Source organism: Hemiscyllium ocellatum, chromosome 11 (assembly GCF_020745735.1).
Source record: "Hemiscyllium ocellatum isolate sHemOce1 chromosome 11, sHemOce1.pat.X.cur, whole genome shotgun sequence".
NCBI lineage: Eukaryota > Metazoa > Chordata > Chondrichthyes > Orectolobiformes > Hemiscylliidae > Hemiscyllium > Hemiscyllium ocellatum.
The window spans coordinates 44872316-45367419 of record NC_083411.1 but is presented as its reverse complement, the minus strand read 5'-3'; the positions used below and the strand labels follow the sequence as shown (position 1 = coordinate 45367419).

The 495104-nt window shown below is 43.0% G+C and overlaps 2 protein-coding genes across 2 annotated transcripts; both read left to right on the top strand.

Annotated features, from left to right (window-relative positions):
• Positions 1-7734: 7734 nt before the first annotated feature.
• On the top strand, positions 7735-313398 carry dock11 (dedicator of cytokinesis 11). Its single transcript, XM_060832572.1, has 53 exons — positions 7735-7871; positions 57892-58008; positions 63065-63154; positions 79470-79552; positions 82245-82314; positions 87292-87387; positions 97979-98113; positions 99966-100149; positions 103232-103311; positions 105593-105676; positions 107155-107295; positions 117991-118209; positions 119257-119379; positions 122410-122492; positions 123495-123617; positions 130108-130187; positions 130279-130466; positions 130592-130657; positions 135669-135761; positions 135868-135991; positions 149477-149598; positions 159249-159335; positions 159476-159565; positions 172829-172944; positions 176919-176988; positions 179136-179261; positions 181152-181223; positions 182818-182964; positions 184202-184285; positions 190437-190548; positions 192683-192861; positions 199331-199447; positions 200843-200942; positions 202262-202380; positions 204977-205094; positions 211195-211261; positions 211863-211910; positions 214365-214507; positions 216970-217085; positions 217268-217402; positions 220382-220564; positions 223317-223430; positions 225847-226062; positions 229821-229878; positions 247572-247678; positions 274190-274312; positions 279202-279315; positions 288073-288219; positions 293071-293281; positions 294490-294680; positions 298368-298468; positions 302688-302826; positions 312699-313398. The coding sequence occupies exons 1-53, from the start codon at positions 7770-7772 to the stop codon at positions 312804-312806; spliced, it is 6261 nt and encodes a 2086-aa protein (XP_060688555.1). The 5' UTR covers positions 7735-7769; the 3' UTR covers positions 312807-313398.
• A 103306-nt stretch (positions 313399-416704) lies between these two features.
• On the top strand, positions 416705-448943 carry LOC132820436 (interleukin-13 receptor subunit alpha-1-like). Its single transcript, XM_060832571.1, has 10 exons — positions 416705-416957; positions 424907-425064; positions 427229-427376; positions 437939-438059; positions 438143-438330; positions 441011-441162; positions 442409-442541; positions 444929-445031; positions 445848-445932; positions 446678-448943. The coding sequence occupies exons 1-10, from the start codon at positions 416873-416875 to the stop codon at positions 446897-446899; spliced, it is 1395 nt and encodes a 464-aa protein (XP_060688554.1). The 5' UTR covers positions 416705-416872; the 3' UTR covers positions 446900-448943.
• Positions 448944-495104: the final 46161 nt, after the last annotated feature.

Sequence of the window (495104 nt, the reverse complement as noted above, 5' to 3'; positions counted from 1 at the left end):
CCCCTCACATCTCCCTCCCACATCTCCCCCCCACTCGCTCCACCCCCTCACATCTCCCTCCCACATCTCCCCCCCACTCGCTCCACCCCCTCACATCTCCCTCCCACATCTCCCCCCACTCGCTCCACCCCCTCACATCTCCCTCCCACATCTCCCCCCCACTCGCTCCACCCCCTCACATCTCCCTCCCACATCTCCCCCCCACTCGCTCCACCCCCCCTCACATCTCCCTCCCACATCTCCCCCCCACTCGCTCCACCCCCTCACATCTCCCTCCCACATCTCCCCCCCACTCGCTCCACCCCCTCACATCTCCCTCCCACATCTCCCCCCCCACTCGCTCCACCCCCTCACATCTCCCTCCCACATCTCCCCCCCACTCGCTCCACCCCCTCACATCTCCCTCCCACATCTCCCCCCCACTCGCTCCACCCCCTCACATCTCCCTCCCACATCTCCCCCCCACTCGCTCCACCCCCTCACATCTCCCTCCCACATCTCCCCCCCACACGCTCCACCCCCTCACATCTCCCTCCCACATCTCCCCCCCACTCGCTCCACCCCCTCACACTCCCTCCCACATCTCCCCCCCACTCGCTCCACCCCCTCACATCTCCCTCCCACATCTCCCCTCCCACTCGCTCCACCCCCTCACATCTCCCTCCCACATCTCCCCCCCCACTCGCTCCACCCCCTCACATCTCCCTCCCACATCTCCCCCCCACTCGCTCCACCCCCTCACATCTCCCTCCCACATCTCCCCCCCACTCGCTCCACCCCCTCACATCTCCCTCCCACATCTCCCCCCCACTCGCTCCACCCCCTCACATCTCCCTCCCACATCTCCCCCCCACTCGCTCCACCCCCTCACATCTCCCTCCCACATCTCCCCCCCACTCGCTCCACCCCCTCACATCTCCCTCCCACATCTCCCCCCCACTCGCTCCACCCCCTCACATCTCCCTCCCACATCTCCCCCCCACTCGCTCCACCCCCTCACATCTCCCTCCCACATCTCCCCCCCACTCGCTCCACCCCCTCACATCTCCCTCCCACATCTCCCCCCCACTCGCTCCACCCCCTCACATCTCCCTCCCACATCTCCCCCCCACTCGCTCCACCCCCTCACATCTCCCTCCCACATCTCCCCCCCACTCGCTCCACCCCCTCACATCTCCCTCCCACATCTCCCCCCCACTCGCTCCACCCCCTCACATCTCCCTCCCACTCTCCCCCCCACTCGCTCCACCCCCTCACATCTCCCTCCCACTCGCTCCTCCCCCTCACATCTCCCTCCCACTCGCTCCACCCCCTCACATCTCCCTCCCACATCTCCCCCCCACTCGCTCCACCCCCTCACATCTCCCTCCCACTCGCTCCACCCCCTCACATCTCCCTCCCACTCTCTCCACCCCCACTCCTCCCCCCCACATCTCCCCCCCACTCGCTCCACCCCCTCCCACATCTCCCTCCCACTCGCTCCACCCCCTCACATCTCCCTCACACTCTCTCCCCCCCACTCGCTCCACCCCCTCACATCTCCCTCCCACTCGCTCCACCCCCTCACATCTCCCTCCCACACGCTCCACCCCCTCACATCTCCCTCCCACATCTCCCCCCAACTCGCTCCACCCCCTCACATCTCCCTCCCACTCGCTCCACCCCCTCACATCTCCCTCCCACATCTCCCCCCCCACTCGCTCCACCCCCTCACATCTCCCTCCCACTCTCCCCCCCACTCGCTCCACCCCCTCACATCTCCCTCCCACTCGCTCCACCCCCTCACATCTCCCTCCCACATCTCCCCCCAACTCGCTCCACCCCCTCACATCTCCCTCCCACTCGCTCCACCCCCTCACATCTCCCTCCCACATCTCCCCCCCCACTCGCTCCACCCCCCTCACATCTCCCTCCCACTCTCCCCCCCCTCGCTCCACCCCCTCACATCTCCCTCCCACTCGCTCCACCCCCCTCACATCTCCCTCCCACTCGCTCCACCCCCTCACATCTCCCTCCCACACGCTCCACCCCCTCACATCTCCCTCCCACATCTCCCCCCCACTCGCTCCACCCCCTCACATCTCCCTCCCACTCGCTCCACCCCCTCACATCTCCCTCCCACATCTCCCCCCCCACTCGCTCCACCCCCTCACATCTCCCTCCCACATCTCCCCCCCACTCGCTCCACCCCCTCACATCTCCCTCCCACTCGCTCCACCCCCTCCCATCTCCCTCCCACATCTCCCCCCAACTCGCTCCACCCCCTCACATCTCCCTCCCACTCGCTCCACCCCCTCACATCTCCCTCCCACTCGCTCCACCCCCTCACATCTCCCTCCCACATCTCCCCCCCCCACTCGCTCCACCCCCTCACATCTCCCTCCCACATCTCCCCCCCACTCGCTCCACCCCCTCACATCTCCCTCCCACTCGCTCCACCCCCTCACATCTCCCTCCCACTCGCTCCACCCCCTCACATCTCCCCCCACACTCGCTCCACCCCCTCACATCTCCCTCCCACATCTCCCCCCACTCGCTCCACCCCCTCACATCTCCCTCCCACATCTCCCCCCCACTCGCTCCACCCCCTCACATCTCCCTCCCACATCTCCCCCCCACTCGCTCCACCCCCTCACATCTCCCTCCCACATCTCCCCCCCACTCGCTCCACCCCCTCACATCTCCCTCCCACATCTCCCCCCCACTCGCTCCACCCCCTCACATCTCCCTCCCACATCTCCCCCCTCACTCGCTCCACCCCCTCACATCTCCCTCCCACATCTCCCCCCCCACTCGCTCCACCCCCTCACATCTCCCTCCCACATCTCCCCCCCCACTCGCTCCACCCCCTCACATCTCCCTCCCACATCTCCCCCCCCACTCGCTCCACCCCCTCACATCTCCCTCCCACTCGCTCCAACCCCTCACATCTCCCTCCCACTCGCTCCACCCCCTCACATCTCCCTCCCACTCGCTCCACCCCCTCACATCTCCCTCCCACTCGCTCCACCCCCTCACATCTCCCTCCCACTCGCTCCACCCCCCTCACATCTCCCCCCCACTCGCTCCACCCCCTCACATCTCCCTCCCACATCTCCCCCCCACTCGCTCCACCCCCTCACATCTCCCTCCCACATCTCCCCCCCACTCGCTCCACCCCCTCACATCTCCCTCCCACATCTCCCCCCCCACTCGCTCCACCCCCTCACATCTCCCTCCCACATCTCCCCCCCACTCGCTCCACCCCCTCACATCTCCCTCCCACATCTCCCCCCCACTCGCTCCACCCCCTCACATCTCCCTCCCACATCTCCCCCCCACTCGCTCCACCCCCTCACATCTCCCTCCCACATCTCCCCCCCACTCGCTCCACCCCCTCACATCTCCCTCCCACATCTCCCCCCCACTCGCTCCACCCCCTCACATCTCCCTCCCACATCTCCCCCCCACTCGCTCCACCCCCTCACATCTCCCCCCCACTCGCTCCACCCCCTCAACCCCCTCACATCTCCCCCCCACTCGCTCCACCCCCTCACATTTTCTCCACCCCCTCACATCTCCCTCACATTTTCTCCACCCCCTCACATCTCCCTCACACTCCCTCCACCCCCTCACACTCTCTCCACCCCCTCACATCTCCCTCACACTCTCTTCATCCCCTCACACTGTCTCCACCCCCCTCACATCTCCCTCACACACTCTCCACCCCCTCACATCTCCCTCACACTCTCTCCACCCCCTCACATCTCCCTCACACTCTCTCCACCCCCTCACATCTCCCTCACTCTCTCTCCACCCCCTCACATCTCCCTCACTCTCTCTCCACCCCCTCACATCTCCCTCACTCTCTCTCCACCCCCTCACATCTCCCTTACACTCTCTCCACCCCCTCCCATCTCCCCCCTTTCCTCTCCACCCCCTCACATTTCCTCCCCCACATCTCCTCCCCCACTCTCTCTACACCCTCACATCTCCCCCCCCACTCTCTCTACCCCCTCACATCTCCCCCCCCCTCACATCTCTTCCCCCACTCTCTCTACCCCCTCGCATCTTCCCCCTTCTCTGTCCACCCCCTCACATCTCCCCCCCCACTCTCTCCACCCCCTCACATCTCCCCCCCACTCTCTCCACCCCCTCACATCTCCCCCCCACTCTCTCCACCCCCTCACATCTCCCCCCCCCACTCTCTCCACCCCCTCACATCTCCCCCCCCCCACTCTCTCCACCCCCTCACATCTCCCCCCCCACTCTCTCCACCCCCTCACATCTCCCCCCCACTCTCTCCACCCGCTCACATCTCCCTTCTCTCTACCCCCTCACATCTCCCCCCTTCTCTATCTACCCCCTCACATCTCCCCCCTTCTCTATCTACCCCCTCACATCTCCCCCCTTCTCTATCTACCCCCTCACATCTCCCCCCTTCTCTATCTACCCCCTCACATCTCCCCCCTTCTCTATCTACCCCCTCACATCTCCCCCCTTCTCTCTCCACCCCCTCATGTCTCCCCCTTCTCTCTCCACCCCCTCGCATCCCCCCTACTCTCTGCACCCCCTCGCATCCCCCCCTTCTCTGTCCACCCCCTCACGTCTCCCCCCTTCTCTCTCCACCCCCTCACATCTCCCCACTTCTCTCTCCACCTCCTCACATCTCCCCCCTTCTCTCTCCACCCCCTCACTTCTCCCCCCCTTTCTCTCTCCACCCCCTCACATCTCCCCCCCTTTCTCTCTACCCCCTCACATCTCCCCCCTTTCTCTCCACCCCCTCACATCTTCCCCCTTCTCTCTCCATCCCCTCACATCTCCCCCCTCTCTCTCCACCACCAATCTTCAAACCCCAACTCTTCCCACTCTCTCTTTTCACCAAGTCACCCCCTCCACCCCCAACTCTTCCCCCCCAACCCCCCTTTCCCCACTCCACCCCATGCTTAACTCTTCCCCTTCACCCTTCCACAATTTCCCCCCTCTCATTTCCCCTCAAGTCCCCCCTCTCTTCACCCACCACCCTCTTGCCCCCTCTCTCTTCCTCCCAACCCTTCTTCTCTCTTCACCCCCACACTCACAGTCCCTGTCTTCCACCCAAATCCTCCCTCCCTTCCCCTTCCCCTATGACCCCTCTTTGTCCACATCCCCACGCCCACTCTCTTCCCCCATGATGCCATCTTCTCACCCCAGCTCCCTCTCTTCTCCCCCACCTCCACAGCCGCCTCTTTCCCCCACTGCCCCCTCTCTTTGTCCCACCCCTCTCTTCTCCCACACCTCACTTCTCTCCTTCCCTCCACACCTCCATGCCCCTCTCTCTTCCCACAATCCCTCCTCTTGTTCCCCCCCGACAACCTTCCCTGCTCTTCCCAAACCCACACCCCTTCATTTCCTTCCACCTCACATGCCCCTTTCTTCCCTCCCATCCCATCCCTTCTCTCTTCCCTCCACCCCCTCTCTTCCCCACATCCCCCTCTTTCCCCATCCCTTCCCCCATGACCTATCTTCCCCCCACACCACACCTCCTTCCCCCTCTTTCTCCACCCCCATCCCACACACTCCCTCTTTCTCCACCCCCATCCCACACACTCCCTCTTTCTCCACCCCCATCCCACACACTCCCTCTTTCCCCACCCCATCCCACACCAGCTCTACTGCCCCCTAACCCACGTCCCCTCTATTCCCCCACCACCCTACACAACCTGTCCGGTCTTCCCCACCCCACCCCCTCCCCTCTTTTCCCCTCACCCCCACACCACACACTCTCTTCCCCCCACCCCAATGCTCTCCCCTCACCCACCCCATGCCACGCCCCCTCTCATCCCCCCCTGACCCCACGTCCCCTTTCATTCCCCCACAATGACCACACTCTTCCCCCAAGTCCCATCCACACACCACCCTCTCTTTCCCTCACCCCCAACCCCCTCCTCTCCACCACCCCCATGACCCCTTGCTCTCTCTCTTACCCGCACCCCCACTTTTTTCTCTTCTCCCCAACTCCCATGTCCTCACTCTATTCCCCCCCATCCCCATGCCCCTCTCCCTATTCCCCCATCCCCATGCCCCTCTCTCTATTCCCCCCATCCCCATGCCCCTCTCCCTATTCCCCCATCCCCATGCCCCTCTCTCTATTCCCCCCATCCCCATGCCCCTCTCTCTATTTCCCCCACCCCCATGCCCCTCTCCCAATTCCTCCACCCCACCCCCATCTATTCCCCCATCCCCACGCCCCTCACTCTATTCCTCCCACCCTCCCGCCCCTCTCCCTGTTCCCCCCACGCCTCTGTCTATTCCCCCATCCCCACGCCACTCACTCTATTCCCCCAGCCCTAAGCCCCACTCCCTATTCTCCCACCCCCACGCCCCAATCCTTATTCCCCCACCCCCACCTCCCTATTCCCCCACCCCTACACTCCGTCTCTATTCACCCATCCCATGCCCCCTCACTATTCCCCCTACGCCTTCTCTCTATTCCCCCCACCCTCACGCCCCTCTCTCTCTTTCCCCCACCCTCTCATCTCCATTTCCCCAACCCTCACACCCCTCTCTCTATTCCCCCCACTCCCTCTCTCCATTTCCCCAACCCTCACACCCCTCTCTCTATTGCCCCTACCCCTCCCTCTATTTCACCCACCCCCTCTCTCTATTTCACCCACCCCCTCTCTGTTTTCCCCTCACCCTCATGCCCCTCTCTCTATTTCCCCTACCCTCACACCTCTCTCTCTATTCCCCCCACCCTCACCCCCTCTCTATTCCCCCCCACCCTCACCCCTCTCTCTTCCCCCCCACCCTCACCCCTCTCTCTTCCCCCCACCCTCACCCCTCTCTCTATTCCCCCCCACCCTCACCCCTCTCTCTATTCCCCCCACCCTCATCCCTCTCTCTATTCCCCCCCACCCTCACCCCTCTCTCTATTCCCCCCCACCCTCACCCCTCTCTCTATTCCCCCCACCCTCACCCCTCTCTCTATTCCCCCCACCCTCACCCCTCTCTCTATTCCCCCCACCCTCACCCCCTCCCTATTCCCCCCCACCCTCACCCCCTCCCTATTCCCCCCCACCCTCACCCCCTCCCTATTCCCCCCCACCCTCACCCCCTCTCTATTCCCCCCACCCTCACCCCTCTCTCTATTCCCCCCACCCTCACCCTCTCTCTATTCCCCCCACCCTCACCCCTCTCTCTATTCCCCCCACCCTCACCCCTCTCTCTATTCCCCCCACCCTCACCCCTCTCTCTATTCCCCCACATTCACACCCCTCTATTTCCCCACCCCCACATCTCTATATTCCCCCCACTCCCACACCTTCCCTCTCTTTCTTCCCTCTCTCTCCCTTTATTTCCTTTCCCTCCCCCTCTTCCTTCTTCCCTCTTTCCTCCCCCTCTCCCCTCTTTCTTTTCTCCCCTCTTTCCTCCCCATCTTTCTTTCCTCTTCTTCAGTTTCTTCCTCCTTTCTTTCCTCTCTTCGCCTCCCCCTACCCTTACTCCTTTCTTTCCTCTCTTCCTCCACTCTTCTTCCTTCTCTCCCCTTCTTCTCTGCCCCGTCTCTCTCCCCTTCCTTTCTTCCCTTCCCCTCCTTTCTTTCTCCTTTCTCCCCTCTCTCCTTCTTCCCCCTCTTCACCCCGTCCCCATCCTTCCTCGGGCACCGTTTCTTCCCACCCTCTCTCCCTCCCCCCGGCTCCCTGCAGGAACCAGGCTGGGTCTTGGGGCGGGGTTATGGGTGGAGCTCCCTGCTCCTCTGTCGGTGTTTCTGCTCTGGGCGCTGCCTCCTCCCCGGGGTTATCTCCGCTCCGATGGCCGAGGTCCGGAGATTCACCAAGCGGCTCAGTAAGCCGGGCACAGCCGCCGAGCTCCGGCAGAGCGCCTCTGAAGCTGTTCGCAACTCGCTGCTGGCGGTGAGTGTCCGAGAGAGAGAGAGCCCCTTCCGAACTGCTCCGGGGATTGGTCTCTGTCTCTGTCAGTGTCCCCCCACCTTCCAATCTGTCTCTCTTTGTGTATCTGATTGCCCATCTCACTCTCTCTCCTGTGTGTAACTATTTTTCCTCTCAGTCTGCGTGTACCACGCTGTCTCTCTCCCGTTGTCTCTATCAATGTACAGTCCTGTATCTGTAACTGTATCTATACCTCAGTGTGTCTTTGTGCAACAGCGATTGTCCACATCCCTTATCCTATCCGCGCTTTCTCTCTGTATCTCTCTTTCTCTCTCTCTCCTCCTGTGTATGCATGTCTGTGTATGTCTCTGGCTCCTTCCATATCTCTCTTTTTGCCTCTGTATATCTGTCTGTGTATCTTTCTTGCCCCCTCTGTATTTCTGTATGTGCATATCTTTCGCTTCTTCTGTTTCCCCCTCTCAGTCCCTTTGTACATCTGTCTATGTGTACCTATGAATGTCTCTGTCTCTTGTATGCATACGTGTCTATTTGTGTCTTTACGTGTCAGTGTGTCGGGATTTTATTTTCTGTTTGTTGTCATCAGCACAGTGTGGTGAGGGTCAAGAGTGTGGTGCTGGAAAAGCACAGCAGATCAGGCAGCATCTAAGGAGCAGGAGAATTGACGTTTTGGGCATAAGCCCTTCATCAGGAAATGTTAATTCTCCCGCTCCTCAGATGCTGCCTGACCTGCTGTGCTTTTCCAGCACCACACTCTCCATTCTGATCTCAGCATCTGCAGTCCTAACTTTCGTCCACAATGTGGTCAGCAACATACTCCAGATTGAGTTTTGAAAATGTTTAGATTACATACAGTGTGGAAATAGGCCCTTTGGCCCAACCAGTCCACACTAACTCTCCAAACAGTAACCCATCCAAACTCCATTTCCCTCTGCCTAATGCACCTAACACTATGGGCAATTTAGCATGGCTGCATTTACCTGACCAGCACATCTTTGTGTCTGTGGGAAGAGACTGGATCAAACCCACATAGACACGGGAAGAATGTGCATACTCCACAGAGAGTCGCCTGAGGCTGGAATCAAACTTAGGACCCTGGTGCTGTGAGGCAGCAGTGCTAACCATTGAGCCACTGTGATGTTCTTTGCACGTGCTGAGGATCAAATGTTTTCATAGCTGAAAGGATTGTATCCATATGCTCCATGACTGGGGAAATTGAACCCATGTTGAGCATACAGCTGTCTTATTGTCACTTTGATCATCAAGATAAGGCGATGCTTTTAAAATCTAGCTTTCAATCTCTAAATTGTTTGACACATTGTTCATTGAGGTGTAAATAGATAATTTGTTCTGGTTCTATTTACAAGAGATTTCCCATAAGTGTGTGGTGATCCTTTTAAATGTGAGGCAGGATGGATGGGATTGGAGCGTGTAGTTATAAATTGACCGTGCATTAAGCTAATGAGAAATGACTGTACTGCCAGTATGCTGTGTACTCAGGAGGGCAGATTCTTCAGGAACTGGAACGAGCCCTGACAGTTCTGTCTTGCTAAAACAATGCAGAGGTGTCACTTTCCTTCCAGGCACAGCTGGTAAACTACTCAAAGCGAGAATGTGTATGTACTTCCGAGTTCACCAGAGAAGTCCCTTGAAAGTCTCTGAAAGTTTGATCCCCTTGAAAGAAATTGTCAGTGTTTTTTTTAAATTATATCAAATTATGCATTACATTTTAAAAACTCCGTTCTCTTGTTACCTGCTCCATCCCTTATCTTGGTAATCATTTAATGTTCACAACCATGATAAACTTCTGAGCACATATTCACTCCATCTTTAGAACGGTGTATTTCAGTATCTGTGATATTATTCATCCCCACCCTGCCTGCTGCTATAACTTCTCTTTTAGAGACTTGCTAAGATTAGATTAGATTCCCTACAGTGCAGAAACAGACCCTTCCGCCCAACATGTCCACACCATCTTCCGAAGAGTAAACCATTCTGACCCATTTCCCTACTCCTTACTAACGCACCTATCACTACGGGCAATTTAGCATGGCCAATTCACCCAGCCTGCACATCTTTGGACTGTGGGAGGAAACCGGAGCACCAGAAGAAAACCCATGTAAACTCGGGGAGAATGAGCAAACGCCACACAAACAGTCGCCCGAGGCTGGAATTGAACCTGGGTCCCTGGCACTGCAAGGCCACTGGGACCTCACTCCTCTCGATCTCTGTCCTCTTCACTAGCCCCACACAGGTTGGAGGTATGTACTGTTCTCATTCCAGCCTCTTCTTCATCCTAGACTTCTATCATTGTACCATTAGTGGCCAGGACTTTGATAGTATTGAGTGTTCCAAAAGTCTCTGTAACTATGGAGAAACTGAAGTACACTCATAGATTGTAATTAAGGAAAAATAAAATGTGCAGATCGAGATCCCATTGGTTGCTGTGGAATTATGAATGGAACACCATCTTTAGGATTTCTTTTGTTGATTGTCAAGGGACTTTGACAGTTCTTAAAAAAAAGGTCATGATGTGGAGGTGCCAGTGTTGGACTGGGGTGTACAAAGTTAAGAATCACACAACACCAGGTTATAGTCCAACAGGTTTAATTGGAAACACTAGCTTTCAGAGCACTGCTTGTGGAGCAGAATCATAAGACATACAATTTGTAACCAAGGATCACAGTGGTGATCCTTGAAATGATATATTGAACAAACATAGATTGCTGTTCAGTCTTTCATCTTTCAGAATGGGTTGAAGGTTTTGGTTCATTAATATATAAATCCCAGAACTTCTTTTAAGTCACATTCCCGAGATAACTTGAGGTTTTATTTTAAAAAAAGTGGCATCACAGCTCAGACAATGCATTAAAGGTGTGAGATTAGAGTCTGTCTATATCCCAAACTGGAGTCAGACTGGTTCTGTTTCCAAAGTTGGAATTTATAAAATGTTATATGGATTGACTGCCTGCAGATTGTGTACTTTTTGAGCAAAAATATAATGTGTCTGCAAATGGAAATTCAAATTCACCCCATAGACTTATATGTGTATGCAAGAATACATGTGAGGGAGAGAGTGTGCATGTGAGAGAATGTGTGTTTGCGTGTGTGCATCAGTGTGGTGGAGTATAAGCCTGTGAGAGGGTGTGTTTGTGCGTGAGAGTATAGGGGGGGTGTATGCATGTGTGTGTCTGAGAGAGCATGTGTATGTGAGACTGTCTGTGTGAGTGTGAGAGTATGTAAGAGTGTGCATCTGTCTGTGTGTGCGTGCAGTGCAGTGCAGTGGGGTCACCTGTAGTGTGACATGAACCCAAGGTCCTGGTTGAGGCCACCCCCTTGGGTACCAAACTTAGCTCTCAGCCTCTGATTGGCCACTTTGCATTGTTGCTTGTCCCGAAGTCCACCTTGGAGGATGGTCACCTGAAGATCCAAGGCCGAATGTCCCTAACCGCTGAGGGGTTCCCTGACTGGAAGGGAACACCCCTGTCTGGCGACTGTTGTGTGATGTCCATTCATTCATTGTCATAGCGTCTGCTCGGTCTCACCAATGTACCATGAGGATGACTTCAACTGGGACCTTGGGTTTATGTCACACTACAGATGACTCCACTACACTATACAGTCTCACGCACACATACACTTACATACTCATGCAGAGCCTCTCTCATACACACGGTCTCTCTCAGACACACACACACACACATCCCCCACACTCACACCCACACACACACTTTCACAGGTTTATACTCCATCACACTCATGCACACCATCTACCAAGCACACGCAAACACATACTCTCACATGCACATGCACACATTCATGTGCATACACTCAGACATTCTCTCCTTCCCTCCCTCCCTCGCATGCACATAAGCACACACACAAGTCTATGAGTTGAATTTGCATGTGCAGATACATTCTATTTTTGCTCAAAAAGCACACAACCTGCAGGCAGTCAATCCCTATAACATTTTATAAGTTCCTACTTTAGAAATAGAACCAGTCTGACTCAAGATTGGGATGCAGACAGACTCTAACCTCACCCTTTTATTGCATTGTTTGAGCTGAGACGTCACCTTTTATAAAACATTACATTATCTCGAGAACGTGACTTAAAAGAATTTCTGGGATTTACATATTAATGAACCAAAACCTGCAACCCATTCTAAAAGATGAAAGACTTAACCTAGGTTTGTTCAATATATCATTTTAATTATATGACACCATGATCTTTTGCTATAAATTCTGTGTCCTATAATCTGGCCCCACTGGTTACCTGATGAAGGGGCTGTGCTCTGAAAGCTAATTCAAATGAACCTGTTGGACTATAACCTGGTGTTGTGTGATTTTTTTTAACCTTGATAAAGATGTCACACGGTCTTCTAAGTACACCCGTGAGGGCCTCGGGTTAATATCTCTCCCATTTAAATGATGGTATCTCCAACTTGGGGTCAGGGCCAGAAAGCATGGGAACTGGTCCTGTTCCTGATTTGAGACAGTGAGCCCCCTAATGCCCTAGGTGTTGGTTATCAGACCCTAAGATACTTCCACCAACACCTTCCTGAACTGATCTCTGAATTGGATCTTAAACTCACAACTCAGGTGCAAGTTGAGTTAGCATGGAGCCCAGGCTGGTGTTGGGGGAGGTTTGTGAGGCCTCCAAGTGGGTATTAGGATTACAATTTCGGTGGGGTGGTAGGCTGGCTGAGGGGTTTGATAAAGACAGGAGTGAGGTAGAGTGGGGAAGATTTAGAGCAATGAGCTTTGACAAAGGGTCAGTTAGACTCGAAACGTCAGCTCTTTTCTCTCCTTACAGATGCTGCCAGACCTGCTGAGATTTTCCAGCATTTTCTCTTTTGGTTTTAGATTCCAGCATCTGCAGTAATTTGCTTTTATCCAAGATTTAGAACAAGTTTTGCTGATGATGAGGATGTGGGTTATGAAGCTTTACTCTGGGTGGACTGAGACACTGTAAATTTGGACGGACTGGTCATTCCAGTAAACAGCCGTGTAAAGAGGGAGATGGAGTGACATGGAGAGTAGATTCTTGGCAGGAACTGATATAAAGACGTTGGTAGTCCCAATTCTAGGTGGAAGCTATTTCTGAATCATTCAGGACTTGTATCAGGAACACCAAATGCATAATAATATAGAACTGGGCAATGTCAGGGTAAATTTACAGAATGTTACTGTGCTAACAGGAAATGCCCTGAGGTTAAAGAAGAAGGACTTGATATCAGCTGAGAGTTTAGTGGGTGCACGTGTGCAGAGTCAGGAAGGAAAAACTGTTTCTGGAATTGAGATATGATGAGTAATTGGTTGTCTCTTCATTTGCTGTAGAATGCTAAGGGACGTTCTGAAATTGGGTAAGGCTGTAAAAGATTGTCATGTTTGTTGGAAAGTATTGTATGTCAGATGGAGCCACTAATGTTGTAAGTCACCAGTTCATGCTTAAGTTGTGGACCGGATTTCAAGATAACATGCCTGGTACTCAATGGAAGGTTGAAATTGAGCCAGGTTCCTGTAATCTGAGGCCGGGAAGTGATTCTCCAAAGTCACTGTTAATTATTTCTGCTCAAGAGGGCAGTTAGTTGATGGAGACACTGGCTTCAGTACAGTTGCAAGCTGAAGGGAATACTGCGACTTGGAGTTACGAACCTGACTGTGTGCTGCCCACAAAGGAGGGCAAGCCTGAGATGTGAGAAATGTGTTTAAAGCCTTTGCCATAAGTTAAAATAGCAAACTTTGCAATTAGTATCCACCCAAAATAGAGTGGAAATGAACGAAACACATTATGCAATCATGTACGGGAAAGGATTTCAGAATAGAATGAATATGTTGTGAATAGTATGGTGTCTGATACAAATAGAGGAGTGGGGAAGGGGGTGCAATGGACGAGTGATATTGCTGGATTGTTAATTCAGACGCCCAGGTAATGTCCCAGGAAACCAGGTTTGAACCTTGCTGTGGCAGATGGTGGAATTTGAATTCAGTAAGAATGAATTCAATAAATTCTGAGAATTAAACATCTATGATAATAATGAAACCATTGTTGATTATAGACAACTCCATCTTCAGGGAATGAAACTACAATCCTTACCTCTCAGCAATGTGGTTGGCTTTTAATTGCCCCAATGGGCAATAAATGCTGACCTTGCCTGTGATGCCCTCATTCCAATTTTTTAAAAAAAGTTTAAAAAGGGTTACCTTTCAAAGTAAACTACTTATTGACAATAAATATGTGGAATTCAAACTTATTTTCTTGAACTTAACTGGTGATGAAACATTCTAGTTAACACATTCCTCAGAAATCCTTGCAACTCCAAACCCCAACCCAAAACAGAAATTATACTGCACGTCTTGCAACTGCATTGTAAATCCTGACACACGCCTCTGGGCCATGTGTAAATCCTGACACACTTCCCCAACACCATCTCCCCACCCTATATTTACTGATGTGGCCTGGGGATCCTATAAATCATAACACACATCTGTGGATCCCTGTGAATCAGGACACGCTCCTAAGGATCACCCCATCTATGCCCCCTAACCTTCCCAGGCACATAGTGATCTCCTCCGAGAACCTCACATCTAACTTTCTGAAATAATATCTTCATATCACTTGATGCTTTTTTCCCCCTCATGCGCTTTTCTGGTTTGATGGGGGATGCATCTGTTTTTTGCCTTAACTGCTTCATGTGGTAACAAGTTCCACGTTGTCTCCACTCTCTCTGGGTAAAAGAATTACTCTTAAATTCTCAGTTGGGTTCATTAGTGACTAGCTGATGTTCTCAACTCTGGTTCTGATATCTCTCCAAGTGAAAGTACCGTTTCTGTGCCTAGCCTCTGAAGCCCCTTCATAATTTTAAAAAGATTTGAGACTTGACCCCACCCAGAGATTTCCCTTTCCTAGTGAAAAAAGCCCGTTTTGTCTGTCTTGATGTTTACAACATCTCAGTTCTAGTCACATCCTTGTAAATTGTGTGTTGCACCCAATACAGTAGCCTTAATCCTATTCATTTACATGGAGAGCAAGAGCTATACACACGTGGCAGTGGATGCAAGATCAATTGTTAATGTTAAGCCCGAAATAATTTTCTTTTGTTATGATTAGATTAGATTAGATTCCCTGCAGTATGGAAACAGGCCCTTCGGCCCAACAAGTCCCCACTGACCCTCCGAAGGGTATCCCACCCAAATCCATTCCCCATTATACTAATACACATTATGCAAACATCCCTGAACACTATGGGTAATTTAGCACAGCCAATTCATCTAACCTGCACATCTGTGGATTATGGGAGGAAACTGTAGCACCTGGAGGAAATCCATGCAGACACTGGGAGAATATGCAAACTCTACACAGCTAATTGCCCAAGGCTGGAATCGAACCTGGATCACTGGTGCTGTGAGGCAACAGTACTAACCACTGAGCAGGTTTTAATTAATATAGGCCAAAGTCAGGTTTATGGAGTTAGGTCACTGAACAGCCATGATCTCATTGAATGATAGAGTGTGCTTGAGGGGCTGAATGGCCTCCTTCAGTTCCTACATTGCTATGCAATCACTTTACTTCAAATGGATCTAAAATGTAATGTTGATGGAGACAATTTTAATTAAGTTAAGATTGCAACTCTGAAGGCTAATTAGCTTAATCGATGCAAACACTCCCCTTTGTGCCATGAGTTGTCAGCTCAAAGCAACAGAAACACTGTGTCAGTCTCAATGCAGTGGGGGAAGAAGCAACCCTGGATCTCACTGTTTGAAAATTCTGGAAGATTCTCGCTCTTTGGCCATCTACAAGCACTCTCTTTGAAATGAAACTTTGGATTCAGAGCATTACAGGTCTACGCCAGGCTGAAGGCAGTAATTGCCAGATTTAGCTTTTGAAAAAAACTTGTTATTGTAGGTTTCGGCCTGAAGTAGTGATTGCCAACTTTTTTTCATTTAAACTTGTGACCTTTCAGTGAAAGTAAATAAGTTTTTCTCTTGGCTTCGATTTGAGCTGTCGATTCATGGCAATGTGTAGTGACTGAGTTGTGTTTGCAGTTCGTTAGGCTAATTAGCCTTCAGAATTGTGACCTTAATTTCATAAAAATTGCCTCCATCAGGATTACTTAAAATGGATCTCAAATGTAAAATGACTGCACAGGAACATAGGAGTAGGCCATTTAGCCCCTTGAGCCTGTTCCATCATTCAGTGAGATCATTGCTGGTCTGTGGCCTAACTCCACATTCCTGTCTTTGGCCCATATCCCTTACTACCTTTACACAAACCTTGGATTTAAAACTAACACCTAATCCTGTATTCACTGCCATTATAGAAAATAATTCCAAACATTTATCACCATTTGTGTGTAGATATGCTTCCTAACATCTCCCTGAAAGGTCTGACCCAAATTCTCAGACCACTCTCCCTAATTCTACAGTAGTTTATCTTCATCTCCATGTCTTTTCATGTTGGTAGCTTGAAGATTTCGATCAGATCACCCCTTAACCTTCTAGGTTCTAGTGAAAACAGGCATCATTTGTGTAAACTCTCCTCATAACCCTAAAGTCCAGGTATCATTCTTGTAAGCCTGTGTTACACTCTCTCCTAGGCTAATATAACCTTCCTAAGGCATAATGCCTAGATTTGCTCACAGTTCCTCAAGTGAGGTCTAACTAGGTTTTGGTATAATTGCAGCATAACTTCTGCATTCTTACAAATCACACAACACTAGGTTACAGTCCATCAGGTTTAATTGGAAGCACACTAGCTTTCGGAGCGCTGCTTCTTCAGCAGGTGATTGTGGAGTGCACAGTTGTAAGATACAGAGTTTATAACAAAAGTTTACAATGTGATGTAACTGAAATTATACATTGAAAAATAGCTTGATTGTTTGTTAACTCTCTCATCTGTTAGAATGACCCTGATAGTTTCACTTCTTTCATATGTAAATCACAAAACATTTTAAAAAGTTACATTCTCAGGTTAACTGAAACAATTAGTGTCAGTGCAGTTAAGATGTTGAGGTGTTGAAGGTGTTGGTCCCCTGTGTTCCCTGTCTGTGCCATAATGCTTAGATTAATTCTAATCTAAAAAGTGAGATAACAGAGTCTTACATGGATTCATGCAGTTTTTGAGCAAAGTACAATGTAACTCTGCAAGTACAAGTTCACCCCACAAATGTATGTGTGTGTGTGTGTGTGTGTGTGTGTGTGTGTGTGTGTGTGTCTGGGTTGGGAGTTTGTGAGTGTCTGTGAGAGAGAGTGTATATGTGTGTGTAAAGTGGTCTAAGTCTGTGAGAGGGTGCATGTGGGAGTGTGTGTGTGTCTATAGGAGTGTAAAATGGAAATGACTTGGAAATGCACCATTGCCCCTTCATGGGTCAAAATCCTGGAACTCCCTGACCAGATTGTGGATGTATATAACCCAGTGATTCAAGAAGACTGTTCCCATCACCTTCTCCAGGGGAATTTGGGATGGACAATAAATGCTGCCTCAGCCTGTGACATCTGAATACAGTGAATTAATTAAAGACAGAAAACTGAACAGACCTAGAATGAATTTAAATAAGACTCTGGTGGAGCAGGCCTGCTTTTATTGGATATATGACAGAGATGTCAGTCCTTTAATCATTTGTACAGATGTGCCTGGAAATGTTGTTTCACTGATAGGCCGTCCATTATGTAGACTTTCACTCAATGCTCCTTCAGACTTTACCAGCTCTGTCCACAATGTCTGATGGAACACCCAAGGGAACAGAGCATATAATGAGTTTATTAATGAGTTAGTTTTATTTTCCAGTGCGGGTTTTATGTCTGACTGTTGTATGTTGTTACAGTAGTTGATTGCTTCAATGAATGAGCTAAGCAGTAGCTATTGCCAGGAGAGCAACGGCTGAATCTGCTACTTAGTCTTTGGAATTGCACTTAATGCCTTGTGAGTCCCGAGTGGACTGTGTAATAGGTATTGACCTCTTTGTAGGCTGTGACTGGGTAATGCTTGGCTGCATGGCCACTTCTCTGGAGGGATTAAGAAGTTCTCTTTCCATTGAGTCCCGCTGAGGATACATTATATTGATAGAAAGTGCATTTGCTTATTAACAAATTGGTTTCCTTTGGTAATTCAGCGACCAATTGCAGGACTGAAAGTCTGAATCCTTAGAGATGGGCGATTTTAAACTATGCTTTTGGAAAGATAGAAATCTGTTAACTTCATGTTTAGAACAAATTAAAAAGCAGTCTGTTACTTTGTTTGAGTTGAAAATACTAGGAAACAGTCGATGCTCAGCATTGGTGCCAAGACTACTCTGTCATAATTCGAGTTCAAACCCTACTATCTACCAGGATAGTATTATTATGAGCATCTTATTTTTAAAGAAAGAAAGAAAGGCTGCATTGAGCTGTGAATGAATTAGGGGCTCCAGCGATCTAACACGGTAAAACTAATCGAGTCTCAGATTTTTTTCTCATTGGGACATGCATACAGAAGGACTGACCAGAGCATTGTGTTAATACTAAATCTCTTGACTAGCATTTGAGATCAATATCATGAGTTTAACCGCGTGCTGCTTAACCTGCATTAGGAGGTACTGTATTGACCTATTCTCCATTGAGGCTGAAGGTTATGCACCTGACTTCAGTGTGGAGGCTTGAGCACAACATCTGGCTGATGCTAGTCCTGAGGGAGTGCTAACCTGTTGCCGATGTTATTTTTCAGTCAAAGTTCTAAACTGAATCTGCCCTCTCAGATGGTTGTAAAAGATACCATGGTGCTGCTTTGAAGAGATTAAGAAGAACGTTCATGATATCTTGGCAAATGTATTTTTCTCAATCAATGCCAAAAAAATCAACTTCTCCGATTGGTCATATTTCTGTTTGTTGTAGCTTGCTATGTCTAAATTGGCGGCTGCAGTTTCCACATTACAACAGCGGCTACACTTCAGAAAGCACTTTGTTAATCTAATTGATGTATATAAGATGTGAAAGGAGACTGGCAAATTAGACATAGAATGGATACTTCCTCTTTTAGGGCAATCCAGAACGAGAGGTCATAGTTTTAGGATAAGGGATAGCAGATTTAAAACAGATGAGAAATTACTTCTCTCAGAAGGTCGTAAAACTGTGGAGTTCACTATCTCAGTGTGGTGGTTGCTGGGATGTTGAGTAAATTTAAGGAGGAGGTAGACTAATGAGGGATTTTGGAGAAGGTTTGTAGCTCAGGTTGCGGGGTTGGTGGGTTTTTTCTCAGACGTTGCGTCACCATGCTAGGTAACATCATCTGTGAGCCTCCGGTGAAGCACTGGTGTTCTGTCCTGCTTGCTACTTATGTGTCTCAATTTGTTGTGGTGGGTGATGTCACTTCCGGTTCTGTTTCTGAGAGGCTGGTAAACGGGTAGAACGAAGAGCCAATGGAGAACTGCAAACCAGCGTGTATAAGAAAGCCACACACACACTGCAGATACTCAACTACAGAAGCAACCATCCCAACACCCCAAAACAGAGCTGCGTCATGACACAATTCATACGAGCCATAAAACACTGCAGTACCATGGAACTTAAGGAAGTTGAGGAGAAACACCTTATACAAAGTATTGAGGAACAACGGTTACTCGATAAGCACAATCCGCCAATTCATGCACAACGGACAACATGCCCAGAGACTCTAGTCACCCTGCCATACATCAAAGACATTTCAGAGATGATCACCAGACTACTCTGGTCCCTAGGCATCATGGTAGCCGACAAACCTACCACCGCACCAAAACAACCACTGACAAACTTAAAGCACCTGAAACCCACAGCCAGCAGAACAAAAAAGATATACAAAATACCCTGCAAGGAGTACAACAAACATTACATTGGACAAACCAGGAGGAGGCTAGCCGCCAGGATACGTGAGCATGAGCTAGCCACCAAAAGACATGACAACTATCACTGATAGCCATGTACACAGCCAAAGAGGAACAACAGTTTGACTGGGACAATGCATCCATTCTGGAACAGACTAAACAAAGACACGCACGGGAATTCCTAGAGGCCTGGCATTCAAACCCAAACTCCATTAACAAACATATAGATTTGGACCCCATTGACCAACCTCTCAGAAACAGAAACAGAAATGATATCATCCACCATAACAGACCAAGGCACATAAATAGCAAGTAAGACAGAACACCAAGGCTTCACCGGAGGCTCACTGATGATGTTACTTAGCATGGTGACAAAACGTCTAAGAACAAACCCACCAGCTCAGCAAGCAAACTGCAACTTAATAAGGGATTGAAGAGTTATGGAGCACGTGCAGGATAGTGGAATTGAGGCTAAGATGAGATCAGCTGTGGTTGTAATGCATGGGTCGATCAGACTTAAGGGACTGAATTATCTTCTCCTGCTCCGAGTTCTTATGTTCTAAGACACTTTGGAAATCTGAGGTCATGAAGAGCACTATATAAATGCAAGTCTTTCTTTTTCGTTCCTCCTTTCTTTCTGTCCTCTGCAATCTGTTTTAACTCTCCGCTGTGGCTCAAACCTTATGCCCTTTATGTCACTCATTTCTGAAGTATTGTCTGGCTCCGCCCCATCTTACCAGAGTGCCTCTGAAGTCTACATTCCCACCTGCTCACCTTCAACAATCATCTTGCTATTCTAACTCAATTCCCAAAACTCTGCTGCATATCTTTTATTATTAAACCCTAATATCCTACATCCCAGTCCTGGTCCCCCATCAATCTAAAAATGTTTTTTTTATTGTTGTGCATTTCTGCAAACCCTCCCAGCTCCTTCATGTGTGACCTGCCTATGCTATGCATCACCCAGTCTCCATTGTCAGTCTCAGATTTCAGTGTCCCCACTTTTGAAAGTTTCCATCTTTAAAGGCTGCTTCATATTGAGGCTCCACCCCTTCAGAGGCCTCCTCGAAAACTATTTTGGTCAACTCCCTCAATCCTTACTCGCCAGCTCCACCCAATTACCCTAACTTCAGTCATGAAGCTGTAGAAATATTGCTCCTTTCAGGATGCAATGCCTTTATTTGAACAAATTTAATTTCAGCCAAATACGTGAGAACGTAGATGCAGTGGATATTTGGATTTCATATTCTACTCAGTTTTGAGCTGAATGAATCTTTTTATGAGTCTGTCATAGGCGATTTTAGTTCCTCAGGAACCTTTCACCAACCTTCAGCCAGCTTTACAATTGTCTGACATGGGGACTCAATCTCAGTAAAAGGATTTTCAAAGGTGCTAGCCTGTGGTTTACAGTTTCAAATTGGTCCCTGTATTCGGTGGGTTGTGTATGGGCTGTCTTGGAATTGGCACAATCAGGTTGATTGGGCAGGCATCCCACCAGAGTGTCTGGTAATACTTGAAGCTCTGCTTTCTAGTTTTGCGTTTTGGGGGGGGAGAAAAGATTGTTCAAAAATCCCACAAACATTTATGGCATTGTTTGAACAGTGATTGATGCACTCTGTTCAGCTGTTATATAGGAAGAGGGAAGTGTGAAGCCTGTTGAGGAGGCCAATATCAGCTCTCTCCAAATGGTGTTGTTTAATCAATGAAAGATGTCTTCCATCTGGGCCTACTCTCGGTGCAGCTATGCGGATATGTTGCTGTTGGTAACCTGTTACCACAGACACTTACTGCTTTTGGAGTATTTCCTCTTTGAATGGTTCTCAGTAGTTCTCTGGGTTTCAGTCCATTGCACTTGCCCGTTTGTGTGTTTTCTGAGGTTTGTTAGTTTTGGGCTTGTTAGACAGGATGTCCAACCTCAGGGCTCTGTAGAGACAAGACTACAAACATCGGAGTAGTTAGCACATAGCAGCAGTGTGAATTTTTCTGAGAGGAGAATAGTTTGGCACTTCTAATGAAAGAACACTTATTTTAATAACATCTCTTCAATAATTAATTAAGAGGGAGTTTGCATCATCTAGCATGTAATAAAAGCACTGTGTTATTGCATGAAGCTCCTGTAAACATTCACCTTACTATCTCTTTTCAGCCATCAGTCTGGTCTATATTCCTCAAGTCACTGTGAGCATATTGAGAACATAGAGAGTGCACCCTTACGCTCCAATGACTGAAAGATTTTTATGACCATTCACAACTTCTTGGTGTTCCACCCATCCATCCGGGTGTGTTTTTTATGTCATTGAGAATTCTGACCTGCCTGCCTCCCTCTTTTGCCCATTTCATACTTTCTCACTTCTCATTACAGAATGTGCAGCTGTTGACCAGGAATGAAACAAGTAGGAACATAGATTTCAGTTCAGCCACGAGAGAGGGTTGTCTGATTGACCCCCTCAAAGATGTTTGCCAGCCTTGTTTCATATTCAGGCCAGTTCTCTGGCCAGACTTCCACGATGCCATGACACTCCTCTCCATGTCCCACACTGCCTTATCCTCCATGTTCATCTAGTTAATTCTTCACTCATATAGGCAGCACTCAAAGGGGTGGCACGGTGGCTCAGTGGTTAACACTGGTGCCTCACAGCACCACAGAACCAGGTTTGATTCCTGCCTTGGGTGACAGTCTGTATGGAGTTTGCACGTTCTCCCCATGTCTGCGTGGGTTTCCTTTGGGTGCTCCGGTTTCCTCCCACAGTCCAAGGATGTGCAGGTCAGGTGAATTGGCCATGCTAAATTCCCCTTGGTGTTAGGTGCATTGGTCAGAGTTAAATATAGGGTAGGGGAATAGGTCTGGATGGGTTACTCTTTGGAGGGTAAAAAATGAGGTCTGCAGATGCTGGAGATCACAGTTGAAAATGTGTTGCTGGTTAAAGCACAGCAGGTTAGCACTCTCTTCATTCCTGATGAAGGGCTTATGCCCGAAACGTCGAATTTCCTATTCCTTGGATGCTGCCTAACCTGCTGTGCCTTAACCAGCAACACATTTTCAACTACTCTTCGGAGGATCAGTGTGGACTTATTGGACTGAAGGGCCTGTTTCCATACTGTAGGGAATCTAATCTAATCATATGTTAAATCATTTATGTCCTTCAGATTGTTCTGGAAAAGTGTACGATTCAAAAGCATTTATTGAGATTCTTGGGAATTGAGGTTACAATGATGATGATTGCAGGAACAAGCTCGCAAAAGAGTGGTCGAATTCTGCACTTCAATTATATTGCTACTAATTCACCTGGGCCGCATGAGAGCACATATAATTCAGGGTATTTGCTCTTCCAATTAGCTGGTCTTCAAGGTTAATAATTTCCCAAACATTCACTTTGCTGGAACTCTCAATCGATCCATTCAGTTGGAGACAGTTCAAGAGAATGAAGGCCCTTCTTAGGGATATTACGTAGTTGGCCTTTGAGTAGTTACCCACAGCTTCACAGCTTATTGGTCAAAATGTGTACATTGGTCTTCAGTCTGAGATAGCTCACAAGGCTGTGAGAATCAAAATGGTTTGTGGCCTTGGCAAAATTCCATTTTCAGCCTGATTAGAAATCTTGTGCGAATTGAACATTGTCGCAGAAATTCACTTCAAAGCAAAAACTAACACTGCCCAAAACTGTTCCACATCCTCTTAATCTTCCTCACTTAGCTCATCAAACTGAAGCTTGGGTGCTCCTAGTTGCACATCAGTTGTGAAGGAATTAGATTCTAAGGTGGAATCTTAGAGGCATGAGTGGGCAGTGCAAAGGCCATGGTGGTTGGGGTTGGTGAGGGTGAGTGAGGGAAGATGTTGTATGCGATAGTGAGAGTGGTAGAGCCTGAGCTTTGGTGGGAGGTGGCTGCAGCAGCAGAGAGTATATCGGAGAGAAGATGGCGCACTGTACTATGGTGGAGTGGAGAAGATCATTCGCCTCTCTACAGTGCTGTGCATTCTTTCAGACAGTGGAGACTGCTTTAGCCTGCCTGCCAATCTTGGACTAGGCTGGCATTGTTTGGTGTTATGTTCTCTTCTACTACTTCCAGGGAATGATGATGCACTGCCTCTGCTGTGCCCCATTCTGCAGGACCTCCAAATACTTGCCTGGGGAGTGGGATGAGGATTTCCTCTTGTCTGTCAAGACCAGAGAAAATATCAGATACCGTGTAAGTCGGCTGTGGACTGACCTTCCTTGTCTGGGTGTACAACAGGCTTTTAAAGGTGGAGTGGGCACAAGGGATGCTGGTGAATTCTAGGATATCCACTGATTGGAGAGTGTTTGTGGACATTACAGTGATAGGATAGACACCAGACAGGGCGCGAGAACTCATCAGCCCTCTCAGCACCAAACACTCCTTAAAAACTTGGACTTAGTCAATGCAGAAACATAAATCCATCCCTAAGCATTTTAGAGCACAGATGGATTTGATTAAATTCCCTACAATGAGGAAACAGGCCCTTCGACCCAACAAGTCCACACCGACCCTCTGAAAAGTAACCCACCCAGACCCTCTGACTAATGCATCTAGCACTTTGGGCAATTTGGTACAACCAATTCATCTGACCTGCACATCTTTGGATTGTGGGAGGAAGCCCACGTAAATACAGGGAGAATGTGCAAACCCACACACACACACAGTCACTTGAGGCTGGAATCGAACCCAAATCCCTGGTGCTGTGAGGCAGCGGTGCTAACCACTGAACCACCATGCCACCCCAGAGGAGTTGAGACTGCACTGGCTATTTGAAAGATTGGCCCTATTAATCATTCTATCTTCTGCTTTCCTGACAGTTATTTTCATCTTAAGCATTCAGTAATAGGTTAGCCCCAAAATCAATGCTTCATATAAAAATACGGGACATTCTGAAATCACTTGCTTATTCTGAACGCCAGTCTTTGATACATCAAGCTCTTCATAACATCAAGTGTAAATCATGAATGTCAGCACAAGACTGAAAAGGGTTTTGTGAAATCATCTTTTTTTTTGTGGAATGGAAGGTTCATTACCCATCATCCATAGCAGCAGAAAAAGCAGTCCATCCCGGGACTGAAATATCAAAGGTTTCTCTGCTTCAGTAAACACTGGGGGATTAATCAGCCATTCTACTGAATATCCAATGATCAAATTGAAATGAATGATACCTAGTGATTTAAAAAAATATATAGCTGATGCTATTGCCTAAGTTATCTGTGATTTGCGTTTCACTAAATACACAATATCCTTTTCAAAGTTATGGTTGAATCTATTTCTAACCTAATCTATTAGGCAGTGCTTTCCAGGTTAGCCATTGGTCTGACCACTCCTCAGCCCATTGGCCCAATTGATCAAGATCTCTGTAATCAGATGACTTTCTTCACTGTCTACTGTACCACCAATTTTGGTGTCATCTGCAAACTAATTAAACTATGCTTTCTAAATTCTCATCTGAATCGTTTATATAAATGATGAACAACAGTGATCTCAGCACTGATCCCTGTGGAACCCTGCCTGGTCACAGACTTCCATTCTGAAAAACAACCCTCCACCAGCCTCTGTCTAATTATTCCTTTTGTTTGCAGTCCACCAAAGTGTTCTATTGCAGTAATGCAACTTTGCAGATGTACCAAACATCTTGATTTTGCTGGTTGTGCAGAGGGTTTTGAGCTGGAGTTGTGTGGAATGCTGACAGAGGAAAGCAGGGGGAGCAATGTCTGTTCAGGAGGAATGGGTACGACTGCCCGATTGAGGAATACTGTCTTCTGTTTTCTTCTTGAATAGTTGTCTGAGCTCTGAACTGTCCGTAGCCAGCACTGAACCTTTGTCCCAGTTATCTGTACCAAACCAGTCTTCATTGGATCCATGGTCAGTTATTTCAACATCAGTCTTCTTATCTGTATGTCTCTCCAGGACTTCCCTCCCACCCCCAACCACAATAAACCCAAGATCCTCCCTTCCTTATCCCTATCTGCGACTTTCTTCCCCACCCCCCTTCCGTGACCACAATGACTCTCTCTCGGTGCTCCCACGTAACCCTCTCCCCCTCTGCCCCATCCACAAGCTTCTCTTCTTGATTTCACTGTGGTCCCAGATAACAAGCTCACTATCCCAAATTCTCTTTCAATCTGTAGCATTATATTATCTTTTGCCTTTACAAAGGTCTAAATCTGTGTATATTGCTTTGTTGCATAACAACCTAGCAAATGTCTCAAGAATATATCTTCAGCAGGGCAAAGTAATAGCTTTGATAGGATAGACATCTCACTGTGCTGCTCCTGAATGCTGACAGAATCTGCTAAACCACAAAAATCTATTAAATTTATCCAGCAACATCTTTCTGTGACTTCATCTTGCCACAAGTTTGCAAGAGAGACAGGAATCATGTGACATTGTATCACTTCCTGTGATGATGTAGACTGCCTCATTAGCATATCACTTGAATGGAGAATTGTGGATTGTGAAGTAGTGCAGGCCACAGGCTTTATTGCATTTATTGTAAATTAGCTGATTTCAGGCAGGTACTTGAGATCTCAATCTTTCTGTGCATGTATAGGGAATGTTAGCTTAGTTTGGCTGCTGACAATAAGCATTACTGAGCAGCATGCCTGTCAGGGTGATCAATGTTCAGGAAGAGCATGATCTGTGTTCCTTGCTGAGAGAAGACTGAGAGAGAAGGGTAAAGTAAAGAGTTGTTACTATCAATGGAAAATAGAGAAAACAAAGAGGAAATGATAACTTAACACAGTGATACCCTGAGTGTTGGTTTTTGTTTTGCTTTCCTTCAGAGATAACGATTCTGCATTTCTATAGTGTCTTTCATGACCTCAGCCATTTGAAGTACTTTCCAGCCAATCATGTACTTTTGAAGGCGTTGCGTTGCTGGTCTTGGTACAGAGCAATGTCTCACAAATTCCCAAAGAGAAAATAACCAGAATAGCTATTTTTCAGGTCAATGGAATGTGAAATGTTGTCCAGAGTTCATCTCTACTTCAAAGGGACTCAATGGGATCTTCTTTTACCAACGTGAGATCAAAGATGCCCTCAATTTAATACTTAATCCTAATGATGGCACTTCCAACTGTGCAGCACTCTCTCAGTACCGCATTGATTTGTTAGCCTGGATCGTATGCTCAGAACTCTGGTTTGGGACTTAAACCACATCTACTGACTCAGACATCAGGCAATGATCCACTCAGCAATGACAGACAACTGCAGTTGAGTCTTATTGGTTTCTTGCATTCCCATCTTTCAATATTTAACCAGTCTGTAACATTCTGAATAGATGCCAGTACTCAGCAGGTTAGACGTGCTTGTTTGGTGTTGAAATGTGGTGTAGTTGTACCAAAGTAAACGACCTGATGATTGTGAGCACTATTTTCAGAACCTTTTGCCTCATAAGGAAATTTGAAGTTGATTAATGAGCTGGTCTAGTGCTAAACATTGTAACTATTTTAAGAAAATTGTCTCCAATACATCTTGCTAACAGCATAACATTCAAAATATTGACAGTGTCTAATCCTTAATTAGCTTCTGTTTATTGAAACATCGAGGTGCTGATGAAATGCTTGCTGAAATTTCTGCTGTGCATATTTAGTATTGAATGAACTGTATTTTTGCTGTTCTCAGCTCCATTTCAAATGTTTTCTGGTCTTGTTCTCTCTTTTGAATTTACTCCAATCCTTGGATCTCTCTCCATTGCCTTTTCCGCGCCCTCCATTACTATGATTCTGGAATTTTGTACATCTCCTGGCATCTTTTCCCCACCAGCTCTCTAGCCTTTGAGCTCTAGAATTTCTTCATAATTGCATTAAGAAACATTAACTGGCTTTATTAACTATAATTAAAACAGAGTGCTGAGAGACTCAGCAGGTCTGGTAGTATCTGTGGAGAGAGAAACAGAGTTAACATTTTTGATTGAATTTATTGTCACATGTACCTAGGTGCAGTGAAAAGGTTTGTTTTACATGCAATACAGGCAGATCATACCATACAAAGTGCATTAAGGTAATAGGACAGAGTGAGGAATACAATGTCAAGGCTGCAGAGAAGGTGCACAAGGCAAGGTCAACATTAAATTTGAAATTTGAGTGGTCAACTTAGAACTCTAATAACAGCTTAGATGTTCTTGAATCTATTGGTACGTACATTTAAGCTTTTGTATTTTCTGCCCAATGGAAGAGGTTGGAAGAGATCATAACCGGGGTCTGAAGATTATGTTGGCCATCTTCCTGAGGCAGCGGGAAGTGAGATGGAGTCAATGGATGGAAGGTTGGCTTGAGTGATGGGCTAGGCTGTGTTCACAACTATGGTCCTGGGGGGGGGGGGGGAGTAGCTGCTGGACTAAGCTGTGAAGCATCTACATAGAATGCTTTCTGTGATGCATCAATAAAAATTCTTGAGCGTCTTTACGGACATGCTAAATTTCCTTGGCCTCATTTCAAGCCCGACCTGACACTTTTCAGAACTTAAACATTAACTCTTTCTCTGTCCAAAGATACTGCCAGACTTGCTGAATTTCTTGAGCATTTTCTATTGTTACTTCAGATTTCCATCATCCACAATATTGTGCTTTATTACACAAAACACTATGGTTACATACAATATGAAAAAAACATTGGAAACTCAAGTCTTTGTTCCATCTTATTCTGCAGTTGTCATGGCACAGCTTTGTAACTGCTATTAAAGATGCAATTCACCCTTTACTCCATGGTAAAGATCTCCATTTCCCTCTCAATTTCTAGTTGTGATCCAGTTACTAACATTGTCACCATTGAGTCAGAAAGTTGTGAGTCAAGCCCTAGTCCAGGTTTTGACAGCCAACATGTAATGAGCTTCCTGAGGAAGTGGTGAATGTGGGCGTAATTACAACATTTAAAAGATATTTGGATAAGTAGATGAATAGAGAAGGGTTGGACGGATGTGAGTGAGGAGCAGGTGCTGCACTGTCAATGGTGCTATCTGTCAATGGAATGTTAAAGCAAGGTTATTTCTGCCATCTTGGGTACATGCACTGTATTCCATTGGACTATTTTGGATTAGTTATCCATTGTGTTCTAGACAATATTCGTCCTTCAAAGAGCATCATGAGAAAAAAGAAATGATCTGGTCGTTAATGCACTGAGTTTGACGAGTGATTGCTGCATTTAGGACATTACAATAGTGACCACAGAACAGAAGTACTTCATTTACTGTAAAGTGCTTTGAGTCCACCTGTGACCTTGAAAGGCACTATTTAAATGTACGCCTTCTTTAACTTTAATCAAAGTGAGTTTTATTGTCAAAGTTTATATAGAACAGTACAGGCCCTGCAGCCCTCAATGTTGTGCCTAACCTACATACCCTTCATTATACTAACTACCATGTGCCTGTCCAAGAGTCTTGTAATTGTCACTAAAATTAGAGGGATATGGGTCAAATGCAGGCAAATGGGGTGAGGTCAGTTCAGGAAACTTAGTTGGCATGAATGAGTTGGGCCGAAGGGTCTGTTTCTGTGCTGTACAACTTCAAAACCATTTGGTCAATCCTCTGAATATCACTTGCTTTGTTGTGGCATCCAGTTCTGTTTGATTGTATTTAAGTCAATAACATAAGGCTTGTTGCTCTCTTAAAACAGAGCCTCACATAACAGCAATTGTTCCTAAAATGGACGCTGATGGTCGGCAGATGAAAATAGTTGTGAGCTAAATTACTCCCTCACCACCATTCACACAGTGAGCGAATCACTTAGCAAAACAGTGCTCAACTGTCCTGTGTCTTGTACACAGTAACCCGTACTGTTCTATGCAGTGTTCCGCAGAAACTCCAGCAGGCGAGACGCTAAGTAGACAATGAGTGTCCCTGTTGCAAGACCAGAGGGAAACCGCTGGACTAATCCTGGCCATCTTATCCTTTCAATAAGACTTAGTAGTGGCCTCCATACATCTGCCCTTGAACTGTCACTCAAATGAGTTATTGCTCGACCATTGTCCCGTGCTCTCTGATCAGTAACTGCTCGAGGTTAGAATTCTAATCTTTTTTTCAAATCATAACTCTCCCCTACCAAATGATTCTGCCACTGGGCAGCTCCCCACCCACTCTGGCGCACAAGTGGGGAACCTCATCAAGGGTCTGGGATTAACAATTTGTTTGCGACTTCCTCTGACTTTGTACTGTGCTACGTAGATAAGAGAGTTCAGCTTGGTGCTTGTACAGATTTATTCTCTAGGTTTGGTTGAACGCCAAGGGTTGAGGCTATGAAGTTCTCAAATTGCTGCACTTTACTTTGTAGCTGTCCAGAAACTGAACGAAAATCAAAAGCAGCAGAAGGCACAACTCGCATGCTTTCTCTCAACGGATGGCTGCGGTTATCGGAAATTTTACTTCAGCAGGAAAAGTGGGTTAGCTTCTGTAGCCATTGGGAATACAGCTTGTATTTTGCAGATGGTAACTTGCTGATTAGCAATTGGACTGAATGTTCAGATGAGTATGGCTGCTTAATGTGTATTTGTGAAAAAGCTGCCCGCTACCCCAGCTATTGGCGGGTTTTTCATATGATGTCATCTGTTTCATTTCACTTAAGTGCTGCCTTGATTCTCTGGAGCCAGGTAACACAGCCAAACATGCCTGGTTTGGACTACATTTCTGGTGTCTCAATTGTATTTTACTCCAGTGCATGTGATTTGATTTAGGGGAATTGTTGACTCTGACTCTCATTTTGCAACGTGGTGACGAGAGATCCAGATGATTGGGTGCAATTTGCTTCTAACCATGACTGTAAGTAGGTGGTCAAATTGCAACAGGAATTTTGATCCAGCCCATTCAAATCCATGGTGAAGACCATGTGACAGGCAGTCAGTGTCGTTGAGAGAAACTGGCAAGATGAAATCCATATGATCAGCAATCAGTCTTGAGAGAGGTGCAGTGGTTTTTGTCGAGATTCATTCCAAACAGCTCTGTCATGCAGGATTTGTGTTGTACAGTCTATTCCCCAGGAGACATACAGAGGCAAACATCAGCTGCTCCTGGAGGACCATCACCTCAGTGAAAGACACCTTTGAGTCGACCCGAAACTTGCTGGCCTTTCAGAGCAAGGAGTTTTGCAGACTGGCACGTTCCAAGATTCTGGGCAATGTGTTTAGTGCAGTTGCCACCAAGGTGCAGTCAGGAAAGACCACCATCTGCTGAAGTTAAGTGGGGGTCCATTCAGTTATCAGACCTCCAATTCTGTGAATCCCTACTCAGTGCAGAATGGGTAAACCGGTGGCCTGAGCTCCGTAGACATTCTAGGAATCTGTACAGTGTGGATATGGGCTACTTGGCCCAATAATTCCACACTGTACCTCCACAGAGTAATCCACCCAGATCCATTCTCCTAATACTCTACATTTACCCCTGACTTATGCACCTAACTTACAGATCCCTGAATATGATGGGCAATTTAGCATGGCCAATTCACCTAACCTGCATGTCTTTGGATTGTGGGAGGCTCACCTGGAGTAAAACCACGCAGACACAAGGAGAATATGCAAACTCCACACAGGCAGTCACCCAAGGTTGGAATTGAACCCAGGTCCCTGGCACTGTGAAGCAGCAGTGCTAACCACTGTGCCGCCTCCTGAGCCACCTTGCTGCTCCCAATTCTTAGGCATTACTTGCAGTCTTGATGACCGTGTGCAGAAGATGCTTCTGGCTGGAGTGACTCTGGGTTTTGGAACTTGAGAGGCAGCTGGGTCACTGCAATAGTACAGAATTAGGCCTTTCAGGTTATTGAGTCTGCTCTGTCATTCATAGAGTCATGGCTGATCGAACACTTTCAATGTGTTTTACTTACCCTGTCCCCATCACCCTTTACATCAATGACAATCAAATATCTGTCAATCTCTATTTAAATATCGTTTGAGCTTTCACAGTCCTCTGGAGTCAACATTTCTAGAGATTTACAAGCATTTGAGTCACAAAATTTGTCCTCATCTTGGCCCTAAATGGTGTCCACTTTATTTTTAAATAGTGCCCCTGGCTCTGGACTCCTGAACCGGGTGAAGTATATTACCTGCATCTACCCTGTCTATCCCTTTAGATATTTTGTAAGTTTCAGAGATCATCTGTCATTCTTCAAAAGCCGGGAGAAAATAAGGCCGATCTCTATCCCTGCGAGAGTCCCAGGAATAAGTGTTGTGAACCTTCATTGACCTGCTGCCATGGTCATAATATCTTTTCTGAGTTAATGGGACCAAAATGGCGTGCAATATTCCAGATGCGGTCTAACCAAGCTCCCAGACAATTGAAGCAACAATTCCTCTTGAAATTAAAGTTAACATTCCATTAGTCTTCCTGATAGCTTGCTGCACCTGCAGGATGGTATTCAGTGACACATTGACAAGGACATCTAGATCCATTGCATTTCCACTTTTTCTAACCCCCTCACCATTTAAGAAATACTCTGCAAGTTTATTCTTCCCACCAAAGTCACTTTTTTCTATATTATACGCCATCTGCCATGTTCTTGCCCGTTCACTCATACTGTTCAAAATCTCCCGAAAATGTTTGATACCCTGTTTAGCTTTGTATCATCTGCAAGTGTGGAAATATTAGAGCGCAGAAAGAGGCCATTCAGCCCATCGAGTCAGCGCCCAACCTCCACAGCATTGCACCCAGACCCAGTCTCCACCCTTGTAATTCCACATTTAGTGTAGCTACTCCACCTAACCTGCACATCATTGGACTGCAGAAGGAAACCAGAGGACCCAGTGGAAGCCAATGCAGACATAGAGCGAATATGCAAACTCCACACAGATGGTCACCTGAGAAATGGAATTGAATCCAGGTCCACGATGCTGTGAGGTAGCAGTGCTAACCACTGAGCCACCGAGCCACCAATATTTGGTCCCCATGTCCAAATCATTGATATGTGTTGTAATTAGCAAAGGGCCAATACAACATTGACCCATTTATCCTGACTCTCTGTTTTCTATCTGTTCGTCAAATTTTATTCTTGCAGTGCATTCACAAGGCTGAGATTTATGGGTAGCAAGTTTCTGGAACTGGTCAACCCTGCAGCTTAAGGGAGTACAGGCAGAAAAGGAATGGGTGACCAACAGGTGAAAGTGAGGACTGCAGATGCTGGAGATCAGAGCCGAGAGTGCGGTGCTGGATAAGCACAGTCGGTCAGGCAGCATCTGACGAGCAGGAGAATCGACTTTTCGGGTATAATCCTTTCATCAGGAAGGGCGTATGCCCAAAACGTTAATTCTCCTGCTGCTCAGATGCTGCCTGACCGGCTATGCTTTTAGCACCACACTCTCGACTGTGGGTGACCAGCAGTCAGAAGGAGGGACCAGGCAGGTAGTGAGGGAACTGCCCCCTGAGTGTGGCTTGCTTCAAACTATTTTTCAGTCTTGGAAAACTATGAGAATGACAGTATGTCTGTGGAGGCCAGTCGGAGCCAAGGCTACAACACTGGGTCGCTCAGCTGATTTGTTGGGGGAGTAAGATTTGTAGAAGGGCAAAGGTGGTCAGGAAGTTGTTAGTGAGGGGAGCACACAGGCTCTTCTGTGGTTATAAATGTGACGCCAGGATGGTGTATTGTGCCTCCTGGGTGTCAGGGTCAAAGATTTGGGCGGCTCAGTGGTTAGCATTGCTGCCAGGGACCTGGGTTTGATTCCAGCCTTGGGGAACTATCTGTATAGAATTTGCATAATTCTCCCTGTGTCTGCATGGGTTTCATACGGGCGCACCGTTTTCCTCCCACAGTCTACATGTGTGCAGGTCAGGTGAATTAGCCATGCTAAATTGCCTATTGTGTTTTGGGATGTGTAGGTTCGGTGCATTAGTCAGGGGTAAGTGTAGGGTAATAGGGTAGGGGAATGGGTCTGGGTGGGTTACTCTTTGGAGGATCTGTGTGGACTTGTTGAGCCAAATGGGCTGTTTCCACATTGTAGGTATTCTATGATTCTATGTCACAGAATGACTGTGGAGCATTCTGAATGGTGAGAGTGAACGGCTGGAGGTTATAGTCTTTGTTGGGAGTAATGACATAGAGAGAAATAAAAATGATGTCCCGGCAGCAGGCTTCAGGGAGTTAGATGGGAAATTGAAAAGCAGAACTTCAAAGATGGTAATCTTCAGATAATTTTCAAATACTCTCAGAGGACAGCTGCAATGCCAGAGGACAGTCTGCCTAATCTGGGTCAGGAGGAGGTTATTAGTGAGAATTCTGAGGGACAGAATATTTTTGCGCTTGATCAGATACAGATTAATCAGGGATAGTTAGCATGGATTTTATGGAGGAAAATCATGTTTGACAAATTTAATTTTTTTTTGTGTGGAGTTAACCAGGAGTGTCATTGGGGGTAATGTGTTTGAAGTGGTCCACACGGACTTTAGCAAGGCTTTTAAAAAGGTACCTCTTGGCAGACTGGTCAAGAGAGTAAGAGCCCATGGGATTTGAGGCAAAATGGAACTTTGAATCATAAACTGCAGGAGGATATCAACAGACTGATCAGCTGGGCAGAGCAGTGGCAAATGGAATTTAACTCGGAAGAGTGGAAGGTAATGCACGTGGGGAGGGTTAATGAGGCAAGGGATTACTATGAGCCATTGGAGATGCTGGTCAAAGAGACCTTGGGAGACATATCCACAAATCCTGAAAATAGCAGGGTAGCTAGTTCAGGTGGTTAAGGCATATGGGATTTATTAGCCAAGGTGTAGAATACAAGAGTGACAAGGTTATTCTGAAATTGTTTCAAACACTGCTTGGGCCACAGCTGAAGTACTGCGTGGATGTCTGGTCATTATGTAGTTGGAAGGATGTGACTTCACTAGAGAAGGTGCAGAGGATTTACCAGGGTACTGTCTAGGCTGGAGAGTTTGTGCTATGAGAAAAGATTGGATAAGCTGGAGAGGGGACTTTTTAGTGGTATATAAAGCTGTGAGAGGCATTTTCCATAAGTGGAGGGTTCAATAACCAGGGAACATCGATTTAAGGCTAACAGAGGAATGGAGGAAATTATTATTCACCCCCAAAGGTGGTGACAGTCTGAAATTCATTGTCTGAATGCGTGATTGAGTCAGAAACTCTTGAAACTTTTAAGGAGTAACTAGATCTTCACTTGCATGACAACGGCTATGATTATGAGATGAGTTTAATCAAATCATTGCTGACCAGGCTGGACATGATGGACTGAATTGCTTTCTTCTGTGCTGTCAATGTTTGAGTAAAACTAACAATCTGGTTAGCCACATGCTAAGATGTGGTATCACAGGGTAAATAATTCAGAAACCCAGGCTAGTCATTTAGAGACTGAGAGTCCAAATCCCAGCATGGTGGTTTGGAAGTTGATATCCTGTTCATAAAATTTGGACGTAAAAAGAATGACATCAGTAACAAGTGACCGATGATGGTTGTAAAAGAAACAGTTGGTTCAGTAACCCTGTAATAAAGGAAGCTTGCTGTCCATGCCTGGCCTGGTCCATATATGGCTTCAGCCCCTTATAACCTGGTATTAATCCTCTACAAAGAATTTAAGCAGATGTAATGATTTAAACAGATAGTTCACCATTGCCATCCAAAAATTAACTAAGAATGGGTAGCAAATGCCAGTCTTTCTGGAGTTGTGCTCTATCCAACTCTTTCTTAAATGAATCCAGAGATTGGGCCTCCACTGCCCTCTGGGGCAGAGCATTCCACACAGCCACCACTCTCTGGGTGAAGAAGTTTCTCCTCATCTCTGTCCTAAATGGTCTACCCCGTATTTTTAAGCTGTGTCCTCTGGTTCGGCACTCACCCATCAGCGGACACATGATTCCTGCCTGCAGAGTGTCCAATCCTTTAATAATCTTATATGTCTCAATCAGATCCCCTCTCAGTTTTCTAAACTCAAGGGTATACAAGCCCAGTCGCTCCAGTCTTTCAATGTAAGGTAATCCCGCCATTCCAGGAATTGACCTCGTGAACCTATCCTGCACTTCCTCAATAGCCAGAATGTCTTTCTTCAAATTTGGAGACCAGAACTGCGCACAGTACTCTAGGTGTGGTCTCACCAGGGCCCTGTACAGCTGCAGAAGAACTTCTTTGCTTCTACACTCAATCCCTCTTAGCTCTCTTCACTACCTGCTGCACCTGCATGCTTACCTTCATTGACTGGTGTACAAGTACGCCCAGATCTCTCTGTACTGCCCCTTTACCTAAATTGATTCCATTTAGGTAGTAATCTGCCTTCCTGCTCTTGCCACCAAAGTGGATAACCATACATTTATCCACATTAAACTGCATCTGCCATGCATCTGACCACTCACCTAACTTGTCCAGGTCACTCTGTAATCTCCTAACATCCTTATCACATTTCACCCTGCCACCCAGCTTAGTATCATCAGCAAATTTGCTAATGTTATTACTAATACCATCTTCTATATCATTAACATATATTGTAAAAAGCTGCAGTCCCAGTACTGATCCCTGTGGTACCCCACTGGTCACTGCCTGCCATTCCGAAATGGAGCCATTTATCACTACTCCTTGTTTCCTATCAGCTAACCAACTTTCAATCCAAGTTAGTACTTTGCCCCCAATTCCATGCGCCCTAATTTTGCTCACTAACCTCCTATGTGGGACTTTATCAAAAGCTTTCTGAAAGTGCAGGTACACTACATCTACTGGATCTCTCTCGTCCATCTTCAGTTATATCCTCAAAGATGGGGCTAGTGGGCTGAACAGCCTGCATTATGGATCTCATACGGAATCTGATAATGCACTTACTTCACAAAGCATATGGTCTGTGTGTTTATTTGTAAGTGGTCTAGTTCTCCTGTGGGTCTTGCAGACCAATTTGTAATGTGGTCTCATTGAGATCAGTCTCAGAGATTCTGACCACTTTGAAGCACAAAGCACACCTTCCCCCCCCACCCCCCCCAACCCCCAAACTGTGCCATGAGTTGTCCCTGGATTCAAAGTGACAGGCACTAACCCAAGAAGTGGCCAAATAATCACGCCATCCATAAAGGTGTAAGACCTCCGGGGATGGGGGTGCGGGTACAAAGAGGGGAGGCAAGTGTAGATTTTGTACGTCTCCTCATGAGGCTGACTCTGTTCCTATGAGAACTCGGCAATTCTGCAGTGCATCTATTATCAATTCATGCCATTGTAAAGTTCTGAAAATAGTCAGCAACACAGAACAATTTTTTTTCCCCTCTCTTAAGTTGCATTTTTTTAAATGCCCCTTTTGCAGAAACACATTCCTCGAATAATGTACTTTGTTGCCAGGTCAATATTGTCTATTTCAGCTACTACACATAAACTAGTCTTGGCATCTGCCCTCAAAGCCATTAAAGACTGTAAACTAACCATGTAGGACGTTGGTATGGCTAGTTAAACTCAAGCAGTGACATTAACAATTTAACAAATGTTCACATATTCAGTGCTGCGTGTTAGCTAGAAAGAATTTGGAGTTGAAATGAGTGCTTTGCAACCTGAAATGTATTAGTTGTGAAGTTATTTTAGATATTGCCTAATCAACCTGCTCAGAGATTTTACCTGGAGCAGGCAGGACTTGAGCCCGAGTCTGTCTGGTTCAGAGGTAGGGACGACACCACTTCAGCGCAAGAGCACATGAAGTTATTTCAGTTTTTATTTAACATACTTTTGTAACCAGGCTGTTCAGAGATGTTATTACAAACCTCTGGTGGAGGTGAAAATTGAATCCAGGCCTCCTGGTTTAGGATTAGGGACTTTACCACTGCACCACAAGATCCTGTGAAGTTATTTTAAAGTTACTATTGGAAATTGGAAACATGACAGCTAACTTGCTGCCAGCATGCTCCCACAAATGACAATGTGTTAATGATGAGTTGGCCTGTTTTATTGAATGTTAGTTAACAGATAAAAGTTGTCAGAGCAATGGAGGAAATCTTTGTGCCATTCTTTGAATAGTGCCATGGGCTTATTTTTGTTCAGCTGTCCATGTGCTTCACTGTTTAACATCCCGTCAACAGTTCTGACAGAACAACACTCCCTGAGTATAGCACTGGCTTTGTCAGCCTAGGCTACTTACTCAAGTCTGGTGTGGATCTTGAATGCACAACCTTCTGACTCAGAACTAGCCACTGAGCTACAGCAGATACAGAAAGGGTGTGGCTACAGAACTGATAGATGAGCTGTATTCAAAACAACTGATGGGCAGGCAGTGTTCGCCTTCTGTACGTTAATACTTTGCACTGAACAATAGTGGAGCATATTTAGCAAGAGGAAGGATAGCAAAATCTTACTTCTGACAGCTAGAGCCAAAAGGGAAACAGTGTAGGGGTCTGCATTGCACAGTTAAGCACACACATCACGGGTTGCTGTGCTTATAAGGAAGTAGCTGAAAACGGCATGCTGTCCACCAGACGTTTGTGGTTGTCAGCTTCCTGTGTGCAGAGTTGCGGTGGAGTTTAACAGGGTTGGTGCAACGAGTATGGGGAAGTTCATCACCCACGTGAGCTTCGGTGAAAGTTTCCCCCCTGCCAGCATGTGATAGGAAGCTGCCAGATAGCCCCCCCTTTTCTGACACTCAGCAGTTTGAACGCCTCAAAGGGTCAAATGCTTCACTTTGAGATGATGTCTGAGGTGCAAGAAGGGAGGGCAATTGGAATGTTCCAAAATTTCAATTTGGAAGTGACTGCTGGTGATCTGGAGCATTGCCAAGGGAGGCAGGGTGGGGGTTACAGAGATCGAAGAGTTTTTAAAAAAAATTATTTTGTAGGTGTCACCAATACAACCAACATATTTTACCCATCCCTATTCACCCTGAACTAGGCCATTTTAGGGCAGCAGTTAAGAGTGGCAATATGGCTCAGTGGTTAGCACTGCTGCCTCACAGCGCCAGGGACCTGGGTTTGATTCTACCCTCAGGTGATTGACTTTGTGGAGTTTGCACATTTTCCCCGTGCCTGCGTGGGTTTCCTCCCACAATCCAAAGATGTGCAAGTTAGGATGGAGTGGCCATTGTTGGAGTGGCCCGTATTGTTGAGGGATGTGCAGACAAGGTGGATTAGCCATGGGTAATGTGGGTTGCAGGGATTGTGTGGGGGTGTGGGTTAGGGTGTGAGGGTCAGTGTGGACTCAGTGGGTTGAATGGGGTTGGCCTCTGCACTGAAGGGGCTCTATGATTCGATGAACAGTCTACCAAATTGGTGTGGCTCTGAAATCATACGTAGGCCAGACCAGGTAAGGACGGCAATTTCCTTTCCCAGAGAGCACTAGGGAACTGGATGGATCTTTTATAATGATTGATAGTCACCTTTACAGAGACCAACTCTCAAATCCAGATTTTGTTCATTGAGGTTTCAGATCCACCCAGCTGCCTGTAGTGGGATTTGAACCTCTGATCCCAGAACAGCAGCATCAACCTTTGCATTACTAGCCCAATAACCGTATCACACTGGAAGGTGGAGGTTGGGATTCCGGTCCAGTGGTGGCTGTGGGATCTGAATTGCTGCTGTTTTGAGTTCCTGGAGAATGGGGTGCCTGGAAGAGATAGTGATTAGCGTGCCGATGGTGCAAAGAGCAGATGTCTGAGGGGATTAGTGATTGCGGGGGGAGATGGCTGAGAGTTCTTTTGTGAGCCAAGCCTGGGAGGGTCATGGGGAGCTGTTGATGCAGGTCGGCAGACGTCATGGGGAGAGGTAGCTGGGTGACGTGGTCTGACAGAGTGGCGGTTCAGAGTTCAGGAGATTGATTACTAGGTGTTTTTGGAATAGCAGTTCAGGAGTCAGATCCCAGCAATGCAAGGCTTAAAATGGTACTGCAAAATAACAATCAAATGCTCATGAACTCTGCCAGCTTGTTGTAAAAAAAGTGAATTATTTACTGTGACCCAAGAGCTGCGAGCTGACATTGGCAGTGTTAATCACATTGTAGGAACCAATCGAAAGTGCTTAATTCTTATTTGAAACACCCAATGAGAACAGAGGAGGAGGGAATTTGGCTGATTGTGTTTGTGTTGGCTCTATGAAGAAAACCGTTCTGTTAGTGCTATTTACTTACCCTTGCTTTTCATTGTTCCATAATCCCTGCCAACTTGTGTGGAAAGTGACTTTGTTCCAAATGCTGCTCTGCAGCCAATCTATGAATAAGTCTTTTTTAATTTAAATGTTACCTGACCAAAGTGTTTTTATGGTAACATTCTGCAGAGTTTTATTTTTCTTTCAGCTTTAGACAGTACGTGCATTAATCTTTTTCAAAGTCTGTTGCACCTAGTAGTACGTAGAATCATGAATCCCGAGGAAGTAGGCCAATCGGCCCATCGGGTCCACACTGACACTCTAAGAGCATCCCAACCACCCCTCTCCCGTATCCCTGTAACCCCGCACTTCCCACGGCTAATTCACGTAACATACACATCCCTGAACGTTATGGGCAATTTAGCGTGGCCGATCCACCTAACCTGCACATTTTGGACTGTGGAGGGAAGCCACAAAATGTGCACACTCCACACAGGCAGTTGCCAGAGGGTGGAATCCAACCTGGATCCCTGGCTCTGTGAGGTACCAGTGCTAACCACTGAGCTGCCACATTGTAAGCCATTAAAGCAAACCAGGGCAGTTATACAGTTAATGATAGGGCCTTGGGGAGTGTTACCAAACAAAGAGACCAAGGGGTACATGTGCTTAGTTCCTTGAAAGCGGAGTTGCAGGTATTCACGTTGATGAAAGCGGCATTGGGCATGCTTGCCTTTATGCGTCAGTGCACTGAGTATAGGAGTTGGGATGTCAAGTTGAGGCTGTACAACACCTTGGTAAAGCCACTTTTAGAATACTGTTCACAATTCTGGTTGCCTTTGGACAACTTAGTTAAACTTGAGAGAGTAAGAAAAGATTTACAAGAATGTTGCAGGGACTGGAGGGTTTAAGTTTTAGAGAGAGGCTGAATAAGTTGGGGACTATTTTCCCCAGAGTGTCGGAGACTGAGGGGTGACCTTATAGAGGTTTATAAAATCATGAGAGGCATGGATAGGGTGAGTAGTCAAGGTCCTTTTCCTAAAACCAGAGGATATAGGTTTAAGGTGAGAGGGAAAGATTTTTTAATAAAATCTGAGGGGTAAATGTTTCATGCAGAGGGTGGTGCATGTATGGTACAAGCTGAAGAGGAAGTGGTGGAGGCAGGTACAATTACAACATTTAAAAGGCATCTGAATGGGTGAGTGAATTGGGTTATGGGCCAAATGCTGGTAAATGGGCCCAGGTCAGATTTTGTTTGGAAAAGTTGGAGTGACAGGTCTGTTTCGTGCTGTATGACTTTGCTTGAGCAAGTTGTTTTGCGATAAAGTAATTCTTTATTTATTAATTTGAGGAACTTGGCTGAAGTGTTTCTGTTACTAAACTATAAACTAATATTTATAAATTGGCAATCTTGCCTTCCTGTTGTGTTTGGTTTCGTTGTGGTTAGTGAAGGAGTGGAACAAGGAAAGGAATCAATCCACCCTTCCTATCTGGACTGTAAGAATAGTTATTTGTCAAGTGCCTTTTGAAAGTTCATGCCAATAACGCTGTCTTCAGCAGCCCTCTCTGTTAGTTCATCAAAGAACTCAATTAAGTTGAGCACACATGACTTACCATTAGCAAATGCAATTGGTTATCATTTAATAATCACATTTCTTTTAAACGACAATGAATTTTGGCTCCAGTTATTAACACTAGAGGCCAGTCCACCTGTAACTGGCTTCCAATTAACCAAAGTCATCTATCTTCCTTTCTTTCTGGAAACTAGTGTAAACATTTGCAGTCTTCCAGTCAACTGGCATCACTGTCATATCTGAGAAAGATTGAATGCTTATGACCAGATCCTTTGCTGACTCAGCTAAGGACGTATCACCATGCAGTACCTCATCTTTATTTATAAGCGTCACCTCCAGTTTTATTTATAATTTGTTGTTACATTGACAACCTCATCTTCTGCAGTGAAAAGTGCTACACCTTCATGCATTACCTGAGCCACAGAGGTGTGCTCTGCACGGTGGGTGGTACGGTGGCACAGTGGTTAGCACTGCTGCCTCACAGCGCCAGAGACCCAGGTTCAATTCCTGTCTCAGGTGACCGACTGTGTGGAGTTTGCACATTCTCCCCGTGTCTGCATGGATTTCCTCCGGGTGCTCCGGTTTCCTCCCACAGTCCAAAGATGTGCGGGTCAGGTGATATGGCCATGCTAAATTGCCCGTAGTGATAGGTAAGGGTAAATGTAGGGGTATGGATGGGTTGCGCTTCACGGGTCAGTGTTGGGCTGAAGGGCCTGTTTCCAAACTGTAAGTAATCTAATCTAATCTAACCAAAGACCACCTTGCCCAAAACAGCCACCCCCTGCTTGGACTACCTTTTCCACTCTATGGGTTCTTAAAAGGAAATTTGAATTTCCTTTCTCCTTGCTTGCTAATCCATTCTTTGTCCTTCTTAGTTCCACTTTCATTTCTCCTCTTGCTTTTTATATCCAGTTGGATTTTCTTCTGAATCATTCGGCTAATGGCTGAATCAAGCCAGTTCATTCAGTGATTTCTTCAGGCACGGATTCCCGACCAGACCGAGTCCAGTCACTACACACTGATTCCAGCTAGATTAACAACAATTACAGCCTGGGAAAAGATTTTTAATGATTTTCAACATGGCTTGACATCGGAGAGAAGTTCATTGTAATCTGGCTCACTTTAGTTACTGTGTGTTCACCCAATGCAAAGACATCCTCTTGACTAACGTGTCTCTCTCTCTCTCAAGTATGTGTTGACTCATTGTGGAGAATTTACTATTTTGCTGACTACTCACTGACAAAGATCACCTGGAAGGCATCATATCCTGAGTAAAATAACCTTGTGGTTTTTGACATGTACAGGCACTTGCATTAAAAGCGGATGCTAACAATGACTTAAGTGCCATTTTAAAACGTATCCCTGCCCAGCATCATTCCTGAGGCCAGAATACAGGAGAAAAAAAAGAGGTCAATACCCAGCGATATGGCTGAGCCCTCCAACAGTTAACAGAAGTGGCTCATGAGCCTGTAGGAAAGCAATGGGGAATGTGAAAAACTTGAAGAAATACAGTTTGCTAAACATAGGAATGCAGCTCACTGGAGCTCAGGGATCGGTATGGAATGTGGGAACAGATTCCAAATGGTTGGAATCCTGAGGTTGATTGCAAAAATAATGTCAGAAAACAATCATGTTGGGCTTTTAATTTATTGGGGAATTCCCCTTTCCAAGATCCCTGCAAAGGGGTATAATGGTGAGCTCCAGTTGCCCGGTAATGATTAATTTCATGACATTGATCTTCATGATGTGAGATATAAAGACTTACTGAATTACTGTATTTAACTTTTCAAGCAACTAGGTAATTGTGCAATACTTAATTTGCAATTTTCAAAAAGGCACTGGATTAGAATGCCAGTTAACATACTCTGTTGGTGAGGTGGCACAGATGTGTCTTTTGCATGTTAAGAAATTTCCCAGCAACATGCACCTGTGCGCTCGCTAAGTGCACAATATGTGATAACAGACTTGAAGATGGGGGAGGAAAGGTTACAGCCATAAAGAACCTTCATTGCAATATTACCTTCTGCAACCTCAGTACATTCCAAAGCATTTCAGAGCCAGTAAGTTTATTGAGATGTTGTTTAAGATCAGAAATATGCAGTTAGTGAGCTCCTATTCTCCGTGGTGTAATTAGTGGTCGATAATTGGCTTTTGATCACTTTCAATAAAGACAGAGAACCTTTCTCCTCACTTATCACCTCACCAGTCTCTGTAGCCAACACATCATCCTTAAACACTTCCGCCAACTCCAACCAGACCCCACCACCAAGAACGTTTTCCCCTCCTCACCCCTCTCCACCATCCACAAGGACCATTTCCTTCGGCAGTCCTTGGTTTGTGCCGCTCCCCCTCCCCCCAAACCCCCAGGTTCCTTCCCCTGCAAGCGGAAAAGATACAAAACCACTTCCCTCACCTCCATTCAGGGCCCCAAATACTCCTTCCAGGTGAGACAGAGGTTCACCTGCCTCTCTTCCAACCTAGTTTACTGCATCAGGTGCTCCTGATGTGGTCTTCTCTACATCGGGGAGACCGAATGTACACGTAGGGAACAGTTCACTGAGATTCGCGAGGGCCGACTGGACCTCCCAGCCACCACCCATTTCGATTTCCCCAGCCACTCCCGTTCTGACATGACCATCCTTGGCCTCGTCAATTGCCACAGGCAGCACGGCAGTTCGGTGGTTAGCACTGCTGCCTCACAGCACCAGGGACCCAAGTTCGATTCCAGCCTTGGGTGACTGTACAAACTCCCCACAGACATTCTCCCTGTGTCTGCGTGGGTTTCCTCTGAGTGCTCCGGTTTCCTCCCACACTCCAAAGCTGTGCAGGGCAGGTGAATTGGCCATTCTCAATTGCCCATAGTGTTAGGTGCATTGGTCAGAGGGAAAGGGACTGGGTGGGTTACTCATCAGAGGGTCAGTGTGGATTGTTGGGCCGAAGGGCCTGTTTCCACACTCTAGGGAATCTAATCATGATGAGCCAAACTGCAACTAGGCAATCTACAGCCTAGAGCACTCAACGTTGAGCTCTCCAATTTCAAATAACCTCACTTCCCATGCCCTGACTCCTTTATCAACCCTGCCCCTCCCTTCCTCTGCTCCCTGCCACCAACCAGATTCATTCCTCCTATTGACCAACCAGGTTGTACCCTCTACCTGTCTTTACCTATGCCGGAAAAATGTGTTGCTGGAAAAGCGCAGCAGGTCAGACAGCGTCCAAGGAGCAGGAGAATCGACGTTTCAGGCATGAGCCCTTCTTCAGGATTCTTGGATGCTGTCTGACCTGCTGTGCTTTTGCAGCAACACATTTTTCAGCTATGATCTTCAGCATCTGCAGTCCTCACTTTATCCTGTCTTTACCTATCCCCACTTCACCACCCTGCTCCTTTATCTTCAGCTGCCCCTCCACCCACCCCCAATCCTGAAGAAGGATTATACCCGAAATGCCGACTTCTGCACCGATTGATGCTGCCTGGCTTGCTGTGTTCTTCCAGCCTCCTCCCTTTAATATCTTGGATTCCAGAATGTGCAGATTTGTTTTGTCTTTCATAACTGTTTGATAGCTAAATACTGATCAGGATATCTGGAAGACTCAACTGCTCTTTGCATTGAGTTGGAAGGTCTCTTTGCCTGCAATAAAATGGGATAGATAGGTAGATAGGTGTACTATCACATTCAAAGGGTGGTACCTCTGACAGTACGGCACTCCCTCAGGATGAGCTCAGTCTCTGAAATTGTTAGCTTTCTACATGAGAGGGGATAACTCACTGAACGAGTTAGGGAACTGGAACTGGAGTTGGATGAACTGAGGATTATTCGAGAGGCTGAGAGGGTGATTGATAGAAGCTACAGGGACATAGTTATGCCGGAGAACAGAGGTAGCTGGGTAACAGTTAGAGGTGGGAAGGGGAAGAAGCAGGCAGTGCAGGGTTCCCCTGTGGTCGTTCCCCTAAACAATAAGTATACAGCTTTGGAAACTGTTGTGGGGGACAGCGTTGCAGGTGTAAGCTGCAGTGAAGGGGTCTGTGGCGTGAGGTCTGGCTCTGAGACTAAGAAGGGAAAGGGGGAGAGCAGGAGAGTGCTAGTTATAGGAGACTCTCTAGTTAGAGGGACGGACAGGCGGTTCTGTGGACATGGGCGAGACTCTCGGATGGTTTGTTGCCTCCCGGGTGCCAGGGTCCAAGACATCTCGCACCGTGTCTTCAGAATCCTTAAGGGGGAGGGTGTGCAGCCAGAAGTCGTGGTACACATTGGCACCAACGACATAGGTAGGAAGAGGGGTGGGGAGGTCATTCAAGAGCTCAGGGAGTTAGGCTGGAAGCTAAAAGCTAGGACAGACAGAGTCGTCATCTCTGGGTTGTTGCCGGTGTCACATGACAGTGAAGCAAGGAATAGGGAGAGAGTGCAGTTGAACACGTGGCTGCAAGGATGGTGTAGGAGGGAGGGCTTCAGGTATTTGGACAATTGGACTGCATTCTGGGGAAGGTGGGACCTGTACAAACAGTACGGGTTGCACCTGAACCAGAAGGGCACCAATATCCTGGGGGGTAGGTTTGCTAGCACTCTTCGGGGGGGTTTAAACTAATTTGGCAGGGGGATGGGATCCGGACTTGTAGTCCAGCAAGTAAGTTAGCTGTGTGTCAGGATGTCCAAGAATGTAGGGAGGCTGTGGAGAAGGTAGCACTGACAGGGAATACTTGCGGACACAGAGATGGGCTAAAGTGCGTATACTTCAACGCAAGGAGTATCAGAAATAAGGTGGGTGAACTTAAGGCATGGATCGGTACCTGGGACTACGATGTTGTGGCCAACACGGAAACGTGGATAGATGAGGGACAGGAATGGTTGTTGGAGGTTCCTGGTTACAGATGTTTCAGTAAGGTTAGGGAGGGTGGTAAAAAAGGAGGGGGGGGGTGGCATTGCTAATTAGAAATGGTATAACGGCTGCAGAAAGGAAGTTTAAGGGGGATCTGCCTTTGGAGGTCGTATGGGCTGAAGTCAGAAATAGGAAAGGTGCAGTCACCTTGTTGGGTGTTTACTATAGGCCCCCCAATAGCAGCAGAGATGTGGAGAAACAGATTGGGAAACAGATTTTGGAAAGGTGCAGAAGCCATAGGGTCGTAGTCATGGGCGACTTCAACTTCCCAAATATTGATTGGAAGCTCTTTAGATCAAGTAGATTGGATGGGGCGGTGTTTGTGCAGTATGTCCAGGAAGCTTTTCTAACTCAGTATGTAGATTGTCCAACCAGAGGGGAGGCCATATTGGATTTGGTACTCGGTAATGAACCGGGACAAGTGATGGGCTTGTTAATGGGTGAACATTTTGGTGATGGTGACCACAATTCTGTGACTTTCACCTTGGTTATGGAGAGAGATAGGTGCGCACAATAGGGTAGATTTTACAATTGAGGGAAGGGAAATTATGATGCTGTAAGACAGGACTTGAGGAGCATAAGTTGGGAGCATAGGCTGTCAGGGAAGGATGTGGTGGAAATGTGGAACTTTTTCAAGGAGCAGATACGACATGTCCTTGATACGTATGTACCTATCAGGCAGGAAAGAAATGGTTGTGTGAGGGAGCCTTGGTTGACGAGGGAGGTTGAATGTCTAGTAAAGAGGAAGAAGGAGGCTTACATAAGGTTGAGGAAACAGGGTTCAGACAGAGCAGTGGAGGGATACAGGATAGCCAGAAGGGACCTGAAGAAAGGGATTAGGAGAGCTAAGAGAGGGCATAAAAAATCCTTGGCGGATAGGATCAAGGATAACCCCAAGGCATTTTATGCATATGTGAGAAACATGAGAATAACGAGAACGAGGGTAGGTCCGATCAAGGACAGTAGTGGAAGATTGTGTATTGAGTCGGAAGAGATAGGAGAGGTCTTGAACAAGTACTTTTCTTCAGTATTTACGAACGAGAGGGACCGTATTGTTGAAGAGGAGAGTGTGAAACGGACTGGTAAGCTCGAAGAGATACTTGTTAGGAAGGAAGATGTGTTGGACATTTTGAACAACTTGAGGATAGACAAGTCCCCCGGGCCTGACGGGATATATCCTAGGATTATATGGGAAGCAAGAGAGGAAATTGCAGTACCGTTGGCAATGATCTTCTCGTCTTCACTGTCAATGGGGGTGGTACCAGGGGACTGGAGAGTGGCGAATGTTGTGCCCCTGTTCAAAAAAGGGAATAGGGATAACCCCGGGAATTACAGGCCAGTTAGTCTTACTTCTGTGGTAGGCAAAGTAATGGAAAAGGTACTGAGGGATAGGATTTATGAGTATCTGGAAAGACACTGCTTGATTAGGGACAGCCAGCACAGATTTGTGAAGGGTAGGTCTTGCCTTACAAGTCTTATTGAATTCTTTGAGGAGGTGACCAAGCATGTGGATGAGGGTAGAGCAGTGGATGTAGTGTACATGGATTTTAGTAAGGCATTTGATAAGGTTCCCCATGGTAGGCTTATGCGGAAAATCAGGAGGCATGGGATAGAGGGAAACTTGGCCAATTGGATAGAAAACTGGCTAACCGGTCGAAGTCAGAGAGTGGTGGTAGATGGTAAATATTCAGCCTGGAGCCCAGTTACAAGTGGAGTTCCGCAGGATCAGTTCTGGGTCCTCTGCTGTTTGTAATTTTTATTAATGACTTGGATGAGGGAGTCGAAGGGTGGGTCAGTAAATTTGCAGATGATACGAAGATTGGTGGAGTTGTGGACAGTGAGGAGGGCTGTTGTCGGCTGCAAAGGGACTTAGATATGATGCAGAGCTGGGCTGAGGAGTGGCAGATGGAGTTCAACCCTGCCAAGTGTGAGGTTGTCCATTTTGGAAGAACAAATAAGAATGCGGAATACAGGGTTAATGGTAGAGTTCTTAGTCAGGTGGAGGAACAGAGGGATCTTGGGGTCTATGTACATAGATCTTTGAAAGTTGCCACTCAGGTGGATAGAGCTTGTAAGAAGGCCTATGGTGTATTAGCGTTCATTAGCAGAGGGATGGAATTCAAGAATCGTGAAGTGATGTTGCAGCTGTACAGGACTTTGGTTAGGCCACATTTGGAGTACTGTGTGCAGTTCTGGTCGCCTCACTTTAGGAAAGATGTGGAAGCTTTGGAGAGGGTGCAGAGAAGATTTACCAGGATGTTGTCTGGAATGGAGAATAGGTCGTACGAGGATAGGTTGAGAGTTCTCGGCCTTTTCTCGTTGGAACGGCGAAGGATGAGGGGTGACTTGATAGAGGTTTATAAGATGATCAGAGGAATAGATAGAGTAGACAGTCAGAAACTTTTTCCCCGGGTACAACAAAGTATTACGAGGGGACATAAATTTAAGGTGAAGGGTGGAAGGTATAGGGGAGATGTCGGGGTGAGTTCTTTACCCAGAGAGTGGTGGGGGCATGGAATGCGCTGCCCGTGGGAGTGGTAGAGTCAGAATCATTGGCGACCTTTAAGCGGCAATTAGATAGGTACATGGATGGGTGCTTAATCTAGGATAGATGTTCGGCACAACATCGTGGGCCGAAGGGCCTGTTCTGTGCTGTATTGTTCCATGTTCTATGTTCTAATGCTGGCAAAGGCCACAGTTGATGGAGGGAAAATGACCATGCAACCTCCTGTGTGTTCCAGCTGAAGGCTAAGCTTCTGCTTCCACACTGTGTTCACAAGAGGAGTTAAGCTAGTTTGCACAGGAGAGAGTCAGAAAACTGACTGCGCGAGTAACCAGGAAAGCTATCGCCTTTAATAACCAATCAGTTCAAATTCCTGGGAGCTGCAGTCTAAAGGACAGAATACGCTTTCTCAACTTTAATTCGTAAGATATAGACATCAGCAAAGCTGTTAGTCATGCTCATCATTAGTTATCCTATGAAGATAGCAGAAGACATCCTGCATTGTAGGTGTTTGATACGATCTGCACCTCACTTCACAAAGTGCTCATCCATTCACCAGCTGATGGGGGAAGAGAGGCCTGTGGTTAATGATGCCATTATCAGTGAAGTAGCTGGGTGGGGAGCTGGTGACAAGGCGAATGAATCAGAACTGTTTGTTAAGGGTCTAGTGACATGGGTTCACATCCTGCTATGACAAATGGTGAAATTTGAATTCAATTTTAAAAAAAGTCTACTATGCAATAACTATACATTGTCATTAAAAAATCGGATTCTCTAATGTCCTTTAAATAGAGTTATTTGCCAGTCTTACCTGGTCTGGCCTACATGTGACTTTAGGCCCACACCAATTTGGTTGAGTCTTAATTGACCCCTGGACAAATAGGGATGGCCACAAATGACAGCCTAGTCAGTGACGCCTTCATCCCATGAATGTACAAGCAACAAAAAAGAAATTGTGTAAATCTGGCAGCATCTTGGTCGTTTTCACTGGTCCTAGCCTTTGATTTCCATTTTTGTCTTGAAAGCTGCATGCAGATTCTCAAAGTACCATGCACGTTCTTAAGATTATTAGCCCATAGTCCCTGACCAAATAAGGACTAGACCACTGGAATAAATCGAGGCTTCTCTATTATTGTGTCTTGTGACATTTGAAAAGTTGCATCACTTTTACTTAAAACTAGTGCACTTGTGATGGGCGGATGGCGTAAACAGTACTTTCAGATGTTCCTACAATTCCAAGCACAAGGGCATGGGTTTACGCTGGTGAAGGGAAGCAGTAGTCCATGTGCTAGTATTGTGTGTGTTGCAGAACCAAGTAGTACCAGCTAATGGTTGTGGTGAAGTGGTGACACCAATCCTCCATTCCGTTCTGGATCTGAGGGACCTTTGCTTATCAGTGGGGTGTGGATAGGGTAAATAGACAAGATCTTTTCCCTGGGTTGGGGAGTCCAGAACTAGAGGGTTTAGGGTGAGAGGGGAAAGATTTAGAAGGGACATTGAGGCAACTTTTTCACACAGAGGGTGGTGTGTGTATGGAATGAGCTGCCAGAGGAAGTGGTGGAGACTGGTACAATTACCACATTTGAAAAGCATATGGATGGGTACACAAATAGGAAGGTTTTAGAGAGATATGGGCTAAATGCTGGCAAATGGGACTTGATTAATTTAGGATATCTGGTCGGCGTGGATGAGTTGGACCGAAGGATTTGTTTCTGTGCTGTACAGCTCTGTGTCTCTATGACTCTGAGGGCATCCAAGCAGAGAAGAATTTGACTGTTCACAGCAAGCCTCTTGTTTTAACATGACCATAGACTGGTCTTAATGGACTTATAAAAAATGATAACGTATAACAGAAACCAACTTGCCAATGTTGAAATATGAGGAGTATTTTACGCTTCCATTAGAAGTCACTATGTTGTTGCAATGGTCCATTTTAAATTGTATCTATTGCAACATTTAAACCATGTTCAGTGTATTTGCCTGTCTGATGGAGAATTGGAGCTCTTCCATCATTCTCACAGACCTGCCCAAAAGAGGCAATAAAGAACATTGGGGAGAAGACAGTGTTTGAAATAGCCGTCTGTCGCCCTTGCTAAACCAATAGTAGATTGAGGGAGGGGCTGGTATTTAATCTGGATGCACCCTGCACTTCAGTAAATAACCAGTTGATGATTAATAGGTCAATTTGAAAAGTACAAAGATGCCAGAGGATTTTTGGCTGAAATAGCTTTGTCCATCATGTTCAGTTTGTCTTTTACAGCACCTCTTTGAGTACGTAGCAGGCCGAAACGGTTAAAAAGACAATCCTACCATACATAGGTGTAACATTGGGGAGGACATGCAACAAAAGCTTATAGTTCTCTCCAGCCTCTCACTCTTTGAAACCCGCTTTTTCAAATCCCTCAGAAAAGCTCTCTTATTTTACTTTACTTTCAATCACTAACATACACTTCTTGCCCATTACTGCTCAGCCTTTGCAAGATACATTAGGATCTTCCTTTTTGTTAAAGATGCCATACAAGGACACATTATATATTTGGCAGACATCAAATAGTTTCAAAAACTAACTTGGAATGCTTTATTTCAGGACCAAAAGGTCCTAACCTCAAATTGAAAAACTAACAAAAGAGAAATTTATATGTATCGCAAATTTACTTTCAGATGAATTCAGATTAATAACAAAATGCTTAGCATCGCAATCATGATTTGGAGATGCAGGTGTTGGGCTGGGTTAAATAATATTAAAAATCACACAGCACCGGTTATAGTACAGCAGGTTTATTGGTTTATTTGGAAGCACTAGCTTTCGGAGTGCTACTCCTTCAGGTGATTAAGGAGCAGCCCTCTGAAAGCTAGTGCTTCCAATTAAACCTGTTGGACTATAACCTGGTGTTGTATAATTTTTAACTTGGCATTGGCAAGATATGATGTTACAGTAACACCTACATAAAAAGTGATATCAAAATTATGTAATCTTGACATTAAATCAGTTGTTCATTTTAAATATGAACTTGATAGATTTTTGTTAATCGCAGATATGAAGGGTTATAAGATAAAGAGAGGAGTGCAGAGTTATGTTGGAGATCATAACAAGAAGGGCTCATGCCCGAAACATCGATTCTCTTGCTCCTTGAATGCTGCCCGATCTGCTGCGCCTTTCCAGCAACACATTTTCAGCTATGGTTGGAGATCAGTCTTGATCCCATTGACTGATAGAGCAAACTCAAGAGTTAAATTGGCCTTCTCTAGTTCCTATATTCTTTTATGATCAATAAGTGCAATCCATAACTACACATCAGCTAAGAACTGTAGTACTAAGACAACACTTGATTAAAGACCATTAAGTACTCCATTTCCATTTCAACAGACACAATATTTATAATTACTTGAGTAGCTCACTGACAAATGAATTAACATTCACGCAACAATATAGCTGAGCAAAGCAGAACTTGCACTGATTCACTGCACTCTGGCTAAGTGAAGGACCTATATTCTGAAATATGCACTTAAAGAAATTGAATTAAGCCTGAGGAAGGGAAATTGACATCCTGCTGTGCGAACAGGGACCTGGAGATCCTGGGGGATGGAGTGGTGCAGAGGAGGATAGATAGTCCTCATCCCTCAGGATCAGCTGGGCCACCAGTCAATGCCAGCCTGGTCTAAGGTTGGTACCCAGGCCAGAGGAACACTCGACAGTGTAGGAAGGAGGCCAATAAGGGTGCGTGAATGTAGTTCGATAAGTTAAAGCGAGATAGTCATAAGATTCAGACAACATGAAGTATAACTGACAGGCTAACTGTGCTAAACCAGCAACTCTCAAGAATGTAGGAAATCAGATCAGAAGGTTCATTGAGCCGGTTCCTTTCATCCCAATCATGGCTGTTCATCACCTTTGCCCAGTATTTCTGCCCATTCCCCATATCCCTTGAATCCCAGCAAGACCACAAGCCTATCTATCCCAGTTTTAAAGAATGTGACAGAGGTATGGAATTCCCAGATTCACAAACCTCTTTGTCTGAACTAATATCTGTGCTAATTTAATCCTAAATTATTATCTGCTATTGCTCAAATTGTACCCGTTTGTTCTAGTTTAATGCTGTCACTTTCCTTTCGTCTCAACCTTAGAGAATGTAACCCAATTTATCATCCTTTCATCATATTGAATTGAATTGAATTTATTGTCTCGTGTACCGAGGCACAGTGAAAAGCTTTGTCTTGTGAGCAATACAGGCAGATCACAGAGTTAAGTAGCATAGATAGGTAAATAGTAGGTAAACAGCGACAAAAACAAAAACACAGGTACAGGCGAATGTTAAGAGTTTGAGTCCATTCAGTATTCTAACAACAGTAGGGTAGAAACTGATATAAAACTGGCTGGGTGCATGTGTTCAGGCTTCTGTACCTTCTTCCCGATGGTAGATGTTGTAGAAAAACTTTGCCAGGGTGGGATGGATCTTTGAGAATGCTGACAGCCTTTACTTGTCATTGGCTTGGTAGATGGAGTCTATAGACGGGAGGTTGGCCTTTGTGATCGTCCAGGCCAAATTCACCACTCTCTAACCATCTCCGGTCTTGAATGGTACAGTTGATGTACCAGGTAGTGATAGAATGCTCTTGATGGCGCACCTATAAAAGTTGGCAAGGGTATTTGCCATCATGCCAAATTTCCCCAGCTGCCTGAGGAAGAAGAGATGTTATTGGGCCTTTGTAACCAGTGCGTCCACAAGAAGAATCCAAGAGAGCTTGTTGTGGACGACCACTCCCAGGAGCTTGACACTCTCCACTCGTTCCACCTTTGTGCTGTTAATATGTAGGGGTCATGAGTAACATCCTGCCGAAAGTCAATAATGAGTTCCTTGGTTTTGCCAGCATCGAAAGCTAGGTTGTTCTCAGTGCACCATTTTTCCAGGTCTTCCACCTCCCTTCTGTAGTCTGTTTCATCGCTGTCTGAGATTCAATCAACTATGGTGTCGTCATCAGTGAACTTGTAAATGACATTAGTCTGGTATTTGGTGATGCAGTCATGGGTATACAGTGAGTACAGTAGGGAGCTGAGTATGCACCCCTGTGGGGCTCCAGTGTTGAGTGTTAGTGAGGATGAAATATTGTCCCCAATCTTCACTGATTGTGGCCTGTGGGTCAGGAAACTGAGGATCCAGTTGCAGAGAGTGGGGCTTAGTCCGAGATCACTGAGTTTAGCAATCAGTCTCGAGGGGATAATAGTATTGAAGGCTGAACTGTAGTCAATGAGTATGATTCTTCTGTAGCTGCTCTTGGTGTCAAGATGTTCTAGGGAGGAGTGAAGGGCAGGTGATGTGGCATCTGCCATGGATCTGTTGGTTGGATAGGTAAATTGGAGTGGGTCAAGAGTAATGGGGAGGCTGGAGTTGATTAATGCCATGACCAGCCTTTCAAAGCACTTCATGACCACCAAAGTTAGGGCCACTGGGCAGTAGTCATTGAGACATGCTGCATGAGTCTTTTTAGGCACAGGGATGATGTTGGCCCTCTTGAAACTGGCAGGGACAGTGGCCCGCTGCAGGGAGATGTTGAAGATGTCGAGAAGACCTCTGCCAGTTAATCTACGCATGCTCTGAGTGTACGGCCTGGTACTCTGTCTGGTCTCATCGCTTTCCTTGGATTCACACAGAGGAAAACTGATCTGACCTCTGATGTAGTGACTGTGGGGATAGGTTCGTCAGGACTTGTCAGAATAGGTGTTACCTCTCTGCCAAAATTCTGCTCAAAGCAAGCATAGAAGGCATTGAGATGATCTGGCAGGGATATGTCATTGTCTGCGGTCTCTGTTTAGAACCTGTGATGTCATTCAGTCCTTGCCATGGTCGCCAGGTGTCTGTCTGGGTCTCTAGTTTGGTTCGGTATTGGTCCTTGGCTGTCTTAATGGCTCTGCGAAGGTCATTCCTTATATTTGAGTGGGTCTCCTGATCTGAAGGCCTCACGCCTGGTTTTTAGCAGGTTCTGTTTGTCCTAATTTACCCAGGGTTTCCTGTTGGGGAACACCCGGATTGACTTCCTCGGTATGCAGTCCTCCGCACACTTGCTGATGAAGTCTGTGACGATGGTGGCGTAGCCAGACAAGGTGCCTGTGGACTGTTTGAACATGGCCCAATCAGTCAATTCCAGACAGCACTGGAGTTAATCCTCTGCCTCCTCCGACCAGTCTCCTGCTTGAGCTTTAGTCTGTAAGCCAGGAGAAGAAACACAGCATTGTGGCCGAAGTTCCCAAAATGAGCTGAGGGATTGAGCGGTAGGCATCCTTCACAGTGATGTAGCAGTGGTCTAAGATGTTCGGGCCCCTGGTGAGGCAGGTAATGTTCTGGTGGTATTTGGGCAACACCTTCCTTAGGTTGGCTTAATTGAAGTTGCCAGTTACAATAAACAGGGCCTTGGGGTGTTCTGTCTCCAGGGTGTTAGTGGTGGAGTACAACACATCCAGAGCTTCCTCAACTGTGGCTCATCATAACCATGTAAAGAAAACTGACACAGGTTTCTGACACTTATGGGGGCTTTAATTAGCAAAGGAACAATGTGATCCTATTTTCAACTATTCATGAATAACTCTGCTAATCTAGATTCTTACTAATGGAGTGCCCCAGGTACCCAATGCCAACGAAAAATCTCTCAGTTTAAGAGCACGTTAGGGCTTGGCAGATGAAAATGTTTACTATTTTGTCCTAACTATAGAACAATGGTGACAACAAAATATATGTTAATTTTTCAGTGCCTTATTGAACATCCTTCTCCTCTCTCTTATGTAGTTAGGCTTTAGTTTTGTGCTATAGACTGACAGCTACTTGGTTCAGTCTGCCCAACTTGATTTAACAGGAACCAGAAAGGCATGAAAATTGTTATCATTCAATCTGAGCAGGAATTGAACCAGTGATGCAATAGTAAAAACATAATGTGCTGTGCTTAACTCAGAACTCTGTGCTCTAGCTCCTCAATGCTTGCACTGTAATTCATTTGCAGTTTGTAATCTGTTTTTGTGGTTATGCAGAGGAGGAGTGAATCTATTCAGCAGAAGGGAGTTGCTGTCAGTAATGGCCGTAATGTAGCCAAGGAAACCAACCACACTTAACTCTTGAGGAAGCGTCTAGTCTTGAGAAGGGGAGTGCACTGCAAATGATATGGAGCAATAATCTCGAGGCACAAGCTAATACTCAGGACCCATGGGTTCAATTCCCGTCATGGATTTGAAACTCAGTAATAAATGTAGGTTCAAGTCCCACCTCTCTCAGACAAATGTAATAACATCTTGGAACAAGTTTATGAGAAGAGAATCCATAAAGCTCGCTATTGGTAGTGGTGACCATGCCAACTTCCATGGATTGTATCAAAAATCCACTCGATTCACTAGTGCTTTATCGAGAGAATATCTGCTATCCTTACTTGAATGGTTTACATATGACTCGAGATGTGCAGCAGTGTACAATTAGATTAGATTAGATTACTTACAGTGTGGAAAGAGGCCCTTCGGCCCAACAAGTCCACACCAAACTGCGGAAGCGCAACCCATCCATACCCCTACATTTACCCCTTACCTAACACTACGGGCAATTTAGCATGGCCAATTCACCTGACCCGCACATCTTTGGACTGTGGGAGGAAACCGGAGCACCCGGAGGAAACCTACACAGACACGGGGAGAACGTGCAAACTCCACACAGTCAATCGCCTGCGGTGGGAATTGAACCTGAGTCTCTGGCGCTGTGAGGCAGCAGTGCTAACCACTGTGCCACTGTACCGCCACCTGAGTAAGCAGTGTGGCTTACTCCTAACAGTGTAACTGTACTGCTCAGACAGCACCTTCCAAAACATGACCCCAACTTTGAAGAAGGACAAGGGCAGGTTCATAAGAACATCTCTACCTGAAAATTCCCTTCTAAGTCACTCGCCATCTGACTTGGAAGTACATCACCGTTCATTCACTGTCACTGGGTTAAAATCCTGGAATTCCTTCCCTAATGGCATTGTTGGGGGGCCTACACCCCAAAGACTGCGGTGATTGAAGAAGACAATTCACTAGCACTCTCTCAGTTAGGGATGGGCAATAAATTTTCATTCTGTCAGCAAAGGCCTCATCCCCTGAAGGCTAGGCAAAAATCCTGGCCTTGTCAGTGATTGCCACTCTGTATTAAAGAATAAAGGGAAATGCATCCACTGTAACTGTTGTATTTTGTACTTCACATCTATATGACCAAAGATGAAAATCAAACAATAGCACTGGTTTGTAATTGAGTGAACTGATTACAATTGAGTCGAGTTGTTTAATAATAAATAATATGGTGGTTGAAAGGAAACCTGGCTGTCATCAGTTTTAAAACAACCTTAAACCATTTGCTTCAGAAATCTGTTCCAGTCGCTCAATAACTTATAGGAATTAAAAATCTTACTGAAGGTAAGATCTGACCCAGCTCAAGAGTTGTGAATTCTTCCTTATTTTTCTTTAATGAAAGGCTTTACCCATCACTTTCTTACCTCAGCTTTCTCTTGCCTCTTCTCAAAATTTTAGGAGATCTGTAAAGAATGCTTCGTCTTTCAAAAACCATGCTAATTTGTTTTAAAATCCATCTGATTCCTTTAAGGAATGCACCATCATCACCTCTATCCAATGAGAGAGCAGTTTGTGGTCTTCCAGAACCATGGTCCTGTCCACTTTACCAAGTTAGGGAGATAGTGACTAGCAATCCAGAACCCCAGGCTAATGCTTTGGGGAAATAGTTAGAATCCACCATGGTAGATCATAACAAATAATAAAAAAAACCTGAAAACACTGTAAATTCTGGAAATCAGAAAAAAAACTGAAATTGCTGGAAAAAAAACTCAGCAGGTCTGGCAGCATCTGTGGAGAGAAAGCAGGATTAACATTTCCAAACAGGTGATCCTTCCTCCAATTGTGACATTTGAATTCCATAAATTTCTGGGGAAAAAATGGTGTCAGTGTTGATTCTTTTAAAAGCCCATCTGGTTCACTAATGTCCTATAGAGAAGGAGATCTCCCGTCCTTTTCTGGTCTGGCTTACATGTGACTCCAGACCCACACCAATGTGGTTGACAGTTAGGGATGGGCAATAAGTGTGGGCTTTGCTGGTGATGCTCACATCCCATGAATGAATAAAGCAAAAGCAAATTACTACTTGTGGTTCCTGAAAGTTGGTTTTAGAGATATCCTTTAAAGGTTTAGTTTGATGAAGTAAAGAATCAATCTGTTACCTTCCCACTGCTTGAGTCACCCTAAATGAACCCTTCTGTTTGTCTTTCTGAAGGAGAAAACAAAAATCATCGAGCCATTGGATTACGAGAATGTCATTGCACAACGGAAAGCGCAGATTCAAAGTGATCCTCTGCGGGATCTTTTGCAGTTCCCTTTGGATGAGATCTCGGTGAGTAAGCAAATTTATGCAGCTTGTGTACTGACCAAGTTTGAATGGTCCTGCCAGGTTTTTCCTCATGGAGAGGAATCGTGGGAGAGGCAGCGGAAAGGTGGGGATTTGGACTCAGGAACATCAGCTACTGGAGCAAGTCATTCAGTCCCTTGATCTCTACCTCATCCCTTTTTATCCAACTTCACTCCATATCCCTTGATACCATTCCCTAATCTTTAAAGCTCTAAATACTCCCAAGCATTCACAGCCTTTTGGAGTTAGCCTTTAAATGAAAATATTAATTCCTGCTTTCCCGTTGTAGGGGGCTGGCCTTAATTCTTAATGTTAAGGTTAATGTTCCAATTGTGTTCCCTTGTTCTTGGTTTTCTCACCATTTGAAACCTTTTTATGTTTTTCTCTGTACAATTAATCCTTGTATAGAATTATAAAATTCCTACAAGGTGGAAGACTCAGCCAGTAGAGTCTACACCAAACCTCGAGTATCCCACCCAGACCCATCCCCATATCCCTGTAACCCTGCCTTTCCCATGAATAACCCACCTAACAGACACGTTTCCAGGCACTGGGAAATTTAGCAGGGCCAGTCCACCTAATGAGCTCATCTTTGGACAGTGTAAGGAAACCAGAGCACCTGGCAGAAACCCACGCAGACATGGGGAACATGTACAAACTCCATACAGACAGTTACCCCAGCGTGGAATTGAACCCGTGTCCCTGATGCTGTGAGGTAGCAGTGCTAACTACTGAGCCATCCTGCTACCCTTTTACTCTTTGAAATACCTTAATCTGATCATTCTTCCATCTTTTATTACAGTCAAGGGAAATGTGTGCTAAAGCTGATGTTCCATGAATCTTATCTCCACATGAGAAATGTTCAGGCAATGAAAGGAGAAAGAGTAAAAATGTTTTGTATAAGTTTGAGAAGAAAACGTGCACCTTTACTACAATAAAACAACCCAGCGTACCTCAAAGGCCCAACAATTGAAGTGTGGGGGGAAGCAAGAGCGTGGCTTTGGTGAAGCTCTTGAAGAGTGTTATTTGGGGGATTGTGGAGAGTGGGGTAACCACAGCTGAAGGGATGCCACCAGCAAAGCGCTGCCAAAGAGGAGGGAGGGAAACTGAATGGATGGAACTGGTGGGCAGGTCAACATAGATGTACTCACTCAGGAAAGTTGAAGCCATGGTGCTTATTCAAAAAAGAAGTAAATATTTGAAAAAGGTCAATTTGAAAGAGTACAGTCAGTTCCACTACAATGCCTGTTGCTTTAATGCAATTAAAGAATTTAGACTTATTTGTAGAATGTGGACTTTTCTTACCTATATTGGCTAAAATGCAATTCCACTCCCGTTAGTTTAAATGGCGTGGCTATTGCGTGATTTTCTTATAACACGAGATCGCACGAGAACGGAACTATCACGTTATTATCAGAATGACTGTACATGAAAGGACACTGTGGGATCAGAGAACTTGTAAATGCGTGTTGGATTGAATGGCCGCCTTTGGCACTGACTCAAAAACATGGAGACACTGCAGATAGAGTTGAGTGGATGGGTTACCTCCAGAGGTAGCCAGGTAGTGCAGGAGTCTCCTGTGGCTATACCCATCTCAAACAGGTCTGCTGTTTTGGATACCATCGGGGGGCGGGATAGCCTCTCAGGGGGATATAGCACTGACAGCCAGGTTTCTGGGACTAAGACTGTTAAGGAGGGTACATCAGATTCCAAGCGTTTGATTGTAATAGGGGATTGTCTCTTTTGGGGCACAGACAGACGTTTCTATTGCTGTCAGCAACACATCAAGATGGTGTGTTGCCTTCCTGGTGCCAGGGTTAAGGATGTCTCAGAGATTATGCTGAGTATTCTGAAAGGGGAGGGTGAACAGTTGGAGGTCATTGTGCACGTTGATATCAATAACACAAGTTGGGAAAGGGATGAGGTTCTGTAGAGAGAATACAGGAAACTAGGTAGAAAGTTAAACAAGTAGATCATTGAGCGTAGTAATATCTGTACAACTAGTGCCATGTGCTAGTAAGAGTAGGAATAGAAGGATAGAGCAGATGAATGCATGGCTGAGGAGATGGTACAGGGTCAGGAGTTCACACTTTTCAATGATTGGGATCTCTTCAGGGGTAGAAGTGACCTGTATAAGAAGGAGGGGTTCCACCATATTAGAAGGAGACCAATTTTCTTTGCGGGGAGATTTGCTAGTTCTATCTGGAAGGCTTTTAACTAGTTTGGGGGTGGGGGGAGGTGGTGGGGAATATTGATAGTGTATCACCATCACCATAGTGATAAAAAAAGAAAAGGCTGAGCCTGGTACAGTAGATAAGGGGTGCAAGTCAAATAGTCATGGCAGACAAGAGCTTGGCAGAGAATGAGGTAGACTGATGAATTAAACTGCACTTACTTCAATGCAGGAGGCCTGACAGGTAAGGCAGATGAACTTAGGGCATAGTTAGGAACATGGGACAGCATAGCTATTACAGAAACGTGGCTCAGAGATGGACAGGATTGCCAGCTTAATGTACTGGAGCAGAGATGCTATAGGCAGGATAGAAAGGGTGGCAAGAGAGGAGAGGGAGTGGCGTTTTTGGTTCGGGGTAACAATACGCTGTACTTAGGGCCACTTAGGGAGGATATTCTTGGGAGATCGCCCAGTGAAATTATATGGGTGGAACTGAGAAATAAAGAGATTAAGAAGAAAATTTGTAAGGAGGTGTTGTTTATCTGTAAGAATAAGGTTATAATGGTAGAGGATTTTAACTTGGAGAGAAAGCAACTGCAGATGTTGGAATCCTAGGTCGACAGACAAGAGACTGGAAGAACAGAGACGCCAGGCAGCATCAGGAAGCGGAGAAGTAAATGTTTTGGGTGTAACCCTTCTTCAGGACTGGGGCTGGGTGTAAGAGGAGCTGCAGATGGGGGGGGGGGGGGGGGGGGGGGGGGCGGGGGTGGTGGTGCAGGGTTTGGGTGGGGAGTGGGTTGGAATATTGAGGTAGTGATAGGTGAACATTGGTGGTTGATACACATGGTTGTTTGATGGGAGGAATGAATCTGTCTGGTAGCTGGAAGGAAGGTCAAAGAGAGGTTGATACACATGGTTGTGTCTGGAAAGGCACTGCTTGATTAGGGACAGCCAGCATGGATTTGTGAAGGGTAGGTCTTGCCTTACAAGTCTTATTAAATTCTTTGAGGAGTGACCAAGCATGTGGATGAGGGTAGAGCAGTGGATGTATTGTACATGCATTTTAGTAAGGCATTTGATAAGGTTCCCCATGGTAGGCTTATGCGGAAAGTCAGGAGGCATGGGATAGAGGGAAATTTGGCCAATTGGATCGAAAACTGGCTAACCGGTCGAAGTCAGAGAGTGGTGGTAGATGGTAAATATTCAGCCTGGAGCCCAGTTACAAGTGGAGTTCCGCAAGGATCAGTTCTGGGTCCTCTGCTGTTTGTACTTTTTATTAATGACTTGGATGAGGGAGTCGAAGGGTGGGTCAGTAAATTTGCAGATGATACGAAGATTGGTGGAGTTGTGGACAGTGAGGAGTGCTGTTGTCGTTTGCAAAGGGACTTAGATATGATGCAAAGCTGGGCTGAGGAGTGGCAGATGGAGTTCAACCCTGCCAAGTGTGAGGTTGTCCATTTTGGAAGAACAAATAAGAATGCGGAATACAGGGTTAATGATAGGGTTCTTAGTCAGGTGGAGGAACAGAGGGATCTTGGGGTCTATATACATAGATCTTTGAAAGTTGCCACTCAGGTGGATAGAGCTTGTAAGAAGGCCTATGGTGTATTAGCGTTCATTAGCAGAGGGATTGAATTCAAGAGTCGTGAAGTGATGTTGCAGCTGTACAGGACTTTGGTTAGGCCACATTTGGAGTACTGTGTGCAGTTCTGGTCGCCTCACTTTAGGAAAGATGTGGAAGCTTTGGAGAGGGTGCAGAGAAGATTTACCAGGATGTTGCCTGGAATGGAGAATAGGTCGTACGAGGATAGGTTGAGAGTTCTCGGCCTTTTCTCGTTGGAACGGCGAAGGATGAGGGGTGACTTGATAGAGGTTTATAAGATGATCAGAGGAATAGATAGAGTAGACAGTCAGAAACTTTTTCCCCGGGTACAACAGAGTGTTACAAGGGGACGTAAATTTAAGGTGAAGGGTGGAAGGTATAGGGGAGATGTCAGGGGTGGGTTCTTTACCCAGAGAGTGGTGGGGGCATGGAATGCGCTGCCCGTGGGAGTGGTAGAGTCAGAATCATTGGCAACCTTTAAGCGGCAATTGGATAGGTACATGGATTTTGATGGGTGCTTAATCTAGGATAGATGTTCGGCACAACATCGTGGGCCTAAGGGCCTGTTCTGTGCTGTATTGTTCTATGTTCTATGTTCTATAGAGGAATGGAAGGGTGGGGGGCTGGTTTGGGATTCAGGGGATGGTTGGGAAGGTTATTTGAAATTGGAGAATGCATCTTTGAGTCCTCTGGGCTGTAGTCCTGGGCGGGAGATGTGTTGTTCCTCCATTTTGCGGTCTGATTCACTGTGGTAATGGAGGAGGCCGAGGATAGTCATGTGGGAAGGGGAATTAAAATGGGCGGTGATTGGGAGTTCCACTCGGTTACTGCTGGCCCTACTGAGATGCTTGGCAAACCGTTCCCTAAGTTTACGTTTGATCTCACCATTGGCACATTTTGCAGAGTGGTGGAGACAGGTAGAAATGCAACGTTTGAAAGGCATCTGGGTGGGTTTATGAGTAGGAAGGTTTTAGAGGGACTTGGGCTAAATGCTGGCAGATGAGACTAGGTCAGATTGGAATGTCTGGTCAGCATGGATGATTTGGAGCGAAGGGTCTATTTCCGTGCTGTATGACTCCCTGACTGCCCTATAATGTTTTGTGGACGATGGACAACATTACTGCAAAATTACTGTTCAGCGAAGAATGACCCTGAAGCTTGATTAAAGTCCAGTTATGCAGCAAATCAATGTCTTCCCATTCAATAAGTGTATGTGTTCCCCACAAACTGCCATTCCTGAACACAAATATATTTTTTCTGAATAGATCTCGATAATTCCACGTCAGAGGAGAACCATCCAGTCTACACTGCCTTTAGATGCTGAAAAACTGGCTCAAAGCCTGCTGGTCAAAGAGGTATGACATGGAAGTGTGTTCCAATTAATGTAGGATTGTTGACTTTTCCTCTGAAATTCTCTGCCCATCTCCATTTCTTTGCCCCTCCTTTAAGATCCTCCTTAACACTTGCTGCTTTAGCCAAACCTTTGTGACTGCTTTAAATATTTTCCTCCATTGACTTGGTGTTGGTATTTTTTTGATTTGCCAAATAAGATGTCTCGGGATCTTTCACTGTGTTATAGGTGCTATACCAATGCGCATTGCTGTTGCCTGTTTGATGAATATGTTTTAAAACCGATTTGCCTCACTAGGTTGCACGAGCTCTGTTCAGAGTGACAGATTGGATTGAACTTGATGCACCGCCTCAAATCTGGAAACACAAGACTATTTTCCTCAAATTGTAGAGAAATCACGCAACGGGTGCAAAGGAAGTTCCAACAACACTCTTAAGACTAGAATTGCTGAGCAAGCTTTTCACTTGAGACTTGACTAAAATCCAGCTTTTCCAAGCTGGGTTTTAAAAAGATCATTGCTCATAAGAATCCCTGATAAGGCCAACATTTGTTGCCTGCTGCCCGTGGGAAGGCAATGGGGAGCTGCCATCTTGAACCACTACAGGATGGTGTTTGGCTTGGAGACGAACTTGCTGGTGATGATGTTCCCGTGTATCTGTTGCCTCTGACCTTTTAGATGGTAGAGGTCACCGGTTTGGCAGATACTGCTGAAGGAGCCTTGGTGGATTATTACAGTTCATCTTGCAAATGGCGCAAAATACTACTACTGTACAGAGGTGCTGGAGGAGTGAGCGCTCATTTATGCTGGGGGTTATGTGGTGCTGAGTGACGTCTATCAGTTAGTGCTAATGGTTCTGAGCAGAAAACAAGTAATATTAAGCATTTTACAGGGGAGAGATTGAAGAGGAGCGAGCCCTTCTCTGTGACCTTGGTGCAGGAATTGAACCCACGTTGTTTAGATTAGATTAGATTACTTACAGTGTGGAAACAGGCCCTTCGGCCCAACAAGTCCATACCGACCCGCCGAAGCGCAACCCACCCATACCCCTACATTTATTCTTTACCTAACACTACGGGCAATTTAGCATGGCCAATTCACCTGACCCGCACATCTTTGGACTGTGGGAGGAAACCGGAGCACCCGGAGGAAACTCACGCAGACACGGGGAGAACGTGCAAACTCCACACAGTCACTCTGCATTGCAAACCTGAGAGGGTAAAGGACTGAGGGTCAGTCAGCTGGCCAGCTAGATTGCAATGCAAAGTGAAGCCAATAGTGCAGGTTCAATTCTTGCATTGGCTGAGGTTATCATGAAAGTACCACCTTCCTGACCATGTCCTCACCTGAGACATGGTGGCCCTTGGGTTAAACCATTACCAGTCATCTCTGTCTGATGTGAAAGCAGCCCTAAGATTCCCCTGGGAGTATGGTGACTTTATCTCATCTGCCATTTGTCCCTGTTGCACAATCCCTGACCTTAGTCATTCCTCAATTGGGTTGGTATATCACCAAGTAGTGTTCCTATCACAGGATCCAGGACAGGGCACACCAATAATCAGGCTCTGCTGTGCTCAGATTGAAGCAGGGCCTGTTGAGTCCAGGTCAAGGACTAGCGTCTGGGTCCCAGAGTAGTACTTGGGCCTATGATTTGCTCCCAATCCCTGTTACTACATCTGAGTTTACCATGTCCTTCAAATCTGGGAACACAACTATTCACAGTCATTCTGCTTGCTGTCCCTTGGCTAACTTTGCGTCCTTCTTGGCACTGACACCTAAATCCCAGAGGCTTCCGTTTTGGAAGCACATTCACTGCATTATCAAATGGCATTTAAAACTCATTGACACAACGTCATCCCCAACATTTTATCAATCCTGTCAGTTACTCTGTCACAAAACTCGATCAGATGGTCAGACATGATTTACTTTTCAGGAATAAAAGCCAAAAATGCTGGAAATATGTTGAAGCATTAACTGTGCTGTTCTCCCTCACCATGCTCCTAGACCTGCTGGATAATTACGTGCTTTCTATGTTTATTTCAGATTTCCAGTATTGAAGAACTTTGCTCTTGCCTTCAACAAACCTGTGGTGTTTTGTTTTAATTTGTTGATCCATTCTAGTGGATGGCATATCAGGCTTTGGGGTTACCTAATGAACAGAAGGTAGTGCTGATATTATCAATTGTGTAATTGCAAATCCAACACCTGGTTGTATTCACAGAATTGTTATAATCTAGAAGGAGATAGTGAGAACTGCAGATGCTGGAGAGTCAGAGTGGATAAAGTGTTTTCATCATAGAATCCCTACAGTGTGGAAACAAGCTATCCAGCCCAACAAGTCCACAGCGACCCTCTGAACAGTTTCTCACCTAAACCCATTCCCTACCCTATTACTCTACATTTCCCCTGACTAAAGCACCTAACCTACAGGTCCCTGAGCACTATGGCCAATTTAGCATGGCCAATTCCCCTAACCTACACATCTTTGGACTGTGGGAGGAAACTGGAGCACCCAGAGGAAACCCGCGCAGACACGGATAGAATGCAACTCCATACAGACACTTGGCCGAAGCTGGACTCGAACCGGGTCCCTGGTGCTGCGAGGCAGCAATGCAAACCGCTGAGCCACCACGCCGCTCTTAGACCTGCTGTGCTTTTTCCAGCTCAGCTCTTTATCCATTGTAGAGAGAAGGAGGCCAGTTGGCCCATCTTTTTATTTATTTTCAAAAATATACTTTATTCATAAAATACTTTGATGATCTATACAAGTGGACATACTATACATATGTAAACATTCCATTTCTTTGCATACCGAAACAGAGTAATCGTTCCTATTTACAGGTCTGTACAATTACATGTATTTAGCTGAGGTGTCGGCAGAGCCCAAATGACTGAGTGGCCCCCCTGTTCTTCTTTAGGCAGGCAGATGTTACACGGTGGTCTTTCCCCACCGCGCCTTGGCGGCAGTTGCCCCAAGCTTCAGCGCGTCCCTCAACACGTAGTCCTGGACTTTGGAATGTGCGAGTCTGCAACACTCAGTTGGGGTCGACTCCTTCAGCTGGAAGAACAACAGGTTTCGGACCACCCAGAGAGCGTCCTTCACCGAGTTGATGATCCTCCAGGCACAGTTGATGTTCGTCTCGGTGTACGTCCCGGGGAACAGGCCGTAGAGCACAGAGTCCGGCATCACGGCGCTGCGCGGGACGAACCTCGACAAACACCACTGTGTTCCTCTTCAGACTTCTTCAGCAAAGGCACATTCCAAAAGGAGGTGTGTGACAGTCTCGTCCCCCCCACAGCCGCTTCAAGGGCAGCATGCGGTGCGGCTGAGAGTCTGGGCATGCGTAAATGATCTCACAGGCAGAGCCCTTCTCACCACCAGCCAAGCCATGTCTTGGTGCTTGTTGGAAAGTTCTGGCGATGAGGCATTCTGCCAAATGACTTTGACAGTCTGCCCAGGGAACCACTCGACAGGATCCGCCCTCTCCTTTTCCCGAAGGGTCTCAAGGACACTCCGTGCTGACCACTTCCTGATAGACTTGTGGTCAAAGGTGTTTTTCTACATAAATTTCTCCACGAAGGACAGGTGATACAGGGAGGCCTTAACCTGTAGGCCCCTGCTGCCAGGAATAGTCACCCCTCTCAGGCTCACATCCTTCCTGATGGACTCGGCAAATGGCTCTATGCAACACACAAACAAGGGAAGAGAGAGTGGGCAGCCCTGCCTGACTCCAGATCTTACAGGGAAGCTATCTGATTCCCACCCATTGATTGAGACTGCACTGACAATGTTGGTGTAGAGCAGTCTGATCCAATTTCCAATTCCCTCCCCAAGCCCATTTTGGAGAGGACATCCCTCATATATGTATGGAATATGTATGGAATATCCTGTCAAAGGCTTTCTCCTGGTCCAGGCTGATGAGGCAGGTGTCTACCCCCCTGTCCTGCACGTAGGCGATCATATCCCTGAGGAGTGCAAGACTCTCAGAGATCTTCCTGCCCGGTACAGCACAGGTTTGGTCGGGGTGGATCACCGCTCCCAGAGCAGACCTGACCCGGTTGGCGATGACCTTTGAAAGGATTTTGTAGTCTGTGTTTAACAGTGAGACTGGTCTACAATTTCTAATTTCGTCCCTCTCCCCCTTCTGCTTGTAGATGAGGGTGATGATGCCTTTCCTCATGGATTCACTCATGGTACTTGCCCGAAGCATACTGACATACACCTCCAGCAGGTCCTGGCCGATCAAGTCCCAAAGAGCGGAATAGATCTCGACCGGTAAGCCGTTGCTTCCGGGAGTTTTATTCTTTTCGAAGGACTCGAGGACCCTGGTCAGCTCATCCAGAGATAGCGGCTGGTCCAGCCTCTCTCGTGTTCCGTCATCTAGGACCTCCGTGATAGAGGACAGGAACGACTGGGAGGCCGCGCTGTCGGTTGGCTTCGAGTCATATAGACTGGCATAGAAGGATTTGCTGATCCTCATGATGTCAGCCTGAGATGACGTTATTGAGCCGTCTTCTTCCTTCAGGCTGCTGAGCACGGAGCTCTCTTTGTGCACCTTCTGGAAGAAGAAACGTGAGCACGTCTCGTCCTGCTCCACGGAGCGGACTCTGGACCGGAAGATTATCTTGAAGGCCTCCGAGGCAAAGAGCGAGGCTTGCTGGCCCTTCACCTCCTGGAGGTCCTCCGTGACATTAATTTCCCCAACGTCTGCAGCAGGAGCAGGTTCTGCATACCTTTCTGGAGTTGGGACAGTTTTGCCTGTCTCTCTCTTGCTTCCTGAACACCTTTTGAGGATGAAGAACCTTTTGATGTTCCCTTTTACTGTTTCCCACAAGTCTGCTGGAGACTCAAAGAGGGGCTTCGCGGATCTCCAACCTGCGTAATCCCTCTTGAGCTCCTCGATGTTTCCCGGGGCCAACAGCTTAGTGTTCAGTTTCCACGTTCCCTTGCCCACCCGCTGCTTGTCCTGTAGGTGACAGTCGGCCAGCAGGAGGCAGTGGTCAGAGAAGAACACCGGCTTGACGTCGGTGGATCTGACCGAGAGCGTTCAGGACACAAACAGGTAATCTATCCTTAAGCGGATAGACCCGTCTGCCCGTGACCAGGTGTATCTACGCTGCTCTCCGTCTGCAGGGGTGCTGAAGACGTCGTGCAGCTTGGCATCTTTTACCGTGTCTATCAGAGCTTTGGACGTGGCGTCCGGTTACTGCCGCCCCCCCCACCCCCGCCGGATCGTCCATCTGCATCAATGATACAGTTGAAGTCTCCAACCAGAATGACCAGCCTGGACGTAGCCAGCAAAAGGGGAAGCTGTTGCAGGATGGCCAACCGTTCACTCTTATCCGCTGGGGCGTACACATTGATTAGTCTTACGGGAGCATTTCTGTATTTAACATCCGCGACGAGGAGGTGCCCGCCCACCACCTCCTTAACCTCAGAGATGGTGAAGTTGCCTCCCCACAACAGAATTCCTAGGCCTGAGGAACGGTTATCGTTGCCCCCCGACCACACTGATGGCCCATGGGCCCACAAGCTCGACCACCTCCTGTAACTGCTGAGGTGCGGTATCCCACACTCCTGCAGGAACAGGACATCAGCCTTGACGCTGGCCAGGAAGGCCAGCGTTGAAACGGCATCGCGTTGCCGATGTGATGCTACGCACATTGATGCTGGCAATTTTAAACCCCATTTTAACAGTTTACAGGTTTACCGGTGTCCATTTGTTGCTGGTCTTGCCCCTCTGGGGTAGCTGCGTGCATCCCCGTGGTGACGGCAAACTGCTGGACCTTCCCAAGGCTGAGGTAGCTGTCCAGCTCCGCGCTGGGGCCATTACCCCACTCTGGTGTCTTTGTATCGGGCCCATGGTCCGCACTGACCAGTTCTCCATCTGACAGCAGGGCTGTCACAGGACCGCTGCTCCCAGTTACCTGGAGCTGTGGGCTGGTGGGTACCTCCTGATTCTCACTGGGTAGGGGGAGGCCTTTACCCATCCCCTCAGAGGGATCGTCCTTTACTTCCTGGGCGGTGCTGTCCTCCTTCTCCCCATGGCGCTCTGTCTCTTCCTCTGTTGATGACCCTTCTTGCGCCCGTCCTCACCATCGGAAGAGCTGCCTGTATCTTCGACTTGTAGGTGTCGCTTCCCCCTTTGCTGAGAGGCTTTGGGGCCCCCGAGAGGTTTCCCCTTCCTGTTTTTGAATGTGATCCAGTCCTCTGCCTCCTTTGATCCCTCCTCTTCCATTTCTTCTGCCTGTCTGAAGGAGCTTGGATCGGCTGCTGCATCTCCCTGCTGTCTGCCGTCTGCTCCATTACAGCCTGCTCTTCCTTCTGGGTGCCTCCAGGCACCGTTTCCGTGCTATTTTGTGGTGCCTTGCTGGTCATACTCGTGTTGCCACCTCCGGCCATCTGTGCGTAAGTGGCGGCTCCTCGTCTTGGACAGGCCTTGTACGTGTGGCCCGCCTCTCCGCACAGGTTACAGTTCTTGGCCTCCTTACAATCCTTGGTCATCACGCATCATGCTTACACCAGCTCTTCAAACAAGCATTGTTATCTAATGCCAATCTGCTCCTCCTTCCCTATCAATTGAAACACCATTTCTATCCAAATAACCATCCAGTGCCCTTTTGAATGCCACAATTAAACTTGCCTCCACCACATCTCCACGCTAACTACTCTCTGTGTGAAAGAGATTTCTTTCTCAAAACACCTTTGCTTCTTCTGCATGTCATTTCAAATCCATGCCTTCTCATTCTCATTCGGGAACAGCTCCTCCCTGCCTACCATATCCAGCCTGCTCATGCTTTGGAATGCCACTATCCAATCTCCTCTCGGCCTTCTCTTCAAGGAGAATAGTCCCAATTTCTTCACTGAATCCTCATAAGTTTCTCACCTGTGGAATTGTTCTTAGCAATTGCTTCTGCACTCTTAAATGCATCCACACCTTTCCTATAATGTGGAGCTAACAACTGTACACAACACTCCAGCTTAGATCTAACAAGTCTCTTGTACAAATTCAATATCACCTCCTTGCTCTGTACCCTATGCCTTACTGATAAAGCCAAGAGCTCTGTATGTTTTATTAACTGCTCTCTTCGCAGGTCCTGTTGCCTCATTGATCTGTGTACATATACATCCAGGTCCCTCCTTCTGCACCCACTTTGAGAATTTTACCTCTTCTTTTATCTTTCGCTATTCTTCAAAGTGTATCACCTCACACTGTTCTGCATTGTTTGATCGTGGCTGATTTGTTTCTCAATCCCATTCTCCTGTTTGTTCCATGTAATCTTTGATTCCCTTACTAATCAAGAACCAATCTGTCACTGTCTTAAAGGCAGTGTCTTAAATGCCTTGGCCTCCACAGCCCTCTGTAGCAATGAGTTCCACTGATTAATCCCCCTTTAGCTGAAAAAATGCTCTTCATCTCAGTTCTAAAGGGTAGTTCCTTCACTCTTAGGCTGTGCCTCCTGGTCCTAGTCTCTTCTACTGGTGGAAACAACTTCACCATGTCTACTCTATCCAGGCTCTTAGTATCTTGTAAATCTCAATCAGATTCCTCCTCATCTTTCTGAACTCCATCGAGTACAGACCCAGAGTCCTCAACCACTCTTCATGTGAGAAGCTCTTCATCCCTGGGATCATTCTTGTAAACCTCCTCTGGATCCCTCCAGAGCCAGCACATTTTTCCTAAGATTTGGGGTCCAACTCAGCTCACAATATTCCAAGTGCAGTCTGACCAGACCTGTTAGAGCTCTGCAGTACTTCCCTGCTCTTGTATTCTAGCCTTTTTGAAATGAATGCCAACAATGCATTTGCCTGCCTAACTGCTAACTGAACCAGCATGTTAACCTTAATAAGGTCTTGAACTAGGACTCCCAAGCCCCCTTGTACTTCAGATTTCTGAAGCCTTTCCCACTTTAGAAAATAGTCCACTCCTCTAGTCTTCCAACCAAAATGGCATAACCTTATATTTTGCCACATTGTATTCCTTCTTTGACTTCTCGCCCAGCATGTCCATGTCCTTCTGCAGCCTCCCTGCTTCCTCATACTCCCTTTCTCTCCACCTAACTTTTGTCATTTGCAAATTTAGCAACAATGTCCTCATTTCCTTGTCCAGCTTGTTAATGTGTAATGTGAATAGTTGTGGTCCCAACACTGACCACTGCAGAATTCCTCTAGTTCCTGGCTCTTTGCTGAAAAAGACTTCTTCATTCGCCCTCTGCCTTCTACCAGCTCAGCCAATCCTCTAACCATGCCAGTGTTTTCCCCTAATACCATGGGCTCTTATCTTACATTGTCACCTGTTCAGCACCTTCTGGAAATCATGTCCACTGGCTCTCCTTTGTCTAACTTGCTCGCTACCACCTCAATGAAATCTCCTGATAAAGCTGTGCTATCTCAGTCCTATTTTCCATGCACTTCCAATGACTTTGCAATCTCAATAATGGACTCTCAAATCTTACCAATGACCAAGGTCAGGTTAACCGGCCTATAGTTACCCATCTTCTGCCTTCAGCCCTTCTTCAGGGGTGATGTACACAAGTCATTTTTCAGGCCTCTGATTCCTGAAAGTTCTTGACCTATGGCTCCACAATCTCCTCCGCTATCTCCAGAACTCTGGAGTGTTCATTGCCATCTATTGAAAATTCAGAACTGCAGTGGAAGTGGCGAGATGCCCACACCCTTTCTGGCATTTTGTTTTTCCAAGTTTGTCCGTATTAGGTCTTGGCCTTCTGGTTCATTGAAAAATTGACCAAAGGCTCAGGGTGAGGTGAGATAAGTATAACAGAGACATCAGTCTCTGCATTGAGTATGAGCACTCTCCTGCCTCACCCTGAGTCATTCTATCATCTTGACCTTTCTCTTCTCTATTGCCCACACGGTCAGTGTCACCCATATATTTCTAGCACTTTCTGTTCCATTGCAGTTGAACAGCCCCTTGTTCAGGAACAGATATCGTGAGAGCTCCTCAGAAGCAATGAGGAAATAGTTGTGATGGTTGTTGTGTGAGAAACCATGGAACTAGAGTGAGTTATGTCATCAGAGAATGCGTAGGAGTGTAGCCAAAGGAGAAAGGAACATCCTACCGTTATGTCATTTTACCCCCTTCTGAGTCTTTGTAGCCAATGGGACAGTTAACTTGAATAGAGCAAGTGATCTCTTTGGTGCTGCTGGTTGAAGCATTAGCAGTGGCTAACATCTTTCTGCGGAGGTTAAAGGGACCTTGTTTTAATCTGCCAGCCAAAAAAACATCCAGCAGGTCAGTGCATACTGAAGTGTTAGCTGGGATGGGAACCAAGTGGCCATATCTTACATTAGTTAAAGTTATTTTCCTTGGAGGGAAAGCAGAGAATCACAGACGTTCGATGGTACAGGAGGCCACTCTTCCCATCTCATCCGGCTCCAGCTCTCTTTGCCTTAGTTCCATTCTCCTGCCTTCTCCCTGTAATCCTGCCCATTCACCCTGTTTCAATGATGTTCATTGCTCCATTGAATGCCTCAGTTCAATCTGCCTTTCGAGGCTGTGTGTTCCAGACCTGAACCACTCATCATGTGAAAGCATTTTTGTTTCTAAACTTACATTTGCAACTTTTGCAGAACGCTTTAATATGTACTGCCGCCTTCTTGTCCTCTTACAAGCAGGAACAGGTGCTCCCTATCCAATTGGGTTAGAGCCCTCATGATTTTAAAATTACATCCCAAATTCCTTTGACTTTTAAAAGTCTGTAAAATCATTCTGAGGAGCATTGCAATATTTTGCCATCATTCTTTCCATGATGCCTTATTGAAACTAAAGTATAGATAACATTTTCACAATAATCCATGCTGTGTATGAAATTTATCACCATGCTCCCAGTATAGAGAAGACTGTCCATCATTTTGTATTAACAGTCATACAGAATATCAATAATTTTGAATGGAGAGATAATCATGCATTTTCCTGTTCGCTGTATGCTGATGGGCAGTGAGTGTCAATAGTGTATTTTTTATTGTTTGATCTTTAGTTATCTATTCAAATTCTACAATTTAATTGCCAAAGTTTCACTTCATCCCTTAAACGCAGAAAGAATTTGCTTCCTTCCAGCCTCTTTCAGCACCTCAGGATGACTCAGAGCATTAACTACTAATTAATTACTGTCATAATGTAGGAAATGATTTGGGCACAGCAAACTCCCCAAAATCAGCAAATGACAAAATGCCCAGGAAATTGGTTTCCTGTGATCCCAAGCCACCCAAAGAGGCAACTTTGAAAAGTGCCCCTGCACTGGCCAGAGAGGGAAGACAGTTTCACATTCCATCTGAAAGGCAGCACCTTCAGGAGCACTGCCTTGGTACTGCGCTGGGTGTGTACTCCTGGTCAATACGCTCAAGTCCAGAAAGCATGACCTGAAGTCCTAACCTCTGGTGTCAAATGGAAGTGAGCCATAGTTGACAACGAGCATAAACAACTGTTAGGAGCGGATACATCTTTGAACTGGCTGCCAAAATGCTCAAGGCCCATTTTAACCACAAAGATTAGCTGTTGTTTTGCTTTGAGTAAATGCTCGGGTAGAGCTGATTTACTGAAATGCTGATGTAAACTGCAGTTAGAACCTGATGCTCCTTTGCATGAAAAGGAGTAACTATTTGAGATGCATTTGTCAAGTTATTTCTTTGGGGGGTTTCCATCTTTAATTCACGTGGCAGCCTCTTTGTCCTGTTAAAATCAGAGAGGTTTTTATGTTTAACATTTTCAAAGCAAAAGGGGGCTAGATATATTTCATACCAATGGGAAAGTGTAGGATAGCTTCTTTCAATCCTGCAGTAGAGAGACACTGGACCAAATGGTGTCCTTCTGTCCGGAATAATTGAGAGAATTGTATTATCTTCTGGAACTTGCTCACAACCTGAAGAGTTGAGCATTCTTCACCATTAGTATTTTAGATTTTTATTTTCAAGAAAATAATCTCTTTTTAATAACTTTCATAGATTCTGCATCAGGCAATATTTCATTACAATGTCTTGTAAGATATCCCTTTTATCACATCTTTAACATTCTTGCTTCTTTATTTCTGGAGTCTCTTCTCATGATTAAAGCTCATTGTGCCTGGAATCATTGTGGTGAATCTGTTTTCTGTCCTCCCTATGTCACAGCCATGCTTCCTAAAGTAACTAGCCCAATGTTCCCTGTTTTAACTGGGGGCCAAACAGTGGCTGAACTGGATTTAACATTACCTATATACTTTTGTATTTTGGTGCTGAACAATACAAGGGCTTCCACTTTCCACACGGCGTTTATTCAGTGGGCCAAGATGTTTGACATACAGCAAACCTGGAAGGCCAGGGGAAAGTGCTGTACTAGTGTGGCTTGCCCTGGTTGGAGCCATTGCATGACAATATGACCAATGTGATCTATCAGCCTCAGATGGCACAACAAAATCTCTAACATTGAAGTCTTACAATGTTTTGCACACCAGATACTTGCAGCACATGTGACTGCTGTGGAGGATACCAACATACCAAAGGGAGTATTCTGTCATGAGCTGAACACGGAAACTCACACCTGGGGTATGCACCAAGCTCACATACAAAGACTTTTTTTTAAGAATTCCAACAGTGTGGAAACAAGCCATTCAGCCCAACAAGTCTACACCAACCCTCCGAAAAGTAACCTACCCTGACCCATTCCCCTAATCTATTCTCCATTTACACCTGATTAATGCACCTAACCTACACGTCCCTGAACACTCTGGACAACTTAGCATGGCCAATCCCACCTAAACTGCGCATCTTTGGATTGTGGGAGGAAACCAGAGCACCTGAAGGAAACCCAAGCAGATACTGGGAGAATGTCCAAACACCACACAGACAGTCACCTGAGGTGGGAATCGAACCTGGGTCCCTGGCGCTGTGAGGCAGCAATGCTAGCTACTGTGCATGTAAGCTGGACCCCACTACATGCGGGGAGGAAGAACCCTGAACAGAGCCACATTGAAGAAAACTGTTATTGATTATCCTCAACAGTTCAGGAGAAGAATCAGCTCCCTACAGGATAAATCAGCACAGCACAGCACAAAGCCAGTGTCTCCAGTCACACTCCAATAGTTACCTTATTTATTAATGTTTGCAATTTGTTCTGCAAATCAAGGTTTGATTTAACATCGCATATGGGATGACACTGACCTAAATGATAATTAATTGGTCTCCTTGCTGAAGAGTTCTTTGTTAAAATGATGGCAAATTCCATCATCTGTTTTATTTATAAACCGAAGGTCCCAAATCATTCCACCAACACCTATTGTTACTTGTTTAGATTAGATTACTTACAGTGTGGAAACAGGCCCTTCGGCCCAACAAGTCCACACCGACCCGCCGAAGCACAACCCACCCATACCCCTACATTTACCCCTTACCTAACACTACAGGCAATTTAGCATGGCCAATTCACCTGACCCGCACATCTTTGGACTGTGGGAGGAAACCGGAGCACCCGGAGGAAACTCACGCAGACACGGGGAGAACGTGCAAACTCCACACAGTCAATCGCCTGAGTCGGGAATTGAACCCAGGTCTCAGGCACTGTGAGGCAGCAGTGCTAACCACTGTGCCACCGTGCTGCCCATAATGTGTATATGGACCTCTGGTCTTGGTTTAGATTTCCATCATTTTGCAGTTAATTCATCCCAGCATGTTTTGCTTATTTCTTCACATTTTGATTTTATGGCATCAATTTGTTCCATCTTATCACCTCTATGAGCTCTCCTAAAGTTGCTAACAGTCCTCTTTGCAGTTAACAGACACCCCCTCAGATTTCTCCCATCTGCTGGTTTTGACATGGAGCCAAGTTCTGTAAAACCCAGATGGCATTATGCAGGAGCAATTGTCCTTGTATTGACCCACAGAGGATGCTGCTGTTTATATTTCTGACAAGCATTGTGGGTTTAAAACCTCATGTAGATTCAGATTTAGTTTTAGGTTTTATTGTCATGTATACTCGAGTACAGTGAAAAGTGTATAATGTCATAACACACGGCACAACTTTAGGTAGCAAAGTACTTGGGTACAAATCACACAGGTACAAGATAGTAAGAGAGCAGAGTTAAGCATTAACTTCATACAAATAAGTAGAGAAATAAAGAAATAAGATAATAGTTAACTCTAAAGCCCTTCTTAATTTAAACTAGAAAAACAAAGAATAAAATTAAAAGTTCAGCAGTCTCTGATGAATCCTCCACTTGGTTCGCTCACTGGGAGACCCCAGCTGCCTGTATTAGAGGCCGTCACCCAGATACTGGGGGACCTCCCTCACCATTTGCTCTTCCAACACTGCCATTGTTGCTGCTGAGGCTGCTGCCTCCCTGAACTCCTACTGCTGAGCCACCGCTGCACCGGGCCAAGGGACTGCCACAAACCATTAAGAGACCAGGCCAAGACACCGCCAAGAGACTGGGCTGAGACACCACCACAAACCACCGAGATGATGGGCACCTCATTGGGTGCACTCTGAAACCGGGAAGAGACACCAAGAGCCAAATAGGAGAAAAGAAGGGGAAGAAATGAGAAAGAAATGACGGGGTGGACGAGCTTTGGCTGAAGTGTCCTACACTGCCACCATCTTGTGATGTTGTATGTAAAGCCCCCAGATTCATCTGCAATCCTGAGGGATTACTGTTGGATGACTATTTTTATTGCTGCAGGTGACACCATTTCAGCGAGATGTGAATGACCCCACAGCAGTACTTTGCAAAGAAGCCATTGTCTGGAAGGTTGGTGTGTGTGAATTGTGAATTGTGAATTGACTGTTGTACTTTCTACAAAAGTTTTGAGCTCATGATTTCCTGATTCCTTTTGAAATACTATTTCAGTTGTAAAGGACTGTGGTAGACGCTATATAAATGCAAGTTTTTGTTTCCTTTCTCCTAGTGCAAAATAACGTCCATTCATTGTTAAATTATTATTTTTTCCATCCATTTCAACATCCTGTATGACAATTCATCAAATATCCTACTGAAACTCCACGCATGCAAGCGCACCTGTATTTTGTTAAAAATCACACAACACCAAGTATAGTCCAACAGGTTTATTTGGAAGCACTAGCTTTTGGAGTGCTGCTCCTTCATCAGGTGGTTGTGAGAAGCAGCTGTCCGAAAGCCAATGCTTCCAACTATTCCTGTTGGACTATAACCTGGTGTTGTGTGATTTTTAACTTTGTACACCCCAGTCCAACACCGGCATCTTCAAATCACAACTGTGTATTTTGTTTACCAGTACATTGCATTAGTTCCTCACAGAATTCAAGAGTTGCCAAGCAGAACTTGACTTTCACAGTTTAACTCAACTTTCTGTTTCCAAGTGAGTGTGGGTTTTATTCTTTATAAATACTTAAGTTGGTGGAATTGTAGAAAGGACAAGGGAAAAATTTAATCATGCAGGTTCACGGTTCCTTGAAAGCACAGGCAGGTAGATAGGATAGTGAAGAAGGTGTTTGCTATGCTTGCCTTCTTTGGTCAGTGCATTAAGTATAAGAATTGGGAGGTCATGTTGTGGCAGTATGGGACAGTGGTTAGGCCACTTTTGGAATTTTGCATATAATTCTTGTCCACCTGCTACAGGGAAGATATTATTAAATTTGAAAGTGTTCTGAAAAAACTTACAAGAGAGTTGCCAGGATTGAAGGGTCGAGCTGTAGGGAGAGACTGAATAGACTGGGGCTGTTTTCCCAGGAGTGTTGGAGGCTGAGGGGTGACCTGATAGAGGTTTATAAAATCATGAGGGGCATGGGTAGGGTGAATAGCCAAGGTCTTTACACCAAGGTAGGGGAGTCCAAAACTAGAAGGCAGAGGGTTTAAGGTGAGAGGGAAAAGATTTAAAAGGGACCAGAGGGCCAAATTTTTAACGCAGAGGATGGTACATGTATGGAATGACCTGCCAGAGAAAGTGGTGGAGGCTGGTACAATTACAACATTTAAAAGGCATCTGGATGGATATATGAATAGGAAGGGTTTAGAGGGATATGGACCAAGTGCTGGCAAATGGGATTAGATTAGGTTAGGATATCTGGTCAGCATGGTCAAGTTGGACTGAAGGGCCTGTTTCTGTGCTGTATAACTCAATGACTCTAAGTGATGAGCAGCAGATTGAATAGGCTTCATGTTGGCATGAGACAAGTTGGGATGAATTAGCATTTTTTGTTAACCAGTGCTGATCTTATTGGGTGGGCATTTTATCTCAGCTGGTGTGTGCGTGTGCGTTTCAGAATCATCCCAGGGGATTATCTCATTCCAGCTGTGGTAGACCTGAGTCCAGCCTCTGAGAGTGGACAACAATGGGGTAAACCACTAGTGCCAAGTGAAACAGCTCAGGATAAAACGTCAGGCATCATACAAGAAAGCTTTGGTTGAATCAATCTGGTGCATTACAAATCATGTCAAATTACTGCTGAATCTGACCACAAAGTTTGTAGAAAGCCTTTAGTTTGGAATTGATCTGAAAGAGTGACTTAATGGCAAAATTGGATTAATATGTCGTATATTTTGGGGAAAAGATACTGTAAAGATGATGCAGAGAAAGTGAGGATTGCAGATACTGGAGAGTCAGAGTTGAAAAGTGCGGTGCTGGAAAAGCACAGACAGTCAGGCAGCATCCGAGGGGCAGGAGAGTTGTTGTTTCGGGCATAAGCCCTTCATCGGGAATGTAGATGATGCAATGCTCTTGCAGGAATTGGGCTATCTACTGGGTTTGCTATTGGCTGCTTTTCTGCTTCATTGATGTCATTATCAACATTTTGGGAATTACCATTGACCATAAACTAAACAGGACTAGCCATATAAATAATTTGGCTACGACAGCAGATTAAAAGCTAGGACTCCTGCAGCGAGTGTTTCCCCAAAGCCTGTCCACCATCAACATGGCACCAGTCAGGAGTGTGATGGTACACTCCCCACATTCCTGGTTGCTGAAACAACATTCAAGAAGCTTGACACCCAGCACAAAGCAACCTGCTTGATTAATGCTCCACCCAGTGCCTTCTTCATTTGCTCCCATTGCTACCTATGCACAGCCTGTACAACTTACAAGATTCACTGCAGCAACGCATCAAGAGTCCTCCAAAAGCACCTTTCTAGCCTACAACCTCTCCCACTGAGAAAGATAAGGGCAGCAGCTCCATTGGAATACCATTGTCTGCAAGTTGCCTTCTAAACCACTCACCACTGAGACTTGGAGCTGTCACCATTCCTTTACTATTGCTGAGTCAAAATCCTGGAGGATTTTCTCCTTTAACAGAGAAAGGACCACCAAAAATGATGAAGGAAAACTTGATCTAATGATATGGTAATTTATTTGCAGTGCATCAGGACATATAATTCGGACTGGCTGCTGGTAAACTACAAATATGAAGGTTATGCAGGGGATTTCAGATCATTGCCCAGGTAACATTCTATTTCAGATTGTTATAAAATAGATTTTTTTCAGAGGTTTCCAAACTATCTTGTTCTGTCTTTTTCCTCATTACCTCTTTCACCCCTTATGTCTTTTGTTCTTGACTTCTCTGTCACTCTTGTTGTCATTTGCTTGCTCCTTCTCCCCGTCTCTCCCTTTCCTCTCTCTCCCTCAACCATATTGTCAATAATTGAGGCATCCTATCAATTTGAGTACTTAGGGTGGCACGGTGGCACAGTGGTTAGCACTGCTGCCTCACAGCGCCAGGGACATGGGTTCAATTCCCGTCTCAGGCGACTGACTGTGTGGAGTTTGCACATTCTCCCCGTGTCTGCGTGGGTTTCCTCCGGGTGCCCCGGTTTCCTCCCACAGTCCAAAGATGTGCGGGTCAGGCGAATTGGCCATGCTAAATTGCCCGTAGTGTTAGGTAAGGGGTATGGGTGGGTTGCGCTTCGGCAGGTCGGTGTGGAATTGTTGGGCCGAAGGGCCTGTTTCCACACTGTAAGTAATCTAGTCTAAAAAAAAACCATCGTTCCAACTCCGTTTCCTGCCACTCAACCAATTTCCTCCACATGTCAGTGATTTGCCCTCAATTCCATGGGCTTCTACCTTAACTAACCTTCTTTTGTGTAAGAATTTATCAAAAGCTTTCTGGAAGTGCATATAAACAACATTCATCACCAAACCTTGGTCTTCCACCTTTGTCAACCCTTCAGAAAAACTCTTAAGATTTGTCAGGAATGACCTAGCCTTCTTGAGTCCATGCTGACTCTCCCTGATCAACTGCAGTTTTTTTTTAGTAGATCTAGCTACTCTATGCTTAATTATTGATTCTAACAATTGCCCCACTACAGATGTTAGGCTAACTACTCTGTAATTCACTAGCTTCCCTCTATCACCCTTCTTAAAGAGCTGTGTGACATGTGCAACTTCCTAATTCAGAGGTACACCTCCTAAATCAGGGAACTCCGCCAATACCCAAACCATAATCTTTTAATGTGCTCTCCTGCTTTGTTTGATACCCATGGGTGGAAACGATCAGATCCTGGGGATTTGTCACTCTTCCCTTCCATTTATTTCCTCGTTGTTGATTATTTGCTTAAGTTGATTTTAGTTGGACCATGTCCTTGATCCTCTGTTAAATTTGGGATTTCTGGTAAGCTGTTCTCATTTTCTGCTGTGAGTACTGAAGCAAAATATTCTACATGGTCATTGACAATATCAGTAGGCCGATAGTGCTCTTAACCAGCCTATTTCCCTTTATAAAATCACTTGTTGTCTTTTACGCCCCTTGCACGCTTCCTTCTATCACCCTTATTAGGCACTCTTATAAGCCACTTTGTGGCCTTATTTTATAGTTCTCCCATTCTGTGTAAGGCTTGTTGTATTTTATCAAACCTCTTGTGAAAAATACCCACATCAAAGAAGTTGTTACTGCAGACTTTAAGATCATAAGACCATAGGATGTTGGATCAGAAGTAGGCCACTCAGTCCATCCAACGTGCTCTGCTATTCAATGAGATCATGGCTGATTTGATAATGCTCAACTCCACTTTCCTGCCTTTTCCTCATAACCTTTGATTCCTTCGCTGTCATCCTCAGCCTTGAATACACTTAATGACCCAGGATTCCACAGATTCATTGCTCTCTCAGAGAACTCTGTGGCCGAGTGAAGAGGCTCCCTGACATGTGCAGACAGGTTGATTGACTTAGTTGCAGACTCTTTAAAAACATTTAAGACAAAGTTGCTCAGTTGCTATGGTCTGAGTGGATGAAAACTTAATAAGAATTGGATTCTTACTATTCTAAGTTGGCTTGACTGACAGAAAAGTCAGTTTAAATTAAACGTGTTCATAAATATCCGCCATGACATTGCTCCCCCTGGATGTTGCAATTAATTAGCGCACAGTCCCAGAATCATAAAAGGAAATAAAAAGGCTGTTTATTGTGTCATGTCTGGACCAGATCTCTGAATGAGCATAATGCCATTCTCCTGCCTTCTCCCCACACTCTGAATATTGTTTCTAATTAAGTAGTCATGTGGAATGCCTCAATTGAACTTGCCTCTACCACCACTTTCAGGCATTGTGTTCCAGACCCTGATTATTTTCTGCATGAAAAAAATGCTCTCAGATCACATTCGCTTCTTTTGCAAATTACCTGAAATCTACGTCCCCTTGTTCCAGATTCTTTCATGAGAAGAGGCAGTTTCTCACTCTGTCCAAAACCCTCTGTGTAATGCGCAATGTATAATGTAGACGTTGAGAAGGAGCAGCCAGTAATGGGACCTATCCAATTAACATCCTTAATCTGGAGCTTAATTGGAGGCCAGACCTCCTTTACCAGCTTTTGAGATTAATTTGGTTGCTTTTTGGTGATTGCAAAGGAATGTGAGGTCTTTCCCTATTCTTCTGTTTTTGGTGCCTCTCTGTAACAACATGTAATGTGTAATTAAAAGGAAAACTCAGAAGGACCACCTAAATCAATTCTGTTCCTGCTCTCTCCCACCCCAACTGATTGAGTTGTAATTTGATTATAAAGTGACTTCGAAGTAAAGAGGGGAGGGGTACAGATATTGTTCCACAATAGGATTTAATCTTCTGATGTCATTTTGCTCTATATTCAAAGCACTTCTCTCCCTCCAAAGTAAGATTTCTTTGCTTCTCTTTTTGTTCTTTGTAGCAAAGGGCATCTGCCAGACAAGTTGCCTGTGCAGCTGTATGAAGTTGATGAAGATGTGGATAAAGATGAGGTAGGTGATCTCACTTTCTGAACTAAACATGCCAAGCTTTATTTTCAGTGATGAGCTGTTTGTTGTAAGGTTACAGTAGAGTTGGTATTGGCTAGAGTGCACAATGTACAAAGACGGCACATCATAGGATCCTTTAATTCTATATAATGTGTGTGACAACTCCCAGTGAGAATTGTGTTCATGTGTGCAGCATGGTACAGACCTCATGCAAGTGGAGGTTGGAAGAGCCAGGGCAGGGAGTGATGTCAGACAAGGGAGCAGAAACACTGACTCGATGCTTCAGAGAATTATAGTTGAAAGAAAATAAGGAGATGAGGGATGCTGGAGAAAGATTGGAAGTATATTTGCTGGTCATTGGAGTGAAGTGCAACATAGAGTATGAAGGGAAGCATCTTTCCATTCCCCTTTTGTTTTAATCTTTTGATTTCTGTGCATCACTGCTGCCATTGCCCACCTAAACACAGCCCTTCCATCATTGCTTGGTCATCTCTTCCTTTTTATTTGGCGATGTTGAACTGACTGCACTACTTTGTGAACACATTGCTCCACACGAATGATTTCCCCTTCTTGCTGAGTGTTTCTTTGCTCATGACTTTACAGCCACAGCCAAGGGTGGCAGATGGCACTTTCAAAGATACCAAATGTGTCTTTGCAATTTTAAAAATCACTCAACACCACATTATTGTCCAACAGGTTTAATTGGAAGCGCACTAACTTTTGGACTGCTGCTCCTTCATCAGGTGATAGTTGCTCTGAAAGCTAGTGTGCTTCCAATTAAACCTGTTGGACTATAACCTGGTGTTGTGTGATTTTTAACTTTGTGTACCCCAGTCCAAGACCAGCATTTCCAAATCATGTTTGCAATTTTAGATTCTGTCACATTGATGTTCATTGCCAAAGATCATCACATCATCGCCATTGGTTTGATGTTGATGTAGACTGTACTATTCATCGCTGTCCCAATGGACTATAAATTCAGGAGCAGAGGTCATTTACCACGTTATGCCTGCTCACCATTCAATGAGCTTATAGTCGATCTGATAATTTTCAGCTCTGCATTGCTGTCTTTTCCCACAGCACTTAGTTCCCTTGTTGGTTAGAAATCTGTCTGTCTCAGCTTTAAATACACTCCATGACCCAGAATTCCACAGATTCACTGTCCTCTCAGAGAAGAAATTCTTCCTCTGGATTGCTTCTAATTCCAGTATATAATTCTGGGGCCATTCACTGTATTTTAGCTGTGCTCTGGCTCATACTTTGTATAATTTTAGCAACACCTGTCTGTTTCTATATACCATTGCTTTGTAATAAAGTCCAACAGTCCATTTGCCTTCCCCGTTATACCCACTGAACTTGGAAGTTCTCCTTTATGATTCGTCCACCTCCAAGTCCGACTGTGCTGTTGCTTTCTGCACTTAGGTAACATTCAGTTCCTTTGTTCGTCTTGCCATAGTGCATAATTTCTCATTTCATCACATTATATTCCATCTGCCAGGTTTTGCCCACTCTCCTCACCTATCTATATCCCTCTGTAGATGTATTTTGTCATCCTTACACTTTGCCTTCCTAAGTAATTTTGTGCCATCTGCAAAATTGGTGATGGTTTTTCACTTTTACATCCAAGTCTGGATAGGATAAATAGACAAAGTCTTTTCCCTGGGGTGGGGGAGTCCAGAACTAGAGGGCAAGGTTTAGAGCGAGAGGGGAAAGATATAAAAGAGACCTAAGGGACAACTTTTTCATGCAGAGGGTGGTACGTGTATGGAATGAGCTGCCATTTAAAAGGCAGCTGGATTGGTATATGAATAGGAAGGGCTTGGAGGGATATGGGCCAGGTGCTGGCAAGTGGGATTAGATTGGGTTGGGATATCTGGTCAGCATGGACCAGTTGGACTGAAGGGGTCTGTTTCTGTGCTGTACATCTCTATGACTCTAAGTCATTAATATACATTGTAAATAATTGAGGCCCTAGCGCTGTTCCCTGTGGCATTCCGCTAGTTGCACCATGCCATCCTGAAGAAGCTGTCAACCTATTCATTCTTTACCAACCTATCCATACTCTACCCCGAAAACCATATTACCTTAATAAGCAGACTCCAGAGCAGGGTCTTATCGAATGTCTTTCAGAAACCCATCTACTAATTCCACTTCATTCTCTCCTGCTTGTTAACTGCTCAAAGAACTCTAACAGATTTGTTCAGTATGATTGTCTTTTCTTGATTTTATTTCATTTCTAAATGTTATGCTGTTCCATCCTTCATAGCAGACTCTAGCATTTTTGCGTAATATATGTTAAGCTAACTTGGCTTTCTTCTACCTGTTTATGGTGTCCCTTTCTCTCTGAACGGGATGTTATAAGACATAAAATGTTACATTAGCAGTTTTCCAATCTAAAGCTTTTGGTTCATCCAATATCTCAGTGGCTGCTTGTTTTAACATCTGGTATGGGGGAAAGTATTTATCAGTCATTAGTCCTGATGAAAGATTCTGACCTGAAATGTCGATTCTCCCTCTCCTCTGATGCTGCTTGACCTGCTGTGCTTTTTCTACCTCTTCATCCAGTCTGACCCTCCAGCATCTGCAGTTCTCGCCTATCTCCAAGGGATGTACTAGCCTTTATCCCTATTAGGCTTCCCAGTACTTTTTCTCTAATAATTAATTATTGTGTTTCATTTCCACCATCACTCCACTCCCCCAAACTGCCAAGGCTCTGTGATTATTAGATATTTTTGGAATGTTATTAATGACCTCTACAATGAAAACATTTTTTTCCAAAGTATTTATTCAACTCCTCTGCTCGTTCTTTATTCTCCGTTATTGTTTTTTAACTCTCATTCTCTATGGGACTTATGTTCACTTTGGCCCCAACTTTACATTTTTATATATATTAACGAAGTTCTTATTGCCTTTTTAAAAATTTTACTTGCTAAATTGATCCCTGGTTGGACCCACAACATAGTGTTGCAAGACACTCTCCCAAATACAGTCCATGAATTCTTCCACATGGCTTCCTTTGCCAATTTGATTTTCCCAGTCTACATGAAGATTAATATCTATTATGTTGAGTATACTGCCTTTTTTTAACGTGCCCTTATCATTGCATGATTTATCCTCTGTACTATTGATCAGTTACTACTGGGGGGCCTTAAGATTCTCCCATGAATGTGGTCTTTCACTTGTTCCTCATCTTCACCCACATGTATTTTTTTGCTTTTTTTACTTACTCCATGTCATACAAGCAGAGCTACCCCACCACTTTATGCTTCCTGCCTGTTGAAAAGTCATACACCCTTGTACATTTAGAATCATAGATTCCTTACAGTGCAGATAGAGGCCATTTGGCCCACTAAATCACCAGTGACCGTCCAAAGAGTATCCAACATCCCTGCAATTCCCCTGGCTAATCCATCTAGCCTGCCCATCCCTGCACACTAGGAGGCAATTTAGCATGGCCAATCCACCTAAGCTGTATTTCTAAGGGCAGCATGGTGGCTCAGTGGTGCCTCACAGCACCAGGGACCTGGGTTCAATTCCCACTGTCTGTGTGGCATTTGCACATCCTCCCTGTGTCTGCGTGGGTTTCCTCTGGGTGCTCCGGTTTCCTCCCACACTCCTAAGATGTGCAGGTTAGGTGGATTGGCCATGCTAAATTGCCTACAGTATAAGGTGCATTAGTCAGGGGTAAATATAGGGTAGGAGAATGGGTCTGGGTGGGTTACTGTTTGTTGGTGTGGACTTGTTGGGCCAAATGGCCTGTTTCCACACTGTAGGGAATCTAATCTAATCTCTGGACTATGGGAGGAAACTGGAGTACCTGAAGGAAACCCACGCAGACATGGGGAGAACATTACAAAGCCTGCACTAAAGCTCGAGGCTGGAATCGAACTCACGGCCCTGAGGCAGTAATGCTAACCACTGAGCCACCCTGCTGACCCCCCCACCCCACTCCACCCCACCACCGTTACCTCAGCCATGTCAATGTCATGAGTAACTGGATCTCTCCCCTTCTGCTCTGACAAGTGTCTCTTCAGTGAGGAGATGTCCTTAATTCTGACACTGGACAGGCAAAACAGATTTTGGGATTCGCACTCCTGGTTGCATAAAATGCCCCTAACCACAATTACATTCCAATTTCATTCCCACAGAGTTTATAAGTATCTTATAACCAGACAGTATAGGTTTAAGGTGAAAAAAGAAAGATTTGAAAGGGCCCTAAGGGGCAGCGTTTTTATAGAGAGGATGGTTCATGTGTGGAATGAATTACCTGAGGAAGTGGGAGATGCAGGTACAGTTACAACATTTTAAAAGCCATTTGGGCAGATACATGGTTAGGAAAGGTTTAGAGGGATATGGGTCAAAACCAGGCAAATGGGGCTAGTTCAGTTTGCAGGAAAGATATTATTAAGCTGGAGAGGAATCAGAAGGGATTTACCCTGATTTTGCTGGGAATGGAGGGTTTCAGTTATAAGGAGAGGCTGGATAGGCTGGGACGTCTTTCACTGGAGTGTGGGAGGTTGAGGGGTGACCTTATTGAGGTTTATAAAATCATGAGGGCTATAGAGAAGGTGAATGGCAGGGGTCTTTTTCCTAGAGTGGGGGAATTTCAAGACTAGGGGGCATATTTTTAAGGTGAGAGGAGAAAGATTTTAAAAAGATATGAGTGGCAACCTTTTTACACAGAGAGTGGTTTGTGTGTGGAATCAGAGAAAGTGGTGGATACGGGTACATTTACAATATTTGATGCACGTTGGGATAAGGAAATGAGTAGGAAAGGTTTAGTGGGGTATGAGCCAAGTGCAGGAAGGTGGGACTAGATTAGTTTGGAGTTATGTTCAGTGTGGACTTGTTGGTCTGTGGGGTGTGTTTCCATGCTGTATGACTCTATGACTGAGGCTCCTCAAGACATGGAGTTCTTCATGTGACACCGTGGCTGTTTAAATACGCTGGGCTTTTTGTTTAATCTTGATTTTCTTCCAGGATGCTGCATCGATTTGCTCACAGAAAGGAGGAAACATTAAGGAAGGCTGGCTGTACAAAGCTAACATGAACAGCACTATCAGCGTTACAATGAGGGTAAGATGATGTAACGGGTGAGAGACTAAACACGGATGATGCAGAGTAGAATCTGTTTTGTACTCTCCTACACAGCAGGCTATAACAAACTGCTGAAGGTGTTTGGGTGGGAGGCAGTCTGTGTGATCCAATTTCTGATTTCATCGTCTTACTGAGGATCAGATTGTGCCAGTGACCCACTGCACATGTGACTAACTTCACTGCCACAGTCAGGGAAATGTTTATGTCTGAAAGGCCACTTGAATACAGCAATCGCAATATCTCACGAAATGAACTGATTCAAATGAGGAAATGAGTTTAATCTAGAATGAGCACATATATTTAATAGGAGGGTGTGGACTGTGGAAATTGTGGGCCATTTGTACATTATTAAGCAGTAAACTTTAGTGGTTGATGATGTAGCCTCGTATGACAAGACTAACAGTGGGTTTGTGTGTCCTCCTGATACTGACCTGGGGTTATGGCTGCCAATATCATTATATACATTTCAATAGATTTAACTGAGCTGTTACTACCCCAACTGGAATGACTAGAGACTTGAGGGAAATAAATAGGCTTGGATCAGTTTAGAGTCATAAAGTTTATACACTACGGAAAAAGATCCTTCAGCCCATCTTATGTGTGCTGGTCATCAAGCACCTTTCTAATTTAGTCCCATTTTCCAGCTCTTGGTCCACAACTGTTAGGCTGTGACATTTCAAATGTTCATCAAAATAGATCTTAAATGGTTTCTGCCTCTCCTACCTTTACAGGCAATGAGCTCCAGGTTCCCACCATCCTTTGGAAAAAAACTTCTTCTGTAAGCCACCTGCCCTTTGCATTTGATCTATAGTCCCTAACTATTGATCCCTCTACTAAGGAGAAACATTTCTTCCATCTATTTTCTCTGCAACCCTCATAATTCTGTAGACCTCAATCAGAGCCCCTCCCGCAGCTTTCTCTGCTCTCAGGAAAACAAACTCCGCTTACCCAGCCTCACTTTAACCGAGCCAACATCCTGGTGAATCTCCCCTGCACCCTCTCCAGTGCCAACACAATGCAGAACTGCACACAATACTTTGGATGTGGCCTAACTAATATTACTTACAGCTCCATCAAAGCTGCGTTGCTCTTGTAATCAGTGGCTCAATTAACAAAGGCAAGTGTTCCATGTGGCTTCTTAACCGACCTATTGACCTATCCTATTGCCTTCAAGGATCTATGGACATGCATACCATGTCCCTTTGATCCTCTGCAGTTCCTGGGCTCCCACTGTTCATTGTGTACCTCTTTGCTTGTAGGCTCCTGAAAATGCATTACCTCACACTTTTCAGAATTAAATCCGATTTGCCACTAGATGTCTTCCTAAAGGTGTATAGAATGTGCAGGGTTTGGTTTAAAAAGAAAGAAATTAGTAAAATGAAAAGAGGACATAAGGAAACATTGGCAGATAAGATATAGGAAAATCCAATGGCATTTTACAAGTATATTAGGAAGAGGAGTTTAATTAGGGAAAGAGTGGGGCCCATTCGAGACTGAAGTGGCAAACAGTATGGACAGAGGAAGACACTGTGGAGATTGCATCTGGATTCAATATAGAGAAGAACAATGCAGGGAGAGAATCAGAGAGTGGATAGTGATCTACTTGAATGAGTTACATTTGAGAGGGAGGGGTAATCAGTCATTTACACTGGCTTAAAATTAGCTTACCATTCAGGCCCAGATGAGCTATATCCCTGGCTGCTGTGGGAGATGATTACAGCGATCCTGATATTAATGTTCAAATAATATCACTATAGAATTCTTGTCTCCCCAAAGGAAGTATCCCTCTCACCATTTTCTAATAGACAGAAGCTCTTAGAGTCATAGAGATGTACAGCACGGAAACAGACCCTTCAGTCCAACCCGTCCATGCTGACCAGATATCCCAACCCAATCTAGTCCCACCTGCCAGCACCCAGCCCATATCCCTCCAAACGCTTCCTATTCATTTACCCATCCAGATGCCTCTTAAATGTTGCAATTGTACCAGCCTCCACCACTTCCTCTGGCAGCTCATTCCATACACGTACCACTCACTGTGTGAAAAAGTTCCCCCCAGGTCTCTTTTATATCTTTCCCCTCTCAATCTAAACCCTCTAGTTCTGAACTGTCCGACCCTAGGGAAAAGACTTTGCCTATTTACCCTATCCGTGCACCACATAGTTTTGTAAACCTCTATAAGATCACCCCTCGGTCTCCAACGAGCCAGGGAAAACAGTTCCAGCCTGTTAAGCCTCTCCCGATAGCTCAATTCCTCCAACCCTGGCAAGATCTTTGTAAATCTTTTCTGAACCCTTTCAAGTTTCACAACATCTTTCCGATAGGAAGGAGACAGAATTGCATGCAATATTCCAACAGTGGCCTTACCAATGTCCTGTACAGCTGCAACATGATCTCCCAACTCCTGTACTCAGTACTCTGACCAATAAAGGAAAGCATACCAAATGCCACCTTCACTATCCTATCCACCTGCAACTCCACTTTCAAGGTGCTATAAACCTGCACTCCAAGGTCTCTTTGTTCAGCAACACTCCCAAGGACTCCAATCAGATGTTTTCCTCATGACCATCCTGCTGGCCTCCCTGTTACTGGTGGCCATTCCCCATTCTCCTCGCTGACTGCATTTCCCTAATCAGTGAGGTGACCACAGCTAAAAATGTGCCATCCACATAACCTCGTGACCCACTGCTGAAACTCCGAAACTTGGTGCTCAAACTGACTAAACCCCAGGCACTTCCTGTAGATGTCGTCATCCATACTCTGAAGACTTACCACATACATGCAACACATTGGACTGAGCTCCCTTGCCATAACTTAGTTTATATTTTGATTAAGAGTAATTTAACTTCTGTTTCGTGTAGTATAAGTTCTAAACTGCAAATTAGTAGAAGGTAGCTTTTTTGTGTCCATACTGATAAGTTAGTTCTCTCTCCTGTGTCTATATGTTCTTTCTCCCCCTGTTCTAGTTTTGAAGTTTAAATTTTTGAGATTACTACAGTCTCTAAATGCAACTGTCCAACAATTTATTTCAATGCATGAGGGCTGACAGGTAAGGCAGATGAACTCAGGACATGGATGGGAATGTGGGACTGAGATATCATAGCTTTTACAGATATGTGGCTCAGGGAAGGGCAGGACTGGCAATTTAATGTTCCAGGGTATATATGCTATAGGAAGGATAGAAAGGGAGGCAAGAGAGGACATGGAGTGGTGTTTTTGGTTGGGGTTTTACATTATGGCTCTACTTATGGATGATATTCCAAGGTGTGTGTCCAGGGAAATTATTTGGGTGGAACTCTGTGTGGAGTTTGCACATTCTCCCCGTGACTGCATGGGTTTCCTCCGGGTACTCCGGTTTCCTCCCACAATCCAAAAATGTGCAGGTTAGGTGAATTGGCCATGCTAAATTGCCTGTAGTGTTAGGTGAAGGGGTAAATGTAGGAGAATGGGTCTGGGTGGGTTGCGCTTCGGCGGGTCTGTGTGGACTTGTTGGGCTGAAGGGCTTGTTTCCACACTGTAAGTAATTCAATCTAATCTAATCTAACTGAGAAATAAGAAAGGGATGATCACCTTATTGGGGTAGCACTGTAAACCCCCCAATGGTGAGCAGGAAATTGAGAATAATATGGTGGTTACGGTAGGGGATTTTAACTTTGCAAACATAGTCTGGGACTGCCATAGTGTTAAAAGTTTAGATGGAGAGGAATTTGTTAAGTGTGTACAAGAAACTTTTCTGATTCAGTAAATGGATGTACTGACTAGAGAAGGTGCAAACCTTGACGGTTGGTTGGGAAATAAGGCAGGGCAGGTGACTGAGGGGGAGCACTTTGGGGCCAGCAGTCATAAATCTATTAGTTTTCAAGTAGTTATGGAAAATAATAGACCAGATCTAAAAGTTAAAGTTCTAATTTGTAGGAAGGCCAATTTGTATGGTATTAGGCAAGAACTTTCAAAAGCTGATTGGGGGCAAATGTTCGAAGGTAAAGGGACATCTGGAAAATGGGAAGCCTTCAGAAATGAGATAATGAAAGCTCAGATACAGTATATTCCTGTTGGGGTGAAAGGAAGGGCTGGTAGGTGTTGGCAATGCTGGATGACTAGAGAAATTGAGGTTCTGGTCAAGAAAAAGATAGAAACATATGTCAGGTATAGACAGCAGGGTTCGAGTGAATCCCTGGAAGAATGCAAGGGCAGAAGGAGTAAACTCAAGAGCGTAAAATGGGGACATGAGATAGATTTGGCAAACAGGGTTAAGGACAGTCCAAAAACAGGGCAAAAGAGTAATGAGAGAGAGAATAGGGCACCTTAAAGATCAACAAGATCACTTGTGTATGGAGCCACAGGAGATGGGTGAGATGCTATATGAATATTTCAGCATTTACTGTGGAGAAGGGTTTGGAAGCTACTGAAATTGGGGAAATAAACGGTGATATCTTGAAAAATGGGAGAAGTGAGGACTGCAGATAATGGAGATCAGAATCAAAAGGTGTGGTTCTGGAAGAGCACACTCAGTCAGGCAGCACCTGAGGAGCAGGAGAGTCGACATTTCGAAAATGAGCTCTTCATCAGAAATATTTTGAGAAGTGTCCATATTACAGAGGAGGAGGTGCGCAACATTTAAAACTCATAAAGGTGGATAAATCACTGGGAACTGTTCAGGTGTTCTCCAGAAATTTGTGGGAAGTTAGGGAAGTGGATCTAGTTTTGTTCGCTGAGCTGGAAGGTTCGTATTCAGACATTTCATCACCATACTAGGTAACATCATCAGTGAGCCTCTGGATGAAACACTGGTGGTATGTCCCACTTTTTAGGTTTCCTTGGGTTGGTGATGCTATTTCTGGTGGTGTCATTTCCTGTTCTTTTTCTCAGGGGGTGATAAATGGGATCCAAGTCAAAGAGCAGAGGAAAATCACCAATACAGTGTATTCAAAAAGAACAGGCACCCAATGAACATAGTCTGCTAATTTCTCAGCAACAAACCCAAACAAGCAGACAAAACACATCCAGAAACTCTAGCCACCCTCCCCTACATCAAAGACGTCTCAGAAATGACAGCCAGACTACTCAGACCACTTGGCATCATGGTAGTCCACAAACCCACCAACACAGTAAAACGGCAGCTAAAACGAAAGACCCTATACAGACAACAAGCAAAACTAATATCATGTACAAAATATCATGTAAGACCTGTAACTTAACACTATATTGGACAAACGGGCAGAAAACTAGCCACCAGCATACATGAACATCAATTAGCCACAAAAGGACATGACCCACTCTCACTAGTATCCTTATATACACATAAGGAAGGACACCACTTTGACTGGGCCAACACATCCATCCTAGGACAAGCCAAACAGAGACACACACGAGAGTTCCGAGAAGCATGGCATTCCAACTGGAACTCAATCAACAAACACATTGACTTGGATCCCAGTTACCACCCTGTGAGAAAAAGAACAGGAAATGATGTCACCACAGGAAATGACATCACCCACATTGGGAAACCTAAACACACAAATAGAAAGTGGGCCATACCATCATTGCTCCATCCTGAGGCTCACTGATGATGTTACCTTGTTTAGTGATGAAACATCTGAAAAATGAACCCTCCACCTCAGCAAGTGTATCTACATCCAGAATCTCAACCTGGGCTATAAATCTTCTCAAAACTCATGAGCTAGGGGAGTGATTCTGGGCCCTTTGCTGAGATATTTATATCATTGGTAGCCATGCATGAGGTGCTAGCAGGCTGGAGGTGGACTAATGTGGTGCCATTAATCATTAAGGTAAATCCATGGCACTATAGACCAGTGAACCTGACACTGGTCTTCGGTAAGTTGATTGGAGGGGATTCTGAGGGACAGGATTTACATGCATTTGAAAAGACAAGGATTGATTAGAGTGAGTCAACATGGATTTGTGCATGGAAAATCGTGTCTCACTAACTTGCTTAAGTTTTTTTTTGAAGAAGTGACGAAGAAGATTGATGATGTTGTCTATACCGACTTCAGTCAGGCACTCGACAAGGTACTGCATGGTAGACTTGTTAAGTAAAGTTAGCTCACACTGAATACAGGGAGAGTGAGCCATTTGGATACAAAATTGCTTCGAAGGTAGGAGACAGAGAATGGTGATGGAGACTTTGCATTTTTGAGTTGAGGCCTGTGGCCTGTGCTGGGCTGCAAAGATTGGGGCTGGGTTCAATTTGTCATTTATATAAATGATTTGGGTGTGAATATGGGAAGTATGGTTAATAATTTTGCAGATGACACAAAAATTGATGGTATAGTGGAGAAGGTTACCTCAGAACACAATGGAACCTTGATCAGATGTGTGGAGGAATGACAGATGGAGTTAATTTAGAAAAATGTGAGGAATACTGCATTCAATCCTGGTTTCCCTCTGCAGGAAGGATGTTGTTAAACTTGAAAAGGTTCAGAAAAGATTTACAAGGATGTTGTCAGGGTTGGAGGGCTTGAGCTGTAGGGAGAGGCTGTTTTCCCTGGAGCATTGGAGGCTGAGGGATAATGTTATAGAGGTTTATAACGTCATGAGGAGCATGAATAGCATAAACAGACAAGGTCTTTTCCCCAGAGTAGAGGAGTCCAACACTGGAGGGTATAGGTTTAAGAAGAGAAGGGAAAGATTTAAAAGAGACCTAAATGGCAATGTTTTCACACAGAGGGTGGTGCATGTGTAGAATGAGCTGCCAGAGAAAGTGGTGGAGGCTGGTACAATTACAGCATTTAAAAGTCACCTGGATGCGTATATGAATAGGAAAGGTTTAGAGGGATATGGACCAAATACTGGCAAATGAGACTAAATTAATACAGGATATCTGGTTGGCATGGATGGTTCAGTGGTTAGCACTGCTGCCTCACAGGTCCAGGGACCCGGGTTCAATTCCAGCCTCAGGCAACTGCCTGTGTGGAGTTTGCACATTCTCCCCATGTCTGTGTGGTTTCCTCCGGGTGCTCTGGTTTCCTCCCACAGTCCAAAGATGTGCAGGTTAGGTGAATTGGCCATGCTAAATTGCTCATTGTGTTCTGGGATGTGTAGGTTAGATGCATTAGTAGAGGAATGGGGAATGGGTCTGGATGGGTTGCTTTTCGGACGGTCGCTGTGGACTTGGGCTGAAAGGCCTGTTTCCACACTGTAGGGAATCTAAGGTTCCCAGGATGATTTGAAACCGAGGGTGTATTTCTGAGCTGTAAATCTCTGACTCCAACCAATCAACTTGGGGCTTCACTGTCATGTCAGTGCTGCGCTCTTTCCGAGCTCAGCCAAGCAGTTCAAGGCAGATCTGTCTGGCAAGTCCGACTCATCTCTCTCCACCTCCCCCCATCACCCCCACCCCAACCCTCCCCCAAAGGAAATTACTTTATTCAAAATGCTAAATTGCTTGGCAGGCAGACTAAGATTTTTCACAATATTAACCCCTAAAACATAAAACTCTTCCCTCTCCTTTCATGAAACTCACATTGTTACCATCCCCTATCATGTCTCTGATTCCTGATGAAGGGCTTTTGCCCGAAACGTCGATTTCGCTGCTCGTTGGATGCTGCCTGAACTGCTGTGCTCTTCCAGCACCACTGATCCAGAATCTGGTTTCCAGCATCTGCAGTCATATGTTTTTACCTCTATCATGTCTGTGTCATGGGTGGCACCGTGGCACAGTGGTTTGCACTGCTGCCTCACAGCGGCAGAGACCTGGGTTCAATTCCCGGCTCAGGCGACTGACTGACTGTTTGGTGTGGGCAGTGTTGCCAATTATTTAACTTGAAGAAGGCGGTCAGTGATAGCTAAGGGAGGATAAAAGAAGGCAGAGAGTAAGGATGAATAAGTGAAGATGCAGCCTCTGAGAAGGGATCGTGAATCCAGGAGCGAGGAGGACACTGACTGGTGAATAGCAGGGCCTAGCAATGCAGGAAAGGGATTAACCTGGTGAATAGCTTCAGTTGCTCCCTAATTGTTTGAGAGTCTGATCTACAGCCATGATGCTTAATTAGTTACTGCTCAGTATAGATACAAAGTCCAGTACTCACGCACAACAGAAGCTGTTACACGCTGATTTGTGATAAGTATGAATACAGTAATTTGAAACTCTTGGAAGTTAAACTCTTTCATATTTAGAATTCAGCGATGACTCTGCATTACACTGTGATGTAGAAAATATACAGCTGTCAAAAGGGACAAAAGTACACCCACCCACAGGGAAAAACAGGCACATGCAGTCAGAAAGACACTCCCACACAACACCCCCCCACACACACAAACAAATGTACAAAGCAACTCACCCACTCATTCACCCACCCAGTCACTCACCCACTCACTCACCCAGTCACTCACTCATGCAGAAAGACGTCCATATCTGTGTGTGCACAGACAGGTATGCACATGGTGAAAGTTTAAGTTAGGTTGGGAAATGATAAAAGTCATGAAACGAACTGAGGAGACGATGATAACGCTGAAGCTAAAAGATTAAATTCTTGAAATGTTTCTATGATTGTAGGTTTATTTCAAGCACTCCTTGCAAAGTTTTCAGAGCATTCTCACTGATTTTCCTGCTATCTCTGTTGGGGATTGGTCAATGCTGGCAAGTCCAGAGGCCACATGAATGTGGAACAGGAGTGACAGATCACTCACAAGTCCTATAATGTCAAGGTCCCATGGCACCAGGTTATAATCTAACAGGTTTATTTGAAATACAAGCTTTTGGAGCACTACTGCTTTGTCAGGTGAAGGAGCAGCACTCTGAAATTTGTGATTTCAAATAAACCTGTTGGCCTCAGTCACCTGATGTTGAGTGACGTCTGACTTTATCCATCCCAGTCCAACACGGCTCATCCACAACACAGATAAAGCAGACTGAGTAAACATGGTAGTGGGAGCTTTCCTATTGTGAAGGTCATTAATACTTCAGTCAGGCTTTTAATGAAAATTCAACATCTTCCTGGTCACTTTCACTGCTCCTGGACTTTTTCTTTCTTGCCGATTTAACTAGATTGTCAGTACAGTCAGGTAATTACTTAGCTATTGTAACGTAGCCAAGAAAATTGACATTTGGCACATGAATGTAAATTCTTCCTTGGCCAGTTTTATCTGGGTTGCTCTGAGGTGCAATTTGAATTTGTTGTTTCATTAGAGAACAGAAGGTGGCCAGTTAGCCTATCATGTCTCTGATTCCTGATGAAGGGCTTTTGCCCGAAACGTCGATTTCGCTGCTCGTTGAATGCTGCCTAAACTGCTGTGCTCTTCCAGCACCACTGATCCAGAATCTGGTTTCCAGCATCTGCAGTCATATGTTTTTAACCTCTATCATGTCTGTGTCATGGGTGGCACCGTGGCACAGTGGTTTGCACTGCTGCCTCACAGCGGCAGAGACCTGGGTTCAATTCCCGGCTCAGGCGACTGACTGACTGTTTGGAGTTTGTACATTCTCCCCGTGTCTGCGTGGGCTTCCTCTGGGTGCTCTGGTTTCCTCCCACAGTCCAGAAATGTGCAGGTTAAGTGAATTAGCCATGTTAAGTTGCCCGTAGTGTTAGGCAAAGGGGTAAATCTAGGGACATGGGTGGGTTGCGCTTCAGCAGGTCGGTGTGGACTTGTTGGGCCGAAGGGCCTGTTTCCACACTGTAAGTAATTTAATCAATTCTCAGAAGAAGAGTCTGCCCTGTTCCCCTACTCTATCTGAAATGTTGGATGTACCTTTGAAAGACCTACCTCTGAACTCTCCTCAGGAAGAGCACTGTCCTCCAGGGAATGTGCTCTCACAATAGAGAATGTTCTTTATTTTCCCAAGTTAGTTACAGTAAATTAAATAATATGCTGGTAAATCACCAAATACAAGAAAAGAAAGATAAACAGGAAACTCAGCAACCAGTCCTAGACTCCCACCATCAATTCCAGCCTCCTGTAGAGTCTGGGGATCTCAGCTTGTAAATCCTATCTGCAACATTAATGTTACAATCCGCAGAGGCAGTAGGAGTGGGGGTGGTGGGGGGAAGTGTGACGCAAAGAGAACAGGAGGAAGGTGATTGACTGACTTCAACTTTGATCTAAATGTTTGTTGTCTTTGCAACTCAAGAGCACTCACATGATGCCATCAGAAAGTGACATGAACCTAATTAGTCTTTTCTCACTTCCAGAGGCTGAGGTTATGAGGCCACAAAGTTCAAAGATTTAGATCCATGCGTCTTCATATTTCTCTTCAATTTAACTGTAACTGTTGTCCCACAGTCATGGCGATCTATATCCTGGGATCTGGTATCTTTGGTATCTGTTATAGAGATAAGGCAGGAAGAGGATACTAATTAGGAATGAGCAGCCATGATCATATTGAATGGCGGTGCAGGCTCGAGGGGCTGAATGGCCTACTCCTGCATCTTTTATCTATTGTCTTTCACAGGAGTACTAGTGCTGAGCCAGTCCACACAGAGAGTTTTAGTTGATACGACATACACATTTTATTTGGCAGCCCTGTTAAATTTGTCAGCACGAGTTTTTGTGAGTGGCCAGGGTGTGAACGTTCTGATAGAATTTGACATTTAGCTAATGTTTCCTTTTCCAGGTGTTCAAGAGGAGATTCTGTTACCTGACTCAACTTTCAGATGGCTCATACATCCTTTATTTTTGTAAAGACGAGAAGGTCTGTAAGGAGTCTAAAGGATCCATTTTCTTGGACTCTTGCATCGATGTTGTGCAGGTACAACATGCTTGTGTGTGCGAGTTAGTTTCTGAATCCATGTAACAATGAAATAATTCAGGGTCCTCACCTACATCAGGTGGTTTAAGAGCCCAGATAGCAAGAATGTGTGACATTTGAGATTCCCTTTGTTATTTTCTATTGCCATCGTCCAGTACTAGGTTCTAGGATTGATATTGCATAATTATGGGTGGCATGGTGGCTCAGTGGTTAGTATTGCTGCCTCACAGCGGTTTCAAATTCAGCCTCAGGTGACCCTCTCTATAGGCTTTGCACATTTTCCCATGTCTGCCTGGGTTTCCTCCAGGTGCACCGGTTTCCTCCCACAATCTCAAAGATGTGTAGGTTTATGAATTGGCCGTGCTAAATTGCCCTTAATGTTCAAGGATATGTAGGTTCGGTGTATTAGTCAGGGGTAAATGTCAAGTAATAGGGTAGGGGAATGAGTCTGGGTGGGGTGCTCTTCGGAGAGTAGGTGTGGACTTATTGGGCCAAATGGCCTGTTTCCACACTGTAGGGGATCTATATATGATATCTAATAGTTGCTTCTGATCCATAAGGGACTGCAGACCTTGATGATTCACCCACACGTGGAAATCCATTTAGATCATTGCACAGCAAGCACTGTAAAACCCCGAGGAAATGTCAAACTTAATCTTTTAATCTCAAGTGATGAATACAAGTTATATTTATGCAAACTGTATTCATAATTTAATCTTGAAGTCCCAGTTGTCATTCTGGTGCTTTTGTCTTGTACCCCCATCTGAGGCCAATATAAACACCTCCTCGGGTGCAGGACTGGGAACCGAATGCTGTGCTACAAACTGATGCTTTGGACAACACATGACAGCCTTAGAATAAGCTAACAAGTTGGTTTGAGAACTAAAGAATTTGTTGGTCATTGGGAGAGTGTGAAACTTCTCAAACCATTTTCCATCAACATAATATTAACTTATTTCTCTGAATGAAATGGAAGAGGACACTGAAGTTAATCCTGGACCAATTTGGCGTTTGCTGTGTTTTACTTAGAATCTCACAACACTGACCTTCTGGTACTATTCATCTCCGTCAGAATTTCTGCTAAATGCATGACTCCACTCATCTTCTTCCCAGTTCATAAATTTGTCCCTCTAATCCTTTGTCCCTCAGTACTTACCTAGTTTGACCTTGAAGACATCTTTGCTACTCACCTCAACCACTCTGTTTTGATAGCAAGTTCCCCATTCCCAATCAATCTCATTCCCCTGCCTAAAAAAGGTTACCCCGGTTTCCCAATTGCTTAGTGACTATCTTGTATTGATGACCCATAGTTTTGGACGACTTGCTTTTCCTAGACAGAAGAGTCATCCTGATTATAATTTGTTCTCCATTCTCAGCACCTCCTTGGAAATCTCTTCTGAAACCTATACAGTTCTGGTCTGTCCTGTTTATAATATGGAGGCCAGGATTGTGCACACTGCTCTACATATAGACAAATAAAGGTTTTGTATTGGTTAAAAATAACTTTGCTGTTTCAGAAATGGACCCCTCCTTTTGAAAAATAAGTTTCCCTTGCAAATAAATTACTTACTTAATTGAAACACCCCTGTGCTAGTCAAGTTGTGTCTACCCAAACTAAGGTCATAATACCTTGGCTTAAGAACACATTCCTTTGAACAGGTGATATATTGGACAGCTAGCCAATGTGGAGTCTATATCACAAGCACCAGAAAACTTGGGGAATAGCTTAGACTAAGGCTTTTATTAGTCTGACCGCAGTCTGTTCCAACCCCACTTTTTGCTTGTTATTTCTTTAATCAATCTGTGACAGAACCTGGTGGGACAATATAAAATTTGGTGTTTCTGTTCCCAGTGTTCAAAGATGCGCCGTTATGGCTTTGAACTCCGAATGCAGGAGAAATGCAGCTGTCACCTAGCGGCTGAGAGCGAGCAGGAGATGGAAGAATGGATCACGACGCTGCGAAAGATCATTCAGAGTAACGTTGACAGCGTGCTGTCTGAGAGACGGAATGGTGAACCCTCTGAAGCAGGACTGGGTAATTAAACCTTGTAGTATTTATTCAATGGACCTGAGTGAAGAAGCAAGCACTGAGGGAGCTGCTTTCACCAATGTTAGAAGCAGACACAATTCCTGTCCTTGTCCTAATCCTGCATTAGTTACCATAAAGTTTGAATTGAGCCAAGATATTAATATGGACAGTTTTGTCGGTCTCCAACTATGTGCGGTTCACCAACAAGAGCAAATCAGAAAGGTTTTCTTAGCGAAGTTTATGACAAATAAAACTTGCACAAAGGAAGTTGGAAAGATTATTGACTATTATTGGAGTATGCACATTTATGGAGCTAAAAAAGACCAAAGAAAATTACAGGAACAGGCCCTTTGGCCCTCCAAGCCTGCTCCAATCCAGATCCTCCATCTAAACCTGTCGGCTATTTTCTAAGGATCTGTATCCCTCCACTCCCTGCCCATTCATGTATCTGTCTAGATACATCTCAAATGACACTATCATGCCCACCTCTACCACCTCCACTGGCAATGCATTTCAGGCAGCCACCACCCTCTGCGTATAGAACTTTCTACAGATATCTCCCTTAAACTTTTCCCCTCTCACCTTGAACTCGTGACCTCGTCTCCTACTCTGGGAAAAAGCCTTTTGCTATCCACCCTGTCTATATCTAGTAGAAAGTGAGGACTGCAGATGTTGGAAATCAGAATTGAGAGTGTGGTGCTGGAAAAGCATTCCTGATAAAGGGCTTATGCCTGAAATGTCGATTCTCCTGCTCTTTGGATGCTGCCTGACCCGCTGTTCTTTTTCAGCACTGCATTCTTGACTCTGTCTATACCTCTTATGATTTTGTAGACCTCAATCAGGTCCCTCCTCAACCTCTGTCTTTCTAATGAAAATAATCCTAATCTACTCAACTCCTCTTTATAGCTAGCGCCCTCCGTACCATGCAACATCCTGGTGAACCTCCTCTGCACCCTCTCCAAAGCATTCACATCCTTTTAGTAACATGGTGACCAGAACTGTACACAGTATTCCAAATGTGGTCAAACCAAAGTCCTATACAACAGTAACATGACCTGCCAACTCTTGTACTCAGTACCTCGTCTGATGAAGGAAAGCATGCCGTGTGCCTTCTTGGCCACTGTATCGACCTGTGTTGCCACTTCAGGGTACAATGGACTTGAACACCCGCATCTCTCTGTACATCAATTTACCCCAGGACTTTTCCATTTACCATATAGTTTACTCTTGAATTGGATCTGCCAAAACACATCACCTCGTATATGCCCGGACTGAACTCCATCTGTCATTTTCCACCCAACTCTCCAATCTATCTACATTCTGCTGCATTCTCTGACAGTCCCTTTCACTATCTGCTACTCCACCAATTTTAGTGTCATCTGCAAACTTGCTAATCAGACCACCTATACCTTCCTCCAGATCAAAAACAACAATGGTTCCAACACTGATCTCTGTGGAACACCACTGGTTACAGTCCTCCATTTTGAGAAACTTCCTTCCACTACTACTGTCTGTCTCCTGCTGCCCAGCCAGTTCTCTATCCATCTAGCTAGTACACCCTGGACTCCATGCAACTTCACTATCTCCATCAGCCTATCCTTCTTAAAACATACACAAAATGGGAGGAGAAGCAAAAGGAAAACAAAAACTGGTCTATCATCTTAAAATACTTTTGAATAAGTGACATTTATATTCCGGAGAAATACATCGGTCATGGACTGTCCCAAATGGTATTCTTTATCCAAAGTTATTCTGTATGCCAGCGCAATTAGCAATGCGCTGTCTTGTGGAATTGTTGTAGCTAGCTGAATTCCCTCTGCTGGAGGCAGTAAGGTGGATTCCAAAGTCCTCTTCAAGAACCGTCCATGAGTGCTAAAGATGATTCCAGTGGGTTTTCAGCTCTTACACATTGCTGGAGGGAGAGAGAGAAAGCAAACGCAAAAGGGTTGTTGCTTCTCATGCTCATCTCTGATTGGGTTCAAAATGCTACAACCTTATTCTGCCCAGAAACTGGGCCAAGTGGCTTCTTTTTGACAGTTTTATGGACTGGGTGAATTCAATCATCTATGATGGGATTCGAACCTGGGTCCCCAGAACGTTACCTGGGTCTCCAGATTAATACTCCCACTACTAGCATCACCACCCCATATTTTTGCATTGGTCATTGAATTTTAAGTCTGCAAAAGTTCTTGAGTTGGCTAGAATAGTAAGGCCTGGTTTGAATAAGGTGGTAGAAGCTGTCTTATAAACATGTTCTAAGGGAGTTGAGGATGAGGACAGGATTATAGTTAAGATGTCACTGAGTAGAAGTCACCAACACATGGCTGGTCTTTCAAGTAGCTAGCACAGACTTGATGGCTCAAAAGGCCTTTCCATGAGCTGTGAGCTTTTGTGATAAAGTTTGTGAATTTTGCAACTTTTGTCAGAGATGTTGAGAGACCCAGCTGCTGGCCGAGAATGGGCAGGATCTCCATGTCATCTCTTTTCGGGAACACTAGCCACATCATCATCCACAGGGGCTTTTAAACAACCAGCACTGAGCCCTGTCCTGGGATTGAGGACCCTTCAAAGGGTGTCAGCCAGTCAGAGACCTCCAGCCCTATTTAACAACAATGAGACTGGGGAGGTCACAGCTGGGGGTGGATTTGGGGAGGTTACTGTTCAGGGGGTAATTGGGAAGGTTACAGCTTTGGGAGGGGCAGAGTTGGGGAAACTACAGGTCAGGGAGAGAGTGTGCAGTTGGGGAGGAGTGGTTAGGCAAAAGATTCCATCTGTTTTCATTTGGCTGAAATGTTAAACTATGGACCTGTGTGCTTTAAAGACTCCCACTTGCATTTTTTGAAGAAGAGCATATCCTGATCAAATTTTATACCTCAACCTGTACCACCAGAACCAATCATTTTTGTATTGGTGTTTGTGGAATCTTGCCGTGCACATTCACCTACCTCATTGTCCCCGTATTTAAGGGCTGTCAGGTTCGCGGAACCATCCAGAGGCCTGGGTGCTTTACAAATAGTTAGCCTGTTCTTGCTTAATGCTGAAATGTCCTGGAATGTGGGTTTTCTGAACACGTGTGTTTGATTTCCAGATGAGGAGTCCTTTGGCCATGGGAAGTCTGAAAGCATGATGGAGAGTTTAGAGAAAAGTATGCATCCCGAGCTTATGAAGGTATTCTCAATTTGAATTCATTTTTTTTCTGAATGCGGGAGAAACTGTAATTCGGTGTCTCAGTGGAGTTGAAAACTCCTGAGGCATGACACATTAAAAATAAGATTTTATGACTGATGTTGATCAAATTGACAGTAGTTCAAAATCCACAAGACCATAAGGACAGAAGTAGGCCATTTGGCCTGTGGTGTTTCCTCTACTGATCTGATAATCATCACCTCTATTTTCCCACCTTAACCCCTAACCCTTAATTCCCTTACTGATTAAATAATAGTCTGTCTCAGCCTTGGATATACTTACTGTCGCAGCCTTTACACCTTTCTGTGGTAAAGAATTCTACAGATTGACTGCCCCTTGAGAGAAAGAAAAATCTTCATTTCTCTTAAATGTGTAACCCTCTTATTCTGAAATGATGCCTTTGGTCCTAAACTCTCCCACAAAAGGGAAAGCAACCTCCCCACATCTTATAGCCCCTTATAGATTTCAGTAAAGTTTGCTGTCATTGATCTACACTCCAGTGAGTACAATCCCAACCGATTCAATCTCTCCTTATAAAGCAATCTCTCCGTACCAGGGATTAACCTAGTGAACTTGCCTACAACACCGGTGTATCTTTCCAGAAATAACAGAACATAGAACATAGAACATAGAACTGTACAGCACAGTACAGGCTCTTCACCCCTCGATGTTGTGTCAACCTTTTATCCTACTCTAAAATCAAACTAACCTACATACCCTTCATTTGACTATCATCCATGTGTCTTTCCAAGAGTTGCTTAAATGTTCCTAATATCTCTGACTCTATTACCACTGCTGACAATACATTCCACACACCCACCATTCTCTGTGTAAAGAACCTACCTCTGACATCTCCCCTAAACCTTCCTCCAATCACCTTAAAATTATGGCCCCTTTGTGATAGCCATTTCCACCCTGGGAAAAAGTCTCTGGCTATCCACTCTATTACCTCTCAACATCTTGTACATCTCTATCAAGTTACCTCTCATCCTCCTTCTTTGCTCCAATGAGAAAAGCCCGAGCTCCCTCAACCTTTCTTCATAAGACAGACCCTCCAGTCCAGGCAGCATCCTGGTAAATTTCCTCTGCACCCTCTCTAAAGCTTCCACATCCTTCCTAGAATGAGGCGACTAGAACTGAACACTGTATTCTAAGTGTGGTCTAACCAGGGCTTTATAGAGCTGCAGCATAACCTCGGGGCTTTTAAACCCAATCCCCCTGCGAATGAAAGCCAACACACCATACACCTTCTTAACAATGCTATCAACTTGGGTGGCAACTTTGAGGGATCTATGGACATGGACCCCAAGATCCCTCTTCTTCCACATTGCTAAAAATCCTGCCTTTAACTCTGTGATCTGCATTCAAATTTGATCTGCCAAAATTAATTTCTTCACACTTTTCCAGGTTGAACTCCATCTGCCACTTAGCCCAGCTCTGCATCCTCTCAATGTCCCATTGCAACCTACAACAGCCCTCCACACTATCCACAACTCCACCAACATCGTGTTATCGGCAAATTTACTAACCCATCCTTCAACTTCCTCATCCGAGTCATTTATAAAAATCACAAAGAGCAGAGGTCCCAGAACTGATCCCTGCAGAACACCACTGGTCACCAAGTTCCAGGCTGAATACTTTCCACCTACTATCACCCTCTGTCTTCTATGGACCAGCCAATTCTGTATCCAGACAGCCAAATTTCCCTGTATCCCATGCCTCCTTACTTTCTGAATGAGCCTACCAAGGGAAACCTGGGCAAATGCCTTGCTAAAATCCAGGGACACCACTGCTCTACCTTCATCAATGTGTTTTGTCACAACCTCAAAGAATTCAATAAGGCTTGTGAGGCATGACCTGCCCCTTTCAAAGCCATGCCGACTATCTCTAATCAAACTATGCTGTTCCAAATAACCAGAAATCCTGTCTGTCAGAATCCTCTCCAATAATTTGCCGACCATCGACATAAGACTGACTGGTCTGTAATTCCCAGAATTATCCGTATTCCCTCTCTTGAACAAGGGAATAACAGATGCCACCCTCTAATCAACTACTCCAGTGGACAGTGAGGACCATCACCAAAGATGCAGCAATCTTGGACCAGAACAGTTCACTCCAGTTGTGAACACAGTGATGGTTCTATTTATAAATTTCCTCTTGTCTTAACTTTGTCTCAATTGGGAATTATCGATTATTCCCAGTGCTGTCTCTTGACAATGGTTTTGAAATGAGGTAAACTGTGTTCCATGTTGTATGTTTCTAGTATGCCCGAGAAACGGATTACCTTAACAAGCTAAGCAGAAGCGAAGGCCGATGTAAACTGTTTGCAATGGACCCGGATGCACAGGTAGAATTGATGGATTATAGATTCCCAATGCTTTGTAAAATCTAGGGTTTCAATTTACTGAAGTACATTACATGTTCAGTCTTTTTTTCCTGGGCTTATTGAATGCAGTGTTTATCTCAGCGTTAACCAGAAATGGTTTGATAATTATAGCAAAGAATTCTCTAGCATTTATTGTTTAAGTTTAAACACTCTAAGGAGGGATAGAAATGATGACTCAATTGATTTATCCACCTCTTTACAATGCAAGATTAGATCAAGTTAGCAACTCAAGCCCAAAAAACTTACTAACATTGCTTAGAGAGTGACTCTGAACAGCTTTGCCCTGAACATGCAAGGAAATAGAAAATCAGCTAGAGATCTATTTTTGGTAAATGGTATTTCTTGTTTCCTGGCAGAGAGTTAATTTTATTTCCACAGTACAGTTTTACAAAACAAAAATTAATGGATTCAGATCTGAATAGATATGCTTTGTATATTTATGACCAAACATGAGTGTGTGGAAGTATTTGGGAATTATGAGCTGCAACACAATTTGTTACACTTATTAGGAGAATGAGTTGTAAACTATTATATTTTAACATTGTACATACAGTTAGATCTTCAGGAAAGCTACCTCTTATAGATTGAGTTGATTCAGTTTATTTACTTCCCAATGTTTTCCATTCTCCTTCATTTGTCCCGTTTTTCAGTTTAGATCCAAATGGTAAATGATGAACACTGAAAAGCATAAAATTGATTATTCATGTGTAAAATCATTTATTGAGAAAATCAGAAGTCCTGTGATCAGTCAAAAATTGAGTGTATTTTACAGCCATTGCCCCATAGGAATTTGATAATAGTCAGGAAGTATTTATAATCCCCTGTGTTTTTTAAAAATTATTTAAGCCAGAGCATGTGGGGTCCATGATGAGTCTAAATTAACCATCAAAGTAAGACTGAATATTTATGTCTGGAGGAGAAAGGACCAGAGATGCCTGAGATGTGTATCATTCAATGAGTTTCTTCATACCTAACAGTGTGAAGCCCCTGCCACCAATCCCTTTCTACAGAGCTCTCTAGCTGGGCAGTGGAGATGAGGGAACAGCTTTGACTGGTTAACTTGGAGAAAGTGAGAACTGTAGATGCTGGAGATCAGACTTGAGAGTATGGTGCTGGAAAAGCTCAGCTGGTCAGGCTGCATCCGAGGGGTGGGAGAATCGACGTTTCAGACATAAGCCAACTGGTTAACTAGTCTGTTCATGACAACAGGAGGCCTTACTGTCCAAAACAAGGCAAAGCAAAGATCAAAAAGATGTCTGTCACAACATATCCCAAATCAATCTGAATGGAAGTGTAGGAAGGGCACTGACAAGGCACCTGCGTTACCTTGAAGGAAAGGATCATAAAGAGTAAAAGGAGATTAACACTAAATAAATTGTGTGGACTTGATTGTTATTTCTCTACGAATGTTTGCTACCTTTTTTGTCTTTTTTTTAAAGAAACTGGATTTTTCAGGCATTGAGCCAGATGTGAGGCCCTTTGAGGAGAAGTTTGGCAAGCGCTTTTTGTTAAAATGCCACGACTTGACTTTTGCTCTTCAAGGCTGTGTGAATGAGCAGGCAGATGGCACACCGACAAATGTGAGTCGCATTGAAAGCATTTCTCAGGTTTGGACAGATCTGTTTCTGTTGTTAGTGTGCCTTTTGATATGGGATCCTCTGCAAGAAATATCGAACATATGTTTCCATACTGTGGAGCACAGTTTAAAGAGTGGTGTGAGTTTGCAACGATAGAAATTGCTGCTATTTAAATACTTGGCATAAATTGACAAAAGAGCTTTCTTTTGAATCACAGCTTATTATCATGTGACAAAATGTCTCAAAGCCAGTGAATTACTTTTGAGCAGCTACCTCTCGTTATGTAGATAAAAAAGGAGAGGCAGTTTGCACAGCAAGATCCCACAAAGAGTCGTCATTTGTTTCTCGTTGTCAAAGTCATGGAGGCCGTTCAGTCTATAACATTTTCTTGACAGAGCAGCCCAATTAATCCCTCCCAGCACGCTCTTTCCCAATAGCCTAACAAATCAGTTTGTTTTCCTGTGTGTGCGATGCCTTTTCAAATCTTGTTGCTGAATTTGCTACCACTGCCCTTTTGGGCAGTGCTTTGCCAACCATAACTCAAAAGTAATTCACTGGCTACGGGGCATTTTACTTTTAAACAAAGATTTCCTTATCTTCCTTCTGGTTCTACAGTCTGTGTTCTCTGGCTATTGACCTTCTTACCAGTTTCTCTTTATTTCATTATAATCAAAGCTCCTTGTCATTTTCCAAAGTTCTGTTTAATCTCCCCTTTAGCTTCTCTGTTCACAGAATATCTGCTTCCACTGTCCTGGTCTCTGAGTTCAGTATCTCTGACATGATTCGAATATGTATGATCTGTACTCTCCCAAATGTCTTGCCTTCATTCCTAAAGTGTCCAGCATTCGAGACAGAACTGCTGCAATGGCCTCACTTGTGAGTTATAAAACTTTAGCTTAATGCTTTTGTACTCTGCCTCTCTCACTGAACAAATTATCCCATATCAGCTTGTCACAGCAGCCTTACCAGTGTCCTGGGACCGTCAGAGTTGGTATTGGTTGAGGGGTGACTTTTCACCAGGCCACCATGCAGGGACTCTAATTATTGTCATGTTCTTTGGAGTGGTCCATTGAAATAATTTGGTACTTTATCAACAGTGCACTTCTGTATCACCTTAGATCATGGACTCTAGCTTCTAGATCTGCAGCCTTTAAACTCACTTGCAAGTACGACCAATGGGGTCAAAGTTCATGCCCTGATGTAATTAATTGTTTGGTAGAGCTGTTCGGAGGAAAGTTACTGGGTGCTTTCCCAAGCTTGCACTAAGTATCCACTGAGGCAGTGACAACTGGTTCAGGCTGTTCAGAAGCCAGAATATCTGCCACTCACTCATTTAACAGAATATCCTCTGGAGTGCTTTAGTCTAGGGTGCATTCTCATGGCACGGAAAGGAAGCTCTACCAGGACACTCTACTGATGTCCGTCTGATGGGTTTGAGGTTGCGTTTGAGCCTCTGGTGCAAACCAATTCAGAACCAGCATAGGTTCCTATGAAAGTCATTGTGTATCAGAGGCAGGGAGAAACCAGGAGGAGAGGAAATCTTGAGCCAGTAGCTCATTCAAAACCTAATTGCATGTGCCACCCTGCCCTATTTGCAGAATAATTGCCGAACTATGTCGAGGGATCTGCCTCAGCTGTGCCTCTGTCTCACACTAGAGCTCCAAATGATTGGCATCACCCCGAGCAATCAAAGCTTAATCAAATAGAGTGATAGAACAGGCTGGAGAGACTGAATGACCTCCTCGGTGTCTTGCATTCTTGTTCATGTTAACAAGACTTCATTGACCATGTTCCTCTGATTTTACAAAAATAATCCAGCCATTCTGATCACTATTTTAGCAGTGCTTGACCATAATTTGATGGGTCAGGTCTGAATGACCTGAATGAGGTCCACCTGAACATGCCCCTGACTCCATGCTACTGTGCATTACTGAATGGGACTTTCCAAATTCAGCTATTCCAGAAAAATGGAGCGCTGAGTTCCACAGAGAGATCCACTGCAGGTACACAAATTGAGGTATGATTGGACTCCCCATCTTCTTACAGCATGTAATATGAACAAAAGAAATAGGAACAGGAGTAGGCCCTTCAGCCCCTTAAGCCTATTCTGCCATTCATGGCTGATCTTATTGCATTCCAAATTCCACACACCCATCTATCTCCACTAACCCTTGAGGTCCTACCTAACATAAATCTAGCCATCCCTGTCTTAAAAATATTCAATGACCCCCACCTCCTGTCCGCTAAAACCCGCTAATTTTAAAACAGTGCCCATAATTTTGGACACACCCATCACGTCCATCATGTTAAGATTGTTTAGGATCTTCCACAGGGAATCTCCAATTACCAAGCATCTGACACTCATACTTAAAAATGCATGCTTTTAAGGGACTTATGAACATGAAATTTTAAAGTTCTGACATACAAACATTGCCTGTACTTTTTAAAAATTCATTCATGGGATGAGGGCATCGCTGGCTAGGCAGCATTTATTGCCCATCCCTAATTGCCCAAGGGCAGTTAAGAGTCACTTGCATTGCCGTGGAGCCGGAGTCACATGTAGGCCAGACCAGGTAAGGATGGCAGTTTCCTTTCCTAAAGGACATTAATGAATCAGATGGGTCTTTTTGACAATCGACAATGGATTCATGGTCATCGTTAGTGGCTTAATTCCAGATGTTTATTTATCATCTGCCGTGGCGGGATTCAAACCGGTTCCCCAGACCGTTATCTGGGTCTTTGGATTAACAGTGCAGTGATAATACCACTAGGCCAACACCTCCCCATTACAAGTGGCGATTTTACATTGTCCTGCATTGTGTTCCGACATGCATACAAATCAACTTGCAAACGGACAGGAAATGTGGGGACTTTTCCCACTAGACCATAGGAAGTTGAGGGATGATCTTACTGAAGTTTATAAAATCATAAGGGGCATAGATAAGATGAGTGACATGGATCTTTTCCCTATGGTGTGGAGTTCAAAACGTACATGGATCTTTTCCCTATGGTGTGGAGTTCAAAACGTAAGGGGCATATCTTAGAGGTGAGGGGGAAAGAATTACAAAAGGATATAAGGGACAACTGTTTTACACAGAGAATGGTTCATTTGTGGAATGAACTGCAAAGAAAGCAGTGGACACAGGTACAGATACAACGTTAAAAAGATATTTGGGTAGGTGCATGAACAGGATGGGTTTGGAAGGCTATGAGCAAAAGGCAGGAAGGTGGAGCTAGTTTAGTTTGGGAACATGGTTGGTGTAGACTGGTTGGACCGAAGGGTCTGTTTCCCGACTCTGGAACAGAACCTGTTCACCACATGGGGACTGCCTATACACATCATTCAAGTTTTCTCGTAGTATCCTAAACTCCAGTGGGGAAAAAGGCCTGGTTGGCTTTTCTTATCAGACAGCCCAGTCTCTTCCAGTCTCAGTTCAGTCAACCTCTGAATGAAACACCTCCAAAATACTTATGGAAGTATTTTGATTCTTCCATAAATACAGAGACTAAAATTACACACTGTTTTCAAGATGTAATTTAACAAAGCCTTGGATATTCTAATGTAATTCCTTATTGTTTGTTTAATTCCTCTTGTCATAAAGGAGAGTATCCCATTAGCCTTCCAAATGTAAATGGCCGTGTGACTGTTTTGAAAATGGGTGGGTAGATGGATGAGTGAAGAGGTAGCTGGTTAAGGTGACAGGTAGGTAGAGTGGATGAGGTGGATAGGTGAGTTGAGGGCAACTGAAGTCTACTCATGGGGAGCAAGCTAGAAGTGTTTCTTCAGGTATGGGTGCGTGGATGGCACATTAGGAGGGGTAGTCAGGTTGGATAGGATGTTGAGAGGGGATGTAGTTGAGGGCTTAACAGGGTGGTGGCACTATTGAGGACAGAATTGGGCCCTCAGTACAAGTGGTTAGGAGTTCAACTGTGAAGTTACTCAGGGGGCTGGCTAGGTTTTAATCTGTTTTAACGCTTCTTCAGTAACAATTCAGCTAAGTATGTCAGAATTGCCCTAAATCCTTGTCTTGCAATGTTTTAGTGAGTAAGAGAATTGTACATCTGTGGTTAAACATTGTGTGATATTCCTACAGTGGTTAATTTCTCAGGACCTACCCAGGGTCCCAGCACATACCCTTAGACTTTACATCAGATTACAGCCGATCTGGGGTACCGAAAATTTGGTCTTGTTAGTCTGTGTACACAAAGCTTTTAAGCCTCAATCATTGGTTGGAAGATTATGCCAAGACAAACAACTATAAGTAGAATGAGTGCTCTATAACGGTGGCATTCATTAAAGAATTTAAAGAATTGAAAGTTTTATCTTGGTCATTCTTTAATCCTTATTCAGAGGCACCAGATTATCTTGCAATCGCTTGGAGAGTTACAAATGGCTGGTGACAGAGAGGTTAAATTGTAATTGTTTTCAAGTGTCTTCTGACTGATTGTGACTAATGGAGGTTAAAACAGTAAAAGAATTTGTGTCCTTTTGATGAGAACAAGTTCTGGAGGCAGGACTTGTTTTCCCTCCAGTGCTGAAGATTAAAGCCTGATATAGATAAGGTATTCAAGATGGTTAAGGCATTTGATAGGTTATCTCTAATTACCCTTTCTCCTCTTGCTGAAGACTAAAAACAAGAAGCTGGGACATTCCAGAGAAATCTCGAAATATTTCACAAATGTGGACCCCATTTACCCACAAAGCTGTGAAAATGAGTTCAAGAATCCATTTCAAAATTGATTTGGAACCAAAAAGGGGGAAAGATGGTGCGATCCAATTGAATTATAGATAGGCTGGAGGGGCTGATCCTTTCAGTGAAAGGATAGGCCAGGATCTCACCTGTCCTCTCAGGTAGATACAAAAGATTCTGTGGCCCTGTTTCAAAAACACAACTTACCAACTTGTATTCCTCATTTACTAACAGCAAAGTGGATTGATTGGTCATTAATTGATTGTTCTTCTTAAATCTTGCTATGCACAAATCACCTGCCTGTATTTCCTGCAGTATAACAGTATCTCCACTTCCTAGATATTTAATTGACTTAATTTAATTTACAGGGATGTTGATAGGACTAGATGGTTTGAGAAGTAGGAAGAGGCTAAATAGGCTAGGCTTTCTGCTTGAGCGTTGGAAGCTGAGGGGTGGCCTTGTCGATGTTTATAAAATCATGAGCATAGATAGGGTGACTAGCCAAGGTCTTTTCCCCAGGGTGGTGGGGGGTTCAAACTAAAGGGCATGGGTTTAAGGTGAAAGGGGAAACATTTTAAAAAGGACCTGAAGAACAACTTTTTCACGCAGAGGGTGGTGTGTGTATGGAATGAGCTGCCAGATGAAGTGGTGGAGGCTGGTACAATTACAGCATTTAAAAGGCATCTGGGTGGGTATGAGATTAGGAAAGGGTTAGAGATATGGACCAAATGCTGGCAAATGAGACTAGCTCAGATTGGACTGTCTGGTCGCCACAGGTGAGTTGGTATGAAGGGTCTGTTTCCATGCTGTATGACTCCATGACACTCTAATCAGCAAGAGCCAATCTGGACCCACTGGTATGATTGACCACTGCACAACCCTCCTGGAGACCATATCCTGTCTTCACACTGAGAACATCCTCCAGAATGTCATGTAGCACTTGACCTCTGTGCTAAATGAGGCAGACTTCAAACAGATTTAGTAACACAGATCTGAGTATCCACGATGTACTGTGGGCCATCTGCAGCAGAATTGTATTCACAATTTGCAATCTCCTGGCCGCATATATTCCCCACTCCTCCATAATACCCAGTTAAACTACAACGCAGAGCTACTTACTTGTCAAAGAAGTGAGTAACAGATGAGGCAAAGCAATCTTTTACTAAGGGATTAGTAAGAAAAATTAAAGCTCAAGGCATCGGATGTAATGAATTGACATGGATAGAAAATTGGTTGGCAACAGAAAGCAGAGAGTTGGAATAAATGGGTCCTTTTCAGAGTGACAGGCAGTGATGAGTGGAGTGCCTCAGGGCTCCGTGCTGGGGCCCAGCTGTTCACAATATACATTAGTGATTTGGATGAAGGAATTGAATGCCATCTCTCCAAATGTGCAGATGACACTCAGGTGTGTGCTGTGAGGAGGATGCTAAGGGGCTGTAGGGTGACTGGGATAGGCTGGCTGAGTGGGCAAATACTTGGCAAACACAATATAATGTGGATAAACAAGAAAGCAGGTTATTATCTGAATGGTGGCAGTTTAGGAAAAGGCGAAGTGCAACAAGACCTGGGTGTTGTGGTGGATTAGTTGCTGAAATTTGACATGCAGGTACAGCAGGCGGTGAGGAAAGCTAATGGCATGCTGGCCTTCATAGCGAGAGAATTTGAATATAGGTGTAAGGATGTCTTGCTGCAGTTATACAGGGCCTTGCTGAGGCCACACCTTGAGTATTGTGAGCAGTTTTTGTCTCCTTACACTGAGGAAGGACATTCTCACTATTGATGGAGCCCAGCAAAGGTTCACCAGACTGATTCTCGGGATGGCAGGACTGACGTATGAGGAACAACTGGATCGACAGGGCCTGTACTCACTGGGAGTTAGAAGAATGAAGGGGAGTCTCATAGAAACGTATAAAATGCTGATTGGACTGGATGTGGGAAGAATGTCCCTCATGTGGGGGAAGTCCAGAAGTCGGGGTCACAATCTAAGAATAAGGGTAAGCCATTCAGCATTAAGATAAGGAAACCTTTCTTGACTCAGAGAGTTGTGAACCTCTGGAATTCTCTACCACAGAAAACTGTTGGGGCCAGTTCATCAGATATATTCAAGAGGGAGCTGGAAGGCCTTTGTGTTTAAAGGGATCAAGGGGTATGGAGAGAAAGTGGGAGTGGGATCCTGAGATTGCGAAATCAGCCATGACCAAATTGAATAGTGGGGTAGGCTCGAAGGGCCTATTCCACCTATTTTCTTTATTTCTGTCCCTCAACCAACGGATCAGATCTAGGCCCAGCAGTGCTGTCACATTGAGTAGTGGTGGTCAATTAAACAACTCAGTGGAAGAAGAGAATCCACAAATATCCCTATCCTCAATGATGGAAGAACCCACCACACCAATGCAAAAGATAAGGCTGAAGCTTTGCAATCTTATTCTGACATCTGTGAAAAATTGCTGATCCACCTTGGTGTCCTCCTGAGGTTCTCAATTTCACAAATAGCAGTCTTCAGCCAATTCTGTTCACTCCATGTAATCTTGAGAAACATGTGGAGACACTGGATACTGCAGAGGCTATGGGCCTTGGCAACATTCAGACAGTGGTACTGAAGACTTGTGCTCTCTCAGCCAAGCTCTTCCAGTACAGTTACAACACTGGCATCTACCTGATAGTGTGGAAATGCAGTCAGGCATATCATGTACCTAAAAGTCAGGACAAATCCAATATGCCCAATCACCACCCCATCAGTCTACTCTCAAGCATGAACTGTGCTATCAAGCAGCACTTATTCAGCAATGATGCTCAGTTTAGGTTCTGCCAGGTCCACTCAGCTCCTGACAGCCTTGGTTCAGCCGTGGACAAAAAAAGCTGAATTCCAGAGGTGGGGTGGGAGTGACCGCCCTTGACGTCAAAGCTACATTTGATCAAATGTGGCATCAAGGAGCCCGTGCAAAACTGTAATCTATGGAAATCTGGTCAAACTCTCTGCTAATTGCAGTCAGACTTAGCATAGAGGAAGATGGTCATGGTTGTTGGAGGTCAGTCATCTCAACTCCAGGATGCCTCTGCAGGTGTTCCTCATGGCAGTGTCCTAAGCCCAACCGTCTTCAGCTGCCTCATGAATGACCTTCCCTCCAACATAAGGTCAGAAGTGGGGATGTTCACCAATGATTGCACAATGTTTAGCACCATTCATGACTCTTCAGATACTGAAGCAATCGATTTCCTAAACCTTGACAATATCCATGCTTGGGCTGACAAAGAATAATCATGCCACTTGAGTGACAGACAATGATCACCTCTGCCAAATGAAAATCTTAATATCTCCCTTTGACATTCACAGAACCAGAAGCCCGGAGCTGTTATAGTGCAGAAGAGGCTATTTGTCCTGGTGTGTCTCTTACTCAGATTAATCATGGGTAGATGTTATGGTCTTGTTTAAGAGAAGGCTGCTTCTCAGTCTTCATTTCCCAAATGCTTGCAAGAGCCACAGGGTGGCTAGTTCATTCTGAATTCTCAATTAAAAGCCCCAGCTTACAGCAACTGATGAAAGAAAGGTAAGCTGATTTCTTCAGGCTTAAGGTGATTTTCATTGCAGAGAACTAGAAGAGACCTATTGGCTTGCTCCTGGCCTGAATAGCTCCTCTGTATCTTGCTCATAGTCGCAAAGCTATTCAGACACTTGGCAACCAATCACACAGTTGTTAGCAGGCAGAAGATCTTTGTCATTGATAACCGATCTCTAGTCCGCAAAAGCAATCGGTTTCTTGTTTTCATCCAAGTCAGGAGTGTGATGGAATACTCCACACTTGCCTGGATGGGTGCAGCTCCAACAATGCTCAGATGCTTAACACCATCCAGGACAAAGCAGCCCATTTGATTGGCCCCATATCCACAAGTGTCCACTCACTCCATCACCATTGCTTAGTAGCAGCAGTGTGTATCATCTATAAGATGCACTGCAGGAATTCACCAAAGATCCTTAGACAGCACCTTCCAAACCCACGACAGGGACAAGGGCAACAGACTCATGGGAACACCACCAGCTGCAAGTTCCCTTCCAAGTTATTCACCATCCTGACTTGGATGTATATCATCATTTCTTCACTATTCCTGGGTCAAAATCCTGAAATTCCCTCCATAATGGGCCTTGTGGGTCAACCCACAGGAGAGGTTCAAGACGGCAGCTCACCACTACTTTCTCAAAAGCAACTAGAAGCTGGCAATCAAGGCTGGCCAGCCAGTGTTGCCCACAACTTCTGAATGAATCAAAAGTAAAAGCTCCAACCAAATACAACCCCTCAGCTCCAGGTTGTCTGCAAACAAGACTTCAATTACCATTTCTTGGTGAAGCTGCTATCTAAACAATGCTTTTCAAAGCATGCAGCAATCCTCTCCATTTTAAAAGCATTTATTTCTTATTTAATGATTTTTAAAAAGCACAGTTTTTTTTTAAAAAAGGGCTTTCCAACTCTGCTGAACTGTTTTACCAGTTTCCAGACGCCCTGTTACTAAGGCTTCGATTCTAAACTGTGGTATTTTCCTGACACCCTCTCCCCCCCGCCCCCCCTCCTCAAAATGAGGTTACCTTCACTGTTATCTTTTTGGTTCCTTTCTCATACACTGGGCTTATGATTTTTGGCTTCCAATCCATTGATATTATTCAAATTTTCAGGGAATTCTGGAAATGGTTCCACTAATTTCGGACTTTCCGCTTTGAAAATCCTGGGGTGCAGGCCATTGGGAATTGTCTGCTTTTAGTTCCATTAATTTCTCCAGGAAATTTTCTTTGCTTACATTGTCAGCTCATTCTTACTTGGCCCTTTGTTCCCTACTTTGTTTTTGACATGTTTTGTGTTTCCTGGAAAGTAAGTAATATCTCTGCCATGTTGTTCACACACCCGTCCTTCAGTGGCAACAGTCTCACCTCTGCGATCAGAGGTTGAGGGTTTATGCATTCAGTTTTAAGCTCATAATCATAATACACATCCCTTTGTCACAAACAGGGAGTGCTGCACTGTTTTAGGTATGGTATATTTTGTATAAGCCATTACATTGAAGCTCCCTGAGCAGAGCAATTTTCCCCGGTTTCCATTTGACCTTCAACCATCATCACCAAATAGGTTCTTTGATCAGCATCACATCTGTGCACAAATTAGCTGCTCAATATCTGACGTTTACCGTTGATAAAAGGATACATGAAGATGGGGTTTGCTTCTGGCATTCATCCGTACTGAAAAGCAAGAAAACTATCTTTAGAAAGGAAACCAAAATGTATCCACCATGAGAAGGCAGTTCTGATTGATTGGACTAAGGTTGGTTGGCAACCAACTTGAATTGTTGTTACTTTCCTAAACTTGGTTTTTGTGTGTTTCCATCCTGATTTTTTTTTACACAGTGGTAGGTGTCTGGAAAGTGTTGCCAAGTGGAGGCAGATACTTTAGTGGCATTTAAGGGACTTTTAGGTAACCACATGAACATGCAAAGAATGGAGGGATATGGACCAATGGCAGGCAGGAAAGGATTAGTGTAATTTGGCACCATGTTTGACACAACATTGTGAACCGAAGGGCCCATTCCTGTGCTGCACTGTTCTCTCTTCTATAATTGTGGCTACTGTTCAAGAGTTCTTCACTGTCTGTGAGGCACATAAGATTATGAAATGTGTGGAAAAGTACACATATTTCTCTGCCAATATCATTTGAACAGGAACAGTTAATAGATGATATCTTTGCACACTTATGCAGTATCCTGAAGGCACTGCAGATGCAACAGCTATAATCGTATCTGTGTCTCTGCTGGTCTAGAACAATTGACTCCATGTGCTCTAATGGGGAAAGATAAAAGTCCTGTTCCAATAGGAATGGTTTTGGATGTAGGTTTGCTTGCTGAGCTGGAAGGTTACAAAACTATTCGAATTTTGTTGGCTCAAGATACTGTTGAAAGAATGCATTTGATTGACACTGCTCCCAGGCCACATTCCTGATTTCACCATGACCATGTATTCGATTACCAGGTTGAACCCTTCTTTGTGACCCTCGCGCTGTTTGACGCAAAGAATAACTGCAAGATCTCTGAAGATTTCCACGTGGATTTGAACCCCCCAGCTGTTCGGCAGATGTTGCTGGGAAGCTTCGAGGGTGGAGCTGAAAATGGGGCAACTAATTCAAATCTGATGAAGAATGATGGTTATTTTAAAGGAGTTGCTGAGAGACTTCTTCGCTATCCAAAACAGGTAGAATTCCTGAGGCAATGACGAGTCTATATTCAAAGCTGTGATAGGTTTCTCAGTCCGTCAATGTCTTGACATCATTTGTCACTAAAGCGACAGGTCTTCCTATGTGAGTCTATATCCCAAGCTGTGATTGGTTTTTCAGTTTCTCAGAAAGGTGGAGTGAAGCTAGGTTGTGCTTTATGAGGTGACATTGGGAAAGCGCAATGAGCTAGTTGTTCTTCATTTCTTGTGCGGTACTTATTAATTCAAAAACTCCCAAGCAAGCAAATCAAGTGCATTTTTTGGTTGTGAAGCTGTGCTTTCTCTGATATTTTAATGTTGCATGTGGCAGTGATCATTAATCTCAATAAGAGGAACTGCATCAGGATTTGCATTATTGTCCAGGAATCTAACCTCAACAGTGTTTGAAGTGTGGGTTATGCTGAAGAGAACTCAATAACTCCCCAGAATTTACAGAGAATGCTGGTAAAGAATCCTGAGGCACCATTGATCATAGACAGTTTTGCCATCATTTTATATCATGATCACCACATGATAATACAGAGCTTGAGCATTTATCTAAAAGGGAAAAAGCTGTTGAGCTATTCCTCTTGCTCCAATCAAAATAGAATTTCAAGACTATCAAATCTCAAAAGAAATGGCTGTTTTTACTGTGAGAAGTGGGTGCTAATTGGTTGGAACTCTCATTCTCCAACGAGAATGCACTAGGGAATAGTTAAATGCCAAGCTTTTGTTTAAATTCAAACCAGACAAATAGACTTTTGATTGGCTGAGGTATTGCCATGGAAATGACAGCAGGAAGTGGTCCAAGATTCCCAAATCTATTGTACTCTTCAGCTTTGATAGTGTATGCCCTTGATTTAAGAGCTTTGTGAGATTCTGGAGAAAGGGATTTATTGGAGTCATGATGGGCCAAATAGCCTGCCTCTATACTGTGCAGTGCAGTTCTGAAAAAATAAACTTCCTCCAGAATAAGACAGTGGTGTGCTCCCATTTCACTCATTGCTTTGGTTCTAACGTGTTGTGTGTCTGTGGTTTTCTTTGTAGGGGATCTTTTCAGTGACCGCCCCTCATCCGGATATCTTCCTGGTTGCACGAGTGGAGAAAGTGCTACAGGGAGGAATTGCCCAGTGCGCTGAACCATATATCAAAAGTTCGGATGCAAACAAGGTACCTGTGAAGGCTACACCTTCCCTGATTCCCCAAGATGGGCAAATTTCAATTTAATGTTTCATTCTTAATCAATTTGGCCTTCATTGAGACCAGTGCATAGTTTCGGATGCAAAAAAGAATTGATAATCCATTGAATCAGCAACTATTCTGGAGGTGAGACAGCGAGAAGAAAGGGGGACAACTTTAGAAGTACAAAATGGGAGTTGCTTGAAAAACTCAGTACCTGTGTAGAGAGTACCAAGTTAATGTTTTGAGTTCTGTGACCCTTTTCAGTGTGAAGTCATGAAGCAGGATTTCATACAACAGGGGACAGAAATCTGGAATCCTCTCGCCTGAAGGCTGCCACTTGCTTTCAAGATTGAGTTTGACCAGTTGTTGTTGGATAAGGGTACCGAGAGGTGTTGAGTTAAGACACATATCTGCTATAATTGGAATGAAAACCAATGCAGATCTGCTATTGTTCATTTTTTTGCCAAATGTGTGTTTCAGTCTGGAAGTGGGATGTGGTTGATGTGGGGATTTTAAAGTACTGTATCACTTATTCACAATCCAGACAGGTTTACAACCTGAGCAAGGATGTGAGTGAACTTTGGTTGTGACTTGGGGGTTTAAAGGAAATTATTTACATCAGGAATGAAATGTGAGAAGGAAAATGTGCAATTAATTTTGTTGGAGTGTTAAGGTTGTGGTTGCATGTCTAGAACAGAGTTTGATAAGGATTGCCTTGATATAAAAAAGAAGACTTTCATGTTTATAGCCCCAGTTTTGCCCTCAGGGACATTGCAATGTGCTTTACAGCGAGTTAACTGTTTCTAAAGTATATTCACCGTTACACTTTAAGAATCATAGTGTGTCAGGAAAGTCCAGCTGTCCTACTACCTGCATTGCTTGCATTTAGATTGGTGAATGGATGAATTGCTGTGATTAACTGTTTTGTCCATACCTTCAAATCAATCCACAGCCTCATTGCTCTATGCATCTGTGATCTCCAAGATAACTGTGCTCTTGCAATTCTGCTTTATTTAACATCCCCAATAATATTTGCACCATCATTGGTAGTCATGCTTCTGCTGTCTATACATGCTCACTCTCTTGCGTTCTCCCCCTCTCTGTAATAGAATCATAGAATTCTGACAGTGTGGAAGCAGGCCATTCGGCCCATCAAACCCAAATTGACTCTCCTACCCAGGTGCACCTCCTAATCTATCCCTGTAATCCTACTTTTCCCATGGCTAATCCACCCAACCTGCACATCCCTAGACACTTTGGGCAAGTTAACATAGCCAATCCATCTAACCCCTCGTGCGTGCACTCTCTCTCACTGTTTCTCATGTGCACTCTCTCTTGCACATGCTGTCTTCTTCACTTTCTCTCACTCCTCCCCCATTTCCCCCCCCCCCACCGTATCCCTTTTACTCCCCCTGCACATCCCATCTCATTCCCCCTTCCATCCTTCCCTAAAGCACATTTGTCAAACCGGATGTGGGTTTGTATGACAATCAGTAGTGGTTACATGATCACCATGAGGCCAGCTTTTTGTTCAAATTCCGCAGCTCTACAATCCCAACAACCTCATGACTGTGTGTTCACAAAGAATGATTACCCAATGAACACAGCCCACCAATTTCTCAGCAATAAACCCAAACAAGCAGACAAAACACATCCAGAAACCCTAGCCACTCTCCCCTACATCAAAGACACCCCGGAAATGACTACCAGACTGCTCAGAGCCTTTGACATCATGGTAGCCCACAAACCCACCAACACACTAAAACAGCAATTAATGAACTTGAAAGACCCTTTACAGGGAACAAGCAAAACAAATGTCATTTACAAAATACCATGCAAGGACTGTAACAAACACTACATTGGAGAAACAGGTAGAAAACTAGCCACCAGGATATGTAACATCAACTTGCCACAAAACGACATGACCCTCTCTCACTAGTATCCTTACATACAGATAAGGAAGGGCACCACTTCAACTGGGACAACACACCCATCCTAGGACAAGCCAAACAGATATACACGAGAATTCCTAGAAGCATGGCAGTCCAACCGGAACTCTATCAGCAAACACATCAAGTTTACCCCATCTACCACCCCCTGAGAAAAAGAACAGGAAATGACATCACCACAGGAAATGACATCAACAACCCAAAGAAACCCAAGCACATAAATAGAGAGCAGGAATCATCAACAGTGCTTCGTCCGGAGGCCCACTGAAGATGTTATCTAGTAGGGTGACGAAACGCCTAGAAATGAATCTTCCAGCTCACTGAGCAAACCTACATCCGGAACCTCAACCTGAGCTACAAATCTTCTCAAACCTCACTAACCTCATGGCCAGTCTAACACATTGAAGATATGGATTTTCACTGCCTACTATTAACATTCTGCAAGACTGATGGGGTGAGGTTTCCTTTGAGTCATATCCATTGATATAAGGTTATCTCTTCCTCCTCCTTTCAGTAAGATTGCATGTCACAAGCACAGGAGTCAGAATAAATACAGCTCCCTATTAACATCAGCATTCAGGCATTCTTTGGAGAAAACAAATGATGGTGAATCAATAATTTCTTGCTGAATTCCAAACTCTGACCAAGATTCACAACCTTGTAAGAAGCTGCCAATTTAAGATGCACCTTGCCCGAAGAAAAATAGACAGATAACCCTCACTATCTTCACTTAGAAGTTTCCTTCATTGTTGTAACCTTAAAAGGAACAGTGTGTGATATTGTGTTTTATACAGCCTACTTCTACTAAACTTCATATATCTACAAATCACTGGACGCTCAGCAGTTTTATACAGTCATAGTTCTCTCGGAGATCGCTGTAACGTACTGTATCCTGTAAGGGAGTGTCAATGATACAGATTTACATGATATGCCAATTGTTCAGAATATTGGCAATGCTTCAGTCGTTATCCGAGTTATCTGATTTCCAGCATCTGTAGTTCTTTGAATTTGTTATCTGAGTTCACCTTGTTTCCAATGTTGTTCTGATACCCTTCCTCTCCATCTCCAGGCTGCTCAGAAAGTACTTAAAGCTGCCAAGCAAATCTGCAGCCGGCTGGGCGGATACAAGATGGCCTTTGCCTGGGCTGCAAGGTCAGTGTCTGTGCATTGGATCCAATTGTAGTTGCAGTTAGCTTTCCTGAAATGTCTATGAGCTAAATTACCAAAGGTTGTGAAATATTGCCTTCCTCATGTGGATTTTTGGGTCAAGAACCTGCACCTTTTCAGCACCATTCCATGTTCCTAGGGTACCTCAGTGGATGCCACATGCAGTGACTGACTTTTGATGTACTGTTTTGTGAGTAATTTGCAGCAGCTAACTTCTGTTGGATGACCAATTATTTGTTTTCCATTGAGTCAGTGAGTGAGAACTCTCCTAACGTCTCAAAATTTTGAGTTGCCAACTTTAACACCCACCTGAACAGGTAGAACCTCAGGTGAGCATTTCATCTGAAAGATGGCATCTGCAATGCAATACACTGAAGGGACAGCCTAGATCATGACCTCCAATCAAGGATAGTATTAAAATGTGACAATCACCAGTTTTAGATTATAGATTAGATTACTTTAGATTAGATTACTTACAGTGTGGAAACAGGCCCTTCGGCCCAACAAGTCCACACCGACCCGCCGAAGCGCAACCCACCCATACCCCTACATTTACCCCTTACCTAACACTACGGGCAATTTTAGCATGGCCAATTCACCTGACCCGCACATCTTTGTGACTGTGGGAGGAAACCGGAGCACCCGGAGGAAACCCACGCAGACACGGGGAGAACGTGCAAACTCCACACAGTCAGTCGCCTGAGTCGGGAATTGAACCCGGGTCTCAGGCGCTGTGAGGCAGCAGTGCTAACCACTGTGCCACCGTGCCGCCCACTAATTAATAGCTTTATTATATAATGAGAACAGAATAACCTGCATTTATATAAAACTTGTCACTCCCTTGGGAAATCCTGAATTATTCAACAACTAATTATGTACTTTTGAAGTGTAGGTATTGTTGCGAGCATCTGATAATGTTTTAGAATCATGTAAACTGAAGTTGGAATTGGCTGTAAATACGGTGACGGTTGTGTTTCTTTCCCCCAGACCGGTGTTTAAAGACACTGAAGGCTCGTTTGACACAAGCGGAAGATTCTCACCCTTTTACAAGCAGGACAGCAACAAGCTGTCAAACGAAGATCTTCTGAAATTGCTGACTGATCTGAGAAAGTGAGCGCTGGGTTTTTTCAAAGTGTGTCTGAATGTGAAATCTTTCATGGGTCTGAAGAGGCATGTTGAGGGTAAACTCACTGCCCTGTCGGCCTGAGCCTACAAGCAGTGAGGATGGTCAGAGGTGTTGTGAGCCTAACTCTAACCTGTGCACTTGTCGAACATCATCTTACTAATGTTACAGCATTGGTAATGACAGTATTATCTTTCTGCACTTGGCTAGTGTTTCAGAACTGTTCTCTCTGCTAGTTTACTGCTGTGCTTGCTAAACTGGATGAGGAATGTGAGAGGCTGCATCGTCTGCTATGGGGGGTGGGGGGGGGGAGGTGGTTGTGAAATATGATTTTGCACATCCCACGGAAGTTGTGGTGTGGAATATTTACACCTGCACTTTGGGGACACATCTGCTTTTGGGATGACTGAGATGGTGATTTCCTGAGCTGCACGGGATTACACAGATTAGTTTTGTCTAGACTTTGTCGCACACAATAAGTACTTGTAAACTGGAAAATGTGATTATCTCTGAGGAGTTTCACATTTTGGTGATGTCTGACTGATTGTTATACAGTCATATAAGCCTAGAAGCAGACCCTTCGGTCCATCTAGGCCACGCTGACCAGGTTTCCTAACCAAACCAGTCTCACCTGCCTGAACTTGGCTTTAATCCTCTAAACCTTTCCTATTTATGTATGTGGTTCAAATGTCCAGAGTAACACCCACAGCATGGGTTCAATTCCCACACTGACTGAGGTTACCATGAAGGATTCTCCTTCTCAACCTCTCTGTTCACCTGAGGCATGGTGACCCTCAGGTTAAACCACCCTAATGAGAGAGCAGCCCTCTGGTCCTGCAACGTGGAGATAGGTTTTATCTTAATATTTTCTGTTGAGTTGACCTTAAAAGCTCAGAGCTCATGGCAGGCTGATGAGGGTGATGTGCTTCTAAAAGGGCAACAAGGTTCACAGGCACATCAATCTGTGTCCGAGATACCCTCTGTGCTTGGATGGGCAAAAACTACTGCAAGAGGTTCTGCCCTCTCTACTATCAAGCGGCCAACATTCCTCCAATGGCGGAGCAGCCCCAATGGGCCAGATGGCCTAATTCTGCTCCTATATGTTATGGATGGGTGGAGAAAGGGCTACAAAGACATTGTAGCACCCCCCCCCACTCTCTTTCCCCCCCCCCACAAACACGCGCACACACACACACACACACACACACACACCCTCACCTCTGGAGGCAGGTAGCAGTAGCTTTAATGAGCAGAAGGAGCTTGTCACTCAGAATGGCGATAATTTGTACGTTTCATGCTGCCCCTCAGTTGGAATCCTGGTGATTTGACGCTGAGGCAGAGCAGCAGCTGATAAGGAGCGGGAAGAAAGTGAATTCTGCACTCTGGATCTTGACAAAACCATGGCATATCCAGTTTCATGAGCGTAAGGATCTGTGGGTTGGGAATCAGCTGGTTCAGAAACTCGATGACTCTGAGGTGAGGTTGAATCGAGGAATAGCTAAGGTTCTTGCTAAGTCAGTGACTGGGCTGACAGGAATGCACCAGTCCATGTTAAAACAGTGTGTTGGTTCTGAATGTCTAAATATAAAATAAAAAGATAGTTATGATCTTCGTGAAGCGTTCCAGTAAGATCAAATGAAGTCAAACCATTTGACCCATCAGCTCACTAATTCCACAGACTGTGGTTTTTCCTGAAGCAACTTCATTGAACCATCTAAAGAATGGTTCCTTTCCATTTGTTCAGTTCTTTAAATCACAGAATCTCACAGCACCTGCATTAGTTTGTTTAAATAGCTTTCTAATAGCCTCACTTCTGCTTTTTCCCCACAGCTCTACATTTCTTTATCTCCTTTTTAAGCATTTTCCTGATTTCTTTCAGGCAACATGTTCCAAAGCACTCGCTCCGTAAACAAGTTTTTCCTCAGCTCTCCATGGTCCTCTTACCAATTGCTATAAATTGGTGTCCTCTTATCATTATTCCTTCTGCCAGTCTTGCTTTTAAAATCATAGAATCCCTACAGTGTGAAAGCAGGCCATTCAGCCCATCCAGTCCACACTGACTCTCCGAAGAGCATCCCATCCTGACCCCCACTACCCTGTATTTTGCATTTAACCTGTGCATCCCTGAACACTATGGACAATTTAGGATGCCCAATCCAACTAAACTGCACATCTTTGGGAGGAAATCAGAACACTGAGGAAACCCACGCAGACACAGGGAGACACTCTACACAGACAGCTGCCCGAGACTGGAATTGAACCCAGGTCCCTGGTACTGTGAGGCAGCAGTGCTAACCACTGAGCCACAGTGCCCCCCCATGAAAGGAACTCAATTATCACAATATAACCAAAGGGTGGGTGGGTGGGGATGAGGAGGGAGGAACTAAGAGAGTATCTGAGTTTCTGCTGGATTGAAGCTTGTCTACTTGATATTCCAAGCACTGTAGTCAAATAGCCTGGTCGCTTTTTTCTGATCCATTCCTTTCAGTTATTTCAAGTCCACAATCATGTATCCTCTCAGTTTTATTTGTCTCAGCAGCAAATGACCTGGAATCACACTCCTGGTGGAGTTTTTGTTTTTAAAACAATTCCTTTTCGTTGCTAAGTCAGGATTTTACTTGAACCGCTTAGTTGGCTTGCCACTAATTACTTGTGCCTTAATCTTGGCTGAACCACCCATCTGGCTGTTGACCAAATATCATGCTGAAAATCTAAGTCGATTATGTCTGTTTTTTCATCCACAATGACCAGTTTGGTTAACTCTTTAGTGGTTTTTCAGGTGATTTTGTTGCTGATTATTCCTTATTACTGATATGTTAGTTGTATGTGTTTCCCCTCCTCCTTTATACAGTTTCTTGTCATGTTTATTTACCTTTAAGGTTGGTCTATCGATACCTGTTGACCATTACAGTGTTGGTGGTGATGACATCTGTGGGGTTACTGACAGTGTAATTGCCAGTGGGATTACTGACAGCAGTGCTGCAGTGAGGAAGGACCATTGAAACCCTTAATTTGCTTCCTTATTATTTGTAATCTGTGTGCTTTTAAAACAAGAAGATGCACAAATATCTTACCTCCTGAGTGTGTGGGCAATTCACAAACGGCAACAAGCTATTTCTGTCTTAAACCAAGTCACAGGCTTACCCGAAACTCTAATGCCGCTCGCTCAATCACACGTAGAAACATACTCGAAAATAAAGTTGAGCATTGTTTACAGTTACAAGTTACAGGCTGAAGGCATAGTTCAGAATTCATATGATTGGTGTGTCTGGAAAAAACATATTGCAGGCCTGATGAAAAAGGCATTTCACTTCTGAGGTTCAGTTTATTTTATTAATTTGTGGGTTCTGGACATCGCTGGCTGGGTCAACATATGTTGTTCATTTGAGAAAGTGGTGGTGGGTGGCCTTCTTAAATTGTTGCAGTCCATTTGATGTAGGTTGACCCCCAATACCCTAGGGGAGGGTATTCCAGGGTTTTGACCCAGCAACCGTGAAGGAAGGGTGATATACTTCCAAATTCAGGATGGCGGATAGCTTGGAGAGGAACTTGTAGAGGGTGGTGTTCCCATGTACCTGCTGCCCTTGCCCTTCCAGATGGTAGCGTTTGTGGGTTAGGAAGGTGCTGTCTAAGGAGGCCGTGTGGTTATAGTATACCGTTTGGGGGAAGGAGGGGTTCCAGTCAAAGTAGTTTCAGGATTCTCTCAAAAAGATGGTCTTTCTGCAGGTCGCACATCTAATTATTTGGACTCTCATGACTAGGAGATCAGTTTGCTGTATTGCTGGATTCAAAACAGAACTGGCTTGGAGATCTGATGTTGTAGCAGTCTCCAGCTCTCAAGGCACAGGCATTGCTGTCCTTTCTAATTAGATTAGATCACTTAGTGTGGAAGCAGGCCCTTCAGCCCAACGAGTCCACACTGACCCTCCGAAGAGCAACCCACCCAGACCCATTCCTCTACATTTACCCCTACATCTAACACTACGGGCAATTTAGCATGGCCAATTCACCTGACCTGCACACTTTTGGACTGTGGGAGGAAACTGGTGCACCCGGAGGAAACCCACGCAGACACGGGGAGAACGTGCAAACTCCACACAGACAGTTGCCTGCGGCGGGAATTGAACCCTGGTCTCTAGCGTTGTGAGGCAGTAGTGCTAACCACTGTGCCGCCCGGTCTTGTTCTGCTCCGGTCTTGTCTTACTGCAGAGAGAGCTTAAAGATAACAAAGGAAGACTAACAGGGCTGCCTTGCCTTGCCTTTTCCAGATATGTTGCTGAGTTTAGGTTGATTATCTCTAACCTATGTTATTGGTGAAGGCACTTGCCTGGCGGGGAAACTGGTTTGAGACAATCATAACCCTTATTTCAGAAAGACCCATTCAAATGATAAAATGTTTTCTGGACGGACTCAGGATATGAGTAGTGGCACCACTTAGTCTGAAATGTGCCCTTTTGCCCTATGACACTGTGTGGCAGTTGTGAATCCATAGACTGAGTTAGTTCCAGAAGATTCGTCACTGTCTGCAGTTCACTTTTCAAAAAAAAAACCATGAATATGAATGACATGCCAATATAACAGTGACATTATTGACACTGACACTGGAAGTGATGCTGCCACTGATGTTGACCTTGACCTCAATGTCAATAGCAATACAGGGAGAAAAAGATGTCTTGTTTGACTATTAGTGATCCTTGGCTACATTACCAGTGGCTATGTTAAAGTATTACGGAACACTCTTAGCATTGATGTCCGTGTGTTTGTCAGCCCTGTTCACTGTTTTATATGTAATTACCACTCAGTAAAGGCCCCTTGTCTTGCACTGATCCTGTAATGTTCAGCACCGGCTGAGTAGGTGACCACATTTGCAATTTCCCAGTCTGCATCTCCTCAACAACATGAAAGAGCAAAATGGTAGCTGCTAGGCAATTTGGGTACAGATTAAGAGCACATTTTAAAAAGTTCCTTCATTAATTTAGTCACCTTATTCAAATTCTACACTTCTCCTGGTGTGTTTCAAAGCCTATTGTGATAACTGATGACTTGTCTGTTTGCCTTTGAAATCTATTTCCAGGATTGTATATCTCCCACCGTGTGAGAGGACTGAAACTGGATGCTGTTATTGAATCTACTAAACTGTATTCTGTTAGCATTTAACGTTACAATGTGACATTAGGCATTCTGAGACACCCACACACTGACCTCATGGTCCCTCTACTGCTCACCAGAGTTCAGTTAGGAGCTCTCGATCTAATATTGGCTTGACTCACTCACAGACTGGCATGATCATCAGAGTTATCAACTTTGAACAGGGTCATTCCTGCATTTGTAATCTTTCTGACATCCTACATTCTCCTTTATTTAAGAGAGTGACTATCAGTTCTTCATAACTCCTATCAAATACGCAGTGTGAGACATGTTTCAGCTGGATGAGGTTTATGACCCCAAGGCATGTGGGCTTAATTGATTGGGATGTTGGAAGTCAGTTATACAATATGACTGCCTTTAGAGTGAAATTGTATTTAATGCAATTAAACATTTGCTTTTATTGATAATCTGGCCGTTTAATGGAATGCTTGATTATTTGGCAGAAGATACAGAAACATATTGGTTTAGCAACCCAAACACAAGTCACAGGAGAAGGTCCGATATTAAGTTCAGTAAGAGAAAGTCAAATTGCAGTTCTTCAGCATGGTTCATGACCTGAGCGCATTCAAATTGTTTACGGGCAATAAAGTGTGGTTGAAGTGTAATCACTGTTGTAATGCAGAAAACACAGCTGTTAATTTGTACAGAGCAAACTTCCACATGCTGTATTGAGATAATCATAGAATCCCTCATGTGAAAACAGGCCATTAGGCCCAACAAATCCACACTGACCCTCCGAAAAGTATCCAAACCAGTCCCATTCCCCAACTACTTTATATTTACTCCAAACTAATCCACCTAACCTACACATCACTCAACATTATGGTCAATTTAGCATGGTCAATTCACCTCACCTGCACATCTTTTGGATTGTGGGAGGAAACCGGAGCACCCAGAGGAAACCCACGCCGACATGGGGAGGATGTCAAACTCCACACAAGCAGTTGCCTGAAGCTGGAATCAAACCCAGGTCCCTGATGCTGTGAGGCAGCAATGTTAACCATTGAGCCACCATGTTGTCATGATGAGATGTTCTCTGTTTAGTGATGGTAGTGAGAGAGATCCAGATGATAAATCTGTTTGGCTGCCAGACCTATCAATAATTGTGCAACATATTGGTTTGTGGTTTGAAAATGCGTTGGGTTCACTGATTCTGCCATGCCTACCCACTCTGAACAGCAAATGTTTCTGCTTCCACACCATTGCAGAACCTAGTGCCCTTTGAAATGGTCTTGCAAGCCTCTAAGTGGTAAATAATTGGGTTTGGGTTACTACTGGATCATGTACAGACTTTGTTACATCAATTTATATTTCACTCTATTGATGTAGGGCAGAGAAGATGTCGAAACTTCAGGTGATTCCAGGAAATTTTGATGTCACTATCGAGTGTGTTCCTCCTGATGTTTCTAGTGAGTAGAGCCCACATCAGTTTCATGTTGTAACGTAGCAACCTGTCAAAGCAACTTGACCGTAAAAGTCCAACTCTCTCGGCCTGTTTAGATTGTGTGACATCATCCTACGTGCCTGTGAAACCGTTCGAGGAGAGTGGATGCAGCTATGTGACCTTTGAAGTGGAAGAATTTGTTCCCAATATCGCAAAATATATGTACCCCTTCACAGGCTTCAAGAACCACCTGTATGTTTACCCCATTCAGCTCAAGTATGACAACCAGAAGACTTTTGCAAAGGTATTTTGGTTCGAATAATTGTTGGTTGAATTTCTTGTAGGAAAAGATCAGAATCTTCTCACACCAACATCTGTGTATTTGGCTGACTGTTTTATATCAGCGTTCCCCTCTCTCTTTCTGTCAAGGCAAGAAACATTGCAGTCTTTGTGGAGCTCAGGGACTCTGATGGAGATAAATCGCGGCCACTGAAGGTGAGTGAGTTGTTTGTCTTGGGTGACTTTGTGGAGTTTGCATATTTTTCCCCCTGTCTGTGTGGGTTTACTCTGGGTGGTCTAGTTTTCTCCCACAATCTAAAGATGTGCAGGTTAGGTGGGTTACCACTGCTAAATTGCCCATAGTATCCAGACTTGTGCAGGCTATGTGGGCTAGCAATGGAAAATGCAGCGTTGCAGGGAAAAGGTAGAGGACATGGGTCTGATTGGGCTGCTGTTTGGAGGGTCAGTATGAACTCGATGTGCTGAACGGCCTCTATGTACACCGACTTTGATCTGCAGTATAGGAACACAGGAAAAAGAATGGGCCAATCAGTCATTAATCATTCATCAATATGAATGTTGGCTGATTGAACACTTCAATGCCTTTACCTTCCCTATCCCCATGATCCTTTATGGCATCAGTAATTAGAAATCCACCAATCTGTACCGTCAACCTACTCAAATACTGAACCTCTCTGTGCTCGAGAATTCCAAAGGTTTTCAATCCTCTGAGTTTAAAAAAGAATTCTCACCTTTAACTGATGTAGTACCCCGTTTAACCTATGCCCCCTGGTTCTAGACCCCCCAACAAGGAAATTATCTCACCCTACCAATCCTTTTATGTATTTTGCAAGTTTTGGTGAGATCTTATTCTTCAAACCTTGAGCGAATATCAACCCAGTTTGCCCAATCTCTCTCCGTTGAACAGTCCTGGTTTCCCAGGAACAAGCCTGGTCAACCTTTGTTGCACTCTCTCTATGACTGTGATATCTCTGCTGAGATAAGGAGACAAAAACAGCACTCAGTACTCAGGTCTAACCAAATTCCAAACAGTTGAAACAAGACTTCACTACTGTGTATATCTATGTATGGGGTGAGTGTCTGACAGTATAGAGGGATATGAAATGCTGAAGTTGAAGGTATGGAAAAGGGTTGGAGACTGAGCAGAAGTATGACACTGAGATAAAGGAGCAACTGTGATTACATGGAGTGGCAGTGTAGGCTAGATGAGCTGACAGGCTTTCTCCTGATCCTGTTTTCAATGAAGGGGGAAGATTGCAGGAATTGTAGTGGAGGCAAATGAAATTTAGGAGTAGGATCCCCAAAACTGCAATTCCGTGACCGCTACCCCAAGCAGTAGGGTACGGCTTTCCTTGTTAGAACTTATTGATTTATGATGACTGAGTATTCTAAAGGGATAGAGTTGTGGAATCTGATCAGCGTATACCTGCTCAATGTGCTTTCACATTCTGAATTGGCAATGCGGTTTGGAACACATACAGATCAAATGCAGTAATTATTTTTCATAGGTTTTAACCTTGCTTTTGATTAAATATTTGTAAACCTGGTTCCTTTTGCAAAGTATTAAACTTTGGCTGTATACCTGTTTTATAATATAAATGGCTGTAAATGTATTATCTTCAGCATCTATTTGACTGATGTGACAACAGAATTCTTAATTCACAGAGTGACCTATTGGGGCAACTTTAACATAAAACATTTCAAGCTGTCTGACAAAAAAATAAAATTGACACCAAATCAAAGAAGGAAACACTAGGTAAAGGGTTCCAAAGGTTTGCAAATTGGTAAATTTCAAGGACTACTTAGTGGAGGAGACAGACAAAGGCAGAGAGATCTGAGGAGAGATCATGACCATGTTGGAATGATTGACTCCAGGAATGGCAAGGAGGCCAGAATTGAACAAATGTGGTGGTTGTGGGCTGACGGGGAGCCAGAGGAGGAAGGGGGTGAGCCTTCGGTGGGATTTCAAATCAAGGATGAAGACTCTAAAATGGAGGAGACAAACAGGAGGCTGGAGGAACACAGTAAGCCAGGCAGCATCAGGAGGTGGAGAAGTCGACGTTTCAGGTGAAACCCTTCTTCCGGGTGACACACGAAACATCGACTTCTGCACCTCCTGATGCTGCCTAGCTTACTGGGTTCCTCCAGCCTTCTGCCTGTTGACTTTGGATTCCAGCATCTGCAGTTTTCTTTTGTCTCTAAAATGGAGGCATTGTTGGACTGGGAGCCAGTGTGGATCAGTGAGCACTGGGAATATCCTGGAAGACGGTATAAACTTCCACCTTAAGGGAAAATGACTTTAAGTTTCAACTGAATGTCACTTAAATTGCAAGAGACATTTTTTTGTTCACAAAGATCTGGAACTGAAAAGTTCTTATTGAATACAGGCAAGGAGCATCTTACAGTGACAATAGTGGGACAGCAACAGATTGGAAGTTAGAAGCAGTACCATGGACAAGGCAGAGACAGTGGTGAGATATGGATAGTATTGGAGAGGCCTTGTGATGTGGATCTGTGACTCTTGTGTTACATCTCAGCTTCTTGTCATTTTGTTTTTGTTAATCGCTTCAGATTTTGCACCATCAAATGATGTCAATCTTGTCATTTTTCTTTTGTGCAGTGTGATTGTCATCGGCAACACTGTCACTCATTTCCTATCCCTAATTGCCCTAAGGTTCTGAGCCATACAAATTAAGAGCAGGATTAGGTCATTCAGCCCCTTGAGCCTGTTCCACCAGTCAATAAGTTGACGGCTGTTCTGATTGTACCTCAAAACTGCATTCCTGCCACTCCTGACAACCTCTAAGGACTCTGCTTCCTCCTCCTCTTCAGGAAGAGAGTTTTAAAGACTCTCAATCTTCTGAGAAAAAAAAATGAAATTGCCTCATCTCTGTTTTAGGTGGGTGACCCCAAATTATTAAACAGGGATTCCAGTTCTAGGTTCTTTGCTTAGTGGAAATATCCTTTCCATTTCCAAACTGTTAACATCTCTCATATATAATATACATAATTCACGTTGTCACTTTTAAACGGGATTGCTTAGTTGAGTTGGCTGGATGCCTAGTTTGCAATGCAGAGTGGGTTCAATTCCTGCAACCAGCAATTCCTTTACCATGACAGACCGTCTTTCTCAATCTCTCCCCTTGCCTGAGGCATGGTGACCCTCAGGTTAAACCACCGTCAATCATCTCTCTCGAATGTGACTATGACACCAACTCTTCTAAATTCCAATGGATACAAGCCTTGCCTGTCCAACCTTTCATCATAAGGTAGTAAACCTGCTGTGAACTGACTCAGCTGCGCAGCGCTTTTCGGAAAAGTTGTTCTAAGGTTTTTACCCAGTGATGGTAAAGGGACAGTGATATAGTTCCAATCAGGAAGGTGTGTGACTTGGAGGGGAGTTTGCAGGTGGTGCTGTTCCTGTATATCCGCTGCCCTTGGCTTTCTAGCTGTTAGAGATCATGGATATGGAAGGTGCTGCTGGAAGAGGATTTGTGAATTACTGCAGCACAGCCTGTATACTGTACACTTGACAGCCATAGGGCACCAGTGGCGAATGTGTGGCTGGAACAGGGAAATTAGGTGATGGCAGAGGGAAACCATGCATGGTGTGTTTCCCACTTCCCCTTGCAAGAAAATGCCATACAGAAAGAGAAGTTGAGTATGAAGACCTTTTATTTATAAACAAAGCTTACGATGTGCTTATGAAAGAGAAATTGCAGCAAACAATGGGGATGGTAGGATAGTGGTAATATCACCGGGCTAGGAATCTGAAAGCCCGGGCTAGGAATCTGAAAGCCCAGGCTCATGCTGTAAGCACATGGGATCAGATATCACTTTGGCAGATGGCAAAATCTGAATTCAATAAACAGCAAGCATAATGGTGACCTTGTAATCAATTTGTCATGAAATACCCGTCTGGTTTACTGATGGCCTTCAGGGAAGGAAATGTGCCGCCTTTGTCCAATCTGGCCACCGGGTGACTCCAGACCCGCAACAAAGTTGTTAACTTGTGACTGTGCTCTGAAATGACATGGAGTTCAAGGGCAACTGGGGATCAAATGCTGTCCTTACCATTAACACCCACAATGAGGAGATGCCTAAGAGGGAAGTGAGGGAGATTTGGGCAGGAGGGTGGCATCTCCTGCCTCTAGCTTAGGTAAGTCCATTGTGGGAGCTTCCCCCCTCCTCCCTTCCCCCGCTCATAGGTGGTATGTGAACTATGGTGGTTTCAGAACAAGGATGAGACTGGTTCATAGCAAGAACTTGGAGGCGGACTCTTTACAAAGTGAAGAAGCTGTAGTGCTCCATCGACTACATGGTTTGAACTGACCAGGCAGCTCTCCTGCTTTGACTGCCTATGGGTCTTATAGATGAATAGTCAACTTGTTTGACTATTGAATTGCCTTGACCATCAAGTCCTGAGGTTGGATCTTCTGGCTGAGAGGTATGGGCTTTCCCACTGTGCTCCAATATCTCCTTGAGTTGATGTGCTGAGCTGAGGGAGTGGAAAAAATCTGCTGGAGCCAGTATTCCAGATAATGATGAACCTTGGCATTAGATGGCTGTCATAAAGACAGTAAGCTCTGTCTCCCCAGTTGTGCTCGTATTCAATGGAGCTGCTCGACTCTGGTCAGCAGCTCTTGACATCTGGGATTCTGCCCCTCGAGTTGATGATCTTGGGAAATACCTGCTTGGTTCTTGGTCAGTACAGGGCACTTAAGTCGGCAGACCATTCCTAAAATTGGATAAATATTGGCTCTGTCGTGAATGGGGAGACTCCCATTGCTTTTATTAAATGTCCCCCTAACCCATACAACACAGTGGAGCTTGGTCCTGGATTAGAAAGGATGGGTACAGTGAACCTATTTTACCTCATGGGCAAATGTAGAATGAAGGGGCTCAATCCTAAAATTGGAATGAAACTAGGAACCATTCTCTTGTACAATTGAAATAAGTTGAGGGAGGGTGTTGCTAGAGCAGCATTAGGGGGCCTGCAATTTCTATCCCTGACCCCAATCCTACTTCGACAACACTACAGTTCGATCACTTGTATAATACCGTTGGTGTGCAAAACAGGTTCCAGGTATCCTTATGCAACCGTGCATGTGCCACACATCTTGTTGTGAGAGTTTAATGTTGTAATATGTATTGAAGAAGCTTGAGCTGAAACTTGGAAGGATAACCTTTTAACAATTGCCCTTAGTGTATCTACGGAAAGCCGGGGGACCACGTGTTCACAACCAAAGCTTGTGCTACTGTTTTGCACCATCAGCAGTGCCCTGAGTTCTACACTGAGGTAAGTCTGCTCCTGTTTTATTTGCTGTGTAGAAAATTAGTCTACAAGTTTCTCCAAAACTCTAACGCCGAGTGTCCCGTTGCTTGGTGTTTTGATTTTCTTATAGATTAAAATCGAGCTGCCTGTGCATCTCCATGAGAAGCATCACCTCTTGTTCACGTTTTATCACATCAGTTGTGACATAAATACCAAAGGCACGACCAAGAAACGTGAAAATATTGAGTCACAGGGTAAGTGTGCAGTCAACCATACGACTTCAAGTAATTCTGAAATTGTGTCCACATTCTTCTTGTCATCACTTTGAACATAATTACATGCTAACCTCTTGCTTTACATATTATGGACCAGTGGGTTCATGAGGAGGAGGTTGAGAGCTCTAGTTGTGATGATCGATTTCAGGAAATCTGCAGACTTGGATTGATTTATTTGGCAATGATCTAAGGTACCGTTGTGTTGTTTGAAAACCCAACTGGCTCCTTCCTACCCTTCAGGGATGGGTAGCCTTACCTGATTGATCTCATAAAAACCAAACGATCTGCTGATACTGGAAATCACAAACCAAAAAAAAATCAGAAATTGCTGGAAAAAACTCAGCAGGTCCAGCAGCATCTGTGGAGAGAAAGCAGAGATAACGTTTTATGGTCCAGTGAATTCTGAAGATGGATCACTGAACCCTCAACGTTAGCTCAGTTTCTCTTTCCACAGAAGGTGCCAGACCTGCTGAATTTCTCCCGTAATTTCTGTTTTTGAATTGGAGAAGGAAGATCCAAGGAAAATGTAGGTGATGAGATGAGGTGATTTTGGCTGGCACGGTGGCTCAGTGGTTAGCACTGCTACATCACAGCACCAGGGACCTGAGTTGAATTCCACCCTCAGGTGACTGTCTGTGTGGAGTTTGCACATTCTCCCTGTGTCGACCTGGGTTTCTTCCCGGTGCTCCAGTTTCCTCCTATACTCCAAAGATGTAGGGTAAAGGTAGCTGGGTGACGATGAGGAGAGGCAAAGGGAATAGGCAGACAGCACAGGGACCTTCTGTGGCTGTCCCCCTCAACAATAAGTATACCATTTTGGATAATGTTGGCAGGGGTGACCTACCAGTGGCCAGTCTCTGGCACTGAGTCTAGCTCTGTGGCTCAGAAGGAAATGGGGGACAATAGGAGAGCGATAGAGATAAGAGATTCAATGGTTAGAGGAGCAGACAGGAGATTTTGTTATTGCGAACGAGTTTCACGGATGGTATGGTGCCTCCTGGTTGCCAGGGTCAGGGATGTCTCGGATTGAGTCTACAGAATTCTTAAGGGGAGGAAGAGCAGCCAGAAGTCATAGTACACATCGGTACCAATGACGTAGCTAGGGAAAGGGATGAGGACATGAAGAGTTAATATAGGGAGTTAGGTTGGAAGCTGAAAGGCAGGACGAGAAGAGTAGTGATCTCAGGATTGCTACGGTGCCACGGGCTAGTGAGGCTCGGACCAGAGAGCGAGTGCAGATGAACAACATGGCTGCAGGCCTGGTGTAGGAGGGAGGGCTTCAGATATGTGGATCATTGGGATATCAAAAGGTGGCCCCGGTACAGGAAGAACAGGTTGCCACTGAACTGGAGGGGCACCAATATCGTGGGTAGGAGGTTTGCTAGAGCGCTTTGGGAGGGTTTCAACTAGTTTGGCAGGTGGATGAGAAAGGGAGCTACGTGTCTGAGGATGGAGTAGTTAGTGAACAGCCAGATACAGCGTGCAGAGTCTGTGAGGAAGGATAGGCACGTGATAGGGCAAAGGGGCAATCAGTGTGATTGGTTGAAGTGTGTCTATTTTAATGGAAGATGTATCAGGAATAAGAGTGATGAACTCAGAGCATGGATCAGTACTTGGGACTATGATGTTGTCACCCTCACCTCCTTCCACCTATCGCATTTCCAACGCCCCTCCCCCAAGTCCCTCCTCCCTACCTTTTATCTTAGCCTGCTTGGCACACTTTCCTCATTCCTGAAGAAGGACTCATGCCCGAAACATCGATTCTCCTGCTCCTTGGATGTTGCCTGACCTGCTGCGCTTTTCCAGCAACACATTTTCAGCTCTGATCTCCAGCATCTGCAGTGCTCACTTTCTCCTACTATGATGTTATGGCCATTACGGAGACTTGGATATCACAGAAGCAGGAACGCTTGTTGGATGTTCCAAGGTTTAGATGTTTCAAAAGGAATGGGGAGGGGGTTGGATGTAAAAGCGGTGAGGGAGTGGCGTTGCTAATCAGGGAGAGTATCACAGCTGCAGAAAGGGAGGTTGTCGAGGAGGGCTTATCGATAGAGTCAGTATAGGTGGAAGGGAGAAAGAGGAAGGCAGCAGCCACTCTGTTGGGAGTTTTCTGCAGGTCACCTAAAAGCAACAGAGACACAAAGGAGCAGATTGGGAGTCAGATTTTTGAAAAGGTGCAGAAGTAACAGGATTGCTGTCATGGGTGACTTCAACTTCCCTAATATTGATTGGATCCTCTATAATGCAAATAGTTTGGATGGAGCAGTTTTTGTCAGGTGTGTCTAGGAAGGATTCCTGACTCAATGTGTAGATAGGCTGACTAGAGGGGAGGCCATATTGGATTTGGTGCTTGGCAACAAACCAGGCCAGGTGTCAGATCTCTTGGTTGGGAGAGTATTTCAATGATAGTGATCGCAACTCCCTGACCTGTACTATAGTCATGGAGAAGAATTGGAGCAGACGGTATGAAAATTATTTAAATCAGGGAGGGGGAATTATAATGCTATGAGGCAGGAACTGGGACCCCTAAATTGGAACAGATGGTTTCAGGAAAATGCAAGACAGAAATGTGGGGTTTGTTAAAGAAGCACTTGCTGATGGTACTGGACAGGCTTGTCCCACTGAGGCAAGGAAGGGATGGTAGGGTTAAGGAACCCTGGGTGACAAGGGATGTAGAACATCTTGTCAAGAGGAAGAAAAAAGCTTACTTAAGGTCGAGGAGGCAAGGATCAGACAGGGTATCCTCACCCTTCTCTGGAGTAGTACCAGATGACTGGAGGGTGGCAAATGTTATTCCCTTGTTCAAGAATGGGAATGAAGATAACCCTGGAAATTATAAACCAGTCAGTCTTATATTGGTGGTGGGCAAATTATTAGAGAGGATTCTGACAGACAGGATCTATGATGACTTGGAAAACCATAGTTTGGTTAGAGATAGTCAGCATGGCTCTGTGAGGGGCAGGTCATTGCCTCACAAGCCTTATCGAATTCTTTGAGATAGAACACATTGATGAAGATAGAGCAGTGGATGTGGTGTAAATGCTTTAAGGCATTTGGTAAGTTTCCCCATGGTTGGCTCATTCAGAAAGTATGGAAGCATGGGATACAAGGAAATTTGGCTGTCTGAATTCAGAATTGGCCCACCCATGGAAGACAGAGATGGAAGGTATTCAGCCTGGAAATCAGTGACCAATGGTGTTCTGCATGGATCGGTTCTACTACCTCTGCTTTTTGTGAATTTTATGAATGACTTGAATGAGGAAATGGAAGGGTGAGTTGGTAAATTTGCTGATGACGCAAAGGTTGGTAGAGTTGTGGATAGTGTGGAGGACTGTTGTAGGTTGCAACAGGACAGTGACAGGAGGCAGAGCTGGACTGCTAAGTAGCAGATGGAGTTCAATCTGGAAAAGTGTGAAGTGTCTCATTTTAGAAGGTCAAATTTGAATGTAGAATACAGCATTAAAGGGAGGATTCTTGGCAGTGTGGAGGACCAGAGGGATCTTTAGGTCCATGTCTATAGATCCCTCAAAGTTGCCAACCAAGTTGATAGGGTTGTTAAGAATGCATATGATGTGTTGGCTTTCATTAGCAAGGATATTGATTTTAAGAGCCACAAGTTAATGCTGCAGCTCTAAAGATACCTGGTCAGACTATACTTAGAATATTGTGTTCAGGATTAGGTTCACTTGCTGAGTTGGAAGGTTCGATTTAAGACATTTTGTCACCATTCTAGGTAACATCATCAGTGAGTCTCCGGATGAAGCACTCCTGGTATGGCCCGCTTTCTATTTGTGTTTGGGTTTCCTTAGGTCAGTGATGTCATTTCATGTGGTGACATCATTTCCTCTTCTTTCTCACAGGGGAGGTGAATGGGATCCAAATCAATGTGTTTGTTGATAAAGCTACGGTTGGAATGCCATGCTTCTAGGAATTCTCGTGCATGTCTCTGTTTGGCTTGTCCTAGGATGGATGTGTTGTCCCAGTCAAAGTGGTGTCCTTCCTCACCACAAGAAATGACATCACCACTGGAAATAACATCACCAGTCCAAGGAAACCTAGACACATAAATGGAAAGCAGGCCATGCCACCAGTGCTTCATTTGGAGGCTCACTGCTGATGTTACCTGGTATGGTGACAAAACTTCTGAAAATGAACCTTCTGGCTCAGCGAACAAACCTACATCCAGAATCTCAACCTGAGCTACCAATCTTCTCAAAACTTGCTAATATTGTGTACAGTTCTGATTGCCTCATTATAGGAAGGATGTGGAAGCTTTAGAGGGAATGCAGAATGAAGAAAGATGAGAGGTGACTTGATAGAGGTACAAGATGATGAGAGACATATATGGAATGGATAGCCAGAGACGTTTTCCCAGGGTAGATATGGCTATCATGAGGGGGTATACTTTTAAGGTGACTGGAAGAAGATATAGGGGAGATGTCAGAGGTAGATTCTTTACACAGAGAGTGGTGAGTACAGATACATTAGAGACTATCTTGGATGATAGTAAAATGAAAACTATGTAGGTTAGTCTGATCTTAGAGTAGAATAAAAAGTCAGCACAACATCGATGGATGAAGGGCCTATACTATGCTGTACTGTTCTTTGTGCAGGTTAGGTGGATTGGCCATGCTGAACTGTCCATCGTATTCAGGGATGTGTAGGCTAGGTGAGTTTGTCATGGGAAATGCAGGCATAGGGTAGGAGGTGAGTCTAGTTTAGGTTTTCTCACAGGGTTACTGTGGACTTGATGAGCCAAATGGCTTGTTTCCACACTGTAGGGATTCTATGATTTGCACTTGCAAAGAGCTGGCAGGGGTCTTATCAATTCATCCGTGCTGACTAATGCTGGAGCATGTACTATCTGACCTTCTGCCCCTGAGCACACACCATATGGTATCTAATACTCAACCCACATGCAATCTGCTTTTGGCATCACAGAACAGGCACTGAATGGCTTCTTTCAATGGTGTCAACATTCTATAATTTGTGGGCTGGTGCCAGTCAGTTGTTGTAAAATAAAAAGTCTATTTGTTCGCTTGTGTCCTTTAGGAAAGTCCATTTGCCACCAAACCTGATTCCAAATGGCAAGTGACAACAGTCCCACATAACATGCAGTTGACTCAGTGCCTTAAGGGTCATGGTAGGTGAACAGTAATACCCTTTTCCCCAGAACAAGTGAAACCAGGTGTAAAACTGGGTATTTTACATTTAACAGCAGTGAAAGTATTGATAGATGAAGAGATTTACTGAAACTTAAAGAGCACTGTTATGGTTGTAGAACTATCACCAGCCTTTCTGTACTGAGTTAAGAGTGTAACAACTGTGGAATAAATCATCACTAGATTGTCAATGGGGACATGAGAATGTTTGTCAGTGATCAGGATAAACTCATGATAAAGAGCAATGTCCCAACATTGTGTGTCTCTGGTCATGAGATATGTGAAGGCTTTCTTGGGGACTGGAGTGATGGTAGGTGACAGTCACTGTCCATTTAGGTGTAATAGACCTTTCTTGTTTATGAATTACAGCTCTGTGTATTGTTTGAATTCAGATTGAGACAAGTCAAACAAGTGCTTGACTGACTTGAAAACTCTGTTGAGTGAAGCCTGTCTAAGGGTAGAGTTTTCAAACTTATTTAAACTTTTAGGGGCACTCTTTAGCAGCAGCTGCAGTTTCTTATCACCCTCTCACCCCTAAATCAGAGAGTGGTGGATTCAAGTCCCATGACAGACTTGAACCTACAATTTTAAACTGACTCTACCATGCACTACTGGGGGAGTATGGCTTTGTTGGACATGACCACTTTCAGATGGAGCATTGGATTATGGGTCAGTCTGCTGTCTAAGATTGAACTAAAAGATGCTATCATTGTTAAGTGTTTTCTTGGCTCTTAACTATTATTTCTGCATCAACCAATTTTTTTTTGAAGCAATTACCTGGTCATTACTCCCACTGCTGTTTCTGGGAGTTTGCTCTGTGTAAATTAGTTGCCTTACTTCCTTCATTACAGCAGTGAGTACACTTCACCATGACTCTATTGGTTGTAATGTGATTTGGGATGATCCTAGGATTGGATCTGGCACTACAGGAGTAGGCCATTAGCTGCTCAAGCATTCCAACATTCAATAAAGTCATTACTGATCTGTGGCCTAAAAGCATTTACCTGTTTTTGGTCCATATCCCTTAATAACTTTGATTTTAAAAATAAATGATCTATTTTAGATATAAATTTTTACAAATGATTCTCCATCCTCTACCAGTTGTGGAAGAGACTTCCAAATATCTACCACTCTTTAAGTGTAGAAGTGCTTCCTAACATCTCTCCTGAATGGTCTGGCCCTAGTTTATCTTGATTTACCCTGTCTTTTCCTGTCAACATCTTGAAGATTTTGATCAGTTCACCCCTTAACATTCTAAATTCTAGAGAAAACAGGTTAATTTGTATAATCTCTCCTCATAACCCCTAAAGTCCAGGTATCATTCTTGTAAACCTATGTTATATTCTATCCAAAGCCAATGTATCCTTCCTAAAGTGTGATGCCCAGACCTGCTCACAGTACTCCAAGTGGGCTCTAACCAGGGTTTTGTATGACTGCAGCATAATTTATGCATTCCAATACTGCAGATCTCTAAATATACAGCCCAGCATTCCATTAGCTATCTTCATTAATTTCTGCACTTTTTTGTGGTGTTTTAAAGGTCTGTGCACCTGAATCCCCAAGTTTCATTCAAAATCTACAGTGTTTAATTTCATACTATGTATAAAGTATCCTGATTTTCCATTCCAAAATGGATAACCTCACACTTGCTTATATTGAACTCCACTTGCCGCAGTTTTGCCCATTCAACTATTCTATCAAGTTTCCTTCTGTAATTTTATGCTATCGTTTACATAGTCTACAATACCATAGGACTCAGCAAATTTGGATATCCCACTTTCTAAGCCATTACTTAAGACATTAATAAATAATGTGTATTATTATTGTGGGACACCACTGGTCACATCCTTCCAATTTGAACACATACTCATTATCCCTGCTTCCTGTCACCTACCACTCGACCAATTTCCCAGTCATGTCAGTAACTTGCCCTCAGTTCCTTGGATTTCTACCTTGGTGAACAGTCTCTTATGTGGGACCTAAACAAATGCCTTCTGGAAGTCCATATAAACAATATCCATAGACATTCCCTTCTCCACTACCTTAGTCACCTCATCAAACAAATTTCATGAGGTTTATCAGGCTTGACCTTCCTGTCGTGACTCCATGCTGGCTCTCCCTGAATAACTGTTCAAAGTTAATTGACCTCATGCTTGATTATAGACTGCAACAATTCCACCCCACAGATGTTAGACTAACTGTTCTGTAATTTTCTGGTTTTCTTCTCTCATCCTTTCAAAAAAGTGAAGTGTCATGTGCAATTTTCCAATCCAGAGGGAATACTTCTGGAACTGGGGAGCTGTGAATGATTATAGATAGGGATCTGCAGTGTGTCCCCATACTTTGTTTACCACCCTCAGGTAGAAACTGTCTGATTCTGGGGATATGTCGTTCTTTAATTCCATTAATTTCCTCATTGCCGATGTTTAACATGTTAATTTGGCCAGTCCCTGTCCCCAGTTCACTATTAATTTCCTCAGGACCTCTGGCAAGCTATCATCCTTTTGTATTGAAAATACTGAGGCAAAGTAATGATTCAACAAGTCTGCTATTTCCCCATAGTCAGTGACAGTACCCTCACTTTAAATCTTTAGCATGCCAACATTGATCCTGACTACTCAATTTCCCGTTATATAGCTGTCATATTGATTTTCATATCTGCGGCAAGTTACCTTTCATGATCCCTTTTAGTGGATCCTCTAAGCTGTCTGTGACCCTTTGCTGTGTTTTTTAATCTGTCCCATCCAGCAGGATCTATGTTTTTTTTCCACATTTTTTAAGCTCTTTCTTTTCATTTGTCTATCTCTTTACTTGTCCATTACCTTTCTTTCTGTGATTTGGAGATTTTCCCTTTTGCGTGTATTGTATTGTGTAAAATATTTCTTTAAACATCCTCCACTGGTCTGTAAACAGATTTTCCAAGTTTACTGTGGATAGTCTCTGTTTCATCCTGGAAAAATGAGGACAGAGGAAATAAACAGGCAGATGTTACACCTTCTGAAGTTGCAGGGGAAGGTGGGTGTGGGTGTGATGGGGTTGGGGCAGAGATTAGATTAAATACTTAGTGTGGAAACAGGCCCTTCGGCCCAATAAGTCCACACCGACCCGCCGAAGCGTAACCCACCCAGACCCATTCCCCTGCATTTACCCCTTCACCTAACACTACAGCCAATTTAGCATGGCCAATTCACTACAGGCAATTTAGCATGGAGGAAACCCACGCAGACACGGGGAGAATGTGCAAACTCCACACAGGCACTCGCCTGAGGCGGGTATTGAACCCGGGTCTCTGGCGCTGTGAGGCAACAGTGCTAACCACTGTGCCGCCCAGATGGGTGTGGGGTTTTGGGAGGGAAGGAAGAGTGGACCAATGTGTCCCGGAGAAAACAGTCCCTTTAGAAGGCTGACAGGGGAGGGGAATGTGTAGCTGGTGGTGGCATCCCACTAGAAATGACAGAAATAGCAACTAATGATCCTCTGGATGTGGCTATTGGTGGATTAATAGATGAGGACAAGGGGCACCGTATTGCTGATGTTAGAAGGAAGATGCGGGTGAGGGCAGAAGTGCGCAAGATGGGTTGGACCTGGCTGAGGGTCCTGTCAACTACGATGGTGGGGAATCCTCAGTTGAGGAAGAAGATGAATATTTCAGAGGCCCCTTGTCAAAGCTGGCATCATTGGAACAGAAGCAACAGAGACTGATGAGCTGTGAGAATGGGATTGTAGTGGAAATTGGTGTCCAACCTATCCCTGGAAATGGAAACAGAGATGTCAAGGAAGGGAAGGGAGGAATCAGAGATGGAAGGGGTGAAGGGGCGAGTGAGGTGGAAATTGGAAGAGAAATTAATAAACATTTTCAATTCTGAATGCAAGAGGGAAGTGGCACCAATATGCTAGAGAAACTTTGTTGGTGGGAGCCATAGTAGAACTGGAACAAGGAAATGTTCCACATATCCCACAAAGAGAAAGGTATAACTGAGACCCATGATCACAACTTTGACCTGAAGTAAGTGAGAGCAGTTAAAGGAAAAGTTGTTCAGAATGAGAACGAGTTCAGCCAGATGGAGGAGGGAGGTCGTGGATGGAGATGGTTCAGGCGTTTCTTCGAGCAAGAAGAAACCAGAGACCATCCTGATGGGGGTTGGGTGTGTAAAGGGATTGCACGTCCGTGGTGAAGAGGAAGTGGCTGAAACCCACAAACTGGTCATTCTGAAATTGCTGTAAAGTAAAAGAGGAATTGCAGATGTAACCACACCAGGAGAGAAAAAAATGAGTCGAGGTTGGAAGAGATGAGTTCTGTAGGGCAGGAGCAAGCAAAAACAAAGGGGGTCTTTGTTTTGGGAAGGATGTAGAAGTGGGGGTCTATGAGGGGGGGCTGTCTGGTGAGGAGGGAGAGGAAGGGCGGGGGTTGGTGGGAGAAGATCTCCAGATGAAATGAGATTGGTGAGCATTGTGGACATACTGGCCTGGTGTTCCATGGTGGTGTCATGGTCCAGGGGAGACAGGAGGAAGTTATTAACTTATTAATAAATGAATTAACTCAAAATTAATAATAAGCAGTAATTGTAATTTGAGATTATTATGAATAATAATTACAATAAATTAATTAAATCTTGCCCATTTCTCATTACTTGTCCCCTTATTGTATCCAGAATATATTGTGGGGAAACTATCGCAGACACGCTCCAGAAATTCACTACCTCTCAGACAGGTGTTTGTCTGTCTCTCTGATATTTGAGCTAAAATCCCCCTTTAATCTGACTCTGGCTTTGCTATACACTCGCCAAATTTCTGCATTTATGCAAGCTAGCATTTTCGAGCTGCTACCAGGAAATCTGTACTCAACACCTGTTACAGTTTTAGATGCTTTATTGTTCCACCCATCTGCTCCACCTTTTCATCTTGGCTGATTTGTTTATTCCTGATGAAGGGCTTATGCTCGAAACGTCGAATTCTCTATTCCTGAGATGCTGCCTAACCTGCTGTGCTTTGACCAGCAACACATTTGCAGCTGATTTGTTTCTCAATCCCATTCTCCCTGGAACCCTTGATCCCCTTACTAATCTGGAACCTATCTATCTCTGCCTTAAATATACTCAATGACTTGACCTGCATACCCTTTTGTGGTAATGAGTTCCACAAATCAACTACCCTCTGGCTAAAGAAATTATTCCTCATTTCAGTAAAGGTTGTCCCTTCACTCTGAGCCTGTGCCCTCGAGTCCTAGTTTCTCCCAGAGGAAACATTTTCTCCATGTCCACTCTATCCAGGCCTCTGAGTATTCTGTAAGTTTCAATCAGATCCCCCTCATCCTTCTAAAATCCATTGAGTACATACACACAGTCCTCAACCACTCCTCGTATGTCTAGCACTTCATCCCCAGGATCATTCTTGTAAACCACCTCTGCACTCCCCTCCAATGCCAGCACATCCTTTCTTAGATTTAGGACCCAAACTACTCTCAATATTCCAAATGTGGTCTGACCAGAGCCCTATACAGCCTCAGCAGTACATTTCTGCTCTTGCATTCTAACCCTCTTGAAATGAATGTGAACATTGCATTTACCTTCCTAACTGCCAACTGAACCCGTATGTTAATGTTAAGAGAATCCCAAACTTGGGCTCCTAAGTCACTTTGTGCTTTTACCGAGTGGAATATATCCTATGCTTCTGTTCTTCCTACCAAACTGCATAACCTCACACTTTCCCACACGGTATTCCATCTGTCATTTTTTCCCCGCTGTCCTGTTCTATCTCCTTCTGCAGTGTCCTTGCTTCCTCAACACTCCCTGATCCTCCCCGTCTTTGTGTCATCTGCAAACTTAACGGACAATGCCTCAGTTCCTTCATCGAGATTGTTAATATGTAGCATGAATAGTTGTGGTCCCAAATATTACCCCTGCAGAGGTCCACAAATCACCAATTGCCATCCTGAAAAAGACCCCTTCTCTCTGCCTTATGCCTGTCAGCCAATCCTCTATTCATGTCAGTACCTTTCCCTAACACCATGGGCTCTTATCTTATTTAGCTGGCTCCTTGGGTCTAAAGCCTTAATTGATGCTTTACCCTCATCATATCCTCCCTCCCCATTGAAGTACTTTTGTTTCTAATCAGTAAGGCTACTTGGCCACCTCTGCCATTTTCCCAGTCTGTTCTATAATCTTATAAGGGGAGATGATGGCCTAGTGCTATTGTCACTGGACTGGCAATCTCGATACCTACAAAATGTTCTGGGGTCCCGGTTTCAAATCCTGCCGTGGCAGTTGATGGAATGTGAATTCTAGAAATAAGAATCTACTGATGACCATGTCAATTGTTGGAAACACCCATCCGTTTTCTAATATCGTGAAGGGAAGGAAACTACTATCCTTACCTGGTCTGGCCGAAAAGTGACTCCAGACCCATAGCAATATGTGTGACTCTTAACTGTCCTCTGGGCAATAAATGCTGGCCTAGCCAGCAATGCCCTCATCTAATGAATGAAAGAATAACCTAGTATATTTAGTCTCCAATGCCAAAGAATCCTACAGCTGTGTTTCAATAATGACTACTGTATCATGAATTTGTCATAGAATCCGTACACTGTGGAAACAGGCCATTCAGCCCATTAAGTTCTCACTGACCCTCTGAAGAGCATCCCACCCAGACCCACCCCTATCTTCCCTGTAACATTGCATTTTCTATGGCTAACCCACCTAGTTTGCACGTCCCTGGACGTTATGGGCAATTTAGCATGGCCAATCCACCTAAACTGTACATCTTTGACTGTGGGAGGAAACCAGACCACCCAGAGGAATCCCATGCAGACACAGGAAGAATATCTTTGTGGAGTTTGGACAGTCGCCCAAGGGTGGAATCGAACCCAGGTCCCTGGCACTGTAAGGTAGCAGTGATAACCATGGAGCCACCATGCCGTGCATAATCTCCAATTTGAATTTGTGCTTGCAGTTCAATTAATTTATTTTTAATTTGTAAATGCAAATTCTTTGTTTAATATGTCGGAAATGTTTTAAAACACAGCACTGAAATATGTAAACTGAACATCAGGCGTCCCTTCGAGTGACCGTAGAACTCAGTACATTTCTCCTCCTAAATCAGTGCTTTTGCTGCTTTTAAAGTCATGGATTATTTTTATTGTAATATTAATGTAGGCTTTGTTTTACCTTGGGAGGTAGTGATTTATATTATTGCCTATCAAACTTATTAACAGTTGGTCTATACAGTGCTGTCAATCCTCTGGTGTTTGGAGGAAGTTAATGAATGAAATCATAGATTCCCTACAGTGTGGAAACAGGTCCTTTGGCCCAACAAGTCCACCCCTACCCTGCGATGAGTAACCCACCCAGTCCCATTCTCCTACCCTATTACTCTACATTTACCCCTGACTCATGCACCTAACCTACATATTCCTGAAACACTATGGGCAATTTAGCATGACCAGTTCACCTAATCTGCACATCTTGTGGGAGGAAACTGGAGCACCCGGAGGAAACCCATACAGACACGGGGAGAATGTGCAAACTCCACACATGCAGTCGCCCGAGGCTGGAATCGAACCGGGGTCCTTGGCGCTGTGAGTGCTAACCACTGAGCCACTGTGCCACCCCCTGTTATGGTTACGGTTTTCTGAGGTGTACTTTCATTCCCTCAGATAAGGAACATGCCCATAATGCTGACAGAGGAAACTGAGTATTGTGTAGAGATTCAATAAGTTCTGAATAAGATTAGAAGCAAAGTACTATGGATGCTGGAGATCTGAAGCAAAAACCAAGTGCTACAGAAACTCATTATCTGTGGAGACAGAAACAGTTTGCTTTTGATTCTAACATGACCTAATTCTGAAGAAATTTCATTGGATTTGCAAATTTCACTGTTTTGCTCTCCACAAATGCTGAATAAAATTGATTTTTTTTCTGTTATTTTTCACTCTGTGTCACTCTGGATTGCTAAAAAGGGATATGATTTGCTTTATTTTAATTGTCCGAGTACATCACCATATACAGTGTCAGATCGAACTTTTATGTCCAGAGTAGAGCTGAAGTCCTTATTAAGTCTTAATCAGATTGGCTCAGTTCTGCTGGACCGATCGGCAATGTTTACACAGCTCAAATGTGAGGGTAACGTCTTGTTTTCTTATATTGCATTGGTATTGGACAGTATGTTTTGGAACTTTTAAAATCAGAGTCCAACTGTCAGAAGATGGTTTGGAATTTGCAGTCTTATTAATGTTGTCACATACTGTGATGGGGAGTCCAAATGCTGCCACCTTTTGTGATCAGGTTTTGTTTTGTATCTTGTTTAGTTGGTTATGCTTGGCAGCCATTACTGAAAGATGGAAGAGTGGTGACATCTGAGCAACATTTGCCCGTGTCGTCTAACCTTCCTCCCGGATACCTGGGCCACCATGATCCGGACAACAAGAAGGTGAGGTGTGCAGTAAGGAGCATATGTGAGTGTACCCTCTGTCATTGCAGTAATTGTTGGTGTATCTGTTAGTTTAATATGGAATGTGGAGATGTTTACTTAACAATACTTCTGTTGTATGATGCAAAGAATTTACAATGGGCTCTCACGTTTCCCTCTATTTAATGACCTGTGTCGTTGAATGGGGGTAAAAGGTTTTTCCTTTATTTAATCTCAGTCGGCAGTAGGGAATCCTATCACTGATTGATATGATCTGTGCCATGGTCTGAGACATTTGTCCTCATTCACACTTTGGGCCATCTCTCACCCTGAAGTATTGGAGCAGATGGGGCAACATGGTGACTCAGTGGTCAGCGCTGCTCCCTCGCAGTTGTGCAGGTTCGAAGATGTGCAGGTTAAGTGAACTGGCCATGCTAAGTTGTCCATAGTGTCCAGGAGCATGTAGGCTAGGTACATTAATCAGGGTAAATGTAGTATAATGATTCTAGGTAGGAAGCCCTTCGGAGACTCAGTGTGGGTTTGTTGGACCGAAGGGCCTGTTTCCACACTGTAGGAATTCTATAATTCTATAATGGCTGGGTTGTCCATCTCTGTGTGGATTAGGTTGAATAATGCCCATTGTCCTAAGGTGACAGTGATTTCAGCTCTTTGCTTGTTGATATGTTTATGCCTATCTAGATTGTGGGTGGATGCCAGTTTTATGGCAATAAAATGCTGTCACCCTGAAAGGCCAGTGTGAATTTGATGGCTTTCCTGCTGGGGTTTTGAAATTGTCATGAAAGTCAATGCTCCTTGTGATGTTTTTGATTTCCTGGAACACAATACTAGTGTAGGGGAAAGTAAGGCCTATAGATGCTAGAGATCAGAGTCAAAAGTGTAATGCTAGAAAAGCACAGCCGGTCAGGCAGCATCCAAGGAGCAGGAGAATCGATGTTTCAGGCATAAGCTCTTCATCAGGAATGGGGGGGTGGGGGCGCCTAAAGGGCTGAGAAATAAATGGGAGGGGGCTGGGGCTGGGGGAAAGGGAGCTAGGAATGCGATAGGTGGATGAAGGTGGGAGATGGATGGTGATAGGTTGGAGCTCATAGGTAGGAAGGAAGATGGACAGGTAGGACATTTCAAGAGGGCGATGTCGAGTTGGAGGATTAGATCTGGGTGAGGTGGGGGAAGGTAAGATGGGGGCACTGGTGAAATTCTAGCCACCTGATAATTGGAGGAAGAACACCTTGGGACATTCCAACCACATGGCATCAATATCGATTTCACCAGTTTCCACCTCTCCCCTCCTCCCACGTTATCCCAGATCCAACCCTCCAACTCAGTACTGCCCTCTTGAACTGTCCTACCTTCCCACCTATGTTCCTTCCCACCAATACGCTCCAACCTTCTCTCCAACCTATTGCCATCACCCACGCATTCATCTACCTATTGCATTCCCAGCTACCTTCCCCCCCCCCAGCCCCAATCCCCCCTCCCGTTTATCTCTCAGCCCCCTTGCGCATCTCCCCACATTCCTGATGAAGAGCATATGCTCGAAACGTCAACTCTCCTGCTCCTCAGATGATGCCTGACCAGCCATGCTTTTCCAGTGCCACACGTTTTGACGCAATAGTGGTGTGATGATTGGCAACATGGAGTAGCACTGTGGCCTACCGTTTGGAGTGAACTTGAATGTACTATTGTAACAGTGTTCAGCTATATGGCCTTAGGGCAGTGCAGTATGCAACAGCAGGGTTGACTTTGTTGGGCTCCAACTCCCTCTGGTTCTCCTTTTAAATATCTAGAGTAAACACCAACAAGTTCCCACATGCCTGTTTGAAATGTTCTTTATGCTTACGTGCAAAATGAAACAGCCTCCAAGGCAAGGATCAACAGGTCATTCAAGGGTAACCTACAAAGTTTTCAGGGACGCATTTCAGTAAATTAGACTTGAAGCTTCTTCACACTTCTCCTGCACAACATTAATAATGGCACATCGATGGCCATGCTGCAGAAATCAAAGAGCAAGCATCTTGAGAGGAGATATGAAGCTGAGGAGGTTTATGCATGTGGATTCGAAAGTTGGCATTGGGGTTAGAGAGCCCACATAATTGTTGAAGATGAGTGAGTGATTGGCAAGCAGCAGATTGGCGAAGTATAGGAGATCTTGGTATAATCATATCTGGGGGGAACCAAGGAATATGTAAGGGAAGTGGAGGGTTGAAATGCGCAAAGGTTGAGTCATATTGCAGAAGGAAATAACTGGTCTCGCAGTGGAATTTAAAACTGGTCAAATACTTCAGGCATGACAATGGGGGGCAATAACAGGAGAAGTAGATTTAAAAAAAAACAGCACAGGTACACACCCTTTAGCCCTTCAACCCTGCATTGACACATTTTGCCCTTCCATACCAAAACTGTTCTCACATACAGGATCTGTATCCCTTCCTATTTATGTATTCATCCAGGAGCTTCTTGAATGTTGCTATTGTGTCTGTTTCACCATCACCTCTTTGTGGGAAAAACCTTCCTCGCACAGCTCTTTTAAGCTCCCAGGTAGAAGCGGGTACTGCAGATGCTGGAGATCAGAGTTAAGATCAATGTGGTGCTGGAAAAGCACAGCAGGTCAGGCAGCATCCGAGGAGCAGAAAATTCAACATTTCGGGCAAAAGCCCTTCATCAGAAATGAGGCTGGGAGCCTCGGGGGTGGGAGGGGGGTGGGGCTCGGGAGAAGGTAGCTGAGAGTGCAATAGGTGGAGGGAGGTGGGGGTTGAAGGTGATAGGTCGGAGAGGAGGGTGGAACGGATAGGTGGGAAGGAAGATTGGCAAGTAGGACATGAGGATGGTGCTGAGCTGGAAGGTTGGAAGAGGGGTAAGGTGGGGGGAGGGGAAATAAGGAAACTGGTGAAGTCCACATTGATGCCATGGGGTTGAAGTCTTCCAAGGCGGAAGATGAGGCGTTCTTCCTCCAGGCGTTGGGTGGTGAGAGGGTGGCGGTGGAGGAGGCCCAGGATCTGCATGTCCTTGGCAGAGTGGGAGGGGGAGTTGAAATGTTTGGCCATGGGGCAGTTGGGTTGATTGGTGCGGGTATCCCGGAGATGTTATCGGAAACACTCTGCCAGAAGGCATCCCACCAATTCTCACAGCTACCAGGATTACAACTCCTCTAATGCTACCTCCTGCAAAAATGCTATCCTGCATTCTCAATTCCTCCGCCTCCACCGTATCTGCTCCCAGAATGCACCAGTTAAATGATGAACTTAACTACTGAACTTTATTTCAATTTAAACCAGGCAGGTTGACTCTGGTCAAGGTATTGCCCTGATATATTAACCGGTGAAAGGCTGTCATTTATTTCATTGAGTTGAAATAAATAGAATGTGTCTATATGCTCCTTCTGTCTGCAAAGAGGAATTTTACAGAGCTATCAAAAAAGAAAAGGACTGCTCAAAAAGTAATGCTGGCACAGAGAGATGGGCACAATTGTGGGGCAATTCATTTGTAATGGTTAGAGGATACATACTGGGTTAAAAAGTCACTCCAGGGTCATGCTCCATAAGGAAAAAAGAATGTACTAGAAGATGAGAGGAACATTCATCAATGGGCATAAATGCCACATTGTGTACTACTTGTATACATTATCTAATCTGAGGTGAAGTTTCAGGTAACGCAGAGAGTGTGCTATATTTTAGGAGATGGTCTCTTTTGAATGTGCGATGAAACTAGCAGCAACTTTCTTCAAGTGAGTGTAAAAAACAGTTGGTGAAAAATGAAGAAACAGTCCTAGTCAATTTTCATCCTTCAACTGGTACGGGCAAGTGCAGGTCAACTGCCCCCTAACCACATTGTCCTTGCTGTATGTAAACTATGACGATGTATCAACCAACACCATTCTATCTTGCTCTTCCTGAGTGACTGTAGTGTTTTAAATTGAACTGTCATGATTGAGTTTATAAAAGCTTTTACTCCAGTAAATGGCCCAAAGTTCTCGATGATTACTACCTCCGAACTGAAATGCTCAAGTATTTTATCGGTGGCCTTAAAACATGAGGTCATGTTAGTCTTTAATCCCACTCCAGGTCCTTTTCCATGGAGTGTTCATGTTGCAAATTACTTTTTGTCATTAAAGTTAGGGTGTCTTTTGTTGACAGTGTCACAGTCATTACTGGGTCATGTGAAAGGAAAGAAAGATTGTATGATGAAATCAGCCAGGGTCATAACTGGGCCAGTTTCTATAAACTTCACTGTTTTTTGAGAGGACTGACATCCTGCCTTAATATCACTGTGAATCTGATCAATTGTGCAATTTAATGTGTTCAAAAGTAGTTCAAGTCTTTGTCATTCTCAGAAGCTGTCCTTTCCCAAACTGCACATCAGATGAACGAAACTATAAACACAAGATCTATATCAGTTATTGCACTAACTCCTGATCTGAGATTTGGGCAGATCATTGAAAGGAATAGCTGTCCAGAAGCATACTTTTATACCTCAGGTTGTTGTATTGTAGCTTTGTTTATATTTTGCCTGAAAACATTTGGTGTTAGGTCACAGTCTTGCATTCACATAACCTGCATTCAACATGGCTTTCATCCAAGGCTTGTGAATCATCCCAGTTAGTAGCTGTTGCAAGGCGATAGGGACGCCGAGCCAGGAGCAGAGACTAAAGCATGTGTCAGTTCAGTTCTGATCCTAGTTGTGGTGCTATTAATTGTGTTGGTGAGAGCATGAATGAGGTATCTAACTGTAATCAGAAGAGCAGTGTAATTACTGTGTTTCAACTGATGTGCTGCTCTGCTACATCATAGTGTTCCGTCTCTGCCCCTGTTGCCTGTTGTGTTTCCTTATCTCCCCCCCCTCCTGAGGAAGGGCCCTGCTTGAGTTTATATCCTGCGATGTGGTTGTCCTTCAGCGTTGCTCTAGCAGTTCTGTGTTTGTATGTAGATATGACCCAGGAGTGTCTGCGGGATGCTTACTCATTGTGGGGGTTAATGTGTAGTAATCTTGGCTGGAATAGCCTATGAGAGCCATAGCTTATCAAAATATTAGATTAGATTAGATTACTTACAGTGTGGAAACAGGCCCTTCGGCCCAACAAGTCCACACCGACCCTCCGAACAGCAACCCACCCAGACCTATTCCCCTACATTTACCCCTTCACCTAACACTACGGGCAATTTAGCATGGCCAATTCACCTGACCTGCACATCTTTGAACTGTGGGAAGAAACCGGAGCACCCGGAGGCAACCCATGCAGTCACAGGGAGAATGTGCAAACTCCACGCAGAAGTGGGAATTGAACCCAGATCTCTGGTGCTGTGAGGCAACAGTGCTAACCACTGTGCCACCATGCCACCCTGAAAGAAGTAGCTGACAAGAAGCCTGCTTTTATGACTCGGGTAGTTGTATATGAAGCTGACCATAATGATACAAACCTGCATACAGCTTTCAGATCAGTTTAATTGAAACATGGTACAGGGTGGGACAGTTTGCTTTTGGTCAGTGCAGTATGTAAACATTATTGGGACCTAAATTCTTATGTTGGGGTTTTAATGGATGGCAGGGTTTATATAGATGGGCCATTGAATATTCCAGTTATCCAACCACCCTGATTGTCAGGAACTCAGATATTAACTTTGATGGGCATCGTAAGCTTACTGTTTCTGTGTTTGCTACAGGAGTTACTAAGAAATGATCACGAGGACTCAGTTTACTTTTCTTTTGATCCAATGGTACTGAAGCCATTTGTAGTAATTTTAACTTTACCACTAAATCGGCCTCAGACAGTGTGTGTGCCAACTGTCTCTCACTGGGTAATTTATGTACTCAAGATTATCTTGATGAATGACAGTCCTGTCCTAATGCTCTGGAGAGATTTAAACATTCAGAACTAAACCACATACTGAATTTACTGTAAATAGTAAGAAGTAAATTTACAGCAGGTTAGAAAATGATGGTATTTGTTTGTCTTTTTTGCTGTTGTCCTTGTCGAAATGTCTCTGGCAAAATATGACCTGCAAATTAAAAAGGCACATATTGAAGCCTGATTGTGGGCCCTGACAATGCAGTCTCCACTGAGAGTATAGTGGAATGACTGAGGAAGTGTGACATCATGCTTGAGAAGGGACTTTAACACAGACACCATCTGTCACGATAGAGAAATATTAAAATAAGCCTCAGCCCTATTAACAGAATAAATAAATTATCCTGCTGTCCTGCTGGGGGTCAACTATTTTATGTTTCAAAAGGACTTGTTGAGATTTTCCTGAAGAATTTTGATTTCCTGGGTTCCTTGTTGGTTTTCAGGAGCTCCTTTGCTCATTCTCATTAACTCGGTCATTAGGTGATGTGGTAACATTGCTTTATTTATTTGGTTTCTTCGAGTTTCCGTCTTTGGATAGATAAGAAAGCAGAAATATTAAAGCCTACATGCAGCAAAGTTATCAACAAGATGTCAAGTGCTCATGCGCACAGAAGCAGACTCACCAGGAACTTTTAAAAGGGATGCACTTTGAGGGGTAAAAGTAGCAACATTATGGGCAAGAGCAGGGTCTGGAACTAACAAGATAATTCCTTCGTGGTTTTGGTAAAGAAATGATGGCCCAATCTCGTGTGCTCAGGAATTTATGAATTGGTTACATCTGGTCTAATTTTCTAGTAAATTTAAAATACAGCCACTTGGAGACCTTTTTCGGATAGACAGCATCACCTTGCATCGACTTATATCTTTGATGATGTCAATGAGGTTCAGACACAAGGTACCAGGGCATACACTTATACATTTAACTGTAATGGCAGGACATCTATCTTCTGTAAAGTCAATAACCTTCCATAAAATCACTTTCATCAGAACAGATAGCGTGAACAATGTTTTCACGTGAAGGTTGTTCTTGAAATACCTCGTATGTGGCCAGAATACTGATTAACTGTTTTAGGTTGTAGTCATCACAGATAAAGGGTGTAGGATGTAAATCACAGTGGCAATCTCAATGATGTTTTAGTGTCTATGGTCAGAATCCACTCACTTGAGTGCTGCTGGGAATTCTGATTGAATACGGGATTGAGGGTTCTGAAGATGAGAGAAACCTCATGGTAACTGGTGACTGTTAATCTCCATTATCACAGGCCTGAGGCCTACCACCACCTACAGACTCTACCTCACTCTCTATATAACGATGTGCATACTTTCCCGTGTTCATTTTAGCTCCTTTGTTACCACAGATTCAACAACTCCTGTCAAGAAGGTAGCTTCATACTGGGGAGAAAATAAAAATGGAACTGACCTTCTCTCAGTTGTCTGCCTACCCTGATCCTGACCTGTGAAGACACTCCTGATACTGGCAGCATCTGTGGCTCCCTGACAGTTGCTTCTAGCCTCATTACTGGGCCACTTCTTCCCTTGGCCTTTCTTTCTTTTCCTTGCACAACCTACTGGAGGGGTTGGATTTTCGATCATAAGTTTCCTAACTGATGATGGGGACTGTTCAGTGTAATTGCTTCACCATCTCCAATCACCATCATCAACTCTGTCTCTTGAAGCTCGGTCAGCATGGAAGAGATGGAGTTTGCGACTGGGGGATCTGCTCCTCACAGATTCTGTGTCCTCTTTATTTGTGGGTGACTTCTCCCAACTTTCTTTGCCATCTTTTTAGTTTTATGCATGGATTATTTTGAGACTCCTGGTGTATTTTGAATTCTGCATCCTGGCTAAAGTTCTTCCTTCAGTCATCATTACATCAGAACAGGTAGCGTGAACAATGTTTTCACATCAAGATTGTTCTTTCCGAGTAGGATAATAGGGAAATCCCTGGTGATTACAGACCAGTCAGTCTTACGTAAGTGGTCAACAAAGTTTTGGAAAGAATTTCCAAATTTGTGGGCGGCACGGTGGCACAGTGGTTAGCACTGCTGCCTCACAGCGCCTGAAGACCCAGGTTCAATTCCCGACTCAGGCGACTGACTGTGTGGAGTTTGCACGTTCTCCCCGTGTCTGCGTGGGTTTCCTCCGGGTGCTCCGGTTTCCTCCCACAGTCCAAAGATGTGCGGGTCAGGTGAATTGGCCATGCTAAATTGCCCATAGTGTTAGGTAAGGGGTAATGTAGGGGTATGGGTGGGTTTCGCTTCGGCGGGTCGGTGTGGACTTGTTGGGCCGAAGGGCCTGTTTCCACACTGTAAGTCTAATCTAATCTAATCTAATTCGGAGGGATAGGATTTATGACTATTTGGAAAAGCATAGCGTGATTAAAGGCAATCAGTATGGCTTTGTGAGGAGCAGGTAATTCCTCACAAATCTTATTGAGGTCTTTGAGGAGGTGACAACACAGGTTGACGAAGGTGGATGTGGTGTATATGGACTTCAGCAAGGCATTTGATAAGGTTCTCCATGGTAGGCTCATTCATAAAGTCAGGAAGTATGGGATACAGGGAGATTTGACTGTCTGGATTCAGAATTGGTTGGCTGACAAAAGGCAGAGAGTGGTTGTAGATTGAAAGTATTCTGCCTGGAGGTCGGTGTTGAGTTGGGGGTGGAGGTGGGGGGAGGGATGGTGGTTCCACAGGGCTCTGTTCTTGGGCCTCTAGTTTTTATAAAGACTTGGAAAGACTTGGATGAAGAGGCTGAGGGGTGGGTTAGTAAATTTGCAGATGACACAAAGGTTGGAGGTGTCATCAATAGTATCAAAGTCTATTGCAGGCTGCAGCATGACATAGACAGGATGCAGAGCTGGGCTGAGAAATGGCATATGGAGTTCAACCTGGATAAATGGGAAGTGTTGCATTTTGGAAGGTCGAACTCGAATGCTGAATATAGGATTAAAGGCAGGATTCTTGGCAGTGTAGAGGAACAGGGGATCTTGGTGTTCAAGTACATAGATCCCTCAAAGTTTCCACCCAAGTGGATAGGGTTGTTAAGAAAGCATATGGTGTTTTGGTTTTCATTGACAGAGGGATGGAGTTTAAGAGCAGCGAGTTTTTGCTACAGCTCTACAAGTCTCTGGTGAGACCACACTTGGAATATTGTGTTCAGGTCTGGTCGCCCTCTTTTAGGAGAGATACGGAGGCTTCGGAGAGTGTGCGAAGAAGATTTACCAGGATGCTGTCTGGACTGGAGGGGCTTGCCTTATGAAGTGAGGTTGACTAAGCTCAGACTTTTCTCTCTCGAGAAAAGGAGGAGGAGAGGTGACCTGATCGAGGCATACAGGATAATGAGAGGCATGGATACAGTCAATAGTCAAAGACTTTTCCCCAGGGCAGGATTGACCGGCACAAGGGGTTATAGTTTTAAAATATTAGGAGAAAGGTGTAGAGGGGACGTCAGAGGAAGGTTCTTTACGCAGAGTTTTGCATGGATGGAATGAGTTGCCAGCGGTGGTGGTGGAAGCAGAATTATTAGGGACATTTAAGCGATTGCTGGTCATGCACATGGAAAGCATTGAATTGAGGGGTGCATATGTTAAGTTATTTTATTTTACATTAGGATTAATCCATGGCACAACATTGTGGGCCAAAGGGCCTGTATGTTCTGTGTTCTAACATCATTGACAATATCTGTGCAAAATACGGCCACAGTAATAAAGCCTGCAATGACAAACTAACTCATTTTACTCCATGCACTTGGAATGTTCTGAGGTGCAATTTAAATACTGATCTTGTTATTTTTCTCTTTAATTCTACAGCACACAATTCCTGATTTTAAATGGGTAGATGGAGGAAAACCCTTACTGAAAGTTAAAAATCATTTGGTGTCCACCATTTACACTGAGGTAAGTAGCTTCAATGCTAAAGTTAAATACACATTGACATATCTATGCATTGTATACAGTCATGTACTATTAAAGTAACAATGTGTCTGGTTCTTATGGTTGCTATGTGTGAGTGTGTGTAATTTCTGTTTTGTACACAGGACCAGTACTTGAACAGTTTCTTCCACTATTGTCAGACAAGCCAGTCAGCATCACAGGAGATCGCTGGTGACCTTGTGAAATATCTGAAGGTAGCTCATCCTGTATATTCACTTTCTGTGGTGTAAATAGTTGATTGCAGTCAGTTCGAGATAAAACCAGTTTCAGGATGGGCTAATGTGTAACAGTGTGACTCAAAACAAGGGAACATGTTGCTCATGGATGAGACACCTTCTACACTAGTTCTGAAATACGATGTCTCTTCCTCATGCAAATCTGTCTGAAGATGAAATATTTTTAACCCAGGTTTAGCAGAGATGCCACATATTTTTGCTCCATTCAAGAAAGGGTCAGGTTCTAGTTTCAGGATATGAAAATACTTCTCTGTCAGAGAAAAACGTGACACATGTCTTAAAGGAAAGTAAAGAGCAGCCTGTCGCTCTGCAGTGGATTGAGTCAAGGCTCAGGAATGATCTAATTTACCAGCTGACTCTATGCCAAGTGCCAGAAGGGGAAAGGGAAGAATATTTTCTGCTGATGCTGTGATTGTTTTAACTGAGGACCGGTATTGACATTGTGTGTGCAGTGCAATTTCAGCAGCATGTGCCTGAATTACATAGTAAAGGAAAAATTACTGCCATTGAATTGAACTGATATGATTGACTACCTGAGCACTTGGGTTAATGATGATAGATGCTTGCCTTTGAATGCTCACAAGGCACAGACTCTTACCTTGCCCTTAAATTAATCTAGTTATTGTTTATGGAAATTTGATGCAAATTATTCCATAAGAAAATGACGTGCCATATTTCTTGACCCTGTTCAGTAAGATCATGTCTGATGAACCTCAACGGTGCGTTTCTGTTCTTACCACATATCCCTCAGTTCCTTTAATATCCAAAAATCCTTTGATCTCAATTTTGAATATACTTGATTATTGAGCACCTATTGCTCTCTGGTACGAGAGTTCCAACGTTTCACACTTACACGTCTCCTCAGGACTGAGACAAACTCTTTCTGAGTCCTGAATTTTAGACTCTGCTATCAGTCCTCTCAGTCCGGATATTTCAGGTGAGATTGCCTCTCATTCTGTTAAACTCCCAACAAAAACAGTCCCATTTTCTGAATCTCCCCTCACAGGGCAAACCCCTTGCTCCATTTTTGTCTACAGCATTTTCCAAGGTGCGAGTTCTATTCAAGAGTGGGGCACTTGAATTTCTGTTTCCCAATATCCATGTGACAGTTTCTTAAGCTAGCCAAGGTGTGTTTTTTTTTCCTTTCATGCCATGACCAGACCATTCAGTCACAAGTACAGTAATTACTCCTTTACCAGGACCATGTCTCAATTCTGGTCTCCCCGTGAACAAATATTCATGGATTTCATGCAGACTGTGTTATGGGCCAAAAGCTTTGAATTTATCAATCAGCCTGTCTGAGTTAGCCCAGAGTCCAGGGCAGAACCCTAATTGCAGGGAAGTATACTGGAGAACACTACATGAGAAACCCCACTGCTCTCTGCTATCAGATTATCAAAAGTTCGCATTTTGCCATTTAAGAAATATAGAAAATTGGATTAGGAGTAGGCCATTCGGCACTTAGAGACTTCTCTGTCATTCAGTGTGATCATGGCTAATCAGAGCACCCTATTCCTGCATTCTATTCAGATCCCCTTGATCTGTGTGCATGTTCTCCATGTGTCTGCATGGGTTTCTTCTGGGTGCTCTGGTTTCCTCCAAAAATGTCCAGGTTGGGTGGATTGGCCATGCTGGATTGCCCATAATGTCCAGGGATGTGCAGGCTAAATGGATTATCTGTGGGAAATCCAGGGATAGTGTAGAGGGAGGTGCTGGGTCTGGGTGGGATAATCGTCAATGTGGACTCAATGGGCCGAATGACCTGCTTCCACTGTAGGGATTCGATGGTAATCTCTTTAGCCCGTCATTCCAACATGTACTAGCCAAAGCACTGGGCCATGTTCTTCATCAGTTGCAAAGTGATTTGTGGCATTGTGAAATGCAGTACAAAACTCCAGATTCTTTGTTAGACATGATATGCGTGCACCTTAAACATACACACTCAGGAAAGTATAGATTCACAAACACGTAATAACAATGTAAATCCCAGTATGCTCACCACATATATGTATGCACACAGACACCAAACCACTGGTGCGCAGCTCGAGCTACAGAAATAAACATTTTTTTCATATTCATGTCAGACTCGTGAATAGCCTCACCACGTGAGCTTTTTAAAGGAAATGGAACATAAAATTCAACATGAGTTGACAAAATTAGTTTGAATGTAAGCATGATATTTAATAGCAGTTTTGTTTTCTTTTAATCTGAAAAGACAGAGTTGTGTGATGGCCATCCCAGATGTACTCCAGTCCATATGTGGGAATGCCATCTGCTTAATTCACCCGTCCAGACAGACTGATTAGTGTCAGTCAGCATGACCTTTCTGCTATTTCATCCTGTGGAAGTTGCAGTTTGGTCAGTGGCTGGTCCAGGGTGAACCTCAGCATAGTCAACACATCTGTCTGCTGCGTGCTCAATGCACTCTTTGATTTTGCTATGACCACTGTATCCCAGGAGAGGGTCCAAAGTAACAAAACAATTTGGACATTTTTTTCCTTTCAATTATGCCATTAGAATTTCAACCCCCATTCTCCATTCCATTCAATTCAAATTCCGGCTCTGCCCAATTCTTACCAGCACGTTTACACGTAATTGTGATCAAACTTTCTATTTTGTCAATCCTACTCTTTGAAATCCTATCCCTAATCCTTTAAAAAAATATATATAGATTGTGCACACCGCTGGTGAGGCCAGCATTTGTTATCCATTCTTAAATGGCTGTGACAAGGTGATGGTGAGCTGCTTTTAAGTCCTTTTCAATCCACATGATATTTGGGTGATCCCACAGTGTTGTTTGAAAAGAAGATCTCTGATTTTCATCCAGTGCCAGTAAGGGACAGCAATATAGTTCCAAATCAGAATGGTATGGGATTGTAGAGATCACTGCAGGTAGTAATGTTCCCATATTTCTCCTTCCCTTATTACTTTAGATGGTCAATGGTGTGCATTTGGAAGATGCTGTTGTACGAACCTTTGAGTTGCAGCGATGCATCTGTCAGTGGTGGAGGGAGTGAATGTTAGTGGTGGATGGGGTGTCAGTCGAGCATCCTGCTTTGTCCTGGATGACGTCAAGCTTCTTGGATATTATTGGAGCTGGACTCATCCAGACATGTGGGGAGTATTCCATCACATTGCTGACTTGTGCCTCATAGATAGCGAACAGGCTTTGTGAATCAGGAGGTGTGTTACTCATAGAGTCAGAGAGTCATAGAGATGTATAGCACGGAAACAGACCCTTCAGTCCAACTTGTCCACGCCGACCAGATATCCCAACCCAATCTAGTTCCACTTGCCAGCACCCAGCCCATGTCCCTCCAAACCCTTCCTATTCATATACCCATCCAGATGCCTTTTAAATGTTGCAGTTGTACTTCCTCTGGCAACGCATTCCATACACATACCACACTTTGCCAGAAAAGGTTGACCCTTAGAGCTTTTTTTATAGCTTTCCCCTCTCACCCTGAACTTCTGTCCTCTAGTTTTGGACCTCCCCATCTCAGCAAAAAGACTTTACCTATTTATCCTATCCATGCCCCTTATAATTTTATAAATCTCTAAGGTCACCTTTCAGCCTCCGACACTCCAGGGAAAACAGTCCCAGCCTATTCCACCTCACCCTATAGCTCAAATCCTCCAACCCTGGCAGTTTCCTTGTAAATCTTTTCTGAACCCTTTCAAGTTTCACAACATCTTTCTGATAGGAAGGAGATCAGAATTGCACACAATATTCCAACAGTGGCCTAACCGCTGCTGCAAGATTCCTAGCCTCTGACATGCTCTTATAGCCACAGTATTTATATGGCCAGATCAGTACAGTTTGTGGGCACCGATAGCTGCCAGGATCTTGATGGTGTGGGATTCAACAATGGTAATGCAATTGAAATCTCTGGAGCTGTCTCTCTACCCCATAATAAAAGTAATGTGTGGAGGCCATTCAGCCCCTGATGCCTGCCGTGTCATCCAATTAGATAATGACTGATATGTACCTCAACTCAACTCAGCTGTCTTATCTCCATTTCACTTGAAGTCATAGATGGTTGTTTATGATATGGAGACGAGACATTTGGTATTTTCATGGCAGTCCTGGTCAATGAACAATTTCCCAGTACCATTCCACTGCCCTGTTTTTGGTCTGCATCACTGTGGGTCACAGCTCTTCAAGTGGGCATCTAAGTGCTTATTCAATGTGGTTCTGCCTCTATCAGCCTTTCAGACACTGAATTTCAGATCTGTACCAGCCCTGGCTGAAAAGAAAATGTTTCTTCAACTTCCTTTTAATCTGTTACCAATGATTTCAAATCTACATTCTGTTCATTGAATACTTTGAGGAAAGTTTCTTAGAACTGCGCATCCCTGAGCCAAACAGAGAGGTTAAACTATACCTGGTATTAGAACATAGAACAGTACAGGCCCTTTAGCCTTCAATGTTGTGCTGACCTTTTATCCCAATTGTGCAATGAGATAGAATGAATTTTAACTATCTCTTTGTCCAGCCAGCAGCCATTATAATTTGACAGAATGTTACGTTTAGTTTCAGGGAGAGAGGAATGGGTCCAAGACTAGTATTTTAAATGAAATAAAAGGCAATTAGGAAGGCATGGTAGCTGAGCTGGCTAAAAAGAACAGGCAAATTAAATTAAGATAATTAAGTTCTGAAGAAAGGTCACTGGACTTTTCAGGGATCTACTGAGTTTCTCCAGCAATTTTCATTTGATTTGATTTATTGTAGTCACGTGTATCTAAGTACAGTGAAAAGCTTTGTTCGTGAGCAGTGCAGGCAGACCATAGTAAGCAAGGATGTACAGATGCTTAGACAGAGTGAGGCCTACAGGTTACATTGCACAGGACATGCGCAAAACAAGATCATCATTAGGTGAATCAACATTATTTGAAGTTAGAGAGTCCATTCACTCTAATAATGGGAGGGAAGAAGCTGTTCTTGAAACTGTAATGCATGTGTTCGAGCTTCTGAATCTTCTGTCTGATAGAAGAGATTGTAGGAGAGCGTTACCAGGATCTTTGATGATGTTGGCAGCCTTTCCACGACAACACGAAATGTAAATGGAGTCTATGAATGGAAGGTTGGTTTCTGTGATGCTCTGGGCTATGCACAAAATCTTCTGTAGTTTCTTACAGTTTTGGGCAGAGCAGTTGCCATACTAGACCGTTATGTGCCCAGATAGTATGCTTTCTGTGGTGTATCTGTAAAAGTTGATGAGGGTCCTTATGGTCATGCAGTAATTCCTAAGCTGCCTGAGGAAGGAGACGCATTGTCGTGCCTTCTTGATGATCGCATCTACGTGGGAAGTCCAGGACAGGCTGTCAGTTGTTGCCAGTCCTAAGACCCACCAAGCACGGTTAACTGAAACGTTTAAAAATTGTATCAAATTTGAAGAGAAAAATGCATAGTTGTGCAAGGATTGATGGGAGGTCAAAAGATTGGACAGAAAACATAAAAAAGCAAAGGCTAATCAGGATAGAAAACATATAAAATGAGAGAAAGCTAGCAAGAAATATACCAGATAGTAAGTGTTTCTCTATGTATTTAAAAACGAAAACAAAGTCAGAGTTAAGTGGGTTTTGCTGTCATTGAAAGTCAGTCTGTGGAGTTAGTAATGGAAAATAAGGAGATGGCAGATGACTTGTATGAGTATTTTGGATCAATCTTCATGACGCAAATAACATCCAGAAACCATTCATGTGGGAAATTTAAGCACATGATGTAGAGGGTCATATATTAGCAGAGTTGGATGATTGACTAACAGGAAAAAGGGAGTAGTCCAAAAATGAATCATTTTCTTAAATGGCAAAACGTAACAAGTGCCGTGCCACAGGGTTGATCTCTTGTTAATTTATATAAATGACTTGGATGAAGGGACTGAAGAAGGGTTTGTTAAATTTACCGATGATACAAAGGTGGGTAGGAAGGTATGCTGTGAAGAGGAAATAAAGAAGTTAGAAAGGGTGAAAGGTAGGTTAAGTGTGCACTTAAAGGTGAGGCAAATGAAACATAATGTGGAGAAATTGAAATTAGCCATTTTGGCAGGAAGGATATAAAAGAAGCATATTATCTAAATGGTTAGATATTGCAGAACTTTGAGATTCAGATGGATTATGGTTTCCTAATACCTAAATTGCAAAATGCTAGTACACAACTATAGCTAGTAATTAGGAAAGCAGATTGGTAACATTTATTGTAAGGGGAATTGCATATAAAAGGAGGAAGTTTGTGCTCCAGCTGTACAGGGCAATGGAGAGTTCAGATCACATCTGGAGTACTGTGTACAGATACTAGTCACCCTAAACAGGAAGGATGTGAAGCAGTTCTCAAAAACATTAAGACCCAAAATGAGTAGATGGTTTTATGAGAAAGGATTGGACAGAGCACGCTTGTATCCACTGGCATTTGGAAGAGTAAGGTCTTGTCCTGAGACAGAGAATCAGTCATGATCATATTAATGGTAGAGCAGGCTCAAAGGGCTGAATACCCTACTTTTGCTTCAAATTTGTACATGCCTCCCCTGACCCCACCCAGAGTTTTTGAGCCCTCTGCTTATTCTACGTTGACACCTCAATTAAGTTACCCCTCAGACTCCTCCTGTTCCAGGAAAAGCAAGCTGAACCTCGTCAGTCTTTCCTCACAGGTAAAATATTCCAGTCATGCAGACTGTCACAGGAGATCAGCACAAAACCTTCTCTGGTACACTCTGTCACCTTCCGCTTAATACAGAGACGATAACTCTGCCTGACACAGGCTGTGGTATCTCTTGTCCCATTGCTTTCATAATTTCAATTATGCCTTGCTAAGGATTTATAATATGAACTCCAAGCTCCCTACTGCGTTTCTCCACATTACACGGCGAGCTCCCATTATTGAGTGGGCCTTTCCTTATTGAATCTCTCAAAATGTATTTTACTCTCTAATCCTCCACACTAAACTCTGTTTTTTCTGACTAGCTGACTTATCTTCCTGCAGTTTAGAACTTTCCTTCTCATTGTCAACATGCAGCATAATTTTGTATCATCTACAAACTATTTCATCATGTCCACCATGCCTCATAACCTTATCGAACTATTGAATCTATTGTTCTCAGGACATCACCACTGTGTACATAAGGTCATTGTAAACCATCTCTTCAAGATTTTATTCCACTCTTGTCATCTTGCCCTGTCCAAAGTCAGCATCTGTTTCCCATAAATGCATTTATGAAGCATTTTGGGATTTATTTTGCAAAGGAATATCCCATCAAAGTGTATTTTGAATGTGAGGGGACGTTAGCTCTATATCAGAAAGATATGCAGTTGGGGGAAATGAAATGAGGGTACATGGAACTTCAGACACCAGCACAGAGCAGTTGGGGCAAATGGGCTTGTTCTGAGCTATAAAATTCAGTGTAAAAGTACACCTCAGCTTCCAGTAAATTTTAGAAGGTAATTTTCAGTTGACTTCAATTTAACAAGGAAGATTTATAATTGTCGAGGACATTTACTGTTGAGCAATCATGGTTACACTAATTTCTTCCAGGCTAATTTACAGCAAGCACTTGTCTTTCCATTGCATGTTTGGTCTTCCTTAATTGCTTTCTCCATTACAAACTCTCTTTGCCTCCTTTCCTTTTCAGTCTCAACAGTTTTCCCTCCTGCTTCATCAATGGGTGTGCGAGACAGTGGTATAGTGGTCATATTCCTGGACCAGTAATCTAGAGGTGCTTTCCAGGAAATACTGGTTCAAGCCCCAACACAGCAATTCGTGGAATTGAAAGAAACATATCAGGAATTATAAAGACTAGTTTAATGGTGATTCCGAAATGACTTGCTGCCCTTTGGGGAAGGAAATCTGCCATCTGCCTGGTCTGGTCATCTGGCAGTTCCAGGCTTGCAGTGGTTGGCTGACTCTTAACTGCCCACTGTAATGATAAAGCAAGTCTTCAAGGGCAATTTGGAATGAGCTAACCAATGCTGGCCTTTTCACTAACCCCCATTTCCCATGATATAATAGAGAAACGAAAATAAAGCCATGAGAAAAATAAAAGGCAGTCATGATCAAAATACATAGTGAGCTGGTCATTGTAAGTGAACACAGCATACACTCTGTATTGCTAGCATCCCTGATTTGTGCTTTGAGAGTCCAGCCTTTTTTAGGCAGCACTGCAGAGAGAAAGTGGTGACAGCAGGAGTGAGCCAGTTAGTTATGCTGTGCTATTTCAACTCATGATCATCCCACTTCCAATAGGCAGAGATCCCCAAATCAACCCCCCCCACCAAGATACCACTTGCCAGGATTGTTTGCAACAGGGAAATGAACCTTAAATTCCAGAACCTCTGGGAGTCGCTCACAGTTTGAAAACCAATGAGATTTGTCAACAGAAATCCTTGCAAAACTCTCCAACTCCTCTGATCTCTCTTGTGCATCAGACGAGCAGAGTTAGTGTCTCCGAGCTTAAAATAAAACCTGCCTCAGAACATCATGAGCCAGAGGTTCTGCCCAAATATGGAGTGGAAACTTTGGTTTTGTGAAGGGAAAGTTTGTACATACGAAGCAAAGAACTTCAGCTCTTGTTTACTTTGTAAGCCACTGTGTGTCATTGCCCAAATCAAGTAAAGTCAAAGACCATGCATCTATAGTGGGCTGTACTTCAGTCAAAGTCTAGCATCTTTCAACACTGTGTGCCATCACAGCACAATTTACAATTAGCATTCTGTGGCTGGGGTAAACTCACACAATCCGACTCTTTCATTCTAGCTGCAGGTCCAAAGACGCTCAAACAAAGTCCTGGCTCTGTTGTCAGGAGAGGCACTTCCAGCTGGATCAGAGAATGGATTCCCTTGAGTTCGGAGCATTCTGGAGCTATTCTAAAAATGGTGGGCAGTGTCCCATTCCTGCTCCCATTCCCAATCTTCCCTGTTTTCACCGGCATGGGTTAAGGGTGCAGATTGTGAGAATGCTGGATTTGTTTTGATGTAGGCCCCTGTGTAATGTTTCTGATGCCCAGGCCAGTTTCCCCGTGACCCGGTCTTTATGGTCTCCTCAGAGGTTGGTGGACAGTTTTCTGTGTTTGCGAACAGTTAGAAAGGTAAGTTCAAAAAGGTTTAGATGTGCCCCCACCATGCCAACTTAGTACCAATTCCCATTCTCACCATCCCAGTAACCCCCACATCCTCAGGGACAACTCAATGTCCTTAATGGTCCTTCCATGTGCATTTAGCCACTATGTGCAGAAATAGTGAGCCGTGTGATAGCAATAACAAGTGTAGAATTGCTGAGAAAAAAGGAGCTTGTCTGGCATATTCCTGGGGGAGATATAATGCAGTCCCTGCAGCCCTCAACATGCTCATTGGACATATCATTATCTTTATACTTAAAAATTATAATTAGAATAACATGCTCTAACCACTTAGGTATATCCAAGTAAACATTGAAGCATAGGTAGAAGAGATCACCGGAAGAACAGAGTGATATAATCTGTTATGATCCCAGTTGATAGTACTACTGGACAAGTCAGGTCCCAGAACGGAACCTGACTCAACAGATCATTTGCTTTTGTTTGTTTTATTAACTTTCTGAGTAGTCACAGAAGCGTATTCACATAGGGATGCAGATTTTCTTTAACAACAGAAGTTTGGTGTTGATCTCTTTCACAACAGATTCACGTCCAGAGAAATTGCACCCCATCGCAAATTTGCAAGGTTCTAATTTCTAAGCAAAGTGAATTATTGACGTTGTATAGCTGATACCTTGAGTGTCAAAGTCTTATTCTTGGCAGAGAATCTGTAGGGTCCCAGGTGTGCCTGGGATGGATCTGAGTCTATTCCAGCCCCGTTTTCCTCTTGTGAAGCTATGAGTAATGGCACACCTTAGACTGAGGTGGGTGTGCCAAGTCAGGACATTTCCCCAGTTAAAGTTCCCCACCTCCGTAATGTCAGCGAAGCCTCTATTGGTAGAACATACTTGTCTCTGAATCACCTAGATTCTAGGTTCAAGTCTCACTCCATGATTTGAGTACAGACACTTCAGAATGACATTTCACTACTGTCTGAAGTCCCACCTTTAAGATGAGACGTTAAACATGAGCTGTGAAACATCCTTACTCAGTTGGACGCATAATATCCCCAGGCATTATTTCAATTATTTAATTATTTTTGGCATCATGTTTGGTACAACATCCTGGGTCAAAGGGCTCATTCCTGTGCTGTACTGCTTTATGTTCTTTGTTCTAAGAGCAGAAGGACTCTGCTGGCTAGGGTTTATTACTCTCTCAGCATCACAAATACTGGGTATCTGGTCGTTATTACACTGCAATTTACTGGAGCTTGCTGTGAAATTGGCTGCTGTGTTTCCCATATCATAAAACAAATTACTCTTCAAAATGTGCTTGATTAGTTGTACAGCACATTGAGACATCTTCCAGTTGCGAAGAATCCTCTTTAAATCCAAGTCTTTCTTTCTGTCATTTCAGATGCCTGTGGGCATCGAGACATGTAGAATTGTAATTAAAAAGAGCTGATGTAAAACCAGCAGGGGGCACTTGTGGCTGGTCTTAGCGTGGATTCTGTAAACTTAGAAACAAGAATCGGTCAATGTAATCCCCCTTTCAGTGTGTTCCACCAGTTTGATCCTCACTGGTCTCTATCTTAACACCCTTCACATGCCTTGGTTCAAAAATCTATGAAGTCATGACCTAACAAAAACCCGTCAATCTCTATCTTGTTTTCACTTGTCTCAAATCTTCAGTTTGTTTTTAAAGAGTTGGGGAGTTCCATATCTCTCCTGCCTTTTGTATGAAGAATTACTGCCTCATGTTTCCCTTGAATGTCTCACTCGAGGGTGAGGCTCTGCTGCTCTCTAGTGGCCATTGCTGGATTATACCGCTACCGCCCCGGGATGGAAACATGGGACAGTCAAGACCAGGGGACAAATACTGAGTGTAAACAGATGGGAAAGGGAGCTTTGTTGAGTGTTGGTAATCTGTTGCAGTGGCAGCAACCACTCACTAATGAGCATGGTTGTCTACTTAGGGAATTCCATGTCACTGGTCATGGGTTTTGTGAGTTTTTATGTGGCCTAAAGCTACACTTCCAATCACACGTTTAGCAGGTGTTTCTGGGAAGTGAAGTGGTCCTTGGTCTCGAGATTGCTGGTATTCCTTTCTCCGGACATAGAATCCCTATAGGGTGGAAAGAGGCTGCTCAGTCTATTGAGTCCGCACCAACCTTTCAAAATGCACCCCTCCCTATCCCCATAACCCTGCATATCCCATGGCCAATCCACCTAAACTGTATATCCCTGGACACCATCGGCAGTTTAGCCAATTCACCTAATATGCTCATCTTTGGATTGTGGGGGGAAACCCACGCAGACACTGGGAGAATGTGCAAACTCCACACAAACAGTGACCTGAGGCTGGAATCGAACCTGGCTCCCTGACGCTTTGAGGCAGTAGTACTAACCACTGAACTGTTGTGCGACTCTATTCCTCTTGCCACTGGGTGTTCTCAAAGAATTGTGTCCCTTCATTGATGAGTTTCCTCCAAGTCAGTTTCCTCTGAACACTGGTCTCCCATGCATTGACATTGATGTTGCATTTCTTGAGAGAAGCCTTTAGGGACTCTCTGAAATGATTCCTTTGTCCCCATCTTGTTTGAGTGCCTTCCTTAAGGTGGGCGAAGATGATCCTATGCATAAGGCTGGCCCAGGGTGTTGGTTTTGGATGATTATGGCCTTGACCCTGGTGTTATTGGCTGGTTCAAGGACGCTGATGTTAGTCACACACGCCTTCTCAGCTGATGAGGAGAATCCATCTCAAAACAGCATGGATGGTACCCCTCCAGCTCCTTGAGGTGTTGTCTGTATGTAGTCCAAGTTTTAAAGCCATATAGAAGCGTTGGAAGGTGATTGACTTAAGCACAAGGATTTCAGTATCAGCACGGATGTCAGAATTGTTGACTCTTTCCTTAGGCACGCATGGGTGGTACTCTCCGGTTATTGGCAATAGTTCAGAACCTGGTTAGTATTTGTCACTGTGAAGGCAAGATACAAATGTTCCTAAATGTTTTCATAAGGTCATAGACTAAAGTCCCATACCAGAGACTTGGGCACACGGTTGATACATCAGTGCAGTACTGAGTCATAGAGATCTACAGCACAAAAGACCCTTCAGCCCGTCACATCTTCGCTGGTGAAAACAAACACCCAACTGTTCAAATCCCAATTTCCACCACTTGGTCTACCGCCTTGCCATTGCAATTGGTACAATACATTGGCAATAAATATTTCTGGAAGGGTTATGAGAGTTTCTGTCTTCACCACCCTTACATGCAGTGTGTTTCAAATCCCACAGTTCACTGTGAAATTTGTTTCCTCACATTTCCTTTCAACTTCCTGCCCCTTGCTTTAAGTCTGTGCCCCTGGCCACTGATCCCTTCACCAAGGGGAAAGGTTTCTTCCCAACCACCCTATCTATGCCCCTTATCATTTTATACATCTCAATCGCCTCTGCTCCAATAAGAACGATCCTAGTCTGCTCAATCTCTCTCCATAACGGAAACTCTCCAGCCCAGGTACCATCCTGGGAAATCTCCTCTGCATCCTCTCCAGTGCTATCACATGCTTCCTATTATGTGGATTCCAGAAATGCACACAATAATCAAGCTGGGACTAACCAATGTTTTGTACAGTTCCAGCATAACCTCCCTACTCCCATCATCCCTCTTAATCTTTTTGCTCTCCATTCTTTGTTTGTATTGTCTTGATCAGAAATGATAAGAATTCCTTGCAATGTTCCTGGGGGTGTGCCACAGTCTTCCTGGAGTCCCTGGAAAGATGTTATTGACTGTTGAAGGTTCCTGGACTTGCGCCATGGTGGTAGCCTTGGGAGTGATATAGTGAATGCAGCTCCTTGGAAAAATGTCAGGTTTTCTGCAGTGTGCATCATTTTTCAGGGTTATTAAAGTGGAAAATTTACAAGAAGAATGTTCATCCAGTTTATTCAAAGTGGCAGAATTGAGCCTGCATAACTTCGGTTTCACAATCACCTTGAACTAATTCAGAATAAAGGTTCTCATTCTGTGCTGTTACAGTAGGAAGTCAGTTTATTATCGTTGTGTGACCTTTTAGAGTTAATTAGACCAAATAGTGAATTGCAACTCGAATAGAGAGTAGAATGCTCCTAACATGACTCTCTTCAAATAAAGGTAACTTGAGTTGACTTTCTCCTCCAGTGTTTGCATGCCATGGACATCTGTGTGATAGTCAACTTCCTACCAACAATCCTCAACCAGTTGCTCAAAATCCTCACCAAAACCAGCCAGAGCGATGTTGCAGTGAATTCTGCCAGGTAAAGCATTGGCAGGTTTCACACCCACATGCTGGTTGTGTGTGTGTGTCTGTGTGTGTGTGTCTGTGTGTGTGTCTGTGTGTGTGTCTGTGTGTGTGTCTGTGTGTGTGTGTGTGTGTGTGTGTGTGTGTGTGTGTGTGTGTGTGTGTGTGTGTGTGTGTGTGTGTGTGTGTGTGTGGCTGCTCTCCGCGTGTGTGAAATCAAAGAGTCTTAGAGATGTACAGCGCAGAAAGAGACCATTCAGTCCAACTCGTCCATGCCGACCAGATATCCCAACCCAATCTAATCCCATTTGCCAGCACTTCACCCATATTTCTCTAAACCCTTCCTCTTCATATACCCATCGAGTTGCCTTTTAAATGGTGTAATTGTACCAGCCTCCACTGCTTCCTTTAGCAGCTCATACCATACACGCACCACTGTCTGCATGTAAAGGTTGCCCCTTGGGTCCCTTTTAAACCTAAACCTATGTCCTCTAGTTTTGGACTCACCAACCCCAAGGAAAAGCCGTTGTCTATTTATCCTATCCATGCCCCTCATGATTTTATAAACTTCTATAAGGTCACCCCTCAGTCTCTGACACTCCAGGGAAAACAGCCCCAGCCTATTCAGCCTCTCCCTGCAATTCTGGTAACATCCTTGTTAATCTTTTCTGAACCCTTTCAAGTTTCACAACAGGGAGACCAGAATCGCACGCAGTATTCCAAACGTGGCCTAACCAATGTCCTGTACAGCTGTAACATGACCTCCCAGCTCCTGTACTCAATGCACTGACCAATAAAGGCAAGCTTACCAAACATCATCTTCACTATCCCATCTACCTGTAACTCTGCTTCTGTGCTGTGTGTGTTTTATGTGTGCATGCTGCTATCTGCATATGAATGTGTTGTATGTATGTCTACACTGCTATCTGCACACACAGAACATATAGCACGGGAACAGGCCCTTCAGCCCAGTGTGTCTGTGCCGACCATGATGCCATTTTAAATTCATCCTGTCTGCCTTTATCCCTCTATGCTCTGCCTATATATTTATCTGTCTAAATGCTAACATATCTGCTTCTACCGCCTTCCCTCTGCTCCAGCTACCTACCACCCTCTGCGTTTAGAAAAAAACCTTCCTTTGCACATTTCCTTTAAACTTTCCCTTGCCCACTTTAAACCTATGCCCTCGAGTATTTGATATTTCCGCCCTGGGTAAAAGACTCTGACTGTCCACCCTGTCCACGCATCTCATCGATTTATATATTTCTAACAGATCTCCACAACAGCACTTGCAAAAACAGTCCACGTTTGTCCAACCTCTTCTTATCACCAACACACTCCAATCCAGCCAACATGCTGGTAAACCTCTTTAACACCTTCTCCAAAGCCACCGTATTGTTCCTATAGTATAGGGACCAGAACTGTATACAGTATCCAAATCTGGTTGAACTGAAGTTTTAAACAGCTGCAACATGAATTGTCAACTTTTATACTCAAGTTGAAGACAAGTATGCTATTCATCATCTTTGTCACTTTCAGGGAATTATAGCCTTGTACACCAATATCCCTCTGTATATCAGTGCTCCTAAGGGTCCTGCCACTTATTGTATACCTTCCTCTTACATTTGACCTCCCAAGATGCATCACCTCATAACTGTGTGAACAAAACTCCATCTGCCATTTCTCTGCCCAGCTTTCCAACTGACTTATATCATGCTGTATCCTTGGACAACCTTCCTCACTTTTCCACAACTCTGCCAATTTCATGTCATTGACAAACTTACTAATCAGGCATTTTCATCCAAGTCATTTGTATATAACAAACAACAGAGGTCCCAGCACTGAATCCTTGTGGAACTTCATAGATTTCCAGTTAGAAAAACACCCCTTCACAACTATCCTCTCTCTTCTAGGACCAAATCAATTTTGAATCTAACTTAGCAACTCATTGTGGATCCCATGTGACTTAATCCTCTGGACCAGCCTAACATGAGGGACCTTGTCAATGGCCGTAGTAAAGTCCATGTAGGTAACCCATTGCCCTCCCCTCATCCATCATCTTCATCACTTCCTTGAAAAGCTCAGTCAAGTTGTGAGACAAGACCTTCCCTTTACAAATCCATACTGTCTATCCCAAATAAAACAATTCTTTTCCAAATGCAAGTAAATCTTGTCCCTGAGTATCTTTTCCAGTAATTTCCCTACCATTGATAAAGGTTCAATGGCCTATAATTTCCTGGATTGTCCCTGTTGCCTTCCTTAAGCAAAAGAGCAACATTGGCTATTCTCCAGTCTTCTGTGACCTCGTCTCTGGCTAAAAATCTCTGTCAAAGCCCTAGCAATCTTCTCCCTTGTTACCTTCATTATCAGACGTCACACGACACCGGGTTATAGTCCTACAGGTTATGGCCCCCTGATTAAGGAGCAGCACTCCGAAAGCTTGTTATTTCAAATAAACATGTTGGACTACAACCTGCTGTTGTGTAGCTTCTGACTTTGTCCACCCCAGTCCAACACCAGCACCTCCACATCATGTTGTGGGAGAGATCCCATCAGGCCCTGGGGACTTATCTACCTTAATATTTTTCAGGATACAAACCCCACTTCTTTCTTAGTATCACTATGGCCTAGAATGTCAACATACCCCTCTTTAATATTACTACCTTCCATGCTCTTCTACTTGTGAATACTGATGCAAAATATTTGTTATGGATCTCACCCACTTCCTCTGACTCCACACCTAACTTCCCTCTTTAGATGCTTGAGTGGATCTACCCTTTCCCTAGCTATCATCTTGCTTCTAATGTATGTGCAAGATGCCTGGGGATTTTCTTTAATCCTACTTGCCAAGGACATTTCATGGCCCCTACAGCTCTCCTAATTCCTTGCTTAAGTTCTTTCCTGCTTGCTTTATATTTTTCAAGGGTCTTGTCTGAGTTCAGTTTCCTAAACATTACGAATGCTTCCTTTTACCTTTGAACTAATCATGCAACATCTGGTCATCCTGTGTTCCTGGATTTTGCCATCCTTCCCTTTCATCCTCACAGGAGCATGCTTCTCCTGAACTCTGATCAACTGGCTGTTAAGAGACTCCCATACTCCAGGTGTGGACTTACCCTCAAACAGCCATCCTCAAATGACTGTTGCAATTAGCCTTCTCCCAATTTAGCATCACCTGAGGGTCAGTCTTATCTTTATCCATAATTTACAGAATAATGATCACTGTTCCCAAAATGCTGCCTCCTCTGAATCTTCCATCACCTGGCCAGGCTCAATTTCCAATGCAAGACCAAATATATCCCTTTCCAGAGTTGGACTATCTATATCTCGCTTAAAGAAACTCTCCTGGATGCACCGAACAGGTTTCGCCCCGCCTTAAGCCCCTGGAACAAAAGGAGTCTCAGTCCATTTTGGGGAAGTTAAAACCACCCATGAAAACAACCCTTTTTTTTTGCGTCTTGCCATGGCCTGCTTACATGTCTGTTCCTCTACCTCCCACTTGCTTTTGGGAGGTCCTACAGTATAACCCCATCATTTTGCACTCTTCCAACTCCTGAGCGCTGCCCATGTAGCCTCGCTGGATGAGCCCTCCAAGATGTCCCCTCTTAGTACATTTGTGACATTCTTCTTAATCAGTAATGCAACTCCTCCACTCCTTTTACTTCCCTCTCAAGCACACCCAAAATATCTAAACCCTGGAAAGTTGAGCTGCTAGTCTTGCCCTTGTCTCAACCAAGTTTCTGGAATGGCACATATACTTATCCAGGCTCTTACCTTGATGTGTGTTAGAATGTGTAGATTTGCTACCCTTATATGTGTGTACACACTGCTATCTGATTGCATGTGTGTAATGTGAAACATTGATTCTGAAAGTTTATTGCATGTTTTGATTAGGGAGCCAGCAATGGCAAGGGGATTTCTCCTGTAGATTTGTTCATGGAAGGTCTGTTTTTACCCCTAAACAATTAATTTTCCACACCTCTCTTTCAGGGTAATAATATACATCGTGTCCAGATGTCATGAGGAGGGACTGGAGCACTATTTGCGATCATACATCAAGGTATTTTGAAACCAAAACAGCTGGAGAAACTCAGCAGGCCTGGCAGCATCTACGGAGAGTGAAACCAAGTTGAAGTTTCTTCTGACCAGACCCTCCTTCAGAGCTGGAAGAAGGGCCATTGGACTGGAAGCGTTGACTCTGCTTTTTCTCTGCAGATATGGGCGGCACGGTGGCACAGTGGTTAGCACTGCTGCCTCACAGCGCCTGAGACCCGGGTTCAATTCCCGACTCAGGCGACTGACTGTGTGGAGTTTGCACGTTCTCCCCATGTCTGCGTGGGTTTCCTCCGGGTGCTCCGGTTTCCTCCCACAGTGCAAAGATGTGCGGGTCAGGTGAATTGGCCATGCTAAATTGCCCGTAGTGTTAGGTAAGGGGTAAATGTGGGGATGTGGGTGTGTTGCGCTTCGGCGGGTCGGTGTGGACTTGTTGGGCCGAAGGGCCTGTTTCCACACTGTAAGTAATCTAATCTAATATAGCCAGACCTAGAACATAGAACATAGGAAAATATAGCGCAGTACAGGCCCTTTGGCCCTTGATGTTGCGCCGATCCAATCCCACCTAACCTACACTAGCCCACTATCCCCCATATGCCTATCCAATGCCCGTTTAAATGGCCATAAAGAGGGAGAGTCCACCACTGCTACTGGCAGGGCATTCCATGAACTCACAACTCGCTGAGTAAAGAATCTACCCCTAACATCTGTCCTATACCTACCACCCCTTAATTTAAAGCTATGCCCCCTCGTAATAGCTGACTCCATACGTGCTGAGCTTCCCCAGCAATTTCTGTTTTGGTTTCAGATTTCTATCTTTTTCTGCAGTTCTTCATTTTTATTATCAAGTTAGTTTACTTTTTCAAACTGTATTGAGTTGTGCAGAAGTCAGACGTTGCTGCAATTGTACTGTTCAAAAATCCAGAGTTTGCTTTAACAGTATATGTTGTAGTGTCAGCATTGTAATAAACAGGTAACATCTGAATCACTGACAAGTGATCAGCTTCAGGCATTAAGCATGGATCAGTATCTCAGATCATACTGGGACTTAATGCATTAATGTAAAAGGACATGTTGCAAGTTTTATTCCACTCCTATCTCTTATCAGCAGCATTCAACTGGTTGAGATTGTCATGTAAACTGCAGTCCCTCCACATGATGCCGGTCATGTCTGTGTCTATAATGGTCAGTCTAGCTTTGGTGTGGAGGTTTTCCATTGAGACATGATTCCCACATGTTTGAATCCTAAACTCAGCTGTGCTACTTGAACCAAAATTAGGGAGATGCTGGAAAAGCACAGCAGGTCAGGCAGCATCCAAGGAGCAGGAAAATCGACATTTCAGGCAGGAGCCCTTCATCAGGAATCAAAACATCGATTTTCTTGCTCCTCGGATGCTGCCTGAGCTGCTGTGCTTTTCCAGCACCACACTAATCTTGACTCTGATCTCGAGCATCTGCAGTCCTCACTTTCTCCTGCACTATTTGAACTCAGAATTGAGCTGAACAGATTCCAGTTTTTCTGGAGTAAGAGCCTTATCCCACAGTGTGGGAAGTAGGGAGCTTTGGGGAAGGTGTGAATGCTCTTGAAAGATGGCCCCAGTCAACCAGCCTTCCTCAGGATTGAAGGACCCCCTGGCATCAGAATTTCTGCCACCAGGGCATCCTGGCCAGGCAGCTGGCTGTGTGGCCGGGAGCAGTGCTGCTAACAGGAGTGCTCCAGGGACTTCTGCAGGGATCGGAGACATATTCCTGGACTTGGTCACGGAGGGCGAGTAGATAGGAGGGATTAGTGACATATACACAGGGATGGCTTTCAGTATCCCCATTCCACCTCCTTCCCAATGCCAGGTCCCACAACAGGATTGAATGGGAAGGCAAAGTCGTGAAGCTGCCAATCAATCCAGGAGCCATCACTAGCTTCTGGTGGGCTTTGAGATAATCATGGCAATAAAGGGGTGACTGTCACGTGGCCTTGCCCATGATGACCTGAGCCCCATCTCTTTGTTTCCCACCGGGGATGGCCTGGATTAAATTGCCCCCAGTGTCTGAAGCTGAGAAATGTTATGTTGTGGAGCTCATCGTTCACTGGCAGGTTCAGGGGTGGAAGGGAATCCAGCTTGCTGAGCCTCCCTGATGATTTATTGCTCTCTCCAGTACGTTTTCAGGACTGACCAATACATGACCTCCGAAAACAAGACGACACACGGGGAACTGGCTCGGTCGCTCATCACCATTCTGAAACAGTCTGCGGATTTTCTCACCATCAATAAACTGCTGAAGGTCTGTGCTTTCTGGTGTCAGAACTGACAATGCAGCTACTCAGACATTTACTCACCCTCCTTTTTGTTAAGAAGTGTATAAAATTCATTAAGTCATCATTAACCTGTGACATACTTTGTTCTCCCCCATGCCTTGACACTCTCTCTCTCTTCCCCCCACCACCCTTGACTCTCTCGCTGTCCCCCTACTGTTGTCTCTCTCTCTCTCCCTGCCCTTGACACTCTCTCACTCACTCTCTCTCTCTGCCCTTGACGCGCGCGCACACACACACACACACACACACACACACACACACTATCAATCTATCTATCTGTCTGTCCTTCTCACTTGCTTGCTTGTTATCTTTCTTGCTTTCTTTCTCTCGGAACAACGTCAGAGGCATGTGCACTATTCCTGTAGCGTGACCGATCTATGCACATCAAGATCTCACATGTAGCAATTCGGTAACTTACCAGATAATCTATTTGAGTGCTGTTGATTGGGGGATGAATGTTGAGCAGGGTGCTGGAGATAACTCCTTGTGTTTTTTCTCATAACAGGTGTGAGGTATTTTGCTTCCACTAATGTGCAAGCTGGGCACCAATTTTATATCCCATGCAAAATATAGCACCCTTGAGAGTACAGCACTACCACCGTAATGGCCCTGGGAGGGCCTGCATGGGTTGTTCTGCTTGGCTGTCTGTAGTGCGAGTTGAAGAATGCCATGTACAGAAAAAAATCAAACACAACAAAAATGTCATCAATGTTACTCTCCATGTGGGCCTACCAAGTCAGGCTTCACTGTATCCAGTGAACTTAGGGCCTAGAGGCAGAAGAAGCGCCACTTAGTCCAAGACTAACATGATAGCCGTCAGTTGTCACTGTGATCACTGGACACAGTGAAGCCTGACTTGGTAGGCCCACATGGAGAGTAACATTGCTGACATTTTTGTTGTGTTTTGATTTTTTTCAGTACATTGATCTGGAAGTACTTTCTGTCGATGACATTCTTTTTTTCTTTTGAAGCAGTGCTACTAATTTAGAATGTAGTTAAAATGAAAATATCACAACTTATAATGGAAAATGCTGAATCCCACAGTGACCCTGGAAGATGAGGTATCACCTTGCTAGTTAATGGGAGGACATTCTGATTGAAGATTTCAAAATTCTTATTGCTGGGATTTGAACTCATGGCCACTGCCTTGTTAATCCAGTAAACTACCACTTAAACTACTGTACATTCACAGGGTTCTATGGCACTGAACAAAGACAGGGGAAACTCAATCAGAGTTCTAGTTCCTGACTGCTGTGTTGTGGAGGGAGTATGAACTGTGATGATATCTATTAGCATTCTAGTGAAAAGTGGCCACTTTGGAGGGGTGATCTTAAGAAAACATCTAGGATATTTAAGGGGCTGGACGGGGTAAATGTTGAGAGAATTATTCACCTCATAGGAGAATCTAGGACCAGAGGGCATAGTCTCAGAATAAAGGGGAGCCAATTTAAGACTGAGTTAAGGATTTTTTTTTCTCTGAGGGTTGAGAGTCTTTGGAACTCCTTGCCACAGAGAGCTGTGGGAGCAGAGTCCTTGTGTATAATTAAGGTTGAAACAGGTAGCTTCTTGATCAGTCAGGGAAACCAAAAGCTATGGGGCCAACATTGGAATTGGCTGTGAGGAGTGTCAGAATGGCCATGACTCTATTGTATGGTGGAGCAGGCTCAGGGTGAGGGGGGTAGGGGTGAAGCAAATGGTCTACTCCTGTTCCTATTTCTTATGGAGAGTTACAGTGTGCCCATGAAACAAGGCAACAAGAGTATGGAGACGCTGCCTGAGAATAAGGGATGAAATTAGATCACCAGTCAGACAGAACTCTTTCCTGAGTATTTTTTTCTTAACTTTTTAACTTCCAGCATTCATGGTTTTTCTTTGAACTGTTGATCAAGTCAATGGCCCAGTTCCTGATTGACAAGAACAAGCTAAAGGTAAGTCCAATCTCTTGGATTCACAAGATTTTGCTTCACCAGGGATGCGAGCATTCGAGATCCTCAGACACATACTCAAAACAGTAGAAAATATAGATTGGGAAAAGTTTTAGATTAGATTACTTACAGTGTGGAAACAGGCCCTTCGGCCCAACAAGTCCACACCGACCCGCCGAAGCGCAACCCACCCATACCCATACCCTTATATTTACCCCTTACCTAACACTACGGGCAATTTAGCATGGCCAATTCACCTGACCCGCACATCTTTGGACTGTGGGAGGAAACCGGAGCACCCGGAGGAAACCCACGCAGACACGGGGAGAATGTGCAAACTCCACACAGTCAGTCGCCTGAGTCGGGAATTGAACCCGGGTCTTCAGGCGCTGTGAGGCAGCAGTGCTAACCACTGTGCCACCGTGCCGCCCACACGGTGGATGATTATGAAATTCTCTTGCAGAGTGTTTTGCTTCTATTCTCAACACCCAGTCCCATTTCCAGGTGACAGTGTGTTGTGGCATGTAGAGTATAATTTCATAATTTCCTGTAAATGGCCAACATTTTGATAGAACCTTCACCAACTTGCTTACAATGCATTGAGGCTGACAGGACTTTGGGTTTTATAGGAAGAGTGATGAATACAGTGAAACACGCATCCCCACAGGAGGCCGAAGAAATCACAAATGGAGTATAGATGTTTGGTTTTAGACATCCCATTAGAGAAACGGTGTAGAGTCACCCAGGGACCCCAGGGAAGTATAAGATATACTTCCAGAGTTTTTCATTCACATTCCTAACTTTATTTTGTACATGCATGAAACACAGGAAAGAAAGGCTTGCATTTGGATAGCCTCTTTCAGGACATCCAACTTTACAACAGTAGATATGCTTTTGAAGTGTTGGCACTGGGGAAAATGAAAGAAGTAATGTGATCTTGGGTCCTATGAGATACTCTTGTGAACCCTATGAGCACTTAAAGCCTTGAGGAAAAAATGTGAACTTTGAACTTCCGTGAAGAGCAGGGGTGACATGACAAGATTTCAGGTTTTAAGTTTTTTTACTGTAACTGTACTGATAAAACACAGTTTTTATTGGCATTTTAGCATTTAAAATGCCGAGCTTTCTATTTAATCATTTATTATGTTTGAAGTATAACTGTTTACAACCTGACAACACATCTCTGAGATTTGGAGACTGACAGTCTATCTACCATTAGCACGGATGCTTCTAACGTGTCCATTTGTGAGAACGTTTTATGCCTTCTTCCTATTGAGACAACCTAAGCCCCTTTTTAATCTTTAACCATTAAAGTGTTTACTGCCAGCAAAATTCACAACAGATCACATGACTCTTTGTTTCTCATCTGCAATAAATCTGAGATACTTCAGATAGATAATGAAATAGTTATTCAGAACTTGAGTATTGCTGAAATGTGGCGGTTTTCAGCAATACTTTCTATAAAATCTCATGATTCAGAAGCTGATGAATACTTCATGCGAAATGCCTGAATAATTTAGTGTTAATTATGAAAAAGAACAAGTCTTTGGCTGCATCTCCTTGAACATGATAGTTCCATTAATTGATCTGTTTACAGCTCCCCAGAACTCAGAGGTTTCCGGACTGCTTCCAGCATACTGTGCAGTCCCTTCTCCTTGCAATAATTCCTCATGTAAACTTGCGGTACTCGGAGATTCCGGAGGAATCCAGAAGTGTGAATATCAACTGGGCTCATTTCATGAAGGTCAGTAGGTAGAAAATTGGTGCAAAGTTTTTCAAAAGTTAAAACAAAAAGACAATCTTGATGGACCCAAAGTGCCTATTAATAAAGTCTTCTCACAGAAAAGGTGGAGATTTTTTGTAGCACTGATTCAACTCGTACTTTGGGCTTATTGAGTGTGTCTTTGTTCAAGTATATCAGTGAGGAGAAAGTGAGGACTGCAGATGCTGGAGATCAGAGTTGAAAATGTGTTGCTGGAAAAGCGCAGCAGGTCAGGCAGCATCCAAAGAGCAGGAGAATTGACGTTTCAGGCATGAGCCCTTCTTCAGGAATGCTCTTCAGAAATCATTCCTGAAGATGGGCTCATGCCCGAAACGTCGATTCTCCTGCTCTTTGGATGCTGCCTGACCTGCTGCGGTTTTCCAGCAACACATTTTCAGCTCAAGTATATCAGTACTTGTTATCTTTGCTTGCTTGTTAGAAGATCAGGAGATATTTATGGATAAGAAATGCTACTCAGTCCATCTTTATCTGATGTGTTTGTATCAGTTTTGTTCTCATCTCCCATTTTCCAACATGATCCATTGAATTGCGTTCTTCAGTGATTACAGAGCTTTCCCTCTGCTATGGTCCTTCAGAGTCCATTCTACAGGTAGAATCTTCTCGGCGCAATGGCTGCCATTGGGAGAATTATCAAACCACCATGTCTCTTCTTTCAGGGAAACTCTATCACATGTTGTGCCATTCAGGCCAGCTTTCCCTCAGGACAAATATCATGTCACCCACCAGCCCTGTGGGCTGCCAGTCAATTAGACAATGGTAGTTCCATGGTTCTTACCAGCACCACTGGGAGACTGTGGCCTTTGCTGGTATTACACCCACTCAAGGCCTCGGATCATAGAGGTCGTGAATGATGATGGGAAGAAGGTTCATGGGGCAAGGGAATGTGTTGAGGGAGGTCAGTAGCAAGGATGGGTGCAGTGGTTGTCAGCAAGCCCCACCTATTTTACACTGACTGTGTTCTGTGTCCAGGCACTGATTATCTTTGCACAAGGGGGACACACTCCCAGGAGCTAGGAGTTACCCTCATAGGTTTTGCTGCTATGCTCCAAGTCTTTCACTGACTTAATACCTGCACTGGGATGAGCTGCAGAAGTGGACATTAATTAGCTTTCAATGGCCTCAGTTACTGATTTGAGCGGGTGCTGGGGATGGAGGCTGTTCTCATGACTTAATAATCTCAATGTTCTTAATTCAACAGCGGAGCTTAACACTGATGAACAGAGGGTTTATTTTCAACCTAATAAATGACTACATTAGCTGTTTCCCTCCCAAGGATCCCAAGGTGAAATTTTCTCTTTATTCTCATGATCTTTTTCAAGAAGTAGTTACTCTAGTTGCCTTTGTATTACTCTGGGCCATTGAAACAAAAACATCTATGCCTCTCCCCAGTGTCTTTCAAGACTGTAGGAAATCCAAGGTGCTTTAGATACTTTGAGATCTTGGAGAAGATTTGTAGCTCAGGTTGTGGATCAGATTGTGGATTTACTTGCTGAGCTGGTGGGTTTGTTTTCAGACGTTTTGTCACCATGCTAGGTGGCATGATCAGTGAGCCTCCGGCTTTGCCGTTGGTATTTATATGTCTTGGTCTGTTGTGGTGGGTGATGTCATTTCCAGTTCTGTTTCTGCAAGATTGGTAATTGGGGTTCAAAGTTATATGTTTGTAAATGGAGTTCCGGTTTAAATGCCAGGTCTCGAGGAATTCCTATGTCTATCTTTATTTAGCCTGTCCTAGGATGGATACATTGGTCCAGTTGAACTGGTGTTCCTGTTCATCTGTGTGTATGGATGCCAGTGCAGGTTGGTCATGTCTTTTGGTGGTTAGTTGGTGTATATGTATCCTGGTGGCTAGCTTCCTGCCTGTCTGTCCAACATAATGTTTGTTGCAGTCCTTGCAGAGTATTTTTTTTGTTACGCTCATTCTGCTGGCTGTAGATATGGGCCCTTTAAATTCGTCAGGAGTTGCTTCAGTGCAGTGGTAGGTTTGTGGGCCACCATCATGCCAAGGAGCCGGAGTAGTCTGGTGGCCATCTCTGAAATGTCTTTGACGTATGGTGGAGTGGCTAGAGTCTCTGGGCATTTTCTGTCTTCCTGTTTAGGTCTGTTGTGCAGGAATCGGCGAACTGAGCTTATCAGGTAACCATTGTTCCTGATTTATGTTGTATAGGTGTTTCTCCTCGGCTTCTCATAGTTCCAATGTGCTGCAGCATTTTGTGGCTCATTTGAATAGTATCCTGATCCGTTTGTTGGGATGGTTGCTTCTGTAGTTACATATCTGGTGAGTGTGTGTCGCTTTCCTGTAGACGCTGGGCTGCAGTTCTCCATTCAACTGTGATGTCCAAGAAAGGCATTGAGGATACATTAGAGGTTTGGATTAGGAATTGGCTGGCTGGAAGGAGACAGAGGGTAGTAGTTGATGGATTATGTTCATCTTGGAGCGCAGTTACTAGCGGTGTACCACAAGGATCTGTTTTGGGACCATTGCTTTTTGTTATCTTTATAAATGATCTAGAGGAAGGACTTGAAAGCTGGGTAAGCAAGTTTGCGGATGACACAAAAGTCGGTGGAGTTGTGGATAGTGAGGAAGGAAGTGGTAGGTTACAGCGGGATATAGATAAGTTGCAGAGCTGGGCGGAAATGTGGCAAATGGAATTCAATGTAGCTAAGTGCGAAGTCGTTCACTTTGGTAGGAATAACAAGATGATGGATTACTGGGCTAATGGTAGGCTACTTGGTAGTGTGGATGAGCAGAGGGATCTTGGTGTCCATGTACACAGATCTCTGAAAGTTGCCACCCAGGTAAATAGTGCTGTGAGGAAGGCATATGGTGTACTGGGCTTTATTGGCAGAGGAATTGAGTTCTGGAGTCCTGAGGTCATGTTGCAGTTGTATAAGACTCTGGTGCGGCCTCATCTGGAGTATTGTGTGCAGTTTTGGTCGCCATACTATAGGAAGGATGTGGAAGCTTTAGAACGAGTGCAGAGGAGGTTTACCAGGATGTTGCCTGGAATGGTAGGAAAATCTTATGAGGAAAGGCTGAGGCACTTGGGGCTGTTCTCATTGGAGAAGAGAAGGTTTAGGGGAGATCTGATAGAAGTGTATAAGATGATTAGGGGTTTAGATAGGGTAGATACTAAGAACCTTTTACCGCTAATGGATTCAGGTGTTACTAGGGGACATAGCTTTAAATTAAGGGGTGGTAGGTATAGGACAGATGTTAGGGGTAGATTCTTCACACAGCGGGTTGTGAGTTCATGGAATGCCCTGCCCGTATCAGTGGTGAACTCTCCTTCTTTATGGTCATTTAAGCGGGCATTGGATAGGCATTTGGAAGTTATTGGGCTAGTATAGGTTAGGTAGGATTCGGTCGGCGCAACATCGAGGGCCGAAGGGCCTGTACTGCGCTGTATCCTTCTAAAGGGAGTCAGTTAGTGTTCTCTTCCTCTTTGATAAACTTTATACTATTCGGGATGTTGTTTATGTGTATGTGGATATCTTCTAGTTTGTCACGTTTCATAATGATAAAGGTGTCATCCACATAGTGGGCCCAAAGTTTGGGCTGGATCGTGGCAAGGGCTGTTCGTTCTAAACTCTGCATAACTGCTTCTGCTATAAGTCCTGATATAGATGATCCCATAAGCGTCCCATTGTTTTGTCTGTATATCTTGTCATTGAAGGTGAAGTGGGTTGTGAGCCACAGATCTAGGTTTTGAGGGTGTTGTCCTCGCTGATGGAGTTGGTGCTGTCAAGTATTTTGACCTTGGTTTGTCTGGCAGTGAGGCCAGTGTTTCTTTGGCTAGAGTGATGATTACGGCTGTTATGTCAAAGGAGACCATGACCTTATCACCCTCTATTGTGATGTGTTTGATGTTAAAGAATTCCTGGGTGGAGTGGATGTTGCAGTTCAGCTGTTTCAGTTTGTGTTGCAGTTCCTTTGCTAGTCTGTATGTCGGTGTACCAGGAAGTGAGACTATGGTTCTGAGGGGAATCCCTTGTTTGTGTACCTTTGGTAATCCATAGAAATGGGGTGTGGTTTCATTCTTTGGAGCTCTGTCATGTTAGTTTTCCACCAGCTCAACAAGCAAACTGACAATCTGCTTCAGATATGCTCACATATTTTAGAAGTATAATTAACATTGTAATGTAGGAAGCACACAATCAACGTTCTGGCAGCAGCTGTGGAGAGAGATAGAGGAGCAGAGTTAATGTTCGAGTCTGGTATGACTCTTTTTTGAAACATACTGATGAAGATTGATATTCAATTCAAAACATTGGTTGTTTCTGACTCCACAGATGCTGCTCAGTCTCTCCAGCATTTTCTGTTCTCATTTCACATTTCCAGCACCACTTTTGTTTTAGAAGCCAGATGGCCAATTTGCACACACAGATCCCACAAGCTGTAATAATAGGGGAGTTAATCTGGTTCAGCGATGTTGATTAGGCATTACTATTCTCCATATCACATAAGTGAATATACCTGCTCTTCCTTTTTAAATCATTGACACCCAAGTTGATAGGGTTATTAAGAAGGCGTACAGTGTCTTAGCTTTTATTGGTAGAGGGATTGAGTTTTGGAGCCATGAGATGTTGCAGCAGTATTAAACTCTGGTGCAGCCACACTTGGAGTATTACATACAGTTCTGGTCATCGCATTATAGGAAAGATGTAGAAGCATTGGAAAGGGTGCAGAGGGAGATTTACTAGGATGTTGCCTGATATGGAGGCACGGTCTTATTGGACTATAACCTGTTGTTGTACACATTTTGATTTTGTATACATTTGTAAGTGCTGCAATCCCTCAGTCCTGCACCCAAGTGTCAGTGTACAGTCTCAGCTCAAATAAGTGGAATCGTGAGGGAACACCCCTTAACACCCCCATCCCTGACATTAAATTAGACGCGGCAGGATTGAGATTCATAAGGAGGAGGTGGGTTAGCAATTCTGGAAAGTGTGAAAATACAGGAATGGTGCTGGAAGACTGGAGGATAGCAAACATTGTCCCCTTGTTCAAGAAGGGGAATCGAGGCAACCCTGATAATTATAGACCAGTGAACCTTACTTCAGTTATGGGTAAAGTGGTAGAAAGGATTATAAGAGAGAGAATTTTTAATCATCTAGAAAGGAATAGTTTGATTAGGGATAGTCAACACGGTTTAGTGAAGGGAAGATTGTGCCTCACAAACCTTATTGAGTTCTTTGAGAAGGTGACCATGCAGGTGTATGGCAGTAAAACAGTTGATGTGGTGTATATGGATTTCAGTAAGGCATTTGATAAGGTTTCCCATGGTAGGCTATTGCACAAAATACTGAGACATGAGATTGAGGGTGATTTAGTGGTTTGGATCAGAACTTAGCTAGCTGAAAGAAGACAGAGGATGGTGGTTGATGGGAAATGTTCTTTCTGGAGTTCAGTTACCAGTGGTGTGCCACACGGATCTGTTTTGAAGCCACTGCTGTTTGTCATCTTTATAAATGGCCTGGATGAGAGTGTAGAAGGATGAGTTAGTAAATTTGCAGATGACACGAAGGGATAGTGCTGAAGGATGTTGCAGGTTACAGAGGGACATAGACAAGCTGCAGAGCTGGGCTCAGAGGTGGAAAATGGAATTTAATGCAGAAAAGCATGAGGTGATTCACTTTGGAAGGAGCAACAGGAATACAGAGTACTGGGCTAATGGTAAGATTCTTGGTCATGTAGATGAGCAGAGAGATCATAGTGTCCAACTACATAGATTTCTGAAAGTTGCCACCCAGGTTGATAGGGTTGTTAAGAAGGAGTACCGTGTAGCCGCCTTGGTAAAGGGATTGAGGTTTGGAACCATGAGGTCATGCTGCAGCTGTACATAACTCTGGTGCGGCTGCACTTGGTGTATTGCATACAGTTTTAGTCGCTGCATATTCAGAAGGATGTGAAAGCATTGGAAAGGTTGCAGAGGAGATTTACCAGGATGCTGCCTGGTATGGAGGGAAGGCCTTATGAGGAAAGGCTGAGGGACTTGAGGCTGTTTTCGTTAGAGAGAAGAAGGTTAAGAGATGACCTAATAGAGACATTCAAAATGATCAGAGGATTAGGAAGGGTGGATAGTGAAAGCCTTTTTCCTCGGATGGTGATGGATAGCACAAGGGGACATAGTTTTAAATTGAGGGGTGAAAGCTATAGGACAGGTGTAAGAGGTAGTTTCTTTACTCAGAGAGTAGTAAGGGCATGGAATGTCCTGCCTGCAACAGTAGTGGACTTGCTGACTTTAAGGGCATTTAAATGGTCATTAGATAAACATATGGATGAAAATGGAATCGTGTAGGTTAGTTAGAGGGCCGAAGGGCCTGTATTATGCTGTTATGTTCTATAGTTCTATCTATTATACTCCTGGGAGATCTGATGTAGAGGGGGGGGTACTACTGTGCTACTCAAACCAAAGCTGACTGCTGGAAGAGCTGATGACATTAGTGGTTCAGCAGGGTTTTTGAGTCAGATAGAACAAGGGAATTTAATGGTTTATTCTTATTAGTCAGGCACTGATATGTGTTTGATATCAATTGAGATGTTTCACTCTGTTAGACTGGCAGTTCCTTGAATTTCATGATATTAATGCTGTCTATTTAAGAGGCAGAGGGGAGTATCCCATTAGAAAAAAAAACAGGATATTGTTGATATACTAACAAAATATGTGGGAGAAGGCAAGGTTCTGCTTTCCAACAGCACTGTTTCTGACCTCAGAATATCCTGATGTGCTCTTTGAGGACAGTCATTCCAAAATGTCATGATGTCTTTCACATTCACCACCAGAGGGCAGACTTTCAACGTGTCATATGAAATCCATCAGCAGCACAGCACTCAGCTTCCATTGTAAAGTCTGTGAGGTTAGGTTCCCCAATCAAGGCTGATAGCCTAAAGGCAAGACTATGTTGCAATACTGCATCCTGTATCAGCTCCAATTTGTTCCTGCTAACTCTTCAGCACAGTTTTTTAGATTAGGTTGGATTAGGTTACAGTGTAGAAACAGGCCCTTTGGCCCAACAAGTCCACACCGACCTGCCAAAGGATAACCCACCCAGACCCATTTCCTTCTGACTAATGCACCTCCACACTATGCCAATTCACCTAATCTGCACAGCTTTGGATTGTGGGAGGAAACCAGAGCACCGAGAGGAAACCCACGCAGACACTGGGAGAATGTGCAAACATTCTGGAATCGAACCTGGGACCCTGGTGCTGTGAGGCAGCAGTGCTAACCACTGAGCCACTGTGCTGTCCATAACCAAACTGTTTAAAGTTAAAAGCCCTGAATTTATTCTGATGTTACTGCTGCTCTTCTTTAAAGGTTCAATTTAAAGCTCGGGGGGTCTTCGCGCTGGAGTTTGTCACATAGTTTGTTTCTCTTGAGGTTCATTCACTCTTTTTAATGCTCTGCCTGTCACCATCTCACTCCCAACAGGCACTCACAGAATACAAGCTGGATTTCCTGCACATAATCTGCTTTCATGAGCACTTCATTCCTTTGAATTTGCCGATGTCCTTTGTGAAGAGCAGGCTGCAGCGGATCCAAGGTATACTGAGTAGCATTAGCTCTTTATCAATTCTTAGCAATTTGATCACTTCTCTGGTTTGGAGAGGCAACTTCGGTTTATCCCCAGAAGACCAGTCCCTTCTGGATTTCAGAACAGTTTGGTTGGGAATATTAAGTGTGCATCTGTGCACAATGGATACGTTTCTACATAGGAGAAAGTGAGGATGCAGATGCTGGAGATCAGAGTCAAGAGAGTGGTGCTGGAAAAGCACGGCAGGTTCGGCAGTATCTGAGGAACAGGAGAGTCGACGTTTCGCGCATAAGCCCTTTATGCCCAAAACGTCGATTCTCCTGCTCCTCGGATGCTGCCTGACCGGCTGTGCTTTTCCAGTACTCCACCCCCTCAAATTTCTACATAGTTAAAATATGTATCTATTTGATATCTGAAGGGTGTGCATGCACATACATGGGAACAGCTGTAACCCGAGGTATTGAGATACAATTTGGCAAATCTGGAATAAAAGTCTTGCTTCCATTGGCCACTAACTTCCTTCTGCTGTTAGATCTCTATCTAATCTGCTTCTCTACCTCATTTGCAACCTCCCCATCATCCTGGCCTCCTGAATATCTGTGGCTCTGGAGGATGAAAAGAAGTCCAATCCCAGGGAATGAAGGGAAGGTTTTGGGATCTGTTGAGCTGATGAAGCTTGAATGGTTTACAAGTGTCTGTGGTAGCAATCACCCTTGAAGACACCTTTATGGATATGGAATCCCCCTGTGTGGAAACAGGCCCACACCGACCCTCCGAAGAGTAACCCACCCAGACCCATTCCCTACATTTGCCCTCACTAACACACCTAACCTACACATCCCTGAACACTATGGGCAATTTAGCATTGCCAATTCACCTAACCTGCATGTCTTTGGATTGTGAGAGGAAACTGGAGGAAACCCACATAGACACGGGGAGAATGTGCAAATTCCACACAGACAGTCGCCCGAGGCAGGAATCCAACCTGAGTCCCTGGCTCTGTGAGGCAGCAGTGCTAACCACTGAGCCACTGTGCCACCCCATGGTGAGTAGGGATGCTGTATTTATCCTCTTTGATAGGAACAGGATTAAACCTCTCAATTCCCAGAAGAAAAACCAGTAACACTTGTGAGTAAGAGACAGTAGTCCAACTGGTGCACTTCAAGGTGATGGTCCAGGATGATCAGTATGCCCATTTCTAAGCACAATTTTATTAAAAAATTATCTTTTCCCTCTCTGAGTGAGTTTCTACAGCATTGACTCATGGAGGTGATCCTTTGTATCACAACAGACAGAAGTAGGAGACAGTGGAATGACGGGAAGTGTACATATTAGAATAGGAATCTGCTTTTACAAGTCTTGTTGATTCTGGCATGGGGTAGGGAGAGATGAATCTTTGAAAGGCTTACAACAGAAAGGCTGACTGGGGTGAGGTTAAATATGGAGGTAGTTTTCTCTCAAGTAAGTTTTACACAGAACTTGGACACTCAGTAATGTAATATCTAATCTGATCTCAATCTAATCTAAATCACACAAGGTATATTGTGTTTGTCCAATCATTGACTTTGATACAGTAATATTCCTCAATAGGACAGTGTGGGAATGGCCTCGTTTGAGGGTACAGTTCTTAAACATATACGTTTTAAGGATAAGTTGGATCTATTAAGTGTTCCTGGTAATTGAAATTTGTCTGGCTCTTACATTTCTTCTGTACTGCTAACTTTTAAACTTGACATCCCTAGGGCTTTGAGAATGTTAAAATACTGGCAATGCCAAAATCTAGGTATCTTGCAGTTGAATTCTCATTCAATGTCTTATTCTAATACATCACTAGGATACCTGTGCAATGGCAGTATCCATCTTACTGAAGAGCTGCAGTGCCAAATCAGCAGTGTAATGGGGAAAATAACAGGACCGTGAGATTCAGCCCTTGTTCAGTGATGATTTTTGATTTAATTTGGACACAAAATGCTATATTTAAGAAAATCAGTTGGTGATGGGTAGAACTGGAAACGAGTTTTAGTGAGGCAAACATTTACTTACTGAGTGAAACATTGCATGCATGCACCTCCTAACTCAATTACTACTCGCCTTTCCCGGCCATGTTTTTAAAGAGAGTCTTGCCCCCTTGTCTTACCTGTAGATCTGCAGTTGGAGTGCACCCTTACTGAAGACTTCTGCAAGAATCATTTCCTCGTGGGCCTTCTCCTGAGGGAATTAGCCGCTGCACTGAATGAGTCTCGGGACATTCGGCATGAAGCGATAGCTATTGTCAAGAGCCTGATGATGAAACATGCGTTCGATGACCGATACTCGCACAAGGTATGACAGCAGCAGCTATTTTCATTGACCAAACTGCCATCCAGGGGCATTTGCATTACACATGCAGGTAGCGAGCACACCATGGATGAGGTTAAGGAAGCTATCCTTGGAACACTGATACCATGCGATTAGTACACCCTCTGACTCTGGCTCTTGTGCCAACAATGAGATGCCATTTCTGAGTCAGCCTACAGCAGAACAGTGGAAGGGTGTTCAAAATGGAATTGGGGGGCGTGGAGGCTCAACATGTTCCCTTTAGCGTGATATGCAGGAGCAGTAAGCTCCAAGAATCCTGGACATCTTGGAATATTCAGGATTGCATTAGAAGGAAAAGAGAGGCAAAGGGAGCAAGTCAACGGACAGTGTAGTGAACTATGGCAAGTGCAAAGAGGGCTATAAACAACTAGGAGGGCAAAGAGGGTGTATGAAAAAATACTGGCATGTAAGATTAGGGGGAATCAGAAGATATTATGTTAGTATATTATGGGGAAGAGGATAATAAGGGAAAGAGGAACAAGGGGGAATATCTATGCGTGGAACCAGAGGACTTTGGTAGGTTATTAAACAAGTGCTTTACATCTGTCTTCACTTGGGCAAAGTAGGATGTAACTACAGAATCCAGGGAGCTTCTTGAGCAGTTTGACATAAGGAGTGAGGAGGTATTGATAATTTTGGTGGGCTTAAAAGTGGACCAATCCCCACATTTGGATGTAATGAGTCTGAGACTGCTGTGTGAAACGAGAGGAAGTTACAAAGGCTCTGAACCAACTATTTACTTTCTCTCTGGATACAGGGGAGATTTCAAGGGATTGAACAGCAGCTGATGTAGTTTCTCTTCACAAGAAAGGTGTTGGAGGTAAACAGAAAAGTGATGTACATATCAGTGGGAGGGAAATTTCTGAAAAGAGTAAATTAATTTCCACTTAGAGGCAAGGTACGATCAGGATTAGTCAGCACGTCTTTGTCAGAAACAAGTCATGCCTAACATGACTTAAGCGAATGCAATGTTGTCACTTATCTCAAGAGGGTTGGAATATAAAAGCACCGTTGTGCTACTGAGACTTTATAAAGCTCTGGTTAGGCCCCATTTGGAGTACTGTGTCCAGTTTTGGTCCCCACACCTCAGGATTGGTGCTGGGTCCCTTATTGTTCGTGATATGTATAAACAATTGATAAGAGTTGGGGAGATGGGAGTGTATGATTATGTTTGCTGATAACACAAAAATTGGCTGAGTGGTCGACAGTGAGGAAGAAGGTCTTAGATTACAGGAGGCTATAGACAGGTTGGTCAAATGGTCAGATCAGTGGCAGATGGAATTTAACCCTGATAAATGGGAAGTGATGTAGAAGGAACAAGACAGGTGAGTACTGAATGAACGGCAAAGCACTAGGGAACTCCCAGGAGCAGAGGGATCTTGTGTTTGTCCACAGATCCCTGAAGATGGCAGGACAGGTTAATACAGTAGGCAATGAATAAAGGAAGCTTCCCTTTATCAGTCATGGCATAGATTATAAGATCAGGGAGTTACGTTGGATCTTTGCAGAACTTTGTTTAGACAGAGTTGGAGTACTGCATGCAGTTCTTGTCATCACAATATAGGAAGGATGTGATTGCATTGGAGGTAGTGCCGAGGAGATTCACTGGGAGGTTGCCAGGGCAAGAGCATTCCAGTGATGAAAAGAGGCTGGATAAACTGAGGATGTTTTCTTTGGGGCAGAGAAGATTTAGGGGAGACCTAATAGAAGTCTGTAAGATTAGATTACTTACAGTGTGGAAACAGGCCCTTCGGCCCAACAAGTCCACACCGACCCGCCGAAGCGCAATCCACCCACACCCCTACATGTACCCCTTAACTAACACTATGGGCAATTTAGCATGGCCAATTGACCTGACCCGCACATCTTTGGACTGTGGGAGGAAACCGGAGCACCCGGAGAAAACCCACGCAGACACGGGGAGAACGTGCAAACTCCACACAGACAGTCGCCTGAGGCGGGAATTGAACCCAGGTCCCTGGCGCTGTGAGGCAGCAGTGCTAACCACTGTGCCACCGTGCCGCCCCCATTGGTGGTCATTGAAAAGATGAGTATGAAGCAGGGTTTCCCCTGAGTTAAAGCATCAATAACAAGAGAGGCATGATTTTGAAGGGAAGGTGGGGGGTGTGGGGGTGTGGGGGGGGGTGGGGGGGTGGGGGGGTGGGGGGGTGGGGGGGTGGGGGGGGGGGCGATGTTGTCCAGAGGAGATTTAAGGAAACTTTTTGTCACCCATAAAATTTGTAGGAATCTGGCTTGCAGTACCTGGGAGAATGGTTGAGGTGGAAATCTCTCAATCTTTAAAAATAAAATGCCTGAATGAGCACATGAAATGTCATAACATTGAAGGTTGTAAACCTGGTGCTGGAAGGTGGGGCTAATGTAGATTTAAAGTAATCTTTGGCAGTGCAAACTTGATGAACCAAAGGGCCTCTTCTGCGCAGTCTAATTATTTAATATATTACAGCAGTTAGTTGGTAATGTGGTTAGTATGCAATCATTTTACATAGAACATTACAGCGCAAGTAATCGGCCCTCGATGTTGCACCGATCTGTGGAATCAGTCTGAAGTTTATCTATCCTACACTATTCCATTTTCATCCAAATGTTTATCCAATGCCCTTAAAGTTAGCAAGTCTAACACAGTTACAGGCAGTCTGTTCCACGCCCCTACTACTCTGAGTAAAGAAATTGAGTAAAGATATGTGTCCTTTATCTATCACCCCTCAATTTAAAGCTATAGCCCCTCATGCTAGCCATCACCATCTGAGGAAAAAGGCTCTCGCATATCTCCCCTAAACTTATCCCCTCTCACCTTGAATTCGTGACTCCTAGTAATTGAGTCCCCTACTCTGGGGAAAAAGCTTCTTGCTATCCACCCTGTCTGCACCTCTCATGGTTTTGTAGACCTCAATCAGGTCCCTCCTCAACCTCCATCTTTCGAATGAAAATAATCCTTATCTACACAACCTCTCTTCATAGTTAGAGCCCTCCATACCAGGCAACATCCTGGTGTACTTACTCTGCACCATCTGCAAAGCATTCACATCCTTTTGGTAATGTGGCAACCAGGACTATATGCAGGATTCCAAATGTGGCTGAACCAAAGTCTTACACAACTATAACATAATCTGCCAACTCTTGTACTCAGTACTCCATCCGATGAAGGAAAGTGTGCTGTATGCCTTCTTGATCGCTCTATCGACCTGCGTTGCCACCTTCAGGGTAGAATGGACCTGAACACCCAGATCACCCTGTACATCAATTTTCCCTGGGGCTTTTCCATTTACCACATAGTTCACTCTTGAAGTGGATCTTCCAAAATGCATCACCTCACATTTGTCCGGATTGAACTCCATTTGCCATTTCGCTGTCCAACTCTCCAATCTATTTATATACTGCTGTATTGTCTGACAGTCCCTTTCACTATCTGCTACTTCATTTTACCCTTTGAGGTTTACAGCATGGAAACAGGCCCTTCAGCCCAACTTGTCCATGCTGCCCAGTTTTCACATTAATCTAATCCCATTTGCCGGTTTTTGGTCTATATCCCTCCAAACGATCCCTTCCATGTAACCTCTCCAAATGTTTCTTAATGAAATTCTTGTCACCTCCACCACTATCTCTGGCAGCCCATTCCAGACACTTACCACCTTCTGTGTGAAAAAAATTGCCCTCTGGGCCCTTTTGTATCTGTCCCCTCTTACCTTAAACCAATACCCTCTAGTTTTAGACTCCCTTACCATGGAGAAAAGCTGTTGGCTATCTCCCTTACCTGATGTTATAGAACTCCATAAGGTCTGTTGACGGCAGTCAAATACAAAAGGTGATACACATGAAGAACATAATAGCTCCACACACAGACCCCGGTTTTGCCATGGATTTTTCTGCTGTGGTTTACAGGCTGGGCAATATGACTATGAATGGATTGAAAGAGAGCCTGATTCTTTACTATGTCAGAATTGGATGCAAGATGTATCTGGAGCCTTTGTGAAATTGTACTTTGAATGTACAGTATAGTTACGGTTTTGATCTCTTTTTGTAAGGAAGGATAGTTATTTTAATAAACATGTTCAGCCATGTCCCAATACACCTCTGTCACAGATGGGATTTGGACCCAGACTTCCTAGCTCAGAGGCAGGATATTAGCACTGTCCTACAAGAGCCCTTTTCAATGAAGGTACTTGCTATAGAGTCATAGAGATGTACAACACAGAAACAGACCCTTCGGTCCAACCTGTCAATGCCGACCAGATATCCCAACCCAATCTAGTCCCACCTGCCAGCACCCATATCCCTCCAAACCCTTCCTATTCATATACCCATCCAAATGCCTCTTAAATGTTGCAGTTGTACCAGCCTCCACCATGTCCTCTGGCAGATCATTCCATACATGTACCACCGTCTGCGTGAAAAGGTTGCCCCTTAGGTCTCTTTTCTATCTTTCTCCTCTTGTCCTAAACCTATGCCCTCTAGTTCTGGTCTCCCTGACCCCAGGGAAAAGACTTTGTCTATTTATCCTATCCATTCCTCTCATAATTTCGTAAACCTCTATAAGGTCACCCCTCAGCCTCCGAAGCTCCAAGGAAAACAGCCCCAGCCTGTTCAGCCTCCCCCTATAGCTCAAATCCTCCAGCCTTGGCAACATTCTTGTAAATCTTTTCTGAACTCTTTCAAGTTTCACAGCATCTTTTTGATAGGAAGGAGACCAGAATTGCACACAATATTCCAACAGTGGGAGTACAATGAGTTTCACCAGCGTAATTTATTTTTATTTCAAAGATGAAAGTGGGTAGCATTGTTCCTCACAGTTCAGTTCTCTTCGCTGCCAATGTTTATTGTTGTTGATTCAGTGTTAGCCAAACTTGGAGACCACACCACAATGGGAGGTACCCGATATAATACTGAAGGTGAATATATACTGGTGGAATGGGCTAAGATAAGTGATAGTTGAAATATAACATGAGCAGATTTGAGGTTTTCTTTTACACTTGCATGAGATATTAGCATCGCTGGTAAGGTGTTTATTTGTTGCTCATCCTTCATTGCCCATAATGAATTTAAGAAACCAACTTCTTAAGTACTGCAGCCTTGTATTGTAGATACATCTACAGTGCTGCTGGGGAAGGGAGTTCCAGGGTTTTACCTCAGCAGCGATGAAGGAATGGTGGAATCTTTTGAAGTCAGCTGAGTTTCTGGTCAGTGGTAATTCCTGGGATGTCAATAGTGGGGGACTCAGCAATGGTAATGCTATTGAATGTCAAGGGGTGATGGTTAGATTCTCTCTTATTGGAAATAACCATTACTTGACAATTCTGTGACCTGAATGCCATTTGCCATTTATAAAGCCCAGCGGCAAGACTTGTTGCATTTGGGCATTGATTTGTTCCAGAATTTGGGGAGTCACAAACGATGCTAAAATGTTGTGTAATCTTCAGTGAGCATCCACACTTCTGACCTTACGGGGGAGGGAAGGTCATTGACACAGCTGAAGATGGCTGAGGCTGAGACATGGAATATTTTGTTTTAAATACAGAGAAAGAATGAAACATTGACTGACAGAGGATCATGTGGCAGACGGATTTGGGCATTTAGATTCACAAATAACAGCAGTTCAAATAGTTAGGGCTATTTGAGAGAAAAAAAAGTTTTTGATCCAGGAGTAGTACACCAATATAAAAACATTAAGATGATGTTCCTAAGGTTGAAAATGGGAGGAATCTTTCAGACCCCAGTATACGCCATCGACTAGACAGATTGGTGATTGCATCAGCCCACACTTGTTTTCTCATGGAGAAATTACCTTGTGACATGTTGCAAGCTCTGCATTCCTCTTTGAATGCCTTGAGGAAGTTAATGTTAATAGTGTTGTGAAAACCTTTGATCAGTGAAGGTTCATCCAGTCTATGCTGACAGAGGTGGCTAATGTTAATGGAGCAGTGCCACTCCTCTATCAGACAGTGCTCTGATGATAGAACTCTCACCTCTGAGCTGAGCTATGGGTTCAAACCCCACTCCAGAATACACACAATTCATATTGACACTCTTGTGCAGTAGTGTCAGGCTTAGTATCTTTTGGATGAGGCAGTAAATTGAGGAACTGTGTCCCTCTTCCCACATAAAATATTTTGTCATTTTTTTATAGAATTCTCCCAGTGTCCTGCTCAATACTTATCCCTCAATCAACATTTATAAAGCAGATTATTCAGCCATTCACTCATCACCAGTTGTGGGATCTTGCTGTTCAGGCATGGACAGTCGTGATTCCTAAATGAGGGATGTGCCAAGATTTCTATTGGCTATGAAGTCTTTTGAAATTTTGCAACATCTCGAGGAGCATGTTCTTTTAACTCTCCTCTTGCAGCGTCTGAATACGGGAGATGTATCAAAGGTTCCTGATCTTTAAAGTTAATGCTTCACCATCTTTTTGTTTCAGAATATGCAAACCAGGATAAGCCTGCTGTACCTGCCACTGCTGAAGCTGTTGTTTGAAAATACCCAGCGGCTGACTGTAAAAGATTTCTCCACTTTCAGCATGAGCTTCTCAGGCATTGTGAGTATTCAGCTCTTTATTGCCCTTCGGCAGTGATCTTCTGAACCCCTCACTGTCTTATGCTGTGCTGCTGTGGTTCCTGTGCAAGGAAGTATGTTGGGCCTTTATCTGTAACTCTAAGTTATCATCCTCTTGTGGTGGCATGGTGGTTAAGTGGTTAGCACTGCCGCCTCCAGAGACCCGGGTTCAATTCCAGCCTTGGGCAGCTGTCTATGTAGAGTTGCATTCTCCCCGTGTCTGCATGGGTTTCCTCCCCTAGTCCAAGATGTGCACATTAGGTGGATTGACCAAGCTAAACTGCCTGAAGTGTCCAGAAATGTGCAGGCTAAGTGGATTAATCGTGGGAAATGCAGGGTTACAGGAATAAGTTAGGGAGATGGGCCGGTGTGGACTCAATGGGCCAAATGGCCAGTTTCCACATTGTAGGGATTCTATGGTTCCTGCATCTGTGTCACCCTGCAAACCTAAGTTGTAGGACCGATAAATAACTGCAGATCTGGAAGTCTGAAGTGAAAACAAAGGGCTGGAGAAATGCAGAAGCTCTCGCAGCATCTGTGGAGAGAGAAACTGAGTGAATGATTCAAGTGCAATGTGACTCTTCCATTTCTTCAGAACCAAAGAAGAATCACACCTCACTCACAACACTAACTCTGCTGCTCTCTCTACAGATGCAGATAGACCTGCTGAGTTTCTCCAGCTCTTTCTGTTTTTAGTTGAGATTTAATTCAGCTCTGATGTAGTTGAATGGTGGAACAGGATTGAAAAGCTGACTGGCCTTGCTCCTGTTCCTATCTATTGTGTGCCACTGCACTGCTAGTTAGAATAAAGCAGCCAGGGTCATCTGTTTATCCAGTCTACGCTCTGTCACTCTCCACGTTTTCAGTTGGAGCAAAATGTTGGTTTCTATCAATGCTGGTCCCCAGGGATTGCTTCGGGTCAAAAAGACAATTGGACCACCATCTTCTTGAGCCACACAGGGATGGATGGTCAGTAGCTACCAGTCTGCTGATAATGCCCACATCCTAAGACATTCCAAAATGTTATGTCCTGATTTAAACTAATGTTGGCTGTCAGGATGATCAATAACCAAAAGATGCGGATTTGAGATAGTTGGTAAAGAAGTGGATGAGAGAATTTCTTTAATACACCAGTGGCTCTGATCTGGAACATTCTGACTGAAAGGTCTTGGTAGGACCATTAAAAAGGAATTGCTTGCTTCATTGAAAATGAGAAAGTTAGGGCTAGAAACTAACTATCTGGATGGTACTTCTGCTTTTTGGCATCCTGTTCTTTATTCCATCACCATGGTGAATTATTCTCACAAAATTTGTATATTTGCAGCCCTTTTGAGAATCTGTGATAAATAATACCTTGCTTTTTTTTCTTAAAATACAGAGTGTCCGAGATGACCTGACCTTTAATTTCTCACCAATAAGTGCCGCTACAACTCCACACAAGTCAGGCAGCTTTATTGACAAGGAATTAGCTCTTCCAGGTAAATCAGCCCATATTTGCCTCTTTGAAGGTGGCAAAAATACGATGGTTTCGCATATGATAGTTAGATATAAGGTTGTGTTAAAGAATTGACCTTATCATTCACAATCGCAAAGCCTTGCAGCCTCATGTGCCCTAGGGGTGTTCACTCAGTAAATAGATGGAGAAAAGACATTTGTTTATATTTTGACAGTTCACAATTCCTGGAAGTCCACAGTGTGTTAGACCTGACTTTTTTAAATGCTACAATGCAGAGAAATCAGCAGCCATTTTATGGGAGCTTGCTCGCTTCCACAAGTAGCAACAGGAAATGTGGCCAGATCAGCTGTTTGAGAGTTATTGGTTGAGGGATAAATATTGGCCAGGACACTGCAAAGAACTCTCCTTTGAAATAGGTCCTCGAAAACTCATCCAAGAGGCAGATGGAGCTTGGGTTGAAAATTTCATTGCAAGAATGGCACCTCCAGCAATGAGGAACTCCCTTAGTTTTGTGCTCATCTCCCAGTAGTAAGGCTCAAACTAGCACCTTTTATTTGGGTTGAGAAAGATCCCACCAAGCTAATTACTAACAGAATTTAATCACCTACAGTTCTACAACCTCCCAAATGTTTGCTTCCCCCCTGTAATTCCAACAACCTTGCACATCCTTGACATTAATCGTGCCAACATTGGGCACCATATTTTTAGCTGCCAATATCCCTTAGCTCTGGACTTCCCTTCCAGACTTTGCTGTCTCTCTCTATTTCTATATCTAAAATGCTTCTTGCAAAACAATAGTTTTAAGTTACCTTTTGCAATGTCTCCTGACCTCGCACAACATCAAATTATGATGGATAGCATTTTTAGAAGTACCTCAGAACTTGTTATTATGTAAAGGTGATATATAAATGCAGTTTTCTTCTTGAATATGACCACGATGCCTTGCTGCAGCCTCAGAGAACTGTCCAATTTGTTTCTGACATCTGTTCTCTTGGCTTGCTGAGGTGACTCAATGATTCTATAATCTTGTTAGTTGCTACTCTGGGTATATTGTCAATTGAATTAACTAAATCTGTTCAGCTGTGTCTTTAATGATTTAGCGCAGAACCTGGAATGCACATCACTTTATATTTTTGCCTTTTTCTACCAGTCTGCCTTAAATTTCACCCTCAATTACTCTGACTGCCCATGTACTTTTTCATCCATACTTTTCCTCAACATATTCAACACTTTCTTATCGGACTCCATTGCCGCCTTAAGGCTAGTGTCAGCTTGAAATTTGACACATTGCATTAAGGTCCTTCATAATTGAAGGCTAACCCATTCTTTTTGTACCTGCAGGTTATGGTGTATCTTGCTTTCAAGGCCTGAGGCGTGATGATTCCAGAGGCTCCTTGAGCATTGAGTTGAATGCGTGCACACCTGACAGGGCTGATGAAAGACAGAATTCCATTGACTATGTAAAAAAAACTCTTTTGAACTTTTAACATCTTGCATCCAATTCTGATATTGTAAAGAATCAGAGTCTCTTTCAATTCAGGCCCTTTGGCCAACAGGCCCACGCCAGCCCTCCGAAGAGTATCCCACCCAAACCCATTCCCCATTTCTCTACATTTGCCCCTGACTAATGTACCTAATCTACACATACCGAAAATGTGCAATTTAGCCTGTCCAATTCACCTGACCTGCACATTTTTGTGATTGTGGGAGGAAACCAGAGCACCCGGAGGAAACCCACGCAGACACAGGGAGAATGTGCAAGTTCCACACAGACAATTGCCCAAGGCTGGAATAGAACCAGGTCCCTGGCACTGTCAGAGCTGAAAATGTGTTGCTGGAAAGGTGCAGCAGGTCAGGCAGCATCCAAGGAGCAGGAGAATTGATGTTTCGGGCATGAGCCCTTCTTCAGGCTCATGCCTGAAATGTCGATTCTCCTGCTCCTTGGATGCTGCCTGACCTGCTGCACCTTTCCAGCAACACATTTTCAGCTCTGATCTCCAGCATCTGCAGTTCTCACTTTCTCCCTGGCACTGTCAGGCAACAGTGCTAACCACTGAGCTATCGTGCCGCCCCATAGTCAAATTGCCCAGCCTGTAAACCACAACAGAAAAATTCATGGCAAAACCGGGGTCTGTGTGTGGAGCTACTATGTTCTTTGTGTGTATGACCTTTGATATTTGACTGCACTCAACAGACCTTATAGAGATCTAGAAACTCATGAAAGACATAGATAAGGGAGCTAGCCAACAGCTTTTCCCAATGGTAAGGGGGTCTAAAACTGGAGGACATTAGTTTAAAGTTAGAGGGGAGCGATACAAAAGGGCCCAGAGGACAATTTTTTTCACATAGAAGGTGGTAAGTGGCTAGAATGGGCTGCCAGGGATAGTGGTAGAGGTGACAAGAATTTCATTGTTTAAGAAACATTTGGACAGGTTACATGGAAGGGATAGGTGTGGAGGGATATGGACGAAACACAGGCAAATGGGACTAGATTAATGTGAAACCTGGGCAGCATGGACAAGTTGAGCTAAAGGTTTAGATTAGAGTGGTGTTGGAAAAGCACAGCAGGTCAGGCAGCATCCAAGGAGCAGGAAAATCGACGTTTTGGGCAAAAACCCTTCATCAGGAATGGAAGCAGGCTTTTGCCCGAGACATTGATTTTCCTGCTCCTTGGACACTGTCTGACCTGCTGTGCTTTCCCAACACCACTCTAATCTAAACTCTCATTTCCAGCATCTGCAGGCCTCACTTCTGCCAAGTTGAGCTAAGGGCCAGTTTCCATGCTGTAAACCTCAATGACTCCAAATGAGAACAAGAACAACAGACCAATTTGAAGAAAAACCAATGTGAGGATCTTGAACTAACTTCCCTGGGTTTGGGAGACATTAGAACATCTTATTGACAAGGAGGTGGGAATTGAGACAGAGCTGAAACCATTGACAGTCACTTGTAGGGTCTGAGTTCAGGTCTATTGAAGTAGATCTGATGAATGTTTCCTCTCTGGACAGATATTTCAGATCCACTGTAAAATGAATTGAGTTTTACTGAAAAAAAGTTTTCCCTGTTACATTGGCAGCAAGCTTGAAGGAGGAAAGTTTGAATACCTCCTTCCCCTCCTCATTCTCAACCCTTATTCCCCAAACCTTGGATTTCAGATTGCAATTTTTGAAATATACCCACAACAAAAATACCTTTCAGGATGAATCAACAGTAAGGTTCATTATTGACACTTAGAGAATGTGGAGGAATAAATTTCCTCTTCCATCCACACATGTAAGCACTCAAGAAGTTACGGAAGACAGGACAAGAAAGGTGGGTTGTAAGTTAAACGTTTTGGTTAATCCAGTTATGTAAATCAGTTTACGAGAGTTACAGTATCCAAGAATAGACTCCATGATAAACTGGTTGCACTGGCTTCCAAGCATTGCAAAGGCATTGCTGCCCATTTGAGCACAATGTGTCTTTATACTTCCCAGTGTCCAGGACTGGCACAGCTCCTGAACGTTTGTGTCAGCTTTAGCTGGAATCTCTAGACAGTGCAGGGGGTTCAGAAGCATCTGGAAATGTGGTCATGCGATCAGATTGGCTATTTAATGTCCATTTTTAAGATACGAAACATCAGCATGAAAATGTAGAAGAGTTATCAGTATTCTTTGTGGTGTTCCTCTATGTCCTATTGGCGTGGCAACCCACTTACTGAGACAATAGGACTGACTTGCTGAAAAATATTGAGGCTTAAGGAGAGCACGGAAGCAAGTAGGACTGAATGGTAACTCATTCAAAGACAAAGACAGGAATGATGGGCTAAATGCCACGCTGAGAGGTTGCATGAACTCTCAACCAATTGGGATTGGATGTGTTAATTGTGCTCCAAGGCATTGATTGAGAGAAATGACGAGGTTCATAAAATGGAGCACAGCTCCAGTCAGTGATTGGCCTGCACAGAGTTGTTTTTTTGGGAACCATTATGGATTTGTCTATGATATGGAACAGTTCTGGATGCAGATGTAAATCTGATTGCTCCTGTGCTCTTTTGTTCATGCACATACCTCTTAGACTCACCAACGAAAGAGTTCAACCGAGAGCAACGTATCCCAGTACAGCAAGCTGGATCAGCACGAATCCCGGAATCTCCTGATGTGCTTCCTTCACATCATGAAAACTGTCTCAGAAGGTGCGTCCTATTCCTCTCTTTGATCAGTTCTGTAGGAGTTCTGGTTTCCAACTTTTATACCAACCAGATCGAGTTTATCACTGTCAAGCCTAGCTTTCCCTGAAGTTGGCTGAAACCTTGTAAATGGGCTCTATCCTCAGTAATTCTTCCCTGTTTCTGCCACCCAGCTCCTCCCCTCCCTCAGGAGTCTTTGCTGCAACCATGAGTGACAGAGAAGCTGAGGAAACCCTGAGCCAATAAAGATTAAAAGATTTCTAAATTTTCTCTGATCCATGTTCAAGTGATTGACACCACTTCAGGAGGTCACATGGATGTTACGTTAGGGATTAGGTTTTATTGTCATCGTACTCAAGTGGAGGAATACAGGAGCACTGAATATTCTTAATAAAGGCACTGTCCTTCAATGAGGTGATTTATGCTCAGTTGTACTATCATGTGAAGACAGATGCTCCAGTTTTCATCCCGGAGTCAGCAGTGTACAAATTCCTGACTGTATGAGCCCACTCCTTATTTTTGGGGCTGGGGCTGGGGTGTTAGGCCAGGTGAACTGGGAACACCCAGCGAAGCTCGAGACTACTGTGACAGACTTTGAGGGAAGGCCATCTTAGGGCTACAGCATTGACCAGTGTTTTACTAGAAAAACCGATTCAGAAGCATCCCTCCTGCTTTCACTCCCCCCCCACCATCACTCCCTTCACTCAACTCATCTCTTTCAATCTATTCCTCGCTTTCCATCACTCTGGTCCCTCACAAACTCCATGGCACCCAATCCCTCCCCCATTCCGAACCAACCTATGCCCATTTACCCATCCCCTCACCCCTCATACTCACATGCCAATGTATGACCCTGTACCAACATCCCCCGGTCATTCATACCTCATATGTCACTGATTGTCCCCATGGACCTCTATAACCTCTCTGTCATCTATTGCCCTCTCCACACCATCTCACCTATTATCCAGCATCAGTATTTATCAGGAGGTATCTGACAGTGAATAAAGTTTATCAGCCTATACTATATTATTTAAAAATGCATTCTCGTGGATAGAAAAACATAATGTATTGAAACTTCAGCTAATCCTTTGTGAAAATAAATATTGCTGGAGAGGAAATGGAATGGATTGATGAGGGTAATGGTTTTGAAATGGTATACTTGGATTTCCAGAGGTATTTGATGTAATGCCTCACAATGGAGCTTTGAGGAAGGTTGTAGGCCATGATGTAAATGAACAGTGGCCATGTGGATACAAAATTGGCTCAGTGATAGGAAAAAGAGAGGAATAATCAATGGATAGTTTTTTGAGCTGTAGGAAAATTTGTAGTGGAGTTCTCCAGAGGTTGATATTGGGACTCTTGTTTTTCCTGATTTATATTATTGATGTGGTTCTTGGTGGGCAAGGGAGAATTTCAAAGTTTGCAGATGACACTAACCTTCAAAGAATTGTAAACTGTAAAGAGTGCAGAATTCCAAAAAGACATTGAGAAGCTGGAAGAATGGATCGATGTGGGCAGATGAGGCTCAATGCAGAGAAGAGTGAGGTGATGCACTTTGGCCAGAGGATCAATAAAAGTCAATGTAAAATTGGTGGGTACAATTCTAAAGCATCTACAGAAGCAAAGAGACCTTGGTGTGTATGTGCCTACATCATTGAAAGTAGTAGGGCAGGTGGAGAGAGTAGTTAACAAAGCATAGTGTTTTTGATTTTTTAATAGGAGTATTGTGTACAGTGGTGGAAACCACATTATAGGAACGATGTGGATGCGTTGTGTGTGCAGAAGTGATTTGCAAGCAATGTTCCAGGAATGAGAAACTTCAATTGAAGAAATTGGGGCTATCTTCTTAGAGAGAAGAAGGTGAGAAGAGATTTAATTGAGGTGTTCAAAATCATGATTGATGACAAGATAAGATAAACCGATTTCTGCTTGGAAAAGAAACAAGAACAACAGGGCATAGATTTGAAGTGATGTGCAAACAAAACAATAGAAGAGAAACCTTTGTCACTCAGTGAGTAATTAATGTATGGAATCTACTACCTGGAAATGTGGCGGAAGCAGGTTTAATTTAAGCATTCAAGACAGTCATTGGATGATTAGTTGGGTAGAAATAGTTTGCAGGGATATGGGGAAAAGGCAGGTGGTTGGTACTAGGTAATAGAATGTAAGCACCACATTGTGAAAGCCATCTTGGGAAATCAGTATTGCGTCACAAATCCTATAATGCCCTAGTTTGAACAAGAGCTCTGAAATCCGTGATCCTTTTTTCAATTCCATAGTTTGTTTGTTAACAGCTTTGCCAGTGAGGTTATGCACTTTTCATAACATATATTCAACAAGCCCAAAGATATCCCTGCCACCACCAGAGCCATTGCACGACCAGATCTAAAGTGGTACCTTACCACTCCAAAAGGAGAGAAGCCAAAACATTCCTCCAAACCCCTCACTCTCTCTACACCATACACTCTACATGGTCGACCCATGCCTTCATGGTAACGTCTACCCACCTCTCAGGCCCTTCATAGGCTATGCCAATGTGAAGCCTAGTTTCACCCATGCTAGTTCATTCATTATCCACAGGGATCCTTGCACATTGGATGAAAGCAAAGTTCTGATCCTTAGATTTCGATATTGCAGATTACGGTCTGTTGAGAAAAGCGCTCTTACTCATAAAAACACATTTTGAAAGTTGTTGACAGTTCTTGACAGACCTCAACAGGTTTACACTTGTTGACATTCTTGATGAGTCAGTATTTGTTGACAGGTTAGATTAGATTACTTAGAGTGTGGAAACAGGCCCTTCGACCCAACAAGTCCACACCGACCCGCCGAAGCGCAACCCACCTATACCCCTACATATACCCCTTACCTAACACTACGGGCAATTTAGCATGGCCAATTCACCTGACCCGCACATCTTTGGACTGTGGGAGGAAACTGGAGCACCCGGAGGAAACCCACGCAGACACGGGGAGAACGTGCAAACTCCACACAGACAGTCGCTTGAGTCGGGAATTGAACCCAGGTCCCTGGCGCTGTGAGGCAGCAGTGCTAACCACTGTGCCACCGTGCCGCCCATGTCTTGACAGTCTCGACAGTTACAGCACAGTGGTTTTTGCACATTCAATTCATAATGTTCTCTGCAGTTAGCAGTCCCAATGGCTCTCTGTAAACCACCACCCACTCCCTCCTGCTCCCTCCCAACCCCACCCCCAAAAGAAAAGATTCCTGACCTCACCGTCCATGTGGCCGTGGGACCATAGCCACAGGGTCACCTATGCTCTCCAAAGGGCCACCCTGGATGGAATGCATTGTGAACAGGCTTGCTGTTACCTGTTCTAGCCTCCAGGCCTGGACACCAGGGGGCGTCCAAAAGCTGGTTTCCATGGAGGCAGCAAGTCAATTCAATGGCCAGCTGCCTCCTGAAATAAACAGCGCACCACCTTGCTTTTTCAGTAATTGGATGGAAGCTCAGTTCAGTAATAGACTTTGGAACATTGATGGGAAACATAGGAGGCTAAAATATGATCATCTAAACAGCTAACCAGGCTAAGCTATGAACTTTCAATATAAAAGTTTGAATTCGTAGAATCCAAAAGTGCAATGCTGGAATGGAAAATTAAACACAATTTACAAACTCTGACAGTGACGGAGGCGGATGAGAACCACAATGCAAAATAGCTTAAGATAGAGTATTTTTAAAGAGAGTGCCACTTTACGTTGTGATCTTTTCTCACCCCGATTGCTCTTCTCACTTGGGAATGCAGTTTAAGACCTTGATTGTTCACAAGAGTGAAGGTGTGTTTTGCCTGCTGCCGGAAATGTGGTTGGCTTCAATCAAGAGGCGAAGCTTGATCAGTGACGAGAATTAAAAGTCAGTACAGCCACCACACAGAGTTCTCCTGTGAATGATTGTAAAAACTGCTGTAAGGGGGGAAAATGAAACTGAAACATTGCCCAGCAGGCAGTTAAGATTCAACCACATTGCAGTAACTGGAATTCAGTGTGAAGTAATACATTTTAGCTTTAATAAAATGTTAAGTATAAATGGGGGAGAGAATGTGGGATATGCAACAACAAAGAGACTGGGCCCTTTCAGTTCACAAGATAGTAAAAGTTGCACCTACCAGAAAGTCAGTAAAGTCACAGAAACCATTGGAATGACAGTTGAATGCATTGTTTTAAACTCAGGTGAAAGCTGTGGCAGTAGATTCACAAGACTGTGGCCTGCTAGGAAGAGACAAGTATGTAGAATGAATACAGAAATTCCTGGAGAAGCTTAAAAGGTCTGGCGGCATCTGTGGAGAGAGAGGAGCACAGTTAGTGTTTCGAATCCAAGGACTCTCTTCAGTCCTGATGAACCCATTGAGTTTCATCAGCAGTTTTTAGTTCAGATTTCCAGCATCTGCAGTATTGAGCTTGTATTTGAGTGCACATGTGGAGCTGTTTTTGTTGCCATTGAAGTGTGGAATTTTCTGAAACTGTCTTCCACTTGTGAAGCAGCAGCTGAGAGTAGACAGATGTAGACAGCCCCTGGTACAATAGTGGTTCAGAACAAAATGTCATTGACCTGAGGATTAGCACGGAAAGTTTCAGAAACTTTTCAGAGGCTTATGAACTGTGGAGTGTATTCCTGTAGTTAGAGTTTGAAGCAGAAAATGTTAACATCAAAGACTAAATTACAGAGTTTTTGAAAGGCAAAGGGACAGTGTAAGAATGTAGGCTGTTGCTATGTTCTCATTTTCATGTGCTTCAGGATACCTGACTCACATTGAAAGCACTGCTATTGGTGATTTTGGTGCTCAGTTGCTGATGAACGAGGGTCCGATGTTGGACTTATTTCTACAAGTCATGTGCACTTTCACAGCTCTTCCATCAGGCTGCTCCCGGTCTCCAACATCAAGCCACATCTACTGGAGCTCAAACTGGGAGTACTCAGAGTTCTGACAGTACTGGGAGAAAAGGCCATTAAGCTGCTTCAGCAAGTCCTGTACTAAGTTGAATGTGTTAAATTTCAGCAACCACCAGCGCTACCTGCCACAAGGCTGCTTGACAGCGCTGAGCAGTTCAACGCTGATTGAGAGGTCCAGGTGCCCTCACCATTGAAAGACTGAGTGTGACTGTTGCCAGTCCACCAGCCTCTGCGCTTCTCTCCAAAGGGCTGTCAACTCTTACAGCAAGGCAACCTTGTCAGTTAGTGAGAGAAAGCTTGAAGTTCTCAAGTGTCATGGAGAATGGCATAGAACAATGCATCAAAGAGACATTGCTCAGAAAGCCTGCAAGACTGGGTGTGTGCAAATTGAACAAAGTGCATCTTGCAAGATATTAAAGAAGAAAATGTCAACATCAAAGACTAAATTATAGAGTTTTTGAAAGGCAAAGGGACAGTGTAAGAATGCAGGCTGTTGCTATGTTCTCATTTTCATGTGCTTCAGGATACCTGACTCACATTGAAAGCACTGCTATTGGTGATTTTGGTGCTCAGTCGCTGATGAATGAGTGTCTGATGTTGGGCTTATTTCTACAAGTCATGTGCACTTTCAGAGCTCTTCCACCAGGCTGCCCCCGGTCTCCAAAGTCAGGCCACATCTACTGGAGCTCAAACTGGGAGTACTTAGAGAACAGTCGGATTTGCTTGAGGAGAAAGCGGATATGTGGCATAAGAACTGAAGGAAACTAGAGATTAAAGCTAGGGAAGGGAAGGAGAGTGTGCTGTTTGTGCTGGTGCAGCCAATATGTAACTAGAATCCCTCCCCGCTGCGAATAACTGTTAACTTCCCCCCCCCCCCCCCCCCCAAATGGATTAACTGGCTATTTGAAGGAAATTAAGGATGGGCAACATATGGCAGTCATATCCGTGATGACCCTGCGACTGAATCCATGAAAAACATTGGTCCAGAAATGTACATGAGGTTTACATTAATGTCACCAATGAATGAATTAAAGTGGAGGCATTGCAGACATCATTACGGTTTATAATTGTACTTGATCTAACCCCATTCCTATAATATTACTGCTGGTACCGTAATCTTACATCTCTGTGAAAAATACAATACCCTGTATCAGATTTCAATGAGTTGTGAACCTCCCTTTGTTTTATTTGAAGATGCATTGTTGGTGTATTGGAATAAAATGTCCTCTCAAGAACTGTTGGACTTCCTTACAATTTTGGAGTAAGTACTGTTCAAAAAAGCTAGTTTTATTTCAATGTTCCAAGTGAGACAGAGATCTTGGTAGGGCAGCGTGTGTGTATGGAAGGCGCTCACTCACATAAATTGGATTACTTCTGAGTAGGAACCTCAATGCTATGATTCCCTACTCAAAAACAGACTCCGCATCTACTCAAAGTCTCCCCCACCTCCCCCCCAGGTTTGGATTGAAGTACAATGTGGGCAGATGTCTGTCTTAGTCTGCCATAGTCATGGCACCCTCCAGTGTGTCCTGCACTGACTCAGCCCTATTCCTACATTGACCACTCTGTGTTCAGATTTCAATCTAGGTTCATATACGTCCCTTTAATGAGCAGTAGGATCATTACTTCCCTATTATTTCATGTCAGGCCTCTTGAGATCCGTAAGTTTCCAAAGTGTGCCACTGTGAGAGTTACAAATTGTTGAGAAGACTTGAGCAACGACATTTTTGGAGTAACAAATTCCATTTTTTCTGAAACATGTGAACCCTTAAACTCTCTGTGTAAGTGGTACAATAAAGTAGCATGTTAGGTGTGACCAAATTAAACCAGGAAGAATGACTTTGCCTGTTCTTTCCTCCCAGGGTGTGTCTCCACCAGTTCCGATATATGGGCAGACGATACATTGCGAGGTAGGATACATTGTGAGATAAGGCAAACTGGTTAAACAAGATTGTCAATGGTTTGTCCGTTTCAGTGTTTGATCAAATTAATGCTAAAAAAATGTGTTGACTTGTTACACCTCTCAATTATTGCATATGATTCAAACATACTGCCAAATTCTAGCGCGTGGTTGTTTTGATAGATGCTGATAAAAGAAAATAATTATCCCTAAAAGTGTCCTTCCACATAAACACTTTGACTATTGATAATGGCTACACACCCAAGGCCTCTGTTCAAGTGGGCCAGATCACAGCCAGGGTCTTGTCCCACTGTTTTTGTGTCCCTCATCATTCATGACACCTGACACCTCTTTCAATGTCCACCCCAGGGTGATACTCTGCCTTCCCCATTACTATCTGAGCTTTCAAGCTAGCAGCAGGTTTGGCCTTCCGTTCCCCACCTGCACTTTGTCCCCACCCACTGCTTCACCTCCACCTTTGCTATCCCTAACATAATTGCCCTCCCTTCCCTGCCCTCCCACACCCCTCTCTCTCCCTCACCCTGACGCAGTGTTTCCTTGTCCATTTCCTTTACCCAGTTGAGGCCTGACATTTGGCTGGATTTGCAGTACGTCACCAGACCTTGCAAGGACACATGTCCAATGTAATTACCCTGACTGTTGGCTCATTGTAGAGAGCCGTGATGATTGATTATTCCTTAACACTGTCTCACCATCCCCCATACCCTCATCTCCTGTAAATACCATGAGAAGATCATGAACACCAACAGGTTTAAGAACAAACCTTACACTGAACCCCTGACTTCTCTTGCTTCCCCTGCCTACATTCCATCCCAGAGTTCGCACGATTTCCCCCTTCCTTCTCCTGTGACCTTATTTCCATTGAAATGTCAGCCATTAATTTCCTTTCCATTTGGGGGACACAATGACCTGGTGGTAATGTCTTTGGACCAATCTGTGGAGGCCCAGTTACATGTTCTGGGGACACAGGTTCAAATCCTGCTACAGGATCTCATGGAATTTACATTCAGTTAATAAAGTCTGAATCTAAACCTGGTCTCTGTAATGGTGACCATGCAACGGTCGTTGATTGTTCTAAACATCCACCTCTTTCACTCATGGCCTTCAAGCAGGGCCATTGTTAATATCCTTTCAGGAAGGAGATGTACTTTCCTTATCTAGTTTATATGTAACTCCAGATCCAGCCCAATGAGCTGATCCTTAACTGCCCTCAACAATGACAAGCACGCCACTCATATCCAGGGCAGTTGAAGTGTGGGCAATAAATTCTGGCCTTGCCAGAGACAGCCACATCCTTTGGAAGAATAAGAAAAAGTTCTCGTTGCTATTATAAATGCTTCCCCATGGATTGATACCACCCCCTTCCCTTTCAACACTGTTGTGAACCCCTGAGCTAAAATCAAACCCTAACATCAGCCCCTCTGCCCTGACAAACTATCAGCTTGTACTGACCGCCTCCACCTCGGCTCCATCGGAAAAGGTCCCACCATACGTCAGAAATACTTCACAAACTGGAAGGTAATTCTGGGCACCCTGAGGTCGGGAAAGGTGCAGTCTCCAAGTTTTATCATTCTTTAATGCTGCTGACTTCTCCAAGTCACAATTGACTGAAAGCCCATAAAGCTCCATTTGTCGTGTGAATGGATTTCAGTGCTGATTTGCAGTTCTCCATCTCTTTCCAATACATTTTGTTTTACCCCTGTTCAGTTTTAGCTTGAGTGATTTAACATGTAAAATCGCTGTCTCTAATTGGACATAGAATCCCTGTAGTGTGAAAGCAGGTCATTCGGCCCATCAAGTCCACATTGACCTGCTGAACCAGATGCACCCCTCCTACCATTTCCCTGTAACCCTGCATTTTCCACGGCTAATCCACCTAGCTTACATATCTCTCGGCCTAATAGGACAATTTAGCTTGAGAACAATCCACCTGACTGACTGTGTGGAGTTTGCACATTCTCCCCGTGTCTGCGTGGGTTTCCTCCGGGTGCTCCGGTTTCCTCCCACAGTCACAAAGATGTGCGGGTCAGGTGAATTGGCCATGCTAAATTGCCCCTAGTGTTAGGTAAGGGGTATATGTAGGGGTATGGGTGGGTTGCGCTTCGGCGGGTCAGTGTGGACTTGTTGGGCCGAAGGGCCTGTATCCACACTGTAAGTAATCTAATCTAATCTAACCTGCACATCTTTGGACTGAGAGAGGAAGCTGGAGCAATCAGAGAAAACGCGCACAGACACAGGGAGAAAGTTCCAACTCCATACAGACAGTTGACCAAAGGATGGAATTGAAACGAGTCCCTGGCGCTGTGAGGCAACAGTGCTAACTGCTGAACCACCATGCTGCACATGCAATATATGTTTTATGCTTTAAGGATTTGTTACATTTTTGAAGTAGATGTTTTGACCTCAATGATGGAGAAGCTTTTAATTACATTTCTCACCTAAGGATTCAAGAAGGATCAGGCTCCAAGCAGTCTGTGAGTGAGAGGAGGTCCCAGACTATGCCCGCTATTCGAAGCCGAGCAGGAGGAATGCACTCCCGACTTCAGCAGATTGGCCATGTGGACAGCTCATTCACACTTAACCACAGTGAGTGTTGGCAGACAGACTGATATATGCGCGCGCACACTCACATACATGTGCACACATACTGCACTCGTGCACATTGTGTGCTCTTACATGAGCACTCACAAGTGTGCGCTTGTAAACATTTTCATATACAAACTCACGTGCACACGCCAACACTCAAATACAGACATATGCAAGCAAACACATGCAGGTTCTTACATACACTGTACACATGCAAACTCTCACATATACTGTCTCTTTCGTTGGTGCATGCCCACACACATGCACAAACATCACCTTATGCCTTTAGTAAATTGACAGACAGATACAAATTGGTTGCAGGTTGTTTCATGAACACCTTGTTTTAGGGGCTTCTCTTGATGTTAACTGTTCTCCTGCCATTGTCATAGAATCCCTCCAGTGTGGAAACAAATCGGCCCAACAAGCCTACACTGATATTCTGAAGAATAATTCCCCTACCCAATGTTTACCCCTAACTAATGCACCTAACCTACACACCCCTGAACACTATGGTCAATTTAGCATGGCCAATTCACCTAAGCTGCACATCTTTGGATTGTGGCACATTTTTGGATTGTGGGAGGAAACCACAGCACCTGAAAGAAACCCATGCAGACATGGAGAGAATGTGCAAACTCCACACAAGTAGATGCTCAAGGCTGGAATTGAACCCAGGTCCCTGGCACTGTGAGGCAGCAGTGCTAACCACTGAGCCACCGTGTCGCCCCTATTGTTGATTGCTCTTCATCAGTTTTAGACACCCCTTCAGAAGTGCAGTCTTTAGGAAATGTTCATAGTGTCACGTGGAAAATCAGCACTTCAATTGACAGCCAATGTCAATTTCATTTTCTGACATTGAGCAGCGTCTGGACCAAACCAGGGAGGAGGAGGTTGGGGCAGATGGGAGCGATGGATGGACCATTTGGAATAAAAGTAACATGTATTTTAAATAGGGAGATGTAAAAGTGGATCTGGGATGAGGCGGGATGGGATGGGACCCTTCAACTAAAAGATCTTGACTCTGTTGAATGTTCTAGCAAAGTGTGTGTACAGTACGTTCAACATGGCGTTGTTAAGTGGTTTCTATGTACCTTAAAATTAAACACATTTTACCGCAAAGGAGAGTGGTGATCCAAGAAACCTTCAAAGTGGGGAAAACAATTGGCACCAAATACTTTGAATGAAACCCGACAATCAAGCAGTCAGTATCCTTGAGAAAAACTAATCTACGTATCCTTGATCTGTTGCTGAAATCCTCCTTTGTCAGTGTGATCTCACTTACCTGCTGGTATGGAGCCTGGCAACACAGTAACTCTGCTGAAATAACCATCTCTTTCTGGGAGACTGACGCAATTCAAGATTCAGATCTTTAATCCTAATGTTTGAGTGACAGATCTTTTTAACTGGGCATAAATTACAGTTTATTTTTTATCCTAACTGGCACATCTTTCATGTCCTAAATATTGATTGAGAAAATCTGTCTAATTCTTTTACTGTCCATTATCATTGTTCCTTTTTGCTTCTGAGACCCTACAATCTTTCGGCAGTTAAATACATTTGAGCTCCTGCTCTTTCAGTGATTGGCTTAAAGACTGAAATCTCACTGATATCAAGTCTGGCAGATTGGAGTTCTGCCAATAACACTATTTTGGCACAAGAGATTGGCTATTCATGAGGGCATCTGCCACTGGCTTGTTTATGCTGCAAGGAGGCCACACCAGGGTATTAGGCAAAAGTGAGGACTGCAGATGCTGTAAATCAGAGTCTAGCTTAGAATGGTGCTGGAAAAGCACAGCAGGTAGGCAGCATCCGAGGAGCAGGAAAATCGATGTTTCAGGCAAAAACCCTTCATCAGGACTGATGAAGGGCTTTTGCACAAAATTTTGATTTTCCTGCTCCTCGGATGCTGCCTGACCAACTGTGCTTTTCCAGCACCATTCTAATCTACACACCAGGGTACTGCCAGCCTTTCCCCCCCAAGTCCACACCTCGTCCTTGAGTGAGACTGCTACTGGTGTTTTGCTGGATACCTTCAAAAAAAAAGAGCTCAGCTCATTCCTGGGTTCCAAAATTGTCTTAAATGCTCCACGCGTTCCGCTCTGTCAAGCACCCACACGAGAATGTGAGTGGAAGGTGGTGGTGGGATGTGGGTCCAGTTGTGGTGGGGGAGCCTTTAGTACAATTGCACAACCAGTGAAATTTTGAGTTTGTCAATTTGCAGATTATTTTAGGTATGAGAAAGGACACTATTATTCATGTGGCATGTGAGCACAGATTGTTAAAAACCAGCTAATTATGAAATTGACTGTAAGCATATATGGAGCTAATATGGTGAAGCTTTCAATTTATGACAACTAAGCTCTTGACTTTAATTCACCCTGAGTCAAGCATTATTTGAAGTTGTTGGGACAATGTTCCTTTGGATTTGAAGTGCTTTCTTGTCCCCCTGTGTCATTCCACAGATTACGGAACCGGAGAAGCTGACATCAGCCACCAGTCCCTGCTGGAAGGTAACTTGGCCACTGAAGTGTCTCTCTCGGTCTTGGACACAGTGTCATTGTTCATTCAGAATTTCAAGGTGAGAGCTAGGTTGCTTTCTCATTACTATAGAAGCTTCTTTCAACTCCGAATCATCTTTACTATGTCATGGATAATCCGTGATGTTGCTCTGTTTTTGTACATTCGTTGACTCCCTGGAGGGAATGGGTTGGCTGAATGTTGCAAGTGTATCCATTGTTTTGCAATCTGTTACTCCTTCAGAGCCAACTTCAAGAAAATGATGGGCAGAACCCTCTGATGAAGAAGGCATTCGATATTCTTCTCTTGCTAACCAACGGTCAGTCGGAAACAGCCATGAAGCATGCGTTTGCATCTTTACGAGCTTTCATCAGCAAGGTACTGACTTACACCCTTGTTCCATCTAGTCATATGGAAGTTGGACATATTATGTGAAAACATCCTCCAGTACTAATGAGAGTCTCAAATGATACCAAGTTTAAAGTTCAACTATATTAGTCTTCTTTAGCAGAACCTTTGCCTCCTTTATTCTCCTTCTATCGATGGCTCATTTAATGGTTACATAATTGCGATGTTAAAAGGTTTGAGTACAATAGACAAAGAAAGCTATTTTCTCTGGTAGAGGACCCCAGGACAGGAGAATATACTCTCAATATTATAACTAGGCTTTTTAAGCGGGAAATTAAAATTCACATTTTTATCTAAACTTTCCCTCGAACTTGATGGGAACGCTGGTGGTCAGTTGAAACTTTTGGGGCTGGACATGATTGCTTTTGTTTCTCGGGGGAAGGAATCATAAGATGTAGGGTAAAGGTAGATTGGTTCAGCTGATGTTCAATTCATTTACAATTTAACGGAGTGGTTGAACAATTTGTACCCTTTGGCCTTGTTCAAATAAATGCATGGGCATTCGCTCAAAGATCAGGTCATGACAAGGTGCAACAGAAATCAATTAAACAAAGCTAGAATTTCCCTTTGTCAGAGAATGAGCAATCTGTTGTTGGTGCTATGCATTTCATGGATGGCACACACTGCTGGCATTGAATATTGGTGAAGAGATTGAATGTTGAAGGGTTGCCAACAAGCAGTTGCTGTGTCCTGGATGGTGTTGAACCTTATCCTGATAAATGGAAACCGTCGGACTTTTGATTTGTCCCTTATTTGTTATGGAGAAGCTTTTGCAGGAGTCAGGGATGAGTTACTCATTCAGAATTCTCAACCCCTGGTCTGTTATCACATTTGCAGTTTGTGTTTGGTTGGTGCAGTTCAGTTTCTGAACAAATGATGGGGGTGAGGGAGGGCTCATGATTATAAAGCCTTGGAGCGTCAAGGGGAGATAATAGGATCTGAATCACCCAGTGGAACAAAGTGAGATTTATTACAAGATTCTTCTTGTCTAGAAAGTGAGGACTGCAGATGCTGGAGATCAGAGTGAAAGCATGTGTGGCGCTGGAAAAGCGCAGCCGGTCAGGCTGCAGCCGAGGAGCAGGAGTGTTGATGTTTCAAGCATTCTTCATCAGGAATGTGGGGAGGTCCAAAGGAGCTAAGAGATAATGGGGAGGGGGGAGTGGGGCTATGGAGAAGGTAGTCGGAAATGCGATAGGTGGATAAAGGTGGGGGTGATGGTGATAGGTCAGAGAGGAGGGTGGAGCGGGCAGGTGGGAAGGAAGGTGGACATGTATGACAGTTCAAGAGGGCGGTGCTGAGTTGGAGGGTTAGCTCTGGGATAAGGTGGAGGGAGGGGAGATGAGGAAACTGGTGAAATCAACATTGATCCAGTGTGGTTGGAGGGTGCTGAAGCAGAAGATGAGGCGTTCTTCCTTCAGGTGTTGGGTGGCTAGAGTTTGGCGGTGGAGGAGGCCGAGGACTTATATGTCCTTGGCAGAATGGGAGGGGGAATTAAAGTGTTCAGCCACAGGGCGATGGAGTTGTTTAGTGCGTGTACCTCAGAGATGTTCTCTGAAATGTTCCACAAGTCCCATCTCCCCAGTGTAGAGGAGACCACATCGAAAGCAACATACACAGTAGATGAGGTGTTTGAGTGTGCAGGAAAATCTCTGGATGTGGAAGAATTCTTTGGGGCCCTAGATAGGTGGGGTTGATGGTGGGGTGGAGAGATATGGGTCTCGGTTTTACACCTCTTGTGGTGGCAAGTGCTGGGAGTGGAGGATGAGTTGATGGGGGTGCAGGGAGTGGTAGTGTGGACCTAATAAAGGAGTCGCCGAGGAAATTGTCACTGCAGAACGTAGATAGGGTGGGGAGGTACAGAAATCTGTCGTGGTGGGGTCTGTTTGTAGATGTGGCAGAGGATGATGCGATATATCCAGAGATTAGTGGAGTGGAAGATGAGGATCAGGGGTTTCTGTCCTTGTTGCAATTAGAGGGGTGGGATTCTAGGGCGGAGGTGCACAGGAGGGGAGGGGTAATTGTGGTCCTTGAAGAAGGAAGCCATCTGGGATGTTCTGTGGAGGAATTGGTCCTTCTTGGAGCAGAGGAAGAGGAATTAGGAGTATGCCAATTCCTCTTGTGGAGATTCCTACAGTGTGCTCTCAGAAAGATTGTTGAGGAATCCTTGGACCTTGGATGTGAACAAATAGACAAAACCGTCCCTTTCCTCGATGTCACTAAACAGGCAAATGTTGAACTCTTTGGGAGACTTCTCGGCTCATAAATCAAGCAGAAAAGCAATCAAATATAACCAAGAGCTTTGGATGCTGCAAATCTGAAACAAACACAGTCATTCCTGGAGAAACCTCAACACCTCTGGCTGCACCAGTGAAGAGGAAAACAGAATTAATGTCAAGGGTCACGGCACTTGAAACATTAAGTCTGTTTGTGAGGCAAAGGAATGAGCCGGATTGGAGCTGAAATACTGTATTCCTTTGCTCCCAAGCCGCAAATTGGCTCGGTGAATTTGCCAACTCTGTTTGAGCTTATGTCAGAAAGTGATGTTACATATCCCTTCACCTCAAAGCACTCCGTTTCCCCGCCCCCCCCCCACACACACTGACCGTTGGGCAGTTGTCCGGATACATCTCCCAACACTCCCAGTTACCTGATAGGATGAATCATCATTGTTTGTTCCTTTTCTCAATACTGCCAATGTTATTGTGAAGAACAAATTAAATACAAGCTCAGTTACATTTCATACCCAGACAGTTTTTTTTTCCTCTGGAGTTTCACAGGCAGCAGTGATTTCATGTTAATTTTTTTTTACATTCTCCACAGCATTTCCAGAGAGTTGACAACCCAATTTTGAATGTATTGAAGTGTGTCTAAGATGAGTTCTGGTCTGATTTTTTTTCCCCTTTCTCTCTCTCTCTCTCTCTCTCTCTCTCTCTTTCTCTCCACCTCCAGTTCCCAGCGACATTTTTTAAAGGGCGCGACAGTATCTGCTCCACATTCTGCTACGAGATCCTGAAAGGTTGCACCTCCAAGCTGAGCTCCACTCGCAGCGAGGCCTCTGCCCTCCTTTACTTGCTGATGAGGAACAATTTTGAGTACACGAAGAAGAGGACCTTTCTGAGAACCCACCTTCAGGTCAGTCCCTCCCCTGCTCCGCAAACCCACAGCTGAACTCTTGCTCCAGCACAGGTCTGAATTTCAAGTTACAAAACTCCCCCCAGCCCATGATCTGCTTTTGAAGCATCCCCTCGGAATGAATATGGTGCTACCTGAATGCAGTGGTGTCAGCCCTCACCAGATAAACACAACCACCTTTCCTGCCTCTGTTAAATCTTACCCAAGCCAGTTGCTTCATAGTGCCAGGGACCCAGGATCGATTCCAGCCCCGGGTCTGTGTGGAGTCTACATGTTCTCCTAGTGTCTGTTCCTCCGGGTGCTCTGTTTACCTCCCACAGTTCAAAGATGTGCAGATGAGGTGAATTGGCCATGTTATATTGCCCATAGTGTTTCAGGGATTTGTAGGTTAGGTGCATCAGTCAGGGGTAAATGTAGGGGAGTGGTTTTTGGGTGAGTTACCCTTCGAAGGATCAATGTGGACTTGTTGGGCCAAAGGGCTTGTTTCTACACTGTAGGGATTCTATGAAGCCGACTGGTCCTGTTCGGTGACGTGGTCAACGTTTGTTTACATATTTGATAAACAGGATGGGATGAAAATGTTCCCAGTACAGATTTGGAGATGTCGGTGTTGGACTGGGGTGTACAAAGTTAAAAATCACACCACACCAGGTTATAGTCCAACATGTTTAATTGGAAGCACACTAGCTTTCGGAGCGACGGGCTCCTTCATCAGGTGATTGTGGAGGGCTCGATGGTAACACAGAATTTATAGCAAAAATTTACATTGTGATGTAACTGAAATTATACATTCAAAAATTGATTGTCTGTTAAGCCTTTCATCTGTTAGAATACAGTGATAGTTTCACTTCTTTCATGTGTAAATCACAAAACCTTTTTTTTAAAGTTGTGTTCTCGGGTTAGCTGTTAACAGACAATCAATTTTTGAATGTATAATTTCAGTTACATCACACTATAAGTTTTTGCTATAAATTCTGTGTTACGATCGAGCCCTCCATTATCAACTGATGAAGGAGCGTCGCTCCAAAAGCTAGTGTGCTTCCAATTAAACCTGTTGGACTATAACCTGGTGTTGTGTGATTTTTAACCCAGTACACATGTTAGAGCCAATATTGTAGAGTCGAACAAACAAGATTAAAGGAGATTGTGTTTAAAACACAAACACATACCCAAAATGTAAATGCTTATTTTTCAGCTGACCACATTGTGAAAAGAGTTGTTTGCTTTGTGGACTAATCTGATCAGTTCTGATTCTCAAGACCCACTTGGGCTGCCGCGGGTCATTCTGTGTCAAAATGTTGTCGGTTCAAATCCACTTCCTGAGCATTGTACTGTAGATCCCAAGCTGCCCCACCAGTGCAGTACCGAGGGATCGCTGTCCTGTCTGAGGTGTTTCCTTTTGATAGCGATGTCCTTGGCTAGACAGGGAAGATCCCATGACATTATTTTGGAGTCATTTCTGATGTTGCTGAAATCTCGAAGCAGATCACACAATCATGAACAAAATGTTGTTTGAGGGAGCCTACTGCAACACAGGTTGGCTCCGGCATTTCCTGTGCTATAACTGCTATGCTCCCTCCACCTCCCCCACCCCACACACCCCCCACCCCCCCAATTGCTTTATTGGCTGTCGTGTTGTAAGCTATGTAAAGCACCTCATAAATACAAGTTTGTTCTTTCCTGATACTGATCAGTACAATACAGCAATCACTAAATTGCCAAGTGGCAGCCCCAAAATGACTGACATGCTGGCTTTCCAGCCCACCATCCTGACCCTGACAGTGTTCATTCGCACTAGGCTGAACCCAGCCACTTTGTCATGTTTTTTTTCTTAAATCTGTTGTCAGGATGTCACTTGCCAGGCTAGCTCTTGAAAGAAAAGGGTGGTGAGCTACCTTCTTGGGCCATTGCAGTTCTTTGGGTGTTGGTATACAGGGTGTCGTTAGGAAAGAAGCCTGTTACTGACCTCTAGCCCACCTTTGCCCTCCGACAATCTCTTGCAGTTATCCACTCAGTCTCTATCCTGCTCGCTCTCCTCCCTCCTGCTCTTCCCAGCACCTTCTCTTAGTGCCTTCCTCTCTCCGGCCTGACCATGCTCTTTCTCCCGCCCGCACCCTGTGATTTTCCTGGGTACAATGAGTGCTGGTGCAGTTGACGCTTGTGGAGCTCAGGCACTGGATGTTGATGCCTGGGTGCCACAACCTCAGAATTACATCACTAAAACCAACTTGCTCACCCTTATCTGTCATTGAGGGAGCTGGGATCTGCCAGCTTCCTGGGAGCCAGTGGATTGACCCATCAAGTATAAGCCATGCTCTCCCCAATCAACTGAGGGGTCTATGTGTGGTTCGTGATCTTAGTCTGGGGTCTCACTAATTTAACATTGGACACTGTTAATGGGATAACGCAGTGCCACCTGACCCATCCTTAGCTCATCTCAATCTGTCTGGTCTCATCCAACGGCCCACAAGAAAAGTGAAGAGGTAGTTGAGATTAAGGAACAAAAAGAGCTCCAGGAAATAATGTGCCAGTATTTCAGCCATTTGCTCAGATTGCTTTGAGAGGGTACAATGGGAGGACAGCAGAAAGAACTGTTCAATGGGTGCAATCAGACATGACAGCAGATTTCCAGGCTGGATGGGATATCAGCAGCAACTTCCAATGATTTCAGCTGGAGAGAGATGCTCTTTAATCTTTCTGAATCCGTGGTCGATTCTTTACATGAATGAATTGCTTCCTTTGTGTATTTCAGATTATAATTGCAGTGAGCCGGTTGATAGCTGACGTGGTTCTAACTGGAGACTCCAGATTCCAGGATGCTCTCTCCATCATCAATAACTTTGCCAATAGTGACAAGGCACTGAAGGTTTGTGTAGGCTTGTCTGCTTTCTGTGTAACACAGTGTGTTGTGTGCTGTGGGACTGAGTATTTCCTCAATTCCAGGTCCTCTGCACTCAGTGAGAATAAGATCCCCTCAGGCTGTTGCTCACAAATTCAAAGTAAACCTCAGTGGTCGTGGTTAATACTCAGCAATCCTATCACTTGGATCTCTCACAATTATCTACGAGATTCAATCGTGAACTAGGTCCACTCCCTGGTCAAACTCATAATCAAGTTAGTTAGTCTTAGTATGAGATCCTGAAGAAGGGCTCATGCCCGAAACATTGATTCTCCTGCTCCTTGGATGCTGCCTGACCTGCTGTGCTTTTCCAGCAACACATTTTCAGCTCTGATCTCCAGCATCTGCAGTCCTCCCTTTCTCCTTTAGTATGAGATGATTCCATTTAAACTTTTCTTCTTCCATGCCTGAAGTTGGTAATGTGCAGTGATGTTTAGAACACATGTAAACATGTTAATGCTTTAGTCTAAATAAAAATTCTTCTGTAAGTTTATAGAAAGATAGAAGTTGAGGGGAGACTTGATTGAGGTCTACAAAACCATGAGAGGTACAGACAAGGTGGATAGCAAGAAGCTTTTTCCCAGAGTGGGGGACTCAATTACTAGGGGTCATGAGTTCAAGGTGAGGGGGGAAAAGTTTAAGGGAAATATGTGTGGAAAGTACTCGCGCAGAGGGTGGTGGGTGCCTGGAGTGTTGCCAGCAGAGGTGGTAGAGACGGGCAAGATAGCATCATTTAAGGTGTATCTAAACAGATACATGAATGGGCAGGGAGCAGAGGGATACAGACCCTTGGAAAATTGGTGACAGGTTTAGATAGTGGATCTGGATCGGTGCAGGCTTGGAGCACCAAAGCGCCTGTTCCTGTACTGTAATTTTCTTTGTTTTTTGGTCAATCACTACACATGGAAACAGTATTTCTTAGCACTGCTCAAGGACCTTGCATAAGATTATATCAGATGTACAGCAGAGAAACAGGTCATTTGGTCCAACAGGTCCATGCTGGTGTTTATGATTCATTTGAGCTAGCGCTCATCCTGGGAATGCATATACATCAAATTCTATTGCTTTTTATTTTACAGAGAATCTAAGTACTTAGGAAAAGGAAAGTTTCTGTTTGACCCACAAAGCCTTTTCCTGTACAGTGAATCAGTGAGTACTCTGACATGATCTGAGGAATGTTATGTCTGACACAGCCTGTAGTATTGCCCCTGTTTCAGACTAAAACTCCTCCTTTACGTTCCAGACATGGCTAATCCTGGGTTCTCATAGCCAGCTTCCCATCATCTGCCTTCCACAAATCTGAGGTTAGCTGTCCGTATCTAAACATCTACTCATCCATCAGTTCCTCAGCTCATTGTTCTGTACAGGCCCCAGTCCAGAAATGACTCTGATTTAACATTCATGCTCAGCTCCTTCCATGGACTCAGCTTTCTGACCGCCTCCACCTCTGACATTCCACATGATATCTATGCTCCTCCACATTGGGGTGGCACAGTGGCTCAGTGGTTAGCACTGCTGCCTCGCAGCGCCAGGGAACAGAGTTTGATTCCATCCTTGGGCGACTGACTATGTGGAGTTTGCACATCCACCCTGTGTCTGCATGGGTTTTTTTCCAGGTGCTGCAGTTTCCTCCCAATGATGTGCAGGCTAGGTAGATTAGCCATGGTAAATGCTGGGTAACAGGGATAGGGTAGGTGTGGGTGGGATGCTGTTCGGAAGGTCGGGGATGTGGACTTAGTGGATGGAGCCTGCCTCCACACTGTAAGGATTCTGTGGTTCTAATTCTAGCTTCATGAGCATTTGTCACTGCTGTCAGCCAATCACTGTCAGCCATGTGTTCAGCTATCTAAGCCCTAAACTCCAGACCCACCACCTCAAACCTTCCACCACTCTACCTCTGTATTCCTTTAACATGTTCCTTAAAGCCTGCCCTTTTGATCAAGCACTTGGCCTTCTGAGTGAAAACCTTGTTTTTATTCTCTGAGGGTTGAGAGTCTTTGGAATTCCCTTCCTCAAAAGGCAGTAATGCAGAATCTTTCAGTATTTTCAAGGCAGAGTTGGATAGATTCTTGATGACCAAGGGGATGGAAGATTATTGGGATGTGCATGAGTGCAGAGTTGAGGTTCAAATCAAGTCAGGTCGGCTATGATCTTATTGAATGGCGGAACAGGTCTGAAGGGCCGAATGGCTGCCTGGTCTTCCTTGTCCAGATGTAAGTTGCTTTCTTGCTTTTCTGTGACATATCTAAGGATGTTTTATTAGCTTGAAGGTGCTTTGTCAATATTTGCTAATGAGTTGCATGAATAATAAGACAAGTTCCATGGAAAATTGTATTTAAATCTGTAAGTAATTAACAACCCCACTTCTTTGGTTCATTTGCAGTCAACCGCATTCCCAGGTGAGGTGAAAGACCTGACGAAGAGAATTCGCACTGTGCTTATGGCCACTGCTCAGATGAAGGAGCACGAGAAGGATCCTGAGATGTTGATTGACCTTCAGTACAGTTTAGCCAAGTCGTATGCCAGCACTCCTGAGCTCAGGAAGACCTGGCTTGGCAGCATGGCGAAAATCCATTTGAAAAATGGTGACTTGTCTGAGGTAACAGGCCTGCCCCTTTAACCAGAATCTGTGACAGAGTTTGAACCCCATCATGCTGGTTTTAGTGCTTGAATTCCAGTTCAGAAAATCTAGAATGGGAAAGCAGACTTTTTTTTATGTTTTTCCATGCCAATCTCTTGGGAATTTTTAAAGGGAAGAACTAAGTCAATCTGGCCTCTGTGACTCCAGTCCCAAACCATCCCATTGGCTTTTGGCTTCTCTCCAAAGTGACCTGGACAAGTCACCCAGTTGCATTAAATCAGGACATCTCCAGAATGGGCAGTGAATGCCAGCCTGGTCAGGGGAATCCCGAGAGTGAACAAAGACTTGCATTTAAATACCACCATAGTCATTCTTGTAAGGTGAGACATAAATTGCACTCCTATGGCAAGCCATAGAGTCATAGAGATACACTGACCCTTCTGCCCAACTCATCCATACTGACCAAATATCCTAAATTAATCTAGTTCCATTTGCCAGCACATGGCCCATATCCTTCTAAACCCTTCCTATTCATATGCCCATCCCGATGCCTTTTAATTGCTGCAATTGTACCAGCCTCCACCACTTCCTTTGGCAGCTCATTCCATAAATACACCACCCTCTGCATGAAAAAGATTGCCCCTTAGGTCCCTCTTATATATTTCCCCTCTCACCCTAAATCTATGCCCTCTAGTTTTGAACTCCCCCACCCCATGGAAAAGACCTTGACTATTTACCCTATCCAGGTCCATCCCAAAACAAAATCCTGCAGATGCTGGAAGTTTGAGACAAAAACAGAAAATGCTAGAAATACTTTATGGTTAGGAAGCATCTGTGGAGAAGGGTGCGGAGTTCACCATTATAGGCCTGTGACCTTTCACCCGTACTGGGTCAAGTGAGAAATATGATAAAGGTGCCATAGTCTTATCAGACTATAGGGCTGCTGTCTCATTAGGGAGAGATGGTTGGTGGTGGTTTGACCTGAGGGTCACCACATCTCAGGGGCTTGGGCGAGGAAAGAGGTTGAGAAAGAATATCCTTCATGCGAACCTCAGCTGGTGTAGGAATTGCATGATCGACCAACTGAATTGGATAGGCTGGAACTTTATTCTCTGGAATGTCAGAGACTGAGGGGTGACCTTATAAAATCATGAGGGGCATAGATAAGGTGAATAGCCAAGGTCTTTTCCTGAGGGTAATCCAAAAACTAGAGGACATAGGTTTAAGGTGAGAGGGGGAAGATTTAAATGGGTCCTGAGGGACAACTTTTTCACACACAAGGTGTGCGTGTATGGAATGAGCTGCCAGAGGAAATGGTAGAGGTGGGGACAATTACAACATTTAAAAGGCCCCTGGATGGGTATATGAATAGGAAGAGGTTAGAGGGATACAGGCCAAATGCTGGCAAATGGGACTAGGTTGGTTAAGGATACCTGGTCTGCATAGATGAGTTGAACTGAATATCATTCTGACAATTCAACCTTTTATTTAAAATCCTGTTTTATTGCTGATGACGAAAACATCATTGGTGATCATTTTGAATAAGCTGAATCCATCTAAATGCTCAAGTTTTAGCTCCAGGTAATTGATCCTGGTCAGCCATGCAAATCCTTTGATCTCTGCTGATCATGCAAGGGTGTGTCACCTTTTTTGAAAACACAAACTCTGAGAGATTTGCATCTATCTAGCACCATTGTGACATCAGCACTAAAGGCCTCAACAGCCAATGCAAATATGTTTGTAGTGTAGGTAATGCAGGAAATGTGTCTCTCGGTGTTCACACAGCAAGATTCAAAAAGCTGTTTCCATGCTGTATGACTCTATGATTGGGAAAATTGAATGGAGTCCTTATTCATAATTAGCTTTGAGGAATTATAATTGAGTTAACAGTGGGAAACCAAGGGCTTGTAGTTAATATTAGTGGACTGCCTATCACCATTGATAGTTGCATCTAAGTCAAGGTGGGGAAGGATAGAGTCAGTGAAGGACTGATTGGCGAAGGATGGGCATACCTATTTATTGCATGTCTATCTATCTTTATGACATAAATATCAACCGATCCCATGTAGATACGTCAGACTGTAATAATTATTATACATGTATAACAGTGTTAAAATGGCACATTTCATACTTACTTTTATTGTTCTTAAAGCTCTCTGTACGCTGATGTTGTTAATCCTACATGTGCTTCATGTCTTGTCACACCAAACGTTGATGGGTATCTGAGAGGACTTGCGTATCCCCTTCTATTACTGCTACTTATATGTTAATTTCCAGGAAGCTTGTGATTGCTTGTCCTCAGCTCCTGGCAAACTGCAAGCCCAGGTGAGATCAGCAGTCACACAAAAAAAACAAAACAAAGAACTATAGCTGCTGGAAATCAGAAACAAAGAATTGAAAAGCACGAATTTTAAAGTTATATTCCCAAACCCCCACCCTCCCCCTTCTTGCTCTGATCTGAACCACCACTACCGCAATGCACATCTCCCTATTTGTCATTTTAAACACCTCAGTTAGATTAGCCATTAGCCTTGTATATTTGAGAAAACACAATCCCAGACTGTACAATCCATCCTTGACACTTCCCCCTTTATGCTGATTGTGTGTTGAATCCAGTTGTAAATGTCACACTGTCTGTCGTTTACTATCGCCTCTGTTTGGCTCTTATTAAACTGATAACTGGAGCATTTGACTAGGCACAGTTGACAGGTGCCCAAATATCATTCTGATAATTCAACCTTTATTTAAAATCCTGTTTTATTGCTGTTGACAAAACACCATTGATGTAACCATGGTGAGCATTTTGAATAATCTGAATCCATCTAAATGCTCAAGTTTTACTTCCAGGCAATTGATCCTGGTCAGCCATGGAAATCTTTTCATCTTTGCTGATAATGCAAGAGTGTATCACCTTTTTGAAAACACAGGGAAGGAGAGATTTGCGTCTACGTAGCACCATTGTGGCATCAGGACAACCAAGAGGCTTCAAAAAGGCAATGCAAATATGTTTATAGTGTAGGCAATGCAGGAAATGTGTCTGTCAGTGTTCACACAGCAAGATTCAAAAATCATCAGTGAGATAATGAGCAAATAATACGATTTAATGGCCTTAGTCACAGCCTGTCACTGAACAGAACTCACCCTCTTTTCTGCAAACAGTGGGGGGTTCAACTCTAACATCTCATTCCAAAGAAGTTTGACATTTCATCCAGCAGATGACAACTCTACCAATGTGTCATTCCCACAGCGGTGATTAACACCTTGACGTGCTCCAGTTCCTGGGGTTTGAAGCTGAGGGCTCAGATGTGACAGTTATCTTTTACCCTCTGTGGGATGCAGGTGTTATTGGAAAAGCAGGTATTTGACATCCATCCCAAATGGTCCTTGTACGGAATATTTTGTTGGGCCATTTCAGAGGGCGGTCACGTTGCTGTGGATCTGGAGTTACACATAGATCGGACCAGGTCTGGGTGGCAGATTTCCCTCCCAGAATAGCAAGAGTGAACCAGATTGCTTTTTGCAGCAAATCAATGGTAGTCCCATTGCTAAAATGAGATATTGTGTTCCAGATTTATTAACTGAATTTAAATTGTCAGATGTGCTGTTGGGATTTGAACCTGTGTGGCCATGTGCCTCTGTGTTTGGGTCCAGTGACATTCCTAGTCTAGCTATCACCTGCTGAAATAGAGGGTGACCAACTGAGCCACAACTGGCACTTAACTGTTCAGGGACAAGTTGGGAATGAGTCTGTGTAACATGTCTCTCCTCCTTTGCAGGCAGTGATGTGTTATGTTCATGTGGCCGCCCTGGTTGCAGAATACCTCTACAGGAAGAGTAAGTCAAATAATTTGTATTAATCCCAATAACTCTCTTTCACAAATCAAGTCATGCCATTTAGTTGGAATGCAGGGTTATCAGAGGTGAATGCGAATGTGGAATTCACAAAACAAACAGATTAGTAATTGAAGATGCTTGAAGGGCAGAACAATCAAGCACTACTATTGTTTCTTATGTTTAAGTGTTTTCCAATTTATTCCAACTGCAATGAAGAGAGAAAATGCTGGATACTCTTGGATCTGACAGTGTTTGTGGAGGGAGGAACAAATTTAGCATTTCACGCCACAGAACAGAAAACTTCAACAAGGAAGGGAGAACTTTCAGCCCATTAAGACTGTGCCAGCTCTTTTGCAGCTATCCCACTCCCCAGCTCTTTTGCAGCTATCCCACTCCCCAGCTCTTTTGCAGAGCAATCTACTTATCCCACTCCCCAGCTCTTTCTCAATCTCTCGGCAATTTGATTTCACCACAAGATTTTATCCGATTCAGTCATGAAAGCTGCGATTGAATAATTATCTACTGTCCAATCAAGCAGTGGGTTCCAAACCCTAACCCTCGTGTTACTTTTGGTTCTTTTTGACAGTCAAATTAAACATCAGCCAATGGAACTAGTTTTAGAAACACACAAAATAGGTGCAGGAGTAGGCCATTCAGCCCTCAGGTCAGCACCACCATTCAGTATGAGAATGGCTGATCAAGCAATTTCAGTATCCCATTCCCGCTCTCATTCCATACTCTTTCATCCCTTTAGCTGCAAAGGGCCATGCCCAAATCCAATTTACATACTGGCCCCAACAGTTTCCTGCAGGAGAGAATTAAACAGACTCACAACTCTGAGTGAAGAAATTCTTCCTCATCTCAGTCCTGAATGGTTTTCCCCTTATTTTTTGATTGTGACCTCTAGTTCTGGACATCCCCCAACAATGGGAAAATTTTTCCCACGTCTAGCCTGTCCAGTCCCATCAGGATTTTATATATTTCTATGAGATCCGCATTGAAACCCATTGTGATTATAAACACCTCTAAAACATCACCTCTTGTTTTTGTTTGAACTGAGAACGCTAATCCCAGTTTTTCCAGTTTGTCCCTTATCCTTGGAACCATTTTTTGTAAATCTCTTCTGCAAAGCCTTCATGTCCTTCCTAAAGTGTGAAACCCAGAATCAGGCAAGGTACCTAAATTGGGCCTAACTCATGCTCTGTGTTGGTTTAACATAGTTTCCGGGTTTTCATATTCTATACATCTATCTGTAAAACTTTATTGACTTCTTTGTTAACCTGTCCTGCCACCTTCAGAGATTTATGCATAAACACCCTGATCATAATCATTGAGTCAGACAGCTTGGAGACAAACCTCTCTGTCATATTTGTCCATGCTGACCAGGTATCGTAAACTGAGCTACTCCAGTTTGCCTGTATTTGGCCCATCTCCCTCTAAACCCTCTATACATGTGCCCATCCAAATGCTTATTAAATGTTGTAATTGTACCCACTTCTACCACTTCCTCTGGCAGCTCATTCCAAGTATGCACCACCCTCTTTCAGGTCTTTCAGGTCCATTTTAAATCTTTCCCCTTTCACCTTAAATGTATGCCCTACACTGGAGAAAGATCCTTGGTTATTTACCTTATCCATGCCCGTCGTGATTTTAGAAATCTCTATAAGGCCAGCTGCCAGTCTTCTCCTCTGATGTAACACATTGTTGTATTGTTTAGTTCCTGCCTCTTTCTCCCAAAACATATCTCCTCTCACTTCCCTACTTTAAGGTTCATATTTCTTGGTGATCATCCAGTCTTCCTGGTTCCCTTGAAGTCAATCATTATCTTTCTGGATGTTAATTTCATGCCATCTGCAGTCAGTGCCCAGCCAACAGATGCCTGGGTGTTTCCCAGCATTTTCAGTTCTGCTTTACGGTTTCCTAAAGCTGTAGCATTTTGGTGTATTTTTAAACTTCAGTAATTATTTAACATCATAAATGCTAGTGCTGACTCTTAAAGTTTCTGAGAACTAAATGGGAAGTATTCCAAAATTAGTAGAATTTTCAGTCCATCTTTTAGTCACCCTTTGTTGGCTCAGTGCCATTCAGTATTTTGTTTTGGAATCATTCTGTGAGGCATATTTAATATAATGAAACACACAAGATATATGTTATTAGGGCTTATAAAATAGTTTTAATGAATCAGAGACCTTGGAGTGCAGGTTCATAACTCTTTGAAAGTGGAGTTGCACGTAGACAGGATAATGAAGAAGGTGTTTGGTATGCTTTCCTTTATTGGTCAGAGTATTGACTACAGGAGTTGGGAGGTCATATTGCGACTGTACAGGACATTGGTTAGGCCACTGCTGGAATATTGTGTGCTATTGATTAGACTTAGACTTACAGTGTGGAAACAGGCCCTTCGGCCCAACAAGTCCACACCGACCCGCCGAAGCGCAACCCACCCATACCCCTACATTTACCCCTTACCTAACACTACGGGCAATTTAGCTTGGCCAATTCACCTGACCCGCACATCTTTGGACTGTGGGAGGAAACCGGAGCACCCGGAGGAAACCCACGCAGACACGGGGAGAACGTGCAAACTCCACACAGTCAGTCGCCTGAGTCAGGAATTGAACCCGGGTCTACAGGCGCTGTGAGGCAGCAGTGCTAACCACTGTGCCACCGTGCCGCCCACGGTCTGGTCTCCTTCCTATCAGAAAGATGTTGTGAAACTTCAAAGGGTTCAGAAAAGATTTACAAGAATGTTGCCAGAGTTGGAGGATCTGAGCTACAGGGAGAGGCTGAACAGGCTGGGACTTTTTTCCCTGGAGCATCGGAGGCTGAGGGGTGACCTTATAGAAGTTTACAAAATTATGAGGGGCATGGATAGGATAAATAGACAAAGTCTTTTCCCTGGGGTCAGGGAGTCCAGAACTAGAGGGCATAGGTTTAGGGTGAGAGGGGAAAGATATAAAAGAGACCACAGGGACAACTTTTTCATGCAGAGAGTGGTACATGTATGGAATGAGCTGCCAGAGGATATGGTGGAGGTTGGTACGATTGCAACATTTAAGAGGCATTTGGATGGGTTTATGAATAGGAAGGGTTTGGAGGGATATGGGATGGGTGCTGGCAGGTGGGACTAGATTGGGTTGGGATATCTGGTCAGCATGGACAGGTTGGACCGAAGGGTCTCTTTCCATGCTGTACATCTCTATGACTCTATAATCATTCCTGGCATGTGTTTGTCAGGAGCAGTGAGTCAGTCTGTATCTGCAAAGTTCAATATTGTGTTTCCACATGTGACCATCTATCAGTAAATGTGTGGTTGAGATTGTATGTATGCAGGAGAATGTGCACAATTATGTACATGGGTGTGAAAATAAGCAGGCCAGTTGCAGCATATGTTTGAAACTGTGTGACAGAACATCACTCAGCAATGAATCTGTTTATTTCTTTTAGATATTTTTGTCTGATTCAAACGCATCACATGTAATGCAAGTCCTCAGTCCAGCTCTGAGAGTTATGTGTACCATTGACTGGAAGTGATTAATTATATTGCAGTTTAATTTACAGTTATTGCACACATAATTAGTCATTAAACAAAACAGCTTCAGCCTGAAGGTTCTTGTGGTGCAAGTGGTAGTGTCTCTATCTCTGAGCCAAGAGGCCTGGTTTCAAGTCCCACCACCTCCAGACATGTGTCATAACATACCTGAATAGGCTGATTCAAAACACTGATAAGTTCAGCTTGCTTGATTTGAGAAGTGATTTGTCTGTCTCCCAAAGCAGGTGGTGGCAGGACTTGAGAAGGGAGACTAGAATGAGAGAAACCTGTTTGGAAATGAAAGGTCGAGAAATAGAGAACAAAAGTGGAAATCTGAGGAAAGGTGGGCTAGAAGAAAGTAGAACTGCAGTATAAAAGGAAGTTAAAAATAAACACATTGTAAAAGTGTTGTATGCAAATACACAAAGTATTTGCAATAATTACTTAACCGGAACTTTGAAGAATGAGAAGGGATCTCACTGAAACGGATAAAGTTCTGATGGGGCTGGACAGACTGGATGACATTCCCTCTGGCTGCGGGCCTACAATATTGGGCCAAATGGCATCGGCCATTTTGTACCGAGATGAGGAGAAACATCTTCCATCCGAGATGGCAAACCCAGGAATTCTCCTCCACAGCGGCAAAGCCACTGAGTATATTCAAAAAGAAAGACTTCTCGGGGAAAAAGGGGAATGTGGAGAGTGCAGGGGTTGAAATAGAGAATTGCATTGAATGGTGCAGCAGACTCAGTGGGCTGAAACACTACTTCTGCTCCTGCTTTCTGTATTACTATGTTCGAAAGCCAAGGAAGGTTGTGGGGATGTGTTGAAATTGGTTTCAAGAAACAATATTTTTGACGTGCCTCAGCTTGTGTTTTGAAACCTTTCATCAAATGTCTCTATCAACAGGATGATTTAAGAGCGCACTGTCTGAGAGTATTACCCTGAGAATTACAAATTTTCACTTCTAGCAAGTTTAACCATTACATTCCCAGCTTCAATTTGATGTCAAAGGAGGTCTCGTTAATTATTTTTCCAAAAAAAATTGCTTAAATGTCAAAAGACACCAAGAGTAAGTCTGCCAGTGGAATTAGTAAACGCCCAGAATGAATATGTGATGAGCGTGGCTGTTATACTGGGCGAAAACCCCACAGCACACATCAGATAGTAAATATGATCAAAACAGATCCATAGATTTCTCAGCAGCTAGATGTCAATGGGTTATCAGGTTTTTTTTATAAGGAATTATTCATTCAAGGGTTGTGGCAAGCATTAATTGTCCAACCCCAATTACCAGAGGACAGTTTAGTGTGAGCCACATGGCTGTTTGTCTGCAGTCACATGGAGTCCAGACCAGGTAAGGATGGCAGTTTCAGAATCTAAAGGACATAACTGAACCAGATGGGTTTTTCCTGACAATTAACAATGGATTTGTGGCTGTCATTAGACTGTTATTCCTGATTTTTTTTTAATTGAATTCAAATTCCACAATCTGTTGGCAGGATTCAAACCTGAGACATTATCTGGGTCTCTGGATTAACTGTCCAGCGATAATACCACTAGTCCTTCACCTCCCCTTTATCTCATTAAATCTCATTAGGGGTTATATTTCCTCACTTATCCCACTCCAGCCTTGAAATTCCCTTTCGAGGTCTGTTCTGTCTACTTCAACAACTGCTCCTGTGTTGGTCCATCATCCTTCTGTCCTGGATTCACAAACCTCTAGACTCCACTGAGACTATACCTCACTGCTCATTCACAATCATCGTTGTGATTCTTAACTGACAGCTAGCTTTACCGAGCTAGTCCAGCCCCCTTAGTTTTTCCTTTGAGCACTAGTCTTCCTCAGATTCATCAAACAAATATTGCTTTTGAGTTTTTCAACCACTGCTAAAAAGAATTGGTGGAGATTCTTTGTTGGTTGGAGTCAGACCTGGCACAAAGGCAGTTGGGGGTTGTTGCTATTGGAAGCCATCATCAGAGGAGCAAATAGGGAAGCAGATTTTAAAAAGGTGTAGAAGTAACAGAGTTGTTGTCATGGATGACTTTGACTTCCTTAGTATTGATTGGAACCTCCTTAGTTCAAATAGTTTGGATGGAGCAGTTTTTAGGAGAAAGTGAGGACTGGAGATCAGAGCTGAAAATGTGTTGCTGGAAAAGCAGAGCAAGTCAGGCAGCATCCAAGGAGCAGAAGAATCAATGTTTCAGGCATGAGCCCTTCTTCAGGAATGAGGAAAGTGTGCCAAGCAGGCTAAGATAAATGGTAGAGACTTGGGGGAGGGGCGTTGGAAATGCGATAGGTGGAAGGAGGTTAAGGTGAGGGTGATAGGTCAGAGTGAATGTTGGAGCGCCTCCAACACACCCCATCCAACTGGACACTCCGTGCTGGCCTCTTCCCTGCCCTCGATCTCTTATCAGGCATCACCATCATTCCCCTATGCTCTCGGATTAACGGGTTCAACACACGGCGAGACATCGAACAATTCTTCCGCCACCTTCACCTCCGCGCCTACTTCTTCAACCAGGATTCTCGCCCACCCTCTGATGACCCTTCTCCCGCTTCCAACACACCCCATCCACCTGGACACCCCATGCTGGTCTCTTACCTGCCGTCGATCTCTTATCTCCATCTCCAAACGGACCCCACCACCAGAGGTATATTTCCCTCCCCTCCCCTATCAGTGTTCCGAAAAGAACACTCCCTCCGTGACTCCCTCGTCAGGTCCACACCCCCCACCAACCCAACCTCCACTTCCGGCACCTTCCCCTGCAACCGCAAGAAATGCAAAACTTGCGCCCACACCTCCCCCCTTACATCCCTCCAAGGCCCCAAGGGATCCTTCCATATCCGCCACAAATTCACCTGCACCTCTACACACATCATTTACTGCATCCGCTGCACCCGATGTGGCCTCCTCTATATTGGGGAGACAGGCCGCCTACTTGCAGAACGTTTCAGAGAACACCTCTGGGACACGCGGACCAACCACCCTGTGGCTCAACACTTCAACTCCTCCTCCCACTCCACCAAGGACATGCAGGTCCTTGGCCCCCTCCATCGCCAGACCATAGCAACATGACGGCTGGAGAAATAGCGCCTCGTCTTCCGCCTAGAAACGCTCCAACTACAAGGGAGGAACTCCGATTTCTCCAGTTTCCTCATTTCCCCTCCCCCCACCTTGTCTCAGTCCCAATCCTCGAACTCAGCACCACCTTCCTAACCTGCAATCTTTTTCCTGACCTCTCCGCCCCCACCCCCACTCTGGCCTATCACCCTTACCTTAACCTCCTACCACCTATCGCATTTCCAACGCCCCTTCCCCAAGTCCCTCCTCCCTACCTTTTATCTTAGCCTGCTTGGTACACTTTCCTCATTCTGAAATGTCGATACTCCTGCTCCTTGGATGCTGCCTGACCTGCGCTTTTCCAGCAACACATTTTCAGCATGGAGCAGTTTTTGTCAGGTGCGTCTTGGAAGGATTCCTTATTCAATATGTAGATAGGCTGATGCGAGGGGAGGCCATATTGGATTTGTTGCGTGTCAATGAGCTAGGTCACGTGTCAAATCTCTCAGTCGGCGAGCATTTTGGTGATAGTGATCACAACCTGCTGACCGTTACTATAGTTATGGAGAGGGATAGGAGCAGACAGTGTGGGCAAGTATTTAATTAGAAGAAGGGGAATTGCAATGCAATTCAAGAGGAACTGGGGCACCTAAATTGGGGATACATATTCTCAGGGAAATGCACAAAAGAAATGTGCAGTTTGTTTAGGAAGCACTTGCTGGTGGTGCTGGACAGGTTTGTCCCACTGAGGCAAGGAAGGGGTGGTAGGGTAAAGGAACCTTGGTTGACAAGGATTGTGGAACATTTAGTCAAGTGGAAGAAAGTAGCTTACTTAAGGTTGAGGAAGCAAGGATCAGACAAAGCTCTAGAAAGTTACAGGGTAGCGGGAAAGGAACTGAAGAATGGACTTAGAAGAGCTACAAGGGGGCATGAAAAAGCTTTAGCAGGAAGGATTAAGGAAAACTCTAAAGGCAATCTACACTTATATAAGGAAGAAGAGGATGACTAGAGTGAAGGTAGGGCTGATCAGGGATAGTGGAGGGAATATGTAGCTGGAGTTGGAGGAGGTAGCGAATGTCCTTAATGAATACTTTGCTTCAGTCTTCACTACTGAGAGAGAACTTGAAGTTTGTGAGGACAACATAAAACAGGCTGATATGCTCGAACAGGTTGATGTTAAGAAGGAGGATGTGCTGAAAGTTTTGGAAAACATAAGGATAGATAAATCCCCTGGATAAGATGGAATATGCCCAAGGTTTCTACAGGAAGTGAGGGAAGAGATTGCTACACCTTTGATGATGGTCTTTGTGTCCACACTGTCCATTGGAGTAATGTCAGGTGACTGAAGGGTGGCAAATGTTATTCCCTTATTCAAGAAAGGGAATGAGGATAATATTGGCAATTATAGACCAGTCAGACTTATGTCTGTGGTGGGCAAATTATTGGAGAGGATTCTGAGAGACAGGGTTTATGATTACTTGAAAAACCATAGTTGGATTATTGGTAGTCAGTGTGGCTTTGTGAGGGGCAGGACACGCCTCACAAACCTTATTGAATTCTTTGAGGATGTGACAAAACACATTGATGAAGATAGAGCAGAAGATGTGATGTACATGGATTTTAGTGAGGCGTTTGATAAGGTTCGCCATGGTAGGCTCATTCAGAAAGTAAGGAGGCATGGGATACAGAAACATTTGGCTGTTGGGATATAGAATTGGCTGCCCCATAGAAGACAGAGGGTGGTAGATGGCAGGCTTTCAGCCTGGAGCTCAGTGACCTGAGGTGTTCTGGGACCTCTGCTCTTTGTGATTTTTTTATAAATGGCTTGGATGACGAATTAGAAGGGAGGGTTAATAAGTTTGTCGATGACATAATGAAGTTTGTTGATGGAGTTGTGCATAGTGTGGAGAGCTGTTGTAGGTTGTAATGGTACATTGAGAGGATGCAGATCTGGGCTGAGAAGTGGCAGATGGAGTTCAACCTGGAAAAATGTGAAGTAATTCATTTTGTAAGGTAAAAATTGAATGCAGAATACAGGGTTAAAGGCAGGATTCTTGGCAGTGTGGAAGAACAGAGGGATCTTGGGGTCCATGTCCATAGATCCCTCAAAGTTGCCACCCAAGTTGAAGGAGTTGTTCAGAAGGCATATGGTGTGTTGGCTTTCATTAGCAGAAGGATTGAGTTTAAGAGCTGTGAGGTTATGCTGTAGCTCTGTAGAGCCCTGGTTAGACTACATTTGGAATATAGTGTTCAGTTTCTGGTCGCCTCATTATAGGAAGGATGTGGAAGCTTTAGAGAGGATTCAGAGAAACTTTACCAGGATGCTGCCTGGACTGGAGGACTGGAAGACATGTCTTATGAAGTAAGGTTGAGGGAGCAGGGGCTTTTCTCATTGGAGTGAAGAAGAATGAGAGGTAACTTGGTAGGGGTGTACAAGGTGTTGAGAGGCATTGTTAGAGTCAATAGTCAGAGACTTTTTCCCATGGCGGAAATGGTCATCGCAAGGAGGCATAATTTTAAGGTGATTGGTAAAAGGTTTAGGGGAGACGTCAAAGGTTGGGTCTTTACATGGAGTGTGGTGGGAACATGGAATTGACTGCCAGGGGTGGTAATGGAGTCAGATATGTTAGGAACATTTAAACGACTCTTGGATAGGCACATGGTAGACGGAAGTTTATGTAGGTTAGTCTGATCTTAGAGTAGGATAAAAGGTCAGTACAACATCAAGGGCCAAATGGCCTGTACTGTTCAATGTTCGATCACAGCTCCATGACATCTCTACAGATTTCCTCAAGGTGTCCTAGGCTCAACTGTCTTCAACTGCTTCGTCAATGACCTTCCCTCCATCTTCAGGTCAGAAGTGGGGATGTTTGCTGATGATTTCAAAAGCTTCAGCGACGTTTGTGACTCCTCAGAAACTGAAGCAATCCATGGCTGAGTGCAGCAAACCTGGACACTATCAAGGTTGGGGCTCACAAGTAGCAAGTACCATTGCCACAGAAGTGCCACAATGGCTATCCCCAACCAGAGAGAATCTCACCATCACCCCTTAACATTCATCAGTATTGCCATTGCTGAATTCTCTGCTGTCAACATCTTGGGTTTGCTATTGACCAGAAACTGTACTGGGCCGTCTTTGTACATGTCTACAAAACAGGTCAAAGACTGCAGAGAGTAACTTGCCTTCTGACTCCCCAAAGCCTGTCCATCATCTAAAATGCAAAAGTCAGAAGTTTGATGGAATTCTCTTCACTTTCCTGATGACTGCTGCTCCAATAACACTCAAGAAGCTTGACACCATCCACGACGAAGCAGCCTGCTTGATTGACACCATATCCATAAGCATTCACTCCCACTCCTTCAATACATTATCTGGGCCGACATGCCACCAATTTTTAAAGTTCGCTTGAGAATGTAGCTCCATAAAAGGTTTTGCGATTTACATGTGAAAGAAGTGAAACCAACATGGTCATTCTAAAAGATGAGAGACTTAACAAATAATCCAGGTCTTTTTCAATATATAATTTCAGTTTCGTTACACTGTAAACCTTTGCTATACATTCTGTGTCTTACAATCTTATATTCCACAACCACCTGATGAAGGAGAACGCTCCAAACGCTAGTGCCTCCTATTAAACCTGTTGGACTGTAACCTGGAGTTGTGTGATTTTTAACTTTGTACACCCAAGTCCAACACCGGCATCTCCAAATCTAAAAGATAAATTTATATCTCTCTTCTTCCCATTTTACTGACCTTCAGTTCCTGCCTGTCTCCTTTCAACTCCACTTCAGAGATCTATTGAAAATGTGGCAAAGTCCCCAGCCTATCACTGGGCAAAATTGAATGTTGCCACCTAACAACTCTTAGGACTGTGTGAGCTCAGAGAACATTGGCTCACTCTACACAAAATGGATCTATATAAAGATTGGATTTCAACAAAATTTCCCTCCTCCTGAATGACCTGCATCTAGTTTTAACGTTATACCCTTGTATATTTATCCTATCCATATCCTTCATGATTTTATAAACCTCAATAAGGTCGCAGCCTCCGATGCTTTAGGGAAAACAGCCCCAGCCTATTCAGCCTCTCCCTATAGCTCAAATCCTCCAAAACCGGCAACATCCTTGAAAATCTTTTCTGAACTGTTTCAAGTTTCACGACATTCTCCTGATAGGAAGAAGGCCAGATTTGCGCACAATATTCCAACAGTGGCCAAACCAATGTCCTGTACAGCTGCAACATGACCTCCCAACTCCTGTACTCAATACTCTGACCAATAAAGGAAAGCTTACCAAGCATCGCCTTCACTATCCTATCTACCCGCGACTCCACTTATTTATTTATTTATTAATTATTAAGATTTATTTATTTATTAATGCACCATTCAAAGACATTCAAAATCATTTATGTTGTCTGGGCTATTGCTACCTGAAGAAAAATATCATGCCTTCAGTTTGAATCCTTGTGAAATTAATCATTGTATTTGTATCTTGTCTCTTTTATGATCTTAACCCTTCACTTTTCGATCACTGAAGTGATAAAAACCTTTGCTACTATCTCTTATACAAGGAGTTTCTATTTTCCCCTGTGTACCCCTTTCACACTCCAGGCATTCTCTTAACTCACCTGTATGATTCTATATTCATCCCTTGTAGAAGCCCTTTTCATCTTAAATTTTTATTTTATTCATTTGATCCCTATGCAAGCCTTGATTTTTGCCCTCAGTGTATTGAGTGGGATTTGAACCTGCAGTCATGGGTTTCAGAATCACTGCACCTCCAACTGAGCTACACTGTCGGTTGGCTCTTAGACTTCTGATGTTCAAAGAGAAAGAGCAGAGAGACAAAATACTAGGCAAAAGTTGCCAACACACAAATTAAAATCCACAAGGACACTTGGATGCCCTTGTCTCTCAAGGGGATGCCATCAGCTCAGATGCCCCATAAGGAAGTAGGTCATCCTCTATGGACTGCTGTTTGTGCGTCATCTGTTCTGGATGGCAGAATGCTGATAATAGTTAATGTCCCACTTGTTATGAAACTATTTCTCCCGATGTAAAACCATTCAAGACTTTTTGAATTCTATTATCACATCACATTTGACCTTCTCTGCCCTTTGGGGATTAGACTCATTGATGTTTACAGCACAGAAAGGGATCATTCAGCTCACTGTGCCTGTGATGGTCAACAAGATCTGACTATATGAACCCTATTTCCAGCTTTTGACCCATAGTCCTGGATGACAATGGCAATGCAAATGAATATCTAAATACTGCTTAAATATTATGAGGTTTTCTGGCACAACCACCCTTTCAGGCAGTTAGTTACAGGCTCCCATCACCATCAATGGAAAGAAAAGTCTCCTCAAATTTAAGGCTGTGCCCCGCAGTTATTGACTTTTCACCAAATGGGGGGAAAAAAGCTTTCCTATCCACCCTAACTATGCCTCTTATAATCCCATTCAGCTCTATCAGATCCCTCTCAACCACAAATTTCTTTGACCATCTCCTCTTCTATTTAAATTCAAATTATTATCAAATACCAGAAACAGCCAGGGCCCAAGCACCAAGCCACATGGAACCCTGCTGGAAACTGACTTCTCGACTCAAAAACATTCCTCCACCACCATCAAAGCGGAGGTGCTGGACTATAAATCCAGAGAACCAAGCAATATTCTGGGGATCCGGGTTCAAATCCTGCTGTGGCAGATGGTGGAATTTGAATTCAATTAAGTCATATCTGGCATTCAGAGTCTAATGATGATTGTAAATCCATTGCCGATTGTTGGGAAAACCCATCTGGTTCACTAATGTCCTTCAGGGAAGAAGCTGTCATCCTTACCTGGTCTGTCCTATAGGTGCCTCCAAAACCACAGCCATGTGGTTGACTATTAACTGCCCTCTGGGCATTTAGGGATGGGCAATAAATGCTGGCCTAGCCATTGATTCCCACATCCCATTAATTTTTTTTTAAAATCAGCTGATTTTGGATTAAATGAGCCATTTTGCTCTCAATCCTGTGGGCTCTTAATTTCTTGAGCTGTCTGCCATGATGGAACTTCTCAAAAGCTTTGCAGAAGCTTAGTGGGTGGCACGGTGGCACAGTGGTTAGCACTGCTGCCTCACAGCGCCTGAGACCCGGGTTCAATTCCCGACTCAGGCAACTGACTGTGTGGAGTTTGCACGTTCTCCCTGTGTCTGCGTGGGATTCCTCCAGGTGCTCCGGTTTCCTCCCTCAGTCTAAAGATGTGTGGGTCAGGTGAATTGGCCATGCTAAATTGCCCGTAGTGTTAGGTAAGGGGTAAATGTAGGGGTATAGGTGGGTTGCGGGTCTGTGTGGGCTTGTTGGGCCGAAGGGCCTGTTTCCACACTGTAAGTAATCTAATCTAATCTAGAAGTCCCTGTAGACCACATCAAATGTAATATCCTCACTAACACTGCTGGTTACATCCTTAATAAAATTGATCAAGTGTGTCAAATATCAACAAATCCAAGTTGATTGTCCCTGACTAATCCGCGTCTATCCAAGTGCAGATATATTCTGCCCCTCAGAATTCTCTCTAAGAACTTCCCAATTATGTTAGACTAACTGGCTTCTAATTTCCAGGTCTGTCCTTTTTTTCAATAATAGACAGTCCTCTGACACCTCACCTGTGGCCAGAGAGGATTTGAAAGTTACAGCTAAAGCCTCTGGTATCTCCTCCCTTACCTCCATCAAAATCCAGGGGATGCACCTAATCTGGACCTGAAGACTTATCCACTTGAGTAAAGCTGCTAAACCCGGCAGTACATTCTCCCTATTTGTTAATTTTGTCAAATATTTCACAGTACCCCACCTGAAGGTCTGTACCTCTGTTGTTTTTTTTCCATTCTGAAGAGCAATGCAGTATATTCATTGCAGACTGTCCACACACTGATTACCTCAATGTTCCCTAATGGGTTCTACTTTTTCCTCAGTTATTCTCTTGCCAAGCTTTTCCAGTCTCTCGATTTAATGCCTCATCCTGAGTACCACTCGCGTACATTTTCTCTACACCTTTTCAAAATGTTGGCGTAGCCTCTGAAATGTGAATATTATAGGTTGTGCAAAATGTTAACAGTTTTTACCTTGGAGGACATTTCTGTCTGTGATGAGAGAAACTGAGTTATTGTTTCAGATCCAGGAGTATTTAGCAGAAATCTCTCTCTCCACAGATTTACGTCGCCTGCTGAGTTTCCCCACAGCTTTTTTCATTCTGATTGCACAGGTCCAGCGTCTGAAATATTTGGCTTTTGATAAATTGCCTTGGTGGGGGCGCTACATTTATCAGTAGCTGTTATCTTTTCAGTTGATAATGAGTCAATGATTTATGTACATCCTTCTTCCAACTCCCATTTCCTGCCTCCTAAGTTTCTGTTTAAAAGGGTCTGTTCAAATGTTGTATCGATGTGTCCAATTTCTGTGGTTGTCAAACTCCCCCACAGTCAGCAATCATTATCATTGTGTTTTGGATTAGCAAACTACTTGTCACATTTATCAGGCAGAGTTCCAGAATCTCCAATGACATGAACCAATCTAGTTAGTCAAGCAGCCGTTTTTTTGTTTGTCCAATATTATTGTGATTAATCATTAATTTATGTTGCGTCTCTTTCCCTTGTCACCGCTGTAATTACTGACCTTTACTGGTTCCAACTGAAGCAAATTGTTGATTTTGAAATGCTTAGTATTGTTTCCAAGTCATTCTGTGACGTTGTTCCTAATTATCTGTAACCTCTACCAAACCCAAAATTCTCCCAAAGGTTTCAAAGAACGTAACGTAAAAAGCACTTTAATTATGCTGTGGCACTTTGTGAACATTTTGTTGCTTGCAGAAGGATCCTGGAAGTTAATCTTAAATTCCTATAACCCTTAAAGGGTTGACATACCTAATTTAGCAGGGGTTTGGATGCTATAATGGGCCATATGCTAGAGATTTGTTCCATCATCATTTTTAAAGAGTGCATGTTAACCCTGAATTGGTGACTTAAATATGATAAAGTGAATAAAGTCACCCTTGTCCCGAGGGCTTCCTGCCTTATTAGATAGAGACAACTGGTGATGGTTAAACCTGAGGATGACTGTGCCTCGGGCAAAGTTGAAAAAGTGGAATCCTATTACACCAACCATTGAGGAAACTGAGTCTATGCTAGCAGCCTCACCTTTGTCTCTTAAACTGTCTAGCCAGTTGATCTAACTGACCCCAATCTGGTCCATTGCCATTGCACCATTGTTGCTAAGATGTATCTCCTACCCATGTCATGAGCCCTTCATCCTTTGGTGTTTTGCAACCTTCTGAAAGCCTTATATTAAATCAGAATCAGTTGATGGATATAATGTGTTCCTTGCAAATGAAATCGTAGTCAGCAGTGGTTAGTTGCAGTCTTTGTAGCAAGTAAGCCAATAATAAAACATCACTTGAGCAGATGAATTGCAAATAAAAAATAGACCAATCAGCTCATTTGCTCTCCTCTACCATTTTATAAGACAATGATTCATCTGTCTGTGTTCCAAATTCTACATTCCCATGCCCTCACTAGACTCTAAATCCCAAGCCAAACAAGTATCTATCTACATCTGTCCTAAAAATAGTCAATGCCCATATATTCCCTGCCTTATGAGGCAGAGAATTCCCACAACACTTGCAGAGAACAAATAAAGTCCCTTTATCCACATCTGTAAAAGACAATGTCTAATTTTAGATCATGTCCCTTGGTTCTGGACTGATTCATTAAAGGAAATGTTCCTTTCCACATTCATCTTGTTAAAACTTTTGGGATCTTATACATATTAATCTGGTCATTCCTCGTTCTTCTAAATTCCAATTAAAAAAATCCAATCCTTCATCATGAGACAACCCACTCATTCTGGATATCAATCTATTAAACTGCCTCTTCGCCGCCTCCAATGTATTTGCATCCTTCCTTAAATGAAGAGACCAATGTGAGATGCATTCTAACCAATAATCTGTACAAATACAAAAACAACACATGGAATAAAGTAGACTGATGACCAGCTCAATTTACCCAACTGGTGGAGACGAGATTTCATCCACTTGCTATGAAATATCCTCGCAGAGCATCATAGATTCCAGCTGACAGACTGCACCTTGCTCCATGTCCTTGAAAACAAATTACTATTGCTGGAAGTCTACGGTCTACTGTGGCAATAGATCCACAGTGGATGCCATCTCCTTTGCCCTATGCTCATCGCTAGAACGAGGACACCTATGTCACGTTACTATTTATTGACTTTAATTCTGCCTTCAACACCATAATTCTAAGTAAACCCTTCTTCAAACTCTGATACCTGGGACTCTGCCTCCCCCTTTGTAGCTGGATCCTCGACTTCCTGACACACAGACCTGATCCATAAGGATAGGTGACAATAATCCTCAGTGCCAGTGCCCCACAAGATGGTGTGCTCAGCCCTTTGCTATACTCCTTATACACTCATGACTGTGTAGCCAAATTCAGTTGCAACTCCATTTACAAATTTGCTGATGACACTGCTCTCGTGGATCAGATCTCAAACAACGATGAGACAGAGTATGGGAAGGAGACTGAGCTTAGTAGCATGATGTAAAGGCAACAATTTCTCCCTCAGTGTCAGCAAACTGAAGGAGCTGGTCATCGAACTCAGTGTAGGACACGCCCCTGTCTCTATCAGTGGTGGTGAGGCGGAGATTAGATTAGATTATTTACAGTGTGGAAACAGGCCCTTCGGCCCAACAAGTCCATACCGACCTGCCGAAGCGCAACCCACCCAGACCCATTCCCCTACATTTACCCCTTCACCTAACACTACGGGCAATTTAGCATGGCCAATTCACCTAACCTGCACATTTTTCGACTGTGGGAGGAAACCGGAGCATTCGGAGGAAACCCACGCAGGCACAGGGAGAATGTGCAAACTCCACACAGTCAGTCACCTGAGGCGGGAATTGAACCCGGGTCTCTGGCGCTGTGAGGCAGCAGTGCTAACCACCGTGCCGCCCACGGAGATGGTCAAGGGCATCAAATTCCAAGCAGTAAGTGTCACCAGTAATCTGTCCTGGTCCATCCATGTTGACGCGATAGTCAAAAAACATAAACCAATGCCTCTGCTTCCTCCAGAAGGCTAAGGAATTTGGAATGTCCACAGTGACCCTTACCAATTTTTACAGATGCACCACCGAAACCATCCTATCTGGATGCATCACAGGTCAGTATGGCAGCTACTCTGCCCAAGACCACACAAAGTCATCGAAAGTTGTGAAAGGAGCACAATCGATCACACAAACCAGCCTTCCTTCCATTTATTATCTATGCTACTTAATTCTGATCTGCCTGTATTGCTGCAAGACAAAACTTTTCACTGTGTCTTGGTACATGTGACAATAAATTCAATTGACTCCGTCTACACTTCCTGCAGCCTTAGGAATGCAGCCAATAGAAACAAAAAACCTTCCCATCCTGGTTGTACTCTATTCCATCAGGAAAAAGATACAAAAGTTTCAAAGAACTTAACCAACAGATTTAAGAAAAAAATTCTTCCCAGCTGTCATCAGACTTGTAAATAGACTTCTCATGTATTAGAGTTGACCTTCCTCTGCACCTTCTCTGTTGCTGCAACACTGTATTCTGTTCTATTACCCTTATGTAATTATAAGGTATGATCTGCCTGTATTGCACACACAAAACCATACTGTTCACTGTATCTCAGTACATATGACAACAATAAATGAAATCAAAAATCAAATCAAATCTTAGCTAGAAACAGAAACTGCTGGCAAACTTGCTTCGGTCTGCATTAGAAAGAAAACAAGGTTCATGTTTGGTGTTGACAATCTTTTGATCATAAACATTTCACTAGAATAGCAGTTGCTGGTGTTGAGGACAGGCCTGAACAAGTAACCCAAAGAATGTTTGAGGAAGGGTCACTGGACCCGAAATGTTGACTTTGATTCCTCTCCACAGATGCTGCCAAACTTGCTGAGCTTTTCCAGCAATTTCCATTTCTTTTTCTGTGCAAGTAATGGCTGTTTGAATACAGATTTAATGTCACTAAGCCTAAAGTGATTCTTCTCCGTTCCTCTCAGAATTATTTCCAAAAGGCTGCACAGCTTTCAAAGCAATCACTCCGAACATTGAGGAAGAAGCTGCAATGAAAGAGGATGCTGGGATGCAGGATGTCCACTACACTGAGGTAACGCTTCTACGTTGATTTGCTATTTGATCCGTTCCCAGCAGTATTTCTCCCAGAATGCAGCACTGGCAGGGAAACGCCAATTTCCTGGATTTTGAATAACGTAATCATCAGAATCTTGACAACATGAATCTTGTCAGTTACAGCATCCCCACCTCTGAGTCTCGAGGTTCCACAATCTAGTGGTTTGCTCATTAAAAGCAGAAAATGCTGGAGGTATTCAGCAGACTTGTAGAGGGAGCAGTAAAACTCACGTTTTGAGATTAATATGACTTCATTATTACTTCATTGAAATACCAAAGGAGTGCTGCACCCTATCTAATTCACCATATTTCAGGATGGTCATGTGGAGTCACAAATCCTACAGTCCAACTCGTCCACACCAACCAGATATCCTAAGTTAATCTAGGTGCATGTACCAGCACTTGGGCCATCTCCCTCCAAATCCTTCCTATTCAAGTGCCCATCCAGATGGCCTTTTAAATGTTATAATTATCCTACCTTCCACCACTTCCTCTGGCAGCTCATTCCATACACGTACCACCCTCTGTGTGAAAAAGTTGCCCTATAGGTCTCTTTTATATCTTTCCCCTCTCACCCTAAACCTATGCCCTCTAGTTCTGGACTCCCTGACCTCAGGGAAAAGGCTTTGTCTATTTATCCTATCCATGCCCCTCATAATTTTGTAATTATTAGGTCTCCCCTCAGCCTCCAACGCTCTAGGGAAAACAGCCCCAGCCTGTTCAGCCTCTCCCTATAGCTCAAATCCTCCAACCCTGGCAACAAATCTTTTCTGTAAATCTTTTCTGAACCCTTTCAAGTTTCACAACATCGTTCCCATAGGATGGAGATCAGAATTGCACACACTATTCCAAAAGTGACCTAACCAATGTCCTGAATAGCTGCAACATGACCTCCCAACTCCTGTATTCAATGCTCTGACAAATAATGAAAAGCATACCAGACACCTTTTTCACTATCCTATCTACCTGCAATACTACTTCTAAGAAATTATGAACCTGCACTTCAAGGTCTCTTTGTTCAGTAACACCCCTGAGGACCCAACACATTAAGTGTATAGGTCCTGCTTTGATTTGCTTTTCCAAAATGCAGCACCTCACATTTATCTAAATTAAACTCCATTTGCCACTTCTCAGCCCATTGGCCCATCTGATCACGATCCCATTGTAATCTGAGGTAACCTTCTTCTCTGTCCAGTACACCTCCAATTTTGGCATCATCTTTAAGCTTACTAGCTATACCTCCAGTATTCCCATCCAAATCATTTATGTGAATGACGAAAAGTTGTGGACCCAGCACCGATCCTTGTGGCACTCCACTGGTCACAGGCCTCCAGTCTAAAAAAAAACTCTCCACCATCACCCTCTGTCTTCTACCTTTGAACCAGTTCTGTATCCAACTGGCTAGTTTTCCCTGTATTCCATGTTATCTAACTTTGCTAGCCATGAGTAACCTTGTCGAACATCTTACTGAAGTCCATATGGATCATGTCCACCACTCTGCCCTCATCAATTTTCTTTGTTACTTGTTCAAAAAACTCAATCAAGTTAATGAGACATGATTTCCCATGCACAAAGGAATGTTGACTATCAGTCCTGTCTTTCCAAATACATTTGCATCCTGTCCCTCAGGATTCCCTCCAATAACATGCCTACCACCGATGTCAGGCTCACTGATCTATGGTTCCTGACTTTTCCTTACCACCTTTCTTAAGTAGTGACACCACGTTATCTAGTCTCCAATCTGTGACTATTGATAATACAAATATCCCAGCAATCACTTCGCTAGCTTCCCGCAGAGTTCCAGGGTACACCCAATCTGGTCCTGGTGATTTATCCACCTTTGTGCATTTCAAGACATCCAGCACCACCACCTCTGTAATATGGACATTGTTCAAAATGTTGCTATCTACATCTTTCATGTCCACCATGGGGTGGCACAGTGGCTCAGTGGTTAGCACTGCTCCCTCACAGTGTCAGGGATCTGGGTTTGATTCCAGCATATTCTCCCCGTGTCTGCGTGGGGTTCCTCCAGGTGCTCTAGTTTCCTCCCACAATCCAAAGGCGTGCAAGTTAGGTGAATTGGCCATGCTAAATTGCCCTTAATGTTCAGGGATGTGTAGGTTAGGTACATTATTCAGGGATAAATGTAGAGTAATGAGAAATGGGTCTGGGTGGGTTACTCTTCACAGGGTCATTGTGGACTTTTTGGGCTGAAGGGCCTGTTTCCAGACTCGGGATTTTTTGACATTCTCCACAGTGAACACTGATGCAAAATATTCCTTTAGTATCTCCCCATTTCCTGCAGGTCCAAACATAGGTGGCCTTGCTGATCTTTGAGAGGCTGTATTCTCTCTCTAGTTACCCTTTTGTCGTTAATGTATTTATAGAATCCCTTGGGATTCTCCTTCAACCCAATTTGCCAAAGCTATCTCATGATCCCCATTTTGCCCTCTCGATTTCTCTCTTAAGTATACTCCTACTGCCTTTATACTCTTCTAAGGAGTCACTTGATCTCTGCTGTCTACATCTGGCATATGCTTCCTTCTTTTTCTTGACCAAAACCTCAATTTCTCCAGTCATCCAGCATTCCCTACACCTATCAGCCTTGCATTTCACTCGAACAGGAGCATACTATCTCTGGACTCCCATTATCTCATTTCTGAAGGCTTACCATTTTCCAGCAATCTCTTTACCTGCAAACATCCACCCCCAATCAACTTTTGAAAGTTCTTGCCTAATACCATCAAGACTGGTCTTCCGCCAATTTAGAACTTCAACTTTTCGATCCGATCTATCTTTTTCCATCACTGTTTTAAAACTCATAGAATTATGGCTGCTGGTCCCAAAGTGCGCTCCCCCACTGATAACTCAATCACCTGCCCTGCCTTATTTCCCAAGAGTAGGTCAAGTTTTGCACCTTCTCTAGTAGGAACATCCATGTGTTGAAGCAGGAAGTTTTCTTGTACAAATTTAACGAATTCCTCTCCATCTAAACCTTCACAATATGGCAGTCCCAGTCTATGTTTGGCAAGTTAAAATCCCCTAACATAACCACACTGTTCTTCTTACAGATGACTGAGATCTCCTTACAAATTTGTTTCTCAATTTTCCTCTGACTATTGGGTGGGGGTATATAGTACAGTCCGAAAAATGTGATCTTTTTTCTCAGTTCCACCCAAATAACTTCTCTGGATTCATTCCCAGGAATATCCTCCCTCAGTACAGCTGTAATGCTATCCCTTATCAAAAATGCCATTCCCCCTCCTCTCTTGCCTCCCTTTCTGTCCTTCCTGTAGTATTTGTATCCTGGAACATTAAACAGCCAGGCTGTCCATCCCTGAATCACATGTCTGTAATTGCTATGATATCCTAGTCTCAAATGCTTAATCATGCCCTGAGTTCAACTGCCTTCCCTGTTAGGCCTCTTACATTGAAATAAATACAGTTTAACTGATCAGTCCTACCTTGTCTCTCTGCTGTGTCTCTGCCTGCCCTGACTGTTTGAATTGCTCCTTTTCCCAACTGTACCAGTCTCAGATTGATCTCTTTCCTCACTGTCTCCCTGGGTCCCCTCCACTCCCCGCCACCTTATTAATTTAAATCCTCCTGAGCAGATTGAGCAAATCTCCCTGCCAGTATATTAGTCCCCTTCCAATTCAGATGCAATCCATCCTTTTTATACATGTCATTTCTACCCCAGAAGCGATTCCAATGATCCAGAAACGTGAACCCTTCTCCCCTGCATCAGCTCCTCAGCCACACATTCATCTACTCTATCCTCCTATTCCTACCCTCACTAGGTTGTAGCAATGGGAGTAATCCAGATATTACTATCCTTGAGGGCTTCCGTTTTAAATTCCTCCTAACTCTCTATATTCTCCCTTCAGAATCTCATCCTTTTCCCTTCCCAAGTCATTAGTTCCAATATGTATAATGACTTCTTGCTGGTCTCTCTCCCCTTTGAGAATATTCCGCACTTTCTCTGAGATATCCTTAATCCTGACACCAGGGAGACAGCACATCATTTTGATTTCCTGCTGTCGGTTGCAAAAATGGCTATCTGTGCTTCTGATTAGAGAGTCCCCTATCACAATTAATCATCTGTAACCTGATATATCCCTCAATAAAATAGAGCCATTTTCAGTACCAGAAACATAGCTGTTCATGCTACATTCTCTTTAGAGTCCATCACCCCCTACATTTTCCGAAATAGAACATTTGTTTGAGATGGGGATAACCACAGGAGACTCCTGTACTACCTGCCTCCCTCTCCTACCTTCCCTGGCGGTAACCAATCTACCTAACCCGCGATTTTTCTCCCATCCTATAGCTGCCATCCACCACACTCCCTCACTCTTGTAAATTCCTCATTGTCTCTGACTGCTGGTCCAACTGATCCATGCGATGACAGGGTTCACAACCAAAGACACTTACTGCCAACATAATCATCAGTAACATGGAAACTCTCCATAATCTTCCATATCCAACAGCAACACCACATCACTCTACTGAAGGCCATCCTTGCACCTTGACAATCTATAGACCCAAAAATAGCAGAGTCTTACTGCTCTAAAAAATACTGCTTAATACTTTGGTTTTGTATTGTTAAAGTTTAATCAAGAGACAAATCTCAATAAAACATAATCAAGAAAGAACCCACTCTACTCACTATTGTAGATTTTTTTAAACATTACACTTATAAACTATGTACTTGTCTGTTCCTGTGCCGTGAGCTCTCCCACACAGGTTCCTCCAAGGTCAGCTGTGAATTTCAATGTCCAGAGATACTTGAACACAAAGAGCAAATGCAGTAGCTGTGCAGATTCACTACTGCATGAGACAGCAGTGCAGGATTCTATTATTGTCTATTCAACTGGATAAAAAAGTCCTAAATCACAACTTGAGGGGGGAAATGGAGAGTTTCCCAGTGTCTCATCCAATATTTCCCAAGTGATTCATGCCATCAAAATGATTAACTGACCATTAACTTTTTTGTTCTCTTCCTGGGATGTTCCTGTGTATAATTTGTTGCTTTTGCCTACTTGGCAGTGACTGTGTGCTAGGTGGAAGCTAAGGGAAGGTGACAGGATGTCTGTAGATGGTTGAAATAAGATGGAGTCAAATGACCATCCCCATATATAATTACTTCAAGGTCTGACGTAAATCAATTTTCCTTGTCAATATTTCTCCTTGTTAATTATAACCAAGGTTTGTGAGTACAGGTTAAAGCAGCTTCTAATTTATTTTTGTGGGAAGATAATTGCATTTCTTGAGAGGTGTTCAGTGAAAAATGTCTGAAAGGAGGACAGGTATTTTGTATTTGTCTGGTTCTTTACCACCAATCAAAGTTATCTCGATCCTAAACCTGACAGTGAAGTTTAAAACTGTATATTTTCCTTGATATTCAGTTTATTCCTGGACTGAAGCATTACATGTGCCTGCTTCCAACCACAACACACTGACACAGTCTCTCTTTATAAGTGCTCTAAGTGTTTTAGCAATACATATTTATTTCACAGCATAATTAACATAACAGAAAGACACTCTTCTGTCACAATTCTTGATGACGTATACCAGTGAATTGTTCACATATGCAATAACTGTTGTGAAGAAATGCCTAAGAGATTGTTACTCTGACTAACTTGGCTTCAAGAAATGTCATTGATGCATCATCCTTCATTTGGATTCCTGGAATTAGATAGGTAGGTCCCCAGGTTAAGGGAAATGACGACTCCAAGATTATTAAGGATATTGCATCATGATTTCAGTTTGCATCGAAGTACTAAGGCAATGAGTGTTAACAACTGAGCCAGATCTAGGTTTCCATTTTTCGTAACGTATTTTATTCAAACTAAATCTATATTTTTCTTTCTTTCCTTTACGCTTGTCTGCACTTCCCATGCACTGGTAATTAATTCCAGACCAAAGGGTGTCTCCAACTCTCTTGGATAAAACCCAACTAACCATGTTCCATGGATTGCAATTTGAGAGTTGATCCTGACAACCTCTCACACTCAGAACGTGCTGCCCTCCAACCTCTCACCCTCAGAACGTGCAGCCCTCCCAACCTCTCACCCTCAGAACGTGCAGCCCTCCCAACCTCTCACCCTCAGAATGTGCAGCCCTCCACTCCCTCCGCTCCAATCCCAACCTCACCATCAAACCGGCAGACAAGGGAGGCGCGGTAGTAGTTTGGCGCACCGACCTTTATACCGCTGAGGCCAAACGCCAGCTCGCGGACGCCTCCTCTTATCGCCCCCTCGACCACGACCCCACCTCCCACCACCAAACCATCATCTCCCAGACCATCCATAACCTCATCACCTCAGGGGATCTCCCATCCACCGCCTCCAACCTCATAGTCCCACAACCCCGCGCCGCCCGTTTCTACCTCTTGCCCAAAATCCACAAACCTGACTGCCCCGGCCGACCCATTGTCTCAGCCTGCTCCTGCCCCACCGAACTCATCTCCGCATACCTTGACACGGTTCTGTCCCCTTTAGTAAAAAATGAGGTCTGCAGATGCTGGAGATCACAGCTGCAAATGTGTTGCTGGTCAAAGCACAGCAGGTTAGGCAGCATCTCAGGAATAGAGAATTCGACGTTTCGAGCATGAGCCCTTCATCAGGAATAAGAGAGAGAGAGCCAAGCAGGCTGAGATAAAAGGTAGGGAGGAGGGACTAGGGGGAGGGGCGATGGAGGTGGGATAGGTGGAAGGAGGTCAAGGTGAGGGTGATAGGCCGGAGTGGGGTGGGGGCGGAGAGGTCAGGAAGAGGATTGCAGGTTAGGAGGGCGGTGCTGAGTTGAGGGAACCGACTGAGACAAGGTGGGGGGAGGGGAAATGAGGAAGCTGGAGAAATCTGAATTCATACCTTGTGGTAGGAGGGTTCCCAGGCGGAAGATGAGGCGCTCCTCCTCCAGCCGTCGTGTAGTTGTGTTCTGCCGGTGGAGGAGTCCAAGGACCTGCATGTCCTCGGTGGAGTGGGAGGGGGAGTTAAAGTGTTGAGCCACGGGGTGATTGGGTTGGTTGGTTCGGGCGGCCCAGAGGTGTTCTCTGAAGCGTTCCGCAAGTAAGCGGCCTGTCTCACCAATATAGAGGAGGCCACATCGGGTGCAGCGGATGCAATAGATGATGTGTGTGGAGGTACAGGTGAACTTGTGGCGGATATGGAAGGATCCCTTGGGGCCTTGGAGGGAAGTGAGTGTGGAGGTGTGGGCGCAAGTTTTACATTTCCTGCGGTTGCAGGGGAAGGTGCCGGGGGTGGAGGTTGGGTTGGTGGGGGGTGTGGATCTGACAAGGGAGTCACGAAGGGAGTGGTCCTTGCGGAACGCTGATAGGGGAGGGGAGGGAAATATATCCTTGGTGGTGGGGTCCGTTTGGAGGTGGCGGAAATGGCGGCGGATAATACGTTGTATGCGCAGGTTGGTGGGGTGGTAGGTGAGAACCAGTGGGGTTCTGTCTTGGTGGCGGTTGGAGGAGTGGGGCTCAAGGGCGGAGGAGCGGGAAGTGGAGGAGATGCGGTGGAGGGCATCGTCGATCACGTCTGGGGGGAATCTGCGGTCCTTGAAGAAGGAGGCCATCTGGGTTGTGCGGTGTTGGAATTGGTCCTCCTGGGAGCAGATGCGGCGGAGACGAAGGAATTGGGAATATGGGATGGCGTTTTTACAGGGGGCAGGGTGGGAGGAGGTGTAGTCCAGGTAGCTGTGGGAGTCAGTCGGTTTATAATAGATGTCTGTGTTGAGTCGGTCGCCCGAGATAGAAATGGAAAGGTCTAGGAAGGGGAGGGAGGAGTCTGAGACAGTCCAGGTGAATTTCAGGTCGGGATGGAAGGTGTTAGTAAAGTTGATGAACTGTTCAACCTCCTCGTGGGAGCACGAGGCAGCGCCGATACAGTCATCGATGTAGCGGAGGAAAAGGTGGGGGGTGGTGCCAGTGTAGTTGCGGAAGATGGACTGTTCCACATATCCTACGAAGAGGCAGGCATAGCTGGGGCCCATGTGGGTGCCCATGGCAACTCCTTTAGTTTGGAGGAAGTGGGAGGATTGAAAAGAGAAGTTATTCAGGGTGAGGACCAGTTCAGTCAGTCGAAGGAGGGTGTCAGTGGAAGGGTACTGGTTAGTGCGGCGGGAAAGGAAGAAGCGGAGGGCTTTGAGTCCTTCGTGATGGGGGATGGAGGTGTACAGGGACTGGATGTCCATAGTGAAAATAAGGCGTTGGGGACCGGGGAAGCGAAAATCCTGGAGGAGGTGGAGGGCGTGGGTGGTGTCCCGAACGTAGGTGGGGAGTTCTTGGACTAAAGGGGACAGGACCGTGTCGAGGTATTGGGAGATGAGTTCGGTGGGGCAGGAGCAGGCTGAGACAATGGGTCGGCCGGGGCAGGCAGGTTTGTGGATTTTGGGCAGGAGGTAGAAACGGGCGGTGCGGGGTTGTGGGACTATGAGGTTGGAGGCGGTGGATGGGAGATCCCCTGAGGTGATGAGGTCCTGGATGGTCTGGGAGATGATGGTTTGGTGGTGGGAGGTGGGGTCGTGGTCAAGGGGGCGATAAGAGGAGGCGTCCGCGAGCTGGCGTTTGGCTTCAGCGGTGTACAGGTCAGTGCGCCAAACTACCACCGCGCCTCCCTTGTCTGCGGGTTTGATGGTGAGGTTGGGATTGGAGCGGAGGGAGTGGAGGGCTGCACGTTCTGAGGGTGAGAGGTTGGAGTGGGTGAGAGGGGTGGACAGGTTGAGTCGGTTGATGTCACGGCGGCAGTTGGCTATAAAGAGGTCGAGGGCGGGTAGGAGGCCAGCACGGGGTGTCCAGGTGGATGGGGTGTGTTGGAGGCGGGAGAAGGGGTCGTCAGAGGGTGGGCGGGAGTCTTGGTTGTGAAAGTAGGCACGGAGGCGAAGGCGGCGGAAGAATTGTTCAATATCTCGCCGCGTGTTGAACTCATTAATCCGAGGGCGTAGGGGAACGAAGGTGAGGCCCCTGCTGAGGACTGATCTTTCATCCTCAGAGAGGGGGAGATCTGGAGGGATGGTGAAAATCCGGCAAGGCTGGGAGCTAGGACCTGGTGTGGGACTGGAGCTGGAGCTGGAGCTGGGGGCGGGGTTAGGGGCGGGAACAGAGATCGAAGCTTTGGGACAAGAACTCCGCACCTACGTTCGGGACACCACCCACGCCCTCCACCTCCTCCAGGATTTTCGCTTCCCCGGTCCCCAATGCCTTATTTTCACGATGGACATCCAGTCCCTGTACACCTCCATCCCCCATCATGAAGGACTCAAAGACCTCCGCTTCTTCCTTTCCTGCCGCACCAACCAGTACCCTTCCACTGACACCCTCCTTCGACTGACTGAACTGGTCCTCACCCTGAATAACTTCTCTTTTCAATCCTCCCACTTCCTCCAAACTAAAGGAGTTGCCATGGTCACCCGCATGGGCCCCAGCTATGCCTGTCTCTTCGTAGGATATGTGGAACAGTCCATCTTCCGCAACTACACTGGCACCACCCCCCACCTTTTCCTCCGCTACATCGATGACTGTATCGGCGCTGCCTCGTGCTCCCACGAGGAGGTTGAACAGTTCATCAACTTTACTAACACCTTCTATCCCGAACTCAAATTCACCTGGACTGTCTCAGACTCCTCCCTCCCCTTCCTAGACCTTTCCATTTCTATCTCGGGCGACCGACTCAACACAGACATCTATTATAAACCGACTGACTCCCACAGCTATCTGGACTACACCTCCTCCCACCCTGCCCCCTGTAAAAACTCCATCCCATATTCCCAATTCCTTCGTCTCCGCCGCATCTGCTCCCAGGAGGACCAGTTCCAACACCGCACAGCCCAGATGGCCTCCTTCTTCAAGGACCGCAGATTCCCCCCAGACGTGATCGACGATGCCCTCCACCGCATCTCCTCCACTTCCCGCTCCTCCGCCCTTGAGCCCCGCTCCTCCAACCGCCACCAAGACAGAACCCCACTGGTTCTCACCTACCACCCCACCAACCTCCGTATACAACGTATCATCCGCCGTCATTTCCGCCACCTCCAAACAGACCCCACCACCAGGGATATATTTCCCTCCCCTCCCCTATCAGCGTTCCGCAAAGACCACTCCCTTCGTGACTCCCTCGTCAGGTCCACACCCCCCACCAACCCAACCTCCACTCCTGGCACCTTCCCCTGCAACCGCAGGAAATGTAAAACTTGCGCCCACACCACCTCCCTCACTTCCCTCCAAGGCCCCAAGGGATCCTTCCATATCTGGCACAAGTTCACCTGTACCTCCACACACATCATCTATTGCATCCGCTCCACCCGATGTGGCCTCCTCTATATTGGGGAGACGGGCCGCTTACTTGTGGAACGCTTCAGAGAACACCTCAGGGACGCCCGGACCAACCAACCCAACCACCCCGTGACTCAACACTTTAACTCTCCCTCCCACTCCACCGAGGACATGCAGGTCCTTGAACTCCTCCACCGGTAGAACATAACAACACGACGGCTGGAGGAGGAGCGCCTCATCTTCCGCCTCGGAACCCTCCAACCACAAGGAATGAACTCAGATTTCTCCAGTTTCCTCATTTCCCCTCCCCCCACCTTGTCTCAGTCGGTTCCCTCAACTCAGCACCGCCCTCCTAACCTGCAATCTTCTTCCTGACCTCTCCGCCCCCACCCCACTCCGGCCTATCACCCTCACCTTGACCTCCTTCCACCTATCACATCTCCATCGCCCCTCCCCCAAGTCCCTCCTCCCTACCTTTTATCTTAGCCTGCTGGACACACTTTCCTCATTCCTGATGAAGGGCCTATGCCCGAAACGTCGAATTTCCTATTCCTTGGATGCTGCCTGACCTGCTGTGCTTTAACCAGCAACACATTTTCAACTGTGATCTCCAGCATCTGCAGACCTCATTTTTTACCTGACCTGACTGCTGATGTATTTCGTGAAGTAAAAACAACGTTGAAATTTACTGTGTTCAACAATTTAACAATTGCCAACTTTACAAATACAATTTATTCCATTCGATAATTATTTTAGTATGGGTTCTTCTCATTTTTATACAAACTCGGGGTCAGACTCCTAGATTAACTACAAATGAGGTTGATTAACAATAAATGCATGATGGTAAGGTTACAGAGCAAAATGTTCTGCACCCTGTGAGCACCATCCTTCCAGCAGAAGCCTACACATGACTGCTGAGATGATAGTTGCATTACAGCGTGCATGGGATGTGCAACTATACATTGACTCAGCTTTAACGTGACATTAATGTGACTTTCAGACCATAAGATAGAGGAACAGATGTAGGCCATTCAGCCCATCAAGTCTGCTCTGCCATTCAATGAGATCATGGCTAATCTGATAATCCTCAACTCCACTTTCCTGTCAACATCATAAGCCTTGACTCCCTTTACTGATTAAAAATCAGTCTATTTCACCCTGGAATATACTAAGACAAAATCCAGTCTCAACAGCCCTCAGTGGTATTCCCACTACAATCTGAGAGAAGAAATTAATCCTCACTTGCCTTAGAATCATAGAATCATGCAGGGCAGAAGAGGCTCCTTAGCCCATCAAGTCTGTACTTCCAACGCTACCTCAATCTACACTAACCCCATTTTTCTTGGGGCTATGAATGTAATGACATTTCACATGCTCATCCAAGTACTTTTTAAAGGGTGTGAGATTTCATGACTCAACTGCCTTCTCAGGCAGTATATTCCAGACTCCCACCACTCGCTGGGTGAAAAAAGTCTTTTCTCAAATCCCCTCGAAGCCTCCTGCCTTTCAAATTAAAATGATGCCCCTTTGTTACTGAGTTCTAACTATGAAGAACAGCTGCTTCCTATCCATCATGTCCCTACTCTCAAAATCTTGTACACCTCTATCATGTCACCTCTCAGCCTTCGACAGTAAACAACTTGAGCCTATCCAGCCTCTGTGCATAGTTACATTGCTCCATCCAAAGTGGTGAATCTCCTCTGCACCCCCTCCCATGCAATCACACCCTTCCTACAGTGTGCTGACCACAACTACGCACTGTATTCCAGCTGTGGCCTAACCAAAATTCTGTACAACTCCAACATAACCTCTCTGCTCTTAGGATCTGTGCCGCGACTGATGAAGGCAAATATCCCATGTGACTTCTTCTGAACCTCAGGATTAACGTTATGAGGAAAGAATGGAGAAATCAGACCTATTTTCTCTACAGTTTAGGAGTTTAAGGGCTGATCTAATCCAAGTCTTCAGGTTATTAGCATGGAAAGACAACATAGATAAAGATAAATTGTTTCCACTGGGTGAGGATTCTAGAACTAGGGGCATAGTTGGAGAATTAGGGCCAGACCATTCAGGAGAAATGATAGGAAGCAACTCTACACACAGTGTGGTGGATGTTTGGAACTCTCTTCCACAAACAGCAGTTGATGCTAGATCAGTTGTCAGTTTTGAATCTGAGTGAACCAGATGGCCTTTTTCCTGATAACGGTCATGATCATCATTAAACTCTTCGTACCATATTTTAACTGAATTCAAATTTCGCCATCTATCACGGCAGGATTTGAATCAGAATCCCCTGAACATTACCTGGGTCTCTGCATTAACAGTCCAGCGATCATACCTCTAGACCATCTACTCCTGTCCACTATCCAAGGCCTACATCAGGTATTCTGTATTCACTTGGATGAGTACAACTCTAACAACACTCAAGCAGCTTGATACCCTGAACACAATGCAACCCATTTGAATATCATCATATTCCACATTAATTCTCTTCACTCTTTTAGCATTGTGTCAGCAGTGTGCCCCACAAGATGCATTGCACCAATTCTCCAAGGCTCTATCAAAATAAATCACTACTATCCAGTAGATTAAAAACAGTAGATGCATGGAACACTGCTCTCTGCAATTCCCCTCTGAACAATGTACCATCCTGACATCGCCATATATCACATTTCCTGCAATGTCACAGGATTAAAATCCTGGAGCACTCTACTTTTCAGCACAATGGTATCTATACCTCAAGGACGTCAGTGATTCAAGAAAACAGCTAACCATTTCCTTTCCAGGATAAGTAGGGATGGACAATAAATGCTGGTGTTGCAACATGCCATGAACACAAAACAAGAATAGAAGACTTCTTAACTGTTCACTCATGAGGCCAGCATTTGAATTGAGTGACTTGCTAGGAGATCAGATTCAGCCATTGTGCCATAGTCTGCAGTCACATTAGGTGAGACCAGGTAGGGATGGCAGACTCCTTCCCCTGAAGGACATCACTGAAGCAGTTGGGTTTTTTCACATTATTGAATGATAATTGCCATTACAAGTTTTAAATTGTTGATTGTAAATTTCAAGAGCAGTGGTTGGATTTGAACCTTGTTTCCCTGTATCATTCTCCTACAATTCTGGATTGTTAGTCCTGTGTCAACACCATTACGCCATCATTTCCACACAGGAATATGAGTAGACAATTCAGTTCCTAGGGTCAGTTTTGTCATTCAGTTAGATGATGAGTGATGCACATTTACAGGAATTGGGAAACTGTATTGAGCAATGTGTTTAAATTCATTGGACCTTTTAGCATTCTTCCGTAATAATAACAAAATCCAAGCTGGGCAAGGATTCCAGAAAATTATACGTCATACAATTTAAATCTTGACGTATAACACATGTATTTAGTTTCGGAAAATGCAATTTTAAACCGGCATATTTTCAGCAGAGCAGATTGGATTTTAATTTGAGCTCTGAGCAGCTATGTTGAAACATGCCACAGAGCAGTTGTGGTTAGCTTACTTGTGTGAAGTCACTGACAGCAGTCTGGTTCCTCTGCAGCCCAGTAATACTGTGCAATAGAAAATTGAGCAATAGATCACAGTGCAACCAAAAAAAGGAAGAACAGTTGAAATGAAAATGCAATAGCTGGAGCAGTGCAGAACTGGATAAAATAAGATAAACACTTGTAAGTTAAAAATCACACAACAGCAGGTTATAGTCCAACAGGTTTATTTGGAAGCACTAGCTTTCAGAGCACTGCTCTTTCATCAGGTGGTTGTGGAATATAGGACCATAAGACACAGAATTTATAGCAAAAGTTTACAGTGTGATGCAACTCAAATGATGCATTGGAAAAGACCTAGATTGGTTGTTAAGTCTCTCATCTTTTAGCATGACCATGTTGATTTCAGTTCTTTCATGCTGGACAAGGACACCTTGGAGTGCAGGTTCGTGGTTCCTTGAAATTGGAGTCGCAGGTGGGTAGGATAGTGAAGAAGGCGTTTGGTATGCTTTCTTTTATTGGTCAGAGTATTGAGTATAGGAGTTGGGAGGTCATGTTGCAACTGTACAGGACATTGGTTAGGCCACTTTTGGAATATTGCATGCTCTGGTCTTCCTATCGAAAGGACATTGTGAAACTTGAAAGGGTTCAGAAAAGATTTTACAAAGATGTTGCCAGGGTTGGAGGTGTTAAGCTATAGGGGAAGGTTTAATAGGCTGGGCTATTTTCCCTGGAGCGTCAGTCTGAGGGGTGACCTTGTAAAATCATGAGGGGCATAAATAGACAAAGTCTATTCCCTAGGGTGGTCTAGTCCAGAACTAGAGGTCATGGGTTTAGGCTGAGAGCGGAAAGATATAAAAGAGACCTAAGGGGCAACATTTTCACACAGAGGATGGTACATGCATGAAATGAGCAACCAGATAAAGTGGTGGAGGCTAATACAATTACAACATTTAAAAGGCATTTGGATGGGTATATGAATAGGAAGGGTTTGGAGGGATATAGGTCGGGAGCTTGCAGGTGGGACTAAAATGGGTTGGGATATCTGGTCAGCATGGACACGTTCGATCGAAGGATCTGTTTCCGTGCTGTGCATCTCTATGACTCTATGACTATATATAAATCCCAGAATTTTTTTTTTAAAGTTATATTCTCAAGTGAACTTGAACAATAGGTGCCGCGTCAGCTCAGATAATGCATTGAAGGCATGAGGTTAAAGTCTGTGTGTCGGTGCCCCAATATCCAGTACTTCCCAGGAGCCTAAAGGCTATGCCATGATCTTCGCAGCCTGCAACACATTATTGATGAGGATGTGCACCTTGCCAAGATATTCCCCATGCCTCCACTTCTTGCCTTTAAACAACCACCAAACCTCAAACAGATAAACAGTTCGCAATAAACTGCCCAGCCTTCAGGATAATGCTATACAATCCTGTCATGGCAGATGCTGCAAGATGTGTCAGAGTGTGGACACGGATACCATCATTAGGCAAGGGAACATCACCGACTGTGCACGTGGCAGGTACTCGTGACTCGGCCAACGTTGTCTATCTCATACGCTGCAGGCAATGATGCCCTGAGGCATGGTACATTGGCAAGGCCAAGCAGAGGCTATGGCAACGGATCAAGGGACACCGCGCAACAATCACCAGAAAGGAGTGCTCCCTCCCAGTTGGGGAATACTTCAGCGGTCTGGGGCATTCAGCCTCGGATGTTCAGGTGACCATCCTCCAAGGTGGACGTTGGGACAGGCAACAACGCAAAGTGGCCGAGCAGAGGCTGAAAGTCAACTGCGGTACCCATGGGGATGGCCTCAACCTTGGGTTCATGTCACACTACAGGTGACCCCACTGCACTACACACTCGCTCACATATACACACCCCCTCACACTCTCACTCACACATGCACCCTCTCACAGACATATACCCCTTTACACTCTCACACATACACATACACACACTCACACTCTTCCCCCCCCCCACCCCAACACATATCCCCATGTGCACACACATATAAGGTTGCGGGGTGAATTTGTAATCGCAAAACTACATTTTATTTTGCTCAAAAGCTACATTAATCCATGCAAGATTATGTTAATCCCTTCTTTAGAAATAGAATCAGTATGAACATTGGGGCACAGACAGTCTCACACAGGGCACCTCACACCTTCAAAGCATTATCTGAGCTGACATGGCAACTATTTGTTAAAGTTCAGATGAGAAAGTAACTTTTAAAAAAAGTTCTGGGATTTACGTATGAAAGAATTGAAACCAACATGATCATTCTAAAAGATGAGAGACTTAACAAACAATTCAGGTCTTTTTCAATATATCATTTGAGTTGCATCACACTGTAAGGTTTTGTTGTATATTCTGTGTCTTACAATCTTATACTCCGCAATCACCTGATGAAGGAGTGGCGCTCCGAAAGCTAGTGATTCCAAATAAACCTGTTGGACTATAACCTGGTGTTGTGTGATTTTTAACTTTGTACACCCCAGTCCAACTCCGGCATCTCCAAATCGTAAATACTTCTGTTTGTGTAACACCTTATCCAGTCATAGGAGTTTGAAAAGCAAGTTTTGGCAAGTGCACTGCTTTTGCAGTGTACTCATTGCGATAAAATAGGAGAATGTAGCAAGAAACTTGTGCACAGCAGCTTCCCACAACGAGTAAGTAATGTGTTTACATTCACCTGAGAGGGTAGAAGGGGCCTCATTCCAAAGTTTCATCCAAACCTTGGGCACTTCATCAGTATGGCATTCCCTGTATATCCTCTTGAGCGTCAGCCTGGATTATGTACAGAAGCCTCTGGAGTGGATCTTGAACCCACGACATTCAGATTCAGTGGCGAGAGTCCTGACACTGTACTCATAGCGTCATAGAGGTATATAGCACGGAAACAGATCCTTTGGTCCAACTCATCACTGCCAACCAGATATCCAAAATTAGTCTAGTCCTGTTTACCAGCATTTGGCCCATATTCCTCTAAACTCTTCCTGTGCATGTACCCATCCAAATGCCTTTTAAAATGTTGTAATTGTACCAGCCTTAACTTTCTCGAGCAGCTCATTCCATACACACACCATAGTCTGCGTGACAAGTTGCCCCTAAAGTCCCTTTTAAATCTTTTCTCTCTCACTTTAAACCTGTGCCCTCTAGCTTTGTAGTTCCCTACCCTAGGGAAAAGACCTTGACTATTCGCTTTATCCATGTCCCTCATGATTTTATAAACCTCTATAGATTTATAAATATAAACAGCTTAGGACACTCCAGGGAAATTAACCTCAGCCTCTCCCTCTAGCTCAAACCATCCGGTCCTGGCAACATCCTTGTAAATCTTTTCCTCACCATTTCAAGTTTCACAACATCTTTCCTCTCAAAGAGAGACACGAATTGAATGCAGTATTCCAAAAGTGGCCTAACCAATATCCTGTACAACCGCAACCTGATCCCCACAACTCCTATACGCAATGCCCTGACCAATAAGAGCAAGTGAACTAAATGCCTACTTCACCACCGTGTCTACCTGCAACTCCACTTTCAAGGAATTTTGTACCTGCACTCCAAGGTGTCTTTGTTCCCCAGGACCTGGGGCGATGTCATGACAAATATGTCACGTCATTGATTCATTTTGTAATTCATGTCTTTGACAGCACCTTTTCAATCACCTGTCTGTTACCATTGAGAAGGGCAAGGGCAGCAAACGCAAGGGAACACCACCAGTGGCAAGTTCCCCTGCAAGTTACCTACAATCCTGACTTGGAAATTTATAGCCATGTGGATTACAGTATTTCAAGAAGGCAACTCACCACCACCTTCTCAAGGGCATTTGCGGATGGTGAGGAACTCCTGGACCAGCCTGTGATGCTCAGATCCCATGAAAGAACTTTTTTTTAAATTCTAAGCTTATTTTGTGGAGGCATGAGAGGAAGGTATATGTATTTGACTGTATCTCTCTCATATACGCACATCAATTGACCTACAGCCATTCATCCATACTTACTGAGGCGAACATCTATTCACTACCCACACATTCATCCAGACATATGCAACAGATCTAGTCAGCTGTGCATCCATTCACACACACTCATGGACTCATTTGCCCATCCACACCCACCTTCACAATCGCCCATTTAACCACTCAATCATCAACACACCCATTCGCCCTTCCACATCAAACACATTCACAGTGGCTCAGTGGTTAGCACTGTTGCCTCACAGTGCCAAGGACCCGAGTTCGATTCCTGCCTCAGGTGACTGTGTGGAATTTGCACATTCTCCTTGTGTCTGCAAGGGTTTCCTCTGGGTGCTGCAGTTTCCTCCCACATTCCAAAGGCTGTGCAGGTTATGTGCATTGGCCATGCTAAATTGCCCATAGTGTTAGGTGCATTAGTCAGGGGTAAATGTAGGGAAATGAGTCTGGTTGAGTCACTCTTCGGAGGATCGGTGTGAACTTGTTGGGTCGAAAGGCATGTTTCCACACTGTAGGGAGTCTAATCTAACTTGTCCACCCACCATCAAACCCATTTACTCATCTGCCATCAAACCCATTTGCCCACCCAACAACCTAACTCATTCACCAATCTACACACCCACTCATCTACCCATTCAACCACACAGCTGCACTGATTCCAACATTCCCAGCACACTCTCCAGCTGAATGGTCAATAAAAACACGTGTATTTAATGCAGCCCCAATCCTAGTCACCCAATTGTCATCCTTCTCCTCTGCAGCACACCCCCCCACATGGCTAGACTCCTGACCACTCTAGTGGTCAGCCTTTGTCTTGTCCTGCCCCGGCCAGTGTCGCCTTTAAATTTCTCTCAAGCATGAGTCAGCACCTGACCATGAGTCCAAGCCTCAGGCTGAATGAAAGCACTTGTGTTGCGTTGATCACTGCTCCTCCCATCGCACCACGAGAGGTCATCAAAATTAAATGATCAAGGGCAAATCTCATAAACGGTGTCCAGGAACATTTTGGTAAATGACGGTAAACAGTGAGCCCATAGCACTCTTTCTGCCTCAGGGCAGTTCAGTGGAAACTTGGAAGTGAGATCACTTTATGTTCCGTATGTACATGTCATCACCATGGAACGCACTTACTGGAAGGCTGGCAGAGGCATACGGTATGTAAGAGGACTTTGTTTCTATTTACATAACCACCTAATGTGCAGGACTACAAGGAAAAAACAAACAAATGACTCTAAATCATGACACTTGTTCATATGTCAAGTGCAGATGTAGAGCATTACAGTGCATTTCAGGTCCTTCGACCCTCGAAGTTGCGCCGACCTGTGAAACCAATCTGAAGCCCATCCATCCTACACTATTCCATTATCAACTATATGTTTATCCAGAGACAATTTAAATGCTCTTAAGTACAGTGTATTAGCTTTTATTGGTAGAGGGATTAAGTTTCGAAGCCATGTTGCAGCTGTAAAAAACTGATGTGGCTGCATTTGGAGTATTGTGTACAGTTCTGGTCACTGCTTTATAGGAAGGATGTGGAAGCTTTGGAAAGGGTGCAGAGGAGATTTACCAAGATGTGGCCTGGTATGGAGGGAAAGTCTTGTGGAAAGGCTGAGGGGCTTGAGGCGAATCCACTACTGTTGCAGTCAGTGCATTCCATGCTCCTACTACTCTCTGAGTAAAGAAATTACCTCTGATATCTGTCCTAGAGCTATCACCCTCGATTTAAAGCTGTGTCCACTCATGCTAGCCATGACCATCAGAGGAAAAGGCTCTCACTGTCCACCCTATCTAACCCTCTGATCATCTTGTATGTCTCTATTAAGTCACCTCTCAGCCACCTTCTCTGTAACAAAAACAGCCCCCCCAACCCCAGGATATTGGTACTTCTCTGGTTCAGGTGGAGTCCATGCCATTTGTAGAGGTCCCAGCTACCCCAGAATGAACCCCATTTATCCAGCTATCTGAATCCCTCCCTCTTGTACCATCCCTGTCGTCACGCGTTCAACTCCTGTCTCTCCCTATTCCTCGCCTCGCTAGCACGTGGCATGGGTAACAAACCAGAGATAACAACTCTGTTTGTTCTAGCACTAAGCTTCCACCCTAGCTCCCTGAATTTCTGCCTTACATTCCTATTCCTTTTCCTACCTACGTCATTGGCGCCTATGTGGACCACGACTTGGGGCTGCTCTCCCTCCCCCTTAAGGATCCCGAAAACACAATCCAATACATCACAAACCCTGGCACCTGGGAGGGAACACACCAACTGTAAGTTTCTCTCATTCCCATAGAATCTCCGACCTGTTTCCCTAACTATGGAGTCCCCAAGGACTAATGGTTTTCTCCTCTCCCCCTTCTCTTCTGAGCAACAGAGGCAGACTCTGTGCCAGAGACCTGTACCCATGACAAGTTGTCCCCTCAACAGTACCCAGACAGTATACTTGTTGTTGAGGGGAATGGCCACAGGGGATCCCTCTGCCTATTTCCTTTCCGTCCCCTTACTACAATCCATCTACATTTTTCCCGTACCTGAGGTATGACTACCTCTACATATCTCCTCTCAACTATCCCCTCAGCCCCCGGAATGATGCGAAGTTCATCCAGCTCCAGCTCCACTTCCCTAATGCAGTTTCTGAGGAGCTGGAGTTGGGTGCAATTCCCGCAGGAGAAGTCAGTGGGCCACCAGTGGTGGCCCTTACCTCCCACATTCTGCAGAAGGATCATTCAACTGCCCTAACATCCATTCCCACTGTTCTGAATTCCCAAAGAGAACATTGGAAAAAAAAACCCGCTTACTAATCTGGCGCACCGAACCTTTTTTTTTAGTTAGAGGAGGAGGATGGATGGGAGACGCTGCTGAAGTAGCATTTCAGGTAAGGTAACTGTCCAAATCTATTACCTCTCTGACTCAGCAGTCCCATGTCCCGCTCATGCTCAGCGTGCACTCCACCTACATACAAGGTAAGTTTTTATAGGATTAATTTGCCTTCTCATCAGCTCCCGGTCCTCACTTTTACTGCTCCTGCTGCTGCTGAAAATGGAGGCAGCTGACACTTGAGCTAAATCCTTTTAAGAGGGAAAGTGGCCAAGTGGCCTCCTTTCATACTATATTGATCCTGCAATCTCCCCATTTGGAGTTATTTGGATTGCACAACCCAATTTTGCAACACAAATAAAAGGCAGTTATGTAGTGGGCATATTACTGGACTAGAGAAAGTGAGGTCTGCAGATGCTGGAGATCAGAGCTGAAAATGTGTTGCTGGAAAAGCGCAGCAGGTCAGGCAGCATCCAAGGATAAGGAGATTCGACGTTTCGGGCATTCCTGAAGAAGGGCTTATGCCCGAAACATCAAATCTCCTGTTCCTTGGATGCTGCCTGACCTGCTGCACTTTACCAGCAACACATTTTCAGCTCTGATCTCCAGCATCTGCAGACCTCACTTTCTCCTCGAAGATTTTAACCTACTGCGAATCCTCTTGCAAGGATGCCTTCCTTGAAGAAGCGCTCTTCCATTCCTGAAGAAGGGCTTATGCCTGAAACGTCGAATCTCCTGTTCCTTGGATGCTGCCTGACCTGCTGCGCTTTTCCAGGAACACATTTTCAGCATATTACTGGACTAGTCATCCAGAATCAAAAAGTGTGGTGTTGGAAGATCACAGCCGGTCAGGCAACATCTGAGGAGCAGGAGAGTCGATGTTTTGAGCATAAGCTCTTCATCAGGAATGACCTGATGAAGTAATCCTGAACCCTGGGGGTTCTGGGGTTCTTGCTTCAAACCCCAACTTCACATGTGGGGTAATTTAAATTCGGTGAAAATCCCGAGAAAGGAACCTAGCCTAAAGATAACCATCAAAATTGAACTAAAAACCTTTGAGACTTGAGAAATCTACCATCCTTACCCAGTCTGACTTAACACGTGACTTCAGACCCACAGCAATGTAATTGACTTTTAACTTACTTCCTGGCAATTTGGATTGGGCAATACATGCTGGTCCAGTCGTACCCCCATAGACAAAAAAGGTCTTTCATCAGAGCAGTTGGAACAACCACCGAAATGTTAGCTTGCATTTCTCATTCTGCAAGCAGACAAAACCACAGTGAATTTCCATTCTTTTATGTTTCTATTTGGGTTTTTCAGCATTTGTGGTCAAAATTTCTATCTGCCCTAAACCTGGTTTCAGTTCCTGCCTGTTTACATGAATCTTTTCAATGTTTTTTCTCCAACCTGAACAGGTTGAAACTCAACTCAGCACTAAATCCTTTGCTACCATTTAGAAAAGACTTCCAGACAACAAAACTGAGGCATTTCTTTGTGCCTATCTCATCGCGGCACTGTGGGCGGCATGGTGGCACAGTGGTTAGCACTGCTGCCTCACAGCGCCTGAGACCCGGGTTCAATTCCTGACTCAGGTGACTGACTGTGTGGAGTTTGCACGTTCTCCCCGTGTCTGCGTGGGTTTCCTCCGGGTGCTCCGGTTTTCTCCCACAGTCCAAAGATGTGCGGGTCAGGTGAATTGGCCATGCTAAATTGCCTGTAGTGTTAAGTAGGGGTAAATGTAGAGGTATGGGTGAGTTGAGCTTCGGCGGGTCGGTGTGGACTTGTTTCCACACTGTAAGTCTAATCTAATCTAATCTAATCGCTGCCTCTCCCCTCATCCACATACACTGGCCTGGTGCTTCACCAAACTGAGCCATCTCTTCAAATCTACATCAAGATCCTTAAATTCCATTCTCCTACCCCAAGCCACAGCCCCCCTCAAAAGTTGATGGGAGCTGAAATTTGCTTTTTATGTACTTTCACATAGCAGAGCGCTCTATATCCGTCATCTCCCTGAACCTCCCACTTTGACTGTGGTTTCAAGATTACCGACCAGTGTGAACATAGTTCCACAATCTGATTTTTTTTTAGTGGTCACTTGAGTTCCCTTTTGACAGACGTTCTTTTCAGATATCACTACCTGCAAACACCCCATGAAGTGAGTGTGGTGCGAAAGAGCTACATTTGCCAGCCTTGGCATTCTGCAGATTCAGGTCAACCTTGACGCTGTTATTCTAGGGTAATGAGTAGAAGTTTCATGGGAACACCAGATGCTGAGCAGATTTTGAGACTGGCAGTACTGAGGAAGTGTGTTGTCTAGGTTACCAATGTTCAGGTTTTGAGATTAAACTGACATTGCCTCTGCCCTCTCAGGATCCTGTGGCATTGCTTGAAAAGGAGCAAGGTGTTTGTTGTATATTGGGCAATCTTTTATGTAGATAAAAGAAAGTTGTGTTTATTTCTTCTTTGCTGTTTGTACAAGCTTCCTACATTGTAACTGTGGCCACATTTCATGAAGGAAATGAATGGTCGTGCGGTTCTGTGGCATATTCTGAGATTGAAAGATGATATATAAGTGCACATTTGTTGGTTGGGCCAATAAAATGCATGTCTATATCTATATGCAACACTGTAGGTATCTGTAAAATATATGGGATCTACTGTTTATACTTATTCTTCAATTCTGATCTAACCTTTCTCTTCTATGATTCACTTGCTTAGCATCCACCCCCAATCACAAACTGAATGCCTTTTTTCTCACCTCCCATTCATACAACATTTTCCATTCTGAGGGTTGGTTAAATCCATCAAGGCATGAATTGTGGTTAAGCTAAAATTTGCCATTCTGATTTAGTCATTTTTATTTTCCACCTTGCTCAGACTGTGGCACTGTAATCAATAATCGTGTTCATTTCCGTCGACTGGCAGAGCTAGACAAATTTCCCAGGTTTGCAGTTTCCAGCTAGTTTCAGGAGCTCTGTCTTGCTGGGTGATGTAATAACATGGCATTCAAGATTTAGAACAAGAAATGGGGGTGTGGCTAACTGGATGAGTTAGAAGCCTTTGACTTCTGAGCCCTGTGTTCAAGACCACCTGGAATCTGCTCTCTGCCAGAGGGCAGTGTCCATCCTTGTCTTAGAGGCCTATTGCCCATAGTCGTTCTCAGTTTGGCCATCATTGGCCGTTATCAGTTCACGTGGGAGTGAGGAATGGAAGGGAATCTGGAAATGAGGTGAAAATATGGGGGGGATCGTTCCTGCCCCTGCATCTTCTGAACCTGAGAAAAGAGCACTTGGTAAATGCAGTACCCATTTAGTATTTCTACCCACCATAAAGCTCATCCCAAACCCTGCTGCCCCTGTCCACAACAAACTTGCTGCTTGATCCAGGGCCCAGAATGGGAATAATGGGTGGAGTAAGGTGGCAGGGGGTGTGAAGGGTAGATCAGAGACAGTAACTGGAGTCCTGGGCAGGGGGGAATTGCTATGCTCAGTTGGGGGGCCCAAGCTATGATTTCAATCTCTGCCCATGGCTCCCATTATCCCTTTACTCACTGACCAATTCTCAGTCAGGAAACGTGTCAATTTTAAAATCCTCCTCCTTGTTTGAAAATTCCTTTGTTGCCTCATTCTTCAAATCTACTCTAGTATCCCTCAAAGATGTTTTAGTCCGGCCTCTTGCACACCCCATTTATTAATTACTCATTTGCCTTGCTTTCTTGAGCAAAGGTGCAGTCTGCTTGTACCAACTGTCTTTCTCAGTTTTATGTAAAGATTGAGGAAAGAGTCCAGACTCTAGCCATTATATGAAGTGATGAAGTGAATGTCGAATGTCAATGTTTTCAGGCATTTGGGCTCAGTGGTAAGCACTGCTGCCTCACAGTGCCAGGGATCCGGGTTCAATTCCAGCCTTTGGCAACTGTCAGTATGAAGTTTGCACAATCTCCCTGTTTCTGCTTGGGTTTCCTCTGGGTATTCCAGTTTCCTCCCCCAGTCCAAAGATGTGCCGGTTAGGTGGCTTGCCCATGTTACGTTGACCTATAGTCTCCAGGGATATGCAGGCTAGGTGGATTAAGCTTGGGGAATTTAGGGCTACAGAGATAGGGCAGGGGGGTTGGTTCTGGGTGGGATGCAGTTTTGGAGGATCACTGGGCCACTGCTCACTGAAACATTTGCAGTCTATCTATTGAAAGATTGAAGGATATATAAGGGTCTGCGTAAAAGACTTGCAGCCAGTCTAGGCCTCTGCAATGACACCCTGGATTTGTAATGATTGCCTGCTCAGACATTGGGCTGATCACTGGCATGGTCTGGAAACACCACTGTTCCATATTCAGATGGTGAACATTTTGTACCCTCTTTTCATCAGAAACTGAAGGTGCCCTCAGAATTCGGGTCTATCTCCAGTTCGTTGATGCAGCTCTTCAACATGACTATCAACGCCTTGACCCAGCACAGCCTCCCATCTTGACACTGCTCCCATCCCGACCAAGATTTCTCACCCCCTCGTCAAATCCCCCAACAGCGTCCAACCCACCCTCATCCTCATCAGTGCCCCAAACCCCCAGACAAGGCTTACAAACAGGATATTTACCCTTTGGTCAAGCACTACTATCAGTATGAAGTGCTTTGACTGCTGCCTTTATATTAGCTCACATAACATAACCCACAAAAACTTGGTTCTTGTTGAGAAAAAAGTTTATGAGCAAACTTGGATAATAGGAGCAGAAATAGGCCATTCGATCCTTCAAGTTTGCTATACCATTCAATATGATCATCCAACTGAGCGTCTTGTTTCTAGTTTCTCCCCATGTCCTTTGATCCCTTCAGTCCTAAGGACTGTGTCTAACACCTTCTTTAAAGCATTCAACATCTTAGCCTCGGCCATTTTCTGAGGCAGAGAATTCTGTGGACTCACCACTCTCTGGGTGAAGACATTTCTCTTCATCTCCATCCCAAATTAACTAGCCCATATCCTTTGATTGTAACCCGTGGTTCTGGACTCCCCAGTCATTGGGAACAACCTTTCTGCATTTACCCTGTCTAGTCCCATTAGTTATCTATGAGATCCCCTCCCATTCTTCGAAACTAACCGAACTGACACTGTTAAGTGAGTGAAGCTGAGGCGGGTACCTTTATACTGGATGTGTAATGTTCGACCTGGAAATGATGCAGCAACATAACACATCCTCACTTCATCCCACCCTTATCTCTGACAATGTGAGCATGCCCTTAACACCTTGATCATTATCTCTGGCTAAGTAAATTGTTGAGAGTTTCTCTTTGAAAATTAACTAAATCCGGATTGAGCATCAGAGTGGTGATGCACAGGTTCTGTGGCAAGGTTGGAGTCAGCATAATTTTATTTGTGCTTAATAGTAGTGGGCACAGAAGCAATGAGCAGATCAAATCAGTTCAAAGATCACAGTGGACAGAGCTATCCTTAAGGCCAGCAAGAGGTTGACTTTCCTCTTAGAAATGTCATGGAATTTATTTAACCCAGGCTCATATTCTAGTGTAGCGCTGTCCGAGACGCTGTCTGTGAAATGAGATGCTAACTATGAGCTTCTTGTGGGAGTGTAGATGATCCTAGAGGAGTATTTGAGGTGGAGGCAATGTTCTCCCAGTGTCCTCCAACTGGATCACTAAAACAGATAATTTCTTGCTATAAAGTGATTGTATGTGGAATTTTGTTGAGCGCAATTGGTTCCTAAAATGTACGCAATTTAATTCAAAAGTGCTTCATTGTTATAAAGTGATTGTGGATTTCTCAAAGAGTTACTTTTGTTTACAGATTATTAAAAGATTTAATCCTGAAAAATAACACCTAAGCTAATATAGTCAGAATTGAACGCAATCAGCAACAGTCTTGGTTTTGGCGAAATATTCTGGATGTTCCTATCATTGCTATCTGTATTCTCTGCAGGACGTGCTGGTAGAGTTGTTGGAGAAATGTGCAGATGGGCTGTGGAACGCTGAGCGCTACGAGTTAATGGCAGTGATTTACAAGTTCATCATTCCTATCTACGAAAAACGCAGGGACTTTGAGGTATGTTCCTGCAATTCCACTCAACTGTGGGATCTTCCTTAAGCTCAGGATGTGCCACGCCAATGGCTGATGATTGTATAGTACTTCTTGGATGCATTAAGTCTTCCCGAGATATTTCACAGAACAACATATGGCACCAACCCATAAACTCAGCCTGCAGGAGAACGGGGTGTGGGGGGGGCGGGGAACAAGGTTTAGCATGGCAATTTCAGAGTTTATGTCCCAAACAACAGGTCATTATCGACAATGATGGATTGGTTAAAATTGTGAATACTATGCAATTAGAAGGCAAATATCTCACCCAGGAGAGCTGAACCCAGCAGAGTTTCCAACTGCCATTCCAAACCACCAGAGGATCACATTTAGAACCATGTGACAAAAAAAATGCCCCATTTCTCAAGTGGCAGGCTTTGACCTACCAGGGTGAGCATGGTCCTTGAATCAATTTATGACCAAGCAGGGCCCTTGCAGAGCCAAACTCTGGAGCCAGTGTTGTTGTCTTGATTTTTAGCTCATCGACTGCAGAAGGCTAAATATGGCCTTTAATAATCATTACATTCGAGGGACACAAGTAACCTGCCTCGATTAATAAACTTCTAAAGATTAAAAGGTCCATATCTGTTTACTGGGACAAGGCCCTGTTCTGAAGATCGATGTGAGACCATTTAATTTTCACTTTCTTACACCTCAGACTACCTTCCTTCCATCTCCAAAACCCCAAATCAATCCCTTAAGCCTTCATTTACATCCCTCACCCAACAAAACATACCACAGCACTGTCCACTATAACCGGATTTTGAGATGTAAAATCATATTTGGAAATCTTTTAGAAGGGTATAAGTCATCAGAATTGACAAACATTACCCAATATCCTTTATTTTAAATGTCCTCTGAAAACCTCATGAAACTGTCAAGTTCACATTCCCGTTAACAACTGAGAGAATCCATTTGTGGTTTGGAAGGCATTTGTAATGGCATTTCACTGAGCTCCTGATTACCTAACTCTCTTGAATACAGTTCACCAGAGTCTTTGAATACAGCCAGGAGCTTTGCTATCTCTTAAAGCTTTGAAGGAGCCAATCAGATGGCTTGGATGGGCATCAAGGGATAAGTTAAAGTCTACACAAACAGACCTGGAATTTACTATTTAACTGCTGTATGGTAGTACGTTATCCTATGAATAAAATACTGCAATGCATTTTGGTCTCCTTATCTAAGGAAGGATGTTCTGGCTATGGAGGGAATGCAATGAAGATTTACCAAACTGAATCCAGAATTCATGGTACCCCAAAGGCTTTCTATAGATATGTCAGGAATAAAAGAATGACTAGGGTAGGAATAGGTCCAGTCAAGAATAGTAGTGGGAAGTTGTGCGTGGAGGCTGAAGAGATTGGGGAGACACTGAATGACTACTTTTCATCAGTATTCACTCAGGAACAGGACATTGTTGCCTATGTGAATATTGAGTCACAATTAATTACAATGGATGGCATTGAGGTATGGAGGGAAGAGGTGTTGGAAATTCTGGAAAGGCTGAAAATAGATAAGTCCCCTGGGCCTGATGGTATTTATCCAAGGATTCTCTGCGAAGCAAGGGAGGAGATTGCAGAGCCATTGGCCTTGATTTTTATGTCCTCGTTGTCTACAGTAATAGTGCCAGAAAACTGGAGGATAGCAAATGTGGTTCCCTTGTTCAAGAAGGGGAGTAGGGATAACCCTAGTAAACTATAGGCCGGTGAGCCTCACTTCTGTTGTGGGCAATGTCTTAGAGAGAATTGGAAGGGACAGAATTTATGAACACCTGGATAGGAATAATGTGATCAAGGATAGTCAGTATGGTTTTGTGAAGGGCAAATCGTGCCTCAAAAACCTTATTGAATTCTTTGAGAAGGTGACTAAGGACGTGGACGAGCGTAAAGTGGTAGATGTGATGTATATGGATTTTAGTAAGGCGTTTGATAAGGTTCCCCATGGTCGGCTACTGCAAAAAATACGGAGGTATGGCATTGAGGGTGCTTTAGTGGTTTGGATTAGGAATTGGCTGGCTGGAAGAAGACAGAGGGTAGTAGTTGATGGTAAGGGTTCATCTTGGAGTGCAGTTACTAGCGGTGTTCTGCAAGGATCTGTTTTGGGACCACTGCTGTTTGTCATTTTTATAAATACCTGGAGGAGGGCTAGAACGTTGGGTGAGCAAGTTTGCAGATGATACGAAAGTCAGTGGAGTTGTTGACAGTGAGGAGGGTTGTGGCACTTTACAGCTGGATATAGATAAGCTGCAGAGCTGGGCAGAAAGGTGGCAAATGGAGTTCAATGTGTGAAGTGATTCACTTTGGTAAGAGTAACAAGAAGATAGGGTACTGGGCAAATGGTCGAATACTTGGTAGTGTGGATGAGCAGAGGGATCTTGGTGTCCATGTACACAGATCTCTGAAAGTTGCCACCCAGGTAAATAGTGCTGTGAAGAAGGCATATGGCGTACTGGCTTTTATTGGTAGAGGAATTGAGTTCCGGAGTCCTGAGGTCATGTTGCAGTTGTATAAGACTCTGGTGCGGCCGCATCTGGAGTATTGTGTGCAGTTTTGTTCACCATACTATAGGAAGGATGTGGAGGCACTGGAACAGATGCAGAGGAGGTTTACCAGGATGTTGCCTGGTATGGTAGGAAGATCATATGAGGAAAGGCTGAGGCACTTGGGGCTGTTTTCATTGGAGAAAAGAAGGTTTAGGGTTGACTTGATAGAGGCGTACAAGATGATTAGGGATTTAGATAGGGTTGACAATGAGAACCTTTTTCCACATATGGAGTCAGCTATTACGAGGGGGCATAGGTTTAAATTAAGGGGTGGTAGGTATAGGACAGATGTTAGGAGTAGATTCTTTACTCAGCGAGTCGTGAGTTCATGGAATGCCCTGCTTGTAGCAATGGTGGACTCTCTCTCTTCATGGGCATTTAAACGGGCATTGGATAGACATATGGAGGATAGTGGGCTAGTGTCGTTCAGGTGGGCTTGGATCGGCGCAACATCGAGGGCCAAAGGGCCTGTACTGCGCTGTATTCTTCTATGTTTTATAGCAGGACTGACATATGATGAGAGACTGGATCAGTTTAGACTATTCACTGAAGTTCGGAAGGATGACAGGGGATCATATCAATCTGTAAAATTATGACAGGACTAGACAGGGTGAATGCAGGAAGGAATTTCACGATGACTGGGGAAATCCAGAACAAAAAGGAGTCACAGTTTAAGGATATGGGATAGCCCATTTAGGACCACGGTAAGAATTTTCTGAACCCTGAAAGTGGTGAGTCAGTGGAATTTTCTGCCACAGAACGTAGTTGTGGCCAAAATATTGAACATTTTTAAGGAGGAGTTAGCTGTAGTTCTTCGGGCTAAAGAGATCAAAGAGCTGAAAGTGGGAACAGGGAACTGAGTTGGATGATCAGCCATGATCTATATTGAATACTGGAACAAAATGGCCTGCTTCTGCCCCAATTTCCTATGTTTCTATGAAGAATATTCCTCTTTCAAAATGCTGACGTTCCTTTAACAACTTGCCAATTATCAGAAGTAACAACTTGGCAACCATGTTATTTATTGATCATGTAATTTCTCAACCAAAAACTTTATGATTAATCACAATATTTAGAATAGGTCTAACATCTGCTGCAGTACTTTATTATGGTGTGAAGTGTGCAAATATTTTGGATGTCACAGTAGAAAGAAAGGGCAAGGGAGAACTACAAACCTGGGTATACAGAAAACCAACAAACACTGACCAAATACTTAACTACACTAGCAATTATCCCAACGCACACAAACAAAACTGTATCAGAACACTATTCCAACGAGCCATCACACACTGCAGCACAGATGAACTTCGGAAAGCAGAAGAGAACCAACGCTACAACGTATTCAAGAAGAACGGATACTCAAAAAATGCAGTGCGCAGATTCCTTAAGAACAAACCATGACAAGCAGACCAAACACAGCCAGAAACCCTAACCACCTTACCATGCATCAAAGAATTTTCAGAAATGACAGCCAGACCCTTGGAATCCTCGTAACACACAAACCCACCAACACTCTCAAACAAAAACTAACAAACTTAAAAGACCCAGTATAACCCATGGACAAAACCAACGTCATCGACAAAATTCCATGCAAGGACTGCCATAAACAGGAAGAAAGTTATCCACCAGGATACACGAACACCAGCTAGCCACAAAAAGACACGACCCTCTCTCCCTCGTAGCCCTACACACGGATGAAAAAAAACACCGTTTCGACTGGGTCAACACATCTATTCTGGGCTAAGCAAAAACATGCCAGAGAATTTCTAGAAGCCTGGCACTCCAACCACAACACCATCAACAAACACATAGATCTCGATACCATCTATCAACCCCTCAGAAAACGAACAGGAAATGACATCACCACAAATCCCAGGAACCCCAACCAGGAGAAAGATATAAATAGAAAGCAGAAGACAACAGCTTCGCTTCACTTGGAGGTCGCCACTGATGATGTTACCTAGCCAGGTAATGAAACATCTGGATATCAAAGCTACAGCTCAGCGAGCAAACCTACACACTAAACATTTTGCACTTGTCTTTATTTCCTCTTTGCCGTGATGACAGCACCTCCGTACTGGTGTAATTCGAATTACCAAGCAAAACTCCTGACTGCATCAAAATTGGAACGCATCTGGAATAGTCACTTATGTAAATGTAATGGTGAAATCGGGACATTAGCGTGCAGCCTCCCACTCCATCCCTAATAATAACAAATTTAGACACTCATAAATTTGTGCTGGTTTGAATTTATAAGACTCCTGCCCAATGTCTTGTATCAGCTCGAACTTAGTCTTTTTTCCCCTCTGTATTTTAGAAACTTGCTTTCATATATAACACGCTGAATGAAGCTTATAAGAAAATAATTCATGTCCTTCACACGGGGCGGAGACTTCTGGGAACATTCTTCCGCGTTGCTTTTTACGGTCAGGTGAGTGTCATGTGCGAGACAGATAACTGCCCGGTTAATGCGATTCCACTCAACTGTGGGATCTTTCTCCTGCTCAGGATGTGCCACACCAATGGCTGGTGATTGTATCGTACCTCTTTAATGCATTAGGACATCCCTAGGTGTTTCACAGGACAACTTATGGCACCAACCCATAAGCTCAGCCTACAGGAGGAGAGCAGGGGGAGAGGTTTAGGATGGCAATTTCAGAGCTTATGTCCCAAACAACAGGTCATTGTCAACAATGATGGATTGGTTAAAATTGTGAATACTAAAGCAGCTGCAATTTGAAGGCAAATACCTCAAAGAACAGTGGGGGTAGAGCCGATTGCAGAGATAGGGAGGGGAGACCATAGAGAGACATGGAAGCAATTTAAAAATCAAGATGTACTCTCTGTGTGGTCTCACCAATACCCTATATATGTAATTGCAACATGACTCCCTTGGTCTTATGCTAAAACCCTTTGGATTAAAGGCCAACCAGCCATTTACCTTCCTAATCACTTGTTACACCTGCATATTAACTTTTGTGGTTTGTGAGCAACAGCATCAAACTCTTCAAAATCCCAACATTTGCTCACCAATCACAGAATGTTCTGGTTTTCTATTCTTCCTGCTAAGGCAGATATTTTCTCACACTCCTACATTATAAGCCATCTTCTCCTCCAGTTTAATGTGTCTGAATCCCTTTGTAGACTTACGGTTTCTTCCTCACCCATTTACTTTACTATCTAGCACTGTCTTGTTAGCCAGTCTGGATCTTTTTTATTCATTTCACTCAAAGAATCATAGAAGTTTACATCATGGAAAGAAGCCCTTGGGCCCAAAATGTCCATGCCACCCAATTTCCACAATTTAAATTAGTCCCATTTATGTTTGGTCAATACCTCTCCATACCTATCCCAACCATGTACCTGTCCAAATATTTCTTAAATGATAAAATTGTACTTGCCTACACCATTACCTCTGACAGTCTGTCCCAGCCAATCGCCACCCTCTCTTTGAAAACGTTGACCCTCTAGACCCTTTTGTATCTCTCCCCTCTCACCTTAACACTATACCTTTTAGTTTTAGACTCCCCTACAATGGGGAAAAGCTGTTGGCTATCGACCTTATCTATGCCTCTCGTGGTTTTATAAACCTCAGTCTCCCGCACTCCAGAAAAAAAGAGTCCCACCTATCCAGTTGATCCTTTTAATTTCCACTCCAGGTAGCACTCTAGTAAATCTTTTCTGAAATTTTTTTAGTTTTAATATCCTTTCTATACTAGGGTGACCAGAACTGTACTCAGTACTCCAAATGTGGCCTCACCAATGTACAGCTGCCATCAAATAAACCAATGGTTTAGATTCTAAATAGTTAAGATCCAAGCACTGACACTTGCAGCACTACCCCTAGTTAGACCATCCCATCCCAAAAATGACTTATTTATAACCTAGTCTACCCATTCACCAAACCTCAGTGGAAGGCAATTTCCTCCAATTGCACAAACCCAAATCTTTTGCCACAATCTTTTAAAACATTTCTTGATTTAAGTTTCAAGAACAGGAAGCCGTAAAAAGTGATTGATTTTAGCATCTGATTGTTTATAACCTCTTGCAGGTCTGTACATGTTCACATGGAACCTTTACTTAATATGTCTAAAACCCTTTGTAGACTTTCATACCTGCAGAATCCTGTTAAGTGCCCAAGATAATTGTTAAAAGTTTCAATAGAGAGAGAAGAACTTGTTTGAAGCATTATATGTTGTTGTGATCTAGAATGACCTGCATCAAAGGGGATGTATCAGCTCATTTAATATAAATGTTCAAAAAGGAATTTGATAAGTTGTTGAAAGGAATGCATTTTTAGCATTTATGGGAAAGAATGCATGAGATGTTTGCATTATTCTTTCAAAGAGCTTATATCACCAAAATGGAATGAAAGGATGCATCTGTGCTTTAAAACTAGACATTCATAAATAAAAACAGGTGAGTATAGAATGCATTTAAATGAAATTTCACCACATGCACCCCCCACTCCAATTTTCTAAACAGAGATGTGAAAATGATTTCATAGTAAAGATTTAGGAAATGATTTCCTCTGGTTGGTGAATCAAGAACAAGGGGAGAAAATCTTAAAACTAGAGACTGAGACCACACGATGGAAATCAGGAAGCACTTGAGCCCACAATGGGTAGCAGAAATTCTGAATTTTCTTATGAAAACGCACTGTTAATGTTGGGAGTTTTGCTCGAATGCTATTGTGCAATATCTGGTGTTTGCATTAATCTTAACTTGGCTCAGTTACAAACTGATGGGTGAGTCATAAGGGGAATTCCAACTCAGACTTGCTACAAAATCACAAGCATAAAAATGCCTTTTCACAAGCTTCACAAACATTACTACATTTTCCACATTAAGCACAAAATTGTGTACTTAGCAGAAGGCAGTAATTCCTGATGGGACACCGGTCCTCTACCTTAAGTTAACTGGGAGCCTTGTCTCTCGGTTTTCCTTTTCTTTAATTGTTGCTGGAATGTGAGTGTTGTTGGCTAGACCAGCACTTATTATTGCCCAACCCTAAAAGACCAAAGGGCAGTTAAGATTCAACACATTGTTCTGGGTTTGGAGTCACATGGTGGCCAGACTGAGTAAGAATGGTAGGTAACCCTCCCTGCAGGAAACTGGTGAACCAGACGGGCTTTTACTGCAATTGACAGTGCTTATCATTAGGTCAGATTTTTATTAAATTCAGATTTCACAATCTGCCACAGTGGGACTTGAATCCATGTCCCCAAAACTTGAAAACACTGGGAATGCTGAAAGTCCGAAATTTAAAACACCGAATTTTGCAGACATTCAGCAGGTCTGGCAGCATTTGTGGAGAGACAAACAATCTGGGTATTCTCCAGCGTTTTCTTTTTTAATCTCCAAAACATTAGGCTGGGGCTCTGATCTATTAATTCAGTGACACTACCATGGCACTATCACCTCCTGAGACTATCTTCTGCTCTGTACTCATGTAGCTAATGGAGGCAGGTTCAAGACAGAAATTTATATTTCTGAAGACTAAAGATATTTAGGGAAATGGAGAACTGGGGCATTGAGGCAGATGATCAGCGATGATCTAGAATGGTGGGAAAGTTTGACAGATTGAATATGCTCGCAAGTTCTCCTCTTCTTGATGTTAATGCATACTTAGTGCCAAACATATTCTCATTTATTCATTGTAACCCCATACCTGTCCATCTGAATTGTCAGTCATTACCATATTTGCCTCTCTGTGATAGTACCTTTGATCACCTCTGTGATAGGTCATTGTCATTCTGAGATGCTCCAGATTTGTGCATCATTGATGCTTATTCCATGTAGTGGCACAGTATGCCAGAACCCTAAGGTAATATTCTGGTGTCAAGAGATCAAATCACAGCATGGCAGCTTGATGAAACTTGAATCCAATAAAACATAGAGTCATAGATCCTACAGCACGGAGACAGGCCCTTTGGCCCATGCTGACCATAATGTCTGCCTGTGCTAACCCCATTTCACTGCACTTGGCTCATATCTTTCTAACCCTTTCCTATCCATGTATTTATCCAAATGCCTTTTAAATGTTGCCAATATACCCACCTCAATCGCTTCTGCAGGCAGCTCATTCCATATATATACCACCCTTTGTCTAAATAAGTCACCCTTCAGGTTCCCCTTTATTCTTTCCTCTCTAACCTTAAACTGAAGCTCTCGAGTACTTGATTCCCCAACCCTGGGAAAAGGACTGATTGCATTCACCCTTTGTATGCCTCTCATGATTATAGACACCTCTACAAGGCTCCCTCTGAGTGTCCCTGAACTCCAAGATCCCTCTGTTCCACTACACTCCTTAAGGCACTACCATTCACCATGAAACTCCTGCCTTGATATGACTTTGCAAAATGCAAGACCTCACACTTATGAGAATGTACAAGGCATGATTAGTAAGTTTGCTGATAACATGAAAATAGGTGGTATTGTGGACAGTGAGGAAGGTTGTCAGAAATTGCAGCAGGACCTTGAACAGCTGGGGAAGTGGGCCGAGAAATGGTAAATGGAGAATGCCTTGTACATTCTCATCCAAATCATTGATATAGATAACAAACAGTAATGGGCCCAGCACCGATGCCTGAGGCACTCCATTACTCACAGGCCTCCAGTCTGACAAACCATCTTTCTACTGTTATACCCTTTGCTTCCTACCATCAAGCCAATTTTGTATCCAATTTACCAGTCACCTTAGATTCCATGCGATCTAACCTTCCACAATAGCCTACCATGTGGAATCTTATCAAAGGTCTTATTGAAATCCATCTACCACCCTGCCCTTGTCAACCTTCCTTTTCTCTTCATCAAAGAACTCTAACAAATTTGTGAGGCATGATCTCTCACTCACAGAGCCATGCTGACTACTCCTAATCAAACACTATCTTTCCAAATGTATATATATCTTATCCCTCAGAAACTTCTCAAGTAACTGTGGGCGGCACGGTGGCACAATGGTTAGCACTGCTGCCTCACAACGCCAGAGATCCGGGTTCAATTCCCGCCTCAGGCGATTGACTGTGTGGAGACACATTCTCCCCGTGTCTACGTGGGTTTCCTCTGGGTGCTCCGGTTTCCTCCCACTGTGTGGACCACAGTCCAAAAATGTGCAGGTTTGGTGAATTGGCCATGCTAATAGTGTTAGGTGCAAGGGTAAATGTAGGGAACTGGGTCTGGGTGGGTGCACTTTGGCAGGTTGATGTGGACTTGTTGGACTGAAGGGCCTGTTTCCGCACTGTAAGTTGTCTAATTTAACTGCCACAGATGTTAAGCTTCATGGACTGTAGTTCCCAGGCTTTTCTTCACCGCCCTCCTTGAATAATGGCAAAACATTTGGTACCCTCCAGTTTTCCTCACCTGTGGCTAACGATGATGCAGAAATATTATCTAGTGGCCCCATAATTTCTTCTCTAGTCTCTTGCAGTGTTCTTGGATATATCTGGTCAGGTAAAAAGTGAGGTCTGCAGGTGCTGGAGATCAGAGCTGAAAATGTGTTGCTGGTTAAAGCGCAGCAGGTCAGGCAGCATCCAAGGAACAAGAATTTCGACGTTTCAGGCAAAAGCCCTTCATCAGGAATGAGGAAAGTGTGTCCAGCAGGCTAAGATAAAAGGTAGGGAGGAGGGACTTGGGGGAGGGGCGATGGAGATGTGATAGGTGGAAGGAGGTCAAGGTGAGGGTGATAGACCGGAGTGGGGTGAGGCCGGAGAGGTCAGGAAGAAAATTGCAAGTTAGGAGGGCGGTGCTGAGTTCGAGGGAATCGACTGAGACAAGGTGGGGGGAGGGGAAATGAGGAAACTGGAGAAATCTGAGTTCATCCGTTGTGGTTGGAGGGTTCCCAGGCGGAAAATGAGGCGCTCTTCCTCCAACCATCGTGTTGTTATGTTCTGGTGATGGAGGAGTCCAAGGACCTGCATGTCCTTGGTGGAGTGGGAGGGAGAGTTAAAGTGTTGAGCCACGGGGTGGTTGGGTTGGTTGGTCCGGGCATCCCAGAGGTGTTCCCTGAAGCGTTCCGCAAGTAGGCGGCCTGTCTCCCCAATATAGAGGAGGCCACAACGGGTGCAGCGGATGCAATAGATGATGTGTGTGGAGGTGCAGGTGAATTTGTGGTGGATATGGAAGGATCCCTTGGGGCCTTGGAGAGAGGTAAGGGAGGAGGTGTGGGCGCAAGTTTTGCATTTCCTGCGGTTGCAGGGGAAGGTGCCGGGAGTGGAGGTTGGGTTGGTGGGGAGTGTGGACCTGACGAGGGAGTCACGAAGGGAGTGGTCTTTGTGGAACGCTGATAGGGGAGGGGAGGGAAGTATATCCCTGGTCGTGGGGTCCGTTTGGAGGTGGTGGAAATGACGGCGGATGATACGCTGTATACGGAGGTTGGTGGGGTGGTAGGTGAGAACCAGTGGGGTTCTGTCCTGGTGGTGGTTGGGGGGGCGGGGCTCAAGGGCGGAGGAGCAGGAAGTGGAGGAGATGCGGTGGAGGGCATCGTCGATCACATCTGGGGGGAATCTGCGGTCTTTGAAGAAGGAGGCCATCTGGGCTGTGCGGTGTTGGAACTGGTCCTCCTGGGAGCAGATGCGGCGGAGACAGGACCAGGAGATTTATCAACCTTCATACATCTAACATCACTGGTACTGTGTTTGGACTGACCTCAAGATATCACCACTAACTTTCCCAAGTTCCCAAGTCTTCATGTCTTTCTTCACAGTAAACACAGAGGAGAAATATTCATTGAGATCCTCACTTGTCTCCTGCGGTTCTACACATACATAGAACATAGAACATAGAAGGATACAGCGCAGTACAGGCCCTTCGGCCCTCGATGTTGCGCCGACCGAGTCCTACCTAACCTATACTAGCCCAATAACTTCCAAATGCCTATCCAATGCCCGCTTAAATGAACATAAAGAAGGAGAGTTCACCACTGATACGGGCAGGGCATTCCATGAACTCACAACCCGCTGTGTGAGGAATCTACCCCTAACATCTGTCCTATACCTACCACCCCTTAATTTAAAGCTATGTCCCCTAGTAACACCTGACTCCATTAGCGGTAAAAGGTTCTTAGTATCTACCCTATCTAAACCCCTAATCATCTTATACACTTCTATCAGATCTCCCCTAAACCTTCTCTTCTCCAATGAGAACAGCCCCAAGTGCCTCAGCCTTTCCTCATAAGATTTTCCTAGCATTCCAGGCAACATCCTGGTAAACCTCCTCTGCACTCGTTCTAAAGCTTCCACATCCTTCCTATAGTATGGCGACCAAAACTGCACACAATACTCCAGATGAGGCCTCACCAGAGTCTTATACAACTGCAACATGACCTCAGGACTCCGGAACTCAATTCCTCTGCCAATAAAGCCCAGTACACCATATGCCTTCCTCACAGCACTATTTACCTGGGTGGCAACTTTCAGAGATCTGTGTACATAGACACCAAGATCCCTCTGCTCATCCACACTACCAAGTAGCCTACCATTAGCCCAGTAATCCATCATCTTGTTATTCCTACCAAAGTGAACGACTTCGCACTTAGCTACATTGAATTCCATTTGCCACATTTCCACCCAGCTCTGCAACTTATCTATATCCCGCTGTAACCTACCACTTCCTTCCTCACTATCCACAACTCCACCGACTTTAGTGTCATCCGCAAACTTGCTTACCCAGCTTTCAAGTCCTTCCTCTAGATCATTTATAAAGATAACAAAAAGCAATGGTCCCAAAACAGATCCTTGTGGTACACCGCTAGTAACTGCGCTCCAAGATGAACATAATCCATCAACTACTACCCTCTGTCTCCTTCCAGCCAGCCAATTCCTAATCCAAACCTCTAATGTATCCTCAATGCCATACCTCCGAAGTTTTAGCATTAGCCTACCATGGGGACCATACGTGTCCACTTTGGTCCTTGAGGGGTCCTATTCTTTCTCTAGTTATTGTTGTTCCTTTAATATACTTAAAATACCTCTTTGGATTCATCCCAATGTTCTCTGCCAAGGCTATCTCATGTCCCCTTTTGGCCCTTCTGATTTCCTTCTTCAGTAAACTCCTGTGTCCCCATATATCTCCAGGGATTCCCTTTATCCCAGCTGCCTGTATCTGAGCTGCCTCCTTTTTTTCTGGTCAAAGTCTCAATATCACGTCATCCAGGGTTCCGTATTCCTGCCAAACTTGCCTTTCACCCTCACAGGATCACAGAGACCTTGAACTCTAACTATCTCACTTTTAAAGGTCTCCCACTTGCCAGAGGTCCCTTTCCCTGCAAACAAACTGAAAGATGTGTGGGTCAGGTGAATTGGCCATGCTAAATTGCCCGTAGTGTTAGGTAAGGGGTATATGGTGGGTTGCGCTTCGGCGGGTCGGTGTGGACTTGTTGGGCCGAAGGGCCTGTTTCCACACTGTAAGTAATCTATATATCCCTTGACACTTTGGGCAATTTTGCTTGGCCAATTCATTTGGCCTGCACATCTTTGAACTGAGAGAGGAAACTGGAGCACCTGGAGGAAACCCACACAGACAAGGACAATGTGCAATCTCCACACAGACAGTCGCCCGAGGCTGGAATTGAACCTGGGTCCCTGGTGCTGTGCGGCAGCAGTGCTAACCACTGAGCCACCATGCCACCCCATGGAAATCTGCCACCTTACTATCTGGCCTATATGTGACTCCAGACCCACAGCAATTTGTTGACTCTTAACTACCCTCTAAAAGGCGTTTATGAGCCAATCTGTTCAAGGGCAATTAGGGATGAAGGGCAACAAATGCAGCAATATCCATATCCCATGTCACTTTTTTTTTAAATGACCACTTAATGAAATTGCATGCTTGTTCCATTTTGCATCTATTTAGCTGGATGTGATTACAGGTGAGTAGGATAATAATTTAATTGAGTTTATCCACATGGTAACCAGTTTACATTGTCTGTATTCATCCTTTTCAGGGTTTCTTGATATATCCTGATTTGTAACGAATTCTAGCTAACTGCCTTATTGGTAAAGCTTTTGTGGTAATGTTACTCTCATTTACTCATTTACCGAAGGAGATGACAATGACATTTTAAGTGCTGTAATAAGGTAAATTATTACAGCAACAGTACCATCACAATGTGATATTGTTTTTCTATCACACTCGGTCATCATTTTTTCCAACTGCATGCTCTCAATCTTAGTGCATTTATTTTTAATAGAGCTTCTTTGAAGAAGAAGATGGAAAAGAATACATTTATAAAGAACCCAAACTGACCAGACTGTCTGAAATATCGGAGAGGCTCCTCAAACTTTACGGTGAAAAGTTTGGAGTCGAGAATGTGAAAATCCTCCAGGATTCGAACAAGGTCAGCTGGACTCCGTGGTCTGTGTTTCAGGGGACTGAGGTGCACCTTGGAACCAGCCAGGTTGCCTTTTATCAACATCTCTGAATACATTTCTGCTTCTTGTGTTAGACAGTTTATGCACTATCCAAACACTTGACTCATACCTGGTCTAATCACGCTTTATAATCTAATCTGTTTTTTTTTAACCGATGGTGGTAAAACAGACAAAGGCATCTACTTTTCCTTTCGTATGTTATGTTCCAACTTGTTGATTCGGTGGTATGTTTTATTGCTGTCAGCTTTGCAATTTCTGTGAATCAGATATTTTGTATGAACAGCTATACAGTGTGTTAATCCCATTAACCACATCTCCCGCCACATTCCTTATCTCCGAAACGGAGTAGTCACCCACGAAAGCAAGGGGATATGAAGCAGCCTGGCTTAAGATCGATAAAGTGCCTTGGATCACTTCCCATTCTCCCTCACCACTACCCCACCCCCCATTAGTCTGGCACTAAAGGGTAACGTAATGCCTGGAAAACTTGTCAATCATCCACATTTTCCAGGAGGAATTCTAGGTCTTCCATCAGAAAGAGTTCATATATGTGTTGTGAGACACTGTCCCATCAAAATGTAATGGGTGTGACTGGGCTCAGGCAAGAGACAGTGCATAAGAGGGTGGGTGATGCCGTGAGAGGGTCAAGGGGAGAGGTTGGGGGTTCTCTGCAGTCCCTCCTTATTGTCAGCCAGTGTTCTGAAGCAAAACTGAAATCTTTTAATGAGGGCTCACTACTTCTGAACCACAATTTCCTGGCTGTCTCTGCTGAATGCAGTTATCCCCAAACACAGCCAGGAACCTCCTGCTGTTGAACAATGTAATCCTGAAACACCAGTAAGCCCCATCTGCCCCCTCCAGTGGATGCAAAAGATTGCGTGGTGTTTCTCAGAAGTCAAGCAATGGGTTTTGTCCAGGGCCCTGACCAGCACTCACCCTCAATCACAAATGTCAAAAGAACAGAGTGTCAGGGCATTAACCCATTGCTGTTAGTGGAGCTTGCTGTGCTCCAGACAGACCACCACTTTCCCTCCAATACAACAATGACTCCACTTCAGAAGCACTTTGACATGTCTTGAGGTAACAACGGGTATCTTACAAATTATTGTGCTCTCTCTTGACATTTCTGCTAATTTAACAGTAGTCAGTAAATGTGAGGGGGCTTTGTAGACATTTAAAGTCTAGACATAAACTCCAAGTGGGTACTGTTGACTGTAACTCTCCTTTTTGTTCTATATCAAGGTGAAAATTTCCACTGATGGTTCTGAGTGATAACTAACTTTATTTGTGAGTGGGCAGTACTAATTTCTTATGCCCACACAGTTTCTCTTACATTCAAGGTGAATACACTAAGATATAAGTCATACCCAGAACAGGGATAAACAGGATGCTTCAGAAGAATTCAGAAGCAGAGAATTTAAATTGAGTTTTGTTGAAAACATTAGTTAGACCACATTTGTTATACTATGCTCCTGATCTATAAAAAGGATACACATCCACTCAAAAAGGTCCTTACAGAATGGGCAGTACAGTGGCTTACAGGCGGCATGTTGACTCTATGAGCACCATGATGGCTCAATGTTTAGCACTGCTGCCTCACAACACCAGGGTCATGCTTTGATTCCATCCTCTGTGTGCAGTTCTTCCCATGGCTGTAAAGGTTTCCTCTGGGTGCTCCAATTTGCTTCCACAGCCCAAAAATAAGCAGGATAGGGTGGATTGGTCATGCTATATTACCCACAGTGTCTAGGGAGAGGATTGGCCATGGCAACATGTGCAGTTACGGGGATGGGATGTGGGGTTGGGGCTGACTGGGATGCTGTTTAGAGAGTCAGTGTAGTCTTGATGGGCTGAATGGCCTACTTCCACACCGTAGGGGATTCTATGAAAATTTACAAGGATGATACCAGAACTGAGAGGCTATCATGTCAGGAAAAACTGAATATATCAAACACACAAAATACTGGAGAAACTCAACAGATTTTGTACTATCTGTGGAGAAAAAAACAGAATTAATGTTTTGAGTCAAGTTTGACTCTTCTCCAGAAGAGGCTAGGAGCTGTACATACACCCATAATTGTATCAGAGCAGGGAATCCCAGAAGGACGGATCATCCCTACAGCAAGCAATTCAGCCAATTCTGTCCACACCGACCCTTATATCAGCATTCCAGCCAGTCACAACCCTCTACCTTTTCCCTGTTAACCCTGCATTCCCCAGGGCTAATCCACCTTGCCTGCACATCCGTAGACACCATGAGCAATTTAGCATGGCCAATTCACCTAAACATGCACGTCTTTGGACTGTGGGAGGAAACCCACAGACACGGGGAGAATGTGCAAACTCCACCCAGACAGAGGCACAAATGTTCAGCCTTGTACCTTGCACTGATACACTGGGCCCCCCCATCATTGGTGATGGGGATATTTGTGGAACCTCCTCCTCCTGCTATTGTTTCATTCTCCACTAATGTTCACACCTGGATATGTCAGGATGCAGGACTTAGATCTGAATCAGTTGGATGTCAAATCAATTCACCCCTTTAAGCTGTTAAAACTGTTTGACACCATGTAATCCCATGTCATAGCATGACCAGGTTGACACCTCATTTTCAGATCTGCCTGGTAGCGTTTCTGGAATGCCCATGCACTCTCCATTGAACCAGGATTGATCTCCTGACTTGATGGCAGTGGGAGGATGGGGAAATGCTAAGGCTTGAGGTGACAGCTTATTGTTGAACATAATTCTGCTGATAATGGTGCAGTTCATTCTGCGTGCCACTTTTGAGCTGGTTATCAGTTTGAAATCCATCCCATTTAGCACATTTGAAGTACCATCCAACATGATGGTATCCGCATTGTCAGGACAGGATGTGCGTCCATAAGGAAAGGGTCATGGTCATTCCTCCCATGGGCAGATGCACTTACAACCAGGATCTATCTTGTTGGTACTTTTGCCAGTGGCTTCTGGCCCAAACTTGACAATATGGCCCTCAGACTCAGCCAGCTAGGGCAGTACTGGTACTGCTGAGCTATTGTTGATGATAGACATCGAAGACCCTCAAAAACAGCGCATTCTATGTTCTTCTTCCAAATGGTGTTCACAGTAAAGGGCCACTGATTCACAGCCAATGGGCAGTAACAAGTGGGAATCAGCAGGAAGTTTTTTTGCCTCAGTTTGATCTGGTGCAGTGAGTCCTCTGGACAAGAGAATGTTGACTTAATGGATATCTGTAACATTAGCCACATTTGATAGGGTAAAGACAGGGAAATCCACAACTAGGGTCCTTAAATGTAAGATCATCATGAATCCCTAAAACAGGGAATTCAGGAAAAACATATTTTACCAAAGATTGACCGGACTGTGGACCTCACTGTTACGTTGAGAGGCTGATGTCAATAGCATCGTTGCATTTAAGGAGAAGCATTCTCCAATTCTGTGCTCAGCGCTGAGAGAGACAGAATCGAGTACATCATGGGAATCAAAGTAGACGTGAAAGGGTGAGAAGGTGGACTTGTTGTGAAGCTTCAAGTGGACTTGTTGTGTATTCAAGGTCTTATTGAATAATGAAGTGCATTTTGACAGCTTGGTCTCATTTTTACACAATCTGCATAGTTCTCTCAGCAATAAAACCCTGACTAATCTAAAGCTCTATTTACTAGACCTAACAGTTTTAATGGAATACATGTATATCTTAGCAACATAATGTGTTTTATCAGTATGGCGTTTCTGATCTCAGATAACAGTTTAACAAACACCTTCAGACAATATCTGTAAGTGAGGAGATGAAGTTACAGTCACTGGTACTATCCAAACTGATGGCACTGTGGAAGGCCCTGGATCCAGGTTGACTTCATCCTAGAGTCTTAAAAAGTGCAAGATGCGTTATTATTAATTTTTTGAAATTCATGAGAGTAGAAAGCTGGAAAAATAACCCAAATATTTGAGAATGGGGGAAGGAATAAAACAGGAAGCTGAGTTCTGACAAGGGTCACTGGACCCGAAGCATTAACTCTGCTTTCTCACCAAAGTTTCTCCAGCCACTTCTGTCTTTGCTTCAGATCTTCAGCAAATTCTGTGTTTTATAAAAGTAAGGAAGCTATATTTTAATTATACTAGGCCTTGACAAGACTAGATTGACCTGGCGCAGTGAGACCCCTGGACAAGAGAAAGTTGACCTAATGGATGTCTCTAACGTTAGCCTCATTTGATGGGGTGCAGACAGGGAAATCCAAAACTAGGCAATTGTTGCTTACGGTTTGGTCCACTTATCTCAGGAAGAATGTAACTACGTCGGAGACAGTTCAGAGGGCATTTACACGATTGATACTTGGAAGGAGTGGGAGTTGACTTACGAACAAAGGTTGGATAGACTGAACTTGGATCGATTGGAGTTTACAGCAAAGGATGGTTTGATTGAAGTTCAGATCCTGAAATGATCTTGACAAGATGGAGATTTTTGTTTTGAGAGCGTTGTGTGACTTTATCGCCTTCTGAGGCAGAGGTCCAGTGGCGGAGTCATTGAACATACGTAAGGCAGAGATTGACATGTTTTTGTTATAAAGAGAAATCAAAGGTTATTGTGGTTGGGGAGAGGGGAAGGTAGATGGAAATATGAAATTTGAAACAAACTGATCACTCATGATCTTATTGAATGGCAGAATAGCCTAGTCCTGCTCCTAGTTCATATGTTTACAATGAGCAGAGTTCTGAAACTGTTGAGGTCTACTAGGATATGCCCAGGTTTTGTTTTGTTTCAGTATTTCCCTATCTTTATAAACCTCCATTTAGTCTTTAAATTTTCTTTTACTTTTTAGGTCAATACAAAAAGCCTGGACCAGAAATTTGCATATATTCAGGTCACTTTTGTCAGTCCCTACTTTGATGAGAAAGAACTGTCTGAAAGGAAGACTCATTTCGAAAGGAACCACAACATCACACGATTTGTTTTTGAGACTCCATACACGTTATCGGGGAAGAAGCAAGGGGGTGTCGAGGAACAATGCAAAAGGCGAACAATTCTAACAAGTAAGGCCAGGCTTCTGGATGTAAGCGATTCACAGAAAACAAACCTATATAGGATTAATGCATGCTCCAACATTCCAAATAAAAAAAATTCAGAAATAATCCCACTGATCACTTTGCATAAAACTGTGGAATGGCTGCAGTATACCCAACGTTGCCCATAACATCGATTTTCCTGCTCCTCGGATGCTGCCTGACCTGCTGTGCTTTTCCTGTACTACTCTAATTTTGACATTTGATCCATTGTGTCTGCGCCAACTCCCTGATGGAGCTATTCACCAAGTTTTACTCCTAGCCTCTCTCCATGACTCTGCACATTTTTGCTTTTCAGATAATGACCCAATTCCCTCTTGAATCCTCCTCCGCCCCATATTCAAACAGTGCATTCCAAATCTTAACCATTCGCTCTGTGAAAAAAAAGTGTTTCCTCATGTTTTCAAATGCTTCTTTCACCAATTACATCAAATCTGTGTCCTCATTCTCCATCTTTTCCTCAATGGGAATGGTTTCTCTTTGTTGACACTATCCAGCCCCCTCATGTTTTTAAACACCTCAAACAGATCCCCTCATGATCTTCTCTTCTTCAAAGAGATCAATTCTGACTTCTCTGATCTTAGATTAGATTTATTGTCACATGTCCTCAAGTACAAAAGTACAGGCGTACAATGAAAAGTTTCAATGTTGCCACACACACTGCCATCCTAGGTACAATACCAAGGTACAAAAACATGAGAATAAGGTTGAAAGAAATCAGGAACAAAGTTAAAAGTTAAGCATGAACTGTCAATACAGGTTCCTCATCCCTGGAACCATTCACATGAATTTTTTTTCTGTACTCTATCTACTGTCTTCACATTCCTCCTAAATTGAGACACCCAGATCTGTTTGCAATACTGCAGTTGAGGCTGAACCAGTGTTTTGTACATGCTCTTAAGCCTCGGCCTAGTTTGATTGCAAGCCACTGTTAATACGAATATTTCACTTGTCCCACTCCAGGACTTCACATAAAAGAGGAGGCAGATGCTCAACTGGGTTAGTATTTGTCCTGCTCCTCCCTTCACCCATCCCCCCACCTCCATTCCCCCCAACTCCTCAAGCATGCAGTGAAGGTTGAAGTTTATCTATTGCCATCTCTCCTGCTGTTGTACCCTGTTGAGTGCTTGATGCCTAGTTCCTTAACCACTTGGCTGTTGATAATTAATCACCTCCAGCAATGCACTCCTTCCCGTACGTGAAGAAGAGGATTGCGGTTATGTATGAGCACCAGGTCGAACTGAAGCCCATTGATGTTGCGATCGACGAGATGAACGATCGCACGACTGAATTGCGGAAGCTGTGCACGTCGAACGGCCTTGATATGATCCAACTGCAGCTCAAACTCCAAGGCTGCGTTTCTGTGCAGGTGAGAGCTGACTGGGACTGCATTTAAAACCGAGACCTCCCTGAGTGTCTCAGATCCAAACCCTCACTACCTTTAGAAAGATGAGGAAACCTGACATATTCCTGTGGTCCACAGCACCCCACAAGTTCACTTTGGCAAATGCAGATTAAAGCTCAAACAGAAGTACATCCAGTGGTCACCATGGCAATGTCTTTGTGTGTCGCTTGAGTTTCTTTGGTGCATCTTTTCAGTCTTTGTGTCTGACTGTGTAACAGCAATCTTTTGGGAAAGAGCATACATCTTGGGAAGAGCAGAACTTCAAGGCAGCCTTAGTTCTGTCTCCTTGGCTTCTTGCCACAAGTAAATAATGCTTGAACTGTTTTCTAACTCGTACTTATGGAGTCATAGAGATGTACAGCATGGAAACAGACCCTTCGGTCCAACTCGTCCATGCTGACCAGATATCCTAAACTAATCTAGTCCCATTTGCCAGCACTTGGCCCACATCCCTCTCAACCCTTCCTATTCATACAGGTAAAAACAATGACTGCACATGCTGGAAATCAGATTTTGGATTAGTGGTGCTGGAAGAGCACAGCAGTTCAGGCAGCATCCGAGGAGCAGCAAAATCGATGTTTCGAAAGGCAGAGAGACTGAAGCGTGGAGAGATAAGTGAGAGGAGGGTGGGGCTGGGGAGAAAGTAGCATGGAGTACAATAGGTGAGGGGGGGAGGGGATGAAGGTGATAGGTCAGGGAGGAGGGTGGAGTGGATAGGTGGAAAAGAAGATAGGCAGGTAGGACAAGTCATGGGGACAGCACTGAGCTGGAAGTTTGGAATTAGGGTGAGGTGGGGGAAGGGGAAATGAGGAAACTGTTGAAGTCCACATTGATGCCCTGGGGTCGAAGTGTTCTGAGGCGGAGGATGAGGCGTTCTTCCTCCAGGCGTCTGGTGGTGAGGGAGCGGTGGTGAAGGAGGCCCAGGACCTCCATGTCCTCGGCAGAGTGGGAGGGGGAGTTGAAATGTTGGGCCACAGGGCGGTGTGGTTGATTGGTGTGGGTGTCCCAGAGATGTTCCCTAAAGCGCTCTGCTAGAAGGTGTCCAGTCTCCCCAATGTAGAGGAGATCGCATCGGGAGCAATGGATGCAATAAATGATATTAGTGGATGTGCAGGTAAAACTTTGATGGATGTGGAAGGCTCCTTTAGGGCCTTGGACAGAGGTGAGGGAGGAGTGTGGGCAGGTGAGTTGTGGGGGGCGTGGACCTGACTAGGTAGTCACAGAGGGAACGGTCTTTGCGGAAGGTGGAAAGGGGTGGGGAGGGAAATGTATGCCTGGTGATGGGGTCTTTTTGGAGATGGTGGAAATGTTGGCGGATGATTTGGTTTATGCAAAGGGAGGTAGGGTGGAAGGTGAGCACCAGGTGCGTTCTGTCCTTGTTACGGTTGGAGGGGTGGGGTCTGAGGGCGGAGGTGCGGGATGTGGGCGAGATGCATTGGAGGGAATCTTAAGCCATGTAGGAAGGGAAATTGCGGTCTCTAAAGAAGGAGGCCATCTGGTGTGTTCTGTGGTGGAACTGGTCCTCCTGGGAACAGATATGGTGGAGGTGGAGGAATTGGGAATACGGATGGCATTTTTGCAAGAGGTAGAGTGGGAAGAGGTGTAATCCAGGTAGCTGTGGGAGTCGGTTTGTAAAAAATGCCAGCGTCAAGTCGGTCGTCATTAATGGAGATGGAGAAGTCCAGGAAGGGGAGGGAGGTGTCAGAGATTGTCCAGGTAAATTTCCTATTCTTCCTATTCATATACCTATCCTGATGCCTTTTAAATGTTGTGATTGTACCAGCCTCCACCACTTCCTTTAGCAGCTCATTTCAGACACACACCACTCTGCGTGAAAAAGTTGCCCATTCAAATTTTTCTCCTCTCACCCTAAACCTATGCCCTCTAGTTCTGGACTCCCCAACCCAGGGAGTCTATTTATCCTTTGCTTACCTGTCATAATTTTATAAATCTCTGTAAGGTCAACAAGCAGCCTCTGATGCTTCAAGGAAAACAGCCCCCGCCTACTCAGCCTCTCCCTTTAGCTCAAACACTCCAAACCTGGTAACATCCTTGTAAATCTTTTCCCAACATGTGATGTAAGCAAAATTCCCTTCCAGACCAAATTGCTCAAAACTTACAACATTGTAAGGACACCGGAAAATTTGTGTTTATTGAGGACAAAAATGATGGAGGAACTGAGAGAGGGTCAGAGGTGACATTGGAGGGGAGCTGGGTTGACGTTCACTGTGTACAGCTCAGCCTTGCCTTCACTTTGTTTTGCTGCCTTTTCTGATTCATGTCTGATTCAACAAACAGGGCAACCTTAAAGTAAATGGCAAAATGTTCAAAAAAATTGGTGATCAATTGCATTAATCTCTGCTGCCTTCATCCCATGTGCTGTATATTTCTATTTGAAGCAAAAACTATCTGGAAATTTGTGAAAATAAGGCAATGATGAACATTAAAGGGCAACTCGCTAAACAAGTTTCCATGTAGTAAATTCTATACAACTAAGAATTTCTACTGAAAAGCCTACCTTGTATCCAGAGGTAACCATCTGAAATATGTGGTCATACCAGTCTCTGTCATTCAGTCGTTCTCAGTGGCAAATTCCAAGAGCCCTGCATTATGTGGCCCTTTCTATTCAATAAAGTATCTTTGTCAATGTTTATCCCTATAGCTCTAGTTCCCTCAGTGCTGCCAATACCATCTTGCCTTTTCAGTGGTACCAGCCTTTGTTCACTGGGAACATTTTCACCTCTGCACCAGAAGATTGGAAATTAATTAATCAACTCCAGAAACTTTTCTATGGATTCAAGGTTGAAGCAGCCACCCAGTATTGTGGGAATGCTGCACTGCTCCTAGGTGCCATCTCTAAGTGAAGATCTTGAGCCAATGTCCCATGTGACTTCTGGAGGACATTACTCAAAGAAGACATGGGATCTCTCTCTGTTATCCTGGCTGATGTTTATACCTTGGCCAATACCATGGTCCACTTGTTATTTCCTTCCAACTTGCTGTGCACATTTTGGCTGCTCTTTAGCGCTTTGGTCACTCCACTTCAAAACCATTGCCTGTTAAAAGTTATAAAAAAATCACACAACACCAGGTTATAGTCCAACAGGTTTAATTGGAAACACACTAGCTTTCGGAGTGACACTCCTTCATCAGGTGGTGCACTTTGAGACATCAGAGTTGTGAAACTGACAATATGACCGCACGTTTCTCCTATTTTCTCCTCCTATCTTTACACCACATCCTTGTGTGAACATAGCATCTAACTCAAGGGTGACCAAACTGCTACTTGCTTCCAATTTGAAAACTGAAATATCCCACATTCTGTCCCACCTATAATTGTGTGAAAGTTCATTTGTAAATGTTAATGATCTTGCAAAATCTGGATTTCAAAACTCCGCAATTCTAATGAGCACAACTATCAATATAATTTCCATGTTCAAGTTGGGCAAAGATCTGGTATGACTGCAAAAACAATGGCTTACCTGCACAAAATCATTGTTTCCTTCTTTTTTTCCCTGACGTGCAAAACGAAGAGGAATGTAATTTGAGATCAGTCGTGATTTTACCAAAGGGCAGAGCAGGCTTGAGGGCTTTGTGATAGTGTGAATGCATTGAAAATAATATGTGTTTTTAACCTCCAATCTGTTGTAGGTGAATGCAGGTCCATTGGCCTATGCACGAGCATTCCTGGATGACAGTAAATCAAATAAACTACCAACAAAGAAAGTGAAGCAGCTGAAGGAAATATTTCGGTGAGAGAATTAATATATTGCGCTCTTGGCCAAGATCACTGTATTAATCCAGCTTTACAAATGACTCATTAATGTTATTCTGTGTTCATATATGTAAGGTCTTATTTGTAATCAAAAGCAAACAGATCTTGCACACGCTTTTGATTGTTACAAGAGTTCTCATTGGGAGGTTTCTAAATTCTGCCTGTTGTGAAAATTGTTTTCTGTTTATTTCATTAGCAAATAATGAAACGTGTGAACAGTACATCATGTAATCTCCTCAATCAGTTGCTTCATGTCAAGTCTTTACTTCTCCTTCACTCTCTTCCCCTCTGCCATCCCCAGCCTCCTCCTATTCTCCCTTGCACTTCCTCAAATCCCTCCCCAGCTTTTCCACTCCCTCTACTTCCTCCCCACACCCTTCTCTTTTCCTTCTCCCGATTCCCTACCCTCTCCTCCCATTTTCCCTCACCTCCTCCCATTTTCCCTCACTCTCCTCTCCCTTTCAAAAGTGAATTAATGGAAGTTCAGGGCCAACATGTTCCTGTTAGTGTGAAAGGCAAGGCTGGCAGGAGTAGACTATATTGGATGACTAGAGATATTGAGGCTCTAATCAAGAAAAAGAAGGAGGCATGCATCATGTGCAGACAGTTGGGATCAAGTGAATTCCTTAAGAAGAATAGAGGGTGTAGGAGTACACCTAAGAGGGAAATCAGGAGGGCAGAAAGGGGAAATTAGATATTTTGGCAGATAATGTTAAGGAAAGTCCAAAGAGGTTCTACAAATACATTAACGGTAAAAGAGTAAGTCAAGAGAGAATTGAGCCCCTTAATGATCAACAAGGTCATCTATGTGTGGAACCACAGGAGATGGGTGAGATCCTAAACAAATATTTCACATCAGTGTTTACTGTGGAGAAAGACATGAAAGCTGGGGAACTCAGTGAAATAAATAGTGATATATTGAAAAGAGTCTACATTCCAGAAGAAGAGGTACTGGAGGTCTTACTATGCATAAAGGTAGATGAATCCCTGGGACCTGATCAGGTGTTTCCCAGAACTCTGGGAAACCAGCAAAGAATTTGCAGGGCCACTAACGGAGACACTTGTTTCACCAATAGCCACAGGTGAGATTCTGGAAGACTGGAGGGTGGTTAATGTTGTGTCATTATTTAAGAAAGACTGCAAGGAAAAACCAGGAAACTACAGACTGGTGAGCCTAATGTCAGTGGTGTGCAAGTTGTTGGAGAGAATTCTCAGAGACAGGATCTACATGCATTTGGAAAGGCAAGGACCAGTTAGGAAAGGTCAGTATGGTTTTGTACATCTGAAATGCAGAGAACCAAGTAATGTTCTGGGGACCTTAGTTCAAATCCTGCCATGGCAGATAGTGGAATTTCAATTTAATTTTAAAAAATCTAGAATTTAGAGTCTTCTAATGACCATGAATTCATTGTCAATTGTTGGAAAAACCCGTCTGGTTCACTAATGTGACCTGGACAGGTTAGGTGAGTGGTCAGATGCATGGCAGATGCAGTTTAATGTGGATAAATGTATGGTTATCCACTTTGGTGGCAAGAACAGGAAGGCAGATTACTACCTAAATGGAATCAATTTAGGTAAAGGGGGAGTGCAAAGAGATCTGGGTGTTCTTGTACACCAGTCAATGAAGGTAAGCATGCAGGTACAGCAGTTAGTGAAGAAGCTAATAGCATGCTGGTCTTCCTAACAAGAGGGATTGAGTATAGAAGCTAAGAGATGTTTCTGCAACTGTACAGGGCCCTGGTGAGACCACACCTGGAGTATTGTGTGCAGTTCTTGTCTCCAAATTTGAGGAAAGACATTCTGGCTATTAAGGGAGTGCAGCGTAGGTTCGCGAGGTCAATTCCTGAAATGGCAGGATTACCTTACGCTGAAAGACTGGAGTAACTGGGCTTGTATACCCTTGAGTTTAGAAGACTGTGAGGGGATCTGATTGAGACATACAGGCAGGAATCATGTTTCCGCTGATGGGTCAGTGCCGAACCAGAGGACACAGCTTAAAAGTACAGGGTAGACCACTTATGAAAGAGATGAGGAGAAACTTCTTCACCCAGAGAGCGATGGCTGTGTGGAATGCTCTGCCCCAGAGGGCAGTGGAGGCTCAGACTCTGGATTCATTTAAGAAAGAGTTGGATAGAGCTCTCAAAGATAGTGGAATCAAGGGTTATGGAGATAAGGCAGGAACAGGATACTGATTTAAGGATGATCAGCCATGATCATTTTAAATGGTGGTGCAGGTTCGAAGGGCAGAGTGACCTACTCCTGCACCTATTGTCTATTGTCTAATGTCCTTCAGGGAAGGAAATCTGCTGTCTTGACCGGGTCTGACCTACCTGCGGCTCCAGACCCACAGCAATGTGATTGACTCTCAACTGCCTTCTGGGCAATTAGGGGTGAGCAATAAATGTTGTCCAAGCATGCAACACCCCCATAATGAATTTTTAAAAAGTGTCTCTCAACTTCGATTGAGTTTTATGAAGGAATGACCAAGAAGATCAATGAAAGCAGAGCGGTAGGTGTTGTCTGCATGGACTTTAGTAAGACCTTGACAAAGATTCTGAATGGTGGACTGATTTGTAAGGTTATATCACATGGGATCCAGGGAGAGCTAGCCAACTGGATACAAAATTGGTTTGACAGTAGGAGACAGAAGACGGTGGTAGAGGATTGTTGTTCAGACTGGAGGCTTGTGATCAGCAGTGTGCCGCAAGGATCTGTGTTGGGCCCACTGTTATTCATCATTTATATAAACAATTTGGATGCAAACATAGAAGGTATGGTGAGTAGGTTTGCGGATGACATCAGAATTGGTGGTGGAGTGGACAGCAAAGATGATCATTTAACAGTATAATGACATCTTGATCAACTGGGCCAGTGGGCTGAGGAATGGCAGATGGAGTTTAATTTAGATAAATGTGAGGTGTTGCATTTTGGTAAGTCAAACTAGGGCAGAAATGACACTGTTAGTGGTAGGGCCCAAGGGATACTTAGGGCTAGTACATAGTTTCTTAAAAATGGCATCACAGCTAGACAGGGTGGTGAAGGCAGCATTTGGCACTCTTGCATTAATCAGTCAGAGCATTGAGTACAGGAGCTGGGATGCCATGTTAGGGCTGTACAAGACATTGGTGAGGCTACATTTGGAGTACTGCATACAATTCTGGTTGTCCTATTGTCAGAAGATGTTATTAAACTGAAAAGGGTGCAAAAAAGATTTACAGGGATGTTATCAAGGCTGGAGGGTTTGAATTGTAAGGAGACACTGGATAGATTAGATTCCCTGCAGTGTGGAAACAGGCCCTTAGGCCCAACAACTCCACACCGAGCCTCTGAAGAATAACCCATCCAGACCCATGTCCCTCTGACTGTGGGTAATTTAGCATGGCCAATTCACCTGACCTGCACATCTTTGTGACTGTGGGAGGAAACCGGAGCAAACCCACACAGACACTGGGAGAATGTGCAAACTCCACACAAGCACTCACTCGAGGCTGGAATCGAACCTGGGACCCTGGTGCTGTGAGGCAGCAGTGCTAGCCACTGAGCCACCGTGCCACTCCCTCGGTTGGGACTTTTTGCCCTGCAGTTTTGGTGATCTTATAGAGGTTTATAAAATCATGAGGGGCATGGGATAAGGTGAATGTCAAATATATCTTTGCCCTAGGGTTTGGGAGTTGAAAACTAGAGGACATATTTTAAGGTGAGAGAAAAAAGGTTTAAATTGGACCTGAGGGGCAACTTTTTCACAAGCTGCCAGAGGAAGTGGTGGAGGCTGGTACAGTTATAACAATTAAATGGCATTTGGATGACTACATAAATAGGAAGGATTTAGAGACATATGAGCCAAATGCTGGGAAATGAGACTAGGTCAGATTGGAATATTTGGTCAGCGTGGTTGAGTTAGACCAAAGGTCTGTTTCCATACTGTATGACACTTGATGTAAGTATTTGAAACAAATTAAAACGTGGGTCACAGAGAGAGTTGAGCAATAATTTAATTAGTGTGGCTTTGGAAAATCACAGCAGGTCAGGGAGCATCTGAGTAGCAGTCCTCGCTTTCTCACAATAATTTAATTACTTTGGCAGTGACTAAGTGCAGTCAGGATGGACTGCTTGGTCTACTCTGTGCTGTAAAAAAAATGCTGTCTAAAATTCTGTCTAGAGTACTAAAGCAGGTCTTCTTCCTGAATTGCACACAGGGAGTTTGTTTCAGCCTGCAGCCTGGCTCTGGATTTGAACGAGCGGCTGATCAAGGAGGATCAGATAGAATACCACGAAGGGTTAAAGGCAAACTTCAAAGACATGGTGAAGGAATTATCAGAAATCACCCACGAACAGGTCAGTGATTCCAGACTTCTGTGAGCATGTGACCCAAGTGAACTGTATCCCATTTGTATAATTTATAGTTACTTCAAATAAGATCTTCAACTCTCTCTGGAATGAGTTTTTGAACAGCTGGCCTTATTGAAAGCCTCAAAGTGTTTAGGAGAGATGCATAGTGAAAGTATCAGAGATGGGGTCCTCTTTATTTGTCCCCTGTCCAGGCTGTTGATGTTACCTGACTAATAAAATTCCCTCCTCTTCACGTTGGGATGGACTTAAATTCATTCACAAAGGAGCTGCATTGCCTGTTGACTTTAAGTAAAACAACTCTCAATGTTTCAGTAGGCTCCGAAATGTGAATTTTTTCCATTGTGACGTCACTTTGAATTTTGTACCTTCTGCAGAGGATTTGCCAAGTCCAGCTATAGGGCCACCAGCTGGCTGGCTTACTGACCCAATAAAATTAAAGAATTCTCACAGGCACCAAAGTAGGAAAAATGCACATTTAAATCCCAATATAGAGAGTGCAATGAAAATTGAGGCATTAAGGCAGACGTGTAAATAGGAGGGTTCAAGCATTTACAAAATTGAGTCTTTTATAAAGTCCTGATTAAAGGCTCATGCTCGAAACGTTGATTCTCCTGTTCCTTGGATGCTGCCTGACTTCCTGTGCTTTTCCAGCAACACACTCGTTGACTCTTTTATAAAGTGTGCAACTTAGTTTTGTTCTTTGGCTAAAACTGCACACCTCTCCAAATTATTTATTTTCAGTCACAGCGGGGTTTTTCAGAAGCAATTATCATGGAACAAACCACTCAATATTTGGTCAAGGCTCGGCATTTTCATTGGTGGTTGTGAGAGAGGAGTGAGCAATTAAGGTCTGGACTGAGGATGAGAGAAAAAAGCAAGGTTAAGCGAGAGAGTGAAAATGTGAACGCAAGGCAAAAGGAAAGTGAGGGAAATGAGTGGAGAAAGACAGAAGGGAAGAAATCAAAGCAGGCCATGTGAAAGACAGAAGTCAAGATTTGCTTCAGAAACATGTCCAGTGTGATAACTGTAACAAAAATCAGGAACTGAGAAAAGAGCGAAGCATTTTGAGGATGCAGTTTAAGGAACAGGAACTGTTGCAAGCCACAAAAGATGAAGGGTCTTGCAATCTTATCGATGACTGAGGTCAAACATCAAAAGGAAATGGGTCAAAAAAGAAGGAAAGAAAGCTCGTAGCACTGTGCCTTTGTTAGTTCTCCAAAATTGACTTCTCTAGTCTGACCCTGCCTGTGTTCCAGGAATTTCATTTCTTTTATACTTCAAGAGCTAGCTGCACTGCTACATCTTCTTGTATGTCTCATGAGTTCCTTGCTATTCAGACAGCTTTAACCACTCTTTCATGGAATGTGTAGCCAAACAGTTAAAAAAACCCTCTCCTCATCCCTGTCCTTCATTCTTTCGTCAATAGCCTCCCAGCAGCATTCTGGTATCGAAGACTGCAGCACTAATGGAGGCAGCTCCCCACCACTTCTCCAGGCCAGTGAAGTAAAGCACATAAATACTTTCCCAGGTGGTGACACCCACATTCCACGTATTTCTGAAAAAAACCTTCAATCTGGTTATTGACCCTGTTACTATTATCAATCTTATTTGACATCCACTATCAAAAGAGCATAAATTTTACATTCAGATATTGAGAAACCTGAAGCCATTGTCTCCAAAACCTCTGTTCCTTAGTCACTGACCTCTACCCACCTCTCTGGCAATTATCTGACACTGACCCAGATTGGTTTCAGCCTCCGTGTCATGTTTGCCCCCATGTTGACCTTTGGGCCACATATCTGTGCCATATCTAAGACTGCTATTGTAATTCCCTACAACACGGAGGGATTTAGGGATAAACAAAGAATCCCAGCATGTAAACTGCTCATTTGGAGAAAAGGTGCAGGTACAATGGGCTGAATGGCCTCCTTCTACCTTGTAGCAGTCATGAAGCCCTACTTCACACCCAGCTGATCTACTCAAACTCTCACTCACCCCTTTGTTACCTCCAGTCTTAAATATTGTATCACTAGTTACATTCTACTTCTTATGTTCTACCCACTATAAACTTGAGTTCATCCAAACAGTTTGGGCGGTGCAGTGGCTCAGTGGTTAGCACTGCTGCCTTAGGGACCCAGGCTCGATTCCAGCCTCGGGCAACTGTCTGTGTGGGCATTCTCTCCATAGCTCTGTGAGTTTCCTCCAGGTGCTCCAGTTTCCTCCCACAATTGAGGTAGTTTGGGCTGAGGTTAGAAATAGGAAAGGTGAGGTCACCCTGTTAGGTGTTTTCTACAGGCCTCCTAATAGTCCTAGAGAAGTAGAGGATAATATTGCAAGGATGATTCAGGAAAAGAGTGAAGGTAGCAGGGTGGTTGTTATGGGGGACTTTAACTTCCCAGATATTGACTGGGAGAGCTATAGCTCGAGTTCATTAGATGGGTCGGTGTTTGTCCAATGTGTGCAGGAGGGTTTCCTGACACAATATGTAGGCAGGCCAACAAGAGGTGAGGCTATACTGGATTTGGTTCTAGGTAATGAACCAGGCCAGGTGTTAGACTTGGAGGTAGGTGAGCACTTCGGGGACAGTGACCACAACTCGGTGACTTTTACTTTAGTGATGGAGAGGGATAAGTGTGCGCCGCAGGACAAGAGTTATAGCTGGGGGCAGGGAAATTATGATGCAGTGAGGCATGACTTAGGATGTGTGGATTGGAAAAACAGGCTTCAAGAGAAGAACACTAATGAGATGTGGGGATTGTTCAAGGAGCAGCTACTGCGTGTCCTCGATAGGTATGTACCAGTCAGGCATGGTGTAAAGGGCCTTGTGAGGCAGCCGTGGTTTAGTAAGGAATTGGAGTCCCTTGTGAAAGGGAAGAAGGCGGCATATGTAAAGATGAGGCGTGAAGGTTCAGTTGGGGCGATTGAGAGTTATAAGGTAGCCAGGAAGGAGCTAAAGAGGGAGCTAAGAGAAGCGAGAAGGGGACATGAAAAGTCTTTAGCTGGTAGGATTAGGGAAAACCCAAAGGCTTTCTATAGGTATGTCAAGAATAAAAGGATGACTAGGGTAGGTATCGGTCCAGTCAAGGATAGTAGTGGGAAGTTGTGTGTGGAGGCGGAGGAGATTGGAGAGACATTAAATCAGTACTTTTCATCAGTATTCACTCAGGAACAGGACACTGTTGCTGATGTGAATATGGAATCACAAATAATTAGAATGGATGCCCTGGAAATATGCAGGGAAGAGGTTTTGGGAATATTGGAAAGTTTGAATATAGATAAGTCTCCTGGGCCTGATGGCATTTACCCCAGGATCCTATGGGAAGCTAGGGAGGAGATAGCAGAGCCATTGGCCTGGATTTTTATGTCGTCATTGTCAACGGGAATAGTACCAGAGGACTGGAGGATAGCGAATGTGGTCCCATTGTTCAAGAAAGGGAGTAGGGATAGCCCTAGTAACTATAGGCCAGTGAGTCTGACTTCAGTGGTGGGCAAAGTCTTAGAGAGAATGGTAAGGGATAAGATTTATGAACATCTGGGTAGGAATAACGTGATCAGGGATAGCCAGCATGGTTTTGTGAAGGGCAGGTCGTGCCTCACAAACCTTATTGAGTTCTTTGAGAAGGTGACTAAGGAAGTGGATGAGGGTAAAGCAGTAGATGTTGTGTATATGGATTTTAGTAAGGCGTTCGATAAGGTTCCCCATGGTAGGCTAATGCTAAAACTTCGGAGGTATGGCATTGAGGATACATTAGAGGTTTGGATTAGGAATTGGCTGGCTGGAAGGAGACAGAGGGTAGTAGTTGATGGATTATGTTCATCTTGGAGCGTAGTTACTAGCGGTGTACCACAAGGATCTGTTTTGGGACCATTGCTTTTTGTTATCTTTATAAATGATCTAGAGGAAGGACTTGAAAGCTGGGTAAGCAAGTTTGCGGATGACACAAAAGTCGGTGGAGTTGTGGATAGTGAGGAAGGAAGTGGTAGGTTGCAGCGGGATATAGATAAGTTGCAGAGCTGGGCGGAAATGTGGCAAATGGAATTCAATGTAGCTAAATGCGAAGTCGTTCACTTTGGTAGGAATAACAAGATGATGGATTACTGGGCTAATGGTAGGCTACTTGGTAGTGTGGATGAGCAGAGGGATCTTGGTGTCTATGTACACAGATCTCTGAAAGTTGCCACCCAGGTAAATAGTGCTGTGAGGAAGGCATATGGTGTACTGGGCTTTATTGGCAGAGGAATTGAGTTCCGGAGTCCTGAGGTCATGTTGCAGTTGTATAAGACTCTGGTGAGGCCTCATCTGGAGTATTGTGTGCAGTTTTGGTCGCCATACTATAGGAAGGATGTGGAAGCTTTAGAACGAGTGCAGAGGAGGTTTACCAGGATGTTGCCTGGAATGGTAGGAAAATCTTATGAGGAAAGGCTGAGGCACTTGGGGCTGTTCTCATTGGAGAAGAGAAGGTTTAGGGGAGATCTGATAGAAGTGTATAAGATGATTAGGGGTTTAGATAGGGTAGATACTAAGAACCTCTTACCGCTAATGGAGTCAGGTGTTACTAGGGGACATAGCTTTAAATTAAGGGGTGGTAGGTATAGGACAGATGTTAGGGGTAGATTCTTCACACAGCGGGTTGTGAGTTCATGGAATGCCCTGCCCGTATCAGTGGTGAACTCTCCTTCTTTATGATCATTTAAGCGGGCATTGGATAGGCATTTGGAAGTTATTGGGCTAGTATAGGTTAGGTAGGATTCGGTCGGCGCAACATCGAGGGCCGAAGGGCCTGTACTGCGCTGTATCCTTCTATGTTCTATGTTCTAATTCAAAGATGTGCAGGTTAGGTGAATTGGCTGTGCTAAATTGCCCAAAGTGTTCAGGAATGTGTAAATTAGGTGCATTAGTTATGGGAAATGTAGAGTAATAGGGTAGCGGAATGGCTCTGGATGGGATACTCTTCGGAGGGTTGGTGTGGACTTGTTGGGTTGAAGGACCTGTTTCCATACTGTAAGGATTTCATGATTTCACAAAGTCCCATTCATCCATCATCCCTGTGCTCACTGGCTTATAACTAAGCAGTACTCAGAATTTAAACTTACTTCCTTGTTTTCAAATTTGGCGTTGGCATTATCCATCGTCATCCTTTTGTACCTTGTGCAGCCCTTCAGCACACTGGTGATCCTCGAATTCTTCAGTGTAACGATTTTGATCGCTCCAACATTGGAAGCCTTGCCTTCAGCTGCCAAGGACCTAAGCTGTGAAAGTCACTGTCTGAAGGTCCTGAATAAAACCTTACATCATGGAATCCCAACAGTGCAGATACAGACCATTTAGCCCATCATGTCTGAACTGACTCTCTGAACAGGGACCTCACCCTCTCAACCACCACCAGAGTAAGATGTTGCCCATTAAGGGGAGTAATTTCTCATTTCAAAAGATAGTCAATGCAGGTATCCCCCGCTATCCGAAAGTAGAGCATTCCAGTGAAATATTGTGTAAGCTGAAATGGCATAAAGTGAAGAAGCATTAATTTATCTGGAAAAAATTTTCACCTTTATTTTGTAAAAGCAAAAATCCTCTTCGGATTTCTTTTGGCTAGCTAAAGCAGGTACTATTGGAGGTCTTTCATAAAAGCTAAGTTCAGGAAAGCAAACTTTTGAAAAACAAGGGATACCTGTATGAGATTTTATTTTACCCCAGAGCACCATCAATGCTAAGTTTATGTAAGGCTGAGATAAACAGACTCATTATTAATCAGTCAGGGAATCAAGGGTTATGGGGATAAGGCAGGAAAGTAGAGTTGAGGATTATCAGATCATTGAATGGCTGAGTAGATGGCTTGAATGGCCTACCTGTGCTCTTATGTCTTAACTAAAAGACATAAGTAAACTAGTCTTGAATAAATCTAGTCACCATCACTTTCAATTCCAGATTTATTAATTGAATTCCGTTTCCACTAACTACAATAGTGGGATTTGGACCAGCATTCCTGGAGCATGAGCCTGGGTCTCTGGATACTTAGGCCAGTGACATTATCACTATGCTGCCAATCTGCCCGCTTAGATATTTTTAAATCAACTGGATCAGAGATGTTATCACACAGCTCTGAAGCAGGTAGGACTTGAGCCTGACTGGAACAGAGTTAAGAATGCTACCACTACATTACAAGAGACTTTGTTTGCTTAAACTCCGAACTCTAAAAGATGGATTGTGGCAATGCAAAACAGCTGTTGATTGGTGGATTGTTGCTGAAATCCCCTGCTTCCTAAACAATAGCCTTACAGATAAACCTTTATATCTACCTCTGTTTGTGCAGTGTTTTGATCTGATGACAGTACTGCATTTGTTCAGTGAAACTGGATACTATGTAAAAACTTATTCCCAAATATTTACCTGGACCATTTTATGTAAGGTGTGTTGAGTGTACTGTTCTCAAAATCTGTTGGAAGGAAACCTGAAATTTAAACCAGGCTGATGAGCTAAGTAGTTAATAATTACAAACTTGAATTAACAAGGCAATGATGTGTGTCTTGAAACAAAAAGCCTCTGATTTGTTAAAGGTAGCATGAGAACATCTTTTTAATTAGTTGTGATGGAACTGGAGGGCATTTATTGATCCTGCCTTGTTGCCTTGAGAAGGTGGTGGTGAACTGGCTGTACTTACAGCACATGGATTTTAATAAAGGCAAAGTGCTGTTAGGAGCTTGTTCCATGAAGTTGACCTGGTGATGAGGAACAAACAGATCATGCAGGCCATGCCTCACAAACCTTAGTGAATTCTTTGGGAAGGTGACTAAGGTGTGGACGAGAGTAAAGTGGTAGATGTGGTGTATATGGATTTTAGTAAGGCATTTGATAAGGTTCCTCATGGTAGGCTACTGCAAAAAATACAGAGGTTTGGCATTGAGGGTGTGTTAGAGGTTTAGATTAGGAATTGGCTGGCTGGAAGAAGACAGAGGTAGTTGATGGTAAAAGTTCATCTTGGAGTGCAGTTACTAGCGGTGTTCTGCAAGGATTTGTTTTGGGACCATTGCTGTTTGTCATTTTTATAAATGACCTGGAGGAGGGGCTAGAAGGTTGGGTGAGCAAGTTTGCAGATGATACGAAAGTCGGTGGAGTTGTTGGCAATGAGGAAGGATGTGGCAGGTTACAGCGGGATATAGATAAGTTGCAGAGCTGGGCAGAAAGGTGGCAAATGGAGTTCAATGTAGGTAAGTGTGAAGTGATTCACTTTGGTAAGAGTAACAAGAAGATGGAGTACTGGGCTAATGGTTGGATACTTGGTAGTGTGGATGAGCAGAGGGATCTTGGTGTCCATGTACACAGATCTCTGAAAGTTGCCACCCAGGTAAATAGTGCTGTGAAGAAGGCATATGGCGTACTGGCTTTTATTGGTAGAGGAATTGAGTTCCGGAGTCCTGAGGTCATGTTGCAGTTGTATAAGACTCTAGTGCGGCCGCATCTGGAGTATTGTGTGCAGTTTTGGTCGCCATACTATCGGAAGGATGTGGAGGCACTGGAACGGGTGCAGAGGTGGTTTACCAGGATGTTGCCTGTTATGGTAGGAAGATTGTATGAGGAAAGGCTGAGGCACTTAGGGCTGTTTTCATTGGAGAAAAGAAGGTTTAGAGGTGACTTGATAGAGGTGTACAAGATGATTAGGGGTTTAGATAGGGTTGACAATGAGAACCTTTTTCCACGTATGGAGTCAGCTATTACGAGGGGGCATAGCTTTAAATTAAGGGGAGGTAGGTATAGGACAGATGTTAGGAGTAGATTCTTTACTCAGCGAGTTGTGAGTTCATGGAGTGCCCTGCCTGTAGCAGTGGTGGACTCTCCCTCTTTATGGGCATTTAAACAGGCATTGGATAGGCATATGGAGGATAGTGGGCTAGTGTAGGTTAGGTGGTCTTGGGTCAGTGCAACATCGAGGGCCAAAGGGCCTGTACTGCGCTGTATTTTTCTATGTTCTATGTTCTATGTAGATGCACACGCAAGTCAAGATTATGTGCGACTTGGAGGGAAACTTGACCTGTGGTGGTTCTCCAACATTTCTGTCTAGAGACAGAGAGGTGCTAAAATGATTTTGATTAATTGCAACAGGCCACTGCCAGTAAGTGTACTTGAGCTCAACAGCAGTAAAGGCAGCTACACAAACTGCATCGTCTCAGATAATAACGAACTTTCTCCTGACTTCAGCCATCCAGATATGTGGGGGAATGCATTATCACATACCTCAGCTTGGACCTGCTAGATGATATGAGAGGTTCAGAGGGATCAGAGAGTGTGTACCATTCATCCTGTCTGCTGTTCTTTGAGCCAAAGTGTTGACTGAGCTGGTCCAGTCAAACATCTGGAGTGTGATAATCCTCAATATATTCCCCACTGCTCATATTTGTGATGGAGTGAGACTGCAGTGCAATTTGACAAAAAAGAAGTGTAGGTTCCTGGAGACTTCTCTTACAGAAGGCATTCACTGCCTCCAACATTTTGGTGTGCTGGCTCAACATATCAAAAAGCAGAAATACCAACAATTAGCTTCCTGATATGCATTCAAATGGTTGTAGCACCAGCTGGCAATCTGTATGAGTAAGCTTTGAATTAACAGAGAACATTAATTTAACTCGAGCCACTTGCAACGAGGTTCTGTCCAAATTGGACAATATTCAGAGAAAATGCTTTTGAAGACAAACTACACTCAAGAATTGTGTATGGTGCAGTGGTTGGGGTCATTGTAATTGAAGTGCAGATCACCCACATCTGTTTGAATGGTAGAACCAGGCTGACGGGCTGGATGGTCTACTGCCATTTCTGGAGCTTTGCATTTGCAGTGATTATTAGGTGTACTTGATAGCCTTTCCTTTTTTTTTGTCCAACTGTTTCCAGTGGGTGGTGTTGACTAACTTTTTGCTCTTTCCGTTTCATGCTTGCTTTGAAGTGACGAAGGCCTTGACAGGTAAATGCACTTCAGAGTATAGTTCAAAACTAAATGTGAGTTGATGTAAAACTTTAATCTAGATAGTGGGAGATTTGGACACTTGCTGCCTATGTGCTCTGCTTATCCATAGATGGAAAGCACCTTCAAATGTGCAGTTGTCTCTCCATCTCTCTGTCTGTCTCTCTCTCTCCATCTACTCCTCTCCCCCCACTAGCCCTGACTTTACACCTAACCCTAATTCTCAACCATTCCAGTGTTCCCTCACTGGAATAAAATATCTCTGTACGTGTGTGTGTGTGTGTGTGTGTGTGTGTGTGAACCTTTCAGTAAATAATGTGAAGGGTGCTCAGCATTGTTCAGTCCCCCACTGAGAGCAAGTCCTGAGGTCTAGCTGGGCTATGGTTCCTTCTCTTTCATCACACCACGTGTCCCAAGTTCATATGAAATTGACCTGGAACCTCAACTCATAATTTGGTTCAAGTAGCAGTTAAATCTCAGTGGTTAGCACTGCTGCCTCACAACGCTAGAGACCCAGGTTCAATTCCAGTCTTGAGCAACTGTCTGTGTGGAGTTTTCACATTCTCCCTGTGTCTGTGTGGGCTTCCTCCTGATGCTCCAGTCTCCTCCCACAGCCCAAACATATTCAGTCGAACATGCTAAATTGTCCCATAGTTTTCAAGTCTAGGTGGATTAGTCAAGGGAAATGCGTGGATGGGGGAGTGCCCTTCATAGGGCCAGTGCAAATTCTAAGGGCCAAATGGCCCCTCTCTGCACTGTTGGGATTCTATGACCATCCTAATCCTTGCCCCGTGTGAAGGAATCATTTGCGAGATATAACTTTGATGCCATGTTGATCTTGTTTGGTTTGCAATGTTAATTCCATCCTGAGTAACCACAAACTTTCCATCTTTTCCCTCCCTTAAGATTTTGACAGAAGACGACTTGAAGTGCCAGCTGAGGAGCTCTCTGCATGTTTTCAGCGCCATTAGTGGGACGGCCAGTGGTCCTTCTGCCTTCCCCATGTCACTTTGACAGACCACACTGTAGGGAATAATGGGGGAGGGTTTGGGAAGGTTCATTGGTTCTCAGGAAGGTCACTTTAACTGTGCAGAATGAAGGGGGATGCTATTACCTCTGGCTGACTGATATCGTAAAGCAGGAGAACAGGTCACACTGAGTGAAATGGCTGATTCCAGTGACTGCTCAACCCTCTTCCAAGATGAGCTCAACCTCCCTGAAGCATCTGGAGAAGCATGTTCATCTGGCCTTAGTTTACTTTGGCAGTACAGCTCCTGCAATCCAATCAGTATTATTACGATCAATATGGCTGCCTGCCGAGGACATTTGATGCTCAAAATCCTAAGTCTGGTAAACATTAGAGTGATTTGAAAAGCCAAGTCTTGTGTTCACAAACATAATGTTAAAACTGTGCTTTCACATTGCAAATTCTTCACCACCTGTACAGTATGTGTATGTATAAAATAGGAACATTTCCTCATGGCTCTGTGCATTGTCATCTCAAAGTGCTGTAAATTTAAATTGTAACTACACGTGGTGTTCTACTGTGACTGCTTGTGTACAAAAGAAATCCTTAAATATATTGGAGCTTTTTTTTATTTCACATGGAATTTTCTTCCTTCATGGTATGGGTAGTGGGAGGGATGGACACTTGTGTTACAAATGAAAATGCAGACCACTAACTCAGAGTTTCAGTCACAGGTTTTCTTGATGTTGAGTGTTGACTGTGCTGCTTCATGGGCCTTAGCTGATGTCAGTGATGTTAGAGAACTTGCCTGATGTTCTTACCTTCCTGATACAGCTTATCCAATTCACAAAGCAGCATTCTCTAGGCCAGTCTCCCTTCACCTCACTCAAAGCTGAGGAGAAGTGTTGAAGTCAATGTGTGATGTTACTCTTCAAGCTACAGAAGAGTAGTTACAACTGTCAAGGCCACATCTTGCCAGTGTATAAAACAACTCGCCACATCCCTGATTCCTAGGAAATACCTACAATACTCGCCTTTTCTTTCAAGTGATTAAGTAAAGGAAGCTCTGAACTTACATGCCGCTGGTCTTTCGGACTATGGGATTATTCTTAAAATAGGCAAAAGTGAGGAATGCAGATGCTGGAAATCAGAGTCTAGATTAGAGTGGTGCTGGAAAAGCACAGAAGGTCAGGCAGCATCCGAGGAGCAGGAAAATCAACGTTTCGGGCAAAAGCCTTTCATCAGGAATGCTTTATATTGGAATGTGAGGAATAAGAGTATGACTAGGGTAGGAATAGGGCCAGTCAAAGACAGAAGTGGGTAGTTGAAAGTGGACCCTGTGGAGATCTGAGGGATGCTAAACGAATATTTTTCATCAGTGATTACTGATGAAGGGCTTTTGCCCGAAACGTCGATTTTCCTGCTCGTCGGATGCTGTCTTACCTGGTATTAAGTACAGTAGACACTCCCCTGTGGTTGTGCCCCAGTGAAACCATTGGGGAAATTGTTGAACCATAACACAATGCAGCACCTGTGCAAACTGCAGATGGAAATGGGAGACATGGATAGAGTAGGGCGAGGAATGGATGTTGCAGATTCTAGGGTATAGATTTTTCATTAAGAACAGATAAGGCAGAGAAAGAGGGGAGGTGTGGCTTTGTTAGTCAAGGATAGTATAACAGTGGCTGAAAGAACTTTTGACGAGGACTTATCTCCTGAGGTAGTATGGGCTGAGGTTAGAAACAAGAGAGGAGAGGTCACACTGCTTGGAGTTTTTTATAGGCCTCTGCAAAGTTCCAGGGATGTGGAAGAGAGGATTGGCAAAATTATTCTGGGTAGGAGTGAAGGGAACAGGGTGGTCATCATGGGGGACTTTAACTTCCCCGACATTGACTGGAAATGCTATAGCTCTAGTATGTCGGATGGATCAGTTTTTGTCCAATGTATGTCAAAGGGCCGTCAAGAGGTGAGGCCACACTAGATCTGGTGCTTGGTAATGAACCAGGCCAGGTGTTTGATTTAGTTGTAAGTGAGCACTTTGGAGAGAGTGACCATAATTTAGTTACATTTAGTTTAGCGATGGAAGGGGGTAGGTACATGCCACAGGTCAAGAGTTACAGATGGGCAAGGGCAATTATAATGCGATTAGGCAAGAATTAGGATGCAAAGAATAGGGTAGCAAAATGTGGGGGATGCAGACAATGGGAATGTGGAGCTGGTTTAAGGAACAGATATTGCATGTCCTTAATAGGTATGTCCTTGTCAGGCAGGGAGGAAGTGATAAGGTAAGGGAACCATAGTTTATTACAGAAATTGCATCTCTTGTTAAGCAGAAGAAGGAGGCTTATGTGTTGATGAGGCAAGATGGTTCAGATGAGGTGATGGAGAGTTACAGCTGGAAGGATTTAAACAGAGCTTTAAGAAGAGCAAAGAAAGGACACAAGCAGTCTTTAGCAAATAGAATAAAGGAGAACCCAAAGCTTTCTATAGGTATATGAGGAATAAGAGTATGACTAGAGTAGGAATAGGGCCAGTCAAAGAGAGAAGTGGGAAGTTGAAGGTGGACCCTATGAAGATCAGAGAGATGCTAAATGAACATTTCTCATCGGTTTTCACTCAGGAAAAGGAGAATATTGTAGAGGAGAAGAATGAGGTACGAGATATTAGACTAGAAAGGATCAAGGTTAGTTATGAACAGGTGTTATCAATTCTAGAAGGAGTTAAAGTAGACAAGTCCCCTGGGCCAGTTGGGATTTATCTAAGGATTCTATGGGAAGCTAAGGAGGAGATAGCAGAGCCTTTGGCTTTAATATTTCAGTCATAATTATCTTCAGGTTTAGTACCAGAGGACTGGAGGATTGCAAATGTTGTACTCTTGTTCAAGAAGGGCAATAGAGATGACACAGGTAATTATAAACCGTGAGCCTTCCTTCTGTTGTAGGAAAGGTTTTGGAAAGGATTATAAGAAATGAGATTTATAATTATCTAGCAAGCAACAATTTGATTTCAGATAGTCAACATGGTTTCATCAAGGGCAGGTCGTGTCTCACAAACCTCATTGAGTTTTTTGAGAAGGTGACCAAGCATGTAGATGAAAGTAGGGCAGTTGACATGGTATACATGGACTTCAGTGAAGCCCTTGATAAGGTTCCACATGGTAGGCTGTTGGAGAAAATGCAGAGGGTAATTTAGCAGTTTGGATTAGAAACTGGCTTTCTGAAAGAAAGCAGCGAGTGGAGGTTGATGGAAAATATTCAGCCTAGGACCTCACTGCAGTTCTGTTCAAGGCTTCTGGCCTCTAGTTCTTACCGTAGCTAAGTCCTTGCCCATTATCTCCATGTGCCCACTCCAGACCCCTGCTGAGCTAGTCCATTATTGAGTCTTGGAGCTCAGCCCAGCCAACGGGGTGAGGTCATCAGTGAACTATACAAAACAGAAACCGATGGACAGACATTTATTTCTTATTGTGAATGCTCAGCTGAGATTTAAGACTCAACTATGGATTGGCTTAGGAGGGGTCTGTATTCGCAAGTGGAATTGAAGTGTTGGTTTTGAATGATTAACCTCATGACTGAAGGTAGATTTTCAGATCAACTTTCAAAACCTGTATTTTCATCTTGATGTGGAAGACTGTATTTCTTTCATTGTTGTAATTTATTGCCCAGTGAGAATTGTAGACCCTCCTCTTCCAAAAGATTCGATTTAGATTAATTGTCATGTGTACTCAAATAGGGGAGTGGAGTACAGAGTGTATCATGTCACCAGATATCTTAAGGTGCGAAGTAGTAAAAGAAACAAAGTTTAAAAAGTTAAGCATTACAGACCTTCATCAAATAAGTAAACAAATAAAGTAGTAAAATAGTATTTAGTATTAAAGACCTTCTTAGTATAAACTAGAAAAATAAAAGAATTACATTACAAGTTCAACAGTCTTTCAGTCCTCCATTTTGCTCACTGTCTGGGAGAACCTCAGCTGCCTGTTCTTGACACAGCCACTGTGACCAGGGGACCATCTCACAGACAATATAGGCAGAGCTGGTCACATGGGCTGATCCTTTGTGTTTAATCCGGCAGTGGCTGCTCAAGATCCTTTTCTCACAGGACCCCAGTTAACAGCTGTCATCTTCAACAGGACTTGGTCAACAGCATGGCGCAGGAGCAAGATGTTAAAGAGTAAATTAAACTCTGGAGCATATGGTACCACGACAACAGAGGACAGACAATTCACCTACTGAAGTCTCTTCCGACATTCAATACAATCATGGCTGAACTGACCCTGATTCCAGTTTCAAATATTTGCTTCCTATCTCTGATATTCTCACTCAAAATAAAGTCCGTCAATCTCAGTCTTAAAAGTTCCTGTGATTGTCCTTCTACATTTCTGCTATACATTAAGTGAAACAGTATATCCTAATTTCAACACAACATCAAACTATTGGTGGATGCTGGAAATACTCAGCTGGGTTCAGCAGTTGAGAGACAGAGAAAGGGAATCTTTCATTGTGATATTGAACTTCCTGATTTCAAGGCTGAACGACTTTTCGCTGATGGGGTGAAGGGCTGACTATAGGTAAAGATCCAGCAGTCCTCATCAAGCCTGAGGATAGCCCGGTCAAGGCTGTGAAAAAGGATGATTGATCTAAGGGTGTGGGTCAACTTTTGGGGAGGTAGAAAAGTGATCCAGGTCTGAGGGTGTGAGTCATGTGACATGGAAGCAGACCCTTCAGTCCAACTCGTCCATGTGAACCAAGTTTCCCAAACTAAACAAGTCCTACATGCTGGCATTTGGCCCATATCCCTTTAAAACTTTCTTATTAATGTATTTGTCCAAATGTCTTTTTAATGTTATAACTATACCTGCATCTACCATTTCCTCTGGCAGTTCATTCCACATAAAAACCATGAATGAAAAAAGTTGCCCCTCAGATCTCTTTTAAATCTTTTTCCTCTGACCTTAAAAATATGCCCCCTAGTTTTGAACTCCCCCACCCCTGGGAAAAGACCTTTGCTATTCACCTTACTTCTGCCCCTCATGATTTTATAAACCTCTGTAAGGTCACTCCTCAACCTCCTACGATCTAGTGAAAAAAGTCCAAGCTTATCCCTGTAACTCAAACCCACTAGTCGCGGCAACATCCTGGTAAATATTTTCTGAACCTTCTTCAATTTAATAATATTCATCCTGTAGCAAGACAACCAGAAGTGTATAGAAAACTGGCCTCACCAAAATCCTATACAACCTCAGCATTACATCCCAGCTCCTGTACTCAATAGTCTATGCAATGAAGGTGTATGCGCTAAATGCCTTATTAACCACCTTGTCTTGCTGTGGCATAAATTTCAAAGGACTATGTACCTGAACCGTAGGTCTTTCTGCTCTGCAGCACTACCCAGGCCCCTGTCATTAACTGTACAAATCCTAATCTTGTCTGTCTTACCAACTACAATATCTCACATTTATTCTCTCCCATTTCCTGTGGTTCCACACATTGAAGAAGGTCAAGTTATGTGCCTTCTCTAGTAGTTTCATCTATGTATTGATAAAGAAAATTTTCCAGAATGCATTTATCAAATTCCTCACCATTCTAGCCTTGAACACTATGACAGTCACAGTCAGAATTTGGAATGTTAAAATGCCTTCCTGCTGTGTTCTCTGGTACGTCGGAGGCTGAGGGGTGACCTTATAGAGGTCTATAAAATCATGAGGGACATGGATAGGATAAATAGACAAAGTCTTTTCCCTGGGATGGGGGAGTCCAAAACTAGAGGGCTTAGGTTTAGGGTGAGAGGGGAAAGATTTTAAAAAGATCTAAGGGACAACTTTATCACACAGAGAGTGGTATATGTATGGAATGAGCTGCCAGAAAAAGTGTTGGAGGCTGGTACAATTACAACATTTAAAAGGCATTTGGATGGGTGAATGAATAGGAAGGGTTTAGAGGGATAGGGATGAAGTGTTGACAAATAGGACAAGATTAATTTTGAATATCTGGTCAGCATGGTCGAGTTGAACTGAAGGTTCTGTTTCTGTGCTGTACATCTCTATGACTCTATTACAACCTTATTATTCTGACACATATCCGAGATCTCTCGATATATTTGCTTCTCAATTTCCCTCTGATGATTTGAGGACCTAGAGTACAATCCCATCATGGGTGGCCCACACTTGGAGAGAGGGTGGGTGGCCTATATCAGGAGGTGGTCAGTCTGGGGAGAGAGGTGATCCAGTCTGAGAAGGCAGGTGACCTAATCTGGGGGAGTGTGGTTTAAGTTGAATTACCACAGGGCCAGGCTGAGAATAAACATTTCTTATTCTTTTGTATCTTATTAAGGGCATCAGAAACATGAGGAGAAGCAGTCCATTTACACAGGTGAACCTTAGTCTCAACTCCTCTTTCCTCCCCTGAGTCCTTAATTTTATGAAGCATCCAAAAAATGTACGGATGTCTGTCTGAAAGAGTCTCAATGACTGACCATCCATTGCTTTCTCTCATTGCACCAATTATCCTGAGAGGATGACCCTTTAAGTTTGGACTTAAGAAATGATATCTCAGCCCCTAATCTGTCAAACCCTTTCATTATATGTACTTACACATCCAAAGTTTTATATGATTGTTATGATTTGAGATTAAGTTAATTTGGAGAGAAGGAATCAAGAGGTTAAGTGATCTGTTGTAAATTCTTCTGCCAACAAACTCAATTTTTTTGCTTCTGAAATATTACAAGGTGGGGTCAGAGTTTTTTTTTGTCTTGGGAGAAGGTATGGTGTGTGTACACTTGTTGGCAATGGCAGGAACATTCGTACTAACAGCATCAGTATCCTGACTGTTAATCACCATAAAATGTGTTAATAATTTCAGCTTTTGTAAATATTTCTGTCAAACAGCCCATTTACTTCCAAGATGGAAAAGGGTTGGTGTCTGAGGAACATCTTATCAGCATATCTACCTAGATATGAGGCACATGTGTTTCACGCTGCTGTATGGAAGGATTCTGAAAAAGGGGAAAGTCCTTAGGAAACCACTGAAAGATTGCAGTCATTTTAAAAATATTGCTGGATCTCACAGACAAGTTAATCAGTCAGGATGCGAGAGTGAGAGAGACAGAGCAATTCAAAATGGAAAGAATTGATGATTCGCTATACAGTAATTCAGATATAAGCTCATACTCAGTTTTAATGACTAAATTTGTAATTATTTGAAATGTGATTGAAAGCTTCAGCTGGCTTTCACTAGGGGAAGGACCTACAGAAGACCATTCACCATAAAAGACAGTCTGGGGTTAAATGTCTGCAAGATGGGAAAGGAAGCAAAACAAACTCTCAGAAGCAAGAATCATTTTAGGCTGCTTCCAAGAGAATTAAATATCTCCTTAAAGGGACCATGTAAACTGTAATTGTGAAGTTGGATTTCCACTTGTGTTAAAAACAAAAGGGGAATGTTCAGCTTGGTAATTTAAAGTATAAATTTTCCACAAAAATTAGTATTTATTCATTGTTGTTCATAGATTGTTACAGTAAATGTCTCATGTCTCTGATCATGTTTTTGGGATCCTTGAGAGGGAGGGGGAGCAGCCCCAGGTCATGGTCCACATCGACACCAACGATATAGGTAGGAGGAAAGGTGGGGATCTAAGGCAGAAATTCGGGGAGCTAGCCTGGAAGCTTAGGGCTAAAGCAAACAGAGTTGTTATTTCTGGTTTGTTGCCCATGCCACATGCTGGTGAAGTGAGAAATAGGGAGAGAGTGGAGCTGAGCACGTGGCTATAGGGATGGTGCAGGAGGGAGGGTTTTGGATTCTTGGATATTTGGAGCTTTTCTCGGGAAGGTGGGACTATTACAAACATGATGGTCTTCACCTGAACCAGTGGGGTAACAATATCCTGGGGAGAAAGTTTGCTAATGCTCTTTGGCGGTGTGGCTTAAACTAATGCAGCAGGGAGATGGGAACCTGAATTGTAGTTCCAGTGTACAGGAGGTTGAGGTTAGTGAGGTCAGGGATAGGTTTACAAAGGTCACGAGAGGGCACCAGCAATCAGGAAGTTGGTTTGAAATGTGTGTACTTCAATGCGAGGAGCATGTGGAATAAGGTGGGTGAACTTGCAGCATGGGTTGGTACCTGGGATTTCAATGTTGTTGCCATTTCAGAGACATGGCTAGAGGAGGGACAGGAATCGTTGTTGCAGATTCCAAGATTAAGCTGTTTCAGTAAGAACAGAGAAGATGGTAAAAGGGGTGGGGGTGGGTAGTTTGGGGGAGTGTGGCATTGTTAATCAATTGTAAATATTACAGCAGCTGAAATAACGTTTGAGGTACTTTGGGCTCAGGTTAGAAACAGGAAAGAAGAGGTCAGCCTGTTGGGAGTTTTCTGTAGGCCTCTGAATTACTCCAGAGATGTAGAGGAAAGGATAGTAAAGATGATTCTAAATAGGAGTGAGAGCCACAGAGTAGTTGTTATGGGGGACTTTATCTTTTCCAATATTGACTGGGAATATATAGTTAAAGTAGTTTAGATGGATCAGTTTTTGTCCAATGTGTGCAGGAGGGTTTCCTGACACAGAATGTAGACAGGCCAACAAGGGGCGAGGCCACATTGGATTTGGTACCGGGTGATGAGCATTTGGAGGTAGGTGAGCACTTTGGCACGTGACTAAAATTCGCTTATGTTTACAATAGCAATGGGCAGGGATAGGTATATACCACAGGGAAGGAACTGGGGGGAAGGCAATTATGATATGATTAAGCAAGATTTAGGATGCATAGGATGGGGAAAGAAACTGCAGGGGATGGACACACTTGAAATGTGGAGATTATTCAAGGAACAGCTACTGTGGGTCCTATAGTATACACCTATCAGGCAGGGAGGTAGTTATCGAAAGAGGGAGGCATGGCTTACTGAAGTAGTTGAAGGTCTTGTCAAGAGGAAGAAGAAGGCTTCTTGAGAATAAGGCATGAAGGCTCAGTTCGGGGGCTTTAGAGTTATAAGTTAGTCAAAAAAGATCTAAAGAGAGGTCTAAGAAGAGCCAGGAGGGGCAATGAGAAGTTGTTGGTGAATAGGATCAAGGAAAACCCTAAGGCCTTCTATAGGTATACCAGGAATAAAAGAATGACTAAGAGTAAGATTAGGGCCAATCAAAGACAGTAGTGGAAAGTTGTGTATGGAATCTGGGGACATAGGAGAAGTGCTTAATGAATACTTTTCATCAATATTCACATTGGAAAAGGACAATGCTAGTGAGAACACGGAGATACAGGCTATTGGATTAGATGGAATTGCAGTTGACAAAGAGGAGATTTTAGCAAGTTTGGAAGATCTGAAAATAGATAAGACCTCTGGGCCAGATGGGATTTATTCTCAGATTCTCTGGGAAGCCAGGGAGGAGATTGGCTTTGATCTTTATGTCATCATTGCCGACAGGAGTAGTGTCACAAAACTGGAGGATAGCAAATGTTGTTCCCTTGTTTAAGAAGGGGAATCTAGACAACCCCCTGGTAATTATAAGCCAGGGAGCCTTATTTCAGTTGTGGGTAAGGTGTGGAAAAGGTTATAAGAGATAGGAGTGATAATCATCTGGAAAGGAATAATTTGATTAGGGATAGTCAGCACAGTTTTGTGAAGGGTAGGTCATGCCTCACTAACCTTACTAAGTTCCTTGAGAAGGTGACAAAGCAGTTGATGTGGTGTATATGGACTTCAGTAAGGCATTTGAAAAGGTTCTACACGGTAGGCTATTGCACAAAATATGGAGTTTTGGGATTGAAGGTGATTTAGCAGTTTAGATCAGAAATTGGCTAGCTGAAAGAAGACAGAGAGTGGTGATGTTCATCCTGGAACTCAGTTACCAGTGGTGTGTTGCAAGGATCTGATTTGGGGCCATTGCTGTTTGTCATCTTTATAAATGATCTGGATGTGGGCATAGAAGGATGGATTAGTAAATTTGCAGATGGCACTAAGGTAGGCAGAGTTGCAGATAGTGCTGAAGAATGTTGTGGGTTACAGAGGGACATAAATAGGATGCAGAGCTGGGCTGAGAAGTAGCAAATGGAGTTTAATGCAGAAAAGTGTGAAGTATTTCACTTCGGAACAGGAATGCAGAGTACTGAGCTAATGGTAAAATTCTTGACAGTGTAGATGAGCAGAGAGATCTCGGTGTCCAGGTGCATAACTCCCTGTAAGTTGCCAACCTGGTTGATAGGGTTGTTAAGAAGGCACATGGTGTATTGTTGTTTGTTGGTGGCGGGGATTGAATTTTGGAGCTATGAGGTCATGCTTCAGCTGTACAAGACACTGGTAAGGCTGCATCTGGAGTACTGCATACAGTTCTGGTCACCATATTATAGGAAGGATGTGGAAGCTTTGGAAAGGGTTCAGAAGAGATTTACTAGGATGTTGCCTGGTATGGAAGAAAGAGCTTACAAGGAAAGGCTGAGGGAACCGAGGCTGTTTTCGTTGGAGAGAAGAAGGTTGAGAGGTGACTTAAACAAGACGTATACGATAATTAGAGGGTTAGATGGGGTGAACAGAGAGAGCTGTTTTCCTCAGATGTTGAAGACTAACATGAGGGGCCATAGCTTTAAGTTGAGGGATGATAGATTTAAGACAGATATTAGGAGTAGTTTCTTTACTCGGAGAGTAGTAGGGGCATGGAACAGCCTGCCTGCACCTGTAGTAGACTCACCGACGTTAAAGTCATTTAAACGGGCATTGGACATACATATGGATAATAATGGAACAGTGTAGGATAGATGGGCATCAGATTAATTTCACAGGTTGGCGCAAGTTTGCAGGCTGAAGTATCTGTACCATGCGGTAATGTTCTATGTTCTATGTCTTAAAATAAAATCTTGCAATGTCATCTTTTCCAGTTTCAAATTGTGTTAAAATGTCAGTGGTCTCTATGGAGTCAGAACAAAATTTCAAATACAGTCACCTGTCTTCCAAACTGCAGAAAATGTAGGGTTATTTTACACAATCTAACTTTTGAGGATATCTTCTCAATCACAGGAGTCAATCTGGTGAAGGTTTGTTGCCTTTTTTCCAAGGCAAACATATCCTTGCGATGTAAGGAGACCAAATAGGACAGTGTAATCTCATCACAGCCCTATATAATGGCAGTAAGATACTCTCAGCTTTATACTCCAAGTGTTTCCATAGAATCCCTACAGTGTGGAAGCAGGCCATTTGGCCTATCAAGTGCACATCAATCCTCCAAAGAGCATCCCACCTCGACCTCCATCCCATATCCATGACTGTGCATTTCCCATGGCCAATCTATACATCCCTGAACACTATGGGCAATTTGGCATGACCAATACACCTAAACTGCACATTTCTGACTATGGGAGGAAACCAGAGCACATGTAGGAAACCCAAGCAGACATGCCATAAGTTAATGTACCATTTGTTTGTCTAATTACTGCTATATCTGCATATTAACTCTCTGTCCAAAGCCCACTGTTATATTATATCTCCTACCCTTTTCTAAGAAGAAATTGTTTCCCTTCTGCCAAAAAGTGGATAACTTATGACAACGCCACATTATATTTCATTTGCCACTTTTTTGCCCACTGACTCAATTAGTCACTAACTTTTGTTTGGATACTGTGCAAAACTTGGCCATGTTACAAAAGAAGATTACATTCCTTGGAGAAGGTTTTTGGAGTACACATTTGAAAACTTTTTCCCCCTGTGGCTTTACTTATTTTTATGGGTAAATCTTAAGCTAAACGTCTTGCCTGGTCACTCTTCCTGCTAATAATCTCCCCAGACTCATCTCTGGTTTCTTTCAGGCCTTCAGCAGACAAATTCTTTGCATCAGCGCAAAGCAACTTGAAAAGGCCTCCGTGTTTGAAGTATCCAATCTAATTTGCCTGCCAATTTCTATAACTGTCTTTTGGATGTTTTCAATACACTCCACAGAGATTTTGGCTCCTGTAATCTAACCACAGCTTCCTCCACACATCATTCATACTGGCTGTGGTCAACCCATTCCATGTCACAGAAATATCAATGCTCTTGATGATATGAGAATTCTTCCAAAATCCCTTTAAGGACTGAAGTATCATTGTCTTCAATTTCTCTGATGACCCATTCAAAAGCCGTTTCTACAAGCAAATGACTTATAGAGTCATGGAGATGTTAACACGGAAATAGACCCTTCAGTCCAACTTGTCCACGCTGACCAGATATCCCAACCCAATCTAGTCCCACCTGCCAGCATCCGGCCTCTATCCCTCCAAATTCTTCCTAAACATATACCCAAGCAGATGCTTTTTAAATGCTGCAATTGTACTGGCCTCCACCACTTCCTCTGGCAACTCATTCCATACATGTACCACCCTCTGCATGAAAATGTTGCCCTTTAGGTCTTTTTTATATCTTACCCCTCTCACCCTAAACCTATGCCCTCTAGTTTTGCACTCTCCCACCTTAGGTAAGAGACTTTGTCTATTTATCCAATCCATGCCCCTCATGATTTTATAAACCTCTGTAATGTCACCCTTCATCCTCCATGCTCCAGGGAAAACAACCTATTCAACCTTTTCCTATAGCTCAAATCCACCAACCCTGGCAACATCCTTGGAAATCTTTTCTGAACCCTTTCAAGTTTCACAACATCTTTCCGATAGGAAGGAGACAATTCCAAAAGTGCGATATTCCAACAGTGGCCTAACCAGCGCTCTGTACAGCCACAACATGACCTCCCAACTCCTGTACTCGATACTCTGACCAATAAAGGAAAGCATACCAAACACCTTCTTCACAATCCTATCTAGCTGCCACTCCACTTTCAAGGAGCTATGAACTTGCACTATGCACTCCAAGGTCTCTTTGTTCAGCAACACTCCCGAGGACCTTGCCATTAAGTGTATAAGTCCTGCTAAGAATTGCTTTCCAAAAATGCAGCACCTCACATTTATCTAAATTAAACTCCATCTGCCACTTCTCAGCCCATTGACCCATTTGATCAAGATTCCGTTGTAATCTGAGGTAACCTTGTTTGCTGTCTACTGACCTCCAATTTTGGTGTCATCTGCAAGCTTACTAATTGTACCTCTTATGCTCATATCCAAATCATTTATACAAATGATAAAAAGTAGTGGATCCAGCACCAATCCTTGTGGCACTCCACTGATCACAGCCCTCCAATCTAAAAAACAACCCTCCACCACCACCCTCTGTCTTCTACTTTTGAGCCAGTTTTGTATCTAAATGGCTAGTTCTCCCTGTATTCCATGAAATCTAACCTTGCTAATCAGTCTCCCATGGGGAACCTTGTCGAACGCCTTACTGAAGTCCATATAGATCATGTCTACCGCTCTGTCCTTAGCAATCCTCTTTGTTATTTCTTCAAAAATTTCAATCAAGTTTGTGAGACATGATTTCCTATGCTCAAAGCCATGTTGACTATCCTTAATCAGTCCTTGCCTTTCCATATACACGTACATCCTGTCCCTCAAGATTTCCTCCAACAACTTGCCCATCACCGACATCATGCTCACTGGTCTACAGTTCCCTGGCTAGTCCTTACCACGTTTCTTATACAGTGGCATCACGTTAGCCAACCTCCAGTCTTCTGGCACCTCCCCTGTGACTATCGATGATATAAACATCTCAGCAAGAGGCCCAGAAATCACTTCCCTAGCTTCCTACAGAGTTCTAGGGTACATCTGATCAGGTCCTAGGGATTTATCAACTTTTATGCAATTCAAGACATCCAGGACTTCCTCTTCTGTAATATGGACACTTTTCAAGATGTCACCTTCTTTTTCCTTACATTTTATATCTTCCATGTCCTTTTCCACAGTAAACACTGATGCAAAACACTCGTTTAGTATCTGCCCCATCTCCTTCGGCTCCACACAAAGGTCACTTTGCTGATCTTTGAGGGGCCCTATTCGCTCACTAGTTACAGTTTTGTCCTTAATGTATTTGTACAAACCCTTTGGAGTCTCCTTAACTCTATTTGCTAAAGCTATCTCATGTCCCCTTTTTTTCTCTCCTGATTTCCCTCTTAGTATACTCCTACTTCCTTTATATTCTTAAAATCATAGAGTCATAGAGATGTACAGCATGGAAACAGACCCTTCACTCCAACCCGTCCATGCCGATTATATATCCCAACCCAATCTAGTCCCACCTGCCAGCACCCAGCCCATATCCCTCCAAACCCCTCCTATTCATATACTCATCCAAATTCCTCTTAAATGTTGCAATTGTACGAGCCTCCAGCACTTCCTCTGACAGCTCATTCCATACACGTACCACTCACTGTATGAAAATGTTGCCCCTTAGGTCTCTTTTATATCTTTCCCCTCTCACTCTAAACCCTCTAGTTCTGGACTGTCCGACCCCAGGCAAAAGACTTTGCCTATTTACCCTATCCATGCCCCTCATAATTTTGTAAACCTCTATAAGATCACCCCTCAGGTTCCGACGCTCCAGGGAAAACAGCCCCAACCTGTTCAGCCTCTCCCTGTAACTCAGATCCACCAACTCTGGCAACATCCTTGTAAATCTTTTCTGAACCCTTTCAAGTTTCACAACATCTTTTGATAGGAAGGAGACCAGAATTGCACACAATATACCAACAGTGGCCTAACCAATGTCCTGTACAGCCACAACATGACCTCCCAACTCCTGTACTCAATACTCTGACCAATAAAGGAAAGCATACAAAATGCCATCTTCACTATCCTATCTACCTGCGACTCCACTTTCAAGGAGCTATGAACCTGCATTCCAAGGTCTCTTTGTTCAACAAAACTCCCTAGGACCTTACCATTAAGTGTATAAGTCCTGCTAAGATTTGCTTTCCCAAAATGTAGCACTTCGCATTTATCTGAATTAAACTCTATCTGCCACTTCTCAGCCCACTGGCCCATCTGATCAAGATCCTGTTGTAATCTGAGGTAACCCTATTCACTGTCCACTACACCTCCAATTTTGGTGTCATCTGCAAACTTACTAACTGTACCTCTTATGCTCGCATCCAAATCATTTGTGTAAATAACAAAAAGTAGAGGGCCCTGCCCTGATCCTTGTGGCACTCCACTGGTCACGGGCCTCCAGTCTGAAAAACAACCCTCTACCATCACCCTCTGTCTTCTACATTTGAGCCAGTTCTGCATCCAAATGGCTAGTTCTCCCTGTATTCCATGAGATCTAACCTTGCTAATCAGTCTCCCATGGGGAACCTTGTTGAACGCCTTACTGAAGTCCATATAGATCACATCTACTGCTCTGCCCTCATCAATCTTCTTTGTTACTTCTTCAAAAAACTCAATCAAGTTTGTGAGACATGATTTCCCATGCACAAAGCTTTGTTGACTATCCCGAATCAGTACTTGCCTTTCCAAATACATGTACATCCTGTCCCTCAGGATTCCCTTCAACAACTTGCCCACCACCGAGGTCAGGCTCACCGGTCTATAGTTCCCTGGCTTGTCTTTATCACCCTTCTTAAACAGTGGCACCACATTTGCCAGCCTCCACTCTTCCGGCACCTCACCTGTGACTATCGATGATACAAATATCTCAGCAAGAGGCCCAGTAATCAATTCTCCAGCTTCCCACAGAGTTCTCGGGTACACCTGGTCAGGTCCTGGAGATTTATCCACCTTTCATCGTTTCAAGACATCCAGCACTCCCTCCTCTGTAATCTGGACATTTTGCAAGATGTCACCATCTATTTCCCTACAGTCTATATCTTCCATATCCTTTTCCACAGTAAATACTGATGCAAAATATGCATTTAATATCTCCCCCATTTTCTGAGGCTCCGCACAAAGGCCGCTTTGCTGATCTTTGAGGGCCGTATTCTCTCCCTAGTTACCCTTTTGTCCTTAATATATTTGTAAAAACCCTTTGGATTCTCCTTAATTCTATTTACCAAAGCTATCTCATGTCCCTGATTTCCCTCTTAAGTATACTCCTACTTTCTTTATACTCTTCTAAGGATTCACTCGATCTTTCCTGTCTATACCTGACATATGCTTCCTTCTTTTTCTTAACCAAACCCTTAATTTCTTTAGTTATCCAGCATTCCCTATACCTACCAGTCTTCCCTTTCACCCTGACAGGAATATACTTTCTCTGGATTCTTGTTATCTCATTTCTGAAGGCTTCCCATTTTCCAGCCGTCCCTTTGCCTGTGAACATCTGCCTCCAATCAGCTTTTGAAAGTTCTTGCTTAATACCATCAAAATTGGCCTTTCTCCAACTTAGAACTTCAACTTTTAGATCTGGTCTGTCCTTTTCCATCACTATTTTAAAACGAATAGAATTATGGTCGCTGGCCCCAAAGTGCTTCCCCCACTGATAACTCAGTCACCTGCCTTGCCTCATTTCCCAAGAGTAGGTCAAGTTTTGCATCTTCTCTAGTAGGTACATCCACAAACTGAATCAGAAAATTGTCTTGTAAACACTTAAGAAATTCCTCTCCATCTAAGCCTTTAACACTATGGCAGTCCCAGTCGATGTTTGGAAAGTTAAAATCCCCTACCATAACTACCCTATTATTCTTACACATAGCTGAGATCTCCTTACAAGTTTGTTTCTCAATTTCCCTCCGACTACTGGGGTGTCTATAATACAATCCCAATAAGGTGATCATCCCTTTCTTATTTCTCAGTTCCACCCAAATAACTTCCCTCGATGTATTTCTGGGAATATCCTCCCTTAGCACAGCTGTAATGCTATCCCTTATCAAAAATGCCACTCCCCCTCCTCTCTTGTCTATCTTTCCTGTAGCATTTGTATCCTGGAAGATTAATGCCAGTCCTGCCCATCCCTGAGCCATGTTTCTGTAATTGCTATGATATCCCAGTCCCATGTTCCTAACCAGGCCCTGAGTTCATCTGCCTTCCCTTTTAAGCCCCTTGCATTGAAATAAATACAGTTTAATTTATTAGTCCTAGCTTGTCCTTTCCTGCCCTGACTGTTTGACTCACTTCTGTTCTCAGCTGTACCCATCTCAGATCAATCTCATTCCTCACTATCTTCCTGGGTCCCCCCCACCCCCCCACCTTACTAGTTTAAATCCTCCCAAGCAGTTCTAGCAAATTTCCCTGCCAGTATATTAGTCCCCTTCCAATTTAAGTGCAATCCGTCCTTCTTGTACAGGTCACTTCTACCCCAAAAGAGATTCCAATGATCCAAAAATGTGAATCCTTCTCCCATATATCAGCTCCTCAGCCATGCCTTCATCTGCTCTATCCTATTCCTGCCCTCACTAGCTCGTAGCACTGGGAGTAATCCAGATATTCCTACTCTTGAGGACCTCCTTTTTAAATTTCTACCTAACTCTCTGTAATCTCCCTTCAGAATCTCAATCTTTTCTCTTCCAAATGTCATTGGTTCCAATGTGGACAATGACCTCCTGCTGGCCCCTCTTCCCCGTGAGAACATTCTGCACCCTCTCTGAGACATCCTTGATCCTGGCACCAGGGAAACAACACACCATTCTGCTTTTTCTCTGCTGGCCACAGAAACATCTGTCTGTACCTCTGACTACAGAATCCCCTAACACAATTGATCTCTTGGAAGCCGACATACCCCTCGTTGCATTAGAGCCAATCTCAATACCAGAAACTTGGCTATTCGTGCTATGTTCCCCTGAGAATCCATCACCCCCTACATTTTCCAAAACAGCATACCTGTTTGAAATGGGTATATCCACAAAAGAATCCTGCACTATCTGCCTACCTCTCTTACCCTTCCTGGAGTTAACCCATCTATGTGACTGTATCTGAGATTTTCCCCCCTTCCTATAACTGCCATCCATCACATACTGTTGCTGTTGCAAATTCCTCATCGCTTCTATCTGTATCTCCAACCGATCCACTCGATCTGATAAGATTTGCATCCAACAGCATTTATGGCAGATATAATTCTCAGTAACCCTTAAACTCTCTTTAATTACCCACATTTGACAAGAAGTACATGTCACTGCAAAGGCCATTTTTGCTCCTTCACAATCTACAGACCCAGAAAATAACTCTTATTCTTCTACAAACACTGCCCTAGGTTAAATTAATAGCTATGGCTTATATTATAAATTTAATCAAGAGACTTATCTCCAAAAACATATAATCAAGAAAGAATCCACTATACTCACTACTGCAGCCTCTCTCTTGGACAGTCTTAAACCAACAATTAACTTATCTGATTCTGTGCTGTGAACTTCGCCCAACAGTTCCTCCAGGATTAGTTGTGAAATTCACTGTTTGTTCATTTTCCCAGATGCATTCCGATGTCCAGCAATACACGAATTCAAACAGCAAAGGCAATAACTGTCCAGGTTCTCTCTTTCTCTCTCTCTTTTTCTTAACCAAACCCTCAATTTCTTTTGTCATCCAGCATTCCCTACACCTACCAGCCTTTCCTTTCACCCTAACAGGATTTGAGATGTACGTCACCCTTTGAGCACAATGGAGATGGTGTCGCATTGACACTGAATTCATCAGGAACCTTAGGATGGCCAGGGGATTTATCATTACTGCCAGACAACACCCTGGGTACAAGGGTTCAGATCCCATTGCAGCAAAGGGTGTAATTTAAATTCCATTAATAAAAGAATTGGAGTTTAAAGCAGGTCTCAGTGATGATGATCATAAAGCTACCAGAATACAGTCTATCTAGTTAAATTAATATGTTTGAAAGAAAGGAAATCTACCATCCTTGCCTTGTGTGGTCTTGAAGCAACTTCTTAGGGGAGGGAATGGCTTAGTTGTATTATCACCAGACTCTTCATCCAGAGGCCCAGGTAATGTTGTGAGGATCTGGGTTCAAGTCATGTCATGGAACTTTGAAAGTCCAGAATTAAGGATTAGATTAGATTACTTAGATTAGATTAGATTACTTACAGTGTGGAAACAGGCCCTTCGGCCCAACAAGTCCACACCGACCCGCCGAAGCGCAACCCACCCATACCCCTACATATACCCCTTACCTAACACTACGGGCAATTTAGCATGGCCAATTCACCTGACCCGCACATCTTTGGACTGTGGGAGGAAACCGGAGCACCCGGAGAAAACCCACGCAGACACGGGGAGAACGTGCAAACTCCACACAGTCAGTCGCCTGAGGCGGGAATTGAACCCAGGTCCCTGGCGCTGTGAGGCAGCAGTGCTAACCACTGTGCCACCGTGCCGCCCACTGTGCCACCGTGCCACGGATCTAATGATGTCCATGCAACAATTGCCAATTTTTGCAAAAGCCCGTCTGGTTCACTAATGTTCCTTAGAGAAGGAAACTGCTGGCCTTATCTGGCCTACCTGGATGTGTCCCCAGACCCACAGCAACTTGGTTGACTCTTAGCTGCCTCTGGGAAAATAGAATGAGTGACAAATATTGGCCTAGCCAGTGACAGCCACATCCTGTAAATGAATTTCAAAAAGAGGCGTGGAAATAAACACCATTTTAACTGCTCTCTGAAATGGTCTAGCAAGCCACTCAGTTAAGGGCAATTAGGGAAGGGTAACAAATGGCTTGCTATATCCTCACATCTACAGGAAAAAGGGCAACTTTCCCACTTACAACAATGCTACACAAGTCAGGAAGTATGTTTATAAGCCATGTATAACTATCACCAAAGGCTCCACATTTAAACTTCCACCATAATGTTTCTTAAAGTCAGCACAAACTCCAAAAAAATTACGAAGTCTGCATTGTTGAGTTTGATCAATTCTGCTGGTTAATAGTCTTTCATCATTCCATTGTGATGGTATATTTAGCCTAGCAGGCACCTGAAGGAATTGTTAGGTTATTAAATTCTTCTTTTTCATTGCTTTCCATCATTGTTCACACCATCGTTGCTGCCAAGTTAAAGCTCTAATGATATTTACAGTGTGTTTCAAAGCACTTTCTAATAATTAATTTCAGAATGCAACTTGCTTCAGTGTATTTTCCCAGATAAAAATAGCACTTCATTGACTTTTTTTTGGCTTATTATGAAAGAATGTTATTGGTAAATAAAACTGTAATGTCACAACAATTCAAAACATCCAAAGTGATAATGGTAGATCATAGCCCACTGATGGCCCCACCACAAATAATTGAGCTCATGGGCATTTCTCAAGATTGTCAGTGCTCCATCTCATCTGAGACCCAAGCCTTAGAAGTTCAGCATTGCGTAGGACTGCCCAGATAAATTGGAATGGTATTGTGAGACATCAGCAACATGACACAAAGGCAAGACTAAATTGGAGATAAACATTAAAACAAAATGAGACGATGCTAAGTGAGTGCTCACAGTAGCTCTTTGTAATTGCTTTGTGTCCTCCTCATAGTTTCCATTTCCCCATTTTCCTTTGCTTGATTAGCAGACATGAGATACTTTACACTCATTCCCTATATCTAAGCCATCGATATAGCTGTAAATAACTGAGGTCCAAGCGCTGCTCTTTTAGTCAGTTAGTTAAAGCCTGTTGATACAGAATGGACCCCTGAGTGGCCCTGCTTTCTGTCTGTTAACAAGTCTTTTTTCCATGTTAATATACTGTGTCCAATCCCAAGAATCCTAATCTTGTGCAACAACTTTTCATATGTTATCAGTTACACCTATTAACATAAAACCGCCCATTAAAAAAAAACACAACACATAGCAAATCTGAGGATAAACAGAAAAAATTGAATTTGACACTGTGCAGAGTTTCAAAGTATTTCAGCCAAGTATAGTTAAGTCCATTAAAAAAAAGATAAGTCACAGATTGTGTTCTGATTCTGGAACTATTCTGCTGCTCTTTCAGCATTGCAGATGTCTTCCTTGAATAATTGTGGTCCCTTTGCTTCAGATAATGACATAAATTCCAAGGAATCCTCTCCAGGAATCCTCCCCAAGAGGTAAACCCACCTTTGGTGGTTCTTCACCTGACACATTTTGCTGAGATAGGTTGCAAAGGAAGAGATAGGGAGCAATAGGTCAATGTCCCTCAGTGAAATTCTGTCTCACTGAAATTAAAGCACAATCAATTTATCAGTCAAGCATCTCACAGCTGAGCTCTTTGATCTCTTGCCGAATATTCTCCAAGTTGACTAATTCCCTCCCTGGTCCTTGCAAGTGAAATATCAGAGTCACGGAGTAATAGAGTTGCACAGCATCAAAACAGACCCTTCAGTCCAGCTCATCCATGCAGACTAGACACCCAGAACCTTTCCTATTCATATACACATCTAGGTGCCTTCTAAATGTTATAATTGAGTCAGCCTCCACCACTTCCCCTGGCAGATCATTCCATATACACACCACCCTCTGTGTGAAAACATTGGCGCTTCGGACCCCTTTAAATCATCCCCTCATGCCTATGCTCTCTAGTTTTGGATTCCCCAACCCTTGGAAATGGCCTTAGCTATTCACCCTATCTATGCCCCTCATGATTTTATATATCTCTAGAAAGTCACCCCTCAGTCTCCAACATTCAGGGAAACTAGCCTCAGCCTATTCAGCCTCTCTCTATAGCTCAAACCCTGCAACCTTGGCAAATCCTGCACCCTTTTAAGTTTAACAACATCTCATATAGCAGGGAGACCAGAATTGAATGCAGTACTGCAAGAGTGACCTAACCAATGTCCCGTACAACTGCAACATGACATCCCAACTCCTATACTCAAAGCGCTGATCAATAAAGCTGAGCACACCAAACGCCTTCTTCACTACCTTGTGAACCTTGTGACTTTACCGTTAAGGAATTTGGAAACTGAACTCCAAGATCTTTTCGTTCAGCAACATTCTACAGCACCCCACCATTAAGTATAGATGTCCTGTCCTGACTTACTCTACCAAAATGCAATATCTCACAATTATATAGATTAAACTCCATCTGTCATTCCTCGGTCCATCGATAAAGATCCTGTTGTACTCTGAGGTAACCTTCTTTGCTGTCCACTACACCTCCAATTTTTGGTGTCATCTGCAAACGTACTGACCACACCTCTTATACTGACATCCAAACCATTGTTTCCATTATACTCAGAACCATTTCTTTAATGTGTTCTATTTAAAAGTTCAAAACATAATCCTTGTAATCTTTTTAAAACATTATATTTGGATTCTATAACTGCATTTATGGACGGCACGGTGGCACAGTGGTTAGCACTGCTGCCTCACAGCTCCAGAGACCCGGGTTCAATTCCCCCCTCAGGCGACTGACTGTGTGGAGTTTGCACGTTCTCCCTGTGTCTGCGTGGGTTTCCTCCGGGTGCTCCAGTTTCCTCCCACAATCCAAAGATGTGCAGATCAGGTGAATTGACCATGCTAAATTGCCCCTAGTGTAAGGAAAGGGACAAATGTGGGGGTATGAGTGGGTTTCGCTTCGGCGGGTAGGTGTGGACTTGTTGGGCTGAAGAGCCTGTTTCCACACTGTAAATAATCTAATCTAATCTAATTATACATCCCAGGGAAAATCCATACAAGACCCACTGATTTCCCTCCCTGTTCTACTCAAAAAAAACAATCCATCAAGCATGATTTCCTCTTTATCAAATTATGTTTTAGTCATAACATAACTTTCCATGACTTTATTAATAAATTCCAGAAACGTTTCTGCTTTTTACATCTGGCTTACTGCGCTGTTACATTAACTATCACCCAATCCACTGAGTCTCTTACTCAGGGAAATCTGAAAGAACAAAATTAATGTGTTCATTCTGTCTGCGACTACCACTTTTGGAATCCAGGATTTCCTCAAGTATTTTTGCTGTAATTATATTGATTATTTTTAAGTTTCTTGTTTGCCTTTGACTACTGATTCCACACAATTTTTGATACACTCTTTAAGTCTGCTACGGCTGCAGCACATTTGTTTAGTTTTTCTTTCATTCCATTGTTCCCCCATTACCAGTTGGCTTGGCCTCTAAGGGAATTTCCTTTCACTTATCCCTTCCCCTTGCACTTGTTTTTCTGGGAGCTGTTTTTGAGAACAAATCTACCAGCTCAGTGAGCAAACTTTCAACCTGAAGCTGTTACTCGCTGTTTTTACTATTTCCTGCAAGTTTACTCTTTTATATTTTTATCAATTTATTGCCCATCCTTTGCCATTATTTTTAAACCCAACTAACTCTCAGCATAATAACTCCTGTTGGCAATATTTCAGATTTCTTTAATCCCCAATTGCCCTCATTTTCTTCAAATATTCACTGAAAAAATAGTACAGCATTTTTGTGTGTCAAGTGAATATATCATCATTGAGGATTATGAACATATTTCTGGTAATAACAAAGTGCTTCCCTTTAGAACAATAAATAGCAGTTGTTGAACACAAAACAAGTCCACACCGACCCTCCAAAGAACAACCCACCCAGACCCATTCCCCTACATTTACCCCTTCACCTAACACTACTTCACCAATTCACCTAACCTGCACATTTTTGGACTGTGGGAGGAAACCGGAGCACCTGAAGGAAACCCACACAGACACTGGGGAATGTGCAAACTCCATACAGACAGTTGCCTGAGGCGGGAATTGAACCCGGGTCTCTGGCACTGTGAGGCAGAGTGCTAACCACTGCGCCACCGTGCTGTAGGTTCGTGGATTATTTTTATTCGATGAGGGAACAAGGGCATCACTGGCTAAGCCAGCATCTATTGCCCATCCCTAACTGCACGGAAAGCAGTTAAGAGTCAACTACATTGCTGTGGATCTGGAGTCACATGTAGGCCAGACCAGGTAAGGATTGTAGTTGCCTTCCCTCAAGGTCATTAGTGAAGCAGATGTTTTTTTTCCCAACAGTTGGCAATAGATTCATGGTCACAATTAGACTCGTAATTGCAAATTTCCTTTTCTATTGAATTCAAATTCCACTATCTGCCTTGGTGAGATTTGAATCCAGGACCCCAGAACACCATCTGGTTCTCTGGATTAACAGTACAGCAATAATACCATTAGGCTGCTACTTCCTGAGCATAGGAACTGAAGTAGGCCATTCAGCCCCTTGAACATGCACCACCATTCAATGAGATCAGTAGTCATACTCCATGTACCTACCTTTGGCCCATGCCCCTTAATATCTTTACCTAACAAAATCTCTCTCAGATTTAAAATTAAAAACTGATTCTGCATCTACTGCCATTTGTTGAAAGATAATTCCAAACATCGACCACCTTTGTGTATAGAAGTGCTTTCTAACATCCATCCTCAACAGTCTGGCTGTAATTTTCACACCATCCCCCTAGTTCTCGATTACTGTCTAATACAAGTTTCAAAATGACAAGTTCAGCATTTCCTTAAATATTCTGCCATTACACTTTGCTGATTATGCTACATAGAGCTGTAAACGTAATGACCCAAACAAAATTCACACAAAATGATTGACTTGAGTCACTCACCACATCCTCAAATGATGTGCACAATGGAGCAATTTGCTCCTGAATGCAGCTTGTTCATCTACATTCCTGGAACTGACTCCCAATCTCATGCCCACATTCTCATCCTTTGCTGCTATCACCAATTATGATGTCAATCAGCAGTCTGGGCAATTCAACATGATCCATGCCAACACTGAATACAAAACCAAAGTCAACTGGCAACTCACACTCAAACTAGTCAGTTCACAATCAAGCGTTGGATTCTGTGAGGTTCCTCTACTGCTAGGTTGAGGTTGCACTGTTAAAGGTATTGGATACCTGAATTTCAATTCAGCTTCTCTACTGATGAACAGAACATGAGGATATCAACAGAGTATACAAGTTTAAAGCAAAGAACTTTGGATGCTGGAGATCTGGAACACGCAAAGACAGAAATCACTGGAGAAACTCAGCTGGTCTGGCAGCATCTGTGGAGACAAAACAAGTTAACACTTAAGAGTCTAGTGACATTTCATCCTTCTTTATCAATTTCTTGTCTACTTCTGAAGAAGGGATACTGGATTTAAATGCTAATTTTGTTTTCTTTCTGCAGGCACTACCTGACCTACTAAGCTTTTCTGGCAATTTCTATTATTGTGTGTAAACAGATAGTGCACCGATGCTTTCTTATACCAAAAGTTATGAATGTTGTGTTCCAGTTATGTTGTTTGATGAGTGATCCAGAGACTGGGAGATCAACTACAGTGTCACCTCAGCAGTTTCAAAATTTCAATTCAGTCTCACGTAATATGCCTAGGATAAAAAACATGGGACCAGTAAAAGTGATAGTGAAGCTATTGAACCCTCAAAGCACGTCCTTTATGTCTGGAGACCTGTTGTCATAGCATGGTCTGACATATGATTCTCAACCCGCACCAGTGTGGTTAACCCTTATCTAATCTCCTAATTAGTAAACCACTTAGTTGTGTCAAAATGCTTAATGCTTTAGAAAGATAAAATTGTACAGACCACTCAATCATTCCCCAAGGCATCAAGCCAAGATACAGTGAAGGCACACCCAGCCTAACTAGCCAATAAGAGGGGCTTTGAGAAGTCAGAATAGGTCATCCATGGAGGTCCGTCCATTGGTTGGCCAGAAGTGGGCACTTTCGTTGCTGACCACACACTAGGCTCTTCACAACTCTTCAAATAGTGAAGCATTCCCTGTCCATGGTCAACAAGAACTGGAGAGCAGTTGGATGAGGGCTGATAAATATCAAGTAACATTTGTAGCATTCCAATACAAGGAAATGATGCTATAAAAGAGAAAGAAGGAAGAGAAAAAAAATGAGACTGTTGAACCAACTCAGGGAATCTGTACCATCATGAAACTTAAGCTATAAAAATACTATGGCTAGACTAGCAAGTTTCAATGAATGTTGTAAAGGAGAACAGCATAGTGGACAGACAGATGCTCAGAGAACCAGTATCAGAGCTAGAAAAAGTAGGAAAGCATGGTTGCTAAGGATGAAGCGATCAAAACTGGGGATGGAGTAGGAGGCCAGAAGAATGCAGATGTCATAGAACATAGAACATAGAACATAGAAAGATACAGCGCAGTACAGGCCCTTCGGCCCTCGATGTTGCGCCGACCGAATCCTACCTAACCTACACTAGCCCAATAACTTCCAAATGCCTATCCAATGCCCGCTTAAATGACCATAAAGAAGGAGAGTTCACCACTGCTACTGGCAGGGCATTCCATGAACTCACAACCCGCTGTGTAAAGAATCTACCCCTAACATCTGTCCTATACCTACCACCCCTTAATTTAAAGCTGTGTCCCCTAGTAACACCTGACTCCATTAGCGGTAAAAGGTTCTCAGTGTCGACCCTATCTAAACCCCTAATTATCTTATACACCTCTATCAAATCTCCCCTAAACCTTCTCTTCTCCAATGAGAACAGCCCCAAGTGCCTCAGCCTTTCCTCATAAGATTTTCCTACCATTCCAGGCAACATCCTGGTAAACCTCCTCTGCACTCGTTCCAATGCCTCCACATCCTTCCTATAGTATGGCGACCAAAACTGCACACAATACTCCAGATGAGGCCGCACCAGAATCTTATACAGTTGCAACATGACCTCAGGACTCCGGAACTCAGTTCCTCTACCAATAAAGCCCAGTACACCATATGCCTTCCTCACAGCACTATTTACCTGGGTGGCAACTTTCAGAGATCTGTGTACATGGACACCAAGATCCCTCTGCTCATCCACACTACCAAGTAGCCTACCATTAGCCCAGTAATCCATCTTCTTGTTACTCCTACCAAAGTGAATGACTTCACACTTAGCTACATTGAATTCCATTTGCCACATTTCTGCCCAGCTCTGCAACTTATCTATATCCCGCTGTAACCTACCACTTCCTTCCTCACTATCCACAACTCCACCGACTTTTGTGTCATCCGCAAACTTGCTTACCCAGCTTTCAAGCCCTTCCTCTAGATCATTTATAAAGATAACAAAAAGCAATGGTCCCAAAACAGATCCTTGTGGTACACCGCTAGTAACTGCACTCCAAGATGAACATAGTCCATCAACTACTACCCTCTGTCTCCTTCCAGCCAGCCAATTCCTAATCCAAACCTCTAATGTATCCTCAATGCCATACCTCCGAAGTTTTAGCATTAGCCTACCATGGGGAACCTTATCGAACGCCTTACTAAAATCCATATACACAACATCTACTGCTTTACCCTCATCCACTTCCTTAGTCACCTTCTCAAAGAACTCAATAAGGTTTGTGAGGCACGACCTGCCCTTCACAAAACCATGCTGGCTATCCTTGATCACGTTATTCCTATCCAGATGTTCATAAATCTTATCCCTTACCATTCTCTCTAAGACTTTGCCCACCACTGAAGTCAGACTCACTGGCCTATAGTTACTAGGGCTATCCCTACTCCCTTTCTTGAACAAGGGGACCACATTCGCTATCCTCCAGTCCTCTGGTACTATTCCCGTTGACAATGACGACATAAAAATCCAGGCCAATGGCTCTGCTATCTCCTCCCTAGCTTCCCATAGGATCCTAGGGTAAATGCCATCAGGCCCAGGAGACTTATCTATTTTCATCCTCTCCAATATTCCCAGAACCTCTTCCCTGCATATTTCCAGGCCATCTATTCTAATCATTTGTGACTCCATATTCACATCAGCAACAGTGTCCTGTTCCTGAGTGAATACTGATGAAAAGTATTGATTTAGTGTCTCTCCAATCTCCTCCGCCTCCACGCACAACTTCCCACTACTATCCTTGACTGGACCGATACCTACCCTAGTCATCCTTTTATTCTTGACATACCTATAGAAAGCCTTTGGGTTTTCCCTAATCCTACCAGCTAAAGACTTTTCATGTCCCCTTCTCGCTTCTCTTAGCTCTCTCTTTAGATCCTTCCTGGCTACCTTATAACTCTCTATCGCCCCAACTGAACCTTCACGCCTCATCTTTACATATGCCGCCTTCTTCCCTTTCACAAGGGATTCCAATTCCTTACTAAACCACGGCTGCCTCACAAGGCCCTTTACACCATGCCTGACTGGTACATACTTATCGAGGACACGTAGTAGCTGCTCCTTGAACAATCCCCACATCTCATTAGTGTTCTTCTCTTGAAGCCTGTTTTTCCAATCCACACATCCTAAGTCATGCCTCACTACATCATAATTTCCCTGCCCCCAGCTATAACTCTTGTCCTGCGGCGCACACTTATCCCTCTCCATCACTAAAGTAAAAGTCACCGAGTTGTGGTCACTGTCCCCGAAGTGCTCACCTACCTCCAAGTCTAACACCTGGCCTGGTTCATTACCTAGAACCAAATCCAGTATAGCCTCACCTCTTGTTGGCCTGCCTACATATTGTGTCAGGAAACCCTCCTGCACACATTGGACAAACACCGACCCATCTAATGAACTCGAGCTATAGCTCTCCCAGTCAATATCTGGGAAGTTAAAGTCCCCCATAACAACCACCCTGCTACCTTCACTCTTTTCCTGAATCATCCTCGCAATATTATCCTCTACTTCTCTAGGACTATTAGGAGGCCTGTAGAAAACACCTAACAGGGTGACCTCACCTTTCCTATTTCTAACCTCAGCCCAAACTACCTCAGATGGCAAGTCCTCTTCCATCGTCCATTCCACTGCTGTAATACTATCTTTGACAAGTAATGCCACACCTTCCCCTTTTTTACCCCCATGTCTGATCCTACTAAAACATTTAAACCCTGGAACCTGAAACAGCCATTCTTGTCCCTGTTCTACCCATGTCTCTGTAATCGAAGTCCCAGGTACCAACCCACGCTGCAAGTTCACCTACCTTATTTCTTATACTTCTGGCATTGAAGTATACACACTTCAATCCACCCTTCTGTTTACAGGCACCCTCCTTCGAGATCGCTGCATTATTCATAACCTCCCTACACTCAAGGTCCTGTACCCTAAAGCTACAGTCCAGGTTCCCATGCCCCGGCGGAGTTAGTTTAAACCCTCCCAAAGAGCACTAGTCATAGAGTCATAGAGTTAGAATTATAGAATCCTTACAATGTGGAAGCAGGCCATTTGGCCCAGTGAGTCCATACCAAAGACCAACCCAAACAGATCCAACCACCCCCTTCCCTATCCTTGTAACTCTGCATTCCCCATGACTAACCCACTTAGTCTGCACATCCCCATACGCTATGGATAATTTAGCATGGTCAATCCACCTAACCTGCACATCTTTGGATGGTTGTATAGCACAGACATCAACCCTTTGGGCCAACTCATCCATGCCAACCAGATATCCTAAATTAATCTAGTTCTATTTGCTATCATTTGGCCCATATCCCTCTAAACTCTTCCTATCCATATACCCATCCAGATGCCTTTTAAACGTTGTGGTGTACCAGCCTCCACCACTTCCCCTGGTAGGTCTTCCACACACACACCAACCTTTGATGAAAACGTTGTCCCTTAGGCCCTTTTTATGTCTTTACCCTCTCACCTTAAACCTATGCCCTTTAGTTTTGGACTCCCTTACCCTGGAAAAAAAAATCATGGCTATTTATCCTATCTCTGTCCCAATGCTTTGGGGCTGGAGGAGGATAAAGAGGTAGGGAGGAAGCAATGGGAAAGGTGTCAAGGGAAGGACCTCAGTGCTGGTCCTGGACCAGACCCCCAACATACCCTGACCTGGGCACAGCTGTCGTATTCTGAACCAAGCACAGTGTCTACAAGCCAAAGACAGCAGCCCAGCCTACTCCTCTGGCCCCAATCCCGGCACAGCAGCCATATATGCCTGACTCAAATACAGTGGCCCCTAAAGAACATTTACTTGAGCATGATATACCTCTCCACCACAACCCAAGTTCCTATGCCCTGGGCATGACCATGCAGGGATTTGTACATGAGGATTGAGGATTGCTGTACTGGGAACCAATGTAGGTCAGGAAGTAACAGGGCCTTCCTTCCTGATGAAGGGCTTTTGCCCAAAACATCGATTTTCCTGCTCCTTGGATGCTGCCTGACCTTGCTGTGCTTTTCCAGCACCACACTAATCTAGATAAAATCCATATGTTCCTATAATATCTTTCAATTGGACTGGCCTAGATATAAGCTGCAAATGTGTTGCTGGTCAAAGCACAGCAGGCCAGGCAGCATCTCAGGAATAGAGAATTCCTAGGTATAACTCCTGACACATTGCAATAGAAAATAGGAGCAGGAATAGGCCATTCAGCCCATTGAATTTACTCTGCTAAACAATATGATATTCACTGAATCTTCATTGCAATGTCATTCTCCTTGACATATTAGTATCTAGAAAACTACTGCAGCAAAGAAATCCTCACGGTCACCATCCTCTGAGTGAAGACATTTACCTTCACAGAATCATTGAATCCTACAGTGAAGGTGCAGGCCATTCAGCCCATCAAGTCCAGACCGACCTCCAAAGAGCATATCTGCAGTCCATCCCCCTATTTTATCCCCATGAAAGGTCGCATGGTGTAAAGGTAACAATCTCTCTCTCAATGTCAGCAAAATGAAAGAGCTGGTCATTGGCTACAGGAATTATCTGCATCAATGGAGCTGAGGTGGAGATGGTCGAGAGCCTCAAGTTCCTAGGAGTGATGATGACCAACAATCTGGTCTATCCATATTGATGCGATGGTCAAGAAAGCACAACAATACCTCTACTTGTTCAGGAGGCTAAGGAAATTTGGCATATCCATAAAGATTCATAGATAGAAAGAATTCTATCCAGATGTCTCATGGCTTGATATGGCAACAACTCTGCCCAGGACCATAAGAAACTACAGAGAGTTGTGAACACAGTCCAGTTCGTCACACAAGCCAACCTTCCATCCATTGACTCCATCTACCCTTGCTGCTGCTTCAGGAAAGCAGGCAACATCATCAAAGACCCCTCCCACACCGGTTATAATCTCTTCCAACCTCTTTCATCAGGCAGAAGATACAAAAGCTTAGCACACAGACCAACAGATTCAAGATTAGCTTTTCAAATCAAACATCACACCTATACTACATCTGGCAAGCACTTGCAAAGTCTCAACTTATCTAAACCACCTTGAAAAATTTCTTTTAAATATCCTCTTCAGCACTCAAAATCTGACCTAGTCTTGTATCAAGAGCAAACTTCAAAATATTATTTGTAGTTATCTGGGCCAAATCATTTATATATACTGTGAATGACTTAGACTTATGCCTAACCCCACAAAGACTCACCTTCCTATCATCCAAAGAGCCATTTCTTCCTACTCACTGATTCCTGTCAGCATATCCCATGCACAGGAACCTGTCATGCGGATCTTGCAAAAGCTTTTGAAAAATCCAAAAACAAACACAACTATTGGTTCTCCTTCATCTGTTCAACTCATTACATTCTCAAAACAAAATCTCTGGGAAGAAGTACCAAGCTGGTATCCCATTATAATTGCACCAAGTCTTTATGGAATGTGGGTGACCACTAGCAAACTGCCCAATGAAATGGCCTAGCAAACCAATTCAGGAGATAACAGAGAAGCACAGGAATGCAAAAATGGAAAGAGGCACATATTATGCATCTCTAATATCAAACAAGTCATAGAGACAGATAATAGACTCATCCATGCTGACGAGGTATCCTGAACTGTAGTAGTGAGATTTGCCTGCATTAGGATCACTTAAGCCCTGAGATAATATCATTGCACTCACACATGGAGAACATCAATGTAATAAGAAAGAGAGAACAGCAATGTAATGGCACAGTGAAAAAGAAATCAATGTCACAGCACAGAGAGAGAATATCAACGTACTAGCACAGGGAGAATATCAATGCAATGGCACGGAGAGTACATCAGTGTAACAGAACGAAGAGAATCAGTGTAATAGAAAGAAAGAGAATGCAACGACACAGAGAAAATATCAATATGACAGTAGAAAGGAATGAAATTGCACTGGGAGAATTTCAATGTAATATCACAGGGCAAATCTCAAAGTGATAGCACAGAGAATATCAAAACAACAGCACAGAGAGAACATCAATGCAATAGCACAGAGAGAAAACAAATGTAATAGAGCACAGAAAGAATCCAAAGATAATGGATCACACATAATATGGTACAGAAACAGTACAGAGAATATCAATGTAAAAGCATAGAGAGAAGATCAATGTAATAGCACAGAAGGAATGTCAATGTAAAAGAACAGAGAGAATATCAATGTAATATCACACGGAAAATATCAATGCAACAGCATACAGAAAATATCAATGTAATAGTACTGAGAGAACACCAATGTAATAGCACAGAGAATATGAATATCTTAGAGAAAATATCTATGGAATGCCACAGATAAAATATCTGTGTAATAACACAAAGAATATCAATGAAATAACACACAGAGAAAACCAATGTAATAACACATCGAGAATATGAATGTAATGGCACAGAGTGATTTGTGTGTAATACCAATGAGAGAACATCAATGTAATAGCATGGATAATATCAATGTAATTGCACAGTGAGAATACCAGTGTGACAGCGCAGAGATAATATCAGTATAACAGTACAGATATAATGGCAATATAACAGCACAGGAGATTGGCCATATAATTGAACCAACAATATCAATGGAATGCGACAGAAATATTAATGCAATAGCAAAGTGAGACTATCAATATAACAGCACAGAGAGAATACCAATTTAATATCACAGTGAGAATATCAGTGCAATTGCACAGTGAGAATATAAATGTAATATCACAATGAGAATATCAATTTAATAGGTCAGTGAGAATATCAATGTAAAAGGACAGAGATTATCCATAGAATTGGACTGCCAAATACCAATGCAATACCACAGGGAATATTAATGCAATATCAGAGAGAATATGAATGTAATAGCTTAGAGAGAACACAAGGTAATAGCACACAGGGAATATCAATGTAATAGCATTGAGAGAATATCAATACAATAACTCAAGGAATATCAACATGATATCACCAAGAGAAAATTAATGTAACAGCACAAAGAGATTGGAAGTGTAATAGCAAAGAGTGAATCTCAATAATAGCGATCTTAGAATACCAATGTAACAGCACAGAGATTATCCATCTAATACGACCAACAATACCAATGCAATATCACAGAGAACATCAACATAACAGCAAAGAGAGAACATAAATGTAACAGCATAGAGAGAATATCAAAGTCATAGCACAACAGAGAGAATATCAATTAAATAGCATCAGGAGAATGTCAATGTAATATCACAGGTCAAACTTCAAAGTGAATATCAATGTAAAAGCACAGTGAGAATAACTGTAATATCACACAGAGAATGTAAATGAAATAGCAGAGAAAGTTTTTCAATTAAATAGCATTGACAATATCAATGTAAAAGAACAACAGGAATATCAATGTATAGCACAGAAAATATCAATGTAACAGCATATAGAATTTTCATGTGACATCCCAGAGAGAATGCCAATATATTAGAACAGAGAATATCAATGCACAACACAGAAAACAACAATGTAACAGCAAAGAGAAGATAACAACGAAATAGCACAGTGAGAATATCAATGCAATTGCATAGGAAGAGTATCAATGAGAATATCAATGTTATATCCCAGTGAGAATATCAGTGTAATAGGACAGAAATTATCCATAGAGTTGGACTGTGAATATCAATGCAATACAATAGAGAATAACAATGCAATAACACAGAGAATATCAATGCACAACACAGAAAACAACAATGTAACAGCAAAGAGAAGATAACAACGAAATAGCACAGTGAGAATATCAATGCAATTGCATAGGAAGAGTATCAATGAGAATATCAATGTTATATCCCAGTGAGAATATCAGTGTAATAGGACAGAAATTATCCATAGAGTTGGACTGTGAATATCAATGCAATACAATAGAGAATAACAATGCAATACCACAGAGAATATCAATGCAATAGCAAAATGAGAAAATCAAATAGCTCAAAGAGACAATACAAAGTAACAGCACAGCGAGAATATCAATGTAATAGCATTGAGAGAATATCAGCATAATGGCCCGGAGAATATCAATGTAATAGCACAAAAAGAATATCATAGAGGCATAAAGAATGTCAATGCAAATAGCACCATCAGAATATTAAGGTACTAGCAGAGAGAGAATACCAATATAATAGCACAGTGTTAATATCAATTTAATACGACAGAGATTATCCTTGGAATTGGACTGTGAATATCCATACAACACCATAGAGAATAATAATAATACAACACCACAGAGAATATCAATGTAAGAGCATAGCGAGAATATCAATGTATTAGCACAAGGAGTATATCAATGTAACAGTTCAGAGACAATACAAAATAATAGCGTTCAGAAAATACCAAGGTAAAAGCATTCCAAGAATATCAGCATAATAGCCCAGAAAATATCAATATCAAAGCACATAGAAAATAACAGACTTATAGCACAAAGTATATCAATGTAATAGCACAGATGGACAATCATAGAACATAGAACATAGAACATAGAACAATACAGCACAGAACAGGCCCTTCGGCCCACGATGTTGTGCCGAACATCTATCCTAGATTAAGCACCCATCCATGTGCCTATCCAATTGCCGCTTAAAGGTCGCCAATGATTCTGACTCTACCACTCCCACGGGCAGCGCATTCCATGCCCCCACGACTCTCTGGGTAAAGAACCCACCCCTGACATCTCTCCTATACCTTCCACCCTTCACCTTAAATTTATGTCCCCTTGTAACACTCTGTTGTACCCGGGGAAAAAGTTTCTGACTGTCTACTCTATCTATTCCTCTGATCATCTTATAAACCTCTATCAAGTCACCCCTCATCCTTCGCCGTTCCAATGAGAAAAGGCCGAGAACTCTCAACCTATCCTCATACGACCTATTCTCCATTCCAGGCAACATCCTGGTAAATCTTCTCTGCACCTTCTCCAAAGCTTCCACATCTTTCCTAAAGTGAGGCGACCAGAACTGCACACAGTACTCCAAATGTGGCCTAACCAAAGTCCTGTACAGCTGCAACATCACTTCACAACTCTTGAATTCAATCCCTCTGCTAATGAACGCTAATACACCATAGGCCTTCTTACAAGCTCTATCCACCTGAGTGGCAACTTTCAAAGATCTACGTACATAGACCCCAAGATCCCTCTGTTCCTCCACCTAAGAACCCTACCGTTAACCCTGTATTCCGCATTCTTATTTGTTCTTCCAAAATGGACAACCTCACACTTGGCAGGGTTGAACTCCATCTGCCACTCCTCAGCCCAGCTCTGCATCATATCTAAGTCCCTTTGCAGCCGACAACAGCCCTCCTCACTGTCCACAACTCCACCAATCTTCGTATCATCTGCAAATTTACTGACCCACCCTTCGACTCCCTCATCCAAGTCATTAATAAAAATTACAAACAGCAGAGGACCCAGAACTGATCCCTGCAGAACTCCACTTGTAACTGGGCTCCAGGCTGAATATTTACCATCTACCACCGCTCTCTGACTTCGACCGGTTAGCCAGTTTTCTATCCAATTGGCCAAATTTCCCTCTATCCCATGCCTCCTGACTTTCCGCATAAGCCTACCATGGGGAACCTTATCAAATGCCTTACTAAAATCCATGTACACTACATCCATTGCTATACCCTTATCCACATGCTTGGTCACCTCCTCAAAGAATTTAATAAGACTTGTAAGGCAAGACCTACCCTTCACAAATCCATGCTGGCTGTCCCTAATCAAGCAGTGCCTTTCCAGATACTCATAAATCCTATCCCTCAGTACCCTTTCCATTACTTTGCCTACCACAGAAGTAAGACTAACTGGCCTGTAATTCCCGGGGTTATCCCTATTCCCTTTTTTGAACAGGGGCACAACATTCGCTACTCTCCAGTCCCCTGGTACCACCCCCGTTGACAATGAAGACGAAAAGATCATTGCCAACGGTTCTGCAATTTCCTCTCTTGCTTCCCACGTAATCCTAGGATATATCCCGTCAGGCCTGGGGGACTTGTCTATCCTCAAGTTGTTCAAAATGTCCAACACATCTTCCTTCCTAACAAGTATCTCTTCTAGCTTACCAGTCCGTTTCACACTCTCCTCTTCAACAATACGGTCCCTGTCGTTCGTAAATACTGAAGAAAAGTACTCATTCAAGACCTCTCCTATCTCTTCCGACTCAATACACAATCTCCCACTACTGTCCTTGATCGGAATCAATGCAATAGCATAGAGAGAACATCAATGTAACAGCTAAGAGTGAATATCAATGTAATAACACACAGAATATCAATGTAAAAGCACAGAGAAGATTAATGTAATAGCACAGAGACAATATCTACATAATAGCTCAGAGAGAATATCTGTGCAATTGGCCAGAGAATATGAATGCACAATGACAGAACAAATATCAATGTATTAGCACAGAGAAACTATCAATGTAACAGGACAGAGAGACTATCCATGTAATAGCACATGGAATATCACTGAAATCGCACAGAGAGAATATCTGTGTGTTAGCATAAGAGAATATCAATGTAATAGCACAGAGAGTATATCCATGTAATAGGAAGGAGAATATCAATGCAATACCATTGAGATTATCAATACAATTGCATAGAGAGAATATCAAATTAATTGCACAAAGAGAATATTAATATGCTACCACTGAGAGTATCAGTTTAATAGCATAAAAAGAATATTCATAGAATGCCCTACAGGGTGGAAATAGGCCCTTTGGCTCAACAAGTCCACACTGACCCTCTGTAGAGTATTCCACTCAAACCCATTCTTCTACATTTACCTCTGATCATTGCACCTAACCTACACGTCCCTGAATACTATAGGCAATTTAGCTTATAATATTCACTTAACCTGCACATCTTTTGATGATGGGAGGAAACCAGAGCATCTGGAGGAAACTCATGTAGACAGGGGGGAAGAATGTGCAAACACTACACAGACAGTCGCCCAAGGCTGGAATTGAACCTGGGTCCCCTGTCACTGTGGGGCTGCAGTGCTAACCATTGAGCCACTGTGCTGTTGCACAGTGCAATTAATGTAACAGCACAGAGACAATAGCAATGTAATAGCACAGAGTGAATATCAATATAATAGCTCAAAGAGAATCTCAATGTAATATCACTCTGAGAACGTAAGTGTAATAGCACAGAGATGTTCCATAGAAGAGGACCAACAATATTAATGCAGTACCACAGAGAATATCAATGCAATACCACAGAGAGAATATCAGTGTAACAGCACTGAGAATATCAGTATAATAGTACAGAGAATGTAAATGTAATAGCACAGAGAGAATTTCTATTTAACAGCATAGAGAGAACATCAATGTCATGGCACCTAAAGTATCAATGTAATAAAGCAGTGAGAATATCAATGTGGCAGCACAGAGATAATATCAATGTAGTAATACAGTAAGGGATTGACCACATAGTAGGACCAATAATATCAATGCAATACCACAGAGAATAACAAAGCAACAGCAAAGTGAGAATATCAATGTTACAACACAGGGAGAATACAAATGAAATAGCACAGTGAATACCAATGTAATAGCACAGAGAGAATATAAATGCAATTGCAGCGTAGGAATATTAATGTAATACCATAATGAGAATATCAATGCAACAGGACAGAGATTATCCACGGAATTGGACTGTGAATATCAATGCAATACCACAGAGAATATTAATGCAATACCAGAGAGAATATTAATATAATAGCAAGAGTGAGAATATCAATGTAATAGCACAAAGAGAATATCAACATAACGGGACAGAGAGACTATCCATGTAATAGCATGGACAATATCACTGAAATTGCACAGAGAGAATATCAATATAATAGCAGAGAAAGAATATCAATATAATAGCACAAATGGCATATCAATGTAATAGCACAGAAAGTATATCAATGTAATAGCACAGAGATTATATCAGCGTAATAACTCAAAGATTATGTCAACATTATAACAGAGAAAAATTATCAATGTAATAGCACAGAGAGAATATCAGTGTAATAGCACAGAGAGAATATCAGTGTAAAAGCACAAAGAGAATAACAGTGCAATACAGCAGAGAGAATATCTACATAATAGCACAAAGAGAATATCAACGCAACACTATAGACAATGTCAATGCAAATAGCAGAGAGAATATTAAGGTAATAGCAAAAAGAGAATACCAATATAAAATCACAGTGAGAATATCAATGTCATAACATAACGAGAGGATCAGTGCAATAGCACAGTGAGAATATCAATTTAATATGATGAAGATTATACACAGAATTGGACCATGAATAACCATGCAATATCATAGAGAATATCAATGTACAGTAACAGCAAAGTGAGAATATCAATCTATTAGCACAAGGAATATATCAATTTAATAGCTCAGAGAGCATACAAAGTAATAGCACAGAGACAATATCAATGTAATAGCCTTCAAAGAATATTAGTGTAATAATCCAGAGAATATCAATATAATAGCACAGAGTGAATGTAAGTGTAGTAACAGAGAATATCAACATAATAGCACAGAGAAGATTAATGTAATAGTACAGAGAGGAAATACCTACATAATAGCATAGAGAGAATAACAATGCAATTGCAGTGAGAATATCAATGTAATACCACAATGAGAATATCAATCTAATAGGAGAGATCATCCACAGAATTGGACTGTGAATATCCATGCAATATCACAGAGAATATTAATGCAATATCAGAGAATATAAATGTAATAGCAAAGTGAGAACATCAATGTAATAGCACAGAGAACATCAGTGAAATAGTACAGAGAGAATATCAATGTAAAACATTGAGAGAATATTAGTATAATAGCCCAGAGAATATCAACGTAATAGCACAAAGAGAATATCAATGTAACAGGACAGAAAGAACATCCATGTAATAGCATGGAGAATACTACTGAAGTCACACAAAGAGAATATCAATATAATAGCACAGACAGAATATCAATGTAGTAGCACAGAGAGTATACCAATGCAATAACAGAGAGAGATTATCAAGGTAATAGTACAGAGAGAACAGCAATGTAAAAGCACGAAGAGAATATCAGTGAGATAGAAGAGAGAGAATATCTATCCAATAGAACCAAGAATATCAATGCAATACCGTAGCAGAGAGAGATTACCAATATAACAGCACAATGGGAATATCAATGTAATAGCACAATGAGAATATCAATTTAATATGACAGAGATTATCCATATAATAAGACCACAAATATCAATGCAAGTGAAGAATATTAATGCAACATCAGAGAAAATATCAATGTAATAGCACAGAGAGAATATCAGTGTATTAGCACGAAGTTTATATCGACATAATTGCTCTAAGAGAATACAAAATAATAGCACAGAGAGAATATCAGCGTTATAGTAAAGATAGAACATCATCACCATTGCACAAAGAATATCAATGTAAGAGCACAGACAGAATATCTACACAATAGGAGAGAGAATGTAAATGTAATAGCATAGATCAAAAAACAGTATAATAGCACAGAGAATATCAGTGTAATAGCAGAGAGAAAATGTCAATATAACAGCACACTGAGAACATCAATGTAAGCACAGAGATTATCCATATGCTAAAACCTGCAATATCAGTATAACAGGATGGGAGGAATATCCATGTGATAAGCACAGAAAATATCACTGTGATATCACAGAGAGATTATCAATGTCATAGCACAGATGGACTAATAGTATAATAGCGCAGACAGAATATCAGCCTAATACATGAGAGAGAATATCCACATAATAGGACCGAGAATATCAATGCAATGCAATAGAGAATATCAATGTAACAGCACAAGAAGGAATATCAGTGTAATAGCACAGAGAAAATATCAACATACCACTGTAAAGGTCATATCAATTTAACAGCACAGTGAGAATAACAATGTAATAGGACTGAGAATATCTATGCAATATAACAGAAAATATCAACATAATAGTTAAGTGAGAATATCAATATAATAGCCCAGTGAGAACATAATTATAATAGCACAGTGAGAATACCAAAATAATAGCATAGAGAATATCAATGTAATAGGACAGTGAGAATATCAATGCCATATACAGTGAGAATATCAATGTAACAACACAGAGATTATCCACATAATAGGACTGAGAGTATCAATGAAATACCACAGAAAATATCAATGTAATAGCAGGGAGAGATTATCAATGTAATGGAAAGAAGAGACTATCAGTGTGATAACACAGTAAGCATGTCAATGAAATAGCACAGAAAATATCTCTGTAATAGCACAATGAGTATAAATGTAATAGCACAGAGTATTTCAATGAAATATGAGATAAAATATTATCATAGCAGCACAGAAATATCAATGCACTAGCATATAATAGGACCAAGAATATCAATGCAATACCACAGAAAATACTAACATAATAGCAAAGTAAAACTATCAATGCAATAGCACAGTGAGACTATCAATGTAATAGCAGAGAGAATACCAATGCAATGGAATGGAAAGAATATGAATGAAATAACACAGAGAAAATATCAATGTAATAGCACAAGGAGTATATCGATGAAATGGAACAGAGAATACCATTGTAACTGTACAGCAAGGATATCAATGAAATCACAGAGAGAGAATAACAATGTAATAGAACAGAGAGGATTCCAGTTTGAGAGCACATAGAGAATATCATTGCAACAGCACAAAGATAATATCCATTTATCAGGTCAGAGGGAATATCAACACAAAACACAGAGGGTATCCATGAAATACCAATGAGAATATCAATGTAATAGCACAGAGGGAATATCAACGCAATAGCAGAGAGAGAATATCAAAGTAATAGCTGAGTGACAGTATCAATATAATAGAACAGAGAATATCCATATCATTGGACAGAGAATCTCAAAGAAATACCTCAGAATATCAATATAGTAGCATACAGATAATATCAATTTTTATATTACAGAGAATATCAGTGTCATAGCAAATAGAGTATATCAGTGTAGTAGCACAGAATATCAACGTTGAAGCACAGAGACAACATCAGTGTAATAGCAGAGAGGGAATATTAATATAATAGGACATAGAAAATTTAAGCGTAATAGCACAAGTACATCAATGTGATAGCACAGAGAGAACATCAATGCGATAGCATGGTGAGAATATCCATATGATAGGACCATGAATATCAATGCAATACCACAGAGCATATCAATATAATGCCATGGAGGATATCAACACAATAACACAGAGAGAATGTCAATGTAATATCACAAGCAATGTATCAATGTGACAGCACAGAGGGAATATCAATGCAGTGCTGCAGCAATTATTCATGTAACACCACAGAGGGAAATCTCTGCAATAGCACAGAGACAATGTCAATGTGTCAGCACAGAGACAATGTCAATGTGACAGCACAGAGACAATGTCAATGTGTCAGCACAGGGACAATGTCAATGTAACAGCACAGTAAGAACATCAATGTAACAAAACAGTGAGAACATCATTGTAAGACTACAGTGTGAATATCAAATAAATGATTTAGAGAGAATATCAGTGTAATAGTACAGTGAGAATATCCATATAATAAGATCAAGAATATCAATGCAATAGCACAGTGAGAATACCAATGTAATAGCAGAACGAGAATATAAATGTACTGGCTGAGAGAGAATATCAAAGTAATAGAATAGAGAATATCCATATAATAGAACAGAGAATATCAATGTAATAGCATAGAGAGAATATCAATGTAAGAGTCAGAGAGAATATCAATGTAATAGCACGGAGAGAATGTTGATGCAATAGCACAGAGAATAACCAGATATTCTCTATGTGCTCTTATACTTGAATCCTCTCTGTTCTATTACATTGTTATTCTCTCTCTGCGATTTCATCAATATCCTTGCTGTGCAATTACAATGGTATTCTCTGTTCGGTTTCATTGATACTACTGAGAATGACAATGGAATAGCACAGAGGGAATAACAATATAGCAGCAGAGAGAGAGAATATCAATGGAACAGAACAGAGAATATCCATATCACAGATCAGAGAATATCAATGTAATAGGACAAAACGAATACCTATGCAATATCACAGAGAATATCAACGTAATAGCACTGAGACAATATCAATATAACAGCATAAGGACTATGTCAATGTAATAGCACAGAAAACATTAAAGTAATAGCACAGAGCGAGACCATCAATCTAATGGCACAGTGAGAATATCAATGTAATAGCACAATGAGAATATCCATATAACAGGTCCACAAAAGCAATGCAATACCACAGAGAATATCAGTGTAATAGCACATAGGGAATGTTAATGTAACACCACAAGCAGTATATCAATGTTACAGCACAGAGGGAATATTGATGCAGTGCTGCAGCGATTATCCATGTAATACCATAAAGAGAAAATATCTGTAATATCACGGAGAATATCACTGGAATAGCACAGAGAGTATTTCAGTGAAATACTACAGAGAGAATATTAATATAAAAATACAGAAATACCAATGTAATAACACAGAGAGAATATCAGTGCAATAGCACAGAAAGAGTATCCACATAATAGGACTGAAAATAATATTGCAATTACATTAAGAAAATCAGTGTAATAGCAGAGAGAGAATAGCATTGTGAAGATATAGTAAAAATTTCAATGAAATCGCACAGAGACAGTATCAGTGTAATAGCACAAAGACAATATCCATATAATAGTACCAAGAATATCGACGGAATGCCACGAAAAATATCAATAGACTAGCATAGAGAATATCAATGTAACAGAACAGAGAATGTGTGTATAATAGAACAGAGAACTTCATTATATATCACAGATAATATCAATGAAATAGCACAAAGGGAATATCAGTGTAGCAGCTGAGAGCTAATATCATTGTAATAGAACAGAAAATATCCATTTAATAGGACAGAGAATATCAATGTAATAGCAGAGAACTTCAGTGTTATAGCGCAGAGAGAACATCAGTGTGACAGCACAGAGAGAACATCAGTGTAATTGCTCAGAAACCATTATTGTAATACTAACAAAATCAAAGTAATAGCACAATGAGAATACCAATGTCACAGCATAGATATAATATCAATGTAACAGCTCAGAGAGAATAGCAATGTAATAGCACAAGGGGTGTTTAAAATTAATAGAACAGAGAATATCATTGTAATAGCACAGAGACAATGTCAATGTAACAGCATAGTGAGAATATCAATGAAATCACACAGCATTGTAAGACTGCAGTGTGAATATCAAATAAATGATTTAGAGAGAATATCAGTGTAATAGTACAGTGAGAATATCCATATAATAAAATCAAGAATATCAATGCAATAGCACAGTGAAAATACCAATGTAATAGCAGAACGAGAATATAAATGTACTGGCTGAGAGAGAATATCAAAGTAATAGAATAGAGAATATCCATATAATAGAACAGAGAATATCAATGTAATAGCATAGAGAGAATATCAATGTAAGAGTCAGAGAGAATATCAATGTAATAGCACGGAGAGAATGTTAATGCAATAGCACAGAGAATAACCAGATATTCCCCTTATATCAATATAAGGGGACAGAAATCATATCACTGTCATATCATATCATATGTAATATCACAGAGAATATTAATGTAACAGCACAAGGAGTATATCAATATAATGGCACAAGTTGCATATCAATGTAATAGCACAGAGTGAGCATCAATGTGACAGCACTGAGAGAACATCAATGTAATAGCACAGAGTGAGAATCAATGTGACAGCACTGAGAGAACATCAATGTAGTAGCAAATGAGAACATCCATATAATAAGACCATGAATATCAATGTAATATCATAAGCAGTACATCAATGTGACAGCACAAAGGGAATATCAATGCAGTGCTGCAGTGATTATCCAAGTAATATCACAGAACAAAAATCTCTGTAATATCACAGAGAATATCACTGTAATAGCACAAAGAGTATTTCAATGAAATACTACAAAGTGAATATTAATATCATAGCATAGAAATATCAGTATAATAGCACAGAGAGAATATTATTTGCAGTAGTACGGAAAAAGATAGTGAAACAGCACAGAGAGAATCTCAATGTAATTGCACATAGAGAAGACGAATGTAACAGCAGAGAGAATGTCACCATAACAGCACAGACAGAATGTCAATGTAACAACACAGAGACAATACCAACATAACAGCAGAGTAAGAGTATCATTGTAATAGCGCAGTGAGAATATCAATGAAATCACACAGAGAGAATATTAATGTAATAGCATAGAGAGAATATTCATATAATAGGACCGAGAATATCAATGAAATACATTGAAGATTGTAATGGATAGCACAGAGGGAATATCAGTTGAAGAGCACATATAGAATAACAATGTAATCAAAGTTTGTGAGAAGATTTGTAGCTCGGGTGCTCGTTGTTGTTCTGTTCGCCGAGCTGGGAATTTGTGTTGCAGACGTTTCGTCCCCTGTCTAGGTGACATCCGCAGTGCTTGAGAGCCTCCTGTGAAGCGCTTCTGTGATCTTTCCCCTGGCATTTATAGTGGTTTGAATCTGCCGCTTCCGGTTGTCAGTTCCAGCTGTCCGTTGCAATGGTCGGTATATTGGGTCCAGACGTCCTAGACGTGATGGTACAGAGAACACCTAACGGAGAATTCACCACGAAGGTATACAGGAAAGCCACACACACAGACCAAGTCCTGAACTACGAAAGCAACCACACCAACACACACAAAAGAAGTTGCATCAAGACACTATTCAAAAGGGCCACAACACACTGCAGCACACCAGAAATGCAAAAAGAGGAATAAGAACACCTATATAATGTATTTGCCAAAAACGGATACCTGCGCAATTTCATCAACAGATGCCTAAGGGAAAGACAATGGAACGAGGACATGCTACAACCCAAAGGACTAGCCATACTACCATACATCAAGAGCATTTCCGAACTGACAGCCAGACTACTGCGACCACTAGGACTCATAACAGCACACAAACCAACAGCCACTCTCAGACAACAACTCACCAGAATGAAGGACCCGATACCCAGCATGAGCAAAACCACTGTAGTGTACAAAATCCCATGCAAGGACTGCACAAAATACTGCATAGGACAAACAGGAAAACAGCTAACGATCCGCATCCATGAACACCAACTAGCCATGAAACAACACAACCAGCTATCCTTAGTAGCCACACACGCAGATGACAAGCAACATGAATTTGACTGGGACAACACTACTATTATAGGACAAGCCAAACAGAGAACAGCCAGGAAATTCCTAGAGGCATGGCACTCATCCACAGATTCAATCAATAAGCACATCGACCTGGACCCAATATACCAATCACTGCAATGGACAGCTGGAACTGCCAACCGGAAGTAGCAGATTCAAACCACTACAAATGGTGGAGGAAAGATCACAGAAGAGCTTCACAGGAGGCTCCCAAGCACTGAGGATGTCACCTAGGCAGAGGACGAAATGTCTGCAACACAAATTCCCAGTTCGGTGAACAAAACTACAATAACAATGTAATAGCACAGAGAGAATATCAAGGCAACAGAACTGAGAATATCCACATGATAGGACAGAGAATATCAATGCAATATCAAAGAGAATATCAATGAAATAGCACAGAGAAAACATCCATTTATAGGACCAAGAATATCAATGCAATGCTACGGAGAATATCAATATAATAACACAGCGTGAATTTCTGCATAATAGCACAGAGAGAATGTCAATGCAATATCACAGCGAACATCCATATAACACCACAGAGAAAACTAATGTAATAGCACAGAGGGAATATCAATGGAATAGCAGAGATAGAATATTAATTTAATAGCTGAGAGAGAACATCAATATAATAAAACGGAGAATATCCATATCAAAGGACAGAGAATATTAATGCAAGCCACAGAGAATATCAATGTCAAAGCACAGCGAGAATATTAATGTGATAGCACAGTGAGAATATCATTGTAAGAGCATTGTAAGAATATCCACGTAATAGGAACGAGAATACCAATGAAATGCATTGCAGAACATAATGGAATAGAAAAGAGGGAAGATCAATGCATTAGAACAGAGGTAGAATATCAATGTAATATCTGAGAGAGAACATCAATGGAAGAGCACCTTGAGAATATCAATGTTAAAGCAAATTGAGAACATCCATATCATAGAATCACGAATATCAATGCAATATGACAGCGAATATCGATGAATTAGCAATGAAAGAAATTCTGTGTAGATGCACAGAGATAATATCAGTGTAGTATCACTGTAAAAGCACAGTGAATATTTCAAAGAAATATTAGAGTGAATTTTATCATAATAGTACAATAAGAACAATCAATGTAATAGCACAGTGAGAATATCAATGAAATTGCACAGAGAGGTATCAGTGTAATGCCACAGAGAGAATATCCATATAATAGGACCGAGAATATCAATGCAATGCCATGGAGAATACCTATGTAATAGCACAGAGAGAATATCAATGCAATAGCACAGACAGAACATCAATGTAATAGCACAGATAAAACATCAATGTAATAAAGTGGAGAGAATATCAATGCAAAGCATAGAGAGATATCAATTTAACAGCACAGTGACAATATCAATATGGTAGCACAGTGATAATATCAATGTAATAGCACAATGACAATATCAATGTAGTAGCACAGTGACAATATCAATGTAGTATCACAGTGATAATATCAATGTAGTAGCAGTGACAATATCAATGTAGTAGCACAGTGACAATATCAATGTAACAGCACAGTGATAATATCCATGTAGTAGCACAGTGACAATATCAATGTAGTAGCACAGTGATAATATCCATGTAGTAGCACAGTGACAATATCAATGTAGTAGCAGTGACAATATCAATGTAGTAACACAGTGACAATATCAATGTAGTAGCACAGTGATAATATCAATGTAGTAGCACAATGACAATATCAATGTAGTAGCACAGTGATAATATCAATGTAGTAGCACAGTGACAATATCAATGTAACAGCACAGTGATAATATCCATGTAGTAGCACATTGATAATATCAATGCAGTAGAACAGTGATAATATCAATGTGATAGAACTGAGAATATCCATTTAAAAGGTCAGTGAATATCAATGTACTAGAGAGAATATCAATTCAATATCAAAGAAAATATCATATAACAGCATGGACAGAATATCCATATAACAGGACCAAGACTATAATGCAACACCATGGAAAATTTCAATGTGATAGCACAGAGACAATATCTGTGTCACAGCACAGATAGAATATCAATCTTATTGCAGAGAGAATATCAAAATAATAGCACTGTGCGAATATCAAAGCAATAGCAAATATTTTCCTTATAACTGGACCACAAAACATCAATGAGGTAGTACAGAGAGAATATCAATGTAGTGGCACAGCGAGAATATCAATGTTACACACAGAGTGAATATCATCGTAATAGGACAGACAGAATATCAATAGGACAGAAAGAATATCAATGTAATAGCACAGGGAGAATATCCATATAATAGGTCCAAGAATATCAATATAATAGCACTGAGAAAATATCAACGTAACAGCAGAGAATACTGATGTAAGAGCACAGAACAAATACCAATGTTACAGCAGAGAGTGAATATCATTGTAATAGGACAGACAAAATATCAATATAATAGGACAGAGTGAATATCACTGTAATATCATGGAGAATATCAATGTTATATCACAGAGAGAATGTCAATGGAACCTCACAGAGAAAATTTTTAATGTAATAGCACAAAGAGAATATCAATGTAATAATACAGACAGAATATCAATGTAGCAGCATAGTGAGACTATCATTGTGATAGAATTGTAAATACCCACATAATAGGACAGAGAATATCAATGAAAGGGCACAGAGAGAATGTCAACATTACAACACAGAAAATAATGTTGAAATTGCACAGAGAGATATCAGTGCAATACCACAGAGAGAATATCCATATAATAGGACCGAGAATATCAATGCAATGTCACTGAGAATATTAATGTAATAGCATAGTGGGAATATCAATATAATAGCACAGTGGTAACATCAATGTGATAGAACAGAGATTATTCCTATAATAGAACAGAGATTATCGATGTAAGGGCACAGAGATTATATCAACATTACAGCACAGAGAGAATAATATCAAAGTAGCACATAGAGAATATCAGTGTAATAGCACAGAGAGAATATCAACATAATAGGATAGAAAGATTCAGTCAAACAGCACAGAGATAATATCCATATCATAGGTCATGGAATATCAATGCAATGCCATGACAATATCAATGTAATAGCACAGAAAGAACATGAATGGAAGGGCGCACTGTGAATATCCTTATCATAGAACCATGAATATCAATGCAATATGACAGAGAATATCACTGTAAAAGCACAGAGAGTATTTCAGAGGAGTAACACAAAGAGAATACCAATGTAATAGCACATTGAGAATATCAATGAAATTGCACAGAGGTATATCAGTGTAAAACTACAGAGAGAATATTCATATAATAGGACTGCAAATATAAATGCAATGCCGTGGAAAATACCAATTTAATAGCACAGAGAGAGTATCAATGTAATAGCATAGTCAGAATATCAGTGCAATACCACAGAGAATATCAATCTGATAGCACAGAGGGAATATCAATGCAATGTTGTGGCGATCATCCATGTAATAAGACAGTGAGAAAATTTCAGTAATATCACAGAATATCACTGTAATATCACAAAGTAGTTCAATGAAACTCCACAGAGAGAATAGTAATGTAATAGCACAAAGAGAATAATATGGCAATAGCACACAAAGAATATCAGTGTAATAGCATAGAGAGAATATCCATATCGTAGGATAACTGATATCAATGCAACATCACAGAAAATATCACTGTACAACCACAAAGTATTTCAATGAAATACTACAAAGAGAATATTATTGTAACAGCACAGTGAGAATATCAATGTAATAGCACAGTGAGCATTTCATTGTAACTGCACAGTGAAAACATCATTGTAATAGCTCAGAAAGAATATCAATGAAATTGCGCAGAGAGAATATCCATATGATAGGACTGGAATATTAATGCAATGCCATGGAGAATGCCAATGTAATAGCATAGTGAGAATATCAATGCAATAGTACAGAGGGAACATGAATGTATCAGTACAGAGGAACATAAATGTAATACCACAGAGGGAACATGAATGTAATAGCATAGGGAAAACATCAATGTTGTAGCATAGAGAGAACATCAATGTAATAGCACAGAGAGAAAAGCCATATAATAGGACATGAATATCAATGCAATACCACAGACAATATCAATGAAATAGCAACACAGAGAATGTTAATATAATACCACAAGCAGTGTATCAATGTTGGAGCACAAAAGAAATATCAATGCAGTGATCATCCATGTAATACCACAGTGAAAAAAATCTCTGTAATATCACAGAGAATATCACTGTAATAGCAAGAGAGCATTTCAGAGAAATACTATAGAGAGAATATCAGTGTAACAGCACAGAAAGAATATCTTTATAATAAGACTGAGAATGTCAATGCAATGTTATGGAAAATATCAATGTAATAGCACAGAGAGAATACCAGTGTAATAGCACAGAAAGCACATCAACGTACAGCACAATGAAAATGTCAATGTAACAGCACAGTAAGGATATCAATGGTACAGCTCAGAGAGAATATCTTTCAAACAACACAGAGAGTGTATCAGTGTAATAGGACAGACACAATATCTATGTCACAGTACAGAGAAATTTCAATGTAACAGCACAAATAAAATATCATTGTAATAGCAGAGACAATAGGACCAAGTAATATCAATGCAATTCCATGTAGAACATCTCTGTAATAGCACAGAGAGATATCAATGCAATATACAGAGGGAATATCCGTATAATAGGACCAAGAATATCAATGCAATGCCATGTAGAATATCTGTAATAGGACAGAGAGAATATCAACATAATAGCATAGAGAGTTTTCAGTTTAACAGTACAGTGAAATATCAATTTAACAGCAGAGTGAGAATATCAATTTAATAGCATAGAGATTACCCAATGCCATGGAGAATATCAATTTAATATCAGAGAGCATATCAGTGTATTTGCACAGAGAGAATGTCAATGTAACAGTACAGAGAGTACTGACATAATAGCACAGAGAGAATATCAATGTTATAGCACATAGTATCTTAAGATGACATAGTATCTTAAGAGTAAATAATATCTTAAGAGAACATACAGAATATCAACATGATAGGACAGAGAGAATACCAGTGTAATAGCACAGAGAGAATAGCCATATAGTAGGATCAAGAATATCAATGCAATGCCATGGAGAATATTAAGGTAATATCACAGAGGGATATCAGTGTAAAAGCACAAGAGAATGTCAATGTAACAGCACAGAGAGAACATCAACTTAATAGCACAAAGAGAATATCAACATTATAGCACAGAGAGAATATTCATATTACAACAGAGAGAGAATAGTAATGTAATAGCACAATAAGAATATCAATGTTATAGCATAGAGATTATCCAATCAATAGGACCAAGAATATCAATTCAAATCCACGAAAATATCAATGTGATAGTGGAGAGAGAGCATTGATTAATAGAATGGAGAGAATATCAATGTAATACCAGAGAGAGAATATTAATGTAATAATGGAGAGAGAATATCAATGTAATACCACAAGCAGTATATCAATGTTATAACCAGATGGAATATTAATGCAGTACTGCAGATAATCCATGTAATACCACTGAGAGAATATTTCTGTAATAGCACAGAGAATATCAATGTAATAGCACAGAAAGTATTTCAATGAAATATTACAGAGGGAATACTAATTGAATAGCACAGAGGATATCAATGTAATAGCAAAGATAGAAAACCAATGTTCTAGTACAGCATATCAGTGGAATAGAACAGAGAGAATATCATACAATAGCACATAGGGAATATCAATTTAACATTGAGAGAATATCCATATAATAGGACTGATATTATCAATGCAATGCCATGGAGCATATCAAAATAGTAACATACCCAGAATATCAGAATAATAGCACAGAGTGAGTATCAATGTACCTGCACAGAGATAATATCAATTTAACAGCATAATAAAAATATTATGAATTGGACTGAGAATATCAATGTAGTACCACTGAAGATATCAATATAATAGCCCAGTGAGAATATCAATACACAGTGGAAAGAGAATATCAATGTAATAGTGGAGAGACAATATCAACATAATAGCACTGTGAGAATACCAAGATCATTGCACAGTGAGAATATCAATGTAATAGCACAATGAGAGAATATCAATGTAATAGAATGAAGAAAATAGCAATGTAAAGGCACTAAGAGAATATCAATGTAATGGCATAAGGGTATATCAATGTAATAGCACAGAAAATATCAAAATAATAGCATAGAGTGTAAGGTGAGGCAAAGATCCCCATCAGATACCATAAACTCAAGCCCTCTGAACGTGGGACATGAGTTTTGTGGAATTCACATTTGAACTGAGATTCACTGAGCTCTCTGGCTGAGACAGACTAGCAATATGCAAGCCTAGGGGCGGTTGTTTGGAATAGGGGTTTAGCAAAGCTAAAGGAAGACCCACACAACGCCTTAACTTAAGGCAATGAACACCAGCCTGCAGAGCAAACAACCAAGACATTCTGGAGCCTACAAAAGTACAAAACCATTCAACTTCTAATCAGTTTGGTCAACAACAGAGATACTTAACATTCCACACATACAAACTGTTTACCTTTGAATGTGACATTGGTGAAACAAAGATGACACTACGACAACGGATAAATGGACACCATGCAACAATCACGACAGGGGTGTTCATCCTGGTCAGGAAACACTTGTGGTCAGGGACATTCGGCCTCAGATCTTCAGGTGACCATCCTGCAAGGCAGACTTTGGGATGTGCAGAGGCTGATACCCAAATGCGGTACTCATAAGGATGGCCTCAACTGGGACCTTGGGTTCATGTCACACTATAGGTGACCCCACTGCACTATACACTCTATCTCTCTCTCACACACACACACACATACTTACACACACACGCAGACCCTCTCTCAAAAGCAAGCTCCCTCTCTTACACACACACATATACCCCCCACATTCACACCCATGCACTTACACTCTCACAGGCTTATACTCCATCAATTCACACACAAACTTTACCAAGCATACACATATGCAAACGCACGCTCTCACACTCACATGCACACACACTCTCTCTCTCATGCACGCACACACATACATAAATCTATGGAATTAATTTGTATTTGCAGAATTATATTTGCAGATACATTTTATTTTGCTCAAAAAGCACACAATTTGCCAGGTAGTCAATGCAGGCAGTCAATCCATGTCATATTTCATAAATTCCACTTTCCTAATAGAACCTGTCTGTCTCAAGATTGGAATACAGACAAACTCTAATCTCACACCTTTAATGCATTGGCTGAGCTGAGCTGTCACCGATTTTTTCATAAAACCTTAAGTTATCTTGAAAATGTAACTTAAAAGAAGTTCTTAGATTTACATATTAATGATCCAAAATCTGCAACCCATTCTAAAAGATCAATGACTTAACAGCAATCTAGGTTTGTTCAATATATCATCTCAGTTGCATAACACCAGTCTTTTGCCATAAATTCTGTGTCTAATGGCTCTGCTCCACAGCTACCTGATGAAGGAGCAGTGCTCCCAAAGTCGTGCTTCCAAGTAAACCTGTTAGACAATAACCTGGAATTGTGTGATTTTTAACTTTGAATGTGAAGGCCTTCACACCACCAGCAAAACATAACCATTATCCATGAATGCTGGACATTCAAAACTATCTGAAACCCATTCACTTTAATCGGAGAACCATTCACACTTTTTTTCCAGTAATCAGGAGGCTCATTCAGCCCAGAACGACAGCTCAGTAATCAAACACAGATTTGAGAGGAGATGACGGGGCACACAGTCTGTATAACTGCTAGCCATGATCTGGGAGAGGGTGAGCCTTTTCCAACATCAAGCTCCTGCAGAAAAAGTTTCCCCACAAGCTCTGGCCCCAACAAGCAGTTTTGGAACCAAGGACCACAGAGGGAGAATTGAGAAGCTGAATTGGGATATCAAACCAAGAACATCATCGCAATAAGAGGAGCATCCGAGAGGGTAAGAAGCCAACCAAGCACTATCTGAATGAGAGCTTCCAGACATGGGCTTGTTACAAGCCAAGAGAACCAATGGAAAGGATCTCAGCAACTAAACACACTTTAAAACTGTGTTTTCCCCAGTGGTGAGCTGAAACTTCCAAGACGCCAAAGTTTCCAACCTACCTAGCAGGGAAGGGAAGGCGGGTGGTGACAATGCAGGGACCCCAAGAGTAGGAAGCTTGAAGAAAATGTCTGTGATTAAAACTGCTGTTTAGCTTTGAATAATGTTTTAACTTCTGTTTAATTTGATAGTGCCTTTAATTACTACCCTCTATATATTTTTGTTAATTTCACTGTTTTATATATTCTTTTTACATTCCGTGTATTATACTTACCTTTTTTATAATGAAATAATTGCAGTCATTCCTTTGCCCTAAAACACCTTTCTACTGTCTTCGTCATTGCAGATTATGAGCCCAGTGTCAGCACCAGAGACCTAGGGGTGATTTGAACCACTACAAATCAGTGAGTTATTAATCGCAAACTAGAAAATCTACAAGAAACATTATCAATGTAACATCACTGTGAAAATATAAATGTGTACCACAGTGACAATATTAATATGGCAGCACAGTGAGAATATCAATGTCATACCACAGTGAGAATATTATTGTAACAACAAAGTGAGAATATTATTGTAACAGCACAGTGAGACTATCAATGCCAAACTACCGTGAGAATATTACTGTAACAGAGTGAGAATATCAACGTCACACCACAGTGAGAATATGATTGACACAGCACAGTGAGAATATTATTGAAATAACAGTGAGAATATCAATGTCAAACCACAGTGAGAATATTATTGTCACAGCACAGTGAGAATTTTAATGAAATAACAGTGAGAATATCGATGTCATACCACAGTGAGAATATTATTATAACAGCACAGTGAGAATATCAATGCCAAACCACAGTGAGAATTATTATTGTAATAACACAATGAGTATATTATTGTGAAAGCACAGTGAGAATATTTTTGTAAAAACACAGTGAGAATATCAATGTCATACCACAGTGAGAATATCATTGTAACAGCACAGTGAGAATATCAATGCCAAACCACAGTGAGAATATTATTGTAACAGCACAGTGAGAATAGTATTATAATAACACAGTGAGATTATCGATGTCATACCACAGTGAGAATATTATTGTAACAGCACATTGAGAATTTCAATGCCAAACCACAGTGAGAATATTATTATAACAGCACAGTGAAAATATCAATGCAAAACCACAGTGAGAATATTATAGGAACAGCACAGTGAGAATATTATTGTAATAACACAGTGAGAATATCAATGCCAAACCACAGTGAGAATATTATAGGAACAGCACAGTGAGAATATTATTGGAACAGCACAGTGAGAATATCAATACCAAACCACGGAGAGAATATTATTGTAACAGCACATTGAGAAAATCAATGCCATACCACAGTGAAAATATTATTATAACAGCACAGTGAGAATATTATTGCAACAGCACAGAGAAAAAAACAATGTCATACCACAGTGAGAATATCAACGTCATACCACAGTGAGAATATTATTGTAACAGCACAGTGAGAATATCAATACCAAACCACAGTGAGAATATTATTTTAACAGCACAGTTAGAATATTATTGTAATAACACATTGAGAATATTGATGTCATACCACAGTGAGAATATTGTTGTAAAAGCACATTGAGAATTTCAATGCCAAACCACAGTGAGAATATTATTGTACCAGCACCATGAAAATATCAATGTCATACTACAGTGAGAATATTATTGTAACAGCACAGTGAGAATATCAACATCATATCACAGTGAGAATATTATTGTAACAGCACAGTAATAATATCAATGTCATACCACAGTGAGAATATTATTGTGACAACACAGTGAGAATATCAATGTCATACCATAATGAGAATATTATTATAACAGCACAGTGAGAATCTCAATGTCATACCACAGTGAGAATATTATTAAGACCATAAGATCATAAGACATAGGAGTGGAAGTAGGGTCATTCGGCCCATTGAGTCCACTCCGCCATTCAATCATGGCTGATGGGCATTTCAACTCCACTTACCAGCGTTCTCCCCGTAGCCCTTAATTCCTCGAGACAACAAGAATCTATCAATCTCGGCCTTGAAAACATTTAGCGCCCCGGCCTCCACTGCACTCTGTGGCAATGAATTCCACAGGCCCACCACTCTCTGGCTGAAGAAATGTCTCCACATTTCTGTTCTGAATTGACCTCCTCTAATTCTAAGGCTGTGTCCACGGGTCCTAGTCTCCTCGCCTAACGGAAACAATTTCCTAGCGTCCACCTTTTCCAAGCCATGTATTATCTTGTACGTCTCTATTAAGTCTCCCCTCAATCTTCTGAACTCCAACGAATACAATCCCAGGATCCTCAGCCGTTCCTCATATGTTAGACCTGCCATTCCATGGATCATCTGTGTGAATCTCCGCTGGACACGTTCCAGTGCCAGTATGTCCTTCCTGAGGTGTGGGGACCAAAACTGGACACAGTACTCCAAATGGGGCCTAACCAGAGCTTTATAAAGTCTCAGTAACACATCTCTGCTTTTATATTCCAACCCTCTTGAGATAAGAGACAACATTGTATTCACTTTCTTAATCACGGACTCAACCTGCATGTTTACCTTTAGAGAATCCTCGACTAGCTCTCCCAGATCCCTTTGTACTTTGGCTTTACTAATTTTCTCACCATTTAGAAAGTAGTCTATGCTTTTATTCTTTTTGCCAAAGTGCAAGACCTCGCACTTGCTCACGTTAAATTCCATCAGCCATTTCCTGGACCACTCTCCCAACCTGTCTAGATCCTTCTGTAGCCTCCCCACTTCCTCAGTACTATCTGCCTGTCCACCTAACTTCGTATCATCAGCAAACTTCACTAGAATGCCCCCAGTCCCCTCATCAAAATCATTAATATATAATGCGAATAGCTGTGGCCCCAACACTGAACCCTACGGGACACCGCTCGTCACCGGCTGCCATTCTGAAAAAGAACCTTTTATCCCAACTCTCTGCCTTCTGTTAGACAGCCAATCCTCAATCCATCCCAGCAGCTCACCTCGAACACCATGGGCCCTCACCTTGCTCAGCAGCCTCCCGTGTGGCACCTTATCAAAGGCCTTTTGAAAGTCTAGATAGGCCACATCCACTGGGTTTCCCTCGTCTAACCTACTTGTTACCTCTTCAAAATATTCCAACAGGTTTGTCAGGCATGACCTCCCCTTACTAAAACCATGTTGACTTGTTCTAATCAGACTCTGCTCTTCCAAGAATTTAGAAACCTCATCCTTAATGATGGATTCTAGAATTTTACCAACAACCGAGGTTAAGCGGATTGGCCTATAATTTTCCATCTTTTGTCTTGATCCTTTCTTGAACAAGGGGGTTACAACAGCCATCTTCCAATCATCCGGGACCTTTCCTGACTCCAGTGACTCTTGAAAGATCTCAACCAATGCCTCTGCTATTTCCTCAGCCACCTCTCTCAGAACTCTTGGGTGTATCCCATCGGGGCCAGGAGATTTATCAATTTTAAGACTTTTTAACTTTTCTAGCACTATCTCTTTCATAACAGCAACCATACTCAACTCAGCCCCGTGACTCCCTTTAATTTTTGGGATATTACTCATGTCTTCCACTGTTGTATTGTAACAACACAGTGAGCATATCAATATCAAACCACAGTGAGAATATCAATGTCATACCACAGTGAGAATATTATTGTAACAACACAGTGAGAGTATCAATATCAAACCACAGTGAGAATATTATTGTAACAACACAGTGAGAATACCAATGTCATACCACAGTGAGAATATCAACGTCATACCACAGTGAGAATATTATTGTAACAGCACAGTGAGAATATTATTGTAACAACACAGTGAGAATATTATTGTATCAGCACAGTGAGAATAGTTTTGTAATAACAGTGAGAATATCGATGTCATAGCATGGTGAGAATATTATTGTAACAGCACATTGAGAATTTCAATGCCAAACCACAGTGAGAATATTATTGTAACAGCACAGTGAGAATACCAATGTCATACCATAGTGAGAATATCAATGTCACACCACAGTGAGAATATTATTGGGACATCACAGTGGGAATATGAATGCCAAACCACAGTGAGAATATTATTGTAACAACACAATGAGAATATCAATGTCATACAACAGTGAGAATATCAACGTCATACCACAGTGAGAATATGATTGTAACAGCACAGTGGGAATATCAACGTCATACCACAGTGAGAATATTATTGTAACAGCATAGTGAGAATATTATTGTAATAACACAGTGATAATATCAATGTCATACCACATAGAGAGTATGATTGAAACAGCATAGTGGGAATATCAATGCCTAACCAAAGTGAGAATAGTATTGTAACAACACAGCGAGAATAGCAACGTCCTACCACAGTGAGAATATTATTGCAACAGCACAGTGAGAATATTATTGTAATAACACGATGAGAATATTATTATAACAACACCAGGAGAATATCAATCCCAAACCACAGTGAGAATATTATTGAAACATCACGGTGAGAATTTCGATGCCAAACCACAGTGAGAATATTATTGTAACAGCACAATGAGAATATTATTGGAACAGCATAGTGAGAATATCAACGTCATACCAAATTGTGAATAGTTTTGTAATAACACAGTGATAATATCAATGACATACCACAGGGAGAATATTATTGTAACAGCACAATGAGAATATTATTGTAATAACACAGTGAAAATATCAATGTCATACCACATTGAGAATATTATTGTAACAACACACTGGGAATCTCAATGTCATACCACAGTGAGAATATTATTGTAACAGCACAGAGATAATTTCAATGCCAAATCACAGTGAGAATATTATTGTAATAACACAATGAGAATATTATTGTAACAGCACAGTGAGAATATTATTGAAGCAACACTATGAGAAAATCAATGTCATGACCCAGTGAGAATATTATTGTAACAGCACAGTGAGAATATCAATGCCAAACCACAATGAGAATATTATTGTAACAACACAATGAGAATATGAATGTCATACCACAGTGAGAATATCAACGTCATACCACTGTGAGAATATTATTGTAACAGCACAGTGAGAATATCAATGCCAAACCACAGTGAGAATATTATTGTAACAACACAATGAGAATATGAATGTCATACCACAGTGAGAATATCAACGTCATACCACTGTGAGAATATTATTGTAACAGCACAGTGAGAATATCAATCTCATACCACAGTGAGTATATCAACGTCATACCACAGTGAGAATATTATTGTAACAGCACAGTGAGAATATAAAAGTCACACCACAGTGAGAATATTATTATAACAGCGCAGTGAGAATATCAATGCCAAACCACAGTGAGAATATTATTGTAACAGCACAGTGAGAATATTAGTGTATCAGCACAGTGAGAATATTTTTGTAACAGTACAGTGAGAATATCAATGTTATACCACAATGAGAATATTATTGTAACAGCACTGTGAGAATATTATTGTAATAACACAGTGAAAATATTGATGTCATACCACAGTGAGAAGATTATTGTAACAGCACATTGAGAATTTCAATGCCAAACCACAGTGAGAATATTATGGTAACAACACAGTGAGAATATCAATTTCCTACCACAGTGAGAATATTATTGTAACATCACAATGAGAATATCAATGCCACACCACTGTGAGAATATTATTGTAACAGCACAGTGAGAATATTATTCTAACAGTCCAGTGGGAATATCAATGTCATACCAAAGTGAGAATATTATTGTAACAGCACAGTGAGAATAGTATTGTAAGAACACAGTGGGAATTATGATATCATACCATAGTGAGAATATTATTGCAACAGAACCGTGTGAATTTCAACGACAAACCACAGTGAGAATATTAATGTAACAACACAGTGAGAATGTCAACGTCATACCACACACACTGTGTTGTTGCAATAATATTCTCTCTGTGGTATGATGTTGATTTTCTCACTGTGCTGTTACAATAATATTCTCACTGTAATATGACGTTGATATTCTCACTGTGGTATGACATTGATATTCTCACTGTGTTATTACAGTACTATTATCACTGTAGTATGACGTTGATATTCTCATTGCGCTTTTGCAATAATATTCTCATTGTGGTATGACATTGTTATTCTCACTGTGTTATTATAAAAATATTCTCACTCTGCTTTTACAATAATATTCTCACTGTTATTACAATAATATTCACACTGTGGTTTGGCATTGATGTTCTCACTGTATTGATACAATATTATTCTCACTGTGGTATGACATCGATATTCTCAGTGTGATATTTCATTAACATTCTCACTGTGCTGAGACAATAATATTCTCACTATGGTATGACATCGATATTCTCACTGTGCTGTTACAATAATATTCTCACTGTGCTGTTGCAATAATATTCTCACTGTGGTATGACATTGATATTCTCACTGAGTTGTTACAATCATATTCTCACTGTGGTACGTCATTGATTTTCTCACTGTGCTGTTACAATAATATTCTCACAGTGGTATGGCATTGATATTCTCACTGTGTTGTTACAATAATATTCTCACTGTGCTGTTACAATAGCATTCTCACTGTTGTTTGGCATTGGTATTCTCACTGTGCTGTTACAATAATATTCTCGCTTTGGTACCACATTGATGTTCTCAGTGTGCTGTTACAATAATATTCTCACTGTGGTTTTGCATTGATATTCTCAATGTGCTGTTACAATAATATTCTCAAAGTGATACAACATTGATATTCGCACTGTGCTGTAACAGCAATATTCTCACTGTGGTATGACGTTGATATTCTCACTGTGTTATTACAATAATATTCTAACTGTGATGTTACAATAATAGTCGCACTGTGGTATGACATTAATATTCTCACTGTGCGGTTACAATAATATTCTCACTGTGGTATGACATTGATATTCTCACTGTGTTAATACAATAATATTCTCGCTTTGCTGTTACAATAATATTCTCACTGTGTTATTACAATAATATTCTCACTGTGCTGTTGCAATAATATTCTTACTGTGGTACGACATTGAAATTCTCACAGTGCTGTTACAATAATATTCTCACTGTGGTACGACACTGATTCTCTCACTGTGCTGTTACAATAATATTCTCACTGTTATTACAATAATATTCTCACTATGGTTTGGCATTGTTATTCTCTTGTGCTGTTACAATAATATTCTCACTGTGGTATGACGTTGATATTCTCACTGTGCTGTTACAAAAATATTCTCACTGTGTTTTGGCATTGATATTCTCACTGTCCTGTTACAATACATTCTCACTGTGGTATGACGTTGATATTCTCACTGCGCTGTTTCAATAATATTCTCACTGTGGTTTGGCATTGATATTCTCACTGCAGTACGACACTGATATTCTCACTGTGCTGTTACAATTATATTGTCACTGTGGTACGACACTGATATTCTCATTGTGTTGTTACAAAAATATTCTCACTTTCATTTGGCATTGATATTCCCACTGTGTTGTTACAATAATATTTTCACTGTGGTTTGGCATTGATTTTCTCCAATTGCTGTTACAATAATATTCTCACTGTGGTACGACACTGATAGTTACACTGTGCTGTTACAATAATATTTTCACTGTGGTACGACATTGATATTCTCACTGTGCAGCTACAATAATGTTCTCATTGTAGTATGATGTTGATATTCTCATTGTGTTGTTACAATAATATTCTCACTTTGATTTGGCATTGATATTCTCACTGTGTTGTTACAATAATGTTTTCACAGTGGGTTGGCATTGATATTCTCACTGTGCTGTTCCAATAATATTCTCACTGCACAGTTGCAATAATATTCTCACTGCGGTATGACATTGAGGTTCTCACTGTGCCGTGAAAATAATATTCTCACTGTGGTATAATATTGATATTTACACTGTGCTGTTACAATAATATTCCCACTGTGTTGTTGCAATAATATTCTCTCTGTGGTATGATGTTGATTTTCTCACTGTGCCGTTACAATAATATTCTCACTGTATTATGACGTTGATAATCTCACTGTGTTATGACATTGATGTTCTCACTGTGCTGTTACAATACTATTCTCACTATAGTATGGCATTGATATTCTCAGTGTGGTATGACATTGATATTCTCACTGTGCTGTTACAATAATATTCTCACTGTGGTATGACGTTGATATTGTCACTGTGTTATTACAAAAGTATTCTCACTGCGCTATTACAATAATATTCTTACTGTAGTATGGCATTGATGTTCTCACTGTTGCAATAATATTCTCCCTGTGGTTTGGCTTTGATATTCTCACTGTGCTGTGACAATAATATTCTCACTGTATTATTACGTTGATATTATCACTGTGGTATGACATTGATATTATAACTGTGTTGTTACAATAATATTCACACTGTAGTATGACATTGATATTCTCACTGTGCTGATACAATAATATTATCACTGTGGTTTGGCATTGATATTCTCACTGTCCTGTTACAATACATTCTCACTGTGGTATGACGTTGATATTCTCACTGCGCTGTTTCAATAATATTCTCACTGTGGTTTGGCATTGATATTCTCACTGCAGTACGACACTGATATTCTCACTGTGCTGTTACAATTATATTGTCACTGTGGTACGACACTGATATTCTCATTGTGTTGTTACAAAAATATTCTCACTTTCATTTGGCATTGATATTCCCACTGTGTTGTTACAATAATATTTTCACTGTGGTTTGGCATTGATTTTCTCCAATTGCTGTTACAATAATATTCTCACTGTGGTACGACACTGATAGTTACAATGAGAACATTATTGTTCTCATTGTAGTATGATGTTGATATTCTCATTGTGTTGTTACAATAATATTCTCACTTTGATTTGGCATTGATATTCTCACTGTGTTGTTACAATAATGTTTTCACAGTGGGTTGGCATTGATATTCTCACTGTGCTGTTACAATAAAATTCTCACTGCGCAGTTGCAATAATATTCTCACTGCGGTATAACATTGAGGTTCCCACTGTGCCGTGAAAATAATATTCTCACTGTGGTATAATATTGATATTTACACTGTGCTGTTACAATAATATTCCCACTGTGTTGTTGCAATAATATTCTCTCTGTGGTATGATGTTGATTTTCTCACTGTGCCGTTACAATAATATTCTCACTGTATTATGACGTTGATAATCTCACTGTGTTATGACATTGATATTCTCACTGTGCTGTTACAATACTATTCTCACTATAGTATTGCATTGATATTCTCAGTGTGGTATGACATTGATATTCTCACTGTGCTGTTACAATAATATTCTCACTGTGGTATGACGTTGATATTGTCACTGTGTTATTACAAAAGTATTCTCACTGCGCTATTACAATAATATTCTTACTGTAGTATGGCATTGATGTTCTCACTGTTGCAATAATATTCTCCCTGTGGTTTGGCATTGATATTCTCACTGTGCTGTGGCAATAATATTCTCACTGTATTATAACGTTGATATTATCACTGTGGTATGACATTGATATTATAACTGTGTTGTTACAATAATATTCACACTGTAGTATGACATTGATATTCTCACTGTGCTGTTACAATAATATTCTCACTGTGCTGATACAATAATATTATCACTGTGGTTTGGCATTGATATTTACACTGTGCTGTTACAATAATATTCTCACTGTTGTTGCAATAATATTCTCTCTGTGGGATGATGTTGATTTTCTCACTGTGCTGTTACAAAAATATTCTCACTGTATTATGACGTTGATATTCTCACTGTGGTATGGCATTGATATTCTCACTGTGTTATTACAGTACTATTCTCACTGTAGTATGACTTTGATATTCTCACTGTGCTGTTACAATAATATTCTCACTGTGGTGTGACATTGATATTCTCACTGTGCTGTTACAATAATATTCTCACTCTGGTATGACATTGATATTCTCACTGTGCAGTTACAATAATATTCTCACTGTGCTGATACAATAATATTATCACTGTGGTTTGGCATTGATATTTACACTGTGCTGTTACAATAATATTCTCACTGTTGTTGCAATAATATTCTCTCTGTGGGATGATGTTGATTTTCTCACTGTGCTGTTACAATAATATTCTCACTGTATTATGACGTTGATATTCTCACTGTGGTATGACATTGATATTCTCACTGTGTTATTACAGTACTATTATCACTGTAGTATGATGTTGATATTCTCACTGTGCTTTTGCAGTAATATTCTCACTGTGGTATGACATTGTTATTCTCACTGTGTTATAAAATTATTCTCACTCTGCTTTTACAATAATATTCTCACTGTTATTACAATAATATTCACACTGTGGTTTGGCATTGATGCTCTCACTGTGTTGATACAATATTATTCTCACTGTGGTATGACATCGATATTCTCACTGTGATATTTCATTAACATTCTCACTGTGCTGTTACGATAATATTCTCTCTGTGGTATGACGTTGATATTCTCACTGTGCTGTTGCAATAATATTATCACTGTGGTTTGGCATTGATATTCTCACTGTGCTGTGACAATAATATTCTCACTGTGGTATGAAGTTGACATTCTCACTGTGCTGTTGCAATAATAATCTCTCTGTGGTATGATGTTGATTTTCTCACTGTGCTCTTACAATAATATTCTCACTGTATTATAATGTTGATATTCTCACTGTGGTATGACAATGATATTATCATTGTGTTGTTACAATAATATTCTCACTGTAGTATGACGTTGATATTCTCACTGTGCTGTTACAATAATATTCTCACTGTGGTATGACATTGACATTCTCACTGTGCTGTTACAATAATATTCTCACTGTGCTGATACAATAATATTTATCACTATGGTTTGGCATTGATATTTATTGTATCAGCACAGTGAGAATATTATTGTAACAGCACAGTGAGAATATCAATGTCATAACACAGTGAGATTATCAACATCATAATACTGTGAGAATATTATTGTAACAGCACAGTGAGAAAATCAACATCATACCACAGAGAGAATATTATTGCAACAACACAGTGAGAATATTATTGTAACAGCACAGTGTAAATATCAATATCATACGACAGTGAGAATATTATTTTCACAGCACAATGAGAACATCAATGTCATACCGCAGTGAGAATATTATTGCAACTGCACAGTGAGAATATTATTGTAACAGCACAGTGAGAATATCAATGCCAACCCACTGTGAAAACATTATTGCAACAACACAGTGAGAATATTATTGTAACAACACAATGATAATATCAACATCATACTACAATGAGAACATTATTGTAGCTACACAGTGAGAATATCAATGTCGTACCACAGTGAAAATATTATTGTAACAGCACAGTGTAACTATCAGTGCCGTACCAGTGAGAATATTATTGTAACAGCAATTGGAGAAAATCAATGCCAAACCACAGTGAAAATATTATTGTAACAACACAGTGGGAATATCAATGCCAAATGAAAGTGAGAATATTTTTGTAACAACACAATGAGAATATCAGTGTCGTACTGCAGTGAGAATATCAATGCCAAACCACAGTGAGAATATTATTGAAACAGCGCAGTGAGAATATCAACGTCATGCCACAGTGAGAATATTATTGTAACAGCACAAGAGAATAACAATGCCAAACCATAGTGAGAATATTATTGTAATAACAGTGAGAATATTATTGTAACAGCACAGTGAGAGAATCAGTGTCGTACCACAGTGAGAATATTATTGCAACAGCACTGTGAGAATTTCAATGTCGTACCACAGTAAGAATATTATTGCAACAGCAGCATGAGAATATTATTGTATTAACACAGTGAGAATATTATTGTAACAGCAAAGCGAGAATTTCAATTTCGTACCACAGTAGGAATATTATTGCAACAGCACAGTGAGAATATTATTGTAATAACACAGTGAGAATATCAATGTCATTCCACAGTGAGAAAATTATTGTAACCGCACAGTGAGAATATTAATGTCATACCACAGTGCGACTATTATTGTAACAACACAGTGAGAATATCAATGTCATACCACAGTGAGAATATCAACGTCATAATACAGTGAGAATATTGCTGTAACAGCACAGTGCGAATATCAATGTTGTATCACTTTGAGAATATTATTGTAACAGCACATTGAGAATATCAATGCAAAACCACAGTGAGAATATTATTGTAACAACACAGTGAGAATATTATTGTAACAGCACACTGAGAACATCAATGTGGTACCAAAGCGAGAATATTATTGAAACAGCACAGTGTGAATACCAAATCCAAACAACAGTGAGAATGCTATTGTAACAGCACAGTGAGAATATTATTATAACAACACAGTGAGAATATCAATGCCATACCACTGTGAGAATATTATTGTAACAGCACAGTGAGAATATTATTGTAACAACACAGTGAGAATATCAATGCCATACCACTGTGAGAATATTATTGTAACAGCACAATGAGAAAATCAATGACGTACCACAGTGAGAATATTATTGTAACAACTCAGTGAGAATATCAATGTCATACCTCAGTGAGAATATTATTGCAACAGCACAGTGAGAATATTATTGTAACAGCACAGTGAGAATATCGATGTCATACCACAGTGAGAATATTATTGTAACAGCACAGTGAGAATGTTAATGAAATATCACAGTGAGAATAACAATGTCATACCACAGTGAGAATAATATTGTATCAACACAGTGAGAATATCAATGCCAAACCACAGTGTGAATATTATTGTAATAACAGTGAGAATATTATTGTAAAAGCAGAGTGAGAATAATTTTACAATAACACAGTGAGAATAACAATGTCATACCACAGTGAGAATATTATTGCAAAAGCACAGTGAGAATATCAACGTCATACTACAGTGATAATAGTACTTTAATAACACAGTGAGAATATCAATGTCATACCACAGTGAGAATATCAACGTCATAATACTGTGAGAATATTATTGTAAAAGCACATTGAGAATATTTTTATAATAACACAGTGAGAATATCAATTTCATACCACTGTGAGAATATTATTGTAATAACACAGTGAGAATATTATTTTAAAAGCACAGTGAGAATATTTTTGTAATAGCACAGTGAGAATATCAATATCATACCACAGTGAGAATATTATTGTAATAACACTGAGGATATTATTGCCAAATCACAGTGAGAATATTATTGTAATAACTCGGTGAGAATATCGATATGATACCATAGTGGGAATATTATTGTAACAGCACAGCGTGAATTTCAATGACAAACCACAATGAGAATATTATTATCACAACACAGTGAGAATATCAACATCATATCAGAGTGAGAATATTATTGTAACAGGACAGTGAGAATATCAACGTCATACTACAGAGAGAATAGTATTGTAAGAACACAGTGAGAATATCAATGTCATACCACAGTGAGAATATCAACGTCATATGACAGTGAGAATATTATTGTAACAGCACAGTGTAAATATCAGTGTCGTACCACAGTGAGAATATTATTGTAACAGCACAGTGAGAATATCAATGCCAAACCACCATGAGAATATTATTGTAACAGGACTTTGAGAAAATCAATGCCAAACCACAGTGAAAATATTGTTGTAACAACACAGTGAGAACATCAATGCCAAATGAAAGTGAGAATATTATTGAAACAGCGCAGTGAGAATATCAACGTCATGCCACAGTGAGAATATTATTGTAACAGCACAAGAGAATAACAATGCCAAACCATAGTGAGAATATTATTGTAATAACAGTGAGAATATTATTGTAACAGCACAGTGAGAGAATCAGTGTCGTACCACAGTGAGAATATTATTGCAACAGCACTGTGAGAATTTCAATGTCGTACCACAGTAAGAATATTATTGCAACAGCAGCATGAGAATATTATTGTATTAACACAGTGAGAATATTATTGTAACAGCAAAGCGAGAATTTCAATTTCGTACCACAGTAGGAATATTATTGCAACAGCACAGTGAGAATATTATTGTAATAACACAGTGAGAATATCAATGTCATTCCACAGTGAGAAAATTATTGTAACCGCACAGTGAGAATATTAATGTCATACCACAGTGCGACTATTATTGTAACAACAGTGAGAATATCAATGTCATACCACAGTGAGAATATCAGCGTCATAATACAGTGAGAATATTGCTGTAACAGCACAGTGCGAATATCAATGTTGTATCACTTTGAGAATATTATTGTAACAGCACATTGAGAATATCAATGCAAAACCACAGTGAGAATATTATTGTAACAACACAGTGAGAATATTATTGTAACAGCACACTGAGAACATCAATGTGGTACCAAAGCGAGAATATTATTGAAACAGCACAGTGTGAATACCAAATCCAAACAACAGTGAGAATGCTATTGTAACAGCACAGTGAGAATATTATTATAACAACACAGTGAGAATATCAATGCCATACCACTGTGAGAATATTATTGTAACAGCACAGTGAGAATATTATTGTAACAACACAGTGAGAATATCAATGCCATACCACTGTGAGAATATTATTGTAACAGCACAATGAGAAAATCAATGACGTACCACAGTGAGAATATTATTGTAACAACTCAGTGAGAATATCAATGTCATACCTCAGTGAGAATATTATTGCAACAGCACAGTGAGAATATTATTGTAACAGCACAGTGAGAATATCGATGTCATACCACAGTGAGAATATTATTGTAACAGCACAGTGAGAATGTTAATGAAATATCACAGTGAGAATAACAATGTCATACCACAGTGAGAATAATATTGTATCAACACAGTGAGAATATCAATGCCAAACCACAGTGTGAATATTATTGTAATAACAGTGAGAATATTATTGTAAAAGCAGAGTGAGAATAATTTTACAATAACACAGTGAGAATAACAATGTCATACCACAGTGAGAATATTATTGCAAAAGCACAGTGAGAATATCAACGTCATACTACAGTGATAATAGTACTTTAATAACACAGTGAGAATATCAATGTCATACCACAGTGAGAATATCAACGTCATAATACTGTGAGAATATTATTGTAAAAGCACATTGAGAATATTTTTATAATAACACAGTGAGAATATCAATTTCATACCACTGTGAGAATATTATTGTAATAACACAGTGAGAATATTATTTTAAAAGCACAGTGAGAATATTTTTGTAATAGCACAGTGAGAATATCAATATCATACCACAGTGAGAATATTATTGTAATAACACTGAGGATATTATTGCCAAATCACAGTGAGAATATTATTGTAATAACTCGGTGAGAATATCGATATGATACCATAGTGGGAATATTATTGTAACAGCACAGCGTGAATTTCAATGACAAACCACAATGAGAATATTATTATCACAACACAGTGAGAATATCAACATCATATCAGAGTGAGAATATTATTGTAACAGGACAGTGAGAATATCAACGTCATACTACAGAGAGAATAGTATTGTAAGAACACAGTGAGAATATCAATGTCATACCACAGTGAGAATATCAACGTCATATGACAGTGAGAATATTATTGTAACAGCACAGTGTAAATATCAGTGTCGTACCACAGTGAGAATATTATTGTAACAGCACAGTGAGAATATCAATGCCAAACCACCATGAGAATATTATTGTAACAGGACTTTGAGAAAATCAATGCCAAACCACAGTGAAAATATTGTTGTAACAACACAGTGAGAACATCAATGCCAAACGAAAGTGAGAATATTATTGTAACAACACAATGAGAATATCAGTGTCGTGCCACAGTAAAAATATCACTGTAACAGCACAGTGAGAATATCAATGTCATACCACAGTGAGAATATTATTGCAACAACACAGTGAGAATATCAACGTCATACCACAGTGTGAATGCTATTGTAACAGCACAGTGAGAATATTATTTTAACAGCACCATGAGAATATCAATATCATACCACAGTGAGAATATTATTGTAACAACACAGTGATGATATCAATGTCATACCACAGTGAGAATGTCAACCTTATAATACAGTGAGAATATTATTGTAAGAGCACAGTGAGAAAATCAACATCATACCACAGAGAGATTATTATTGCAACAGCACAGTGAGAATATCGATGTCATACCACAGTGAGAATATTATTGTATCAGCACAGTGAGAACATCAATGCCAAACCACAGTGAGAATATTATTGTCATAACAGTGAGAATATTATTGTAAAAGCACATTGAGAATACTTTTATAATAACACAGTGAGAATATTATTTTAAAAGCACAGCGAGAATATTTTTGTAATAGCACAGTGAGAATATCAATGTCATACCACAGTGAGAATATTATTGTAATAACACAGTGAGGATATTATTGTCAAATCACAGTGAGAATATTTTTGTCATAACACAGTGAGAATATCAATGTTATACCACAGAGAGAATATCAATGTTATACCACAGAGGGAATATTATTGTAACAGTACAGTGAGAATATCAATGTCAAACCAAAGTGAGAATAATATTGTAACAGCACAGTGAGAATATTGTTGTAATAACACAGTGAGAATATCGATATCATACCATAGTGGGAATATTATTGTAACAGCACAGTGGGAATTTCAATGACAAACCACAGTGAGAATATTATTGTAATAACACAGTGAGAATATCAACATCATATAACAGTGAGAATATTATTGTAACAACACAGTGAGAATATCAATGTCATACCACAGTGAGAATATCAACGTCATATGACAGTGAGAATATTATTGTAACAGCACAGTCTAAATATCAGTGTCGTACCACAGTGAGAATATTATTCTAACAGCACAGTGATAATATCAATGCAAAACCACCATGAGAATATTATTGTAACAGCACAGTGAGAAAATCAATGCCAAACCACAGTGAAAATATTATTGTATCAACACAGTGAGAACATCAATGCCAAACGAAAGTGAGAATATTATTGTAACATCACAGTGAGAATATCTGTGTCGTTCCACAGTAAAAATATCACTGTAACAGCACAGTGAGAATATCAATGTCATACCACAGTGTGAATATTATTGTAACAGCACAGTGAGAATATCAATGTCATACCACAGTGTGAATATTATGCAACAACACAGTGAGAATATCAACGTCATACCACATTGAGAATATTATTGTAACAGCACAGTAAGAATATCAATGTCATACCACCATGAGAATATTATTGTAACAGGACTTTGAGAAAATCAATGCCAAACCACAGTGAAAATATTGTTGTAACAACACAGTGAGAACATCAATGCCAAACGAAAGTGAGAATATTATTGTAACAACACAATGAGAATATCAGTGTCGTGCCACAGTAAAAATATCACTGTAACAGCACAGTGAGAATATCAATGTCATACCACAGTGAGAATATTATTGCAACAACACAGTGAGAATATCAACGTCATACCACAGTGTGAATGCTATTGTAACAGCACAGTGAGAATATTATTTTAACAGCACCATGAGAATATCAATATCATACCACAGTGAGAATATTATTGTAACAACACAGTGATGATATCAATGTCATACCACAGTGAGAATGTCAACCTTATAATACAGTGAGAATATTATTGTAAGAGCACAGTGAGAAAATCAACATCATACCACAGAGAGATTATTATTGCAACAGCACAGTGAGAATATCGATGTCATACCACAGTGAGAATATTATTGTATCAGCACAGTGAGAACATCAATGCCAAACCACAGTGAGAATATTATTGTCATAACAGTGAGAATATTATTGTAAAAGCACATTGAGAATACTTTTATAATAACACAGTGAGAATATTATTTTAAAAGCACAGCGAGAATATTTTTGTAATAGCACAGTGAGAATATCAATGTCATACCACAGTGAGAATATTATTGTAAATCACAGTGAGGATATTATTGTCAAATCACAGTGAGAATATTTTTGTCATAACACAGTGAGAATATCAATGTTATACCACAGAGAGAATATCAATGTTATACCACAGAGGGAATATTATTGTAACAGTACAGTGAGAATATCAATGTCAAACCAAAGTGAGAATAATATTGTAACAGCACAGTGAGAATATTGTTGTAATAACACAGTGAGAATATCGATATCATACCATAGTGGGAATATTATTGTAACAGCACAGTGGGAATTTCAATGACAAACCACAGTGAGAATATTATTGTAATAACACAGTGAGAATATCAACATCATATAACAGTGAGAATATTATTGTAACAACACAGTGAGAATATCAATGTCATACCACAGTGAGAATATCAACGTCATATGACAGTGAGAATATTATTGTAACAGCACAGTCTAAATATCAGTGTCGTACCACAGTGAGAATATTATTCTAACAGCACAGTGATAATATCAATGCAAAACCACCATGAGAATATTATTGTAACAGCACAGTGAGAAAATCAATGCCAAACCACAGTGAAAATATTATTGTATCAACACAGTGAGAACATCAATGCCAAACGAAAGTGAGAATATTATTGTAACATCACAGTGAGAATATCAATGTTATACCACAGAGAGAATATCAATGTTATACCACAGAGGGAATATTATTGTAACAGTACAGTGAGAATATCGATATCATACCATAGTGGGAATATTATTGTAACAGCACAGTGGGAATTTCAATGACAAACCACAGTGAGAATATTATTGTAATAACACAGTGAGAATATCAACATCATATAACAGTGAGAATATTATTGTAACAACACAGTGAGAATATCAATGTCATACCACAGTGAGAATATCAACGTCATATGACAGTGAGAATATTATTGTAACAGCACAGTCTAAATATCAGTGTCGTACCACAGTGAGAATATTATTCTAACAGCACAGTGATAATATCAATGCAAAACCACCATGAGAATATTATTGTAACAGCACAGTGAGAAAATCAATGCCAAACCACAGTGAAAATATTATTGTATCAACACAGTGAGAACATCAATGCCAAACGAAAGTGAGAATATTATTGTAACATCACAGTGAGAATATCTGTGTCGTTCCACAGTAAAAATATCACTGTAACAGCACAGTGAGAATATCAATGTCATACCACAGTGTGAATATTATTGTAACAGCACAGTGAGAATATCAATGTCATACCACAGTGTGAATATTATGCAACAACACAGTGAGAATATCAACGTCATACCACATTGAGAATATTATTGTAACAGCACAGTAAGAATATCAATGTCATACCACAGTGAGGATATTATTGTAACAGCCCAGTGAGAATATCAATGCCAAACCACCATGAGAATATTATTGTAACGGCACTTTGAGAAAATCAATGCCAAACCACAGTGAAAATATTATTGTATCAACACAGTGAGAACATCAATGCCAAACGAAAGTGAGAATATTATTGTAACATCACAGTGAGAATATCATTGTCGTTCCACAGTAAAAATATCACTGTAACAGCACAGTGAGAATATCAATGTCATACCACAGTGAGAATATTATTGCAACAACACAGTGAGAATATCAACGTCATACCACAGTGTGAATGCTATTGTAACAGCACAGTGAGAATATTATTTTAACAGCACCATGAGAAAATCAATATCATACCACAGTGAGAATATTATTGTAACAACACAGTGATGATATCAATGTCATACCACAGTGAGAATGTCAACCTTATAATACAGTGAGAATATTATTGTAAGAGCACAGTGAGAAAATCAACATCATACCACAGAGAGATTATTATTGCAACAGCACAGTGAGAATATCGATGTCATACCACAGTGTGAATATTATTGTAACAGCACAGTGAGAATATCAATGTCATACCACAGTGAGCATATTATTGCAACAACACAGTGAGAATATCAACGTCATACCACATTGAGAATATTATTGTAACAGCACAGTGACAATATCAATGTCATACCATTGTGAGAATATCAATGTCATACCACAGTAAAAATATCACTGTAACAGCACAGTAAGAATATCAATACCAAACCACAGTGAGAATATTATTGTAACAGCACAGTGAGAATATTATTTTAATAACACCATGAGAATATCAATGTCATACCACAGAGAGAACATTATTGTAACAGCACAGTGAGAATATCAATGCTAAACCACAGTGAGAATATTATTGTAATAACACAGTGAGAATTTTATTGTAACCCAGCACAGTGAGAATATTTTTGTACTAACACAGTGAGAATATCAATGTCATACCACAGTGAGAAAATTATTGTAACAGCACAGTGAGAATATTAATGTAGCAGCATAGTAGGAGTAATATTGTAATAACACAGTGAGAATATCAATGTCATACCACAGTGAGAATATTGCTGTAACAGCACAGTGAGAATATCAATCTCGTACCACAGTGAGAATATTATTGTTACAGCATAGTGAGAATAACAATGCCAGACAACAGTGAGAATATTATTGTAACAGCACAGTGAGAATGTCAACGTCATACTAAAGAGAGAATAGTATTGGAACAACACAGTGAGAATATCAATGTCATACCACCGTGAGAATATCATCGTCATAAGACAGTGAGATATTATTGTAACAGCACAGTGTAAATACCAGTATCGTACAACAGTGAGAATATTATTGTAACAGCACAGTGAGAATATCAATGCCAAACCACAGTGAAAATATTATTGTAACAACACAGTGAGAACATCAATGCCAAACGAAAGTCAGAATATTATTGTAACAACACAATGAGAATATCTGTGTTGTGCCACGGTAAAAATATCACTGTAACAGCACAGTGAGAATATCAATGTCATACCACAGTGTGAATATTATTGTACCAGCACAGTGAGAATATCAATGTCATACCACAGTGAGAATATCAATGCGAAACCACAGTGAGAATATTATTGTAATAACACAGTGAGAATATCGATATCATACCACAGTGAGAATATTATTGTAACAGCACAGTGTGAAATTCAATGTCAAACCACCGTGAGAATATTATTGTAACAGCACAGTGAGAATATCAATGTCGTACCACAGTGAGAAAATTATTGTAAAAGTACCGTGAGAATACTATTGTAATAACACAGTGAGAATATTATTGTAAGAGCACAGTGAGAATATTATTTTAACAACTCCATGAGAATATCAATATCATACCACAGTGAGAACATTATTGTAACAGCACAGTGAGAATATCAATGCCAAACCACAGTGAGAATATTATTGTAATGACACAGTGAGACTTTTATTGTAACAGCAGAGTGAGAATATTATTGTAATAACACAGTGAGAATACCAATGTCATACCACGGTGAGAATATTATTGTAACAGCACAGTGAGAATATCAACGTCATACCACTGTGAGAATATTGCTGTAAAAGCACAGTGTCGTGCCACAGTGAGAATATCATTGTAATAGCACAGTGAGAATATCAATCCCGTACCACAGTAAGAATATTATTGTAACAGACAACTGAGAATATCAATGTTGTATCACAGTGAGAATATTATTGTAACAGCACAGTGAGGATACCAATGCCAAACAACAGTGAGAATACTATTGTAACTGCACAGTGAGAATATTATTGTAACAGCACAGTGAGAATATCAATGTCATACCACAGTGAGAATATTATGGCAACAGCACAATGAGAATATTATTGTAACAGCACAGTGAGAATGTTATTGATATAACACAGTGAGAATATCGATGTCATACCACAGTGAGAATATTATTGTATCAGCGCTGTGAAAACATCATTGCCAAACCACAGTGAGAATATTTTTGTAAAAACACAGTGAGAATATCAATGTCATACCACAGTGAGAATAGTATTGCAACAGCACAGTGAGAATATTATTGAAATAACACAGTGAGAATATCGATGTCATACCACAGTGAGAATATTATTATATCAGCACAGTGAGAAGATAAGTGCCAAACCACAGTGAGAATATTAATGTATTAACACAGTGACAATATTCTTGTAAAAGCACAGTGAGAATACTTTTGTAATAACACAGTGGCAATATCAATGTCATACCACAGTGACAATAGTATTGTAATGACACAGTGAGAATATTACTGAAAAAGCACAATGAGAATATTTTTGTAGTAACACAGTGAGAATATCAACATCATACCACAGTGAGAATAGTATTGTCACAGCACAGTGAGAATATTTTTGTAATAATACTGTGTGAATATCGATATCATACCACAGTGAGAATATTATTGTAACAGCACAGTGTGAATTTCAATGCCAAACCAAAGTGAGAACATTATTGCAACAACTGTGAGAATATCAACGTCATACCACAGTGAGAATATTATTGCAACAGCACAGTGAGAATATCAACATCATAACACAGTGAGAATATTATTGTAACAGCACAGTGAGAATATCGATGTCACACCACAGTGAGAATATTATTGTAATAACACAGTGACATATTATTGTAAAAGCACAGTGAGAATATTTTTGTAATAGCAAAGATAGAATATCAATGTCATACCAAAGTGAGAATATTATTGTAACAGCACAGTGAGAATATCAATGTCATACCACAGTGAGAATATTATTGTAAAAGTACAGTGAGAATACTATTGTAATAACACAGTGAGAATATTATTGTAAGAGCACAGTGAGAATATTATTTTAACAACACCATGAGAATATCAATATCATACCACAGTGAGAATATTATTGTAACAGCACAGTGAGAATATCAATGCCAAACCACAGTGAGAATATTATTGTAATGACACAGTGAGAATTTTATTGGAACAGCAGAGTGAGAATATTATTGTAATAACACAGTGAGAATACCAATGTCATACCACGGTGAGAATATTATTGTAACAGCACAGTGAGAATATCAATGTCATACCACAGTGAGAAAATTATTGTAACAGCACAGTGAGAATATTAATATAGCAGTATAGCGAGAATATTGTTGAAATAACACAGTGAGAATATCAACGTCATACCACTGTGAGAATTTTGCTGTAAAAGCACAGTGTCATGCCACAGTGAAAATATCATTGTAATAGCACAGTGAGAATATCAATCCCGTACCACAGTAAGAATATTATTGTAAAAACACAGTGAGAATATCAATGTCATACCACAGTGAGAATATTATTGTAATAACACAGTGAGAATATTATTGGAAAAGCACAATGAGAATATTTTTGCAATAACACATTGAGAATATCAATGTCATACCACAGTGAGAATATTATTGTCACAGCACAGTGAGAATATTTTTGAAATAACACAGTGAGAATATCGATGTCATACCATAGTGAGAATATTATTGTAACAGCACAGTGAGAATATCAATGCCAAACCACAGTGAGAATACCATTTTAACAGCACAGTGAGAGTATCAATGTCATACCACAGTGAGAATATTATTGCAACAGCACAGTGAGAATATCAACTTCATAACACAGTGAGAATATTATTGTAACAGCACAGTGACAATATCAATGCCAAACCACAGTGAGAATATTATTGCAACAGCACAGTGAGAATATCAATGTCATACCGCAGTGAGAATATTATTGTAACAGCATTGAGAATGTCAACATCATTCCACAGTGAGAATATTATTGTAACAGCACAGTGAGAATATCAATGTCGTACCACAGTAAGAATATTATTCTAACAGCAGAGTGAGAATATCAACGTCATACTCCAGTGAGAATATTATTGTAACAGCACAGAGAGAATATTATTGGAATAACACAGTGAGAATATCAATGTCATACCACAGTGAGAATATTATTGTAACAGCACAGTGAGAATATTTTTGTAATAACACTGTGAAAATATCAATGTCATACGACAGTGAGAATATTATTCTAACAGCAGAATGAGAATATCAACGTCATACCACAGTGAGAATATTATTGTAACAGCAGAGTGAGAATATTATTGCAATAACACAGTGAGAATATCGATGTCACACCACAGTGAGAATATTATTGTAATAACACAGTGACATATTATTGTAAAAGCACAGTGAGAATATTTTTGTAATAGCAAAGATAGAATATCAATGTCATACCAAAGTGAGAATATTATTGTAACAGCGCAGTGAGAATATCAATGTCATACCATCGGGAGAATATTATTGTAACAGCACAGTGAGAATATCGATGTCACACCACAGTGAGAATATTATTGTAATAACACAGTGACATATTATTGTAAAAGCACAGTGAGAATATTTTTGTAATAGCAAAGATAGAATATCAATGTCATACCAAAGTGAGAATATTATTGTAACAGCACAGTGAGAATATCAATGTCATACCACAGTGAGAATATTATTGTAAAAGTACAGTGAGAATACTATTGTAATAACACAGTGAGAATATTATTGTAAGAGCACAGTGAGAATATTATTTTAACAACACCATGAGAATATCAATATCATACCACAGTGAGAACATTATTGTAACAGCACAGTGAGAATATCAATGCCAAACCACAGTGAGAATATTATTGTAATGACACAGTGAGAATTTTATTGGAACAGCAGAGTGAGAATATTATTGTAATAACACAGTGAGAATACCAATGTCATACCACGGTGAGAATATTATTGTAACAGCACAGTGAGAATATCAATGTCATACCACAGTGAGAAAATTATTGTAACAGCACAGTGAGAATATTAATATAGCAGTATAGCGAGAATATTGTTGAAATAACACAGTGAGAATATCAACGTCATACCACTGTGAGAATATTGCTGTAAAAGCACAGTGTCGTGCCACAGTGAGAATATCATTGTAATAGCATAGTGAGAATATCAATCCCGTACCACAGTAAGAATATTATTGTAACAGCACAGTGAGAATATCAATGTTGTACCACAGTGAGAATATTATTGTAACAGCACAGTGAGGATACCAATGCCAAACAACAGTGAGAATACTATTGTAACTGCACAGTGAGAATATTATTGTAACAGCACAGTGAGAATATCAATGTCGTACCACAGTACGAATATTATTGTAACAGCGCAGTGAGAATATTTTTGTAATAACACTGTGAGAATATCAATGTCATACCACAGTGAGAATATTATTCTAACAGCAGAGTGAGAATATCAACGTCATACTCCAGTGAGAATATTATTGTAACAGCACAGAGAGAATATTATTGGAATAACACAGTGAGAATATCAATGTCATACCACAGTGAGAATATTATTGTAACAGCACAGTGAGAATATTTTTGAAATAACACTGTGAAAATATCAATGTCATACGACAGTGAGAATATTATTGTAACAGCACAGTGAGAATATTTTTGTAATAACACTGTGAAAATATCAATGTCATACGACAGTGAGAATATTATTCTAACAGCAGAGTGAGAATATCAACGTCATACCACAGTGAGAATATTATTGTAACAGCAGAATGAGAATATCAATGTCGTACCACAGTGAGAATATTATTGTAACAGCAGAGTGAGAATATTATTGCAATAACACAGGGAGAATATCAATGTCACACCACAGTGAGAATATTATTGTAATAACACAGTGACATATTATTGTAAAAGCACAGTGAGAATATTTTTGTAATAGCAAAGATAGAATATCAATGTCATACCAAAGTGAGAATATTATTGTAACAGCACAGTGAGAATATCAATGTCATACCACAGTGAGAATATCAATGCGAAACCACAGTGAGAATATTATTGTAATAACACAGTGAGAATATCGATATCATACCACAGTGAGAATATTATTGTAACAGCACAGTGTGAAATTCAATGTCAAACCACCGTGAGAATATTATTGTAACAGCACAGTGAGAATATCAATGTCGTACCACAGTGAGAAAATTATTGTAAAAGTACCGTGAGAATACTATTGTAATAACACAGTGAGAATATTATTGTAAGAGCACAGTGAGAATATTATTTTAACAACTCCATGAGAATATCAATATCATACCACAGTGAGAACATTATTGTAACAGCACAGTGAGAATATCAATGCCAAACCACAGTGAGAATATTATTGTAATGACACAGTGAGAATTTTATTGTAACAGCAGAGTGAGAATATTATTGTAATAACACAGTGAGAATACCAATGTCATACCACGGTGAGAATATTATTGTAACAGCACAGTGAGAATATCAATGTCATACCACAGTGAGAAAATTTTTGTAATAGCACAGTGAGAATATTATTCTAACAGCAGAATGAGAATATCAACGTCATACCACAGTGAGAATATTATTGTAACAGCAGAGTGAGAATATTATTGCAATAACACAGTGAGAATATCGATGTCACACCACAGTGAGAATATTATTGTAATAACACAGTGACATATTATTGTAAAAGCACAGTGAGAATATTTTTGTAATAGCAAAGATAGAATATCAATGTCATACCAAAGTGAGAATATTATTGTAACAGCGCAGTGAGAATATCAATGTCATACCATCGGGAGAATATTATTGTAACAGCACAGTGAGAATATCGATGTCACACCACAGTGAGAATATTATTGTAATAACACAGTGACATATTATTGTAAAAGCACAGTGAGAATATTTTTGTAATAGCAAAGATAGAATATCAATGTCATACCAAAGTGAGAATATTATTGTAACAGCACAGTGAGAATATCAATGTCATACCACAGTGAGAATATTATTGTAAAAGTACAGTGAGAATACTATTGTAATAACACAGTGAGAATATTATTGTAAGAGCACAGTGAGAATATTATTTTAACAACACCATGAGAATATCAATATCATACCACAGTGAGAACATTATTGTAACAGCACAGTGAGAATATCAATGCCAAACCACAGTGAGAATATTATTGTAATGACACAGTGAGAATTTTATTGGAACAGCAGAGTGAGAATATTATTGTAATAACACAGTGAGAATACCAATGTCATACCACGGTGAGAATATTATTGTAACAGCACAGTGAGAATATCAATGTCATACCACAGTGAGAAAATTATTGTAACAGCACAGTGAGAATATTAATATAGCAGTATAGCGAGAATATTGTTGAAATAACACAGTGAGAATATCAACGTCATACCACTGTGAGAATTTTGCTGTAAAAGCACAGTGTCATGCCACAGTGAAAATATCATTGTAATAGCACAGTGAGAATATCAATCCCGTACCACAGTAAGAATATTATTGTAAAAACACAGTGAGAATATCAATGTCACACCACAGTGAGAATATTATTGTAATAACACAGTGAGAATATTATTGGAAAAGCACAATGAGAATATTTTTGCAATAACACATTGAGAATATCAATGTCATACCACAGTGAGAATATTATTGTCACAGCACAGTGAGAATATTATTGAAATAACACAGTGAGAATATCGATGTCATACCATAGTGAGAATATTATTGTAACAGCACAGTGAGAATATCAATGCCAAACCACAGTGAGAATACCATTTTAACAGCACAGTGAGAGTATCAATGTCATACCACAGTGAGAATATTATTGCAACAGCACAGTGAGAATATCAACTTCATAACACAGTGAGAATATTATTGTAACAGCACAGTGACAATATCAATGCCAAACCACAGTGAGAATATTATTGCAACAGCACAGTGAGAATATCAATGTCATACCGCAGTGAGAATATTATTGTAACAGCAGTGAGAATGTCAACGTCATTCCACAGTGAGAATATTATTGTAACAGCACAGTGAGAATATCAATGCCGTACCACAGTAAGAATATTATTCTAACAGCAGAGTGAGAATATCAACGTCATACTCCAGTGAGAATATTATTGTAACAGCACAGAGAGAATATTATTGGAATAACACAGTGAGAATATCAATGTCATACCACAGTGAGAATATTATTGTAACAGCACAGTGAGAATATTTTTGTAATAACACTGTGAAAATATCAATGTCATACGACAGTGAGAATATTATTCTAACAGCAGAATGAGAATATCAACGTCATACCACAGTGAGAATATTATTGTAACAGCAGAGTGAGAATATTATTGCAATAACACAGTGAGAATATCGATGTCACACCACAGTGAGAATATTATTGTAATAACACAGTGACATATTATTGTAAAAGCACAGTGAGAATATTTTTGTAATAGCAAAGATAGAATATCAATGTCATACCAAAGTGAGAATATTATTGTAACAGCGCAGTGAGAATATCAATGTCATACCACAGTGAGAATATCAATGCGAAACCACAGTGAGAATATTATTGTAATAACACAGTGAGAATATCGATATCATACCACAGTGAGAATATTATTGTAACAGCACAGTGTGAAATTCAATGTCAAACCACCGTGAGAATATTATTGTAACAGCACAGTGAGAATATCAATGTCGTACCACAGTGAGAAAATTATTGTAAAAGTACCGTGAGAATACTATTGTAATAACACAGTGAGAATATTATTGTAAGAGCACAGTGAGAATATTATTTTAACAACACCATGAGAATATCAATATCATACCACAGTGAGAACATTATTGTAACAGCACAGTGAGAATATCAATGCCAAACCACAGTGAGAATATTATTGTAATGACACAGTGAGACTTTTATTGTAACAGCAGAGTGAGAATATTATTGTAATAACACAGTGAGAATACCAAAGTCATACCACGGTGAGAATATTATTGTAACAGCACAGTGAGAATATCAATGTCATACCACAGTGAGAAAATTTTTGTAACAGCACAGTGAAAATATTAATGTAGCAGCATAGTGAGAATATTGTTGAAATAACACAGTGAGAATATCAACGTCATACCACTGTGAGAATATTGCTGTAAAAGCACAGTGTCGTGCCACAGTGAGAATATCATTGTAATAGCATAGTGAGAATATCAATCCCGTACCACAGTAAGAATATTATTGTAACAGCACAGTGAGAATATCAATGTTGTACCACAGTGAGAATATTATTGTAACAGCACAGTGAGGATACCAATGCCAAACAACAGTGAGAATACTATTGTAACTGCACAGTGAGAATATTATTGTAACAGCACAGTGAGAATATCAATGTCGTACCACAGTACGAATATTATTGTAACAGCGCAGTGAGAATATCAACGTCATACCACTGTGAGAATATTGCTGTAAAAGCACAGTGTCGTGCCACAGTGAGAATATCATTGTAATAGCATAGTGAGAATATCAATCCCGTACCACAGTAAGAATATTATTGTAACAGCACAGTGAGAATATCAATGTTGTACCACAGTGAGAATATTATTGTAACAGCACAGTGAGAATATTTTTGTAATAACACTGTGAAAATATCAACGTCATACCACAGTGAGAATATTATTGTAACAGCAGAATGAGAATATCAATGTCGTACCACAGTGAGAATATTATTGTAACAGCAGAGTGAGAATATTATTGCAATAACACAGGGAGAATATCAATGTCACACCACAGTGAGAATATTATTGTAATAACACAGTGACATATTATTGTAAAAGCACAGTGAGAATATTTTTGTAATAGCAAAGATAGAATATCAATGTCATACCAAAGTGAGAATATTATTGTAACAGCACAGTGAGAATATCAATGTCATACCACAGTGAGAATATCAATGCGAAACCACAGTGAGAATATTATTGTAATAACACAGTGAGAATATCGATATCATACCACAGTGAGAATATTATTGTAACAGCACAGTGTGAAATTCAATGTCAAACCACCGTGAGAATATTATTGTAACAGCACAGTGAGAATATCAATGTCGTACCACAGTGAGAAAATTATTGTAAAAGTACCGTGAGAATACTATTGTAATAACACAGTGAGAATATTATTGTAAGAGCACAGTGAGAATATTATTTTAACAACTCCATGAGAATATCAATATCATACCACAGTGAGAACATTATTGTAACAGCACAGTGAGAATATCAATGCCAAACCACAGTGAGAATATTATTGCAATGACACAGTGAGAATTTTATTGTAACAGCAGAGTGAGAATATTATTGTAATAACACAGTGAGAATACCAATGTCATACCACGGTGAGAATATTATTGTAACAGCACAGTGAGAATATCAATGTCATACCACAGTGAGAAAATTTTTGTAATAGCACAGTGAGAATATTATTCTAACAGCAGAATGAGAATATCAACGTCATACCACAGTGAGAATATTATTGTAACAGCAGAGTGAGAATATTATTGCAATAACACAGTGAGAATATCGATGTCACACCACAGTGAGAATATTATTGTAATAACACAGTGACATATTATTGTAAAAGCACAGTGAGAATATTTTTGTAATAGCAAAGATAGAATATCAATGTCATACCAAGTGAGAATATTATTGTAACAGCACAGTGAGAATATCAATGTCATACCACAGTGAGAATATTATTGTAAAAGTACAGTGAGAATACTATTGTAATACCACAGTGAGAACATTATTGTAACAGCACAGTGAGAATATCAATGCCAAACCACAGTGAGAATATTATTGTAATGACACAGTGAGAATTTTATTGGAACAGCAGAGTGAGAATATTATTGTAATAACACAGTGAGAATACCAATGTCATACCACGGTGAGAATATTATTGTAACAGCACAGTGAGAATATCAATGTCATACCACAGTGAGAAAATTATTGTAACAGCACAGTGAGAATATTAATATAGCAGTATAGCGAGAATATTGTTGAAATAACACAGTGAGAATATCAACGTCATACCACTGTGAGAATTTTGCTGTAAAAGCACAGTGTCATGCCACAGTGAAAATATCATTGTAATAGCACAGTGAGAATATCAATCCCGTACCACAGTAAGAATATTATTGTAAAAACACAGTGAGAATATCAATGTCACACCACAGTGAGAATATTATTGTAATAACACAGTGAGAATATTATTGTAAAAGCACAATGAGAATATTTTTGCAATAACACAGTGAGAATATCAATGTCATACCACAGTGAGAATATTATTGTCACAGCACAGTGAGAATATTATTGAAATAACACAGTGAGAATATCGATGTCATACCATAGTGAGAATATTATTGTAACAGCACAGTGAGAATATCAATGCCAAACCACAGTGAGAATACCATTTTAACAGCACAGTGAGAGTATCAATGTCATACCACAGTGAGAATATTATTGTAACAGCACAGTGAGAATATCAACTTCATAACACAGTGAGAATATTATTGTAACAGCACAGTGACAATATCAATGCCAAACCACAGTGAGAATATTATTGCAACAGCACAGTGAGAATATCAATGTCATACCGCAGTGAGAATATTATTGTAACAGCAGTGAGAATGTCAACGTCATTCCACAGTGAGAATATTATTGTAACAGCACAGTGAGAATATCAATGTCGTACCACAGTGAGAATATTATTCTAACAGCAGAGTGAGAATATCAACGTCATACTCCAGTGAGAATATTATTGTAACAGCACAGTGAGAATATTATTGGAATAACACAGTGAGAATATCAATGTCATACCACAGTGAGAATATTATTGTAACAGCACAGTGAGAATATTTTTGTAATAACACTGTGAAAATATCAATGTCATACGACAGTGAGAATATTATTCTAACAGCAGAATGAGAATATCAACGTCATACCACAGTGAGAATATTATTGTAACAGCACAGTGAGAATATTATTGCAATAACACAGTGAGAATATCGATGTCACACCACAGTGAGAATATTATTGTAATAACACAGTGACATATTATTGTAAAAGCACAGTGAGAATATTTTTGTAATAGCAAAGATAGAATATCAATGTCATACCAAAGTGAGAATATTATTGTAACAGCACAGTGAGAATATCAATGTCATACCACAGTGAGAATATCAATGCGAAACCACAGTGAGAATATTATTGTAATAACACAGTGAGAATATCGATATCATACCACAGTGAGAATATTATTGTAACAGCACAGTGAGAAATTCAATGTCAAACCACCGTGAGAATATTATTGTAACAGCACAGTGAGAATATCAATGTCGTACCACAGTGAGAAAATTATTGTAAAAGTACCGTGAGAATACTATTGTAATAACACAGTGAGAATATTATTGTAAGAGCACAGTGAGAATATTATTTTAACAACACCATGAGAATATCAATATCATACCACAGTGAGAACATTATTGTAACAGCACAGTGAGAATATCAATGCCAAACCACAGTGAGAATATTATTGTAATGACACAGTGAGAATTTTATTGTAACAGCAGAGTGAGAATATTATTGTAATAACACAGTGAGAATACCAAAGTCATACCACGGTGAGAATATTATTGTAACAGCACAGTGAGAATATCAATGTCATACCACAGTGAGAAAATTTTTGTAATAGCACAGTGAAAATATTAATGTAGCAGCATAGTGAGAATATTGTTGAAATAACACAGTGAGAATATCAACGTCATACCACTGTGAGAATATTGCTGTAAAAGCACAGTGTCGTGCCACAGTGAGAATATCATTGTAATAGCATAGTGAGAATATCAATCCCGTACCACAGTAAGAATATTATTGTAACAGCACAGTGAGAATATCAATGTTGTACCACAGTGAGAATATTATTGTAACAGCACAGTGAGGATACCAATGCCAAACAACAGTGAGAATACTATTGTAACTGCACAGTGAGAATATTATTGTAACAGCACAGTGAGAATATCAATGTCGTACCACAGTACGAATATTATTGTAACAGCGCAGTGAGAATATCAACGTCATACCACTGTGAGAATATTGCTGTAAAAGCACAGTGTCGTGCCACAGTGAGAATATTATTGTAATAGCACAGTGAGAATATCAATCCCGTACCACAGTGAGAATATTATTGTAACAGCACAGTGAGAATATCAATGTTGTACCACAGTGAGAATATTATTGTAACAGCACAGTGAGAATACCAATGCCAAACAACAGTGAGAATACTATTGTAACTGCACAGTGAGAATATTATTGTAACAGCACAGTGAGAATATCAATGTCGTACCACAGTGAGAATATTATTGTAACAGCACAGTGAGAATATTTTTGTAATAACACTGTGAGAATATCAATGTCATACCACAGTGAGAATATTATTCTAACAGCACAGTGAGAATATCAACGTCATACTCCAGTGAGAATATTATTGTAACAGCACAGTGAGAATATTATTGGAATAACACAGTGAGAATATCAATGTCATACCACAGTGAGAATATTATTGTAACAGCACAGTGAGAATATTTTTGTAATAACACAGTGAAAATATCAATGTCATACGACAGTGAGAATATTATTGTAACAGCACAGTGAGAATATTTTTGTAATAACACAGTGAAAATATCAATGTCATACGACAGTGAGAATATTATTGTAACAGCAGAGTGAGAATATCAACGTCATACCACAGTGAGAATATTATTGTAACAGCAGAATGAGAATATCAATGTCGTACCACAGTGAGAATATTATTGTAACAGCAGAGTGAGAATATTATTGCAATAACACAGTGAGAATATCAATGTCACACCACAGTGAGAATATTATTGTAATAACACAGTGACATATTATTGTAAAAGCACAGTGAGAATATTTTTGTAATAGCAAAGTGAGAATATCAATGTCATACCAAAGTGAGAATATTATTGTAACAGCACAGTGAGAATATCAATGTCATACCACAGTGAGAATATCAATGCGAAACCACAGTGAGAATATTATTGTAATAACACAGTGAGAATATCGATATCATACCACAGTGAGAATATTATTGTAACAGCACAGTGTGAAATTCAATGTCAAACCACCGTGAGAATATTATTGTAACAGCACAGTGAGAATATCAATGTCATACCACAGTGAGAATATTATTGTAAAAGTACAGTGAGAATACTATTGTTATAACACAGTGAGAATATTATTGTAAGAGCACAGTGAGAATATTATTTTAACAACTCCATGAGAATATCAATATCATACCACAGTGAGAACATTATTGTAACAGCACAGTGAGAATATCAATGCTAAACCACAGTGAGAATATTATTGTAATGACACAGTGAGAATTTTATTGTAACAGCACAGTGAGAATATTATTCTAACAGCAGAGTGAGAATATCAACGTCATACCACAGTGAGAATATTATTGTAACAGCAGAATGAGAATATCAATGTCGTACCACAGTGAGAATATTATTGTAACAGCAGAGTGAGAATATTATTGCAATAACACAGGGAGAATATCAATGTCACACCACAGTGAGAATATTATTGTAATAACACAGTGACATATTATTGTAAAAGCACAGTGAGAATATTTTTGTAATAGCAAAGATAGAATATCAATGTCATACCAAAGTGAGAATATTATTGTAACAGCACAGTGAGAATATCAATGTCATACCACAGTGAGAATATCAATGCGAAACCACAGTGAGAATATTATTGTAATAACACAGTGAGAATATCGATATCATACCACAGTGAGAATATTATTGTAACAGCACAGTGTGAAATTCAATGTCAAACCACCGTGAGAATATTATTGTAACAGCACAGTGAGAATATCAATGTCGTACCACAGTGAGAAAATTATTGTAAAAGTACCGTGAGAATACTATTGTAATAACACAGTGAGAATATTATTGTAAGAGCACAGTGAGAATATTATTTTAACAACTCCATGAGAATATCAATATCATACCACAGTGAGAACATTATTGTAACAGCACAGTGAGAATATCAATGCCAAACCACAGTGAGAATATTATTGTAATGACACAGTGAGAATTTTATTGTAACAGCAGAGTGAGAATATTATTGTAATAACACAGTGAGAATACCAATGTCATACCACGGTGAGAATATTATTGTAACAGCACAGTGAGAATATCAATGTCATACCACAGTGAGAAAATTTTTGTAATAGCACAGTGAAAATATTAATGTAGCAGCATAGTGAGAATATTGTTGAAATAACACAGTGAGAATATCAACGTCATACCACTGTGAGAATATTGCTGTAAAAGCACAGTGTCGTGCCACAGTGAGAATATCATTGTAATAGCATAGTGAGAATATCAATCCTGTACCACAGTAAGAATATTATTGTAACAGCACAGTGAGAATATCAATGTTGTACCACAGTGAGAATATTATTGTAACAGCACAGTGAGGATACCAATGCCAAACAACAGTGAGAATACTATTGTAACTGCACAGTGAGAATATTATTGTAACAGCACAGTGAGAATATCGATGTCATACCACAGTGAGAATATTATTGTAACAGCACAGTGAGAATGTTATTGATATAACACAGTGAGAATATCGATGTCATACCACAGTGAGAATATTATTGTATCAGCGCTGTGAAAACATCATTGCCAAACCACAGTGAGAATATTATTGTAATAACACAGTGAGATTATTATTGTAAAAGCACAGTGAGAATATTTTTGTAAAAACACAGTGAGAATATCAATGTCATACCACAGTGAGAATAGTATTGCAACAGCACAGTGAGAATATTATTGAAATAACACAGTGAGAATATCGATTCATACCACAGTGAGAATATTATTATATCAGCACAGTAAGAAGATCAATGCCAAACCACAGTGAGAATATCATTTTAACAGCACAGTGAGAGTATCAATGTCATACCACAATGAGAATATTATTGTACCAGCACAGTGAGAATATTATTGAAATAACACAGTGAGAATATCGATGTCATACCACAGTGAGAATATTATTATATCAGCACAGTGAGAAGATAAGTGCCAAACCACAGTGAGAATATTATTGTATTAACACAGTGACAATATTCTTGTAAAAGCACAGTGAGAATACTTTTGTAATAACACAGTAGCAATATCAATGTCATACCACAGTGAGAATAGCATTGTAATAACACAGTGAGAATATTATTGTAAAAGCACAATGAGAATATTTTTGTAGTAACACAGTGAGAATATCAACATCATACCACAGTGAGAATAGTATTGTCACAGCACAGTGAGAATATTATTGTAATAATACTGTGTGAATATCGATATCATACCACAGTGAGAATATTATTGTAACAGCACAGTGTGAATTTCAATGCCAAACCACAGTGAGAATATTATTGTAACAACTGTGAGAATATCAACGTCATACCACAGTGAGAATATTATTGCAACAGCACAGTGAGAATATCAACATCATAACACAGTGAGAATATTATTGTAACAGCACAGTGAGAATATCGATGTCACACCACAGTGAGAATATTATTGTAATAACACAGTGACATATTATTGTATAAGCACAGTGAGAATATTTTTGTAATAGCAAAGATAGAATATCAATGTCATACCAAAGTGAGAATATTATTGTAACAGCACAGTGAGAATATCAATGTCATACCACAGTAAGAATATTATTGGAACAGCGCAGTGAGAATATTTTTGTAATAACACAGTGAGAATATCAATGTCATACCACAATGAGAATATTATTGTAACAGCACAGAGAGAATATTATTGTAATAACTCAGCGAGAATATCAATGTCAAACCACAGTGAGAATATGATTGTAACAGCAGAGTGAGAATATTATTGCAATAACACAATGAGAATATCAATGTCATACCACAGTGAGAATTTTGCTGTAACAGCACAGTGAGAATATAAATGTCTTACCACAGTGAGAATATTATTGTAACAGCACAGTGAGAATATCAATGTCATACCACAGTGAGAATATTATTGTAACAGCACAGAGAGAATATTATTGTAATAACTCAGCGAGAATATCAATGTCAAACCACAGTGAGAATATGATTGTAACAGCAGAGTGAGAATATTATTGCAATAACACAATGAGAATATCAATGTCATACCACAGTGAGAATTTTGCTGTAACAGCACAGTGAGAATATAAATGTCTTACCACAGTGAGAATATTATTGTAACAGCACAGTGAGAATATCAATGTCATACCACAGTGAGAATATTATTGTAACAGCACAGTGAGAACATCAATGTCATATCACAGTGAGAATGTCAATGTCATACCACAGTGAGAATATTATTGTAACAGCAGAGTGAGAATATCAACGTCATACTACAGTGAGAATATTATTGTAACAGCACAGAGAGAATATTATTGTAATAACACAGTGAGAATATCAATGTCATACCACAGTGAGAATATTATTGTAACAGCACAGTGAGAATATCAATATCATACCACACAATGAGAATATCAATGCCAAACCACAGTGAGAATGTTTTTGTAATAATACAGTGAGAATATCAATGCCAAACCACAGTGAAAATATCATTGTAAAAGCACAGTGAGAATATTTTTGTAATAACAGAGTGAGAATATCAATGTCATACCACAGTGAGAATAATATTGTCTCAGCACAGTGAGAATATTATTGATATAACACAGTGAGAATATTGATGTCATACCACAGTGAGAATATTATTGTAATAACACAGTGACATATTATTGTAAAAGCACAGTGAGAATATTTTTGTAATAGCACAGTGAGAATAGCATTGTCATACCACAGTGAGAATATTATTGTAACAGCACAGTGAGAATATCAATATCATACCACACAATGAGAATATCAATGCCAAACCACAGTGAGAATGTTTTTATAATAACACAGTGAGAATATCAATGCCAAACCACAGTGAAAATATCATTGTAAAAGCACAGTGAGAATATTTTTGTAATAACACAGTGAGAATATCAATGACATACCACAGTGAGAATAATATTGTCTCAGCACAGTGAGAATATTATTGAAATAACACAGTGAGAATATCGATGTCATACCACAGAGAGAATATTATTGTAATAACACAGTGACATATTATTGTAAGAGCACAGTGAGAATATCCATGCCAAACCACAGTGAGAATATTATTGTAATGACACAGTGAGAATTTTATTGTAACAGCAGAGTGAGAATATTATTGTAATAACACAATGAGAATACCAATGTCATACCACGGTGAGAATATTATTGTAACAGCACAGTGAGAATATCAATGTCATACCACAGTGAGAAAATTATTGTAACAGCACAGTGAGAATATTAATATAGCAGTATAGTGAGAATATTGTTGAAATAACACAGTGAGAATATTATTGTAACAACTGTGAGAATATCAACGTCATACCACAGTGAGAATATTATTGCAACAGCACAGTGAGAATATCAACATCATAACACAGTGAGAATATTATTGTAACAGCACAGTGACAATATCAATGTCATACCATTGTGAGAATATCAATGCCAAACCACAGTGAGAATATTATTGTAACAGCACAGTGAGAATGACAATATCATACCGCAGTGAGAATATTATTGTAACAGCACAGTGAGAATGTCAACGTCATTCCACAGAGAGAATATTATTGTAACAGCACAGTGAGAATATCAATGTCGTACCACAGTAAGAATACTATTGTAACAGCACAGTGAGAATATTTTTGTAATAACACTGTGAGAATATCAACGTCATACTACAGTTAGAATATTATTGTAACAGCACAGAGAGAATATTATTGTAACAGCACAGTGAGAATATCAATGTCATACCACAGTGAGAATATTATTGTAACAGCACAGTGAGAATGTCAACGTCATTCCACAGTGAGAATATTGTTGTAACAGCACAGTGAGAATATTGGTGGGCGGCACGGTGGCACAGTGGTTAGCACTGCTGCCTCACAGCGCCTGTAGACCCGGGTTCAATTCCCGACTCAGGTGACTGACTGTGTGGAGTTTGCACGTTCTCCCCGTGTCTGCGTGGGTTTCCTCCGGGTGCTCCGGTTTCCTCCCACAGTCCAAAGATGTGCGGGTCAGGTGAATTGGCCAAGCTAAATTGCCCGTAGTGTTAGGTAAGGGGTAATATGTAGGGGTATGGGTGGGTTGCGCTTCGGCGGGTCGGTGTGGACTTGTTGGGCCGAAGGGCCTGTTTCCACACTGTAAGTCTAATCAATGTCGTACCACAGTAAGAATATTATTGTAACAGCGCAGTGAGAATATTTTTATAATAACACTGTGAGAATATCAATGTCATACCCCAGTGAGAATATTATTGTAACAGCAGAGTGAGAATATCAACGTCATACTACAGTGAAAATATTATTGTAACAGCACAGAGAGAATATTATTGTAATAACACAGTGAGAATATCAATGTCATACCACAGTGAGAATATTGCTGTAACAGCACAGTGAGAATATAAATGCCTTACCACTGTGAGAATATTATTGTAACACCACAGTGAGAATGTCAATGTCATACCACAATGAGATTATTATTGTAACAGCACAGTGAGAATATCAATGTCGGACCACAGTGAGAATATTATTGTAATAACACAATGAGAATATTATTGTAACAGCACAGTGAGAATATAAATGTCTTACCACAGTGAGAATATTATTGCAACAGCACAGTGAGAATATCAATGTCATACCACAGTGAGAATATTATTGTAACAGCGCAGTGAGAATATTTTTGTAATAATACTGTGCGAATATCAATGTCATACCACAGTGAGAATATTATTGTAACAGCAGAGTGAGAATATTATTGCAATAACACAATGAGAATATCAATGTCATACCACAGTGAGAATTTTGCTGTAACAGCACAGTGAGAATATAAATGTCTTACCACAGTGAGAATATTATTGTAACAGCACAGTGAGAATATCAATGTCATACCACAGTGAGAATATTATTGTAACAGCACAGTGAGAACATCAATGTCATATCACAGTGAGAATGTCAATGTCATACCACAGTGAGAATATTATTGTAACAGCAGAGTGAGAATATCAACGTCATACTACAGTGAGAATATTATTGTAACAGCACAGAGAGAATATTATTGTAATAACACAGTGAGAATATCAATGTCATACCACAGTGAGAATATTATTGTAACAGCACAGTGAGAATATCAATATCATACCACACAATGAGAATATCAATGCCAAACCACAGTGAGAATGTTTTTGTAATAATACAGTGAGAATATCAATGCCAAACCACAGTGAAAATATCATTGTAAAAGCACAGTGAGAATATTTTTGTAATAACAGAGTGAGAATATCAATGTCATACCACAGTGAGAATAATATTGTCTCAGCACAGTGAGAATATTATTGATATAACACAGTGAGAATATTGATGTCATACCACAGTGAGAATATTATTGTAATAACACAGTGACATATTATTGTAAAAGCACAGTGAGAATATTTTTGTAATAGCACAGTGAGAATAGCATTGTCATACCACAGTGAGAATATTATTGTAACAGCACAGTGAGAATATCAATATCATACCACACAATGAGAATATCAATGCCAAACCACAGTGAGAATGTTTTTATAATAACACAGTGAGAATATCAATGCCAAACCACAGTGAAAATATCATTGTAAAAGCACAGTGAGAATATTTTTGTAATAACACAGTGAGAATATCAATGACATACCACAGTGAGAATAATATTGTCTCAGCACAGTGAGAATATTATTGAAATAACACAGTGAGAATATCGATGTCATACCACAGAGAGAATATTATTGTAATAACACAGTGACATATTATTGTAAGAGCACAGTGAGAATATCAATGCCAAACCACAGTGAGAATATTATTGTAATGACACAGTGAGAATTTTATTGTAACAGCAGAGTGAGAATATTATTGTAATAACACAATGAGAATACCAATGTCATACCACGGTGAGAATATTATTGTAACAGCACAGTGAGAATATCAATGTCATACCATAGTGAGAAAATTATTGTAACAGCACAGTGAGAATATTAATATAGCAGTATAGTGAGAATATTGTTGAAATAACACAGTGAGAATATTATTGTAACAACTGTGAGAATATCAACGTCATACCACAGTGAGAATATTATTGCAACAGCACAGTGAGAATATCAACGTCATAACACAGTGAGAATATTATTGTAACAGCACAGTGACAATATCAATGTCATACCATTGTGAGAATATCAATGCCAAACCACAGTGAGAATATTATTGTAACAGCACAGTGAGAATAACAATATCATACCGCAGTGAGAATATTATTGTAACAGCACAGTGAGAATATCAATGTCGTACCACAGTAAGAATACTATTGTAACAGCGCAGTGAGAATATTTTTGTAATAACACTGTGAGAATATCAATGTCACACCACAGTGAGAATATTATTGTAACAGCAGAGTGGGAATATCAACGTCATACTACAGTTAGAATATTATTGTAACAGCACAGAGAGAATATTATTGTAACAGCACAGTGACAATATCAATGTCATACCATTGTGAGAATATCAATGTCATACCACAGTGAGAATATTATTGTAACAGCACAGTGAGAATATCAATGTCATACCACAGTGAGAATATTATTGTAACAGCACAGTGAGAATGTCAACGTCATTGTGGGCGGCACGGTGGCACAGTGGTTAGCACTGCTGCCTCACAGCGCCTGTAGACCCGGGTTCAATTCCCGACTCAGGCGACTGACAGTGTGGAGTTTGCACGTTCTCCCCGTGTCTGCGTGGGTTTCCTCCGGGTGCTCCGGTTTCCTCCCACAGTCCAAAGATGTGCGGGTCAGGTGAATTGGCCAAGCTAAATTGCCGGTAGTGTTAGGTAAGGGGTAAATGTAGGGGTATGGGTGGGTTGCGCTTCGGCGGGTCGGTGTGGACTTGTTGGGCCGAAGGGCCTGTTTCCACACTGTAAGTCTAATCTAATCTAATCTAATCTAATCTATTCCACAGTGAGAATATTGTTGTAACAGCACAGTGAGAATATCAATGTCGTACCACAGTAAGAATATTCTTGTAACAGCGCAGTGAGAATATTTTTGTAATAACACTGTGAGAATATCAATGTCATATCCCAGTGAGAATATTATTGTAACAGCACAGTGAGAATATCAACGTCATACTACAGTGAAAATATTATTGTAACAGCACAGAGAGAATATTATTGTAATAACACAGTGAGAATATCAATGTCATACCACAGTGAGAATATTATTGTAATAACACAATGAGAATATCAATGTCATACCACAGTGAGAATATTGCTGTAACAGCACAGTGAGAATATAAATGCCTTACCACTGTGAGAATATTATTGTAACACCACAGTGAGAATGTCAATGTCATACCACAATGAGATTATTATTGTAACAGCACATTGAGAATATAAATGTCTTACCACAGTGAGAATATTATTGCAACAGCACAGTGAGAATATCAATGTCATACCACAGTGAGAATATTATTGTCACAACACAGTGAGAATATCAATGTCATACCACAGTGAAAATGTCAATGTCATACCACAGTAAAAATATTATTGTAACAGCACAGTGAGAATATCAATGTCGGACCACAGTGAGAATATTATTGTAATAACACAGTGAGAATATTATTGTAACAGCACAGTGACAATATAAATGTCTTACCACAGTGAGAATATTATTGCAACAGCACAGTGAGAATATCAATGTCATACCACAGTGAGAATATTATTGTAACAGCGCAGTGAGAATATTTTTGTAATAACACTGTGCGAATATCAATGTCATACCACAGTGAGAATATTATTGTAATAGCAGAGTGAGAATATTATTGTAACAGCACAGTGACAATATCAATGTCATACCATTGTGAGAATATCAATGTCATACCACAGTGAGAATATTATTGTAACAGCACAGTGAGAATATCAATGTCATACCGCAGTGAGAATATTATTGTAACAGCACAGTGAGAATGTCAACGTCATTCCACAGTGAGAATATTATTGTAACAGCACAGTGAGAATATCAATGTCGTACCACAGTAAGAATATTATTGTAACAGCGCAGTGAGAATATTTTTGTAATAACACTGTGAGAATATCAATGTCATACCACAGTGAGAATATTATTGTAACAGCAGAGTGAGAATATCAACGTCCTACTACAGTGAGAATACTATTGTAACAGCACAGAGAGAATATTATTGTAACAACACAGTGACAATATCAATGTCATACCATTGTGAGAATATCAATGTCATACCACAGTGAGAATATTATTGTAACAGCACAGTGTGAATATCAATGTCATACCACAGTGAGAATATTATTGTAACAGCACAGAGAGAATATTATTGTAATAACACAATGAGAATATCAATGTCATACCACAGTGAGAATATTGCTGTAACAGCATAGTGAGAATATAAATGTCTTACCACAGTGAGAATATTGCTGTAACAGCACAGTGAGAATGTCAATGTCGTACCACAGTGAGAATATTATTGTAATAACACAGTGAGAATATCAATGTCATACCACAGTGAGAATATTATTGTCACAACACAGTGAGAATATCAATGTCGTACTACAGTGAGAATATCGTTGTGACAACAGAGTGAGAATATATATTAGATTACTTACAGTGTGGAAACAGACCCTTCGGCCCAACAAGTCCACACTGACCCGCCGAAGCGCAACCCATCCATACCCCTATATTTACCCCTTACCTAACACTACGGGCAATTTAGCATGGCCAATTCACCTGACACGCACATCTTTGGAGTGTGGGAGGAAACCGGAGCACCCGAAGGAAACCCACGCAGACACGGGGAGAACGTGCAAACTCCACACAGTCAGTCGCCTGAGTCGGGAATTGAACCCGGGTCTCTGGCGCTGTGAGGCAGCAGTGCTAACCACTGTGCCACCGTACCGCCCACTATGTCATAACACAGTGAGAATATCATTGTAACAGCACAGTGAGAATATCAATGTCATACCACAGTGAGAATATTATTGTAGCAGCACAGTGTGAATATCAATGTCTTATCACAGTGAGAATATTATTGTAACAGCACAGTGAGAATATCAATGCAATACCATAGAGATTATCAAAGTAATAGCACAAGAAAATATCAATGTAACTGCATCAAGAATATGCATATAATATGACAGAGAATATCAATGATACATCACTGAGATTATCAATGTAATAGCATAGAGAGAACATCAATGTAACAACATCAAAAATAGCTATATCATATGACAGAGAATATCGATGCAATTTCACGAAGAATCTCAATATTATACCAAAGAGGAACATCAGTGTAATAGCAGAGAGAAAATATCAATGTAATAGCAGAGAGAGAACATAGAACATTACAGCGCAGTACAGGACCTTTGGCCCTCAATGATGCGCCAACCTGTGAAACCAATCTCAAGCCCATCTAACCTACACTATTCCATTCTTGTCCATATGCCTATCCAATGATCATTTAAATACCTGTGAAGTTGGCGATTCTTTAACTGCTGCAGGCAGTGCATTCCATGCCTTTACTATTCTCTGAGTAAGAAACGACCTCTGACATCTGTCCTATGCCTATCATCCCTCAACTTGAAGCTACACCCTCTTTGTGCTAACCATTACCAACCTAGGAAAAAGGCTCTCCCTGTCCACCCGATCTAACCCTCTGATTATCGCATATGTCTCAATTAAGTCACTTCTCAGCCTTCTTCTCTCTAACGAAAACAGCCTCAAGTCATAGAGTCATAGCCCTCAACTTTCCTCGTAAGATCTTCCTCATAAGAGAGAATATCAATGTAATAACACAGGGAGAATATCAATGCTGTTATCAATGTCTACTGCTGTTTGTTAACTATATCAATGATTCGGATGAGAATGTACACGGAATGATTAGCATGTTTGCAGATTACACTAAAATTGGCAGTATCGTGGATAGGAAGGAAGCTTGTCAGAAATTACAGCAGAAGCTTGATCAGCTAAGGAAGTGGGCCGAGAAATGGCAAATGGAGTTTAATACAGATAAATCACACACTCCAGAGAACATCAGCACCAGATCTAGTTTGACCAGCCGAAATCAGGGTAGTATTCACTTTCTAACATCTTGGTGTTCCCAAATCAGATTTTAAACTAGTATGTGGATATAGACATTTAAGAACTGTTAAAGTTATTCAGGATATTAGAGGGGAAGACAGGTTTTGCAAAGTTGTATTATATATATATATATATATTTGAAAAGGGAGGTAAGAGAGGAGGGGGACTGGCATTTTTGATTAGAGATAAGATTATCACTGTACTTAGGGAAGATATTCCTGGGAATACACCCAACAAAGTTATTTGGGTGGAACTGAGAAATAAGAAAGGGATTATCACCTTATTGTGACTATACTATAGACCCCCAATAGTCATCAGAAATTGAGACTACAAATTTGTCAGGGGATCTCAGTTAAGAATAATAGGGTGGTTTTCATAAGGGATTTTAACTTTCCAAACATAGACCGTGACTGCCATATTATTAAAGGCTTGGACAGAGACAAACTTGTTAAGCGTATACACGAAAGTTTTCTGAATCACTATATCAATGTATCTACTCGAAAAAGTGCAAAATTTGACCTCCTCTTGGGAAATAAGGCAGGCCAGGTGACTGAGTGGGCCCTTTTGGGACAGTGACCATAATTCTATACATTTTAAAATAGTGATGGAAAAGGATAGACCGGATCTAAAAATTAAAGTTCTAAATTGGAGGAAGGACAATTTTGATGGTATTGGGCAAGATCTTTCAAAAGCTGATTGGGGGTAGATGTTTGCAGGTAAAGGGATGGTTGGAAAATGGGAAGCCTTCAAAAATGAGATGATGAGAGTCCAGAGACAGTATGTTAGGGTAAAGGGCAAGGCTGGTAGGTGTGGGGAATGCTGGGTGACTAGAGAAATTGAAGTTTTGGTTAAGAGTAAGAAGGAAGCATAGGTCAGGAATAGACAGGAAGATTGAGAAGAGTATAAAGGCAGTATGAATATGCTTAAGAGAGAAATCAGGAAGGCAAAAAAGGGGACATGAGATAGCTTTGGCAAATAGAGTTAAGGAGAATCAAAAGGGATTTAAAAAATACATTAAGGACTAAAAGGTAACTAGGGAGAAAATAGGGCCCCTTAAAGGTCAGCAAGGCCACCTATATGTGGAACCGCAGGAGATGGGTAGGTACTAAATGAGAATTTTGCATGTGTTTACTGTGGAGAAGGATATGGAAAACAGAGAACATGGGGAAATAAATAGCAACATCTTGAAAAATGCCCATATTACAGAAGAGAGTGTTCTGGATATCTTAAAAAACATAAAGGTGAATAAATCCCCAGGACCAGATTAGATGTACTTTTGACCTCTATGGGAAGCTAGGAAAGTGATCTCTGAGCCTCTTGCTGAGATATTTGGATTATCAATAGCCACAAGTGAGGTGCCGGAAGACTGGAGGTTGGCTAACGTGGTGCCACAATTTAAAATATCTGGTAAGGAAAAGCCAGGGAATTATAGACTGGTGAGCTTCATGTCAGTAGTGGGCAGGTTGTTGGAGGGAATCCTGAGGGACAGATTTACATGTATTTGAAAAAGCAAGGACTGACTGGGATGTTTAACATGGCTTGGTGCATAAGAAATTGTGTCTCACTTACTTGGTTAAGTGTTTTGAAGAAGTAACAAAGAGGATCGATGAGGGCAGGGCTGTGGACGTGATCTACATGGACTTCAGTAAGGTGTCCTACAAGGCTCTACATGGTACACTGGTTAGCAAGGTTAGATCTTGTGTACATAGGAAGTATAGTTATCTCAGAGTACAGTGGGTTCTTGATCAGATGGCCCAATGGAGTTTAATCTGGATAAATGTGAGGTACTGCATTTTGGAAAGGCAAATCAGGGCAAAACTTACATACTTAATGGTGAGATCCTGGACAGTGTTGCTGAACAAAGAGACTTTGGAGTGTAGGTTCATAGTTCCTTCAAGGTACAGTCAGAGGTGGATAAAATAGTGAGGAAGGCATTTGGTATGCTTCTCTTTATTATTCAGTGTATTGAGTATAGTAGTTGGTAGATCATGTTGCAGCTGTAGAGGATATTGGTTAGGCCAATTTTGGATTACTGCATGCATTTTCATCTTCCTGCTATAGGAAGGATGTTGTGAAACTTGAAAAGGTTCATAAAAAGATTTCCAAGGATGTTACCAGGGTTGGAGAATTTAAGCTGTAGGGAAAGGCTGAATAGGCTGGAGATATTTTTTCTGGAGCATCAGATGCTGAGGGGCAACCTTAAAGAAGTTTATAAAATAATGAGGGACATGGATAGGATAAATAGACAAGATCTTTTCCCTGGTGTTGTGAGTTTAAGATGAGAGGGGAAAGACTGAAATGGGATCTAAGAAGCAATGATTTTGTGTGGAGGGTAGTGCATGTATGGAACGAGTTGCCAGAGGAAGTGATGGAGGCTGGTACAATTCCAACATCTGGAGGGGTATACGAATAGCAATGGTTAAGAGAGATATGTGCCAAGTGCTGATAAATGGGACTAGATTAATTTAGGATACCTAGAGGGCATGGGCGAGTCAGACCAACAGATCTGTTTCCATGTTGTACATCTGTGACCCTATGACTCTACGCAAGTGTGAGGTCTTGCATTTTGGAAAACCAAATCAAGGTAGAGTTTCATGGCCTTAAGGAGTGTAATGAAACAGAGGGATCTTGGAGTTCAGGTGCACAGTTCTCTGAAAGTGGAGCCACAGCTAGACAGGGCAATGAAGAAGGCTTTTGGCACAGTGACCTTCATCAATTAAGGCATTGAGTATAGAAGTTGGGAAGTTATGTTGCAGTTATACAGGGCATTCGTGAGGCTGCACTTGGAGTACTGTGTTCAATTTTGGTCACCTTGCTATAGGAAGGATGTTATTAAACTGGAAAGAGTGCAGAAGAAATTTACAAGGATGTTGCCATGACTCCATGGTCTGAGTTATAGGGAAAGGTTGGACAAGCTAGGACTTTTTTCTTTTGAACATACGAGACTGAGGGGGGATCTTATAGAAAAGTGTCTAAGATCATGAGAGGCCTGGATAGAGTGAATGCATTCAGTCTTTTTAGGATTGGGGAATTGAGGACTAGAGGCATCAGTTTAAGGTTAGAGGGGGTAGAATAAAAGGGGACCTGAGGGGCAGCTTTTTCACACAGAGGGTGGTGCGCATATGGAATGAGCTGGCAGTGGAATTGATTGAGGTGGGTACATTAACAACATTTAAAAGGCATTTGGACAAATACATGGATAGGAAAGATTTAAAAAGATATGGGCAAGATTAGAGTGGTGCTGGAAAAGCACAGCAGGTCAGGCAACATCCAAGGAGCAGGAAACTTGATGTTTTGGGCAGAAGCCCTTCATCAGGAATGAGGCCTAAATATGGCCAAGTGCAGGGAAAGTGGTTAGCATGGATGGACACTTTGGTCGGCATGGACCAGTTTGAGCCAAAGGGCCTGTCTCCGTGCTGTAGGACTATGAATCGCAGTCACCCGGGCCATCTTCTATTTTGGTTGGAGATCAAAGATGGACAAGGTCCGAAGGGACTCGAAGTACAAAGGTCTGGGCAATTGAGGAAAAAACACACCAAATGCCACCTCACCCTAATGGTCACCTTTGTGTGTGGCTGCATCAAGCTATGCATGGATCCCCGGTACGCAAACACAGAGTGTTACTATGTACTGAGGTTCTATGTGTCCCCGGTGTTGCAAAGGATGGGCCTGGCCTCGCTGCCGTGGAACGCTCCAAGTAGTTGGACCGTTCCGTACCACCTAACCTTCGTGGAGAAGTTTATGAAGAAAAACACCTTTGACCACAAGTCCATCAGGAAGTGGTCAGCATGTAGTGTCCTTGAGACCCTTCAGGAAAAGGAGAGGGAGGATCCTGTTGAGTGGTTCCCTGAGCAGACTGTCAAAGTCATTTGGCAGAGTGCCTCATTGCCAGAACTTTCCAACAAGCACCAAGACATGGCTTGGCTGGTGGTGAGAAGGGCTCTGCTTGTGAGATCCTTTATGCACGCCCGGACTCTCTGCCGCACCGCACGCTGCCCTCAAAGCTGCTGCAAGGGGGGATGAGACTGTCACCCACCTCCTTCTGGAATGTGCCTATGCAGAGGAAGTCTGGAGAGGAATGCAGTGGTGTTTGTCGAGGTTCGTCCCGAGCAGCACCGTGATGCGGGACTCCGTGCTCTATGGTCTGTTCTCCGGGACGCACACCGAGACGAACATCAACTGTGCCTGAAGGATCATCAACTCGATGAAAGACGCTCTTTGGTATGTCCAAAACCTGTTGATCTTCCACCTGAAGGAGTTGACCCCGACTGAGTGTTGCAGACTGGCACATTCCAAGGTCCGGGACTACATGTTGAGGGACATGCTAAAGCTTGAGGCAGCTGCCACCAAGGAACGGTGGGGAAAGACCACCGTATAATGTCTGCCTACCTAAGAACAGGGGGCCCATGCAGTAAGTGGGGTCCACTGACGCCTCAGCTAAACATATGGATAGTAAACATACAGACCTGTATATACGGATGATTACTCGATCTCTGTATGCAAAGAAATGGAATGTTTATGTATGTACGGCATGACCAATTGTACAGATCAAAATATTTTATGAATAAAGTATATTTTTGAAATTAAAAAAAATCTATAACATAGAATATCCATATAATTAGACAGAGAATCTCAATGTAACAGCACAGAGAGAATATGACTGTGACAGCACAGCGAAAATGTCAATGCAACAGCATAGACAGAATGTCAATGTAATAGTACTGAGGCAATATCAATGTAATAGCACAGTGAGAATATCAATGTAATAGAACAGAGAATATTTAGATAATAGGACAGCGAATATCAATGTAATAGCACACAGGGAATATCAATGCCCACCTCAGTACACCATTGACACCTCCACATCATGGCTACCAATGTAATAGCAGAGAGAGAAAATCAATGTAATAGTATAGGAGTAATATCAATATAATAGCATAGGGAGAATATCAATGTAATAGCAGAGACAGAAAATCAATGTAATAGCATAGGAGGAATATCAATATAATAGCATAGGGAGAATATTGATGTAATAGCATAGAGAGAATATTAATGTAATAGCAGAGAGAGAAAATCAATGTAATAGCAGAGAGAGAAAATCAATGTAATAGCATAGGGAGTATATCAATTTAATAACATAGGGAGAATATCAATTTGATGCACGAATCAAAGACAGATTTGTTTCTTTTTTCTTCAATCTGCTGCCTTGTGGAGTTTTAACTTCTGGGGGAGGAGACTGAAGTAATGTGGAAGATCTTAAGTGTAGATAGAGACCTAAAACGTCCTACGCCTCACTGACGTTGCCCGGTGATGAAAGTTTGGAAGCATTCTTCCGGCTCTGTACAGCTCCGCGCGAGCTGACAGCGGAGTGCTCTGGCCACAGTGTGGGATCTGTCCGTCCCCTGCCCTGGATGAGGGTCGGGGGGGAAACAGTACACCGAACCCGGCGTGAGGAGAGTCCCAGGGTCCTGGGTAAGGGTCAGAGATGCGGACGTTGGGTCTCACGTTGGTTCAGTGCCTGCTGAGTGCCTCCTTAGTCATTGAGGGCAGTCTCCGCTGTACCTGGGCAGGTAAGTTGCCGCTCTGCCCCTCTTCTCCCGCCCCTTGTTCCCGCTTCCCTTTTATCAGCAAACCCCTTCCTTCAGCTTTCTCTTGAGCCTTGGTTTTCTTCTTGTTTGTTTTACGTTTTAAAGTGAAAAACATTACTGGCATCCTGCACCAGATTTTTATTTTGTGTTGGAGACAGCCACATGTTGAGCTTCGGCCCAGGGGGAATCTCCAGATGGTCGGCAGGATGCCGAGCCCTTATTTCATTTGCATAGCGCCTGGCGCTCTCCAGCAGCAAGTACGGACCCTTAGCAACGTGATGGAAGACTTCCATCTCCGTAATCACAGTGCCTTCCAGAGCACTCCAGAGGCCAGTGTAGTAGTGTAGTCACTATTTTAATGTTCTCACCTCTCTGTGTGTCCTCAGAACTAAGGGACACTTCTAAACTTAGGAGCTGCCTTTTTAGCCCAGAGAAAAGGCGTCTCCGTACAGTACTGGTTGCCCGGTATAGGAAGGATGTTACTCAATTGGAAAGGGTGCAAAACAAAAATGTACGAGGATGTTACCGATTCTGTTTGAATCATAAGGGGAGGCTGGGACTTTTTTTTCTATGGAGCGTAGGAGGCTATGGGGTGACATTTTCGAGATTTATAAAATCATGACGGGCATAGATAAAGTAAACAGCCAGAGTCAGAGTGGGGAATCCAAAACTAGACAGCATGTAGGTTAAAAATCACACAATACCAGGTTATAGTCCAACAGGTTTATTTGGAAACCCTAGCTTTCAGAGTGCTGCTCCTTCATCAGGTGGTTATGGTTTAATGTGCCTAAGGAAAGATTTAGGAAGAGCAGGAGGGTAAATTTTTTCACAGAGGGTGGTTTGTGTGTGGAATGAACCGCTGGAGGAAGTGGTTGTTGCAGGTACAGTTACAATCCTGGTTTGTATGGATGAGATGGGCCGAAGGGTCTGTTTCCACACCGTTTGATTCTATGACTCTTGGAAAGTCTTGAGGCTTTGGAACTCTGCCTCAGGCAGTGATATGGAGTCATTAGTTTTTTTTAAGGTTGGAGATTGCTTCCCTTACCTAACAAGAACCATGATGTTATTGAATGGTCGAGCAGACTTAAAGGGCTGGATGGTATTCTACTGCAGGTTGTGACTTTGCTCACTGAGTTGGTGGGTTTGTTCTTGGGCGTTTCGTCACCATGCAGGTAACGTCATCAGTGAGCCTCCAGTGAAGCGCTGGTGTTCTGTCCCACATGCTATTTATATCTGTTGTGGTGGGCATATCATTCCCTGTTCTGTTTCTGAGAGTAAATGGGGTTCAGATTGATATGTTTGTTAATGGAGTTCGGGTTTAAATGCCATGCCTCTAGGAATTCCTGTGTATGTCTTTGTTTAGCCTGTCTCAGGATGGATGTATTGTCCCAATCGAACTGGTGTCTGTCTTTGTCTGTGTGTTTGGATACCAGTGATAGTTGGTCATGTCCTTTGGTGGCTAGTTGGTGTTTCTATATCCTGGTGACTAGTTTCATGCCCGTCTGTCCAATGTAATGTTTGTTGCAGCAGTCTATTGCTCCTAATTCATCAGTTCATAATATGGAAAATATGGTAGCTAATTTGCACACAGTTTCCATGATGCCATTTGATGAAAAATATCAGTTAGGTCTTTTAAATAGTGCCATCTGCTTGAGCAAAGAGCCCTGATTTAAAATCCCTCATCTCCGATTGCAACATTTCCCATTGCTGACTTAAGTCTCTGACTTAAGCCTCAGCTTTTCTCTGAGGTACTTCTGTATTTCCAATGATTTTTGTAGGTTAAGGTTGTGGCGAGATTCTCATTGTCTTTAAATTGAGATAATCTGGAATGAAATGTCCGTTGCTGAATGTATTTTGAAACATTTGAACTAACAAAATGAGTGTTAAAGGGCATTAACTCATTAGTGCAGCCCCGATAACCCTTCTATGAGGAGAGATTGAGTAGATGTGGCCTGGATTCATTAGTGTTTAGAACAATGACAGGAGACCATACTGAAGTGTGCAAGATTCTTAATGCTAGGATAGATTTGGAAGTGTTGTTTCCTGGGAGAGGCTAAGATCAGAGGGCACAATCTCAGAATAAGGGTTTGTCCATTCAAGACAGATGAGGTATTTCTTCTCACAGAGACAGTGAACCTTTACCACTAAGAGCTGTCAGTCTGGATTGTTAAGTATATTCAAGGTTGAAGTAGACAGGTTTTTAATCAGTATGGGAATTAAGGGATTTTAGGGAAAAGGTGGGAAAGTGGAATTGAGGATTTAACAGGTCATTCATGACCGCATTGAATGGAGCAGAAGAGTCAGTGGGCTGAACGTCTACTACTACTACTCCTCTGTTTTCTAGTCTTATGGAAATGGATTTTTTGATTGAGTCATTGGAAAGTAGACAATTCTTAGATAGGCTAGATACTGAGAGACTGTTTCCACTGACAAGAGACCTTCACTACAGGTCAAAGTCTTGGTTTAAGGACTGAGAGCACTTTAGGACTGAGATGAGGAGACCTTTTTTTCCTCACTCAAACCTCTGAATCTTTGGAATTTATTACCCCAGAAAGCTGTGGGTGCCCAAGCATTGAATATATTCAAATGAGATCAATTGAATTTGGTTGAGAAGGGAATTGAGGGAAGATGGAGTTGAGGTGAAGAGTCAGCCTTGATCTTGTTGAATAAGCGGGTCAAATGGCCAACTTGCAAGATGTACAGACAATCGGCGGCTATTTAACCCATCGAGTTTGTTCCGCCATTCAATGAGGTCATGGCTGATCTGATAATCCTTAATCTCTCATTCCTATTCCTGTTTCATTTTCTTATATCATGCTGGGTAACATTTTTTCTTTAGCTGTACAACAGTAATGGAGAGCAGCTGACCTGTTCTCCCTTGTCTTCTGTTTTGTAGTCAGCGAACAAGTCCAGGCTCCAAAGATATATCGAACCACAAATCCATATGAAAACACTCTTTAACAGGACAGCGCTAGGTCCACTCAGTTGCATTTTGCCCGTCCTACATGTCTCAATCTTCCTCTTCAGCCTGACTCAGTCCCAGTGTTAGGATGATTGATTGATTGCCTAGTCTGGCCCTGAACAGATATCTGTCTTATTTATCACTCTGTTCCATGAAACCTGCTAGATGGGTCGTGCAATGCCTCACGTTCTGCCCCAATTAGACTCCAGCCCATCGCCAGCACTCAGAGAGCTACCTGCCATGCCTAAGAGTCGAGTTTAAACTTGTCACTTTCAGACTGAAGGGAGGGGCTGTGGGAAGCTAGTCCCAAGTCATTAGCTCACTCCACACAGACTTTACCCTCGTATAACTAAAGGCAGCAGGGATATCCATTTCATTACTCAGCAGATTCAATAGAAATGGAATGATAATTTTTTTTGCCAGTTTTAAAGTCTGGACTTTAATCCAAGGCCTCAACCCTCGCGCTCTCTTTAATCTTCTCATGACTCATGGCCCTCAGGAGAAATCTTGAACTCTACTCACAATCTGGCCAATGAAACATTTCCAGTTTTAGCAGCTGGATTCTGTTTTCTCAGTAATTTGCATCGCTTCCTCCATACTTTTCTTGAAACATTTGTCTTCGACCAAGTTCTTAGACGTCTGATCTGATATTCTTTTGTGTGTTATATTTTGTTTTCGAATTATCCCATGTGATACTTTGGAATGTTTAATTGTGGTGTAGCTGTGACATAAGCACAAACTGTTGTTGACAAAGGAGGTATACGAGAATAATTTGTTCATTATCATGATCATATTGAAAGGCCTACTCCTGTGCCAATATTTGTGTTAGAAGCGTAAAGGTGAAATTGGTGGAAACCTATCACTGGGTTCCCTACTTAAACAATTTACATGTTCACAATTTTTATACAGATTTCTTGTAATTGTTGACTTTTTTTGTGCCCATGTAATATAATAACCAGAGTAATTTGACTTGATACACAATAGATTTAGGATGTTTAAAATATGTGCTTTGTTCTGTACATATGTTCTGTAGTTAAGGAATGCAAAAGGGGAGGTGGTGAACTAGTGGTATTATCGTGGAACTGTTAATTTTAGGCAATATTCTGGGGACCTGCGTTTAAATCTAAACATTATGACACAGACAGGGAACACAGGGGGCTAACACCCTCAACATGTTATCTGGCTGACATCAATTGTTACAGTTAACCTGAGAATGTCACTTCTAAAAAATGGTTTTGTGATTTACATATGAAAGAAGTGAAACTATCATGGTATTCTAACAGATGAAAGACTCAACAAACAATCAAGATATTTTTCAATGTATAATTTCAGTTACATCAGTGTAAACTTTTGCTATAAATTCTGTGTCTTACAATTGTGTCCTCCACAACCACCTGACGAAGGAGCAGCGCTCCGAAAGCTAGTGCTTCCGATTAAACCTGTTGGACGATAACCTGGTGTTGTGTGATTTTTAGCTGAAGGGGGAGTAAGTTTGCCAACTTTCCATACTTTATTGGAACCTTTCTGAAGAAAACATGGGGTGCCCATTCCATCTGTAAATAATGATCAGAGGTTATAATATGGACAGGATAAGTGTTATCTGTGTTGTTCATATCAAAAGTAACTCCACGCATACAGTGCTGTACATAATCTCGGAGCTGCCAACAAAGTGTTGACTTTAATGGATTTATAATAACATTGTAATAAGATAAATTATAATGATTTTAGTTTGTATTGAAGGAAATAGTGGGGGCCAACTTACATTCTCACAAGGCTCCACAAACAACAGTGTGCTCATTAGTATCATTGAATGGTGACAAAACAGTAAGAGGCCCATGTTGGCTGTCTATGAGAACAACTCAGCTAGTCCCAACGTCCATTGCCCTTTCCTTACTATCCTCATGATGGAAAGGATTGTAATGTTGCCAACTTTGCTAGGTGTATTATATCAGTGACTTTCCAATCTAATGGACACAGAATTATCTGCAGCTTACTTCTCCTTGCAAAGTACTATCGCTGGCTTCAGATTTTTACCAATTCCCTTTTAAAAGATTTGATTGAACTTGCCTCCCTTTCTCTCTCAGGCAGTGCCTTCAAAATTCTAACCATTTGCTGCATGAAAAGGTTTGACCCCCATGTCACAATTGCTTACTCTGTCAGTCACCTCATTTCCTTGTCTTCTGATTCTTCCTCACAGCTCCTCTCTATAGACCCTGGTGAATTTGAAGACTTCTATTGAATCTACTCCCAACCTTCCCTTCTCTCTGCTGAATAACCCCAACTTCTCCAACCTCTCCAGGTATTTGGAGTTCCTCATTCCTCAAATCATTTATTTTCAGGATTTCCTCAAAAGTTCTCACATCCTTCCTAAAGAGTGGCACCTGGAAATGAATTCCTCTAATCCAACTGATAGCAAACCAGGGTTTTTCAAAGGTCCTTCTTAGCCTTCTGGATTTTTACTCTGTGTTTCTGTTTATAAAGCCCACAATATCAGTCCTGCCATTTTTTAGGCTTGGTCTTTGTTGTTGCTACAACACCACATTCTAATGTTTATTTCCAGCTCTTCTAGCTTATTTCCCACACTCCATATTCAGGAATGCACAGTACCAATAACTTAGACACACCCGACCTAACACCTGAATAGATCTAACTCTTGTACTTTGTCTCAGCAAATCCTTCATCATGCTACATCCTTGTCTCTCAGCCATCTTCCAATTTAGTTTAAACACTTTCCAAAAACACTAGAAAACTAGCCCAGGAGAACTTTGGTTCCCAGCTCTGTTCTGGTGAAGTCATTTTGCATATAATACCAATGTCTTAAGAACTTAAAATCCTCTTTCCTGCATCAATTCTTCAGCCATGTATTGACCTGCCTGTCCTCCTACTTCCTGAATGCACTAGCATACTACTGGATCTAAACCAGAGAGATTGCCATCTTTAAGGTTCTGTATGCACATTTCTTTATAATCCTTTGCAGTCTGCTGACTGAACCCCATCCCGCTTACTCCCTGTATCCTTAGAACTGACATGGGCCACAATATCTGACTCTTCACCCTCAAAGTGCTCTGCAGCTGCTCAGTCACTTCCTTGATCCTAGCACCAAACTGGCAACACATTATCCAGGGATTACAAATAAGGCTGCACAAATGCTCCGCTGTTGTCCTAACTTGGAATTCTTTATTCCCATTATACAGTCCTCCTTTACTCCATAATCTCCCCCAAACCATGCAGTTAACCCAGTCATGGATAAGGAGTCTTGGTTGTGGCTGCTGTCCCCAGTTGACACATTACACTCATCGATACAGAATGGAATACTGATCGAAGGGTGAGCTGCACTGTGGGGACTCCTGCACTATTACACCAGCCTGGTCCTTCTGGACTATCTGATGGGATTAGCAATTCACCACAGTTAATGCTAGGGCCCTGGAGGCGTGTTGTTAAGAGAGAGAGAGAGAGACCTAGGGATGCAGGAACATAGTTCTTTGAAAGTGTCATTACAGATAGGCAGGGTAGTGAACAAGCCATTTAGCCTGGTTGTCTTCATTGGTCAGAGCACTGAGTACAGGAGTTGGGATGTCCTGTTATAGAAAAAAGTGAGCACTGCAGATGCTGGAGATCAGAGCTGAAGATGTGTTGCTGGAAAAGCTCAGCAGGTCAGGCAGCATCCAAGGAGCAGGAGAATCGACGTTTCGGGCATGAGCCCTTCTTCAGGAATCATTCCTGAAGAAGGGCTCATGCCCGAAACATTGATTCTCCTGCTCGTTGGATGCTGCCTGACCTGCTGCGCTTTTCCAGCAACACATGTCCTGTTATAGCTCAAGAAGACACATCGGAAACACTGCATACATTTCCAGATGCCCTGCTATAGGAAGGATGTGATTAAAGTAGAAAGAGTGCAGTAATGATTTACGAGGATGTTGCCAAGACTGTTTGAGTTATAGGGAGAGGCTAGGTAGGCTGGGACCTTTACCCCCTGAAGTGCAGGAGGCTGAGGTTTATAAAATCATGAGGGGCACAGATAAGACAAATAGCCAAGTTCTTTTTCCCAGGGGAGAGGAATCCAAAACTAGCGGGCTTAAGTTGAAGGTGTGAGGGTAAAGATTTAAAAGCGACCTAAGGGGCATCTTTACCAAACTGGGTGTTGTGTGGATGAAGAAATTGATGGAGGCAGGTTCAGTTACAACATTTAAAAGGCATTTGGATAGGTATGTGGATAGGAAAAGTTGCGAGGAGATATGGGCCAAATGCAGGCAAATCGAACTAGTTTGGTTTAGTAAAATTGATCGGCATGGACGAGTTGGACTGAAGGGCCTGTTTCAATACTGTACAACGCTATGGTTCTATGGCTGTCTGCCTGTACATGTTTCAGCTGCAGGATGACTACACTGATAAACAGGGTTTCTACAAAACTCTTAACCTGGATAAACTGGAGTTAATCCAACTGTTACTTAATTTCTAAAACCAACAGCTGGTCCTGCTCCAGCTGACATTGTTTACTGCACATGTGGAGGCCTGGGACATGAGAAATAATAATCAGTATTTTTAGAGTAGTTTTGGTTGAGGGAGAAATGTGGTCTGTCAACCAGCCAAAGTGTCATTTCTCTCCTTCAAACTAATGCAGTTATTGCAAATACTGTAGCCTCATCTGCTGAGAGAGTAGATGAGGCCCTGGTTGTAGCATCCCAATACTGACAACAAAGTGCTCACTCAGTATATGCTGGTGTGTCAGCCTAGATTTTGTGTTCAAATCTTTGGAGATTATGTTAGCCCCAAGGCTAGATTACTATCATTGAATCTGACACCTCACTGACACAAAGTTGAGTTACTATGGTTACCATTCCCAAGACAAGTAATGGATTATTCATGGATCCTCTTTGCTGCTGACTGGGATCCATTGACTGCTACTTCAGTATCTTGAGATCTGGGTGTGAACACAAATTGTTCAATGCTCATTTTGATTCCATTTCAGAGACTCTCCCTCCCCCGACTGATTTGTCTGTGACTTTGAAGGGAATCGGTTTCATTAATTCCACCTGGACCTGGAAACAGCCAAGTTATTTAGAAAACTCCTCCAGCATAATCATCAAGTTTGAGAGCATGTTTAAGTATGATGGTGCTGAGTGGGACGTAAGTTGAAATGTTTGTTATCGTTCTTTCCCAATGTTTGGTGTGTTGTAGCTGGGATCTGCCTAAGGGCAGGTTCTCTGCTCATTTTGTCTTGTCTCATTAGTTTGCACTTAGCTGTAGGAGCCTTGCCTTTTCAATTTCAAGTCTTCTAACCTCATAATTCGTTCTCCCTCTTAGTCTATATCCCTCTACTTTTCCATCTGTCACCTCCCTCAGCAAATTCCCAAGTCTTGGGATGAAGCCAGTCAGCCTTGTGCCCTTTTCTTTATGATGTTCACTAATGATCTTCCCTCCTCCACAATTCTCAAAACTTCTTCATTGTTCTCGCAATCACTCATACTGACCCACTCCATCCTCCTGCAAAACCACTTTTCACAACTTCCAACACTGTGGCCACTCACTTTTCTCAAGGTGTGCTATATTCTTGAATTTTGATATCCTTTTCCAAATCACATGGTGGATCTGGATGAAAAATCTCCTCTAGCCTAATAGATTGCATTCCACCAGAATTGCCCTCGGTGTGGTATCCAAAGAGACCAAATACATTACAGCTCGGTAAACCAGATGCACTCTAAAAGAAAACATTCTTCTGATATTGAGTATTGAACTTGCCTTTCCCAGTTCTAGACCAGTGCCCTCCGCTGCTGCCATATTGGAGCGTGTTATCCCAGGCTTTACTATTGTTTACTAATATTTTTCTCGGTATCTCCCATGACTTCATAAGGAGTCCTATCAGACATCCCTCGATGAAAGTTGAGTCATTCTGGCTTCTCCACTTGCTTGCCTGTAGCTCTCTCCATCTGTTACCTTAAAAGGCCTATGTTGATGGAAGAGCAATTGAGTTCATGTTCTTAGAACATAAGAATTAGAAACAAGAGTCGGCTATTTTGCCCCTCCAGACCTGCTCTGCATTCAACAAGATTTCCCCTAAGGCCTCAAATGTTCTGTCATGCCAGCCTCTTAGCCCTCAAGTACTCACTACTTCAAAAATCTTATCTCCCTCCTCTTTCAATAGTTCTAGTGATCTAGTCACCACAAGTCTCTGTGATGGAGCACTCCACACATGCACTGCTGTCTGGTCAAGAAATTACTTCATCTCTCAGCTTGAAATGATGTCTCATTATTCTGTGGCTCTCTCCTTTTGTTTGAGATTCCCCCATTAATGGAAACATCTTGTCAACATCTCACCTATTAAGCCCCCGGAGAATCATGTGTTTTGATCACTCCTCAATATTCTAAATGGGCCGAACCAATTTTAGCAGTTCTTTGTAAGTCAATCCCTTCACTCCAAGAATCAGCTTCATGGATCTCTTTAGTGCCAGTACATCCTTTTCTAAAAAACAAAAGAACTAAAACTGTATATTATACTCCAGGTGGAGCCTCACCCTGTACAAATGTAACAAGTTTTCCCTGTTACTTAACTCCAAGGTCCGAGCAATAAAGGCCAACATTCCATTTGCCTTTGTGATTACTTGCTGCACCTACATGAGCATTGTACACAAAAACATTCATATCTTTCAGCTGCACTTCTTTTTTTAAATGCCACTCTCCATTTGAAAACAGTCTGCCTTTCTCCCTTTCTTCCTACTCAAAGGACATGACCTCACACTTTCCTGCATTAAACTCTATCTGCCAATTTTTTGCTCCATCTCTCAATCCATCTATTTCCCTTGCAGAATCCCTAAGTCTTCATCACAACATGCTCTCCCCTAACTTTATACCTAACTTCTAAGGTACTTCTCAATGAAATTTGTGATATCAAGGGACAAACACCAGGCATCGCAACATTATTCAATAGTTAAATATAGAGTTAAACAGAATTAATGTTTCAAGTCCAAAATGACTCCTTTTCAGAATGTTCATTTAAGCATTATATTGGATTTGAAAGATTAACTCTGTTTCTCTTTCTACCAGCACTTCTAAATTTGTCCAGAATTCTCTGTTCTTGATTACATAAGATTAGGTATAGCAAACTTCAAAATAGTCTGGTTAACCCCTATACTTATAATGGGCACAACAAATTATCTGTGGTGAGCAGACTTGCACCCAATACTCCAGGTACGTTCTAACCTGTACTTTGTACAGCTTCTGTGTGTTTTATAAGGAGGCTTGAACCTAAAGCAGGTTGTAATCCCTAGAATTGTTAATATGTTGTTTTACTTAGGAAAGACAAAGAAAGCCTTTTCTGACCCGTGAAGATAAGGTGATTCTTAACCGAGGAATGACTTTCAGAGTGAGGGCATTGGTGATAACTGAAAGCTGTGCATGTCAACAAAGCAACTGGACTGAGAAATATATCCCTCCTCCAGAAGGTAAAGCAAAGTTTCATACTTGATTACTTATCAGACTTAATTCATTCTTAAAATAGTTATCATTCCTTGGCCACATACTTTTAAAATATTTCTAACATGACTAACAGCAAGCGGATTTATATTAACAGTTTAGTAGTCGAACTGTATGTGGCTGGTCTCTTTTTTTTCTGTCTGTCATTGGATGAGGCTGTTGCTGGGAAGCTAGCATTTGTTGTGTGTTCCTCATTGCCCTGGATGGCTCAGTGAGCCCTTTGAGAGGACAGTTGAGAGTCATTGCTGTGTATCATAGTATCCCTACAGTATTGTAGAATCCCTACAGTGTGGTAACAGGTTCTTCAGCCCAACAAGTCCATTCCAACCCTCTGAAGAGTTACCCATCCAGACTCGTTCCCCTATTATCCTACATTTCCTCTGACTAATGCACCTAACCCAGACATTTCTGAACACTATGGGCAATTTAGCATGGCCAATTCACCTAACCTGCAAATCTTTTGGATTGTGGGAGGAAACCACATGGGAGAATGTACAATCTCCACCCAGACAGTCGCCTGAGGCTGGAATCAAACCAGGTTCCTGGTGCTGTAAGGCAGCAGTGCTAGCCACTGAGCCACCATGCCACCCAAACCGTGGGCCTGGATTACCAGCCCAGTGATGCTAAGTGGCCTGAAGTCCAAGAGACGCAAGCTTGACAGGATATGACAGCCAACTGGTTTTGTCAGAGGCATCCATGGCCTACCCTCTCCCTGTCTCTGTAGTGTCCTCCAGACTTAGAATCCTGTGGGGTATCTCTTCTAATTCTGGTTTGCTGGACATTCCCAATTTTAATCACTTCCCATTGGTGGCTGGGTCTTCAGCAATTCCTTCCCAAAATCTCTCCACCTCTCACTCTTCCTTTTTGAGATCTTTGAAGCACCTACATCTTTGACTGTTGTCACTCTTTAGTAACCTACGCTCATTATATGGTTCAGTATCATTTGTGATTTGACTGCACTTCTGTGACACACCTTAGGATATTTCACGATGTTAAAGATACTTTATGAATACAATTCCCTGTTATTCAATGTTTATGTGAGCCTGAAGAATGAAGGACATAAGTTACTGGGATCAATTGTTCTGAGGAATCAAAACAATTCCTCAACTCTGGCCAAAGCGCTGAGCTAGCACCTGTGGCCTTTCCTTTTCAATGTGATGAATATCCATGATTTAATATAATTGACATTTGGAAACTGGTTTGAAAGTGGAAGAGCCATGTCTGTCTTTGTTTTGCTTTCTATTTCTAGATATTGTGTGTTAGGAAGGGAAGAACATTTTTTAAGTTTTGTTTTTGTGTTCTGTTGGTGGCAGTAGCCTGTTCTGGAACTCTGACCAAGCGCATGTTCATTTTTTTTTTGAAAACTCTTGAGGTGAATAGTTCAGTGCATTAGGAACAAAGGTAGAAGAGAATTTAAAAATGCAGCATTGTCTCACGATACTGGGAGACAGAGGCAGCATTAAGGTAATTTATAAAGCAAGCATGCAGGTTTCTTTCAGAGAGAAGCAGGTAATTCTGGAAACAGTCTGTAAAAGTAGCAGTTTTTTCCCCAGGGCAGAAGAAAAGAATTGCTGAATGGCTCAGAAATCAGTAAGAAAAGTTCCAGAAATGGAGGGGTTGTCAAAGAGGGAAACATCCTACAAAGTTGTTAAATGCAGTGGTTTAAGGAACACATCAAGAAATCCTCAAACGTCCAACTATTCTAATCACATTTTACAGCACTTGGCCCCTTGTGTACTATGGCATTTCAAGTGTTCATGTTAACAATTCTTAAATGCCTTGAGGATTCTTGCCTTTACTAATCTTTTAGACAGTCTGTTCCAAATACTCACAAACCTCCGAATAATTTTCTTCCTTCAAATCTCCTCTAAACCTCCTGTTGGCCTGAAATCTGTGCTCTCTGCTTACTGATCCTTCTATGAAGAGGAGAAGCTCACCTTATCTACCCTACCTACGGTTCTCAGAACAATGTAAACATCCATCAGATCTGGCTCCAGTCTTCTCCAATCCAAGGAAAACAACTCAGTCTATCTCGTCTCTATTAATATCTAAAATCCTCCAGCCCAGGAAGCATCCTGGTGAATCGCTACTGTACCAAGTACAATCATTTTCTTCTGTGGAGACTGGAACTGTGAACACTTTTTTCAGGGATGGGCTTACCGTCATTATATATAGCTCCATCATAATCTCTTTGCTCTTGTATTCAATGCATTGATTAGTAAGGCGCAGCAGGTCAGGCAGCATCCAAGGAGCAGGATTCTCCTGCTCCTTGGATGCTGCCTGACCTGCGCTTTTCTAGCAATTCTCCTGCTCCTTGGATGCTGCCTGACCTGCTGCGCTTTTCCAGCAACACATTTTTAGCTCTGATCTCCAGCATCTGCAGTCCTCACTTTCTCCTTGATTAGTAAGGGTAAGTATCCTAGCTGCCTTAATTACCTTATCTACCTGTTGTGCTGCCTTCAAGGATCTGTAGATATAAATCCAAAGGTCCCTCTGATGTTTTGTACTTCCTCGAGTCCAACCATTCAATATGAACTTCCTTGCCTTGTTAGTCCTCCCAAAATACACCAACTCACATTTTCCAGTATTAACTTCTACTTGCCATCTATGTCATAGAACAGAATCCCTATAATGCAGAAAGAGGCCATTTGACCCATCAAGTCTGCACCAACCCTGTAAGGACCTCTAATTACATTATTCCATCCAGACCTAGCCCCTGACTCTATTCCCCATAATCTTCCAATCCACCTAACATCTTTGGACTGCCTGAGGAAACCCACACAGTCACCTGAGGCTGGAATCGAACCTGGGTCCCTGGACTGTGAGGCAGAAAGGCGAACCATGGAGTCATCCTGAATCTAAAACTTTCCTCCCCACTATTTACCACATCATCAATGTTCATGTCATCTGCGAACTTATGTGTTTAGTAATTGACCACTTGCAGTAACTAAATGGCAAAAAATAAAGGTCACGATTGATCAAGCCAAGTTTTCCTTTGCAGTTCTGTTTTGTCCAGCATCACCACCAGTAGGGATGATAACAATGACTTGCATTATGCCTTTGGATTCTCACTGACCTTAGTCTGTGCATTTACCTGTGAAGTGAAAGTTCATTGTGGTGCATTCAGTGTTCTAGCCAACCTTATCAAGATGGCAATAGCTGTTGTTCAACAGGTAATGGTTCTGTCTTGCAATCAAGTCAACACATAATAATCCAGGCTGACTCCGCCAGTAAACTAACAGCTGAGGGAGTTCTGTTTTCTAGACAAGATGTTAAACTGAAGTTATCTTATGAGGAGAAGGCATAATATGCACTTATTTGAGAAGGGATGAATATCCTCTGTTATAATCTTCCACCGTCACATGAAAACAGATCATCTCATAATATCAGTGCCGATTGTGGGACCTTGCTTTGTGCAAATTGCCGGCCACATTTCCTAAACTCCAAAAAGTCATTACATTTCAATAAGCACATTATTCATTAGAACGTACATTGGGACATTGCTACAATGGGCAGACATTGCATAATTGTGAGGCTTTAATCCCCAAATATTCATTCCAAATGGCAATGTTGTTTCACGTTCACTTGCCCATTACTGCTAATGAGATGAGGGCTCTGCAGTTCCCTAGTTTATTTTATTGTTACTGGCTGTCTTCCAGACAATGGGGCCTCCCCCATCTATACTGACTTCCTCTTGATGACCCTTAGAATTTCATGGGTTTTGCCCCTAGGCCATTTATTGCTGTGAGACTTATCTGTGAAAGCACTGATACAGTATTGGAATTCTTCCAAATCGATGTACCAAAAAAAGTAGTTTACAGAAGCGAGTCTGCTATAACCTGAAAGTTGTGCTCTTGTGTGACCTTGTAGCTCAGATGGAGGCCATTATGTCTGTGCTGGCAGTTTGAAAAAGATATCCAATATGCTCTGCTTCTTTAGTCTTTATGGAGTTTATTTTTCACAATTTTTATTCAATTCCCTTGTAAAACTTATTATTGAACCTGCTTTTGCCAATTTTCATGCAATGGATTCTAGATCGTAACATCCTGCATAAACATTAGACTTGCATTCGTTTTGTTTTGTCTAACTTCACTAATACACTTGCTAACGGAATCCATTTCTCCTTCATTCCTCTTATTAAAAGTTTCAGCATCTCTAATAGACCTACCCTTAGCCTTCGGCTTGAAGGAGAACTAGTACATATTCTCTAATCTCTCCACGTAGCTGACCTCTAGCAAGGCTGGTTTCCTTCTTATAAATCACCTCTGCACCCTCTGTCAGACCATGAGATTTTCTCTATAGTGTGGAGCAAGAACTTGGCATAATACTGCTGCTGAAACCTAACCATTGAGTTAGCAAAGTTGAACTTAACTTCCTTGCTTTATGATTCTTATCCTGTTTTTATAAAACCTGGGATCATGTACTTGCTTTTTGAACATGTCCTGGCATGTTTATGGTTTTCTGTATCTGGGTCGTTAGACCTCTCTGTTCTCATGGGCCAGTTACAATTCTGACATATAATTTGCATTGCCCGTTGTGTTCTGATTCAAGACGTAAATAGATTTCTCTTTGCAATGTTATAGAATAGACGTAGAATTCCTAAGTGTGGAAGCAGGCCATTTGGCCCATGCTGACTCTCTGAACAGCATCCCAATTAGAGCCAACCCCCCCTACCCTATCCCGTCCTCATAACCCCACATTTCCCATGGTTAATCCACCTAACTTGCATATCTTTGGATTCTGGGAGGAAACCGGTGCACCCGATGTGGAAAACGTGCAAACTCCACGCAGACAGTCGTCCAAGGGTAGAATTTAACCTGGGTCCCTGGCACTGTGAGGAAGCAGTGCTAACCACTGAAATACTGTGCCACCCCCAAATCTAGTTACAAAGCTTAAAATACCATGTGGCTCTGCATCCTTTTCACAGTTGGAGATATGGTTTTCCTCCCATTGTTAATATGAATACAGTGAATAATTGGGGTCTCTGCTATACTTTGTCTCCGTATGTTGGTATGCCTTTAAGAGATATCTCATCACTGCATCATTGCATGTAATCGGAGGCTATAAAGGTCTCAGACTCCATTTTTACCCTGGGATCACGTGACGTTTGACACACTAATGGAAGCATGCTCCTCTATTGTAAACTAATAACTTAATGTAAGTCCAGACTCTGTTGTGTCTGAGAAAAGTTATGATTGTATATACTGATTAATGGGACGAAATGTCTACTGGAAGTTTCGAAACAATATCCACAGCCTTTGTGTAACATTGCCACATCAGGCGAAAAAAAACCCTGCTGAGGGGAAGTTCTTGCTATTGCCTGTTCTCAAGATTAATAGTTTCTCTTTCGCAATATCCAACACCCAGAGAACTATAATCCTTCTGTCCACAGTACTCAGCCATCCACTCCAAAGAGTGAATGAATGTCAAGTTTTCAGGAAAGATTTATTTACATTTAAAATATGCAGGGGTCCCAATTCATGAACATCTTACTATTGGACCCACATATTTAGCAAAGCAATCCCACACAATTGTAATTTTAAATAGCCAACACACAAGTGTTTCTTGCACTTATAAATGGCTGCTTTATATTAGAACATAGAACATAGAAGGATACAGCGCAGTACAGGCCCTTCGGCCCTCGATGTTGCGCCGACCGAATCCTACCTAACCTATACTAGCCCAATAACTTCCAAATGCCTATCCAATGCCCGCTTAAATGACCATAAAGAAGGAGAGTTCACCACTGATACGGGCAGGGCATTCCATGAACTCACAACCCGCTGTGTGAAGAATCTACCCCTAACATCTGTCCTATACCTACCACCCCTTAATTTAAAGCTATGTCCCCTAGTAACACCTGACTCCATTAGCGGTAAAAGGTTCTTAGTATCTACCCTATCTAAACCCCTAATCATCTTATACACTTCTATCAGATCTCCCCTAAACCTTCTCTTCTCCAATGAGAACAGCCCCAAGTGCCTCAGCCTTTCCTCATAAGATTTTCCTACCATTCCAGGCAACATCCTGGTAAACCTCCTCTGCACTCGTTCTAAAGCTTCCACATCCTTCCTATAGTATGGCGACCAAAACTGCACACAATACTCCAGATGAGGCCTCACCAGAGTCTTATACAACTGCAACATGACCTCAGGACTCCGGAACTCAATTCCTCTGCCAATAAAGCCCAGTACACCATATGCCTTCCTCACAGCACTATTTACCTGGGTGGCAACTTTCAGAGATCTGTGTACATAGACACCAAGATCCCTCTGCTCATCCACACTACCAAGTAGCCTACCATTAGCCCAGTAATCCATCATCTTGTTATTCCTACCAAAGTGAACGACTTCGCACTTAGCTACATTGAATTCCATTTGCCACATTTCCGCCCAGCTCTGCAACTTATCTATATCCCGCTGTAACCTACCACTTCCTTCCTCACTATCCACAACTCCACCGACTTTTGTGTCATCCGCAAACTTGCTTACCCAGCTTTCAAGTCCTTCTCTAGATCATTTATAAAGATAACAAAAAGCAATGGTCCCAAAACAGATCCTTGTGGTACACCACTAGTAACTGCGCTCCAAGATGAACATAATCCATCAACTACTACCCTCTGTCTCCTTCCAGCCAGCCAATTCCTAATCCAAACCTCTAATGTATCCTCAATGCCATACCTCCGTAGTTTTAGCATTAGCCTACCATGGGGAACCTTATCGAACGCCTTACTAAAATCCATATACACAACATCTACTGCTTTACCCTCGTCCACTTCCCTAGTCACCTTCTCAAAGAACTCAATAAGGCTTGTGAGGCACGACCTGCCCTTCACAAAACCATGCTGGCTATCCCTGATCACGTTATTCCTACCCAGACTATTGTCCTGCATTGTGTTCCAACTTGCATTGAAATCGACTTTCAAACAGCCTCTGAAACAGAGCCTACTGCACCCGCACAAAGAAACCAATTAGTACAAGAATAATTAGCGGTGCAGTACTTAATTGGGAGCTCTCTCAACAGGCCGCTGTCTCTGAAGAATTTAAAAGAGAACCTGATCCAGGCACATGGATTTCTGCTAAAACATCGGTGGCTGTTTTTGAGAATCTTGAGGGAAATTCTTTGGGGAACTGTTCAGAAATTATTGTACTTCTGAAATTCTAATGTGGCAAAATGTGGCAGAATTCAAAATAAAGTGGTTCATGAGATTTTATAATGTTTCTTCAGTTTTAAGTCTGAACTAGGCCCATCTCAAGATCAAATTGTCAAGCAAATAAAATTGTAACCACTTAGGAGAGCAAGAAGGGGTCATGAAATTACCTTGGCAAGTATGGTTACAAAGAATCCCAATTCTGTAGATATATTAAAAACAAGAGGATAACTAGAGAGAAGATAAAACCACATAAGGATAAAGGAGGGAACTTGTACTTGGAGGCAGAGGATGTGGTGAAATCCTAGATGAGTATCTAGTATTAGTATTCATTCAAGAAACAGACATGGTGAACAGTAAGATTTGTGTGGAAGGTGCTAATATGCTAGAGTATTTTTAGATAAAGAAAGAAGTGGTGTTGGATTTCTTGAAGAGCATTAAGGTAGATAGGTCCCCAGAGCCCGATGATATTAGATTAGATTAGATTACTTATAGTGTGGAAACAGGCCCTTCAGCCCAACAAGTCCACACCGACCCGCCGAAGCGCAACCCACCCATACCCCTACATTTTACCCCTTACCTAACACTACGGGCAATTTAGCATGGCCAATTCACCTGACCCGCACATCTTTGGACTGTGGGAGGAAACCGGAGCACCCGGAGGAAACCCACGCAGACACGGGGAGAACGTGCAAACTCCACACAGTCAGTCGCCTGAGTCGGGAATTGAACCCGGGTCTCAGGCGCTGTGAGACAGCAGTGCTAACCACTGTGCCACCGTGCCGCCCACGTTATCTACCCCAGGTTATTGACAGAGGCATGACAGAAGGTTCCTGGGGTCTTGACCTGTTTGCTAGCCACTGGAGAGGTCTGGTGTGTAGCTAACATTGTTCTCTGATTAAGACAAGAAAGAGGGATAATCCAGGAAACTGTAGACCGGTGAGTCTCACATCAGTGGTTGGGAAGCTGTTGGAGAGAATCCTTAGGGATAGGGTTTATGCACTTTTGGAAAAGCATGGTCGAGTGAGGGACAATCAGCATGGCTTTGTGTGGAACAGGTCATGTCTTACTAACATGATTGAATTTTTCAAGGAGGTGATGAAGGTGATCGATTAGGGTAGAGCAGTGGATGTTGTTTACATGGATTTTAGTAGGGCTTTTGACAAGGCTTCTCATGGTAGATTCATCCAGAAGATTAAGATGCATGGGATCCACCGTGATTTGGCTGCGTGTATTCAGAATTGGCTTGCCCATAGAAGACAAATGGTTGTGGTGGAAGGATGTTTTTCAGGCTGGAAGTCCGTGATTAGTGGTGTTCTGCAAGGATCCACACTGGGACCTCGGCTGTTTGTGATACATATCAATGACGGAGATGAAAATATAAATGGGTGGATTAGTAAGTTTGCAGACAATACAAAGATCAGCGGAGTTGTGAATAATATAGAAGGTTGTCAAAGGATACAGTGGGATATAGATCAGTTGCAAATATGGGTGGGGAAATGGCAGATGGAGTTTAATCCGGGTCAGTGTGCAGTGCTGCACATTTGGAGATCAAATGTTAAGGAACAGTGTACAGTAAATGGCAGGACCCTGAACAGCATTTATGTACAGAAGGGTTTTGGAGTTCAAGTCCATAACTTCCTGAAAGTGGCCATGCAAGTCAATAGGATGGTAAAGAAGGTATATGGCATGTTTGCCGGATTTGGTCGGAGAATTGAGTACAAGAGTCAGAATGTCATGTTACAACCTTATAAGACTTTGGTTAAGTCACACATCGAGTATTGCGTGCAGTTCTGGTCGCCAAATTACAGGACATGAGGCTTTGGAGATTTACCATGAGGATATGAGCTATAAGGAGAGGCTAGAAAAACTCTGATTGTTTTCTCTTGCGTGGTGGAGGCTGAGGGGAGATTTCATGAATGTCTAAAAAATTTGGGGTGCATAGATAGGGTTGATGGCCAGAACCCTTTTGCCAGAGTTGAAATGTCTCATATAAGGGGGTGTGCATTTAAGGTGAGAGGAGAAAGTTCAAAGGAGACATGAGAGGCAAATTTTTTCCAGAGTGTGATAGGGGTCTGGAATGCATTGGCGAGGTGGTTGTTGAGGAAATATTATAAGGGCACTTAAGGAACTTTTAAATTGGCTTATGCCAGGAATGGAGGGATATGGACCAAGCGCAGGCTAAAAGTGATCAGTTTCATTTGGTGTCATGTTCGGCACAACATCCTGAGCCATTACTGTGCTGTACAGTTCTACGTTCTAATCTTGAAAAAGAGGTGAACAGTGGTATTGTAACCTTGTGTGGTTTGTTTGTTTGTGATATCCAACCACCTCTTGTGTTCATTGGTTTTTCTTTGACAAGATTAAATCCAACTCCAGGCTCATGAGTTCATCTGCTTCCTTCTGCAAATTTTCATACATTACCACTTCAAAAGAGCGAGTACCAATATTTACTGGCATTATGATACCATGGCCAAAGTCCACGTTAAAAGATCAAGCAAGTCCAAAGTCAGTCTGTAATTTCACCAGCATCCTAACCATTCCAAAATATTATGCTAACTACTTCCAATAACACAGATTTTGGATCCAAAAATTGCTTTGTCAATCTTCAAAGAGAACAATTAAAGACATGACCTAGCGGGTATTTAGTGATGAAATGTGAATGATATCATGTTAAATTATTATTAGCTTATCCTCTTTCACTGTCAAGCAGCATGCTTCCAAAGTGAAAAGGGGAAGTGAAGTTGAAGAACAGAGAATGACAAACCCGAATACTACCTAAATTGAGAACCTTAGCAGCTGTTTCATGTTCCTCCCTTTTGAGTGCGATGTTGAGCATGAACAAATTTGGATCACTATTGGATGAATGTTCAGGCAATGTTAGGTTCTTAACTAAATCAGCTTCATTACTCATTACTAAATTTAATGTGGCATTCCCCCTTTTTTCAATTTGAGTACAGCACACTAGTCCCCTCTACACTTAAAGCCAGATCGGGTGTTGCTCATAGAGAGTGAAGGGTCAGAAGTGCAGTTCCACTTTTTAATTGATAACCTAGCCAGAATACCCCACTATGGCAAGGGGAAGTCATTGTTACTGTACACAAATTGCTGAGGGAAGTTAGAAGTCAGCGAATGACTTTTAGGTTTTAGGCCTCCAGTTTCAAAAAAAACCTAGGTTCCGGGCCTAACATTTGTTCTTTTGGTTAGAAGCTCATTAATGGCAGAGCTGGGTTCTGAGAGTTTGCCAAACGTACAAGAAATGATGTTTCGAATGAAAGCGCAAGGCAGACCAGGGATGGCTGTGCTCTTGGTGAATTTTGTATCCTGTTACTATTCCTCTGATGTCTCCTTGACCTCTTTTCTGTTGTTTTCCTATCGTAGGAGATGCCAACACTGCTGTCAGGAAGTTCAGATGTATTTACTACAATTTTGAATATATAAATTGCACTTGGGACATTGGAAGTAAAATACCAGCTGACACAGTCTATCACTTAAATTACTGGTAAGGGAGCATTGAATCTTTAAATGGTGAGGATAAGTTTACCCGGTATGCAGGCAGACTAAATATGCTTTGTGATCATGCAGGCAAAAGGGTATGGATGCCATTCAGAACTGTACCAGTTACTTACCAAAAGATGGCAGGTTGGACGCTGGTTGCCACCTTCAACATGATCAGTTCAATGATGAACAGGACTTAAATATTTGTGTCATGGGACAAAGTGCTCACGCAAAGATAAAGCCGTTCTTCTACAATCTAGAAACAGCGAGTTTCGGTAAGTTACAAATCTACTGTCATCAAATCCGCATCTGTAGAGTGAGGCTGGATTACTTAGTGACTGTCCTTTTGCACCAGCAATTAATAACTGAGACATGTCTGGTGCAGGTTTTTAATCTATAGCTCAAATATATGACAGCAGCAGCTCTGACAGTGTGGTGCTCCCTCAGCATTGCCTCTCCGACGGTGCAGCACTCCTTATGCATTGTACTGAAAGTTCAGCCTAAATTCAGTTGGCAGTCCTACCAGTGAGTCATAACTGTCGTTAACAGCAAGCAAAAGATCTCTGCAACTTTACAGCTAGTCAGCAGGCCAGAAATGTTGATGTTTTACATCAACATTTACAACATCTGTGTCCGCTTTCCCCTTCCCCTCTCCAGTGGGACTGTCTGTTCCTTCCAGTTTGGCATTCAGACACACCATTGTTCTGCCATTCTTAGATTCCAGTCACTTAATCTGCATCATTGATGCCCTTTCTCGCCCAGCACTCCACTGTTGAATGCCATCACTTCAGAAAAAAAATGTACCTCAAGTAGCAGATTGTGCTCAAAGCGCAACTGTGCTCAATAAATGTTTTCACTTTTGCAAAATCATCTGGTTGGCATCTAATCCAGTGAGAAACATTAATTCCATTGTAATGAATTGAGGTTTTAACATGCAAATACCATTTCTAGGATGAATCATTTGAAATACATATGTTATTGGCAATTATTCTTTTACCAGTCTCTCAATCTGGAAATTGTTTTTGAGGTGGAGTTAATGTTTAAACATTCTCACACAGGTATACCCATCTGGTTTACTAATGATCTTTAGAGAAATCTATCTATCACCCTTACCTGGTCTGGTCTACGTGTGTCTCCACACATGTAGCCATGTGGTTGACCCTTAGTATCATAAATTCTGGTCTAGCCAGTAACACCCACATCCTGTAAGTAAATTAAGAAATGAGAAGTCAGGTGACCTTTACATTTAAGCTAATGTTGATTCTTGGAACTATCACCCACTGCTATTTTAGGATACCTATATATGCCTGAGAACTGGGACTTTGGATGGGAATGCTCTAGGCAACCAGGCAACATCACACAGGATTACCACCTCATTCCCCATTATAAAGATTTGCATTTGTGTAGTAAATTACACAACCTCAGGATGTCCCAAAGCACTTACATTTAAGAAATTAGTCATAGTTGCAATGTAGATATTTGAGCAGTTCAATTGACTATTACATGATTTTGAGATTAGATTAGATTCTCTACAGTGTGGAAACAGGCCCTTCGGCCCAACAACTCCACACTGACTCTCCGAAGAGTAACCCGCCCTGACCCATTTCCCTCTTACTAATGCACCTAACACAATGGGCAATTTAGCATGGCCAATTCACCTGACCTGCAATGAACTCCCATAAAATAACAACCAGATTTTGCTTGTGGGATATGTGTCTGTGTGTGTCTGTGTGTGTCTCTGTGTGTGTGTGTGTGTGTGTGTGTGTGTCTGTGTGTGTGTGTCTGTGTGTGTGTGTGTGTGTGTGTGTGTGTATTAAAAAAACTCTTATTCCTATTGAATATTGCCATGGGATCATTCTAGCCACTATCCACTGGCTCTTAAAGGGCATTGTACAACAGTACAAGATTGTTGTGTTGATCACGTTTCTGAACTACAGATCCAAAATATGCATTTAAAGAGAGTAAAAGCAACCGTGATTCCATCAAATGGTCAATGTAACTAATTCTCGAATGCTGGTTGTGAAAGGCCATTCCAGACCTGATCTGGCTAATGTGACTTCAATCTAACATCGAATGGTTGAGGGCCTCTAAATTGGCACAGCAGGGAATTCAAAAAAGATCCACCACTATCACCTAAGGGTAGCAAATGATGGTCAGTAAACGTCCATCTTCCCATACACTGATCATAAGTAACAAAGTTGAATTTGGCTGATAGGGCTGTGTCTGAGGCACAAGTTATGAGCTGAGGCGTTCCCAATCAGTGGAACGTCAAACATTGTGTGCAATGATCATGTGTCTATTGTGTTACATCTCTTTGTCTTAATGAGGTTAATTGTGTTACATCTTATTGTCTTAGTAAGTACACCTTTAAGAGACATAATATATCAAAGTACCTTTTAAGAGATATAGTCATGACATCTTTTCTGCATCACAGCATTTGAAATGAGAGAACATAGATATCATACTCCATCTCTGATCAGATCACTTGATGCATGACACTCTACTCAGTTCATGCAACCCGATGTCTCAATATTAGCCCAGACCCTTATGCACCTGAGGATTGTAATGTTTGTACATAATAGCAGTAATAAACATCAGTTGGATTCTTCTTTTGTTACAGGAGATAATAAACATTGCCATTATCAGGTAAAATATCCTGCCAGAGGCAGACTGTCACCAGTGCTTGCTGGTGTAAGTAACCAGGAATTAATGGCCAAATGACATTAACTGGTGCTGTTTGTTGCTGCCGATCTGTGTGGACTCTCTTCAAGGTGACCAATTTATATGAATTGAGCAGTGCAATTTCCAAACCAGCAAATCATATCCAAATCTGACCTCACTTGAAGCAGTAGCTCAGTTAGTGGGGTCTTCTGTTATAATGACGTTATCCAGTTCTGCTCATGTTTACTGAATAACATTGACCCTCATAATGTGGTATGTTCCATCCCCTTCTAGTGCAACTGTCTCCTCCTTGGGGAATCAACATTTCTAAGATGGACAAAGTGTTTCGCATCAGCTGGAATCCCGCAGCTCACTGGAACCAAAAATGCGTGATATATAGAGTACGAAAGAGCAACACGATGAGAAGTGATTGGATTGTCTACGAGGTGAGTATCTCTGTCATCAAGATATGACTGATTATCTGCTCATGGGAAGGACCCACACAGCAAGGTTTTTAACATGAGGCTGTTGAGGTAAAACAGCTATCAGAGGGTTCTAACTAGGGCAGCCGGTGGCTCAGTGGTCAGCACAGGTGTGTCACAATGTCAGGGACCAAGGTTTAATTCCAACATTGGGTGACTGCCTGCGTGGAGTTTGTACATTCTCCCCGTGTCTGCAAGGGTTTCCTCCGGGTGCTCCGGTTTCTTCCCACTGTCCAAAGATGTGCAGGTTAGGTGGATAGACCATGGATAATGCAGGGTTATAAGGATACGATAGGGGAATGGGTCTGGGTGGGATGCTGTTGGGAGGGTCCTTGGGGACTTCTTGGGCCCTATAAGCCTGTTTCCACACTGCAGGGATTCTATGACTGGGGAAACTCTCCCACACTTACCACCATGCTACAGATAAATTGAAGGGTTCACAGGTTAACAATTCATCCGTGCCTCTCACTCTCTCACAAAGGCAGGCCATCACCATTCTGGCTGGGAAACTGCCAGGACGTGGGGGAAATCCAGATGGGGTGTAATGATAGGCTTCAATTGGCACTTTAATTGACCGAAGAACCTACCTGCCTCTTGGGGGAAGGTAGCCATCACCATTCTGTAGTCATCCTCCCAAAAGTAGGCTGAAAGAGACCAGTAGGCCAACTCAGTGGGTTTGCACCCAGAAGAATGTGAGCTTAACCACTTCTAATGCAAATATTTCCATTTACCAAGTCCTTTTAGATACAAATTATTTTCTGTGGTCCGATCGTTCTGGAGAAGGTGAATGCTCATGGCAGCATTTCATAATCACCTCTTATCCTTCTCTTCCAGCGAAGTCATAACCAGTGTGCAGCATTGCTTCTTACATTCCTCTCCCTCAATTCTTTGAAAAGCCTTTGTACCGTGATGACCAGGACTCTACGCAATATTCCACGTGGAGTCACAATATTAATTTACGAAGTGACGAGATTATCTCAATATTAGTTTCAACATTGTCCTTTTAGCAACACTACTGACACCACACCACCACCCCCCCCCCCCCACCATTCCAAAGCCTTATGTACCTCACTGACCATCATTCAGATGGATTCCATTTATGTCTGTTAGGAGGCCCAGACTACCCTCCATCTTTCATGCGCATTATTTATAAAATTAACACATGCCTTCTCTTTTTGTTAATTACCATCTGATGCTTTCTTCCTTCAAGTCCGTCAACCCAGAAATGATTATTCCAGACGCAGACCCGAATGTTCAGAATGTAGTGCAGGTACAGGCCATGTACACCATCACTTGCGGAGACAACGGAATCTGGAGTGACTGGAGTGAAGAGGCATTGTTCGGTAAGAGAAACATTGCCAAATATCCAGTACCTGACTTCAAGAGAGCAAATGTAAACTTAGAAACTGAAAATCAAACTTGTCAGTTGGATTGTACCATTTTGAAGGGAAGCAAAGAAATTATCCCAAGAGTCTTGATCAATATACATCCCTCAATCAACAGTGCAGGAATCTCCTCATTATTACGTTACTCTTTGAAAGTGCTGTGTATAAGTTGGACTTTTCTGACTCCTATAATACAGCAGTGACTACACTATAAAACTACTTGACTGGCTGTTATGTGCCTTTGGAGGTATTGTAGTTATGGAAGGTGCTCTACGTCTTAAACCTGCATTGTGGGTGAAGCCTAGTTCTTCCTTGTCCTGCGTCCCTTTGTCTGTGTGTCCAAATTACTCCCCGTATAAGATTCCGTGAGCTCCCTGATGCTGTGCCCCACTGCAAACTGGAAGACACTACTGATGTCTCCAGCACAGCCTGGAAAAAGTCAGTGGCAGGAACGTTAAGGGTCATGGTGACCTTCTGAGCTACAGAGGAGATGTCTATGCTCTGGTATGAGGTGGGATTTGGGATTGCAGTAGATTATTGAGCTCAGGTAGAGGTTGCTTAATGAAGGGAAAGCATCTAAGATGGGTTCCTGTTGGAGTGGGACCTCTCTATAGAGCCTCAGATGACCTCTCTCTCTCTTCTGCCTTTATTGCTGGTCCCCTCCCTACTCCAAGCTGAATGGCAGACTTTCCAGGGAGTTACCAATGATTTGAGTGACCGATACCATCAGGCCTAACCTCTCAGCAGTCACACTGAGCTTCTCAAAATCATGGCCATTCAACAACCTTACTTGATAATACTATAGCTCTGCTCCAGCCCTTTTAAATAACACTAAGGAACAATGCTTCCGATCTGTTTATTGCTGTGTGATGCTGAGTAAGCTCACCACAAGGTGAATCAGATACTGCAGAAAATGCTTTTTACCTTACTTATCCATTATTTTAAATAGACCTGACAAATACAGTGGCCACATAGAGAGAAACCCAATCCCATTTGGCAAACCGCAGTCAGTTTGCAAATGTTCCTGCTTTTCCTGCTCCACCATTTTGGAATTGTGAACATCCATTTAGCCTACCAACAATAGGAGTGCTACTTTCAGAGAATTTCTATAGTGCAGAACAAGGCCATTTAGCCCATTGAGTCTGCACCAAACCTTTTACCCAGACACACCCCATCCCCTAATCCCTGGCTCTTGGTTTATTGTGGTTTAAAACTTTATTATTGAGTTGATGGTATAGTAGACTGTGAGGAAGGCTACCCAAGATTACCAAGAGATCTTGATCAATTGGATTTATGGACCGAGGAGTGGCAATGGAGTTTAATTAAATGTGAGATTCTATGATAGTTGCATTTTGGTATAACAAACAACAGCAGGGATTACATTAATGATAAGCCCTGCAGAGCATTGTTGAACAGAGAGACCTAGGGGTTCATAGATTGTTGAAAGTTGCTTCACAGGTGATTAAGAATGCATTTGGCATGCTTGCCTTCATTGTTCAGAGCTGAAAAATGTGTTGCTGGAAAAGCGCAGCAGGTCAGGCAGCATCAAAGGAGCAGGAGAATCGACATTTCGGGCATAACGTCGATTCTCCTGCTCCTTTGATGCTGCCTGCCCTGCTGCGCTTTTCCAGCAACACATTTTTCAGCTCTGATCTCCAGCATCTGCAGTCCTCACTTTTTCCCTTCATTGCTCAGATCGTTGCGAGAAATTAGGACAACATCTTAACGACTTTACAGGATGTTGGTGAGGCAACTTTTGAAGTACTGCATACAATTCTGGACACCCTGCTATAGGTAGGATGTTATTAAATTGGATATGGTGCAGAAAGGATTTACCACGATGTTACCAGGCTGAATAGGCTGGACACTTTTTTTCTCCTGAACCATTGGAGGCTGAGGGGTGATGTTAAAGAGGTTTCTAAAATCACGAAGGGCATAGATATGGCGAATAGTCAAGGTTTTTTTTCCCAAGGATAGGGGAGTTCAAAACTAAAGCACATATTTTTAAGGTGGGCAGAGAAAGATTTAAAAGGGATCTGAGGGGCAACCTTTCCACACAGAGTGGGTCATGTGTGAATGAACTGCCAGACGAAGTGGTAGGTGCAGGTTCAGTTACTACATTTAAAGGACATTTGAATAAGTACATAAATTGGTAAGGTTTAGAGGGATATGGGCCAAATGTTGGCAAATCGGACTCGTTTAGTTTGGGAAACTTGGTCAGCGTGGACGAGTTTCCAGGCTGTATGACTCTGACTCTAAATATCTAATAATGTGAATCATATAGTTTTGATGACAGGACTTGGTCTTTTATCTCTCCATGAATAAAATTGTGATATTCCTCACAGGAGAAGACATTGGGCCAGGTTGGAATTGGAAAGTTGCTTTACTCATCATTGTCCCCATCCTGGTGGCAGCCTCTGCAATCACACTCCTTACCTACTTGAAACAGTAAGAGCTTTCTGTCCTGGTTTCGAAAACATCTCTTTAACTTGCTTGTAAAATATCGATCCATATTGCAAGAACAGATGCAGATGAACAAATTACTTGGTATTAAGAAGATGTGTGCTGATAAGGGGAGCTATTTCATAGTGATTAAGAAGGCAGGTTTGTCATCTCTGATGTGAAGCCTAACAGGTTGTTGAGTGGCTAATTGGAAAGTGAGAACGTAGAGGACATAGTAAAGAGCCTAAGTTTAGAGGAGTACCAGAAGGGAAAAAGATTAAACCAGATATCAGTGAGTTCAATTACGAGGATAGATTGCATTAATCCATCCACGAGTGAAGAAAGTTGAGGTGAGATTTGGTCAAAGTGTTGAAACTGCAGTTAGGATTTGGTGGAATGCATCAGGTCATCCATTTCCTTGAGAGAGCAATTTTTAAGTTAGAAAATGACTGTTCAGAAGGGAAAGAATGCTTGCATTCACACTGAAATATGGAATTCTTGATTCTAGAATAGTTGTGGATACTAGAGTACTGTTGGAAGGTAGGCAAAGAAAATGAGGGGAAGGCAAAGGCAAGGCAGGGATAGATCACAAGACAAGAGGTTGATTATCCTTGTCCTGTGTCTTATTCTGGACAGTAGTTTCCATAATTCTGATTTGGACCATTTAAACAAAATCATCTAAATGAATTTATTCCATTAACTAACCATTAGCTGTGTCCTCTTGTATGACTGAAGTGGATTTGATCAGTGTGAGACTTTCTCTGTGCGATGACTGCCTCGCTTCCCATTCCACTAATAATTTTTTGCTTTTTTTGTTTTAAGGCTTCAGATCTTGATCTTGCCACCAATCCCTGATCCAGGAAAGCTTTTTAAAGGCATGTTTAGTGACTCCAATGGAAACAATGTGGTAAGTTAACAATAGGTTGCTTTCATTCTCTAACTGCGCCCTGGGAATGGAAATTAGAGTCATACATGAAGAGGATATCTGAATCAGAAAATGCAAAGATTTCCTGAGGGCTGAAGCACAAAGGTAGGAAGTGGTGAGTGTCCCAGTTTGCCCTTGACACTTGACTATATTTCAAAAGTGCTTCACTGGCTGCGAAGCCTTTGGGAGGCTCTCTGGTTTTGAAAGGAGCGACATAAATGCAAGCCTTTCTTTTTTCAATTTAGATATTAGAACCACCTGAAATAACTCCACAGAGGCCAGTATTCGGCCTCCAAGTCAGCCTTTGTGTCCTAGTGGAGAGTCCTTGACACTGATCCTGCTCTCTGAGCCAGCTCCGAGTGAACGGAACCTCCGACACTTCTGTTTTTATCTGTCAGCCAGGACTCCTGATTAGACCAGAATAACAACTCCAATCAGGGAACTCATTCGGTGAGGTCCACCTGGCTGACCTTGTTACTTTTGACCATTGTTTGTTTCACAAACTCATGTCATTCTGAGTTTTTAGAAGTCCGACTGCCAGAGGTCTGGCAGTGGTTCAAGAAGGCAACACCACCTCACTTTTCTCAAGGGCAATTCAGGAAGGGAAATCAATGCTGATCCACCCTGTGAGGCCCATATCCTGTGAATGAATTGAAATAAGCCTCGCAATGAAACAGGAAAAGAGTGAAGAAAGGTTACTGAGCTGAGGTTTGTTTTGCTTTGTCAGATGTGGAGTAAGCAACCAAAGGAAAGCCTAATTTTCAAGACAGAAGAAGAAATAACTTGCAAGGTGACAAACGTCGAGCAACTGAGAGTGACCTCTGCGGAGAAAGAAGCGAAACTGGGTGAGACCAAGACATTGGAAGAGGAGGAAACATTCATTACATTTGTGGATGAGGCTAGTCTTCTGGATAATGACAGTGTACATTTTAACCTGGTGATGTCTTGAACGGAACGTTTTCCCATGTTGTGTTGTTTAATGGGTCAAGACCCATAACATTATTCGTGCACAAATAGAAAATTCTCTTTCGCAACAATGCATAGACTGCTCAGGACAGCGCCCTGTCAGTGGATTCCAAGAATGAATGACCAAGCTGTCAGATTTAGGGTATTTTGCATCATACCTGCATCTAATTAACTGCTGTGACATTTGACAGAGACCACTACAGGTTCAGTCCACTTAGCTCGTGTTAATGAAATTGTGATATGTTTCTTTCCTCGTGCTGTACAGGTGGTTCCCAGTCAGTGAACTGGTCAGCAGTCTGTGAGCTTGTACAGTGCCTAGCATTGAGCACGGCTTACTGTTTGATAATTATCTGTATGTTGGGGAGATGCCAAGCACCGACCCATCAAGCACGAACCACTCACTTTGTGTCGAAGCCTGTCAAATACCAGCCTTTTCGCAAGAGAGCATTTCCAAACATGCAACACCTTACCTGGTCATTAACTATCAATCTCTGTTGTTTATTAGATTGAAATCAAGGAACTGGTCACCATGAACATACAGCAGACACATGTGTGCACAGCAGACAAAAGCATGCAGCAAACTCATACTTCGACAAATGTACACCAGGTACATAAAAGCATTCGCATGCGTGTGTATATGTACACATGCACACACTCAAACTCTCTCTCTTTTTCTCTCAATCCCTCTTTTTCTCTCTCTCACGCTCTCTGTCTCTCTGCCAGATGCATCCACATGCATTTGAACATTGGTGGATGAATATCATTAAGATTTTCAATCTTGACTGATGGAGACTAACCATGTAAATTGTGTTTCCTTTGGTGCATAAACTGAATTTTGAACCTCTGAACTTGTGGTGAGAGGCCAAAATGTTGTTTATAAGAGTATTTGGATGAAAAGTTGCCAGATTACAAACAGCTGCTTCACAGTAACCATTTTCCAAACCGGAATCTCACGGATAGAGAAGTCCAGGCTTCTGTTAATTCAACAATGCAAAAGAAACAGTGCAGCAGACTGAAACAGAATGCACAAAGTTCAATCATGATGTGTCATTGATTAACTTTCCTGTGATTTACTGCAGTATCCCAGTGAGCACTTTATAATCACTAAAATTGGTGTACACTGGTTCAATTGTAGAATTTGCAAGCTTTGTTAAAAAAAAACATTAGTTATTTCTGAGTGGTGGAATGGCAGAAGGAATTATGGACCATACTTTCAGAGGGAGACAGTGGGGTCTGCAGATGCTGGAGATCAGAGTTGAGAGTGTGTTGCTGGAAAAGCACAGCAGGTCAAGCAGCATCCAAGGGGCAGGAAAATTGATGTTTCAGGCCGGAGCTCTTCATCACGAAATGAAGGGCTCCAGCCCAAAACGTTGATTTTCCCAGTCCTCAGATGCTGCCTGGCCTGCTGTGCTTTTCCAGCAACACACTCTCAACAGTAATTTCAGAGGTTCCAGTTTGAGAGCAGAGCGAGGGGTGTTTAAATGACAGTCAGAATGAAAGATAAATTTCTGTCTGAGTCAGGTATCCTTCATCGAAACACAACAAATAGAGTTGCAGAAATGTGAAATAAAAACAATTTTTGCTGGAAGTGCTCAGCAACTCAGGCAGCATCTATGGAGAGAGAAACCCAGATGGGTTTTCAAGTTTGAAAGCTCCTTCAACAAAGGCCGTTCCTGCTCTACCTTTACAGCTGTTTACTTCAACTTTGGAAAGGCATTTTCTAATTTTGTACTCAATTTTTAACTGACTTTGTGTACTCTCTAGAGGAACCACCACAGTTGTGTTTGTGTGCTGATTTTTCTTTGACGCATTTTCTTTGGGCACATTGTTCTGCAGATAACCTATTACTTAGTGATAACACTTCTCACGATTTTCTATAAACCCATCTTCCAAATGGTGGAGAATCATTGTACATATACATTCCAGTCTTTCTTCTCTTAAGGAGAAATGTTTACTTGTGTATATGATGTGAAATTGTCAAACCTTCAATAAAAATTTTATTATGTTTGATTATTTTCATTCCCAAACACCTGGGATTCTATTGAACTGGGAAGAAAAATGACCTATATTTATATGGTGTCTTTCCAATCCCCAGGAGGAAGTCATGAGGAGCTCAGGACTCTTCTCAATAGCTTGATGGTCATGAAAGAAATGTTCATGAGGTGACCAGGCAGGTTGATTATCAACTTGTAAATCTTTCCCAATATACCTGTGGTAAGAGTGACAGTATCTTCTAACCGACAATACATGATACAAATTGGTATATATTCACTGAGGACTTGTTCCAGGGAAAGAAATTAAGATATGCTTCATGTGTCCCACTTTTGGAGAAAAAAATAGTTTGTTCATGGGAACATTAGAAAGGACAACGTTTGTTCCCCTTCCCAAATTGTCCCTTGAACCGAGAGTATTGATCGAACTCTTCACAGGGCAGTTACGAGCCAACCATATTGCTATGAATCTAAAGTCACATGTAGGCCAGACTGTGCAGGGATGGCAGATTTCCGTTCCTGAGGGCAGGGAAGTTTTACGGCAATTTTTAGCAGTTTTGCCATATTGATTACTGAAATCAGCTTTCAGCCTCCAAGCTATTATTTAATTTTAATTTGATTTAAACTTTGCCAACTTCTGTCCTGGGATTTGAACTCCGCACACCCTCCCCATCCTTAGTGTATTTGATCGGCCCCTGGCCTCTGGTGACCACTACACCACCCACCCCTCACGGTGCCACTTGGTTTGGAAAGAGAGAAGAGGTCCTCTCGAGAAATCTGCAGAGCGCTGTACAATACCACGAGGTGACAGCATATCAAGAGATCCAGGTAACATTCTGGGGACCCAAGTCTACATCCATGGCAGAATTTGAATTCAATAAAAATCTGGATTAAAGAGTCTAATGATGACCATGAAGCTATTGTCAATTGTCAGAAAAACACCACTAATGGCATTTAGGGAAAGAAGCTGCCATCTAAACCTTGTCTGGCCTATGTATTGCTTAACTGTCTTCTCAGATGGGCAACAAATGCTGGCCTACTCAATGACATCCTCATCTCATGAGTGAATCTTTTAAAAAACTCAACCAATTACAGCCAATTTGTGCATATGATGCTCCCACAATAGAAGCGTGATCTTTTATTTTTGTTCAAGTGGTTATGGTGAGGGATATCAGCCAATTTTTTAAAGGTTGGAATTTTTCAGCAGCTGTGTTTTTACTCCAAGCTTGAGGTCTTCCTGACTTTGTGTAATGTTTGGCTGGCATTACTGCTTCAACAGGAAGCAAGAGTCACTTGATCAAAGTAACTGAAATAATCTATTCTTTAATGGTGATTAAACCTTGTGATTTAAAACTGAATCAGCAAGCATGACGTTCCTTGCAAGATTGACATCTACTTTATTTCCACATTGCATCACTTACTGGAACACAAACCCTAGCAGGTCTCATAAACTGGATTAAGGTCTAATGCAGATTAGCATCAATTAGGATTCCTTCTGTCTGAGGTTTTTAAATTAATGGATCCTCACGGCAGGAGTTGGAGAAAGATTTGTTTTAGGATTTCTTGTTTTGAAAACATCAATAGGATCTTTTTATTTCAGATCTTTTAAAAAGTGTAAGATTTTCCTCAATTGCATTCCCAAACAAATGCCTTAATGGATCATTTGCAAACTTCAAAAAGGTACTGGCTTAATGTTTACAGCAATAAAAATCAGTGTACAGACGTACTTTCATAACACCTTTCATGACTTTAAGGTTTTACAAACTGTGAAGCTATTTTCTGAAGTACATTTATAATGTGTAGGAAAATAGCCCAGTCATTTCTTTTTACATTGCAAGATCTTATAATTGGAAGTGTAATCATGACCAAATAATCTGGGTAAACATTGGCCAGGATACAACAACAACAACAACTTGCATTTATGTGGTGCCTTTGACATATTAAAAAGACCCCAGGGCACTTCAGATTAAAGAAAGACACACTGGAAAATCCCCCTGCTTTTCTTCAAGGTTATGCCAAGTCATCTTTAATATCTGCCACAGAGGATAGGAAAGACTTGAGTTTAACTTCACAGTCTGAAACCCAGCACCTTCAGCAGCTGCCCTGTGTTCTCGATGTACAACCTTTGAACTGAACGGTGTAAGTGTTACCACTAAGCTACAGTTCATACTGAGCATGGTGAAGATAAGTCACAGCAACATTAAAATGACAGCTCCTTCATATCGGAGCCTAGTGGTGGAAACAGGGAGCCCTGAATAATCAAATGCAGAGAAAAACCTGAGGTTGATCTAATTTATTGATTTTGGGAGTAATTAGCTTCTGAGACAAGCAAAGAGAGCTCAGTACAATACTTTTATCAGGAGCACTGTAACAAAGGGGAATGGGCTGCATAATAATTAGAAGTCGGTTTTCATCCCTCTAAGTCTGATCCGCAGTTCATTAGGATCATAGCTGATCTGATTGTAGCTTCTGCTCCATATTCTCAACCACTTTCACTTCTCTGTCACTTGAGAATCTTTTTGACTCCTGCATCTTGAAGTGGCAACATGCCTCCTAAAGAGAAGATGAAAGACGGGGACAAAAGAGGCAAAAAGGATGAAAACCCAGTTAACAAGATTAAGAATAAAAGTTTGCCTTTCAAAAAAGGAACTTATGAAACTCCACTTCAAAACTTAACTGAAACTGGTTCCACTATGAGCCCAGGAAGTGCGATCTAAGGGCTTGTAACTCTCTGAGTAAAGAAAAAGATTTTCTCATCTCCATTTTAAATGGGAAGCCCTGACCTATTAAACCATGCTTTTTAGCTCTAGTCTTTCCTACAGAAGGAAACATCCTTTTAGCATCCAACCCGTCAAGCCCTCTCAAGGTTGTATATGTATCAATGTGTCTTCTGTTCTTCTAATCTACAAAGGATGCAGGCTCAGCCTGTTCCACTTTTCCTCATAGAACACCCGGAATCCATCAAGTGAACCTTTTCTGAATTGTTTTAATGTAGTGCTTAAATAAGAAGGCCAAAACTGTATGTAGTATTCCAGATGCGGTCTCACCAGTGTCCTGTACAACTGTAGTAAACATCACTGCTTTATATTTTTTTTAATTCACTCATGGGGCATCGGCATCACTGGCTGGGCCAGCATTTATTGCCCATCCCTAATTGCCCTTGAGAAGGTGGTGGTGAGCTGCCTTCTTGAACCACTGTTCTTCACATGCTTTAGGCTGATGCACAATGCTCTTAGGAAGGGAATTCCAGGATTTTTACGAATCCACTCATGTCCTCCTGAACTCTTGTACTCGACTTTTCAAGTTCAACAAACTTTAATATGGTATTTCTTATATCCAAATCCAGTTTTTTTTTAACTTTTAACAGGGTGGCATCTCCTTGGGATCTGAGCAGCTTGGGATATGACAGGATTCATAGTGGAATCTGGCAAGGCCAATCATGACATTGGCAGCACCTCATTCCATCTTTTATGCTTTTTTAACAAGTTTTCTCACTTGGTAGCTGCAAGCTGCTAATTCAGGGGCATTTACTAAATAGCTTGTTAATAGTCCAATTTGCCTCATAAATGTTCAAGGTTAACACCAAACTAGCTAGGCATACAGAAAACTCAACACATGCCAACATCTGGTGAATTCAGCTTGCCACTTTCCCCAAAGGACCTTTAAGTTGGACACTGGGCATCAGCATCTCAGGGCACACTCCATAGACACCAACAACTTATACCAAGCATCCATGACCAGTGGCCTCCTATATGTACCTGCCTTTAAAACGCTTCATGGGGAACTCTCTGATCCACTTACACAATGCTGAACTTCAGGTAGCACGGTGCTTCAGTGGTTAGCACAGCTGCCTCACAGCGTCTGTGAGCCCCATTACGATTCTAGCCTCGGGTAACTGTCTGTGTAGAGTATGCACATTCTCCCCGTGTGATTAGATTAGACTAGATTCCCTACAGTGTGAAAACAAGCCATTTGGCCCAACAAGTCCACACCGACCCTCTGAAGAGTAACCCACCCAGACCAATTCCCCTACTCCCTACTAATGAACCTATCACCTGAATTGAACGTCTTTGGACTGTGTGAGGAAACCGGAGCCAGGCACAGGGAGAATGTGCAAACTCCACGCAGACAGTCACCCAAGGCTAGAATCGAACCCGCGTCCCTGGCACTGCGAGGCAGCCGTGCTAACCACAGAGCCACTGTGTCTGCACGGGTTTCCTCCAGGAGCTCCAGTTTCCTCCCACAATCCAAAAATGTGCAGATTAGATGAATTGGCCACACTAAAATGCCCAGAGTGTTCAGGGATGCATAGATTAGGTGCATTAATCAGGGTAGATATAGGGTAGGGAAATGGGTCTGGGTGGGTTACTCTTCAGTGGGTCAGTGTGGACTTGTTGGGCCAAAGGGCCAGTTTCCACACTGTAGGGATTTTATTTTCAGGAATGAGGAAGGGCTTATGCCCGAAACATTGATTCTCCTGTTCCTTGGATGCTGCCTGACCTGCTGCGCTTTTCCAGCAACACATTTTCAGCTCTGATCTCCAGCATCTGCAGACCTCACTTTCTCCTCGAGGATTTTATGATTTGGTGACTATGAATTCTAATTGTAATGCTATAGCAGGGACATTGTGCTCTTAGAGACATATACCCAGCTCACGGACTGGGACAGATTACATCTTCAGGCTCTTCACTCACTGTCTTGTTGCTTTATTTATTCTGACTCTGCCTGGCTCCTCACCACATCCCAACCTTGCCTTGCCATTTTCACACTTTGCCCCCTTAGCCAGAGTTAGCAGAATGACCAAATTGCAGTCTTGCCATTCTGTTTAGCACAAGCACATGATTGTCAGCAGTCGTCAGTCAAGTCAAAGGAGATTGCCTTCGATCGGGAAGGGAGACCAACATGGTAAGTCAAGGGTATCCACAGATACCAGTGAGGGGCTTGGAAATAGTCAGTCAAACCACATAAGAGATGAGGGCTGAACGTCAATGACCACACCATCGCCAATGACCTCAGACCTTTTGTGAGCTGTACTGGAATGAGAGAGACGCAGGTATTAAAGGAGATGAAAGTGGGTGAACGGGGTTATTTATTTTCATGAAGGTGGAGTAGTGTCCCGACTCAAACAGTGTATTCAGTGTTAGTGATGTCAGAAGATGGGGTTGGTGGCACCAACTGAAGGAAGATGATGTGCAGCCAACAGTGTGAGTGGTCTTGCATTGGTGGAAGGTGGGTAAAGGAGAAAGACTGAGTGAGGTATCAGAGACAAGATGGGAGTACTTACTCTGGTGGAATGAAGAACCTTCTTCCTGCAATGCTGAACACAGACGAAGATGCTTGGGTTCAAAGTATTAAGGAAAGTAGATACATTAGAGAGAAACCCTTTCAACTAAATGGAGAGTCGCAGTCTAGTAGGCATCGTCAAACATTGAAATCAGGATTTTAATGAGTGAAATTAGGAGGAACTGTTACATAGAGAGCATGGTTTTGGTAATTGATTCTATGCCAGGTGGTAATAGGTGAGTGGACTGTCTAAGATATGGCTTTTCATACATATATAAAAAGCAAGAGGGTAGCCAGGGAAAGAGTTGGCCCACTCAAGGACAAAGAAGGGAATGTATGTGTTGAGCCAGAAGAAGTAGACAAGGCCCTAAACAAGTACTTTATGTCGGTATTCACCAAAGAGAAGGAATTGGTGGAAGATGAACTCAGGGAAGGGAGTGTCATATGTCTAAGCCAAGTTGCTATTAAAAAAGTGCATCTTAAAAAGTATTAAGGTAGATAAGTCCCCTGGACCTGATGGGATCTATCCCAGACTATTGAGGGAGGCAACAGAACAAATTGCTGGAGCATTGACAGACATCTTTGTATCTTCTTTGGCCATAGGTGAGGTCCCAGAGGACTGGAGAATAATCAATGTTGTACCATTGTTTAAAAAGGGTAACAGGGATATTCCTGGAAATTACAGGCCTGTGAGCCTCACTTCAGTGGTAGGGAAGTTATTGGAAAAGATTCTCACGGACGAGATCTATATGCATTTAGAGGCAAATGGACTTATTAATGTTGTGGTTCTGCTCACCGAGCTGGAAGTTTTTGCTGCAAACGTTTCGTTCCCTGGCTAGGGAACATCATCAGTGCTGTTGGAGCCTCGTGTGAAGCGCTGCTTTGATGTTTCTTCCGGTATTTATATTGGTTTGTTCTTGCCGCTTCCGGGTGTCAGTTTCAGCTGCAGTGATTTGTATGTGGGGTCCAGGTCGATGTGTCTGTTGATGGATGTTCTTGCCGTTTCCGGGTGTCAGTTTCAGCTGTAGTGGTTTGTATATGGTGTCCAGGTCAATGTGTCTGTTGATGGAGTTTGGGGATGAATGCCATGCTTCTAGGAATTCTCTGGCTGTTCTCTGTCTGGCTTGTCCTATGATAGTGGTGTTTTCCCAGTCAAATTCATGTTGCTGGTTGTCTGAGTGTATGGCTACTAGAGATAGCTGGTCGTGTCGTTTTGTGGCTAGCTGATGTTCATGGATGCGGATTGTTAGCTGTCTTCCTGTTTGTCCTATATAGTGTTTTGTGCAGTCCTTGCATGGTATTTTGTAAACTACGTTAGTTTGGCTCATGCTGGGTATTGGGTCCTTTGTTCTAGTGAGTTGTTGTCTGAGCGTGGATGTTGGCTTGTGTGCTGTTATGTGTCCTAAGGGTCGCAGTAGTCTGGCTGTCAGTTCTGAGACGCTCCTGACGTATGGTAGAGTGGCTAGTCCTTTTGGTTGTGGCATGTCCTCGTTCCTCGGTCTATCTCTTAGGCATCTGGTGATAAAGTTGCGTGGGTATCCGTTTTTGGCGAATACCTTGTATAGATGTTCCTCTTCCTCTTTTCGCAGTTCTGGTGTACTGCAGTGTGTTGTGGCCCTTTTGAATAGTGTCCTGATGCAGCTTCGTTTGTGTGTGTTGGGGTGGTTACTTTCATAGTTTAAGACTTGGTCTGTGTGTGTTGGTTTCCTGTGTACCCTTGTGGTGAATTCTCCGTTGGGTGTTCTCTCTACTAACACGTCTAGGAATGGGAGTTGGCTATCCTTTTCCTCTTCTCGTGTGAATCGGATTCCTGTGAGTGTGGGGTTGATGATTCGGTGTGTTTTTTCTATATCTGTGTTTTTGATGATTACAAAGGTGTCATCAACATATTTATTAATGGTAGACAGCATGGTTTTGTGCAGGGTGGTCGTGTCCCATTAACTTGATCGAGTTTTTTGAGGAGGTGATGAAGATGATTGATGAGGAAAAAGCAGCTAATATTATCTACATGGACTTCAATAAAGCCTTTGACAAGATCCCTCATGGCAGATTGGTACAAAAGGTGAAGTAACATGGTATCAGGGGTGAGCTGACAAGATGAATACAGAACTGGCTTAGTCCTAGGAGGCAGAAGGTAGTCGTGGAATGATGCTTTTCAGATGGCTTTCGGCTGTGACTAGTGGTGTTCCACAGGGATCAGTGCTGGGAGCTCTGCATGATCCGCATAAATGATTTGGACATAGCTGGTCTAATTAGTAAGTTTGTAGACAACACAAAGATTGGTGATGTTGTGAATAGTAAGAAGGATTGTCAGACGATACCACAGGATATAGATCAGTTGAAGGCATGTGCAGTAAAATGGCAGATAGAGTTTAATCCAGACAAATGTGAGGTGATGCATTTTGAAAGGTCAAGTACAGGTGGAAATTATACAGTGAATGGCAGAAACCTTGGAGCATTGATATGCAGAGGTTCTGGGTGTGCAGGCCCAAAGATCACTGAAGGTGGCAGCGCAGTTAGATAAGGTATTAAAAAAGACCTATGGCATGTTTGCCTTCATTGGAAGGGCCATTGAGTATAAGGGTAGACAAGTTATCCTGCAGTTTTATAGGACTTTAGTTAGGCCATATTTGGAATATTGCATACAATTCTGGTAACCATACTACCAGAAGGATGTGGAAGCTTTAGAGAGGGTAGAGAAAACGTTTGCCAGGATGTTGCCTGGAATGGGGGAATTTTAACAATGAAGAAAGGTTGTATATACCGAATTGTTTTCACTGGAACACAAAGGTTGAGGGGTGACCTGAAAAAAGTTTATAAGATTCTGAATGACATGGGTAGATGGAAAGTATGAAGCTTTTTCCCAGGATGGAGGGGTCAATTACTAGGGGACACAGGTTCAAGGTGCAAGAGGGGAAGTTTAAAAGAGATGTGTGAGGCACATTTTTCATATAAAGGGTGGTGAGCGCCTGGAACACACTGCCAGACGAGGTGGTGGAAGCAGACACCCTTTCCTCCAGAGACAAACAATAAAGAAGAGAACAAAGAACAAAGAACATTACAGCACATTCGGAGCTCCAAGCCTGAGCTGACGGATTTGCCCTTCCATACTAAAACTGTCTTCACTTACAGGATCCGTATCCCTCTAGTCATGTATTTGTCCAGGTGCTACTTAGAGTCATAGAATCATAGAGATGTACAGCACAGAAACAGACACTTTGGTCCAAGTTGTCCCTGCTGATCAGATATGTGGTCGGTATGGATGTGATACTGATCCTGTTAGTGAAGACAATTTTAGTATGGAAGGGCAAATGCATCAGCTCAGGCTTGGAGCGCCGAATGTGCTGTAATGTTATTTGTTCTCTCCTTTGTTGTTTGTCTCGGGGGGGAAAGGGTGTCATTTTAGAAAAAAAGAGACCTGGAAAGAAGTAGAGATAGATAAATGAGTTCCTCAGCTGATGTGAACTACAGACTTAATTCCAAGTAAATATTGTGGTTTCTTTGTTTAGCTTTAATTTCTCGTCCTGTTTATAAAGACTAATGGCAGCTAAATAAAGAATTTCTGCTTCATAATCTTTGGATTGTTTGTGTACCAGATCTCATGTTACAGGGACACTTTTAAGAGTAGAACTGAGATTTTCTTTGTGTGAATCAGAAGTATTAAAGAATATATGTTGAGGATATGGAATTAGATCACAGATCACACATTAATCTCATGGTGTAATAGGACTGATGAACTAAATTACTTCCTCCTGTTCCGATATCCTTCAGATTAATGGTCCACAATAGAACATAGAGCAGTCCAGTACAGTACAGTTTAGATTGCAGGCTCTAATTTGAGAACATTTGTGTTGTAGCTTTTCTAATTATTTTCCAAAGCTGCCAGTTGGCATGGGTTAACCATTTCCATTAGGGTTACACAAATAATAAGCTGTGGTCTTTATGCTTAAGTATATGACCGTGTTTTCTAACTATGTACTCACTGTTCAAGGTTCAAATTGTGCTGCCTGTTTCGATCAGCGTTCCTTATACCCTCACAAGGACCCGGGTTCAATTCTACCCTTGGGTGACTGACTACCTATGTAGAGTTAGCACACTCTCTCTGTGTCTGTGTGGATTTCCTCCGGGTGTACCAGTTTCTTCCCATAATCCAAAAATGTGCAGGCTAGGTGGATTAGCCATGGGAATTGCAGGGTTACAGACAACCGGTTGTGGGGGGGGGGGGGGGGGGGCGGGGGAGGGAGAGTTGGTCTGGGTGGTATGTTTTTCAGAGGGTCAATGTAGACTCACTGGGCTGAATGGCCAGCTTGCACACTGTAGGCACTCTTATGTTACAGAAAGAGCCACTGAGCTAAATTATGACATGAGGAATCTCACAGCCCAATTGGAGCAATTCTGGCTACGTCATGAAGTTTCCACTTCCGAAATTTAAAGCAATCTAGCATTCCTTCTGTACTGTTGGCTTGATCTGACTACATGGATTTTAGTTTTTTGTTTGGGAACAAGAGCCAGGAGGAAGGAAAAGAGTAGGGGGCGAGGGGGAGGGGGAAGAGAGAAATAAGCGGTATGACTCAGTAAGATTCAAAGAAGAGACTACTCATTTGCAAACTTTATTTGTGACTCACTGTCCTTGAATGCAGAAATGTGACAGTAAGTTGTACCAGCAGGAGTATGGTCATTTTAGGAATAGGTTTACAGTTCAAAAGAACCCACGCCTCAGTTCCGGGAAGCCACCTTCACAGTGTTTTTTTTCTCAGCCACTAAAGTAGCAAGTCTGTTTTTCAACGGTGTGAACATCTCAGTTGCCCAGACTGTTTTTCTAAAAAACAACACAAAAAATCCCATCTCTGGTCAGGATTTACTAAGGGCTCGATGTACGAATCCGCTAACCTTCTCTTCAATAATATTGTCAGACTTGGACATTCGGGAGGGGAGTTGTGAAAGTCCTTCAACTACAAATGTAATGATACTTGAACTTGCAAAGTACAATACTCAGATGTTCTAAGTCACAGTAGTGGTAATAACGTAGCCAAATGACAGGATGAGACATTGGGACAGGTTGTCAAAGCTGTTTGTTTGAGGAAGTAGCTCTTAAAGGGACAACAATAGAGTGAGATACAGGGTCTGAGAGTGAGGGCGGGAATACTAGAGTGCTGGGTTCAACAACAGTATGTAGATTAAATTAGATACTTACAGCATGGAAACAGGCCCTTTGGCCCAACAAATCCACACCAACTCTCCGACGAGGAACTCAACACCCCTACATCCCATCCACCGCCTCCAACCTCATAGTCCCACAACCCCGCACCGCCCGTTTCTACCTCCTGCCCAAAATCCACAAACCTGCCTGCCCCGGCCGACCCATTGTCTCAGCCTGCTCCTGCCCCACCGAACTCATCTCCCAATACCTCGACACGGTCCTGTCCCCTTTAGTCCAAGAACTCCCCACCTACGTTCGGGACACCACCCACGCCCTCCACCTCCTCCAGGATTTTCGCTTCCCCGGTCCCCAACGCCTTATTTTCACTATGGACATCCAGTCCCTGTACACCTCCATCCCCCATCACGAAGGACTCAAAGCCCTCCGTTTCTTCCTTTCCCGCCGCACCAACCAGTACCCTTCCACTGACACCCTCCTTCGACTGACTGAACTGGTCCTCACCCTGAATAACTTCTCTTTTCAATCCTCCCACTTCCTCCAAACTAAAGGAGTTGCCATGGGCACCCGCATGGGCCCCAGCTATGCCTGCCTCTTCGTAGGATATGTGAAACAGTCCATCTTCCACAACTACACTGGCACCACCCCCCACCTTTTCCTCCGCTACATCGATGACTGTATCGGTGCTGCCTCGTGCTCCCACGAGGAGGTTGAACAGTTCATCAACTTTACTAACACCTTCCATCCCGACCTGAAATTCACCTGGACCATCTCAGACTCCTCCCTCCCCTTCCTAGACCTTTCCATTTCTATCTCGGGCGACCGACTCAACACAGACATCTATTATAAACCGACTGACTCCCACAGCTACCTGGACTACACCTCCTCCCACCCTGCCCCCTGTAAAAATGCCATCCCATATTCCCAATTCCTTCGTCTCCGCCGCATCTGCTCCCAGGAGGACCAATTCCAACACCGCACAGCCCAGATGGCCTCCTTCTTCAAGGACCGCAGATTCCCCCCAGACGTGATCGACGATGCCCTCCACCGCATCTCCTCCACTTCCCGCTCCTCCGCCCTTGAGCCCCGCTCCTTCAACCGCCACCAAGATAGAACCCCACTGGTTCTCACCTACCACCCCACCAACCTCCGCATACAACGTATCATCCGCCGCCATTTCCGCCACCTCCAAACGGACCCCACCACCAAGGATATATTTCCCTCCCCTCCCCTATCAGCGTTCCGCAAGGACCACTCCCTTCGTGACTCCCTCGTCAGATCCACACCCCCCACCAACCCAACCTCCACCCCCGGCACCTTCCCCTGCAACCGCAGGAAATGTAAAACTTGCGCCCACACCTCCACACTCACTTCCCTCCAAGGCCCCAAGGGATCCTTCCATATCCGCCACAAGTTCACCTGTACCTCCACACACATCATCTATTGCATCCGCTGCACCCGATGTGGCCTCCTCTATATTGGTGACACAGGCCGCTTACTTGCGGAACGCTTCAGAGAACACCTCCGGGCCGCCCGAACCAACCAACCCAATCACCCCGTGGCTCAACACTTTAACTCTCCCTCCCACTCCACCGAGGACATGCAGGTCCTTGGACTCCTCCACCGGCAGAACACAACAACACGACGGCTGGAGGAGGAGCGCCTCATCTTCCGCCTGGGAACCCTCCAACCACAAGGTATGAATTCAGATTTCTCCAGTTTCCTCATTTCCCCTCCCCCCACCTTGTCTCAGTCGGTTCCCTCAACTCAGCACCGCCCTCCTAACTTGCAATCCTCTTCCTGACCTCTCCGCCCCCACCCCACTCCGGCCTATCACCCTCACCTTGACCTCCTTCCACCTATCCCACCTCCATCGCCCCTCCCCCTAGTCCCTCCTCCCTACCCTTTATCTTAGCCTGCTTGGCTCTCTCTCTCTCTTATTCCTGATGAAGGGCTTATGCTCGAAACGTCGAATTCTCTATTCCTGAGATGCTGCCTGGCCTGCTGTGCTTTGACCAGCAACACATTTGCAGCTGTGATCTCCAGCATCTGCAGACCTCACTTTTTACCCCTATATTTACCCCTGACTAATCCACCTAACACTACAGGCAATTTAGCATGACCAATTCACCTGACCTGCATATCTTTGGACTGTGGGAGGAAACTGGAGCACCCGGAGGAAACCCACACAGACACAGGGAGAATGTGCAAACCCTACACAGACAGTTGCCTGATGTGAGAATTGAACCCAGGCCCCTGATATTGTGGATGTATGAAAGACCAAAATCTGAGGCTTGCAGATGTCCTAGAGCATATGGAGATAGAGATATCCATGCTGTACATCTCTATGACTCTGACTTTCAACACAAGGCTGGGAATATTAAGGTCAGATTGTTCCTATAAAGCAAGAGACAGTGAGGGTGAGGGAGCTCAGGCTGTTTTCCAAACAAACTGGAACTCTTCCCAAAAGCTAATCTTTGAAGCTGACCTCTATCATGACAGCCTCTGTTCCCACTAGAAATCCCCTCCTGGTCCTTTTCAATGTGTCCCTTGCATGATGTGTTTCAGGAGATTTAATTCTGTTCAAGTGAATTGCATTCTTCTTGTTTGTTCACATCACTAACACTGAACTGGGAGTGGAACTCAGGAAGAAGCCCATACCTATGGGTATGTAGATGAAGACCGGTCTAAAGCACCCCTGTATGTAATTCGGACGGGAGATTATAACATATCAGCTGATGTTTTCCCCCTCCACCCCCCCCCCCCCACCCCCCCTCCCCACCATGACCCTGGTTTGAGGTCTGAAAATTGTTGCAATCCTTCAACGAGAATTGGAGAATTGTAAGAACATTTGTCCGGGGATAGGGGAAGGGGGAGGTGAAGGAAAAGTCACGAGAGAAGGTGGTGGAGTAAGAGACAAAGCTGCCTCAACTATGTCAACTCCTCTTGGGATTCTGACCCTTAGTTGGAGGAGGGCTAGGTTAGGAGAACAGGTTGCCAAACAGAGACCTGGCTGGGTCCCTAACAGTTTGGGAAGCCTTCACGCCCTGTTCCTATGACAACACATATCTCTGACAGCACAACACTGGAGGTCTCTTTAATGCTGTCCTGGTGAAGTTAAGACAGAGGGAGCAACAATGAGTAACATTCTCTGGGCCAATGGCTTCTTGGCCATTGACTTTTAAACTGGGTGTTGCATAACCCGACAGTTGGAAACACTCACATAACCCTGGTGAACCTTCTGGAAAATGTCCCCAGCGGAGAGACTATGGGGCTTCTAAGCTCTCCTCATAGCCCAAGTAGTAATGAATGGTGCTGCTACAGCAGAGAGCTACTGCTGTTGTACTCTGGCCAACTGACAAGGCAGTGCGTGCAAATCTCAACATTTCCTTGTTGCAGCTGGGATATTGTTAAAGCTGTGAATGCTTGGGATTCCTCAACAACCTTTGATTCCCCCCCCCCCGCCCCGAGCAGTTACTAAGTTAGTCAGCAGTGTTCTAGTATTTATTTTACACATAATCAATTGCAATGGCAACTTTCATTTGCATTTCGGGTTTCTGGATGGGGCCTTCGCAATCCCTTCTGCATTCATCAAAGCTAAGAATGGTTTCCATTCACTTTCAGTCCTAAATAGTAAGCTCGAGATGTAAGAGAATTTTTTGCATGCCCAAGGTCTTGACAACATTCCACAATAGTCCTGAAAACCTATGCTTACAAGGACTAGCTGTGCCATTAGCCAGGCTGTTCCAGTTCAACTACAGCATTGGGGCCAACCTGGCAGTGTGGAAATTGCTCAGGTATGATGGGTCCACAAAACAAAACAGGGCAAATGGCCACACAAGTTGATAGGGTGGTGAAGAAAATATATGGCATGCTTGCCTTTACTGGTCAGTGATTGAGTACAAGAGTCAGGATGTCATGTTGCAGTTTTATAAGGCTTTGGTTGGGCCACACTTAAGAGGCCACACTTAGGCTACATTCAATACTAGTCGCTACATTATGGGGAGGATGTGGAGGCTATGGAGAGAGGGTGCAGAACAGGTTTACCAGGTTGCTGCCTGGTTTGGAGGGTGTGAGCTATAAGGAGAGGCTAGAAAAACTCAGGTGATTTTCTCTGGAGCAGCAGAGGCAGAGGGGAGATGATAGAAGTCTATACAATTATGAGATGCATAGATAGGGTTAATGGTTGGAATTTGTTTTCCCAGAGTTGAAGTGTCGAAAAATAGGGGCATATGTTTAAGGTGAGAGGAGGAAAAGTCAAAGGAGGCAAGAGGGCAAGTTTTTTACCTAGAGACTGGTGGGTGTCTGGAATGTGCTGCCAGGGATGGTAGTAGAGGCAGATATGATAAGGTAATGTGAAGGGCCTTTCGATAAACACATGAATGTTTAAGGAATGGAGCGATATGGACCAAGGACAGGCAGAAGGGATTACTTTAATTTGGCATCCTGTTCAGTATAATATCATGGGCCAAAAGGCCCATTCCTATGCTGTACTGTTCTATGTCCTAAATCCAACCCAGCCAATTACGAATCAGCCTGCTCTCAATCATCAGCAAAGTGGTTGAAGGTGCTATCAAGTAGAAGTTATGCAACAGTAACCTCAGGGTAGTCTCCTCTGCTCGATAATCTCCCAACTGCATCTGCAGTGAATTTCCCTCCATTCATAAAGTCAGACATTCAATGTGCATGTAAACATTCACACCAATGCAGATACTGGTTGGCTGGACAATTGGCATGGATTACATTGGTGCCGAGAGCTGGGTGTTCCGGCTGGGATCCTCTGCCTTTGTCTGTCTGAGGTGAAAGGGGCAGCACTGCATAAATCTGCAGAAGAAATAGAAGGTTGAGCTGAGCGTGGAAGGAATTGAGACTCCAGAATTTTGTGGTCCTGAAAGGGCTGGAAAATAAGGGGAATGTGCAAGGTGGTTAACAGAACAGGAAAGGTGTAAGGTATAGAATTACAGAGTAATAGAGGGCCATCAAATCTTTGTAGCAACAAAAATACACTAAAACCTTCTATAGTCCCACTAGACTTATAGCTTTCAATGTTATGACATTTCAAGTGCTCATCCAAGTACTTTTTAAAGGTTGTGAGGTTTCCCATCTCAACCCCCCTCCCAGGCAATGCATTCCAGACTGCAGCCTCTCTCTGGGTGAAAAGTTGTTTCCACAAATCCTTCAAACCTCCTGGCTTTCACTTTAAAAGTGTTCCCCCTTGTTACTGACCTTAGGACTAAAGGAAATAGCTGCTCTCTATTCACCCTGTCCATACCCATTATAATCTTACACATCTCTATCAGGTCCGCCCTGAATCTACACTATTCCAAAGAAAATAACCCAAGCTTATCCAGCCTTTCTTCATCGCTGAAATGCTCTATCTCGGGCAACATTCTGTTGAATCCCCTCTGCACCTCCTCCAGTGCAATCACATCCTTCCTATAGTGCTGTGATCAGAGCTGCACACAGTACTCCATCTGTGATCGAAGCAATGTTCTGTACATAACCTCCCTGTTCTTAGAATCTGTAACTTGATTGATAAAAGGGAGCTATCAGGTGACTATCACCTGATGAAGGAGCGTCGCTCCGAAAGCTAGTGTGCTTCCAATTAAACCTGTTGGACTATAACCTGGTGTTGTGTGATTTTTAACTTTGATAAAGGCAGCATATGTATGCCTTCTTAACCCCCCTGTAAACCTGTCCTTACACTTTCATGGATTTACGCACAAACACCTCAAGATCACTGTGTTCCCCTGAGCTTCCCGGTACCCTGCCATTCACTGAGTACTCCCTTGTTTTGTTGCTTCTTCCAAAATGCATCACTTTACATTTACCAGAGTTAAATTCCAGCAATCACTGATCTGCCATTCTGATTAATTCACCTATATCTTTCTGTAATCTAAAACCTTTCTCCTCAGGTAGAGGAAATACAGCCTTTCGCTCCTTTTGTGACACAGAAACAGAAAGCTAAATCAAATCAACCTTCTGACCTCTATATTTGCAACACAGTAAAATGAAACCTTAAAAGACCCTCAAAATTGACCCTAATGGTTCCTATCAAGACTTTTTGATTAACCAATCTCAGACTCTGTGAATAATCAACTTGAGACACTAAGTTTGCAGCTTAAACAAAGGATTTATTAATTAACAGTATATTAACTTTAGCAGAGTGAAATTAAATAACAAAGTAATCTAATTGATGTCTCTAAATTAAACTCAATAGCCTTTGTTTTCTGCCCCATTCACGCAAAAGACAGACAGGTGAACAAACACGGTTAAGGGATAAATAAAATAACTAATTGATGAGATTATTTGCATTGTTCTGCAGGCATATATTTTTGTTTCTTGGTTGATTTTCTGAAGACGTCACCTTTTCAATTTATTCTGAAGAACGTTCAGCAATACATTTAACGTAGTTTCTGTTCTCTGAATTTCTAATAGCTGATAATGGGAGGTTAGGCAGGGAGCTACCAAACCTTCACGCTGCGGCATCAACTGGAGGGAGGAAGAGGGCCTACTGTAGTGCTGAATATTGTGACTTGGAAGGTGGCTGTCGACGGAGCCCTGCTACTTGTTACAGATGGTACACAGCACTGCCACTGTGGGGAACAGCATGGTTACTTCTGTGCAGGCAGACTCCTTCTCAGAAACATAGTACATAAACCCAGTCCAACTCATTGGCTCTTCACTCTGTTTGAACATCATGTTTGTCTCCAGATTTGCTGGCACCAATTCCTGGGAAATGACCCCACATGGCTAAACTATCTGGTTAAACATGCTGCTGTCCCCCAGTGTGAAAGGGCCTGTAGAACCTTTTGAACAACTGACAGTTAACTGCCAGACCAAGCCTCATGAACAAACATTCGCTTGTTTCTCCCTTTATTTTACAACACAAGATGCCTCTCACAGACCAAAGATCATTTTCAGCTCACAGTTCATAGCTCCAACTCAAAACTGATAAAATAATAAAATAAAGATAAAGAAAACAATAAAACAGGAGCACAATAACTTGTAATCTAGCATTTATCATAGAAAAAAGCATCAGAACTGAGGGAAGAAACAAGCTCAAACCAATAAAAAAATTTTTATTAAAGGATGATGGGATGAAACACTGACTTGAAGTCCCATCTCAAGTGGGTGTAAAAGATCCCAGAAAACTATTCAGAGATGAACAGAAGAGTCCTTCCTGGTGGTCTGGACAATATTTTTCCCTCAAACAATATCACTGGAACAGACTATTTGGTCATTATCACATTATTGTTTATGATAGGATAGGAAGATAACCAGAAGCAGGAGTAGGCAACTCAGCCTTTTGAGCCTGCACCACCATTTAGCACAATCATGACTGACTTCATTTCAATCTCAACTACACTGTCCATAACCCTTCAACCTGTTACTAATTACAAATCTATTTATTCAAGGACCGAGAATCTACCATACTCTGGGGTAATGAAGGAATGGGCTAGCTGGATGGCTGGTTTACAATGCAAAGTGATACAAAAAACAAGTTTAATTCCCACACTGGCTGAAGTAACCATGAAAGTCCTGTCTTTTCAACCTCACCTGAGGTGAGACGACCGTCCAGTTAAGCTCACCACCAGTCATCTCTCTAATGTGAGTGTAGGCCCCAGAGACTGTGATGACTTTAACTTAGTTTTTATGGGAACTTGCTGTGCACAGGATGTTTGTTACATTTATGGCGACTTTATGTCCAAGGTATTTTATTGTTTGTAAAGCACTTTGGGATAGTCTATGAATGTGAAAAGTGCTATGAAAATGTACGTCTTTAGTGGAATACTTCAGAACTCCTTGAAAAGGCTTGAGGGGTTTGAATTGATAATGAATGAACATCCATTTAGCATTTCAACCAATGGACAGTGCTTTCAGTGATGCCAGATTGCTTTACTAATCCAGATTGCTACATGTGAGTTAAGTTATTGGTGTAAGTATCCATGCTGCTCACCACAGTAGCAGCACTATGTGCCATCTGTAACAGGCTCCTTGGATAGCACCTTCCAAGTCACAGTATTCAGCACTGCAGTAGGCCCTCTCCCTCCCTTCATCCCCAATCCATAGATTACAGCTACACCAACAGCCTGCAGTAGGCAACTCACTGCCACTGGCTTAGTTAGATCAGTTGGCTGGACAGCTGGGTTTGTAATGCTGAGCAACATCAACAGCATGGGTTCAATTCCCACACCAGCTCATGTTAGTGTGAAGGTGCTACCTTTTCAATCTCTCTCCTCACTTGAAGCATGATGACCATGGTCTTACCAAACCATCAGGTGGCTCTCTCATTAGAGAGAGATGGCTGTTGGCGATCCCCCCAGAGGGCCATCAGATCTTAGATAAGGGGGAGAAGTTGAGAAGGAGAATCCTTTATCATAACCTCGCTTGATTGAACCCATGGTGTTGGTATTAGATTACGTACAGTGTGGAAATAGGCCCTTCGGCCCAACAAGTCCACACCGACCCACCGAAGCACAACCCACCCATACCCCTACATTTATCCCTTGCCTAACACTACGGGCAATTTAGCATGGCCAATTCACCTGACCCGCACATGTGGGAGAAAACCGGAGCACCTGGAGGAAACCCACGCAGACATGGGGAGAATATGCAAACTCCACACAGTCAGTCGCCCGAGGCAGGAATTGAACCCGGGTCTCTGGCGCTGTGAGGCAGCAGTATCACACTGCTTCGCAAACACAGCCATCCAGCCAACTAAACTAAACTAAACAGGCCCCCAGTCTTTTCTCTAATGAAAGAGCAGCCTTATGACTATGGTGACTTTACCTCAAAGGAAGATAGTGTTGCAAATACTAGCAATCTCTTTGACTTTGAGAATGGATTCAGCAGACAGTTGCTTGCTGTGATAGATAAAGTGCTCTCCCTCTACTGAATAGAGTGAGGATAGCGTATGTCACTTTTCAGGGAACGCAGAGTGAACATTAACATTATAAATTAAAAATCACACAACACCAGATTATAGTCCGACAGGTTTAATCGAAAGCACACTAGCTTTCGGAGCGATGCTCCTTCATCAGGTGGTTGAGAAGCAGCGCTCTGCAAAGCTAGTACTTCCAGTTAAACCTGTTGGACTATAATCTGGTGTTGTGTGATTTTTAACATTGTACACCCCAGTCCAACACCGGCATTTCCAAATCATTAATGTCATAAGGTATTCTCATTGTGAACAGACAAACAGAACACAGTTGAAGAAGGGCTCATGCCCGAAACGTCGATTCTCCTGCTCTTTGGATGCTGCCTGACCTGCTTCGCCTTTCCAGTAACACATTTTCAGCTCTGATCTCCAGCATCTGCAGACCTCACTTTCTCCTCCAAACAGAACACAGTGCCTAGCTTTGTTAGACCACCACCTACTGACAGCTACAATGATTACAAGCTCAAGCAGGAGAATCAACATTTCGGGCATAAGCCCTTCTTCAGGAATGAGGAGGGTGTGCCAAGCAAGCTAAGATAAAAGGTAGGAAGGAGGGACTTAGGGGAGGGGCATTGGGAATGTCATAGGTGGAAGTAGGTTAAGGTGAGGGTGATAGGCTAGAGAGGGGGTGAGGGTGGAGAGGTCGGGAAGAAGATTTGTGGGCGGCACGGTGGCACAGTGGTTAGCACTGCTGCCTCACAGCGCCTGAGACCCGGGTTCAATTCCCGACTCAGGCGACTGACTGTATGGAGTTTGCACGTTCTCCCCGTGTCTGCGTGGGTTTCCTCCGGGTGCTCCGGTTTCCTCCCACAGTCCAAAGATGTGCGGGTCAGGTGAATTGGCCATGCTAAATTGCCCGTAGTGTTAAGTAAGGGGTAAAATGCAGGGGTATGGGTGGGTTTCGCTTCGGCGGGTCAGTGTGGACTTGTTGGGCCGAAGGGCCTGTTTCCACACTGTAAGTAATCTAATCTAAAGATTGCAGGTCAAGAAGACGGTGCTGAGTCTGAGGGTTGGGATTGAGAAAAGGTAGGGGGAGGGGAAATGAGGAAGCTGGAGAAATCTGCATTCATCCCTTTTGGTTGGAGGGTTCCTAGGCGGAAGATGAGGCACTCTTCCTCCAGGCGTCGTGTTGCCATGGTCTGGCGATGGAGGAGGCCAAGGACCTGCATGTCCTTGGCAGAGTGGGAGGGGGAATTAAAGTGTTCAGCCACGGGGTGGTTGGATTGGTTGGTGCGGGTGTCCCAGAGGTGTTCTCTGAAACGTTCTGCAAGTATGCGGCCTGTCTCCCCAATGTATAGGAGGCCACATCGGGTGCAGCGGATGCAGTAAATGATGTGTGTGGAGGTGCAGGTGAATTTGTGGTGGATATGGAAGGATCCCTTGGGGCCTTGGAGGGAAGTGACGGGGGAGGCGTGGGCGCAAGTTTTGCATTTCTTGCAGTTGCAGGTTCCTCCCCCCACCTTTTCTCAGTCCCAACCCTCAGACTCAGCACCACCTTCTTGACCTGCAATCTTCTTCCCAACCTCTCCGCCCCACCCCCGCTCCGGCCTATCACCCTCACCTTAACCTCCTTCCAGTTATCGTATTCCCAACGCCCCTCTCCCAAGTCCATCCTCCCTACCTTTTATCTTAGCCTGCTTGGCACACCCTCCTCATTCCTGAAGAAGGGCTTATGCCCGAAAAGCCAATTCTCCTATTCCTTTGATGCTGCCTGACCTGCTGTGCTCTTCCAGCAACACATTTTTAAGCTCTGATCTCCAGCATCTGCAGTCCTCATTTTCTTCTACAAGCACAAGCAGTCAAGAAGAGGTGGATTTTGAAATTCCACAATAAACAATGTGATGAATTAAATCTTGCAAGGTGATGGCTTTCCAGTTGAACAGGAAGCTTGCTCTAGGAGTGACACAAACATTCTGTATTTCCAAATGTTTCAAAGAATGTTAATTGATTTTGATTTGATTTGATTTATTCTTGTCACATGTACTGAGATATAGCGAAAAGTATTGTTTTATGTGCTACTCAAGAAAATCATACCTCACATAAGTACATCAGGGAAATAGAACAGAATGCAGAATATAGTGTTACAGCTACAGAGAGGGTCCGTTCATAAGTCTGGGGGAAGAAGCCGTCCCTGAATTTTTTGAAATGTGTATGCAAAAGTTTGTATCTTCTGCCCAATGGAAGAGTATAAGAGAATATAACCAGGATGAGAGGGGTTTTTCATTGTGTTGGCTGCTTTCCAAGGCTGCAGGAAGTTGAGACAGAGTTAATTGATGGGAGGCTCATTTGTGTGATAGACTGGGCTGAGTTCAAACCTCTCTGTAATTTCTTGTGGTCCTGGGCAGAGCAGTTGCCATATCAAGCTGTGATGCAACTGGCTAGGATGGTTTCTGTGGTGCATTTGCAAACATTGGTAAGAGTCATTGTGGGCATGCTGAATTTCCTTAGCCTTCTGAGAGGCATTGGTGTGCCTCCTTGACTGTCGCGTCGATGTGGATGGACCAGGACAGATTTACTCCTAGGAACTTGTGGTGGCACAGTGGCTCACAGCACCAGGGTCCCAGGTTCAATTCCAACCTTGGGTGACTGTCTGCTTGGAGGTTGCACATTCTCCCTGCGTCTGTGTGGGTTTCCTCTGGGTGCTCCGGTTTCCTCCCACAATCGAAAAATGTGCCGGTTTGGTCAACTGGCCATGCTAAATTGCCCATAGCGTTAGGTGCATTAGTCAGAGGGAAATGGCAGGGTGTGGGTTACTCCTCGGAGGGTCAGTGTGGACCTGTTCAGCAGAAGGGCCTGTTTCCGCACTGTAGGGAATCTAATCTCTTGACCATCTCTACCTCAGCATCATTGATGCAGACGGGGGGGGTGTCCTCCAATCTGCTTCTCTGAACTAAATGACCAGCTCTTTCATTTTGCTGACATTGAGGGAGAGATTTGTTGTCTTTACGCCATACCATTAAGCAGTTTGTCTCTTTCCTGCACTGCGTCTCATCATTGTTTGAGATCTTAACAACTATGGTGGCGACATCAGCAGATTTGTAAATGGAGTTAGAGTTGAATTTGGCCACACAGTCGTGACTGTATAAGCTTAGTAAGGGGCTGAGCACACTGCTTTGTGGGACACTGGTGTTGAGAATTACTGTGGAAGAGGTGTTGTCACCTATCCTTACTGATTGCAGTCTGCAGGTTCAGGATGTCAAAGATCCAGTTGCAGAGGGGGGAGCAGAGTCCTCAGTTTTGGGGTTTGGAGATGACTTTGGCTGGAATTATGGTGTTGAAGGTGAAGGTAAAGTCAATAAATAAGAGTGTGAAGTAGGTGGCCTTGCTTTTCCAAATATTCCTGGGATGAGTGTAGGGCCAGGGAGATGGTGTTTGCCATGGACCAATTATGAAGGTAGGCGAATTGTAGTAGGTTAAGGCACTCTGTAGGAGGTTGGCATTGATGTGAGTCTAGATTAGAGTGGTGCTGGAAAAGCACAGCAGGTCAGGCAGCATTCGAGGAGCAAGAAAATCAATGTTTCAGGTAAAAACCTTTCATCAGGAGTTGATGTGAGCCATTACTAACCTCTCGAAGCCCTTCATAATGATGGATATTACAGCCTGAGTTTTCTGTGGCAGGTGGGAACCTCACAACGTAGTAAGGAGAGGTTAAAGATCTCAGCAAGTACTCCCACCAGCTAGTTTGTGCAGGATCTGAGTGCACAGCTAGTGACTCTATCTGGGCCAGGTGCACCCGAGGCTGTTGGGGCAGGTGACATCATTTCACTGACCTTCTGTTCAAAACGAGCATTGACTCATTGGAGAGGGATGCACTGTCGTCAGCGACTCTACTCGATTTTGCTTTGTTGCCCATGATATCTTGTAAGCCTTGTCACAGTCGACAAATGTTGGTGTGGTCAGTCTGGAACTCTAGTCTCATGGCATCTCTGATGGGTTTGCGAAAATCGTGTCCAGATTTCCTGTCTAGGTCAGGGTTACCTGACTTGAACAATCTTCTAGTTCATCCATGGTTTCCGGTTGACTTCTTGGATTAACTTCTTTGGCACGTTTTTCTCTACACACTTACTGATGATGCCGGTGACAATAATGGCATACTCATTTGGGTGGCCACTGAGTCCTTATATATGGATCAAACCATCGACACGAAGCAGTCACATCGAAGCTTGTCTGTTATCTCAGACCAGCAACATACGGTTTTCCGTACCAGATCGCCATGCTTCATGTTTCGCTTGTGAGCCAGGAAAAGGAGCAAAGTTTAAGTCTGATTTTGCAAAATGTGGGCAGGTAATGGAACAGTAGGTGCATTTGCTGATGGTGTAGCAGTGGTCCAGGGTGTTTGGGTGTTTGTTGGGACAGGGGATGTGTTGGTGGTGTCTTGGTTAGACTTGTGAAGTTTGTGTGGTTGAAGTCACGGGCTACAATGTACAAGGCTTTGGGGTGTTCCATTTCATATGTGGTTGTATACATTTCATCAGTGGTATTCCTCACTTCCACATGGGTTGGAATGTAAACTGCTGTCAGGAGGATAGAAGTAAACTCCCACAGCAGATAGGAGCGGGAGCACTTCAACTTTAGATATTCTAGGTCTGGGGACAGTACCACGCCAGGGTTATCACATCTAAGAGCCAAGAGTCCTAAACCTTGCCCAAGAACGCTATACAGTCCACTTAGTGGAATGAGAAACCCTCAGATTGTAAAGCACAGTCGGGTGAAGCAGGAGTGAGCTACATCTCTGCAAAACAAAGCATACAGCAGTCTCTAAATTCTCTTTGGTAAGTGAGTCTTTAAATTTCTTTTAAATTTTAAGAACTCTCCTTTCTAAAATGAGTCCTGTTTTGTTTTATATTTTACAAGCATGCAAGGATCTGGAAGGGTAATACTGAAAGGTACAAATGTTTAACCACATAGTTTCAGAGTTACAGTAGTCCACTCCACCCTTTAAGCCTGTTCTGGTACACAATAAGATTGTGACTAATGTGTTTAAGTTCTAAATTCCACATGCCTTTCTATCCCTGATAACCTTCCATTCCATCACCTAACAATAATTTCTCTAGCTCCGCCTCAGAAATATTTAGTAGTCCCGCCTGCCCATTTTCTGAGACAGCGAGTTCCAAAATCACGCAAACCTCTAAGAGAAACTTTTTGACCTTTTCTCTGCCCTGAAAGATTTTAAAACAGTGCCCCCTAGCTCTAGATCCAGACCCAATAGGAAACATCCTTTGCACATCCACCTTGTCAAACCATTCAGAATCTTACACCTTCCTTCACATCACTCCCCATTAAGCATTGTCATTCTGATGCTACCAAGTGGAGCTGTTGGGCAGAACAGACTAGAGTTGGAAGAAGCTTAACATCCAGGGCCTCCTCACAGTCTCTGCAACAATATTTAAAATATAGCCATAGTATTTGACTATCTGCAAATATGCCATAAACTGTAGCTTGTTAATTGGTGGATAAGGCAGTTGCCCTGAAAGGTCAAAGACATAGATAAGGCTGTACCCACTGATATATAGTTGTCAGTCTCTGGAAACAGTTATTCAGCCTGCTGTTAAACTCAGTGATCTTAGACTAGTCTCTATCAAAGCTGCAAATGTGTTGCTGGTCAAAGCACAGCAGGCCAGGCAGCATCTCAGGAATAGAGAATTCGACGTTTCGAGCATAAGCCCTTCAGGGCTTATGCTCGAAACGTCGAATTCTCTATTCCTGAGATGCTGCCTGGCCTGCTGTGCTTTGACCAGCAACACATTTGCAGCTGTGATCTCCAGCATCTGCAGACCTCATTTTTTACTAGTCTCTATCAAACACAGTGATACAGTGTTACTTTTCTTATAACAGTTAGGTCTCCATCAACTGTAACCTGCTGTTTAACTCTTACGTAAACACACGCTCAAGAATGTGCTTCTGCTGTTGAGGCTTCCACGTGTTCATCTGTCAACACTCAGTCACCTTGCAACACTAATTACATTCGCCTCTTCCGGTTAGACCAATAAATGTTTTCCCTCGACCACACGAGACAAAGCAACTTATCATGTCCGTAAAGGTTCTTACCAATTTTTATAGGTGCACCATAGACGGCGTTCTATCTAGATGCATCACAGCTTGGGATGACAATTCCTCTGTCGAGGACCTTAAGTAACTACAGTGAGTTGTGATTACTGCTCAATACATCACAAAAGCTGACCTTCCATCCATTGGCTCCATCTATGCTTCTCACTGCCTTGGAAAGGCAGCCAACATCATCAAAGACCCTTCCACCCCATTATAATCTCTTCCAACCTCTTCCATTGAACAGGAGATACAAAAGCTTAAACACAGGAACCAATAGACTCAAGAACATCTTCGCACCACAGTTGCTGGGCTCCTGAATGGACCATTCACATTTTCAATCCAATGTTGACCTCGCTGTTTGTGTATGATGTCTGCAGCCATAACATTGTATTCCATGCACTGTTCTATTGCCCTAACGCACTTTGTATGGTATAATCTGCCAATAGTGGATGCAAAACACCATACATAGGTACAAGTGACAATATTAACAAATCCAATCAAACCAAACCCTGTAGGTCTCTCAACCCAAAAAGGATTTTGGGAGCAACGATATCCCATGGTAAAAGTGGACTTAATTCAGCTCAGTATGACATGACGGACAGTGACAGGATTCCATGTAGCTCAGTACGACATGGTGGGCTGTAGTACGTTTCCAGTTAGCTTGGTGTGGCAGAAGGGCATTGGCAGGATTCCATTTAGTCCAGTATGAGATGGAGGGCAGTGGCAGGATTCGATTTAGTTCGGTATGATCTGGTGGGCAGTGGCATGATTCCATTTAGTTCGGTATGACATGGTGGGCAGTGGCATGATTCCATTTAGTTCAGTATGAGACGGTTGGCAGTGGCACGATTCCAATTAGTTCGGTATGACATGGTGGGCAGTGGCATGATTTCATTTAGATCGGTATGATATGGTGGGCAGTGGCAGGATTCCATTTATTTCAGTATGGCATGGTGGGCAGTGGCAGGATTCCATTTAGTTCAGTATGACATGGTGGGCAGTGGCATGATTCCATTTAGCTCAGTCTGACATGGTGAGCAGTGGCAGGATTCCGTTTAGCTCAGTATGACATGGTGGGAAGTGGAGGGATTCCATTTATCTTGATATGACCTGATGGGCAGTGACCGGACTCGATGCAGCTCAGTTTGACATGGTGGGCAGTGCCATGATTCCATCTAGCTCAGTATGACATGGTGGGCAGTGGCATGATTCCATATAGTCCAGTATGAGATGGAGGGCAGTGGCATGATTCCATTTAGTTCGGTATGACATGGTGGGCAGTGGCAGGATTCAATTTATTTAGGCATGAGATGGTGGGCAGTGACAGGATTCCATTTAGTTTGGGATGTGATAGTTGGCAGTGGCAGGATTCCATTTAGTTCCTGATGTGATGGTGGGCAGTGGCAGGATTCCATTTGGCTCAGTATGGCACAGATGGCAGTGACAGGATTCCATTTAGTTCGTTAAGACATGGTGGGCAGTGACATGACTCCATTTAGTTCATTATGACTTGGTGAGGCGTGGCATGATTCCATTTAATCCAGCATGAGATGGTGGTCTGTGTCAGGTGTCCATTTGGCCCGGTATGACATGGTGGGCAGTAGCATGATTCCATTTATTCCGGTGTGAGATGGTGGGCAGTGGCAGGATTCCATTTAGATCGGTATGATGTGGGCAGTGGCAAGATTCCATGTAGCTCAGTATGACATGATGGGCAGTTCCATGATTCCATTTATCTCGATATCACCTGATGGGTGGTGACCAGACTCGATGTAGCTCAGTATGACACGATGGGAAGTTCCATGATTCCATTTAGCTCAGTATGACATGGTGGGCAGTGACAGGATAGCATGTAGCTCAGTATGTTTTGGTGCGCAGCGGCAGGATGCCATGTAGCTCCGAATGACATGGTGGGCAGTAGCAGGATTACAGTTAGCACGGAATGACATGGTGTGCAGTGGCAGGATTCCACTTAGCTCAGTACGACATGGTGGGCAGTGGCAGGATTCCATTGAGATCGGTATGACATAGTGGCCAGTGGCAGGATTCCACTTAGCTCAGTACGACATGTTGGGCAGTGGCAGGATTACATTTATCTCGATATGACCTGATGGGTGGCGATCGGACTCGATGTAGCTCAGTATGACGTGGAGGGCAGTGACAGGATTCCATTTAGTTCGTTAAGACATGGTGGGCAGTGACATGACACCATTTAGTTCATTATGACTTGGTGAGGCATGGCATGATTCCATTTAATCCAGCATGAGATGGTGGACTGTGTCAGGTGTCCATTTGGCCCGGTATGACATGGTGGGCAGCAGCATGATTCCATTTATTCCGGTATGAGATGGTGGGCAGTGGCAGGATTCCATTTAGATCGGTATGATGTGGGCAGTGGCAGGATACCATGTAGCTCAGTATGACATGATGGGAAGTTCCATGATTCCATTTATCTCGATATGACCTGATGGGAAGTGACAGGACACGATGTAGCTCAGTATGACATGGTGGGCAGCAGCAGGATAGCATGTGGCTAAGTATGTTTTGGTGGGCAGTGGCAGGATTACATTTAGCTCAGTATGACATGGTGGGCAGTTGCAGGATTACATTTAGCTCAGTTTGACATGGTGGGCAGTGGCAGGATTCCATTTAGCTCAGAATGACATGGTGTGCAGTGGCAGGATTACATTTAGCGCAGTATGACATGGTGGGCAGTGGCAGGACTCCATTCAGCTCAGTATGACATGGTGGGCAAATGCAGGATTACATTTAGCTCAGTATGACATGGTGGGCAGTGGAGGGATTCCATTTACCTCGATATGACCTGATGGGTGGTGACCGGACTCGATGTAGCTCCGTATGACATTGTTGCAGGTCCATGATTCCATGTAGCTCAGTATGACATGGTGGGCAGTGGCATGATTCCATATATTCCGGTATGAGATGGTGGGCAGAGGCAGGATTCCATTTAGATCGAGATGATGTGGGCAGTGGCAGGATACCATGTAGCTAAGTACGACATGATGGGCAGTGCCATGATTGCATTTAGCTCAGTATGACATGGTGGGCAGTGGCAGGATTACATTTAGCTCAGTATGACATGGTGGGCAGTGGCAGGATTACATTTAGCGCAGTATGACATGGTGGGCAGTTGCAGGATTTGATATAGCTCAGTATGACATAGTGGGCAGTAGCAGGATTCCATTCAGCTCAGTATGTCATGGTGGGCAATGGCAGGAATCTATTTAGCTCAGTATGACATGGTGGGCAGTGGAGGGATTCCATTTATCTCGATATGACCTGATGGGTGGTGACCGGATTCGATGTAGCTCAGTATGACATGGTGGGCAGTTCCATGATTCCATGTAGCTCAGTATGACATGGTGGGCAGTGGCAGGATTCCATTTGGCTCAATATGGCATGGAGGGCAGTGAGAGGATTCCATTTATTTCGTTAAGACATGGTGGGCAGTGACATGACTCCATTTAGTTCATTATGACTTGGTGAGGCGTGGCATGATTCCATTTGATTCAGCATGAGATGGTGGACTGTGGCAGGTGTCCATTTTGCCCAGTATGACATGGTGGGCAGTAGCATGATTCCATTTATTCTGGTATGAGATGGTGGGCAGTGGCAGGATTCCATTTAGATCGGTATGATGTGGGCAGTGGCAGGATACCATGTAGCTCAGTATGACATGATGGGAAGTTCCATGATTCCATTTAGCTCAGTATGACGTGGTGGGCAGTGGCAGGATAGCATGTAGCTCAGTATGACATGATGGGAAGTTCCATGATTCCATTTAGCTCAGTATGACGTGGTGGGCAGCGGCAGAATACCATGTATCTCCGAATGACATGGTGGGCAGTAGCAGGATTACAGTTAGCACGGAATGACATGGTGTGCAGTGGCAGGATTCCACTTAGCTCAGTGTGACATGGTGGGCAAGAGCAGGAGTACAGTTCACTCAGTATTACATGGTGGGCAGTGGCAGGATTCCATTTAGATCGATATGACATAGTGGGAAGTGGCAGGATTACGTTTAGCTCAGTACGACATGGTGGGCAGTGGCAGGATTCCATTAAGATCGGTATGACATAGTGGGCAGTGGCAGGATTGCATTTAGCTCAGGATGACATGGTGGGCAGTTGCAGGATTCCATTTAGCTCAGTATGGCATGGTGTGCAGTGGCAGGATTACATTTATCTCGATATGACCTGATGGGTGGTGACCGGACTCGATGTAGCTCAGTATGACGTGGAGGGCAGTGCCAGGATTCCATTTAGTTCGTTAAGACATGGTGGGCAGTGACATGACTCCATTTAGTTCATTATGACTTGGTGAGGCGTGGCATGATTCCATTTAATCCAGCATGAGATGGTGGACTGTGTCAGGTGTCCATTTGGCCCGGTATGACATGGTGGGCAGCAGCATGATTCCATTTATTCCGGTATGAGATGGTGGGCAGTGGATGGATTCCATTTAGATCGGTATGATGTGGGCAGTGGCAGGATTCCATTTAGCTCAGTACGACATGGTGAGCAGTGGCAGGATTGCATTTAGCTCAGTATGACATGGTGGGCAGTGGAGGGATTCCATTTAGCTCTGTATGACATGGTGGGCATTGGCAAGATTCAATTTAGATCGGTATGACATGGTAGGCAGTGGCAGGATTCCGTTTAGCGCAGTATGACATAGTGGGCAGTGGCAGGATTACATTTAGCTCAGTATGACATGGTGGGCAGTGGCAGGATTACATTTAGCGCAGTATGACATGGTGGGCAGTTGCAGGATTCCATTTAGATCGGTATGACATGGTGGGCAGTGGCAGGATTACATTTAGCGCAGTATGACATGGTGGGCAGTTGCAGGATTTGATATAGCTCAGTATGACATGGTGGGCAGTGGCAGGATTACATTTAGCGCAGTATGACATGGTGGACGGTTCCATGATTCCATGTAGCTCAGTATGACATGGAGGACAGTGCCAGGATTCCATTTAGTTCGTTAAGACATGGTGAGGCGTGGCATGATTCCATTTAATCCAGCATGAGATGGTGGACTGTGTCAGGTGTCTATTTGGCCCTGTATGACATGGTGGGCAGCAGCATGATTCCATTTATTCCGGTATGAGATGGTGGGCAGTGGCAGGATTCCATTTAGATCGGTATGATGTGGGCAGTGGCAGGATACCATGTAGCTCAGTATGACATGATGGGCAGTTCCATGATTCCATTTATCTCGATATCACCTGATGGGTGGTGACCAGACTCGATGTAGCTCAGTATGACATGATGGGAAGTTCCATGATTCCATTTAGATCAGTATGACATGGTGGGCAGTGGAGGGATTCCATTTATCTCGATATGACCTGATGGGAAGTGACAGGACACGATGTAGCTCAGTATGACATGGTGGGCAGCAGCAGGATAGCATGTAGCTAAGTATGTTTTGGTGGGCAGCGGCAGGATACCATATAGCTCCGAATGACATGGTGGGCAGTAGCAGGATTACAGTTAGCACGGAATGACATGGTGTGCAGTGGCAGGATTCCACTTAGCTCAGTGTGACATGGTGGGCAATAGCAGGAGTACAGTTCGCTCAGTATGACATGGTGGGCAGTGCCATGATTGCATTTAGCTCAGTATGACATGGTGGGCAGTGGCAGGACTCCATTCAGATTGGTATGACATGGTGGGCAGTTGCAGAATTTGATATAGCTCAGTATGACATGGTGGGCAGTAGCAGGATTCCATTTAGCTCAGTATGTCATGGTGGGCAATGGCAGGAATCTATTTAGCTCAGTATGACATGGTGGGCAGTGGCAGGATTCCATTTAGCTCAGTACGACATGGTGGGCAGTGGAGGGATTCCATTTATCTCGATATGACCTGATGGGTGGTGACCGGACTCGATGTAGCTCAGTATGACATGGTAGGCAGTGGCAGGATTCCATTTGGCTCAATATGGCATGGAGGGCAGTGAGAGGATTCCATTTAGTTCGTTAAGACATGGTGGGCGGTGACATGACTCCATTTAGTTCATTATGACTTGGTGAGGCGTGGCTGATTCCATTTAATCCAGCATGAGATGGTGGACTGTGTCAGGTGTCCATTTGGCCCGGTATGACATGGTGGGCAGTAGCATGATTCCATTCATTCCAGTATGAGATGGTGGGCAGTGGCAGGATTCCATTTAGATCGGTATGATGTGGGCAGTAGCAGGATACCATGTAGCTCAGTATGACATGATGGGAAGTTCCATGATTCCATTTAGCTCAGTATGACATGGTGGGCAGTGGCAGGATAGCATGTAGCTCAGTATGTTTTGGTGGGCAGCGGCAGGATACCATGTATCTCCGAATGCCATGGTGGGCTGTAGCAGGATTACAGTTAGCACGGAATGACATGGTGTGCAGTGGCAGGATTCCACATAGCTCAGTGTGACATGGTGGGCAATAGCAGGAGTACAGTTCACCCAGTATGGCATGGCGCGCCGTAGCAGGATTCCATTTAGCTCAGTATGACATAGTGGGCAGTGGCAGGATTACATTTAGCTCAGTATGACATGGTGGGCAGTGGCAGGATTCCATTTAGATCGGTATGACATAGTGGGCAATGGTAGGATTCCATTTAGCTCAGTATGACATGGTGGGCAGTGGAGGGATTCCATTTAGCTCAGTATGACATGTTGAGCAGTAGCAGGATTCCATTCAGCTCAGTATGTCGTGGTGGGCAATGGCAGGAATCCATTTAGCTCAGTATGACATGGTGGGCAGTGGAGGGATTCCATTTAGATCAGTATGACATGGTGGGCAGTGGCAGGATTACATTTAGCGCAGTATGACATAGTGGGCAGTGGCAGGATTCCATTTAGCTCAGTATGTCATGGTGGGCAATTGCAGGATTCTATTTAGCACAGTATGACATGGTGGGCAGTGGCAGGAATCCATTTAGCTCAGTATGACATGGTGGGCAGTGGAGGGATTCCATTTACCTCGATATGACCTGATGGGTGGTGACCGGACTCGATGTAGCTCAGTATGACATGGTTGCAGGTCCATGATTCCATGTAGCTCAGTATGACATGGTGGGCAATGGCAGGATTCCATTTAGCTCAGTATGATAAGGTGTGCAATTGCAGGATTCCATTTAGCTCAGTATGACATGATGGGCAATGGCAGGATTCCATTTTGCTCTGTAAGACATGGTGGACAGTGGCAGGAGTTGATGTAGTTCAGTATGACATGGTGGGCAGTGGCAGGATTCCATTAAGTTGGTATGACTTGGTGGGCAAATGCAGGATTCCAAGTACCAAAGTATGAAATGGTGGGTGGTGGCAGGTTTACATTTAGCTCAGTATGACATGGTGGGCAATGGCAGCATAAAATGTAGCTTAGTATGACATGGTGGGCAGTGGCAGGATTCCATGTTGCTCGGTATGGTATAGTGGGCAGTTGCTGGATTCCATGTTGCTCAGTATGACATGGTGGGCAATGGCAGGATTCCACGTAACTCAGTATGACATGGTGGGCAGTGGCAGGATTCCATTGAGCTCAGTATGATATGGCGGGCAGTGGCTGGAGTCGATATAGTTCAGTATGGTATGGTGGGCAGTGGCAGCATTCCATTTAGCTCAGTATGACATGATGGGCAATGGCAGGATTCCATTTAGCTCAGTATGACATGGCGAGCAGTGGCTGGAGTCGATATAGTTCAGTATGGTATGGTGGGCAGTGGCAGCATTCCATTTAGCTCAGTATGACATGATGGGCAATGGCAGGATTCCATTTTGCTCAGTCTGACATGGTGGGCAGTCCCATGATTCCTTGTTGCTCAGTATGACATGGTGAGCAGTGGCAGGATACCATGTAGCTCAGTATGACATGGTGAGCAGTTGCAGGATTCCATTAAGTTGGTCTGACATGGTGGGAAGTGGCAGAATTCCATGTACCACATATGAAATGGTGATTGGTGGCAGGATTCCATTTTGCTCAGTCTAATATGGTGGGCAGTGGCAGGATACCATGTAGCTCAGTATGTTATGGTGGGCAGTGGCAGGATGCCATGTAGCTCAGTATGACATGGTGGGCAGTAGCAGGATTACAGTTAGCTTGGAATGACATGGTGGGCAATGGCAGGAATCCACTTAGCTCAGTCTGATATGGTGGGCAGCAGGAGGGGATTTGAGTTAGCATAGTATGACATGGTGGGCAGTGGCAGGATTCCATTCAGCTCAGTCTGACATGGTGGGCAGTAGCAGGATCACAGTTAGCTCAGAATGACATGGTGGGCAGTGGCAGAATTCCATTTCACTTAGTATGACTTGGTGTGCAGTGGCAGGTTTCCATTTAATTCAGTATGACATGGTGGGCAGTTGCAGCATTCAATGTAGCTCAGTATGACATGGTGAGCAGTTGCAGGATTCCATTAAGTTGGTATGACATGGTGGGCAGTGGCAGAATTCCATGCACCACATATGAAATGGTGATTGGTGGCAGGATTCCATTTTGCTCAGTCTAATATGGTGGGCAGTGGCAGGATACCATGTAGCTCAGTATGTTATGGTGGGCAGTGGCAGGATGCCATGTAGCTCAGTATGACATGGTGGGCAGTAGCAGGATTACAGTTAGCTCGGAATGACATGGTGGGCAATGGCAGGAATCCACTTAGCTCAGTATGACATGGTGGGCAGCAGGAGGATTTCAGTTAGCATAGTATGAGATGGTGGGCAGTGGCAGGATTCCATTCAGCTCAGTCTGACATGGTGGGCAGTAGCAGGATCACAGTTAGCTCGGAATGACATGGTGGGCAGTGGCAGAATTCCATTTCACTTAGTATGACTTGGTGTGCAGTGGCAGGATTCCATTTAATTCAGTGTGACATGGTGGGCAGTAGCAGGATTACAGTTAGCTCTGTATGACCTGGTGAGCAGCAGCAGGATTCCATGGAGCACAGTATGACATGTTGGGCAGTGGCAGGACTCCATGCAGCTCAGTATGACATGGTGGGCAGTGGCATGATTACATTAATTTGGTATGACATTGTGGGCAGTGGCAGGATTCCATGTACCACAGTATGAAATGGTGGGTGGTGGCAGGATTACATTTAGCTCAGTATGACATGGTGGGCAGTGGAAGGACCCAATTAGCTCAACATGACATGGTGGGCAATGGCAGGATTCCATTTTGCTCAGTATGACATGGTGGGCAGTGGCAGCATTCCATTATGTTGGTCTGACATGGTGGGCAATGGCGGTATTCCATGTACCACAGTATGAAATGGTGGGTGGTGGCAGGATTCCATTTAGCTCAGTATGACATGGTGGGCAGTGCCATGATTCCATGTAGCTCAGTATGACATGGTGGGCAATGGCAGGATTCCATTTAGCTCGGAATGACATGGTGGGCAGTCCCATGATTCCTTGTTGCTCATTATGAGATGGTGGGCAGTGGCAGGATTCCATTTCACTCAGTATGACATGGTGGGCAGTGGCAGGATACCATGCAGCTCAGTATGTTATGGTGGGCAGTGGCAGGATACCATGTTGCTGAGTGTGACATGGTGGGCAGTAGTAGGATTACAGTTAGCTCTGTATGACCTGGTGAGCAGTGGCAGGATTCCATGTAGCACAGCATGACATGTTGGGCAGTGGCAGGACTCCATGCAGCTCAGTATGACATGGTGTGCAGTGGCAGGATTACATTTACCTCGGCATGACATGGTGGGTTGTGGCAGGATTCCATTTTCCTGGTATGACATGGTGTTCCATGGCAGGACTCCATGCAGATCAGTATGACATGGTGGGCAATGCCAGGATTCCATGTAGCGCAATATTACTTGGGGGGCAGTGTCTGAATTCCCTTTTAGCTCAGTATGACATGGTGGGCAGTGGCAGGATTCCATTTAATTCAGTATGACATGGTGGGCAATGGCAGGATTGCATTCAGCTCAGTATGACATGGTGGGCAGTGGCAGGAATCCATGTAGCTCAGTATGACATGTTGGGCCGTGGCAGGATGCCATTTAACGCAGTACGACATGGTAGACAATGGCAGGATTCCATTTAACTCGGTATGACATGGAACTCAGTATGACATGGTGGACAGTGGCAGTATTCCATTTAGCTCAGTATGACATGGTGGGCAGTTGCTGGAGTCGATGTAGTTCAGTCTGATATGGTGGGCAGTGGCAGGATTCCATTTTGCTCAGTATGACATGGTGTGCAATGGCAGGATTCCATTTAGCTCAGTATGACATGGTGGGCAGTGGCAGGAGTCGATGTAGTTCAGTATGACATGGTGGGCAGTGGCAGGATTCCATTAAGTTGGTATGACATGGTGGGCAATGCCGGTATTCCATGTACCACAGTATGAAATGGTGGGTGGTGGCAGGATTACATTTTGCTCAGTCTGACATGGTGGGCAATGGCAGGAGTCCATTTAGCTCAGAATGACATGGTTGGCAGTCCCATGATTCCTTGTTGCTCATTATGACATGGTGGGCAGTGGCAGGATACCATGTAGCTCAGTATGACATGGTGGGCAGTGGCCGGATACCATGTAGCTCAGTATGACATGGTGGGCAGTAGCAGGATCACAGTTAGCTCGGAATGACATGGTGTGCAGTGGCAGGATTCCACTTAGCTCAGTGTGACATGGTGGGCAGTAGCAGGATTACAGTTAGCTCTGCATGACCTGGTGAGCAGTGGCAGGATTCCATGTAGCACAGTATGACATGTTGGGTAGTGGCAGGACTCCATGCAGCTCAGTATGACATGGTGGGCAGTGGCAGGATTACATTTACCTCGGTATGACATGGTGGGCTGTGGCAAGATTCCATTTTCCTGGTATGACATGGTGTTCCGTGTCAGGATTCCATTTAGCTCAGTATGACATGGTGGGCAGTGGCAGGATTCCATGTAGCACAGTACAACATTGTGGGCAGTGGCAGGACTCGATGTTGCTCAATATTACATGGGGGGCAATGGCAGGATTCCCTTTTAGCTCAGTATGACATGGTGGGCAGTGGCAGGACTCCATTTCCCTCAGTATAACATGGTGGGCAGTGGCAGGAATCGATGTAGCTCAGTATGACATGGTGTGCCGTGGCAGGATGCCATTTAACGCAGTACGACATGGTAAGCAATGGCAGGATTCCATTTAGCTCGGTATGACATGGTGGGCAATGGCAGCATAACATGTAGCTTAGTATGACATGGTGGGCAGTGGCAGGATTCCATGTTGCTCAGTATGACATGGTGGGCAGTTGCTGGATTCCATGTTGCTCAGTATGACATGGTGGGCAGTGGCAGGACTCCGTTTAGCTCGCTATGACGTGGTGGGCAATGGCAGGATTCCACTTAACTCAGTATGACATGGTGGGCAGTGGCTGGAGTCGATGTCGTTCAGTATGATATGGTGGGCAGTGGCAGGTTTCCATTAAGTTTGTATGACATTTTGGGCAATGGCAGGATTCCATGTACCACAATATGAAATGGTGGGTGGTGGCAGGCTTACATTTAGCTCAGTATGACATAGTGGGCAGTGGTAGGATTCCATTTTGCTCAGTCTGATATGGTGGGCAGTGGCAGTATACCAGGTAGCTCAGTATGTTATGGTGGGAAGTGGCAGGATGCCATGTAGCTCAGTATGACATGGTGGGCAATGGCAGGATTACAGTTAGCTCGGAATGACATGGTGGGCAATGGCAGGAATCCACTTAGCTCAGTATGACATGGTGGGCAGTGGCAATATTTCCATTCAGCTCAGTCTGACATGGTGGGCAGTAGCAGGATCACAGTTAGCTCAGAATGACATGGTGGGCAGTGGCAGAATTCCATTTAACTTAGTATGACATGGTGTGCAGTGGCAGGATTCCACTTAGCTCAGTGTGATGTGGTGGGCAGTAACAGGATTACAGTTAGCTCTGTATGACCTGGTGAGCAGTGGCAGGATTCCATGGAGCACAGTATGACATGTTAGGCAGTGGCAGGACTCCATGCAGCTCAGTATGACATGGTGGGCAGTGGCAGGATTACATTTCCCTCGGTATGACATTGTGGGCAGTGGCAGGACTCCATTTTGCTCAGTATGACATGGTGTGCAATGGCAGGATTCCATTTAGCTCAGTATGACATGGTGGGTCATTGCAGGATTCCGTTTTGCTCAGTATGACATGGTGGGCAGTGGCAGGAGTCGATGTAGTTCAGTATGACATGGTGGGCAGTGGCAGGATTCCATTAAGTTGGTATGACATGGTGGGCAATGCCGGTATTCCATGTACCACAGTATGAAATGGTGGGTGGTGGCAGGATTACATTTTGCTCAGTCTGACATGGTGGGCAATGGCAGGAGTCCATTTAGCTCAGAATGACATGGTTGGCAGTCCCATGATTCCTTGTTGCTCATTATGACATGGTGGGCAGTGGCAGGATACCATGTAGCTCAGTATGTTATGGTGGGCAGTGGCCGGATACCATGTAGCTCAGTATGACATGGTGGGCAGTAGCAGGATCACAGTTAGCTCGGAATGACATGGTGGGCAGTGGCAGAATTCCATTTAACTTAGTATGACATGGTGTGCAGTGGCAGGATTCCACTTAGCTCAGTGTGACATGGTGGGCAGTAGCAGGATTACAGTTAGCTCTGCATGACCTGGTGAGCAGTGGCAGGATTCCATGTAGCACAGTATGACATGTTGGGCAGTGGCAGGACTCCATGCAGCTCAGTATGACATGGTGGGCAGTGGCAGGATTACATTTACCTCGGTATGACATGGTGGGCTGTGGCAAGATTCCATTTTCCTGGTATGACATGGTGTTCCGTGTCAGGATTCCATTTAGCTCAGTATGACATGGTGGGCAGTGGCAGGATTCCATGTAGCACAGTACAACATTGTGGGCAGTGGCAGGACTCGATGTTGCTCAATATTACATGTGGGGAAATGGCAGGATTCCCTTTTAGCTCAGTGTGACATGGTGGGCAGTGGCAGGACTCCATTTCCCTCAGTATAACATGGTGGGCAGTGGCAGGAATCGATGTAGCTCAGTATGACATGGTGTGCCGTGGCAGGATGCCATTTAACGCAGTACGACATGGTAAGCAATGGCAGGATTCCATTTAGCTCGGTATGACATGGTGGGCAATGGCAGCATAACATGTAGCTTAGTATGACATGGTGGGCAGTGGCAGGATTCCATGTTGCTCAGTATGACATGGTGGGCAGTTGCTGGATTCCATGTTGCTCAGTATGACATGGTGGGCAGTGGCAGGACTCCGTTTAGCTCGCTATGACATGGTGGGCAATGGCAGGATTCCACTTAACTCAGTATGACATGGTGGGCAGTGGCTGGAGTCGATGTCGTTCAGTATGATATGGTGGGCAGTGGCAGGTTTCCATTAAGTTTGTATGACATTTTGGGCAATGGCAGGATTCCATGTACCACAATATGAAATGGTGGATGGTGGCAGGCTTACATTTAGCTCAGTATGACATAGTGGGCAGTGGTAGGATTCCATTTTGCTCAGTCTGATATGGTGGGCAGTGGCAGTATACCAGGTAGCTCAGTATGTTATGGTGGGAAGTGGCAGGATGCCATGTAGCTCAGTATGACATGGTGGGCAGTAGCAGGATTACAGTTAGCTCGGAATGACATGGTGGGCAATGGCAGGAATCCACTTAGCTCAGTATGACATGGTGGGCAGTGGCAATATTTCCATTCAGCTCAGTCTGACATGGTGGGCAGTAGCAGGATCACAGTTAGCTCAGAATGACATGGTGGGCAGTGGCAGAATTCCATTTAACTTAGTATGACATGGTGTGCAGTGGCAGGATTCCACTTAGCTCAGTGTGATGTGGTGGGCAGTAACAGGATTACAGTTAGCTCTGTATGACCTGGTGAGCAGTGGCAGGATTCCATGGAGCACAGTATGACATGTTGGGCAGTGGCAGGACTCCATGCAGCTCAGTATGACATGGTGGGCAGTGGCAGGATTACATTTCCCTCGGTATGACATTGTGGGCAGTGGCAGGACTCCATGCAGCTCAGTATGACATGGTGGGCTGTGGCAGGATTCCATTTTCCTGGTATGACATGGTGTTCCGTGGCAGGATTCCATTTAGCTCAGTATGACATGGTGGGCAGTAGCAGGATTCCGTGTTGCACAGTTTGACATTGTGGGCAGTGGTAGGACACCATGCAGCTCAGTATGACATGATGGGCAATGCCAGGATTCCATGTAGCTCAATATTACACGGGGAGCAGTGGCAGGATTCCTTTTAACGCAGTATGACATGGTGGGCAATGGCAGGATTCCATTCAGCTCAGTATGACATGGTGGGCAATGGCAGGATTCAATGTAGCTCAATATGACATGGTGAGCAGTTGCAGGATTCCATTAAGTTGGTATGACATGGTGGGCAGTGGCAGAATTCCATGCACCACATATGAAATTTGTGGGCGGCACGGTGGCACAGTGGTTAGCACTGCTGCCTCACAGCGCCTGTAGACCCGGGTTCAATTCCCGACTCAGGCGACTGGCTGTGTGGAGTTTGCACGCTCTCCCCGTGTCTGTGTGGGTTTCCTCCGGGTGCTCCGGTTTCCTCCCACAGTCACAAAGATGTGCAGGTCAGGTGAATTGGCCAAGCTAAATTGCCCGTAGTGTTAGGTAAGGGGTAAATGTAGGGGTATGGGTGGGTTGCGCTTCGGCGGGTCGGTGTGGACTTGTTGGGCCGAAGGGCCTGTTTCCACACTGTAAGTCTAATCTAATCTAAACTAAATGGTGATTGGTGGCAGGATTACATTTAGCTCAGTATGACATGGTCGGCAGTGGCAGGATTCCATTTTGCTCAGCCTAATATGTTGGGCCGTGGCAGGATACCATGTAGCTCAGTATGTTATGGTGGGCAGTGGCAGGATGCCATGTAGCTCAGTCTGACATGGTGGGCAGTAGCAGGATCACAGTTAGCTCGGAATGACATGGTGGGCAGTGGCAGAATTCCATTTCACTTAGTATGACTTGGTGTGCAGTGGCAGGATTCCACTTAGCGCAGTGTGACATGATGGGCAGTGGCAGGTTTCCATTAAGTTGGTATGACATTTTGGGCAATGGCAGGATTCCATGTACCACAGTATGAAATGGTGGGCAGTGGCAGGATTCCATTCAGCTCAGTCTGACATGGTGGGCAGTGGCAGGATCACAGTTAGCTCGGAATAACATGGTGGGCAGTGGCAGAATTCCATTTCACTTAGTATGATTTGGTGTGCAGTGGCAGGATTCCACTTAGCGCAGTGTGACATGATGGGCAGTGGCAGGTTTCCATTAAGTTGGTATGACATTTTGGGCAATGGCAGGATTCCATGTACCACAGTATGTTATGGTGGGCAGTGGCAGGATGCCATGTAGCTCAGTCTGACATGGTGGGCAGTAGCAGGATCACAGTTAGCTCGGAATGACATGGTGGGCAGTGGCAGAATTCCATTTCACTTAGTATGACTTGGTGTGCAGTGGCAGGATTCCACTTAGCGCAGTGTGACATGATGGGCAGTGGCAGGTTTCCATTAAGTTGGTATGACATTTTGGGCAATGGCAGGATTCCATGTACCACAGTATGAAATGGTGGGCAGTGGCAGGATTCCATTCAGCTCAGTCTGACATGGTGGGCAGTGGCAGGATCACAGTTAGCTCGGAATAACATGGTGGGCAGTGGCAGAATTCCATTTCACTTAGTATGATTTGGTGTGCAGTGGCAGGATTCCACTTAGCTCAGTGTGAAATGGTGGGCAGTAGCAGGATTACAGTTAGCTCTGTATGACCTGGTGAGCAGTGGCAGGATTCCATGGTGCACAGTATGACATGTTGGGCAGTGGCAGGATTCCATGCAGCTCAGTATGACATGGTGGGCAGTGGCAGGCTTACATTAATTTGGTATGACATGGTGGGCAATGGCAGGATTCCATGTACCACAGTATGAAATGGTGGGTGGTGGCAGGATTACATTTAGCTCAGTATGACGTTGTGGGCAGTGCCATGATTCCATTGAGCTCAGTATGACATGGTGTTCTGTGGCAGGATTCCGTGTAGCTCAGTATGACATGGTGGGCAGTGGCAGGATTCCATAGTGCTCAGCATGTTATTGTGGGCTGTGGCAGGACTCCGTAAAGCTCAGTCTGACTTGGTGGGTAGTGGCAGGACACAATGTTGCTCAGTATGACATGGTGGGCACTGGCAGGACTCCATTTAGCTCAGTATGACATGTAGGCAATGGCAGTATTCTATTTAGCTCAGTATGACATGGTGGGCAGTGGAAGGACCCAATTAGCTCAACATGACATTGTGGGCAATGGCAGGATTTCATGTCGCTCAGTGTGACATGGTGGGCAGTTTCTGGATTTGAGGTAGCTCAGTATGACAGGTGGGCAATGGCAGGATTCCATTTTGCTCAGTATGACATGGTGGGCATTGGCAGGATTCCATTATGTTGGTATGACATGGTGGGCAATGGCGGTATTCCATGTACCACAGTATGAAATGGTGGGTGATGGCAGGATTACATTTAGCTCAGTATGACATGGTGGGCAGTGCCATGATTCCATGTAGCTCAGTATGACATGGTGGGCAATCGCAGGATAACATTTAGCTCGGAATGACATGGTGGGCAGTCCCATGATTCCTTGTTGCTCATTATGACATGGTGGGCAGTGGCAGGATACCATGTAGCTCAGTATGTTATGGTGGGCAGTGGCCGGATACCATGTAGCTCAGTATGACATGGTGGGCAGTAGCAGGATCACAGTTAGCTCGGAATGACATGGTGGGCAATGGCAGGATTCCATTCAGCTCAGTCTGACATGGTGGGCAGTAGTAGGATCACAGTTAGCTCGGAATGACATGGTGGGCAGTGGCAGAATTCCATTTAACTTAGTATGACATGGTGTGCAGTGGCAGGATTCCACTTAGCTCGTTGTGACATGGTGGGCAGGAGCAGGATTACAGTTAGCTCTGCATGACCTGGTGAGCAGTGGCAGGATTCCATGTAGCACAGTATGACATGTTGGGTAGTGGCAGGACTCCATGCAGCTCCGTATGACATGGTTGGCAGTGGCAGGATTACATTAATTTAGTATGACATGGTGGGCTGTGGCAAGATTCCATTTTCCTGGTATGACATGGTGTTCTGTGGCAGGATTCCATTTAGCTCAGTATGACATGGTGGGCAGTGGCAGGATTCCACGTAGCACAGTACGACATATTGGGCAGTGGCAGGAATCGATGTAGCTCAATATTACATGGGAGGCAAAGGCAGGATTCCCTTTTAGCTCAGTATGACATGGTGGGCAGTGGCAGGACTCCATTTACCTCAGTATGACATGGTGGGCAGTGGCAGGAATTGATGTAGCTCAGTATGACATGGTGTGCCGTGGCAGGATGCCATTTAACGCAGTACGACATGGTAGGCAATGGCAGGAGTCCATTTAGCTCGGTATGACATGGTGGGCAATGGCAGCATAACATGTAGCTTAGTATGACATGGTGGGCAGTGGCAGGATTCCATGTTGCTCAGTATGACATGGTGGGCAGTTGCTGGATTCCATGTTGCTCAGTATGACATGGTGGGCAGTGGCAGGACTCCGTTTAGCTCAGTGTGACATGGTGGGCAGTGGCAGGATTCTATTTAGCTTGCTATGACATGGTGGGCAATGGCAGGATTCCACTTAACTCAGTATGACATGGTGGGCAGTGGCTGGAGTCGATGTCGTTCAGTATGATATGGTGGGCAGTGGCAGGTTTCCATTAAGTTTGTATGACATTTTGGGCAATGGCAGGATTCCATGTACCACAATATGAAATGGTGGGTGGTGGCAGGCTTACATTTAGCTCAGCATGACATGGTGGGCAGTGGCAGTATACCAGGTAGCTCAGTATGTTATGGTGTGCAGTGGCAGGATGCCATGTAGCTCAGTATGACATGGTGGGCAGTAGCAGGATTACAGTTAGCTCGGAATGACATGGTGGGCAATGGCAGGAATCCACTTAGCTCAGTGTGACATGGTGGGCAGTAGCAGGATTACAGTTAGCTCTGTATGACCTGGTGAGCAGTGGCAGGATTCCATGGAGCACAGTATGACATGTTGGGCAGTGGCAGGACTCCATGCAGCTCAGTATGACATGGTGGGCAGTGGCAGGATTGCATTTCCCTCGGTATGACATGGTGTTCCGTGGCAGGATTCCATTTAGCTCAGTATGACATGGTGGGCAGTAGCAGGATTCCATGTAGCACAGTATGACATTGTGGGCAGTGGCAGGACTCCATGCGGCTCAGTATGACATGATGGGCAATGCCAGGATTCCATGTAGCTCAATATTACACGGGGAGCAGTGGCAGGATTCCTTTTAACTCAGTATGACATGGTCTGCAGTGGCAGGATTCCATTTAATTCAGTATGACATGGTGGGCAATGGCAGGATTCCATTCAGCTCAGTATGACATGGTGGGCAGTTGCAGGATTCGATGTAGCTCAATATTACACGGGGAGCAGTGGCAGGATTTCCTTTTCGCTCAGTATGACATGGTGGGCAGTGGCAGGATTCCATTTAATTCAGTATGACATGGTGGGCAATGGCAGGATTCCATTCAGCTCAGTATGACATGGTGGGCAGTTGCAGGATTCGATGTAGCTCAGTATGACATGGTGGGCAGTGGCAGGATTCCATGTAGCTCAGTATGACATGGTCGGCAGTGGCAGGACTCCATTTACCTCAGCATGACATGGTGGGCAGTGGCAGAAATCCATGTTGCTCAGTATGACATGGTGGGCCGTGGCAGGATGCCATTTAACACAGTACAACATGGTAGGCATTGGCAGGATTCCATTTAGCTCGGTATGACATGGTGGGCAATGGCAGGATTCCATTTAGCTCGAAATGACATGGTGCGCAGTCCCCTGATTCCTTGTTGCTCAGTATGACATGGTGGGCAGTCCGATGATTCTTTGTTGCCCATTATGACATGTTGGGCAGTGGCAGGATACCATGTAGCTCAGTGTGACATGGTGGGCAGTAGCAGGATTACAGTTAGCTCTGTACGACCTGGTGAGCAGTGGCAGGATTGCATGTAGCACAGCACGACATGTTGGGCAGTGGCAGGACTCCATGCAGCTCAGTATGACATGTTGGCTGTGGCAGGATTCCATTTTCCTGGTATGACATGGTGTTCCGTGGCAGGATTCCATTTAGCTCAGTATGACATGGTGGGCAGTGGCAGGATTCCATTTAGCTCAGTATGACATGGTGGGCTGTGGCTGGAGTCGATGTAGTTCAGTATGACATGGTGGGCAATGGCAGGATTCCATTTAGCTCAGAATGACATGGTTGGCAGTCCCATGATTCCTTGTTGCTCATTACGACATGGTGGGCAGTGGTAGGATACCATGTAGCTCAGTATGTTATGGTGGGCAGTGGCCGGATACCATGTAGCTCAGTATGACATGGTGGGCAGTAGCAGGATCACAGTTAGCTCGGAATGACATGGTGGGCAATGGCAGGATTCCATTCAGCTCAGTCTGACATGGTGGGCAGTAGTAGGATCACAGTTAGCTCGGAATGACATGGTGGGCAGTGGCAGAATTCCATTTAACTTAGTATGACATGGTGTGCAGTGGCAGGATTCCACTTAGCTCATTGTGACATGGTGGGCAGTAGCAGTATACCAGGTAGCTCAGTATGTTATGGTGTGCAGTGGCAGGATGCCATGTAGCTCAGTATGACATGGTGGGCAGTAGCAGGATTACAGTTAGCTCGGTATGACATGGTGGGCAATGGCAGCATAACATGTAGCTTAGTATGACATGGTGGGCAGTGGCAGGATTCCATGTTGCTCAGTATGACATGGTGGGCAGTTGCTGGATTCCATGTTGCTCAGTATGACATGGTGGGCAGTGGCAGGACTCCGTTTAGCTCAGTGTGACATGGTGGGCAGTGGCAGGATTCTATTTAGCTCGCTATGACGTGGTGGGCAATGGCAGGATTCCACTTAACTCAGTATGACATGGTGGGCAGTGGCTGGAGTCGATGTCGTTCAGTATGATATGGTGGGCAGTGGCAGGTTTCCATTAAGTTTGTATGACATTTTGGGCAATGGCAGGATTCCATGTACCACAATATGAAATGGTGGGTGGTGGCAGGCTTACATTTAGCTCAGTATGACATGGTGGGCAGTGGCAGTATACCAGGTAGCTCAGTATGTTATGGTGTGCAGTGGCAGGATGCCATGTAGCTCAGTATGACATGGTGGGCAGTAGCAGGATTACAGTTAGCTCGGAATGACATGGTGGGCAATGGCAGGAATCCACTTAGCTCAGTGTGACATGGTGGGCAGTAGCAGGATCACAGTTAGCTCTGTATGACCTGGTGAGCAGTGGCAGGATTCCATGGAGCACAGTATGACATGTTGGGCAGTGGCAGGACTCCATGCAGCTCAGCATGACATGGTGGGCAGTGGCAGGATTACATTTCCCTCGGTATGACATGGTGGGCTGTGGCAGGATTCCATTTTCCTGGTATGACATGGTGTTCCGTGGCAGGATTCCATTTAGCTCAGTATGACATGGTGGGCAGTAGCAGGATTCCATGTAGCACAGTATGACATTGTGGGAAGTGGCAGGTCTCCATGCAGCTCAGTATGACATGATGGGCAATGCCAGGATTCCATGTAGCTCAATATTTCACGGGGAGCAGTGGCAGGATTCCTTTTAACTCAGTATGACA

Coding starts and splice junctions, on each gene's coding strand:
- LOC132820436 (XM_060832571.1), top strand. CDS start 416,873: ATGCGGACGTTGGGTCTCACGTTGGTTCAGTGCCTGCTGAGTGCCTCC. Junction 425,065..427,228: donor ATGATGGTGCTGAGTGGGAC/GTAAGTTGAAAT, acceptor TGTTTTACTTAG/GAAAGACAAAGAAAGCCTTT. Junction 441,163..442,408: donor GTGATTGGATTGTCTACGAG/GTGAGTATCTCT, acceptor TCTTCCTTCAAG/TCCGTCAACCCAGAAATGAT.
- dock11 (XM_060832572.1), top strand. CDS start 7,770: ATGGCCGAGGTCCGGAGATTCACCAAGCGGCTCAGTAAGCCGGGCACA. Junction 107,296..117,990: donor CAGATGGCACACCGACAAAT/GTGAGTCGCATT, acceptor TTCGATTACCAG/GTTGAACCCTTCTTTGTGAC. Junction 172,945..176,918: donor GTTGCAGTGAATTCTGCCAG/GTAAAGCATTGG, acceptor CCTCTCTTTCAG/GGTAATAATATACATCGTGT.